Below are 404,081 nucleotides of genomic sequence, written 5' to 3'. Positions count from 1 at the left end.
TAATGCAGTCTCTCTTCAGATGGTAATAAAGTAAATTCCACTAGAGTGAACAGACTGTTGGCAGGAGCACTTTTGAGATAATGTAGCAGTTCATTGGCTGGATTGCAAGTCACCACAAATGTTCCTGTTGCCATCAGATGGAGACAGTATAAGGGCAGTGGAGATTATGACTTGTAGCCTGGATCGCATCCAGTTATAGTTGGTCTAGATAGAACTTTGGTGTTCAAGTCCAAGATTTACAAATGGTGTTTTCATATGGGCAATTCTAACAGGATTTTCTTTTTCAAGTTAACTCTGTCTGTTGCATCTGGGGGAGCTCCACAGCAACCTGTTCTTCCTGTATTTGACTGAAGTATTTTATCTGTGGTGTCATTCAGAACCCAAATAAAAGCATAAAATGTGGCTGTCATGTTTCTGTTAAGTCCACCTCCCCTGCCCCCAGCTTTCATTATTCGTTTGAAAGCTCATACGATCTAGTCACATCTGTTATGCCATCTTTCATCAAAAGTCATGAAGACAAGAATGATTTCTTCCAGCTGTCCCTGCTATCATGTTAGTGCCTGAGCACTGGCATCGGTAAATCATGTGCTCTTAAATGTGATAAACACAAAAGTAATAGTATTTTATTATCACAACCTCTTGAAGATCCTCTTGTCTATGCATAAAGTGGTTAGCTCTTTTATTATCTTATATTTTATCAAAATAGCTAGATTTTTTCCCATTCTTTACAAACAGGTGTGTTTCTTGAATTGATAATCTTCCTCTCCAGATGTCTTTTTCAACAGGTGCCTAATATTGGTAGAATATTTGGTCAAGGATAGGCTGGTAGCCTTTTCCATTCCACATAAATGATACTGCTCTTCCCAGGCTAGTCTGTAAGGTGCTGACCCTGCCAGATTTGTTGTATCACTCCTCCATCATCATCATATATTCCACCTTTCTTCGTTCAGTGGTATCTCCTCTACAAGGCTATTGGCCTAAGAGATAGGCTGTGTTTGTATAACACAGTAACCACTCTTGCTTTAACAATGGTTTACTCAACCCAATTTTGGGGGTTCATACAACATATTGAAGCATAAACTAACTGCATGGGATGAGTATGCAGAATATTTAGACTACAGTGTGGTTGGCTTCTTTATGGCTTACTGCATTGTGCAAAGCCAGCCAATCTCTCAACCCCACTCATCTTATAGCGCAATCACTAACCCAAGTCAGCAACTGACTCCAAATACTGGAAATTGTTCAGATTGACTTACATAATCTAGGTATCCTGTTGTACACTGAGTACCAGCTGCTGTAGGGTTCTGTGGATCAAAATACAATACTTGGCTTGCAAGTCACTTTGCAGAGCAGCAAAAAGCAATGCTCATCCTCCATTTCATGGTCAAGAAATACAGGACCCCAATCCACTTGAATTATTTTGGCACCAGAGGGAGGAAGAACTATAAGCCCATATCTCACTTCATGACAGTAAAACTACAATACTGTGTTGCATTACTTTTAACTCCATGAAAAATGTAAATATCATACTCATTATCTTGTTTAAAGAGGTTTCCTTACCCTACTGACAACAAACTGCTTTGAGCTTTTGGAATTGGTATAAATAACAAAAAGATGCTTGGTGAACAGCTGGTGCAGCTGAGAGTTAAATAAGTAAATCTGTTGTTTGGGGTGGCTGTTTTCGGTGGGGGGGGAGGAACAGAAGTACAGGTCTGGGACCTGGACCTAAATTAAAGCAGTATTATCTAAAGCATGTGCACAGCTTTAATTAGCACCTTTCAGGATAAAAGGGTAGAAATCATTACAGCTGTTTTGAAACAGCTTGAAAAAAGAGGGAAATTGAGAAGGTTGTAAATGGAAGCATTAGATGAGCAGTGACTCAGAGCATTCTATCTTTGGGGCTCACCATCTGTTTGCTTTCCTCTCTCTCAAAATTCTCCAGCTGCCAAGTACAATAAAAAGAGGAAAACAAAGCAATATTGACCACAGCCACTATGCCATATGAGACAGCTGCAGAATCTCCTTTAAACTGAACTCCTCTATCATAAATACACTCACATCATGGTGTTCAATTGGCAAAGTGCTATTTAGTTATAAGCACATCTTGGCTCTGATCCAGATATTTGCCTGCATCAGCCTGTCTAGCACAACATGAGACAGTGGATAGGGCAATAGCATGGCTGCTTCTTTTTTTTTTTTCAATAATGTTATTAACAATTATATAGAACAGATAAAACTAATACAAAAACTTAAAACAATTACATTAAAGTAATATAAGAATGTGCAGAGAAAAGAAATAATTCTCCCCCCCCAATAAAGAAACTTCCCCCTTCATCCCCAGCAAGTATATACAACATTAACAACTTATCACTGGCTCTTAAAATACTACCAAATACATCTTCATTCCATACTTCACCCCATTCTCTATAGACCCATCTCTAAATCCTCACCTCTCCTTATTAATTAAACAAAAGGTGTAAAGATTAACAGACATAACTAACAACATAAGCATTTAGTCCCCCTTTCCATTTAAACATAATCCCCCTAATCCCTCTCTTAATAATATCTAATCCCAATTAACAAACATTACAAAAAGATTAAAAATTAACCATTAATCACCAGAGGTAGCAACCCATTATTAATCCCAATTAACAATTAAACATTACAGAAAAATAAAAACTGTTAAACATTACCAGAAATAATAATCTCTTATTTGTATATCAAAAATAGTAACATAGATCTTACAAACTAATTCATTACACCCAATTGGGCATTTCCAAAGAAGAGTTATCCAATCAAAGTAATTGTTAAACATCACCAAAAATAACAAACCATTACCACCATCAAATAAACCAGTTTTGTATTTTTTCTTCTGCCTCCCATCAATCCTTGAATCCCATAGATAAAGTTCTAACATCTGCTTTCTTCTATTATCCTTGTCTCTTCTCTTGAAATCCTTGTCATCTTTATTAAAATGCATATGTAATTTTAATGTAGCCACTCCTGTAAGTCTCAAATATTCCAATTTAAATGGGCAACTCACATCCCTCTTTTGATACATTATTTGTATATCTTTTTTAATTTTCAAATTATCATCTAATTCCATTTGTAAATCCAATATTTTCATTTCTTTCTTATAGGTTATAATTTTTAAGTCCACTTTAAAATCTATTTCAGTTATCTTTCAAGGAACTTGGTTCTCTTCAATAGCAACTTTTGGTTCCAGTATAGGGTTAAGTAGTCCAAGCATTTCTTGAGCCAGCTTATAAAACATTTCCTTTAAAGTAGCCATCTGATGCTCTCTAGAGATTAACCTTCAAAACTTTATTATCAAGGCAAAATATAAACATGATTTTTTTTTCCCACATGAGAGGATCTTTTTAATTAACATCAAAGTCTTTCTTTAAATCAATTTCATCCAAATCCTTAGCATTCAAAAACTTTCCAAAAAACAACACTATAGCTCCCCCTTTTGTTATATATTGCAAAAAATAAAGATCTTACAAAGCTGGAAATAATTTTATTTCCTTTTAAACAGATTGAAGAGAGACTTACCCAGCGAATGCCCAACTTAGAGTTCCAAAGGTTTTTCAATCTTAAAGAAGCAGTAAAAAAAATTAAACTTCAAGGTGATTAAAAATATGAGGCTTGGATAAACTTTAAGCCCTTAAAAGGCTACATTAATGGCTCTGCAACTCCCAGCTGATTGCAAGCAGCTGCAAAAACATCAGTTTCTGCTGCCGACTCACAAAAAAAAGAAAAAGAAAGAAAAGCTGTCTGGAATCCATGAGGGTAATCTCAAGATCTCTCTTTTATCCAGAGAGAATTATCGGGAGTCTGGATCCCACATCCAACTGCCTTTCATCCACAATGTCTCCTGCAGAGTGTGGGGCATCAGTTCTCCAGCCTAACCGGAAGTGTTCTCCAATAGCATGGTTATTTCTTGGCACCATCCAGATGCTGGGAGCACAGCCTCTATTAGAGTGTAATGTGACAAGTCAGTCCTCTCCTGCTCATTCTGCTAAAGAGAGCTCTGGGCTTATTCCCTAAATTCTATGATAATTCTGCTGGGTTAGAGGAATATCAATCCTGGCTACATCTTCTGTTGACAAAGTTTGCCATTCCCACTCTAAAGAAATGCACATATAGATGTTGTCTCAGTGAATTGGTTATAAATTTTACTTACTTATTATGAATTTATCTAATTTCTCCTTTTAAAGGAATCATGTCAATGAGTTATAGCCATCAGTTTCCTTTGTCTACCCTAAATTTACTCTTGAGTAATTCCATTTGAATGGCCCCAAGTTCTAGCCCTGGTATTCAAACCATATGTTGCTGGATTATAAACTTATCAACTTGGCTGGAATTAGCCATGTTGGCTGAAGGTTTCAGGGAGACAAAAATAGACTTCTTAGACTACAGCTTTTGAATGGGAGTTGCAGCCAGCAACTACCAAAGTCTGATAAAGGCCAATCTGCAAAGTTCTAAGTTATTTCAGGTGTAGCTTGCCTTTCTTCCATAATGAAACTCAAGTACATAAGCAGTCTTGCAGGTAGATGCTGGCCAATGTAACTTCAACAAGCTTGCTTTTAAGCCAGAAGAGAAATGTCTGAGAAGGTATCTTCTAAAATTTTAAGAGCTAGCATGCATTCTTGGACCCTCACATCTTCCAGAGAGAGACTAAATTAGGAGATTAGTATTGAACCCAAAATGTGAACAAGAACCAATCAAGTGCATTTTCCAGCAGCATGCAATCCGTATGTGGATTTTAATTATTCTTGTGTATATGTATATAAGGATAGTAATGTATGTAAGGATAGTAATGCAAATATTACTATCCTTACATACATTCTTCATGGGTGTTGCACTGTCCTTTTTGACCTAATTCACCAAATAAATATGGCTTCTTTGATTCTGGCTTAGTGCATTGTATGGACCTATCCGCTGTGGCGGGTTTATGCCACAGTATGTTGAGTGAACCCAGAGAATTGTGTAAGACACCTTCCTGGAAAAAAAAATGTAAAAAGATAATTTATGAGAACTCAGTCAAGCAAAGCTTTATGCAAGAGGGAATTCGAAATAGCAATTATAGGCATTTCAGAATATAAGCATATAAAATGAATAGAAAAAGCCACCATCACAGAAAACCCCCCGCAGTATGATGGAATTTCATAATAAATCAGAACTGAAAACACAACCTTATGTATGTGTGTGTTCATGAGTCCATCCCATATGATAGCTAAACAGCCTTGCAAATTATTCCCTGACAGGTAGGTGATAAATCATAGCACTTAGGAGAAATGGCAAGTGATTCCATGTTTCATTCTGTCCTTGTACAGCACCTCAGACAGAAATGAATTATGAAACACTCACTTTCTGGATACCTTCCATGTTCCATCTGATATTACAGCTTCTTGTTTCTTCCCTGCCAGCAATCCATAGAATCATTCACTTTTGGACAGGGTGAGGGTGGGCGACCGCTGTCCCTCATTGGTCTGGTTCCTAAAGTTCTCTGCAAGTGATAAGTTCAAGGTTCTGGTAGGAGCAATCTCTCCTTTCCTTGGCTGGAGAAAAAGGGAGAAATGGAGAGGGGCAAAGTAAGTGAACCACTTTCTCTGAGCGCTGACTTCGTCCATCATGAACTTCATCCACCATGTAAAGAAAATGCAGCATTTGACAAGAAGGAAGTTCCTCCCCAGCAACTATCCAGGGGCAAGTATGGCTGGGGGATATACTTTTGGACTTTTCTGGTTTCAGAAGGGGCATATACAAGATGGCCATGTGCAGCAAGTGGTGACTGCTTCAGATAGATAGTTTGTGGGGCACTGAAAAACTAAGTTGCAGACAAAGCCAGCCTATCTGTCCATACTAGTCCAAGATGAGGTAATGGTATGTGGGAAATACCTTGGGAGACGGGGCAAAGAGACGTTGTCTAGGCAATGGTCAGATAAAAGAGTGTAGCCCACAGCTGAGAGTGGGCAGAGCAAGAGGCTCAGAAGAGACCCTCCCTAGTTTCTCAGGCTGTAAAAGGAGATGGGGGTGGGGGGTGGGGGGAGAGAATTGTACCTTCAGACTTGCAAGATTCTGTTACTGTAGCTTTACAATAAAGTAGTATTGGTTATCTGGTGTGTTTCCTGTCTGGTCTACCTGGTAAGGCTGACAGATACCTTCCAACTGGTGGCTCTGCTCAATTCCTTCAGAGGTGAAAAAACCCAATAATGGTAGCTGATCACTCCCTGAAGGAAAAACTATTCTAAAATCTTTGTAAAGAGATATACAGCCACTAGAGAGTCACATATAATCTAAAGCAGACATTCCTTGAGATCCCCAAAAGGTGAACTCACCCTCAGAATCCCAGGACATGAAACTGTTCAGAATGTTCAAATCAATTTGGTTGTTAACAGCAAAGTTTGGCATGATCTGAGTATGTGAGTGACCAAATGGGGGCTGGGGACACTTTTGGGGAGTGGCAGTTTACAGGCTTGGGATCCACAGATCAATGGCTTGCCAATCAAAGCTTCTCTTTGCTTTTTAACTTCTATTTTTCTCTTCTGGTCAATGTCACTTTGAGAATTGAAGATTCTGCAGTTGTCAGCAGGTCTTCACTTTCTTTTCCCCTTTTAATTCTAAAGTTGAGCTTAACTATGCTGTGGGCCATGTTACCATTCACATAAGTGAAACCTAATTACCAGCTTCATTGTATGCAACTTGCTGCTGCAGTTCTAAAAACAAACTGCCATACTGATAAATTGAGTGAGAATAACTAATATGGGTCAACCTGTGCATGGACTGGGCTCTCTGTCCCACCAGGTTCTGAAAAACATATAACCCAAGTTTCTATTCATTAAACTGGAAGCCAACATGCTAGAAAGGGGCATGTCAGCCTCCAGCATGCCAGGATTTCCATACAGAAATTCTAAGTGGAAGTATGTTGAAGGCAAAAATTGCACTGTTACTGCAGAGAGTCTAATACATGAGCACTGGAAGTCTTGTGTGACATTTCTTTCTCCAATCAAAGGAACTAACTGTCAAGAACGACAGGAGTTATGAATGCTAATAAACAACCTGACCTTGATGAATGACACAGCTAAACATTTTTTGGGGGCAGGGTAGAAAAAATCCCAGAAAGATAAGTAACCTGATATTTGAAGAACTGACCCCAATCTCTGGGTAGTGACCCTGCTTTTGCAGGCTGCTGCTACAGAAACCTCAGATAACTGAAGGATGAGATCCTAGCTTTGATAGAGGAGGGAAACGTAGCCATCTACCAGAGGAAATAAATTGGCTGCTATTGATTCAGCAAAAGAAACCACTGAATCTGCTTAAAAATGAGAGGATGCATGCTGGTGAAGCCTTAGTATTTGGTCTTTTAATCCACCTGAAATTCACTCCATGGAATTCTGCTCTATTTTGGTTACGCTAAAAAAAAGCTTCCGTTTCAAGGCCACCCCCAAGTTTGAAGGGCAATACTCTTACTCACTAGCAGAAAAATAGGTCAGCAAGATAAAATGTAGCCTTTCATCCAGTTGCCTAGAGCAATACCATGTTGAAGTCCTAGTGAAAAATTTTAAAATGTGTTCACCAATTCAGATAACCAGCACAGGTTCCCCCCAGTTATCAGCTAGATCACAAAGACTTACAATAGTGACCTTAATATTCTCAACTGATAGGTCAAAATGTAGGCAAAGTAAAAGACTCAGAGGGCCATTCACATATCATAATTAACCCAATCAACCACTAACTCAGGTATACAGGCAGACCTCACTTAACGACTGCCTTAGGCAGTGGCCATTTGAAGTTACAATGGTGATGAAAAAACTTTGGGACCAATGCCCACATTTACAACCTTCGCAGCATCTCTCTCTCAGTTATGTATTCGCTTTACAGTCAATTACAGTAGTATGCATTGTCCTGTGCCTGCCCAGTTTTTTTTTCTTTTTTCCCTCCTCCTCGCAGAGCAGAGAGACTGCTTAAACAAGTAATCTCTTCCTGTGCTGCTTTTCTCTCTGTAGCGCTTCCCCAAAAGGTGCTAAGGGCAAGTTAACAAGCTGAACTCTGTGATCTTAATTAGCTGGCTCTGCCTGTAACTGACAAGACTTTAATCACTTTCACACCTTGGCCTTTTGTTTGCCTCCTAAGCAGCTCAGGGCTCAGAGTCACCAGAGTGCTAGGCAATCAGCCAGTGCTAGTGTATTCCTTTTGATGTGTATTCCCCATTGTGTGCCTGCTTAGTCTCTTGTAATCCCTTCCTCTCCAATGAATGTAAATACAAACATTAATCTCCTTCTTGCTAATTATCCCAGCGCCAGGGTGAGTGGGGAAAAAGGAAAGCTGAAGTAAAATCATAAGCACAGCCACATGATTCTCCACTTAGCAACCAAGTTGCTGGTCCCAAATGTGGTTGCTAAACAAGGACTACCTGTTGTTCTTTACTACTGGATCTGGCAGTACACAATTATGCTAACAGATCAAGGACAGCCATTTTGAGAAACACAATCTGCTTCCTCCAATTCTACTGGGTATCCCGTGAGCCCCTGTAGTTTATTAATGGATCTTTCACCATTGGCAGGCAGGCAACAGAGCCTATGGCTTGTGCGGTACAGCCAGTATTTGGGTGGCAGTCTGTCGCTATGTGTTTTTTTAATAGAGCTTCTTGTTTTCAACACTGCACACCTCTCTTTTGTTTCTTTGGAGTATTGATTGGTTAGGAATTGACCCGTATCCCACAGTTGAATAGATTTTAAGTTTCACACAACACAACTAAGTCGGGCAATGTGGTTGGACTCACTGCTCTTGTACTGACCAGCTTATTTGGCTTCCACAACACACCACTTCTGATAATGACCTGATGTAATGGTATGGAGGAAAGACCTTGGGAGACTGGGCCCAGAGACGCTGACTAGGGAACAGTCAGATAAGGAACAGCATAGCCCACTGCTGGAGAGTGGGTGGGGCAAGAGGCTCAGAAAAGACCCTCCCTAATTTCTCAGGCTGTAAAGGAGATGGGGAGAGAATTGTATTTTCAGACTTGCAAGATTCTGTTAATGTAGCTTTACAATAAAGTAGAATTAGCTCATCTGGTCATGTTTCTTGTCTGGTCTACCTAGTAAGGCTGACACCTGGTTAACTTTGTTGTATGAATCCAAACATAATTTTTGAAACTTTGTCCTACACTGAAGGACTTGGATAAGACTGTCATAGTAGAAAATTTAAATCACTGCATTTCACAAAGATCCACCAAATGAATTAACGTACTTAAAGAAAATACACGTTTACTGCAGGTGCAGTGAAGAAAGGCTGCAATTCTACTCTTTCTAAAGGGGCTATTAGGATATTGCAGAAGTGATGTTCCCCTAGAAGAAAGAAACTTTATGGTCAAGACAACATCTACATCTACAAAGGAGTTCCAGGAGCCAAGAAAGTTGGCATCATGCAATTTTGCACTAGAAGTATAACAAAAATAATCAGCAAAGATACCACTAAATAATCAACATGATATCATTAAAAAGAATAATTTTGGCAATACTTTTGCTTTTAATGCCATTTGAATATTCTTCTCTTCCTCCCCCCCCCCCCCCCCCGAGCACCAACATCTCTGCCTTGGTGAATGAGCTATGTGAGTCACAAAATGCAGATCTGAATCACCAATAGAAATATCCACAATTGGCAACCATACATCTATTCTAATCTCTCCAAACAATGTGCCATGTACTTCCCTGGATTCAAAGAGCAATAGGAAAAAATGCAGTTCACAATGCCAACAGTGGAGAAATTTGGAAACAGGAAGATTTTTCACTCTCATGATAACGTTTCAGGGAGACAAAAATAGAGTTCTTAGACAACAGCTTTTGGCAAAGCATTCACAAATCTTACAGTGCCAGAAGGTATTCACAGACATTAAATGTTTGTCCAATGTGAGGCCAAATTTTTGGCCCCCAGAGAGTACAGAAGAAACTGATGCCTTTGCCTAGCAGTGTAGTTTTCCCCATTAAATCAGTGTTTCTCAAACTTGGCCACTTTAAGATGTGTGGAGTTCAACTTCCAGAATCCCCCAGCCAGCCATGCTGGCTGGGGAATTCTGGGAGTTGAAGTCCACACATCTTAAAGTGGCCAAGTTTGAGAAACACTGCACAACATGTTCCACTTCATCATTTTTTCCCTTGTAGACATAGCATAAAATATTGCAACCTCATATTGGAACACATTTGCACAAAATACTGGAATACTGGCATTGTATTAAACACACACATTCACAATAGAAAATGTAGAAAATCTAATTAAAATATATCCCAGAAATGTAATTTTTTCAAACAAGAAAATGAAATGCATTTTCTTCAAGTACTTCTACCATTGGCCATAAGATAAATGTCTCATCCTATCTCTTTTTTTTCCCTTAATACAACCAATCTTTTCCTTAAATAAGATATTTTATAATACAGGCTAAATCTTTCTCCCACTTCCAAGATGAGCAGGAGTTAATTTTTGTCTGATGTAAAGCATCTGTATTCCTCTTCTAAAACTACCTGCTTTCAATCTGTTAATATTCCCAGAAGTCTTTTATCCTCCTCTCAGCCAAGGGCTACAGTCATGCGATTCAGATGTGCTTCTGACTTTAAATCATTCCTTTGGTCTTATTTGCTTTGAAGTGATTAAGATGGAAGCATTTAAGAATGCATCACAGGGGTGTCTTTAAGCAAGATTAGTTGGAAATAATGAAGCCAGCAACCTTTAGATAATGGTCAGATGCTCCTGGGCTGAGTAAAGTCTCCCTAAATGGATGGTGTATTTTGAATATTGCTAAATTCCTCCTCAGAATTAGCAGGGAATTAACTGTTGGAATTAACAGTAACTGAGAACATCAATTATGATGCTTTGTAGCTGTCTTTAAACAAGTTGAATTGTTTTACCTATTCTTCCAATTGTTGTTGATGGCTGTTGTTTGTTTCCAATTATGGAAGAGATGACATGAAGTCTGAAGGAGCACCAAGCAAAATGAACGTACCGATGTATGGTGGTCAAAAGCGTATTATTATTTTATTTCTCACTCACTTGTGACCTCCTGAAGGCTCAAAGCAGCTCATCAGAGGAGCGCAAAAAACCTTTTTAAACAAATATATAGGGTATGACGTTTATACCTTCCAAGGAGTTGAAGGGGATGGGCAGTGAGGAGAGTGGGGACACCCCATTTCTCAACAACTCAGCAACACAGAGTTTGTGGTATCATTTAATCTTGTTGTGGTTTTACTGTCAGGAGGACGTATAGCAGATGGTAGTGTCTAGCTGACTGTCAAGGCCTTCAGTGTGGGAACTCAGCTGCAATTGCATCCTCCAGAAATCAAAACATGATTAAAGCCTTTATTGCAAACAGATGAGCAGCCCCAAATCCATAATTTAACAGTACTTGCCAATAAACGATTATTCATAATATAAAACCAGATACCAACAACTCTGCCTCTTTTTGCAGAGAGTAAGGAAGATGACCTTGATGGAAATATGCAGGAACCGTTACCTAGGCAAAAAAGGCTGAAACATTTTTCAGTCTAGAACAACGTAGTAACATTTGGAAGTGACTCGGGCAGAATCACTAATTAATTAAAGGAGGAGGAGGAGGAGGTTCAGCACAATCAGACTTGCAACATTTGGTTATTAAAGCCCATCTCATTAAAAGTAGATGTAGCCTTCCAATGGAGCTGATGTCCTGGTCTGGTTTATCTAATGGGGCTGATGCTGTTCCCGTGCTGTCCTCTGACAATCCAAATTCAGCACTCAGAGGCAGGAACACTTCTGCATTGTCCATGCACAGAATACCCAGAGCGTTCCCACCCCATCAGTCCAAGCATTGTCTCTGTTCCAAGATTTCACTTTTCACAGATCCTGGCACTGAGCTTGGCTGATTTTGAAAAGCTAAGCAGGGTCGGAGCTGGTTAGTAGTTGGATGGGAGACTGCTGAGAAATCCCAGGATCACACTGTAGACCAATGTTTCTCAACCTCAGCAACTTTAAGCTGTGTGGACTCCAATTCCCAGAATTGCTGGCTGGGGAATTCTGGGAATTGGAGTCCACACAGCTTAAAATTGCTGAAGTTGAGAAACATAGCTGTAGACTTAACTGGGAAATCAAAAGAACATTCCAAAAGAAGGCAGGGACAAAATACTTTTGTATTCATGGAGGGTTGGTTTTCAGGGCTGTTGTCTGTTGCTGAAATGACTCTGGGGTAATGCTGTAGGAGAGAAGGAATACGTGCTGACATTTTGCTAGCCGCGTGGCCAACTTTGGAGCAGATTTGAAACTAGACATGGCAGCAGATGTCACATCCTTTTATGCTGCTTGTGTTCAAGGGAGCAGAACACCTTGTAGCCAGCACTAACCGCCATGCAGATGACAGTCGATAACCTTCCTCCTGACTGAAATTATTTGGATATTTATATATTTTTATGGCTACTAATTCTGGGACAATAGCTGCTGTATCATGCCAGGATACATATAAAAGAGTCACCCCACAGTGAGATGGGCGGTGACAAATTTGAAATATAAATATTAAATAAATAAAATAAAAACCAACTTTTTTTTTTGTAACAAGTCCACCAGTGCACTATTTATTGAAAAACAGCAACCACCCAGCAGAAAAGTAGGTAGACTGAGAAAAAGAAAAATAGTAATTAAAAAAACACCCGCTGGGTTTCAAACTAGAGATATTCTGCATGCAAGGCAACTATTATAACCATTCTGCTAAGAAAGACTATAGCAGCTGCAACCAGGAAAAGCAGGGAAAATGCAATAGAATAATTTTAAAGCTGGTGGTTGTGCCTACATGTATGAGCATTTTGATGCTTTCACTTTGTATTGATTGGTTGATTGATTACATGCCATCAAGTTGGTGTTGACTCTTAGTGAACACATACTGTAGATTTTCTGCAGGGGGTCTGTGCCCAACCTAGTCCTTCAGGTCTTCTAGTGGTGCGCCTATCGCCATTGTAATTGAGTGCACCCACCCTGCTTCATTTTGTACACATAAACTTAACTTCATATGTGTATGTGTGTACACGTACATATACATATAAAATATAAATGTCCACTCATTCACAGAAAGGAAATTTTACTGGATATTTATAAAGTATAAAATATTATAACATTTCTGGGTATCGCATGCAGTGTTTGCCCAGTTAGATTGGGCTACAGCGAGAGTGTGGCAGCATGGCACCAACATGTATTGAGCTCTGCCTGCAGAATGAAAGCTGGCTATGACCTTGGAGAAACGAGTGGGCTTCAACATTGAATACTTCCCCATGAATGTTGGTGTGGGGTGGGCGATTCATGGTATGAGAGATGTTCTGCAAGATAGTTTGTGTGCCCCATGAGGTTTACTTGATAGGTATTATGAAGGTGAGGGATAAGTGGGTAAGAGTCGGGGGCTTCTCGAGGGTTGGATCTTCCTCTAGACTTGGTGGGGTGGCTTTAGTTCCACTTATTTGAAACCCTACATTGAAGGAATGTGGCCCAGAGCCTTACAAGAAGAAAGTACTATCCTAGCATAGTGCTGCAGGCTGTGATGAATGCCAAGGGCCATTTCATGGATGTGAATGCAGGCAGTTCTGAAGGTTACTACAACACTCGGGTGTTTTAAAGCTTCTTCTCTTGAGTTGGCTGCAGAGTCTTTCTTCTATAAGTCCAGGGCTCTGATGGTTTGGCAAATCACCTTGTTGTTGTGGCAGACCAGGCCTATGCATTCCAGATGCAGTTGATGATTTCCCATTTTCTCCTGCACTCCACAGCAGAGTGCACAATGGTGGGGCAGGCATTGAGGCATCTGAGGGCACAAGGACATTCTCTGGATGTTTTCCTTGCTCTAGAGCATGGACTGATTCAAGATGTGCTGATGGCTCATTGCATAGTGCATATCAGTGAGAGACATGGGGACTGTTGCCAGGAGACACTCTTGGACTGCCCGGTAAGAGTGCTTTGAATGCTGTTGCACTGAATGCTGGCAGAGATGGTCACATGCTTTGCCTGGAAAACCCTTGGGCTCCAGGCACTAACCACCCCATCAGAGGCCTTTTTGTTTATTTATTTAACTTTATTTATTTAATCGTATTTATATAGCCACCCATCTCACACAAAGTGACTCTGGGCGGCAATTGCTACGCACTCCTGCCTGGGAGATACCTTTTGGGAACACAGGAGAGGTATCTGCTGCCCTCTTTCTCGGGGCTGCTGGTACACTGCATGGCCTTGGTGCAATGGACTTGCTCCAACTTAATCATGTGTTTTTGCCATCCCTTCTCCCCCACCTTATGCCCCTGTGAGGTTTATTGTGGTAGGGACAGGGTGTCTCCTTCACTATTGCTTTCCTTCCGTATTTATTTTCCTTAAAAGGAGTGTGAAGGTGTTTTTCTGCGCATGGTTCACTTGTGGGGGATAGACAGGGCAGGTTTTTCAGTGCTCCCTCGCCTTGAGCCCATGTCAGGAGAAGCGGGGTTGGATGGAGGCTGCTGACAGGGTGGCCAGAGGTGCAGGCAGGCAGTGTGAAAATTGTGTGGGTCTGTCCATGCAGCACCGAACATCCCTGCTTTTTCTTCTCCCTGTCCCTTACCTTGGCCAATCAGGAAGGAGTTAATGATGGCATAAGGCCTTTCCAATACTCTCCTGGCCCAAGAGCTCATGGGATTCCCAGAACATCCAGCAGAAAGGCAGTAAAGACGGCACCCTTGGTCTACTCAGAATTATCATTTGCTGTCAAAATCACTGGTAAGAAATGTTGACTGGATAATTTGCTTCATGCAATAGGACTTAAGGATATACATTAAATGCAACTCAGTAAAGGGGGGAGAAGCCCAATATGCGCTTAGTGTAGTTTTCTCAGTCTCAGGCCCCTCACATACACTAGGCTGAAAATTCTAAGTCTCATAGTTGGGAGATGATAGGAATTGTAGTCCAACACATCTGAAAGGCACCAAATTGGGTTTTATCTAATGGATGCAAGCCATTTACTTCTTCCAACTTTTAAAGTTTTTTTTTAAAGTCCTCCTAGCATAGCTATGAAGATATCCATAAGACAGATAAGCTGGTTCCATGTTCATGAGCAATGTGGTTGATTCTGCCACGCACACAGTCTAGAGATATAGATACCATGGTCCCATTGTGAACCTTGAAAGAGGAACGAAGGCTAACACTGGTCCAGATGCTACCTTCAGGTACTTGGCCTCCAATTTGTTGAGCAATTACATTAAGTGGTGCATGATCACCAATACACTGATTTAAAGTTACCCGAAGCATATTACATGAATGAATTAATTTTAAAGTAAACACAATACTAGCAATTCCTCTTTCTGTAAATACAAAGTATTTCTGGGCAAGTTGTCCAGTAGATATTAGATAGACTTGTTTCTCGTTGGTGGAGACTTGAGTAAAATCCAAGACTTTGTTTCTGACAGCTCCTGTAGGCAGTCTCATTACAGAGACTGCGGCTGAAAGAGCAGTGGAAATAGTGGATGGGACCCAGATGAGGCTGAGTGTACTAATGCCAGAACTGTCTCCAAAATAACGAACACTGCATTGTGCAGGAGAAAGGATCTCAAAGCTAATTAGATCCCCAGCACTGACTTTGGTGGCCCCAGAAAGAGAGATTGAAGTATCTCTGTAATTGACACCAGATTTATAAACAGTCATCAGTTCTGCATTGGTTCCATTTTTGTTCAGATAAGCAATCATGGTGAATCCTTCACGAATGCAGGTATGACCCATGGAATATAGGGCTTGGTGGAAAACAAACTTCACAGCCCCTGTTTCAGTAAACTTGATGGCTCTGCCATCATGAGATAAAGTTAGCATATAAGAGTCCGAAAGAGAAACAAATTTAAAGGTAGGCTGATAATTTGTTTGGTAGTGCATTGCAGTGGTAGTTTGTGCAGTCATGGCTACTGCTCCTGTATCGTGAGACAACCAAAACAAGCTGAGAGGTGTTTGGAGATCATATATGTCTAAATCTTTACTTTGGTTGCAGAACTGATTAGGGCTCTTCAAAAATACTGAAAGAGTTTGGCTTGGCTCTACCTCTGCAGCACTACTCACACTGGCACTCTGAAAAAGTTTGCCTTCTGGTTGTTCGATACGAACTCCGCTTAGTTCATAGCCTTCCTCACGGTCCTTGAATTTTAAGGAAAGATGGAGGAAATTTCTGCAGTTATGTTTCACAGCAAAGTTGAAATCAGCCCACATTAAGCCATGTTCTTTGAACACCAAGCTGTCCTCTTCAACAGTTCCGATACCGCATCCTTGTTTTTCCTTTAACTTCAGGTTAAACCCAGGGTAGACCTGAGATGAGCCAGACTTTGCCAAGGGTAAAACAATGTCTGCAGCCCATGTCTCAGACAGAATGGTTTCACTGGCTGTTGAACAAACTGTGTCACTAACAAGGGAACAAGGTAAAACTGTTGCTCCATCATCACACATTAGACAGGCCTGGCACTCCTGCAGCTCTTTATTAAAGAAATATTCCTCTCCACACAGTCCCAGAGCAGCCTCTTTTTCTGCAATTCCAAGACAGCGGAATCCTCCTATTCACAAGTAAAGATAGTTTCAGTTAGAGGCCTGATTTTATTTACCTGCAACATTTAAACCCTGTTTACTGAAAGTTTGATGAAATGTACACTAATACAAGCAGTCCCAAGTCTGTGTATTTAATTCAAGGAGAGGCAACCTGTGTCCCCAAATACCTTTTTACAATTTTGGAAGTTTTCTCCAACTGTACCCCCATCTTTCAGTGATTTGTGTGCAATTTTTCTCCATTATGAGGTGGGGCAGGCTTGATGCAGCTGAAACAAAAGAAACTCCTCCCTGCAAAAAATCTGGCGAAAAAGCAAAACTCAGGCCTTGGCCATTCATATGATGCAGTCCTACCCATAATGCATCATCACTTCACTGCCTGCATTGAGCCTCCCCCCAAAAAGCGTGGCCTCCTAATTATAAATTTTAGCTAATTAGCTAATAAGTTGAACGAACCATCAGATACATTTGTATTTATTATATGAGTAAGAGCAAGACTTCTCCAGCCAAACAAGTCCATTTTATTTGCTTTAGGTCAGGAGTGTTCCATTTCCAGCATCTCTGATATAAACTTTAAAAGTGTTAGGAATGGCTGGCAAAGTTCCTCTAAAATTGTTGACTGTAATTTTTAATGCAACAAGTGGGGGAAAATATTAAATGTAGAGAGAGCAATCAGATTAATTGTATTTCACTATTTACATTCAATCAAATACAGTGGTACCTCGGGTTACGAATTTAATCCGTTCCATGACTCTGGTCGCAACCCGATTTGTTCGCAACCCGAAGCAAAATTTCCCATAAGGTTCAATGTAATTACCGTTAATCCGTTCCAGCGTCCGTGGACCACGTGTCAAGGGTGGAAAAACGGCCGCGGACCACGCAGCAGGGCATAAAAATGGCCGCGGACCGCGCAGCAGGGCGGAAAAACGGCTGCGGACCGCGCGGCACGGACGGAAAATGGCCGCGGACCACATGGCACGGGCGGAAAAATGGCTGCGGACCACGTGGCACGGGTGGAAAATGGCCGCGGACCACGTGGCACGGGCGGAAAATGGCCGCGGACCACGTGTCACGGTGGAAAATGGCCGCAGATCCGGTTCGTACCCCGAGGCGGAGTTCGCAAACCGAGGTAAATTTTTGCAGCCAGAGCTGGTTGTAACCCGAAAAGTTCGTAAGCAGAGGCGTTCGTAACCCGAGGTACCACTGTACAGATTTTTGTCCTGGCCCTGCACACTTTTTAGAATGTTGCCTTTTGTATTCCTTCATGTTTCAGTGGTTCAGGGACATGAAGCATCACATGCCCCTTTTAGAAGCACAATTTTACAGTTGTGAACTACCTGGCAACATTCAGAAAATGAAAAAAACCACTGTGTTTTTCAGTGTTCTGGCCTACATATAGGTTCAAGAAGTACAAATTAATTAAGCTTGCCTAAAATGCAGAAATACATGTCATCTGTATCCATACCAAAGTAGATTATTTTTTGTTCCTAATCCAATGCTGCAGTGGATACTCCAGGACATTTAAAGATGTTTAGAAAGGCAAGATGGTGAGTCCAAACAATGGTGATAATCCTGTTGAAGTATCAGAGGAAGCCTAGTGTTGGCATGGATGCATCTCACCCACAGAAATATACCACTGTGAAGTTGGAAGCAACCACAAAGATCATTTAGTCCAACCTTCTGCAATTTGCAGGAAAACCAAGTAAACTATCCTTGAGAGGTGGCCATCCAGCCTCATTTTAAAAATCTCAAAGAGATGGAAAACCCACAACCTCTGTGGATAGATTGTTCCGCTGTTGTACAGATCTTACCATAAAATCATAGAAACAAGGTTATCTAGAATTTATCCATATTATATGCATGGTATTTAACAGATCCCATTAAAGCAAGAATCTGGGAATACTTTGTGCCCAATAAACAAATTATCTTCCTATATATGTTTAATCTTCTTTTGTGCACAGCTATGATTAAGAACCAAGATTAAGAATAGGCTTTAGTGCCATTGAAATTACTGAGACAAATTAGTCCTGACCATTTGAAGTTCCACTGATTTCAATCAAACTAAAGGAAAACTAAGACTTTGAACATTTTAAACACATAAAAGGAGACTATGAAACAAGCAATTCTACTGTCACTCATTACCTGGTGTGTTCAGACATTTTATCCTTTCCCCACAGATACTTGGTGATTCAATACATTCATCTCTATCCTGCAAGGAACAGAGGCAAATTCATATTTAAGTCAGTATTTTCCAAGAAAACCTGTATCTGCATCTCTTACCTCTACACTGAGAAAAGGCATATATACAACTTCCAAAATGCTACTTGTACTTTCCAGGTTTGTTGGACTTCAAGTCCAACATACCTGGAAGGCATCAGATTGCAAAGGACTCTATTACATATACCTGAATTAATACTATACTACATATCTAGCATTGTAAGTGTACAACTACTGATATCAAATAAAAGTTAAATCAGTGCTCCTGTCCTCTAATAATTTGAACAAAAGATGCACATGACTGATGTCTTTCCAATAATTCTATAATTACAACTGCACCCTCAGGAATCAAAAGGCTATTTTGTCTAGCTTTTTATGTTCCACAGTTTAATACAAATTCCTGTCCCTTTCAGCTTTCTTCATTACAGTTCCTGTGTGACTCTTAAAAAAAACACCTCTTGATCTACTCAAATTATTCACTTCTGCCTTTACTACTTCATCTTTTTTCAACAAATTATAACATTGTGTGCCTGTTTTGATTTTTCAAAGTTTTTTCTAACAGTAAATATGATATCAAACTGAAGTTAAATCAGTGCTCCTATCCTCTAATAATCTGAACAAAAGATGCAAATTACCTGATGGATCACATCACCAGTATGGTGACATCACAATGTCACATCATCCATATTGGACCTATGATGACCCAATGATGGTATCTTGGATTTGCAAGATAAACTTTCAAATATTATGCAAATGAGTCATCTCTGCTTTAGCTTCAGAAAAGATGAAATTTGGACAGTGAGCAAAACTTTTCCCTCACTCTGAGTTACCTTTGAGAATTTTGCTTTGTTTGTGGCCACCACTGAAGAAAAACCTTGCTAAAATATTTATGACCGCTTCCATTCCTCTCTCTCTTTCAGCTTTAAGTAAATCTAGTAATGCTGTGGGAACTTGTCTCATGAGATTTGTAGTCCTCTCAGCCCTCCTCACCACTGATCAAGCTGTTTGAGGCTGGGGGCACTTGTAACTCAGCAATATCTAGGAGACACCTTCCCTACCCACTCATAAGTGGTTGTTAATTGCATTAACAAATATGTTAAACAAATGTTAAAAATGAAAAAATAGTTATAAAACCTACTGGCTATCCATTTCATGAAGAGATTCCAAATCTGTTATGAAAGAAATAATCTCCAGACCTATTTTTTCACACCACCTACTAGAAATCTCTATCATATTCCCAAAGAGATTAGCTAGAGCTTTTGTAACTTGGGTATTGAATTATCTCTTTCAACTGTTTCCTTACCACCTGTAAATACTCTTGAATTTAGAGGCATCTGCAGAGAATGGAAAGAGGGGAGAGAAATGATGGTATATGGATTATGATATAATGGTGTAAGTTATACTACTTACTTGTGTCAGACATCATTACATAACCACATCATTTACATGATGTCATAACACATGTTGGCATTTCAGTGTCACTGCAATTTGTTACAGGTGCCCCTGCTTGAATTCACTGCTTCCGGGTTTGCTCAGACATATCTGAAGCCTAGTGCTAATATAACAGTAAATCTGTTTCCTGAACAAGGCTTTCTCATCCTAGCAATTCTGGAGGACACATTCCCAACACATCCGGAGCACCCTAAGCAGAAGAAGACTACTCTGGGTTTTTGTTTTTGTTTTTTGCAGCTGGCATTTTCTGCCCCAAGTTTATCTATTCATCCATCCATGAAAGAACTGGGTGTTCTTTTGGAGGAAAAGTCTCTCAAACAGATCTTCAAAAACAGATACACATACATGGTGGACAACTTCATATACAACAGGTACCTGGGGGAGCTTCGGGTTAAGAAATATGCAGCCCTGCATTTTAGACTCTAATTCCTATAATCCCTTGCAATTAGGCATGTTGTCCGTGGCTGATGGGACTTGGTCCAAAACATGTGGAAAACCAAATTTTATTGATTTCTTTAAAATAATGTATATTCTACTTCTCTTTATCAAAATAGCCAATTAAAGAAACTCCAATTACAAATGTTTAAAAGCTAAATGAAACAGTAGTGAGTCATGGTACAAGTGTATTATTTTAAATTATAATAAGCTTTCAAAGCAATGTTCATTAGAAACTATTATTTATTCACCCCTGTGTATTGGAAGGTCACACTGTCAAAGAGAAAATGGTGCACAGTCCTTGAACCAGAATAAGTCCTAGAACTTCAGCTCTAAGGCTACTGCAGAAAAGATCGTTATGAGCACATGATAACTTTGGGCAGCGTCTTGTGGTGGTTGTTGTTATATTTTCTTTTCTTTATTACTTCAATTTATATGGCTGCCCACTTAGCACATGACTGCGGGCAGATAACAATCCATGGAAAATAACCATAAATAATAAGTTTAAAACAATTATAAGCAACACATCGTGCTCACAGTGACTCACAGGCATACGGTTACTTCACCGAAGAAGGGCCCGCTCAGCAGCCTGGCCACTGCCTGGAGGAAGAACTTCAGCATCTTACCATCTCAGGAGATGCATGGTTCCCTTCAGGTGACATTGCTTATGGGAGGGGCTCAGAGCATGCCCACCCTGTCAGATCTCATGGGACAGGCAGAAATAACTGGAGATAGAGAGCCCTGCAGGCAACCTGTCCCTGTCCCAAGGCGAGGTTTACAGGTGATGACTAGCACCTTGAATTGCACCTGGAAATCCACTGGGAGCCAGTGCAGCTTATGAAGTACAGGTATACAAGGGACAGCCATGTACTGCTGTTGTTTGGAAGCAGATGTAGCTTTCAAGTAATTCTCAAGGGCAACCTCTTGTAGAATGCATTGCAATAATCCAGATGGGAGGTGACCAAAGCATGAGTGACCATAAATAGGGTCTCCCAATTAAGGAATGGGTGCAATTAGCACACAAGATGGATATGGGCAAAGGACCTTCTATCCATAGCTGCCATCTGCTCTTCAAGCAAGAACCAAGAATCTATGAGGACCTCCAAGTTGTGCAATAACTGTGCCATTCTGAACCAAAAATGGTAAATCTCCAGATCTTTGGGGCCTAAAACCCACATTCACTTGGTTTTGCCAAGATTGAGCCTGATTCTGTTCCTCCCCATCCAGATTCCAGCACCTTGAGAGAGCCTATTAAGAACTTCTGCTGTACCTCCCCATCCCATTCTTTTCTTCTGATCCCACACTTACAGCAACACCAGGTGTCTGGACTTTATCACTTTTTAATTTCCTACAGTGACCCATATCTAGCATTAAGTTGACTAACAGCAGCCGCTCACCAGTGCTCTGAATGGTGCCACCGCCATCTGCCCAGAGAGCAGGTGCTTTTGAAAGTTGTGGAAGTAATAAATAACCTATGTCAAGGATCAAGGTGTACATGCCCATATACCTGTATGATATGCATACAGACAGATCATGAGCATTAATCCTGAAAAGGCTACTATTTAAATTTAGAATAAAATAATGGTTCACCTGGCATATTCGATCGGCATTTGCAGAACATTCTGATAGCTGAAAAAAGCCAGCAGGGCACAAGGTGCATTTTTCACATTGTGATGGTGTCTTCTGGAAATTGCAAAATTCATCACTTTCACAAAGGCCACATTCCATTAAAGGTTCTCCGATATCAATCACTTTCGCATCCACATTTACTTTATGCACAGAATATGACTTCTGGAGATGATTTCTGACTTTCTTCTGCAGGCCTTGAAGATTAGCTTCAAAGTAATGCTGGATGTCCTCTTGCAAACTCTTAAATGACATTTGCTTCACTGTGTCAAAAAGCATACCGTACTGAACCTTGATCAGATCCATTTGTTCATACATTTTTCTTTGTTGCACAATAATTTCCTGCTGCTGGGTGACCAATGCATTCTGCTGCTCTGCAAGTTTTTGCTGTAAATCCACAATGACTGCCTGCTGACTTTTTAATATTTCAACGAACTTTTCTTGGCCTTTGGTAAGCTGTAGTTGGAGCACAAGTGCATCCTCAGATGGGACTTCATTATCTCCTAACAAACAAAGATTTTGGCATTAAAACATACACAGATTCTCTCATTGCTGTCATTTATAAAAATGCCATCGTGCAATATCTTGTAAAATGTTATAATTTAGCCTCCCCCCGCCCCCAATTCCCATAATGTGCTGGTATAATATAATTCTGAGGCTTTATGAAAATATCAGCATATATCTGAAGATATCAGCATATTGGAATATTGCTGCTGTACCAGATAGGGTTCCAGCATAAGAGGAGCCCACTAAGCCGACGTAAAATTTGCTAAGAGTCTCTTCAAATTCAGAGCTGGTTCTGCCCAGACTCACCAACATTTTTTGACTGGTCTATTTTCAAGACAACTATCTCTATGATATCACCACAATTAACTAGGCCATTGGTTGAAGGACAGTCTTGGCAATTCAAATTGGTATCCTTCAGAGGTGTTGGGTTATGGTTAGCCACGTGGGCTGGGAATTCCAGCCCTAACCTATGGCTACTGGATTTCAGCTGCAAGAATTGGGATGACCAATACATGGCACCAAACAGAGTTTTCTGTGTCTCTTTGCTATCATCTAGTGATCGTTCATATTTTTTGTAGCCCAAATTTGGTAACTTTGAGCCTATGTGAAGGCATCAGTTTAGAGAAAGTTTTTACCCAGAAACTTGGGCTAACATTAACAGGGAGAGGAAATTGGAATGAACATATTGCCACAAAGAACAGCTTCCAGGTTGGCTTGGGGATGAGGCCTAATAAACCTACAGGCAAACGAAGAATAATTTATCTTTCTCCTCCCCATTACTCATGTTCGTGCCACTATTTTGGAAGCAGTTGGTTTGTTATTCATTCAATTGGCCCAAGAAATGCCAATGCTTATCTTCAGATCCGTGGACACAGAAAAAAGATGTTTATATTTTACTTTGAAAAAAATGTTATGTAAAAATGCTGGCTCTAGATCTTTCTTATGGCCACAGTACATCTGGGTGTTTGTCACTGGACATGTCTTCTTGTGGCCAGGACTGGTGCTTAAAGCTATCCACTGTACAATGATGAGCTGCAGCCAGTGAATCCTAGCTTGCTAAATCTATCAGTGGTAGATGCCAACACCTACCTGGTTTAACATCACAGGTGAGCTGAACACCCAAAGCAGCACCACCAAGTTCTGAAGCCATGTAGGCAAGCTCTTCCCCAATGAACTGTGCTGCCTTCTCAGTTTCTCGGACCAGGGCAGGCTCAAGGCAGCCTTCCCCTTGATTTGGGGGGCACAGAGTGGCTTGGCTAGCAGGCCTGGGCTTCTGGCGAATGCGCAAGGGTAGCCTACACTCAATGCCTCTGCAGTCCTGCATGGTACCATTGGGAGCTCTGCTGGTACAGTCCCTTCCTCCAGAGCACATCTCCTCTGCACCCCTGCTGGTCAGGGCTAACAGCCCCACACTGCTCTCCATGGAAGATTGTTGTGGCTGTTGCTTGCTGGATGTCTGCTCTCGCCCAGTTATGGTAGGTTGAATGAAGGCATGAGATGAGCGATTTGACCTGCTGAAGCAGTGAGAACCATGGCACTGATGTCTGCTGGGCTGAAGCCCACCATTGGTACTCCTGCCACATGGGGGAATTCTGCAGAGTTTTGCATGGACACATCCTCCTTCTCCAGCTAGAAGCCACAGGTAGATTCCAAGCCAACAGCAGCAAGTCCAAGATGGCTGCTTCACCTGCATCTCACATCTGCAGAAAAGGGATCTCGGTAATCAGATGGGCAAAAAAAGAAAACAAAAAACAAAAAAAAAACCCCACACATCCTATTCACGTCATTGCCCTTTACCTCTGCCTTCACAGGCAGTTTTATGGAATTAGTACAACAAAAGAAAACATTAAGCAATTATTTTCCTCAATAAATGAATGAATGAATACAATATCCATGACAATTATGTTTGCTGGGGAAGCAAATGTGATTAACAGTCTGACTACTGATAAAGAGTGATTTCTACTGAGGGGAGAAATAACAATAACATGTGCAATATTAAATGAAACCAAAATAAAACAACGAAGCGTAAAAAGACATGCACGCTATTACTGATCATTTAAAAAGATATACATGTATGGATCAATGAGTCCAAGCAAGCTTCCAAAAATAAAGGATCTTACATTCTGAATGCAAATGCTTATGTTCTTCACATTAAAGTCAATGAACTTGGTACCCTCTAAATGTTTTGGAAAATAACTCCACATCCCTTTTATTGGCCATGCTATCTGGGTCTAATATGAGCTGAAGTCCAAACATCTGGGAAACAGCAGATTGCCTATTTTAGTTTGATATCTTTGCCCCAGATGTTATGATTTTCAGTGAAATGCAAGTAACAGAAAATTGACTCCACAAACTGATAATTTGATGCTACTGCTCTGAACAATGTCTTGCTCTTTGTTCCACAGACACTAAAACTCATTGCTGAGTCTAAGGTGAGACAGAGTGTAAGTGGGGAAAGTAATGAAATGTCCATTAGGGTTTTAGATTTGCATGACATGTAGGAGGTGTACGTCTACATTGTAACATTTATATATGCATGATAAAAATGCAAACATTAAAAAAAAAAAAGCAAACCAGCTTTCTCAAGCAAGCTGTTCCTCCATCCTACACAGAGTTGATTTCAACAGGCTTTACTTCTGGGCCTTTGCCAACCGGGTATCCTCTGGCTGTGTTGGGGTGCAACTCTCAGAATTCCCAGCCTGTATCCGAATTTTGGAGATTGCCAAGTGGGGCAATACTAGATCTGGGTGTCAGAGTTAAACAAGATTTGGAAGCGCACGCACACACCCAGCTCCCCTGCCTTTCTAGCTAAACAAGATAAATAAACAAACAAACAAACAAAAATAATTCTTTTTTTCACACCCCTTTGTAAACTTCTCTAAACAAGACCAGTCAGCAAATTCCATTTTAAAAAATGGGATAATCTCCAGATGCCCACCCTAACGAAATAATACTTGTTCTCCGTTATTCTTATTCTTATCTGCTTACTGGATTCATCCACATTTCTGGAAAGATACACAAAGACAGACTGAGATAGACGCTTCTCCTTTTTCCGCAGAAATGTATCGAAGTTTTCTCTACTCAGGCGCAGTCCCTGTTCCCAACTGGAGAGCCCGAGCGGCTTTTTCTCCTTCTCTTCACAATAGCCCCTCCGCTCTTTGCAAACGTTGCCGAAATCCCCCTTAAACAGGATCTAACGAACTTTTTAAACGCCCGCAGGAAGGGAGGGGAAGAAAGGGCAAAGGAGGGGGAATCAGATCCCGCTACAGTAATCTTAAAGCAAGCAACCTGAGCGGCTTACCTAAAAAAAAAACGAGGCGCAGAGGAAGCGGCGGGGAAACAAAAGCGCCGAAAAAACCTTCTCCGGGTTTCTTGACGAGGTGAATCAGTGACCGAGAGGGGCCCGGGGGGCAGGGAACGAGCCCTTGCTCCTTCCTGCTTTTCCGGGACCCGGGAAGGGAACGTGAAAGTGTAAGGTTTCTGAAGACATCCTTCACTTCAGTTCGCTCAGGCGCCTCCCTTTAACTCCCTGGACGCCCGACTTCTGCAGGATTCCCCGCCGGCTGGAAGAGGCTGCCCCCCCCGTGAAGGAGGAGGAGCGCCCCCCCCACCATTTACGGCGGGAGAACTTGCCTGGGGGACGCGGCGCGGGTCTCAATTTCAGGGGGCGGGCGCAGAGCCGCGTCTGGCTGAAGGCCAAAGGCTGCCGTCCGCTCTGAGACGAACCCGAATGAAAGCCAATCAGCTTCGCCGTGAAACGATCCCTCTCTCTCTGTCTCCACCCCCGCCTCCCCACATACCGATACACAGAGAGACCCCCTTACGCCCCAGTAGCTAATCCGACCCCGCCGGTTGCCCGGACCCTTTTTTAACCAGACGCGAGAAGGAAACATCCAAGCGTTCGTTCACCGTTCATCGTTGCGAGAAGGGCATGGCTCGGAAGGAGAGGCCAGGCGCGTAAAACGCTCAAGGTCATCTGAAAGATCTGTGCTTGAGGTCTGGCTAGAGCAGTGTTTCTCAACCTTGACGCTTTCAGAGGGCTGGACTTCAACTCCCAGAATTCCCCAGCTGGTCGGCTGGGGAATTCTGGGAGTTGAAGTCCAGCCCTCTGAAAGCTGCCAAGGTTGAGAAACACTGGCCTGGAGCATTTTCCATGCTGGGGATCCTTATCAACGTCAGTCTGCATGCAAAAACTTTGGACCGTGTTAAGTAAGGATGTTGTAGATCTAAACTTGAGTAGGGGAGGGGTTTCGTGGCTTCACTTAATCCATTTGGGTTTGGTTACGATATGGTTCAGTGTGGTTACAGGAATTCAAGAAATGGGGTAATTCATTCTGGCATTCTGAGGAGGTCATCTCTGTATCTGCCTTGGCTGAATACTGCAACACAGAAGCCCTAGAAATTAATTATAATAAGACCAAGGTCTTGATATTTGCAAAACACCCCAAAAGGCATATCCAGAAATTAAATAACCCCCCCAGTTGAGCAGGTCAATTCATTTAAGGGCCGACGCTTCCTAATTAAATATTTTGGTCACTCTAATCAGTTCTACTTAAACCTCTTACTATCAGATTCGGATGACTCTCTCTTTTCAAATGTGGCCAAATTCTGTCATGTAATATGTAAGACGCGCAGCAGCCTGACTGGCAAATCTGTTCACCTAACTAACTAACCAATATTAATTTTATGTATCCAAGTTTTTTTTTATGTATCCAAGAGCTGGTTAGATGTAGTGGTTAAGGCATCAGGCTAGAAACCGGGAGACTGTGAGTTCTAGTTCCGTCCTGGGCACAAGGCCAGCTGGGTTACCTTGGGCCAGTCACTCTCTCTCAGCCCTAGGAAGGTGGCAATGGAAAGCCACTTCCAAAATCTTGCCAAGAAAACGGCAGGGACTGCTCCAGGCAGCCGCCAGGAGTCAGCACTGACTCAAAGGCACACATACACAAAAAAAGTGTTTTATGGACCGGTCATTTACCACAATAAAGATTCTGTTTTGTTCTACTGGATTTGCTGTTAACTAGACCCCAGGATACAATTTCATGAATGGAACACTTCTTTTTTTTGGCAGATTTCTACCATTTCACCCTGAGACACAAACAAGAAGACACTTGGCCATCTGAGTCCAAAAAAAGAGGGGGATGTTCTAGATTTATTAAAAGAAGCCATCATTTGTCAATGTATGAAGACACCTAGTCTGAACCCAGGCAATGTTAACCTTGTTTCTAATCAGAAATAACTCCTGTTCTGATGCCAGAATGCTCATATTTGTGCATGAAGCAAGAATCCTGCAAGATCTCACCCATAGTCACGTATTTCTAGATTTACTGCATGTCTACTCAGCAGTAGGTTATCTGTAACCCAACTATTCTGTGCTGAGTAAAACACATTTATTCTTATCTGTTTCATCTTGCTTCCATATGCTTATTCCGTACCCTTTTTGTTTTATCCAAGCAGGCTAAATTGAATCCATATTCAGTTCAGAAATGTTATGCACCTCTGGAAAAACTGGGAGCTAAGCCCAAACTCTGCAATTCATATGGAGTCAATAGACTTTTTTTTTATCTCCTCAAGGAATGAAAAGCCTTACCCAAGAAAGATCATTCATGCACACACACATTTATTTAAAAACACAAATTATTTTTAAAATTGTCTTTTGAACAGAGAAGATTCATTTTAAAATGAGACGATAAAAGGAGCAGAATTCAAACAGCTGTTGTGGTTGATTTTGTGGGCCCAAATCCCTGTTTTGAAAATTAGCAGTACAGTTCCTGCTATTTTGTCACTAGAAACCCACAAAATATCAGTGTTAGCTCTAAAAAAAGCATAGCGTTGTTTCAAAACCCAAGAATCTCAACTTAACAGAAAACATTGAAAACTTCAGCCTTGCCTGCATAAGACATAAGGTACAATTTTGGTCAGGTGAGTGGGTGGGTCCATGCAAAGTAAGATCTGAGTTAAAGCACTATTAATGCCACTTTTATCAGTTGCCAGTGAATGACAAAAAGAACAGAAAAAGAGTTTAAGTGTTACATTAGTACTTGGGTATTCTTTCCTTAATATATTCATACTGCTCAAACATCCTGATGGGCAATTTTAACAGGGAATGCTGAATTATATATTGCAAGGTGTTAGCAGAAGTGGAGACTAACAGCTTTCTCTTAATGTTGCTGGTGATGGCATTTTTCTCCTTCCATTTTCTGTAAGACAAGCCTTTTCTTTTCAAACCAGTGGAATATTAGAAATAAATTATCTTTGTAGGTTTATATTTAATTCAGTTTGGATGCTGCCTGACTCTAACCGGCTCGGGTGGCATTCAAATTGTAAAGGGCCTCAGGATGTTATCTATCAACCAGCAAGATAACTGCAAAACAAAACAGGACTAAGTTTGATATGGCAGGAGAAGAGAAGCATCTCCCTAAAGCTGGCTACAGAAAGTATGAAAATTGAAGAAAAGGTGGAACCGCACCAACCGCACCAACAGCCCACAGACTAAATTTAGTCTTGAAGGAGGCTTCTTGAACTAGGCCCAGATGCCACCTGCAACACAAGGACTTTTGCATGCTCATCCAATCACTTCGGTTTTCAGCTTCCCCACTGTTTATTGTGACCACTGGCAAGAGATAATTAAAATGTCCACTGCTGCTCCAAGGGTGTGTGCAGAGAGAGAGAGACAGAGAGAGAGAAAGAGAGTAGCAGGGGTTGGGAATTGTGGAGGTAACTAGAGTGACATATAATATCAAGCCAAGCTTATCTTCTTATGTGCACTTTCTGTAACTATGCTTGGTGATGACAGCATATTTTGTTTTCCATGGCAGAGGAGTTGCATTTATGCAACATGGCTGACTCAGCAGCTATCCAGGGGGAAGCAACTTCAACTAGAATCCATATATATGACTGGTCAAACAGGTTTGGGCATCTTCCCAGTTGTTGCAAATGTCTCCTGGAGTCTTTGAGATCCTGCCACTTTTCTTAAAATCAGCTTTTTTGGGGAAAAAACCATAGCTCAGTTGGCATCAATACTACCACCGACGATAGGGCTGGGGGATCTTTATCCGTTCTACCCATGTTTAACTCTCTTGAGTGGCCAAGGAGAAAGCATGAACACTAAAAGAGAGTGTGAGGCAAAGGACCTAAAATTGAAGGGACACTCTAGGACTTTGTCTCTGTGCCACTAGCAGGAAGAGAGGGTTAATTCTTTTGCCTGTATTTGCATGACAGGGTTGACAACTTCAGGGCTATCTCTGATAATATTAAAGCTCTCTAACCCCAGAGCTGACTGGATGGAACTATTTCAACTCAAGCAAAGAGGGCCATTAGATTCATATTTATTGCCTTTTTAAACTTTAGTGCTTTATCCATTGCACCATTCCAACATACAAAATCTCCCCCATCCCCTCCTATTCAAACAACTGGCTTTCTTCACCCTTTTTTAAAATGATTTTTATTTTTTTTTCTTCACCCTTGCCATATTTTAATGATTTTTATTTTTTATTTTAATGTCATTTTTACTTTTTATTTTTCCCTTTAGTATTTCAATCTTTATTCCTAAAAGCCGTTTCTCAATGTAATTAAACAGATGTCTTAGTAGCGGAATAATGCTTGCTGCATTTATTGTTTTTTGTTTTTTATTTCTAGCAGATATTTCATAATTTTGGAATGTAGAGGAAATAGGTTTTCTTTCTCGCTGTATTATTAATGGTTGAAGGCATATTAAGATATATCTTGAGGCTGCCTGTAAGTAAAACACTTTTCTGAAGTTCCTTAAGCAAAAGACTAAGAAATGTCACTGAAACAATTATGCCAATTACAAAAAGAGAGAGAAAAAATTGGTTACTAGCCAGTAACTTTAATTTTAAACTGGTGACTAAGACTTCAATTAACTCAGCTTTTATTGAGAGAAAAGTTCTCCCATGCATAAACCTCCCATAAAATTTTTGCCTTACCTTGCTGACAATATCTCCTTTCGGTTGAGGAAAGCACAAAAAGATTGGCTATCTTGGTATTAACCAACATGGAAGAGAGAGTCAAGGAAATCAAAAGTGATCAAGTAATCCCAGAGTTCTTAACTTTAGAGGAATCCATACCTGAGGTTAGTTGAGCATATATTGTAAACTTCCAGAAAGCAGGTCTTAATCAATTCAAAGGGATTACAAGCATGATTCCAAGGGTAAACTAATGAGAAAAGAATTAAACAGGCCTGGGAATTCCTAAAAGCACAATTGCAAACAATTCCAAGAAGGAAAACAATTGGAGAACAGTGGAAAGAGCCAGGTGGCTGCACAAAAAACTTAGTGAAGATCAGAAAATGAAGGACACATGTAGAAAGTGGAAAGACAGATGATCATCAAAGAAGATGAAGCCCAGAATTGTTGGCATTCCTTGCCCTGCAGAATAAAAGCAGGGTTATGCTTCTTGGGCTATTATTAAACCTTTAGTTCCTATAGGTAAGGTCTTTCTTTTGAATGCTAAAAAAAAAAAAAAAGCTATGCTTTTCCCCCTCCACACAGTGCAGGAGAGAAAATAAAGTTCTGAATGCATTTAAACACTGTCCGGATGTATATTAACTTTTACATCTAAGACTTGTCATCAGCCAGAAAGGTATGCTTAATTATTCCACCCAATTTATTCAATTGACCTAAATTATTATTATTATTATTATTATTATTATTATTATTATTAATTTAACTTGTCCCCGCCCATCTCCCCACAACAGGGGACTCTGGGCGGCTTACAACAAACTAAAATCAGAAATACAGTTAAAAGTTATAAAAACCAAACATTACAAAAATAAAAAAGCTAAAAAATCCAAGAGGCCGATAGGGGCCACACCAGGCCGCTAAGGGGCCAGCCAACCCCATTTCTGATATCCTCCCTCCCCGCCCCAGGCCAGATGGCAGAGCCAGGTCTTCAAATCCCTCCGAAAAGCCTGGAGTGAGGGGGCCTGTCTCACCTCCGGGGGCAAGATATTCCAAAGGGCGGGGGCCACAGCAGAGAAGGCCCGTCTTCTGGACCCCGTTAGTCGAAGTTCTTTTACCGCATGCCCTCTCTGTGAGATCAGGTGGGACGGGTTGAGATCGTGGGGGCGAGGTGGTCCTTCAGGTAACCTGGCCCCATGCCATGTAGGGCTTTAAAGGTGATAACCAACACCTTGAATTGGACCCAGAAGCAAACCGGTACCCAATGCAGCTCACGGAGCAGAGGTGTTATATGGGTCCTTCTTCGGGCCCCAAAAATTGCTCACGTGGCCGCATTCTGGACCAGCTGAAGCTTCCGGATATTCTTCAAGGGTAGCCCCATGTAGAGCGCATTGCAGTAGTCTACCTGGGAGATAACAAGGGCATGAGTGACTGTTCGCAGGGCATCCCAATCCAGGAAAGGGTGTAACTGGTGCAGAACCCGAAGCTGTGTAAAAGCCCTCCTGGCCACGGCTGTCACCTGCTCTTTGAGCAGGAGGCGTGAGTCCAGGAGGACCCCCAAATTACAGACTGGGTCTGTCTGGGGCAGTGCTACCCCATCCAGGACCAACGATGACAACGTCCTGGATACAGAGGAGCCATTAACCCACAGCCACTCCATCTTGCCAGGGTTCAGCTGGAGCCTGTTTTTCCCCATCCAGACCCTCAAAGCCTCCAGGCACTGCGAGAGGGCGGTCACGGTATCACTTACCTCACCAGGGATGGAGATGTATAGTTGAGTATCATCAGCATACTTATGATACCTCATCCCATGATGACGGATGATCTCACCCAGCGGTTTCATATAGATGTTGAAAAGGAGCGGAGAGAGAACCGAACCCTGCGGCACCCCACAAAGAAGGGGCCGAGGATGGGACCTCTCGCTCCCTATCACCACCGATTGGGATAGGCCCTGGAGAAAGGAGGTGAACCAGCACAAAACTGTGCCACCCACCCCCATATCCGTGAGCCGTCCCAATAGGATACCGTGGTCGACGGTATCGAACGCCGCTGAGAGATCAAGGAGAGCAAGGATGGTCGCACTACCACCATCCCGCTCCCGCCAGAGATCATCCATAAGTGCGACCAATGCCGTTTCTGTTCCATAGGCGGGCCTGAAACCTGACTGATAAGGGTCCAGATAATCTGTTTCCTCCAGGACCCTTTGGAACTGCGAAGCCACCACTTTCTCAACCACCTTCCCCAAGAAGGGGAGGTGGGAGACTGGACGAAAGTTGTCCAGTACAGTGGGATCCAGGGAGGGCTTCTTGAGGAGGGGGTGCACCAACGCCTCTTTAAAGGGCACTGGAAACACTCCCTCCTGCAAGGATACCTTAACCATCACCTGGATCCAACCACATGTCACCTCCTGAGCTGCTTTCACCAGCCAGAAGGGGCATGGGTCCAGATGACAAGTGGTGGCCTTCACAGTCCGGAGGATCCTGTCCACTTCCTCAGGAACCACAGGATCAAATCGTTCCCAGCTAACTAGGCAAGAACGATCCCCTGGTATCTCCCCAGACCCTGCCCCATGCTCGGAGTCTAACTTGGAACGAATCCGAGCAATTTTATCCTGCAGGTGCTCGGCAAATTCCTCCATGCGGCCCTGCAAATGAACCACCACATCCCCCTTACCAAGGAGGGACCTGATGATCCCAAACAGGACCCCCGGGCAGCACTCTGCAGACGCGATAAGGGCAGAGAAGTATTGATGCTTCGCCTCCCTTATCGCCACAAAGTAGGCCTTAATCGCGGCTCTAACATGTGTTCGGTCGGATTCAGTCTGTGTCTTCCTCCAGCGGTGCTCTAGACGTCTGTTAACCCTCTTCAGCACCCTCAACTCCTCCGCAAACCACAGGGAGTTAATTGCTAGCAGCACATGTGACTTCCTTCAGTATGGGAAGCCAGCAACGTAGAGAAACCTTCTCTAAAACCGAGTCCTCCTGGTATATTGTAATTGCAGTTCCCAGAACTTCTAGTCAGTATGGTTGAAAGCAACCACTGCAAACTGCATTTATGTGTTCCTAGGTTGTGGGATATAAACGTGGAGAAAAATTAGCTGAAAGTAAATTTGTGAAAAATACTTGGAAGAAGCACTTTGGATCTCACGTCTTTGGTGCTGATCAAGCTGGTTTCAATCTTCTGCTTGAGCCATCTTTTCTCAGGCTCCTGAAGATGCCTCAGAAAAAGTAATGGCTATTTTAATTAGTAGCAGAGAGGCGTTGTGCTCGTTCTGGCACAAGGTCAAAAGACCCACATCCAAATCCATTTTGAAGCAGGCGCAGCACTAATAGTGAAGTCATCATCACATTTTTTGTCATTAGTTTTTCAGGATGAACATTTCTTTTGACTGAACTACTATTAACTGCTTTTTAATCCCATTAGAGTAGAGTCTTGAGAAATATTAACACAAAGAACTGAGATAGAAGGGTAATTATAGGAAATATGTAGGACAATCGTTCCCAAAGTATCTGAATTGATGATGCAGAGTTTGAAAAGATCGGTGCTCTTCCCCGACCATAATTCCACTTCTACCCACTGCCTTGTTACATGAGTTGTAGAATACAGCAGCCAGGCAAGAACAGACTTATTAAAACAAATATCCAGAAAGCTTTGTTCATCTAGCACGTTTCTAGTGAGCTCTGAATTTAAAAACAGATTTAATATCCATCATCAATTTCTTGGGCCAACAAAGCTATTTGGCACTAATGTGATGTAGAAAACAGTGTTGGTTTTGGATGAAAGACATCAGGTTTCAGATCTATGGGCAGCCCTGGGGCTCATTTGATTGGCTTTCTGCAAATCACTTCTCCCAACCAAAGTTCACATGTTTACTTAAGTCCTAGTTTGGGAGACTTAACCCATATGAAAAATGTGCATAAGAGGACAAGCAAAGTGATCTCACAATGGGGTTTCGAGAAGAAATGAGATAAGAAATGTAAAATATGCTGTATTTACAATTCTAAAGAAAGTATTACATATCATAAGTGTTATCATACATTGCATTTATACAACAGCATATTCATAATCACAATGGAGTCAAATGAAGGAGAAAATAACTCAATACATATTTAAAAGGATCCTTGTTAACCCCTTCACTTTCCATTCTATTTTTTAATTTATATATTTAATTAATTTATTTATTTTATATCTTTTATTGATTACAGAAATTAATGTTTTAATAAGAGAGACTTTAATCGCAAATGTGCCAATGAAATATAATTTTTCACACAACACACTTAACTGGGTCAGTTATCTGTTACAGGAGCAGAAGCACTGGGGTCTCCATGTTTGCTGCCCACTGGAAGTATCAGATGGTATGATGCAGGTGTACAGGAGTCAACTGAAATGGTCCCAGAGTGGGAAGAGGGCTAGATACCGATCCCTTCTCTCTGCAAAGCCTGGCCCTTTCCCATGGAGGTTCCTCTGCTTGGATGGGGGATTGCGCTGTGAGTGTGGTTACAGCATTGGGTATCCTGGGACATGGAATGCATGTCATTCATGCATATCCCCCTGCTCCCTCTCTCTGCAGACACCTTCTCAGTTGCCCTTAGTTTGCTATTAATCTATATGATGCAATAGGGGCCCCACATGGAACTATTTTTGATGCTGTACATCATCTGTCTGCACCACCCTCTCCAGATGGATGCTGGGCTTTTTGTCTAGGGTGGCCTGTGGAGATCTTACAGAGCTACATCTGGCATTGTGTGCCTCAGTCAATAGGATCCAGGTTCACTGATCAAGACAATAGGCATGGAGTGGAGATGCCAGCCAAAGGGTAGATAGATCCTCAACTTGCTTGACATCCCCCCTCAGATCTCCTAGTCATTAATGACTCCTGCTTTCTAACCCTCACAACTACACTGCTTTGTGTGACTAAACCAGTCCATCTTGATCAGTCATGGGGGGGTGGGGGAGATACATGGCCTCAGCCAGTCAGTCCCAGCAAAATCTACTACCCCCATTTCATCCTAACCTATATTTCATTGGCACTATATTTCTTTAGCCAGCCACAGCTGCAGTGAGAGGACATCATACCACTATCTTTGCAAGTATCAGAGGGACATGACCACAGATGGCCATTGGAGCATGGCAAGCACACTGGTATGGCACGGGGCAGCTATGGTCATGTTTCTCTTGGCTCCCAGGGTGCAATCAGCCCTTCCTCTCTTGCCTTTCCATGCTTCCTTGTCCACTACTTTCTTTGATAAGTCTCTCTCTCCTGCTCATCTCAAAAGGTGATGCCAGATGTAGGCACATTGATGTCTTTGAGGACTCAGAGGGAGATCATGGAAACCAAATCCTCAGACCACAAGATCTGAGATGAGCCATGTTCACACTTTCCCTCATGGAGGTCACCCTCTATCAATGCTTAGGAGTCCAGGTTGTGGCCATACTTATGTCTTATTTCCATGTGGATCATGGGAGGCAGGAGCAGATTGCTTGGACTAAGATCTCCTGAGCTAATGGTATTAATCCCAGGAGAAAATTGCAATCTACTGTGGCTGGCCAGAATCCATTTCAAAACCCAGTCTACATGGCCATCATAGATGATGGGAGAAGGCTCTGGTATCTACTGTTCTGGCTGTTTATCCCAGATGCTAAGGATAGGCATTGAGTTACTTCTGTGTTCTCCTTTTACACCCCTTTCTTTCCTTCCTGGGTTGCCTTATGCCCTTCCACAGTTAGGAACAGCTGACTCCTTTGCAGTCATTTTCTCCCTCTCAAGAAGCTTTCTTTTCCTTGCTAGTCATGTGGGTGTAAGTATTTTTCCAAGGAGCAGCTGGGGTGCTCACTTGTCAGTTGGAGTATTGGAAGAGTAGTCATGCTGGGCAGGGATCCAGGGGCGGATGAGTTGAAGCAGCTGATACTCCTTGAGAGAGATCTGGAGGGATAGGTTGGAGTGGGGTTGTAAATCTTCGCCTACTACCTTGTGGGCTTTTCTTTTCCATTTATCCATTCATTTATCCCTTGCAGTTCCATGCAGTGGGGAGGCGATGCCATGAAACCTTACCAGTACTCACTCTCCAGGGGCAAGTAGGGCTACCAAAAGACCAGACAACTACTACTGCAGATTACAGCACAGATTTACAGAAAACCTTAATCCTTTGCTGTCATCTAGTGGTCATTCAGATATTTGCAGTAGAGGCTTAGTAGGGGCTCTACTAAGTAAAAACTGGCAACTTTCGAGTAGTAAATATGATTTCCAGAACTATTGAAAGAGATTTGACTGGGTTAGTTGCTGGGTTAGACAGATCTGGGTTAGACAGATATATTGTGGAAATAGGATGTGTTTGGTGCAATATTTTCCTCTAAAAATCAAAATGACTTGGTTTCCTGTAACTGTGCTTTGAATGTTGAATTTCTACATTATTGACTTGACAATTGGACTGATTCTTTGATGGCCTAGTCAAAGGCCATCTTAGTGCCAATGTCCTCTGAAGGCCTTGGAGAAATTTGATGATTCTGTGAACTACTTTATGCAACGCACCTTGTATATAGAAGCAAGTTAGGGCTAACATATCTTGGGTGCAAATAATCAGATTACTAGATGGCAGCGAAGTGCTACAGGAAGCTTTAATCTATTGTTGGCAACCAGTGGTTGCCTGGATTCTTGCAGTCCAGATATGATAGTCTAAAATTTGACTCCATGTGTAAGGTTTCTGATTAATTTATTCAGCTATTTTATTTTTAAAAACATGTATACCACTCTTATGTTTTGTAAGCATGGCTAACAATATCATTTACTGATATATGTGGCCTCTAAATGGGCTATACCAGCCATCTCCAATCTGGATGCCCTCCTGACAGATGGACCATAAGAACCATCATTCTCAGCCAGCATGGCAATTGCTACAATTCTGGGAATTGGGAGCCATTCGGAAGACACCCAGATTAGATTAGACCACTTCATACCTCCTCCAGCACTGACTCTGCAAACTTTAAGGTCTGGATTTGGCTCATACTTGAATAATACAGCACTATGAGCAATAGTTCAGTCTGTTGCCTTTGAGAGGTCTGGAAAACCTCTAGGGTGGAACAAGTCCGCTCTGAGAAATTAATTCCAGGAAGGGCTAGCTTATGATGCTCTTGATAAGCTTACTCAAATAGGGCATTCCATTACATAACAGGCCTATATTACACATTGTTGGATTGTGCTTTGCCACAGGAGATGTATTGAACTACGGTCTATGAAAATTCTCCATTGTCAGCCTTACATCTCTGGAAAAACCCAGATAGTTGAGGGGACTCCAGTTAACCCAGTGAAGCACCATGGTTAACTTGCGATGGAAAGCAGAGGTTTTCCTAGTGCCTTAGGCTAGCGCCTTTCTGTAGGCACTACTGTGATTGATTTGGGAGCCCCAAATAACTAAACAGGTGTCTCCTTTGTGGAAACCTATTTGAAGTTGCTTACCTCCTGGTCCATGATACATGAGATGGCCATAATGATGGTTCCAAGACAAAGGGAAGAAGATGTATCTCTTTTTATCAGTGTCTCTTCTTCCTGATAGAGATTATCTGATTAACATGTTGTAACTTCAAGATCAGATTTATGGCAGCCAAGGGTTGTTCTTCTTGCTTTGTTGTGAGAAGCACTTACTCATGTATCTACCCAATCCTACATTAACTCTTCTGTCCCAGACTTGATAATAACCTTCTTTAAAAACTAACCTGTTCCACCTGTGAGAGTAAATAGGGAGGAAAAGTTTGAAGTTACTGCCAGAAGCTACTTAGAATGTTTCTAGGACTTCACTGATAGTTCCTGGGAAAATGCTAGCCAGGGACTTGTGTTTTATTCTTGTCCAATGGTCTTGTGGTGGATAGCAATAGACAGCAAGGCTATCAGGAAGGAGGGGGTGCATTCCAGGAAGGGAAGGGAGACATAAGACAACACAGTCCACAGGGGGAGCGTGGGAAGCATAAGAGGTCCAAGGTAGTCACTCCCTAGAATTTCCTAGAGTATATCCACTAGTTGCAGTAGCATAGATTCTGTCTGGCAAGATTCTGTCTATATAGTGTAAGCAAATAAAGGAACTCAACTCAACTGGACTGTTTCACTGTTGTTCTTGGGCTGGGCCTGACAGGTCTCCACAATATCATACCTGACAGCGAGTTCCAAAATTTGGATTTGGGGTGGGGATGATAGAGAAGGGAATGGGAGTGATTTTAGACCTTAACTTAATAGCATACCTAATATCCTTACTTTTTATGCGTAGTTCTACAATATTTAGCTAATTATTTACTTGAGGCCATGTCAATACTGTTTTCCTCCTTCATATTGGATGTTGGCTGTGGTTATAAGAGATTAAAAATCCAGACTCCATAGCGCGGCATTCCCTTCATTGGATCCGTTGAAGGTTTACAAAAATAGTTGAACACTTTCAACTTTCCAGCAAGTCTTACCAGGCAAGGATTGTGGAGAAGAAAATATAGCTGGGGTACCAACTTGGAGAGGGGTTGTGGGGAACTTCTATAAATATCCAAATAGCCTGCTTCTTGTAACAGTAGAAACTGTATTAGATTGTACCAATATTCCCCCCCACACACACACCAAATTGCTGGGAAAAATAATTGACTCACCCCCTCCCCCATTCATCTTTTGAAATCAAATTTGTTATGGTCAAAGCTGCTCCCATATTTTCACAGGTCCCTTACTAAAGAGAAAATAGTAGTGAAGTTAGGCAAAGAAGAATCTGTTGAACAAACTCTTTAGTAGAATATTCTAGAAAATATCCTTCTCCAGTGCTAAACACTGGTTCTTAGGCTAAGCTTGGCTCAAGGGAATTCAGTGTGAGTTGAAGCTCAACTCTAGAATACATGATGTTAAGGGTGTTCCTCTGAGTATGTGTTTCCACTAAGCAGTGGGTAACCACAACTGCTCATGTAGCCTAACTGAGGTTTTAGGCAAGGTTAAATTGATACTCCTCTCTTTAGAAAATTAGCGATTGCCTTTTCTTAAGATGGAATTAAATATTTAAAAGAAACATTCTAGTGTGGGGTTACTAGAAACTAATATATGTGTAGTTAGCCCACAAGAAATCTATAACTGAAACACATCTGGAAATCACACGCTAAGATTCCCAGGCCTGGGGGTAGGGTGTTTGTGAAGCCCCTGGAGATTTATTTTGGTTGTTATTTCTATGGTTCTGTCTGGGTGTTCATATTTTTCTTTTTTATATGATGTATTCTTTTAAAACATATAACATAGGCAGCCATATGTGTTTTCAAAATAAAATAATAATAAAATATAAAATAAAATAAATTGTAAGCTGCCCAGAGTCCTTTTGGAGTTGGGAGGCCTTGAAAACAAGTCACTCAATAAATCTCTCCTTGTTTCAACATGAGAACTATTAGATTCAACATTTGCATTTTTCTTCATCTGTATTAAGAAGAAATTCTTTCTTGGAAGAAGATTACCAAAATTACCAAATCCCTGTGGATTATAGTAATATTACTGGAGAAGGGACAGATTTTATATGCTAAAATGCTAAACAGGCATAAAATCATATTTTTATGATGGAAAAGAACCACACTCATACATACCCCACCCATATATATAACCTGCCACCCTTTAGAAGTGTTGAGACTGCAACTCATATCACCAACCCAAAAGGTGACTCTGGGTGGCATACAATAAAAAATATATAAGACACTGATATAAAAACTATTAACATAATTTTAAAATTATGATTAGAGGGCAAAGAGAGGGCAACAGATATTAATAGCAATGGAGCCACCTCAGCAACTCACTGTTCCCCAGGCCTGATGACATAACTAAATTTTGAGGGATTTCAAAAAATTAACAGGGATGGAGCCAACCTCACCTTAGGGAGATGATGTTCCAAAAGGCCCATCTCCTGGGTCCCATCAGATGTAGCTCCTTAGGAGATGGGACCACAAAATACCTCTTCTGCCAGATCTGATGAGATGGGCAGATGTAATTGGGAAGAGGCGGTCCCTCAAATAACCCAGACCCATGCCATGAAGGGCTTTAAAGGTCAGAATCACCACCTTGAATTGGACCTGGAAGCAAACTGGCAACCAATGTAGCTCACAGAGCACAGGTATAACATGTGCTGTTCTACGGGCATACATAACTGCCCATGCCACTGCATTCTGCACCAGCTGAAGCTTCCGGATACTCTTCAAGGGCAGCCCCCTCTAGAGTGCATTACAGTAGTCCGATCTGGAGGTGACTAGGGCTTGAGTGACCATGAGCAGAGCCTCCCGATCCAGAAACGGATACAACTGGCGTATAACATGAAGCTGTGCAAAGGCATCCTAGCCATGGCTGCTACTTGCTCTTTGAGTAGGAGTCACAAGTCTGGAAGAAGCCCCAGGTTGTACGCCAGGTCTGTTTGGGGCAGTGCAACTCCAACCAGCACCAAAGATGATATAGTCCCAGAACCGATAGGCCCCGAAACCCAGAGCCATGTAGTCTTCCTGGGGTTCGGTTGAAGCCTGTTGTTCTCCAACCAGACCCTCACAGCCTCCAGACACTGGGATAAGACATCAACAGCATTGCTTAGTTCACCAGGGGCAGAGACGTATAATTATCGTCAGTGTACTATGATGCCTCACCCCATGGCAGCGGATGAGCTCACCCAGTGGGTTCATGTAGATGTTGAATAGCAGCAGAGAGAGCACTGCACCCTGTGGCATCCCACACAGTAATGGCCAAGGGTGGGATCTCTCCACCCCACTCACCACCAACTAGTATCGACCCCAAAGAAAGGAGGCAAACCACCACAATACCATGCCAGGATAGCATACACATTCTGTGTCTGTGGAACACAGCAGACAAAGCAGCTGGTTTCATTCATGAATTGTCTAATGCCTTATTCTAATAGTAAATGCTGGCTTGTCCTCCATCTGATTAGCCTTCATGGTTGAGACTGCATATACACATTGTATACTGATTCTATACCAAGGGTGTGCATTTTGAAAGGCCCTCTATCATGCATAATTGAACACGAAGTATAGGCTCTATAATTCTCTGGATGTACTCTAAGTTGTCCCTTCAGGCCTTCCAATGATGCACCCATCACCTCTGTAATTGAGTCAATTCACCTAGCTGCTGGTCATCCTCTTTTTCTGTTTCCTTCCACCTTTCCCAGCATTATAGACTTTCCAAGAAAGCTAGATCTTTACATAATATGCCCAAAGTGTTATAATTTGAGCCAGGTCATTTGTGCCTTGAGTTAGATTTGTTCTATGATCCATTTGATTGTTATCTTGACTATCCATGGTGTTCTCAGGAGTCTTCTCTAACACCAAAGTTCAAAAGCGTCAACACTCTTCCTATCCTGCTTCTTCAGTCCAGCTTTTGCTTCTATACAGCGTCACAGGGAATACCATGGCTTGCACAATTCTGATATAGACACATCACAGCATCTGAATATCTTTTCCAAGGCCTTCATTTCTACTCTACCAGATACTAATCTGTGGTGTAATTCTTTACTGCTAGTTCCTTTACTGTTGATAACTGATCCTAAAAAGGAGTAGCAATTCACTTCAGTGTCTTCATTGTCAATTTGAAGTCTGGTTGTCATTAGCTTGGTCTTTATATTTAATTGTAGTCCCCGTTTTCACGGTGCTCCTTGACTTTCATTAGTAGAACTTGTAGATCATTCGCATTTTCAGCTACTGGAGTAGGGTCATCAACATAGGGCCAGGCTATTTGCTGGAGTAAATAAAGTGTATACACTTTGGAGCTGTGGTGACTTAAGGAGGAAAATCTGATTGTGTTCTGGCACACAAAAGATCAGCATAAGACAGTTTAAACTTAGACTGGGGTGTCAGCCTTTCCAGGTAGACCAGACAGGAAACACGACCAGATGAGCTAATTCTACTTTATTGTAAGGCTACATTAACAGAATCTTGCAAGTCTGAAAGTACAAATCTCCCCCCATCTCCTTTACAGCCTGGGAAGCTAGGGAGGGTCCCTTCTGAGCCTCTTTCTCCTCTCATTATGCAGCTGCAGGCTATGCCCTCTCTTATTTGTTTGTCCCCTAGGCAGTATCTCTTTGCCCCTCTTTCAAGGTCTTTCTCACATACCATTACATGGGGTGAGATAAAGCCAGGATCTTTTGTTCAGAGGTGCACTAGGAAGTCCCCGGCATTCAAGTGCTGATACAAACTACCAATTACAGAAGGCCCTTGGAAGGAACTGAATGGCAAAGCCTAAAGCTTGTGGCTTCCCTTGGACTAGGTTGGAAAAAGTGGGAAAACACTCCTTTAAGTTTTTAAACTGCTTTAAGGACAATTTAAGGCTGCCTTGCCTTTGGGCGGAGAACGACATGAAGGCAACGTCGCGGAGAAGAGCAAGAAAGATATCGCCCTGGCCCCGTTGCGGGTAGGTGCAACTAGGAAACGCTCTTCAGCTTGACTGTAACCAAACGAGGCTCAACCTGCTTCCTGTTTCGGGAGATCAGATCTCATTCAAGCAAAAAGAAGTGAGGCAAGATAAGGCAGGGCAAATTTTTCTCTCAGGGACATTCTAGGAAACGTCCCGTTGTTTTATCTCTGCCCGGAACCTTCACCTCCACCCAGTAGTCGTCCTCGCGCACCCCTCCCAATTAGTGGCCGGTATTCTGCTCCGCATCACTTCCTCCATCGGAGCAGCCCGCCGAGCGGTCGGGCGTGGAAACGGAGCGCTTCGCTGCCTTCGTCCCGGCGGCTCGCCTGCCCGCCCGCACGCCCGCCCGCACGGCCGCTTGGCTGGGGCACGAGCCAGTCGCGACCGAGCGCGCGCTCTCCACTCTTCCCCGATTGGCTTCTCCGCAGGTTGCGCAGGTACTCGGTAGCGCTTGAACCCTGCAGGTTAGCGCCGCAGCAAAACCCGGCAAGGTAGGCTTTGGAGGAAAATCCGCTGGAGTTGGTGCCAGCCAGTAGTAGTTCTGGTTCGACTTCTCTCCCCTCGTGGCGGGCGATGGTTTGTCCTAAGTGCCCCATTACAACGACCCGAAAAAAGTGGAAGCCTGATTTGCTTGCAAAATTCGGTTGAATGTTGAAAGGATTTCTTTTCTTTTCTTTTCTTTTCTTTTCTTTTCTTTTCTTTTCTTTTCTTTTCGTGGGTGGGGGCATTAAATGCAGCGTCATGTGTAATGATATCGGCGCAGTGATCACTTGTAAGGCCTCTTTTCGGGCATCCAGATCAAGGGTGGGCTGAATTTTTGAACTTGACTCTGGATTTACTTGATCGGTTTTTGAATGATTAAACAGCAGCAGCACTTATTCCAGTTGCTGAAATGAAGTAAAGTTACAGTAACTAAGGAGTGGAGTTTTATGCAAGGACTGTATGCCCTACCCAGGTCCAGTAAGATCCTGGTTTTGTTCATTCTAAGGATTAGGTTTTTGCAACAAACGATCCACTTGGTGAATCTCAGGGGTTTTATAAAGTAAGCAAACAGGATAAACCCACAGACCTCCATTCTACACACTTTTGCCAAATATTCCATAGGACGGTATTTCTCCCACCCCCTTTCAAGCTGTCTATAGGGGCAATATGAACATTTCTCCTGGATGAAGTTCCTACTCCTCTCTCTATGTTATAGTGTATCGCAATTGCTTGTGATATTTTTTTACAAATGGTAGGGCAGGCTCTGTTGTAATTAATTGAGAATGCAGTGTGAGAGATTTGATATGATCTGTCAGGATGCTTTGATGGAAGGTATTCCAAAAAGGAGATTATACAGCTTCTGAGCATGTATAGAGTGCCTTTTCTTCACACAAATGAGCAGTCGCTGCTTTTTTTTAAAATCCTCATTTTATGCCTATTCCTGTTCAAAGAACATGGCTTGCAGCTGGTTCAGATCATACATATCTTATTTTATGTATTAAGGTCTGCCTAAGGATTTTAATCAGAAGTGTGTTGGTGTGGAAACGGGGGAGGGAAGAGGTGCCAAAAGCATGGCAGTTTCTTCAGAAGCTCTCTTCCGGTGTAGATCTGAAATACAAATTTGCTCACTTCTCTATATGGCGGTTTTGCCAATTCTGCAAAACTTCCTGCCACAAAAAAATACACAAGGTAATGTTGCTTGACTCTTGCAACACAGCGTGAATTTCCACCACAGCCTCTGAATCTTTTAAAGCTACAGCAAAATAATTATCATTCTGGATTTTTAAAATTTATTTTAAGGATGATTTGTTTTATTTATTTATATTATATTGCTATTGTTTTATTTAAGGAAGTTTCTGTTCTCTTGTAAATGGCTCTGGGCTTCTCTGACTAGGAGGAAGAGTGATATAGAAATAAAATCTCTTCCTCTCCCCTTTTTCTGTGCATGAGAAAGAGCAGATGCAAGTCACAAAATATAGCTGGGGATAAGCAAAAGGTTCAGTCTCTCCCCCCCCACCCCAGGTTAAGAATATTTAAGTTGAATGTTACTTTTGAAACATTTATTTATTTAAATTTACTAACCACCCAACTCGGACTCTGACGAACATTGTGATGAATCACACATTTTATGTTCTGTTTAGAGCAACATTTTCATATGCATTTGAAGCACAGACTTTATTGGTTTTAGAGTTACCCCCAAACCATAAAGTATACCTTTGGCCTTGATACAGTTCAGTAAGCCTCAGTAAGTGGCCAACTTTATCTGGGATTGGCAACTAAGCAGGGCTGGGCCTGGTTGGGATTTGTGTGGGAGACTTCCAGGCTAGACTGAGAAATCAAAAACATTCCAGAAGAGGTGGTGGCAAACTATTTCCGTAACATCATCAAGAAAACTGTGGAGATGTCCATAAAATCTGCAGGAACTGAGCTTGTTTTTACAATCTGGTAAATATATTACAAAACCCACATTGCATATTTTTAGTTAGGCAGCAGTTAATATTATCCTAGAATAGAAAAGGAAGGAATTAGGTTGTTTTAGTTAAAAAAAAAAAAAAAGATAACGATTAACAGAAGCTGTGTTGTATATTTCCAAGTTAGCAGCTAATATTATCTTGGAGGAGAAAGAGGTTAGATTTCATTTCCGTTCCCTGATTAACTGCTATAATGTCAAGGGTCTTTCGAAGCTGGGCAACTCTCAGATGTTGAAAGCATGCTAAAATATATCTCGACGCATGCAGCAATTTCACAATGCTAACTTGAACATACCTTGGAGTTTATCCAGAAATGTTGATTTTCATTCTGGACTTATGAGCCCACATATGTAGCATCCTTGAATCTCTGCACTTTTATAATGGCTGTTAAGGACCAGTTTGATCTGACAGGGAAAGTTACAACAGGAAGAAATACTCCTAGGAAGAAGTATCTGCTTCCTCTCCCCCTGCCCCCCACAACACTGTCCCAAAAATCTCCAGTGTGTTTTCCAGGACCTCCAAGGGTGTCTGCAGGATGTGTTCAAACAGGTTAAGATGGCAGCTGCGATGGTGCCATCAAAGCTCTGCCTGTTTCCACATAAAGAAACAGGCAGAGCTTTGATCATGCCATCATGGCTGTCATGTTCACTTTTTTGACCCTATCCTGCAGATACCCCTGATGACCTCCTTCCTTTTTGCTATACTGTAATATTTTTTAAAGGTGATTAACGCTAGAAGGAGCTATTTGAGAGGTGTAATGATTCAACATACTTCTCATAGGAGATTCAGTCCCAGAATGTTCAAAACAATACAAAACAGGAGAAATAAAAATAAACAGAGTTTTGCATTGGCATTTAGTGTGATGCAAATCAAAGTAGAATTATTTAATTGTTATTTGTTTTTTATTGGTGAAATGTATTTACTGCTTCAAATGTAAAGGGCTCTAGACAGTTTGCAGGTGTTAAATAATAACAGTAAATATTAAATCAATAAAGCAAAAATACCAAATATTTAAGTACCCATGGCGCTATAGTCAATCTCTGAAGGCCTTCTGGAAAAGCTGGGCTTTTACCAGCCTCTGAAAGGCCATGAGTGTGGCATGAGAGTATTAACCCAAACAGACATACCTAGTTGAGAGTAACAGAGGTTGTTTGAGCACACTCCTTTCTTATTTAATTTAATTTAGAAGCTTTGCCATGTGAAACTTTTTAAATAACCATCATAGCTACAAAGTGTAGTTTTATGCACAGTTATACATTCTGCATTTTAGTTCTGCCTTCTGCCAAGAAGCTCAGGATGGTATAGATCAGTCTTTTTTAAAGTGTGGTCCCCCAAGAATCTCTCAGGAGTCTTCAAAATCAAAATTATTTGCCAGCCTATGTTGAAAAATAATACAATATTAAAATCCCATCATACAATTGTAAGAAGCAGTAGTGGCAGCAAATGTGTCAGTTTTAATTTTTAATATGGTAAATATCAATGCATATAATCCATACAAAGGCTTTTTTGGGCAAGGGATCCTGGGAGAAAAAAGTTTAAAAACTTTTTAAACTGGTATAGATCATTGGAATGCATTCCTCTGTAGATACACAAGCCACACTTCCATTTATTTTTCCAACAGCCAGTAGAGTTTGGCCCACAATCATCATATGATTGGCTTCATGGCTGAATGGAGGTAAGAATTTGATTTCTGGTATTGTAATTAGTGCCTGACCCATCTTAGCTGATCTAAAAAAGTACCTTAGTACTTGGATGGAAGACAAAATTCAAGAACTTTAGGCTAACTGGGCAGTTGAAAAACATCCAGGAAGAAAGAAATGTTAGACCATGTCCATATTGGTGTCAAGAAAACCAACAGTTCAATTTATCTTTACCTTATTATAAGTTAACACTACAATGAGCTGGGTAAGTGATGTTCTTAAAATAAGTGATATTCAGTTTAGTGTAACTGAATCAACTAAAACACTTAAAAGACTTATTTAGATTTAAGTATTTTGTGCTGTAGGTTATGTGGAAATATATTTATTATTAGGCTTCATATGTGTGGGGTGTTATGCTGTCTTTTGGAAAAATGTTCTAAACTCTTTTTCTTTCAATTTTCACTCATTTTTCAGATTTAATCCATTAGCACAGAGGCTTTTGGGGTATAGGTAAATTCTGCAGCCATATCCCAGAATCCCCAAAGACTAGGATATTGAAATTCAGCAGCAAAATAGCAATTTTGGGAAACAAAATAGTCATGTTAAGTCTACACCAAGCTTAATGAACTGCTTTTGAGTAAATAAAACCCAACACAATCCTCTAAACTTTCCCAAAAGGGGTCAATCCCCCCCCCCCCCATACCACAAGACTGCCATGCCTGTTACAGTCCTTGGAAGAAGAGGAAGATAAAAATAAGTTAGTTTAACTGAAAAAAGTTCCCCATCTCTTTTGCTTTGTTTTATGCATGTACGCGTCATTGTAAAATTCATTCTGTAAATCCATGTAATCATGAACCTGAAAATACTCTAGGACTATAGTAGTAAAACCAGATGTGTTTTATAAGTATAAAGCTATACCTTTAATTGCTGCAACTAACATTATTTTTGATAGGTGTAGAAGTGTAATTGAACAGGAAAGCTGTACATACCAATTTTAGCTTATTGTGTAGTGATGAAGGATGTGACTTAATGCACACTCAAGATAAGGTGTGAAGTGGGATGTTTGCTATCTGTGTACTTTCTGAGAATTAGCTTGTGTGAGCCTGCAATGTGGATTGCATTTCTTAGCAGTAAAATAAAACACATTCATAAGATCAGTGTTTCTCAACCTTAGCAACATTAAGATGCTGGCTGGGGAACTCTGGGAGTTGAAGTCCACTCATCTTAAAATTGCCAAGGTTGAGAAACACTGGGTAAGATAAACAATTAATTTGATTAATGAACTAGAACTAGAATTTTATTAGAATTAGAAAATTGTGCAATTCTAATAATGTTGTCTAGGTATTTACATATAGAATATTTCAACATTTTCAGGTATTTGGAAAATGATGGCTTCTATAGTGCTGTGTAAAAGCTAGGCTTACGTCAAGTGTTGGGGATGGGGAAAATCTTTTGAAAGTAATTTTAACACATTGGATAGAAGAAGTGGGTTGGTGGCAAATTTAAATATGTGAAGGTAATTTCAGTTTGTTGATTGCAATCTGAACAATTGTTTGTTTATAACTTAGATTTCTCAGACTGCCCAACTGACTAGTGACTTTGAACCTGTATAGAGGTGGCTTTATTTATAACAAAAGTACTCTCCAGCCCTGGTGATTCTCCTTGGATGCAAATCATTTTGTCCCTGGAGGATAGTTAATCAGGCTGAAAAGGTACCCTGTCGTTTTGTAAAAAGACACCATTTCATCTACTGTTAGTCTGTCTTTTTCCTTCCTTTCTCCTGATAAATCTCAAAGTATAAAGGCCACATTGCAAGACTGACATGTTGTCATTTCACAGTGGAGAGAAACTTGGTTGAAGGAAGAAGCCTCTCTGATGGAAGAACTGATGAGACAACGGTTAACTAACAGTACTGTACAAAGTTAGCCTTGTAAATAATCACCAGTCACCCTCTGGGGGCGATGGGCGGCATATAAATTTAATAATTAACTAAATAAATAATATCAAATGTAAATTCAAGTTGTTGGCGATGTCCATGTATAACAATCAAGGGAAACCAACCAGGCAATTTGCCACATTAACTACTTTTCTGACTACAAGAACACATCTGAGCTTGTTATTATATAATTTGGGGGGCTAATAATCCAAATATCCATAAATCCAACCTGCCTGAAGAGCATGTGTTGATTTGATGCCATATTAATGAATGTTGGAGTGCCAGAAATTACAACTGCTGATGGCCCATCTGTTTGGGGATGAGACTTTGCAATGCCATTTATGTGATAAGAATCAACTTAGTGAATGTAATAGAAAGCCCTGTTTCTTTTTTCTTTTGCATTGCTCCCTAATTCATGCATTGACATTCTAGAATTAGATACCTCAGTCTCCTAGCTCCAAGTTATAATAAATAATTTGAATTAGTGAAAGAAAGAAGATCTGTATTTTCACAATGATTTTAAAGCTATAGTATCAATGCTTTCAAAATCTGATTGTTAATGAGGGAGTAATTGCTATGCACTGTGCTGTGGGTGCACCTTTCTTTAATTTGGCACCAAGTTTGTATCTCCAAGAATTCAGAGGTAGCGTGGCTTTTCAGAGTTCAAGATACACATGAAGTTTATCAGTGCTGGAAAATTGCTAGAATGTGACTTTCTGCATACCGTGTGCCCAGTTTAGAATGTAATGGCTCTCTTATCCCACAAGAGAAGAACGTTAAATGAACAATCCAATCAAAGGTGCCTCTGTGTGCTAAATCAGTGTTTCTGAACCTCAGCAACTTTAAGATGCATGGACTTCAACTCCCAGAACTTCCCAGCTGGGGAGTTCTGGGACTTGAAGTCCATGCATATTAAAGTTACTGATGCTGAGAAACATTGTGCTAAATTGTGGTACATCCGTTTACCAAAGAGGGTGTTAAGACTGTTGGTACCTCAACACATTTAGCAAAAAAAAATAATGCCTGCATGAAGTGTTTTTGTGAGTCTAGGCAGAGGAGAGAGTGTAAGATGTGATTAAAAAATGGGTCTATCTCCCTTAGTGCTGATAAATGGCATTTGTATTGGAGAAAGTCTACTAAAATGTCAGAACAAAGCCCAAGCTTAGATTTGTAGATGCATTAAAGGCAATGATTCTTGTCTTCCATGAACTGCTGTCATGATACAAAGGAAGTAGCAACCCTACACCAGTGCAAGAAGACTGTCAACCATCCTTTAGTGATCCAGAATTTGAACCCATCACTGAATCCAACAATGGCTATATTGGCCAAAAAGGATCTACTGAACATAGCTTTGCCACATGTTTTCTTGGAGAAAAAAAATAAGAGAATACTGCTGAAAGGATCTCAAGAGTTCTCTGAAAGTCTCTAAATAAATATTCTAGGCAAGGTGCATCATTTTTCTGGAATATGGAATGTGACATTCATTCTGGAGCCCAATCTGTCATTTCAGCTGCCTCAATGCAAAATTTGCTTGTATCACTGAAGTTAAACCAGCCTCTTTGTATACAGCCACTGTGTCTCTCATAAATGTTAGCCACCTTGAATTGTTTGCTACTTGGCTACACCCAGGGGCCGTTGCTAATGGTTCCTCTCAGTAATCTGTTCGGATCATTGGTCTATTTGTCTGTAACTTTCACTGTTGTTCATTTATGATATTCAGAGACTTCTGGACCATGCTAGAGTGTTGCAAACATTCTTCACACACATGTATTCATAGCTGAAACATTTTCTTTCCAACAGAAAACAGTTAATTCTGCTACCTTATATAATATTTGATTGACAATATGTTAAAAAGCTGTTGGCCAGGAAAAATGAATTAGAACCCTCAATGACAGTGTGCTGAATAAATAGCAAGCATTTATCAACTAGGTTTTTTGTTCTGTTTCATTGTGCTGCACGGAATTTTCTGTGATCACAAGTCATTATCGTGCTTATTTGAAGCTCCACTGATTTCCAAGGGACTTAATTCAAAGGAAGTATGCTTAGAATTCTCCATAATTTTTTTGTATCTAGTTAAAGCCAACTTGCCTACTCTTTTGAAATGCACAAATTATTAATGATGCCTATTATAAATATATTTGCTATGAACTCTCCTGCACTGACAGCTTATAAGCCTGCAGGCATCAAAATAACCAATTAATGTCCACAGCTTTTTTTTTTTTTTTTTTTTACAAAGGCACTCTCATTATTATGCACTCTCATTATTCAAGCAGTCACACTTATTATGGAAAAATATGTCAGGAAGTAAATTATGATTAAGCCACTTGATTCTGCAATAAAAATAGTCATGCAAATCCTCCAATGGAAAGGAGGGAAGGAGCGCAAATGTAGAGAGGTTTTCAGTGTTGTGCATTTTGCCTCCAGTAATACACAGGCCTGTCTCTGAAGACAACCCAGAAAGCTCAGTTGGTCCAAACCCTGGTGGCCGAGCTGTTGGCAGTGATAAGCCATTCAGCAGCATAACTCATTGCTTCAGTCCCTACATTGGTTGCCAGGTTCCAGGTGTGCTGCTGCTAACTTAGAAGGCTCTCCATGGGTGGCTTCCCGTCTACAGGCAGGATGGTATCCACTGATGCTTCTGCCCATTCTGTGAAAACATTTTGAGAGAAGATGCTCCGGTTTCTCATCCCAAGAGAGATTATGAAGATAGAACCCAGGTCTGTTTCATGTGCCAGACTGTCAGGTTCAGCCCAAAGAACTCCACGAGGCAGTACAGATACAGTTCTATTGCATTTATTAGTTTCCACCCACAAGGCAGAATCTCACCAGACTGAATCTAAATTTCCCAAGCCAGCAAGCAAACACTGTGAATTCCTTAGGGTGGTGCCAGTCTCATCCTCTTCACCTTCCCATGCTCATTCTGGGGGCTAAAGAAATGCTTATCTCCCCGAGCGCGGCCTTCCCCAAACCATTCCATCACACAGACTCTGAACTGGAGGAGCAGAGCTTGACAGGTTCTGACCGTGCAACTCAAGAGCCAGCAGTTGAAGGAGGAGCTTGCAGGTCTGGAGAAGTCAGAATCAGCACCTGTTAGAGAAGCACAACATCAGGCTCTGTCAGATGATCCAGAGCCTGAGCAGGAAAAAAATCCTCAGCCCTCACTCATGGAGAAAGATCAAGTGAGGAGAACAGAGAATCAGGAGAAAAGGCATGCCTGACTCAGTATTATAAAGAAGGGTTTGGGTGTCAGAATTCTGTTAGCGAACAGTTTTCCAACCTTAGGCCTGACTTCCTGAATATGCGCTGCCTCTGATTCCCTGGTTGATCTTTGGACTGGTATGAGACTACATTCAAATCTGACGATTAGATTTTGGATTTGTCTCTGTGAAATCTTGGCTTCTGAAATAAGCTTCTTTGCTCTTCCTGAGTTTTCCCATTCCTGCACGGGAGTGAGATTTATAGCTAACACAAAGACCTCTGATCTACATCTGACCTCCTGCAATTGTAACTGCTGGCACAGGATACCTGGAGACAGACCTTGATGTGGCTCTTACACTGGGAGTAGCTTACCTCCCAAGTTTCATTTATCCCCTGACTTCTTGGCTTTCCATTAAGCTGTGAAAACTGTATTATTTTGTTAGTAGTGCTGCTCTTTGCAGAGGCAGATCAAAGGAATTGTCCCAGAAATCACAGAACATCCTGTTTGTTGTCTTGAGAAAGCTTTTGTTGTGAACTGTGAAATATAAATTCTTAATAAAGCAAATTATATCTGAATTACCTGAAAAAATGGGACTGTACATAAGATAATTAATGCCCCTGTGGAGTAGACTTTTTCCGTTATGATCTTTGACTCTCCTCAGATTATAAAGGCATGTCTAAAGACCTTCTAGCTCAGTGGTTCTCAAAGTGTAGTCTGAGGACCCCTGGGGATCCCCCAAGATTCTCTCAAGGGTCCATGAAATCAAAATTGTCACCCTATGTTGAAAAATAATATAATATTAAAATCCCATCAAACAATTGTGAGAAGTGGTAGTGAAAACGAATGCATCAATTTTAATTTTTAATACAGTAAATATTGATAAAGATACAAACAAATGTTGGGATCTTTCATAATTTTTAAAAGTGGGAAGTGGTTCAGAGAAAAAAAATTAAACACTCTTCTAGCTTATTATCTCTACTTATTGCTGATAGTGTGCTTTGTGACCTAGGAAATGATAAAGTGTTGATTGCTTCAGCCAGATTCCTGATACTTTAGAAAAATAGCATGGATCATTGTGGCAGTAATGCATTCAGATCTCATGGATTCTTAGGCCTGATTCAGTAACACAGTTAACCGTAATGTGGTTTGTTTTGGTGGTATATTGTATAAAACCAGCTAATTGTCATTAATTGCACAAACTAACATATGGCTTCTCACAATATGTGAACTGTGTATTTGATATCACATCAACTTCACAATGTCTTCTTCTGAGATAGCCTTTCTCAGCTGGGACTTTCAAAGTCTGATGATTACAACTTCCAGAATTCCTAACTAGCATGTTGGGTTGACTTCTGGGAATTGCAGGCCAGCACATTTGTTGGACACCAGGTTTGGGAAGGATATTTTGTTCTGATCAGTATTCAGCAAACCGAACACTGTAATTTTAATTTTTGAACTAGGAGAGCTATTTATTTATCAACTTTGTAAAGCTACTCAACTCCATGATGATTCTGGGTGATGTACACAATTAAAAATAGATTGAAACAAACATAAAACAGAAATTATGAATATTTGAAAAGGGCAAAACACTTTATCTAATAAAATCACTTTCCCCAAGGAGTCCACTACCCAAGCTAACTTCCTTTTGCACTTGCTCCTTGTTTTTGTGGCCTGAAAGGGAAGGATAGAAATTGTGGTTGCGAAATTTAGTTGATTAACACATCCAGTGAACCGATAAGCAAATTTTAAGAATTAAATGTGCCCCGAAATAGGCAATAGATGTATTCTTTTTAATATAAGCACTTACAAATCCATGAACAATAGACATCTTTTAAGAAGAGGCATCTTTCTTTTTCATTCACACAAGAGGTGAAGTTCTGGTGCATGGGTGTATCATTTAAACAAAGAAATGCACATTGAACATTATTGGTGCATAGTCTTATATGTATATAAGTAACTGAACAATAAAAAGTCTTCAATTAAGTAACAGATCTAATATGAACTAAATCAATGTTGTAAATCTTGGATCTTGAACCTGATCAGTAATTATGCTGTCAGAACTAATTTTATGACACAAGTTATTATGACCAGGGATGAGGGTGGAGAGAAGGCTACATTTTCTCTTCCACCGAGAGAAAGAAAATCAGTTTAACTATGTGGTTACTCTTCAATTTCTTTCTTTTCTTATACTGATTCCATATGTAGCAATTAGACAGGTTATGAGTGGTGCAACCTTTCACCATCATCATCGATCATCATCATCTGGTTGAACCATGCTTTCTTAGGTGCCTTGGGTGCTGTTCTGAAGCCTTTGCTATGTGCTTCTTGCCTGTTAGAAGATCACACTGCATATTTCTAGTAAGGTAGATTCGTTTAAAAACAAATATTCCTCAAAGTAAACCCCCGGCAAATTGCATTTCTTGATTTGCATATTTTGCTAGGAAATTATACAGTTAGCCCCAGATTGAAAATAGAATCTCTTTGTAGTTGAAGTCCTCCCATTCCTTTCTTTATTGCACTATTTCTTATTTCCTTGAATGAAAATGAAACAAGACCTTTGCTTGGCATTTTACATTATATGGAGGTTTTCTTCATGAAGGAATTACTGAAATGCATCAGAAGATAAACAAAGACACTTCATAGAACAGCTGCTTTGTGTTTTCTTCCTGGGACTTCTGTTAGGGGCATAATTAGAGTGCTGTGGGCCTCAAGGAATAAAACCTCTGATGGGACCCCCACCCCCAGGCTACAGCAATTGAGGGCAGGCAGTTGAAGAAGAAGAGGAGGGTGACATGCTTGGTTCTTCCCCTCCTCACCAGCAGGCCTGGGTCCTGGGAAGGTCTTCCCTCACCTCCTCAATCACTCAAGGTATCCCTTGAGTCTCCTCCTCTCATATTTCCATTCAATATAAAGCCATGTATGCACACAGCACCCATGTCCCCTCCCCATGGAAACCCTCCACCCTCCTTCAGTGCCTCAAAGCCTTTCTCTCTCAGATATCTGGGCTAGGAAAATGTGGATGACTATGACGTGGCAGCCAAGAGATATGGAGGACTTTGCACTGTTTTTTCACATAGCAGATGTTTTTCACTCCAATGCCTCTGGAGAATTAACAGGACAATGTGTGCTCATGGGCAAAGTTCTGAAATTCTAGGAGGACTCTGTTTTACTGAAAATGGATAATATTGTTTTGGAGGAGAAAAAGGACATGATGTGATCAGTGACTCATATTGGAGTAGTGCTACTTGATCATAATCTTGAGAGCTTTTTACCCCAAACAAAAATGAAAGTTTATTCCAGTGGAAGAAGACGACGGTAAGCCATTTCTCTGTTATTGCTAAGAAAGTTACATGTTGTGTCCATGAAGTCAACAGGAATCAAGTTTGACCGAAATTAGGATTATTTATTAATTATTTTTACTAATTTCAGTACCATCTGGAGCAAAGATACCCTCAATTTTTGCTAAAAACATCTACTTTTTCCACTATAGAAAAGTTTGCAAAATTCTTTGTAGATGGTGAAGTATGATATTGACATCCATTTCTTATCTTTGTGTTTCAGATGGAGGAAGCATGTGAAGATATAGATCAGATGTTCAGTGACTTATTGGGGGAAATGGATTTGCTAACACAGGTAAGTATGCCTGTGGGAAATGGAAGAATAAATCCAATTTTCTGCCTCCTCTTCAGTTTTCTATTCCTTTATAGTTATTAAACTGCAAACATTTGTTCCTTTATGCTAGAACTTTTTCCTTGTGTGAGACTTTTAAACTGATAGAGTAAATCAATGCAATACAACAATGCTAGTCATGGAATCAAAACAAAGTTTCTCTTGTTTGCGCACTCAACTGCATCTTTGAAAGCAAAAGAAAAAAAAAGCCCCATAACCCTCCTACCCACCCCGGTACTTTATGCTGAAATTGGGGTTTGTATAGTATAGTTTGCACACTCATTTATTGACTTTACATTTTCCTCCCAAGCTATTTTAATTCCCAGGACATGGCAAATTGCAGCTATCCTGGATACATTTAGATGGACGGCTCCTGGTGCTGACCAGCCACTTCATGGGGATTTTCTGCACCTCTTCTTAATGTTATGGCCCTGCTGGACTCGTCTTCGGAGGAGGAGGAGGAGGAGGAGAAGGAAGAGCCAGAGGCTTCTAGGGATAATAGTCCTGGAGGGGGTGATTCCAGCTGGCCATCTTACTGGCTAGCAACCAGCAGGACCAGCGCAGAAAAACTTGTTCTCAGCCAGAGTGGAGTTATTGGCTTCAACACTGCTGGAACCACTCCCTCCAGGACTATCATCCCTAGAAGCCCCTGGCTCTACTTCCTCCTCCTCCACATCAGAAGATGAGTCCAGCAAGGCCATAACAACTTCTTTACAGACCATAATATTAAAATGGTCCAAAAGAAAGACACTTTTGGAAAACATGGTGGAAATTATAAGTAGAAGACAAAACCTGGGGCCTCTGGAAGGCCCTTCTATATCTCCCCTTCAGCCATTTGTGCTGCTGGTGACCATATTTCTCCCACATTTGCCCTTGTACCCCATGAGATTTCCCTCAGTTTATTTCTATCTAGTTTTGTTCCTCCTTTTTCCTTCCCTTCTCCAGGCAGTTCTGGTTTCCTCTTATTCCTCTTCATTATGTTTTTGCCTTCTTTTTTGCTGCTTCTGTTTGATGGAGAGTAGCAAAAGTATGTGTTTTTGTGTGAGCAAATGGCTTGCCTGTGTCAGAGACTATGGTTGGGGAATTACTGGAGGATCAATTGCTGTTATAAATGGGACGCTTTATTTTACAACCAAATAACGTTACTCATGTGAATGTGTGCTGGGTGTGCTGGCTCCTTCCTTTTTTTGCAGTGTGACTTCTGGTAAGTATAGGCACATCACCCATGCATGAAACGTGCACACATTTATTGGGGAGGGGAAAATCTGTTAGCTGGGATTGGCAGTCTTAAACTGGCAAGATGGAAAACTGGGCATTAGACAGAATTTTGTTCTGCTTGTTTTTTTCCCTCTGTTTATTCTTCCTTTGTGAAATTTCAGATCACCTTTTCAACAAATCTAAAGTAGTGATCAACCACTCATAAAAATGCCATCAAACCCTTGTTATTGGGATTGCTCCCTCAAAAATACAAAAAATGAGTCAACCACAAGGCTGCTGCCAGAATAGGCTTTTGCCTCAGTTCCTCTTTTGTTCTATTTCTTTATTTCTATATTCTATGTTTTAAAGCTTCCTTCTCTATTTCCCCCAATGTGTCTGCTGTTTTCTGTCACAGAGTGGAGGAACTGTACATCTTCACATTTTCAATAAAGCTTTCCCCGTACTTTGGAATGTTTTTACTTCTCATTTCTTGTTTTACACCTAGTTGCAAATGAGAATTAAGATATGTGGGTACAATCCAGAATATACTTAGGAATTTGTGTCTGTTGTCTATGTCCTGGGATATCCTGTTACACAGCCTGGGTATTCTTCTGTTCATGGGTAACAGTGGAAGCCTTGAAGGCCCCTTCATGTCTTTTGGGGTTCCTGGATACTTGCAGTGTGTGTCATTTGTAGCAGGTCCTGAGATATAGCAGGATGCTTGTGAAGGGACACTGTTTATGACATTAGGAGCATCCCTAGTTGACTTAATGTATTGTCTATCTCAGGCATAATTACAGTACTCTTAACTTTGAGTCTGCATTTACCTATTCTGGGATACAGATGAAAATAACAAAAATAATAAACACAGCTCAACCATCTCCATCTCACTCTTCAGATAAATTGGGATTACAGTCCCCTTGCCTTGGCCATGCTATCTGGGAGTTTAAAAATCCCAGCATAATCTGGAGGGCACCCTGTCGGGGAAAGGGGATCTAGATTCTGTTTTTTTGAAGAGCAGCAAAGAACTACTTTTGTGCTGTTTTCATAAACTGGTTGAGTATCAGCTTTCAACTGATGGTCAATTGACCAGTTTAAATTCACTTAAGCACAGTTTTATAACATTAAAATACGTAGCTTGAAAAATAAACAGTAAATTCTTTGGAGGTGGTCTTTTTTCTTCAGGGATTAAGTTAATTTTGATTCTGTGTATGCTCAAACAGTATCTTTAGTAAAATCCAGCTAAATTGTTCCAAATTCTTAAAACTTCTTGAATAAGATTTGGCTAAGGGATAAATGGAGGAGGCTGCTGAGAAGGGGAGAGATACAATTGCAGTAATCCACAACTCTGCATTTAACACTCTACATATCTATTTCTCTGATCCTATCCTCATGACGCACCCTTGATTTAATGCAGGCTGTTGTATAATGTTGTATAAGGGGAAAAATGTAGGAAATCAAGTGAGCTGATGACAGGATCTGCCATGTTATCTAATTTGACTTTAAGACCACTATATATATCATGTGCACTTTGCAATTCCATTTCATTTGTCTTGGGATGTTTGTAACTTACCATGAGAGTGGATGGTCAGTGTCAGTACTGCGCATGGATGGGTTATCATCTGTAAGATTTGGTGGCATATAAATCCAATAAACAAAAATAAATCTCAGCTGTAGTTGCTAGAACTTACGTTACTGTAGAGCAGAAAGATATTCACGTATCTGCCATCAAATTGTTTTCGACTCCTGCTCCCTCATTCTCCACTGCTGTCCACACCTTCCACCTCTCCTTCCGTTGTCCTCCCTACCTTAAATTGTGGAAGAGCTGGTTAGCCCATTCTTCTTGGTCTGCGCTTCTGGTAATGAAATCTTCTCTTGTCAAAGCTGGGATTGATTGATTTACTGTGAGTGGGAGACTCCCGCTGGCATGCTTTGATTCTAATAGTTGATTTTTAAATGCTCAGAACAGAAGTAGATCTGTGAAAATGTGATTGGCCCTTGAAGCACATGAAGAACAATACGAACACTAAGCACTATTGTGAAATGTAATTTCACATCAGTGGTGGGAGAGGCGCTGTTAGGTTGGCATTCCCTCTCCAGGTTTCAGGTTCTCCCTGAATCCTAGAGATTTTACCAGGGTTGTGCAATGCTTTTGAAAGAAGTGCTATGCAGACATAGCTATTTTGCTTCATTTTTTCCCCAAGTACTACTTCTTCCCCTAAAGAAGTAGTAGTTACAGCATGGTGCTACTTCCACTACTGACCTTTTGTAAGGTAAATAGTGAGAAATTCAAGTTAGACACTCGGTGAGTTCACATCGTATGTTTATTTGTGGTTAACCTAACTGCAGCTTACTCAATTGAACCCATTTTTCAGATTCTTAGTACATATTTAACCTAACTCAGTTCCAACAAGCTGGCATGTTGTACAGATCCAGCTAAAAGGAAGTACTTTTTCATGTAGCACATGGTTAAACTATGAAATTCATTATCATGATGATTAGCACCTGGGATAGTTGTAGGAGAGGTGTACCTGAATTAAGAAATTATCCTACTTTGGACACATTATGCAAAGACCTAGCTCTCTGGAGAAGGCTCTAATGCTGGGAAAGGTGGAAGGAAAGAGAAGAAGTGGACAACCAGCAGCAAGGTGAATAGACTCATTTATCATGGCGATGCGTGCACCATTGGAAGACCTGAAAGAACAGGTTAGGGGTGGATTGTCATGGAGAAAATCAAGGTGGTTGCTAGGAGTTGAAAACTTGATGGCACATACATGTAATCAGTCAATCAAGTTTAACCATGGACCCTGGTCACCTGGGGTGTCTTCAGGATGTGGTCAAACAAGTCAAGATGATGGCTGGGATGGTGTGGCTGAAGGTCCATCTGTTTTTTATGTGTATCTGGCAAATACAGCACTGTTATAAGAAAGAGCTCAACATTTTGTGAGGTAAAAATTATTGGAAGCAATATATTATATTGATTGCCAGAATTTAAATATTGGCACTGGCTTATAACTGTAATGAAATTAAATAAATTAACAGTGTAACATGTCTTTTAATATTTTAATGGTTTATTAAGTCAGTATTTTAGTGTTAAATAATTTTGTGCACTAATAAGAGAGTACATTTAATAAAGTCCCAGATTTGTTGCGACTTTAGCCAGGATCACTAAGAATTTTACATTCTGGAAATTATAGTATCAGTACATCTGGAGAATACCAATACTAGTTCCTGAAAAAGAGATGTGTCACTTTTATATATGGCTTGTGGGTTTCTCATGAGCATCTGGTTGTCCGCTGTGAGAACAGAATGCTGGACTGGACAATCCTTTGACATAATCACCATGGTTTTTCTTAAGTTCTTATGAGCTCCCATTTCTCTGGGTAATGTTTCTGCAATAAACACTGTTGCGAAGAAGAAAGACATTCTTTGGAGCTATGATTGGCCAAGTTTCATGTGCTAATTTTTCTTTATCTTTTCAAATGTGTTATGTTGTTCATCCTACAGATACAATAAGTAATCATTCAAAAGCTATTTTTCCTGTAATATGCATTTGGGTGTATGCATATGTATGCATGTGATATTACAGTTGAGGAAAACATTCTGGAGAAAAGGATTGTAGGATTCATAATTCAAAAACAAAACATTTCCTATAGAAAAAAAGAGCCAATAGAAATATAAATGTGCTTCCCATCATAGAAAATTTTAAAGGCTTTAAAACTTTAAAACTGTTCTTTTCTTTTTTTTTATCAGAGTTTAGAAGTGGAAGCCATGCCTACCCCACCCCAAAAGTTACCTGATGCTGAGTTTAATTTTGCAGTTGGTTTCAAAGATTTAAATGGTAAGTACTAAAAAAAAAAATTCCATTGGACATATTTTCATATGTGGATTAAAAGTATGAGAAGAAGAAAATTAAACTGGTTTTGTTCTCTTCCAAAATTATTTGTTAATGTGTGTGTGTAATTAATTCTGCCTAGTCTTAAAAAGATGAATTTATAAGGTTGACATTATAAAAACTAAAGTTTTAGAATGTTTCCCCAAACCTCCTATTGATCTAAAATTGAGGTGAAGAATAATAGAAGTTTTTCAATGTATTTGCAAGCTTTCCAAGACCTTTAATCAGGTAACATGCAAAGGGAGGGAAGAGAAAAAACAATGTGTCCTATTTTTGAACCATCTCACTATCAAATTATTAAGTATAATGTAATGTTAAATTGCACAAAACCTAGCTCATAGCTTACCAGATAACAAATATTAATAAATCCTTCATTTTGAAATATATATCCCAGCTGTTAGTCACATCTGTTTCCATTAATTATAATAATTCATGTTGGGAATGATAAAGTTGTAGTCAACCCATCAGAAAGGCAACAGGTTGCGAAGCCTTCTTATGAGAAAAGGCATAAGCAGGTTTCTCTAGCATAATATTTTCGAATGTGATAAATCATCTTATGAAAGGATGCTGTCATTGCTTTAGAAGAATCCCAAGAATTATTTGAATCTATAAGTGTTGCCTATTACTATCTGTGGAAGACCATCTAACAATGTACGTGGAACTACTGTTCCTTAATAACATTGGAGAAGATCTCTGATGTGTTTACCTTTTTCCTTAACAGAATCCTTGAATGCATTGGAAGATACTGATTTAGATACTTTAATGGCCGATCTTATAGCAGACATCAGTGAAGTAGAAAAGACCACATTCCAAGAACCGAAGGATAGCTCTTACTATGAGCAAGCTGCCATGACTCAGCCACCAGCAAAGCCTACCCCTATTTGTGGAAATCAATCAATACTAAATAATACTACCCCACTTGCTAAGAATGAGTTACCAGTTCCCTCTGCAGAAACGCCATTGCTGCCACCACCACCAGCTCCAGCCATCCCTCTCGAACCACTCACTCAGGTTAGCAAACAGGAGAATCTCTGAAGAAGTTCTTGTCTTCATATTCTCAAGATAGCCACACACCAATGCACGAGATAAACTGGCTTATCAAAATGTCAGTTTCTGTTGCATTCAAAGAATGTCTAACTTTTGTAATGGTTTGTTCTGCAAGAATATTTATTTAAATAGAATCTCGGAAGCTTTTGTTACTCAAAAAAGGTTGAGGAAGGAATGTAATGTTTGCTTACTTAGGCTCCTAGAGGAAAGGCAGGATATAAATCTAACAAATATTTCATGTTGAGGAAGTCCTCTGTGGAACAGGCCAGTGGTTATTCTGCAGAAGATGGAAGCTTTTACTCTCAGATATTGCTGAAGACTATGATGAGGATAGATGAGTATGGTGAATACACTGATGTTTCCACTGAAGTTTTTATCCTGAAGAGGCAAGCTGTTTTCTGAATTGTCAAATTAAGCTGAACAGAAGATCGCCTCTTCAAGTGTACAAGATGCTGCAGTTAAAGTTGCAGAGAATGGTAGGATGATGAGCAAAAGATGAAGAACAGATTCAGAGAGAGACCTAATTAAGGAAAGAATCTCACAACTATGTATCATAATCATAAGACAAGGGATGGGCAGGGTTTTTTTGTGGCAATTGCCCACAGTTTTATTTTTAAAAACCTAGCCTGCTGCCAATGTGGCTGATAATGTGAAGAAGCCAACGTAGTGAGGTGAACCACAATGTGCCATTCACTGGGGGAGAAGGGAGGGGGTTGGAGTTTGTAATGAGGCAAAAATTGCATTCAGCACCTTGTGTTTGTTTTAGCAAAGAAATTTAAAAAATGGGGAAAACACACCACACCACTGCTATAAGGTAAACTACAGTGATTCATAAAAACAAAAGAAAAAGAAGCAACAAATTTAAGAACTACTATCAAAAAGGTGCAGAATAGTGAAAATGTACACTTGAAGGAGGGTGGGGAGAGAAAGGTTAGTTTTTTGGCCATTTTTAAACAGGATAATATGCAAGTTCATACTACTTAAGAGGAACAAGAACTTCCAAAATACTGTAAGAGCTTTTTTGAAAAAAGAATGAAAATATTTATCAAATGGTGATGGAAGAACATGTTTTATAAGAGCTTCACAATCTTATTTCCACCTCCTTCTAGGAAGAACAAGAGGTGGAAGCAAAAGCGGTCAAGATTAAACTGGCTTTAGAAAAACTAAAGGAAGCGAAGGTTAAAAAGGTAGATTTTATATGGCTGCACTACCCACTATCCACTACTGTTTCTTTAAATATCATGTTTGATGCCCAGGAATGGTGCTGTCTTTAAGGGAAACTAAAACCAAATTACAGATGGATGAAAATATAGCTTTTAGGTTTGTAACACTAGAGAGAAAATTGTGATTAAATGCCTTGTAGGCATATTATACCATAAAGGATATTTAAATGCTTATGATCATATTTTTGGACAATTCAGAAACAGGGCTCCTCTGTTGACAGCCCTACAAGGTACACTAGACCAAGAAACCAATGGCATATAGGTCAGGGCTGTTTTTATTGTAATAGCTCTAGTAACAGAATCTTGCAAGTCTGAATGTGCTTCCCCCCTCCCTCCCTCTATCTTCATGGGAACTAGGGAGGGTGGTTTGTCAAATTAGTTTCTTGGAATGGGCTTAGGTCCCACTTATCTGACTATTGCCTTGGTAGCCACTCTTCCTCCTGTTCTTCAAGGCCATTCCCTATTTCTTCTACAGCTGGCTACCCCTTCCCCCCACCCCACCCAAAACCTGCAGGAGCTTCTGCCTAGCAGAAAATACTCCACTATACTGCTTAAGGAAAAGATGTAGAGGAAATCTAGTTGTAGACAGTTGTAGGTATGGAAGATAAGGCTGTTAATACTTCGAGTCATTAAGACTAAACCAGTGAATGTAAGCAGGATGGTGCTTTATGGTTGTATCCTGTATGTGGGTTTTCCAGAATCAACTGGTTGGCCACCAAGGGAACATCATACTAATTTGCGTATCATTGGTCTTCGGTCTGATCCAGCAGGACTCCTACTTTGTTTCTACTCTGAAGCAAGATCCTGTCCATAATCCCAGTAAATGGGCATTAGATGGCAATCAACCCATTCAGCCAATTTTGTCCCTGTCTAGAACTCCCATCTGGTTCACTGGCACTTACTCCCAGTAAAGTGGGTATAGGATTGCAAAAGGACGATAATCATATAAACCCAATCTGAGAGAAGTTTGAAAGATTTAGTTGAAAGTTCATGTATGTAGGAATGTCATAATTTCTTAAATTGCCTTAATTTTTACAGTGCACACATAAGGAAAACAGAACAAATGCTTGTCCCTTCTTGATTTCCTTTTTCTGTTTCTTCATTCATAGGATTCTTGATGCAGGTGCTTTAAAATGAAACTTTAGTAAGGAATTGTTATTCTAGGTTCTTAATTCCAAACAATTCTAATTCTTGTCCTAAATATCTACTGTTATCTACCAATAGAGCTGCTTCTTGTGAATATTTACTCTTTTTTTTTCCTGCAAGCCTCATGATTACATAAAACCATCAAATGCAGGGTTCCTCAACCTCAGCAACTTTAAGATGGGTGGACTTCAACTCCCAGAATTCCCTAGCCAGCCATGTTGGCTGGGGAATTCTGGGAGTTGAAGTCCACCCATCTTAAAGTTGCTGAGGTTGAGGAACCCTGAGCAAATGAACCTAGCTGATACTTAGACCAAGTAATACCAGGCGCTACTGCAGTGGGCTGTAGCCTTTGCAGCTATTCAGGACAAAGGACCCACTTACATCAAAGGCTTAATGTAGTTGTGTGTGTGTCGGTGTGTGTGTGTTTGCAAGTACAAATGCCAAAATTCATATATACAACAAGGTTTCCTGAAAAGATTATTGTAAAGGAAAGAGCTTTATGGGACATGGTGACAGTTCATAATAAGAATAATGCTGAAATTTCCAGCATTGAATTTTACTGAATTCTCAGTATGTTTAATTACTGTTGATTTAAGTTTCTCTTCTGTAAGCAAAGAAAAATCTCATTGCATAAAAATATCTGCTTTTTCATGAAGTGATTGGTTTGACTAAAGCTGTCACTCTGAACTTACTTACCTGGGAGTAAGCTCACTCCTTATGCTTCTGGTTGAAGCCCTCTTGAAGTCAGAGAGAGATGTTAGAAATGACTGAAAATGCATTGATTTGGTGAGAGCTAAATTCGAACAATTTCATTTAGCTGCAAGGCCTTTTTAGGAGAATCGTAAGCCAGATTTTAAATGCTAGTCTTTGTGAATGCATTGTCCAAAATCAAGCTCAAAAAGTAAGTTCAAAGTTCATTTAAAAATATTATTTAATCCAAGGCATACATTAAGCCAGATGGGAGAACATGTTTGGTGGGGTAATGATTGAGGGATGCGTTATTTTTCTCAATCCAATTTCTGATAGTGAGGCATTTGAATCTGTATCTTCAATTTTTATCAGTCATGGCAGATTTTGGCCTTTTTATCCAGTCTGAAATTAACCGACTGATCTGTTATTTTCTCCCCAGCTTGTTGTCAAGGTGCACATGAATGATAACAGCACAAAGTCTCTGATGGTGGATGAACGGCAAGTGGCGCGTGATGTCTTAGACAATCTCTTTGAAAAAACCCACTGCGATTGCAATATAAACTGGTGCCTTTATGAAATATATCCAGAGCTACAAATTGGTAATTTACAAACCATCAGGCAATCTCTGCTGATATTTCTGTGGTTTTCCTAGAGAGCAGTTTCCTGGATGCAGCCATCCAGCCTCTGCCTGTTTCTGTATTAAATAACAAGGGTGTGTTTGTTGGGTTCTAAAGCTGCCCATGGCTGGTGTGTGTTTTTGTGGACAAGCGTGCGTGACGGAGAGGAAAAAACTGGCTAATCAGATAAATGCGCTCTTCAGGCAAATAATGCTCTTCATCTGCCAACTAAAATCATCGTATGTTTAGGACGCTTCTGTGTTTTGATGAAACTCCTCTTGATTCTGCTAATCTAACAAAAAACTATAAAAGCCTAAATATTGAGATGGACAATAATTTTAAATTATATTTCTTTCTTTCTCTTTCCCTCTCTCCCTCCCTCTCTCTCTCCCTCCCTAGAAAGATTTTTTGAAGACCATGAAAATGTGATTGAAGTGTTATCTGTTTGGACTCGAGACACTGAAAATAAGATGTTATTCTTGGAGAAAGATGAAAAATATGCTGTATTTAAAAACCCCCAGGTAAACTAATGTGACCAAGGTCAAGGGTTATCACCCTGTAAGTTGTGAATCCCTAAGAGGGCCACAAGCATGTTTGAGAGAAGCCACAACATTTTCTTAAAATGAATAAAATTTGTCCAAGCAAAGCTAATAGCAGTATAAAAACTCGCAGCAGGCTTGTGCAGGCAAAACCCACAGCAAGTTTTGAGAGAACGGCTAAACCTGTGGGTCTATACTGTACATCTGTCAAAACCATCTGCCAATCACAGAAACTTTATCATTTAGTTATTTAGTTTTTATTAATGGGGGGTTCACAGAAATTCATTTATCATTTTAAAATGTCATGATACTGCAGTTTGAGACTGTGCTATAGCTACACCAGTGGAGGGCAGAAAATAGATATGGATTTATTCACTTTGGTAATATGGAGATAAGGTTTTAATCAATAAAAGATACAAGCTGCTTGCTCACTGCCTGCCCTATGATTAAAAGAACATATGTAGTGAAGAAATCTCACAGCTGTTTCTAGTGATATGGAAAGCAAATTATTCAGAAACATAAATAATTGTGTGCAAAATTATTCTGTTTTCCATAGAACATTCAAGTGTTCTCCAAAACGTTTTGTTGTTTAAGTGATTCATCACTTTCTGGAAGTACATTTGTTTTGGGGGGCAAGTCAAGTGTGGATCAGGAAACATTACTTCCTGTTTTGGAAGATGTACTTCTGATAAATGACTAACCACCCCTAGAAGGACTGTATCAATGCCTTTCAGAAGAAAAAACAATATTCCACAAAAGACCAAAACATTTCATGACTGTAACAGAATTTTGTACATCTTCTGAATATATGCCCCAAGGAAAAAAGTAGATCTCACAAACCTGAAGTGTGTCCACCAATGATTTGATTTAGCATGTGTAATGATAATTATTTTGTTGGCTTTAAAGATCAATTCAAAAATATGAAAAGTGCAGCAGAAATTCTCAAAGGTGTATAAATGGTCTTGCCTAGTTATCAGAACACCTATTTTGGCTCCTAAACTTATTTTCTAGAATAGCTTCTATGGGTCAACACCCATAGAAGCTATTCTAGAAAATAAGTTTAGGAGCCAAAATAGACTCCTAAACTTAAGTAGCACCAGCATCTACATTTTTCTGGAATTCCTGCCTCTTGTTGGGTTAAAACCCTGTGGCTACCCCTGCGTTTAGTACATTATAGACTTTGGTATATGAGGAAATGTAATTTATTTATGCAAAAAGAAAGACTGTTTTTTTCTCAAATAAGTTATCTTTAAAATGGGAAGGACATCTTAGATTTGTTGAAAGTACAGTCATGAAGGCAGACAACTTATTTGTTTGCATCCTTTTTGGAAGGACGTTGCCTTCAGTTCAGAGTCATCTTCCTTTCAGCTAAGTATAGTACATTTCTCTGTCCATGTTTTTGTAATTGGTTTTTCAGAGCAATCAGATTAAGAGGTTGTGTTCCATGGAACTACTGCAATGACTCAATAAGTGGAAGGTCACAAGCTTATTACTAAAAGCTAGGACTTCATACAAAGCTACATGTTCCAAATATCTTAATGGCAATAAATAAACCAATACAAATTACATTTTAAGGTGACAATGGCTCTTTGCAGCATAGCAAAATAAACATGCTTTTTGTTGGCATAATTGGAGGGTCTCAGTTAATGGACCTTTACTTTAGGTTGGGTTTACCCTAAGGTTGCAAACAAGATATACGCCACAGGGGAAAAAAGATCTCCTAAGCCTGAGGTGTGTTTTGTTCAGTGGGAAAGACTTCATTAGATGCAAAGTCTCTGTGTAGTGCAGTCCAGTGGACCAGAGAATCCACTCCTTTTTTTTCAGTTAATTATCTGGATGTTGTATAGTTAATGAGGAAGAGCCAGGTGCAAGTCACTCAACAGTGAAAATACAGATAACGACTCTCCAGCTGCCTCATTCATTGCATACCAGCCTTTCTGTGTACTGATGGATGAAGGGTGGCCTAGAAGAACTAATTTCTATATTTTCCCAGGAAGAAAGAACTGATCAAGAAACATGAACACTTTCTGGGATATACATTTTAACGTTCATATTGGGCTAGCTTGATTTTTGTTTCCATGCTTGTTAAACAGAGAAAAAAATTCTTCAAGTGTGTTGGATTACCAGTTCCAGGATGCCCAACATAGTCTACAAGCAAGGTTCTTTTCTTATTTAACCTGCTGGTGGCAGAATTTGTTCAGTGGGGAGAGTAACAGCATGGAGATTGAACTTGGTGTCTACAGAAATACGAACAAGAGCATTGGTAGACTTTTTAGGGATATTAGCTGTAATGGCATATTTCCTATGCAAACCTCATTATAACTAATAAGGACTACATAAAGAGATCCTTGTGACCTTACATGAGCTTCTTTAGAACTTTAGTTTTCTTGAATTTAGTGAGACTTGCCCTAAGAAATGCAGTTAGCATTGGATTCTCATTGTTGATGTCATATATCACTAATGCCCCATTTAAGAGCCATGAGCCTCTTTCAGAAATGAATGTTTCCATTACTGCTGCACAGTAATGAGCCAGGAGTTGAGAACAATTACTGCCTTTCTCCTATTGTTGGCTTGCTTATCTGCTGTGGCCCATAGCAAAAGAAAGGAGACAAGCCTATTACAATGATCGAGGACAGTGTTTCTCAATCTTAGCAACTTTAAGATGTATGGACTTCAACTCCCAGAATTCCCCTGCCAGTATGCTGACTAGGGAATTCTGGAAGTTGAAGTCCACACGTCTCAAAGTTGCCAAGGTTGAAAAACACTGATCTAGGAGAAGCAAATTCCCAACTGTGCCCACCTTTGATGGCAATTCTGTTTCCTGCTCTGGGCTTAGAGCTTCAGTTGTCATTTAAATGAAAACTTCTTGTAAACGCTAAAACAGGCAGATGATGAGAAGGATAGCTTAAAGTGCAGCTTGACCTCAGCCTGAGTTAAATTCTGTGGCCTGCTGAAGTTGTAATCAGCTATTTTATTGGTTCGTTTTGTCTTTTTTATTAGAATTTCTACTTGTCAAACAAAGGAAAAAATGAAAGCAAGGAAATGAATGAGAAAAGCAAAGAAGCATTACTGGAGGTAAACTAGATTTATGTTAAGCAACTGTGTATTTAGTTTTAAAGGAGGCCTTCTTCCCCTTTCCTAAAATAGATCAGAAATATTTCAGTTCTCCATTTGATGCAGTATAAAAATAGGAAGTTCAGACTTCATAATTATATTTTAAAGCTCTTCAAATCAAGTGTCTGTAACATGTCTAACAGGGGGAAACTGATTCTGACAAGTTGGGTCAAGTTAGAACTGATTCACAGGACCGTGGAAACCTGTCTTGACTATTGTGTGGGTTCAGGAAACAAACTGATCCTATGACAGACCCACAAATTATATATACATATACATATACATATACATATATATAAATAAAAATAAAATGTACACACACACTAGGTAATCACAAAAGCATATTTAGGTAATAAAATATATACTAGGTAATCACAAAAGCAAGCACTATAATGTTCAAGCAAGCAAGCACTGTAATGGGCTCCAAGAATAAACCTTGGGAGACAGGAGGAAGAGTGCAGTCAGGGCAATGATTGGATAAGAGATATCTCAGCCCACAGAAGGAATGGGGGTGGAGAAAGCATCTCAGAAGGGACCCTCCTTAGTTTTCTGGAAAGTAAAGGCAGGGGAGGGGAGAAGCTCTTTCAGACTTGCAAGAATCTGTTACTGTAACCTTACAATAAAGGTAGTGTTAGTACTCATGGTTTTGGTTTCCTACCTGGACTCCCTTAAAGGGCTGGCAAGCACATCCAAAGACAGGGCAACTTGCCATCTCAGTTGCAAACATATCCAAAAGAGCTAGGGGTGAATTCATCTTTCCAAAGGGCTGGGCTTTTGCTTGGCTTCACTGTGCTAAAGAGGAATAGTCACTAATTACTGTAAGGCTGTCCAAAATAATTATTTACCTGCCCACATGCTTGAAGCAGGCTAACTTTCTAACTTTGTTTAAAAGCATCACACGTTGATTAAATTTAACATTTATTGAGTGCCTCGTTATAAGCTCCATCAGTGTTTCAAATGTGAGACTGCTCTGAAAAGGTTCATATGGTTCTACTGCAGTGTTTTTCAACCTTGGCAACTTTAAGATGTGTGGACTTCAACTCCCAGAATTCCCTAGCCAGCCATGCTGGCTGGGGAATTCTGGGAGTTGAAGTCCACACATCTTAAAGCTGCCAAGGCTGAGAAACACTGGCCTACTGCAAAATCCCAAATGGTTCCCTTCAAGCTTGAGCCTGGGAGCAATGAGTGCATCTCCCTGTGCTTCCAAAATGCACAGTGTTTTTCACACTCAAGTCTGTGTACAGTTTGATTTTGGAAACCTCCTTAATGCAGTTGTTTGCTAACCTGGTGAATGTGGCTGCTTCTGGACTCAGCAATATCCAAGCTGTAGAAGCCTTGTTTTTCTTATAGAACAATGGTGCCCTCCAGCTGTTTCAGATTGCAGCTGTCATGGCTTGAAATGACTATCAGAGCTGACAAGAGTTGGTTCAAAACCTAGAGGGCACCAGCTTGCATATCCTTGCAGAAGGATCAGCACTCAGTCCTTAGCACCTCTCTGTAGGTTTGGCAAATATTCCTGGAGGAAATATGGGTAATAATTTGGCCAATATACTGGTGTAGGTTTTCATGGCTGGTATCTGTTGGGCAGGCTGGGTCTTCAGGATTTAGTGACCGTGGTCTAAACAACAGATTTCCTGGTGTTTTGCCGGTAACCGTGGCTGGCATCTTTTAGAGGCAAGGTGGTCACTAAACCCTGAATCCCAACCCTGCCCAATTTGGCAAATATTCCTGAAGGGAATATGGGAGAGCCACTGCTAACGGGAGTAAGCCTTATGGAGGTTATTTTAAAACGGTGCCTCTAAAAGTTCTTATCTCAAATCAGCAGTTGGTCAAGGGTTCACGTGATCAACTTGTTCAAGAGAGATCGTTCACGTGTTCGGGAGGTCAGAGGTTAAAGATTTGCCCAGGCTTTGGTGGGGGGGAAGGGTCAAAGCTGATGGGCTGAATGGGGACTCGGGCTTGGTGAAGCAGAGCTGAACAAGACATGTTGTAAGACGCTTCGCTTGCTTCTCTTCCTGCTCTGCCTCATCTCCTCTTCCCTCTGCAGGAAAGCTTCTGTGGGACATCTGTTATCGTGCCAGAAGTTGAAGGTGCCCTTTATTTAAAGGAAGATGGAAAGAAGTCCTGGAAGAGGCGCTACTTTCTTCTACGAGCTTCAGGCATTTATTATGTCCCCAAAGGGAAGACCAAGGTCAGGCAAGTCAAAGAAATCCTTTGAAGCATTACAGCAGTTTGTAAAGGGGAGGCAAAGAAGTCCCCAGTTGACCCTTGAGGAACAGCATCTGGTGCCCCTGATTGCTGCTGTTTGGGCAAATATGGGGAGTGGGTGGCGGAATTCCTTGGATGCTCATTCCCCCATAGCAGTGTTGTCCAAACTTGGCCACTTTAAGATGAGCGGACTTCAACTCCCAGAATTCCCCAGCCAGCCATGCTGGCTGGGGAATTCTGGGAGTTGAAGTCCGCTCATCTTAAAGTGGCCAAGTTTGGACAACACTGCCCTATAGACTACACTTCTGTTTTTCAGTAATAATAAATTGCATTCGTGATGAAGTCATGAAGAGAAATAGCGTCTCTGAACCGCAGTTGGTCATCCACAGCAAAATAACGTAATCATTTTTTGCCTATGTTTAAGGAAATAAAATAGTATAAAATGGACTAGCTTTGCATGGCAAACTGCAAACAGAAGGAAGCCACCATTGTTTGGGCAAGGCTAAGGAGAAAATTAACACGTTGCTCTGATAGCTTCTTTTCTCGAGATCCTTCTGGGAAACATTCTGGAATCCATTGGCATATATGCAAATTTTGCCTGAATGATTTTTTTCTGGGCCTAGACCATACAGTGGCAGGGGTGTCTGCAGGGAGGGAGGTCAAACAAGTCAAGATGGGGGCCACAGCCACACTCTTTTTTTGGTTGTGGCTCCCATCTTGATTTTTTTGACTGCCCTGTGGACACCCCTGCAGTTCTGCATTTGAAAGTACTAAGGCAGAGGGGTTCTCTGTTTCTCTTTTTAAAGATATTTGCGCAGAGAACATTCCTTTCTCAGCTTCTATTGTTGGCTAAGTTCTGCAAAAGCTTCTATTAGTTAAAAAAAAACCCAACAGCATCTACGTGAACCAGGAGAAATTGAAGTCCCTGTTGTATTTCCATTCATGTCGGTACTTCATCCGCAGATGCTTCACTGGGAAACTTTGTTGCCGTGGCAACCCATTAAGAACAGGCAATGTGCATTTTGTGATAGTAGAAACTCTGTTGGAGATGGCAGGAGTGCACAGAATGACAGATGAAGTTTTCACCTATGTACGAATAAACTTTCAGCATGCACTAATGAAAAGTCTTTTTTTTTTTTTTTTTTAAGAAAATGGCTATGGATCTCATGCACTTTCCTCTGAACAGAAATGTAATGTTTCTTGTGGGTTTGTTTTTGCAAATGTAGAGTGAATCATTTGCTTCAAATCCTCAGAGAAGTAATGGTCCACATCTCCACCATTTCTAAACTTACGTTATGTTACGAAAATTGCATTGTTATTCGTGTTCTGATCAATAAGTGGATTAAAAGTTATCCACGGCATCAACGTGGAAGAGGCTGCCTTCTTTTGAAGAAATAGATAATTGTTCTAATAACTACAGACTGCATTTTTCATTTTTAGACATCCCGAGACTTGGCTTGCTTCATACAGTTTGAGAATGTAAATGTTTATTATGGCATTCAGTACAAAATGAAGTATAAGTCTCCTACAGACTACTGTTTTGTCTTAAAGGTATGTATTATAGAACACGCAGTCTGAGTTACTGTGTAGTGTACTGGGGACTGAGTTACATATCATGTTGACCACGCATTCCTATAATGTCTACTCAGAAGGAATCCTTGCTGAATTTAACGAGGTGTAGGGCTGTCTGCAGAGTCAAAAAAAGTCAAGATGGCGGCCACATTTTTTATGCGCAACACGCATGAATAAAAAGCAGGGCTTCAGTCACACCCTCGTGTCCACCATCTTGGATGACTTTTATGACTGTACCTGCAGACACCCTGATGAGGCTCATTCCCAGCTAAATGGGTACATAAGATTGCATCCTTGCAGCAAGAGTGCAGTGCCTAATCTTTCAGAAGAAAACTGTTTTTGGATAGGCACATAAGGACTTTGTAATGAGATTATTATAATCATATGAGATGGGTATGTATTAGGACCGCTGCTTCTAGCTCGTTCATAAATTATCATCGTTAGGTTTGTGGGCAAGGCTAAGTTATGCAGGGTAGTGAAAGACAAAAAGACAATTCTCCAAATTGAATGAATGAGCCATTCTTTGGTGGATGTTGTTCAAGCACAGCGGAGCAAAAAAGCCAACCTTGGGGCTGAGGTGGACAGTTCAATGAAAGTGTAATCCATGTGTGTGGCAGCTGTGAAAAAGTAGATTCCGTGTCAGGGTTCATTAGGAAAGGAATGAAAATGACAGTAAAACCAATTACTCAAGAGCTGGTGGGTTCCCCTTTACTGAATGCATTCAAGCACAAATTACATAGCCATTTATAGGGGATGTTTTAATTTGGATTCCTGCACTGATCAAGGCTTTGGACTCCATAGAGTAAATGGTCCCTTCCAGCTATCCATGGAAAGGATAACCCTTTGAAGAAAAGACTGATATTGGACATTTTAGGCTTTTCAGTTTAGGGGGAAAATGAACGAGAGGAGTTATGATAAGAGTTACAAAACTTTATATGTGTGGAGAAAAGAGATAGAAAGGATTTTCCCCTTCTTCTTTTCTCACAATACTTAAACCAAGAGTCAGTTTATGAAATAATGCTGGGTGCCATTGATAAACCAAGAGAACTACACCCTATGTGTGTAGTTACACAACGGAAGTTGCTTCCCTAAATGTGCTTAATAGCTAATTACTTTGATGGTGTCAGAAATAACTCATGCATGGAAGAGGAGAGCATTCATAGTTACTGATGTTTCAAATTCTTGGTTTTAATTTTTAATCTAGATGGCAGTTTAATTTAGAGGCCATTTGTCAGAGGTCTGATCATGAACTTCACAGTTTTAAGATCTGGAGGAGAGAATCCTTTAAGTATGTTGCCCTTTCAGGGGCATACTTGGCACAGACACATGGGAAAAGGTCTTCTCCTCTGTGTTTAAATCATGGGACGTGATCCCTTTTGGGCTGCAGTTGTTCCCCACTCTGTTTTCAGAAAGGGCATCAAAATACATCTTTTTCATTTAACCTTTAAAATTGTTTAAGAAATTTTCCTAGTCGTTTTCATAAATTTTATGCTTATCATGCTTATCATGCTTTATCATGTTTTGCTATGATTATGGTTTGAGTTTTATTCTCTACCTTGGGAGTTTTCAGACAGGTGATAAAAATACTTTCAGTAAGGAAAACCACGTTTTTCATATTATGGGTAGCCAAAAGACAGGGATCAGCCCTGCTGGAGTGCTCAATTCTGCCAGCTGCTCAAGAATATCAACTCTGGTGCAATGAATTAAACACCATAAATTTTGCTGAAATGTACAAATATGTTTTCACCCTTCATTGTTTTTGTTGGTGCTAATCAGAAACCAAGGAATTCTCAATCCTGGCTTAAATCAGAAAGACTGCTCCAGCTGAGGAGGTAAAATATTGTCAGCAGCATTTGCTTGTAGGTCAGATTCAAGTTCTGGGCCCTGTAGCGCGTAGCATTTCTTCAGAAAATTTGAAAAAGGAGGGCGGAGCTGGCGTCGCGGCGATACGGCGGGCGATCCTGGGCTCCCAGGATGGCAGCCGATATCTCCTCTCCCGGACGGTCCCGATGGACCTAAGCCGTCCCGTAGAGATGGCGAATGCAAAGGGCGCGTCCCGCGGATCTCAGGGACGCCGCAAGTCCCAGATCGATCCGGGGAGAAGCTCTTGAAGCCGGCGGAGGAGAGGCAGCCAAAAATGGCTGCGAAAGCCGGGACAGCTCCAAAGGAAGATGGAAGAGAAGGGTGTCAACTGGGTGAGATGGACTTTTACTATTCAACTATTCCTAGAGAACACCTTAAGTAACTTAAAGAGATTTTTAAAAGTGAAGAAAAGTGGATTAAGCGGCGAGATTGAACCCTATTAAAAAAAAAGAAGGGGGAGAAAATTTTCTTTTCAACTTTCCCTTTTAGTGGAATTGACAAGATGTTTTTCTTTTAAAAAAAATATATTTTTAACTGGATTGGCTTTCTCTTTTAAATACTCAATAACTCTTTATTTTAAGCCTTTTTTTTTTACTAAGATTTCTTTATTGTTATAAGAAATTTATATCTTTTTGACTTTGAAATGGGGAAAGTGGAGTTAAGAGAAAGTAAATGAAAGAAAGTTGCACTGCCATTTAGAGGCGCGACTTAGTGCTTTTTTTTTTTAATTGTGACGCACGCACAAAGACCCAGTGCTTTCTAAAAAGATAGTGGGATGTGCATGTTTATACAGGTGCCATCCGTAACTATAAACAAGAAAGTGGAGTTGAAAGCGACTTTGAAAACATTAAGATGGAAAGTTTGAGCCAGTCACAAGAGCCTTGATTAGTGGCAGTAGCTCTTTTTTCTGCTAGAAGCTCTGCTTTGCTCTCTATTCCCCCCCCAGATGGATTTTTTTTTTTAAAGAGGCTTAGCCTTTTCCTTCTTTTCCTTTTCTTTTTATTTTTCCTTCTTTTTTTTTCTCTCCTTTTGCTTCTTTTTTTCTTATTTTTGGCAAGAACAAAGATAAAGAATCCTTTGACTCAATGAAGGTTTATCAAGATAATAGACTATACGAGAAACACAATGCAGAAAAAGATCTTTAAACTATTGAGGATGACTATAAAAATTGGAAGAAGAGCTGCAGAAACTCTCAAAAAAAAAAAAAAAAGATATTAAAGCTAAAATGGACTTAATTAAACATAAAACGGGATCATTGGAAAAGGAAGAAATAGTACAAGAAATCAGAAACATTAAACGGAATTATTGTGAGGCCTATAAACTGAGAATTAAAAGGGTTAATCAACTGATAAATGAAGAGAGACAGATTTGTTCTTGGCACTGAGGGTGAGAAAAGATTATACAAGATTATAATGGAAAATCATACTAAGAGAATGTACAAAAAGAAGAAGTAAAACAATATTGAAAGAAGCTATTGCAGATGTTTAAAGAGAAAATCAGGGGAATACAACAATGATGGAACTGACAGAAGCTTCCAAAAGCAGAATGTTCAAAAGGACACTTATTATTGCTTTCTCTTATCCAATAATATAGAAAAAAGGAATGAACAGCCAGATATTTTGGGATATTGAATGAAAAGGGTGAACTCAAAATTATGCAAGCGCTGGAATAAAGTATAAATCTGAGATATAGTTAAAAATTGTATAACATGTAGTGAAATCTGGTTAGAACTGTAACTTGGTTAGAATTGTAATTGATACTGTAACTGATATTGGTTAGAATTGTAACTCTTAAGAATTGGAAAAATTAAAAAGTACTTATGCAGGAGGAAGTTATTCAAAATTATGGAATGTGCAGAGATGAGTTAAATTGAGATTTGAAATTAGAGTAAGAAGATAAGCAATTTTATATGACACGGGATTTGTTTTTATTAATGATTAGATGAGAAAATATAGTAATGTAATAGATTAGAAATTTTATAATAGAAATTTGATATTAATTATTACATATATACACATATAATAGATAGATGGAGATGTATTACTAATCCTATTGAAAGTTAAAATTTTTTGTAATATATGATTTTATAGATTAGCTATGAATGATTAATAATTGTTAATTGATAAGTATACAAGTATATTTTGAATAGATGATATGAGAATTTAAGATTATGAAAGGGGCACCAACGAGTTTAACTGGTTGACACACGGTATAAAATGGAAGATGCTTTTTTATGCTTTTTTATGTTTTTGTTTGTTCATGTTTGTTTTGTGTTTGTTGTAAAAATAAAAAAAACATTATAAAAAAAAAAAAAAAAAAAAAGAAAATTTGAAAAGCCACTGACATAAAGTCTTAGCTCCTGATTTAAAAAAAAATCTTCACAGTTAATGGTAGTAAGGTAATCTATATGTAAATTGGCTCATTTAGTCAGTCTGTTGTGTCTTGGATACCAGGAGAATTTAATTATGGTTTATTGGCACAAGTTTTGCTTGAGTAACCTGAGAGTAATGGTGCATAATGTGGAATTAATCTAGGGTGAAAGAATTGGTGCCCTGGGAGCAAACTGGCACAATAGCGTCTTCTTACCCCATTTCCATTGCTTAGTACTTCTCATTGGAGCCCAGGCAGTTCATTTTTCTAGTTCTTTCAGACATCGCTCTGCCAAAGCGGGTTGCTGTATTCTTTAACAACAGTGTGGGTAGCAATATTGCTTGTTTACTAATAGCATTTGCAGCTTTCCATGAAATGAAATGGAAAAGAGCATTCAGCTGGAATCGGATTTGTTTTGAGGCCTCCCACATCTGACTCTTTGTAAAACAGCATACCTGATAGGAGGAAAGCCATGTTAGACTATGGTAGCTGAAAATCAGAGTCTGGTAGCACCTTTTCAGACTAACAGATTTTATTGAAATGCCTTTTTAATGGCTTCATTCATTCAAGAACTATTAAAAGGCATTTAATGACCTTGGTTGGTCTGCAAAAGTGCTCCCAGCCACTTTCTGGTTTTTCTAAAATAGTGTGATAAGGAAAAAGGGATCTGAAGCACCGTCATGAAGCATCATGGCATCTTCAAGAAGAGTTATAGTTTATCATGTGGAAGTGTAATAGTGGTGTTTGGATTATACGGCTGACCCAGTCTCATGCTATAATGTCCATCTGTTGATGGCACACTATCGTGGATGTTCTGGTTAAATACTGTGTATATTTTGGGCTGTCCCTGGCTCCTTCAAAGGTGGCTGGGAGAGGATCACTTCCTGCCACTTTCTTTTTTTTTAACTTCTTGGGAGGGGGAAAAAAAACCCAGTGTTGAGCTAATTGAAGTTGGTACCATCACAGAGAAAATGAAGAGAATGCCACCCACCTTACCTGCTTTCTTTCCATGTTCCTCCCACCCACTCACCCAAATTTCACATGGAAATTCTAAAGCAGTGTTATTTTTTGTCTTTCTGCTGCAAAGAGGCAAAGAGAACTAAAATGAGTCCCCAGCTGCCTGGCGTTATAGCCAAGGAGCTATAACCTTACAAATACCTCAGTGTTTCTCAACCTTGACAACTTTGAGATGTGTGGACTTCAACTCCCAGAAGTCCCCAGCCAGCATGCTGGCTGGGGAATTCTGGGAGTTGAAGTCCACACATCTTAAAGTTGCCAAGGTTGAGAAACACTGTCTTAGATGGCATTTGCCCAAACCTCTAATTGCTCCAAGAGCCAGTCCAGTGTACCATACCAACCCAACTTATTACAAAGTATGACTAAGATAATTTGTAAGTTTCCATTTTGAATTTCTGAAATTTTAAAAATGTTATTACTTTAATAGGAATAGCTCTCCCCTCCTAACATCCCCCAAATTGAAACATTTTAATTAAAGGTAAAATGCACAGAATGTATTTACTAGAGCATTTAAGGCTCTGGAACCCTGTCCCATGCTGAATTGCTGGTATGTGAGAATCAAATATTACCTGCAAATCTATTTAACAAAATAATATCGCCCCCCCCGCCCTTTTTTCTTCTGAAAGAGAAAAAAAATTACTTCTTGAGGGGATGGGTTTGAGTGATGGAAAAAAAATAGTTTATCTTTAATTTTTTTTAAAAAAAAGCTTCTCAGTGAAACTGTTTAGAAAATCTACAATTACTATTATTCAGAAAATGAAATACACAAAGGTAAACATTAGAAAACGTGTAATTTTCTCCTTGCGTCCTTCTGTATATATTTCTGCCAGTTCATTTCATGATGAAGTTGATTCTAGTCCACCAAATAAATGTGTTAGTCTTTAAGATGCCATAAAACTGTTTTTAATGCAATAGATGAACACAACAAAAGTAAACATTTAAAAATGGAAAGTATCTGATGCCATCTGCTGGGTTTAACCTGTTACTGCAACATTATTAGCTGTTTTTGTAAGAGACTCTCAGGCCCAAGGGAAGATGAAAAAGTAACTTCGAACTAATGAGCTGGACATCACAATTTTGATAAGTTGATATCTTAGTTATATAATGGTGATGAGATATATCAACAATTAAATCCTACAGGGTCAGTTTCTAAATCCATCTTCAGTTTATTCATACCATACTGTATGGTACATGTAATTCATAGGAACTCCTTATCCAGATACAAATAGCAATATTTTCTATCTACTAAACAATTCTAATAATAAAGGCATAAGGTTTATTAGATTTAGGCAATACTAAGGATTCAAATATAGTAAAATCCTGTATATATATATTTAGAAAATAGCACAGCTTGCCTCTAGTATATTACTGAAAGATACTGAAATCCCTAATAATATTGGCAGGATCAATCCAAGTACACGTTATATACCATTCAGATTAAGTATACGCCCAGATCATCCAGTGAGATGAATAGTTGGTTAAATTAAGTTATGTGGGTTTTTTCTTTCATATCTGGCATCCAGTGGAATGGTAGACATGTAACTTTTATACAAAGGAGAAATTAGGGTAGGGACCAAGCTGAAAGGATCAGTTGATATTGGACAGCAAGCAAGAATGGTCTGCAGAAATAGCTTCAGAAGGAGCAGGAATAAAAGGTTTTAAATAAATGAACAAGGTCTACATGGAACTGCACAAATCAGCACTGTATTGGCATCATTTAATCTGTAGGCTGGACCATTGTTTGTACGTCAGTATCCGAAGAAGAATTTTGACAAATTGTTTTGCATTGTTGCTACGTGTCAGTAATCACGTAGAATGAATTTGACATGTAAAATAGCTCTGGGCCTTTTATTGTGAAGGCTACCATCTCATACATAGTATTGAACAAATGTCGATGCACGTTGTCCTCAGATCCTAAAGAGATGGAAAGGTAAAATGAGAAAAATGTCAGCAGAGGAGGGAAATTTGTTTGCTTTTGGAAAATGCAAATAGTAAATTTGTCTTCCTGTTTTTATCATTTCCAGATTACAATTAAGAATTGTTTACGTACAGGATTTAAGTTCAGAATCCTGATGTGCTTCAAATTAATTTAGCTAAGTCACACTGTTTGTACGTCAGAACAGAGCACAAATATTTATAACTTGTGCTGTTCTGACAGATGGCTTTTTGTGATTTATTTACAGATGCACATCTAATTAGTTTCTTTATTTAAAGCATGTTTATCCTGACTCCTTTATAATCGATTAAAAATAAAGGTAGTTCTTGCTTGTAGGCTTGCAGTCTTAAAAGGCCTGTGAGAAAAAGGAAGAAGAGATGGAAAGTGAAGATTTTTTTTAAAAAAAGCCAAGCTTGACTACAGATTCTTAAATACTAATTGCAATCATGTAATTCCCAGCTGGGTACCATTACTTTTTTGGAAGGACTGATGAAAAAGACTGTTTTCCATCTTTTCTGTGATTTCTCTCACTCTTGTCTGTGGTTCAGTTGAAATGGCCATGATGTAGTGATAGAGAGGGGGGCTTGTGGAAAGTTGGTTTGTCGGCTTGGGTTATTTCAGCAGATTTTTGATGATTAAAAATACTGTTGTTCTCATTATTTACAGCATCCTCAAATACAGAAAGAGTCACAGTATATCAAATACTTGTGCTGTGATGACAAGCAAACTCTACATCATTGGGTAACTGGTATCAGAATTGCAAAGGTAAGAAAAAAAGGATATTTCTCCGTAGTAATAAAGGAGAAAGAAAATGAAATGATGAAAACTAAGAAGGAGTTATCCTCTTGTGAGTGATAAAAGCTAGTGAATAAACACGACCTTAGAGCACATAGAACAGAATTTGTATTGGGAAAATAAATTACTTTGTCAAATAAATAATGGGCTTCAAGTTAACTCCAAACTTCACAAATGCAGATATATATTATGTATATGCGCATCTGCTCTATAGTGGGTTTAACCTAGTTCTTTTTCCTGTGGATTTATAGTCTTGTTTACCAGCTCATAGTTCTTATGGAAGAGATTTCAAACCATCCACTGAAGAAGTAGTTCTATTAAGAACTGATTGTACTAATAGGAAGCAGAGAAATGCATGTTCATTTTTTAAAATGGAAAAACTTTGTCAGATATTTGTGATCCTTTTCTGAACATAGAGCAAACTGAGGTGTAGTATGTTTATTTTTCAGTATGGGAAGGCCTTGTATGATAACTACATTGGGGCAGTACAGAAGGCTGAGTTAGCTTCACATTTGGCAAAGTCAAGGAATACCAAATCCATAGCTTCTGGGGGATCATCTTCAAAAGGTACCCAAATTTATTTATTTTTATTTTTATTTTTATTATTATTTTGAGGTTTATAAGCTCAGCTTTTTTCCCTACCACGTTGCCAGTCACTATCATTGCATATCACGTTCAATAACAGTTCATTTTAGGATGCAGCTTTTCAGTAATTTAACAAATTTCAATCCGCATCATGAAAATAAAGTCAAGCGTATCTGTTGGATGTAAACCTGAGAAATTTCTCCAAGTGGACAGAGGTTTTTTTTGTTAATAAGCACTGATGTGGACAACAGTTCTGCAGCCGATGAGTAGAGGAGGCCAAACAGGAAAAGAGAGAAGTTTATTCAGCAACAGTTGCTGGATCTGTCCCGCAGGAGCTGATACTAACAATGGGATTGTTGCAGTACTTAGAAACATGGCTCAATGTAAACGTTCGCCTCACAGGGTTAAACTTTACATTTTGCACATACAAACATGGTCTTCTAAAACACTTCCTGGTTGCTTCTCCATCCTAGAATATCCTGATATGCCCACTAATTTGTTAACTTAGTTTCCTTGTACATGACCTGTCTGTTTAGAGATAATGGAGAATGGCCTTTATTTGGTCTTAATTTGCTTGCTGAGGTCTTGTTCTTGTTCATTTCTGACCATAATTTAAGCCAGATCTGTACTTTCCTCTTATCCCATTGCCAGTACGGGTGACTCACCATTTCCTGAGTACAGGAATGTCATCTTCCACCCTCTCCTACCTACTGCAAATGCACTCCTGCACCCATATTTTGAAAGTCTGTTTTCCATCCTGAGCCTTCTTAAGCCCTTCTGGGCAGATGTTCTACCAGGCTTCATTCCAATCTAGGACATCATCAGCTCTGATTGGCTATGGTGCCTGGCACACCTCATCCCTTCCAGTGGTTGGTCACTGCCCTGAAGGCCATTTCATGCTTGGCTGCTAAGTCCTCAACTGATCAGCAGCTTCCTTTTTTTCTTCCACTTGATCTAACAGTGACCAAAAAGAGAGTCCAGTAAACTCTCCTGGACACCATGCTTTCCCAACCCCTTATGCCAGCACACACCTGTTCCACCTTTACCTCTCCCAATGGGCACCATTTCAGTTTGTTCCCAGACCAGGTGAAGCATATTCTGCTTCCTTTCCCATCTTGTGGCTTCTGTCCTGCTATGGTTTCCTTTCCCTTTTTAAAAAAATATAGGCAGAGTAGGACATAGCTTTAAAGTTTGAAGGAGTTCTACCCCTTTCATTCTATGAATCTGGTTCTTTATTGCTACAAAGTTTCTATGGACTTGCAGTGGAATTTAGGAATGAAGGAACAACGTGTTCTCTTGGATCATTGTAGCACCAGAGCAGTGATGCTACAATAAGGGGGGGAAAGAAAAGGTCTGTTAGTGTCAAAGGAGGAGATGGGAAGCATCCATGTGTCCAAACATCTGTGAGAGCAAAGGACTAGCGAGGAAGGAACAATCCCTAAAAGTAAAAGGCAGGCACTTGTAGACCTGTCAACACAACTATTGTGTTGTGTTGGCAACTATTAAGGCTTGCCTTTCCTGCATGGGAAGAAGATCAGCCAATCAAGTGCTGTGGCCATATTTCAGTAGCTCAGCCCTATTGCCAGAGCACTGAATCAGAGCACTGATCCAGACTAAATTGCTAAACTGGTTTCAGGAACAGCCGAGACCAGCACAGCAGACAAGCAGTGTGGAATTGCCTTCAGCATCAGCCAAAATTTTCTGCATCGTATTTCATATACAGATCAACTAAATTTTGCTCTCTCATTTATTACACTGAGTTGATATTCAAATGCAAGGACCAATTTTCTCAATGGTTCCGTTTCCAGTTATCCTTGACTAAACTGGACAATAGCAGATCATACTCCTACCCAGCTAAGCTCTTAAAGGTTGTACACGGTTCATCATTCCAATTAAAACCAGAAATACATCTATTTTCACTTGTCCAGTTTGCCAGGAGTGTGACATGGTATCCACACTTCCTTTGGAAATTATGAACAATATTTATCCACCATCACTAATTTATAAGCTGTTTTAATGAGCTAGCAAGAGTAGCACATTCTCTTCACAGCAGGGCTCAGTAGTAAATCACAGCTCTTATTCAGCACTTGGATAGTTTAGCTAAATTAGAAACTTTACTGCCCACAAGAATTAAGGCTTATAGACAACAGTTGATTGTCCAATGCAGTGCAAAAAAGTCAAATCTTTATACCAGTGCTTCAGAGTTGAAATGCTAGGCCTTTTTCTCCGTTCCTTCCAGGTTAACAGATACTTGATGGCCTGGGGAGGTATCTGAAGTATGTTTACAGGATGATTCTCTCTGGGATTTGCTGGTTCCTGCCTTGCCAGTCTCAACTCTTAATGATGATCCAGGATAAGATTTTTTTTTTTTTTGCTTAAATCTAATTATTTTTGACTAGCATAAGCAAACTTCTTTCTTCTTTGTTGTATTATTATAGGTAGCACTCATGCAAATGGACAAATCCTCCAGAATGTAACCCTTAATACAGCAAACACTGCAGGGACTGAAAGATCTGCTGATATGCCAAAGGTGCAAGTTAATGTAAGTATGAAAGAACTGTAATCCTTCCTGTCTTTTTGGAAGAAAGGGTCTTCCAAGACCAATGGTCTTTATTTGCTGAAGATGAAGTCCTGTTCCCTGCCTGTAACCTGGCACTGAGCATAGATGTCTGCGATGGGGCAGTTTACATGTACGTAAATTTGAATAGGTGTCAAAGGCACTTTTTGGGCACTGATGTGTGCTGAACTTCTACTGTTTATAACTACACTGTTGACTGAATCAAACTGATTCCTGGAGTAGTTTTTTTTAATAGGATCTGAGATGGACTGGAGAGAGATCTTGCACAGATCTCGCTTTCATGCTCATATTTACATCCTTGCTCTCATTTGTGCCTTTGCAGCTTAAGTATAAACAAGCCTGTACAAATTTTAGCCTGAATTGTTGAAACTAGTGAATAAAGGCAGGTTAGAAGTCTAGGAAAGGACTCTAAAATTTGAACACAGGAAGGACATTTTCGGAGAAATAATAAATAGGATACTTAACAAAAATAGTCATGAATTTAAAAATTGGATTACCATAGTTTGGCTAACATGCATCATATTTTACACACACACACACACACACACACAAATAAATAAACCACTATGTTTAGGAAGCCGTATAGAATGCGGATAACAATATTCAAGTTAACTAGTTGGAATGGTTTAATAAATTTCACCTAAGCTTGTTGCCTCTATATAAATAAATAAGAAAATGCCAGAATACATGCAAAATAATGGTTAGAGGGTAAGTATTCCAAAAGGACAGGACAGTCATAAGGCCTGTTTCCAAGTCCCTGTTACCCCAACCTCTTGCAGGGGCCCAAAGCATCACTTCCAGGCTGATTTCATTGATTTCATGGGGGTGAAGGGCACATTTGATTTGGAGACAACAATCCTGTAGGTTAAATGGATACAAGCCACAAATATCAACATGGTGCTTGAAATATGGTGCAACACTGATAGAATAGCCTTCTGCACCTGATGAAATTTCCAGATCATTTTCAAAGGTGTCCCAAAATAAAGGATATTGCAGAAATCCGGTCTTGAGGCAAGGAGGCTCCCACTTAAAACAAGCCATTCCTAGAGCATCAGCCCGAGTTGGGTAAAGCCTTCCCTGCCCAAGGCCTACACGTGTTGATCAAGTAGAAGCCATGAATCCAGGAGGACATGCAAGGTGGGGGTTGCTCTTTTGGAAAGAATGCAACCTTGCCCAGAACCAGCATAGGGGACATCATAAAACCTGATAGTTTCTAGACCAGTGTTTTTTAACCTTGGCAACTTGAAGCTGTGTGGACTTCAACTCCCAGAATTCCCCAGCCAGCCATGGATTCTGGGAGTTGAAGTCCACACAGCTTCAAGTTGCTAAAGTTGAGACACACTGTTCTAGACAAACACCAACTCTATCTTGCTAGGATTTAATTTCAGACTGTTTTGTCCCTTCCAGTCCATAATTGCCTGAGGCAATGGGTAAGAGCACTCACTCCATCTCCTGTCCAGCCCAGGGTGGAAATATATAACCACCACAAACCAATTACATCTTATTCCATACCGATGAATAACCTCAAAATGCATCTCATATTTTAATGTAATTGGGAAAAAAATGGGGGAAAAGGCTTTTAAGTGTTAATGCATTGTAAGGAATGTTGGATTTTGTTTCCAACCTCTTCCCTTAAGTCTCTTTGTAAATTCACATTTGACAAGAAGTGGGGATGACACAAAGAATTTAGGCAAAAGTGATTGGGATACTGTGGTTATTTGAGATACTGAATGCAAATGAACATTAGGGATGTGTAAACCTCTCCTTTTACTTTTCATTTTTTTTCTTTTATAATTTTGGTGCCATAACTATGATTTTTTAAAAAAATTACACCAAAATAATTGTATGTACATTTCTCCTAATATTTTTGACAATTCCCCCTAAAATGATACATCTTTGCACATTATTTTCACGAGGTATGCATTTTGTGTACAGATTCCCTATATATGTGTGTGTCTGCGTGTGTAATTAGCAAATTTAATTGCAAAACTCAGAATGTTTAAAGCAAGTGCAGTTTCAATTCAATATTGATTCAAATATGAAAAGTTAAATAAATGAACATTCAAATGTAAGTTAAACAAACTTCTGCCCATCCCTAGTGAACGTAAAAATATTTGATAGACTTTTGCTTTTGTCAGCATTAATCCTAGTAAAATCAGGAAGCATCTAATTGATTGATTCTTTGAATAATAGGAAATGTATGAGTAGGAAAATCCTGACTGTATATTCTTCCTTAACATGATACTCGGGAAGCCGTAATTTGTGATACAAACCCTTAGCCATTTGTCAGTCATTTTTAAATTATTTTTAAGGTTAAAAAGCCAGATGATACCTCCAGTGCTAGTCAAGCATCATCTGTACCTGCACAACAGGTGAAACAGATTCGTAAACCTGGTGGATTACTCCCTCCTCCCCCTCCTCAAAGACGCGCCTCTGCTATTACTGCTTCGTTGGACTTACCCAGCAATGCTGAGAAGGAAAATATAATTTCCTCATCAAATTATGAAGAATTTCCACCACCACCTGAATTGCTATCACTACCTCCTGATTTGGAGGATCTGCCACCACCACCACCACCACCACCATCTCCACCACCACCTGAATACTATGAATCTCCTCCTGATTTTATTCCTCCCCCACCGCTTTCCCTTCCTGCTGGAACCGGCTCTCCAGATCCACTACCATCTCCACCACCACCCTCATGCTCTCTCCCTGGTATACCCCCCAACCAAGAAAAAACCACCACCACCTCCTAGAAGACAAGAAGAAGGTGCTCGGCAAGCAGGAAGACTAAAACAAAGTGGACCGATTTCAAGGGGAGATGCTGTTGAACAAGGAGATTTCATGTCTGATCTAATGAGAGCATTGCAAAAGAAAAAGAGTGAGACATCATGAAGCAAGTAGTTTTAAACATCAGGTGGTCCAAAGGAGCATATGCTAGAAAAAGTCATGCAAACACAAACCAAAGGTCTTGTTGAGATAGTGGATTGCTTCCCATGCTCTTGCTTGAAGGCTGAAAAGCACAGTCAAGCTTAGAAAAAGTCCTGGAGAAAAGCAGGTTCCATAAGAATAGTTTGGTTTGATCCAGAGTTTTTTTTTTTTTAATCAGTAGTAATTTAAAGGCTAATTTAATTAAGAGCTATTTACTGTGGAGTCCTTGGGGTTCTCTGAGCTTGGTTGTTTCCTTGCAAATGTTTCATTACCCAGCTAGGTAAGATCTTCAGTGCTAGAATGGAATGGGGTTTGCTCTCTGTTTATATACAGTGGCATGCCCTGCCAGTGTTGGTGGGGGTGGGGGTTTTGTTTTATTTTTTTCCCTTCTGGTACTTCCTTGATTAGGGTATTGTTCACTGTGGCTGGTGTCAGTCTTCTGGGCTGTATGGCCGTGGTCTTGAAGTCTTGTTTCCTAACGTTTCGCCAGCACCTGTGACCAGCATCTTCAGAGTGCAGGAGCACAGACAGGAGCAGTTCTCTCTGTGCCCAGGGTGAAGTGACCCTTCTGTGGGTATTTATAGAGATCTGGGGTGGGGGTGGGGTTGGGTTACTGAGTGGCTGCTTGTTTTGGAGTCAGCATCTGTGTGTATTTTCCTGGGGATTAGGCAGGGTTTTTTCTTCTACTGAATTGTTAACGAGGGGCTGCTGGGGGTGATTAGCAAGTTCATTGTGTGAACTGTTCACATGTCCTGGTGGTTGAGCTGAGTTCGTTGACCTTTTGCAGGCTGTATTTTTCAGGATTGGTAGCCAGGTTTTCTTGATTTTTAGACTCTCCTCTTTTTTATTGAAACTCTGCTGGTGTTTGTGAATCTCAATGGCTTCCCGGTATAGCCTGGTATAGTGGCTGTTGGTGTTGTCCAGTATCTCTGTGTTTTCAAATAGGATTTTGTGTCCAGTGTGCTTGAGAGCATGTTCAGCTACTGCAGATTTTTCTGGTTGCTGTAGTCTGCAGTGTCTTTCGTGTTCTTTTATCCTGGTATGGATGCTGCGTTTTGTGGTCCCGATGTATACTTGTCTGCAACTGCATGGTATGCGGTATACTCCTGCAGCGGGTGGTGGTTGGTCAACGTCAGAAAAGAGGCATTATCAAAACCCTCATGGATCGTGCCAATCGGATCTGCGAAACCCAATTCCTAAACTCTGAACTTAACCACCTTAATTGGGTCCTACAAGCGAATGGCTACTCCAAGAATGAAATAAAAAGAGCCATCAAACCAAGAAAACAACATGCGACTGAAGAAGAAAAACAGCCACCCACCAACAAAGTATTTCTGCCCTACATCAAAGGGGTCACAGACCGCATGGGAAAACTGATAGAAAAACACAATTTCCAAACAATCTTCAGACCCACCAGAAAAGTACAAGAAGTGCTAAAATCAGCAAAAGACAAAAGGGATCCCCTCACCGCCGCAGGAGTATACCGCATACCAAGCACACTGGACACAAAATCCTATTTGAAAGCACAGAGATACTAGACAACACCAACAGCCACTATACCAGGCTATACCCGGAAGCCATTAAGATTCACAAACACCAGCACAGTTTCAGTAAGAAAGAGGAGAGTCTAAAAATCAACAAAACCTGGCTACCAATCCTGAAAAATACAGCCTGCAAAAGGTCAACAAACTCAGCTCAACCACCAGGACATGTGAACAGTTCACACAATGAACTTGCTAATCACCCCCAGCAGCCCCTCGTTAACAATTCAGTAGAAGAAAAAACCCTGCCTAATCCCCAGGAAAATACACACAGATGCTGACTCCAAAACAAGCAGCCACTCAGTAACCCAACCCCACCCCACCCCACCCCCAGATCTCTATAAAAACCCACAGAAGGGTCACTTCACCCTGGGCACAGAGAGAACTGCTCCTGTGTGTGCTCCTGCACTCTGAAGATGCCGGTCACAGGTGCTGGCGAAACGTTAGGAAACAAGACTTCAAGACCACGGCCATACAGCCCGGAAGACCCACACCAGCCATCATATGCCGGCTGTGAAAGCCTTCGACAATGTATTGTTCACTGCTTGATTGTATGTCTTGTGATAATCTTAGTGTTAATCTCTGTTTATCTGGGTGATGATTGCTGGTGAGGAGATGTTCTGGTCTTTTGTTTTCCTTTTTATTGTCTCTTTTGAATAGTGTGTAGGTGTTGTTTATCTCTATGTGCCTGTTGATGGCTGCCTTGTCGGAACACCAAGCTTCCAGGAATTCCCTCATATTTTTGGGTTTAGCTTGGTCTAAGATGCTGACTGTTTCCCAGTTGAAACTATGGTTAAGTCTGTCCATGTGTTGTGAGATTAAGGAATTTTCATTGTGTCTTCTGACTGCTAGTTGGTGTTCATGGATGCCATCAACAGGCACATAAACAACAAGCAGTGAACAATACCCTAATCAAGGAAGTAGCAGAAGGGAAAAAAATAAAACAAAACCCCCACCAACACTGGCAGGGCATGCCACTGTATATAAACAGAGAGCAAACCCCATTCCATTCTAGCACTGAAGATCTTACCTAGCTGGGTAACGAAACTCTTGCAAGAAAACAACCAAGCTCAGAGAACCCCAGGGACTCCACAGTTCAACCCTGAGCTACGCATATTCTCTTCCAAGAGCTATTTAATCAGATTTCTCCCTGCACCACTTGCATGTGTGGATGCTCTACATAAGGGCTTGTCAGTTTGAATCATCTAGCATAGGCTAGAACACTTTGCAGAAATAAGAGGTGGAATGCTAAATAACAAATGATAATTCTCTTGACACCTTTTAAATTCCCTTTCTTATTGACTGAAGTCATGAGGTCAAGATCTATTTGGTTCCCGTAGTTGGATACAAAGGGAAAATACCACCTAGGACTTTATTATGTACATTATCCTGACCACAATATACTACACCCATTTCCTCCATTTCTTTTGAAGCCAAAGTGAATGTTGTTTTCAATGATATCTGCTGGCAATCTCTGATTATTTATTTGGTTTAAGGCCAGGATAATTCTTCTGGAAATAGCTTTAATTCTTCCTCCTCATCTACAAATTTAGTGGTTGTCCTAGGTGACATCTAAATATATTCATCTCAGAGAAAGTAATTTATTTCTTCTTACATATCTTTTATCATGTATATTTCACTTTCATTCTCCTTTATTTACCGCAATATTCATGAATAAAACTGTCTTTTATCTCTTCAACCCAGTGTCTACATTAATGAAAAGCACACACATTGGAAATTAATGGCTGGATTCACATACTGTATTAAGCCTTGGTTTGTTTTATGCTATGGCTTCTATAACCTTAACAAATTATAGCAGTATGGATTCACACAACATGCTAAACCATTAAGTCATGGTTTATAAACTATACTAGATGGGTTCACATATCACACTAAGCCACACTGAACAAAGTACATTTTACTTAGTGCAGTGTTTGAATCTAGACAGTAATAGGAAGTTCAGGTAGTCCTTACTGATTACTCGTTCAGCAACTATTCAAAGTTATGATGGTGCTTCATTTGGAAATGTGCTGACCTGCACTCAAAAACAGGTAAATGTGGCTTTGGCTGATAAAAATCATCTTGGAAAATAAAAGAGGAGGGTCTGAGGCAATTCACCTGTAAATGGGTAAGTTGTGACTGGTCTCCCCCAAAGTTGCCATTTAGTGAAAGCAGCCTCAAAAGGCTCACAAAATTCCAAGTTTGCCCACAACCCCAAAATACTTATTCCTGTAACTGGACTTGTGGAGGATATAACCAAAACTGGACAAAAAAGGCTTGACATGGGGCAGGGGAAGAAAATAGAACGGGTTCACTAAATAACAGCTGAGTTCACGCAATACACTAAACCTGCATTAACAAAAAATAGTCTATTCACCCAACATCTTATGCTGAAATCAATCAGCCATATTAGAGCCTAATGTGATGGCCAAGAAAGTGGCTGGAGATCTACAAACATTGAACTACAAATCCCATTTTAGCTTAGCCTAGTGTGTTGTAGAAACCTAGCAAAGAGCAATAGCAATACAATATATAACGGAGGGGAAATGTAATTTAATCATTTCATTTAATCTTGATTACAAATTATTTTCATCAAGATGAACAGCTGACTTTAACATCATTAGCCCAAGCAGGGGGGCGCTGTGCATAACCAGCTCTCTCGGCCAGTGTCTGTGGCTGAAATGGATGTTGCAAAACTTGTTGCAAGAAGTGGACCTGAAAAACAAAAGGAGGAAAATTATACAAGGTAAAACAGGTGCAGCGGATCCACAATGCTTAAATGATAACTTGGCCTGTTCAAAAGCAAGCAACTTTAGTCTCTTGTGTGTAAAGCGTATAGCAAGGCAGCTCGTAACCATGTTGTACCTCTGAAAAATCATTCATTTCCGCCTTCTGGACAGCTGATTCTGCCATCCAGGTTCTAAGCACATACCTTGGATTAATACCTGCAACCAAAAAGAAAATGAATTGCAGATACAAAAATCAACGTGTTTCACTAGAGGTCTGCCATACCAAAAATCGACTTCTTTTCCTACTGCTAGCATAAGAAAGTAAATACAGATTCCAAAAATCTGAAAGTGAAAAGGAAGAAACCCCCCCCCCCATTTTTCACTATGCTGAACCTGTATAAGAAGAATATAAGATGATGGCATTATCTCAATTTTTTCCTTAACTGGAAATTTTAACAAAAGTGGCAGCCCTTCTATTGCTCCCTTTTGATTACAGTATATTATAATTGCAGAACACTGTTATTTTATCCCCTAAAATGATAACGTGAATTTGTGCAACCTTACCCATCCCACCAATGAATAAAACTAATGATTCCTTTGGGGTTAGGGTAAAAAATACCACTTAGTTATAATAATTACATTTTAATCTATATATCAAATTAAAAAACAATAGAACCGTACGACTTTACAAAGTAAAACCATTCCATTCGAAGTAAAGAAAAACAAATCTAATAAACATTAAAACCTTACTTTTAATAGGATGAGCTTAGTTTTGCAAGCTCATTCTTGTCCTGGGTTTCATTTTGATGATTCTCATTCCACCAAAAAAGAAAAGAAAAAAATGTCTCTTGCCCTAAATCAGCTTCTCTTAAACAACTCTTAAAATGCCGTAGCTTGCAAGATACTGGCAGGTTTTTAGTTGCTTTTCCCCACTGACAGTCTCCCTCCCTTCCTCTCCGTGGTCATTCTCCGCAAATTGAGCATCAGGTCAGATATCAGAGCTTTGCCTAGAAATCTTGTGCTCTCCAGATGTGATTTAATCTCGATGTGATTTAAAAGCAATGCAGTGTGTTAAAAAATAAAATAAAAAGAACAGGCTTCATACAGGGCTCAGTGTATACTGTGTTCAGTATATTTTTGAATCAAACTGGTAATCTGGCTGGAAAAGCATTTTGAAGAAGTTACACTCTGACAACCCCCTATTTATTATTTTACAATTCCCTTGGGGGTTGGCATCCACACTTTGAGAAATGTTCTAAGTTACCACAGATTTCCAAATCTTCCTTTAAGCAAACCCTACAGAGTTTGTTTTCTATTCCTGGAAAATAAGTTTGAAGATCACCCACTTCATAATTAGTCATAAGATACTTGGACTCTCAGAGGAAAGGCAGGATATAAATCTAATCCAAAAAATGTTAAAGAATCAGCTTTGCTATAGCCTCCATGTTGTACATGTGTATGTGTGTGTGTGTGTGGAGTGTAAGGCTCTCTAATATATTTTAAGGTGAACAGCAAATTACTGTCAATTCCAACAACTTCAGCTGAACTGGGGGATCAGTGGACATTCTTATCAAATATATCAAGTTTAACTCCTGGGGTCTTCAAGAACATGTCTTTGCTCATCCCCAATATGCTGCACATGCTTCCAGAAGCAGCTTTTACTGTGCCACCACCTTCCCATTGACAGAATCATGGTCATCGTTCATCTGCAATCTTCTGCGTCTTCCCATGACATGATTTCTCTTTGCTAGGAAAAAAATGGCTCAGGAGAAAAAGATACCACACCTCAGTTCTGAGGTCTACCGCACAGGAGGAAAGCACTTTCTTTGTTGCTGAAGATGTTTCCAGACCTTTCACACCTTTGCTGCATAGGCAAGCACACAGGTCTCAAGATGGTCAGCAACCCCTGGCAACCAGCTTCTTTTCCAGGCCTGAGAGGCATGCCCCTTCGGGCACACTCCTCTTGCGCTCTGCTTCTTCACTGGAGAGGCTGATTGTCAGCCACACTTCCTGCCCCTGCAGCCTTTGCTCAGCTGGAAGTACTGTGCCTTTGAGAGCGCAGTCAATGAGAATAACAACAGACAGAAAATGCAGCTTAGGTCTATGGTGCTTTAGAAGCAACTGGTGGGTTGCAGGGGTCCTGGTGCGCCATTGCTCTCTGCCTTTTTTCTGGTAACATGGGGCTGTTCAGGTGGGACTATGCTCTGTTGCCAAAGGAGCAGTGACTTGAGTATCAGGCACAAACCTGGGGAGAATGCCACTTTGGGATAGGGCACGTTTGTTCCCAACTGTGCCATGTGTAGATACAACTGCTGTTTTTTCAAGGGAAAAAAAAAGGAAGCAGGAGAAAACTGCCACTTAGATCTCCTTGGCATGTTTCCAGCATCGGTGTAGTAGACGGGGCCTCTGTCTGGTTGTTTTTGTATTTTGAGCCACAAGGTCTAACACAGAAAATTGCACATACAGAAAGATCAAAATTAGTCTCTAAATTGTTACAGTGAAACTTTGCATTGCTCTCCAACCTGTGTCTGCTCTAAATAAAAAGAATAAAAAATTTCTTGCCTCTAAGCCTTTTGGCTAAGATCAAGCGTAACAATAAACTTTGTAACAGGTCTATTTTATTGAACATGCAGGTATTTAGAAGCTGAATCTATAAGAAGACAACAAACTATTTTGAATGATTAAACAAATTATGACTATACTCACTGCTCATCCTTCTGCTTCTTTCAGAGTCTGAATCACCCATATTCCTATACAGCACATAAAAACAACGGATGCAAGACATTCAGTTTGAGACTATTGTTTTATATGGATTATCTAGGCTGATTCAGAGACAATGATTCTTAGGAATAGACACCCCCTCAACAATAAGTAGGTATTGTGCAGTTACCATTTTGCAACATGGTATTTGGAGGGGATGCATAAAGTGAAAAATGTGATTTGTTCCATGCATGAAGTGAACATAAGTTTGACCAGACCATTCTAACTGAGTCATGATTCAGCCAAAGTGAATCTCAGATCATATAGGTTGATCCAGGCAAATCTGGAGGAGTCTAATGGGGCAGGTAGGACAAGCTTGTTGAATGCTGCTCCTCTCTTCCCTCCTCCTCCTGCCTTAGACATAACCCACTCTACTCACCACCATCCCCACTCTTCCTTTTCCTCCCTGTCTCCCATCCTGGAACACTCTTGCTAAAACACATGTGCTCTAGGACTATGCACAGATTAAACACACAAGCTCCAGTCTGTACTTTAATCCAACCATAGATGGCTCAATATTGACTAATCTGGTTATGGAATGCTCTGCACAGAATGGTTTGCACATTTCTCATTAATTCTGTTGTTCTTATTTAAAATTATCTTAAATGTTGCTATCTAACCACTGAATAACTGAACTCAGACCCTCATAAATAACTGAAAGAGTTGCATGGAAAAAGTCTAGTGAAATTAATTTTCCTTTTCTTTAACATGTATTTATAATTACAGTAAATTAAACCCACTGTATTTACCTTTTTAATCTCAAGAGGTACATGTCAATCCAGCTTGAAAAGTACTTGTGTTTAGCTACATCTTGCAAAGCCCAAAATTCCTACAAGGAAATAATTAATTGAACACTTACTGTGGTAAAACACAGCTATTCTTACACCTGTCAATGCAGTTTTAAATATTCCAGAATACACATGTATGAGATTGCAGGGTCAAATATTCACTAAAAAAGTGAGAGTCATACAATTCCCTGCTGGACTTGGGACACTGCACCTCATCCCATAAAGTGATCAAAATGATAACTTAAGAATTTCCTTCCCAACCTTGGTGCACTCCAGGTACTTCAATTTCTAGAATTCTCAGCAAAGGCCATGTGGGTCCACATATCAAGGTTAGGGAAGGGTATCTCAAGACTTTGCCAAAGAGATGGGCAGTCTTTGGGGTACTAGAGTTGTATCAGATGCTGGATCAGCCCTTCAAGGACTGCACTTGTCAGTATGTTCATGCATAAAAGTTTCTGGCACACATACACATGCAAGCAATCTGTAGCTCATTTCTTGGGTTCATGGCCATCCTTCTCTCGAGGAAATAGCTCATATTCCTGCATTCTCACCGAAGGTAGCAGTGAGAAACACAGCAATACTGATCTTCTTCCCTGGAAAGATAGAGGAAGCAGGCAGAGAAACATAGATAGCCTCTGAGGGATTTATGCTGCCCAAAGGTTGCCCACTCCTATTTCAGAGATAAGACGACAAAAAACCTCTTATGAACATCAACCACAAATTCCTACCCCCTCTTGGATTTCCATTTGTCCTATTAACAAGGTGAGGCAAAGCAAGTTAGAATTTTAAATTTTCTTCTTATAGAAAGTATTCTCAAACGCCTCCAAAATATTTGATACTTAAAATTGAACACACAACAACACAGATCAGACTAGAGAAGGGAACATGTATCTTAGGCTCTCAATTTTCTACATCCAAACTAGAAGTTGGTGTTAATCAATTTGAGTACTATTGTCTTCACAGCTTACAGAAGAAATGAGATCTAAAGTAGAAAGCAAGAATATCAGAAGCTAAGGAAAAGTTGTGTAATCTTGAGCCGTAAAACTGGCTTGTACTTGCGTAATAATCCTAGAAATCAACTAGACCAAAAAAAAAAAAGCAAAGGAAGTTTTTCAGAATAAGTATCATAAAGATTTTGGAAGCCTGACTAGAAGGGAAGCTTTCAAGTTTAATGTGTTAGAATGCAGGAGTGGGGAAAAAACTTGTTTTGACCATTTCTTGCATAAAAGATGAATTTACAATATCTATGCTGGATCCGGGTAACTGGTTGCCTCTGGAAAGAACTATATCCAAGCACACGCCATTGGCCAAATACTTCTCTGCACATAAGACAGCAGCATTTGAACAGACTGGATCAGGGTTAGGATTTTTCCTGAAATTAAAACCCTCTTTCTTAGTTGGCATGGAGGACAGTGAGTTTGTTCAACTGCTCAAACAAAACACATAAAATAATACTGACTGTGCCAGGCTGCATCCTGGTGGTGATAAGCTCATAGAGAAAACAGCCTTTGTAGGGAAGTCATTGCAACAATTCTGGCTTCTCAATAACAAGTGGATGCTAAATTATTGTTAATAGTAGCAATGTGTGTGGTAGACTCTATCCAGCATTCAGGCAAATCTATAGACAGTTAGTCAGGCATATGGAACAAGAACAGGCAAGAGATCAGTACATCCTGGAATCTTCTGTGATAACATAAAGAAACTCTCAACCCCTTAGGCATTTGCTTTTCCTTCCACTCAGTGTTTGGTCTCCATTTCGAAAGGAAACCTATCGGAGTCATACATGCTTTGCTACCATGGAAACCAAGAAAGATCGACATTGGAGCAGGCAGCTGTTCCAATTCAGCTCTTTCTAAAAATCAAACACACATTAAAAAACAACTAGTATCCAGCCAGATCTTCACATAATTTCAGTCTGCATCCTCTACCAATTCCACTTTCATAATCCATTGTTTTAAAAGAAAGGCCATTTTCTCTTAACAGTGATGCATCAGTACCTTAGGAATGCTGAGATCCTTGAGGTGGTCTTCTGAAATCTCACTGAGCTGCCGAAAAGTCATTGTAAAATCTGCCCTTGTATCTTCCATGAGCTAAGAAAGAGAACCTTTTTGTGTTACCCTTTACTAATAAATCAAGGTACAGTACAAATATTTAATCAAAGAAAACAACTCACTTTTAGAAGGAAAGCAATCAAATAGCTATCATCCTCACTGTCACCTAGCAGACCTAATTTTGCCTTGAATAGTTCTGTAAAGCTGAAGGTTGATGAAAGAAATGTATTAGCATGACAACACTGGATATGTCACTGAAATATGTGCATTGCTTGTTAAAAGAATAGTTCCAATGATTACATACCTTTTATAATATTGTTCAGGGTATCCTTCAAGTATTTGAGAAGCCCTGTTCAGAAAAGGCATGAAATGTTTCAGCAAAAAAATCATATTTAATAACGTTCTCAGATGTTATTGTTCATGTATTAGAAATGTTACCCTAGATGGTCTAAAGTAAGGATGGATAATCCTGCATTTTCAGCCTGCTAAAATCTGGCAGCAAATGGCTGATCTTTGTTTAGTGCTCCCTGCATTTTTCCCCCCTTGATAAGCATAAAAATAGATGAGAAGTTCTCATAGGATTAAGACACCTATTTCGTGGAAAAACATGTAAAAGAGACAGACAATTCCAGCCATAGCTCCTCCACTGATTCTGTGTTGGTTGGCTATTCCCTGGTTTACGTATTTTCTAATTAGTTCAGCAGAAAGTCCAGGAGTAGAAAATATATGTAGCTCAGGGTTGAACTATTGGGTTCTTCATGTTCTCTGAGCTTGGTTCTGTCAGAAGCCTCGCAATCAATTAAACAGTTAATCAGCTTGCTTGCTTCGTTTCTGCCATTATGGAAAAGGGGGAGAGGGAGAGGACTGTTAAGTGCAGGTGGACTGTTATCAGGTTCCCACAGACAACCAAGGTCATACCAGCCTGAGACCCAGGAAGAGCTGAGATCCCCAACAAGAAAGGGGTGGACTGGGAAAAGGGGGGCAGAAGAAAGGGAAAAGAAGGGGTTTTGGCGCATGCGGGCTTTTAGTCTTGGCAATAACTTAGAACTGTAGACTGCTGCTTAATAAAGAATTCTTCTGTTTTGAAACCAGCCCACGGTTCAACTGAGAATTTCTTTTATTTGGGTTTTTAGTCTGGCAGATTCTTACAGGTTGTTTTCACCAACAGACACACAGAGATAAACCCCATCTACAAGCCATTTAAAGGATATAAGCAAAAGTCAAGGAAGGAAACAAACCCACCTGCTCCCCAGCAGCTAACACTAGATAAGCAGGAAGCCGCACCCAATAAACAATCAGGGAAGAAGCAATACCCTAATCAAGGAACTGTTAAGAAGGAAGCCAAGACTGGCAGGACAAACTACTATATACAACCTGTCAGCAAACCCCACTTTCCCTCTCACTGACAATGTTACCTGGCCTGGCAATGAAATGTCTACAGGAAAAAAAACCAAGCTCAGAGAACACCAAGAACCCATCAGTAGGGATTACAGGAATTCCTATGAAAGCAGTATTGTAAGTACTATAGAAGGAACTATAATCCAACCAGTTCAGTATTGTCTGCATTGACTGGAAGAAGTTCTGGATTTCAGCCTGGAGTCTTTCTCAGTTCATCTGGCAACGTGAGGGTTGAATCTGAGACTTCCTCCATGCCTAGTAATATCTTCTTACTTTTAATGTGTTTTTGCCATCTTTATTTAATCACTAAAATATGTAAGTTACAAGTCCAAAATGGATCTGACCTGCTAACCAATTAGCTTTTTATCACCTTTGGGGATTAGTGTCCGTCAACATTCTCCCAGTAAAGAGCGCCAGTAGCTGCCTCCAATTATTTTTAATATACTTATTATATAAAAAAACCATACCTGGAATCTCACAAGATCACCAAATCTTGTAACACTTCAGGGTTTTCATGTAAAGGCTACTGAAATCTCACAAGATTCTGAGATCTTCAGAATGGTAGCAAAAAACCCACACACAACAGTGCTCATAGCATGAAAAGGTTACTGATTTCTGCCATTCTATATGACTGTGTATTATTTTATATTTTTTGCTGTACACTGCCCAGAGTCACTTCTTGTGAGATGGGTGGCCATATAAATTTGATTAATAAATAAATAAATACATTCAGCAAGCCTAAAACCAAGGGCCATTTTGGAAGTAACATTCCTCCTTAACATACCATAGGTTTCTGAAGGGGAATAAGCTTTCGGCTCCTTATCTCCTCTTCTCATGCACCAGTTTTAGTTCTTCAATGGTGTGATTTAAGTTCATGAGCATCATACATTCCAAGAAACAGTGGTCTAGAAAAACTAAGGTTTTATTTCTGAATCTGGTGCATGAAATTATAAAATGAAGGAAGCAATGAGACTAGAGCGTGTGGGTCAAATGCTCTTTCCTGGCTTAATAAACTATAGTATATGAAGTTAGGAATCCATCCAAGCTGAATCACTGTCTGTGATCATTTATATAATCTAGTAAAAAAAATTGGATTATACTCAGATATTGTCACTTCTTCCATATTTATCTGACAAATGTCTAGAATATTTAGCAAAGATTTGATATTGGTGCAATCACTGTCCATCTCCCTCATCCTTATTGTTTTAATGTGGATTCAGTTGTATACTCCAAGCTGGATTGGTAGTACTTAAATGATTCCTTCTAGAGAATTATTATTATAAAGAATGAAGGTAGTGGTGCTTCAAACAGCCTCTTTCCCATTTGTCTCTAAAACTATAGATAATATTTAGACAGAAAACTTCTTTCGAGACATGCCTTTAATTTCTGACAAAACTAAAGTAAAAAGACAAAAAACAAAAAACAACCCATCACATTTTTTTTCTTTTGCAGTTTCCTAGCAGCAGCAATACTAAAATTTCAGTTTATAAAATAACTGTTTCCATAAACTTACTGGCCACTATAAAAATGAGGGTTTTTCTTTTTTTTGAAAGCACTTCCATCACAAAAAGTAATTTTGATTTTCAAAATATTTTCTTGCAAAGAAACTTCCTTCTTTTCTGCATGAATGGACATCTCATCAGCTCTTTTAAATATGAAGACATTTTAAAGAATTACTTACAGCTGCTTTTGTCTGGGACTGAATAAAGGGTTTAGTGCCTTTAGCAGCTTGTTCATATTAAACATTCCAACATTTGCCTGATTTCCTATTTTATACCGTCTTTCATCATCAGATGTGTTTGGGACAAAGTCTGAAACAAAACAGTATTTTTTCTACAGTGGAACATTTGAAATAACCACCCATGTTCATTCATCTTGATTCAAAATAAGGAAAATCACACAGGTAGTAAATACCACCCCCAATTTCTAAACGCAAGCATATTTGTTTAGGCTAGATTAGCCCAAAGAAAATAATGCGCTATTAGCATGTAAGTTTACAGATGCAATGTATTTTTTTACTCAAACTGTAAACCAAAATCAGTGGTTTAAACTGTCCATTTTTTCAACATATTGACCGTGTTTTTGGACAGAAATGAGCTACTATTATACGTAATATAATTTCAATTTGTTTCAAGATTCTACATGTGTTTTGTATTAGGGCTCTTCCCCCAGTCAATCTGCATTGTCAAGAATTTACCAGTGGCCAACCTATTTATTATGACTATACTTTGAGGGAGTTGTAATAATGTGCATCCATTTCAGAATGCATGTGAGCTGTAATTGTGTATGAGACATATCTCCATTCCATAGGTTTGCCATAGATGCCCTGCTTATACTAATGAATATTTGATTATCAGCATTAAGAGTAATAGCTTTCAATTAATACAGTGGTACCTCTACTTACGAACGCCTCTACTTACGTATTTTTTGAGATACGACCAGCTCCGGCCCAAAATTTACCTCTACTTACGAACTTGCCTCTACTTACGAACCGGATCCGCGGCCATTTTCCCTGCTGCCACGCGGTCGCGGCTTCCTGTGGGCGAGATCGCGGTAGCAAGGAGACGTTCGGTGAGGCTTGTGGTGTGTTTTGTGGCGTTTGGAAGGTTTTTGTGGCGTTTGGAAGGTTTTTGAGGTTTAAAAATTAAATGCATATGTTTCAGAACTGTTTAGCCGTATTTACATTGAACCTTATGGGGGAAATTTACCTCGGGGTGCGACCAAATTCGGAGGGCGGAACAGATTAACTGGATTTACATTGAACCTTATGGGAAACTTTACCTCGACTTGAGACCAACTTGAGTTGCAACCAGAGTCATGGAACGGATTAAGTTCGTAACTAGAGGTACCACTGTATATGGCATTTACTATGTGTTCCCTGTAGAGAGCAGATAGGAGGCAAAAAAAGTGAGCTTCCAGAACATAAGACAAGGAAGATTTTTGTTGTAAGTCTAATATATTCAATAAGTGAGTTGGATATGAAACAAATTCCATTGATATAATTAAGATTTTATTTATATCTAACATTTCAGTTTGATTTTAAATATTCTTTAAGTACAACTCTTAAAGATCCATCAACTGGTCCATTCCAGTTCTAATCTCTGAGTCCCACACACTCCAATCTTTTAATCCTCTCGGTCTGAGTTTTGTATAAGTCTCAGAAGTCAAAGAAATAGAAAATGCAGGCATTGCTTAGGATTTCATGCTTCATTGTCTGCCAAATAATAAACCCTGCATTCCCTTAGGTTATACTCACCTGGGTCATATGAATCCATGAAGCCAAATGGGCCATAATCTATGGTTATGGATAATAAGCTGAAATTATCACTATTACATACTCCTAAAAAATAAAGCAACATAGCTATCAAAATAGCATAATATTTTATTTTAGAAGTGCTAGCAAGGAGACTTCTTCAGGAGCAATTTGGAAACCAGATCTGGCCCCTCATTTCTTAGCTAAGCAGCAGCTTATAAGATTAGCATCAGACCTTCCATATTTGTTACAGACACTCTTTCGTGCATGTGCTCTTTCCATTTGATGTAGGTATCACCTTTTCTCCAATTGTTCAAAGGAGGCCCTACTTCCTTAGTGGATGTGGAGCTATAAACATGTCAAAAATGGGGCTTCCTTTCATTTTCTTCAGAGGAACTACAGCCTCCTCTTTCTCATTTTCCACAATGCAGCTTGAATGGAAAGGACAAGCTAACCATCTGCTATGGAGTCCTGTGTAATTACAATCAAGTAACTAGTCTGTGTTTTGAAAAGCCACATGACAGAGGATTGGGAACGGTCCCAGAGCTGAATCACAACGCTATCTTTCCTGTCCGTGTAATTATTTAAATTCTAAGACAGAAAAATGCATATCATGACAACATATCATAGGGATCAATGATATCATATTATAAGGTGGGGGAGGTCCAAAAATAAATTCTGAATGAGGAATACTATTTTTGCAATGCTCCAGGTTCAACAACTAACTCCTTTTATTAAGATATGCTCTTCAGTAGCTTAGAAGGGACTACATTCCACTTTTGTAAAATACCCACTGTTTTATTTTTCTAACTTTTCATGACTTAACTTAGGTGATTTTCACAGTAGCAGTTTCTACCCTCCCAGAGCAGTATGAATCTGACCCTGTCTTCACTTCTGCCTGTTTTAAAGGACAGACACTATGAGCCAATCGGTGCTCATTCTCTTTCTATTCACTGACCAATAGGAGAACGCCAAGAATGTCAGGATCCCACCTGAGCTACCACTGGTCATGGAATAACAAAAATCCTTTCACAGTTCTTCCATGCAACAAGGAAGTGAAATAAATTGTTAGAGCTCTCCATGGTTTTCTTCACATGTATTTGCTTATTTGTGGGTGTTTGTCTAATGGTTTCCAAAAAAGCAAAAATAAAAAAGCTGAGGAGTTGCTTTGAAGACATAGGAAGGAAGATCAGTTGTAAAGAAATGTAAACAAAGGCACTGAAATCTTCCAAAGGCTTCCTGGCCACTATTCCTGTTACATTTAAAAGCCCTTTTGATGAAATTATAGCATGGCTGTATTGCTCCAATTCTGCAATCAGGCCATTTCCTCAATACATCTGACTATGGTTGAATGTTGCTATAGGTCCTGGATGGAAGAGGAAGGAGGTAAGTTCTAACCAAGACAGAGAGAAGAAATATATATCAGGTATAGGGCTCTGACCCTCTACAGGGGCAATAAAGGCTTGATTCAGTCAATCCATGTATTAACTGAGCTCATACAGTATATTAAGCTAAACTGTGATTGGTTTGGTTTTGGATTTGTACAATGTGTGAACCCAGCTATGGTGGTTTCTAAGCTTTGTTCCACACACTATGGCTAAAACAAACCACAGTTTGCTTTGATGTATGAACCTGACCCTGAGTCACTGTCAATATTACAATTCCCCACCCTCACTCCTTAATGTGCTTCAGTAATGAACTCTGTCAGGGGATAGGCTTTGGCACAATACAGCACCTATCTGTGGGTCCCACCAACTTTTAACCAAAAGGCAAAAGGTTATGCTATTCAGACCAAAAAATACAACCCCCCTTTAATCTCACCATGAGCGAAGCCTACTGACATCCAGAAGGCAATCAAACGTGCCGTCTCAGACACTACTTGAGAGAAAAATGCCTAAAATCAAACACAGTTTTACCTTCAGTGTATAAATACAGTAGTTATATACTAAGGATATTTAGATTATATTTACTATATAGATAAAACTGTTGTTGGAAAGGGAATCAAAAATGGGGAAAATAATGCAGAAAGAATTAGTTTAAAAAAAGGTTCTTCCATGTCAACACTGTGGGGAGGAAGAGCATGAGAAAGAAATCAAAGAAGAAAAGATTGTGCATCACTTACACATCTCTCAAATGCCATCTACTTTGATCAGACTACAAGCCTTCTGGATAGAAACAGTGTCATTTCTATATTCGTTATTGCTAAATACAAAGTAAACTATACATTAGACTAACAAATATACAGTGTTACATTAAGTTGACTTTTTAACTGGAAGATGAAGGGGGGAAAAAAGCACAGATTTGATGCCCAGAAATGTATGGGTTATATAATTTGCATCAACATTTACAACTAACATTACAAAAGATTTAAAAAATGCATAGTTGCGTTTTTTACAAATGTTTATTTGGACTAACACAAGTGTATATGGAAATAATAAAGGCTTACTTACCAGATATTTATTTGAATAATTCATGTTTACTTTTGGAAAGTGTTCTTTTATTACCATATCTAGCAGCATCCTGTATCACAAAGTAAAAGTTTCTTCTATCAAAGAAGAATTTGAAATATCACTGAAATTAATATTTAAACTGAACCCTATTTGATGCCTAAGAAGGCTAAATTGAACTGAAGAAAAGTACCTACTGTACCTTTCAGAAAGGGATTTTATCTGTGCTCGCATGTAAGATGAAGACAGTATTTATTTTAATCATGTTCATTATTGAACAAGCTAACAACAAACTGAAGTAAGACTTGTAGAAAAGAAAAGAAATTGCACTATCTCATCCAATGGAGGGGAGGAAACCTTGAAAATCTCTCTGTGCAAATACAACTCTATCTCATCAGAAAAGCTGGCATCTGATGTTACGTGTGAATTTGTAATAATGCTTTATAATTTAAGAAAATTAAGTGAATGTCAAAGGAAGAGGTTACTGATTTTCCTTTCAATTTGGTAGCTGTTATTTGGGATATATAGTGGGGCAAAAAAGTATTTAGTCAGCCACCAATTGTGCAAGTTCTCCCACTTAAAAAGATGAGAGAGGCCTGTAATTTTCATCATAGGTATACCTCAACTATGAGAGACAAAATGGGGGGAAAAATCCAGAAAATCACATTGTCTGATTTTTAAAGAATTTATCTGCAAATCATGGTGGAAAATAAGTATTTGGTCAATATCAAAAGTTCATCTCAATACTTTGTTATATATCCTTTGTTGGCAATGATAGAGGTCAAACGTTTTGTGTAAGTCTTCACAAGGTTTTCACACACTGTTCCTGGTATTTTGGCCCATTCCTCCATGCAGATCTCCTCTAGAGCAGTGATGTTTTGGGACTGTCGCTGGGCAACACGGACTTTCAACTCCCTCCAAAGGTTTTCCATGGGGTTGAGATCTGGAGACTGGCTAGGCCACTCCAGGACCTTGAAATGCTTCTTACGAAGCCACTCCTTCGTTGCCTGGGCGGTGTGTTTGGGATCATTGTCATGCTGAAAGACCCAGCCACGTTTCATCTTCAATGCCCTTGCTGATGGAAGGAGGTGTTCACTCAAAATCTCACGATACATGGCCCCATTCATTCTTTCTTTTACACGGATCAGTCGTCCTGGTCCCTTTGCAGAAAAACAGCCCCAAAGCATGATGTTTCCACCCCCATGCTTCATAGTAGGTATGGTGTTCTTTGGATGCAATTCAGCATTCTCTCTCCTCCAAACACGACGAGTTGAGTTTAGACCAAAACATTCTACTTTGGTTTAGATTTGTCATCTGACCATATGACATTCTCCCAATCCTCTTCTGGATCATCCAAATGCTCTCTAGCAAGTTTCAGACGGGTCCAGACATGTACTGGCTTAAGCAGGGGGACACGTCTGGCACTGCAGGATTTGAGTCCCTGGCGGCGTAGTGTGTTACTGATGGTAGCCTTTGTTACTTTGGTCCCAGCTCTCTGCAGGTCATTCACTAGGTCCCCCCATGTGCTTCTGGGATTTTTGCTCACAATTCTTGTGATCATTTTGACCCCACGGGGTGAGATTTTGCGTGGAGCCCCAGATCAAGGGAGATTATCAGTGGTCTTGTATGTCTTCCATTTTCTAATTATTGCTCCCACAGTTGATTTCTTCACACCAAGCTGCTTGCCTATTGCAGATTCAGTCTTCCCAGCCTGGTGTCAACAATTTTGTTTCTGGTGTCTTTCGACAGCTCTTTGGTCTTGGCCATAGTGGAGTTTGGAGTGTGACTGTTTGAGGTTGTGGACAGGTGTCTTTTATACTGATAACAAGGTCAAACAGGTGCCATTACTACAGGTAACGAGTGGAGGACAGAGGAGCCTCTTAACGAAGTAGTTACAGGTCTGTGAGAGCCAGACATCTTGCTTGTTTGTAGGTGACCAAATACTTATTTTCCACCATGATTTGCAAATAAATTTTTTAAAAATCAGACAATGTGATTTTCTGGATTTTTTCCCCCATTTTGTCTCTCATAGTTGAGGTATACCTATGATGAAAATTACAGGCCTCTCTCATCTTTTTAAGTGGGAGAACCTGCACAATTGGTGGCTGACTAAATACTTTTTTGCCCCACTGTATATCCTCCATTACTTAGTAATTCTGTGCACCGCCTAAGGAAAATACATTCAGCTACAAATACATGCACTAAATGTGCTGTATCAGCTACAAATACATGCACGTAATGCACTGATATAATGTGTTTAAAACTTATCTAACAAATCTTTCACTGACTCACAGTAGGCACAATATCAAACATAAGCAAACACTTTTGCACAAAAAAACCCTGCATGACACACATTTTCCTAAAATTTTGCTTAAATTAAACTAAATTAAAATTAAATTAAAATGATATTGTACTACTTGTTGTGAGAAACAAACAAATTCCATGGTATAGTCATTCTAATATTAAATAAATATCTGTTAGGGACACCTTAATGCAACATTGGGCAATATTGTACCCCCAGCACATCCCAACAAAAACTGAAAATAAAGAAATATTATTTATATTTTTTTTAAATGGCAAAAAATCTTGCAAGTTTGTCACGATTTGCAGGAGGTCTTAACAGTGTAATAACTGAGATAGCGTGACTTGAGATAAAACTGCCATTTAATTTTCTTATTTTTATGTTTTATGGATGCCACCACTATTGAACTGATCCAGTGCTGTCTGGAGGGGGCAGGTTAAAATGGGCAAAGTGACACATATGGTAGCACAATCCAAGCCCTGCCCCTTTTGTATGTCCATCAATGTTCCATGCAAGTACCAAGGGGCGGGGCTTCGATTGCCATACTGCATCCACTATCTTACCTATTTTGACACCAGCCCCCAATGGACATCACTGCATCAATCACTGCCCTAACATATTAATGGAGAGTTGCAAATCTATCCAAGTCCCTGATTATTCTGTTGCCTATAAATATATGGTGGAAACATCTAATTTTTTCATTTTTAAAAACTTTTCCAGGATTTATTAGCCAGGATCCAAAGAAGCCACGCAGAAGAGTCAGGATCCAAATTTTGCAGCTTTCTGCTTCTTACTGAATGTCAATATGGAATCTCTCTTGTACTTTCCAAGTAATGCAAGTGTGCGTTCATTTGTATAGGACCAGCTATTCTATTGTCTGGCTACAAAAAATTGAAATCTTGAATGAAGGGTTTAAGTCTAACCTTAACAAATCCAGTTCTCCAGAATGAGCTAGTATTTCCAATGATCCTATTCGAAACCATGATTTTGCAACACGTAAGACAATTGCACCTGAAAATAAATATATGTACAAGTTAATGCATTTAAAAAATGTCCTACATGTACTTCCTTGTGTATCCATAACTTCTTTGCATGAAGGCTTGCTCCATGGTGGGAGCAGAACTTCGCACAGTGGAATATATAAGAAAAAAATGTTCCCTTAATGGATAGAATTAGGAGGGTCCTTGCACTAAGAAGTGGTCTTTCAAGAAACTACTGCATCAGGTCAATGATAGCTATGATTTAGAATGGAGAAGTCTGATTTCCATTTCTGGAAGAAGCAATCCTACTGAAAGGGGATTAGTCAAACCTGTGGAGATCAGGCTTGCTCAGAACTATTAGTAACAATGCTACGAGGCAAGAAACTGCTGATTATCAGTGGGTGGAGCTACTTAAAAAGAGTTCTGGGTAATACACGTGAAAAGTATTTAAAAAACGGTGAAACCAGAAGAAAAATTGTCCAAGTATATGCAATGTTAAGCGAATGAATCAAAATACTTCAAGAGACCATATTAAAATACAAAATATAACAGTGCAAAGCTACAGCTGATCACATCTTGGCTGGTGAGTCAGATTAGGCTCATTTCTTGTTTCAAAAATAAAACTCAAACAACAAATAAAAGAAAAGGGAGAAAAGTAATGTCCCGAAAGTGGAGTGTTCTGCTTCTGAAAAGGGGCACTGCTCTTCCAGTTGCAAGGGCAGATTTTCAGCAGCAGACCATTCCCACAACTCATAATCCAATCAAAAGCATAACTAATGCATAGGTTCATGTCATCAAATTAGAAAGCACATTGGGAGCAGGTGGTCTGAGAAAAGTTAACTAAATGGCTCTAGTATTGTCAAAGAGCAATAAAAAAATACCTCTTTCTTTCTTAATATTCCCACTGTAGAACTGATCTCTCCAAATGTCATCATCGCTTACAACTAAGCTGTGGAAATGGAGGAGTTGAGGAGTTAGCACAGAACAGACTGAAAGAGGTCTGGAGCCCTGCTGGACAAAGTGAATTCACACTATATTTTAAGGGAAAAAAGAAAGGATAAATAAAACCAAACACAGATTAATAAACCTAATCTCACAAATATTGGGGATAAAAGACTGAGGAGTGACACGTACAATTATCAGGCTAGTAGGACTCACATTTTCTATCCCGTAATGGTCTTAGGCCCTAGGCAAGCCTGGTTTTTCTGTGGTTCAACTAGAAGTTACATAGCCTTCCTGCAAGTGTAAAAGAATAGCCTAGCTATGGAAGAGCCCCTAGTGGGCCTTGGTTCATCTCCAAAAGCTCAGCAGAGTAGAACCTAGTTAATTCTTAGATGGCAAAACCACCAGAAAATCCCTGGGCTGCAAGTTAGATTGGGAAATTTAAATATACATTGGGGAGGCTTGATGAATTTATTGGGTTTGTCATGGCAACTGTAGGTCAAGACTTCTCTGCTGTTTCCCAGTTTCCTGCTGCACTAAGGGGCCCAACATCCTTGCTTGGTTCTCAAAAGGGCTGGAACACACAATTCTCTGGAGAGACTTCTAACTGTGGGAAATTTTACTTCATTTTTAATATTCTTTATTTTAATCTTTTTTTACTGTGAACCACTAAGAGACTTCCATAATTGGCAAGGCATAAAGTTTAACAAGAAATAAATTTAACTCTTGGAACCACAATGTTTCCTGCCCAGGGTGAGAGGCTGCAGCAGGGTGAGACAGCACATTGTTGGGCACTGCATATTACAAGGGAGAACTATTATGCGAAGAGCAATTTTGGGAACGGGTGAATTTTATTTGAAAAAATGGCAGATGTGTGTTTGCATAATAATCATCTCCCTAAAATGCTGAGCAGGGAAATTGTTATGCACTCTTCACTTCTTCTCTGATCCAAATTATGCTGCCCTCAGAACTGCATTCCTGTAATACAGGTTGCCATTCAGACTTGATTGCTTGCCTTTACATGCAACATGCAGCCCTCTAATTTTCTGCATTTCCTGTGATAGCAATGATAGGAAGAGAACCATTTTGCTGTAATTCAATTATGTTCTCCCTGAGAGAGAAAATCAGTTCGTTCGGCATATGGACAGAAGGCCAGATGAATTGGATAGATACAGAGAAGCACACACTCTCTTGCAGAGGCACTCGTGTGTACCAAAAGAGCCCTCTTATTATTCAGTGAAGGGAAATGGAGAGACAATAAACCCTTGAGTGACTTCCCAGCCACGCATTGTGCAGCAGAAAAAAGCCACATGCCTTGTGATTCTCTGAGCATCTGCATAGAGAAACCAACCCAACATGTGATGTTGCTGAGGCTCAATAGTCTCCAGAATGATTTTCCATTACAGACGCACTACTCAATAGGTATGATATACAGGAAATATAACTGCTTTGTAAACATGTAATATGTAAGTTGAGTTTACCCAAATATTTATGGAATTTGTGGAACTGGCAGAGGTGTGAATAAGAAATTATTGATTATATTGAGAAATACAAAACAAGTTCATCATGAATTTAAGTAAACATAATTTCTCAGATTATCAAGATAATTTTTATAACTAAAGAATGCTGAGTATTAAGCTTCTCTTGTTTAAGGTCAAAGGGCTGATTGATGAGACATAAAATGTTGGAATTCAAGGTCAGAGGTTTATCAAGGCCCAAAGTATTCCTAGGAGGCTGTAGTAGGTGACCCACTTGGTGGGTGAAGCAATGATTAATCTGCTCTCTTCTTGGCTCACTGACTAGTCTCACCCTACTATATGAGATGACTCGCCCAGCTTCATGATATCTAAACGCACTACTGTCCCACTTCCTAATATTTTGTGAAAGATGCCAGTGTGTCCTGTATTAAAAAAAAAATTAAAAAACAGTAACTCAGAATGCTTTAAAGTGAAGCATCCATCTCCAATAACCTGCCATCATTATTTCCCAGACAATGAACAAATCTTATGGGCTGGAAATGTGGAAGTGAGCTGGGGCTTCTTCAGGCTATGCTAATAAACTACCGCATAGGACTGTGAATCAGCTCTAGATCCCCAGCCTGAGGGCAACTTTTTTGTGTCATTTTGGCAACCACAAATCCATCACTTTGTGAATTCATAGAAAGTAAAATCAGGAATAGGCTCAGAGTTCCTGCATGGAGTTTTCTGTCAATCTCTTCTGCCAAGATTCAACAAGAACCACGTCAATGTGAATGAATTTTTACATGCTAGCTGGGGAATTCTGGGAATTGAAGTCTAGGCATCTTAAAGTTGCTGGAGTTAAGAAACACAGGCTTAGAAAATATGAACACAAGGATTATTTGCAGGGTAGGAAAAATGGACAGGGAGAAGGAGACTTAATCTTTCCTCCTCTCCCACCATCATCCCCAACACATACTTTGCCTAAGAACAACTCATCCCAGCCAAATCTGTTTTCAGTAGGAAGAATATAGCAGGGAAAAACATGGATTAAAAGTAGCTGAGAGGAGGAGAACATCTGCAAGGCAGAATTATCTAGTTGGGGGCTTGGGGTGAATATTAAACACTCCTTCTATTGATACCACAAACAGTAGTTGTTGACTTAGGTTATGTGTCATCATCCTGTTTCGAGATTCAGCATTTTGATGGAAAATATCACTGCAGCAACCAGCAAAAAGAGCTAACATAAAACAAATTATAAATACATTTCTGCAGCTTTCTCCTTTTCATTTTAGTGGAAGTCACAAAGTGTATGGTTGGGGGGGTGGACAGCCTTCTGGAGACTGGGGTTTGTGTTTAGTTTTTTGTAAAAGGGAGAGAGCCACAACAGGTGGGTGATAATGCAAACTGTGCCTGCATTGGGGGGGGGGATTTAATCACCCTAATAAGTGGAGTTAGGCTTTTCTTCTTTTTTGTCACGTGGTGGGGAGTTTTGAGGATTTTCTTTGCTTGTTTTGATAGTCTTAAGCACTACCCTTTTGTGTCTTCTAGCTAAAAATGGAGGAAATGGCATTGCCAATTTTCAGCAATCATGCTTCAGAAATTTGGCGGGTCAGGCAGAAAGAACTTCAGGGGGCACAAAAAGAGGGCTACTCACCTCTGTTCTATGCAGGTAAAGAATAAACCTGATAAAGTACCTAGCTGCCCTGCTTGTAGGAATTCCAAGGTAATGCATGGCTTCACTTCCCAAATATTCTCGTACAGAAGACCGAAGCACAGCTCTGCCATCGCCATTCCTATAGAAGGAAAAACAAGAAACATAAATGTTATCTTTTTTTGGTACTAGGAAAAAAAATACTTGGCAAATTCTTGCACTGGATGATTTGATTGGCACATTTTGCTATTTGTGGATATTGCACTTGTCCAAATGTTACTGACAGCTGAAACAAATTAAATATGTACTAAAATTCATATTTAAATACAGATTTGTTTGTAGACAACCAACAGTGGTGGCTTTTTTGTGGAGAGGGAGACATAATTCTTTCTTAAAGATATGGATCAACATAGAAAGTGAATGGAAAAAAAGGGCAACATAGGAATCGGTATTGGGCTGAGTCTAACACTGCTTCATCGTCTTTGACAGTGTTCCAAGTGGGAGTTTTCTGACTCCTCTCTGGAGATGCCAAGGATTGGACTTGTGGCCTTTTGCATGCAAAGTATGTGTTCAACTGGAGAATGACAGCCACTGCCAAATATAACATGACAAACCCAGAAACCCATAATTTTGTGATACAATGCTAAAAGGGCCATGTATAAGTGGCAATGCTTCACTAGAAAGCAGAACTAAAGAATCACACTGCTGAAAATCCAACACATGCTCAAGTGAGCATTCCGCATAATTTAAAAAAGACTACATCACAAACTGAGAATAGAAACACGTAACAATATAGCTATGTAGATATTACATATTCCCTGAGACATTCTATGGAAGTAAATGGTGGACTTTGAAGAAGCAAGATAGAAAGAGTATTGATGCTTTTAATCTCTGGAGAAGACTCCTGAGAATACCATTGACAACCAAGAAAACAAACAAATGGATCATCAAACAAATCAACCCAGAGTTCTTGCTCAAGGTACAAATGACAAGGCTCAAATTATCCTACTTTGGACGCATTATGCGAAGACCTAGCTCTCTGGAGAAAGCTCTAATGCTGGGAAAGGTGGAAGGAAAGAGAAGAGGATGACCAGGAACAAGATGGATGGACTCAGTTACAGTGGTGATGGGGGCGCTATTGGAAGAGCTGAAGGACCAGGTTAGGGACAGATCATGGAGAAAATCTATGTATGTGATTGCTAAGGGACGTCAATGACTTGATGCCACATAATCTATCAATCAATCAATCAATCAATCAATCAATCAATCAATCAAAATACTACATAATTTGTATCTGTGGTTTTTTTGGAATTAGATTTATCCCACTCAGTCAGGGATCAACCTTGGCATTTCCCAATTAAAACCTCCCATGGTTATTTCTATCTTGTTCTTTTTAAAGAGCCATATTGTTAATGTTATAAAAACATATTATAAAATTCTACAGCATCTTATAATTCAAACTTATGGGTAATACATGCTACCTGAAGAAAGCAGAGATTAATCTGCAAACAGATTGGTTTTCTGGATGGTCCTTAATGGTGAGTTATTGAAATAAAAGGTTTTTATATAAAGAATAGTTTTAAAAACTGGGTTTGTCTAAAGAAGTGAAGGGAAGACATGATAGAAGTCTTCAAACACTCAAAGAGAAAAAGATGTGGATTTATTCTCCACAGTGCCTGAGGGTAGAACAAGAACCAAAAGGTGGAAGCTTTACCAAGGGAGATTCAGCCTTGAAATAGGGAGGTATTTCTTGTCCACGAAAGGTATAAGCAGCAGAACCGCTTGCCTCCTTGAGTCATGGGTGCTCAAAGGCTGTATAGTCATTCTCTAGGATAGTATGAGGATTCCTGCTCTGGGCAGGGGGTTGGACTCCAAAGTCTCTTCCAACCTTAAGATTCTATGATGCACTGTAGAAATTAATCCAAAACACATCAAGAACTGAAAGAATATCACACCAAAGATGTAACACACCTAGAGTATGGTGTCCTTCCTGAACCTTTGAGCTGCAGTTCCCATCTGGATCCAAATCTACAGAAAGATTAAACATTAGCAATGTGGATAACTGCAGAACAGAATGGAATAGCTTGTGCCAAAATATTACTAATTCAAATCTTGTTTATACAATGAATCCTCAACCCAATCTGTAATGTGAGGGAAATAATATGTATGCATTTTGTAGTAGATGAAAGGATTACCAAAACAATACATGTGAAATACTTGGGAGTTTTGAAAGCTGTTATTATGTACTAAGTCTGGTTAGTACTACTATCGTTGTTGGTCATTGATACTTTACTTTCTGAGATAGCAATAGCAACCACATAAGGTAGTCCCCAGGTTAAGAACACCTGGGTTACAGCCAACCCATAGTTAAGAATGGAGCCTACTGCAGCAAAATTTGAGTTAAATACACAGTGGTTCGAGTTCATTGCACAATAATACTTATACAGTATTATACAATAATATTGTTTCAGCTTACATACAAATTCAACTTAAGGACAACCTTGGGGACAGAACTCGTTCTTAAACTGGGGACTATCTGTACTGAATAGAGACAGGCTTCTTAAGATGAAGTATGCAGTACCTGTTAGTATAAATGCCGATCAAGTGGGCTCTTCCATCACCCAGCTGTCCTGCCCAGCTACCAAACTAACATGGGAAGTTGAGATAAAAATATGAAATAATTATTTGCCATTCAGAAATGTAGTTGTAATTGGGATTCAACACGATTGAATAAACAATGTTCTCTGTATATTTTACTAGTGATTTCAACAGATACAGCAATAATTTGGTACAATGCTAACAAAGTTCTATTCTATTCTATTGATTGTGAAATATAGAAAATTATTGGACCTCATGATATATTTGCATCAGTAGGGCACAGGAACTGGAACTCAGCAAGATAGGTTCTCTTTATCTAGTTCTAGGACTTGTGTAGAGAACAAATTGTGTTTTAGGTCGTATTTATGCACAAATATTGAAAATTCAAAAGGACTCACAAACTTTTAAGCACTTTTAAGCACTCTTTAACAGATTTCAACCACAACTGAAAAAAATTCTAGACCCATAAGAGATGGAAATTGCTATTCATTAAAAATGCAGGCTATTTTTCTTTGGAATTAATGGGTATATTGGAAACTAAATTTCCTAGCACATGATTGTATTATATTCATTTTCTAAACCAATTAGCCTCATAACAAGAAGCTAGAATGGTTCTATATCTACAATCTAAACTAAGCTTGATGGGAGGGGATGGTAAGAGCAAATAAAACAGTTCAATGAATAAAGCTCTTACCTATTACAGTGGGTGATCTTTCTAAAGCAGGGGAGAATGATTATAAACCAGCCTCTGAATGAAGGAAGTGTTTTGGACTAGGCCAAACATACATATTTTGCCACCAACTGAAAACAAAAATGTAGCCTTTGGAGCCATGAGGAGCTATTCTGTTTTCCAACTACTGTACAGTAGTCAGCTGACTGGCCAGATCAAGTGGGGAGAAGCTAGATTGTTGATTTCTCATTATAAAGGGAGCTATGATTTGCATTCAATTCAGCAGTACTGGAAAGAAGAGAAATGATGAAAGGCTGCAAGTGTGTTTATGTGTGTGTGAGAGAAAGTGTATTGTGTCTATGTGCAGTACCTGATGCTGAAAATGTTGTTCACCCATAAAATACAGGACAACAATCTTGAAGGAAGCTAAAAAGGAGAAAAAATGGAAGTGGACATAAACCACAATTGGCCAACACTATTCCCATCTCTGTGCTTCAGCATTTGGATTATTTGACTGATTTACAAAAGAATGGTAATGAGTGACTGGTGAATAACTAGTGTGAGTTGTATGTCATGCAGAGCACACAGCCCCCCCCCCGCCCCCAGTATTTTATGGATTGTATCAGTTTTAGCATGTAAAACCTAAGAGGAATTCCTTTTGTAAAGCTGGAAAAAACACACATGTGTAAGAACATTAAGCAAAAACATTGATAACATCAGGTTGAAAAACAAGTAGTATGACTGACCTGATGGCCACCATATCTGTGGGTTAGCGGTGGAGATCCCAAGATTATTTTTGAACCACTGACAAGGTGTAGAAAATCATCTGAGTCTGAGACAGACATGTCCAAGTCCAGAATATCTTCCAGGACTTCCTGAAGTGCAAGGGGTATATCAATCCATTAAAATAATTAAGACGTAAAAGAAAGTTTCACATTGTTAGCTGTCCAAAGCTATCTATATAATTTTTAATTGAAATTCACATCTTAGAGCTTCTGAGTACCCCTACCTGTTATCCACACAATGCTTGTACTATTATCCAGATTAACAGAATTTAGTATTTTAAACTGAGGTACAGCTGTTGCTGAACTTCAATTCACAGCAGCCAGAATTGAAGGGTGGAGGACTTGTAGTTCAAGAAGAGGTGCAGAATTACAGCCTTCCTAACCCTATTTCCAAGGAACATTAGTAGTTTTTGGTCACTATATTTTGTCAAGTTCCAGATCAGGCACAGCTATAAATATCTTATTCTTATGGAAACTCAGCCCATATTCAGGAACAAGCAGAAAGATCAGGGACTTGATAATGCTAGGTAATCTGCTTTATTATAAACAAGAAAGAAGTCATACATATGCAGAAGATCAACCTGCTGCAGAACACAGAAATCAAGTGATATATCTGTGTCAATGTAAAGGTTTAAAGCCTCTTCTTCTCCTTTCGAGTTAACAGATTCTTAGCTGTTCTTTTCCCAGCCTTCATGTTGGAATGGATTTGTTAAGTATGTACCCAACAGCTTTCTCTGGTTGGAACAGTGCTAATTCCTACCTTGCCAGCTTCAGCCCCTACACATTTAGGCCCCCAAAGGGGATGCCATTCCATTTAGTCTGTGGAAATCACTATAAAGTACAGATGTCCAATTTAGTGGTCCTGAACAATTCATTTTAATTAGGTAATTCTCAAGCACTATACACACAAAAAGCTAAATAATGGTTTATGAAAGTGGAACTTCATCTCATGTTTTCAGTTTAATACTGGCCAAAGATACAATTGCTATTCATCTTTCAAATCAGCTGTCTTCCTGGCTATGTTAAATATATTACTGAAGATTCATGTGTAATTCTCCCTCATACCTTCATATTGTGGTTCTGGATCCTATTCATAATCACAGGTAAAACTGATGTCCTAACAGTGTTTGAAGAGATTGGGAGTATTTTCTCAGCTCAAACATTCTATTTGCTCACCCTCTTATAGGCAATTCCTTGCACAATTTCATCTTTGGATCCAAGTTGCTAATTAGTGTTACATCTTTGCAATATCTGCAGTAATAATGACAAATCTGTTTCTAACACTAGTGGTAAATGATCATTTGGTGCTAATTGATGTTCAGAATGACAGGGCAGATGTAATGCTAACCAAAATGGGCTCAAAAACCAGAAAGGGTTAAAAAATATGTATGAAGTATGAAGATAGAGTATTAAAGCTGAGGGATCTCTGGTATAGGGTTTTTCAAATTGTGTTCTGTAAAATCATAGGGTTCTGCAAGAACCTGATGGAGTTCCATGATTGATTAAAAGGAGAAAAAGTTCACTTGAATGCAGTCAATTTTTTATTACTAGAGCTTTGCCTCTTGATCAGGGATTCTATATTTTTTTTTAAACAAGTTCCATGGCCCAAAAAGGTTGAAGAACCTGCTCCAGTAGAATTAATACTAGGTTTAGATACTATTAACTAAAGCACTATTTTTCAAACTTGGCAACTTTAAGATGTGTGGACTTCAACTGCTGGCTGGAGAATTCTGGGAGTTGAAGTCCACTCATCTTAAAGTTGCCAAGGTTGAAAAACACTAAATTAAGAGTTAGAACATTTAGACATATAGCTCATATGGCAGCCTTGGGATGTTGTTTTGAAAATAAAAAGGAAAGGGAATGTCTATATGAAGGTAGAAAAGATTGAGTGCTAGGACCAAGCAGAATAATGTAGCCCACATAGTTTCCTAGTTCAGATTTATTTTCTGACATTTCCAAATAGAGCTGAAAAAAACATCCCATCTAAAACCTCGATAGTTACCAGGCAATAGACCATGAGCGAGCAGCCATTTTGTAGCTAAGGGTCATGCTTAATATATTTTTGGAGCATAAGCAGTACAGTAGGCAAGACAATGACACAAAGTTGGCAAGGCCATATCACATAAATGGGCATGATTTCCTATATTTTCCTTACATTTGGTGGAGAAAAAATGGGGTTTTCTTTCTTATTATATAAAAAAAACAATATTTATAAAACAGATTACATCTGTTCAAGAGGTTACACTCCTTGCCTCAAAATTGTGAGAAACTGTGCCAGCGATTTTTAGAGCCTTGCCTGAGAGGATGCTCTGGAGACAAGAGCGATCATAATGCACCAATCGTCTTAGTATAAGGCACTTGCTTGTTTCGGTGATTTCCTACCCCTGAATATGGAATTATGCACTTCAGTCTTTTTGTATCCTGGATGACAAGGAGAATATCCACTGATGCTCAGGTGGTGGAATGAGTGAAGAAGTAAAAGAAGTCTATTGCAAGCTAGATGACAATATAACAGCATATTTATGTAGGTTATATGCTGATAGATTCCTCACACAGACACATAGCTCCAGAGTAGAACAGCAGTTTGTGTTAAAGAAAATTATTCCTAACCTCTGAAACAGCTACAAGTAGAACTCTCGATTTAAATGGTGTAGGGAATCCAACAGAAAAAATACAATCTTGAACCTCACGAACATAATTTTCTTGAATATGATCAATGGGAAGTGTAGCTAGAGGGAAAAAGCAAATTAATTTCACGTAGAATTCCAAAGAGGTAGCAATGTTCATCTTTTGCAGCAAAAACAGCAAATTTTTGACCATGAATTACAAAGCCACAGTCAGCAATACTTTTACTAAGGCATACTGAAGTGTCACAGAGGGGCATACAAACTTTAAAAATTTTCAGCCTGATACCCACAGATGTTCACAGGAAACCTCTTTTTGCTTAATTTTAATGTTTGATAGATTGTTTTAAATAAAAATAAGAATTAAAATGTGAAACTGTTGCACTGCAAAATAAAACATTTTCCCCAGCATTATCTGGGTTACAGGATTGTATGGATGCTCCACACAGGCCCAATAGGCAATTTTAGAAAGTAAAAATAGTGGAGGGGCATTCGCCTGCTCTGAAAAGGTGTACAAAAGAAAAAACTAGAGCATCTGAAGTCAAATAGCAATCCCACCAGTTTCTTTGTGTTTGTGACTTGTTGCTTCTACAATGGCAGACATTTTTTGACCAATCAAATTCCCCCAAGACAGGCATCTTGTACAAACATTCACAACAATTGTACTCAGCATTCCAAATACACCCATCAATCCAATAAAATGGTCTGCCTTAGGTTAGATTGTGTAAAAAATAAAGTCAACAATGTAAGAAAAACACGAAACTTTTTCCATAAATGAAAGATATCAGGGTATGTCCAAGGCTACAGTAAAAGAGATATTCCTGAAAAACAGTATGGGTTTCAATTGTAATAATAAATAAAGGCAGGCTAATAAGCCAAGCTAAAATTCATGTTTAATTTCCACTGAAATAGACTGAGTAAGTTAATTGGTCCTGTTTCTTAAGGACAGCTTTCTCTAGATAGGGATTACTGTGGAACAACAAGGCAAGTTGTTCATCCAGATAAAGCCCCTTTATAGATGATTCTTTCCAACAATAATATGTACATATTGTCAAAGATTATATACATACCTGTGAACGTTTCTGTTGAAAGTTTCCATTCATTCAAAGTAGATAATTTCAGTTTCTTTTCACAATAATCTTGATCCAAGTTGGATGTATTAATGTAATTATGCACATGGTTAAAACTACTTGCAGCAATCGTGTCGATGAGGTAGGATCCAGAATGATATACCAATGTTAACAATGAGAACCACCATAAAACTATCCAGCAGCTTGACATACTGAATCTCGTAACTTTTCTTAAACCAGAATCAATTCTGCAGAGAAGCAAATGTGATATTCATGAGACAAGATTTTATCTCTGAACCTTCACCTTTATAAAAACAACTTCCATGCAGTTTTAGGTTAACACAGATTGGCAAACAGCAATTCCATTTTTTCTATTCATTTTTTTTCCAAGAAAAAACTGTTAAAATATTATTTTGTTTTAAAGATCATATTAGAATCAATCCATTAGGAAGACTATTATCTGTGCAAAAATGGAAAGATTCTGAAATATCCATAACAGAGGAATGGTTGGTGAAAATGACAGAACTAGCAGAGATGGTAAAATTAACTTGTTTGATTAGAGAAAAATCAACATTTATCAGTGACTGGAAACCCCTTATGGACTTTTTGCTGAAAAAAGGGAAAAATGAACTTGTGATTTATGGGTTTGAAGATTAGAAAAGGGTACCTTATAGAAAGAAGGAAATTGTGATATAACCTTAGAGAGAGAGGGTAAAATATAAATGCATTTATAACCACTGTCAAAAAGATTAGAAGCCACTTCTCTATCATCTTTTCTTTTTCTTTTTTCTTTGTTTTCTTTTTCTATTTTCTTTCTTACTTATTCACTATTGTTCCTTATTTTCTTCATTTCTTTTCTAATATTTGTATTGTTTTTATCTTGTTAAAAATTTCTTAAATAAAAATATTAAAAAAAAAAGAATCAGTCCATTAGGGACTTCAATTAAGCTTTATCTAAATCAGATATGGGAAACCCACAGACTGTATAGGAGTACCAGCCTATTTTTGTAGCCCTTCAAGTATTTCCAGGTTATGCCACTGAAATTAGGTAGCAAAACTACTGATTTCTGGTACTGCAGTTTTTTTGCCCTTTTTTTGCTAAAACAAAAATATCAGTTAAGTAGTCATGAAGCTTAACACCTCTATTTTAGTCTTTTATTTTCCTTCCTGACCAATCAATTATTCTCATTAAATCAATTATTCCAACTTTCTGATATCCTCACAAAGGGCACTGTTGACCAAATTCAGGTGGTCCTCACTTAACAACTGCTTGTTCAGTGACCAAACTTACGATGGCGCTGAATGAATGGTACTTACAACCAGTCCTTGAAGTTCCGGCCGTCGCAGCATCCCCCTAGTCACATGATTCTGATCCAGGCACTCAGTGATTGGCTCAAAACAACACTGCAGTGTCCTGCGGTCATGTGATTGCCATTTGCAACCTTCACTGCCAACCTGCAACAAGCAAAGTCAATAGGGAAGCTGGCAGGAGGTCACAAATAGCAACCACATGACATTGCCCTTACCAATGGCATGGGATTTGCCGGAACTGCTGTCACTAAGTGGCATGGTCATGTGACATCATGCTTTACAACTGCGTCGCTTAGTGACAGAAATTCCAATCCCAATTACTGTCGTTAACCAAGGACTACCTGTAGTTTCATAGTGAGACAGAATGTCCCTTAGATAACCAGGGTGAAGTCATTTAGTGAAGTCATACCAAAGTTAAAATCAGCATCTTGAAAGGAATCCAGAACATGAGTGCAGATTTTTTTATAGAACTGCCCAATTTCCATATGGTAATATGATTTTGATACCAGGTACCAGTTCTGGGTTTCCTTCAATTGATAACTCAGGATGCTATTCAGTGGTAAATACAGCCAAAACATGATGTAGCCACTGCAAGTAATACCAATTTAGGAAAGGTTGCCACTGGTGGATAAAATGTAACTGTTTGCACATGTACTCCATTCCACCATTGCCATCTGGAAATCCACAGTTAGTACATGATCATGATTATTTGACTATTTTGGGAGAAAGCAGACCTCTCTGGAATATTTATATTTTATTTATTTATATTTCAAATTTGGTCACCGCCCATCTCACTAGGAAGTGACTCTGAGCGGTTTACAGTAAAAACAAAAAATAAATATTAATTAAAATACAGTAAAAATAGAATAAAAATACAATAAAAACTATATTCATACATAAATAATATCTTCCAAGGTGCTGCTGGTAGAAAGGACATTAACATATAGGAGCATCTTCAAGGTGCTAGCTACCCCAAGGGTTGGTTGCCCCTTTTCTCACCCCATGCAAGTTGGTAGAGGTTGTATGATAGTTTCCCAGCACCATTGTTTGAATGGGATAGGACAGACAGGATGAAAATCACTACCATACAACCCTAACCCCCAAGACTCAATATTGCTAGGTAATCTACAAGGATTCCAGAGTCAATGATAATGAAAATGAGGAACAAGTCCAAAAGTACTAACAGAACAGCATTTCCTCCTTTAATTTCCAAGGCAGGACATTCCATCAGTGGTCATAGTCTCAAGCTTTTATCCTGTACAAGACCAAACTGTAATAGCTCAGATTAATCAGCAGCAGCCAGTAGATCTGAGTTTACAAGGTTGTCATTTTGCTATCATCTTGCTCATATGTCTGAGACTGGCCAATGATTGTTTAATTCTATTACCTCCTGTATACAAGATGGAAGATATTGGGTAAGAAATTGGTCTGTTGAGTAGATACTGTAATTATACGTAAGATACTAGTCAGATGGCATGTAGAATATTACAACTAGTTCTGGGCACCACATTTTAGAAAGGAGATTGACAACCCAGAGGAGATCAACCAAGATGATATGGGTGTAATGGAAGGCTTGAGTGAGGAAGATACTGGAATGGAGGATCAAGGTTATCAGAAGGGAGGGGGAACATTCCAGAGCAAGCGCTTTCTCAGTCCGCAGCAAGAATGCGGGAAGAGGAAGAAGATGACGCTAGTCCCTCCCTAGAGTCTCAGGGAGGCTAGAATCTGGCAAGATTCTATTAGGTGCAAGCTAATAAAGGAACTGGACTGGACTGGATTGCCTTGTTGTTGTTCTTGGGCTCAACCTGACAATGGGGCATGGAAGGAAAAACTTATGAGAAATAGTCAGAGGTGCTGAATAAGTTTAACCCAAACGAGAAGAATGGAGACATGCTTTATGTCTTCAAGTATCTGAAGGGCTATTGTGTAGAAGATGGGGTAAAACTGTACAGGACACAGGACAAGAAATGCTGGATTTAAACTATAAGGAAGTTATTTTCAGTTGGATAATGGGAAAAAAGTTCTAATAGAAGAACTGTTGAACAGAGTGCCAGCAGAACAGTAGAAGAGATGATGGACTCTCCTCTGCTGGAGATGTTTAAATAGGGACTAGATGGTTATCTGTTGGAGATGCTGTAATAGTAGATTCCTGCACTTAGACAAAGGACTGGACTAGATGATCTCCAAGGCCATTTCCAGCTTTACATTCTATGATTCTATGATTCAGTTAAGCCAAAGTTTGTTTCGTTTTTTATTGTGTTATGTTGACCTGCTTGCTGCAGTTTGTAAACCATAACTTAGAGTAGGGATAGGCAACCCTTTGGGGATATGCAAGGACCATAATGAGCAGGGTGATGATGCAAAGTGGTGTGCTTGAGCCAACTATGTGGGCAGGGTCAGGATATTCTGCTCCCCCCTCCCCACTCTGGGTACTGAGTAGAATTCTGAACCATTTCTTTGTTTTAACTATGTTTATTTATTTTATTTATATATCAAATTTGTTGCCTATGTTAAGACTATTTTAGAGATACTTATGATAGGTTTTAAGGGTTACCTGGCTCAAAGTGATGATAAACTGCAGGTGCTGAAGGTTTTTGACAACTATAATGGGAGGGGGCTCCAGAAGCCAAATGCTGGCCTGAGGCTTCAAGTTGCCCACACATGGCTAATAGTGTTGTATAGACCAATTAACTGTGCTTTATTTAGCAAATCATATCTTCAGCCAACTATGTCTTTCAAACTATGTGTGCAACTGAACACTCTGTTTGAAGCAGAATTATCTCTTTGGGATGCAGTGCTAAATTGTGGCTTAGTGTTCCATGAATGAGCTTCTGATTCTTCAAGTGCTCACTACCCTTCTCCTCCAACACAGCTTCAAGGACATTGAAAGTTTTGGGATACAGTTTAGCATTATGCTGAAATCACAAAAAATGCTACAGTTTTTCTAATTTTGTTGGATGCTAAAAAGGTTTTTGATATGGTTTTTTCTAAGAAGTTATGGTATCATTCAACATCTTTTGTTCAATAGTACAGATATTCCTTGTTTAACAACCATTTGTTCAGCGACTGTTTGAAGTTACGACGGCACTGAACAAAGGGACTTACAACCAGTCCTTGAAGTTCTGGCTGTCACAGTGTCCCCACAGTCATGTGAACAAAATTTGGGCCCATCTGCATTTATGACTGCCCCTCCCAGTGCTGCCACCCCCCCAACAGCTGACCTTTGTTGTCATCTTCACCTGCCTCCCTTCTGCAGGGCTCACCTTCCTGGCCATGTGTGGTGGAGACACTATGGAAATGTCCCGCAGGCCAGGTCGGTGTGTGCTGCACCGCGTGCCACTACTGGCCAGATCCTTCTTTTGCACACCAGCTGGGCCTCCTTTTGCAAAAGAAAGACCCAGCTGCCGCACAAAAGAAGCCCAGCACAAAAGGACCCGGCTGGCACATGAAAGGAGGTCCTGACCAGCATGCAAAAGAAAGCCCTGGCCAGTAGTGGCACATGGTGCAGTGGGCATAGTGCAATGGGCAGGGCCAGGTGGCAGCGCAGCTGGTGGCGGTGGGTGGCCAAAAGGGCAGAGATGGGGGAGGTAGGTGGATGGGGGGAGCTGAAGTGGAGGCAGTCCCTTTCCTTCTTCCAAGAATGGCTTGGATCTGGGTGGGTCCTCACCTAACAACTGTATGGGATTCACCCGACAACAGCAACCTGGAACTGCCATCACTAAGCGAAGCGATCATGTGACATTTCACTTAATGACTGCATTGCTTAGCGACACAGTTGTTAAGGGTTAGGGTTGTTAAGTGAGGACTATCTGTATCTTCATCCAGGGGCTAGAGTTATTATGAATTGATTTGTCTCTCAATCTATTAAGTTATATAGTGACACCCAAAGATGCTCTTGGGCAGCCATATACATTGTTTAAAATCAATCAATCAATCTTCAAAGTGGTTCTGAACGATTGCCTTCTTCTATTAGACAGTCACAAGGTGTTAAGCATGTGGTGGCACATGATACCAAATTTAATTTGTTCTTACATGCTAATGTTATTATGGATATATTTGATAATTATGCAATGTCATTACCAAAGCTTATTGAAGTTATACAGCAACATGGATGGACATTTGATTTTTTGTACTAATACTATAACAAATTTGAAGGTTCTTTAACTGATTATCTGATCATGTCCCGTTATAGCCTTTGTTGGGTTTCAAATCGTAACATATGTCAATACAATTTTGGGAAGAAATATTGTAGCTTATAGCTAATCTTAATGTCATGTTGAACTATATTCCAAAAATACGGAATCTGTCATCTCATGAAGAGCTTTGGCTCTGTCAAGCCTGCAACATGGCAAAGAGGATAGTTTTATGTAAATGGAAGGAAACTTACCCTCCTGATTATAAGGATCAGATCCAGGATAGGTATCTGTTAACTATCTTTGAAGTCTCTGTGTTCTAAAAATGAGAAGATGAAGCAATATGTTTCTATATGGTCTACATTTAATGATAACTTTGAATTAATTTTATACTGTTATCAATAGTTATTATATGGATCTTTTCTCTCCTTTTTCTTTTAAATTTCCCCCCCTTGTTTGTCATGTTTATTTTAATCATCCTAATATATCCATGTTTTTTCCCTCATTGTATAAACATTTATCTTTTTTTTTTCTGTTGGTACAGTACTTTTTGGATTTCACTATTAAAATAAATACCTCCATCTCAAGATCCAGTCTTAATTGCAGATCTTATGGCTAAATATTTGGCCTCATTTTTGGAGCTTGCTTCATCCCATCTCCTTCCTCTTTTTTCCATCAGCAGCTGTAAGAATTTCAGACAGTTCAAAAGCTTTAACATTCCTCTTCCTCTTTTTGACTGGCCATAATAAATGCAGTACCTACCTACGGATCTAGGACTTCCTTCTTCCATGGCCCAGCACAGCATTGACGAGGTATGTTTCTGTTCAGAGGGTAATTCCAATGAAAGATGCAATGATCACGGCCTACACCAGCGTTTCTCAACCTCAGCAACTTTAAGAGGCGTGGACTTCGACTCCCAGAATTCTGGGAGGCTGGCTGGGGAATTCTGGGAGTCGAAGTCCACGCATCTCAAAGTTGCTGAGGTTAAGAAACACTGGCCTACACTATTAAAAGTGGTATCACCATTAAAAGACCCCAAAGAGGGGCTGCAGCCATTCTTGTGACACAATCCTCCTACCCATCGTTTCTCAAACCGAATTCAGTCAGACTTACTCTTTCCCACCCCTCTAACACAAATCCTAAGCGGGGTGCGACACTTTGTACAGAAGAAGGCGACTCTATTCACACGACTGTACGCCGGACCAGCCCCTCAGCCAGAGCAGGGAGCGACGGCTCCGTCTCGCGCCTGACCACCGCTTCCCCCCTCTCTTTGCTCCACCCCACCGCTCCCTCGCCTCTCTGAAGCGTTTCCTAGGCGGAGCTCCGGAGGCGGCGTTGCCAGCCGGCCTCTCGTCTTACCTACGTCGCCCTGGGCCGGCGTTTCCGCGTCCGGGTCGCCGCCGCACCGAGGCGAGCGCGGGCCTATTGCCGCCTCTAGAGCAGCAGCGGCGGCGGCAACGCGCGGCGGCCTGGCCTGGTTTGATTCGGAGGACGCGGCCATGGCGCTCTGGTGTTGGCCTCGCTGTTGCTGCTGCTCACGCTCCGCTTCGTCCCGGGCGGCGGGTCTCTTGAGCAGTTTGCGGAGCTGGGGCTTGGTTGGCGGCGGCGGCGGCGCTGAGAGGCAGGCTGCCGGGGAACTGGCGGCGCCCGCGATGAAGGCGGCCGTAAGTAGCGCTGCGCTTGGGGCGAATGGAGGTCACGAGGGAATGAATGGGCGCCGCGCTCGCCGGCGCCGGCGCCGCTCCCGGGGTTAATTCGGGGCGCGAGGGCGAAGGAAGGGGGTCGCACGAGGTCGCGGGGGAGGCAGTAGGGAAGGGCGCCTTGGGGAGGCTCCAGAGGGAGCCCAGAGCGTGAAAACCAATGGCTCCCGCTGGGACGAGCGATTGAAGCGACGTTTGCCAGCCCTGATGCCCTGACTGCCATGCTCCGGCGTCCCTTGGCGTTCGTGGGAATGGCATTCTTAAGAAATGGCGACGGAAGGAAGGGAAGCCGAGGCGTGGAAAGGGAAGCGTCTTCCAAGCCTGGCGAGATGAATAAGGAAGTTACCCAACCGCATTGCCCGCCTGGTGCCCTTCAAAGGTGTTGGGGTGCAGCTGGTGGGAGATGTCGCCTGGTGCATTACCAGGCGGGGGGTAATGACTGAGACTTGCACAAGGGCGAAGGAAGAGCAGTTAGAGAGCCAATAAGAGAAAAGAAAATATTTCCTGTTGCATAAGCCTGTTAGGGAGGGGACTGCCACAACATTTGGCAGTCTGTCAGTGGGCATCATTCTCAGTGGGCTGGCTGGTAAATGGGAGGCAGGTGTATTAGGTATATTTGTCACCTTGAGTTGGCAAAAATATATAAAAAGGTGGGATAAAAGTATTCTTATTATGGTTGGTCACACAGTCAGCCAGATGCTTAGACTGGATTTGGCATTTTTGTCCACCTATCAAGTCCTTCCCAAGGACCTAGGATAGGTAGATGTTGTTTAATGATATTACAGGTATCACATTATGTAAGCAGTTCCAAGTAAAGCTGCCTTTTGCAATTGACAATTTTGCAATTGTTGTTATTTTGCAGTTGTTGCAAAATTGCAAAAACAAATTTGCAATTGTTGTTATTAGGAGAGCAGCAACTCTAACATATCTGATGGGCCCAAGGTTGAGAAAAGTTGGTCTCTCTCTATCACATTCATCAGTCCACAAAAGTTATTAGCCTAAACAGCAGCAGCAGCAAAAAAGATACCTTATAGAGATATCAGAGAAGAAATGTGCGGTTGTTTTTCTTGCTCAGCCTGCTGCATTTCATTCTTGGGTATCAGAACTCATTTTAACAAGACTTGTTAAAACAAATCCTGCAGGAGAAAGTAAGACAAGAGTTCATGAGTTATAAAAAAAAATGAAGAGACTTAATCCAGTAATATTTTTTGCAAGGTTATCCAAAAGGAAGAAATTCATTATGCTTCCCTACCTTGTCTGCTACTGTTGCTAAAACTCATTGAAACAAATCCAGAGAACTTTCCTCCCTAAATATGTGCATGTGGGCCACTTGTATGTATACATACAGTTGTAGATCCCTGCATTTTCATATATTCATAGAAAGCATTCTCACACAGAAACTACCCGCTTACACACACAAAAACTGCAGAAATCTCTGCGTAGCAACATAAATCTATATATGCTTTTTCCATACTAAGCCCTGTTGTGTTCAGTGGTTCTGGCTACTCAACATCTCTGCAAGAGTGGATATAAGGAAAAAGATCCATGTTGAGCTGTTTGTTTGCTGAGCTTCAGACACAAAAAGCCTATGTATGCAAACTCTTTAATAAGCCCCATTGACCTCTTTACTCCAGATGAGTATAATTAGGACTTCTAATCTTGTTCAGCCAGCTAGCCTCATTCTCTCTTGTTCTCTTTCCATGTGTTTGCAATGAAAAATCTCTCTATGGCAACTCTAAACCAGTTGGAAAACCTGATTTTTCCTGAGTCTTCATGTGGAGGACTTCCACGGATTGAAGAAGTTTTTCACTGCAGAGACTAGTACTGTACAGATCTTTGAAGAAGTGCTTCACTTCACTGACAGTCCAAGTGAAATATTTCCTCAAAGCTGTTTCACAAAGCAACGTGGCCTCCTTGCTTTTAAGAGCAAAGTGACCAAGTTCCTTGACTCTGACCTGCTTCACAGCCCGTCTTCAGCATAGTTTCTTTAGCAGGTTTGGCAAGAAGTACAGAAGGATGTGTCACTCAGCCTAACGCTGCTTACCCCAAGCACAGTACCTGTACAGAAGCCTCTAGGTAGGAGACAGGGGAAGCTTGAATGTGATGGCAACTCTAAACCAGTTGGAAAACCTGATTTTTGATCAGGAAAACCTGATAGTGCTTCATCAAAGCAAATAGTGTTACCTCTTTGCTTCAGAGAAGAGAATCATGTTGCCTCCTGCCTTGCATAGACTTAGCCAACATCACCCCTCACATTTGGAGGACAGGGCTAGCATGCTTGTCTCCATCCCTTGAAGCAGTCTCTCTTCCTGTCATGCCTTATTACAGCCACTTTCTTTTGTGATTTGCACCATCATATATTCTTAGCAAGTGAAAGACAACCTCCTTCCCCAATGTACACATAATTATTTGGGTGAAAAACTAATCTTCGTTACAGGTAACTATGCTGCTTATTTATGATTTTTTAAAATGATCAGATGGTGTTTTGTAAATGGGCCTGCTTTTGGTGGGTGTGGGTAGATAGACTACAGGTAGTCCTCAGGTTATGACCACTCATTCAGTGACTGTTCAAAGTTATAGTGGCGCTGAACAAGGGGGACTTGCAAGTGGTCCTTGAAGTTGTGACTGTTGCAGTGTCCCCAGTCACATGATCGTGATTTGGGCGTTTGGTAACTGGCTCACAATTATGTTGGTTGCAGCACTCTACAGTCATGTGATCACCATTTGCAACCTTCCTTGCCAGCTTCCCACAAGCAAAGTCAATGAGGAAGCTGGCAGAATGTCACAATTTGCTCCCATTACCGCCGCTTCTTCACACCCCCACAGCATCCACCTGCTTGCACTCTGTAGCACCTGCCCGTGGCATCTGCCCGCCCACCCGTAGTTCTCACCTGTCACGTACAGCTCTTAGCTGCTGGCCTGCTTGCCTGGGACTCCCACCTTTTCCCACATCATGTTCATGTGAAGTCCTTGCTTAATCTGTGCAGTCCTGGCACTACAATGGCAACCGGGACTGCTGGGATTGTCATCACTAAGTGATGCTGTCACATGACATTGTGCTTTACGACCACATCACTTAGCAACAGAAATTCTGGTCCCAATTGTTGTAAGTCAAGGACTACCTGTAGTAACTTTTGTAACCCTATTTCAAGGCTGCATGAAATAGCTCTCTGAAATGTAGATTTTTATTAATTTATTTTTATTTATTTATCAAATTTGTCACTGCCCATCTTATTTTAAATAAATACCCACTCTTTTTCTTTTTTCTTTCTACAGAAATCTAGTTTTCTAGGGGAAAGACTGTGTCTATCCTTTCCAAAAATGTATAGTATATGTTGGCGGTAAGTTGAAAGCCTTAAATACATCATAAGAAATAGTGATGTTAAAGTAGGTAGCTTCAATATCTTTTAGAGTTTGACTATGAAGGATGCAACAGTGATATATTAAATTGTATGCATTATAACATTAGGTTTTAGTCTTTTTTTCCTTGTCTCATGTGGCAGTTACACAAATTAAACATTCAGTATGAATCATTAAATCACCATAAAAGAACTTCTGAGGATCACCATATAAGCCAGGTTGGTAATATAGCACCTGAAGCCACCACAGCTAACATTGTCATCCATTGGACTCCAAATTAAATAAAAATTAAAATGACCAGAATCACAGGGGAAATTGTATGAAATGTGGTGTCCTTGCCTGAAATTTTGCAAAATAGTAGATGAGAAAGACAAAATCTTGTGAGATTTGGTGATCTTTTGTAATTTTGGCTATATATATGTGTGTATGATATGGCTATGCATATGTAAATGTATATGTAAGTTAGGAAATCTAAGGTACTTCATGGTGATTGGCTGGTTAGAGGTTCTAGGAGTTGAAATCTGACATAGTAAGAAGGCATCACCTTGGAGAAGCTAACATAATGTTTTTCTGCCACCCATGTCCCCTTCACATTATTGGGGGAGTAAGAAATGTGATGGGTAATGATGCCATATCACATACAGTTGTTAGTAGGCATCACCAAACATAAGAAATTAATAAAGTAGGAGAAGTAACAATAGTTTCATATCTTATATAACATGCAGATTTTTGCATGCATTGCTATTTTAGAGGAAGGAAAAGACTGTGTACAGCAGTGTTGTCCAAACTTGGCCACTTTAAGATGAGTGGACTTCAACTCCCAGAATTCTGGGAGTTTATTTATTTATTGGATTTCTCCCCCCCCCCCGCCCATCTCCCCCACAATAGGGGACTCTGGGCAGGTTACAAAGACATTAAAACTATAAATATATATAAAATACATACAGTGGGCCAAAAAAGTATTTAGTCAGCCACCAATTGTGTAAGTTCTCCCACTTAAAAAGATGAGAGAGGCCTGTAATTTTCATCATAGATATACCTCAACTATGAGAGACAAAATGGGGGGGAAAATCCAGAAAATCACATTGTCTGATTTTTAAAGAATTTATCTGCAAATCATGGTGGAAAATAAGTATTTGGTCAATATCAAAAGTTCATCTCAATACTTTGTTATATATCCTTTGTTGGCAATGACAGAGGTCAAACGTTTTGTGTAAGTCTTCACAAGGTTTTCACACACTGTTCCTGGTATTTTGGCCCATTCCTCCATGCAGATCTCCTCTAGAGCAGTGATGTTTTGGGGCTGTCGCTGGGCAACACGGACTTTCAACTCCCTCCAAAGGTTTTCCATGGGGTTGAGATCTGGAGACTGGCTAGGCCACTCCAGGACCTTGAAATGCTTCTTATGAAACCACTCCTTCGTTGCCCAGGCGGTGTGTTTGGGATCATTGTCATGCTGAAAGACCCAGCCACGTTTCATCTTCAATGCCCTTGCTGATGGAAGGAGGTGTTCACTCAAAATCTCACGATACATGGCCTCATTCATTCTTTCTTTTACACGGATCAGTCGTCCTGGTCCCTTTGCAGAAAAACAGCCCCAAAGCATGATGTTTCCACCCCCATGCTTCACAGTAGGTATGGTGTTCTTTGGATGCAACTCAGCATTCTCTCTCCTCCAAACACGAGGAGTTTCTTTGGTTTCATCTGACCATATGACATTCTACTTTGGTTTCATCTGACCATATGACATTCTCCCAATCCTCTTCTGGATCATCCAAATGCTCTCTAGCAAACTTCAGACGGGCCCAGACATGTACTGGCTTAAGCAGGGGGACACGTCTGGCACTGCAGGATTTGAGTCCCTGGCGGCGTAGTGTGTTACTGATGGTAGCCTTTGTTACTTTGGTCCCAGCTCTCTGCAGGTCATTCACTAGGCCCCCCCGTGTGGTTCTGGGATTTTTGCTCACCATTCTTGTGATCATTTTGACCCCACGGGGTGAGATCTTGCGTGGAACCCCAGATCAAGGGACACTATCAGTGGTCTTGTATGTCTTCCATTTTCTAATTATTGCTCCCACAGTTGATTTTTTCACACCAAGCTGCTTGCCTATTGCAGATTCAGTCTTCCCAGCCTGGTGCAGGTCTACAATTTTGTTTCTTGTGTCCTTCAACAGCTCTTTGATCTTAGCCATAGTAGAGTTTGGAGTGTGACTGTTTGAGGTTGTGGACAGGTATCTTTTATACTGATAACAAGGTCAAACAGGTGCCATTACTACAGGTAACGAGTGGAGGACAGAGGAGCCTCTTAAAGAAGTAGTTACAGGAGCCAGACATCTTGCTTGTTTGTAGGTGACCAAATACTTATTTTCCACCATGATTTGCAAATAAATTCTTTAAAAATCAGACAATGTGATTTTCTGGATTTTTTTTCTCATTTTGTCTCTCATAGTTGAGGTATACCTATGATGAAAATTACAGGCCTCTCTCATCTTTTTAAGTGGGAGAACTTGCACAATTGGTGGCTGACTAAATACTTTTTTGCCCCACTGTACTATATATACAATTAAAACAATACTGAGTTGAAGTCCACTCATCTTAAAGTGGCCACGTTTGGACAACACTGATGTACAGAATGTAGTACTTGTTTTTCCCACTTGTTTTCTTCAATACAAAATGACAACTCTTGCTTCATTCTCCATATGCATGTCACAAAAAGGTACAATAACTTAAGGGGTTAGTACATTTAAATAAAATGCCCAAACTATTTTTCTTCAATTTTTGATAACTTTATAGAGCCTAAACACCTCATCTTTTTCTATGATGTAGGCAGTACAAAATAGGACTGTGAGACTCAGAAACTAACAATTTTGTTGGATGTAGTTTTGGGTCTCTATCCTGACCATGGTCAAGACTTGGACAAGGAGAGAGATCCATGTTGCATAGTGAAATTGCAAAGTAGTTGCTTCTGTAGGGTCTTGGATCTTGTAACTGGCTTCTTAGTGCAAATACAAGACCCAACCAAGAACTCCAGACTTAAGGATTTTAGAAAATCCATTTCCTTCTTCTTAATATTGACTGAATAATGTTTTTCATCTTTGTGGGTAAGCTGGAAGAAACTTGTATTTCTTTTGACATCTTTTCTTTTATAAATTCAGTTATTCAGGGTAGCAATAATAGAGTTACTCTTCTGGGCAGGGATGATAAGATTGCCTCAGTACAGGGATTATGTTAATTTTTTTTTCTTCCCAAAAAGTTTTGCCAGGTTTCAACATACAACAGTGCAAACTCACTGCTTTGGTAAAGTGGTTAGCGATGAACAATATAAAGATCCTTTTAAACTTGGAAGAAAAGACTTGAAAAATCTCTATGAGGATATTAAAAAGGTAAATACATTTTTGGTGAGCTGTGGTAAGGAGCTCTAATAGATCACTCTTTAGATAGGACTTTATTACCATAAAGCCACTCTAAATTTGCAGCTATAGAACTGGCTTTGTTTGGCTTTTTGCAGGAATTACGGGTTTCTACTACAGAATTTAAGGAAATGTGTGAATATTACTTTGATGGTAAAGGGAAGGCCTTTCGACCAATCATTGTGGCACTAATGGCCAGAGCATGCAATTTTCATCACAACAGTTCTGGGTAAATATCTAACCTTTATTTTTGAAGTTATTAAAGTTCAGGTTTGTTTCTGCAGTAAAGCAAAACATTTCACTTACTATCAATAAGAAAGCTGGGCAGTCAGTCAATATTTATTCCGTTTATGCTTCAGAACTCTGCGGGAATGTAGGATATGGTATAAAATATGAATGAGTTTACTTTACTTTACTTTATGAATGAGTTTACTTTAGCTTACAGCAGTGTGAATTCATGCATCTCATTCAACACAGTTTGCTTATCTGTGATTTTTGAATAATCCACCATTGACTGCATTCATACAAGATGCTAACCCAAAACCAGACAAATTAGATGATGTGCCTAGCCCAAAAAAACAGAAGCTGCCTGAACACAAGCATAGTTATAGTCCCTTTGACAAAGATTTGGGGCTTTTCTCTGGATGTGTCAGAATGAAGAAAACAATGGACATGTTTTGACTTATGAGCAGACACTGGTTTATTTGATTGTCCAAAAGAAAAGCAGATTGAAGCTTAGTTTAGCCGATTCAAAAACGTAATTATTGCTTTTCATTAGTTCTCTTAGGAAGCTTCCCCAGATTTCATTAGTAATTTACTGATAATTACATCTTTACTTTATAAATAATTTACTTATTTATAAAGATGCTGAAACAAACTAATTGGTTCATTTTTGGGACTACCCAGAATAAAATGGATGTGAGGTCTATATCAAGTAATTGGTATAATAAAAGATCCTAGAACGATGGAAGTAATAATCAACAGAGTTGGGATTCTAGTGTGTGAAAGATGCTGCTCCTGGTTTGTAAATATACCCATATTTGACTGAATGAAATCTAGTATTAAAGAGGCAGCAGATGTACTCTAAGTATGCTGGGTGAAGTTACAGGTGTAAGATCCTGAAGAAAGGGGCAGAATAGGCTGCTGTTCACAATTTAGGCTGCCACAATATGATGTTTGACTGTAAAAGATGTAACTTTAAGGCTGGGTAGTGCCAGTTTATTTGTATGTCCTGGGAGCTTTGCTGGCCAATGATTATGTGAGTTTTGTTTCTACTTTATAGAATGGAACCATAGATATTGTAATCATGCAATCTATCCCATCACATTTAGATTGCTAGGGTCTACTAGATCAACGGAGAGAGCCATGTTTGTTTATATATTTCATAATTTCTAATATATATTATAAAGATGTCTAGCCTGCTTTCATTAAAAGCATCTCAACACTCCTGAGGTCTGGTAATTGGAACATACTGGCTCCACTGATAGCTATCCATCAGTAAAATTGCTCTCAAATCCCTTTTTAAAAATCATTTATTTTAGCAACCTTAAGACTTAGCAGACATTCAGCTTTCCTGTATTTAATGGAGTATGTCTCTCACAGGATGACTCAGGTCAAATATTTAGAATAAGAGAAAAGAATTTCTTACTATGTACATTCCCTGCACTACTATGCCTTGACTTATTTTTCAAATTTAATTCTAGTTTCTCTTTTATATTAAATTTGAAAGATGAATTTCATTATAGAGTCACTGAAGTCCAAAATATTCGTCATGAATACAGGGCAAGTTAATAAACTGTATAGAAGATTAACAAGCAGAAACATGCCTATTTGGCATGTGATGGGAAAGTGAATAATTGATAAAGAAAAACTGATTATGTATGGCAAGGTTGAGGGAAGTAGAAGAATGGAAAGGCAGTCGATAAGGCAGATGGGCAGGTTCAAAGAATGTCCTTGGAAAAGCTATGAATTATTACAGAGGTAAGTCGAGATGGCAAGAATTTGTCAGCATGGTCTCTAGAACTTTTGAATCTGAGTTGATAGCACTTGTCTTTTTCTGTATTGTTCAAGCTATTCTAACAGGGTTGACATGCTACATTTTTCTTGTCCTCTTCCCACATCTTAATCCTAGAGAAGTGCAGGCAAGCCAACGCTCTATAGCATTAATTGCAGAAATGATCCATACCGCTAGTCTAGTTCATGATGATGTAATTGATGATGCCAACTCACGAAGAGGAAAAATTACTGTTAATCAAATCTGGGGGGAAAGGAAGGTAAGTATTCTTTCTTAAGTGTAGAAGGTGTTATTGATGTGGGAATGTTACTTGACTGATTGGTTAATTTATTTTATTGGCCGCCTCAATCTGCATGGCACAAAATGCAGCAATATAGTACAAGAAAAATACAAAATATATCATCCAAAAGAGAACCCAGAGAAAATCAATGATCAGTTAAACAACTGAAGCATCCCAGGAGGATTGCTGATAGCCCAGAAGGGGTTTACCACCCTTTCTAACCCAAGGGGCTGGGGATGGAGCCAGATCACAAGGACTTGCTCAGGGAGGAAGGTAAAAAAAAAGACAAATCTAGTCCTTTCTAGATGCCCAGCTGTTGCAACTGAGCTTCGTATATGCAGTTGACACCACAGTCTCCCGCAAACAGATGTAGAAGGGTGCATCTCCTTACCTACATGCAGCTAATAGCTGCTGATATGATAGTTTAATACAGTGGTACCTCGGGATACGAACGCCTCTACTAATAAACTTTTCGGGTTACGACCAGCTCCGGCCGCAAAAATTTACCTCGATGTGCAAACTCCGCCTCAGGGTACGGTCATTTTTCCGCCCTGACACGTGGTCCACGGCCATTTTTCCGCCCGATACGTGGTCCGCGGCCATTCTCCCACCGTGTGGTGCCCGGCCTTTCTCCCGCTGCGCGGCGCCTGGCCTTTCTCCCGCCGTGGCCGGCCGTTCTCCCGCCCCTGACACGTGGTCCGCAGACGCCAGAACGGATTAACGGTAATTACATTGAACCTTATGGGAAAATTTGCTTCGGGGTGTGACCAAATTCGGAGGGCAGAACGGATTAACTGGATTTACATTGAACCCTATGGGGAAATTTGCGTCGGGTTACGACCAACTCGGAATACGCCCAGAGTCACGGAACGCATTAAGTTCGTATCCCGAGGTACCACTGTACAAAGAAACAACCTCTTGGCGGAAGAGAATAGCACTGACTCAGCCTTGTTCTTGAACTTTCCTAAGAGAAAGGAACCAGATAAATTTCCAGGGGTATAAAGTTCAAATCTGCCATTGACCACCCATCCTCTTATCATTCTGGCGAACCTATTCTAGTAATTCTGGAGGGAAAATATTTTAGATAAATAAGAAAAAAGATATAAAATTATCTCTTTTTTCCTAAATCAAACCTTAACTTTTTTCTCTATTAACAGATGATACAGGATCTATCCACTTTGTACAGTTCTCTGTAATTGCGTTTCTGATGTTGTCTTCTAGATTTATTTGTTGGCAACTTCTCTGACTAATGTGCAAGCATTAGAAAAATGGTATACAAATCTGTAAACTGAATGATGTTGTAAAATTGAGCTTATTTTTAAATTAATCCTTCTTTTCCAGGCAGTCTTAGCTGGTGATTTCATCCTTTCTGCAGCATCTTTAGTTTTAGCACGTATTGGGAACACAACTGTTATTTCTGTAATAACGCAAGTGATTGAAGATCTGGTGCGTGGTAAGGCTTTTTAGCAATCTACCTAGAAGTAACTGAGTTTCCATTTCCTTGGCAATGAGTTTGTAACACTGTTGATCTTTTTACCTTTTACAGGCGAATTTCTCCAGCTAGGTTCCAAAGAAAATGAAAATGAGAGATTTGCTCACTACCTAGAAAAAACTTTTAAGAAGACTGCAAGTCTTATAGCACACGCCTGTAAAGCAGTATGTACGTTCCATCTTTCCTGTTAATCTATCTTGATGTGTGGGGGACAGAGAGACTAGGGATTTGAAAGCTGGACCCTTTTTTTCAGCTAGCTTATGAATCTAAAAGGCCTATATTTTATTTGCTGGTAGTTTTTCCAGATTGAGATGCTAAAAAATTGTATACCCTTCTGATGTGTGCTAGTCTCAAAGATGTGAGACCAGCCATAACTTTGTGACTTTCAGTTATTTTCACAACGTAAGGAAAAACTAAGGGAGATATGCAAAAAGTTAAACTATAATTTGTTGAATGCACTGCAGTTGGCTAAGTTTATACTATACTAGGGGTACTGTATCTGAAGGTACAAACATCCGTATAGTTACTAGATGGCGGAATTAGAGGCTTCTATATCTCTTTATTGCCATGTATATAGATATGTATACTCTTCTGTTTATTACTGTCTTTTTTGTTCTTTATAATGTAAGCTACCCAGAGTTGCTCTGGAGTTAGGCACTCTTATCCAGTTTTATGCAATCTATTTTTGCAATCCAGATATGCTAGGCCAATATTACATACTCATCCATAAGCCATGGCTTGCAGGTCATAATGGCAGGATACAAACAACATAGTGTGATAAAAACAAACCACATTATGGCTTGGTGGGCTGTATGAACCAGGACTGTAAATGACTTTATGCCATTTTGCAACCCTGGAAGCTTCCAAAAAGGAGTAACCCTGGGTGCTATATATTGCAGAATATAAGGCTCCATTTCCTGCTATTTAGAAAGAATGCCTAACTGAATCCTTCCAGTAATTTATTGCCAGCATTTTGGCAGTTCTGTTTCATTGCTGTTGACCAGTATGTTACTTGCAGTTATTCCAGTATGTTTTATTAAATCAAGGATACTCAATTTTTTAACATGTTGAGTGTTTTTTGTGGGCATGTGGAAAAAAACAGTACTATGGGAATACTCCCCTTCCCAAAATAGCTGCAGCGATAGCTCTGGCTCATTTTCCAGAGAGCAAATCAATGAAGCTAAAAGAAAAGTAAGCAAGTTACCCAGTACACTAACTGTAATGAAAAGGTGGGACCTGAATTCCAAACACAAAACAATTATTTTGAACTTAGTTTTCTGCTTCATCAGTTTCAGAGAAGACAGATAATTAAACTTATGGAAATAACTTGACTGAGTAAATAAGAATTGGCTTTACAGTTGTGGGGCTGCCAGAGTAATACCTGGCATTTTGGTTAATGGCATTCTTTGAAGTCTCTTTGATTCTTGTGCTTATTAATATCCATAAGACGCTAGCGGGAAAGTAATTTGCAAATTTGCCCTTGCCCTGCGTTATTTCAGGGAGGTAGCAGAAATACTAAACTAAGCTAATAACGCCTGCCTCTCTCTTGTTGGTGCACTGTTTGCACATCTAAATAATGGAAGATAACCAAAGATTTCTGTTCTTTTTTCCTTTTCAGGTTTCTATCCTAGGCTGTCCTGATCCAAAGGTTCATGAGATTGCATATCAGTACGGGAAAAACATTGGGATAGCATTTCAGGTAATACATCAGAATGCTGGCTTAAAAAAACAGATTTCACCAATAAAATGAAATGCTAAAAAAAAAAGCGGTTTTGGAATATATATACAAGTATGATTTAACTAGATTCTTGCAAGGATATCTCATGAGCTTTGTATTGTGTGTTCTTTGCTTATTGTAGCTGATAGATGATGTACTGGATTTTACATCATGTACTGAACAGCTAGGAAAGCCAGCAGCAGCAGACCTTAAACTTGGAATAGCCACTGGACCTGTCTTATTTGCTTGCCAGCAGGTATGAACAAAAAAATCTCTGCTGTCTTCCCAAGGCGCTGTATTTCTAGTTGAATTTTATCCATGCTAACATTTAAAAGTGTTGTGTACACATGCTTTGAAAAAACAAAAAAAGGAAGGTACTTGATGAAAGGCGCCTTCCAGAGATACTTTTCTAATCAGAAGCAATAGCTATTAAAATAATACTAATCCTTAAATTGGTTTCTTATTATCCTAACTTGAATTACTAACACAAGGCAGGGTTCAGTTTAGTTACTGTGAACCATTAAAGTTAATGAGTAGGAGAAGCCTGTCTGTATTGAAAGAATAGCTTGAAGGTGCCCAATGTTTTACAAAGTTAGAAGTTGGGTTTATCCTTCATGTTAATCTGTGGTTTATCTATGCCTTGTTAAACAAACTATATTGGCTGGGTTCATATAACACACTAAACCAAAATCAGTCAAACCCCAGGATGTGAAGTCAATTTGACTTGTCCTTGCCTTGCTAAATCATTCACTCCTATTAACAGCATCTCACATGAAAACTCACAAACTAATATAAAACCGATGGCCATTTCCTTTCTGTTGTGCCCAGTACCTGGTTGAATTCAAGGGACTGCAAAGATTTGAATAGTTGTTGACTGTATACAATAGGGATGGATCCTAAAGCTTGCAAATCCTGGCCAGATTATATTGTGCCAGAAGAAAGAAGATTCTGCTCTTCAATATTATCCGATCCTTGGGCCAATCAGTATTTCTCATAGACACACACACAAACTCATATAGAATCTATCATTGTATTTAGTGTTTGAAGTGACGATTTCTTTCCTTAATATATTATGATCCATTCTGAGTCCTTGAAATGAACTAAAATGAAATAGACATTTTGACCTCATCAACTCAGTTTAACTTGGTTTGCCTGCAAATTAAGAACACTGTCAGATAGTATTATCTCTTGAAGCATTGTTAAGCCGCCTACATTTGAGAGTCCTGAATGTGCTGAGAGGTTACTTCAGGGAGGTTGCTTCTGATAGAATTCTGTATTGTGAGAAAGCAAGCATCAAACAGGCTAGGAAAAGACACATATAGAGCCAGGCATGGACTTGGATTGCATCAGTATGCTAAGGACTGTCTAGGTTGGGGCAATAATACTTCTCCCTGTTCTAGTTCCCAGAGATTAATGCCATGATAATGAGGCGATTCAGTTTCCCAGGTGATGTCCAACGTACCCAGGAATTTGTATTACAGGTAATACAAAACTTTCATTAAAAGCAGCAGCTGCTCCTAAAGAATGACATTTGGTACACTCTTATGATTTCACTCTAACTTGCAGACCAAACATTAATTGATATTGATTCAAGTACAGCTAGTCCTCACTTAACAACCACAATTGGGACCGGCAACTCCATCGCTAAGCGAGACATCACATGACCACAATGGACTTAAGACCTCACTTCCACTGTGGTCATTAAGTGAATCACCTGCAGTCATTAAGTGAGACATGTGACTGTCACTTGCAATTTTACTGCCAGCTTCTCCACTGACTCTACTTGTCGGAAGCTGGCTGTGAAGCACACAAATGGCAATCATGACCACAGGACACTGTGATGGCCGTAAATACCCTCCAGTTGCGAAGCGTCTGAATGTCTATCACATGACCGCGGGGACGCTGCAACAGTCATAAGTGCAAGGACCAGTTGTAAAGTTACTTTTCCAGTACCGTCACAACTTTGAAAGGTCGCTAAACAGGGCAGTCGTTAAGCAAGGACTACCTGTAAATGTTTTTAATATAGTTAGGAAAAACACACCATACTGGCATTGACATCCTGTATGTTTGGTTCTGTTATTCTAAGATTAAAGTTACAGCATCTGTAGTAAGTCCATGTTCATGTTGCAACAATTAATTATACATTAGCACAAACAGATTAAATAATTTAATAGGATCATGTTATTTTGCAAGCAAATGTATTTGTGAGTTCCTGTATAGAACTCTTCAAGAATCGGAATGTTCATGGACAGCTGATGTGATGTAGTGATTAAGGATTGGCCTAGGATATAGGAGGGCCAGGTCCAAGTCCACCTTCAGCCATTAAAGTTCATGGGGTGACTATGGGCGAGTCATTTTCTCTTAGCCCAGTCTTGTTCAAAGGATTGTTATATGGGAATAAAGTGAAGGGAGATATATATTTACCTCCCATATAAGTTGCCTTTAGCTCTTGGAGGGATATGCATCTAACACAGTGTTTTTCAAACTTGGCAACTTTAAGATATGTGGTCGAGAATTCCCCAGCTGCCCACCCATGTTGGGTGTTGTTTAAGGGTCAGGGAACATTTTCATAACTCATGGCATCCAGACTGTATTACAAAGAGCGTGGAGATAGGGAACATTTCAAAGTAGTTTAAGTCTGTTTTTACCTTGAAGCTGTATGGAACAGGGCTATAAAATGCAGTTCTAAAAATGAGTCAGCTAAAGTCTCACAAAACCAATTGCAAAATGGAAAAGTAGCAGCTTTGTATGGTTCACTAACTCCTCTAATATTTTGGTCTATATTTAGAGCGGTGGCATACAGCAGACAACCTACCTCGCCCAACGTTATTGCCATGAAGCAGTGAAGGAGATTGGCAAGCTTAGACCATCTCCAGAAAGAGATGCCCTTATGCAGCTGGCAGAAATTGTCTTGTCGCGAGACAAGTGATCCTCTTCTTCCTCCTGGTGATTTTGGCAGCTATTTTACCAGACTGTGCCTAAACTGTTTCAGAACATCTTGGCTTGCTTCTGGTGGCATTTCCATTTTTAAAAAAGTTATCCTAGTTAAGTAACTAGGCTTATGAAATGCTTTTATTGAAGGAAGCCTTACACAACAGTGAAACACAATCAGTCTGTTAAATTGGTAGCAGCATTTGGTACCTGTGTTTTCAATGAAGAGGTTTCTGGTTTTGTGTGGACATTTGTTTACACTGTTCACTATTAACGCTGAAGGCCACAAACAATAAAATGCAATCAGTGTATTAAATTATTTCTGCAATTCCTCGTATGTGCTGGGACTATAACCAACTCCTTGAATGATTGAATTGCCTGTTAGAATTTCAGAGCACCCAGAAAATTAAAGAATGGTTTATTATAAAAGACTGTACATACTTGTTATAATTAAAACAGGTTATATACAAATCAAGAAGTGTTCCAATTTATAAAGGGAATACAAATAGGTTTCATGGGTTGCTGTTTGATGTCAGAAATAACATGTTAACAATCAGGAAAAGGCAAATAAAGCAATTAATTAGGTTCATTAAGGAACAAGGCGGCAAGGGAACCTTCAATATTTAATGTCATGCTAGAAAATAATATTACTGCTCTTGTATCCAGTACACTTGCTTTTTCATCATGTAATACCCATTAGGACAGTGCTTAAGTCCAAATAAATCTTTACTACATAAAGCAACAAATCCCTTACTAATATTCATAGTTTATGAATATTTATAGTCTTAACTTGTGTATAGTCCAAAAGCAGAAGCATCACTTGACCTTGTGCTCAAACTGGAGGTATTCTAGTGCACACTAAAAGCCAAATGGGCTATATGACAACCTATGCCTTTTTCTACATAAGCTGCTGCTTGCTCTCTCTAGTGGGATGCATGTCTAGAAACAGCATTGCTATGGAAGTACATCCCTGCTCTTAGGCCCGTATGCTCTGTATTCCTAGATGTTCTCTGCAGCAACCTACTTAAATACAGTGATGTGGACAAATCAGTAGAAAATCCCCTCAATGATGAAATTTTACTTTCAGCAGGACAAGAGACCTTTTAAATGGGGGCAGTAATTGGAACAGTTGCTTGAGATAGTTTGTTCACCCACCCTCTGCACATTGCAGAAAATTATTCATCTAATTTTGCAATGAATCACTAAAGCTCCTCTCTTAAGGCAGATCTACTACAGCAAAAGGCTGCTTGGTACATGAAAAGTACCACTGCATTTACCACTGCAGCTGAAATACAAAGGTGATTAAATGTTTACTTCACCCATCTTATGGTACATCAATATTATAACTTGGACAGCCCTGGCCACACTCTGACAGGCAAGAAGAGAAACAGATTTCTGCTGAAAACTTGCTCCCAGATCACTCCAGTCTGATAAGAGACCAGAAAGAGAAAGCGAGCAGGCATTTTAGTGAGCTAGGATGACTTTGTTTTATACATTCTTCCATAAGCCTTTTATTGCTGTGCTTTCTGTTTCCAATAGTAGCTAATCAAAGTCATGGGTAGCAGTCTCCATAAGTCCGCATTCCATTTACTAATGAATAAACCAAATAATAGTGTAATCTGAATATATGGTAAGCCTGCAGAAGTGTAGTTTTCCCTTTGTTGTGGTGTCAAGACTTTGGACTTGCAATTAAAAAGGTCCCTGTTGATAAGGGGGAAATTTGGTAAGTCAACATGCTTCAATATTGCTTTGCAAGGCAAGGCAAGCCAACAAAAGTAATGGACAAGACCTTTGGTTCACTTATGTATTTATGAATGGAAAAGTCAATGCAATTTTACTCATTAAAAACTCAGGTACAAATTACATACACATCATAAGACCACCCATCTTTGATTCACATGGACATCTTCGATAGAGACTCAAATGACTCATTGGAATAGACTTTTAGTGAAATTACTCCAGTAAAAGATTACAACGAATTGGAAGCATCTTGGATTTTGAGAAAAAAAGTGTAATTCAATACATAAGTTTTTATGCATGCTTTTAAACAAATACTATACTTTGAGGATGAGCAATAGTCTAAACAAAGGTAAAATGACCAGCATTATTGAATTTTTCAACCAGATTTGATGTTAGTCTAACAGTTGTTAGTTTATCACATTGTTGCACTGAGAAAAGAAAACAATGGCACGATTTGAATCATGAGTCATTAAATAGTATATACCCTACTTCCCCAGAATATTTAGGCTGGTCGTAAAAAACAACGCATAAGTAAATAAGCATAATCAGTAATAAACAGTTTAGTTATTTGCAAAACAGAATAGCTTTTTCTTGGAATGTTCTGTTTCTCCTCTGGAATGGGCCAAACCAACCATTTCTTGAATGTATGTTTCTGGAAGTATATCTTCTGGAATGAGAAATGGTTTGTAGAACTCTTGTTTTAGAACCAGATGGTGTCTGGAACACCATGAGTCACTTCCTGATCCAGAAGAAAGGCTTCTGGAAACACAAATGTCACCCAGAATGTTCAGACTGGGCCATTCTGGGAAAAAAACAGAATTTCTGAGAACAAGCCATTCCGTTCTGCACACCTCTAAAACATTTGTTCATTTTACAAACTCCAGAGACAGATGCTTACAGATGAACATTCAATCATGCCATTTAAATAGTATGGCCTGGAAAGGATGTGCACATTTTAAAGAGCATTAAGACAAGTGTTAATTTACCCTTTGTAGATCATTATGGCATGACTGAAGGCAAGGCCTGACCTCAAGCAAGAATTAATCTGCATAGTGCATGATTGATTCAACATAATTTCCAGGAAACAGGCCAGTCACTCTGTTGCATACACCTTCATACCAACCGTCATCATTCTTCTTTATCACATAAATGATTGCACCCTCCATGAATGACAGCTCATCATCCTTGTCCTTTGTGTAGTCATATATGGCAACAACTAGGAAATTGGAAAGAAAGACGCCAATGAGTTTTGTCACAGGTTGTTCTAAAGCCATTTCTAGGGCTTTCTTGTTAATTCAGAATTTATCTTGCAAGCACAAATTAAGTGGATGTGAGACAGCTGCAGCCAGTATCAGACTGACTGGGCAGTTTAAATGTCTCCTACTGCATTCTAATAATAAATCACATGCTCTGCAGGCATGCTATCCCAAATCTAATCCCTAGCATTTCAAGTGAAATGATCCTCAAGAGCTAGCTGGATCAAACATCCAAGGTCTTATGGTGATTTCTGCATTCTGGATACTCCGTACTGAACGAAGTAAACTAAGTGGGTGAAAGGAAGTTTCATGATTCCCCAAATTTATCACTGTACTATGAAAATAAAGCCCAACTACCACCACCCACAACATTTGACATGCTATCAATTCAATTCTCTTTCCTTGTTGCAGATATACAGTCCCTCAAATGCTGGGGCAGGTGAACTTTACTTTGATTATTTACCTCAAACCACATACCACAACTGCTGTTCTGTCAAAGCTGCCTACAGCCCCAAAATGCAAGTGGGCAGCGTATAATTTCTTTTAAAAAATATTTGTTACAAGAACATAGCAGATGTATTGCTTCTATTACATGCCAATTCACATGTAGGATGCCTTAATTGTATAATATTATTTGGGACTCCAGAGATGAAGTAGCAAAAACAAGGTAATTCTAATTTGGGGGGCTCCTATTGCTAAATTTTCAGATGCAAAGTATGCTGAGAGTACTTGGGCTAACTGCACTAAGTTATGCATTTCTTAGATCATGGTTTAACAAGTCACAAAGTCTGGATTCACTCATCATATTAAACAAGCCTTCCCAACCAGGCACACTCTTTATGTATTGGAGCTGCAACTCCCAGACCCGTCCAGGCAGAGGAATTTTGAGAATTGCAGTCCCAACGCATCTAGAGGACGCCATGTTGGGAAGGCTATGCTGAACTGAAAATGAACCATTTTATTACTTAATATAATGTACACAGCAGCTAGCAACAGAGGAACATACAAACTATCAATGCAGACCTTTGATATTCCTATCTGTGGATACATTTCTTGTTCTATCGCAGCACCACTGCTGCTAGAGAGGGAGTTCCTCAGTCATAGGAAAAGCTTTATATTTAGTAGTGGAAATGGAGCTGAAAACCAAGGTCAGAATCCAATACAGGTTTATATTTCCAAGCTTTGTTTTCTAACTTGTGAAATATATGTTACTGAATTCAATTTTCTATCAATATTAATCAACATAGCCGATGATGCACTCCAACAACTAGAGGACCATAGATTGCTCGCTCCTGGTATAGTCTAATGTACAACCAAGATCTTAGTGTAACCCTTATAAACAATTCCATAGATCAGGTTTGTATTAATGTCCTAATCTGCAAATTTTGGGAGGAAGGAGTACTGAAGCTCTGAGAAAAGGGTTTTACTTAAAGTCATCCAGTTTGTGGTAACATCTGAATGGGGTACATTCGGCTTACACCTCCCTAAGCAAGTGGCAAAGGGAATGTTCCAGTTTAGCACAAATATATTCATCCTTTACCTTTCTCAATATAGTTTTTAGGTGCCCAGGCTGGATCTCCATCAGCATACGGATCATTGTACTGCACTACTGCAGCCTCCTCATCTTCATAATCCACTGGTGGTGGTGGTGGAGGTGGTGGAGAGTCATCAAACATAGGCATCTCATCTGGAGGTGGTGGTGGAGGTGGAGTTGGACTGTCAGCAACTAGTAATCAGTGAAAGAAGAATATCTAGTCAGAACTAGTTCAAATAGAAGTAAACCTGTGACCAGGAGTCCACACCTATTACAGAAACTAGTAGCATGCACTAACAGTATCATGCATAGATTAGAAATGAATGCTTTATATGTTAAAATGCTATGACATACAACTTTGCAAGTTACTGGCAGCCACAGAACTACAGATGCTAACTTCAAAGCAGATACTCCAAAGGCATAAGCTGATTACTAGCAGAAGTGAGATGTAGACCATCACTTTAAATGGTTCTCAAGACAGCATTGCTTCGTATTCAAGAGGCTGGTGTAGCTGTTGCTGAATGCTGTAAGCCAAATGTCTTATTTTGTAAGTTTACATTTGCCTTGGATGAACAAAGATCCAGATACAGAGGCACTGCAAAGAACATAACTTCTGATGCAATCAAAGTCTCTTTTTGATGCTGATGGGAGGAAGAAAGGCCTATTTTAATCTGCAAGAACATCTCTAACATTCTTGTCTTGCAGTACAGGACAGAAGAGTCATACTGCACAGTGCTGCTTACAGTATTCAGATAATTTCATCATAGCTTTTATTACCTAAATTCCTAACATGTCCCCACTTGCAGCATCCTCAATAACATATCCTGACATGCAGCATGTGATCAGGCATATTCAAAAGAGGCTACTTCACTAAAATCTCATCCACCAACTGTCCCACACACAAATCAGGACACGCAGCCATAAATCCCAGTGTAGAGAGACACTGCTGTAACTTTTACTTAAAAGAGCACAATTCAGCAAGAGTAAAGCATTTTTGAATACCACTCAATAGATGCAAATGATACCTACATTTAACATTTACACTAAGAAACAATATAACTGAAAAAAATGCATCACTTTGGCTGAATTATGTCCAAATGTTAATATAATCAGCGTTATCTTTCAAAATACTTAAGGTCATGGCATTTTTATGCTAATTATCAGCTTCATCACTTAAGCGGAAATGGAAGAGAAAAATAATGAAATGTGAGATTGAGGCACAATTGATCAGTGAAAGTTTAATAGTTCTAATCAGAACTTAGATATTGTTTGCAAAGCAAAGTGAGTTACGGATAGAGCTAAGTTAAAACACAGCACTAGCAAGATTCCTGTATATTGGAAGGAGTTTTATATAAACTATGATCTAGAACATTAAATCTGGGTCATCTGCTGTGGAAACCAGGTCATCCAGTGTTAGGAGCAGCAAACAGCTTTTGTGCATTGCTGCATTTGGGGCAAATCCAGGCTACACAAGCTTCACTGAAGTCCAATAAATGTCAAGATGGGACTTTATAACTAACTTGGGCCACTGATTTCAATCACACACCCAATAAGCAAACCCACTTCCTCCACTGCAATACTTTACTTTGCCCTAGATTAACAAAGGGCAGTCAGTTGATTTTTAGGATAGCATGGGAAGATTTTAAAGACATGCACATGAGATCACCACGGGAATGGATGTGAATGTGTTCCTTGTCTTGGGTGGGTATGGCTGAAAGGAAATCAGCTTTGTCTCAATGCAGTCCAAATCTCTCCTTCAACACTGTCATGGGTTATTTTTCTTAATCCCAATAAGGCATGGCAGACTCTGTCTCTCACACTTGCTCTCAGATTAAACTGGACAGCAATTTTCCAGCATTGATCTCTCTCTCATCTACCTCTTCAGAAGAAAATCTAACAACTGAGAGTTGTTTTTTTTAAAAAAAAAAACTATTGCTAAAAGCATCATCTCTTAAATGAGTTTGGTTTTAAAATTTAAACATATAAATAATGGCTCAGGCTAAGCAGCAGTGTTCTTCCAAAAGCCCATTATGCATATTGTCACGTGGCTGGTTGGCAGTCACTTTTTGGGTCACTTTGAAGTCTGCAGATGTTGGATGGGCAATGCTATTACAAACAGTGAATTTGTTTCTCCACCCCTCCTTTCCCTTGTGGTTGTTTCTAAAATAATGTCTACATATCAGGAATATAAGACCCTTTCAGTTATTACCCTTTTTTGTTTAATGTCTATTGTGCAAGATTTGCCTTTTTATTGTAGTAAGACCTAAAATTATTGCTTTGGAGTATAGACCTCGATCGCTGGAAAGTCTCTCATTACCGTCTGTCAGGCATACTTGTTCATTTGCATGTATGAACATGCTTTGTCTCTTCCTTCTGTCTATTTTTTTTTTCTGGGAGGCACCATCCTGGGTCCTACTGCTGACCTGCTGCATCCCGTGCACTGCATCTCTTAAACTTCTTGCAAGAGAATGAGGCCTCATGATGGGAAGCCAGTGCACTCATGGTGCCTGCAGTAGGCACACAGGCTCAGCACCTGTCCAACATGATGCCCCTTAGAAAGGAACCCAGGAAGAACCACCCTTAGAAGAGAGAAGAGAGAAAAGGTGAGGCTAGGCAAGAGGACCTCAACTGTGGGCTGGTTGCCTTGGGTGGCAGTTATTTTTACATTCATTGAAACAATACAACTTCTTAAAGATTTATTGGAATGTTCTTATTATTTACTACTTTAATATTTCATATTTTGCAGAGGTAACTTGTTCAGCTATCATCAGAATCAGCCATGTCTTAGAGAATGCCCATAACTGTTCCTTACTAACACATTGTGTCTCCGTTTTCACATACAGCACTAAAGAAATGGGCCCATTCCATAATCCAAACCTGATACAAAATTGGACTTTGATAAGTGAACAGTATCATGTGTTTTCAACACTGTAATATGCCAATAGGCACAATACTGTGAGAGCCTCTCCTACCAAGGTCCACAGAAAGGCTTACTGCAACATAGCAGCTGTTCTGATACATTACAAAGAATGTATGTTCCTAGTGGACTGTATCCTTGATTTATTGGCCAAACCCAACTGCCCTGCACACAAAAGAAGAACAGTTCATGGACTGGATCCATTAGCAGTAGTACAGTAGCTTTAAGAGAAAATATTTCATTCCAGAATTCTTTAGCTTGATAGCAAAATGTAATGTTATAAAGGATCTAGCATTCAGGTCTTCTTTCAACTAACTTTTTTTTCCCCCACAAAGGAGCTCCTCAGTCCTGAAGGCTTTTCATAGGCACAATAATATTATGTATTTCAGGTGTTTAAGATATTTGAATCTCATGTTACCCTACTGGAGAAACTCAAAACATGATTATATTTTCTCCTGCAACCAAACAAACTTGCTGCAAATAACTGGGAGACTTTTGGAGAAAAAAGTGGAATTTGGATGGTGAAAAGCACAATGAAGAACCACAGGAAGAAGTCCCACTGAGCAAACTCATCCATTAGCGTAGCACCAAATATAGCTTAGAATAAACTGAGGTACCCTTGCATTTAATCTAAATCTTAAGTGTCCAATTATCAATTATTTCCACTTATTCTATTTATTCTTTGTTTTAAAGGGCTAAAGAAACAAATGCAAAACTAATTGCTTGGATTTATCTGGAATATGAAATGCATAGCCTAACCTTCTGTGCTTCGATAACATAACTGAACACAATTCTTTTGTTACAATTACCTGTACCTAGAACTTTAATCCAATATGTGATCGCAGGACTGGCAAAACTGGGGCAAGAATTGCTCAAGATGTATGAAACATCAATCCTTGCCACCACTACCACCGCCAAGAAAATTAGTACAGAACTATCTCCACTACCACGTTTCCAACCAGTCTTTTATTATTTTCCAGAAAATAAGATTTGAATACTATATAATTAGGATGCCGTAAAAGCAGGAAATGCTAAAGCAGGATTGACTTCAGACAATCTTAAAACAAGGGCATTCACATGCTCTTAAGGAGACAACAGCAACTGAAAGCTCTGGATTAGATCCAGTTTCCGGAAAATGTGTACCTTTCAGGTCCCATAGAAACAAAAGGATTGATGATAAAAGTAATACTTCTGTCAATAGAACTTACTGACATTGAAAAGGTGGAAGGAATGCTGGCTTACTATCCCTACCTCATCCTTCAGAAGTGTTTCACCACATCTGATGAAGGCACTGTTCAACTGTGCACTTTGTAAAAAAAAAAAAAATGTGCATCTCCTTAAATTGGTCCTGAATGCCCTCACATTTAATGAATGAGCCCCAAAATCCTACCATTGCAAGCAGGAGAAAAAAATCTCCCTATTCATATTTTCAATAAGATGCCTGATTTTATATAGTTCTAGCGGGTCTCCTCTTAACTGTTTTTGCTCCAAGGGAAAATCACCAAGAAACTGTAGACTTTCTTTGTACAGGTGCTGCTCTAATTCTCTTAAAGATTTTGGCTGCCTTTTTCCAATTCTGCAAGATAAAACATATATGCACAGAGACAATCTGTAAGCAAGAAAGCAAGGCCTAATTTAAATGTGATACAGGACACTAAAGAAGAAACCAGCATTATTCTCTGCAGCAGTTAACCTTGATTCTGATCCTTCGCACATTAATCCAAAGTACAGGGGCAGAGGTTTAGTCCCAGGGTCATACACAATCCCCCAAAGTTTAGTATGGCCCCTGCGATCCCTCCAGAAATTGCTGCCAAATTGTAATTTTGAATTTGACATAAGGGAACGGTTAATATATATTGGGAATGTATAATTAAGGCTGTGTAATACTTTGGTTTCAAAAAGGTAAGGATGCTTCAGACCATGGAGGAGCACTCACGTAGCAACTGCCTGCAACTCTTTAAAGCAGCTGTGTTTTTTCCTGGATCATGCAGCTGCCCTCTGTAGCCCTCTTCTATCAGCCCTATTTAATTTTGACATCAGTTACACTTAATATGATTTTAAGATGTCATTTCTGCTTTGGAGCCACTCTTTTATTATCATTTTCCACCAGATTTGAAGTGCAGCCATTTAAAAACCAGCTGCTCTCCTCAGCCAAAGAAATGATAACTTGTTTTTGCATTTTCACGGATGTCCTGAATTGTCTGCCACAATTTTTACACAGAAAAGTCAGATAAAAATCAATTAAATATTATTGGAAGTGAGCTTTCCTGGGCCATAGAATCCTCCTGTGTTAGTGCTTTACTAGATAAAGTGTCCAATTTGATATATGCTGTCAGCCATGTGATACCTTGTAGGGAGATATTTTTCTGACATACCTAGTATCCTGCTTAAACTGACCCTAAAATGGTTTAAAAGCAAAAAGCTGGCTATATAAATGCTTCTATCTCCTCAAATTAAAACTTTTAAAAAATCCATGCACTTGTATCTGTGAAATTTTGTATCCATATTATTGAATGTCCTAAAGTTCTGTGGGGCGCATGCATAGCCATTTTTTTTTTTTAAAGTATGTGTGCGTCAAACTATTATTTATATCTCCCAAATCAACAGTTTGGGGATTTGACAAAAGGAGAGCTGAGAGGAGGAGGTATGTGTTTTCTTTTTCTAATTTCCCACCAAATCACCAGGTTTTATTCTGAATGCTTAAACAAACAAACAAGCAAAATCACAGGGCTAAAAATGTTATCAGTAATAATAACTGGAGCATAAGAAAATGTACCCCTCGGTTCCACGTTGGTGCTGAAATGCAAGATGGAATTAGCATCTTAAGTAGGAAAAAAAATGAACCAAACTTTCAAAGCAGTAAAACCAAGGAGAAGAATCTGACTGGCCAGCCATGCATGCTATAGGAGAGAGAAAGAGAGAGAGAGAGAAAGAGAGAGAAAGAAAGAAAGAAAGAAAGAAAGAAAGAATTGGCTCTACTCTTTGGAGAAGCTAAGCTGCCAACTTACTGTTTTCTTGCACCCTGGCCACGAAGCCTGTGAGAGGTATCTGTGGAGTCAACTGAGGCATAGGGGGAGGGGGTGGAGCAATAGAAACTGGAAGTAACACACACCATAAACAGGGAGTAAACATAGATACAGGAAAAGGAAAATAAAAACAAAAAGTAGCTGTCAGTAACACTGGACCACAAAAAAGCTACGCAATGAACAGAAACACACAACAGGACCTCCTTCAAAATCGGGTACCCTGACAATACAACTTCTGCTGAACTCTGTTCTTAGTCAGCTGGCAATTAAAAAGCAAAACAAAACATATGGTAGATGATACGTGATCTGCTCTTCCTTTTTCAGACGTTTCACCTGGCCATTTAAAAATACTCGTCATGTGCTTGAAACAGACATCCTGCCATCTTTACCACAAAATCTTGCAAGGAATGGCCAAGTGTGAGGGAAATTGTGTGAGTGTTTGTGTGTTTTTCCTTAGCAAGCACTTGAGAGCATGTTTTATTTAAAGGAAAGTGCCATAAAAAAGGCAAAAAAGTAACAAGGGCCCTTTGCAATGAGGGTGAAAGCTACCCCCGAAAAAAAAAAAAAAAAAAACCAGAAAAAGGCAAAGCAACAGAGCTTATAGATTGCCCTGCTCTTTAGCATGAAATTGAATTTACATGCCTTATTATTTTCATATTTTAAGCAATTCTACACCTTCTGGAGGATTTCAGGAGAGTTTTTTAGGAGAGCTTTAAGGACTATAATTCCATAACTGAAAATAAAAACTGATCCACAGAAAACAGGTATATTCATTACAAAAATTGGCATGGTTTCTTTTCAAGAGGCAAACCCAAGCATTTCATAGGAATTATTCATAACAAGCTTTTATATTATTGCATTGTGTTAGCCTTAAGATGATATACCAGTTGAAGCTGCACTTTTAAATGCTTCCAGCATCTAATGCTCAGCTACCAAGGATTCTACATAAATTGTACGCTCATATCCAATTACCTAAGGCATTTCCCAGTGATTGACAGGGCAAACCAACCTCACTATGAATCTTGAACCCAGAGGTAAAGACCAAAGGCCCACAGTTAAATACATAATGGCATGTTAGATAAGCCCCTCATAATGAATCTGTGTTCAGATTTATGAGCAGGGGAACATTTCTAATGGAACTGGGAAATAATAGCAATGTTTTAGAATGGTTTGTGTGAATATCAACAAGATGCAGAAGATGGGAATGCTGCTTATGAATGTGTGTACATGCTTAATTCCCCAATGTGAACCACAGGATACGCACAGAAACACAAGCCTTTTCACACTGATCCAAAGTATGTAGAACAGGTGCCAGATGGAGGAAAAAAATGTATCTCATTAGCAAGTCTCTGATCTCCTCAAACTCAATTCTGTACATCCACCTCTGACTGACACGTTCTGTTTTCAGATGTATCAATGTTTCAGTTTTCATTATGAAGTGACCACTGGGTACACTTTCACAAGTAATATTGTAACATCAAGAAATTGGCCTCAGAAACAATTATAGCAGGATCTCAGAGGGATCCAGAAACTTTGGAAATACAAATGTCTTTATTCTTTTCTTTTCTTTTTTTACCTAATTCAAGTTTCTGTGTTCAGCAAAGTAATAGGATTTGAACTGCTCATTTGAAACAGGCTGTGGATTTCAAAATGTGGATTAATTGTAAATACTGCCATAATTCAGTATTTATATTTACAGTTAAATATTAACACTGAGCTCATTTCATAATAATCCAGCCTCATGTGCCAAGTAAGAGACATAACACAATGGCCAGTTTCTCAAAGCTCTTGATGCCAAGGTTTACTTGCTCTTGTACTCCTCCTTTTCTTTCTCCCCTACAAAATCTATTTGCTGTCCAGGAAAAGGAAGTCCAATGGGAAACCTGGAATTTATCTTGTCAAATCTAGGGCATTAAATCATAAATTTAAGAGAAGGGTGAAATATCTACTCAAGTTAAAATTAGTGACTACAGAGTATTTTTTTTAATGTGGCAGTCATTAATATTTTTAGGGTTTGTATCTGTATTAGAACAACACTATGATTATAAACAAACATAAAATTACATTAAAAATGGTCAAGTAAGGTCTTTCATAAGGATCCTTTAATCTTACTAGCAAACCACCTGAAAGTGAAAGAGCCATTTTTATTTATTTGTAACTGTACCTATCTTTGGCAAGCAGATAATATTATCAACTTATTTTGAAACTGTAGACTGAATTGAACAGTATCTCTGAGTGTTCTGTTATCACATGAAGGGAATTTGCTCATGTGTTCATCTCATTCTTGAAATCTCTCCCAATCAGTGTTTCAGATATGTAGACTTGAACTCTCAAAATTCTCAGCAATGGCCATGCTAACTGGGGAACTTGGGGAGTTGGAATCCAAACATCTGGAATCCAAACATCTGACTAAGTTGGGGAAGGCTATTCTCTATCTATATGTAAAAATCACACCCCAATACAGTTAAATCCAATACACAAAACTGCAGTTCCACTTTCTCAACAAAATATGGTGGTCAGTAAGCTGTGCAAAGCATTCTGAGGCAAGTTTTACAAAATAACCAAAGAAACCCCTTGAATGCTCTGCACAACCCTTGTAATCAGCTCCATGATTCCAGCTTATGTATGCTGAATTGTATAGGTTTATGGCATATTCAAATGCAGCCTCATTATACAGACATGCGGAACACTAAGTGTGGCGTTCCAACAAAAATATAGTTTAGGCAGGCAGGGGAATCTTTCTGATCTGGCTCACAAAACCAGCTGTCAGTTACAGTGACATCATAGCCGTTATAGTTTAAAAAAAAATATTAAGGTAAAAATGACTAGGCTTTCAGGCAACACCTTTAACAGTTTGAATAATTATCCAGGAGAGGAACAAAGGTAATATTTACACCAGTGTTGTCCAAACTTGGCCACTTTAAGAAGAGTGGACTTCAACTCCCAGAATTCCCCATGCTGGCTGGGGAATTCTGGGAGTTGAAGTCCACTCATCTTAATGTGGCCAAGTTTGGACAACACTGATTTACACCTTTAAAAATAATAATAATAATGTTTGAAATGATAGTAAAATATATGCTGTATTTACCCAAAAGGAAGATTATTCTGAACGTAAGACAATCCTCAACTACCAAACAATGTTAGACATAAAAGAAGTTGCCAATCTGCGTTACACATTTAAGCAAAACTGAAGCAACCCTGTTGTTTTAAGGATAAACTGTTTGGGGAAACGACTAATCTTCCATTTGCATAAATATAGTAACTTGCTCATGTTAAAATCTTGGTCTAAAGAAGCCATAGTCATAACTTGTTCTATAGTTACAGATTAAGTGGTAGTTTCTGATGTGGTGGGAAACTGGTTTAATATACAGCACCTGAATGACTGAAGCCAGGCAACACAAGAGGGACGGCAAGGGCAATGGAGGGACAGAAACAAACTATGTAGGCTCAAAACTTTTCTTGGCCTGGTAAATTATGACTTGGATAAAGACAGTTCCATCTGAATATGCCTTAGTGACTCAGATCACTGATTAAAAAAAGAGCTATGTAAAACCTTCAAACTGGTTTGCCCCCAAACAAACACAGGAGTTCTATGCTCTGCAGTAACCTTACTTGAGTTTTGAGAATAGAGAGGCCCGCCATTAACATGAGGTTGAGCAGAAAATGGAGCAGTCACAGAAGGATTCCTCCTAAATCCAGCAGAAGAGGCTGAAGAAGTGGTAGAGTTGTGTCGGGAAATCTGCCTGGTCATTGTGCCATACTGGGAACCAGGAGCTGACCCAGGAACAGCTGAAATGCAAGAGCCAAAAGGAACCAACACGACTTGAGCAAAACGAAACACAAACGACAACTCAGAACGCAGTGCAGAAACCAAGAGGGAGGGAGGGAAGAGAAAAGGAGCAGGGAGACCACAGCACAGTAAATGTATGAAAATCCAAATCCACTAGGCTTCATGGGACAGATAGAGAAAAAAAATGCATCAATCATGTGTTTTGGGAGAGGGAGAGAAGGGTTTACCTTAACTTATATAAATACATATTTTAATATCTCAAAGACATAATGGTACAGAACTCCAATGTTCATGATGAACCTTTCAGAGCTACTATGGCCCTTTAAGTGAGCAGACTGTGCAGAAGATCAAATCCCAGATTGACTGAGAGAAAAGTTGAAATGCAATGTCTTTTATATTATCAAAGGAAAGAAAAGAATGAGGTGGGTAATTTCTTCCAAATTATCATAAGCATTATTCTCTTTCTCAAACTTGGTTGACTTCCATTCTGATCCCACTCCACTCCACCCACAAAATGGAATTTTCACAGTAAACATTGCAAAATTAGATAAATTTCATTAACTAATAAACTAAAAGTATAAATGCTAGGTTTCAGGTTAATTCAAGAAATAGAACTTGCACACTGGAAACAATTCTAAAATGAAGTGTGAAGGTACGTTTTATAAATAATGTTCTATAAACATTATGCAAACTCTCTCAGAGGTTCAGCACTCAGGGGAAACTGAGCTCCACATTATCAGATTTTGTTAATTATTCCATCCACTTCAGCCCTGAAATTTCGCAAAAGCTGTTCTTGCAATTTGGGGGACCATCCTAGAACACTAGGATATGATGCAGAATGCTGCAGTAAACAGATAGGATCAGGTAAATTGGCTGCCCCACTTTGTGAAAGAGCCTTTTTAATAACAGTTTGTTCAAGTAGGTTACACCGCCACAGTTTTAATATTAAGATAATTTTCATTACTTCATCCAGGTAAAAAACCTCAAGTTTAAATAATGGCAAAAAATAATGTCAAAAGCATTCTATGGCTGTCCCTTTATAGGATCATCATTGCATTACTTACTTTGGGTTATGTAAAAACAATTTGTCAGTGGACAAGACCAATTTTTATATTAGTCCTCTTTTGCTTTTAGGCAAGAACAATCTATGACTCCTACATGACAACCAAATATTTGTTTTCAAATATAATGGTTTCATTTATATATATCAACCAAAACAATTTGACTAATACTTGCCTTCTGCTGAAACAAATTTTTCAACCAAATATTTTATTACTTGGTGTGGTTATTTGTTTTAATCCAAATGCTGTGATCTCAAAACTTTAAAAACACAACATTCTTGTAGTTCATTTAAGAAGTGGAACTAATAGCCAATCCTAATTTAATATTTTGACACACTGAGGTAATCCAGTACTACAGCAGAGATTGACAGATAAGGCTGGGCAAAATATAATAGGTCTTACTCAATATAACTAGTGTTTCCTGTGCTTATTTAAACTTCAAAGGTGTTCATCTCACTCTCTCTCTCTCTCTCTCTCTCTCACACACACACACACACACACACACACGATCCCTAAGTGCAATTAGGACAGTTAAGACCTCAAATTATTATGATTATTCCTTAATACTGCATGAATAACAAAGTAATATGTATGAAGCTACATAAGGACTTGAAAAGCAAGGATAGTTTGCAACAAAAGAAAAATTCAGTATAGTGAACAGTATTGGTGTAAATTAGTTTTAGCTATTTTTTCATTCCTTTCCTCTTATCTCATGCCTTTAATTTCTTTTGCTTACTATTTCTTACTCTTTTTCTGCATTTGCATAACACTGTTTACCTCGGAAATTGTGAGATGGTTATATATGTTGTTATACTAAGTCAAAAGCACACAAGAACAAAACCCCAATTCCATCAATTTGCCAGTCCGACAAAGAGAATTAGAAAAGGAAAACTGCCTAGTACTTCAAAAAATGAACAAATTCCAGCACTCTCAAAAGGTAGAACCCATCCTGCTGCCCATCTCAAGAACATCTGTAATCCTGAAAGAGCTTCAGAAAAAACAGTTATTTGTGCTGTTAAAATGATTCACTTGCCAAATCATATCCTGATCTACAAATGAGTTTACGTTAATAATTAAAGAATTTTAGTTTGCTTATTGACTCTTTTTTTAATTCTATATGAGGATTTAGCACTAAAGTAATATCCTCTTTTAGAAGGATAATGTATATATATATTCATGGATAAGCCCATCCATGGATAAGTTGAGCTCAAATTTTTAACCAAAATACCATGAAAAATGTGCCACCTGCGGATAAGCTGACCCTCAAAATTTTTAGTATGTTTTAATTTTCACAACTGGCTTATATGCCAGTAGTGCATTTTTCTGGTATTTCGGTTAAAGATTTGAGGGTCTGCTTATCCACAAATGGGCTTATACACAAGTAAATACAGGATATATGGGTATTTTTAAAAAGCTGGAAAAAAACCTACTATATATACTCAGATAAGCCAAATCCAATTTCGGAGGTGTATTTTGGTACCTAAAATGTTAGGCTTATCCACGAGTATATATAGTAAATAGAAGAAAAAAAATCATTGCTGCTTTTCAAAAAAGCCATCACAGCAAAAATTAAACCAAATTCTGTTCATTTTCCAAAATAAACATAAAAGATAAGGATTTTCCTTCTTTCTGTGTTCTATAATCATAACATAGCTCTACAAATTCTCAGTCCTCTTTGAATTTATTTATATAACAGGACCATCTACATGGGGAGAAATTATCTCCATCAGCAAGCCCCTTAAATGTATCAACCAATATCCATTTGCTGAATTAAGCAACTGCATTCCAGAAGATACAGAGGATGGTGACGTATTGCACAGAATCCACTTTTTTCTGACTTGTTTTTTAAAACTGATTTCTGCGCTTTGATCAATTTAGTAACAAATACCTTGGCCAATAGTTGGTGGTGAAGGTGTAGGCACTGCAATGGGAATGCCAATACCACTGCTCCCACTGTTTTCTCGACTGCCGCTTCCTCCGCTACTACCACTGCTCAAAACAAAGCAAGCAGATAAATAAAACATTGCTATAACAAGTACTGTAACACTTTAAAACAAATCAGCAAACTGTGAACCATACTCTTTCACTCTGTCTAAAGGAAAAGAGAAAGTGGGGGGGGGAATCCCAGGTGATTGTTAGCATAATAGCAGAGCTGAATGTAAGAAATACAGATGTGACAATCAAGTGCAAAAGCAGTTTTACCTACTCTAGTATTTAATTTAAAAACTGTGAGGAATTATCTGAGAGTCAAAAAACTGTTAGAACAACTAAAATACTCTGAATGGTTATAGGCTGTTTAGACTAATTAAAGGTGATAAACTGTCAATAAAAGCTTTAAAATATAAGCAAAGTGTCAATCTGATGTACAAAGGAGACATTCACCTGGGACCAAGGCATCAGGAAAAGTGCTCCACATAAGTATTATTGCAGAAAACACTGGCTTAAGGTAGCATGCTGCGTTGGTGTATTGCTGAATTTGGTTTAACACTGTCAATCCATTTTGCCAGCAAGCATAATAATGAGGGCAGTCTGTTCTTTGAAAACAGCATAATACATCTTACAATGGGAATACAGAAAACCTGCTGGAGGAGGAGTGATAGATTCATAAACTCATTTGGATTCCCAAATCAGCTACGTAGGAGGTTGAAATCTTAGCCTGTCCCCATTCACAAATACCAGAATGAGCTTTCAAAAGGAGGCAGAAACTGGAGAAAATGATCACAAGGACTAAGATACGTCTTTAGAAAAATTGCATTAAGCAAATTGCTAGTAATGTAAGAGCCAGTTAGAAATGTATTTAAAACACTCTTCCCCAGTCAGATGTTCTCCAGATGTATGAAACTAATTACAACACTGGTCGGTTTGATAGGGAATGATGGAAACATCAGGCAGAACCAAGTTGAGAAAGGTGGTGCTAAAATCCAAAATCTGCTATTCAATGTTCCACATATTAATTCAAAACAAGGCAAAATTCATGAATTAGTTGGAAATAATTCAACCAAAATAAGTGAAAAGGTAAAGATGGCAACCAGTAATTGACATCATTCTCACAAAAATCAGTGTTTGGTATGCCAAAGAACTGGGACTTGTTGCCATGGTTGCAGCTAAATTTCATCACAAACCACTTGCAACACTGAAGAGTCCATTTCTGCTATCTCAAATAATGTATGTACAAGATATTTATGCAACTGCTTTAAATAAGGCAGTGCTTTAGCAAATGGCTCAGAATAGAAAGATTTTGTCTACAAAGAACGTTGGGCATATAAGCTTTTATTTTGTTATTAAGGGGGAAACGTTCATTAAAATTATTGCTATGTCAAATCATTGATGCTGCAGCATGAGATACTATAGTGCTGAAAAATCGTGCCTGTTTCTTTACAGCAGCCTTATTCCCAAGGCTGAGAAACTGTATTACAGCAACCAATCATAACCTGTTTTCTTCAATATTTGACCAATGAAGTTGAATAGAACTAATTTTGTGCAATCAGAAAAACCTTCTAATAAAAGCCCATAGAGGTAGACTGATGAATCTTCCTTCTGCAAACTTTTTTCAGCCTTAAGGCCACCTTTCCATCTTAGAGCAACAGAAAAGTATAGGACTAATTCTCTAATGCTTGGTTTTGGACCATTTCAATCATCTTGGCAGCACTGCTGTAGAATGAAGTCTCATTTTAGAGGCTGGAAAGATGATAAATATTGAGGCTTGTTTGAGCACATAAAACTCAGTAGAGAATAGTGAAAAACATGCTGTGGTCATTACAGATCTGGATGTCTTTGCTACACACAGTTTTGAGAATTCCTCAATTTAAAGAACAACTTGCTAGATGATCCTCAACTTCTGTCCAGAGTCTATAAGCATGTTTTGTTTCAAATAGCAGTTCTTAAAATAAAATAAAATAGCACGTAAATTGTGGACTGAAATAGATCAATACCAAGCTTTAAACATCAGTGTTGCATATACATATGCTCCATGTGTTCTATTAATACAAATAATATTTCTCTTTTCTTTAAATCTAGGAATAGACAAACCATGGCCCATGAACCCCATTTCTGTACACTCCAAAGCCCCCTAAAACAGCCCTGCAGAAATATGGCAATCAATTACCAAATTATACCAGGGCAATTTACTTTTTAAAAAAGGCAATAAAATAGGTCCATTAAGTCTGAACCTCTGACTAAAAAGAAAGTCAAACCTGAAAGCTACAGAAAAAGTGGATGAAATTGAATATTCATGTGTCACCACTACTGCAGCCAAGCCTGAAAAAGGTTTCCGGCCCCTACTTTAACACAAAACTGATTTTGGAAAGAACAAGTGGTTAGTACCAAATAAAATATATATTCATCTCCTTTTGCAGCCTTCTATTATTGCTTCTCCAGATCAAATTTGCTATCAAGTCTCCAATTCATTTACCTATGTGTCCTCGGCCTCTGGTTTAAGGAAGCTGTTCTTCCAGGACTGTGCTGACTTCCAAGTCTTGCTGGACTAGTCATGTAATCGTTGGGGACTGTGGGTGGCTTAACAGGCTCCAACGTTTTATAGGGAGTGTTCCGTCTATTAAAATGAAGCAGGACAGAAAGCAAAGGGGACAGAAGAGAAAAAAGAAATGGAAATTGGATTAGATTACAGGAAAGCAAATCACTGCACGTGACCTTACCTGTTAAGCAGTTTAGTGTCCACCGTCCTGCAGCATTCTTGAGATATACCATATTAATGATAAATACCTAGTGCATTCTAGGTGTTGCTGGACTACCCCAGATACAGATGGAGTCTCAGCAACAATTTAAGGTGAAATTCTTCTTTACTCAATAATAACTCTGGAAACATAAATTACAAAGAAGTCTATGGATATTCTTCCTCTTTCATAAGTGGAAAATCATAAATTCATAATTCAAAGGGAAATGCAAGAACAAAATAGTTATCTGAGGAGTCCATCTCGGTAGTTAAATATGAATTGCATGTATACAAACTCAAAGGACTCATGCTATAGTTAGCACCTGCTAAGGCGTATTTAGTTAAGACAAAACAAAAACAAATTATCATGAAAATCTGCAGGCTATGCAGGATAGAACACTGCTCTGAGTCATACTATAAACCTGTCTGCTTTTCTTTATAGAATTTGTGTGTCTATATGGCTGTACATGGATATATAAACTCCCAACCCTAGTGTTAGAATTAGAATTCCCAACTACAGGTAGTCCCCACTTAATGACTATTCATTCAGCGACATTCAAAGTTACATTGGGACCAAACAAGGCATATTTATGACCGGTCCTCAAACTTATGGCTGTTGCAGCACCCCCACGGTCACATGATCAAAATTCGGGCACTTGGCAACCTAACTGCATCTAAAACTGCAGGGTGCACTTCAACTCCCCCCACCCACCTATCTCCCCCCCATCTCTGCCCTTTGGCTACCTGGCCCTCTGCTGCCCCCCACTGCCCCCAGCTGACCTTTGCACGCCTCATCAGCAGCCGGAGGAAGAAGGCAGAGAAGGTGGACTGGGGGGAGCAGGGGGGTGGCGGAGAAGAGGGTGGCCAAAAGGGCAGAGATGGGGGGAGATAGGCAGGTGGGGGGAGCGGAAGTGGAGGTGAGCGCAGCAGGATAGGAGAAGCATAATGATGGCGTGATCCACCTAACGACCACAACCAGGACTATCAAAACTGCCATCACTAAACGGTACAGTCACGTGATATTTTGCCTAACAACTGCATTACTTAGCGACAGAAAATCCAGTCCCAGTTAAGGTTGTTAAGCAAGGACAATCTGTAGGTGCAAATCAGCCTAACAATTAATTATTCTCAGTAACACAGTAATATTTTTATAAAATTGTCCCAAGATTAGATATTAAGAAATTACATTTGATAATTTATGACAAATCTGAATGTGTGCCAGCACACCGCATAATCTCCTAGTTGGTAGAATGTGGGCAACAACATGTTGACTTGCAGGATAGTGTTCAGATTACCAAAGTTACCTTGCACAGAATAACTTGTACATGTTTGATGATAAAAGTGCTGCTTGCACTTCCATCAACTTGATGAAATGAAGACTGCAGCTGGTCATCTTGTCTACTCTGTCTCTGATTAAAAAGCAATTCCTGAGAGCCTCAACTAGCCAAGAGAATGGTTACTGCAAAATTGGGGAGGAAATGTACTGTACAGAGAAAAGGATGGGTGCAAAGAAGCCAAGAGACAAAGGAATGGTTAAGAGACAGAAAAATTGCAGAGTGATTTTGATGAAAATAAACAATGGCTTTGGTAGTGGGTGAAGAGGGCTAAACAAGGAGCCTCCTGCAGAATGAATGATTTAATTACATTCCATAAATAGTGATGAAATAATTTGGAATGAAACTGAAGTGAGGGAAGGCTGGAAGGGGTACTTAGAGTTCTGTATGAAGTGATTGAGATATACTGAAGAATAAAATAAAAACAAATACTATAAATATTAGTGTCCAAGAAAAGATGAATGAAAAGAAAGTCACAAATGCTGTGAAAATGTTGAAAAATGGTACAAGTGCAGGTATAGATGGTATAATTGGAAAAATGTTAAAATATGGGATGTGATTTGTTTATGAAGTAGTTGTGCAACTTGTTTAATCCGTACCTGATGACTGGAAAAATACCATTACTGTTTCTCTATACAAACAGAAAGGGAGAATGTGGGAAAGGAATTTTATTGTACATTTATTGATCTAGAGAAGGCATGTAAGTGTAAAGGCTTGAATCGTGGAATGTTTTGTGTGAAAAGGGAGTTAAAGGATGGTTGTGAATGCAATAAGAACAGCATATGATGAAGTAAAGCATGCATGGGAATAAATGGAATATTTAGTGAATGGTTCAGCAGGACTAAGACAAAGATCTATAATGTCCCCTTAGTCGTATAAAGTATATAAGTATCAGGAATGACTTCAATTATATTAGAGGTACATTGGTTGGGACATAACAGTAAGCCTACTTTTATATGTAGATGATGCCATGTTGTTGGCTGACTGGTGATGCCCTGTTGGCTGAATAATCTGCAGTGAATGTACGACTGTTTGATACAAGGAGGAGCTTGGGTCTGAAAATTAATGTATCAAAGACCTAGGTAGCTGTGTCTGGCAGGAAAAGTGAGGAAATCACTGCAAATTCTATATAAATGGCAAAAAAAATAGAGCAAATAGATGCTGGTAGGAAGCAGAAGTATGCAGTCTGTTTGACAAATGAATGTTTTCCTAAGCTAAAACAGCTGTATATGTTTGTGCTCACTTTATTACATGGAAGTGAGAGTTGTGTATGTCAGACAAAATATAGAAGCTAAATGCAGCAGAAATGAAATATTGAAGAAATGCAGGTGGTAAAAAAAGAAGTGAGAGGTTTAAGAATGTTATGGGCACTGAATAAAGGTAGACTGAATTCCAAAGTGGTTGACAAGTATGAAATAAGTATGTTGAGCGAATGAATGAGGGTCAAATTGCAAAACAAACATACAGGTCAAGAGGAAGGGAAAAATTAAGAAAGCTGTGGCTGGGTGGACTTGATGAGATCCTAAAAAAGAAAGTTGAGAAGTTTAAAGAACAAATGAAGTGTTATATGGACACAGCAGAGGCAAGGGTGGCTTGCAGGTATAGAAAGATATGTAAACCATATGTAGTTGGAGCCAGCTGGTTTTAACTATAGTTTCTTTTCTTTTTCTTAAGTTCCCCTTTTCATTTCTTTGACTTACTATTTTTATCCCCTTTTGTCCTTTAATATACCTCGTCCTGAAAAGGAATTACATAATGCGTATGCATATATCACAACGTTTTTTTTTTTCCTGGCAATAAGGTTCAGTTAATGTATTTCTTTAATCCTTTCAGCATTAAAGTCTTCCTTGAGCTGAGCCTGTCTCCTGGTGACTATGTGAACATGTCCATGCTGGCAATAATAAAAAATGTGGTTTTTGTTGCCTTCATCAACTTACTGGTATAGCCTCAAATTTATGTCTCCTACACACTTTTTCCTCAAGGTTTCAGCAAATACAGTCTGTTTGCTACAGATGTACATACTCATCCAAATACTTCCAGCATAGGCTGTTTCCAAAGGTGGGATTCTCCATTATTCTGCAGTCCTAGCAAGAAAGTAACATCTTTGCCTCTTAGAAACAAAGAGTTGTTAGTTATTTTTCCATGGACAGTGCTAAAACAGCACTCTCCAAACTTGGTTAATTTGGGCCTCTTCTCTTCCAAATTTAAATGACCTCTGGAGCACTGTTTTCCTCTACCCATTTTATTCCAGCCACTTTGATAGGTCAGGGTGTGGGTTAAAATTTGTGTATAAGGGCAAATTGATATTAATGTGCATTTCCCCTTACCATTATTCCTGGTAAAGCTCATTAGACTAAAAAATCTCACCACCACAGCAGCTGCTGACTCCCAGCCTCAACACTCTTGATGCAGCCCTACCTACTATACAAAGTATTTTAACCCTTCTTGAGTGTGTCTTGAGACTCTAAGAATTAATAATGCAGCCACAGATCCAAACAAAGAAGGGAAAGCTAGTTTCCAACCTTGCTTCCTGTCCATGCAATAGAACAGCCTTCTCCAACATGGCGCCTCTGACCAATTCAGTACAGACAGCTTTCATTGCCTGCCAGCACAGGCAATGGCTAATCGAGCAAGTATGATAGGATGTGTGTGTGTGTGTTTTTTTTTTTTTGTCTGCGCTCAGTCATTGCTGACCCTGCAGTGACTGCTTGGACGAGTCCTTGCAGTTTTCAAGGCAACTGTTCTTCGGAAGTGGTTTGCCAGAGCCTCCTTCCTAGGGCAGAGCCCAGCTGGCGAGCGCAGGAGGCGGGGTTTCCGTTGCTTCGCGCCCTTTTTGGGCGCGCACAGTTTTTCGCGCTTACCGGCAACTGCTCCCAACTCCTTTTTTGCAAGGCGCCGCCAGCATTTTTCCTCCCACCGGAGTGAGAGTCCCCATTTATCTACTCACGTAAGTTTTCGAACTGTTGGGTTGACAGGAACTGGGGAGGAAACAGGAGCTCACCCTGTTTAACGCGAAGGCTGGACTCGAACCACTGAAGCGTCGACCATTTCTGGCCGGCAACTTTCAGCGTCATTAAGCCGCTGCGCCACCGCGTCCCCCTCATGATAGGATGTGCAGTCTAATATATCCAAAGAGCATTAGGGTCTATTTATTAATAGGGGCTTCTTATATTCAAATATATAAAACAAAATATTCTTCCTCTCTAAGTTCAGCATTTCTCCCAGAACTGAGTGATACTATGTTGAATTAGAAAAAGAGAGTGGACTGAGTGCCTATATCCCAGTTTAATCCACTTTCTTTACTGTCCAGCAACTTAAACAGAACATTATATTGGTTTCAGAATGGAAATTCTCCTTGGACATTCAGAGAAATCAAAACTCTTTGACAGTATCGGAACTTCAAGAGCACTCCATCAGCTGGGTTGGTATCCTATACGTCATCATGTAGGAGATGGTCCCAGGAGCACCACATGAATTCACTCAGAAGCAAATGGACTTAGGTATCAAGTTACTTCCCATTAGAAAACAAGGAGACCTCAACCCTAGACAGTGTTGCACAAGCAATCAGAATTGTGGTCTTTGTCAACATAAAAGCAGAAACCTTGTTCTTACCCTAGCGTTCCTCGGCCTGACATAGGAGGACTTGGTGGTTTCTGTGTAGGAGGATTTGTTCTTGACAAAGTGCCAGTTCTTGCAGGCTGATTGCTTCCATGCTGAAAACCGGAATAATGCTTTAATATTTTTTTAAATAAAACAGCTCAAATAAACATTGAATGCTTCAGTATCCTAATATAAAGAAAGGATTCCCAGACAGCTTTTAGAATACAGCTTATTTTGCTGCCTACTCAGTTAAGTATAATAAGGGTAATACATTTCTCCCACCATCCCTTTGCAATTTTATACCCACCAGCAAATGAAGTCTAAGCTGTGTTGGTTTACAAAACAAATCTGCTTTCAGTGACCACATTAGATCAACAGAATGCTTTTTATATTCAAGATTTACCAATATATTTATTTTTTCCAACTTCATCTGATTAGCATAGGCATGCAAGAGTTTCTGGGAAACCTTGTTTAAAACGTTAAGTCAATAAGAGAAAAAGCACTGCTGGATCAAAGCAAAGCACTATGTATGTTAGAGAAATTAAATGTTATCTATGAATAAAATGCATCTGTCAATATATCAGTAATATATTAACTGTCAGTTGGAGCTGAAATTCAACACATCTAAATAACCTATGAGTGAAAAAGGAGCAGAGAAGTATAGGAGAGAGCACTAGCTTTCAAGTGTAATGGCTCAGCCTCTACTGTCATGGGGTGTTCTGGGTCAAATGATAAATAACTCTTCTTACCTTGGCTTTTAGCCACTTACGTTGGCAAAAAGAAAAGGAGGAAGAAAAGCAGAAATTAATGGCACATCTGTTACTGTCCATACGACAGGTCTTAAATACTAATGGTACAATATATGCATATTTTCTTTGTAACTGACAGTTGCAATCCAGATACAGAAACAAGCTTTCACTTGTGACTAGCATGAAAGCAGATTCCCCCCAAAGGTTTGTAACTGTTCTTCTCCCACAACTGAAAATACGTTGTTATGGCTGCAGCAGTTGCGACACACTCTCAAAACTAACACTTAATACATAGACTGAAGAACAGCTTGCAAACACTTTCAGGGGGCAAAGAGGAGGGACTCGGGATGATGGCAAACTGTACTAAAATTCAACCGCAGTTTGGCTGGAGTTGTACAAATGGAATCTATAAAATAATATTACATGAAAACTACCCCAATCCCAGATGTTGATCGGTATACCAAAATCAATCCTTCATTGAGCTAATTTTATAATAGATCAATGTGCATCAAATTACAAATAGAGTACACATTTCTATGGCCCTAGTTGTGTTTCTATCACAAAGCTGCTTTCACAGAGAGATGAACACTAGTCTAGTTCACACTATGCCAGCCTAGTTCACACTATCTTCTCTTCATGTAGTTGTATATCTAAGCATGCAACACAGTAAAGGAACTGTATTTCTTCTTCTAAATCTTTGCTCTTTAAATCAGTTTCCAAAGCACTTACAAAAAACGTGTGAGCTTCTCCATGAAAAGCCTAAGTACTACTACAGAATTATAAACAACTCATTTTTCCTTTTTAAAGTATGCTTCATTCAGACAGCTCTATATTCTCCTTCTTTCTCTTTGATGTTATTTATAGAAATAGAGCCCAGCTAAGAGAAATGGGAATGTAATAATGACAGCCTAATCCGATCAATATGTGCTTGAACATGAAGCCAGTTATCCTCCAATCACGTTTCCATGTTTGAAATGATAAAGTTCTTGACCCATCTCCAAAAGAAGAAACAGATACATCAGAACTTTGGAATATGTGAATGCATACAATATCAAATGAAATGCTCCTTACACAGAAAGTGAATAGTAAAGTGAGTGCAGTAGTGAAAGTAACTGAAAGGGCCAATAATATAATGTATACTTACTTTCTCTAAGTATTCAAAGCATTTTAAAGATTTGTTTAATAATCCTTACTGGTAGGTCAGTGCTATTATACTACTAGTACATCAATCTCGTAAAAGGGGTTCAGTGTGCTGCACTAAAACAACCATATACAGTATTCTTTTTTAAAATATGGCATGGCTAGAGTTTGCAAAATATGTTAAATTTTCTCAAGCCAGTATAGGCTAGGAAAATTTTCAAGTTTGGAAACAAAAGAAAACTGACAGTGAAGGTAATCTATTACATAAAGTGCCTATTACAAATGGAATCCAGAGGTTCAGGGAAGGAATAAAGGAGTATTTTTATATTTAGCTATGATTGATTGATTGATTGACTGACATCTTTGACCTTAGATGAGGTAGCAATTTCCCCTTTAAGTTTGGTATCAATCTAGGGGGCCTTCCCAGACTCACAGCTCCTGCTTAAAGAACAGGTGTCAGCTGTGGCCAGGAAGGCCTTTGCACAACTCCATCTGGTGCACCAGTTGCACCCTTTCCTAGATCAGGAGGCCCCTCAGACTCATGCCCTAATCACCTCACAGTGTGTCTACTGCAACACACTCTACATGGGGTTGCCCTTGAAGACTGCCTGGAAGCTTCAACTGGTCCAGAATGCAGCAGTGCAAGCAGTAATGGGCATGTCTCGGGATGCCTATGTAACACCTCTGCTTTGCGAGCTGCAGGTGTGATTCAAGGTGCTGATCGCTACTATAAAGCCCTGCATGGCATAGGGCCTATCTCCCATACATCTGCCTGACTGATTCAATCCTGCAGGGTTGGCGTACTCCAGGTTCCTTCAGTTAAACAATGTAATCCCATCAGAATCCTGGAAGCACTCCTTCTCTGTAGCAGTGCCTGCCCTCTGGAGCAAGGTTCACCCCAAGATCTGAATGGCCCCCACTCTGCTGTCTAGAAAAGCCATGAAGGCCCAGCCCTTTGACAAGGGAGAGTGAGACCCCTCACTTCATTGTGCTTGCCATCTTTTATCTTTATCTTTTATCTTTTACTGATGTTATGTAATTTCCTTGATTGTTATGAGCCACCCAGAGTCGCTGAGGGTTGGACAGCATACAAGTTTAATAAATTATCGTTATCGTAAAAAAATCCACCCATTTATATTGGCTTGATGAACACATCTGAATTTGACCTCTGATTACTATGTACAAAACTCACAATCAGATATAGATTTATAAAAAATGAAAGGCATTAACAGCACAATGACTGGTAATTTGGACAATTTTAAATATACAGAATTGTCACTTTGTAGTACTTTGTGTAGCATGTCTCTGTTTAAAAGGCTTCAAGGAAGTGCCTTGCATAAACTGCTTCAAGGGGAAAGAAGCAGATTTGATGTTGTATTCTTACTTCCTTGTTCCTTCAACAGTCCTGCATCATTGCCTTTGTTCGCTGAGCTTTCACCAAAACAGATGTTTAACAAATAGCAATATTATAAACTATCCAAATGCCTCAGCAGTTTCAAGAAATGATCATCTTTGTTTCTAGAAAAAATCTAATGTAAATATTATTCTTATGCACACATGAAAGCCAAAACAAGACATAAACAAAGGTTATGCTTATCTCAAAGATGTGATGGAGACAAGCATTTTGCCTCAAAAATAAACAAGCAAAAATACCTCTGGATGCAAATATCACAATAACATTTATTTAGCTTAATGAGATAGACATCTTCTCTGGATGCAGTGATAAACTATTGCATCTAATGGCAAACAAGCCTTTAATAGGTGCATTCTCCTCCTCCTGTCTAGTACAGTTGGGAAAAAAAATCTGGAAGTTCTAGATTTTAGTTTAGACATAATAAATCATTATGTTTAAATCCATCCATACTTATTCTTACCAAATAAAGTTGGTTTATTTCAATCAATCAAAATTAAGACTAGCTACCATTCAAAATTAAGATGCAGTGGTGGTTTCTGGTCAACTGAAGGCATTATGTATCATTGTCTCTGAAACATGCCATTGCCTCTGCGGTCCTACATGAATGTAACATTCCAGCAAGATTAGACTGCTGTCCTCTGTATATGAAACACTGCAGTATTTATACTGTTTGTCTTTCAGGGAAAGATAATCCAGGTACCTGAGTAACAACAGACAATAAGAGTCTGATTTTCTTGATCTATAACTCCCAGCAGTTCACAGACCAAACATGAGTAGAAGTTCAACAGAAATTCCTCATGCCTGCTGTACAATACAGCAGGGAAATTAGAGCTCATTCTATCAGAATAGTGAAAGCCTTTTAAAGTGGTAAGCCAAACACATCACAAATGTATTTTAGGATTAATTATCTATACATGACAGAGGTGATACAATATATGTAGCAATGTATACTCTGTATAGTGGTTTATATACTTTTTCAGCAACATATCATGATCATTACTTTGGAAGAAACTTTTGAAAATAAATTCAGTTCATAAAGACATTAGGAAGCTAATAACGGGGCACAAAAAGCTTAACAAACTGATGTATAGGTAGTCCTCGACTTATGACCATTTGTTCAGTCACCATTTGAAGTTATGATGGTGCTGAAAAAAGTGACTTACGACCAGTTCTCATACTTATGGCCATCACAGTGTCCCCATGCTCGTGTGGTCAAAATTCAGGTGCTTGGCAACTGGTATGTATTTACGACAGTTGCAGCATCCCAAGCTCACATGATCGCCATTTATGACCTTTCCACCTAGCTTCCGACAAGCAAACTCAATAGGGAACCATGCGATTCACTTAACAACCATGTGATTCACTTAACAACCGCCACAAAAATGTAAAATTGGTGCAGTCACATGCCTCACTTAACAACCATACTGCTTAATGACAAATTTTCTGGTCCCTATTGTGGTTGTAAGTCGAGGACTACCTGTAAGAGGATGAAAATGACCATCACCACCAAATACTGAATTTCTTTTCCAAGCTATATTTGAGTAAAGCACTTTAACACAAAATCAGTTTAGAGGCCAGAACAGAAATTTATGACATCAGAGTTATTTGCTATCCTAAATAACTGACAATGGCTAGAAAGAGAACCAAGTTCTTACCTTCACACCATGGCCTACGTCATCCAATACTGTGTAGTCTATCGGTTTTCGAATATACCTTACAGGCCGCTCCATGTTTGCTGGAGCTATTATTTTGTGTGTTCTGGAAGTATTCTTATTAGTTGTCAAAATGCCAATCTCTCTACGGGCAACTTTTTCTTTATGTATGTCCACTGTCTGCAAAGAAAACAAAAGATGCAAATGCATGCTTAACAACTTCAATTCCAAGCATTTTAATGTTTTTTTGCATACAGGTAGTCCCTGGGTTAAGAACGCCCAGGTTACAGATGACCCATAGTTAAGAATAGAGCCTACTGTAGCACAATTCAAGTTAAATACACAATAGTTCAAGGTAATTACATAATACTACTTATACAGTTTTATACAATAATACTGTTCTGGCTTACATACAAACGACTTAAGGACAGACCTTGGGAACAGAACCTGTTCTTAAACTGGGGACTACCTGTAATATATAATGTTAATGTACCATACCTTGTTCAATATAGATTCTAAGCTCAGAATGATTTAGACAGCTTCTTTTTTTTATGTTTGATTACTGGCTGAACCCACCCAATAGAGTGGACCTTGAATATAAGTAAAACTGGGAAGAAATTGGATGTAGGACCACTAGCTTATATAAGATATACCATTGTTCCAAAAATCATTTGCTAGAACATTCACATAGTTTCAAGACAGCTAGTATTTTCCTGCTCAGGAGGAGATTATTTCCTCCCATGCATCCTTGCAATTATGGTGCAATTACACAACATGGTGTAAAAACACATCCAAGATCATACCTTCCTAGTTACTTTAACATACCCATGAAATGGAAAAGGTAAATAACACCCTACATATAATCAAAGGAAAGGAAGTTTTTGTTATAAAGACAATTTGATCTCAGAAGCATGCCATAATTAAAAGAAAGTCAACACTCTGTAAGAAAGGGATGGAACTCAAAAGTAATTAGAAAAATCTACCCTGGAAGAAAATCAGGTTTTCTGGCTGCAGAAAAATTTATACTTAAAACATTATGTGTATGTGAACCTGTAATCAGAAACTAAACACTGTTCAAACTACTATTCTACTATTCTGGAGGGTATTGTTTTTAACCCGATTGCTGGGATAACTGGGGGCATTAAAAACTATTAGTAAGATCCCCCCAATTTTTGCATGTATATATTAGACGCTGCTGATCATGTATTTTATTTTGCTGTTGGTAGTTTTTAATTGCTGCTATCCACCCAGAGTCACCATGGTGAGGAGGGCACCCTTAGAAATTGAATATAATAAATAAAAACAAGGATAACAAAACGTTAACAATGCATTTGTCAGCCTCCTACTCAGGCTTTCATTGTTTTTATATATTGCTAGCTGCTTTTTTTTTTTTTTCCTCCACTGTTATGAAACAGGAGACTAAAAAAATTAGCACATGGACATAGGATTAAAAGAAAACAGGACAAGACATACTGGAAAATTGTAACTGATAACATCAACTGCAAGACAGAGTAAATTTCTAGTTACGTATTCTGCAACTACTTAAATACAAATTGCAAATGACACTTTTGAGATACAGTGGTACCTCGGGTTACGAACGCCTCTGTTAACGAACTTTTCGGGTTACGACCAGCTCCTGGCACAAAAATTTACCTCGGTTTGCGAACTCTGCCTCGGGGTACGAACAGGGTACGCGGCCATTTTCCCTCCCGTGACACGGTCCGCGGCCATTTTCCGCCCCTGACACGTGGTCCGCAGCCATTTTCCGCCCCTGACACGTGGTCTGCAGCCATTTTCCGCCCTGACACGTGGTCCGTGGCCATTTTCCGCCTGACACGTGGTCCGCAGCCATTTTTCCGCCCCTGACACGTGGTCCGCGGCCATTTTTCCGCCCGACACGTGGTCCGCGGCCATTTTTCTGCCCGACATGTGGTCCGTGGCGATTTTTCGCCCCTGACACGTGGTCGTAGGGAGAGAGACTCTCCCTCCAAGCAATAGCCGCCTCCCTGTCCTCCACGCCAGAACGGATTAACGGTAATTACATTGAACCTTATGGGGAAATTTCCTTCCGGGTGCGACCAATTCGGGGTGTGACCAGAGTCACGGAACGAATTAAGTTCGTAAACCGAGGTTCCACTGTATTTGAGTTTTTAAGATAATTCTAAATATCACATTTTGTAAAGGAACCACAGATATCAAGTCCATGCACTATTCATGATTCCATAAATCATAAAACACAATGAACTGTAACTCAAGAAGCAATTTAAAATATAAGGGTGAGATAAAGACCAAGAATTAGAACTTATTGTAACAGTGTATTTTTGAAGGCTTTCATGGCCGGCATACGAAGGCTGGTGTGGGTCTTCCGGGCTGTGTGGCCATGTTCTGGAAGTTTTGTTTCCTAACGTTTCGCCAGCATCTGTGACCGGCATCTTCAGAGTGCAGGAGCAGTTCTCTCTGTGCCCAGGATGATGTGACCACAACTCAGCTCAACCACCAGGACATGTGAACAGTTCACACAATGAACATGCTAATCACCCCCAGCAGCCACTCGTTAACAACTCAATAGAAGAAAAAACCCTGCCTAACCCCCAGGAAGATACACAGATATTCTGACACCAAAACAAGCAGCCACTCGTTAACCCAACCCCCCCACACCCTCTAACCCCCCCCAATCCCCCCCTTCAGATCTCTATAAATACCCACAAAAGGGTCACATCATCCTGGGCACAGAGAGAACTGTTTCTCTGTGCTCCTGCACTCTGAAGATGCCGGTCACAGATGCTGGCGAAATGTTAGGAAACAAAACTTCCAGAACACGGCCACACAGCCCGGAAGACCCACACCAGCCTTTATTGTAAGAGTGTTTCAAAATCTTTGAATATGCTACTAAAATTCCAAATTTAGGCAGTGATCTTTACAAATGATTTTGTGCCAAGGTTTAGCCTCAGCTACTAATGGGAATTACATTTCAGTTTGCCAGTGGATCTCTTCAACTTCTAGAAAACCTTTCTATTAAATCTTGCTTAAATTATAAGTTCAACATAATGCATAGCACGCATTTGCATACATAGCCGAATCCAATGTCCTGCAATCCTGCCTTTAGCCTCATCCTCAAATGCCTTTTATTCTGGAGATAATTGTTGTATGAAAATTATTGTAATTACATATGCAGATATGATGCATCCAGTCTCTAGAAACAGACCAAAGACGCAGGAAGAATTATTTGGTGAAAGTCAAACTTTACCACGGCTGATATTGCTGGAAGAATAAAAGTGACCTCAAGAAAGTAGGAGAGAATGACAGAATTTGAAACTTTTATACAGAACCAAGATCACTATTAGGATGTATATATAAATTGCTACTAAAATATGACTTGGAGACAGAACAAGTAAAAGACTGTATGATAAAGGGGATGCAAATTCTAAAGAAACAATTACATTACAACAATGCAAGGACTTAGGAACAAAATTCAGTGACATTTACCCCAAGCTATAATTTAAGAGAAAATTAGTACAAAATGTTTTACAAATAGTACAGACTTCTGTCCATAATTGCAAAAAGAGAAAAATCGTGTAATAATAAATGTTGAAAATGCTGTGATACAGAAGGAATGTTTTTTTATATGTAGTGGTCGTGTAAAAAATAATTCAAAAGTACTGGAAAGAAATACACAGCATTGTTAAAAAAAAATCTTAAAAACAAAGCTTGAATTGAAACTTCAGTTTTCTCTACCAGGAATCTTTCCAAAACAAGTACATAAAAAATATCACAATTTAATAAGATACAGTGGGACAAAAGAGTATTTAGTCAGCCACCAATTGTGCAAGTTCTCCCACTTAAAAAGATGAGAGAGGCCTGTAATTTTCATCATAGGTATACCTCAACTATGAGAGACAAAATGGGGAAAAAAATCCAGAAAATCACATTGTCTGATTTTTAAAGAATTTATTTGCAAATCATGGTGGAAAATAAGTATTTGGTCAATATCAAAAGTTCATCTCAAAACTTTGTTATATATCCTTTGTTGGCAATGACAGAGGTCAAACGTTTTCTGTAAGTCTTCACAAGGTTTTCACACACTGTTGCTGGTATTTTGGCCCATTCCTCCATGCAGATCTCCTCTAGAGCAGTGATGTTTTGGGGCTGTCACTGGGTAACATGGACCTTCAACTCCCTCCAAAGGTTTTTCATGGGGTTGAGATCTGGAGACTGGCTAGGCCACTCCAGGACCTTGAAATGCTTCTTATGAAACCACTCCTTCGTTGCCCGGGCGGTGTGTTTGGGATCGTTGTCATGCTGAAAGACCCAGCCACATTTCATCTTCAATGCCCTTGCTGATGGAAGGAGGTGTTCACTCAAAATCTCACGATACATGGCCCCATTCATTCTTTCTTTTACACGGATCAGTCGTCCTGGTCCCTTGGCAGAAAAACAGCCCCAAAGCATGATGTTTCCACCCCCATGCTTCACAGTAGGTATGGTGTTCTTTGGATGCAACTCAGCATTCTCTCTCCTCCAAACATGACGAGTTGAGTTTAGACCAAAACGTTCTACTTTGGTTTCATCTGACCATATGACATTCTCCCAATCCTCTTCTGGATCATCCAAATGCTCTCTAGCAAACTTCAGACGGGCCCAGACATGTACTGGCTTAAGCAGGGGGACACGTCTGGCACTGCAGGATTTGAGTCCCTGGCGGCATAGTGTGTTACTGATGGTAGTCTTTGTTACTTTGGTCCCAGCTCTCTGCAGGTCATTCACTAGGCCCCCCCCCGTGTGGTTCTGGGATTTTTGCTCACCGTTCTTGTGATCATTTTGACCCCACGGGGTGAGATCTTGCGTGGAGCCCCAGATCGAGGGAGATTATCAGTGGTCTTGTATGTCTTCCATTTTCTAATTATTGCTCCCACAGTTGATTTCTTCACACCAAGCTGCTTGCCTATTGCGGATTCAGTCTTCCCAGCCTGGTGCAGGTCTACAATTTTGTTTCTGGTGTCCTTCGACAGCTCCTTGGTCTTGGCCATAGTGGAGTTTGGAGTGTGACTGTTTGAGGTTGTGGACAGGTGTCTTTTATACTGATAACAAGGTCAAACAGGTGCCATTACTACAGGTAACGAGTGGAGGACAGAGGAGCCTCTTAACGAAGTAGTTACAGGTCTGTGAGAGCCAGACATCTTGCTTGTTTGTAGGTGACCAAATACTTATTTTCCACCATGATTTGCAAATAAATTCTTTAAAAATCAGACAATGTGATTTTCTGGATTTTCCCCCCCATTTTGTCTCTCATAGTTGAGGTATACCTATGATGAAAATTACAGGCCTCTCTCATCTTTTTAAGTGGGAGAACCTGCACAACTGGTGGCTGACTAAATACTTTTTTGCCCCACTGTACATGCTAACAGTTGCGAGGACTAATTTGGCCTAAAATTGAAAAAAAGAGTTACTTTGCCAATAATATTAAACTGGAAAGCCAAAGCTGGGAAATACACAGCAGTGGCAAAATTATGAGTATTAATTAATTTCCAGAACAGAAGTTTGACTAAATTTAAGCAAGAATGGCTTCCCTGTGTATTACACATCACACAACAAGGCAAACTCAGATAGAGTTTGGTTTTGAAGGGAGGAAATATTTGATGTAAAAATACTAACCAAAAGGAATTTTAATGTTTATCTATAATTTGATATAATTACCAGTCAGGTACAGTGGGAGGGAATCTAGAATTTAATATTGTTTTTTACTGATTGTTTTTATTTTAATTTTTTTTTTCATAACATCAAATATTTTAAACTTCTCACCTCTTTTTTTAAGAATCCATCCAACCATGATTCTCACAGTCTGCCCCTTCCACTTACTTTTCCTTTATATTTGTTTTGTGATTTGGTCCTTATTTACCTTCTCTTCATTTATTTCTTTGTTCGTTCAATTTATATCTCACTTTTCTTTCTGGAGCTCAAGACGGTGTACAAAGCTCTCCTTCCATCAATTTTTCCCCATAACAGAAGCCCTGTGAGGTCGGTTGGGCTGTGATAGTGACTGGTCCAAAATCCCACCATGAGCTTCCACTGCTAAGGGTGGACTCAAACCCGGATCTCCCCAGTCCTAGTCTACCCACCAAACCTCAACATAATACAGTGGTACCTTGGGTCACGAACGCTTCTGTTCACGACCAATTCGGGTCACGAACAGCACCGTTCGCAAAATTTTGCTTCTGTTCGCGAACTCCACATAGGGTGACGAACAGGATCCGCGGCCATTTTCCCTGCTGACACACATGGTCGTGGCTTCCTGTAGGGAGGGGGACTCTCCAAACAATAACCGCCTCCCCAACCGCCTTCCTGTCCTCCACGCCTCAAGCAAGGTTAGTGTTCTCTCTCTTCATACTGTACTGTACTTTACTTCGTGTCATATTTTTGTGGTTTAAAAAAACAACAACATGTGGTTCAGAACGGATTAACCGTATTTACATTGAACCTTACGGGAAAATTTGATTCGGGTCACGACCAATTTGGGTCGTGACCAGAGTCACGGAACAAATTAAGTTTGTGACCCAAGGTACCACTGTATTTCATTCTGGTTAAACACTTTTCCATTTAATGCACACTCTTTCAGCAACACTCCTAAGTATCACACTTCCAATGCATTCAATTTCTTGTTTCTCCTGATGCCTCCAACACTCACTCTTATACAACAAAGAAGACAAAAGCACTTTGCTTTATAGGCAGTCATTTTAGTTTCTTTTGATAAACATTCATTCCTCAGGACAGACTGCACACTACCCATTACCGTTCTACTAGAATCTACACTTCTTGCAATTTTTCACTCCAATTTTCCTATCTAATGCCTTGATACCTACCTTGATTTTTGATATTTTAATTTACTTTATCTTATGCTTTTTGTAAATCAACAAGTGTACAATAAACCTGACTTTCATACATTTCTCAATGATCTGCTAAGCAACAGAAATCTGGTCTACTCCCGCCTCTCCCATTGGCAACAGTACTTGTGCAATTGTATCCTAAGGTTTGAATGCTGCATCCCCAAAATATAAGCTTTAAACAAAATTTGGTCCAGTGCTCCACTAAGCCCACACAAAATATACAACCTTGTGGGGACTTGAAACATTTCTTTGCCACTTATGACTTAAGGAATACTTCCAGGACAAGAAACAGGACACATACAGTCATTGTCAACCCCACAAATTCTGGGACAACACATAACTACAGAGCACACCAAATCCTGAATGTATAAGAAACACACTGCATGACAGGCCCAGATGGATACAGCACTGAACTGGATTTCTACACTGAAATGCTTTCACCAACAAGCAACATCATACAATCTCCCCTTACACAACCACCTCAGCAGAACAGAACAAGATGCCATCCAAGGCCTCAAGAAAAACAATAACATCATAATCAAATGAACTGAAAAAAGGATGGGAAGTTGTCCTTATGAATAAGGTGGATAATGTCAAGGAAATGAAGAAGCAACTCTCCAGTACCTCATTTTACCAACTTCTATCCTCAGATCCCACAACAATGTATTCAGATTAATATTTCATGAATCTGATGGACATACAAGACCATACCTACATAGAGACTCCAGGAGCCCTTAGCAGGTATCTTCTAACAACTTTCCAAAATACACAAACCAAGCCTGTCCCACTGGCTCAAACACCGGAATCATCACAGTTGGAATATCAGGTTTCATGGATTCTGTACTCACTGTACTTATGTTGCCAGTACTCACAGCTATATAACAGACTTTTGAAAAGACTGAACTCCAGGGGCAATCTCCCTAACACCACCATTTTATCCACCATAGATATTGGGGCACTGTATATCAACATTCCCCACAAAAATGGATTTCAAGTCATCAAGGTCATCACTGATGACAATACAGCTTGCCTTGCCACCAGACCATATGATTTACCCATGACTACTTAATCTTGGGCATAATATATACTTGCAGACAGTGATATAGCTATTGGCACATGCATGGTTCCACAATATGCCTACATCTTCATGGCTACCTAGAACACACTTTCTCAGCTCTTACTGAGAAATTATTTACAATAATACATTAAGTCATCCATCAAAAGCAAAGTGTCTGCTCTATGGGCGATGAAATAAAGAACAGTGGATGCCATTTACTTGTGTTAGTTTCAACTTGGGATACTTTGGGGAAAAGTGGAGGGGTACCAATACTTTTGGTGGCATCTGTAAATACTCTTATTTTTCTTAGACCTCTGTGAAGCTTTTTTTTTTTAATCTTACCTGTTAATTTGAATAAATATGTCTTGGGCCTTTTACTTTAGTTTAGAGGCTTATTTTATATTGTGATATTATAATGAACTATAGTACGATCTAGTATTAATTGTTGTTTTATGTTAGGCTTATACTGTGCTTAGTTATAAGCACATGATAAATAACATTACTACTACCGCTAGTACTAGATGGATGATTTAGGAAAGCATGCTCAGGCCATTATGCAAAAGTGCCCAAGGCTTGAAAAAAAATTCACTACCATGTTATCAATACTTGTAGCAATGTCACTTTAGAAAGATTTACATCTAGTAGACAGCCAAACACTGACTCACTTCCTTTAAATAATTTTACAGATGCTATTGGTCCTTTGGATAAAGGTCTGGTATGATTTTATAATATCATTCAAATGTCATGGAGGAATTATTTAGATAAATCTTTGGAGGGAGGCTGGGTTGGTATGCATGGATCTGCTTAGCATCTTTATTGATCAATATCACTATAAAGGTAGAGAATGTAAAGTTCTCAGTAGGCCAACCTTTGCCCCTGCAAAATCTCAATCTCCTAGTCTCAAAACTGTGGTCAGTATCGTTGGACTGAAAAATGCTCAGCTGGAAGTCTTTTATACACCTTCCAACCTAGAAGAATCCAGTGATCAACCTGGGTGGGTGGAGCAAATCTAGAAGACAGCCATCAACTGCATTGCCAAGAATCATCACATACAATATTCTATAACTCACGGTGCAAGTATAGAATACTGAATATTGACTTCTTCCCCTTTTCTTGCAATTATCATTTTCACAGATTCCCTCTCCTTAGCCACTAAGTTAAGGAGAAGAAATAAAGAATTCAATGGCACCATAAGACAAAGGAAGGAATTCTACATATTTTAGGGAAGAATTTATTGCACTTTTTAAAACTATATGTAACGCTGAAGTATTATTATGGTTACTCTGAAACACTTGCTGTTGTACAGAATAGCATCCCTGTGCAACTTCGGTCTCATAATGTTATTTTGCTGCACAAGGTCTGACAAAGTACTTCATATCAGAATGCAAACTCCTGTGATACTCCACAACTTCCCTATGGGTAAAATCTAATAAAAAAAACTCTTAATAAAACATTTCTTATCAAATCAAATGTGAGGGCTTTTTCCTTAATTGCCTAGAGAGGGGTCTAAGTGAGTGCCATGAACAATGTAGGTAGTGGCCATCATCATAGATGGGTAGAAAAAGGAACATCCAATTTTGGGAATCTACAGCCCTTTTCCAAGGGCTCTTCCCTATCAGAAGCTAGCCACAACCTGAATGTGACTTTTAGATTTGCCTATGCCAACCAGGTGCCCTCCAGATGTACCGAGCTATAATTCACGTACTCTCCAACTAGCATGAAGAAATCACAGCACAGTTGTTCATAGTAACAACTTCTCCCAGCTTATTCTAATTGATTTACGTATCCATTAGATGTTTGCATAAATAGCAGCTGTTTTGTTTCAATAGCTACCGGTTCTGTTGCAGTTTGCATACATTGAGGTTAAATTTACATTAGTAAACAATCTAGTAACAGGTTATTAATTTCATAGCTTCTAATATTGGACATTTTCACTAGAAAGTAGGATAGGGTCATAATGTTCTCAGTGTCAGGTTTACATTCACAGAATGCGGAACAGAAAATTTGGTTTGAAGCACAGAATCCAGTATCTGGAGAGCTTCTACTTCCATTATTAAAAATAATATATTCACAATCCTTATAGTTACTGAGATAAGCTTGGAAAAGCAGGCAGGCAGTGGTTAATAAAGCAACAAGAGCAAGATATTACTTGGATTTCTAATATTAGAAACCTAGCCACAGACTTTAACTGTGTGTTTTTTTTAAAAAATCAGAAAATTATATTGCTAATCCTATAAGGTGTTTTGTTTCAATACCTGAACAAAGCCTAGGAATAAGAATCTGCTGTTATTCATCATGGTAATTGCTATCTTGCTCCAGTTTTTGTATTTCCAAAAATTGGAGCTTTAAATTTAAAATATTTATATTTATGAATTTGCCTTTTTTTTGAAGAAACTTGTCAAAAGGGTCAAGCAAATTTTTGTAACTTGTTGGTTAGGTGGCTGACTGTCAGGTTTCTCCCAGCTGATGCTACAAAATTCACAGGCATTGATTTAAGGCACAGCACTTCGAAAATGTATGTTTATTGCAAGCACTAAAAAGCCATTGAAGAAGAAATTCAGCACCTGCCAAATGTAAAATTCAAGCGCTGTTTCCAGTAAAATTCTCCTGCTCCTGCAGTGCAATGGGCTAACAGTCTCACACTTCAGGGTTTGCCACCTGTGCACTGTTATTTTAACAAACCAGCCTAGTCTCAGGGCATTAGTTTCTAACGCTGCCAGATTTAACCCTCTTCATTCTCCCTTCACAATCACCCAAAATATTTTCCAACTCTTATCTTGATTCCCAACTACCACTATCAAAAACTTTCATTTAGCTTAGGAAAAGCCAAGCACACTAGCTCACTTAAGTCTACTGATCTACATATTCCAGTCAGTCTAAAAAGCCAATCCAAATACTGCTTGCTTCCCAATTTACAAGTGGGAACATTCATTCTCCTCCCCCAGTAATATATGAAACAATATAAAGTTTGCTGTTCACTTAATCTGGCCCTACTTAGAAACCCATTTTTGAAACAGCCTGGCCTTTAAAAAAAAAATCCTTACAATATCAGGAATAACAATGGCTGAAAAAGATTAGGATCTACCCTGCATCTTTGTTAAAATTACAAAACACAAGTTTGAAAAACCTCAATATACTGTATATATTAATTTGCCCCTCTATGTTTCTTTCTTTTTGCCTTTTTTATTGAATAAATTTAACTCATTAATACATTCTAGCATCTTGGTTTATTCAATGGCAAAAAGATATAGCCAGTTTTATATGGCAGGAGAAGAAACCAAGAGTCAAATTTAAAATTTTCCAAGATGCAAAGTAAAGAGGAGGACTAGGATTGCTTGATTTTAAACTGTATGTTGCAACCTGCTGTTTGGTTTAGACGAAAGAGTGCGTGCTGTTGAGAAATAAGAGAATTAGAAGGACATAACCTAAGGTTTGGGTGGCATGGCTTTTTATGGTACAATAAAGTTAATGTAGATTTTAAAAACCATTATGTGAGAAGTGCCATATTATGAATATGAAATAAATATAAACCCAGGCTGTGTCCAAAATACCTTCATTGGTTTCAGCACAAGAAGCATTTTAGAGAAAAGAAACAGTGGGCAAAGAAAATGGTTAACATGTGAAGATTTGTCATACAGGAACCCAGAGAACTTAAGATGAAGTCAAGGGAACATTGACTGCAAAGGGATTTAGCTTTCAATGGTTTTCATACACACAATTCAGAGAAAGATTTAATATAGATAAAAAGGTAACTGAAATTGAACAATGTAAGACAGAATTTGAAACTGAACTACGTACAAATGATTGCAAAAATGTGATTGCAAAATTGTATAAACTTTTGTTGAGATTTGAAACGGAAGAACAAGTTAAAGACTGAATGATAAAATGGGCCAAGAATTTTGGTTATAATATACAGATAGATCAATGGGAGAGGATGTGGGTAAAAGGACTGACATTCACATTGTGTTATAATTTAAGAGAGATTTTTATAAAATGATGTACTGCTGGTATATGACACTAGAGAAATTATCCAAGATGTGTACTTCTAGTCAATGTTGGAAATGTGAAAAACATGAAAGGACATTTTACCATGAACGGTGGACTTGTGGAAAAGCAAAAAAAAAAAAAAAAAAAAGGATACAAATACATATGATGATACAAAGAATTTTGAAGATTAATATTGAGATGAGAACTGTTTTTATTGGGACTTATGGATACTCAGTTAGAAAAGACCCATGAAGGATTGGTTTTGTATATGGTATAACTGCAGCAAGATTACTATATTCACAAAGATGGAGAAATACTGAAACACCTACAATAGAGGAATGTGTCTTAAAGATGACAGAATTTGCAGAAATGGCAAAACTGACCTGTTTGATCAGGGATAAAACAATAAGTACTTTTATAAAAGACTGGAAACCTTTTAGGGGCTTTTTGCTGAAAATGGGGGAAAAAATGAAGTGATTTCTGGATTTGCCGACTGAAAAAAGGGTTGAATATAGGACAGAAGGGAACCTTGTAATGTAATTTCAAAGAGGGAGGACATATAGTAAGTTTGAAACTGCTATAAAGAAGATTGGATGTCACTTCTTTATCTTTTGCTTTTTTTCTTTTTCTACTTGTATTACTTTCTGGACTTTTTCTTTTATCTTTTTTCTTTCTAACTTAATATGTTTTCATGTTTATCTTTTACTTATGTAAAAATCTTTAACAAAAATTATATTAAAAAAATATTCTGGCATCTTGGACTCCTAAGCTAGTAATAATAAAAGTTAATAATCACAAGCAGCTTTCTCCATGTCCATGGCATATAAATAGGGAGCTCTGAACATTTGCATAAAAGGGACTCAGTCTTGTATTTTTCTATTTCTGAGTTATGTCAACCTGTACAGAGATTAGATTACAGTCTTCAATTCTGATCTTAAAGTTCAATGTGCATTTTTCTCTTTGAGTATCAGTAAAGAGAAAGAACATTCATTTGACACACCTCAATCTCCAATTGAATTTCTGTGTGTGTGCACATACAGAAGGCTTTTGAAGCAAGTTCCAGAGTCTATGAATAGACAGTTACATTAAAAGAATCTCCAGCATATCTCAAAACAGTTCTTAATTATATGGCATTAAGCATTCACATTTTGTTCTCCATGAAAACCTGCCAAGACTTGATTTTACCATCACATGGCCCTGGGGTTCAGAAATCACAATTCTGCACTTAGGAATGAATGCCTCTTAGCTGTGCTACCAGGCATGCTTCTTGCAAGGGAGAATTACAAAGAATTCCCCTAATTCTAGGAATTGTAAAAACAATCTTATCCCACTACCCGCACTACAGCATGCCTGCAATTTATCTTATTTTGTCTTCTAACTGGGCTTTGTGAAGCTTAGATGTATCATTAAGGTATCATTTGAAGAAAATGACACTCTTATTCATACAATTACAAGAGATTTACTCAGCATGGCCAACTAGTTGTACATGAAACCAGATGAACACAAAGAACAAGTTATCTCCAGTTTGAGATAACAGATTGGGCTAATTTTACTGAGAGGTTCTCCACACCTTCTCTTTGGCAGAATTTGGGTTTCCTATAACCTGGAGATGCCAAAAGATGTGACATATAGGGCATCATACAGTCTTCTAACAACCTTTCTGAAGACCTAGTATTCAGATTGGGAGTGGGTGGGAGGTTTATGGGCAAAATTATATATTTTCCCCATTTACTGTTGGAGTGCACCATGAACTTGATGTGTAAAGCCCAATCTGACTGTCAAGCCTACTGGAGCTATAGGCTACATGGCTAGACACAGATTTTTTTTTTCATTCAGAAGAGCAAATCACTTTGGTATTGTTGACAAAAAAAACCCTACTGAGACATGTCCCTGTATTTTCCAGAAATCAAATTATATTCAAAGAAGACTTTACTTTACTTCTTCAACTTATTTTTAACTATGAATTTCTGTTCCCTTAAAGTCAATAAAGTCAGCAACTGAATGCTGCACATAGGGAGGGTTCAGAAAAATAATAAAATTTATGATCCAAAAAAGAACCATGATGCTGACTGAAATTTATTCCACTTTTGCAATCCATGTGTTGTACAGAAAAAAATTAGAAACACAAATCTTACTGCTCTTATTTTGCTGAAATATTAGGGAATTCTGCCAAAGTTCAGCTGAGTACAGAAGAAATGGAACTAGAAAAAATGTGAAATAGGAATAGCAAACAGAATGTTATGAAGAAATGTGGTTTTCTTAAAAGTAAGGGAAGTATCATCTTTGATAATCTGTCAAAGTTGTATGGCTGAAGCAAAAAAACAGGAAAACAGGAAACATGCAATCTGTTTTTGACTCTTGATACCCATATGGTTAAGGCAAATACTCAGTATCTGTGCTTTTGTACAGAAAGTAACTTCAAAATACCATGATATGGATAAATCAGTGGAGACATGCCCGACTTACCAGAACTGCTCTCTTCCATTAAAGGCTTCCTAGGACTGATAGCATTCAAGATTTTATATTTTTCATTCCAATTTACATATGCTTTCACTTTTGATATGTATCACAAGAGCACCTACTGACAAATACTAAGGTATATGAGTAGATCCTATGTTGAAATAAAAGGTTAATACATCTTTAAAAATCAGAAGGGAGATTCTGTTCCAATAGTATGCTCAGCTGATGCTTAACAGGAAGCCAAAAAAGCAGAAAGCTGAGCAAGATGGCTCCCTCCTTCCAACTCTTCAGAAAGTAATAGAAGCATGATACCTCAGATCCAGAAGACAATATTGCCAACATGACAGGAAGCTTTTATTCTCTATCAATTTGCCCAATCTCCTTTTAAAGCCTTTTTAAATCGGTATCTTTGGTATTTTCAGAGTTTAATTACAGATGCAGGAAAGACTTCCTTCTCGTTGGGAACCTCTCAGTGCTTTGCTTCATTGTATGAGCTGAACCTCTTGTATGAGTTCAAATATCAAGGTTGGAAAGTGCTGATTTTCACTATATGCTGTTCTTTTCTTTCTTTTTTTAATCTTAAAGTTGCAAATATTGGGATTTTCTGTCATACATGTGTTACCTGGTCAAGTTTGTTGTTCTTTTATTCGTATATTAGATTTATGCATGTCTTTTCTCCAGGAATTCAAGACTGGTGTATGCAGCATTCCTCCCCTCAAATTTTTCCTCCCAATAAATCAGTGAGATTGGTTGTGTTGAAAGATAATGACTGTGTCACCCAGTAAGCTCTCATGGCTAAGAATGAATTTCAACCTACATTTCCCCAGTCTTAGCTTATCTTCTTAAAATCTACAACACAAAATTTGCCTTTTTCCTACCTGCAGTTGGCATTTTCATTGTGCAATTCACCACATGAGCCCAACCAGATTTCACCGATCCCAGTCTCTAGCCCATCTTTAGTTAAGTCCTGACTGGGGGATATTAGGAATACCTTTTTAATAATAGCACTGTTACTGTTACAATCCTCTTCAGTGACAACAGTCCCATCTTCCCACTGATAATTTTACAGATGAGACCATTTTATTCCACAATTGTTTAAGAAATAAGTCTTATTTCCTTGATGCTGACTCATAACAATTAATATTCTTCCTTACTTCTGCTTCCTTAATCTTATGTAATGCACATAAGAGAATTACATAAAAATTCAAAAAGGCATAGTATACATGAATGTCCTACAAAGTGTCTGAGAAAATGCTGAAACCCACACTTCTGAAGGAATCAAACTACTTCCACTAGCTTTCTCAACACTGAGAAAACATTTAACATTTTGTTTAAATGTTAAAGTGCAAGAACTGGAGCAAAAGAAATTTGCAATAACAGAACACACCCACACTATAACACATTTCACACACTTGGAAAGTCATTCTGCTTGTAGTAAAGCATGCCTCTACACATTGAAAAGAATGAGAAAGTTGTTTCTAATGGCCGTCCTTTTATTTGAAATGTATCCTAGCATCTCACCACTTTCTCATGACATAGAATGGAAACCAAATATCTAGTGAGTAACGTCCAACTTTGTAATAGTGCTTTGGCCAGGATTTCTTACTGACTAGTCTAGCATATATAAAGAGCCTGAACATATAAAATGCAAAATAATTTCAAGGGCTTTCCTTACAAAAATATTTATAGAAGTCTTACATTATGGTACTCAGATTCCACAGGCCATTTTTCTGGAATTATTTGGAACAGACGTATGGTTTGCCTACTATAAAAAATTAGGATTACAAAATTTCCATTCCTGTATTTTAAATATTATTAGTGCTTTAATGATGAATTTTGGAATATTTATAAAGGTGCACCATTAACAGATTGGGGGAATTAGATAAGGTTTTGAGAATCAAGTATGGAAAAAGGAAATCAGGTCTCACTGTGCATGAGAAAACTTAGAACTACAGATTAAATATGCAGTCTGTGCCCTGGGAATTAATCATGCAGGCAAAACTTTAATTTTAATGTATTCTAGAAACACATAGAATACTAGTCCAAACTGAAAAATATTTTAAATCAAATATTTATTTTTGTCACAGACCAGCACAGAAAATATTTTAAAGATTGCTCTAGATGAGAGATTAGCACTCTTTGTACCCTTAGGCACCCTCCCCCAGAAAAACTGTCTGAATTTTCACAAGATTTTCAAGCAACTTCATCTTCCCATAAATTAGATTTGTCCATAGTCAAATACAAGTCATCATCTGACCAGAATACCAATTCTATTAACACCACTTCTCTTTTTTTTTTTTTATTGGAACCTCTCATCATATCCTTTATCTTAGCTCCTTCCTGTTACTACTTTTTCATTTTTTGGCTGTTTTCTTCTTTTTTCAAGAAAACAAGAGCTCAAGGCCTAGAACAACTTGTGTTTGTCTTCTGGCAGTCATGACTAGAATACTAAAACTATGCAGGAGCCCAAGTATGATGTCTGAGACAAAGATAGCTGCAAACTAAAGGCTTTTCTAGCAACTGGGATTTTTTCACTACCTCACAATGGGAACAGAACACTGTGTTTATGTTCTGTGAATAATAGTTTGCATGCCAAAAAGCCATAGACAACTGTTGCACAAAAACATATGTGCAACTTGTAGAAGAAAGTAGCAGGTGGCAGTAGAAGACGTCAACTCAAAGCAGAGGGGAACACCTAAAAATAGAGTCAAGATGGCAATATATTTTTTAAAAAATAAATAATTTTTTTATGAAATGAAAACTCAGCACATGAACTAGTGAGCCAAAAATTTAAGATCTTTGATGCCAAGAATACCCACATCAAGTAAATGTTCATGTTTTGGTCAATCTTAAATTTGTACATAAACATCAGTTACTGCAAAGAATAAGAACAATTAGGGTACTAAATATACAAAGATATGTACTGTGTATATAATGGCCTAACAGCATACACTGCAATATAGGCAGTGTCACCATATCATTACCAAAGCCAATATTTTTAAATAAAATACAGCCCCTGGCAAGAAAAAAGTAACCTATGCCAAGTGCAGGATTAACCACTTGCTTGTTAGTAGTATTGCCCTGTTGAAATAAAAGCATATGTTGCCTAAGGACAATTTTAAAATTTTAAAAAGAATACCATAAAGACTGTTTTCCTTTGTCACGTAGCATCACAGTACCATTATGCTCATGATAAAAAAAAAGAGAGACAGACAATCGTGTTGACCAACAAGAATCTGAACTGAGCCACAATTTGGTGGAGAAAAACAGCCACTGATCCTAAAGGAGTCATTTCATCTTTTAAGATGCTTACACATGGTAATCATCAGAGGGGAGCTTCTATAAAATGGTCTCATCCTGTCAACTCCCTTAAATTTGCATCTTATAAGCACTCATCATGCCTCTGTTTCTGGCACATTATGAGTCAAGACACATGAAAGTCAGGAACATTGGTACAAAGTCAGGACTGTTTAAGCAGATTATATATGCAGTAAGAGCCTTTATATATCATGCCAAGATAACTGAAAACTGTCCAGAAGTTAGCTGTAGTAGAATCTTTCAAAAAATTGTGCCAGATTGGAAAAAGTCTCAAGAAGAGGGGGAAAAAAATTATTAACATATCTAATCATATGCAAGTTCTTAAATAAATTTGACCAAGAGGTAGGTAGCAGGTGTCCCTTAAATATTTTGGATTACAGATCCCATAATACCATGATGGCTGGGGTTGGTGGTCAATGAATGCAAAATACATGGAGGACTACAACTCCCAGAATTATCAGACAGCATGGCTGCTTGCCCACAAAATTTCCTACACATTTTTCTTAAAAGGTATTAGTTGAACCTCAACCAATTTTGCCCAACAGCTTTTGATATAAGAGAAGAGCCATCCGCAATCTTCTGTACTGGCTCCAGAGATCTTCCAAAATGACTTGTAGGATATTAACATCACTCCTTCTGTGTTAATGCAGTTGTGTTCCCATACACAGTAGGATCCAAAAAGTGTGTTCAATATTTTTTACATTACTAGTTACTTCCACTGGGTTTTCTGTTTAATATACTGATATACTGCAGATAATATACCCTAACTCCACAGAGATATTAGGATCTTAACTCAAGGATTCTACTTTACTGACAGAACAGAATATTCTCTGGATCCCAAGCTTGATTATTTATTTTTGTGTGCGCTTTTATACCTCATTATTACTGCACATATTAAGAAAATTGGTTGCCTCAATATGACATCAATTTTCTACTTACATATAGGTAGTCCTCGACTTACAACCATTCATTCAGCGACCATTTGAAATTAGGATGGCGCTGAAAATGACTTACAGTCGATCCTCGAAGTTACAGCCGCTGCAGTGCCCCCACAATCACGTGATCAAATTATGGGTGCTTGGCAGCCTGCCTGCACTTATGACCGCAGGGGCACTTCAACTCCCCTTACCCACCTATCTTCCCCCATCTCTGCTCTTTTGGCCACCTTGCACCCTGCCTTGTGGGGTCGCAAGCAGCTTGCCATGTCCTGGGAAGCTGCAGCTGCCCCAGCCCAGTCCCAGCTGCAGTTGCCCTTGTCACCCTGCACTCCCAGACCCCTGCTACCCTGTGCTCCGCCAACCCAGCTTGCCATCTTCTTGCTCCCGCTGCTGACAAGTCATGCCCAGCTTGGCCCTTTGTGCCAAAAAACTGCTTTGCGCAAAGCCGGCAAAAGCAAGCCCTTTGTGCAAAGCCAACAAAAGCAAGCCACTCTGCAAGTGGTTTCTCCAGCAAACAATTCCTTCATGAGCCAGCCTCTGGCCTTTTCCCATTGGATGAAACCACTTTGTGCCTTCCCTATTGGCTGGCATTCTTACAGTATTTGCACTGTGCTGCTGGGCAATAATAATAATAATAATAATAATGGCAAGAGTGATTGCAGCTGGGAAGGCTGAGGCTTCCCAGGGCATGGCAAGTAGCCCCAAGTGGTTTCTCCAGCAAACACTTCCTACGTGTGGATCCCTGAACCAAACTCCACCCCTTTCCCATTGGGCAAAACTGCTCCATGCCTTCCCCACTGGCTAGCAGTGGGCGCAAATAAGAACGCCAGGCAATGAGGAAGGCAGGAAGCGGTTTAAATTGGACAAAATTTAAAATGAAATCTCGTTTGGGCTGTACATATATAAATAGGGCTTATTGCTTATGCAAATCTACCAGCAAGACTCTAACCAATGCTTAAAGGAGAAAAGTATTTCACATATTCCATGTCATGGAATAAAACTGTATGGATGACACTGCCCTGGTAAAGGATACTCTTTTCCATTTTTTAAAATTATCTAGGAGGGTAAAAGTAATCAAATTCTACTCCAGGAGTATCTGTACTTTAGCATCCCAGTGAAAACAGTAATAAACTAGTTTTTTTCCTATAAACTCCCATAAGCCAAATCAAGACTTAGAATTATAGGCATTATATTCAAAATTGCTTGTTAAATTGAAAAATAATATACCAACATCAAAACATATCCAATACTGCATCAATATACCAACAACATATCCAATACTGCATCAATATACCAACATCAAAACATATCCAATACTGCAACTAGCAAAGTCCAAGACCTTATGCTTAACAAAATCCTATCAAGAAAATATATTCCAGACAAACATAGGGCTCAATTGCTCAAAACCTTTATTTTTATCAGGGTATCAACGTCCCACAGAAAGATAATTTACTTCCTAAATAACAAGCCAGTAACATGTATATTCTTTTTAAATACTGTACATCAAACTTTTTCTGCAGCTTTACATTGCAAATAGCATTATTTCTATGATGTAAGGAGATGGAAAATTTGCTCATAGGCCTGAAAAATCAATTTCAAAACAAAACACACCATATTTTTAATGCCATTAATATTTTGCTTGCTTCTGTGGAATAAAAATTTATTTCTCAACTGCACTCAGTCTTGCTTAATATAAAACAGAGAAACAACATCAGAGCTATAAATCAAAGAATCAAAAAGACATAATTACACCAGAGACTTCCTAACTCATTAAATAGTTGAGAGCAAAGTCACCCATGTGAATGCATTCTAGTTAGAAGAGCCATTCTTTTCTTGATGAATGAGCTACTTATCCTTTAGTGTCAAGGCTCTGAGTCTATTATTTCCCCTTAATTTTGCCACATCAATGACTAGTATGCTCCCAAAGAAGTATTCACTTGACAATTGCAGGTTTATCCATGCCCGTTTTATGCCTTCAGTCTTCAGAACTGAAGTATATAACAGATTCAGAACAGAAGTATATAAATTCAGTGTTGCACTAATGAGAGTCAGAATTGATCTCCATTCTGTTTCAGCTATTACAAACCTGAAAAAAAGACTAAAATACAATTCCCTGCTTTTGCATAAATTGCTAGTTACTGTATTGCAATGGATGGGACATAAGAGTTTAAATGAATGCTTCAGTAAGTAAGTAAGTAGTCTTTGGCTTATCTCAGAAGCTAAGCAAGGCTGGCCTTGGTTCATATTTCCACTAGAAAACCCCAGAGCTGCCGAGCAGACAGGGAAGTTGGAAAGCATCTCAAAAGCAGGCAATGCCAAATCCATGTTATTGCCAAGAAAGCAGACACGTCTAAATAGCCACCAGGAACTAAACTCAACTGGATAGATCTTTATCATGCCTAGAGTTGAGATAATAGAAAGGAATTTAAAGCTATCGATTTATCAGATTATAAAACTGAGGATGTATCGCAACTTTCTCATCAAGTGCTTGTGATGGGAACTAAATAAGATCTAATGAAATGAATACAGTGCAATTTAAGTAACTTTTTTTTCTCTATTTTCAAACAAACTGGCACAGCCCAATTTATTTATGAAGCTGCACCTTATGAAATACTATATAAATGTTAAGTATGATCGATGGCTGGTGTGGGTCTTCCGGGCTGTGTGGCCGTGTTCTGGAAGTTTTGTTTCCTAACGTTTCACCAGCACCTGTGACCGGCATCTTCAGAGTTCTTCCTGGTTAAACTTCAACTTGTATTATGATCATTGATGCAAAGGCCTACCTTTCAAATATGGATTCTAGAACTGATACTTACCAGAAAAAATAAATAAATAAAAAGCAGTGAGAGAAAACTAGGAGTAAAATGAACACAACAGAGATTAGATTCCATGCCAATAGTTCCCAGCCTGTGATCTGGGGACCACTGTGAAAGTAACGGAAAAGATCCACGGTACCACCACCAAAATAAAAATTGCTTTAGAAAGACCACACTTTTGCAAGAGCACCAAATCTTGTAGGAGTTTGGCATCCTTTTGCAAAGTTTTAGATTTTGTTACTTATTTCAGCTATTTATTATTTTAAATTTTAAATTCATTTTAATTTAATGTTGGGGTCTTGCAGGGCCAAGTGTTGGATTCCTAAACCCTGGATGATGTGACAGTCCTCAAAAGCTTTCAGTTGTGATGTACTTATCCAAACATACATGACAAATACTACCAAGCAGATCTCAGAATAAGCCAACTGAAGCCTAATTTCAGATTTCCTGAATGCTAATGTTAGGATAAATATAAAAGAAACTCTTGTTCAAAAGCAGCTTTTGATTATACAGGTAGTCCTCAGTTTAAGAATTAGTTCCATTCTCAAGGTCCATTCTTAGGTTGAATTTGTATGTAAGCTGGAACAGTATTAATAGTATTGTGTAATGAATTTGAACCATTGTGTATTTAACTCAAATTTTGCTACAATAGGCTCTGTTCTTAACTATGGGTTGTCTGTAACCTGGGCATTCTTAACCCAGGGACTACCTGTATGATGATCATACACACATCTACAGCTAACCAAAATAGAGCTATAAATTGTTTGGGGGCAGAAAAAGGGAATTGACTCTTTGGAATTGGTTTTGCCTATTCAAAATCAGGCAGTTTTTTAAACATAGATTAATGATGCATTAGTCCTACCTCCATTTAAATAGTTTCAGCTGTAACTGATGTTTCCAGATAATCTTCTTTAAATGATCAGTACTTAGAGAAGAGAAAAATCTTGTCTTAAAATAGTGTGCTGTGAAACACCCTCTTGAAAAATATCAATGAAAAAATAAAATAACAGCTTTTGCCTTTCCAAATCTCAGGCACTTGAAAGCAAACATTCATTTCTTGACAATAGATCATAAGCAAGTGCTTTCAAATGATCTAATACCACAAAACAATAAGCAACTGGCACTTTTTTTTTTTTTTTTTGGTTTCCTGAATGAGTGATTAAAATCTTTTTGTATCAGAGAAGACAGGGAAACTGAAACAGAAACAGAACTCCTTCCGGGAGATTGGTTGATGGTTAAAGTCAGACAACTTCCAAGCCTGTAAAAAATGCTTTCCAGTCATATTGGCTTTCAGTTACTGGAGTAAGGAAAGCTATAGTTACCACCTTCATGATGGGATGAATTGTTCTCATTTAATTCTTTGCAAACAGTCAGAATATGAAGGTTGTGATCTTCCACTGACTGCTCAATTCCAATGAAACAAAAATGATCACATGGTTAGGTTCAAAATATTACAGTAAGAAGTAGGAGTAGATATAATTCTGAAAATACATCTTTCACCAAAAGCAAATCAACCAATTAAATGTATGGCTTACGTTCTTTTTTTGCACATGGATTTTTCTGCAGGGGATTCCTGTACAGTTACCACAGAACCCCTACATATTATTTAAAGTTCTGGGGGAACTAGTTCGGAGGAGGAAGGGACGATTTATGATTCAGGCAAGCCTCAAAACAGGGTAGGAAGACGTAACTAAAGAATTCTGAGACAAGGCACTACAGACTATTTTTCAGGTATCATGGATTTTTCTAAGGCATTGTCTCATTCATGATTTATAGCTTCTTAGAGCATCATCAAATTATTATTGTACCAAGAAAATATTAATGAGAACAGGCTTAACAGTGACAAAAATGGTGCCAAAAGACACTTTAAATCACTAGTGAGAAATGACCCAAGTCCTTAAGCTATACTGGGCTGTTGGCTAGCTCTCATATTTCTAAGAAAGTTTCTCCAGGATCTGAGTAAGGCAAAAACTTGACAAACTGGAGAACTGTCTTATATTTTATTACTGACTTTCACTTATTTGCCTTAATACAGCTTGAAAATCATGGCCTAAATACACAAATATCACTTAAGGGATTACTATGCACAGATCCACATGGGGCCAATTAACACATTATTCCAATTGACACCAGTTCACCAGCCAAACTGGCATCTGCTTTTAGGATAATTATTGCCCAAGGATGAGGCAGAGATGAGACGCCCTCAAGGAAAAGTCAGACAATCCACTTTTAGAACCCTCCCAGAAGAGGAGACAAACTTGCTATTATTCTCAGACTCAGGGGAAAGAACCCCAGCAGAAGCCTATTTCCTCAGTATGCAGAATTGGAGACTGCAAAATCAGGTGAAGGCTCTTTTCAAATACCTGTTCAAAAAAATGGAAGAATCCCCAACATAGATCAGGGATTGACAAGCTGTGGCATTCCAGGACAGCACTTAGAAAAGACATTCCCCACGCAGACATATACAGTGGTACCTCGGGTCACGAACTTAATTCGTTCCGCGACTCTGGTCACGACCCGAATTGGTGTGACCCGAATCACATTTTCTCATAAGGTTCAATGTAAATACGGTTAATCCGTTCTGACCCCTATGAATTTGGTCGCCAACCGATTTTGGTCGCGACCTGAATCAAATTTTCCCATAAGGTTCAATGTAAATATCGTTAATCCGTTCTGAACCATATGTATTTTTTTTTAAAACCACAAAAATATGACACAAAGTACAGTACAGTACACTATGAAGAGAGAGAACACTAACCTTGCTTGAGGCGTGGAGGACAGGAAGGCGGGTGGGGAGGCGGTTATTGTTTGGAGGGAGAGTCCCCTTCCCTACAGGAAGCCCCGACCACGTGTGTCAGCAGGGAAAATGGCCGCAGATCCTGTTCGTCACCCGATGCGGAGTTCGCAATCAGAAGCAAAATTTTGCGAACAGTGCTGTTCGTGACCCGAAATGGTCGTGAACAGAAGCGTTCGTGACCTGAGGTACCACTGTAGTTGTGACAGTAAACTACCAAATAGCTACCTTCTCATTGCCAAAAGACATCACAAATTGTGAGAACCCTATGTCTCTCACATACTGGGATTAGGGAGAGGACACCAGGAAAATAGTTGACTGCATTGAAGGGGGGGACGAATACCAAGTCGCTTCCCCAAGGCTGGAAGAAGGGCCATAATTAATAAAGACCTAGAGGGTTTCTGGGGGCAGAGGTTTGAGATCTTTAGTCTTCCATTCTGCAGACTTGGCCATCCACTACAGTGGCCTTAATGGATCACAGTATATGAAATAACGATGTACCAATATATTGCACTCCACAAATGAACAACTATTAAGAAAAAGTAATTTTAACACATCTCCCATCTATGTCATACTGATATGACATAATTTAGAACTTTAATCATTCTCATATATATGCAAAAAAGTTAAAACTTGAATGTTATGATGTGATGAATGCTATGATCACAGAGCTACAAATGAGGTGCAAATATTTCAAATTCTAAATAAAGTACCATTTTAATCCATTCAAAAATAACTGGCAATGATTGATATTAGAAATCTTTATGGGGCATTTAAAGAAACACTGCTGCTCAATTTCCATTGCATGCAAGCCCTATATAAATAGATTGTAGAGAAAATTATGTTTGGAAGATTGATCTCAACAGTGTTCAATGTTCTGAGAGAATCACAATAGTTATTCTGAAATAACTGATGAGAAGAAACTGCACAGCAGGAAGAAAAAAAGAAGTTGCAGGTATTTTTGTTTTTATATATACACTGTAGAATTTAAAAATTCCACTCCAGCAATAATACAATAAGGATGGCAAAGAAACAACCAAGTATATACAGTGGGGCAAAAAAGTATTTAGTCAGCCACCAGTTGTGCAAGTTCTCCCACTTAAAAAGATGAGAGAGGCCTGTAATTTTCATCATAGGTATACCTCAACTATAAGAGACAAAATGGGGAAAAAAATCCAGAAAATCACATTGTCTGATTTTTAAAGAATTTATTTGTAAATCATGGTGGAAAATAAGTATTTGGTCACCTACAAACAAGCAAGATGTCTGGCTCTCACAGATCTGTAACTACTTCTTTAAGAGGCTCCTCTGTCCTCCACTCGTTACCTGTAGTAATGGCGCCTGTTTGACCTTGTTATCAGTATAAAAGACACCTGTCCACAACCTCAAACAGTCACACTCCAAACTCCACTATGGCCAAGACCAAAGAGCTGTTGAAGGACACCAGAAACAAAATTGTAGACCTGCACTAGGCTGGGAAGACTGAATCTGCAATAGGCAAGCAGCTTGATGTGAAGAAATCAACTGTGGGAGCAATAATTAGAAAATGGAAGACATACAAGACCACTGATAATCTCCCTCGATCTGGGGCTCCGCGCAAGATCTCACCCCGTGGGGTCAAAATGATCACAAGAACGGTGAGCAAAAATCCCAGAACCACACGGGGGGGCCTAGTGAATGACCTGCAGAGAGCTGGGACCAAAGTAACAAAGGCTACCATCAGTAACACACTACGCTGCCAGGGACTCAAATCCTGCAGTGCCAGACGTGTCCCCCTGCTTAAGCCAGTACATGTCCGGGCCCATCTGAAGTTTGCTAGAGAGCATTTGGATGATCCAGAAGAGGATTGGGAGAATGTCATATGGTCAGATGAAACCAAAGTAGAACGTTTTGGTCTAAACTCAACTCGTCGTGTTTGGAGGAGAGAGAATGCTGAGTTGCATCCAAAGAACACCATACCTACTGTGAAGCATGGGGGTGGAAACATCATGCTTTGGGGCTGTTTTTCTGCCAAGGGACCAGGACGACTGATCCGTGTAAAGGAAAGAATGAATGGAGCCATGTATCGTGAGATTTTGAGTGAACACCTCCTTCCATCAGCAAGGGCATTGAAGATGAAACGTGGCTGGGTCTTTCAGCATGACAATGATCCCAAACACACCGCCCGGGCAACGAAGAAGTGGCTTCGTAAGAAGCATTTCAAGGTCCTGGAGTGGCCTAGCCAGTCTCCAGATCTCAACCCCATGGAAAACCTTTGGAGGGAGTTGAAAGTCCGTGTTGCCCAGCAACAGCCCCAAAACATCACTGCTCTAGAGGAGATCTGCATGGAGGAATGGGCCAAAATACCAGCAACAGTGTGTGAAAACCTTGTGAAGACTTACAGAAAACGTTTGACCTCTGTCATTGCCAACAAAGGATATATAACAAAGTACTGAGATGAACTTTTGATATTGACCAAATACTTATTTTCTACCATGATTTGCAAATAAATTCTTTAAAAATCAGACAATGTGATTTTCTGGATTTTTTTCCCCATTTTGTCTCTCATAGTTGAGGTATACCTATGATGAAAATTACAGGCCTCTCATCTTTTTAAGTGGGAGAACTTGCACAATTGGTGGCTGACTAAATACTTTTTTGCCCCACTGTTTTTATAGAAAGCTTTTCCTTTTCTTACATTATTGTGGCTAATAACAAGTGAAATCACTCAATTGACAGGACTTGCTACAGCATTTTAGTGTCTTGAGAACTATAACTAAGAAATTAGTCTTATTAATTTTGAAAACTAAAACATAAACATAACTAAAACTGAATTTAAAAATCAAGTTAATTTTATAAAGAAACTTGAAGAGGATAATGGAATTTGGATTAATTTCCAAAAAGGTCTAAGACCAAAAAAAGCTACAAATGGTCTCAGTAAATACTCTCATACCTTACAAAGCAAGAATTATTCATCATCTTTTAACAAATAATTCAGGTTACTTAATTGCTTTCTGTAGATAATACAGCCTTCAAACCAAGCCAAGTACTTATAAAAGAAATGGTTGTACGTTTTGTACTGCTAAAGATTTTAGACTACAACGTAACTAGCATTAATAAGGCAATAAAATATAAAGTAACAGACTGGAAAGTTTAAGCAAAACTCAGCAATCTACATCTCTAAACATGGTAATATCCTTAGTACATACTTTAAAAAATATACATTCTGGTATTTATTTTAAAACAGATTTTGTGATTTAAAATATGATTAGTTCAGGCTCACAGAAACAGACATTACAAAAGGAAATGACAAACTTCTTCACAGATACTCATTTGCATAATTATGCAAATATTTACCTAGTTGTAGCATTTTATAATGCTATTTTTAATGCTTTTTTAAAAAAAAATCCTATGTTTTAAAACAAAACATAGAAAATAATTTAATGGTAGAAAATACAGGCAGTCCTTGGTTAACAACCACTTGTTTGGCAACCGTTCAAAGTTATGACGGTGCTGAATCTTACTTATGACCAATTCTCAAACTCCTAGCCATCCCAGCACCTCTGTGGTCACATGACCGCAATCTGGGCGCTTGGCAACCAGCTCGCACTTATGACAGTTGCAGCATCCCACGGTCATGTGATCACCATTTCTGACCTTCCTTGCCAGCTTCCCACAAGCAAAGCCAATGAGGAAGCTGGCAGAGAAGGTTGCAGGTTGCTCCAGTAAGTTCCCCATGCCCAGCAGCAGCCACCCCAGGCCGTGCCACCTTCATGTCACACTGACCCATGTGCCCTCCTGCATCCAGCAGCAACCACTTACCTGCCTGCCAGCCTGTTTGCAAGACACCTGGGACTTGCAACTTCCTGTGGGCTTCCCCACCGAATTTGGTTGTTGGAAGCCCACAGGAAATTGCAAGGAGGGCCTCACTTAACAATTTATGAACCTCTCTTAACGATGGCAACAGGGACTGCAGGGATTGCTATTGCTAAGCAACACGGTCATGTGACATCGCGCTTTATGACTGCATCACTCAGTGACAGAAATTCTGGTCCCAATTACTGTCATTAACCAACAACTACCTGTATATGTAGCTCAGGGTTCATCCCTGAGTTCTTGGTGTTTCTGAGCTCGGTTGTCTTCTTGCAGATGTTTCATTACCAGGCTAGGTAACATCATCAATGATGATGATGCACTGATGAAGTTACCTAGCTTGGCAATGAAACATATACAAGAAGGTAACCAAGCTCAGAGAACATTAAGAACACAACAGAAAATATTTTGTTTTAATTGCTTGTATTTAAAATGTGATTTACTTAATGCATATTAAAACAAAATGAATTTTACAGAAGTTGCTTTTTGCAAACTCAGGTACACATTGATTATGGTTATCTATTGTTTCTGTCTTGGCTGATATGGTTGATCAAGCAGGAATATTTTAAAGCCACATTGATCACACTGCGCAGTTAATCACATCAAGAAATTGGTGAAATCAGGAGAAAGCAGCAGCTAAATACAGTATCACAGACAAGAACAGTTTATCTCAAATTTGAAGTCAGTGAAGCTTATGCCATGGATACAACATGTCCAGCCTTCCAAGGCCTCTAGGACATGACATAAACTGAAATATTTAGAGAGAACATTTTGAAGTAAACTATTACCCAGTCACAGTTTGTTAACCATCTCTCTACCTATTTGCACATCATTCCATATAAGCATGTTGAGGGAGGAAGTATCCATAATAACTTAATTCTCCGGCCAATAATTACCTGTGAAATATGATTGATTGAGGATTCCATTCTCCGGAGCTGGGAGGCTTGGATATCCAGTAGTTGGAGCACATTGTTGGCCAATGCATTGATCTGGTAAGCAACACTGGCTAAAGATTGGGTTGTATATGCTTTGGTCTCTTCTAATGCTTTCCTTTTGTCTGGAGCCTAAAAAATGAGGCAAAAAAATGAGAGGCTTGTTATTTTTAAAATTCAGAGAGAGATCAAACAAGAATTCTTAATAAATTAATTATCAAAAGACCTCATTATGGATTGTGCAGAAATGAGTATTAGAGAGAGTAAGATATGAATAAATAGCTAGGTACATATAATCTTTTCAAAACCTTCTGGTGACTCCAAAGAAAGTCTCCCATAACTGTATCCCATAGAAATACTTTACAGTTCTCTTCACAGGGAATGAAATGTATGAAACATATATTCTTAATATTCTTGGAGTATACAGTATGTTCCAATCAGACAATTCAGAAACAGGAAAATGTAGTCTCCTACAGAATAGTGCATACCCAGGTTGACAAACTGGCTATCCCAACGGGAAGAAGAAAAAACTAAGCAGTACTGTATGCAGTTTTGGTTGACTATTACAGAAGAATTTTAAAGGCTTTTCTATGCAAGCTAGTTTAGTTCTTATTATTTCTGACACACAGGAACTTATGAATTCCAATACAAATAAAAGTCTATTCAAAGTGCAGCTACAGATACTACAGATAGTCCTTGGGTTACGATGGCAATTGGGCCTGGGATTGCTGTTGCTAACCGATGCAGACATAAAGTGTGATGTCATGTTACCACATCGCTTAGCAACAGCAATCCCAGGCAGTCCCAGTTACCATCATAACCCCAAGATGTGCGGGTTGTAAAGCAGGAAGAGGTGGGAGTCCCAGATAAGAAGCATGGCAGTGCCACTGGGGGGGTGGGGGCAGCCAGGGGAGGGCCTGGGAGAGCCAGTGCAGGCTGTGCGTGAGTCAGGGTAGGGCCAGTGCAGGCTGCATGCAAGTCGGGGTAGGGCCAGTGCAGGCTGTGTGCAAGTTGGGGGAGGCCCTCGGAAGGCCGACAGAGGCTGCACACGGGTGGGGTGGTGCTGCAGGCAAGAGAAAAAAACAGGAGTGACTTACTAAAGTAACTTGTGACCTTCCTTGCCAGCTTCCCTATTGACTTTATTTGTGGGATGCCGGCAAGAAAGGTCGCAAATGGCAATCACATGACTGCAGCTCCCTGCAACATTGTAATCATGAGCCAGGCACCCACACACCCGGATTAAAATCACGTGACCACAGGGGTGCTGCAGTGGCTGGAACTTCAAGGACCGGTTGTACATCCATTTTTTCAGCACCACCGTAACTTTGAATGGTCACTGAATGAATGGACATAAGCCGAGAACTACCTGTATGGCCACTAGATCTGGCAGCTTTATAGGGTATTAGGAAATTCACAAAGCAAAGTTTTTTCCACATTAGGCTTAGTTCTGTAAAGATATACAACACGGTGTTCAATTGGTTACTTTCTCAAAATCTTGTTGAGATTCCAAAATAGAAACCCTCTGATATAGCCAATCAACTAGGAAACAATTAATCCAGACCAAATTATCAGGCTGACCCTTGCCATATTCCAATATCCTGGTCTAAAAGATAATAAGGTTTGCTTGCTCCCATAAGGTGAGAAAATAGATTCCTCTCTCTAGTAGGGAGAGCAAACAACATTACCTCTCCTCTCCCCTCCTTATCTAAATGCAATAAAGTTTTTCTTAGTCTTTTGATGAAAGAAAAAAAAACACTATTGTGTGAAATGTGTGCAACTCTCCCAACTAGCCTGAGGGTTTTAAGAGACCTAAGATAGGCATCTCTAACCTTTTATGGCTGGTGGGCACATGTTTCAAGGTTAAAATGTTCCAATTCTGAAATACCCCATTCCAGGCTACCAAAAGTATTCCAACATCGTTCCCACCTTATCAGATGAGTTCTAAACTTTAAAAAAAACAAGATTATTTGATTGCAAAACAAAGTACTTCTAGTAAGATTAGCACAATATCAGGACATTTCTGGGGTTGGAACACTTTAACCTCGCAACGTTTTGCACACTTCTAACTTCGAAAACATAGCCTTCAACAAAGCAGTGTGCTGCACCCAGTATAATTTTTAATTTTTAAGTAATCTGCAGGGTCCACTAACCTAGATATAGTGAGGCAGATGTGCCTTCTTGATTCAGCATCTACTCCCTTGAAAACTTCAGTACTGGAGGCTGGTGATTTGCTTTGCAGTTTGCCACCTTCCCTTTTTTTTTAATTCAAAGTTTTTGGTTTGTTTGTTTTTAATTTTAAAGGGGAATATCTGTGGGCACAATGGGGTCCCTGAACACCATGTTGGGGTCCCAAGATCTAAGAGCATGGAACAAATTGTTATGTTTTTAGAATTGTAATATTCATAATGTTCTTAAATCTTCTGATTATATTTCAGCTGAAAAGAATGTCACTCACAACTGATGGTCATGTATTCAGGAATGTATTTTCAGAATCATTAGTACTGAGAACAAACAGTTGAAACAGAACACAACTAAGAAGCTAAGAAAGGAAGGAAGCACTCCATTTCCTTTTAAAGTAACATTTTATAGCCATAAGAATTATTATTTTGAAGGAGGAAGCATTACTGTTGACAGACTGAATATGCAAATAGGAAAAACTTTTTTTTCTGCTGAGAGAGAAGGTGTACATTCTATGCAAGGAAATACAGTTTTCAGCTGGTGCACAAACCAACTTCTGTATTTCTTGACTTCAGTACTTGCAAACCTAATCCTTAAAAAAATATTCCTTTTTTCCCTTCATCTCTTATCTTCATCCACAATTAAATACCAGTAAATCTGAATAGCCTTCCCCAACCTGAAATCCCCCAGATGTATGGATTTCAGTTTCCAGGTTTCCCAAGCAGTACAACCATTGTTGAGAAATCTGGGAGTTGTTCATACATCTGGATGGTGTCCACGTTTAAGAAAGCTGATCTAGAGGCTGAGACAATAAGATAGACAACAAATGAGGCAAAAAAGTGCTATTAATATTGGTAGCAAAGGGAAGCAAGAGAATGTGTTTGTAGGCCTGATTCTGAAGCAAGATATCATCAATTTCCATCTGTGACTGGCAAAGCAAGCCACGGTTTCCTTCATTAGGTATCTATAGTCATTTCAATTTCTAAACGTAGTTCAATAAAACACTGAATATACTGACTGCAGACCTGCCAATCATTTGAGGACTAGAGAATCTGTAAACTCTGCACTTAGCATTTTTTAAATATTTGCGTTTAACTTTGCCAAGATAAACAAATATTGGTCCACAATCTTTTCATCTACTCTCCAAGGACCCTGTGTGGCCTGGATCACTTGAATTATAACATATGAATGAAGATATAAGGCATGTCTCATACCTAATAATTTTCTCTCTAGGGAAAGGATACAGTTTTCATTTATTACTTTGGTCTAAGAGCAGCTTTGTGCAATCTGAACCCTCACTTGCATGGCTTTGTTTAAATCTACTTAACTACCTATCAAAACATCTCCAACATATGAAAGATCAACACTGAGGCATGTTTACCACTTTAATTTCATATCAAAAGTAACTTTTTACATGTTATTGTATACTTTTTAACGCCTTTGCTATAGTCATTTTCTTTGTAATAGCTCTATCACACCCCACTGATTTAAAAGCTGAACCCTATTAAAATTATACTAAAAATGTAATTATCCTACAATGATGAAATCTAAGCAATGTAACCTCCTGCAAAATATTCTTGTTGGCTCCTAGACTTCTGGCTCCAGATCTTAAGAATGCAGAAAAGCTCCTGGTTGGACACTGCATCAGATAAGCAAAAATCTATTCATGAGTATATTGGAGTTCATATACTGTATTTTTGTCACCAGTTGTGTTTTATTTGTCTTAGTATTTCCAACTTGTTTAATTGTACTGATGAACAATTCTTGTGTTAGAATCCTAGACCTATGTAATCATGTTTGGGCTTACTATTTAAGCTCATATAAGTTTAATTGTGTTGCTTTTTATTGCTTTATTTATTAACCTGGTTATATTTTATTATTTGTTCTGTTTACTGTTCCAAAGCAATTATCTATATAAACAAATGTCTAGGAGTCTCTGCAGGGGTTAGGGGACTAACAGACTGACAAAGCTACCAACCCACACTAACTTCTTTAGAGGCAAAACTGGGGATAAAACAAGTGTACCAGTTTACAAGGGATACGACAATAGGAGCTGCCTTCAACAGATGTGGGCTATTAGCGACTGCTATAACTTCTGATCTTTACAGAGCAACTGATGGGTTCAAAAACTTGTTGAAAAAGTAATGTCAGTTTATGTCTCCTGCTAAACAATCAGCATTGCTCTATTTTACAGCACAAGGACAGGCAACCTCCACTAGGTGGAATTTATGGGAGCAGCAGACCAAACCACTTGGAAGATACCAGGTTTAGCTACCTCAAGAAGAAGAGTTCTATTTGCTTGAAGAGCTTTCTTTTGTCTTTTTAATACCAATTGTCCAAATCAGTTATGTATGCATATTTTTGAAAATCCAACTGGTTAATTTGTGCAGACTAAATAAGTAGTTCATGTCGTACCAGAAACAAAAAGAAATCACAACATCTCTTTTCAAATCTCCTCTCCAAGTAATCCACGGTAGGTGAAAATACATTAAAAACTAACTAAAGGGCAATGACATGATGTTATTATCAGAAGGGGGCAGAGTTTTTTGTTTTTCTTTTACATCCAACAATGTTGTGAGATTTCCAGCTATCAATGTACGCAAGAAAAGATAAAATCTAATCCCGCTCAACCACAATCACCAAAGCAAGAGATTGTAGGCAGAGCCATGTTAGTCTATAATAGCAAAAAATGAGAATGTCTGGTAGCTCCTTTTTAGACTAATACATTTTATTAAAAGGCATAAGTTTTCCTGAGTTATGACTTTTAATAAAATGCACTAGTCTGAAAAGGTGTTACCAGACACCTCCTCATTTTTTGCTACCATAGACTAACATAGCTCTGTACCAACAGTCTCTTGCTTCGGTGATTGTGGTCTCTGATTCAAAGGCAGAGACATAATTGCTTTAGACAATGAGTTTTAACAGCCACTAAAGAGGGAGGTTCAAGGAAGACCCAATAAGAATACTGCACAAAAAAGGGAACTAATCACAGATATATTTGCCCATAATAATGACAGAAAGAATAAATACTGAGAGCAAGAAAGGAAAAAGGGAAGCCTTAAGAAAATGAAGTCAGTATAAAAACAATGAAGCATGAAGAAAAAGAGACAGAACTGAAAAAAATTGTTCTTTAGTAAAAATAAGCTACATTACATCAAACAAAATCTACAGAGAAAGAGTAGAAATGGATGATGATGGTTATACCTCCCTCAGATGTTTTCCATGGTGGTGCCAACCCCACATGGAAAGATACTCCTTTACTTTTTTTCACTCCGCCCAAACACAAAATAAAAATAAAACCATCAGGAAGTGAGAAAGGAAGTGATGGCCTCTTAGCCTTGCTGGCAGGATGATGATCAGGACAGCCACAATTGCTCATTGCTGGCAAACAGAGCTGAATTAATTGGGAAGGGATGTCTTGGTCTTCCCTGTTGCATAAATGTTTGATAATCACATATAAATCTCACTAAGAATTAATTTTGTTGTTGTAAAAAAATTTTTTTTTTAAAAAAAAAAGAGCTCTGTGTATTTCTCAGTGATGCTGTGTGTCCTCCATATGTTAAAGAAATCTATTTGGCCTTACAAATGTTTTTCTGCTGTGAATAAAATGGCACTATACCACCTGCCTTTTTTGATATACTAACTAAAGTAGCCAAACAATTATTTCCAACTCTAGAGTTATAGAGGACAAGGAGAAACCTTGCCTCTTCCCCAGACACAATATTGGGCAAAGTCCTAGGGTCTTCTTCAGCTTTGCACTTGCTTGGAATATGGGAAGAAGACTGAGGCATATGGGCTTATCGCACTGCCCACAGGAATTTTTCTATACTCCATATACCCAGTGACCAGACATGCCTTTGCATGCTCTGTCAGCTCAAAATTAGAGGAAGATATGGATCCACATGGGCTTTATACTGTGTCTGCCTTGTTTTAATTATGATTTATTAAATAAACCACAAGTGGTTAGCTAGATTACAAAACAAATCATGGTTTACAAACAAGACTGGCTAGGTTCACCCAACCTAAAAGCAAACAATCATACTATGGCTTAAGATGATGGTTAAACCTAATCAGCACTGGTCAAACCACACTGACTCACATCCGTAAAAGAGGCCTGATGTAATGCTGATCTACCTCACTGCATTCCTCATAAGGATCCTTGAGATGCTGTACCAGAACTACTTTGAATAAAGCTGTAAGAAAAACAAACAAACAGATAATTCCATGTTTCTAAACCACAGTGACCAATTTATTTTCTCACACCATGTTCCAGAGAGCCTTCCGCTGCAGAGCTGACAGGATTCTGCAACCTTATCAGGCAGAACATAGGAAACTTGGAATATTTTTATGCTGCCAAACTTTGTTTCTGTTATGATCCAGTGCATATGTGCCAATACATTTTTCATTTGTATGTTGTAGTACATTTTACTAGTATTTTATTTTATACTCTGAAGGGCGTCTTCAGGAGAGAGGGGTATCAGACAGATAAGCATTTTCTCTCCCCTCACTTACCTGAACTCTAATTTCCTCTGTTTATTTCTGGAGAATCTAAAATGTTTTGAAGTGCAGAAACATTCCTTATGCCCAAACTTTACACAACTGTGTCAATTTTGCCATCTAAATGAATGCATACCTCTTATATTTATTCCTATTGAAAAGAAATGCAGCAGTATTTAGTTCTACAGAAAGCTTTGCAAAACCCTTCCTCCTTTGCACTGCCTGGTGAAATGCAAATTTGATTAATCGGTTTACATATGACTTAAACAATCTGCATTCAGTTATCATTCCACTTTACTTAATACAGGATGCTTTAACCTGCAAGCTGGTGCTAAAATAGCCAATAGTCAGCCTGCTCCCATTTAAGCAATTCTTTTCTGTTAATTCACATCCCTTATTGCTTAAGCTTTCTGAGAAACCTACAGGATTTAATTTACATTTCCTGGCAAGGAAAAAGTTTAGTTTCTTTAAGGTTTGTTCTCATGTTCTATCAGCATTTTCACACAATTCAGTCACAACAGAGGCATTCATCCAAATATTATTTTAATATGTCCCAGTCCCAGGATTTCAGTATTTATCAATCATTTATATAAAAGAAATGAATTAAGACAGCTTAAACAGGCTGCACAATTCATAGAACAGAAAGGGCCACACTGATAAATTAATCGCAGGCCACAAAGGAATAGGGGATGCACTGATCAGCAAAGGAACTGGGACTGTTGGTGAGGCTTACAGGCCCTCGGCAGCATGTCTTTTCGGGTGACAGCACTGGAGAACCTGGCAGTGGATTTATTGAGTTTTCAAAAAACACCAGCAGGCCGTATAAGGCCGCCTGGCAGGCTGCATGTTGTGCTGGCCTAGTTTAGATGTTTGCTGCATTTAGAAATTCATATTAATCCTGGTATGCAGACTCAATATTTTTTTATATTATAAGCATGCTCGTTTTCCATTTACTGTAAAGGAAGGTTGCAAACACAGTGAGAGAATCTATTACAGAATCAGAAACAAAAAATGAATGGGTAACATGCCTGCAGTTCCCTTTTTTTTTTTTTTTTTAACTTCCATGTGCTTCCCATTTCCTGTTTTGAGTTCTAAAAAGTTGCAAGAAACCCTTTGGCTAACTGCCAGAGAAAAACAAGACAGTTCTGTGTCAATGTCATCCCTATCAGGTAGAGCAGACACCATGTAGACCTAAAACTACTTTCATTAGAACAGCTACAGTAACAGAATCTTACAAATCTGAATGTGCTACTTTTCTTCCCTCTTTTATCTTCATGAGAATTGGAGTGGGAGGGTGGGGTGCTGGCTGAGGTGTTTTCCCAGACTGTACTTTTGGCCTAAGCTTAAGTTTTGTTTATCTCATGGTTGCCTTGATAGTGGATCTTCCCTCTATCCTTCAAGCCCATCCCCTTTATTCACTACAATATTATCTCCATATGAATAGGCTCTCCCTCTAATTTATCAACCACACAGCCTGATTGGGCTGTAACCTTCCTACCTCTGTAAAATCTGGGGACAATGACAGGCAGTGTAGCATAGCTGTTCAAGTGTTAAACTTAGACTGGCGAGACTCAGGTTCAAGTTTTAATTCCATCCTGAAGTGAACTGAGGGGCTTTGGACCAATCACTTTTAAGTCCAACCTACTTTAGAGAATTATTGTGAAGGTAAAACTTGGGGACACCTAATTTCTCTGAGATTTCAGAGAAAAAGCAGAATAAAAATGTGATAAACAAATGAGATTCCTTCTAATTCCTTCCCATGACTGGAAGAGAAACAGTTAAATATACACAATCCTGAACTACAGGTCCTCTCTACTACAGGTCTGGAGGGCTATATGAAGAATACCTCATGTGCCTCCTGCAGAATAAAGGGTGACATTTATTCATTCATTCAATTTATACAACCGTGCATCAGATACATGACTCTGGGTGGCTAACAGTGAATGAAAATATAAGAAAACAACAACTTATACAGTAGCCCAGATAAAAACCATCGAACACAATTAACATAACTATGATATGAACTCAACCACATACCCAGGGCCCCAGGCTCAGTAACAAAACCAGGTCTTCAAGGCCTTATGGAAAGCCACAGGGTCAGGGAAGTCTAATCTCTAGGGGAATAATGTTCCAGAGAATGGGTATCATGACAGAAAAGGCTCTCTTCCTGGATCCCACCAGTAGACAGGACCTGCAGAATGCCTCTCCTGCTAGATCTAACAGGATGGATAGATTCAACAAGGGAAAGATGGTCCCACAAGTAACCCAGCCTCATGTGAGGACTGCACTTTAAACATAGTATGATAGTAAGTTTCATTTTTCCCAGTGCATTCCCAACTTAGATATGGATAGGTTCAAGAACTGGATCAGGATGCTTTAATTTAGACTTTGGTACTTAACGTGGGGCTAGACTCTATGGCCTAAGTGATCTCTTCCAATTCTGAGATTCTGTGTTTAGAACTGAACCTACTGCCCTATTATCACTAAACTATTTTTGTGATCCTGTGAGCAAGAAGCAAAAGAAGCATTGGCATGAGCACTAAGAGAGAACATGGAGAGGCTCAATTAGGAAGACCAAGGCAACGGGAAGACAGCCAGTTTTCCTCCATTTGTTGCATTGCTCTCTATGCCACTTGTAAGTTTTATCATGTCTGGCTGTTTTGTTAACTAGTAGAAAAGTACTTAATGGAGCTTTGCAATTCATTTGTAAAGTGAGTTGGTATAAGAAAAGGACCCCTCCTCGAAATGGCAAAATAGCTGCATCCTCTTTGCAATCCAGAAAAGCTTTCAAATAACTGCTCAGACCCTCCCAAGATAGCCCTACAATTTTGCACAACCTACACCTATTTGCTCCAGTAAGGTAGGAAATCTTTAACACACCACACTCATGGGCTATAGGCAGTATCAGTACAATGATTTTTTTCTTCTAATTGTCATCTTGGAAAGGTTTTTACCTAAGCACCTTGCTCTTAGAAACTATCCTGTCCATTAGTCAGAACCAATGAGGGATAGAAATGTAAAATTGTTAGTCTGTAGCTATGAACGCAAACTCTCCAATTCAAACCTTTGAAACAGGTGAGGGAAGAAACTCAAAGGATGATATGGGGAGAAATAAGAGAGCAGGAACTGTTAGTGAATTATAGTATAAGCACTTCATTTCTGATTCTTTCACCCAGTCACCAGCCTTGCCCCTTACATGCTCAGCAACTGATCCACATCACTGGGCTAGTTTGCTTTTCATACAAGGAAGCCAAGAGGAAAAATTCAACAGTCCACTGTGCAGGGGGAGCAACCAAGCTGCTTCTTGGAAAAACTAGGAAGTGGAGGGTAATGGTACAAAGACACATGGTGCCCTAGCTTAGCTGCATGAGAACTGGGGAGGGCAGGAGGACTGCCAGTGGCTAACTGCCCACCCCACTGCTCCAGAGAAAACTGCAAAACTGCCTAGAGGGCATTTCTTCTGGAACATGAACTGAGCCTCACACAATCTTTCAGCCTTCCTTTCAGGATGGGTGTGAGGCTGCAAGTACAATGCTAATGTCTTGGGTTTTTCAAACTACCCTTTCAGTTTGTGTTCAACCTAATCTCAGCTTTCCACATATGATCCGCGATAATGTGTCCCAGAGGTTCAATTATCCCACTTACACTAGATAATGTTTATCTACTATGAGCCAAGAGTCCAATTTGCAGGAACTATTAAGAACTGTAAATCCAGAGATCATTTAAAATAATTACAGAATAGCTACCTATAGAATTATGTATGGGGAAGCCCATTATTACTATTATTATTATTCATAAAGCTCTTAAAGATGCTTAGCAAGAACTCAGCCTTGTCATTGCAGGCCATGAGCAAGTCAATTGCTAAAAGAAGCAGGAAAGAATGCTAGGACAGTCATCACAACAGCAATAAGCACAGAGTTCTTCTGTCCTAGAGAGACAGGAGAATTATATTGAGCAAAAGAGAACAAAAACATATGTTACTTGCTGCTATTGTTAAAATACTGATTGCAAAATGGGGGGGGAAATTGGCCAAGTTGGAGAAAAAGGCATGTGAAAATAAGGCTTTGATGACACTACGGAATACTATTAACTTTTAAAGGCGTTTTTCCAACCACATGAGAGCTGCTCATAAAAAAGAAATTCACGTGCACTGTGTGCAATGCTTCATGACCCAGATGTCAACAAAACCAGACAACATGGATTTTGACAATCAACATTCTACTGGAATTTCTATGAATTTCACAGGAAAGACCTAAATCATTATCCCCAGTTTATTTGTTACTAGATTTATATCCCACTTTTCCTTCAGAACTCATGATTTGAACACATTACTCCCTCCTCCAATTTCTCCCAACCACAGTTCTGCAAAATAGGTTGGGCTGGGGGGGGGGGGAGAGGATCTCAAAATAATTGAGTTTCTATGGGTTAGAGTTTAGGAAAGATTGAACCAGGGCTTCCTAAGTCCTGATCCAACACTTTAACTACTACACACATGCCTGCAAACCAGAATCAAGCAGAAACAATGGATAAGGAAGAAGTATCCATACAAGAGGAAAGTATGTGAGCCTGAAACCAGTTCTTACTTATTACAAACAATAGGGCTTCACATTTTTCAGGATGAAAACTGCATGTGGCTTTTCATCTGCTGGGAACAGTAATCCCAAAAGAGTAGAGCCCATTTAAAGTAGCGAATAAGAACATAAAAGCTACATTTTATTTCACTAAAAGTTAAATATAATGATATATTGAGATACACACACACACACACACATTTATACATATAAAGATAAATAGAAGTGTTTATATAAATATGTGTTCAAATATATATACATTACATATAAATACAAGTAGTTTAAAACAGTTCACAATCTCCATGCTTTTAATCTTTTAATATTATAATTCAGCAGCAATTGCTAGAGAACTTAAGGGGCTGCAATCAAGATGAGGAGGTGTATCTATGGCCCCTAGTAACATACCTTTGATGCAATACTAAACCATGCTTTGGTTTTCATTTTCCAGTCACATTTAATTATGGACATTAAATGATTGATATATATGGAGATCGAAGGAAACTGATTTCCAAGACATTTCTCAAAGCACGTGCTCATCTGCTGAAAGATAAGGGTAGTCCTCCAGCTCTTCTTGCTCTTGGAAATAAAGGGGCTACCATTAGAAGAAAGCAGGAAAGGCGACTGCTGGAACTGCGGCCATTGTGAGCCAGAGTCCCCAGAACCCAGGGTGGCAGGGTTAGCACTGAAGGACGCACGGAGTTGTTATTTCGAAACATCTCCAATGCCACAGCTTGTCTACCCCTAGTAGAAAATAATCTCAGAGTGCAAAAATGGATTTGACATTAGGTACTATCCCCTTTCCTCTGAATGGATTTGTAATTCAGTGCTTGATATTCAATTTTATTAAGATATTTATTCAACAAAATCTACCCTACTTTTATTTTAAAAATAATTCTAATTCCAGCTCAAGACCTTCATTAAAATTCAAAGTCTTTTATTTATTCATTCTAAAAAATAGACTGCTTTTAATTAAAAGTAACCTGTAACTTATGCAATCTGAAGTGATTTCCAACAGCTCCATATAGGGCTCCAATCAAGAAGAAGAAGACATTAGAGAAGCTTAAGAAGATGGACATTAAGCTATGTACTGCTGCTTTTTGGTTTGTGCAGAAACAAGCCAAATTATTCAGTCATTATATTATTTACTTTCTTTTGACTTACCATGATCAGCAAACTCAGCTATTGTGGTTTATAGCCCATTGGGTAGGACTTAATGATACATGTAAACCAGACTGTGTTATCTATGATTTACTAAATCAACTTAATTTGCTGCATTCTTACAAAAGACTAAACCATACACTAATTACAGGGTTGTGTTTACACAATATGCCAGGCTAAAATGTAGTTGGCCAGTTTACATTTCAGTATGCCATGCAAATGTAACGTTTTAATTACTACACAAACTATGGCTTGGTATAATGTGCAAATATAACATGATAATCAAGATAAATACCTATTCTTAAAAATTTATTAAAGTATTACAGCCTGGGTGTGTATAAGTATACGAAGATATCTTTGACAGAATTGGTCCATCCATCTGTAGATAATGTCTATGTACTAGAAAAAATATTCAAACCATCAGACAGAGTTTTATCCTGCCCTTCTATGTTCAAGTTATTTTATGTAAGACCTCCCCCCCACAAATCTTGCTACCTAAAATTGAGGAAAGGACAAAAAATGATGAGATACACATTTTCAGTGTTAGTTCTGTACAAATGAACGTGTTGTGGCTCACAGTGTAACTGCCTGGAATTTAATGCCATATTATAGCGCAAGTGACAGTATACCAGCATGTGTTTACCCCTGTATAAATTCCACAATTAAAACTGCAGAGGCAGGGAAGGAGTATGTACAAACTGAAGCCTTAGAGAAAATAAGGGAGAAGACAGGAGACAGAGATTGGGAAGATGATAGAACATGTCTCAGAAAAATGTTTACCTTTAGCCCAGAATGGTTAGATTTGATTGGCGTTTTGACTCCCAAAAAGCTGCATGTTTAAAAAGCCTAAGTAAATTCACTGAATTCCATAACACATAATTCAACCACAAGATATAGGACAATGGGCTTAACCTAAATTAGTTTGTTCCAGAGTCATTCCCTTATCTAACAGAAAGCCAAAGAACCTCTCAAGAATTATGCCTGTCTGTGCATACATTTGTATTAATAACGACAAAGAATGCTGCCCTTAAGCATCCAGATTTCAGAATGAAGGAAGGCTAAATTCTTGACTGATATAATTTATGAAAATAAACTGACTTAACATATTTTCTTCATGCGAAAACACTAAAGTTCACGGTTCAGTTTGTGGAGATCTGGATATTTTGCTCAGAGTTTTCCCACACTACTGTATGAAATCTTTGCAGCCATTAAAAGGCTAACAAAAATTCTTTACAAAATACCAAATTCCTGCTTGAATCAAAATACATCTTTCTATTTTCTTTATCTTGTCCTTTATTTCCTACTGCATTGTGCCATACAAACTTAGGTCCCAAGGTCTTAGGTGATTCTAATTTTAGTTTATTACCAAACCTACTAACAAACTTAGGATTTCACTAATCACATCAGGACAATAAACTGGCAGTGCAGCATTATTTTGTTTGGCTCAAAAGCAAAGCAGAACAGAGCTGGGATAGGAAACCTCCAGAGAAGACATGAGCTTTATTCTAGCCTGGGAAATTGAGAAGTTGCTAGATTAAGGAAATGGCAAAACATTTATTTACTGTTGCCAAGAAAACAATGATCCATGATGTCACCTGGAGGCTTAACATCTTTGTTATTACACCAGATGCAGCCATCTACAAAAAAATGTACCTTCTTTGGCACTCATGCCAGTGAGGAAGAGAAGGACTTTTTTACAATATGAAACAGTCCGTAACTCAGCAGCTGCCAAAGCTATCAAGGAAACTCTTATCCGACCCATTGAATGTACTTACTTGAGAGGACCTTACTACCAGGAGAATGAGATTTTAAAAAAAGAACTTAATCTGTAACTCCCTACCACAGGGGTGGACAAACTTTTAATAGCCAGGGGCAGCTCTTAAGGGGGGAGGAAAGCTGACATATTCAGATATTATTGCTTACTCAAAAAAACCAGAGTTAAAACAAACTGTGGCTTAGTGATAAGTGAATCCAATTTAGTTATGACTCGAAAACAGTGCATACCAATAGCATATTATAAAAATACATCAACATATCATATTGCCAAATTACTTGCTTTCATGTTTAACTAGCTTACCCAGACAGATTGGTTCGGCACTACTATCCAGCATCTGACACAGCATCCCCAGCAGCCACAATGAAATTAAAATGCCAGACACAAGTCAACAATGTTTACAATTAACTCTGGGAAGAAAAAGTAAAGTTATAAAAAGAAACCTTTGGAGTAGGCACACATTCAGTCAATATATGTCTATAGCAGCTGGGGAGGGAGAAGAGAATAATCAAGCCTGGATTGCAAGTCACTGATTATAAATGAAACTACTGGATAGAGATTTCTGTGATTTCACTAGGGTCATTACAGAAATGGCATATTATTTTGTTTCTGTTGTCTGTTACTAATGGGGCTTGAAATTAAAATGGCATTATATTTATTTGCTTGCAGGAACCATCCATAACAAAGTCTTATCTTCGTTTGCTGGTGGACTAGACAGCCAAGGAACTACAGGATAATCTTGCAAAAGATGCAAATGTTAACTCATGCTATGGCTCAATAGAAAGCATTAAACTGGATCATGTAAGTCTATTGCATATTGTAGATTATACAGCAGGTAACCTTCACAAGAATTCCCAAAATAACACCAGCCTGAAGAACTTCTGGGGAAGACCAGAAGTTGCTCTTTACTTTTTTACTGGTCCTAAGCAAAGGTATCACCTATTACTATTTTGGAATTTCTTCTAACTGCCCAGTACAGCTAATTTGTTTTTAAATGAACAGAATTTGTGGTTAAAAGATCTAGGATTCTGCTATGTTCACAATGCACATAAGCCAAGGAGAACAGATAAAAGGACAACACACTGATTAAGTTTTTCAAAGACTACACACTTATATCCTCCTTTAGTACATGAGAACCATCTTCAAGACCGGTGCAGTATATCACAATGAGTGTGAATATACTGCAGAGATTCATCATTCATTTGACAGCTTCAAGAACTGCCGGACTTTGAGAAAGAACTAAAATGTAATTATGCTTGTTTGAAAATCATGACAGACTAACATATGCCCAGAACAGATACCTTTGCATTCTACCAGGCAATAACACATTTGGGTCAAGGGAAAAAAAAGAGCCTTTGCCCACCAGCATCGCCATCAGTTGGTTTAACAATATTGGTTTAATTGGTATTAACCCAAGGGTTAAAATTAGCAGTTCTCAAAGCAGAAGAGGAACAGAAACGTCCAATTAACATCTAGCCCAATATAAAACCCTGAAACACAATTATCAGCAATTACGAATTCTAGTCACAGTCAACAATGTGGAAAAAAGAAATTGTGAGATCCACATAAATTTCTTCTCGCCTATAGAAAATATTTTCTTAATGAACTGCAAAACAAAAACCTTACAAAGTACAACTATTTTCATCCTATGATGAGAATGGGCAGGATTTACACAATGTTTATTGAATCATTTATTGAATAAGCTACAATTGGCTTGGGTTGGCACAACATTAATCATGAACTTCGGTTACAAATTCTGATATCTGGGTTCACACAACAGGCTAAGCCAAAATTAAATAAGCCACATAATGCAGTGTGTGAATTTCTACAAAAAATAAGGCCTTTACATTAGACACAATGGCAATACACTTAGTGCTCTTACAAGATTGCCTCTCACTGTTACAATACAAAAATGTTAACTGCTCACTCCTTGTCCTCTTTCACCTACTTTTTTTTCCCTGTATTTCATCTGCAGTTTGCAAGGTGTTTCTAGATCTTTCCTGGTAGTAAGCACTCTGTGTGCTTGATTCCTACTTCAGATTTTTATCCTGCCTTTCAAGCGTAAGAGCTCTTTATCAGAGGTACAAAGTAAAATATAAGCGTACCGATAATTTACAGTTAGAACAGGAATTATTAAACAAAAATAAAATTATACCCCATATTCTTTCTAGAAGGGGGAAATGACAACATTTTAATCTAGCTCCCTAAAGAGTAACAGCTGGTGACTTTCAAGTTTTCTCACAGAGAGAGTTTCACAACAGAGACAGTACCATCTTCAAAGTGACAATGCTAAAAACAGCCTCCAGTGAAGATCTTTTCCAACAATTTTGTGTTGAAGACTGGTAGAAACACCATTCCCAGATCACTGAAGATTCAAGGCAATCTTACTGGTGCCCTTCAGATACAATTATGTATTTGAGTACAAAGCATACTTTAATACTGACTGATAAGGGGTAACTTTCTAAACTGAGCTCAGAAAATACAAGTGTAGCCATGGAGATACTGTATTGAAGCATGGTGAAATGCAGTACACTCTGTTTTCTTAGCAGCTCTAGCTTCAAATTTCACAACAAAGAGTTTGGGGCAACAGTCACTTGTGGGGGGAGGGCAATGGAAAAGAGAGTGAATTTATGAGGAAGCAGACAGACAGGAAAGGCCACTCCATTTCACCAACTTCCATCTGGTTGTTTTTCTACCAGAAATTTCTTCTTCAATAGCTGTTCCACCCAGTCACTCTAGGATCAGCCATGCTAGTTTAAGAATGTGCACCTGAATACCTGGAACTTCCTTTTTAAATCTCTCCACTATTCAGTGTGTCTCTGACTGTAAGTTTGCATTTAAGAAATTTTAAGGACTACAATAACAGTAATAGAACACAACAGACAGGACAACATGTTGACTATTTAACCTGAGAGGAAACTTGGAATAGTATAGCTCTTTCCCTCAATTACTTTCTTTCACTCAAAAACTATTGTATGTTCTTGCCGCAACTAGGGCTTATCAAACAGTCAGCAAATTTGAGGAGGTAACAATTTGGAGGGAACTTCAGCATGCAAAGCTTTTCCAAGCCAAGTCAAGAACAAATTCTCAGTGATCTGTTTTTGCATCTGCAAGCCTCATTGTCCCACCCCTCCTCCCTACATTGTCCAAGGTAAATGCCCCCTAGTCCAGATCCATAAGGTTCACCCCATTCCACATACTCCTGACTAGAATCACCAAGTAAGGGGTCACCATACTGTAAAGTTTGAGAGCCTAGGCTAGTCTTCACCCAACCTGGTGTGTTGCAGAAGTATTGGGCCTCATCTGCCAGAATTTGAAACCAGCCATTGATTCTGTAACTCCAAACAGTTATTTGCTGTTATGCGTAATCATTATAGATTACCACTTGCTATTTCACTCATTCAATCCACTCTCCATTGAGATGTCCACATTATTCTATACTGCCTTTCCACCACCACTACTTATTCATTAAAGTCTTAATGGGCCCTAAGACCAAAGGTTTAATTCCATATTGGCACTATAACTATAACATTTTCTTCTGTAAAACAGATATTCATTACCAGTAAAATGCAATAGATTAAAAAAATCCTTCACCCAAACTGAGACAAAGATGGGGCTAAAAGAGCAAGACCAAGATAATATGCATTTACAGGTAGTCCTTGACTTACGACCACAAAAGGACTCAGAAAAATTGTCATTAAGCAGTTCAGTCATTAAGCGAGGCATCATGTGACTGCACCCAATTTTACGACATTTTGTGGTGGTTAAGTGAAACACATGGTCATTAAGCAAATCAGTTAAGTGCAGTTCCCCATTGATTTTGTTTGTGGGAAGCCAGCTGGGAAGGTCACAATTGGTGATCACGTGACCCCGGGATGCTGCAACCATTGTAAATACATGCCCATGGCTAGGCGCCAGAATTTTGATCACGTGACCGTGCGGATGCTGTGATGGTCGTAAGTGTGAGGACTAGTCGTAAATCACTTTTTTCAGTGCTGTCGTAACTTTGAAGGTTTGCTAAACAAATGGTCGTAAGTCGAGGACTACCTGTATGAGAACTAAACTATAAGCTGCTACAATAGCACAGTATGAATCCGGTTAATAAAAATTCTTATATCTTTGGTTTAGTATATTAAATGAACCCAGCGAATTATAATTTATTTAATAAAGCATGGTTAAACAATCCATAGTTTAACTCAATGTGAGTCAGTATCTCATTACTCTTTGGAGCATGAGTATCTATACCTCAAGAATATTCAAGAATCTGTTCACTCAAGAGGAACACATTTCTAAGTTGCTTTTGTGCATCTGTAAATAACTGCTCTCTGTAGAGACAGAGAGGGGGGAAATTCCAAGGAAACACTACAGCAAATGTCTCTGTTATTTAATCCTACTTTTTTAATAATATGCAACACTTCAAGAGTTTATATTTTGCAGTTAAAAATACTGTCGTTAACTGACATTTACAAAGAGCACAAGCTGGACACAAGGCTGAGCTCTGCTTTTCAGAATAGCCAACACATCTGCTGCTGAGATTCTTCTGACTATTTCTAGAGCAGAGAAGTCCCCAAGGCTATCATGAGTACCCCTAAGAGCAATGGTCCACTGATGTGGCAGCTGTGTATAATGAACAGGAAAGACAAATTATCCACTTTTCTGGGCTGGGTTGACATCTCTCCATTAAAAGGGAAGAAGGTGATTCAAATTTAAGATTGATTCAAAAGAAAGCTGGAGATTATTCAGTCAAGAAGATTGTGGATTTCTTTTAAAAAGTTAAAAAGTAAAGACTCTTGAGTTCAGCTCAACTCCTGGTGATAAGTCCATGTAATTTCCTTGGTAAAAATATGAAAATAGTTTGCCATTACCTTCTGGGATGATTTTCAACTTCCCAGACTAGCCTACACTTTTGACCAGCAACTGAAAACCATGAAGAATGTTCAGTTTGAAGGCTTCATTTGACATCAGAATTGTTAGAGCCACTAATGCAGTCATCCTAGTATGGCGTGTAGACTATAGCTCCCAGGCCTCCAGCCAGCATGCTGATTACACTTGCCAGACTGTGGGAACTGCAGCTTAATATATCCAGATGGATCATACTGGAGAAAGCAGCACTTCCCCCAATAGGACATACACTTTGCATTACACTGGAGGCATGGTAGTAATCTGAACTGCTTGCCTCTGCATAGTTATTCCTATACCTCCTAGATGACAAAAAGATTGACACATGCATTGCTTGCTTATATTACACATTTTCATAAGCAGTTAAGTCTATGGCAATATAGAGTCTCAACTTCTCAAGTACCTATTCTGTCATATGAAATTAGAGGTATGAAAAAAGAATAAAGTTATTTTCCTATACAGTATTTTCGTTTGAAGAACAGACCATACAAAATTATGGAACTATCACAAGTAATCCAACAACTAATTTTAGGTCAGATCTGATCCTCCATGTTGTAAATGCTAGCTTAGAAACTTACCATGCAATCCTATAGATTACTTACTCAGAAGTAAGTCCCATTATATTCAATTAAGTTAATTTCAGGGAAATATCATATGATTTCCACATTAAAATCTGAAAGTTGAGGCTGAAAGCATACCTGAGACTAAGATGAGATATGCCAATTCTTAAAGAGCAGAGGAACATTGTAGTAAAACTCATCCAGCGAAGCCTGCCAACGTTTCTGTGTAATCTTTTGTACTATGATTAATTTCCAGATGAGTAAAGAGTAAGATTAGTGACTAAGTGTGAGTCACTGGGTTGGGAAGACGAGCCACCTTTTAAAAAAATCAAATTTCTTTTCCAAATGTCTCCTATTCATGGATTGTGTTGTCATTCCAATCATAAGCAACTATAATAGAGAAATGTGCTTTCATATGTGCAGACCTCTTAGTTGTTTTATATTACCTGCTGGGGCCAGCTATAACAGACTACCTCAACTTAATGTGGACTGCAGAGTTCATAATCCCCTGCCAATGTGTCTATGGGTCATCTGGAGGGCATTAAGAAAGCTGAGTTATATCATCTCCCCAAAATTCTTCATTAAGATCTCCTATTTCTACCTTAAATATTTCTGAATATTCATTGCTGGGTGATTAAACATGGAATTTCATCTTTGTACTTAGGGGAAATGTCCAACTTGACATGGTTTTTAGGTATGAAAATGTAAATTGTGACATAGTATCAAAGCTGTGAAGGAAGGTTGTGAAAACCTGGTTCTTTCCCTCAGCACTGAGACTGAATGTTGATGGTGCTCTTGCATGGATGGGGTTTGTTTGATGAGCTGATAATGTGACTTTTAGAGGCCTCAACCAAGTTTCTTTTTAATGGATCTGTGTAGTTGGTATGTTTTTATTTCTGTCTGTTGCCCAGAATTCCTGGAGTAGATGGGTGACTATATGAATTTGTTAAATAAATCAGGTCAAGTTAAATGAAATTAAACCAATGGAACACTCAGAACTGGAAATTCTGGTAAGCCTATAAGGGTGTATGGGTCTTTTTCAGGCTGGTCAACAAAGGACAGTAGTAACAACTGTATGAATGAATGACTGGTTATATGCAAGCCAAGTTCATTATTGCTGGATTCCATTAACAGTTTACAGACGTTCAAGTTGTAAACTACAGAGATATACATTTGTTACTATGTTGTAGGCATTTTATTTAAAAAGCACCCCATAATAGCAGGCATATCCCATTTTAAATGTTAATTTGTAGAAAGACATTTGCCCTAAGGATGTTATCTAGCCCAACTGTTCTGGTTGTTTACATTCTTTCTCTCTCCACTCCCACCTTGCTCACCTCTGTGTTCTCACCGCCTATACCCTCATATCTCCTTTACAACTACGGTCCATGCACATCTAGAATAAGAATCTGGCAGGCTCACCAAGTAGAGGGACGGTTTAGTGTTAAGAAACCAGAGGTTGGGTAATTTAGATAACACTCCTGTTCGGCTGATTACCAATGAAGGCATAAGTATGTTGGTTTTCTCAATAAATAACTGCTGGCCAATACACACACACACACTTTGACTTTATGGTTAATTATCAAAGGTTCACGCTCAGTTGTACAATTCCTTGTAAAAATTTATCTTCTGTGACAAAATGTTGTATTACATTTACTATCTGAATAATGTAACATATACAGACATATGTAATGTTACATATTTATCCATGATATTAGATGCCTTTAAATTTCTATAGTAGATAGTCTGTGCTTAGAGTCTGAATTGTCACAAATATGTGCAACTCTAACTCTAAAGATTACAGCTAATTGTATCAGTGCTAGCATAGGATTGTAATCTTAAACGTGACTTCAAGCATTCAGGCATGTGCTTTTCAATCTTTCAGAATCTTTCAAAAAAAAAAAAAAAAAAACTGGAATGCAGTTCAGCATTTTGTCTGAACAACTATATTCCAGGATAGATTCCAAGCTGTTGTTCTGTTTTGTCTACAAAATAAAACAAGCACAAACAGTAGTAAAATCTATTTTCACTGGAATGGCAGTATGAAAATCTGGGCTTGACAGAAATACCTCTGTTGCAGTATTGCTATGTTGTAATAGTAACACTGGCACCATAGATGGAGACTTTCAGTCAGTCAAACTATAACAATCACATCGGGTAGCCTGGGTAACTTTCAGTAGGCAGTGTACCTGCATTTTACATAATGTGATTTATTATGTATTTTATGTACATAATTTATATCCTGCAACTTCCACGTATATGCCATAATGGCTAAATGAATAAATAACAAGATGCATGGATAGTATAATTTTTTGTAAAAGCTTCAAAGCATAGCAACATTTCTTTCAGACAGACACTAAAATACAGAACTATCATCCTTTTCAAAAGTCTACCATTACTTAAAAGTCTGGGAAAAATGGAAATATTTTTGCCTAGTACCTAAATTATTATTAAGAAAGGCACAGAAGTGACAGGGAAGATAACCAAAAGCAAGAAGCCACAATATAAGGTTGAAAATGGAACTGTTTATTATGTTTTTATGCTGTATGACTCAGAAAACAATTCCCGATAGTTGACATCATAAAAACAAATAAGCTAAAAACATAATATTACTTAAATAATCAAAGGAGAATACCATAATATTGCAATTCAAAGGCTCAGAAGTACAGTGGTGATCATTCATTCTTCAAATGCCCTCCGGAGAAGCTTGGCTGAGGCAGATCAAACACAATACTGTATTCCTTGTGTGGGGGGACTGAGTCCCATCCACAAATGTGAAAGTACAAGCGAAAAATAGAAAAAACGTGGGAGAGGGAAATCCCATTTTTCCCTCAATTTCCCCAAATCTCCTTAGTTTAGAATAGAGAAAATATATTATGAAATTTTAAAAATACAGCATTTGAGAGAAGTATTCATATATTGTCCCCCCAAATTACTTCACAAACAGTACTAGCACGAATTTTATGTTACAGTATCAGCTCACTACAATGCCTATGCCAAGAACTAACTACAAAACATAACTGTTAAATAAAAGGACAAGAATGCATTTCCTTCCGAGTGGAAACACTGATACTTTCCCAAGAGAAGGAAATATTCAGTCCTCTTTTGCTCGTGGTCTTTCTTCCTCTTGCTGACTTTTCATAAAGGTTAATGGTTGAGTTCTTGTTTACCTGTTGACTTCATTGTGCTGGAAGTGGGGTAGCGGTGGCATTCATTTACTGTATATACTTGCAGATAAGCCCCCCCAGATAAACCAACCCTTGAATTTTTAACCAAAATACCATGAAACATGCAGGTCGGTTTATCCACAGGTGCGCATTTTTCATGGTATTTTAGTTAAAAATTCAAGGGTCGGCTTATCCACAGATAGGCTTACAGGCGAATACATACAGGAAATACGGGTACTTTTAAAAAGTATTACCATATTCACTCTAGGATAAACCCATCCATGGATAAGCCAAACCCATTTTTCGGGTGCATTTTGGCACCTAAAATTCTCAGCTTATCTGCAAGTATATAGCGTACTTAGCAAATATGTTTGAGGAGGTTCCTGGCGGGTACTACATGTGTACCCGCACCCACTCCAAATCACATTTTGCCATTCCAGTGCAGATCACCCACAGCCCTACCTTCTATCTGGGGGAGAGGGGGGTGTTGACAAAACTTCTATTTCCACTTCCCAAAATTTCCATTTTTTCACCCTAATTGCTTCAAAATTTCAGAAAATTTTACATCACTACAACACAGGAAGAAGGCGATGATTCAGGAGCAGCACAAAGCCTCACAGAGAAACCAGCACACCAACAAAACAGTAATTATCTGCCAAGAGATAAGAGAAGGGGTACAGATTACTCTAGTTTTTCCACACATAGATCATTTAAAAATAAGCTGGGACAGATGTACCCTTAATAAATTACTCTTTCAAACTGGTGACAGAGCAGCCATTGATACAAAAGGAGGATATATAAGACTGAAGACGTGCTGAATACAAACATCAGTTCATACATTGGTAGGAAATCTACTGCACGAAGATGGTATTAAATATTTAATACCTTTGAAATATCTCATTCACCAAACCACTATTAACCCCTCCCATGCTATCACACTGAATCCAAGGAGACCACACCAACGAAAGGGAATCTTTGCATACAAATGAAATGTGCTTGTATGGAAAAGTTCTGAATTTTACATTGTCAGGTGGCAGTTTAAGAGGGCTTTGTGGGGTGTTTTTTTTTTCCTGGCAATATTGCCATGGGAACCAAAAATTCTAAGCTTACATACTGCTCACTCACAGATCCAATTTGGCCTCAGTGAGGCTACATGATCTAATCCAGCAAAGACGCTTCTTGCACTTATTCAGAATGCCCATGCAAGATTATTTAAAACAAGTGGGTTATAGAATTAAACTGAATTTCTGATTCTACATTCTTGCTTTGTATGCTTTTATACTAACAGGTATTTCAGCTACTGTTGTTTAAAAGCAAGTTAGATCGTAAAACTCCAGACAGTGCAACTGCACTACCAGAGCAAAATAAGCAAATTTACTAGGTTTACAGAACACTTCCTTGGCAATTAATGGGTATTACATTTGAACAAAGTCTTTCAGTATTTAGAATATAATAAATAAAAATGTCCAAGGAACAAACCAGTTTAATCATATGCTACAAAAACAAAGAAGGTACACAGATATATAATTACATAACCTTTAATTTTAAAAATTGGCCTAATGTGCTTGTTTCCTCCTTCCTTTCAATTTTTTTTTCTTTTTGCAGAACATATTTTAGATTTTTTAAGTATGTGCACAGAGACTGCCTTACTTTATTGATTGAATGTAAACCACTCTGGGAAACACTTTGGCTGAAGAGCAGAATTAAAAAAAATGCTTTCCCAGAATAAAATGTCTACAGCTGATTGCTGTAAACAGGATGTGCATTCTAATACACTATCCAAGACAGTTTGGTATAAATATTTTTCTTTAAAGAATGGCAAGAATTAGGTCAGGACGATATGGTACAAACTTTAAGAATGTGTAACTTAAAAAAAATTAATAAAACAGGAAGATGCTGACCATGATTTATTTTAATATTTAGGTATTTAGTTTATACATACACAATCAACAAGACAATCTTTAAAGAAAAAAATTAAAAATACAAACTAAAAATACAGACTAAGAAAAAAGAAAAAAATCTACTTTATATTTTATACTTATCGATAGTCACTGATTTACTAATGAATTCACTACTATAATATAAACAATATAAAATATTATTGTAAAATATCAGAAAATCTCTGCCATAGTAACACATTTTGCTACATCCTTTGATTAGTAGAAAATATTGCTTTTTCCAAAACAGATAAATCACACATTTCCAACAACTATGTTTTAACATTTATTTACTGTAACCAACACACAGTGCATCTTTATTTTATTCATCAACCCATATTTGTTTCTGAATTATACTTTTTAATGTATTACCATCAACAATATTATTTAATTGGTAGAATCCAGTAGTTATTTAATATGTAATTTTAAGAAACACATTTCAGATTATCAATTAGAACCATTTTGTTATTCTAACCCAAATGAATTTGCAATCAAAGACAATATCTAATTACTTCATTTTCCTCAGGCATTCTATAGAGCACTAAATGCATCAGACCACTATGGAATACAGAAAGTACTTTCTTCAATCCGTACTTTTAAAATTATTAAATTACAGATGTCATTTTATAGACTGCATATAATAATCCATTTGTTATTCCATTATTGTTATTGCTTACATTTTGGGCAACACTGTGGTTTATTCAATAAACTGTGGTTAAGCAAACCATGACTTGACACAATATTTGAATTTCATCACTCACAGCATTCACCTGTCAAGCTAACCCAGGATGATCTTTGTTTGCTTCCAGTTCAATCTGCTCTGTGAAACTAGCCATGCAATGCAATGGTGTGTGGTTTAGCATTTGAGAAACTAGCCACTGTTATTCATCCACTGTGTAGTTTATTCATCTAATGTAGTTAGAACAAGCTATGGCTTAGCACAGAATGTGAAGCCAACCATAGATTCCCTCCGACAATTGTAAAGCAAAAAAATTCTTATCTCCCCTCCCAGTTGATAGGTTGTGATTTGGAGAGAAGAACTGCTACTGGGTCCAAGGTTAATTTACATTTCAAGACATGAAACTGCAAAAATTAGGGAATAGAAAATGCACAGCACAGCAAGCCTCTCCTTGTTAGCTCTAGTTAGGGAGTCAAGACTTTCTCAGCCCATGATTCCTAACTGTTTTTTTTCCAAGCAAGGAACAATGCATGACTAAAAATATATTGCATATGTAAAATGGTCAGCATGCTGCAGAAAATTTAAATAAAAAGCCTACCTCTATTTATAGCAAAAATCCAGCACCCAAGGTTTTTATCTGTTTTTCACAAGATTCTGGAAATTTACAACAGACTTACAATAACTTAGCTCTACAAACTCCCCCATCATTACTGAGATCCTAAAATCCCCACAGCATTTGCATTAGCTTCCTTTTATTTATATTCAGTTCCTCATACAGTCCTATAGCTGACACGCACTTGATTTCCTCAAAAATGGTACTTTCTTTGAATCCCACTGGCATCTTTCAAATCTACCAGCATTCCCTTTTCACTTGTTTCAGATAAGCCTTTTCAGGTAATCAGTACATATCAGACCTAAAGGACTTAGGATACTGCTATCTTGAAGCCTTAGTCTTGGTTGCTGTCTATGTCATGTAGCTACTTAGCCAGCAGTTACTTTCTAGTGCAATACAGCAGGGTCCCTCAACCTTGGTGACTTGAAGATGTGTGGACTTCAACTCCCAGAATTGGGAGTTGAAGATGTCCACACATCTTCAAGTTGCCAAGTTTGAGGAACCCTGCAATACAGTATTGGCAATATAGCTTCAGCAGCCATATTGAGATCTGAACATAACCCTTTATATATTAGAGATATTCAATTTAGACATTTCAGAAATAAACCTACACACTGATTTTAATCACATCTGTCTGAACTCAGCATGAGATATCAAAAGAATCTTTCAGAATTTGGTACTAAAGTAGATGTTCATATTCTTGCTTAGTTGAGAGACAAAACCCACTCAAGTTCCAAAAAATTATTTCTGCTTGAGTGCAAGATTCTGGGGCAAAATTTATACATTGCACTATACCAGGATTTAATCATGTTTTATTTAACAGATCATTGGATAAATAATAAACATTGTCTAGTGGTTGGCTTCACATAACAGGCTAAATCAAAACAAAACAAGGTACATTATGATTTAGTGATATTAAACCCAACCTGTATTTTCTTCCCCAGAGGAATATACAGTATCACGATTTTGTAAGTGTAAACCCAACTTTCAGATAAATTATTTTGGTTAGTTAGGCTGAAAGTTAAGAGTTGTTTATACACACATAAGACAAAGGTAAAGAATCCTTTGAGGAGTTCAACTCCTGAGGACTACAGGTTACATCAATTTAATTTTCCTGGCAAAATACAGAAGCGCTTTCCTGTTGCCTTTTTCAGGATGTTTTTCAAACTCCCAGTCTGTCCTACAGTTCTGGTGTTCTCACTTCCAAGTAATAATCAGGCCTTACCCTATCGAGCTTTTTCAGTATTAACCAAGGTCAGCCAGGTTCTGCTACCAATTGTTTTATAGTAGTATTATCCCATTTAGTACTATCCCATTTTATTATTATAACATTTTATTGTATCATGGATTTTGTGTATTAGTTATTTGTTTTACCTTTGCTGATGTTTCTTATTCTTGTTGATATGGTTGTAAGACTAATCAATAAAGTTGAAAGTGCTACCAATTGTATCTTTTTCATACAGAATTTCAAGACTCTGTATGTTAAAACGTTTGAACCAACCCAAGGCAACCAATCATTTTGGGAGAGAGAGCAAACCCCCAAATGAAAACACTGTTTGAAGTTTAATAAATACTGACTTGTACTAACCCTGTTTTGTTGCATTTAAACTCTGAATCTTTGCTTATTCCTGGTTTGTGCTGTGCCCTGCCAAAGCCTTTTGCCCAACCAGAAACGCAAGACAAAAGAGCAGATAAAGAAGGCACTGATGTTCACACTATACCAAACCCTTGTTTCTCCCTCTGCAGCCCTTAATTCTTTTTAGCAACTGTATCCTCTCTATGGCACAACCCTTCCATGAGTACAAAACGTAATGCCAAACCACTTATTTGTCCCTCCAAAACAAAATACCCATTTCAAAGAAAGACCACCCTGGATACAAAGCTACAAAAAAGCCAATAAGTACATACAAAACCTACCTATCTTCCTTCCAAAAATGTCATATACACCTCATATAAACAAAAATCACAAAGAGAGAGAGAGAGAGAGAGAGAGAGAGAGAGAGAGAGAGAGAGATCTGAACAGTCCTTTATTACTACTAATATATTTGTGATAGTATTTAGACAATGGCAAAGGTAACCAATGTAAAATAAACATTCTATTGGCCTGGATCACCCAATTAATGTAATAGTTGAGTACAAATCTAGGTCTCCATATCCCATATCCAACAATGTAACTATTATAAAAAATCTCATGTTTGTTACATTTATATATAAATTTAAATTTTTATATATATATATATATATATATATATATATATATATATGCTTTGAAGCTGTGTTTATATGTGAATTATAATAAAAAAACACATAGCAAAAGTCAAAACGTATTTCATAAATATTCTAAAGGCATTTGTTCTTGGATCTCTTTTAAATTACTTTTGTAGCCCTGCCTCTTAGTTTGTTTTTACTATTTTCTATGGGGATGCACATGTACATTGGGGCAGAGTTACAGTTGTAATGGACTGAACATCCTTTGAAACTAATGCAAACAGCAGTTGCATAACCCTGATACCTTTCCAAGCCCCAGCATGCACACTTCACATCATCCTACTGCCTCCCATGTTATATTCTCTAATACTGGAAAGCATCACCATAAACATTGCCACTACCACCAAATTAATCTCCTAGAAACACAATCTTTATACTAGTCCAACAGTGGAACAGATGGCTTCCTCTAGCTTTTACTATAATTCTGCTTACACGAAAAATCAAATCAGTATTATCAACTCATTTATCACCTTATACTGAGTTAGACTAAACCCTTGTAAAGCATCAAAATTAAGTATTACCCTAAAAATGCCACTGATTTCTTGTACTGTACAACTTAGCCCAGGCAAAGATTTTTTTTCAATTCACCAGCTGCTAACATTCAGATTTCCTTTTCAAAGACATACATTCTCTTAAAGCACTGTTACTTAAAAAAAATACTTTTCCGCACTGGAATACAGCACATGCATTCCACACTAGAGTACAGCACATGAAAACAGCATATAATACCGCTCAGGTTCACCACAAATTATATCAAATACATGAGGTTGGGGGAGAAACCAAACACACACTAACAGGTTGAAACATGCTGCAGTTACCTCACCACTGTATTTGTCATATTTCCCATGAGTAAAACCAAAAGTAACCTCGCCTTTTTTGAAGCATTTGTATTAGCAGCTTTATTTGGGTGGAGCAAGAAAACTCCACAGCAGCAATTAATTTAACCCTTATCACCATAAAAATGTAGAAAGGAATTGAGATACTAGCTGCTGGCATTATCCACAGCTGAACATGTTCTCAAGAAATTCTTGGGTAAACATCAGTGTAATTTGAACATGAAAAGCAACATTTCTTTACAGAACAATATTCAGGCTCTATTTTAAGTTTGGCAAAACCAATGCAGATTTACAAAATTATGGAAAAGCTATGCCTCCAACTGTGAAGAGTGTGAAATTCTATGGTATTTACTACAGATCTGAACATATTTGCAAGAGCAGTTTATAACCAGGTCTATCATCAGTGTTTCAGTATCCTTGCAGGATTTCCATACATTTTAAATTATATGTAAGTTAAACTAAAACAGAAAAATGCCCAGAAAATTATGACATGAATTCATGCTAAATTACCAATATAAGTATGTTAGCAATTCAAAGGGCATCTCTGTATTTACTTGAATAAAGACAAGCTTTATATTCCAACTGATGTCTAAATACTTTTAATCATCTAGGGATAGCTTTCTCTCAAGCTTTTTTCATATTAAATAATGTGTATGATTTCTTCCAGCTTTTATTGCGCTAATAGGTTCAAAAGTCAGGAATGCAACATTATATGTTTCATATTAGAAATTACAGAAGCCTTTAAAAAGGCGGAGACTTCAAGATGGCACAAGCCAATAGTTATTAGAATTGCCCAAAAGTTATGATACATTGTGAATTCTTCCTGAAAAAAATACAAAAATACCAACTAAATACTACGTTATACTACAATATTCACCCAGAAATAATTCTACTTCAGACTAGTTATCCTATTTTCCAACCTGCCCTGTCCATTTATATCAGGAAAACATTTCCCAATTTCTAACAATATTTATAGTACATTTTTCATCAATGCTCCACATTTTTACACAAATCCTTCAAGATTTATCAAGTTTATCCCTATGATACTCATGCACTAAAGTAGAGAAACAGTCTGAGACCACCAAAATCACACTGGAGTTGAGATTTTAATTAATTCTGTTCTACAGCGTTCAAAGATCATTACCTTGTTTTACATCATGTATACTGTAACATATAACCTGCATGTATTTCGTATAGAAATTCTCCTTTGGATGTTACTAGTACATGTAAGAAAATAAACTTATGTAAAAATCTGCTGTGTCATGTCCAAAGCAGAGTCATTCACAATCCTTTCTGTTATGACCTTATCACACAATTTTTAAGCCATATTTTCCCTGTACTAATACAAACTCATCGGAATCTTTATCTTTTTTTCCCCTCTTCTCACCAGAGGATGAATACACACATACCACACATGTATATAAGATCATACATACACGAAGGGAACCATTACATAAATAAACCCACATTCTGCTTTAGATTATTAAACATTAGATTATTAGACTAAATCTCATTGATTTAAGCATACGCCTGACCCAACCATCTCAGGAGCAGCTTTTTCTACTCTCTACCCCTCAAAAGGTACATAAATAAATATAATTACACTGATGGTCTCTACTTATTCTCCACAATTTTCATCTAACTTAGTACATACTGGTATCGGAGGTTGGCTGAAGAGAAAGGCAACAGATCTATCAATCTCAAGGGAGTATCCAAGAAGCAGGTATAGAATTCTGTGCTTATCCATGCACTTTTTGCTTTTCAAAAAAGTGGATTCATTTGTCATATTTTTTAGTGCAACTGGGGCAGATCAATGTTTAAAACATAACAGACATTTCACAAGCTCTTAAACTAGCAACAAAAATGTTAAACAGATTCAGAACAGCATATTTTTAACTTGTACAATTTTGTAAGATTTTTACTGTTTTTATGGCTTTTATTTGTGAGCCACCTAGAGTCATTTATATAGTAAGATGGGTGGTGTCTAAATGGAATTTATGAATTAATAAAATAAATATCAGTTGAAAGCAATACAAGGGACAATGAGAGAGTCATATTGTTCCCAGAATACAACAAGTATTTGGAAAAACAGAGGAAAATGAGCAGTTAAGACTTTATATGTAAATATTGTTACAGAGCATAATTCATGTGGATCATAACCATGATAAAAAGATTTCTGGATCAACAGTGTAATGAAGAACACAAGGGAGCAAGCAACAGGTCCCATACTACTTTTCTCTGACTAAAAATATATTCAGAATTATGAAGTTGCTATTATCTTTTCCAAAATATACTGCCCTCCATCAGAAATGTACAAAGTAGGGCTACATTTTAACATCTGAGATGTATGCATCAGATTAAGCATCTCAAAACCATACCACATATCCTTATAATTATGATTTTTTTTAAAGGCTGAGGATCAGTTCATAACAATCATTGAAGAGGTGAATTACAGAGTGATTGGAACTAAGAATGAAAAGATTTCTCTTTCTCTTACAGCATTCAGACATACTAAGTCCTCTCCTATGGAATGCAGAAATATTGCTGTAAAATGCTTAATAATGAAGTCTACCTGTTTAGACAGCATCATGACATACTGAAATAGCTTTCTATTTGATTGGCTGTCTAGCTGCAGTTCACTTCTTTTTCAAGCTGATTATTTCAACAATTTAATATCATGCAGGAATGTAATTCATTTCGTCTCAGTAAGAATTACATGCCAAAACACTGAATATCCATATAGAATCAACTCACATTATTACATTACCCTAAGTTATTATAAGAGTAGGTGCACCCACAAGCATGCGTAAGTGCAAGAAGGCCTTTGCTCCTGCTCCTATCATCCCAGGATTTATTCACCCTGCCAGATGAGCAAGCCAAATGATTATTCACCATTTACATGAGAGTCTTTTCACCACATCCCCAAAGACATATTTGAAAAACAGGAGGAACAAATCTGGCCACCATTTGGGCCCTGAGCACCACTTAAGACCGTCAATTATTCTCTATTTCCAGTTGGAATCCTGCTCTTCTAACGCATGTATGTGTATTATTTTAATGCATGTTTTGCAACCTGTACACGTGATCATCAAGCGATTATCAGGAGGGCAGAGAGAAACTAATGAGAAGGCACGAGAGAATGAGAAAACTGGCTTGAGGAAGGTAACAATCAGTCTTATTAAATCCACGAACCATTCCTGCCTCTGGATGGGCCTCCCCCTCCCTCCTCCTGGTGCCCACCAGCTGTGCTGGAAGACAACCACTATCCTCCCCAAGCTGGCTGCTGAGAATGGTGGCAGTGGCCGCCAGACATCGCTGGAAGACACCGGCTCGGGAAGAGCAGCTCATCATCGAAACACACACCCCATTCAAACGAACCACAACCCCAGAGAAGTCAGCCGAGCCCGCCTTACAGTAAACACCTATTAGAAGGCACACCCTCGGCTCCGGAGTGGTGAAACAACTCCTCTCCCCCATTTCCCCTCCTCTCCGAAGAGCAGAGCGACCGAGGTGGAGTTGGACTTGCAGGGGGGGGGAGAAGGAGGAGGAGGAGGAGGAAGTGGGGAAGAGCCCTCTGTGGTGAAAAGTTTAAAGCAAAAACCCGAAGGAAGAGCGCGGGGGGGAACCTGCCGGCCATACCATGCCCGCTTCCTGCAACTGTGAGGGCGGAGGGCAGGGACTCCCCCCCGCAGCCCACTAAAGGGAGGAAGGAGGCGACCCAGCCGCTCCTCGGAGCCGCTGCCACCCCGCGCCCGGCCTCTTACCTGGATGTAGTTGTTTTCGCAGTAGTCGGCGACCCTGGTGAGGTTCTGGTAGCTCTCCACCAAAGCCCGCTTGCCCGAAGGGATTTCCTCTTCTAGTAACATTTGCAGCTCTGCCATTTTCCACCCTTCGGCATTGCTCCCTCCGGCGTTCAAGAGACCGCGGGAGCGCCACCGGCTCACGACCCGCCTGCTATTGTGGGAGCCCTTCTCGCCTGGCTCTCGCCTCAGACGCTCGGCTTTCCCCGCCCGCTCGCGACCCTTCCCTTCCCTACCTTCCTTCCTCTCAAGAGCCCTCCTCCTCCTCCTCCTCCTCCTCTCCTCCTCCTCCACCCACCCGCCTCGACCGGAAGAGGCGGCCGCGAGGTACGTCGGGAGATGTAGTCACGCCCGTGCCTGGGCAGCCTCTTCCGCTCTTCCTGCGCTCGCCCCGAGCTCCGCTTGTGGGATCAGCCCGAGCCAAGGCGAAAAGGCAAGATGTGTTTCAGGGAAGTCGTGTCTAGCGCTGCTCCTGATTTTTTTTTAATGAATTTTTTTTCCTCCCCACCCCCCCAAAAAAGAGCATTCTCCTCCAGAGAATGCTGCTTGCTAGAGAACAGCTGCAAGATTGGCGCTTTGCAAGTTTAAATCGTCGTATGTGACTGGCGCTTCTTTCTAGTGCGATCCCAGGTGGTAAATAGCCTTAGTTTAAGCATCGTTTGTGGAAGCAGTTTCAGAGGCTGCATTCCCACCTGCTGAGGTATAAAATATGGGTTATGACAGACTACCAAAACCAGGGCGCTTTTCACACAGTTGAGGTTCCACCCATCTTTGGGCAAAAATCTGTAGTGGTACGAAACGTGCCTCCCCTACGGCAGAACGCCAGTGCTGTAATGCCTCTCTTCCTAATCACGGACAGTCACCTGAGGTCTCCCCAAGGTGGTAGGTGGCAGAGCTGAACAGATTTCGCAGAAGGCGGCCCTGGGGTTGGGATCCGTAACGCTGGTATAGCTAAGAAGGACTTACAGCCATTCTACTCCTGGACTGGGAATGAAGAGAAGGCCATGTCATGTGGACATAGCAGAAAAAAAGATATTGCCCAGCTATAATTAAGTGCAAGTGGTGAAGCACCCACCGTGCTGGCAAGCCAAATTTGAGCAGAGTGCAGCAGTTTTCAATTTCTTCCTTTATGCTGGCCCACAATCTAATTATCTAGAGCAGTGATGGTGAATCTATGACACACGTGTCAAAGGTGACACACCACGACATTTTGGGTGATCCAGTGGGGTTCACCAACACCCAACAACTATTCTCCCTTTTTGAGTTACCAAAGAAACTGAGTTTGTTTTACTTGTATTTCATTCTTGTAATTATTTGACATTTCTTTATATAATACATAGCACCACACATGACTGGACTGTATTCTTTTTTAAATAAATGAATATTTAAAGAATTGTTTCTCTTCTGTTCGGGGGGGTAACACCCCAAGAGAGTCAAGTTAGACATTTTCTGAATTTTTGACACAAAAGGTTCACCATCACTGATCTAGAGCTTTTGAAAACTACTGTATAGCTTGGGATCCACAATTTGATTCCCTTACCATTAGCATTCACAGGCCCCAAGCTCATTTTTTAATATAAAATCACCCGAGCATGTTCTTGTGAGACTTAGCAATTTCACAAGATTTGATCCATAATTACAATATTAACAACAGTAATGATGGAATTCACATTAGAGACTACCTGCGGGACCCTGACAGACTCGTAGCATCCCCAACCATAAACAATGAACTGTTGGCTAGGTATGATGGGTGAACCTGCCTTTATTTATGGCTGGGAATCTCCATGCAAATTTAGGGTGTGTTCTCCCACCAACTGACCCACAAATTAATTGATTTAATTTTAGCCTAGCATATTGTGCTAACTCAGATCATGTGATACATTTATAGCTAGTATTTAACATGAACCCAAAGAATTGAGTTAATTGAATAAATGAACCATGGTTAAGAATCCATTATAACTTAAACCAAAACCCAAGCACATTATATTCCAGTGTATTGTGTGAATCAAAACCTTATGGTAAGCCCTAGGGCTCTTTGCTCCCACCTAAGAGAACACTAAACTGGCATAGATTTTGCTGTTGCCATCGTAAGTCCCAGTATTCTCTTTCCCCATGCAGGGGAGGAAGACAAGCCTTCCCCCACCCTCTCAACCTCACTAGATAGCAGGAAGACCATTTATCAGTCCCCGAGTTGCAGTGATTGGCAATGGTTGTGACACACAGCTAGCCTGAGGGGTTTATTCATTTGCTAGACATTCCCCCCTTGCTACTTTCTTAGCCTGGGAATCAGCTGCTCAGGCTGGGAGAGAGGAGGCTCTTTATCTGCCAGATCTCTAAGCAGATTCCCAGCTCCTGGAGCTGAATAACCCTGAGGAGGTGAGATCTTGAGCCATAGCTGATAGGGATGAAGGGGGAGGGGAGTTATGTGAGCTGTCCCCTTCCCTGCCACTTTACCCTGCCTCTGGAAATACACTAAACCTGTGTTCAAAAGTAGTCCAGCCAGCACTTGATAGACGCAGTAGGGTGGTAGTTCCTTGAAGCAGCAGAGACATCTGGTTCTCTTCCTCTACAGGTAGTTCTTGTTTAGCGAGCACAATTGGGACCTGCCACTAAGTGAAACCATGACTATGCTTACAATCTTAACTTCAGGTTTCCTTTGCTTTACAGACCTATGAAGGTCATAAATATGAGGACTGGTCACAACATTACTTTTTCATCACCATCATAACTGTGAATGGTCGCTAAATGAGGCAGTCGCTAAATGAGGACTACCTGTATTGCACAGCAACTCCACTGCCACTGATGGTCAGATGCTATTCAGACTGATCCAGGGGTCTGAGCTGGGGACCAGGTCAGAGATTTGGTGGCTACAAGGGGAGAGCCTGGTTTGAAAGATGTGGACTATCCTTCCGCCCAGAGACCACAGGGTAAGGGGTAGGCCTACACCACATAAAACAATGAATCAGTGCTGAGCTGATCTCACCCCCAGGGGTCCCCTGACAATACCACTGACAAAATGGTGAAGTGTATCTGATTGTACCTACAGTAAAACTCCTGCAGTCTGTTAGCTGGTTAAGGATGAAAATACTACCATGACACTTGGATAGTCAAGGCTGTCATAAGGCTGTCTGGAGTATGGGTTGGAAATAAATTGAAAGCAATGTCAATGTAGCCAATAAAAATAGTTACCAGGACATAAACCCACTCGTCGTTTAGTGACCAAGTTCCATTCCAACAACCAAGTTGTTAAGCAAAATGGTCACTAAGTGAACATGTGGCAGAGAGAGAGTAAGAGAGATGCTGTGAAAATCACTGGTTGCTGCCATCTCATTCAGATAAAGTTCTCTCATACAGCTACACCAGCGTTACTTTCACTCTGGCATGCATTGTTGTCAGGCACATAAAATTTGGTCCCAAATGTGCATATTGGTCAGAAAATGAGGAGTGGGTGTATTCTTACTATGGTTAGTTGCAAGTGGGAAAAGACCCTTAGTGTGATTAGTCGCTTTAATTTAGCATGTTTGTTTGTTTGTTTATTTGTTTATCAAATTTGTATGGCCACCCATCTCACAAAACAGTGATTCTGGGTGGCTGTGAGTGTATAGCCATTATGACTTTCTAATCATGGTTTATTGCCAAGATATGTACATGGAAGTAGCCAGGAACAGAAGCTAAAGCAATGGTTATCCAATCCAAGTTAGCATCATAGATATGAACACCTAATTCTGCAGATAGTTATAGGTAAATATTTCTGTTTACTTTTCAGGAACATGCCATTGCGAAGTTTCTGGACAGACTGATATTAGATGAAATTTTTATTATGCAGTCATGCTTGCCTCATTTATGGAATGTTATAAAGGGCCCAGATGGCATCTTCCACTTGTAAACTAACTGTATTTTCACAGCATGGATGCTTTCAGATGAGGCTTTTATTGAGGATTCCCTCTGCTTCACAGCATTTTATTTGGCTGCTAGGAAAGGAGGATCCAAATGATGGAGTCTTTCATTTATAAACTCTGGTGTTTTCCCACTACCTCTTCCATTATTTTCCTTACCAGAAGCAGAAAGAATGAAAGAATGGAAAAAAATTATGGGGAAAAAACCCAAACAATTATTCAGTGTTTTACGTTGTAGAAGCAGACAAGCAACTCCAATCTCCGTGCATCCTTTTTTTTTTTCATTATTCCAAACTTATAAAAGGGTTTTCTTTCCGTCACAATTTTCTTCTTTCTACACTTGAAGAATAAAGACCATAAAATATGGGGTAAAAGAAAGCTCTCATCAGTATTAAGTCCCAGGATTAAACACAGAGGAGATTAATATTTTAGTTTAATAATTAAAACAGCAGAATGCAGAAAATTACAGTGTCAGGGTTTGCCAGAAACCATCTGAACATTGCTGTTTGTTTTCTGACTTCAACTCAACTTCACCATGCACATATAAACTAGTAAGCATTGCCCTCACTAAAGCATTTTAATTCAGCAATTCACAATTTCAGTAGACCATAAGCAGGCTGGGATTATAAAACACACTAGGCCAAATTACACCCCCCCCCAAAAAAATCAGTTATGATTTGCTCCAAAGTGTAAAACCAGCAAAACTTACCAGGGAAAATTCTGGAACAGATTATAATGCCAAGAGTTTGTAAACACCAGAAAAAGATGCATTGCTTGGCAGGAGTTGCATGAATTTATCAAGGATAAACCATGCCAAACCAACCTGGTCTCCTTTTTTGATAGAGTGACTAGTTTAATCGTCCATTGGAATGCAGTGGTCATAGTGTACCCTAATGTCATCAAAGCATTCAACGGAGCTTATCATAAGATTCTAGGAGATAAGAGGACAAAAAGCGTGCTGTCATTGAGCTGGTTGAACAGTCTTACCCAATGAGTATACATCAATGGCTCTGTATCAGGCTCAAAGGTGCCAGTGTCAAATGGTGTACTGTAGGGCTCCACTCTGGGCCCTATGCTATTCAACATATTTATAAATGACTTGAATTAATTTAAGAAAACAAGGGGTGAGCAAGATGGATTTCAGAAGGGACAAATGCAAAGTCCAAATCTGAGCAGGAAAAAAACAAAGTCTGAATATAGAATGGGAGGTAAAACGTACTGGACAGTAGGACATGCAGAACGTATATCTGGATGCTTTGATAGATCACAAGCTGAATATGAGTCACAGGGTGCAGCTGCAAACATTTTGTTCTAAATGCAGTCCTAAACTATTTCAACACGAATTTCAGAGTTAAATTGTTGTTTCCTTTCTATTCTGTGTTGGTCAGAGACCACGTAGAACATTGCATCCAGTTCTGGGCACTGCACTTTAGGAAAGACATTGACAAACTGGAGTGAGTCCAAAGGAGAGCGACTAAGATGATAATGGGCCTGGAAGAAAAACCTACGAGGAACAGTTGGAAATATTGGATATGTTTAGTGCGGAGAAGACAAGACTACAGTGAGATACTGTATGATAGCTATGTTAAAGTAACTGAAGACCTGTCTGGTAAAAACCAGAGCAGAATTGTGTAGATTTGTTCCAGAAGACATAACAAAAAACAAGGAAATTACAAGGAAATAGATTTTGGTTGGACAGGAAAAATGTCTTAATGGTAAGAGCTGCTCAGCAATGGAAGGTGGTGGACCCTCCTCTGCTGGAGCCTTTTAAACAGAGGCTGGATGTCTGTCTGTCAAAGATGCTTTAGTAGCAGATTCCTGTACTAGGCATGAGATTGGACTAGATGATCTTCAAGATCTCTTCCAACACTTATATTCTGTGATTCTATGATAAATGTTATTATTCACTATCGATTGCTAAAGGATCTGCCCACTGTTAAAGACATCGCGTCTTTAGGGTCCATCTGAAAAAGCTGACAATTTTGTATCGTTACATTTCTACATGATGTGGAAGTTGATTAATGTTCCCCACCCATCCCGGTTTCAGAACTGCAACCTTTAGGAGAGTACATTGAGATCTATTTTACATAACAGAACCATTTTTGCAATTGGCACTAATTGGCATTCTCGCTAGTGACGTCTGCAGGGGAGAAGTGGAGGATTGTGGAAGAGCCTTGAAACAGAATGTCCTTTCACAATCCCTTTGATGTTCTTTCCCTATGAAAATCAATCTGTAGGAAACCATAAGCAAAGCAGATGGTGAGGTTTCATAATCAAGACTTCCATCCTAAAAATGCACGCGTGCCAGTTATGGAGCCGCAGCCTGGGCAACATAATGAAAGACAATTTCTAGCACAAACAAGATGCTTTGCTAAAAACTCCTTTAATGATGTTATGAATGTTAGGATTCTATATGTGATTTTAAAGAATAGCTGTCAGTCATTTATATTATTTCTGCCCTTCACATTTGCTGAAAAAGCCTGAAAATGTAGCTGTAGTGCCAACGATTTTGTTTCAGTTTAATAAGCTCCATGTAATATATGTGCTAGGCTCATGAATCATGCTAAGCATAATGTGATTTCTTGGGCCTTTGTTCAGCGTGTAGTGTGATTCCACCAATTATTTGTAAATTATGATGTATTACTTAGTATTTTACATGCATTCAGAAATGATGGTTTATTCAGCAAACTGTGGTTAAATAATGGCTTGGCATACTGACTGTGATCTCAGGCAATGGGCCTTCCGCACTTGCACCAAAGCATGCTGCAGCAACCTCTTTAGTCTGTGGTATCCTTGTGACATTGTCCTTATCTTGTCCCAAAACCATACTTGCCTTAAATCATCCCTATCTATATGATGTTAAAGTGCATCATAAAGTCTCACATCAGTTTTATGGTGAGTACAGTCTAAGGGGCCTAATTTTGTTGATGGCACTGTCGGATGACCCTATGGGTCATTTGGGATCACCTATTGGCCACCTTATCCTGGTGCAGACATACCCCTCTCATCTAGGTGCTATCCACCAGGGTCATTGTGATTTGAGCTAAGGAAGAATCTGGCTTTTTCAAACTGGAGTATTCCCATGTACCTGAAAGGTATTTTAAGTGATCCCTGGCTCAGAGACACAGCTTTGAAAGATGGATGACCTCAACTAGCAACTGACTAGAACTGAGCAGGCAGCTGCAGAGTATAACTGTTTGCCAAACTTCTTTTAAAAACACCCTTGCAGAACACACAAAACCTGGAGCAAGGTTCAACAAATAGCTAAACCTGCCAGTCTAGCTGTTTCTCAAAAAAGCTTGCTCCCTGAGCCTCATCCCCATCCCACATTAAGGAAAGTGGTTGGTGAATACTCTCCCACCAGCCAACGATATTTAATGGGGGGAGAAGGAAAGAAAGGCAGAGGAATCCACCCATCCCTTTTCTAAGCATGTGCTGTATATGGTAAATAAGGACATCATTTGGTGTCAGTTTAGAACAATGGCTATATAGCCAGGATGGGCACTGGCAATATAAATAACAGACTTTATTCCAGAATAATTTTCTTCTAGATGAAGGACTGGTGGATAGCACTTTAACTTAGCAGCGTAGAAAGAATCGATATCTAGAAATAGTTACAGTGCATGCTGTGGAACATATTTCCAAAAAAGCATGCGCATGATTGAGCAGAATTTGTTTGTACAATCTTGCATTCCCTAAAAACCATAGCAAATTCATAGAAAACAGAGCTTGATCAAATAATTCTTTTTCTTTGTACAAATTAGTTGAATTATCAGTAGAATTACCGATGGGACTAACTTTTGAATAAAATCTGATTGGAAATGGATCATTTTGATTATTTTTTAAAACTGAATTTATTTGCTATTTTTCGACTCAAGCACATACTCAGGATGGCTAACTAAATATAAAATACAAGGATGTTTGGTGCTCAGATCTGATAGGCCAGATAAAGACACCCTTGAGTCAATCTCAGCTTCTCTTGACTATGTGAATGGATTTACTTAACTTTCATGAAAATATTGATTGTACATAAAAGGAGATATGACTTGCTAGGAAAAATATGATTGCGTTAAAGCAAAATATTGTGGTAAATAAAAAACTACATATATCGATCCATGCTTTTTGCAGTATAGTGAGAAAACCAGCACTGTTCAAGGACATTTTGATATCTAAAATACTCATGGCAATTCCTCCCACTAAAGGAACTTTTATGACTTTTGAAGAGAGTTTGTTTCCCTCTATCCATACAAAGGCAACAGACTAAATGAGTACTTCAGTGAAATTAAGCACCATGGCTCTCTCTCCTGTTCATCTACATAACTTGGGTCAAGACTGTCAAACTATGGCTAAATGGGATTAGATTGGATTTTGGTTGAGCATGTGATATACTGTGATAATTCCAAGTCATGGGTACAGTAGATATAATACAGGCAATAAAAAGTTTATACTGTATTCTCAAATAGCAAAATGAGTCTGGTTCTTGCCCAAAGAGTGTAGTTATATTTGAGGTTTAGTTTTCTGCTTAATGGATTTCAAAAGTTTCATCTTGGAGAAAGGAATGGAACTGTGGAATGGAATCAAAATAAATGTGAAAAGAGACTGCTAAAGACCAAGAAAAAGAAGAAAGTAAACTGAACGTCAGAAAACAAAGGTTGAGATTGACAAGAAGAGAAAACAAAACCAAGAAAGACAAAAAATCTCAGGAAGGAATTTAACAAAGAATTTCAGAGAACTGTTAGAAGAGACAAGAAACAGTATTACAGCCACACCTGTAAAGAAACTGAAGGTGAAAACCTTCAGACATGAAAAAGCAAGGAAAGTCTTCTAAAAGATTTCCAAATTCAGAAGGAGGTTCCAACATTGAATTGATATGCTAAAGAACACCAATGGACAGATGGTAACTGATTCAAAGAAGATCATACAAAGATGGAAGGAGTATATGAAATTCTCTATAGTAGGGATGTCAACATCCAAGATACCATCGAAGATATTCTTACATACAAGAATTTCTAGTACTAGAAGATGAAGTTAGAATGGTACTCTGGTCATTACCAAGTCGAAAGACTATGGCAATTGATGGAATATATATAAAACTATGGCAAGCACAGAAGACAAATTAGCAAAAGTTCTAACCAAACTATGCCAGCAGATCTGGAGAACAATACAGACTGGTAGATCTAACAACCAAAACCAAAGAAAGGATCCTTAACAGAGTACAAGAACTATCATACAATTTCCTTATCTCTCATGCTAGCAAAATAATGCTTAGGGTCATCCAATGTAGTTTAGAGCCCTACATGGAAATGGTGCTGCCAGATATTCAAGCTGGTTTTAGAAAAGGCTAAGAAGCAAGAGACATTAGTGTCATTGTGCACAACTGAGAAAGCCAAAGACTATAAAAAAGAAGTCAATACATGTTCATTGATTATAGAAAGGCTTTTAATTGTATCAGTCATGTCAAGCTAAGGAAAATAGGAATTCTATAACATTTCCTCATCTTCATGTAAAGCTTATACTCAGGACAAAAAGCCATAGTCCAGATGAAAAACAGTAAAGCAGACTGGCACCAGTCAGCAAAAGAGTGAGCCAAGAGTGCATGCTCTCTCCTTATATTCAACCTATATGCTGAATATACATTGAAGGAAGCTGATTGGTGAGGAACAAATATCAATAATCTGTGCTATGCTGATGATACTACTCTGATAGCTGAAAATATAATTGATCTGCAAACTGTAATAATAAAAGTCAAGGAGCACAGTGAAAAAATAGGACTAAGATTAAATATAAAGAAGACAAAATAATGACAACAGGTATAACGACCAGCCTTAGATTTGACAATTAAGATATTGAAGTGATGGATAACTTCTGCCTTGTAGGATCAATCATCAACATTAAAGGAGCAAGCAGTCAAGAAATCTGATGCAGATGAGCACTTGGTAGAGCAGCCATGAAGGCCTTGGAAAAGATATTCAGATGCCGTGATTGTTTATACCTACAAAGATCAGAATAGTACAAGCCATGGAATTCCCTGTCACAGTCTATGGAAGCAAAAGTTGTACATTGAAGAAGCAGAATAGAAAGAGTATTGATGCTTTTGAAATTTGGTGTTGGAGAAAACTCCTGAGAATACAGTGGAAATTCAAGAAAACAATTGAAGAAATCAATCCAGAGTTCTTACACAAGGCACAAATGACCAGGTTCAAATTATGCTACTTAGACACATTATGTGAAGACCTAGCCCTTTGGAGAAGGCTCTAATGCTGGGAAAGGTGGAAGGAAAGAAAAGAGGGTGACCAGCAGCAAGGTGGATGGACTCAAGAGTGGCAATGAGTGCACTGTTGGAAGACCTGAAGGACCAGGTTAGGGACAAATCCTACTGAAGAAAATCTAGCTATGTGGTTACTAAGAATTGACACTAACTTGATGGCATATAATCAATCAGTCAGGGTCAGCCAGGTACTGCCAAGTAAATCTCAAAAGAGATTTTAACTTTTACTGAGAACAACTTCATTCTCTATTTGCAATTACAGTTCACAGCCACAAGATGACATGTGACTTTAATATACCACATACAACCTAGTAAAGATTCAGTTGCTACAGAGGGGGAATGGACAATAATTTTATAGCCAGAGATTTAAAAAAACGAACAGAAACCTTTTAAGTTTTGAAGGGCCACAGGGATCCAGTGATGACATATTAACATTACAGGAGCAAGTGAAGCTGTCTTTCTTTTTTCATATTTTGAGAAGCCATCGTCGTTTCAGTGCGAAATTTTGCTATTGTCTTTGACAGATATAAAAACAAAAATCACAGCATCAAAATCTGGAGATTTGCCACTGAATGTTGGTAAGCAGAGACGAATTCCAAATTCACAGTGTTTCTTCCTTTTTCTGAAAAAGTATCATTTTTGAAGCATAATGTTCCTAGAATCATTCTATGTGTTTTAGAAGGTTACACTGAATCTGCTTTCTCAGTCCAGAAATAAAACATGTGCAAATTACACTATGACTTAGTACAATGTACAAAGTATCCCTTTATAATATATGTATCAAGAACCATTCACAGATCCCTACAGTTTATACACATTTTTTTAAAAAATTGTACATTGCTTGTACATTACAAGGAACTCAATGGATACTTGTTGTATATTTGCAGAATCTGGAATGTTGTGTGGCAACCCAGAGTCTCTTCCAATATTGATGGGAGCTTTTATCCAGCCTGAAGCAATAGTATAAAGGTCTGGAAATAAGAACTGGAAATTGGAGTGCCCACAGGGTGTGGTCAAAAAACCAAGATGGTGGCCACGATGGTGCAATCAAAGCTCTGTTTTGTTTTTAATATGTGTTGCATTAAAAAGCGCAGCAGGTTCTGACAGACTGTCCCATATATTTTGCTCATCTGATTTTGTTATTCTTGTAGGCAAGGTAGCAAAGGGTGGACCTCCTCACAAAATATTTTGATAATCAGCTATTCAGGAAAAGTCCTTGCCAAATTTTTACCATAAACAAATAGAACAAAATGATTCATACACAAAAAATTGGCATGCTATATTACAAACTAATAGGTAGGTAGAACAAAATGATAGCCTTCTGAACTTTGATTATAATCCAGTGTCTTTACACGTGGGAGTAATGCTACTGTGAGTAACAATAAATAAGGTCGGGCTATTAAAGGATTAAACCTAATTTGTAATATCAAAGCAGTGTCATTTATGAACATGGTATGGTGCAAAGAAACATTTTAAAGGCTTCCATGCTATCTTTTAATGATTAAGATGGCTTGCTTTGCATGCCATGTTAAGCCATGTGTGATTTCATCGTGGCTTAATGTGTTGAATTACTGTATATACTCACAGATAAGCCCATCCATGGATAAGCTGACCCACAAAATTACAACCAGCCAAGGAAATAATTTTCCTTTTCTTCCATTCATGAATTTGTTTTTTGTGTACCTTAAATTCTGCTGCAGCAGCAGAATTGTTTCTCTCCTTCACTCTTCTAATAACTTTTAGCTTGAAAGCTGCATCATATGATAACTGTTGGCAATTTCCAGATATGGTGATTACCTACTTACCAGAAATGTATGCAGCAAAAGGCAGGAAACTGCAAACTTTTATGTCATAGTTTAAAACCCATGATTTAAAAAACAAAACAAAAAACTGAGCTCTGGTCCACAGATAAGCTGAACCTATTTTGGGGGGTGTATTTTGGAGCCAAAATTTCTCAGCTTATACATGAGTATGTATGTTAACCCATATTCTGTGCCTTGTAAACAGTGGTATTTTCTTATGGGACAAAAAAGATCTACAGTGCCTTCTTCCATCCAAGGTGAATCATTTTTAGAGGTCAGGCTGACACTTTTTGTCTGGGCAATAACCATGAAAAGGCTGCAAATGATTAGTTATGTCATGATTGGAAGATTAAAGACATTCTCAAGTTGAGTTCAGGTCCTGGTTACTGTATGGATATGTCCAGGATGTTTTCTTGACAACAGTCTTCCAAGATGTTCTTTCAACTTGCCTTGAAATTTGCTAGGCGTCTCCCACCCAAGTTGGGTCACCATTAGCTTTTTCATGATCTGTCAGAGTTAGCAGCTGCTGCCTCTTTTATTCTCATTGCTAGAAAAGAATGGAGGAACTTCCATGATGTTGTGTCTCTGGTGCCAAATTGGCGATTTTAAGAGGAAATGATGGGAACAATATGGGCTGGCTAAGATTTTTAAATTTTAGTCATTCCAGGTTTATTAAGCAGATTTAAATGTTGCTTCAATGAGTAATAACTCTGAGTGGCTTACATTCGTAAAGAGGCTTAAAACGAGAAGGGAAACAATAAATGAAAAGAAATTGCTACTTCCCTTATATGTGCCAAGGAACAGTATTAAATAAACCATCCCACCAAAGAGGAGCGCTGCAATGAAATGTGCTGCGTGCCTCAAGTTAAGAAGCATCAATCATTACATTTCCTAATATTTATAGGCATCTCAGGTTAATTCCCTGGGAATAAGAAACACACAGGCTGAGAAAAATGTACTTTGATCTAAACGGGGAGGAAAAAAAGGTTGCTATGGTAGGCAGGATGTCAGCGACAGGAAGTGCTGGAAAGTGGACTACATTACCCAGAATTCTCCTTAGGAGGCGGAACAAGAATGAGTCGAAGGCTACTGTTGGAAGACAATAACAGAAGATCCTGAACCGTGGGCAAAGGTTGGAGAAGTCTGTCTTCCCAAGGTAGGACCAGGCGTCGCTTGATACGATTTGCAATTCTTTGATGTTGGAAGTCGGTGGAGGCTCGGCGATTGCTTGACGCCGCCCGGCCTCCGGTCTTCTTCGGATGACGTTTTAGTCTGGAAAGTTAGAGGAAGGACGTTTTGCTGCAATTTGGCCTTATAACTGTCATCTCCTGCTTGCAAGTGGACAAGGAGGGTCGGCAGCCTGGCAGAAGGGCGCCCCTTCCCCTCCAGCTGTGCATGATCATAACAGGTGAATAATCCTCCGTGGGATAATGGAAGGTAGTCCTGTAGGCGGATTGCAAAGCCGACTTGGAGAGGCAGGACAGGAAGGGAAAACTTCGGAGCGCCCGGCTTGGTGAAGAGAAGGAAACCGCCCTGGGAAATTGATTGGCTAGGCATTGTCGGTGTTAACGATGTGAAATGAAGATGTTGATGGTGTGGAGGAGTCGGGTTCAGTGGTTACGTTGCAGTTTTTGGTTTCAGTCAGGAGTGTGGGCAGGAACAGGTGGAGGGTATTGAACCCTGGGCAATGTGGAAGGGCTCGAAAAAGAGAAGCTAAAGAGGGTTTGCAGAGAAGCGAATTCAGTGCCTCTGAGTAGTTCGTCTGTAACCAACTTTTATTACCTCTTTTATGCTGTGGTGGCTACTCAAAGCTTGAATTGAACTTTCCTGAATAACTTTCTTTCCCGTGCGTTTGGGTAATGAATGTAAGTTGCAAGTCCCGAATCAGAAGGGTACCGACGGCAAAGCTGTATGCACGTGCTCACACGCCGGGAAGCTTCACCTTTTACAGTCTATATTGCCTAGAGATGGTCTGTACAACCTGCACAACTGCGGTCCCTTATTTGCAATTTTAGAGAGAAAAGCCCCATAGATCTCAGTGGAGCTTCTGAACGGTCGGATTGAACGACTTCAGTGTGGGGGGAGAGATTGTTTAAGATGCAGAGATACAACTAGAGAGAGAAAAGGGAGGGTAAGTAACTTTTTTCAAGAAATGCTTGGCTAGACCCGATTCCATACTCGTTTCCTGCCATAAGAAATGAAATAGCGCGCTATTTCCTTCGATCTTCCCTCCCTGTGTTGTCTCCCTTGTGCCTCTTTCCTGCTGAAGCCTTCCGGATAGGGACCTCTTCCCGCACCCATTGTAAGGTGTGGTGGGGGGTGAAGGGTGCTCGATGCATCAGGAATAAGTGGAGAATCGGAGGGCGAGATTACGATGTTGGGTGAGAAATCAGGATCAAGTCTGAGCTCTTTTACGCATGTCAGCACAGCAGCGAATCCCATTGAATTCAATGGCGCTTGCTCCTTGCCCTGGCCTGGACCAACTTGCCCCGCCTCACCCTTGAACTCCCCCGTCCTCCCGCCAGCAAGAGCAGGGGTAGGGGCGCCGCGTTGCAGAAGGTAGGTATAGAGGATGGCGTCCCCCGCTTGGCTTCTGCGCTAAGCGGTGCAGGGCGGAGGGTGGCGCGCTCTATGCTGCTTTCCCGTGACCGGGCAGCGGGGAGAGCGGCAGAAGCCGAGTTTGGGGGGGGGGGTCTGAAAGTTGGGGGGTGCTAATGCTGGCGAGAAGAGGCCGCACGGAGAAGCGAGGGCGGTGCTGGGCAGGGGACGCGGGGAGCCGGCTAGGCTCAAGCGGGCTGCTCTTCCCCGTTTTCCCCGCGGCCTTCGCGTTCCCTTCCTCTTTGCTGGATGATCCCGACGGGCCTCGGCGGCAGGGCCCTCCGCCGACAAGGAAGGCGGCGGCGGCGGCGCGATTCGGCTCGGCTGAAGCAGGAGTCCCGCCATGGCGGAGACGGAGAGCGGCGGCGGCGGCTCGGTGCACGCGACTCGCTTCGAGGCGGCCGTGAAGGTGATCCAGAGCCTGCCCAAAAATGGTAAGTCGGAGGGAAGCGACGGAGGCAGGCCGGGGCGAGTGGGGAGGGAATCGCAAGACGGAGATGAGTCCGCTTTCCTCGGCTTTCTGCTGCGATGGCCTTGGGCAGCACCGAAGCTAAGCAGGGCTGGGCCTGGTCAGGGCTTGGATGGGGGACTCCCCTCGAGGTGACGAGGAAGTGTGTTGTTGAATCCAGCCAGTCTGGTTCACAACAGTGAATGTTGTGCATATCCCGGACATTCATTGAACTGCATTAACAGTTAGAGTTAGGATTTTTTCACAGTGCTGGAAATATCCATTGGTGACAAACTTGGGGTTCCACCAACTTTGCACCACTGTGGTATAATTACTAAAATGTGTGTTTCCACGCTGAGTATGGACTTGAACCTGCATCTCCCATATCCTAGCATGTATACATGTAATGTAGAGTTTAAGTTGAATGTGGTTATTCTTGGAACATAATCCTATATAGCTTGTTCTGAAGTCAGGATAACTTCAGTGAAACTTCCAACATAAGACGATATACTGAACGCAAACGCAGCTGTGTCAACCATAAAATAAAAATCCTAAATCTGTACTGGAAAAAATATTTTTATTAGATCATCTGAAAGTTATAAGCTAATTGCAAGTGTCTGAGTTTTCAGAAACTCTTCCATCAGGCAAAATGGTTAGAAATTCAGAAAAAAAGTTCAGCGGGAAAGGAAATGGCTGGTGCTCAAGTCATGGAGTGTTTGGAGCGTCTGTAGAATGTAAAATAGTTAAACCTGAATGAGAACAGGTCTTCAGAATCCAAAATTGTCTTAATTTTGACAATTAATTTCTTTGACAATTAAACAAATGATTTCGATTTCAGTGAAGTCTTCTTTGGCCAGCACCCATTTGTCCACACTAAGGGTAGGAATATGCTGCTTGTTCCTTTCTCATTAGATTTTGTGTAGGCGATGGCTTATGGGTGTAACAATATGTTTTCAAGTTGTTTTGGTTTTTCTTGCTTTTCTACTCAACCCTTTTGTGAAATTGCTTGAACAGCACAGGAATTCACATCACTAAATATAATTTGTAGATTTTTTTTAAAAAGTGCTTTAATAATTGATGAAGTACAAAGTTTTATTTCTGTTGGCTCAGCTTTGTTTATTAGTTACAAAGTGGGAAGTGCAATAGTCTAAACTTGATTTTGGCTGTGAAAATAATGCCTTTGCTATATTTCTGTATTTCTTTATTTAGAAGAGCCATCAATTATTCCCTTGTGGTAATACTGTTTGGTTGGGTTTTCTTATCAAGTAAAACCATGTTTTGGAGTCAAAGGCTCCTTCTTCAATATATATTTTTGTCAAATTGTTCTCACAAGTAATTCTTGGAACTATAAATGAAAAATGGGAAGTGTCAATATACAGTATTATCTGTTGTGAGATAAATGTAATAAACTCTATTCCTAAGATATTGAGGACGTAATACCTTAATAAAATAAATACAATACAGTGGTACCTCTAGTTATGAACTTAATCCGTTCCGTGACTCTGGTTGCAACTCGAGTTGGTCTCAAGTCGAGGTAAAGTTTCCCATAAGGTTCAATGTAAATACGGCTAATCCGCCCTCCGAATTTGGTCGCACCCCGAGATAAATTTCCCCCATAAGGTTCAATGTAAATACAGCTAAACAGTTCTGAAACATATGCATTTAATTTTTAAACCTCAAAAACCTTCCAAACGCCACAAAAACCTTCCAAACGCCACAAAACACACCACAAGCCTCACCGAACGTCTCCTTGCTACCACGATCTCGCCCACAGGAAGCCGTGACCGCGTGGCAGCAGGGAAAATGGCCGTGGATCCGGTTCGTAAGTAGAGGCAGAGTTCGCAAGTAGAGGTAAATTTTTGGGGCCGGAGCTGGTCGTATCTTGAAAAATTCGTAAGGAGGGGCGTTCGTAACTAGAGGTACCACTGTAATAGATTTTGGACTGGTCTGAATAAAGGCAAGCAACTTCAGATTTTTAAAATCTGTTTTACTGGCCCATTTTGCCATTATTTTGCATGTATTCAGAGCTTTCTAGATAGGTCTAAGACAGTCATGCCTAAAAGGTAGAGACCTCTTGGTTTGGGATTCAGCATTGTTAGGGAAGTCATTGGAATGAGAGCATTCTGATTTATCATGTTTTAGTGGAATTTCCTTTGAATTTCTGTGTGTGTGTGTGTGTTTTGTTTATTACCAGAATATGGCTTTAACTCATTTCCCCTATGAATTCCACTTCAAATCTAGTCTAAGAAATATCAGCAGCCATCTTTTTTTCTGTTTGTCTACATGTTTTACTTTTTCTAATAAACGAAACAACAAAATAGTGCTGATACCATTGCCTGAAAATTAAGATTGTGTTCTTTTCTATTTGTGCAAAGGTAGTTTAATCATTAGATTTCATCAGAGTGTAAAGTCCAAATGAACAGGCAAGATAATTGATCTTTGAATTGAAACCAGCAGGAATAAAGCCAGTTTTAAATCCCCATTAATGATTGCATATGCTCTTTATTTTGCCTTCACAGTAACCTAGAAGCGATGTGTTAAAGCAAGAACGTTATTGTATTTTTCACTCTAAAAATCTTTTTCCTTAGGTTCTTTCCAGCCAACAAATGAAATGATGTTGAAGTTCTATAGCTTTTATAAGCAAGCAACTCAAGGACCTTGTAATAGTTCAAGACCTGGATTTTGGGATCCCATTGGTAGATATAAATGGTAAATATGAGACATCAAAGATGTTTTCAAGATAAGTAGTTGTGCCTTGTCCATGGCAGTTGTACATTTTTTCCCAGTATGGAAAGCGTCTGGCTTGGTGACATAGCACATCCTTTGCCCAGATTCAGTCCTTGCTATCTCCAGATGGTGCTGGAAAAGTATCTTAAATAGTAAAAGTTGCTTTCGTTCATTGTAGAGAATAAAAGCTGATGGACCAAATGACCTGCCTTGATACATTGGTGCTTATGTTCTGAGGAATACTTTTATTTGGACAAAAACTGTACTAGAAAGAATATGAATGTGTGTACTATTTGAAACAGAGCTTGATCTCTTTTTTGCCTTTTTTTTTTAAACTGAGGATTGTTGCCTTTTCAGAAATTCAGGCTCCAAGTGGAGGGTGTGTGGATTCAAGGGAGGCATACTCATACTGTCTTGTATGTTGCCCTGTCTAGCAGTCTGTGCTTACTGTTTCAGCAAAGTATATGGCTATGGAAATATGCAGTGTGATGTGAGAGATTGTGGAGCGCCTGAGAAGAGATCATGGGCAAGTCAGTTGACAGCTCATCTTACAAATCAGTGTTTCTCAACCTCAGCAACTTTAAGATGTGTGGATTCAGCTCTGGCTGGGGAATTCTGAGAGTTGAAGTCCACACATCTTAAAGTTGCTGAGGTTGAGAAACACTGTTATAAATGACAGTTCAGCCCTGGTGGGGAGAAATCCAGGAAAAAGCATCCCAAAGTAATCAGAGAGGTCACCTTAAGTAACTCATTATAAATGAGATGGGGGAAATCCTATTCCCAAGACTCTGTATTTACCCCAGAGGAGCTTTAAAGATACCTTATACTAAAATCTATGTAGTTCTTCGATCTTGTCCCATTGCATGGAGCTTCACACATGATGATATCACATATACCATGACATCATTGCATAAATGGCAGAGATGATGCAAATTATGTGTGTGAAGTCACTTATCCTCTGCTGCAGACTCCCACACTTGCAGATCAAACTGTAAAAAGTCCCTAGGAGGAAGAAAAAAACTTGCAGTGTTGTGGTGTTAAAAGAAAACCAGAGGCTAAAAATCTTTCTGTTCCTTCTGACTTACAGGAAGACTATTTCTGCATCATGTATATAATTCCAAGTACAGTACTTATGGCCTTTTTTTCTGCCATTATATCTTTTCATGCATTCTTAAAACTATTGATCTTTGACCTTCTTAGCAGGGTTCCCTAAGTTCTTTGCTAAAGAATTGGGACAAATAATATGTTCTGCAGAAGCTTGCTCATTTTGAATAGAGCACAGCTTAGCTTAATTTATTATGTTGTAAAAGTATTTGTACACTGCTTGTTTTAAAAAGGGGTTTACAATTATATAGATTTATTCCCACTGAAAACTGAGTCACATGTAGAATGGATGGCTATATGGATCGAATGAATGACTAAATAAATAAATAAGAATTGTAGTTGTAGAATTTGACGTTTTTATCACAGCACTATTAACCAGGTCTTATATTTGTGTTTCAGTTTATTGTGGGGGCAAGTAGAGCAAATGGCAGCCAAATTCAGGGAGTTGGAATGTGGTGTTTCAAAATGTTACCCTCTAATTTGGTGGCCTCCCTGGCTTCATTGATTCTATATATAAATTAGTTTAGGACTGGGTCCTCTTTCCTAGGAGATAGGAAGGAAGAAGGATGAAAATTGGAGCATTTATTAAAAAAAAGAAAGTAAATGGAAGATCTAAAAAACAAACCCAAATTGAACTGTGATTCTGTATTGAAAATCTATGCAGTTCCTTAGGCAATAGATACACATTTATGCTCACAGTCCTATATTAATTCTGGAAGTAATGATTATGCAGTAGTCTAATCTAGTATTTTGAAGATGTTCTGCCTGTGACATTCATTGTAGGGATGCGTGGAGTGCTTTAGGCAATATGCCCAAAGAAGATGCTATGATTGCATATGTTGAAGAAATGAAAAAGGTAAGAGCTGTTTTATAGACAGAAACATATATTCTGCAGTAATTTTATTTCTAGACTCTGTAGTCTTCTGACTTGATTAGTTTTTAACTACAATTCAGGAGGAATTTCTGTGACTTACTTAATGGCAGCCTAGCTTTTTAGGAAAATTGCTGCCATGAAAAACAAGTGATCAGTCATAGTGTAGAGTATTATGGAAGTTTATGCTAGACAAACAGCCTTCATTGGATTGCTGGAGGTGGAGCTAATTCACAGAAAAATAAGATGAAGCATGTGACATTTTACATTTGTGGTTGAAGGTCTTAATTTTTTTTTTGCTGGATGAAATGCGTTGCCAAATACTAGGTGGCTTGAAAATGAAGCATGCAAAAAGCTAAAAATATGTAAGACTCTCACTACCATTTCCATTTTGGTGGCTGATCAGATTCAGTCTCTTCTGCAAACAATGCAGAATTTTTGGTATGTCTCATTCTGCTTTGAATAGAGAGATGTACTCTTTTCCATTTTTTTGATACTGAATAAGAAAGTATTTATTTAATTTATTTATTTGTTAAATTTATATGCTGCCCATCTCCCCCAGAGGGTGACTCTGGGCAGCTCACAATTAAAATCCAAAACAATAAAAATATAAATATCCGTATTAAAATTAACTAATAGCAATTCTATATAAACAGACTATATGTAATTCAAGATAATGAGGGGAGTAGTATCAATCATCCCACCAGCCAATTCCAACAGTGTGAGCCTTAAGTATCACTAAATTCTAAATATATACCTTCTCAGTGGATATTAATATATTGAAAGGGTGTGTGAATTCATGTGAATAGAAGTTTAGTTTATAAATCCTTAATAATTTTCTAGCTAAACCTGTTTTGTTTCTAAAGGTTGCCCAACAACAGAAGGGCAAGTGTATGCAGAAAACCTGGAATGACAAACTGTTATGTAATTCTGAATGTAATTCTGAGTAATTTAGTCAGGTTTGTACGGGAGTTGTAAACAACTGTTAGTGAATTAACGAATCTTGATATATCATCTAGCACCATCTTCAAAACAATCCCCCCCCCATAAGAATACAAATAAAAGGCAAGTTTTGTGTGTTTTTGCTATGGCATGTGTATTGACATTTATGGTATCTCTGTATTGATGATCAATAAGTGTCTTTGAAGTAAGTAGGCTCTGTGTTATAGAGGCATATAGTGAAACCTTGTTTTAACAGACTAACTGGGTGGAAGAAGTCATGAGAAGTGAAAGAGATTTTAAATCTGATGGTTGCAAAACAAAAGATTGATGGGAAATTATCCTGCTTAAAAGAGGAGGCCAAGTAGACCATTGTGTAAAACAGGAAGGAGAAAGATAGTCAAGCTATTTCTCTACATATGGATTATTCTTGAAATACAGCAATTGCTGACATTCTTTGGTTGTGGCTTCTAATTTTGTTCAATAAATATTATTTATCTGATTTATTTATTTTTTTTGGTTTCTTGTGAGCTTCCCTAAATAGTTTGTCCTGCTAGGGGTGAAGCCTGAGATGTCTATTATTCATGAATGTCTGGTAAATCTGAGAGTGCGTTACCATGTTATTTTTCATCATTGGCGTAAGGATATCATTACACAAATAATCTGAAGTGACACAATTGGTGTAATCTGTGTGATTTGTATAATGATCTCCTTACATAAATGATATAAACTACAGTGAAATCTATTGCATGCAAAGACCATGACATTGAGTTCCAATAAATTGAGGTTTTGCTGTAATTAAAACACTACTGTATCTCTTTTAGGCATGAAATTAACAAGAAAAATATGCTTACATGTTAGAAGTATTGGGAATATTTTCTAAAAGTAAATAATAGATAGAATTGGTTAATGCAAATTCTGTATGATTTGCTACTTTAGTTTTGATAACTGTTGGCTACAATCCAAATTTGTCTGAGGTTGCAATTAAACCTATATAGACTGTAGGATTATTCTTGTGGGGCTGGTTCATAGCAAAGCATTACAGTGATTGTCAAACTTACCGCTGAAAGGTATGCGGTTCATACATGTTTTGTGTTTCTCCAGATTCTTGAAACGATGCCAATGACAGACAAGGTTGAGGAACTGCTACATGTTTTAGGCCCATTTTACGAAATTGTAGAGGATAAAAGAAATAGAGGATCTGACCTAATCGCAGGTGGGAATACATAACAGCTACCTTATCTAATATCTTATCAGTTGTAAATTACATTATTTTACATTACATTACATTTTAATGCTGTTTGTCTGGCTTGCACTACCAGTAATTTAAAAGAAAGTTAAAGCTTTTTGTGGTAAGTGGCCCTCGCTTAGTGACCACTCATTCAGCGACTTTTTGAACTCTCAATGGTGTTGAATGAGTGATACTTATGACCAGTCCTCAAAGTTCTGGCCATTGCAGCGTTCACATGATCACCATTTGTGACCTTTTTTGCCAGCTTCCTACAAGCAAAGTCAAATGGTGACCATGTGATGTCCTTGCTTAACAACCCACAGTGATTTGCTTAATGACAGCAACTGGAAGTGTTGGAATTTCCATCGCTAAGTGGCGCAGTAATGTGACATTGCGCTTTACGACTGCATTGCTTAGTGATGGAAATTCTGGTCCCAATGGCTGTTGTTAACCAAGGACTACCTGTATTTGTTTCAGAATAAATTCCATTGTACTGGATTGCGAAATTCTGGAATCCTCCTAAACGGCAGCAAAAAGTTAGACTTTTACTGATCTTCCATCTAGTGGTTGCCTGGATTTCTGCAGCTCTAGGATTATAAATATCAGAAAAATAAGACTGGTAATACAGCACTCCTGTGAAAATGCATTTGTTTCCATTATCCTGACATAACTTCCATGGAAATGTGCTGTAGGTCTGGCTTGCCTCAGCTAGTTCTTTTTTTCAGAATGTCTAAACAGGTACGCACCCATTACCCTAAATAACCCTTTTTTTCTTCAAGAAAATGTAATATTTGAAAAGGCACTTAATATGAACTGAAATATAGTGAGATCCAGATTTATTATTAATCACTAGTTACATTCTGCATGCAGTGACAAAGAGCATAACAGCAATCTTGGTATCGTGCAAGGAAATTCTCCCCTGCCTCAGGTGAGTGGGGTTTTACATATTTAGCTTAGCTAAATATTCCATTATCTGGGTTTGCAGAAGATGTTGGATCACAAACCAACCAAACAAGCTGGATTTGCGCAACTCATTAGAGCACAGAAAACAACAGATGGTTAAAACGTAGCCAAACAATTAGGTTTTTAATTGATCTGGTTAAGTTGTGTGAACGCAGCCACTTTTTATGTTCAGGTTGTGAGTTTTACCCCCTCTCCTCTCCCTTGTAGAGGGCTGTGGGTTTTCATCTGTGGCGGAATTTAGGAAAGTGATTTCGCTCTGCTCTGCAATGCATGATGGCTATTCTTCCAAGCAGTACAATGGGGAAAATGTGGAAGAGAAGTTAGCTACATTTCAAAGAATATGCATCATAAGTATAACATGTATAATGTATCATAAGTATAAATATTATCACAATGCATGTTTCATAGTGCATAGTTAAAGAGGTACAAAATGAAATCTGCAAATTCAGGCCTTTGATTAAAGTATTCTTTCCTAATTTGCTACATGGTAGGTAAACATTACTACTGAAGCAGTTACATTATCTGAAGAAATAACTATGCATATAAATATTTAACTTGATTTATCTATATTTTAGTGACTTGGGCACGAAAAAGTCATGGCCAAAAACGTGACTTGCTTCCAAAACACATGTTGGTAGTTTGCAGTGATGTCCAGGGCAAATACCGTATGAAAGAACATAGTAGATAAAACTGAGTCATCACTGTTAGAACAAGGGCACGACGACATTCAGTATCCAGTTTGAATTTAAAGGAGTTTTTGGTGAAGAATTCTGTTTGGGGGGCATTCCATGAACAGTAGCATCCTATTATGACACACAGCTTCTGGAACCTGAATTTTAACTTATCTGCAGCTTTATGTAGACATGTCCCATTTGATTCCTATAATCTCACCACTTCTTTTAGACAACATGAATAGATTAGAGTGGATGAAAAGAAAGGCAGAACTAGAAACAATATGAGGTATACTGCCCATTCAGAAAAGTACAGGAGATTTTAATTACTTGAGGGTCGTTGTTACTAAGTAAAGATCTAGCTTTACTGTAGTTGGCCTTTCTAAAGGGGCTACTTAGAAACAATAGTGGTAGCAATGCCTTTCTTAAATATGGGCCTGTCCAATTCATGTTTTGAAGGGTGGGTCTGATTTAATGAGCAAAATGGGCACAGGATGAGGATGCTGAACCCTTGCTTGCTTATATTTTCCCGCTAAAATGTATTTCCTGAAATTCTGCTAGTTGTTTCAAATCAGAGGCCAATCCCTCTGGAATTAAAGAAAGGGAAATTTTTTCTGATGATAGCGTTGCATTTATATGCATTACCTCATTAATGTTCACTGCAGGGAAGATGTCTAACTAGATTAGATTGGGCTAATAGGCTCTTGAGATGTAGGAAAATCGTCCACCCTCAGTGAAAGCTGCTGCTTAGTTAAAGGAGGCAGAATGGGAAAGTGTGTCAAAATTCAGAGGGTTCTTAATTCTTACTGTCAGCAGAACATCTAAAGTTAATTTTCTTTTAGATTTTTTTTATCCCGCCTTTATTATTTTTATAAATAACTCAAGGCAGTGAACATACCTAATACTCTTTCCTCTTCCTATTTTCCCCACAACAAAACCCTGTGAGGTGAGTTGCCATGTTGTTGTTGTTTTAAAAGATTCTTAGCTAAAAACTAATTATTTCAAAATGTTTATATAGAGCAGAAGCATAAAACATGCACAATTAGAAGTCTTAATTAACCTCTTGAAAGAGGAGACATTTGTAAATGGGATGAGAAGAGTTTAAGGAATTACTGCTTTGTATAGATAGTCCTGCAAAAGTTTTTGATGAAGGTGAGGGTTGTAGCCATCCCTCTTGAAAGCAAAGGAGCAGGTACCTGAACCCAACCTCTCAGTACCTGACCAAAATATTATTTTCAGGCACATAAAAACACTAGACTGAAAAGGAGAGTGTAATTTCCACATCCAGCGTAAGATGCCAGGTCTGGACACAGCTTAGAAGTTCATGGGCCACCATATGCATTTACTAAGACCCGCAGAAGAGGTTGGGCAAATGTTTGCGTGATGCCTTTTTAAAGGGAAATATCTTCTGGTTCAAGATTTGCATCAGGGAAACGTAGCCTCTTTCTGGAGAAGGGAAACGATATAGTTTCATAACAAACTGTATTCCAAAATGGAGCAGGGCTTTTCAAAACACCTTTAAAATAAGGGGAGCTTTCAGCGTAGCCAATTTTAACAGCAGTGAAGACACTGAAAATAAGGATAATTCATCTGGACCTCGGCTGTGTGGTGCTCAATGCCAGACTTTTGTGGCACTGGTGGAGAAGGAGAACATTCGTGTTCTATCACCTAGTTGAAATGTTGACTAAATAGTGAATTTTTGTAAGTCTTACAGATGCTTATGACGTCTTCTGACAAATGAATTAAATTACATATCAGTGCAATTCAACCACAATATAATTCAACTACAATATAATGCTAATGTGGTGAAGTCGGAGGGACTTTGGTCTTGTTTACTTCTAATAGCATTTCTTTCTTTTGCTCTGCCAAACTATGCTGAGCAGCTGAGCAAAACATCTGCAAACCAGCTGTTCAATAAAATTTTTTTTAAGAAAGCTGCATTAGCCAAAGTAGCATTTTGGAGCTTGATTATTACCTGTAAAAATCAGTATATACATCAAGAATCTGTTGTTTAAAATAAGTAGGCTTGCTTAGCTTCTTGAAAAAAATATCTAAACTGTTAACTGCTATTTTTCTGCCTATCAAACAAAAAATACCTTGCTATATATCAAATGTTGTATATGAATGTCTGGTATGAAATTTAGCGCTTGCTACTGAATGTTAATAGAATATTTTGGAAAAACGTGAATCTCAGATAATGCTGTTGTGCATTTGGTCTGTTCTAAATCCTCTTATGACTCCATAGGAGGGTGTCTATCTAGTTCCTCGGCTATATTCAGCAGGAACAAAATTTTCACAGAGATAACTAGATTTTCCAACATGGAGAAAGTAAGCCATGATTTGGATATACGCTTCCTTGCTTGAGAACAAATAACATTGTTACAAATATAATGAAAAGTCTTAGGGCATCTTAGAAAGGCTTACTTTATTATAACGCTTATTATAACATAAGCTTTAATCGTATCAGTTTTAGTGTGGTATACATTCTCATGGACGAGAACTCTACAGCTTCTGATGAAGTGAACTTTAATTCAGAAATACACATTTATGCTGTGATTATTATTATTATTATTTTTTTTGCCACAAGAGTCCCTGGTTCTGCTGAAATATTGTTACTGCTTTAGAAAACTGTACAAATAAAATCTTGACTTTGCTGTGGCAATGGCACTAATTGGGAGAAAGGTCAGTAAATGATGATTCCCACGCATGTGCATTTTTCAGTAATCATAGTTTAGTGCTAAGCCTAGATTAAGCTCCCCCTCCCCCCTTCTCGTGCTTTATGGACCACCCGAGATTGATCATCAGGAGTTTGCAGAATGGACAATGACAGCTTAAGGAAAGGATGGGGGCAGGTGGAACAATTATATTTATCAACTACATGTATATTATTGTCTGTTGGAGTTATATACATTACATGCTCTGATTTTGCCTCAAATTAAATTAGTTTTTCCACAGTTATACGGAATGGCAGCCTTTCAGCATCTACTTGTGAGAATGTAATCCATTTCCTCTCCCTCTTTTTATCACATTGGACAAGGAGAAGAAATGTGAAATGTAAATGTGCTAATCATTTCATCAGAGAAGACACTAAGGAAAAAAACTGAGCATTTGTTGCCCATTACATCAAGGGTGATTCCCACAGATATAGCTGTAAACATATTCAGAGTTGCTAATGTATTTGGGAAGGCATGACATTGATTGATACAATCACATTTCACCCTTCCTCTAGGAGCCCAAGGCAATATAACAATTTTCTCTCCCATATTTAAGGCATGAAAAATCAGCTAATCCACCCCTTAATTATCCTGAAGTTCTTTGTGGTTCTGATTAAAAAAAAGATGACAAAGCATGTTTAACAAGATCCAACATGTAACTTACACACGCATAGCAGATGTTCAAGTTATGCTGCAAAGTCGAAAATCTGTCACTTTGTTAACTTCACTGTGGCTTATATAACTGTCCTGCACAAATTTTACTAAAATCAGTAATAGAAACACATCCTATTGTGTTGTAATAAATGGAAGAGAGAGAGAAGTATATATGATGGATTGCGCCCATATAGTCTAAGGTAATCATTCCAGAGATTTGAATTGAAAAAGTGACAAGGCTTAATAGCCTTTCTATTTCCTTTTTCCCCCCCTCAGGTTATATATATTAATATTTGTGTAAAACTAAAATGTTAGAAGGCAGCTTATTTACGGAATTGTCTGCTGGTTTTAAAATAAATGATAGTTATCAGCAAACTAAATGCTTAAAAGTTTAAAAAGTTTGTTTTAATATTGACAGGTATTGTTGTGTTCCTGTATTTGCAGACACTAGCAGAACATCTTGTGTTGCTCATGCAGAATAAATGTAATTGGTGTACAAAATGAAATTTAACCTTCATTTTGTTTAAAGAACTGAGTATTTGTTTTATTTGGAAATGTGCCTTTTCACATGAAAGCTGTAATTGGCAGCAGGAACATTCTAAGCCAGGCGTGGCCGTTCATAGCTTTTAAGCCAGAGGTGCATCATTCATGCAATCCGTGAAACCTCTCAAGATTATGTTACTAAAATTGGGGGGGGGCAAAGACATTACTTTTTGCAGCACGTTTTCAACAAAATAAGAATAAAAATGGGTAAATTAAGATTCTGCTAGGCATAGCACAGTTATTTGATGTTAATTTAGGTGTTAACCTTCACAAAAATGACAAGACCAAACAGTTCAGTCCTCCTTTCTCCAATGACATCTGTGCCAAGCTCCCTACATTCCACAAAGTCTAAAAACATTTTAAAACAAATGAAGTTCAGCTCTCAATCACCAAAATGAGGGCTGGCTGCTTCTATTCTAAATCATGGAAAAGTATGGTATCTGGACAGAATTGCTATACAGTTGTGTACTAAGAATTTAACAGTAATTTTCACTTTGGACTCTGTTAGGAAAGCAGTAGTGACAAACCCAATAGCTCCCCTCTCCCAAAGTATCTTTGTTAAGTTTTAAGTCAGGAACATGTTCTCTTACAGATGTTCTGAGCCCCAGAATGTAGACTTGAAGATGAAGGAAGAGTGGCTTGAATTATTCCAAATGAATATTAGGTACTTAAGTAATTATTATACAACCTAAATTTCTATGGTAAATACAATTTCTCCCATTAGATCCTTGCAATGCTGTAACTTCTGTGCCCGCTGTGAATGGAAAATCAGAAAACAATGACAGTGGAGCAGAATCAGAGGAAGAACCACATCAGGAAGAGATAACAGACGTCCCACAGATTGATAAAGGTAGATATTTGTTTCTGAGTGGTATATACCTTTTCACAGGTAGCTTGGCAGCTTTTGTTCTTGATAAAGCTACTGCAAACCATGTTGGGAAACAATTGTGTTCTCCTAACAACAATGAAGACAAAGCTGGTATTTACATAACTGCTCTTGCCTTCATTCTTCAAGATTATCTCCCTACTCTAGAATTCTAGCCACTAGGGCTAATGACCAGGACAGGAAAAGTATGTGTACAGTATTATAGTGTAAATGTCATAAACTGTCATGGATCTTGGTAGAAATAAGCTCTACATTGGAGCATATTCTAAACAAAATTTAAAGATACTTATTTGGCTTTTATTTTATCAGGCTGCAGTCATAGTGGAACCTGCAGTAAATGTTAATTGTATGAAAAGTCACTTTTTGTGTATTTTTAGTGGAAACAGCCATTTAGAAATGGTTAGAGGTAATGGTGTAATGTAGGTTATCTAATTGGATATATAGCATTTAAAAACATATTTCCCCGAATGTTTTAAGTAAAGAATTAAAGAATTCAGAATGCTACTCTGTGCCACTTATTTATGAGTTAATCTCATTGCATACAGCAAAGCTGCTTTTCAAGTAAGCAGTTATAGAGTTGGGCTATGCAGCTTGAATATCAAATCATTCAGACTTCTTTTTAAAATGAAGGAAACGTACCAATAAAATGGAGAAATCTTTTAATGCTTGTAAGTAAAGCCTGTAATCCTATACTTGGGTACTTGGAATTAAGTTGCATTGAGTTACGTAGACTTTACTCCCAGATAAGTATGTACTGTACTGTAACCACTTTTTTTTTCTCATGGTAATTAAAATTCCAGTTTTCGTATACACAATGAAAATGTATAGACAGCAAGTTTGATTTAGCAGTTGAGGTATTGGGGAGATCAGATTCAAGTCCCTCCTCAGCCATGGAAGTTCAGGGCCAACTGGGTAATTCTCATTTTCACTTAACCCAACCTTTAGGGTTGTTGTGGGAGAAATGGGAAGCGCTACTAAGTATGTTGCCTTGAGCTTCTGAAAAAATCAGTGGGATATATATCTAACGAACAAATACATAAATAGATGGCAGGCTGATCTTTTTTAAAAAAACAAGTTTAGTTTTTTAAGTACTTTTATTTCCAATGATCAGTTTGATTAATCTGTGAAATATTTAGTTCATAAATAGGTACAGATTAACCTATTTGTACAATTGTAATAGTGAACAATAGAAAACACATTTGTAAAAACTAGAGTATTTTATAATGAGGTTCTGTTTGAAAATTTGCCTACTTAGGGGTTTCAGAAGCTGAAGATGTGAAACAAAATTCATCTCCTGATAAGGATTTAGACAGCATTGTTATTAATGGCTGTTGTAATGATGTTTCTAATGTTGACGCAAGCAATGGCACACAGACTAAATCTGCTCTGAATGGCATCAATGTGGATGAAGAAATAAAGGCAAGAGACAAGTCCCTTGAGTTACCAGTCATATCTAACTCGGATTCTTCTCATCAAGGTACGGTCTTCTTGTGCTTTTGTTGTCCAAATTCACCTTCATGTTTGCCAGTATGACTGATTTTTTTAGTAAAACATTTTGCTGTTGGTCCTATTTGGCTGGCTTGTCAAGCACGGATGCACGTAGGAGAGCAAATACTGGGTTGGTGCCCATTTTAAATAAAGAATTAATTTAAATAATCTTCTGCATAGTCTGTCATGGTATCTGTCAACGCCCATTTCCTTTGGCTGCTATCAGATTGTCCTACCTTCTGATCATTTCTTTTCCTGCTTGAGTGAGAAGATTTACACTCCCTGCTTATTACAGATCTTCTGTCCCCTTAAATAATGGAGCCCTTTAGCATCCAAAAGATGGCCAGCCTTTTGTTTAAGCTGGTGAATACTGTTTTCTGCAAACATACTTATTTATAGATGTTATATGCACCCCTGGGTTGGGGAAATACTGTAAACCCCTCTTTTATTCCTAGCAGTGCTCCAGGTGGCACTTAATTCTTTGCCCTCTCAACGCTTATGGAAGAAAGGAATGTATAAGGGCTGGCATCTATATATAGAATGTTATGTATGTGGTTTAGAGGGTAAAATGAATCTAAATTATGCCAATTTATATCTGTAGAATATGAAATTGGGAGCATGGTTTCAGATAGGATAATGATATAGATGCCCTTGAATTGAGTGTGGTCCTTTTGCGATTGCATGGACACAATATAGATTTTTCTTGGCTCTGGAATAAAGTCTTTTCCATGATGTTCAACTTCTCAGTCTAACATATAGCCCTGGGATTCCCTCCCATCCAAGTATTAACCAACCTAATCCTGCTTACACACCTAGACCAGATTGGTCAGTTGCTGCCATTGGCTAAGATCGACCAAGCATATCTCATTTATGAATTTAGAAAATACAGAAATGTAAATATGCATAGGCCCTGCATGTACAAAGAAATAGGTTGGGCCAACATGATTAGGAACTGGGCATTAAAAACGTGATTTTTTTTCCCCTCATGTGGACAGTGAAAAATCTTTGGGATATTAACTCTTCTAGCTATGATTTTGCATTAAATACTGTGATTTTTAATGTACTTATGTGCATTTTATTTTTGTTCTAAGTTATATGGATTAAGTTTACCACAGATAGATAGCTAGGTAGATAAACAGTATTGTTTTATTGTAAACTGTCAGTGCAAACAAAGATTCACTCTAGCTGCTCTTCAGCAAACCATTAAAATAAGCTTTTAAAAATTGCTAAGTTAAAAATGTAATTCTCAGTACTGTATATTCAGTTAGATAATTTTGATACTTAAGTACTAAGTCACTACTTTAGTCTTGCTAAGTGCTTGGTCATGTATGCACAGGTCTAAATGAAGACGCTACTGAAGTCTCTGGAATACAACTCTTGACAAGTGATTCAGATAGTGAAATATACTGTGATTCAATGGAGCAATTTGGACAAGAAGAGGTAGAGTTTGCAAACTTTTATATTGTAATGCAATAAATCTGTATATAATAATCAGAATCTGCAAAGATACTAAAGTGGTTTTAAGACTGTAGTTTCTTGAATAGAAACCATCTTATCCTGCACACCTGCTGAAAGAATTCAGTTCAGAATCAGTTTCTATTATGGCTTGATTATAGCTCTTTAAAATTCCAATTTCTAATAAGCTACAGCAAATCTCTCCCAAGAGCTTGAATAGCTTTTGCATCTTCCTGAAACTTAATGTTTGTTTAAAAAAAGTAATCGTTTACACTTATGCATCTTTGCATTTAACTTGCATTTAATTAAATGCAGAGAGTATGGGGGAGGCTGGTAATTAGGGTGATCTCATAACGAGAGAGAAAGATCTTTTTTCCTGCATTCTGGCCAATAATTATCCATTTGGAATTGTTCCTTTGGCTCTGGCATGAAATCCTTCAGTGGCTGCTATTTATATTTTAAAAGCATGCCTAATCAAATGCAAAGGACATAGAACATCATGCCTCATGTGACCATAAGGTGGCAAACGATTGACCCAATAATACCCAATACAAATAATATTGGGTACTAGCTTTAGTATCAGTGCTTTCCTTAGTACAGTGTTGTCCAAACTTGGCCACTTTAAGATGAGTGGACTTCAACTCCCAAAATTCCCCAGCCAGCATGGCTGGCTGGGGAATTCTGGGAGCTGAAGTCCACTCATCTTAAAGTGGCCAAGTTTGGACAACACTGCCTTAGTGGCTCATTTTTCTGGGTTCACTATCTCATGAAGATACTTTTGAATTTACATATAATCGACATATAAACCATGTCTCTATCCCATGCAATCAGGACTGGGAAAAAGAATAAAACAAGCATAAACTGTAATTACACTTTTGAAAACGTAATAAAAACGGAATGGATGCAATCTTATTGATTCAAAAAGAGAAAAATCAGACAGGAAACCTTTCTGCTGTATAGAGAAACACCATGAGAAGGGAAGCTGTAGGGGAAGTACGAGAGCAAACAGTACCACAGAGTATAGAAACAGTCCATAAAGTCTTTCTCTCATTCCCATTAAGGAAGCCTCAACCATGGCTTTATGTGGGTGCCATTTTTCCAGATATCTGTTCCGAACAAAGGAAAGCATTTGCACTGGATACAGGTCTTGGAAGTAATACCACAGGCTTTGGGCCAAATCCAGCAGGATGATGTTCAGCTATGTAAGGTCCTATATTTGGAGAAATGACTTGGCAGGAAAGCATGCGTGAAAAGGATCTAGGAGTACTAGTGGATCACCAGTTGAACATCAGCAAGCAGCATGATGTAACAGCATGATGGTCTCTGCTTATGTTCTTACCTGCATTGCAAAGCTCTGTTTTAGAATCAAAGCCAGAGTGGTTCACAGTCCTATCAGACAGTAGAACAGTCTGTCTAAAGCAGGAATGGACTCCTCCTTGCTGGAGATTTTCAAATGGGAGATGTTTGGCCGTCTGTCATGGGTGATTTAATAAGTTTTTGTGCAAAATAAGAAGTTGGACTAAAGAAACCAATAAGGTCCCTTCTAATTCATATCTTCTATGCCTTTAGTCCAGTCCTTAGTGTTTCTGTAAATTATATAGCACTCTATCTTGTTTCAATCTGCATTGTTCAGCCCACATGCTTCCTAGAAAAAGAACCTGCTATTCACACTGTAAGGTTTGTTTCTCTGTTCCTACTACTCCCCCTTTGGCAACGTTCTATTTAATTTGTCAAGAGCAGAAACTCTTATTGTACTACTAGTACAGTTGTTTAGGGAGCCTTTTTTAAATGTAATTTTCTTCCTGCCAATTCTATAGGCAGCATCAGCTAGATATAATTGTGTAGACTATACCAAGGCTCTTTGTGAACTCTGTAGTAAGGGAATACTGCCTTTTGCTTTTGTTAACTTACAGATCCTGGAAATCAGTTCACCAACCAAAGAATTTTCCAGACTTCCATTTGTTTTCTCAGAAGTAGATCATAATAATCTCTTAGAAACTTCTGGTTTTCTTGAACTTGGAAACCACAAAGCGGAAGGTATAAAGGAAGCTGCAACTGAAGGAAAGGGTGAAGTCAAGTGCGGCGGTGAAGATGGCAAGGCAAATGATGGAGGCCCTCAAAAAGAGAAGAAAAGTGGTGAAAAGGTTGACTTCTATGGAATTCGAAGGGGAAGAGGTATTATCGGAATACCTATTTTGTTAGAACTCTTGCATAATGAGGCATATTTAATGTTATTTTTACATGCCTTATAATAATGGTTTTGTGGTCTCAGTGCATGGCTGATATATTTATATATAATACATATTAGGGCCATGCACACTATTGAAATGATTCAGAAATAGAGCTTTGGAATTCTCTGTTATTTATTAAAGCAGCCCAATCTTTACTAGGCTTCTGCACAAGTAAGTCTGAAAAAAAAAATGGTACTGCTTTAAGAACTCTTTTAAAGCAGTGGCATCTTTTTTCACGTTCTCCCAAAAGCTTGGAAAAAGTTAGGCTACGTTATGAAAAGCAGAAAGGAGTTTGTCCTTGTACAAGGTCCAAGCACCTCGAAATCTTTTTCAAAATATACGTAGCCCTAATTCATTTACCTTCCTTCTAAAAGCATTTTTCCTTTAATTTAGGACATAGGATGTATCCTTTAGGAGATGGTGCCCAAGGTGGACAGATGGGCAGTGGAGGAGATGGAGAACGATGGGGTTCAGACAGAGGACCACGGAGCTCTCTCAATGAACAAATTGCAGTCGTACTCATACGATTGCAAGAAGATATGCAGAACATTCTTCAGAGATTACATGCACTTGAGACACTCACAACTTCACAGGTGAACTTACCTGGATTAGTATCCTAGGAAGTTAATCTTTATTAAACTCTTAGAAGCTTTATTAGCTGGACTACTTAGTGGGGAAAATCTCTGCCTTTGAAGAACTCCACACCCTACCTATATCCACACACTCCAGCAAAAGAAAAATAGAGAGACAGAACACATTTTTGAAAGACAGGGTGAGCTTTACTATTCTAATTCCACTATGGACTACAGTATCTAAACTACTAAATCAAAGTGAATAATTTTAATTTTCCTAGAGTTTATTTAGTTACAAAAGTATCTGGAAGGTCCAGACCAATTAGAAAGGGAAAGATGGAAGAACATTTCTGGGATGTAGTAGGGACAAAGAGAGGACAGTGAAGGGCATGTAAGGAGGCAAAAGATCTATTGCTTGAACTAAATTCTTATATGCCATATTTTTTAATAAATGTGAGCAGCAGATACATGTGAACAGATCCCCAAAACTATACTGTAATATAATATATTAATTTGAAACATGTTTTTTATTACTTTGTTCAATTTGGTTTGTATTTGTAGGCAACCCTACATTCAGATAATCAGCCTGACTTACCTGTTAAGGTAGGTTTTTATTCTTAATGTACAAATAAAGCAGCTTAGGTCTTTATTGTGATTTTCTTAGACTGTAGAGGTTAGAATAGAAGGGGGGCTTTTTGCATCACAATATCTAAGAAACTATTCTAGAAAACATTTTAAATGCCGCTTTAACTATATTTTCCTGCCAAGATCAATGTGTTTACTTTCACCTAATTATGGAAATTCCATGCAGGTGTTCTGATCAAAATGGCCAGCAAAAATAAATGGAACAAAAACACCATGTAGAGTTTTCTTGTGCATGTTAAGAAGCAAATTTGTGTTGCTTCATTGGCAGCTACTGACAAGTAACTCTGCACAAGATTTGAATCTTTAAATATTTCTGAATGTTCACGTACCTACAGAGAAGATATTCCAATTGCAAGACAATTTCAATAGTCCTATTCTATATTAGCTTAAGTGTAATTTTACTGTGTAGATATAATATTAAGAAATCTCTGCAAAATTGATTGAGTGGAATTGAGCCGCCCAGAGTCACCCACTGGGGGAGATGGGCAGCATACAAATTTAATAAATAAATAAAAACAACAGTGAAGTCAATAGGAACACAGTGTTAGATAGCGTAGCCTATGATAACATGTGAACCATGTATGGTTGCAAACTTATACAGTAATCCTTAATGTTCTTTTTTTTCCATCACAAGAATTTATAACATTTTGTAGACTACAGACAGAATTGTTTCAAAAGATCTTGGGGGTTGATAGTCATCTTGATGGAGGTGTTTTTAAATACTTGATAGGCACCTTACTTATGGTTTTGGAGTTGTTATGGGTGGTTTTACCATTGATATTTTAATATTAATGTTGGAATTTTTATAACAGATGCTGTTTTAATATTTATTGGTGATCCTGAATTTTGTATGCCATTTAGAAACCATCATGGTGGCCCTTTGAGATTTCTCCTGGTACTTTAGCCTTTGCTATTTTATGGCCCTTTGTTACCCAGTGGCTGGTGCATATATATCTTCAGAGAAGAAGAAGGTAAGATTTATGTATCTGCAGTTATATATAAATTTATGTTTGAACCTTTAAGAACAACCTAGTTCTTACCCTGAGTCTTGGGAATGAAAACAAGAAAGACTATCTCAGTGATAAGCCTGTTTTATATACAAAAGCTCTGGTGTCGAAGACTGGGGGAAATACGTTTTCACAAACCTTTAAAAACCTCTGGCAGTCAATCAGAAAAAAGCTGCACTGGGATACATGGGCTATATCGGGCACCACCTTGCTAAGTGAATCTACCTATCTAGTACAAACATCTGGAGGCCCTGCTGAATTCCCCTCTGCAAGAAGTACATGGAGTATGGCCAGCCTTTCTCATAGTAACCCCCGTGCTTTGGAACTCACTTCCCCTCGAGGTTCGTGTAGCACCTTCCCTCTTGGCATTTTGCAAAACAGTTAAAACAACTTTATTCCATTGTGCTTTTAATCCTAGTGAAAAGTTTTAAAATCTTTGAGTTTCATTATATGGGTTTTTTTTATGCGTGTGCTTTATTGGACACATCCAGAGCATGGGGCAGATTACCAAAATTGTAAGTAAAATATAAATAACCTAAACACACCTATAATAGCGAGAGTTATTCTATTATGTCCTATAGATCTAAGCTGTCTGCAGATTTATAGGCTATATTGACATACATTTTCATGAACACCTGTAAGGGGAAGCATTGTGTATAGCTGAAGTGTTAGATTAGGATTGATCTGACATAATTTCTACTCCATCCTCAATGACAAAGGTTAACAGGGTAACTATGGGCCAGTCTAGCCTGGTCTTTCAGTTAAACCTACCTCACAGGGCTAGACTAGAGGAAAAGATTGCTGGGTATGCCTTGAGCTCCTGGAGGAAAGCTGCATATAGATCCTCCAACAACATCATTCGGTAAAAGTTTGAACTGATTCTTAACACAGCAGTCTGTTTTCTCCAATTTTTTCTTTTGCTTTTGGTTCCCTTCAGCAATGTTATGCCAGATAAATCAGTGAGGACAATCCTCAAGGGTATTCTCTCCATAAATCCCAGGTTAGGGACAGGAGCATTGGCCAGGGTTGTATAAAAAAAAGTCAAGATGGTGGATGCAATTTCAGAATCAAAGCCCTGTCCTTTTTTGTGTGTGCATGTTTAAAAGGGCAGGATTTCAGCTGCGTGGTTGAACCCACATCTTGACTTTTTCAATGCCCTCTGTGGGGTGCCCCCGGATAGAAAGGATAATCACAGTTGCTTGTGAGGGCACAGGGTCAGGACGGGGGTGCTGGTGACTTTAGCAGTTAAAAAGCTCTGGTACAACTGGCAAAAATACTGATTTTTTTTCCTGAATGTTAAAAGGAAATAATAGCTTTTCTTTTCAGAATAGCATGAGGTTTGCAGAGGGTTTCCAATGTAAGTAGGGCAAGAGCTGCATGATTTGGCCTCACTTGCCAAACCTGATACACAACTTTAGCTGAACTGTGCACGTTTTGTAGGCTAGATATTGAGCAATGGAGCAATGTGCTTTTTTTTCTTTCTGAATTCTTCTTCGCTGTTCATCTTACTATCTTTTATGCCCATCCAGGCACTTCAGTAGTAGTGTAAAAGGGTGTCTGAAATAGGAGCGAAGCATCAAAAGGATTTTTGTGATGTGTTACAGGGAATCACTTACTTAGAAGTGGAAAATAACAAATCCCTATCAGACCTCTGGGTGCTGACCTCTTTTCTGTTTTTGGCTCTGGCAGATTATAATCAATATCAGTGCCCAAGGATTTTTCACAAGGGCGCAGAGATCTCGTTTTACTGTATGAAGAAAAAGGGGTTTCTTACCGATACATATTTGAAATTATATGATAATCAAAGAAGACACATCCCAGGGTATTCTACACAATACAGAATTATCCAGCATCCATTAGTCCATTGGGGGGAGGGAAAAATTCAGACATATTGGCTGAGTTCAGAGTATATTAACCTGAATGTAGTTTCTTTGTTTGTGGCTATCAAACTTATCTAGTGGTTGAGGCAAAGCAAAAGCTACAATTATATGATATTCAGAGAGGAGCACTTGTCAGGTTGATTGGGAATTTAAAAGACCAAACTCACCTTTTTAACGTCGTATCTTTTCCCCCCATTCATATATTTATACTATTAAAAATAGTAATAGAAGCTTCCCAAATCAACATAGGTATAGAAGAAAGGATAAACTTGAACTCAAGAACTCTGTTAAATATTAGGGGCTTCAGCAATAGAAATTGTATTGCAAAGAAACCTATTGTTTTAGGATTCAAATGGATATATTGAACATTACATATAGTATTTAACTTTATTAGTTCTGTGCATACATTTTTTTTAAAGTAGGAATACTACCAAATGTCTAGCTCTGTTATTTACAAATAAAAGGGGAGTTAAGGCTGCACTTGTGCATGAATTTCCAGGAATAACCTCACTGGAAAAAAAATATTCCTGTTTTTTTCAATAGAGAGAAGCTCATGGGCTTGCACTGAAGTTGGTAATTTCCCCCCCACCCCTCTCTCTCTCTTCCAGAAAACAGAACTGAGGCTTCCATTTCTGATTTTACTTAAAAACTGCTAGTATGGGGAGATTTTGAAAGATGACATAATTAATGCAAGAACTACAAGCTCTGGAATGACTAAAACGTCCTCATTTTTTCTTTTACATTTTTCTTTTTCTTTTTGCACTACCTGAGATACTATACTTGAATTTCTCCTATATTTCCAATAGAACAAATACAACTGTCCCACTGAGCAATCAAATGAACTACAAATTAATTATTTTGACATGTACCTTCCTGATGAACAGTTTGTATAATATCTTAGTTCTCAGTTCCTGCTGAGAAAAAATTGTTCAGTCTTTAGAAGAGAGACAAAGTTCCTTGAAAGCACGTACCCCACCCCACCCCAAACCCATAGCATTGTAACTTTAATATGATTTGTTTTATAATGTCAGCCAGGCTTTTGGATAGTGTAGAAAATACACAATAGATTGAGGAAACTGTACATCCCCAAAGGCCAAAGTAGGAGGTTATGGTTGCACTTAATAGTAATGAGAAGTTTAACTTCTAACTGCTGCTATATGTGATAGCTTTTTAATAAATAAAATTAAACATTTGAGGCTGTGGATTCTGCTTGCACAGATGCCACCAAAATTATATTTTTTAAAAACCACAAAACTATGCATAGCCATACATCTCAGTGTTAGAATAAACTGAGCCTCAAATGGCATGATAGATTCAAAATAGTTTGTTGCAGAGAATGCTTAATAATGACAACTGCCCTGAAGATAATAAAATCAGTGGGACTTCAGGGCATATGAAATCTCTTTTTTTGTTGTTGTTGATTTTAATACAACTTACAAACATCTGTATTGAATAAAGAGGCAGTGTGTACTTAAGTTTTACAAAAGTACTGTCTTTATTCAAAAAATCTAATTAAGGAACACATAATAGTTAATAGAAGGTCCTGCATACTAAAAACTTGCTCTGTGCAGCTGTTCAATACTTGTGTAGAAATAGGCTTTGCAAATGGATGGTGGTTTTGCCAGTGGAAAAGGGTGTTACAGCGGAATCTTATCTGCCCATATCTAAAGCTAGGCAAGGACATCCCTGCTAATTACTCCCACCCATTAATTAGGAATGGGCAACTTCTTGTAGCCAACATTGGAGGAAGGGCATATCAAAATGGATGAGGCCACAACACTTGTGGGCAGACTGGCTTTTATTTTTTTAAATTGTCATATGCCTCGTTAAGAGCTTATACGATGTTTTCAACTATTTTCAACCTCAAAATGGAAGGAAGCTTTCAGCCATTGTGGTCCGAGTGGGCACTTCCCACCCCTGCTATGTACAATGCCTACAATGAGGATATAAGCAAACCATGACATGCCCTGGGTGCTCTAAATTTGTAGCCAGGCGCCATTATCTTATTCAGAAACTAGGTGTTTTTTTCTCATGACTGAATGCTCATCAGGATCAAAACATCTCCTGCAGCTAGAGCTCTTTGGCCAGATAGTTCTTTTGGATTTTTAAAACAGTAGACCATTCAACTACACTAGTACAGTACAGATGCAGATTTAGCAAGTCCGAGTGCCAGCTTCTGGGGAACAGCCTCAAGCCATAGCTCTTCCTGCCAGGGCATCTGCAGGGTATGGTCAGAAAAGTCAAGATGGCAACCACATTGGTGCAACTGAAGTTCTGCTCACTTTTTATATAAAACTAGGCAGAATTTGGGTTGCACCACTGGCCATTCTTTTGACCGTATCCTGCACATACCCCTGCCTTCCTGCAACAGTTGATGACAACTTCAACCAGTCTGCATAAATGTGAATATTCTATGAAGCCACAGCTGGCAGAGTTTTCTGTAATGTTTGCATTTTGTTGAACCAAGAACATCACTTTTTGCTATAACAGTTAAGCAAAATGTCATTTTCCCTTATTATAATGCTTGCCTTCATTGTTCGGTTTTGTTTTTTTCCTAATCGCTTTAGGGATATCATTTTAGCACTTTCATTTTACATTTCTGCCTATTGATCAGATCTACATTTGGATATAACAGCTGGTAGTACCTTTCTAAATACAATTAGAAAGTTAGCTTTTCCATGGAAGAGGGAAAACAAACAATGAAGGTGAACATTTTTTCTGGTTGATGTTACAAAATTCAGCTGTTTTAAAATGCAGCTTAAAGTGATTGCCTCTTGGTTGTTACGGTGAAAAGAAAATGAACTGAAACTGACATATTTCCAGATATGACATTTTACACTGTAATTGATCAGACTGATGGGAGAACATTATTCTGCTCTGATGTAAGGTCTCAAAGTTTGAAAATCAACTTTATACTTGTTATGTATAAATATTGTAATTGCAGAAGTCAAACACTTCTGCCTTGTTATATAAAACATGATTTTAAAGTTAATTTTAAGCTAAATCATTTTAATCTATTGTAAAATAACATTTCAAATAAAGGACGATAGAAGTATATTGTCTGAGGATATGTTAAAGGTCTTGTTTGTATGATTGCAAGAGTCAGTTCGGTGTAGTGGCTAAGGCCATCAGTGATTAAGGGAGACTGGGAGTCCTAGTCCTGCCTTAGGCACGAAGCCAGCCAGATGACCTTGAGCCAGTCGCGCACACTCAGCCCTAAGAAGGAAGAATGGCAAACCACTTCCAAATAATCTTGCCAAGAAAACTGCAGTGACTTGTCCAAGCAGTCACCAGGAGTAAAAAACTGATGAAGGCGCTAACACACACACGAAATAATAATTGTATACCAGCTTGTATCACAGGCCAGTTGGAAACTTTCAGGGACATGCCAGGATTCTCAGAATAATCATGAACTCTGACATCAATCTTCACATACATATATAGCTTAAAGAGGAACCTTATCCACTAAATCTCAATAATCAACCTACTGACAGTAGAAAAGCACTGGTAGAACTCCAGTATGAACCAAGAAAGGAGGATGGGAGAGAGAAAGCAGCTGAATATGGTAGAAGCAAGGTTCTGTCCCTCCCAAAAGTTGGTAGCTAAGATAAGCATTTATCTCTGGAGGAACCATTAAATATTCCAGCAAGTGATCCAGATATTCATTCTTTAACATACTTATCTCTAAAGAATTAGAGAACTCGGCAAAGTTGATAAATTCCAAGGACAGTCAAATGACTCCTTTTAGGCACGTGTCTGTTAATCAAATTTCATAAAAGTCATTACATAACACTATTTCAAAATAGCCAGGTCTATTTATGTCACAAAAACCAATATTCTGCCCATGATATTTCCTAATCACTTATTCTTCACTTCTATTGTTCTGAACATTTGCTCTGACTTTTTTGGCGGTGGAAGATACAAATTACCAATATTTTCTAGGTGTCCATAATGTTGCAAATACAATTGTTCTGCCTACAGGATGTAGAATCAGACATAATCATAGATAATTTATTGCCAGGAAACTACTTTGATACAACAGCTAGTAGAGAACAGGAATAAATATGACAGCTTTTAGTTATGTGAGAATATTGAAGAGTTATCCATTAAATTTCAGATGTAGAACCAAACTAACCAAAAATACAGACTGAAGCTCTGTTCCAAGTTGATCCCATAGTATTAAAAGTATCTTGCTGCAGAACAGTTAAACTAATGCAGTAGTCACTCCTAAAGGCCTCCTAACATAGCTACCTCTGTGTTAGTAAGCTCCTTAGGGCACTCTATGGGGGACATGGGAGAAAATTAACAAATGTGTCAATATGGATCTTATTTAAAGTGAAATAAATTATTATTTATAATAGTACAACCTGAAACAATAAGTAATCTTCAGTGTTTAATTCAAAGTAGACTTAGAAATTATGCATCTCAAATACATACATATTTTTATTTTCAATGTTTTAAACACATGGTAATTGAAATGCCCCCTGATCTTACCTGCTTCACTGAATTGCAATTACACTATGTTGATTTAGCATACACAATGATTGTTTTTTCCCCCGACTGAATTGCAAAAATGACCATTTTTCATTTTCAGTATTTAAAATGGCAAAATAGTTTATCCAAAAACATAGCATTAGTTGAACTCTAAGTTTTTCTTGTTTTGTTTTTGCCACAATTTTCATAGATAAACTAGGAATGAAAACATATTGACAATAAAATTAGAAGCAATTGGGAATACTGACAGTTTAAACAGCAGGATAAGTAATATATAAATTATACCAAATGCCTGAAAACTGACTATTTCCTATTTGGGCTGCACTGAAAATATAGAAGTACAGCTTCAAAGTGACCTGAAATCAGTTTCAAATAGATTCTAATATTGAGGAGTCATGCTATAATTACAGGCACGCTGGTACCTGCATTGCTATGTATTTAACTTTCCCAATTATAGCTGACAGCAAAGATAGTAATTTCCCCATAAGAAATACCCATAGCAGCAGAAAAATAACTTTTGTGGAGTAGGAAAGTGTCATACCACTATTATATTACATAATGAATTAATATAAAGTGCAGTCTTCAGAGTAAAAATTTGGATCAGAAGCTATTTGGAATTAAACATTTCAATATAGCTTATATAGAAAAATACTGAGTTAAAAGCAGATCCTTTTTTTAAAAAATGAAATTGTTACATTATAAGTGGTAGGAAGTTTTGCCAACATAAATGTGAAATCGTCTACGCAACACTTTTTCTTTGATACTACAGGCTGAATCCAGACACTGTTAGATGCTGAGCGTTATTCCTTGCTTCAAAGTAGGATGTGTCTGTTTCATCATTCGGTTGAGGTATAAACGGCATGGTCTGATTGCGCAGATTATCCCAATCCACCCCATGAAAGAAGGGATGAAGCTTCAGCTCTAGAATGAACATTTAAATAAGGTGTTGATTTAATTCTGTGACTTTCTCATACTTTCTAATGGTTTTTATTTATGATTCTGGATGTTTCCAGAATTAATTCTGGATTGATTTTCTGAACTAAGTCTCTGAACAATCCCCAGACTACAGTTTAAACGAAACACTATTCTTAAGAATGTTTGCCAATTCTGCCCTGCACTTAGATTTGAAATGAGGCTTTAACAAACATAATCTCTTGTCAAATCAGTATGTCAGTCCTCTTTTCACTAACTTGGAAATTCCAAGAAGTAATTCTGCGATTTGGGAATTCATTGGCAAGTGTAGCAAAAAGTGTCTACATTCACTATAGTGAGAGGAGAATCACATGTGATGTCCTGAACTCAAGGAATAAATAAGACTGCCATCCTTGAATGGATTTTCTTTTGTTAGCCATAAAATATTAGGTTGAACTGGTTTGTGACTATCTGTATCACTAAGCTTTAAGGACGGATGGTTTGGCTCTTCCCTGCGTGGGTTGTTTTCCCAAAACCTTCAATGGTTCATGAAGTGTTTCATGCCACCACCACCCAGCCTCATGCAGCCTAAAACCATAAATATTTATTTAAATTATAAGCTTCTAAGCTACCAGGTGAAGAAGAGATAACTAACCCTTAAGTCCAGCTCGCTTGGCACTGTCAACAGTTAAAAGAATATCAATGGCATTCTGAGCATTATCTGACAACTTCTCTTCACCTTCAGGCCATGGGATATCTGGAAACACACATACACAGAAATCAGTGCCACGGATTTATGTTAGATGAGGAATCTTTGGATATGGTTTTGATGAAAGCGATAATTACCCCTTTTAAGAATATTCTGGAATACTTGTTGTGGTGTTTCATCATTGAATGGTGGAATTCCAGTTAAAAATTCAAACAAGCAAACTCCAAGGGCCCACCAGTCTACGGCAGCACCTGAGATGAAAGCAATTCAAATAAATTCGCATTGGTTCCAGGAGATGCGTTAAATCAAGCTGTACTTACAGGAAGAATAGAAGTCTAGGAAGATAACACTTAATAGCTGAACATTCCAGACAAATAGCAATTGCCTTATATGTACTTCTTCCCTTGTGCTGTTCTTATTTTAATACTTACCTAAATGCTGTGTGACAAAAGCACATTGACGCAAGCTGTATCTCGTGACTTCCAGAGGCCAATTGCAAAGCTAAACCAAGCCTGCTGAATTTCTCAGGCTTTGAAGGAAAATCACTACTATACTGCTATATTTAGAGCCTCATATTGCAAAGATTAAACTCAGAACTGAGTAGTAAAGGTTTCACTTTGTTTTTTTAAGTCATCTGATAATTGTGGAGACCCATGTATTCTTTAAAAACCATGTACATAAGATAGTCTCCAGTGAGAAGCTTGGATTCAATGGCAAGTTCTCTTCTATTTAGGACTATGTCTAGTTAATGTCTTTACTCTGACAGTTTTCAGGTCATGAAATTCAGCATTGGTCAAACAAATGCAATCAGAAGCAAAAGAAGGCAAAGTTGTTGAGGCACCAAACCCATGATTAAGCAACATGCATCCTCCAGCTGCCACATTACCAAGCTCTAGATAGCCCATCTTGTTCGGAATGAAACATGCATTAGCTATGCCAACTTATATGCAGTTCAGATACGGATATTATCGTCCTTGGTGTTTCAGAGATAAAAGTTCAGATAAATTGGATGCACTGGCCAATCACAGCTAAAAACCTTCAGTAAATTCTAAATGTACTGAATCATTTGGTCCACTTGTGCGTGAGCATAATTTAAAGCACTCACATGATCAAGAAATATGTCTGAACCATCTCATCCATTTTCACTTAGATAGTTCCCCCGCCAAAAAGCAAAAAGCCGCCTAAATTTCAAAAGCCTAGCCCTACAATTCAATTTAGTGTTTAATTTTTAATGAAACTGTATCCAGTAATCACTGAGACATGTTGCAAAAGAACTTGAGTATTCCCTCTGCATTAAAATGTCAATGCGTAATACGCATTCTATACAAGAAAACCTATAGTTTTATATCTGCTGTTGTAGAACAGAAGTGGCCAAATTTTCCTAGGCCAACATATTAATTTTTACTAAAAGACACAGTCAAAATCCACATTTCTGCTGCATTTTAGCCTTTGTGTGATAAACCTATACACTGCAATAGGAAAGTGATAAAAGAAATTTGTGTGGTTTTCTTCCTCTTCTCCTTTACAAATCACTGGATAACGTGAACTTTGGAATACAAGAGAAAGCACTCTTTTCAGATTGCAACTCAGCATATTTTTAAAGTGGAGAAAGGAGGGTCAAAATTACATTTGTAAAAAAAAAAAAAAGGAAATAAAGGAATGTGAATTTTTCCCTATGAGAGATGTTAGCCTTTGCAAGACACACTTTTATTTTTGTTGAACTAGACTAACAAAATGACCATTTTGGAAATATAAACTGAGGTAACTCATTCTATATACTTTTCAATATTTGTCTTGAACAATGTGAACTTTGTTTAGTGAAGTGCTGTAAACAAACTTACCAGTGGTCTGAACTCCTGTATGTAAAAAAAAATCAAGTAAACATTTGGTATATTTATCCTTTTGGTATATTTATCATATTGCATTCACTTATTAAATGCTGATGATGCTTAACACTGAGTTCACCACCAATTAGCAGTTTTCCAAAGAAAAATATTCTTTCTTAAGATAGTTCTTGGATTTTTATATAAACCAGCTGAGTACATAATCTATTTATTCATACCTAGACAGAACATAAGGGGGAGTTTTAAATTTCTGAGAATCAAATGAAAGTACTTCTGGGCCACTTCAGGGTACAACTGGAGGGTTGTATGTTTGAATGTAACATCCTCCCCCCAATCTAGACATATCAGTGAGATGGCTAAGACTATATCAACTTCTTTGACATTTTTTTACATATATAAAATATTTTTTACTCAGCTTAGCTTTCTTTACAGAGATTCTGCAATGTCTGAAACAGAACTAAAGTGATATTTTTGTTATGTTGTTTTTATTAACATATAATGTTGTTCATAAAACATAAAGACAAATCAAATGATAATAGAACATTACAGACCATCACCCACAGTCCAAATCCAGTCCCTCCTTTTTTTTGTCTGTAAGACGGAATCATTTTACTCTCAAATGACATACTAAATTTAAGTGAATTCTTGACGATGATATTCTGGGTGGAAGGAAGGAGCGGTTTTTAAGTTTAAATCCTGGATTCCATTAGGTTGGTAATTAAGGATTAAAAGAAGTCAGAATCTTATAACACTGAAAAATGTGAATGATTAATACATGTAACTATCCATAATTCCAGTCAAAATTAGTTTGTTTACCATGAGTCTTTGCAAATAGAAGTTCAGGTGCTAAGTAGTCTGGGGTTCCTAAAATACGTTCTCCTTCTACTGGAGCAGCCCCTCTTCGGACACTTTTTGGGGTCCTATAGGGTGTACCAACATTTCCCTGAGGAGTCTGGTTCAAAAAATAAATATTACATCAGACATAAGTTAAGACACTGAGAATATATTCATTTTGTTCCTTGATTCAAATGATGAATGGCTGAAAAGAGAGCCTAGTCACTTATCAGCAATGAAGCATCTTATGCAATTCCAAAACACTCAGTATTATCTCAAACTAAAAGGGTTTTCTTGTATGCCTCTCTTGTGGCCAAAGTTTTGATAAGTAGGGACTATACTTTATTATTATTTTTAATTATCTAAGGGATGTCTTTGGAAAAGTTGGGCAGATTCCTGAGTCTTTGGGGGGAGGATTGGAGATTTTTAAAAAATGCAAATGAAATGTCTTAAACATAATTATTCTGAACCAGATTGTTTTGGGTTGCCAAAAGTCAATTACCTAATTTTGGCAGCACAATTCTGGGGTTTTCATGGGTTGCATCAAAAAGATGAGGGATCCATGGGTTGCCTATTTTGGTTCTGCACCAAGACTTCTATAGATTCCATCAGTTTCACTTTAAACAGTAAATGACAACTGGCCATAAAATCCTTAATGCCACTCATGAGAAGCACCCATCTGAAAAGTACAAGAGGTTTTGAGCCTTGAGCTATATATTCACCATAAAATTAAAACTAGCCTTATTACTCAAGCTTCTATGCTGTTCCAATTCATTGACTCAGTGGACTACAAAAATCTCAATTCAATGTTAAGGTTAAAATCATACAAATATTAAACAAAAGAAATATTGCAGGATTTTCTTAAAGGCTACATCGAGCATCCCCAGTTTTCCTCCAATCTAGCACCACAACCTCCATAATTTTTAGCCAGCGCAGCTAAGAGCTGTATAAGATAGCAATTCTGGGAGTTGTAATCCCAACACAGCTGAGGGTCCCAGATTGGAGAAAGCTGATATAAATGATTGTTAAATCTTTCACTTTATTTTGAAATGATGTGTCTTTTAGTAATGCCCTATATGGATGAATTTTATATGCAATTCACGTAAATCCATGAAAAAAAGCTGATGCTTCTGTTTGCTGCCTTATATCCAGGTAAGAACTTAGTTTTAAATAAATGAACATAAGGAGACTCAACTACACTTCTTGCATGCTAACATTTTGTTGTTTTCTCAAGTGGCATTGAAGAAATGCAGAAATGAAAAATTTTGAATAAGCTGAATTTCAATTCCAGTAAAATTAAGATTTAAGTCATGACTAATTTTCTCATTGAATTCAATAAAGAAATGCAAATAACTTAGTTTGGATCCCAGTTTACAGGAGTTTTCTCTCTAGTTTAATTGAGGTTATATCCTCTAAAATGTTGTTGGGTGCGCATACTAGGAATTGTGGGAGTTATATATAATCGCCAACTTCTGGATGGCACCATCTTAAGGAAGGTAACCCATCACATGAACAAATGGGCTATAAAAATCTTGAAACTGAAAGAATATGCACAAGTATATTAAATGCCAAGTGATTACCACCAAAATTTTTCTTTGAAGAAGAACAAGTGTGATCCAATTAACATGGCATTCCTTTGGGAATATTATTTGTATTAAATGCCACAACATATATGTACATCTTTATGTAATACAATTTTCAGTACATTCATATGTATAGCAAAATAGGTGTGGTACCAACATACAAACCATTTTCAGACTAACATTCATATTTAAAAAGAATTAAATATGAAGCAGCCCAGAGTTTATATTTCTGCTAAGGAAGTTCTATAATAATTTTTGATATAACTTTATCTAATTAGAAGAGTCCTGTCACATTTTGCAATTCACTGAGATCCAAGGCTTCTAAGGAAAATTCTTATAATGGTAAGTTTCCCTTGAAATAGAATTATAAATAAAATAATAGAATGTAATAGTTGAAAGGGACCTCTAAAATCCATTAAAAAGTGGATCTAAGGTTGAGAGTTGCCCATCACTGGCCACATTTGTAAATTTCATGAAACTCCTGTCAGTTGAGGGATTCCTGCCATATATACCAGTGGGATCTAAGCAGCTGTTTATATGAAAATGTCCTAAGATGCTGTATTGCAGTGTTCAATATGCTTGTTCAGTACCTACCTCATATATCCTGTAGGGTGTCCCTTTTTGTGCAGGTGTAATTGTCATTGGATAAGAACCACTGCAAGCAGAGATATCCATTCTTTCTACAGATATCATACTAATTTTTGAAGGCTCAGATGTATTAGACATATTGATAGGGCTGTTGTAACTTCGGAAGGCAACAATATTTTTTTTAAGGGCTTTCAGCATCTCCATTGGTGAAGAATGAACATTGATGTGATTGTCTGTAATATATTTCAAATTCTTATCTTGATTGTGATCCAGAGATTTGCTCTCCTGGATAGGAAGCATTGGCTCACCTCTGGAACAACAAGGTGATGCTGCTAACATAGCTTCTGGTTTTAGTTCCTCAAGGGGGACATCTTTAATGCTCCCATTTAAATCAAATATGTGTTTTTCCAAGTGGTTCTCTGCAGCAGAGACCTCTGGAAGGGATAAATCAGAGTCCATGCTCATGCTTGCTAAAGGCTTTTCATCATCAATGCATAAGAAACTGGAGTTTGTGTGTTCCTTTTTCCCATCCTTTTCACAATCTGCATCTAGTTCATTCATAAGATTCTTAGCTATTAAAGGGGTCCCTGGTTTGTTCCCTTTGTTTTGTTCCATACCGTTGGAATCCTCTGCTTGAGTTTCCTTTGCACAGATCTCTTGTGTGCACTCTTCAAGTTTTAAGCAACAGATTTCAGTTGTCAGACTTGTGCTTTGCTTTTCTGGAATCTCAATTATTTTACAGCCGCGCTTATATTCGCCATTGTTTTTTTTCACAAGGATATGTTCTTGAGAAGGGCTAGTGTCAACTAATTCAAAGCATCTTTTGACACCAGTCTTCTGCAACACTGGTCTCTCTTTCTCTTCTTCCATGAGATTGTCCAAGCCCAGATGGGAAAAGTGACAGTTAGAAGGTTTTGCTACCTCCTTGGATTGGACAGAGTTGTCTGTGCAAAGCTTTTCTTCCCATTCTTTGTATTCTGATAGACATTTTCTGACTAAGTCTTTCATGTCACAAATCCTTACAGAAATATCTGATGGGTCAAAGAATCCACTCCTTCCATCATGCCTTTCTCCAGAGTCATTACTACTAATAGGGGAAATAGCAGATTCCAGCAACTTTTGCTTTAAGACTTTAGTGTTGTTGACAAGCAGAATATCTGCACACTCACGTTTCTCCATTGCGTTCACTTGACCTGCAGCAGAGCAGACGTCTTCTGCTTCCTGAAAACCAAGTAGTTCCAAACTAAACAGTCAAACATTATTCCAATCCAACCCCAAAGTAAAGTAATTACATACAATGGAATAACTAAAATTAAAACAAAATTAGAATGAAACAAAGGATGCAGAACTAATATGTAAATCTAAAAAGCATTAAAAGGTGTAGAATAGCATCTTTGCTGAAAGAGGCAAGGCCTTGTTTCTGAGGAACAGGCCTCTGGACATTCCAGACTCTAGGCAGCAAAATATATGGTTTGTCTGCTATTACAGTGGTACCTCGGGTTACGAACGCCTCGACTTACGAACCGGATCTGCGGCCATTTTCCCTCCTGCCATGCAGTCGCGGCTTCTTGTGGGCGAGGTCGCGGTAGCAAGGAGACGTTCAGTGAGGCTTGTGGTGTGTTTTGCGCTGTTTTGCGAAGGTTTTTGGTGTGTGTGTTAGCATGGCTCCAAAGAAAATGCAGAGCAGGCTTGGCGGGAGTAAGCCTCTGAAGAGAAATTTGCTTCGGGTTACGACCAACTCGGGATACGTCCAGAGTCACAGAATGGATTAAGTTCGTATCCCGAGGTACCACTGTATTTCAGATGGAAAGCACCTCTAATTCTGATTGGAACTGAATGGAAAGAGAGTCCCTAATCACAACAGCTTTCTAGTGCAATTTCACATCCAAAATCAAAACTACCTCCATGGTGGTTGAGATAAAATGCTTATTCCTACTAACTCACCTTGTGTAATACTGAACTAAAAATAAAATAGTATATTAATAGACATATTACTGGGAGGCATAGTACTTGGAAACTTATTTTAGTGATACGTTTTTCCTTCCCTACCCCAGAAATACTGTACTCAGTAGGATCAAGAGAATGGCTTGTACTTGTTCTTATACGTACATCCCGCTTACATAGAGGACCTTGCTTCAAGTCCACATTTAGCTATAGAAACTCACTGGTTACTATGGGGCAGTCTCTATTTCCCACAAGCCACCCAATCATATAAGCCAGTTTATTTATATATGAAATTATGAAATGAATAATAATGCCTCAATCGCCCAACTTCATGGGAATAAAATTGAAGACCGGAATGCTATGAATGATATCTTGAGTTCCTGGAAGAAAGATGATATAAATTTAACCAATAAATAAATGGTGAAGACAGAATCACCATAAGCTTTAAGATCCAGATACTATTTGAAAGTAGAGCATGTTTTGCTAGCCTTGGAGAATCTTGTATTTCTATAGGCATGTTCTCTATTGAGGAGCTGTATTTCATGTGTAGAATCTGAATGTATTGAGGGGACAAAACTGGCATAAGATGGGTGTGTGAACTCAAAATTGCTATCAATTACCTGAACCAACTTTTAAAAAATGTTTGTATCAGGATAGGAAGAAACAGCCTGACATTTGCAGAACCAAAAATATAGCAGACGAAGCAACTAAAAATTATATCTCCTCATCAGAATTTGCTATCCATTTTCTGCAATGCTACCCTACTTGGAAAAACAATTTTTAAAAGCCTTTGAAATGTTGTCCAACACCAATGGAGAATCATTCAAGTCAAGAAGAAGCAAACCCTCAGAAAAGAAGCAGTCCTAACCTGGATGTCTTTTTCCCACCTGGGGCTGCTGCAGCACTCTGATTCCATACTAGACAGCTGGGTCCGGGAATGGCTACTGGCACTAGATGTCCCATACCTTCTTCTGGACTGAAGCAGAGTTGGTGTTAAACTCTTTACAGGCATTCCAGGCATAACAGCTGAAGAATCAAGGCCTTCAAAAGGAACAGGTCATTTTTGTCTTTTTAATAAAATGATGACTTACAGCAAAAATAAGTGTGAAGGCTTTTTCAACTGAGCCATAAAGCAAAACTGCTTCAGATAAAAAATATAAAATGTGTTTCCTTTAAATAAATAAATTAGACATTTCTCTCCTGCCTTCAAAATTCTTTCTAGTGGAACTTTATCTTTTTAACTCTTTTATTTTAAATTTGCTCAATTATGAGACTTTTCTGGCAGGTTAAAAAAGCTACTAAATGTATAAAAGGCAAGAAAACAGTAGAATATCAGTTTATATTCATATAGAAAGAGTATAGTACAAATAATAATGAACCACATAAACTACACCAACACAATTTTTAACCTAAATTATCAGCACTGAGAAGAAGAACCATGTTTCTTGCCATTGTTGGGTGCCTCTTTTACAAGAGAGAAGGACCTTGAACAATGGAAAAGAAACAATTTTTATAGAAGTTGAGGACTACAAGGCAGGAAATCATAGGGATCTGATTTGCTGGCCAGTTTGGGGAACTAGGCAAGTCCTTGTCTGTGTATAGGTTGAATTCTATTGTTAAGCAAAGTGGGCCTTTCAGGAGGACAGCAGAGTTGAGGAAGTTCATTATTAAAGGAGGTGAAATGTTCAGCTGATCAGCTGATAGAGGATGGAAAGTTGGGGTTTCTCTGTTGCAATTTCCTTGTAAGGGTTGCCCTTGGGCTGTATTGTGAGCTGGTGAGGATGCTTCTTTTCTTTGGCTTAGATGGGATTGCAGGAGGTTTTGTCTGGGGGCAGGGAGAGTCAATCTGGGACTGATGGGATTAGGCAAAGAGAGCAACTGGGTTTTGACCCTGGTCATATCTAAAAGACGGGGGAAAGGGTGCAGTCTCCATTTTGTTTATTAAATTTATTTTCTCCACTACAATAACCATAAAGTAACACACAACCATTCAGGAATTAATTGTTCAGAGTTTAAAGCACTCAGAAGTGAAATGTCATCAAGATGAGCAATGGGTAAGCCTATTTTGGATAGGATTCCAACATGGGGGCACCTACCCCAATGGCCTTTTCCACACAAAAACAATATCTTTAAAAGGGCAGGATCACAAGGATATATGAAATCCTTCCAATGAGATACTTACATGCTCTCAGAAGCTCACTTGGCGCTATAGAGTAATCTTTGTAGCTTACAGATAGGGGCGAAGCAAATCCTCGAGAGAGTTGAGACATGTCTGCACAAATAGGGCTTGGACTATGCACAGGACCTTTTCCTCCAACTGGAGTATACTGTCAAAATAAGAGAAGGGTTTTTTTTCAGTAGATATACATATCCAAATTTATCACAGGCATGGCAGCTTATAATTTCTGAACTCAAACATATGCTTGGGTATCTGGAGTTTTACAGTAAGGTTTCAGATAGATAGATAGATAGATAGATAGATAGATAGATAGATAGATAGATAGATAGATAGATAGATAGATAGATAGATAGATAGATAGAATACACACGCACAATCTCAAGCTTTTTCTCATATAATGCCCTGTGGATCAATAAACACTAGAAAAACCAGAGTTTCACTGACCATGCTCCTGAATGTTAGATATGTTAATGACAAGGCTGTAGAAGGCTCTCTCAATGCACAATGACCAAAGTCAGCTGAAATGCTGGGATTTGCTATTTATTCAAATGGCTAAAAACCTCATGTAATTTAGTAGAATTTCTTTGTATTTTCCCACCTAGTATCCTCACTGCTATTTTTTGGGCCCTAGTTAGATTTTTCTATACTCCCAGATTTAAGTATTTCATTATGCAATCTCCAGCAATATCAGGAGTGTGATCTTAATTCTTGTACAGATGATAAGTGTGTCAGCTGACAGTTTTACATTTATAAATTTTGACCTTTTGATTCACTTTATATTGTGTATTTGTCCTCATAATGCTTTTATCTCTTGTAAACAATACTGTATGAAGCCTCAAGAAATTCATTTTATGACAATTTCATAAGTTAAACAAAATGAATACATTATTTTGAACACTTACAAAACCAAAAGAGCTGATAAGAGATAATACTTGTCCAGGAGTACGAGAATAGTCTTGCTTAGGTTTAGACATTGATGGTGTAGTAAGAATATCTATCATATTTATTTCTGAAAAAAAGTATGATCATTAGGTTCTAAATTATAATTTGATAAATATTTGTAAAACATGCAACCAAAGAAAATAATTACTTTTCATTATTCTTGGGTTCCTTAAGGACTATGTGCAGACTTAATAATTGTTTTAAACTGAAAATAGTGTACAAATAATCTATAATTGGACATACGAATTAACACTAAATGTTAAAAAAGTATTTTGAAACAACTCTGACATACACAGATGCATACATAAAGATTTGTAGGGCTCACCTCTGTTCAAAGTAACCCTGGACAGTCCAAAGTCTGTCAACTTAATGTGACCCTCATTAGATATCAGCATATTGTCTGGTTTTAGGTCTCTAGTAATAAAAAGAAAATGAAATATTTGTGTATAGTTTAGTGTAATGCACCTTCCCCACTTGATGATCATTGAGGGGAGACTAGATTGGGGAATGACATAATCATTTAAAGACATTAATCAACACTGCTCCCAAATATATTTTATACAATATAATTATGCCTACATATCTATCCTGGCTCAGAGTAATAACTGAAGTGGTTATTATGGACAAAGAAGTGAGCCTGTCTACTAAGTACACATACAGAGTGCACAAATGCCCTTGCGTCAGTAGAAAACAGACTTTCAATTCTATGCCAGCAACATTCCTATAGTTTATTATTGCCAAAGCAATCAGAATAAATCCTCTTAGAATGCTTTGCTTTGTGAGTGTGTCTATGTGTGTACTCTATAACTCTGCATTTCAGAGGAGAGCACTAATCTCAATGTTCTCCTCCTGAAATGGTATTATAATTATATAAGAAAAAAGGTGCTCCAAACTTTTTCCTTTGAAGCGGATCCAAATCCATTAAACTTAATTTTTAAAGCAGCAGGTCTGCCACAAAAATAATTATGGGTGATGAGTTAAGTTAAAACCTTTTGAAACTATCTGCAAACTCCCTAGCCTAAATAAATGAATAAATGAAATAAATAAATGAAATTCAGCAGTAGAACTGCATAGCATGATTTTTACCTATGGATTATCCCATGCCTGTGAAGGTAATCAAGAGCCAGTGCTGCTTCAGAAATATACTTCACTGCCATTTCTTCATCAAAGTAACCATATATATGAAGAAGAGATTTAACATCTCCACCAATAAGATATTCCATTACCTGTCAATGAGAAACACCTTTGTAAAATGCATACACTAATTTGGCTAAGAGCAGAGATAGGCAATCTGTGGCCCACATGGGCCCTCCAATCTTTTGTATAATCCTAGAACCCATTCCAATTGCCCTGCTAAACTCCAGAGGCAAAACACTGAGAATCATCAATGCTTTTTCTACCATGTTAAGTGTTATTGATGTTTCAAGGCCTAAAACAAATAATCTTTAAAACCTTGCCACTCAAAAGCTGGGCAAAACCAGAGAAATCATAGCTCTGTCCACTTGTCTTGAGATGGCCCTGTCTGCTGAGATAGCCCTATCTATATGGATTATCCAATAGAAAACTCTGGCTTTAGGATACAATTTATTTCAGATTACCCCATTCAGTTCCTATCCATATATATTGTGGCTTCAACACATCTAACTTAGAATTATATGAACTAAAATCCAATACATCTGAAGGGCACCAATTGAGGGAGGAAAAGTGATACAGTCCATATACCAAACTCAGAAATGTTCATTAGTTTTCTAGAACGATCTGCATCTGAGAAATGGCTATAAAAGGCTAAGTTAGAACATGATACAGGCAAAACCAGATATTCGCTACAATACAGCTTTAAAATATTGGAGCAAAATTGGCAACTGAGGTTGATATTCAAACAAAGAGTGATAAAGACATTGGACAATACTATAAAAATAAATCATAGGTTGAAACAACAGTTAAGCTATACTTGAAAGAAACAAGGCTTTCTAAAACTGTCTGAAACACATATTTTGGAATCTGTCTTAAGATACTGCAGGTAGGTTACTCACCAAGTAGACATTGTTGGCAGATTGAAGTGAATAGAATAAGTGTACTATGAAAGGACTTTTACTGAGAGCCAAGGCATCTCTTTCTGCCTGTACCTGATGTGCCATATTCTTATTGATCAGATCAGCCTTTTTCACTACCTGTAAAACAATTGTGCATATGGTAATACATGGATCATACTTCTCCACTGAAGAAAAATGCATTATAAAATTATGTTTTCCCTATGCCTGATTCACAAATGTTCAGCATGAAGAATCTTGCAGAATGTCCCATGCATTTAATGCCAAATAAAACAAACTCTCATGAAGCATGGTATAATGTGGACAATGCCAATCAGCTAGAATTCTGTGCAGCCTTAGAAGCAGCATTTAAAACTACAGGACTTAACACGGAGACCCAAGAAAACATAAGGCAGTCAATCATACCACAGATCAGAAGAACACAGTATCAGCACCAACTCAAAGGAGAGGACAGAGCAGCCCTCAAAAGCCTAAGGAAGGATCAAACCATCATCATCCTCCCAGCAGACAAAGGCCGAACCACGATTATTATGGATAAATCACAATACTTGCAAAAACCCAAAAAGTTATTAGAGGACAAAGAAACCTACATCCCACTTAACACCAACCCAATACAGAAACTAGACAACCTAATCAAGAGAACCCTCAACAACCTAACCAAGAAAGGCCAGATCACAAAAGAACAGTGATGGATGAAAAGCAGTGGACCCATCCTCCCACATTTCTCTGAACGACCAAAAATACACAAGCCTGATATAGCTCTCCGACCAATTGTATCTTTACCAGGGACTCCAACATACAACATAGCAAAAGAAACTGACAAAAAAGCTTGGGCATCTCACAGAGAAGAAAGAATATTCTATCAACTCCTCACTACAGTGCCTCCAGAAAATCAAAGATGTACACATAGATGAAGATGAAATCATAGTCTCATTCAGTGTCACAGCACTCTTTACATCCATAAACCCAGAACTAGCAAAAGAATCCATATCAGCAGTACTACACAACACACCCGACCTAATCAAATACACCCAGATCGAAATGCCCAGAGTCACGGACTTCATCAACCTCTGCCTCACTACTTATTTTCAGTGTGATGGACAAAAATACCAACAAATCAGAGGCACACCCATGGGATCACCACTGTCAGGACTCATAGCAGAGACTGTAATGCAATGCCTAGAAACTCTAGCACTTCCACACATACAACCAAAGTATGTATCTGGTATGTAGATGACACCTTTGTTCTAATAAAAAAGAAACAACTAGAGAAGACACATGAAACCATCAACAACACCTTCAAAGGAATAAAATTCACCAGAGGGGAAGAAAACAACACGCTACCCTTCCTGGATATCCTCATCAGCAGAGGAAACAACAAATTAGAAACCCAAGTCTATCGGAAGACAACCCACACTAATCAAGTACTCCATTACCAAAGTAACAACCCAAACCCCCACAAGAGGAGCTGTGTAAGAACATTATTCAAACGAGCACAAACACATTGCAGCGACCCAGAACAGCAGAAAAAGGAAACAGACCACCTGTACAACATCTTCCAACAAAATGGATATCTACATAACTTTATCGAAAAGTACCTGACCACTCAATCGACTACAACACAATCAACACAAGCTATGAAAAGGATCACACTGCCATACATCAGAAATGTCTCAGAAACTACCAACAGACTATTACAACCACATGGCATCTCCATAGCACACAAACCAACTAAAGCCCTCCAAAACATCTTAGGCAAACCAAAAGACCCCATAGCCCAAGAAGAAAAAACAGGAGTCATCTACAACATAACAATGTAAGGACTGTAACAGGCACTATGTAGGACAGACAGGCAGAAGACTAGCAGACTGCATCCATGAACACCAACTAGCAGTCAGAAGACAGGATGAAAACTCTTTAATCTCACAACACAGGGACATATTCAACTATAGTTTCAACTGGGAAACTGTCAGCACCTGAGACCAAGCTAAATCCAAAAATGCAAGGGAATTCCTGGAAGCTTGGTATTCAGACAAGGCAGCCATCAACAGGCACGTAGAGATAAACATCTACACACTATTCAAAAGAGACAATAGAAAGGAAAACAAAAGACCAGAACATCTCCTCACCAGCAATCATCACCCAGATAGGCAGAGATTAACACCAAGATTATCACCATGATCAAGCAGTAAACAATACCCTAATCAAGGAACTACCAGAGGAAAAAACAAAACAAAACCCCCACCAACCCTGGCAGGGCATATGCCTAATTTGGCACTGAACCTATGACCAACCAAATGAAAGCGAGCTTTTGGGCTTCCACTATTAACTGGTCTCCGCGGCAGCTGCTCGGAAGCTCCAGCCAGCCCCACCCGCGGGCACCTCACCTTGACGGCATAGAGCTTTCCGCCTTTGCGACCCAGATAAACCTTCCCGAAAGCGCCTCGGCTGATGGGCTTAACGATGGTAAAATCCTCGATGGAGGGCGGCTGCGGTACGGTGATGCGTCTCCCGCACGAGGCGCCCCCCTCCTCCTCCTTTCTCAAACAGTCTCGGGGTGCGGAACTTTCCGCCATCACAATCACTGCCGCCACAGTCCCGTTCCTCTCCGGGGCCTCCCTGCGCGCAGCCCGAACCGCGGCTTCGCCCCGCTACAATTCAAAGCTAAGCTCCACCCCCTGCTTCCGCCACGTCGTACGTCAACCGAAAGGACGTATGACGCATTAGCCACCAAGGCAACTCACAGGGGCGGGACTCATCCTCAACGCTTCCGGTTTCCCCGCTCCTGCTGCGGGCTCGACTCGGCTTTCGCTCTCTTAGCAACGCCGCTCTGGATCCGGCAGTCATCAACGCAATTGTGCCTGTTTGGGTTGGGTGTCCTTTCATCTTTGCCTCTAAATGATATTAGGAACAAGCGTGATTTGTCAAGCTGTAATATTATTATTCCTGAAATTGAGTATTAATTATTCCTCAAATTTATATCCACCCTTCAACTATATCAGTGTTCAAGGATGTATATCCAGGAGTTCAAGGCGGCTTTCATAACCCCGCGGGAATCCTGAGAGGGTGGGAGATTGTGGTGGCACAAAGTCAGCTAGTGAGGCTTGAGTACGGATCTGAAAATGGGGCTCTCCCGAGCTAGTCCAACACTAAGGTGGCTTTGATCATCCCAGTTCCACGCAGAGTGCTGTTCAACTGCAAGAGGAACAGCCAGGTTAGTTTGCTGGTGCGAGGGTGAAAAACTACTGTTTCCTCCAGAAAGACGTTTTAAACCGGTTTAAAATTAAAATAATTCATGAATATAAAACCGCCTTCATTACACAGGGATGGAGAGGAAACTAAAAGCACCAGATCCCTTTATTCAGCACTAACACCGCCAAGGGCGAAGAGGAACTATGAGGCGGACAGGGACGGGATAAAGGGGAGGCCAGAAAGAAAGAGGGGGCATCCTAGTCACTTTTCGTCCTGGCCCAAACAATCGCCCTGCTTGTCTGCGCCACAGAGAGCGCCTCTATTTCACTAACGCTTCCCTGTGATTTACCACATCGCGCGGACACAAGCTCAACGTCCGACCGAACAGATCCTCCCAGCCACCATTTTGCGAGAGGCGGCGGGACCAGCTCAGCCCCAACCGTCTCCTTCGAGCGCAGGGCTACCCTGAACCCCCCGTTGCTAGGAGATAGGGGGTCACGGGGTCACCCGGAAGCACTCTTCCGGACAACCGTCAGCTGCCGGGCGGGGTTCAGCCCGGCCTGTTCTAGCCCTGGGAGGCGGCCATTTTCGGGAAGAGCGGATTAGCCTCCGAGTCCCCTTCCCCGCGAAGAACGAGGCCGTAGGGGCCGCAGAAGAGGAGGCGTCCTCGGTCTGAGCACAGCGTGTCGGGCCGCTTTTGTGGCGGGTGGCGAGAAGGATGCTTTCCTTTTCTACTACGGTGCAGCCTCAGGTGAAGGCCTCCCTGGGAGCAGCTGGAAGCCGCTATTCTGCGTAGCCAGAGAATCGGGGATGGCGGAGCGGGGCGGAAGGGAAACAGGGTCCTGAAGGAGTGATTTGGGGAGGGAGGCTCCGAAAGGGCGAGGCTGGGAAGGCGAGGCTTCCTTCCTTGGTAGGGCGTAGAGGTTTCAGACGATCTGCGGGAAAAGAGGGAAAGAAAGTTTTTAAAAATATGCTGGAGTTTGCTTTCACGGGAATCAGCAGAAGCCGATAGAAGCATGCCGACGGTAGCCCCTTGAATTGAATTTAAAGGCATACTGCTGTTGAAGAGGAACGCCTTATTTAATTCAATTAATTTCCTTTGAAAAAGCTCTTACTTAATGGCTGTCTCTTGCTTTGTGGAGATAAGTTCTGTTCGTTAACTATGACATCATATTTTTGTTCTGTGCCTATTGATTGTGAACTTATTGTGGTGACTGGGAGTTGAGAGCGAATCTATGTCCTGTTTCATAATGTTATAGACTCTTGCTTAACATTTTCACCCTAAACTCAAATACCCAAACCAAACATTTGAGTTTTTCAGCACATTATGCAAATATAGAAGTACTAAGTTATCTATGTGGGAATCAAGACCTTATTTTAGGTTCAGATAACATCTGAGGGCAGTTTTGGCAAATCCCAGGATTAGGTTCATAGAAACTAAATACTGTAATTCAGTAGTGGACCTATGAGAAGATGATCCAGTAACTAAATTTTTAAATTCTTTTCTGATCTTGTGTCCAATGGATGTGTTGGATTACAACTCCCATAATTCATGCTCAACATGCTTAAGTATGGAATTTGTAGTCCAGTACATTTATTAGTTAGAGAGGTTGCTTTGTATAGAATCAAAGCATTCTGAGGTTACAGGGATACAAAATAAGATAATCTGAATCGACCTTTCAAAGTTGTAGCCTTGGATCCAAGTCTTGTTTTACAGTGAAGGACTGATCTTCCAGTCATAAAAAGTATTTTTGCTTTGGCCATAAAATACTTCCAAAAGCTGTGACAGGCTGCCTGTTACCTTTACCTTAGTTGATGAAAAAATGAGATGATGTTTTAAATGGAAATTACAAAATTACAGACAGTCACCTTTGTTGCATATCATGTATTAAATATAAATTGATCAGTATTCTTCATTTGTAGTTACATTGTTTAAATATTTGTTTTATAAGAGTAACATTATAGGTTAATAAGTTGGTAGTTATTGTGGCTGAGATACAGCATACCAACAACACAGACTGTACATGATTTATTATTTTGGCCTAAGTATCAATTTCAAGCTCCATACTTATGTCCTAAACATTTTCAGTAAAAAAACTTTTGTTTAGCTTTATGTAGCATTCTATTTGAAAGTCTATTATAATATAAACTTTTCACATGTCTAAAAACAACCAGATGAGGTGGAATTAACATTTATAGTTCTTAAATATCTGGTGTCAGTAGGTATCATCTGTGTCAGTTAAAGGTAGACCTCGACTTACAACCAGAATTTCCATCGCTAAGCAATATGGTTGTAAAGCAAGATGTCATGTGACTGCATTGCTTAGTGATGGCAATCCTGGCACTCTCCATTGCCATCATTAAGCAAATTCCACCAGTCGTTAGCTGAGGGCCCACTCCAATCCAAGCCATTCTGGGCTTGGTCCCCCCCAGCCTTGAGCCTCAGTTAGGTAAGGGACTGCCTCCAACTCTCCCCACCTGCCTATCTCCCCCCTTCTCTGCCCTTTTGGCTGCCCTGCATCCTGCCTTGCGGGGTGGCAAACAGCCCCTGAACTGCATGGCTCTCGGGCTGCTTGCCACGCTGTGGCTTAGGGGTTTCTTGGCCCTCCTTCCCCCTTTGCTCACTCGCTCACACCACACCCTCCTTTGCTTGCATGCACCAGCGCCCTCCTTCCCCCTTCACTTGCTCAAGGGGGGGGCGCTTCCGGGTACTGAAGGACTCTCCAGGGGTGCTTCCGGCACACAATCTACAGCTCACATTGGAAGCTGCTGGCCATTTGTGAGGCTTTCTCTTCCCTCCTGCAAAGCCCCAGTGCAATGCGAAGGGGGCACAGTGCATGCAAGTGAGCAAAGGGGGAAGGAGGGCACTGGTGCACGCAGGCGAGTGAAGGGCAGAGGAGGAGGCTGTGCATGTGATTGAGCAAAGAGGGAAGGAGGGTGCTGGTGCATGCGTGCAAGCAAAGGGAATGAGGGTGCATTGTGTGCAAGTGAAGAAAGGCCAGGGTGGGTGGGGAGACTTACCTGAGTGACTTGTAACCTCTGCTGCCAGCTTCCCTATTGACTTTGCTTGTGGGAAGCTGGCAGGGAAAGTTACAAATGGCAATCATGTGATCATGAGGTGCTTGTCAACTGGTCATAAGTGCAAATGGGTTGGCAAGCACCCAGATCATGATCACATGACTGCAGGGGCTCTGCAATGCTGTAATTTTGGGGACCAGTCATTTCCATTTTTTCAGCACCATCATAACAGTCACCGAACAAATGGTCATAACTTGAGAACTACCTGTATGTTGTCATATTGGATAAGATACCAGCAATACATATTTTGTTCATTTTCAGATAGTTTTGCAAACATGGTAAATCAGTATGTTGTTATTGTCTGTACATGTATTGCTAATACTATACATATTCCCAGTTTCAGTGATCTAATTTGATTATGGGTATTTACAAGAAATACTTATTTCACAAAATCAAAATATTAAAGTTAGTTCAGGGAAAAGAATTACTTTGCTGGGTGGGAGGCATTTCTTATACATTGTATCCTGTAGTAGTAAACTGATTGCTTCTAAAAAGTTTTTAAGCATTTGCAAAATTAAAACCATTTTTTTTGTAGTTTTCAATCTGTTACTAAAAATTATATTTCTGTCTATGACGCTGATTCAGTGTTTAAAATGTATTTTGAGATATACAGCAAGAACTGCTTACAAAACTGTTTACAAAAAATAGGCTTGTGCATTATGCCTGAAAGCTTAGGGTTCTTATAGTTATTTAAGAACTAAGTTATGTTACATGTGTCTTAACAAAGCTTGTCTTTTATACTAGGTTACAGTTTCTTTGAGTCACCTCATAAATGCATTTCATCCACCCAAAAGTTTAACTCAGTCTTTCATCACAACATCTACCCAGTCTGTGCAGAAAGAAGCTCCACCTGAACATGACGTGTTAAACACTGAAGTAAGAATCCTTGAATGATGTAATTTATTTATGAACATATTTGTTTAATATAACTTAAAATTACTTCGAATCATGAGGGAATTTGGGGACAATTAAAAGGAATGGCTGGTGTAGGTCTTCCGGGCAGTGTGGTCGTGTTCTGGAAGTTTTGTTTCCTAACGTTTCGCCAGCACCTGTGACCAGCATCTTCAGAGTGCAGGAGCACAGACAGGAGCAGTTCTCTCTGTGCCCAGGGTGATGTGACCCTTTTTGTGGGTATTTATAGAGATCTGAGGGGGGGGAAGGGGGGGGAAGGGGGGGAGCCCCTGAGCCCAGTCGTAGCAAATTTCTACATGGAACATTTTGAAAAACAAGCTTTAGAAACCGCACCCGTTACCCCAACATCTGGTTCCGATTTGTGGATGACACCTTCGCAATTTGGAGTCAGGATGAAGAAGACCTAGAGAAGTTCCTGAACCACCTAAACTGCGTCCACCCCAATATACAATTCACCATGGAAAAAGAAGTGGATGGCCAACTTATGCAAACCAGACCTCAAATTAGGACACAAAGTCTACAGAAAACCCACCCACACAGACCGGTACCTACACAAAAACTCCAACCACCACCCACGTCAGAAAAGAGGCATTATCAAAACCCTCATGGATCGTGCCAATCAGATCTGCGAAACCCAATTCCTAAACTCTGAACTTAACCACCTTAATTGGGTCCTACAAGCGAATGGCTACTCCAAGAATGAAATAAAAAGAGCCATCAAACCAAGAAAACAACATGCGACTGAAGAAGAAAAACAGCCACCCACCAACAAAGTATTTCTGCCCTACATCAAAGGGGTCACAGACCGCATGGGAAAACTGATAGAAAAACACAATTTCCAAACAATCTTCAGACCCACCAGAAAAGTACAAGAAGTGCTAAAATCAGCAAAAGACAAAAGGGATCCCCTCACCGCCGCAGGAGTATACCGCATACCATGCAGTTGCGGGCAAGTATACATCGGGACCACAAAACACAGCATCCATACCAGGATAAAAGAACACGAAAGACACTGCAGACTACAGCAACCAGAAAAATCTGCAGTAGCTGAACATGCTCTCAAGCACACTGGACACAAAATCCTATTTGAAAACACAGAGATACTAGACAACACCAACAGCCACTATACCAGGCTATACCCCGAAGCCATTAAGATTCACAAACACCAGCACAGTTTCAGTAAAAAAGAGGAGAGTCTAAAAATCAACAAAACCTGGCTACCAATCCTGAAAAATACAGCCTGCAAAAGGTCAACTAACTCAGCTCAACCACCAGGACATGTGAATAGTTCACACAATGAACTTGCTAATCACCCCCAGCAGTCCCTCGTTAACAATTCAATAGAAGAAAAAACCCTGCCTAATCCCCAGGAAGATACACACAGATGCTGACACCAAAACAAGCAGCCACTCAATAACCCAACCCCCACACATACCCAATCCCCCTCCCCCTCAGATCTCTATAAATACCCACAAAAGGGTCACATCACCCTGGGCACAGAGAGAACTGCTCCTGTCTGTGCTCCTGCACTCTGAAGATGCCGGCTACAGGTGCTGGCGAAACGTTAGGAAACAAAACTTCCAGAACACGGCCACACAGCCCGGAAGACCCACACCATTGTATGCCGGCCATGAAAGCCTTCGACAATACAAATTAAAAGGAATGTTATATATAAAAGGCATTTGTTTTAAAAAAGAATATTCATTTAAGATAAATATATCCCTTTTCCCCATAGCTGAGTAACCTTTTGCTTGCTGTTCACTCCTGTTATTGGAGTAATACAAAAATATCAGTAAATGTATCTGAATTTTCTGTAATATGAAAATGTTATAGAGACTTGGGTTGGGATTATGCTCCTCTGTGAAAAAATTCTATTGTATTGGATAGGACTGACTAGCTCTGAGTACATGTCCGTAGGATTACAATGTGAATTCCCAAAGAAATTAAAGATACCTTTGAGATTAAGTGTTTATTAATTTGGTAGCATACTCTGAAGGAGATAACTGTACTCTAGAAATTAACATGACTGTGAAAGAGCATCTCTTATTTAATTTACACCACCCATGTTTAAATATCCTAATAATTTCCTGGTGTTTGTAATAGCATCAGACAGAATATTTTTTAATGGCATACAGTTTTCATTTTTCAGTGTTATTTACTTTTTTGTTTGAAAAAAGAACTACAAAATTTAAATAATGATACAAACAATTCTTTATAGATATTGAGCCTGAACATATGATTCAGAAAGATTAAATAAAAAACATAGCTTTTTATATACCTTAAACATATAAGAATCATGGTACTTAGATGTTATTTTTGAAGTGATCCAGTGTTCCTCATAATTTGAATCTTTTATTTATTTTTTACAGCCGTTACTTAATCTACGAGACCTAGGACTGTCTGATTTGAAAATTAGCCAACTTGATGAACTAGTGAACAAACTAATTCCTGGCTTTGGTGTAGAAAATAAAATATCCTCACATTGGCAAACATCATATATATCTGCACAGTCTTTCTTTGAAAATAAATATGGTATGTTTTGGGATGATATTTTAACACATTTGGGCAGAAAAATAATATTCTAAACTGTATCACATCATACCCATGTACAATGCTTCTATAACGTGCTTGTTATCTGCTTTATTTCTACCCCTGTTTCATTCTAATGCCTGTAGAAGTGCAAAATCCCTGCTAGTTTTATTTCTGGCTTTTGCCATTCTTCATCTAGGATTAGCCTATTCAGCTCTACCTGTTTACATTATTTAGCTTGATTCTACTGGAATTGATCATGACATTTGTCATGGTATCAAAACATAGTTAACTATAATTTGCAAAGTTAATATGGAACACCATGGTTTTAATTAAACAAATGGCAGCATTTTATCTGCATATCATTGGTACACTAATAATTCTTAGCTCTTTAGTCCATCTTATTTCTAATGCTATACTAATATTATTTTCCCTGCCTTTGTATTCTCTTGAGTCTGAAGTACCCCTTATTTGTGTTTATTTATAGCATTAGTATTCTGACTTCAACATGAATCTTAAGGTAGCATGTGCCATTTCCAGAGATTAAGCAGACCGTATTTGTGTAGCTCCCTCAAGAATATTATGTGCCCTCAGAGCCATCCTCACTAGCTCACCATATGTTGTTGCTTCTGGTTACAATATTGGTCTGGGACCAAAGAATCCTGCTCAGACTGAAACTCACTGGATTACTTTGGCCTCATTACCATCTCTTATCCCAATCTACTTGACAGGGTTGTTAGGATGAAATGTGTCTCCTTGAACTCCTAGAGAAAAGACAGGATTGAAATATTTAAAAATGTAAATAAATAATTTCTGGCTTATTTACCTATTCCATCCCAAACCTAAGTTTTGGACTGACACTGGAGAGACTTATAGTCCTCTCTCAGTCACTCTCTCTCAGCCCATTCTACCTCCCAGGAATGTTGTGGAGAAAAATGGTAGGACAGAGTACAGTGTCCCACTTTCAACTCCTGAATGAAAGATGGAATATAATTCAAATAAGTGAATACTGGCTTTTGTAGTGGTAGGAGCTTCAGACTTCTCAAAATCATAATCACTCAGTAAAGATGGAATGTTTTTACAACAGGGAGATTGTAAAATATTTATCATACATAGTGTCATTGGAATAATATATCACACTATAATATATTCTTGTATCTGCAGCTCTTATTGTTGGAATTTGCATGTACAAGTTACACTCAAGAGATACCCTGCCCAATTAAACTTAAAAATCTATATTCACTCCAGCTTCCATGTTTAGAGTTTGCAAAGAGCACATCCCTGATTAAATCTATATGGATTGTACATAGGCAGTAATCACTTACCTGGTTACTAGAGCTGATAATGGGAGATAGAAGATACGACCTTTGCTATATTACAAATTGCTAACATAAGTAAGTGAGCCAGTAGCATTTGAGAGGCTATATTAAAAGCTATATTAGCACCAGATGTTATGCTATTGTAATTGAATTAAAGATTTTTTGCTTTTTGTGTTTGTACAGTTACTTAAAAGCCAGTTCCATTGATCTATATAGTTAATTTTTACCATGTCTTTTCCAGCTTTGGTCCTGCTTATAGTAGAAGTTGGCCCTGATGGCTTTACTCCAATAATCCAAATTCTAGACAAGGAATAAGTAGCATGCATCATGTTTAACCTCATTCACTTCCCCTAATTTTGAGAGGAAGGCATTAGTCTACTCATTCATACAAATTTCTTGTTCTTTGTTATCTTCCAGCTACCACACCACAATTTTAACTGAGAATAAAATATTTACAGCAAATGTTGATTTTGTTTACATCATCCTTTGCAAAATAGATAATGAATTTGAATCTAAAACTTGTAACTATTGGAGTGTTGTTTAATAGTAATTTGAAGTTGAGTACCCTGGATATAAGTTTTTCAGAAGTCAAGGACTCCATAAATGGCTTAGTTTGCTGGCTTTATTTAAGGCATTAGCACATTGTCTAATTTACCAACGGAGTATCATATTAAAATTGTTGTATCTGGTGTGTATGATGGAATGGAATTATGAAGGCCAGGCTCAAGGAGATAAGCATTTTCTTAGCTCACCGATGGAGCGTGGGAACTACAAGAGGATGAGACTGGCACCTCCCTGAGGAATTCACACTGTTGTGGCTGGCTGACTGGGGAGCTGGGGTTTCAGTCTGGGAAGATTCTTGCTAGAGGTTGTAGCTAATAAACATAGCTGAACTGATTTTGCATTGTCTCTTGGAGTTCCTTGGGCTAGGCCTGACCTGTGTGTGTCTCATTTAAAAATTTTAAATGTATAAGATCTAAAGTTACATAAATGCTAAATAAGCTTTTTGTTGTTTCCTAGGTTTTGCGGATACATTTAATGTTTTACGTTCATCTTACATCTACAGACAGCATCCTAGTCCTCCCCAGGGTATATGTTCCAATCTTCAACATTGGCCAGGTAGGAAGTAAAAATATCTCCTTTTCCAAAGTAAGAGAAATACAACTTGGATCCAGAGATTCCATGAGCAGAATGCATCTTCCACTGTATAAAGGAGCTCCCTAAAAGCTGTTTCAAAGAACAATAATCTTCTGCATTTCACTCTATAGAAGGAGAGCTGGTTCATAGTATACTGCAGTATATAGAATATTATAAATCAGGTAGGGAATTACAGATACTACTAATAGATACTACTAAATTACAACTCCCAGGTGTTCCAGTGAGATGTCAGTGTTATATGGAGTTCACTAACTTTTGGAAAATCACAAACTCTCCATCGCTGATGTGGAAGATAACACTTCAGCCTTGAAGATATTTATAATCTAGTACCATAGATAATAGTACTAATATAGTACTATCTGATTATTTATTCATTGTATTTAGATAGCCGCCTCTCTCACGATCAAGTTACTCTGGGTGGCGTACATTACTCATGAGACTTTTCATTAAACTTACTACAGTGTTCAATGAGACTGATTTAAGGTGGCACTAGTAATGGCTGCTGAACCATCTCAGATTTCTCAGTTACAATAGGCAGTATTAAATTGTTTGCATTTAAGGCCAGGAACTGGCATGCATATCCATTGTTTGTAGGCAACTCTGAATTTACTGTTAGTTTAAGCCTATAATTTGATTTGTAATTTCCATAAAGTATGAAAGGAAACACAAGAATTTATACATGAATTATTCTTAATTAGTAAGGAACTATATAGAATAAGTAAATGTTTTAAAGAACTATTCTAAAATACATTGTTTAAATAGAATAGGTTTTAATTATTACCAATCCATGTTGTAATATCCTCTGTGTAGTGTAGATTTCAATACACTTTCTTGGGAAGAGCTGACACTGAATCCCATGGGGCACCACACTGAGTGATCTATTATTCCTTATGACTTCACTCTAGAGAGCAGTTTGCAGTTCTCTTGTAGGATTTTGATTACTTAAATTAGAATCACAAACTACCAGTCCTTTTCTGCTTTGCAAATGCTATTCAGTTTTCTCAGTGGTTGTTGGAGGGTGGGTACGGATAGGAACTGATGAAAACACAGTGGAGCCAAAAGATCAATTAAAGTATTATTTATTCCTATTTACAACTATTTACAATTACAAGGTGATGTCATTTGCATATATGTACAAGTGCGTCCAAAAGTGATATGAAAGAAATAATGTCTTTATAACTAAGGCAAACATGAAGTTCTAAAGAAAACCTTAACAGTGCTTAATTTGCAAACTTCAAGCATCTTTCACCTTCTTCCTTCTGCCCTCAACTGCTTACTGAAAGTGTTGGTTTTGGAGTATTACAGGTAGTCCTCGACTTACGACAATTCCTTTAATGACTGTTCACAGTTATGACAGCGCTGAAAAAAGTGACTTATGATCAGTCCTTGCACTTATGATTGTCACAGTGTCCCTGCGGTCACATGATCAGAATCCAGTCGTTTGGCCACCAGCATATATTTACAATGGTTGCAGCATCCTGGGGTCATGTGATTGCCATTGATGGCTTTCCCAGGGGGCTTCTGAAAAGCAAAGCCAATGGGGGAAGCCAGATTTACTTAATGACCGTGGCAAAAGTCATAAAATTGGCCACAACTCACTTAATGACTGCATCACTTAACCACAGAAGTTCCGGTCCCAATCGTGGCGGTAAGTCAAGGACTACCTGTAATTGCTTTCCTTCACTAGTCTGCTGGTGTCCCCCAAAAATCTTACATTAACCAAAGGGAAAATGACAGTAACTACAGTTGAAAATAACTACCGTATGTCCTTCCTATTCAGTCTCTCTCTGGCTCCACCTGGGTTTTGCACTGCAATGGCACTCTCAGTCCAAGGATGTCTTATATTGTACAGCACTGCTTTGGTTCTTTTCTTCTCTGCCACTTCTTAGCTTCCTCTCCTGTCTGCTGCAGGCATCTCCTGGTGCCTTCCTGCTCCTGAGCTGCATATCATCTGGGCTCATCATCTCCTTCTCAGTTCTCATCTGCTCTGGCCGCTTATTTACTGGCAGCATCTCCTGCAGAACCTGAAAGAGAGCCCCCTCCCCCATTTCAGCTTTCTTCCTCTTATGCGCCTTATCTGTAACATGCTTGCATGCCAGTTTGCAAGTTGCTTCCACTTTTTTTCTTTACCTTGCTTCCTTGCCCATATCCTTGCACTCAACCATGAGATCTCTCTGAAAAAATGCCATTAACCTGTATACGTACAATTCTACGAAGAAAATTCCAGTTCTTAAAGAAGCAGCTGACAGTGCCACTGTGGTGCTTTGGCAGCTATTTTGGTGATGAAAATTTGAAACTTAGCACATAGATGCACACACTGAGAAATGGTTATATAGTTTTTTATATTTTGATATAAATTCAAGATCTGTGTATAAGCAGTATACCACACAAGAAAGTACTGAACACATCAGTGTTTTCTCCCATGCGTTCTTGAAATATAATACCTCCCTTTCTGTATGAAGTTTTCATTCAGTCTCGAGGTTTTAAGACTCTGAAATCGAGAGCAAGACGGCTACAGTCCACATCAGAACAATCAGCAGAAGCAGAAGATGTAGCTCCCTCATTTGTAAAGGTAATTATGAAAATGTGCACATTATGATGATGACTGAGTCTTCCACCTTATCTGGTTTGTGTTACCATGTAATCCATATGCATTTCAGATTAGAAACTAGCATATGTAGTCAAATGTCAAGCGGCTGAAGTTCCATAGAGATATTAGAAAGTGTTGAGGTGCTTTATGCATCGTGGGTGTGCAAATAGGGTTAGATTAATTATATTTTTAAAGAATTAGTAGAAGCATTGAAGGATTAAAGAAAATGTATAAAGTGAATATGCAAGAGCAATTCCTGTGAAATACTTGGATCAGATTTACGTTTGCTAGATGTGTTAGACTTCTGCTATCATAATAACTCAGCCAGCATAGCCAAGGGCATCAGTTTATGGAAAACAAATCTGAATAACTAGATTTCATAATTAATATATGACTTGTAATTTGGAAAGGTTGATATCGTGAATTAAAGACCATCATGTAATTTTAAAGGTTTTTTTTTTAAAGAATAATTATCATAAGATTTGCACAGCTTTTAAGATTTTGGCATTCTTGCTTTAAAATCTTACAAAATATTGGTAGTTTCACTTCAAATCTTCAGAGAATTTATATGACAATATTGAATTCTTTGGAGATTTGTCTATTTAAAATCATTTTAAAATTTGCAGGTATCCCAAGGATATGGTCTTAGGGTAGAGTAGGTGATAGAGTGTCCTTGAGAGCTGCATTACCGATAAATTCTCTAATAATTAATAATTTAAATTATTGCTGAATAATCTTTTTTCTTGCATAATTGTATATAACAAGCAAGTTTCCTTAGTTGGTGGTTTTAAGGTCTATTTATGTAAGGAATTAAAAAGTGTTTGGGGAAGATACATTAACTTAAAAATTCAATAGGAATTCTTGGGTTTAGAACTGAGCTTTTAGAAAAAGTAAAAAAAAAAAAGGCATCACTTTCTTAATATCTAATATACAATCCATTGTTTGCTAAAATTAACCTATGTAAAAGTTTTTAAAAATAATTTAAAGTTTGGCTAATGTCATGAAACTTCACATGACAGAAATATAATAACTGTAGGCACTTCTGAAGAAATTGTATTTTAACATGAGATTTGATAATGTAAAAAGTAATGTTTTTCCTATTCTGTTCCCAGGGTTTTCTACTGAGAGAGAAAGTATCTGAGATTGAAAGTTTAGACAAACTGATGAAAAGAAAAAACATACCTGAGGCTCATCAAGATGCTTTTAAAACTGGGTTTGCAGAGGGTTTTTTGAAATCACAGGCACTTGCACAGCGTACAATTGGTCAGTTGATCTGTTTTTTAAAGCAGTTTTTATAATTATTTGTAGATTTCCTTTCCTTTTAATATTGGGAGAACATATTTTAAATACAGTGATACCTCTAGTTACGAACTTACTCCGTTCCGTGACTCTGGTTGCAACTCGAGTTGGTCTCAAGTCGAGGTAAAGTTTCCCATAAGGTTCGATGTAAATCCGGTTAATCCGTTCCGCCCTCCGAATTTGGTCGCACCACGAGGCAAATTTCCCCATAAGGTTCAATGTAAATATGGCTAATCCGCCCTCCGAATTTGGTCGCACCCCGAGGTAAATTTCCCCCATAAGGTTCAATGTAAATACGGCTAAACAGTTCTGAAACATATGCATTTTATTTTTAAACCTCAAAAACCTTCCAAACGCCACAAAAACCTTCCAAACACCACAAAACACACCACAAGCCTTACCAAACATCTCCTTGCTACCGCGATCTTGCCCACAGGAAGCTGCGACTGCGTGGCAGCAGGGAAAATGGCCGCGGATCCGGTTCGTAAGTAGAGGCGGAGTTCGTAAGTAGAGGTAAATTTTTGGGGCCGGAGCTGATCGTATCTCGAAAAATTCGTAAGTAGGAGTGTTCGTAAGTAGAGGCACCACTGTATACAGTAAAATTGATTCCTTTATACCCACACTGTCTAGTGATAGGTAAGTACCTCCTACATCTCTCCTCAACATCTTCATCACATGTTAAGATGATCAGTTGGTTTTGTTTCTTCAGTGGTCCTCAACTTATGACCATTCATTTAACGACCATTTGAAGTTATGACAATGCAGGAAAAAGTGACTTGTGACTGGTCCTCTCACTTACGACCATTGCAGCGTCCCTACGGTCATGTGATCAAAATTTGGGCACTTGGGAATTGGCATGTATTTATGATGGTTTCAGCATCCCAGGGTCATGTGATCACCATTTGCGACCTTCCCAGGCGGCTTTCCATAAACAAGGTCAATGAGGGAAGCTGGATTTACATAACAACCATGTGATTCACTTAATGACTGGTGATTTGCTTAACTGCTATAACTGTGGCAAAAGTTATAAAATCAGATGTGACTCACTTTAACAACTGCATTGCTTACTGACAGAAGTTCTGGTCCCAATTGTAGTTGTAAGTTGAGAACTACCTATAATGCTATCCAAAAGAACCAATTCAGTTGGTCCACCCCAGATACCTGGTAAACCCTGTGAGGTTTCAGTGGGAACCTGGGGTTGTCCCTGAAACTCTCTTACACAACTTGACCGAGTCATTAGTTGTTGCTTGGAATGAGCAGGCAAGGCAGCCTTGGATTCCATTGTCCCCGTGTGGACTTTCTGTGTGTGTGGATCCCATAGAGCCTACTGGTTTTCAGAGGAGCTTCCGGAAATGAAGCAGCATAAGAGATCCCTAATGCATCACTGGAGGAAGATGAAAAGTGAGTCCAAGCACAAATAAGAGCCTTTTGCATTAGTGGATAGCTGACTGATTACTCTTTCCTGGATGATTCAATCCATCCTGGGTAAGGAGGGACTGGGGAAACCCCTGGAGGAAGACGAAAAGTTGTGAAGACTATTTTAGGCATTTGTCAAATAAAGTTGCTTGGATTCACTCAGCGCTGGACTCTGGCTATGCAGATCTAATGGAACTGACTGAGACGCAGCTTTGCTTGGTTATCTGGGGGGAGTTTGAGCCTGTTAGTCCTGAGGAAGTAGATGGGGTGCTTGGGATGTTGAGTCTTGCCACCTGTGTTTTAAAGCCATGTCTTTACCTGCTGACCTCCCTGCAAATGACTCCCTGCAGTTGGATCCAAGCAGCAATGAATGTTTTGTTGGGGATGAAATGGTTCCCCATCTTAAAGGAGGTACTATTTCACCTCTTCATTAAGCAGCCATTGCTGACATCAGCAATATTAGACAATTTTCATCCAGTCTCCAACAGGGCTGCCCCTGCCTTATGGAAAACTCCTCCCCGCCCCGAGAGATCTCAAGCCCCTAACCTCCTTGCCTTCTGGAAGGCCTTGAATAGCTGGGTCTTCCCACAGTGGGGTAAGATGAGGCTGGAGCCCAGTAAGATGATATCTTGGAGTGTGTTGTTACGAGGCGTCATGAATTTTTATTGTAATTGTAAGTTTTTTTGGTGTTTTTATTTTGTGAGCCACCCACAGTTGTGGTTACAATATGGATGGCTGTTCAGGTAGTCCTCTCTTAGTGACCACAATGGGGACTGGCAACTCCATCGTTAAGTGTCACGGTCGCTAAGCGAAACATGTGACCCCAATAGGCTTACAGTGTCACTTCCCCTTTGGTCGTTAAGCAAAACATCATGTGACCACGACTTACAATTTTATTTCCACCTTCTCTATTAATTGTGCTTGATGTAAGCCAGCTGTGAAGCACACAAATGGCAGTCACATGGCCATGGGATGCTGCGATGGACGTAAATGCAAAGATTGGTCATAAAACTTTTTTTTTTACACCAGTGTAATTTTGGTCATTAAAGGAAGCAGTTGGTCAGCAAGGATTACCTGTACAAGTCTGATAAATAAATAAAACCTTCCTGAAGGTTTTTGGGAAGTTGGTAGGCTCGTAGCTCCAAAAGGCCCTGGAGGAACCAGATTATTTAGACTAATTTCATTCAGGTTTCAGGTTGGGTTACAGTGCTGAAACAGCATTAATCATGATTATGGATGACCTCTCATGGGCTCAGGATAGAGATAATATATTCATTCTAACTGCCCTTGATGTTTCAATGGTCTTTGGTACCATCAGTCACGTAATTCTTCTGGACTGACTGAGGAGGCTTTAAATGGGAGTCACAGTTGTCTGGTCATTTTTCTCCTTCCTCTGAGGCCAGTTCCAGTTGGTACTGGCAGATGGGGAGAGGTCTAGCTGTAAGCCTCTGCTTTGTGTGTGGTGCAGTGCTTGACTCCCCATTCCTATTTCATGTGTATATGAAGTGGTGGGTGAGGTCATCCATTGGCACAGGGTTAAGTATCATCAGTATGTTGATGATACTCCGCTATACATCTCTGCTTCAGGCCACCCAAGTAATTCTGTTGTTTCTTTCTCAGTGCCTGGAAGCTTTGAGAGTCTGGATGGGAAAGTACTGGTTTTGACTCAATCCAAACAAGACTGAGTGGCTATGGGTTTTAGGGCCCCCCAGATCTGGAGATCCTCCATTGTTAACCCTGTAAAGGATACCATTCCCTAGACTGAGTGAGTTGTTGTACAATCTGAGGGTCCTTCTGGACTCATGGTTCCTGCTTGAGGAGCAAGTGGGAGCTGTAGCCAGGAGTCCCTTTGCACTGCTCCATCTTATGCACCAGTTGCTCCTGTTCCTCAATTGGAAGACACTTCTTATAGTTGCTTATGACTTAGTTATTTCCCAGTTGAACTATTGCAATATAACATATGGCAGGGCTGTCCTTGAAAAGCATTTGGAAGCTGCAGCAGATCCAGAAATTATTTGTCATATTTATATGGCATGTGGCAGTGCATGCTCTTTTGGGGACACCATAGTGCACCCACATAACAGCACTGCTGCATAAGGTGCATTGGCTCCCAATAAGTCTCTGGGTGCACTTCGAGGTGCTGGTTGTCACCTTTAAAGCCCTACATGACACAGGGCCAGGTTACTGGTGGAACCACCACACTTTCAGTCCATCCCATCAGATCTAGCAGGGTGCGCATGCTCTGAGTCCCATCTGTGAAACAATGTCACTTAGTAGGGACCCAGGAGGCATGTCTTCTCTGTCACAATGCCTGCCCCGTAGAGCCTCCCTCCTAAGTTTCAGATGGCCCTGATTCTGGGGACTTTGGAAGGCCTTGAAGACCTGGCTTTTCACTCAGGTGCCAAGAGCCTAATATTGTGTTTTGTTTTTATGCTGCCAGAGAATCTAAGGAGTCTGAACTGTTTATTTTAGATTGGTGGTTGTTTATGGTATCTTATATTGTGCTTATTTTAGCTTTTGTCAGCTGCAAAATTTATTTGGTTAACATCGGCACCATATCAATTGGCTAAATAAATATTCTTTTTTTCTTTTCAGATTCCTTAAGACGAACCCGATTGTTTGTCTTTCTAGCGGTGTTGTTTGGTATTTATACTGTGTTAAAAAGCCAGTTTTTACCTAAAGGCTCATTTTCTGATGCTGGTTTGTTAACTTTTAATTCTTCTAAATTTTAAATTTATTGTTATTTATTATTGTATTATGCCATGCTAAACTTAAATTTAAAAGTCAAGTTATTCCCTGTCTGATCTTCAAAGAGTATTTAAGTAGAGGAGGGGGTTGCTAGAAATACAGTGGATAGAGACTAAGAGAAAGAGATTGCTTTTATATTTATCAGTTTGAAGCATTTTCTTCCATGAATAACTTACATAGAGCACAGCCTGCATATTCTTCAGATCTGATAAATAATCTTAGTAGCTTTAACAGTATATGCCTCCTTTGTTTTCCAGTACTTATATACTGCAGTATCAACAACTTCAGTACTTATATATTGACAGTATCAGAACCTTAATTTTAATGACATATTTTGTATCTTCTTGAAGCTTTGAGAAGTCTTTGATCAGTATTTTAATTGTAGAAAATTTGAAGGTGTTCTTATTCTGAAAATCAGATGCCTGGATGATATGAGTCCAACATTTTAAATGAGTGGGAAAGCTTTTAATTGGGTAAACAACTGCTAATGGTTTGTGTTGATATTGAGACTGAAGCATTGCCAAAGCTAAGTAGTTATATATATGGTCACTTTCAGATGTCCCATGTAACAGTGAAGGGAAAGTATACTTTTTTAAGAATATCATTGTGATATTGCTAGTGATGAAAACGTGTATTTATTTAGATTTAGATTTATATGGCTGCCTATCTCTGGGTAGCTAGCATAGCTTTAAAACACCAATGCAATAACAAATAACAGCAATAACAAGACATACAATATATTGTAACAAAAATAAGGTGAGTGGCAATAATGTATTTGACTAAATGAATTCCTTTGCTTGCAGTACGTTTTCGAGCAAGTTCTGGGCTTGATGCAGCAGTGGATCCTATTCAGATGAAAAATATCACCTTTGAACATGTGAAAGGCGTAAGTTCAATTGTTGGATGTCTCTCGATTGTGCAGTAGAATTGAAGCAATCAGACAAAACATGAACATCCTGATAGACCTAAAAGGGCAGGAGCCGATTTGCATAAAGATGTATGTCATGGGGATGAGAAAAGTGAGGTGAATGCATTATATTGTGAATGAGGGAAAGAACTAGTACTTTCATTAAATAATAAGATGCTCTAGGTATGAGTAACAAATCTGAAACAGCAGAGTGGCTCAATTCTTCCGTCCCAAAATGAATGCTTGATGGGCTGCTAAGATAGTTGGGCTGTCACAGCTGTGACCTCTTTGAATTTTATTACTATAATACTCATCAGTATACTCTCTTCCATGCTGCTAAGCATCTGGCAGAATATCCTTGTCTTAGAAGTTGTTTCAAGTCGGTACAGTGTAGTGTTACCCAGATGTATTCTGCAGTTACCTTCTTTTCTCATGAAAACCACTGTTTAACAAGAGCTGAATCATATAATCATTTTGTTTTTTTTAAATGATCTATCTGCTTTGTATAATTAGAGGAAGTTGCTATTTTTCACTTTTGAATTATTTAACCATTATTTAATATAAACTCACAGGGTATAATTTGTGTTTGTTTCAGCACTCTGTTCTGAAAAGTTATATAGCAATTAATTACATTCCTTTTTTACCAAGTGTGCATAAGTAACTGTTTTTCACAGTATTTTTAATGCTAGTAAACATTTCTGCCAAATTTGCTCTCATAGGCCATAGATCAGTCCACTTTAATGACCGTATCCAGTGGGGAATTGTGTTTTTTAAAATAGTCCACTCTGTTCTTATTTTGCCTAAAAACACATTGTCTTGGATAATACAGAAATGTCATGATTAATGTGTGCAGTGGGATAAGGAAGTCAAATCCCATTTAACAGTTTTGATAAGGGAAATGTTATTTAAAAGTAACTGTATGTAGGGCAACCATATAATTAACATGTCAAAAGCATGTTAGTATGAAATTATTATAGTCTTAAGTACTTTTTTCTTAATTGAGTTCAGGTAGATGAAGCTAAGCAAGAGTTGCAGGAAATTGTAGAATTTTTGAAAAACCCCCAGAAATTTACCATATTAGGAGGTAAACTCCCTAAAGGTAAGTATGAACCTTTCCTTATTGTTATACTCTAGTCTAGTCTTGTATGATTTCTGTAAAACAAATACAATTCAGCATAGGTCTCTAATGTGCATCCAGTTAATTTCGTCCCATTCTGTATTATCAAGTTGGTTTTCAAAACACTGCTTCTTGTTAAAATGGTACCTAACAAAGTACAGCTAATCACTCTTTCATATCTGTTTCAAACTCCTAATTTATATTAGCGAATATGCTAGAGTCAGAATGGTATCCTCAATTGTTCATACAGGTAGTCCTCGCTTAATGATCCTAATTGGGACTTAGCGAAGGGGTTGCTAAGTGGGAAAGCACATGACCGCAACTGTGTTTTCCAGCTAGAAAGAGACAAGACTACTCAGTTTCACACTTCAGCTTTTGTTTGCCTCCTAGCCACCCCCCTGCCCTTTGGAATGCTTGAGTACCTGCAGGTCAGGCAAAGGAGAGATTGCTTACAGAAGTCTCTTGCTTTTTTTCTCCCCCTCCTCACAGAGCAGAGAGATTGGAGAGAAAGAGATTTCAAGAGAGTACTGTAAGCTGTTTGCGTAATGCACCCACGGCTCCCAGCCCTGGGCTGCCAGCGCGATCACGTTGCTTTCAAGCTGTAGAAGAGCAAATGGCTTACTCTCTTGAAATCTCTCTCTGATCTCTCTGCCCTGCAAGGGGGGGAAAAAGGAAAAAAACCCTAGTCGGGCGCAGGACAATGCATACTGAGTGCAATGGTGATCACGTGACTGAGGGACCCTGCAAAAGTCACAAATGGTCATAAATAGGCGGTAAAGTTATTTTTTCAGCACTGTTGTAACTTCACTGTTGCTGAATGAAGTGAGGACTACCTGTACTTGTTACTGAGTAATAAAATTCCTTATGAAAAATTACAGAACTTGGGACTAACATGGACAATAGTAAGGTCTCCGTAGTTTAGTGTGATATTGTTTTCATGCTTGTATCTTTCTAGGTGTACTGTTGGTGGGTCCACCTGGTACTGGCAAAACCCTCCTTGCCCGGGCTGTGGCAGGAGAAGCTGATGTTCCCTTCTATTATGCTTCTGGGTCTGAATTTGATGAGATGTTTGTTGGAGTGGGAGCCAGCCGTATTAGAAATCTGTTTAGTAAGTTCAGCTTTTCCCTTGGATCCCCTTTAGTGAAAACAGCATCAGTGCCGTAACATCTTATTAGTAAATGGATAGCACTTTTTTTGGTTAACTACATTAGAAATTAATGGACATCACAAGAACTCAAATGCATTCTCTTTCAAACTATTTGCCTTATCTCTGTTGCAAACGAAAACGTAAATGAAAAAATATAGCTCAGTTTGGGGGGTTTATTCAGAGAATAGCTTTTTTGGTGAAAAAATAGAATCCATTACGATAGTCAGAAAAATCTCATGATTTTTACACTGGAAACAAATGGAGGGAAAAATTATAAAGAATTTGACGTCTTATATTCTCAGAGGAAGCCAAAGCAAATGCACCAAGTGTTATATTCATTGATGAGTTGGATTCTGTTGGTGGCAAAAGAGTAGAATCTCCAATGCATCCCTACTCAAAGCAAACTATAAACCAGCTCCTTGCTGAAATGGATGGGTAAGTGTTAATTTTTCTTCTAAATAAAGGGATTTTTAGTTTCATTATTATGGATGTGGAACAGAGGTGGACAAAACATTTTGGATCTGAAATGTTTTGCACATGTCTAGAAGAGAAACATGGTTTGAAAGCTGTAAATACTAGGAAATGTGTTATTTTTCTTAGGAAGATGTTTTTGCCATTAAAGATAGGATCCACAAACTGACTGTCTTATGTCCCTGAATATCTAAATATTGGGGATTGTGGGTGAGTGCAAAATCCTACTCAAAGTTAAGGACAGCACAGACATTCAAGTGGGGGAGCAATAATTATATATCACATGTAGGTCAAAAGTAGGGGGTGCATGCTTCAAAAATGATTCAACATAAGCGTTTTGGACCCTGCATAAGAACAGCAGCTTTCCGATACTCGAGAAATTCACTCATTTAAGTTAATACCTATATTCATATAAGACATTAACTTATATATTGTCATCATTTCCAAAGCATGCACATCTGTGTTCAAAAAGTAGTTTTCATATTTTCCCCCTATTTCTTTCATTTTAAAAGTTGAACCATCCTTTGGTTAAAAACATGCTGTTGTCACATGCACTGAATGTGGCTAAGGCCAGTCATTGGTAATCACAGCCACATGCCCAAGAAAGTGTTGGCTTCAACAGGAAAAAGGTCCTCCACTCCACTCCTAAAATAAATGAAGCATTCTTTGAAAATCACACTGAACTGAATATGACTTGCTTAGATCTCAATTCAGTACCTAAATGGTTAAGGGAAAATTACTGTAAATATATTAATTACATTTCTTTTATTTTTTTGAAGCTTTAAATCTAATGAAGGAATCATTATCATTGGTGCAACAAACTTCCCAGAAGCACTAGATAAGTATGTCTCTGTGCGTGTGTGTGTGTGTGAAAAATACAACTTTGCTTGATTTGATTTTGTGTGTATATGACTTTGATAGTTTAGGACAGTAATATGGATGCATAATTAATAATCCTGCCGATATTCTTTGTCTTAACAATTAAGCAATTAAGAGAATAGCCATATTTTGCTGGAGCAACAGTTCTAAATGGAAGCTCTTAACTGAAAATGATAGATTTAAATGCAGTCTGGATCCAACCAGTCAGTACATCTGAAATGTAGCATTGTAATGCTGGTTCATAAGTACAGTTTTCCATAAGCTTCTTGTGCCCACAATTATTGCAAGTTTTTCTGTGGAAAGCATTTAATTGTGTGAACTGACTTTTAGTGGAAATCAGAAATGTACTGGCTACTTTCCTTACCAAATCATCTTTTTAAAATATTTTAAGATATAAAATGATTAACCAAGATTTTACATTATTGAATCATTCACAACACCTTTTTTCCTCCCCCATTAGTGCTTTGTTACGTCCTGGCCGCTTTGACATGCAAGTTACAGTCCCCAGGCCAGATGTTAAGGGACGAACAGAAATTTTGAAATGGTATCTTAATAAAATAAAGTATGATAAGTGTAAGTATAAATATGTAAGTGTTGCATTTTTGAAATAAAAACATAGACAGTTGCCAGCAGGCTAGCTGCATAGGAAATGCATGTGTATGCTGATTAAGGTTGAAGATCTTTCCATTAAGATGAATATCTGGGCTTAATAGAACATAGTTAAGGGCTAGAAGTGTGTTTTTTATAACTGTTCTTAAAAACTAAATTTTATCAAGTTAAAACTGAATTCAAAACTAGACTGTATTGTAAAAACTTGCTGCATCCAAAGACTATCTTATATTTTTAGGAAAAGGAAATTTGTTCAATCATTTGAACAGTTGTGGTATCTGATTCTCAGGTCACAGTTCTTATTCAAACATTTACAATCGTAAAGATAGTAAATTCTTAAAGCTGGATTATTGTAAAAAGTGTATGTAATGCAAAGCTCTGCATCTTTAAGTTTATTGTGCATGCTAACTTACCTGAATATTAACATCAACTTGGATTGACAAAGGCATTAATGTATCTCTGTTTGCACAGCCATTAATCCAGAAATCATTGCAAGAGGTACGGTAGGATTTTCTGGAGCTGAGTTGGAAAACCTTGTGAACCAAGCTGCATTAAAGGCAGCAATTGATGAAAAGGACATGGTTACTATGAGGGAGCTAGAATTTGCAAAGGACAAAATTGTCATGGGTAGGTTTTATATTTTGTAATCACTTCTATGTTTTTTCCCCAGTCACAGCAGTAACTTTTATTTTTAATATAATATAGAATAGTATAATGCAATTCTCATTTTAACAGACTAATCAGGGAGAGAGGATGTCTGTCGTGCACACATGTCTGCTAAATAATTGCATTAATTTATATCACTTGTGTGACAACATCATTACATCAAAGATCTTATGGAAATGATGTAAATTGCCACCAAAATTTGGTCCATTGCATGTGGAGCTATTATAGCAAAATTTACTAAATCAAGGTTTCACTGTATGAGATAATATATTTTTAGTCTTACATGTGTTGAATTCCATTAGTGATTTAAAAGAAAGCTTTATTGGGTTGTTTGTTTTCAAGGGAATCACATAACAACTGTCACAATATAATATTTACATAAGAACCTTCAGTAATAAGTTTAATTAAATAACCCTTACAAATAAGAGACTATTTAGGAAGTGAGGGACTGGGAACATAAGGGGTTTACTTTAGGCTCTATGTTTAGGATTTTTCTGTGCTGCACCTGTGGGGCATATAGATTTTGTGGCCTGTCATGGGTGCTGTTTTGCTGACATGAGCCAGACGTGGAGTGAAGAAACAGAAAAAACCAGCTTGCTTTTGGCCTTGAAGGGCAGCTGTATTGTTATGGGACCTGATGAGCTGACCTGCCTGCTAGCCAGGGCTGGTATGGGGAGATTTAGAGTCAGCAGTCCCATTGGTGCAGCAAGGGGTATAGGTGTTGGGGACTAGACCCCTGGGGGACACCCATCTCCTCAATTGTTGCAGGACATGCTGCCAGTGTAACCAAAAATTGGAGGGAGGGAGGGAGGGCGAGGGAGGGAGGGAGAGAGAGAGAAGGAATGGGGAATAAAAGTTTGTTGCTGGAGTGGACAGAGAAGCTGGAGAGAAAAGGCTGGAGAAGAGCTGGAGAGTGAAGTGAGGTATGCAGGGCAAGTGTTAGTTCCTGTTCAGGAAAGGAAAAGAACGGCCTAGGGTGGCTTCCCTGGAAGTTGTGAAGTGAAGACCCAGAGGGATGAGCTCCACCCAAGATTCTGGGGGGCTAGAAGGGATCCGGCTGGTTACAGCCTCAGCTACACCCAAGATCATGTGGAGGACAGAGAGGAAATCGGCTGCCAGTACAGAAGCCCTGGTTTGGGGGAAAAACTGGGGAGAAGACCCTGAAAGTAGTTATTCCCCCAGTGCAGAAGTGGACAGTATTTTGGCTGAGCTGGACAAAAGTGAAACAATGCTGAGCACACTCCAATAGTCCCAGTCCTTTCTTTCCTTTCTTTTCTCTCTCTTATCAAGCCCAGAAAGGGAGGAGGGAGATGGAGAGAAAGGGAGAGGAAGTAGGAGAAGTTGAGGGGGAAAGTTACTGTTGATAGGGAGGCATGAGAAGAGACCTGACACCAGCATTGTGTTATTAACCCTGTTGTAAATATCTTCTATGAATACTGTATATATTTAAATAGCATAAAAAGCCTCCACTACCATGTGTTTCTATGTCCATTGCCACCTTTGCTTTGTAATATACCTCCACTCCAAAAAACGAACCCAGTCACACTGCGACAGCCTGAAATACAACAATGAAGCCTCTCAAATGTAATAAACATCAAATGAATTCAAGTGAATTCAGAGTGAACACATTCTTCATCAGCACCAATCATGTACAAAAAGGAAGTTTTTGTACATGATTTATAGATCTAAGATTTATAGAAATGTAGACTACCTAAGGAAAAATGAAATTATGGAGGGGAGTGAAAAAAAACAGATTAAGGATGTTCATTGACCATGAAATGCTGACTGGCAAAGAGTTGGGGGCGGGTGGGAAGAGGGATGGGAATGGTCTGTCTTGGAAGACAACACAAGTGACTAAAACCCTGAAAAGGAAGGTGCTTTTCAGTTTTTATCATACACTGTAATTGACAATGTAAAAGTTCTCTTGGTTTATTTTGATTTCAGGCCCTGAGCGTAGAAGTGTAGAAATTGGTGATAAAAATAAAACAATTACAGCATATCATGAATCTGGGCATGCCATTATTGCATATTATACCAAAGATGCAATGCCAATCAATAAAGCAACAATTATGCCACGAGGACCAACACTTGGACACGTAAGGGTTTTGAATAATATTAAACACTGCTTACTTCATTGATTTTAATAGGGCTGTACAGTGCTTTGGCTTCAAAATGAACAGAAGCTAACACAGCCTCTACATGGTACAAACTTAAACATAACATCTTTCTGGAAATTGCTTGGACCTCTTACATGCACTGCATGTTTGAATCTCTTTAATAATATTCAAGTCTGGGGACTGTGAAGGCCATTCCAAATCTTTTTCTTTCTTTCCTGTAAGTGCTCCTTGCTTGATTTGGAGGTATGTTTCATATCATTGTCTTGCTGCAGCTCCCTCCACCCAAACATGCAGTGCATGCAAGGAAACCTCAGAATATTTCTGAGCTAGAAGACTTCTTCAAGGAAAAGTAGGAAAAATTCCAAAAGCAAGAATAGAAAGACTTTTAGCTGGCTACAGAAAACGTTTGGAAGCAGTTATTTCTACCAAAGGAGGTGTTACAAGTAGTGGCTGAAAAGGTGTCCAGACCATTGCACCTGCCATATTCACTATTTTCAACCTTGAATCTGTAATTCAAAGGGATTCATTGAATCATATAATTTAATGGGGTGTATAAATCTTTGTATATGATTGTATTGTATGCACTCTTCCCCCTTTGAATCTAATATAGTGTATAGCCCTAGAGTTCAACAATTGTACAGCTATCTGTTCATGAGAAATTTCTTAACGGTGCAATGATGCCGAAGACTGTAAGGGTAGTTTGTTGTGTAAGATATTCCTTATGAGATAAATGGGGTCCTTGGGCACTAAATCACATTACCTAAAGTTATGGTTTAAAGCTAAATATTTTAACTGATCATAGTGGCTTATATTGTTGTGATTCAGGGAGAGCATTTCATTAGTTTGGACTGTTTTGAGATTGCTGCACATTAATTACCTTAGCACAAATTCCTTATAGCACAGTAGGACTGTTAGGCTGCAGGGGAGCGATGATGATATTAACGAAGACAACTTACTGAAAGTTATTAATGAAAATAAACAGTGGTATTATAAAGAATAGTTTCTCATTGGGTTTATCTGTTGTTATTCTGGAAACTGTTCTGTCTAATTAACCAAATGGGTAAGTGTTCTGTACCTTTTTTTAAAGTTGCAGTAAAATATTTCCTAGTTTCTGTTCTGTAGTATGAGTCTGTGTAGTATTGTTTGCCAGTCCCACCTTCAGACCAGCTGGACTTGGTTCTTAAGGGATGGTGAGATAAGAGGATAAGCCAGAAGATTGGCAGTTGCTCATCTCAGTTGGTAATGTGTGACAACAGCTTCATCTAGAACCCTTTTGGTGTACCATGACAATGCAAATATCTTTGTAATATTTTTGTGAGCCCTTTGTGGATTTCTTGTTTGTAAAATATGCTGTGAGAACAAATCATCTAGCGGCCATTAAACCTAATCTATGGATTTTGCAAACTTAACGTGCAATTTTGTATTAAAGGTTTCTTTGTTGCCAGAAAGTGACAGATGGAATGAAACTAGATCTCAGCTGCTTGCCCAGATGGATGTCAGTATGGGAGGAAGAGTAGCAGAGGAACTCATATTTGGGAACGAACACATCACAACAGGTTAGTCAAAATTAAGGGTGTGCACAAAATGGGGAAAATTATTTTGTTTCAAACCTGAAACATACCATCCTTTCCCTGAGATTACGCAGAGTTGTTTCAGGTCTGCTACAGTTTGACCGAACCAGGACCCAGATCTCTTTAGCTAGTCCATGTTTCAGATGCAACAGATGGAATGACTAGGGCAAGGCTCAAACGCATTGCTCCCACTTCTCCCTCAGCAGCTCCCATATATCACTGTCCTGCTGATCTTCCTAATGCCTTCCCTTCCTCCTCTCAGCTGCTGCCTGTGTCTCAGTTTGGCCTATTCCAACAGCCTGTCTTTCTTCTCTCCTCCTTCAGTAGCCACTGTTAGTGTCCCAGCCTAGCACAATGGTATATCTGCCCATTCTCCAATCTTTCCAGTGCTTCCCCTCCCTCCCTCATGACCCCACTGCTACACCCTTGTCTTTTCCTACATTCTCCTCTCTGAACCATTTCTGCCTGTAACAACTGCATTTAGCTCTGTGCCTAGAACAAATGAACCATATTTAATTCCACACATGGACTCAGGCACCTAAAACAGGGATTTCAGTTCATGTACAGACTACTCAAAACCAGCTATCCCATGCATAGAATGCTTTGTACATTCCTAGCAGAAACAAGAACTTAAATTCATGTATGAGGACTTATATTTTAGCTTTTATGTCCTGAATTAACTTTATGTTTTTTTATAATCACCTAGGTTCTTCTAATGACTTTGAGAATGCTACTAAAATAGCAAAACTCATGGTGACTAGGTTTGGAATGAGTGACAAGGTACAATTTCATTTACTCTTCTTATAATGGATTTATAGTGAAATACTTTTCATGTTGGAGATGTGCAGATCTATGTACAAAATATTCTTGTTATAAAAATAAAGTTTCATTCTGACAGAGTAAATATGGTATAGCTTGGGTACATGAGCCTGTTTTTAAATATGGTGTAGCTTGGGTACATGAGCTTGTTTTTAAATATCATGCGAAAATAGTACAAAGTTTTTTCAATACAGTTTCGAAGTCAGGAGTCATAGTTCACCAAATAAGAAATTAGAGAGGATGCTAGAGAAACAGGGACATTTGTGGAGATCTAAGCATAATGGATGGCCTTCAAGGTTCAGTGGTACATAAAAAGCCATGTAAGACTTGGACAGTTTTAAAGCAGCAGTGGGAGGAGGAGGAAGAAATAAACTTAGAGCGGGTACACTTTTGACAGATGGAAGCATCAAGTAATTTTAATTTTTAAATACATATAGACATTGGAGGATCATAAATTTTATTTGTCTAATTTGGTTTGAATATTGACTCCCTTTCCTAGAAACTGTATTTAATTTGCAGAATTGTATTTATCAATAGAAAATTACCATCAGCGAGTGCTGTCAGAAGTTTATTTGGACACTGAAAGAATAAACATAGATCTTATGGCCAACAACTTGTAACAGTAATATGTTAAAGTCTCTGGTGTTCTTTTGTAGGATCCAGTTGCTAAGGAGCTAGCCTTAGCAAGTTGTTTGCCAAATTTATCAAACTGGAGATCACATAAAACTTAATGTTTTTTAGTACAGTAGAGAAGGTGTAGCCCAGATTACCAGCCTTGGTCATACCATGTCATAGGCACCATTCGCTGCTAATTGTAATTGCAGATAGAACGGTAGAGGGTGGTATGTTGCCTGATTCAATTAATCAGTGTTCGTGAATGGAAACAAAAATGGCTTTTTAAAAAAAGAATAAATAGTTGATGAATAAATGTGGATCAAATATAAAAGTGAGTGACCAGTGTATAAGAAATACACTGAGATGGTGTGTTCATATAAAGAGAATGAATGAGGATTGAACTGCAATAGATGTATATAAAGGAAGAGTTAGAGCTGATGGGATCTTTTAACTCAACTAACATACAGTTGAGCCAAAAGCATCAACTAACATACTTAATTAGTGGTTAGTTCCCTTACAGCCATCTCAGATTTCTGCTTCTGACTGCTAGTCAACTCATTGTACTTGCAGCCTTTCAGACTGGGTGCTTCAGACAGATGCAACAAAATAGACCTAGCTGAACCTCTCAGTAATGTCATCTTCTCTTTGCAGTTTTTTTCCAGTTAGATGCCTTAAATGCATGAATGAAAACTCTTTGCAAGTGTTTGTAATGAAAACAAGTTACTAAGGATGACTTATAAACCTCTTTAAAATTAATTTTATAGGGGTAGAGTTTGTTCCAATAAAGCATATAGTAATTGCAGTTCTAGTCACACAGCAAAGTCACACAGATACACTCTTACATAAATATAGAATTGTTTTCTTTCTGTTCAAATTATCAAGTCAGCTTTGAAATGATGGGTTACTCCCATATATGAACAAGACCTGCAGTCAGACTCTTCAGAACTCATTGTGGTACAAAATATAATACTTGCAAGATGCTAGGAGATCAAATTATCTGACAATTATACTGCATTTTACACTTAGAAAGTGCTACAGAAATAAGCATCTCCTTTTCTTTCTCAAATCATTTCCCTTTTTCATAAGCTTGGTGTCATGACCTACAAAGAGACAACGAATTTCAGCCCTGAAACCCAATCTGCAATTGAACAAGAAATAAGAACTCTTTTAAAGGTAAAAACTTTAATTCTCTGATTCAAAGAGTATTGCATGAATAATTTCTAGATCCTTTTTTAATATAATTTTTATTAAAAGTTTTAAGAACAATAATAAGAACTACTACAAACTAAATTAGAACAGACAAAATGAAAAAGAGAGAAATAACAGAAAAAGCTAAAAGTGCAATAAAAAAAGAAAAAAAGTAGAAAGTAGAAAAAAAAGAACAAGATGTAAAACAAGTTATAAATGTATAAAGAAGTAGCTTCTGATATTCTTCACAGCAGTTATAAGTACAATTATATTTTAACCTCTCTCTAAAGTTACATCATGACTCTCTTCTTTCTATAATCTAGCTTATCTAATCATCAAAATCATAAATCACAAGTTCATTTTTTTCATTTTTACACAAGAAGTCCATAAGGGGTTTCTAGTCACCAATAAATGTAGATATTGACTTTTCTCCAATCAAAAAAAGTCAGTTTATCCATCTCAGCAAGTTCTGTCAATTTCACCAACCATTCCTCCGTGGTGGGTAGTACCAAATCTTTCCATCTTTGTGTATATAGTAATCTCACCACAGTAATCATATATTGAAATAATCTTTCATGGCTTTTTTCTAACTGTTTACCCATCAATTCAAAAAGGAAAGGTTCTGGTTTCAATTAAATATTAATCTTTAAGATCCTCTGTATCAATGTATGAATTTGAATCCAATATTTTTTAGATTTTTTTACATGTCCACCAAGCATGATAAAATATACCTTCATGTTGTTCCCATTTCCAGCATACATTTGAAATGCCTTTATACATTCTAGATAATTTCTCTGGCATCATGTACCAACAATACATCATTTCATAAAAATTCTCTTTAAGATCATAACTTAATGTAAATTTCAACCCTTTTAACTGTATATTTTCCCACTGATCCATCTGTCTATTATAACCAAAATTCTTAGCCCACTTTATCATACATGTTCTTCCTCTGTTTCAAATTTCAACAAAAGTTTATACATTTTAGCAATTACATGTTCATGACTGGTACACAATTGTACTTCAAATTCTATCGATACCGTAAGTCTTTTTATCCATTTTGAATCTTTCTGATAACTGTAAGTGGGAAAACCACTGACAACTATATCCTTCTGCTATTAGTTGCTCTCTTGATTTAGTCTTATATTCCCCTTGATGATTTTCCAATAATTCCTGGTATGTTAACCATTTTTGCCTGCTGTTTGTTTCTCTTCTATCAACTGCTTCTTGTGCTGAGATCTACAGAGGTGTTTTCAGGCACAACCTGGATTTATATCTATTCCATATTCTCCATATGTCGCATCTAATAAAATGATTTTTTAAATTCACATTAATTTTATTGTACCATAAATATCCATGCCATCCAAACCTCAGGTTGTGACATTCTAACTCTAAAAGTCTCTTGTTTCTCAGCAATATCCATTCTTTCATCCAGACCAAACAACAGGTTGGAAAATACTATTTCAAATCTGGTAAACCCAGTCCTCCTCTTTCCTTTGCATCTTGTAACACTTTATATTTAACTCATTTTTTCCCTTGCCATACAAATTTAGATATATCTTTTTGCCATTGTTTGAGTGGTACACCAGTTGTCAAAACAGGTATTGTCTGAAACAAAAATATCATTCTAGGCAAAACATTCATTTTTATAACAGAAATTCTCCCTAACAGAAACAATTTTAATTTCTCCGATCTTAACATGTCCTTCTTAATTCATTACATGTCTTAACATACAGGCACTCCTCGAGTTACAACCATTCATTCAGTGACCATTCAAAGTTACAGCGGTGCTGAATGAAGGGACTTAAAACTCTGGCCATTGCAATGCCCCCGTGGTCATGTGAGTAAAATTCTGGTGCCTGGCAATCAGCTCACACTTACAACAAGTTTGCAGTGTCCTGCAGTCATGTGATCACCATTTGTGCCTTTCCCTGCCGGCTTCCCCCAAGCAAAATCAATGGAAAGCTGGCAAGGAAAGTCACAAGTCATGGGGGGTAAGTCTCCCCCCACCTTTCTTTGCTCACACACACCGTGCCCTGCTTCCCCCCTTTGCTTGCACACACCCCATGCCCTCTTTCCCTGGCCTCCCTGCAATCACACCCACACACCCTGTGCTCTCTTTCCACAGCCTCCCTGTGATTGCATGCACCCCACACCCTCATTTCCTGGCCTTTCTGAGCTTGCACCACACTGAGCACCCCCTCCCCCAACTTGCACAAGGCTTGCACCAGGCTTCCCAGGAACTCCCCCACCCCTCTGTGGCACCCCCATGCTCCTTACCTGGGACTCCCTCCACTTCCCATTTAATGACCCATGCGTCTTGGGTTAAGGACAACCAGGACTGCCTGGATTGCCATCATTAAGTGATGCGGTCATGTGACATAGCACTTTACAATTTCATTGCTTAGCGATGGCAATTGCAGTCCCAATTGCAGTTGTAACTCAAGGACTACCTGTAGTTATTTTGAAATAACATACAATTCATATTTGCTTTAGTAATACCCAAATATTTTACTTTTTTCTCAATTTTAAAACCATTTTTTTCCATCAGTTCTATTTGGTCTTCTCATTTCATATTTTTTGTTAACATCTTTGTCTTCTGATTTTTAATCTTAAAACCTGCTATAATATACCAAAGTCCTTTAATTTTCCCATTAATGTTTCTGCTCCCTCTAGTGGATCTTTGAAAACTAACACCAATAATTCTAGATCCTTAATTTTATTGAATGTATATAACATGGTTTACTGTAGAAATTAAACAGAGCTCAGGATCTAAAACAGTATGTTATGTGGCTACTTCTTGCTTAATTTATTGCTTATAAAGATCATTAAAGTTGAGATTCTGTTCGTTTAAGTAAGTTAAAAATGACTTATAGTAACTGAGCTTGCTTGTTTCCAGCACCCTGCTACTTTTTAAAATTCTTTTTTATGCATGTTTATATTTTATTTTCTTTCTGTTCCTTGTATTTCTTGGTTTTGTTGAAACACACTTCAGGAGGACCTTAATTATTTGTATGAAGTGTATTTGAATAAACAGCAAGTATTTGTAGATTAAATATTGTTAGTGGTTAATCTTAGAAAACATTTTTTTTTCATTTCCAGTTTTTTGTTGCTACTGTTTCTTAACTTACCTTTTTGTGATAGGAATCATATGAACGGGCAAAGAGTATCTTGAAGGCCCATGCAAAAGAACACAAGAATTTAGCAGAAGCTTTATTAACCTACGAGACTTTGGATGCCAAAGAAATTCAGATCGTTTTAGAAGGCAAAAAACTCGAAGTGAGATAACTTCCTTGTCAAGCTATCTATCAGTTACTTGCAACAAAGCAGTAGTCTCTTTATATGGTGTAGCTTTCTTTTCTGCCGGATGTATGCGTGCTAATAATCACATTTCTTAAGGATAAACCATTTGTCTTGTGAGCTTTTGTTCCCTTTACAGATAGTCCTCGCTTACCGAATACAACTGGGACCGGCAATTCCATTGCTAAGTGCTATGGTCACTAAGCAAAAAATCATGTGACTGCACTGGATTTACATCACTTCCGCTTCTGTCGTTAAGCAAATCACTGAGGTTGATAAGCGAGACATCGCGTGATCACCACTTGCAATTTCACTTCCACATCCTCCATTAATTCTGCTGGTTGGAAGCCAGTTGTGAAGCTCGCAAATGGCGATCACGTGGTCATAAATGCAAGGATTGGTCACAAAGCCATTTTTTTTTCCATCCATCCTAACTTTGAGTGGTTGCTAAACAAGGCAGTCAGTAAGCAAGGACTACCTGTACTTAATTTTGTCTCTTCCTAGGAGATACAAGGTTATAAAGGTAACGTTTCAGGGGTTGATCTGGTTTAGAAATACTGAATACTGAAACGAAAGAGTGAATTGATATATCTTCACTGCCAGCATGTCTGAGTGAATAGGAAAAGGAGCTGCAAACCGCTGGGGTCACTCTTGCGGCTTTAGGCATTTGAAATTGCAGAACATAACAGGTTGTGGGAAAATAACACTTCTATCTGTTTTTAAACCAAAGTTTTATAAAGCCTTCATGCATAATTTATTATACTACAGGAACTTAAGGGCAGGCACTGTAGTGATAGCGCTCTATATCTTCCAGTTGACCTCCATACAGTAGGACAAGGAGTTTGAACTCTGATGGGCACATAAATAATAGGGTTTATCTATTTTGGAGGCCTTAAAACTTAAGAGAGGGTGTGTGTGTGTGTGTTGGTTGACTGTATGTAGAAAGTGAACGGTAATATTTGTTACAGGTGGAAGAACTGCACTGTTTCCTCTGAGGTAGTATTGGGGAAATGTTTTTCATTTTATGGAGATGTGACTTTAGCACTCTACGTCTCCTGTTAGACTTTTTAAATGGCGGGCGGTTATGGCAATTTGAGTCAGTCAGAGTGTACTTGGCTGGCCCTTCTTTAAATAAAATACAATTTTTAACTTCAAAATTGTTAGACTATTTTATAAGCACATGCTGCTTAGATATTAAATGATGTATTCAGACGTGTTCTAGAAACTGAGATTAGGGTAGGGTTGACTAGCAGTTTAGACTAGTTAGTAATAATTATACTGTTTTGTAGGAGTTAAGTGAATAGTAGATGGTTCTCCACAACTTTAACTCCTACACTATACATTCTAAAAAGGAAAGAAAGTTCTGTCAGTTAGTGAGAAAATAGGACAACGTTGGCAATGAATTGGATTTAAGATTAGGGCCGATAAGGCATTTGGCTGCTTAGTTGATAGTCCAATTTCTTTTGAATTGTTAGATAATTCATTTTCTTTCAGCAAATCCCAGAATTTCAATGGAATTTTTTTTTTTGCTTTTTCCATTTAGTAAACTTGGAAGAACCTCAAGTCCATTTCGTTAATGGAATACCAAACTGCTATGCTGACCCATTACAAATGTATTCTTTTGTAGCAATAAGCCGTAAAAGATGTGCAAATGCAGCATGTTTGGCACTTTTGGGGAATCATTTATTTTAATTATGCAAAGTGCTTTTTTCAGTTTTCCTTCTACTGTAAACTGCTTTAACTCTGGTTGCCCTCATATGTAAATTGAGGTGTATAAAACATATCTTAAATTTGTAAATAAATTCGAGAGTTAAGCAAAATGTGTAATTTTTTAATAGCTTGAATTTCCATAGATCTTTTTTTGGTGAGAATTTCTGTTTGCTGCTACTTCACTTGTTCATAATATAATATGGAGACTTTTCAATTTAAGATTGAATTGTTAAATAAATGTTTCACATTGTCAGTATTTAGATTCTATGGAATCCTGTAACTTTTAAAGCAGTTTCTCTTTCATGAAGCCTTGTTACATTTGATGATGGTGAGAATAACTTGCTAGCAAGTTTCATATGTATGTTCCTGCAAAAGCAAAGAATTAAAATTGAATAGAATATTTTGCTTCAGATTTTGTTGCGTACAGTGGCACTATTCTCTGTACAATATGGTTGCTAATTCTCAGTTCTGGATTCCTTGTTCCCATGACAGTTAATGTCATTCACTCTGTAATCCCAGTTAGGAATAGAAGTTTCTATGGTAACACATTGCAAAAGAGCTTGGATTTCTGCATGAATTAGGGATTGCCCCTTTAAATGTTCTCCAGTCAAAACAGTTCCTATACATACAAATTTAAAAATTGGGCATGTTTACCTAAATTGTTATATACAAATTGTACATCCCACTTCCTAAAGAGTGTTTTTTGCATGCGTCCAACACAGTGTTTTGCTTTGGTTCAAGTTAATATCAAATTTGTGGCACTCATGATAACACATCCTAGTCAGATTATGATTTTCTTGGAACTAGTTTTAAAAGAATGAAATACAAGAGAGGGGCGTTGTTAACAAGTTTTGTTAATTCCTTTTCAAATGTTCATTTGCTTGCAATGTCAGTGGAGACAAGCCATAGCTGTTGGCATTAGCAGCTCTCAGGACTTTCAAAAGAGTTCCTGTTGTCCCCATGAGGCATTCTTCTCTTTGGTTTTATTACATATTACTGAAAAGTTATTCAGGAAACAACTTTGTGTCTCTATGTAGGAGAAATCTCTCTCACAAATTACCCCAAGAGCTCATTTGAAACAGGGACTAGCACCCAATTCCTCTATATAGAGTTACACAAATTAGAATATGCTTATAATTAACTAATGATTGGGTTGAGCATAGTGAGATCAAAAGTGGGTGGATTCAGTGGGGTAATGGGGTAGAACTACAAAAACAATGGTGTACTGAGACAACAGTATTTTATGAACGTAGTTACTTTAGGAAGGCATTTTTATGGTTTATCTTACACTGCCTTTGCTCCCCAGAATGTAAGCTTACTTCCTAGTGTCTTCTCCCAACTTTATTTACATTCCTTGGCCTTCTGACTGTTTTATTTTTCCAAATGTCTGAGAAAAAATTCAAAGGGAAAGGGATATTTTACTTGTCCTAATCAACACAATTTTCTTCTACCACCTATTACTATACATACTGAACAACTTTCCAGAACTTTGCCCCAAACAGATGAGATTTTCTTTCTTTATATTGACTAGTGAATTCTTCCCCATGTCATTTAAAACCTCCCACCATCTTACTTTATCCAAGTAGTCTGAGTCTTAAGAAAAGTATAGTAAAAATAAGTGATATTGCAACTGCTATCATCTGAAGCCCATTAAGGTAAGCCCCAGCTACATCCCTAAAACAAAACCAAATAGGGGTTATGTAAAAAAATCCCAATTTTTTCAAGCAATGTCTTTTTCCAAAATATGTTAAATGTAGTGGCTTTCACATAATTATTTCCATTATGTGTACATTGCTGCTATAGTCCCTTTCATCTTCCTTTCAGTGATTTTAAGCAGGACCACTGGGAGGAAGATAGTGTTCCTTTTCTATTCTCAGTGACTGGCAGATACCACTTCTGCCATTAAAAGCAAACACTAAGATTGCTGTGAGAGGGTTGGCAGTTAGATCAGTCGTTTCCACCTACAAATCATATGGGAAAAGAGTTTTGAGCATGTTTATTAATGTTAAACAGAAATAACTAGACTTTCAACTTCCATTAAATGATTATTGATTTCTTGCTGCCATTAGTAGCTAGAAGTAGAGATCTAGTTTGGTGCCTGGAGAGAGAAAAAATCCCTGGGTAACGACTACATTGTAACAGGAAACCAACTTTGTTTTGTCAATGGGCCTACCAAAAGTTAGGTGCCAGGCATTCTTAAAGCACTGTGGCTCAAAAAGTGCACTCATTTTTCAAATCATTCACAACTGTCTTTAATCCTATATTTACAGCACTTAACTATTTCCCTGTCTATATATATTAACTGTAAGCCTGCAGGAATTATGAGAATTAGATGGTATTAATACTTGGCAAGCCTGAATTCCGGCTTCTTGGAATTAACCATGTATGCAGTTAATTGGTTTACTTTTTGTAAGCAGCAAATGCTCAACATTTGTATGCATCATAGATGAATATAGTAAAATGTGCATTGTTCCAGCTTGAGAGGTGCAGTTGGTTCCAGAAAGCCCTCAAGCTTGACACTAAAATAATGGTAGAACAGTACAGTTGTATAATAGGGAATAATTTACTATAGTAGTTATAAAAAGGATCTTGAAATTGTACTTGATCATGGTGCTGAAATTGGTTGGGTTCATATGGTAATCTTACCTATAGTTAACCTTAGTTTACTCAACTCAGTTTTCTGGACCCACTGAGTTATGAATGACATGGACTGGTTTAGATAGCCTCTAGGTCCCAGACTGCTATTCGAACATGGGAGGAAATGAGTGTGTTTCCCAAGGATTAATATTTAATACTACTACTGTATAATATTTAATATTACTTCTGAAGAAAATAGAAAATGAGATCTGAATGAGACACTTTGTTGCAGCTTATACTCTACACAAACTTACTTGGATATCCGCACAAAACATCACATCTATTTTTTAAAGAGTACGATTTCAAGTCAAGGTCAGCTGGTAACTTACATGGATATATTCATGCAGTGTTGTAGGTATGATATGCAAGTGTTTTTTGGGGGGGGAGATTTTAAAATTTTCCGAGTTTCCTAACCCTGACCGGTCCCCCATCTAGCCTTCTTAGTTTTCTAGAAGAGCCAAGGCTGGCCAGATGTTGCCACTTTGCTGGGCTATCAATTTTGTGCACACATATGATCTAGAAGAATACAGCCATCTCTTGTTTAATACAAATCACTTTCTTCAATCTTAGGTTTGATTAAAATTGTATGTATAACTGCCAAGAGGAAGATCGGAAACCACTTCTTTTTTTTTTAATGTTTTCTGTCCTTTTATTTTCTTTCTCTTTTCTCTATCTCCTTTTTTCTTTGTCTCTTTTCCTTTTTTCTTATTTTTCACATTTACTTTACTACATTTTTCTTTGAATGTATTTCACTCATACATACATACATACATACATACATACATATATTCTTTTTAAAAAAAACTAGTAAAAATCACTTTCTTCAGTAAAATAAGAGGAAAATAAAAAGGAAGGGAAAGCAAAAATCCCCAAATGTTCCCTGACTTCAGTTGTTGACTAGGTTTGTTGTCTGGCAAGAGTTGCCATGAAAACACTCCAGTTGCATAACAGAGACTGGCCCCTCTCCCATCATCTCAGAATTATTATATAACTTTCATTGCATAATCATAAAGGAATTCATAGCTGCCTCCACAGAGCTGTTGCTGCCAAATATGCGAAAAATTATAGTCTACACCAGGGTTTCTCAACCTTGGCAACTTTAAGATGCGTGGACTTCAATTCCCAGAATTCCCCAGTGAGCCTATGCTGGCTGGGGAATTCTGGAAGTTGAAGTCCACAGATCTTTAAGTTGCCAAGGTTGAGAAACCCTGGTCTACACCGTAACACATATTTCCAAATTAGCAGTAACTGCTAATGGTTTTCAAATGTGATTCCTATTTTTTTAAAATCTGTGATACTTTAAATATGGTTTAATAGTTAGAAACACATTTCTGGATATCAGGCAATAAAATCAGAACTATATTTCCAGCCCAGTTAGATTTTAGTGTAACTCTTCAGATCTCAAAAGCAACATATTTGAATATTTTAATAATAATAACTTATTAAATGTATATGCTACCTGACTCCCAGCGACTCTGGAAGTTTTCACTGAAGAGGAAAAATCTGCCAAGTCTCAACAAAAGCCTTATATACATGAAGCTGAAATAAAACTTCAGCTTACTGGGGAGTTTATTGTTCATGCACTCCCTTTTGGGCTTTTTGTAGGACTGGCAAAGAGGTTTCTCAAGAACATCTATACTCAATAGTATAGAAGATGTGTTAAAAGAACTGAACACAACCTAAAGTTCTATCAGTCACTATTCTGTGATCACGATGGCTACGTCTGGGTTGAAAATTAGTATGTCTCCAAATACCAATTGTAGGGAAACAATGGCACAAGAACAGTACCCTAGATGCATCTGGTTGAGCACAGTGAGCAAGAAAATGCTGGACTTCACTCTTCATGCTCCAGGTGGGCTTGATGGAGCTTCTGCAGCACTGGGGAATTAAGCCTGTTGCCACTGTGGGCTATTCCGTTGGAGAGGTGGCTGCGGCCCATTGTTCTGGCTTGATCTCCTTGGCGGATGCTGTCCAAATCATCTATCACAGGAGCAGGCTACAGGCTAAGGTCACTGGAGGCAAGATGCTGGTCGTGGGTAATATCCCTGTTCAGCAGGTGTCAGCAGCCCTTGAAGCATATTCAGGACAAATCTCTGTGGCAGCCATTAACAGCCCTCAGTCTTGTACATTGTCAGGAGAGGCAGAGTCCATCAGTGCCCTTCAAAAACATCTGGCTGAAAAATTCGGCAAAAGAAAAATCTTTCTTCGTGTTTTAAATGTGCCGGTTGCATATCACAGCCATATGATGGATCCAGTACTGACAGAGATGGAAGCCAGTCTATCTGAATTAAAGAAAGGGAAGTTAGCCATTGACCTAATTTCTACAGCAACCGGGAAGGCGGTTTCAGATGGTGATTTTATTACTGGCAACTACTGGGCCAGACAGTAGTTGATACCATGGGTTTTGCAGATACTACAAGGACTTCAATAAAAGACAAAGACAGTGTTGTGTTTATTGAATTAGGAGCTCAAAAAGCATTGCATAGAAACATATCTGAAATATTAAACCTAATATTAACACTAAACTAAAAATTTAGTGGCACACACTAAATTTGTCCCTTCCTTGCAGATTGCCAAAGAATATGAGACATTTTTTCAACCTTTTAAAAGGCCTTTTTGAATTGGGACTCAATCCAGACTGGGAGCATCTCTATGAGGAATATCAAGGTTGTACCAGCAGCCTATCCCAAGTATCAGTCTGATCACCAGAAGCTCATGTCATACATTAACACAATCAAATTTCCAACCGAATATGCACAAATAAACCATCTGTTAATCTACAGCAGGGTTTCTCAACCTTGGCAACTTTAAGATGTGTGGACTTAAATTCCCAGAATTCCCCAGCCAGTCACCCAGGTTGAAAAATACTGATCTACAGTATTAGCAGAGATAATACTGATTTCAAGTGTTCAGTATCTCAGGAGCTCACACCACATATGTATGAACACAAGCATGATGGGGTAGCACTAGTTCCTGCTGCTTTCTTTGTTGAAAATGCTTTGGCCGCCATGATGACAAGTTCAAGACAAAGTTCAAGACAAGCCCTTAGGTTTATGTCAGATGAGCAAGAAGATCACATCACCTTGTAGGCTAAGTTAAATTTCTCGTGAGCTGAATGTAAAAGTGGAAATGCAAAAACAAGGGAGAGACTGCAAAATCCTTCCCTCATTAGTTGCTGTTTAGGCCTCAGGCCAAATTACGCAGAAGTCAGAAGTCCCTCTTGACGAAAGGGTCAATTCTTGTAAAGATGTATTTCAAAGACGGACATCTATGGTCAGCAAGAATGAAGTCTATGAACTATTAACTACATTTGGATTTCAGTACGGTTCAACCTACAAGCAACTAAATGGTGTATTTTACTGTGAAGAACTGAAAGCGGCTATAACCAATATAAAGGTGAATGAGGAAACCAGGGAGGTAATGAGCAAGTATTTTATTCATCCAGTGCTCTTGGACTGTTTTCTGCAAATGCTCTATACGGTGTAGAAAAGAAAGAGACAGAGAGAAAGAGAAAGAGAAACTAAAGAGAAAATAAGAATATAGTAAAGAAAAAGGAAGGAAATATATAAAGAAATGACTCCCCCTTCATCACAAGTATAAACAATTTTAGTAACTTATCACCTTCTCATAAAAGACATGACCCCAATGCCTTACAGCTGAGCTGTCTGGTGTTAATGTACAGTGGAAATCATTATTTTAACCCCAGCACAGCTACAGATGGCAGAAGCCTATCTCATTCATGGGACAGGGATGACAGAAGGCAATATAACGGGGACATGGTGGGAAAAAGAAGAGGTTGGCAAGCCTGTTTGTACCATGTTTAGAGAGCAGTTGGGAAAGACTTTGGTCTTTTCTGGAGGCAAATGAGCAGACTTCCAAGCAAAACCCTGGGCTACAGTCATCCCTCATTGCTAATTTCTAAGACTACCTGGAAGGCAGGTAATATGGGGATCAGAGGCATTATTGTAACTCAAAATAGTGTTAGATGAGCCACCTGGCTTAGCAGCATGTTGACTTCTCATTTACCTACAAGTTTAAGGTACAGGTAGTCCTTGGTTAACGACATAATGTCGCATGACTGCTTTGCTTAGTGATGGCACGCCTGGCACTCCCGGTTGCCATTGTTAAATGAGGATTGCAGGTCGTTAAGCAAGTCCCAGGCAGCTTGCAAGCAGGCCAACAGGCAGGTAAGGCATGGCACAAGGCACAGCGCAAGCGTGGAGTGGCTGCTGCTGGGCAGGGGAGGATGCAAGCGACTTATTGGAGACATTTGTGATCTTTCCTGCTGACTTCCCCATTAACTTTGCTTGTGGGAAACCAGCAGGGAAGGTTGCAAATGGTGATCATGTGACTACAGGACGCTGCAACTGTCGTGAGAGCCAGTTGCCAAGTGCCCAGATCACAAACACATGACCACAGGGGTGCTGAGGCATCTGGAGCTTTGAGAACCAGTTGTAAGTACCCCTCGTTCAGTGGTGTCATAACTTCGAACGGTCACTTAATGAGTGGTTGTTAAATGAGGACTACCTGTAGAAATCCTGAATATGACAAGATTTCTCTTCCCTAAAATATTTTTATTCAATTAGTAGGGTTGGAAGGGGGAGGTCAAAAATGTATTCATGTTTTTCATGTTTCCTAGAGCTAGGAAACCATTTTAACAATCAAAAGAATCATGTGATGTTTACCTTCCAATTACAATTGAAAACTGGTATAACCAGAGAATCTACTTAAGCGTGTCTAGAATCACACTGAGCTTCCAGACAAAACAGATGTGCAGAGTTAAGAAAGGTGCTTCTCTGACAGGGCAGTTGCTTGTCTCTTTGGTAATAACTGAACTTCATGAAGAGCACACGGGGCTTGAGGAGTCCATGTCTCAGGTAGGTCCGTTACTGTAGAAAAAGGGTGTTCAGTACAGAAAGAATTGAGACAGAGTTGTGTAACCAGAAAGGACAAGAGCTTTTTAATATACTTATGAGTAATATGTGTATAGTATTTCTTAAATATGAATGGAATAGAAAGCTAAGTAGTTTTCTTTATTAGCAGTCAGCTGCACCATACATGTATCTGTGTTTTTTCTGTTAATATCTGTTTGTAAATTTTGGTCAATGTGCACAAATTATCATATCATGCATAGATGGATGAAATCAATCTTCTCCCATTGGAAAGACTACTTAGATTCCAGCGATATAATTCTTATTCACATTAGCAGAACTTGTACTGAGAGCCTCTGGCAGAATTAAACATTTAGAAGAAATTGCTTTTATCAGATGGGTGAGTTTGTGAGTGTATTTATTTTAATTTCTTTTAAAATGCTGATGTTTGTGTAGAGTTAATATTTGTCTAATATTTGCATAATTTATAAGGTGATTTACACCTACACAAATATGAAGTTTCCTTTTGCAACACCCTTGGATGCTGTTGTTGGAGGTGGCTCAGTAGCAGTCTTCACAGCTGAGATCTTCCTTCGATTCAAAATGTGGTACAATTGTTTCATAACAGTTTTAAAATTAGAGATACTTCCATATCAGGCATCATCTAGCCAAATAGAGCTGTTGTTTTTAAAACACCATTAATTTCAATAGAAAGCTGTGAATTTTCTCACTTAAATTAACGCAACTCTGTAGGGCCTTACTTGGAGTAGGTTTTGTCTATAATATTTTGCTTTCTTATGTTGAATAAGTTACACTAAAGTGAAATGGAAGCAGCAAAAGCCTACTTTGCAGTTTATTTGGATCTAAGTCTCATTGAGGAGAAATTACTCCTTGCTGCACAGCGAAAACTTTAGTGATATGCAGGGTATACCAAAAATCAGGTTCCATAGGCCAATCACAATGTTTTTTTTTTCCAGAGAAAATGTTACTGTACTTAGAAATGTTCAAAGGTCATGCATCTAATGAGTAGGGAAGTGTTTAGAAGAAAATGGCAACCAATTCAAACATTTAATATAATTTTATAATAAATTTTCTATGGGGCCTGATGTTTGGTATACTCTGTATATATTAAAATTTCTTTATTGAAAGTATATTTATTTGTTGTCAATGAAGTTATTAGTTTTATTCATGATGGGGTCAAGCAAATTTTATGGGGTTGTGGTACCACTGAGTTGAGAATGACAGATGCCATGAGTATAGTAAAAGAAGCTAGAGGAGTTCTGATCTAGAATCATGAGTGCAAATAAAACTACATGTTATTTTTTATCCGTTATATTATAATCTACTCTATAAAAAAGTTAAGCAAATTAACTTACTGTCACAGTCTGTAATAACACCACTGTTTTAGGGCATCTCCATTCAGGACATTTGAGTTCAAACTGAGCTCCAGGCCAGCCATTCTCACAATTTTGGCTGTGTCTGGAAACTGAATTAATCTACTGCAAGGTTTGTTGTGTTATATTTGAAATCACAGCAAGGCTAGTTTAGTAGTAGTAGTTGTTGTTGTTGTTGTTATTGAAGCAATGCAACTGTGCAGAACTTCTGGGCAGACTATTTTCCTATTGGTAGGAACTCTCATCTCACCTCACCTGTGGGTTCTTGCTGTGGATGTTGTTTTCCACCTTTTGAAGTCAGTGGGAATGAAGACAGTTGCAGGTCAGCTTCACAAAGCTTTTGATAGATTGATAAATGGAAATTGTGCTGTAAATATTGTGGTGGGGAAGTTGATTTTTTAAAAAAAGAATTAGATTGGAGGAAGAAACATCAGAAAACTTGCACTATGCTAATGACACTACCCTGATAGTCAAAAATGGAAAGGATCTGCAAGCCCCAGTAATAAAAGTCAAGGAGCACAGTGAAAAAATGAGACTAAAATTAAATATAAAGATCAAACTAATGACACAGGTACAACAACCAGCCTTAGAATTGACAATGAAGATATCGAAGTGGTGGGTATCTTCTGCCTTTTAGGATCAACCATCAGTACTAAAGGAACAGGCAGTCAAGAAAGACACTGCAGACTAGCACTTGGTAGAGCAGCCATGAAGCCCTTGAAAAAGATGTTCAAATGCTGTGATGTGTCTATACCTACAAAGATCAGAATTATGCAAGCCATGGTATTCCTTGTGACACTCTATGGAAGCAGAAGTTGGAGTCTGAAGAAGCAGGATAGGAAGAGTATTGGCATTTTTGAACTTTGATGTTGGAGAAGACCCCGGAGAATACCGTGGACAGCTAAGAAAAGAAACAAATGGATTATCAAACAAATCAACCCAGAGTTGTCACTCGCGGCACAAATGACTAGGGTCAAATTATGCTATTTTGGATACATTATGTGAAGACCTAGTTCTCTGGAGAAGGCTCTAATGCTGGGAAAGATAGAAGGAAAGAGAAGAAGAGGATGACCAGCAGCAAGGTGAATGGAGTCAGTTACAGTGGTGATGAGTGCACTGTTGAAAGATCTGAAGGACAGTTAGGGACAAATCATCATAGAGGAAATCTACAGTAACTCTGTGGTTGCTAAGAGTCAACAAGGACTTGATGGTACATCATCATTATCATCATCATCATCGTGAAGGACAATAGGCAATGCAGATACTTTAAATAACTTAAAGGAATATCCACACATTCAGGATGCTCATGACTTTAAGTCCAAAGTCTTTCTTTAATATACATATTGTTTGTAAATTGCCTAGAAGCATCTGGTTCTGCACTGCTTGAAATAGAGTTCTGATATTGAGCTAAAAGCTCTTATGTTTCTATGAAATTATCTTTAAAGCCTGGGAGTTGACAGGATTACCATGTTAATTACACTGTAATTGTTTTGTTATCAGTAGAATAAGAAGAGGCCCTGTGCATTACATCAAAATGAAGGTTACCTTCCTTTCCTCCTGTTGTCAAGCTGATCGACTGCATTCCTAAACTGTTGTGATCTCATTGTGCAGATTGATTCTAATAATAAACTCTTTGTCTAGTAGAGGAATATTCAGCTATAATTTGCATAAAAATAAACCTTACCTGTGTTAACCATGTGGAGTGGGATGGTAGTGGTGGTTAGAATCCAAATTGATACTGAGGAAATACTTTTAAGAGGCTACCAAAAGTTTACAAAATAAATGTACAAACTTGAAACTTGCATCTATTTATTAAATCTTCAGTTGATATCATAATGAGGTTGCCTCAAAGAATTTCAGCTATAATTTTAATTACAGCAAAATATTCCTAATGAATACAGGGTTAAATTTGTGATTATAAAATCAAGATCATTACTCAAATTAATTGGTTTGTAATGTCATCAGGGAGTAAGAAGTAGGAATTTACATAGGTGGGGATAACATTCTGAATGTAGGCGGCTACAAAGGAATACTTTACCAAAGGAAGTTCCCTTTTACTGTGATAAAATCAAGAGGAATGCAACATAAACTGGATAATAATGACTTAATTTGAGCAAGTGCTCATCATGAATCAATGTCAGAAAGGAACAGATTTATAGTGCTGGAATATGTGACAGAGTCCTGGTGCTGCTGATAGTAATAATCATGATGATCCCAAATTGTGGTGTTTTCTGCTGAAGGAAAAAACAGCTTCTCGATCTTTAATAGTACCCTTTTCATGTTCTACCAATCTGCTTCTATAACACAAAACAGAATATTAGTTAGCCATTAGTTCACATTGTTCCCTAGTAGGTTTTACAGAAATAAAAGAACTACTTCCAGTACTTCATTTTTAACATGTATCCTGGTTTCTGTACATGAGTGTCTGCAGAGAGGAGAGGGGAATAAGAGCTGGCAAATGATAATATGTGCACTACGTGGCAAATGATGCAATTTATATATTCGCTTCCAACAACATGGCACAAGTGCTAAGCAGCATCCGTTGTGCAATGATATCATAATGCACATGTTACCATTTGGACATTATCACACCGTGATTTAAACACTACTGTATAGTATTCTGAACTGTTTTGTGGGGCTTACACTCAAGCTGAGAGTTAGGGTCAGATCCAAGTAGCAAAGGACTTCTGTATAGAAATTGGACCTGAGTGACAAAAGTGACAAATGCTCTGCTATTTGATTAATTAATTAATTTTGTATCTGGGTTCGTATTTACTGTCTTGAGGAAGTACAAGGCACCTGTGGGATTTTGTGTCTCCAATGTTGCAATATTTGAAGGAACAGTAAGTACCTAAGATGTACAAAAAATGAAAAGGACAAGGGAAATATTCAAGTGTTTCCTGGGAAATAATTGAAAATGGTATAATAAAGACACAAAGATGAATACATTCCCCCTTTCCTCCAGAATTTAAATTGTTTTCTTTAAGAATGAATTGAGCTATTTAACTTCAGGCCCAGTATTGGCACCACAATATAATTTATTTCAGATTTCAAATTCTTTAAATCTGAATCTTCCATCTTGTTCCTTCTGGATGTACTTAATTTCAGTTCCCATAACTTTGGCACAAGTGTGGCTGGCAGTTATAGCAATACCAGTCTAAGGCACCAGATTTGCCAGGTTGGAAATATAAAGAGGTAAAGTTACCTTCAGGCCGAGCACAAATCCTGATGGCTTCATGGACGCTCTGGGCAGGTTCTTCTGGTATGGCCTCTGCCTTCTTCCAAGTGGTCTTCTGACTTTCCAATTGGGTGTGCTACCGTACAGGTGCTCCTCGCTTACCAACGGTAACTGGGACCGGGAACCCTGTTACTAAGCGACGCGGCAATTCCAGCAGTCCTGGTTGCTGTCATTAGGTGAATCCTGTTCAGTTGCAATATCCTGCGGTCATGTGATTGCCATTTGTGACCTTCTGCTGGCTTTCCCATTGACTTGCTTGTCGGAAGCCAGCAGTGAATGTTGCACATGGCGATCACATGCCTGCGGGATGCTGCAACATTGTAATTGCAAGTCTGTTGCCAAGCTCCCAAATCGCGATCATGTGACTGCAGGGACACTGTGATGGCTGCAACTATGAGGACCCATCATAAGTGCTCCTTGTTCAGTGCTGTCATAACTTTGGTCACTGAACGAGTGAATGTTAAGTGAGGACTACTTGTATTATTTCATGGAGGAATCCCATTTAACATTAGTCATGCTCAATCCTGTTTAGCTTCCATTACAAGACAGGATGGCCAGTTGGAGCCACTACTAGGCTAGTCTAAAAACAAAATCTCTAAACTCTTTAACTGTGATTGTTTATTTCTATTACTGCATATAGATCTCATAGCTGACCTAAATTTTGATTTTAATGATAGTTAAATGTAATAGTTGAGTGCTAGTGTTAAGCTGTAATGAAACTATCTGCATACATGCTTTAATCCAAATTGCTACATATAAATGAGATGCTTCTTCCAGTGGAATCAGGGATGTCTGCAAAAAGGGTGTCAAAAAAGTCAAGATGGAGGCCACGTGCTTCAGTCATATAGTTGTAACCATGTTGACTCTTTTGACACTGCTGCGGACACCCTAAATTGAATACTGTAGTTTGTCCTTTCTTTTAATTTTATTTTATATTACTTTGCAAACGTTCCCACATAATATCTGTATTGTGTGATTTTTATGTATCTTTCCTTTTCTTCTCTGCCTTTTAAAATAAATAAATAAATTAAAATCAAACATAAAAATAGGATTTTGCAGGGCCCAATGGATTTTCTTTCTACCTGGTTACTCATCTTAGTAAGTCTAGCTTCAGACTTATCTATGAGACTCCCCATTTTTTCAGGCAAGAATCCAGTTGAAAATTTCACTTTATTTCAACCCCAGCACACTGTGAGACTGCCCAGGTTATATGGGACTGCCACTTGCTGCCCTGCTTGTGCACCGCCACTTTATTTCTGGCTCAGAAACAGTTAAGCATCAGAGGTCAACAGTTCCCTGCTTTTTATTAATCATTTATTTATAAATATATGTATAATATCCTGCCTCTCATTCAGGAGCTCATGGTACCATACCCTGCACTACTTCTTCCTGTCCTCTTTCCACAACAGTAAGCCACAGAAATTAAAGGCATGAGTTATGAAAAGGCAACATAGTTCAGTCTGTGTTATAACAACTCCATTCACTATTTCTCTTCATTTTTTTCCAGCCTTGCCAACCATGGGGGTGTGTCATGACATAGACAGGGAAGAATTTTGTGGAAGGGGTTTTAAATTGGGGGGGGGGAGGGTTGTTGAGTTTCTTTTTTAAAAAATTGTTAGCATTTTACACTGTAGTTCATATTCTTGACCTCAATGGTAGGGAGCCTTTTTATCAGTCATCAAAGACCACAGACCAGTGTTTTTCAACCTTGGCAGCTTGAAGATATGTGGACTTCAACTCTCAGAATTCCCCAGTAAGCATGCTGTCTGGGGAATTCTGGGAGTTGAAGTCCACACATCTTCAACCTGCCAAGGTTGAGAAACAATGCCATAGACAAAAGGAGCTCCTTGTAAAAGGTTGCAAAAAAGGGCTTTAGGGAATGAACTCCACCACAATGCAATGAAAACCAGAGGGTAAGCCAGTGGGTGCCACAAGAATGAAAGAAGGTGACTCTGGACAGTGGCCCTGGAAGAGCCTGTCCTCTTTAGCCCCAGTGGGACTCCACCCCAACTCTAGATAGCAACATATTAACCATAATAAGCGGAATAAAACACTGAATAAAACTTTGTCCTTAAAGATAATAATTGGCATGTTTCTTTACTGTCAATGTTTCCCAATTTCTCTGCCTGACTTTAGCCTTATTTGAGACGATTGAAAGAGCTATTTCAAATATCCTTGATCAGGTGTATCTAGGGCAGTGTTTCTTAAAGTGTGGACCTAGGACCGCTGGGGGTCCCCAAGACCCTCTCAGGAGTCCTTGAAATCAAAACTATTTGCCAGCCTATGTTGAAACATAATACAATAATAAAATCCCATCAAACAATAGTGAGACGCAGTGGCAGCAGCAAATGCATCAATTTTAATTTTTAATATGGTAAATATTGATAAATATAACCTATACAAGCAAAAGCTCTTTTGGATCCTTCATAATTTTTAAAAGTGGGGAGAGGTTCTGAGAGAAAAAAAAAAAAGAAACACTGATCTAGACCATTTTGTTGATAAATGTATATTTCAGAGGAGTTTCAAAGTGACATATTATAAATAACTACTTAAAACACCTTTTCTCTCCATTAGGAAAATTGCTTTATTCAGTATTCAGCATAAATAGAAGGATCAAGGAAAAAAATGGCACACGAGAATGAAATAGCGATTGTGGGGATAGGGTGTAACTTTTCTGGAGGTAAGAATCAGTTTTAAAAAATGCACTAAGAATTCTAGAACATGTGTATTAACAAAATAGATTAGTGTTTTTTCCAGATTGTTCTTTACAAACAATACATACAGATTATCTTCAGAAGGAGTTTTGGTTATGATGTGAACTATAATAAAAGAAAAATTCAGCATTAGCTGAGAATTGCTGCAATACTTTTTAAAAATTGTTTTTGGCATGTAGTTGGACAAACGATTGCAATATTTGAAAACAGTTATTAAGAGTACTGGAAATTCCATTGGATTTGTTCCATTATAAATCTGGAAATTTTGAACCTTTTAAAATTTGCTTCAGGTACTTGGTTTCCTTCCACAGTAAAATGAATTGTGGATACTAATTTTTCTACCTTTCTTCCACTTAAGACAGTATTCTCAGAAAAAGATTACGGAAGGAAGAATATTCCTTCTACTTCTAACTCTGTGAAAAAATATGAGAGGTTTTAAAAATGTGAGAGGTTTTAAAAAGGAAGCTGACAGTGGGATTAACAGCCTCTTAAGAAACTTAAATCTGCTCCCTTCTGATGCCAAAATATGTGCCAAAGTACACTTCTACTACTGGAAAACTCATTAATGCTCCAGTTTTACCTGTGGCCAAAACATTTGCTTCACCACAATATATTTTAACAAATTTTAACTATAATTCCAACATATAGTATGAATGAGCAAACATATTGTTTGAGAGCCAGTGAGGTGCATGATGACCATGAAGACCCAGGTTTTAATCAACCCTCAGCCACAGAAGCTCACTGGGTGTCTTTGGGCCACTTTCCCTTGGCCCAACCTCCCCCCCAAAGTTGTTGTGGGGAAAAATAGGAGGAAGAAACACTTTGGGCCATCTCTGATGAGAAAACCCCAATGCAGAATGCAATTCCTTATGAGTTCATCAAAACTGAACCGTTATACAACTTCTGAAATGTAGTGCCCAGAGTTTCACACTTGGTAATGTAATAGCCCTCCATAGAAGGAGTGGAAGGATTTGCAACCTGTATGCCTTTACTGCTCTAAAGTTATGATATGCAGGATCCTACTGCACTTCATCAAAATATCTAACACAACTCAGTTTTACCTAAAGCTTTAGCTTTTCATTTACCAGTAGTTTGTCATTTAAAGCTGTGGGATATTATATCTCTTAGACTTCCTGTATTTTGTTTTAAATCAAAACTATTTGAGGCACGAGCAGAAAGGAATGATTTGCCCTTTTCAGATAGCTGGAATAGCTTCTGTATAAGTTCCTTTTTATACTTTTTCTCATTTATTCTTTTTCTTAGTAGTTCATATCTCACGGACAGCTGTCCTGAGATAACAGTTACCTTCTTTCTCCGGACAAAATATAGTCTATCAAAGCACATTGATTAAAGTATACATTCTAAAGGTAGATTAAGATAGGTAAAAATTAATATAGGTGAAAATGTGAGATTTTTATGCCTTCTCTTCTATTGTTCTCTTTACAATCATCTGTCACTTTCTGCAGGTCGGCTATGTAAGGAATATGCAATACATTAATGTCGTTGACATGTTATTATTATCCTTTCTGACTCTGGTTTCAGTGCTACTAGATGCCAGGCCAAGAAGCATGATACTTTCAGCCAATTTTGCTGACAGTTTAGACAAAAGACTTTCCAGCATTTAACTGGTCTATGTGACCAAATGTTATTTCTTTGGAGATTGCTTTGGAGATTCACAATTATCATCCAGATCAGACGATGCTCCTTCTGTCCCCAGCATGCTGGCTGGGGAATTCTGGAAGTTGAAGTCCCCACATCTTAAAGTTGACAAGGTCGAGAAACCCTGCTCTGTGTGTACATGCATGCTCATGAAGAATGAACTGTTTGAAGTGCCCTGAATAATAGTGTTATAGCACGTGATCGCCTGTGGTCAAGGTCTAAGTCTTGTTTGGGAATGCAAAAGCTTCATTTCCTGGTTGTGCTGATACCGACGATTTTTTAAGTTCTCTTGGCTGTATTTATATTTATATTTAATTTTCTGTATTGTTTTAAGCGTTTGATTGTTTTTATTATTGTTAGCCACCCAGAGTCACTGATCTGAGATGGGTGGCTATATAAACTGAATGAATGAATGAATAAATAAATAAATAAATTTCCATATTCATTCTCCTATTAGCAAAGATTTAGAGCAGAATATATGGGAGGGCTTCTCATAAGGAAAAAAATCCAGCTGCCTCCACATAAACTCATAATTTATTTGTGAAGCACCAGTGAGCCCATTTTAATTGCAGAAAAATAAAGCAGCTTCTGGTGAGGAATTACACTCAGTATGTTTTATTAGTATATTTTCTTTTGTTTATATAAACTTTATTAAAACTCTACTCATAAAATAAACATAAAAAACACAAACATAAAAAACACAATACAGAAACATATACAGAAACATAAACCTGCAAATACAAAACTAAACATCTAACTTAAAGAAAAAACCACCATGTAGTCCCTTCACTTTCCTCACGGATCCATTAACCATTTCTTATTCTTTTATACCATTGAAATCACTATTAAAATTTTCCGTTATCTCCCCTTATTTAATCTATAAAACCCTTTAACATCAAGCTATTTTTCTCTATTTTTGTAATATAATCCATAAAAAGCCTCTGTAGATTCCTCTTTCATTAGACATGATTGTTTTGCCATTTCCTCCAAGTCCATAACTTTAAATACGCAATCTTCAACATTTGGAGCTTCTTTATTTTTCCATTTCTGCACATATATTAATCTTGCTGCAATATTTTATTAGTATATTTTCAAATGCTTGATAGATTTCAGACAGAGCAAGGAGCAAGGCCTCCTGGTCTCCGTGTTACATTTTAGAGTGCCCCTGAGAAAAAGTGGCAATTCAGAAGGTGCTGGACTTAAGTATCGACAATGTCTAAACCAGTGTTTCTCAACCTTGGCACCTTTAAGATGGGTGAACTTCAACTCCCAGAATTCCTTAGCCGGCCATGCTGGTCAGGGAAGATCAAAGCCCCACACATTTTCTCTTAAAAATTCAGTTAGCAGGAACAAGTCTGAGATGGCATTTAGTCAATAAAGACAATATATTTAATTACTTCTTTCTCTGTGTCTTCAAATCTTCGTGGACTAGGTGAAGGCTATGACAGTTTTTGGAGAGTCCTGGAAAATGGTGAAAACTGTGCTGTGGAAATACCTCCAGAAAGATTTAATGTTACAGAGAGGCATAAGCTTGGTGATAATGGCAAACCAGATAAAATAGGTCTGCCTCATGCTGCTCTTCTTGAAGAGTAAGTCTTATGCTTTGTTAATAAATCATTCATGCTTTGTAAGCTTGCAGATAGAAAATGGTCCATGTGTTTTTTTTAATAAATTGTATAATTGCATGTACAAAATAGACTCTCTGTGTGCATGTGTGTGGGTACGAGATTTTAAAACTGTTTTATCCACATTAGATGTGCTATTTGAGATGTAAATTTGAAAGCAACATTGTACAATGCAGCAAAATACATGAATTTGCTGCTGTTGGACAACTCGTGTGTACTTGGGGAAGGAAAAGTTGTAAGGCTAGCATTTTCTTCTGTCTTGCTCCCTGGCTTCCATCTGCAGGAAAATGAACATGAAAAGTCCTCACAGGACATATATTTCCCAACTTCACAAGGATTGGCTGATGAGGGAAACATGGGCGGCACTCATGGACCTACAAACATGTAGTTGGGCCTGATCAGAAGGATCGAGCCAGAATGTATCATTTGTGCTGTGTGGAAAGACAGACTGCAGATTAAGAGCCCCTGTGCTCCTTCCTCCCCCTCCCTTCTTGGCCCTCCCCCATTGTCAGGACAACCCAGCTCCAATCAAAAAGCAGCTTTGGGCAGGAGGCAAGATGGAGGGAAGAAAGGATGGCTGCTCAGGAGTTCTCTGGCTACAGGGCTTGTGAGGAAGAGGCTGAATAAACAGAGCCAAAGCCCAGGAGTCAAACAAAGGGCCAGACTGAAGGATAGACAGCCCTGATGGGAAGAGGCAACAGGAAAGGAGGCAGCAACTGAGAAAACTGGGGAGAGAGGCGTTTATTTCCTTCTCTCAGACTGGGGTGAGGTAAAAGTTCTTTGAGATGTTGCCCTCAGATGGAGCAAAGATTCAGAAGAAGAGAAGAATCAAGAAGCCTAGCCAGCAACAAATAAGCAGAAAAGGAGAATAAAAAGTAAAGACTTTGACAGAACAGAAATAGAAAGCAGAAACTAAAAGGATAAAAGATGGATTGAACTCTGTAGAAAAAGGAGTATGGCTCTATAGAGAGTGACAGTAGAGATATATAGGGATTAGGACAACAGAAATGTAGACATCAGCCATAAACAAATATATTGGAGATACAGAGTAGAAAGATATGAAAATATAGTAAAATTGGACTTCAAAGAATATAGTGTAGATAAAGAGCTTATACAGTAGCAAATAGTTAAAATAGAAAATAGATTTTTTTATTCCTGCACTAGTTGAAGGCATGTATAATTTATCATTCCTTTTTTTTTTTATTTGTAAGCTTTCCTTTTGTAAAATAAAAGTATCTCCTCCAGCCACTGAAGGGAGAGACGAAAACCAAAGCAAATGCCCACATTTCCAATGCTTTGTGTCTTCTGAATCTGTGTCAACCAGGTTATTGGTGGTTCAAAAACCTGCAATACGCTGCTGTCGGATAATACTGACAAGTGGCAAGAATATCTTATTGTGACTACTTATGTGTATGTGATATATCATGTAATGTCTCATGTTTTGATTTTTTTAAAAAAAGGTTTAATGCATTTGACAATAAGCTGTTTGGCATTAACAATGAGGAAGCTGAGCACATGGATCCTCAAGAAAAGCTTCTCTTGGAATGTACCTACCGAGCACTTGAAGATGCAGGAATTCCTATTGAAAAGATAAGTGGCACCAAAACAGGGGTTTTTCTTGGTAAGAAAATGTTCTGATCCATAAGGCTTGCCTAATTATACCATTTTAATATAGTGGGAGGCTAAGCTCTCCTACTGTAACATTGATAGATTCATGATCTATCAATACTAAACTAGATTTTTAACTGTTTACACTTTTAGCACTGGTGGTCAACATTTTTTTTAAAGAATAGGTGCCAAGCAAGTAGAAGGCTGAATTAGACCCACTGCACAGGGAAGTGAGGCATTAGCAAATTGTTCTTATCATGGACTCTGTTGGAGTAATCCCCACAAATAGCTCCATGGTAGGAATGGTGGATTTCAGGCTCAAATGCTACAGAAGGGGCAGAGGTCTAAAATCAATTTTCATCATCTGATATAATTCATCTCTCCTCTGGCTATTTAGTAGGGGAAAAGAACCCACCCCTGTTCCTTGGGACCAAAAATTGAGTCATTTGTAGTGTAATCTTCAAAATCCAAGTCACAGGTTTATTGTGAGAATACTTTAGAGTGCTGGGAGATTGTGTTGCTCGAATCTTTTAGTGGAAGGGTGCACAAAATAAACCATTTTAAAATAAGTGAAAAATAAGAATAAAACAACATTCTATACATAGATTTTGAGTGTTGGCTTCATACTTATTTTAAAAATAGTGATTTTTCTACTCACAGGTCTAATGAATGAAAACTGTGAGCCCAGGGCAGTTACCAAAAGAAATCATGTTGGTGCAAGGACATTGACAAGCACAACAGCTAACCTGATTTCATATATTTTTAATTTGACTGGACCGTCACTTACTATTGATACAGTTTGCTCATCATTCCTCTCTGCTTTACATTTTGGCTGCAAAGCCATTAAACAAGGTATTGGAATATAGACCCAAAGAATGTTAATCAATTGTTGTGTTTTGCATTCATACTTAGGATACTGTAAGATCTTCAGTTATGACCACTTTGGGAATCATTAGCTGGGGGACAGCTTCACAAGTATGCCATTTCTTGCATGTTTTCATTCATATTGTTTTATCTATTTCTACTGTTCAGTTTGTGAGTGAAATAACATCACCTATGCAGAAGTGATAGATCTGCAGAAAAAAAATAATTAGGAAAAAACAGGAAGATGGAGGGTTAGTACAGTATGAGGAAAACTGAGAATCCTCAATAGCTACAGCATTTAATAGTTCTGTTGTTTAATAGCTATACTTACAATTTAATATTTAGTAGCATTAATATTAATGCAAACCATTCAGAGATCTGCTTTGTCAAATGCATTGTTAAAAGCATCCATATGCCCTGTCCTCTTATTGTGTAATCATAGCCAGTTTTACAGCCTCCCTGTCAACACAGTCTGAGTGTGCATGGCCATATATAAGCAAACATATATGCTGGTTATGACATTTAAAGCCCTATATGGCATGGGGCCAGGTTATTTGGGAAACCGCCTCTGCCTGGTTACATTTACCCATCCCATCAGGTCCAGCAGGAGGGCATGTTGCGGGTCCTGTCGGCTAGAGTTTCTTTTGGCAGGATCTTGGATGAGAGCTTTTTCTGCTGTGGCACCTGCCCTCTGGAACATCATTCCCCCCAAGGCGAGATTGGCCCCAGCCCTGTCGCCTTCTAGAAGGCCCTTAAAACTTGGTTTTGTCATCAAGCCTGGGGATCCCATGGAAGCATGGAACCCATTAAATGGTTGCATTGCATTCAAGTTTAGAATGTGCTCTCCTGTATTTTATTACAGTTTTTAATTGTTTTAATTGTATTTTTAATGGGTTTTTTTATTATATATATATCATGCTGCCCAGATTTACAATGTGAGATTACAATGTGAGATTTAATTAATTAAATAACTTACTCTTCTACCAGGATTGCTGCAGTAGACTGTGGCTATCCCAGCAAAATGTCTTCTGTCCAAGTACCTGCATGACTGAATAATATAAGGAGCCCCTTGAAGTGGCTATGCCAAGAAGTCAAGGGACTATGGCCTCTGAACACTTTGAGGAGAAGGCTTAGAGAGGTGCTTCGCAAAGTGCCCTTCTGAATTATTTAGCAGCCACAGCATTTAGTGACAGCTGGAGCAGAGGGAAAACACAACAGAAAACTCTGTGTATCTATTTATTCAGTCACTTATTCATTTTATTCATTCATTTCATTCCTTCAATTTAGGTGCCGCCTAACTCCAGACTGACTCTGGGTGTCTCACAATACAACATAAACATAACGATCTACTTAAAACTGTAAACAGATAGCAAATCCAGTTAACACATAAAACAAACATAATATATCTCTCATGGGCTCCAACCACCCTAGCTCAAAGCCTGGGAGAAAAGCCAGGTCTTTAAGGCCCTCTGGAATCCTATCAAAGTAGGAGCCATCCAGATTTCAGGGGAAATCTCTTTACAGAAGGCATGACAGAGAAGGCGTGCTTCCTGGGTCCCAAAAGATGACACTGTTTAATCAAAGGGATCTGGAGTGCACTACCCTCTTGTTCTGAACCACAGGGCAGACACCACTGGAGATAGGCAGTCCCTCAAATAACCAGACCCTATGCCATGTAGAGCTTTATAACCAGCATATTGAATTGCATCTGGAAGCAAACTGGTAACCAGTGCAGCTCACAAAGTATTACATGGGTGTACAAAGGTATGCCAATCACTGCTCATGCCACTTCATTCTAGACCAGTTAAAGCTTCTGGATAGTAGCAATGGAGGCGAATATGTGTAGCTCAGGGTTGAACTGTGGAGTCCTTGGGGTTCTCTGAGCTTGGTTCTTTTCTTGCAAACGTTTCATTACCCGGCTAGGTAACATCTTCCAATGAACTACCAGAAGAGCAAAACAGAACCCCCACCCCACCAGCACTGGCAAAGCAGGCCACAGCAGATAAATAGAGAGCAAACCTCATCCCATTTTAGCACTGAAGATGTTACCTAGCCAGGTAATGAAATGTTTGCAAGAAAAGAACCAAGCTCAGAGAACCCCAAGGACTCCACACTTCTGGGTAGTCTTCAAAGGCATCCCCATGTAAAGCATATCACAGTAGTTAAGTTGCGAGGTGACCAGGACATGAATGACTGTCTGAAGGGCCACTCACTTTAGGAAAGGGCGCAACTGATATACCAGATGAAGCTATGGAAAGGCCTTCTTGGCCACAGCTGCCACCTGCTTATTGACCAGGGGCTGTAAGTCCAGGAAGACCCCCAGATCATGCACCACTCTTGAATCGGAAAGTGCATCCCATCCAAAGGTAAAGATGAAATATCTGTATGTGAAATACAGTACACAATAACTCTGCTTTGTAGTGCAACATTTTATTGCACATCTTAAGCACATAAATATTGATTTCCAAAATTTAACTTCGATTGTCAAACTGTTTGGGTCACATTGAGCTTAAGCTTTCTAGTGGAGCAGTTTACAGCAAAAACAACAAATAGTCTTGTAGCACCTTAACATTTAACACATTTATTATCACAAGAGCTTTTGTGGATCACAATCCCCTTTATCAGCTGTGTGGCATATAGTCCTTAGAAGAGTGTTATATCTGCATAACACAGCTATTGTTTGCAAGGTGAGAGAAGAGGAGAAGGAAAGAATGAACAGAGCAGTGAAGTAGATTTACTGATAGATATTAAAGGAAGAGTTAGGTGTGAGACTATATGTTACATTACATTCTATCTTGCCTGGAAAGGAACACATTCACATTCACCATTTTAATGCTCTCTTGGTACATTAAGATTGCAATTCCCTGAAAACTGGAGGGTGTCAGTTTGGAGAAGGCCTTTCTTCTACAGCCACACCCAGATGACCCTTGTCCCCTCTATCATGCTGCAATTATTCTTATAAAAAGACTGAATGTCAGCTGCTGAGAAAAAAAACTAAACATGTGAATTTAGCCCCTGTACCTGTAACTAAAGGAAAAATATTGGCATTCTTCTTTCCTAGGTAATTAAAGCAATATCTAATTCTAACCTAGGTGAGAATTGATTTACATAACTATTGTTTAAGTGCAGGCTGCAGGAGAGCAGGTGAAGCTGTTAAGTTCAGTTAAATGACTAATCTTTTTAATACAGCTATACAGCTCTGACAAAACACAAGCTCAAAACTTTCCTGATTATTTAAAATCCCGTCTGAGAATGAGCTGGATCCTGAGAGGTAGCAAAAATTAATTTTGCAAAACTTTAACCAGAAAAGGTCATCATGCCATGTGGGAATACAAATTAGATAACATTTAATTTTTACTGATTTCAAAACTCTGTTGCGCTTTGTGTACATACAGGAGACTGTGAATCTGCACTTTGTGGAGGAGTGAATTGTATTGCAGATCCTGGGAAGTTTCTATACCTTAACAAAGAAAAACTTGTATCTCATGAAAGGATCAGTAAACCATTATCCAGAAAGATAGATGACTATGAAAGGGGAGAAGGCTGTGGCATTATTTTGTTAAAACCACTGAAAAAGGTAAGGTAGTTAATTTGGACTGCCCATTTTCCCAAAAAGTAAGAAATTCTCAGAAACACTTCTACAGACTTTTAGCAGTTCCACACCTAAGCAATATGAAGACACTATATGAGCCCAAATCACTGCCCTGTCCTAGGCTGCTTCAAGTCCGACAGTAACAAGAATCCTCTCATCTCCACTCCATGCAAAAGCAAATAAAATAGAGATGCTTACATTCTACCACCACCACCCTCGCACACACTTTGTTCATGTTGTATGTGCTACTCTGGTTGTGCCAAAAAAAAAGGAAAAAAAAAACAAGTGGTTCCCATGAGGGCAAGCTGCAAAGCTGTCAAGCCACCTTTCCCTTTGAAAGATCTGAAGCTTAAGAGCTGCAAGCTGGGGTAATGCAAGGGTTCCTGCAAATAAGGAAACAAACCACCCAGAAGCTCCACAGAGCTGCAGCATTTAAATTAAAAAGACTAGTTTTACCATGGGTTCGAATATACCACAGCTGAGGTAGGAATAAATTGGCTCTTATTTTGAATACAGCTGACATAATGGTATTACAGAAGACTGGAAATATTGTCCAAGTGGTACCAAATCCTCATGTGGAAGTGCCCTGATTTTCTTTTGGATGAATTGATTCCAGAGACATACAAAAGAAACTTAATCTTCTTTCTCAAAGCACTTGAACACAGAGTTTTCTAAATTCCTGAACCCCCTTTTGCTGACCTGGAAAAGTGAGGAAGGTTTAGATTTATCCTTCCCCTATCAATTTTTTAACCTTGTATATTCTCCCATTGCAAACTGTAAAATGCTTTCGATCCAATGGATCCTACACCCTTCCAAATAATTCTACATTCCAGCTCCTGGCTGACTTACTTTGTTCCCATTGTGACTACTGGGCTTTCCAGAAAACAACTGATTCTGAAGCTTGGCAGGGTGGTGGTGAATGTTGGTATCCAAAATTTGATCTTCACTTCTGCGATCAGAACTTTCTCCCTAATCTCAGTCAGGAAATCAGGGGAAAAATGTTCCTGGAATTTCTCCCCAGAGATCATAACTTTATATTCTCACAATGTTTTCAATGTTTGCTTTATTTAAATATGTATAAGCAGGACATGTTATGTTAAAGAAATCTTCTTTCAAAGCAACACATTTGCATGTGATCCCAAAATTCTCCCCTTTCAGTCCAAACCAACATCCTGTAGTGAATAGTGTGATAATAAGACTGTAAAACCCAGCGTTTAAGATCTCTTCCAAGCCATGGAAGTTCATTGCACAGTCTGGGACAATAAGTTATTGTAAGCTATGTCACAGGATAAAAAATTGTGAGGGTTGGAGATGGCCCCTTTTTTTGGCAGCCGCCACAACTCTCTCTCACACTGCTGAAAATTAGTCATATGATTTCGTACTGATCTGAGTCCAGAAACACATGGAAACTAAACTCAGTTTAACCTACTTGAAAAAAAAAATAAAGAAAATTCCTAAAATTCCACCTTCCCTCCAAAACAAGAAAGACTAACTGAAAATCCTGGTCTAACATATATTCAGGTAGTCTTCATCTTACAACAACACTTGGAAACAGAATTTTGGGGAGGGTGCGCAAAAGGTGCGGCATGGGTCAGGGAGGGTGTGAGGGGGGTGCGATAGGTGCTGTGCGGGTTGGAGAGGGTGAGCAAGGGTACAAGGGCTGCATGTGTCAGGGAGAGTGTGAACAGGTGTGTGAGAGGCACTGTGCAGGTTGGGGAGGATGGGCTGGGGTGCATGAGAGGCATTACTTGGGTTGAGGAGGGTGCGAGGGGTGCGTGACGTGCTGCATGGGTTGGGGAGGATGCACAGGGGTACAGCATAAGTCAGGGAGAGTGCGAGAATGGCCAGCATGGCGCGAGCATAGAGGGGCTGGGGAGGGTATGCAGGTGGGGGAGACTTACCCCAGTGACTTGTGACCTTCCCTGCCGACTTCCCCATTGACTTTCTGGGGATGCTGGTAGAGAAGGTTGCAAATGGCAATCACATGATTGCAGGGAGCTTGGCAACAAGTCTAAGTGTGAATGGGTTGCCAAGCACCCAAATCGCGATCACATGACTATGGGGGTGCTGGGATGGCTGGAACTCCAAGGATCGATAACCATCATTCATTCAGCACCGTCGTAACTTGGAATGGTTGCTAACCAAATGGTCATAAATTGAGGACTACCTGTACGTGAAATATCCTTACCCCTGGTGTGTTCTTGTCCTAACCATGGGAGCCTTCAGTATTCGATACTAGATATATATAACATACAACATTTGCTATATGATAATTACCATCTACTCCAATATTGTTTGAGACAAATAATTTTGAATATATCTAGGCTTTGAATATATCTAGGTAACAATATAAATAAAATATGGTACAAATTGATAAATGCAAGAAAAAGGATACTATACTGGGCAAAAGAACAAAGATGAATTTTAATAATTTGATGCTGATAGTATTAATAAATATCAATATATACTTAAATAAAAAATACACTATATTACATTAAGGATTCTTTACAATTTTCTTATCAAAAACAGGCCCAAGAAGAATTCAACAAAATTTGGGGTGTCATCAGCACCAGTGCAGTGAGTCAGAATGGAAGATGTGTTGCTTCAGCCACCCAAGGAAATCCAACAGAACAGGAAAAGTTATTGCTCAGCATTTATCCAGCATATATTGATCCATCAGCAGTTCAGTACCTTGAAACACACAGCACAGGAAACCTTGCTGAAGATGCCACTGTGGTAGATAGCCTAGGCAACAATCTTGGGAAAAAAAGATTTCCTGATCTTCCCCCTCTCAAGATTGGCTCAGTTACAGGGAACATTGGATATACAAAATCAGCTTCTGGAGCAGCAGGATTGATCAAAGTTCTTCTCATGATGCACCATGGAAAGATTGTCCCATCCTTGCATTTTCTGGAAGGAATGAATAGCACAAATATAGAGAGATTAAATATCTCTGTTCCAACCAGAGTGGAAAACTGGGATGATTCCGATGAATTTGGCAGAATAGCTGGGATCAACTGTTTTGGATATAATGGGAACAATGCCCATGTGGTTGTCAGACAAATTAAACAAACACAAGTTTTACTTCTAGTCAAAAGACCCACAGAATTGTTCGTAATCTCAGCAGCTTCATCTAATTCTCTCAGAAAGATAATGGCAGACACTGCTAGACACCTCAGCATAAATAACACAATAACTCTCCCAAATCTGGCCTATACATCTGCATGTAGAAGAAGCCACAGAAATTACAAATACAAAAAAGCATTTGTGGCATCCTCTCTTCAGTACTTAAAAGATCAGCTGGAGTCTGGTGCTGACATAGAAACAGTTCCATTAAAGAAACTTCCACAGTTAATTTTTGCATTCTCTAGTAATGGGCTGAATTTCAAAGGGATATGCAAAACCTTGCTTAGACTGGAGCCAGTTTTCAGAGACAAATGTATTGAAATAAAACAATTATTTCAACAGTTGACACCCATTCCAAATTTTGAATTAACAGGGAGTGAAGAAACGGATTTGTCCAGACCTGAAATTGCCCAACCTTTGTTCTTCATGCTCCAGGTGGGCTTGATGGAGCTTCTGCAGCACTGGGGAATTAAGCCTGTTGCCACTGTGGGCTATTCCGTTGGAGAGGTGGCTGCGGCCCATTGTTCTGGCTTGATCTCCTTGGCGGATGCTGTCCAAATCATCTATCACAGGAGCAGGCTACAGGCTAAGGTCACTGGAGGCAAGATGCTGGTCGTGGGTAATATCCCTGTTCAGCAGGTGTCAGCAGCCCTTGAAGCATATTCAGGACAAATCTCTGTGGCAGCCATTAACAGCCCTCAGTCTTGTACATTGTCAGGAGAGGCAGAGTCCATCAGTGCCCTTCAAAAACATCTGGCTGAAAAATTCGGCAAAAGAAAAATCTTTCTTCGTGTTTTAAATGTGCCGGTTGCATATCACAGCCATATGATGGATCCAGTACTGACAGAGATGGAAGCCAGTCTATCTGAATTAAAGAAAGGGAAGTTAGCCATTGACCTAATTTCTACAGCAACCGGGAAGGTGGTTTCAGATGGTGATTTTATTACCGGCAACTACTGGGCCAGACAAGCTCGTGATACTGTGGCTTTTGCAGATGCTTTAATTACATTAGCAAAAGATAAGGATGATACCGCATTTGTAGAAATTGGTTCCCAAAGTATATTGCAGAGGTACATCACTGAAACATTAGGATCAGAAACCAAGGTTTTCCATTCTATGCAAATTGACCAAGAATATGAAACCCTTCTTAATCTAGTAAAAGATTGTTTTGAACTTGGATTAAATGTAGATTGGCAACATTTTTATGAAGGGTATCAAAGCATACCATCAGCTTTTCCCAGGTATCAGTTTGACCATCAGAAGTTCCTGTCACATTGGAGCATTAATCAGCAAGGAAGCTATAAAAGTGCAAATTCAAGTCACCCTTTCATTTACAGAGAAAATGAGAACTCAGAATTCATCTGTACCATTTCTGAGTCCCTCATGCCATATTTATTTGAGTACAAGCACCACAGTAAAGCTTTAATTCCTGACTCTTTTTTTGTGGAACTTGCTTTGGCAGCTGTGATGACTAGTTCAAAGGTACCCTTACGTTTTTGTCAGATGAATATAATTTTTACTGAGCCATGTATTTTACATGAAAATTCACATACTTTGAAGATAAAAGTTGAGCCACAGCAGAATTGGTCAGTATTCAGGATACACTCTGAATCAGGTCATAAAATTTATGCATCTGGACAAGTCACAAAAACTCCAGAAACACTGATTGAAGAAAAAGAAATTTCTGTGAAAGATATTTTTCAAAGGTGTAAATCTTCTGTTAACAAGGATGAGGTTTATGAAGCATTGGCACAGCTGGGGCTCCATTATGGCAATCATTTTAGGCAGCTAAATGGTTTGTTTTACTGTGAAAACTTGAAAGAAGCTATAACAACTGTTCAGCTGAAGTCACAAATGGTTGAAGAAATGCATGAATATTACATCCATCCAGTACTCTTAGACTGTTTTCTCCAAATGGTGGGCGTTCTGGCTTCACTTATTTCCAAGAACAAAAGAGTATTTCCTTCTAGCATAAGCAGCCTCGTAGTTGCTCAATGTCTACAGGAGGAAATGGTTATCTATTTAAAAACAAGCATGTCCACCAATGATTGCTTACAGTTTTGTGGTTGCTTTACAGATAAAAATGGATCTGTTTTAGCAGAACTGAAATATGTCCAGGCCACTTTTATAAAGGAAATTCCTAAGAAAGAAAATGATACGTTGTTTGAAAATAATTGGAAAGAAATAACTTTTGATCAAACAATGCAAAATTTACCCAAAGCACCCAGAGTTGTTGTATTTACTGACAAATCTGGAATTGCACAGCAACTCAAGAATTACTTACATAGTGAATCTAAATTTGTTACATACCAGGAATGGGACAAATTACTGTTAGCCAAGAGAACAAACACCAGTGCACAAGCTAAGATGAAGTTGGAGCTGCAAAGATATGATAATGTTTTATTTATGTGGGGTATCCAAAAACTGAACGAATCTTTACCAGAGAAAGTGGTGAAGTATTCAGTACGATGTTGTGAGGCTTTTCGGCAAATTGTTATTGCATTAAGGGAGAAGAAGTCCCATTGTTCCATTACAGTAATCACTTATAGGACATCTGGAAGAAAAGTAGATCACATAAATACTGGTTTTGTTTTGTATGGTATGACACGAACGTGTATGGTTGAAGTTCCTGAAATCTCATTTCAGATGGTTGATATCAGCTCTACAAACTCAATAGATATCTCAGCTTTAGCTGATGTTTTAGTAAAGTATAAAGCTCAAGATTACCCAGAAGTTTGCATTGATGAAGGAAGAATTTACTGTTCTGAAATCAGGCGCACCCAGACTGAATCCACTGTCTTTGATGTACCTTTTGAGTCACTTCAGAATTTAGAATTGTGCAATTTGTACACCAGTGATCCATATGTTATAAACAATCTCTCAGCAGAAGTCACTGGTCTACATACTCAGCTTGGCAGTCACAATGTAGAGGTTCAAATGGACAATTTGACCATTCATTCAGAAGACTATTTTCCTGTTAGTGTGTCCAGCTGTAACTATGGGGAAACCTTGTACTGGAATTCCTACACAGGAGGCAAACATAAGGTTTTAGCATTAGATTTTAGTGGGACTATAACTGCAATTGGTACTGAAGTGAAAAAAGTAAAAGTAGGGGACCATATTGTTTCATGTTATCCAGTTTCTGCAGCTACAAAAGTTAGTATTCCTGAAGCAGTTTGTTTCAGGACGCAAAAATTTTCCTGTTTTAGAAATTCACCATGCATGTCATTCTTCTGGATAGCAAGGGAAGTTTTGCACCAAACACTGCCAGTGCCCAAACATAGTGAGGTGTTAGGTATTATTTCTACTGAGCCTGAGTCAGTTTTGTGCAAAGTGCTTACCTTTTCAGCCCAGGAATCAGGATGGCATACTATTGTTACAAACGATGTGGCTGGATTATGGCAACGTGTTAATCAGAGCAGAGCTCTGATTTTCCTGCCTCCGTTGAATGGTATCTTTAAGGAGGGTTTAAGCTGCCTCTTCCATCTTCGAGATGTTGTATTGATTTATGGTAATAAACAGCCTGAATGCTTGCAATATCTGATTGATCATGAAAATATCCGTCTCCATATTATCAACCTGTTCAATATTTTTCAGAAAGCATCTCTGATACAGTCTCAGAAGAAGATTGACTATTGGTTTAAAACAATAAATATGAAACAATTGCAGCATCTTCCATCCTCCATTTTTCAGCATACAGGAATGCCAGAGAGATCAGATATTGCAACATCTTATTTCAATTGCAAACAAGTCCCCATTGCAGTATTGAAAAGGAATGAGAATGATGAGACCTCAGATATATCAATAATTGGATCAGGTAAAAGACTGTTTAAACAGAATGCTATTTATATAGTCACAGGGGGACTCACTGGACTTGGCTTTGAAACCGTAAAATTTGTAGCTCAGAATGGCGGAGGCCACATTGTCATACTTTCACGGAGCAAATCAAGTCCTCAGGTGCAAAAAGAAATAAATGATCTTCAGGATCACTGTAGCTGGAGCAGAATAATCAGCTTGCAATGCAATGTGATTTTCAGTTCTGAGGTTGAGAAGGCTATCAAGTCTATCAGCAAAATCTTTCCAAACTGTCCAGTCAAAGGGATATTCCACAGTGCTATGGTTTTAAATAATGGGCATCTTGAAACCCTCACAATGTCTCACTTTGAGGAAGTTCTAAGTCCAAAGATAGCGGGAGCAATCAATCTTCATCATGTCACGCGAGGCTATGACCTAGACCACTTTGTATGTTACTCATCTTTTTCATCATTTCTTGGAAACCCGACACAGTCAAACTATGCAGCTGCCAATTCTTTTCTGGATCTCTTCTGCCGTTACAGGAGGAACTGTGGCCTTGCAGGGCAGTCCATTAACTGGGGAGATATAAATACCAGAAGTTTACATGGTCATCATTACAATCAGCATAATAAGTTACAACTCAAAGTTTTAGAGGAACTGCAAGTAAATGACATTCATGAACAGCTGAGAAGAAGCTTAATTCTAAACAACTGTCAGCAAGCAGTGGTGAAACTGAATTTGAAAACTTTAGCCGATCATACTTCATCTCAAAATTTGTCACTGAAGAACCGTTTCTGTAGCCTTATTTTTGAAGAAATGGGTAGTAATTCTGAATTCAATTCTGAAACTATATCCCCAAATTTATCACTAGATGGACCTATAGATTATATTACCTCACTTTTGAAAAGCTTGACTAATATATCACCTGGTGGTCTTTCAATGCGCACACGACTTTCATCACTGGGTATAGATTCTATCTTAGCTGTTACTCTGCAACGTCGTATCTTTGTGGAAAAGGGAGTGGAAATACCTCTTGTGAAGCTACTTGATCCTCATTCAACTGTATCAATGTTAATCTTATTTTTGAAAGAAAATTTGCACAAAACAGATTCTAATGTAGGTGAAGATACTGATGCTGGAAGCTGGTTATAGGAATCCTTTTCCTGGTCTTTTTCCCAAATTAATTCAGCTATTAATTCAGCTATGGCTGAATTAATCAGTGTTTTATCAGTTAATTAAATTTAAACCTCAAAAGTAGCTTGATTACCATGCTAATAGTTATTGCTGTGGAAATAAACCTCTGTGTATGGTAGGATCTTGGCATGCATAATATTCTAGTTACAGACGTATAATATAGAACACAATATATTTATAATAAAGGTGGAGAAACTCATCCAAAGCAGCCCTGATTTGAAATAATTAAAGGAAAACCTAAATTTGATATGTCAGTCAACTCTAAGCTATCGGTCTAACACATGGACATAGACAATAAAATAATGGGAAAATCAATTGCTAAAGAGTCAATCAGCAGTGGAAAGATTCCGCTGTCAGGAGGGCTTTAAAAAGAAAAAGGAGTTGCTCCAGTTTTTCTTCATCTTTTGCTTTTTCTTTCTCAGAAGGAGCAGGAAAATCTCAGTTTGAATCAGAGATAAGCAGAACCCTAATCCCCAGAAATCTGAAGTTGGAGATCTAGGAAAAATATAACAGCCTAGGGACTAACACAAGCTAAATGTGGATTAGAATTTTAGTTATTTTATGGACATTGATTTGAGTTGTGGTGCCTTTGTTTCTAATCCATTCTGACTTTCTTCTGTATATGAATGTACTCCTGACTAATGAAGTAGTGGTTGGAATGATCCCTTTAGAAATCATTGTTATTTTATTTTTTATTGCTTCTTTCATCATTAACTCTCATCAAGTTCCTTAATCTTAAATATTAAAGATTTGGATTCTTATTGACTCAGCACTCTCATTCTGAAAGGACTTTAACCTTAGTACAGCATATTTCTGCTCATTTAAGCTACCAAAGGGAAGGAAAGAAAGTGAAAGTTCATCACTATCTACTTTCTTTATGCCAGAGAAGATTTCTCTACAGCAGTATTTCTTAAACTTTTTGTTCTCAGGACCTCTTCCCAACTTTTTAAAATTATGGAGGATCCCAAAAGAGCTTTTGTTTGTATGGGTTATATTTATTAATATTTACCATATTAAAAATTAAAATTGATGCATTTGCAAATATTTATTTATTGAATCATGTAAAAATAACTATTACACACATTAGATATTAACATAAGTAAAATATTTTTCATGAAAAAACCCTATTTTTTTTAACAAATAAAAAATGAGAAGAGTGACACTGTTATAAATTTTTGCAAATATCCTCAATATCTGGCAAACAATTTTGATTTTGTGGACCCCTGAGAGAGTCTTGGGGGACCCCCAGGGGTCCTTGGACCACACTTTAGGAAAAGTGGTTAATGGCAGCATTTACTAAATACGCTGTCTCTAGGGGTGTGGGAGGGTGCATTAAGACTGTGGATGAGGGACTTAGGGACCCTTCTCTTGGGGGAACCTACCATGTCCTAGGCATGTAAGTGTTTGTATATGTTCCATTACAAGTTGATTAGTGGCAGCATAGCTGCAGGTAGTCCTTGGGTTACGACCATTCAATTTGTGACCGTTCAAAGTTACGCCAGTGCTGAATGAATGGTACTTATGACTAGTCCTTGGAATTCTGGTCGCTGCAGTGTCCCCATGGTCATGTGATTGTGATCTGGGTACTGGTGCCAAGCTTGTAATTGTGACGTTGCAGCAAGCTGTGATAGCAATTTCCTATGTTCCCTGCTGGCTTCCCACAAGCAGTTTCTTCAAACTTTTAGATGCTTTCTGCAGATTTTTTAAATACTATACAATTACTACAATTTGTATAAATATTTCGTAGAATAATAAAACCATAAGAGGTGGAAGGGATCATTTAGACCATCTAGTCCAATCCCCTGAACAGTGCATGAATCCATATTAAAACATTCCTGATTAATTTCTACCAGCTCTGCTGATCACATCCAGCAAAAGGGAACCTGCCAACTTATTCCCTTAATTGTCCTTCCTGAAGGCAGAGTCTGCTTTCCTTTAATGTAAACCTTGGGATGAAAACATGTTTAAAATCTGAAATACCTTTAAAAACTCTAAACATGGGATAACAAAACCAGACCAGAGTAGAAGAACACCAGTGCCAGTATAACCAAAAGCCTGAGTGAACAGGTATGTTTAGCTGAACAGAAAGGAAATTCCACAACCACCCACCCCCTGGTCTGGCTGTGGTTGCACCATGCTGCAGCACTCACCTGTGTGCCTGCCCGCACTCTGAGCACCCCCCTGCATATACACTATGCCACAGCACCCTCCCCCGCCCGGCCGTACTCATTCTGGGCTACAGCACCCACCTGCGCACCTGCCTGCACTCTGCAGCACCCCCCCACCTGGCCACACTCGTGCCAGACTGCAGCACCCACCCCTCTGCCCAGCCGTACTCTGTAGTGCTCATCTGCCTGTTGATGTACTCGTGAGACACCGAAGACGTATCGTAACCAGCACTTGCAACTTCCTGCAGGCTTCCCCATTGACTTTGCTTGTTGGAGGCTGGCAGGAAGTTGCAAGTCACAATCGCATGGAGTCCTCACTTAACACCAGCAATGGGGAATGCCAGGATTGTCATTGCTAAGTGATGTGGTCATGCGACATCATGCTTTATAACCTCATCACTTAACGATGGAAATTCCAGTCCCAATTGCCATTGTAACCCAAGGACTACCTATACACTTAAGAGGGCATCCTCACTAGATTTTAGCTGATAGGCAGGCACTTAGAGAAGAAACTCTGTTACAAGTCCAGATCCTAAGATATATAGGCGTGATAGTCACTACAAGTACCCTGAATTTCACCTGGTAGCAAACTGATAGCTGGTGCAATATTTTCAGCATGGGTTAAGATATTGTCATGGAGAGAGCTGCCAGACATTCTTTTTGGTGGTATCAGATTTCTTGAGATCCCCAAACACTGTGCTCATTTCGGCTCCAAATCCAGCAAGGTTAATAATAATTCTACTCCAAGAGGGAAACGGTATTTAGCTGTCAGAAAATGATAAGGCTGATCCTCAAGGCTACTGTGCAGAAGAAGCCATTGAGTCTTCAAGACTTATCCTCCATGATTTTTTCCAATCTTTTTTCAAAATCAATGTCTATCATTGTGTTCTTTTACCAGATCAGTTAACTGTATCTTTTTAGCTTAAGAGATGAACAGATCTCTGGAAAGCCTTTCATTTATTTACAGCTTTTACCAAAACAAAACTTAAGTACCTAATTGTACAAAATAATATTTTAAAAAAATATTGTCAAAAGTTGTTGTAAACTGTGTGTTACAATGGTAAACAAAGTATCTATTAAGAAAATTGCACCCTCTCCATGAAGTCAAATATTTTCCAAGATTGTTCTGGTAACAATATAGTACAGCATTAAGAAAATGAACACGCATTATCAATCATACATATCTTTAATCTGAAAAGGATTAAAGACCTGGCTCTGCCAGTGTGCATGGGCGATATGGGCTGTAACCATCCTTGGGGTTGGTTAGTGCTCTGACGACGCTCCCTTGAATTATTCACCAACCCTCCATCTTTCTTGGAAGCTATTTATTATTAGGACTGTTTTTATATTGTATTTTAATGAATTTTATCTCTGCTGTAAACTGCCCAGAGTTGTTTCAATGAGATAGGCGGTGACAAATTTGATAAATAAAATAAAAATAAATATCTTGATAATTTAGAACACTAAATATTTATTACAATACCTTTATGGTATAATGAAGTTGTTTTAAAATTATTTAATGGAGTGAACAGTGTTCAAGATCTTTGTTTGGATTAATATTGGTGAGGTCAGCAGAAAGTGTCAAAAAAGTCAAGTTGGAGTCTGTGACTATGTGATTGAGGGCCGGCCCCTTTGTATGCATGTGACATTGATGCAAGTACGAAATTGGTGGGGTTTTGATTGTGGACATCACCTTAACCTTTTTTGTCCCTCCCTGACAATGTCCCTGATAAATATCCAACTTGTTTTTAACATACTGTAGAATTTTAAATTATTCTTCATTCAGTTTAACTGTCTTCATGAATATATTTTATAGTTCTTGTTTTTGTTTTGCATAACAGAACCTTAGAAGGAATGGCAACAAAGATTTGACAACATTGCTTGCCACCCAATGTTTTGCTTCTTTACTTAAAATTAAGTAAAAAAAAGAACAAACTAAAGTCTCCTGGTAGTCAAGGTCAACTTACGGTGACTTTATTTCTCATTCTCTTCTTCCAGAATATTTTCAACTTCCCATTTAATCTATTGCTTTGGGCCTTCTTGGTGGTCTCCCCTCCAACTCCAGGAGTCTCTCTAGATCAGCCAAGATTGGCCAAGTGCTGCCACTTAGCAGCAAAACTCAGCCTCATTCAAATACTTCTCAAATAAAAAGTCTATAGGCATCAAACCCTTTGGAACTGGCAAACGCAGGGAATAAGAACTACTTGGATTTCTGGAATGAATGTTATGGCCAGTAGGATAATGTAACAGGATTTCAAAAGTCTGCCAAAGCAATTCTCCAGAGCACCTTACACTTAGCTGGATTAAAGGAGAGTTACATGCCTGCCTCTTAACCTGGGCTAAGGAAGAGTCTTTTCCATAATGGTCCAGCTCTGTTCTGTAACAGTCTGGCTTCCTCCTTTGTGTTCCTGGGGCCTTTTAGATATTCCATCACTTTTGGACCAAGAAATGTCAGAAACTGGGACACAACATCAATCAGAGATATGTTTGCACAAGGAAAACATGGTCATGTAAAACCAAAACTGAGGAAAGCATATAGATTAGAGCCTTAACAGATACTGTTCACATCATTATTACTTCCTCTCCTGAGCAAGTAGCAATCTTTTGATATGTCAATGTTAAGTCAACCTTGTTAGACTGGAGAGGTCTTTATACTTCATCTTACACATTAAGTGCAGGTGAAGCCAGTATTACAGTTGGAAGGTTTTTTTAAAAATAAAAGAAAATGAGCCTTTTTAATAACAGAGAGCAAAGTTTTTAAATCACCATTTGTTGGGATTTGATCTTAGCTATTTCTTACTGAAAGACATGACTGAAATTAAATAAAGCTAGTGCTGCTTACTGAAATTGTGAAGAAACTGGATTTATCTGGTTGGAAGTGGCATAATTTCTTCTAAGTTTATTTTAGAGATAAACAATTTTACTTTAAAATTTACACTCTACAGTGCAAATTTAAATGTTAAAGTAAAGTAAAATTTGCACTGTCACCATTGCAAAATAATGCACTTGTATCTTTTCCTGTATATATTGATTATATTCATATTCTGTCTCTCTTCTTAGTTTGCTCAAGTGTCAGTTCCTCTTCTCTTAACTTATGGGCAGCCTTACTTATTTGGAAATGTCTGATTAACCCTTGAATTGCTTTAGCAGAATGCAGGTAAACTATCATAAACTACAAAAGCCATTTAGTCTTTCAGCTAACATTCAGGTAATTCCCACAGCATTTTGTTAACACAGATTAGTTTCAAACTGATATTTGAAAAACCTGTATCCTCAACAACTGCATTGCTAAACATACCAAAATGAAGAAAAGTGCATAATATACATTAGCAGAGCAGGAAAATACTGTTTTGAGAAGTTTTTAATATACTTTAGACACTGTTTTTATAAAGCAGTGTTTCTTCTTGGCTGGGGAATTCTGAGAATTGACGTCCACCCATCTTAAAGTTGCTGAGGTTGAGAAATACTGTTATAATGTGATGGGGAAATAAACATGTAAAAAAGAATAGATTGCAATATCATATAAGACTAAATATATTCCTGATTAATGCATCATATAACACCTTCTTCAGCAAATTGTATTCCCTTATGGGGATACTTATAGTTTATCTTCTGTAGACATATTATGCATTTTCTGGTTGTTTTGAAAAAGGAGTTTCTTCAATGATGGGTGAATTCCTGTAGTGTTGGCCATTGATTAGATGTTGACTATTTAATGACCTACCACAAAAACCAAAGAATGTTAAAAAGACAGATCTAAAAATGAGACCATGAGCAATCCCAAACAAAATAATCAAAAGCATTATCTTAAAAAAAGATTCTGAAAATATATGTGGCTGCCATGGGTGGCACAAATGCTCCCGCAGTGGTGGAAATGGCTCCCTGCATAATAGGGTAACCAAGATGATATACAGCATCCACTGCTTTGTCATTCACTTTGGCTTTTTCACTGGAAACAAAAGCATAAGAGATGTGAGCAGAGAAATCTACTGAAAACATAAAAATATTCATCTTCCCAATCATAGTATTGAATAACCTAAGAACTATCTATAACTACATTTCAATGAGCCTGGAAATTGTGGGAGTTGAAACCTGGTGCATCTGGAAAGCACCCAATTGGAGAAGCCTGATGTAGCCATTAAATGTGGAAACACACAAATGTCATTAGTTTTGCTAGGCCTCTTACTAACCTGGGCTCAGCGTGACGCCTCCCGCTCCCGAAGAAGCCCAGAAACAGCCGCCCGCGGAAGACCGGGAAGCTCAGGCGGGGCAGCAGCGCCTCCATCTGGGCCGGGTTGCCGCGGACGGCGTTCAGGGGCAGGTTGGGGCTGACGCAGGAACCGTCGTTGCGCGCGCAAAGGCGGTCGAAGGACAGCCCCGCCGCCTGGATGCCGCGCACGGCCCGGTCCAGCGCCAGTAGCTCGGCGAAAGCCGTCCGCGTCAGCAGCGAGTCGTTGTCGCGGGCCGCCACGGCGATGAAGGACGCGAAGGAGCCGTCGGTGCTCAAGCTCTGCGCAGAAAAGCGACGGGCATCGTCGGTCGGGAAGTGCGCCTGCACGCGGCGCCGTTCCCTCTTGGCGGGTAGCCGACAGGTGTGAACTGTTCCTTGAGGTCGTTGGCCTCGCAGCTGGGCAGGCAGACGAAGCCGGTGCCCAGAGCGACCAAGAGCGCCAGGGCAGTAGCAGGAAGGCTCACGGGGGGGGCACTCACCAAGGCGACCAAGGCACGGGGCGCACGCGAGAGGGGCCGCTGCATGCAGTCGGGGGGGCACCTGCGGGGCGTCATCGTCTTTTTCCGGCGCTACTTGTGCCTGGTGCCACAACCAGGACTTCGCGGCGACTTGGGAATAAGTCCCTGGGTGAGGGCTGCTCTTTTACTCTCCTCCGGCTCTGGCGGAGGAAGCGGCCCGTTCATTCTGTCATGAAACAGCCAAGGGCCGCAGGAAAGCCGGGGAAAGGCCCGCTAGGCTGCCGGTTTGAGCGCTGTCTTCATCTTTGGGGAAATGCTCAGCTGGCAGCCTGTGGACGCGCCAGGAATGTGGAGGAGGGAGCCAAAACCTAACTAATTCGCTCCTCAAACGGGGAAATCCCCGCTTCATCTCCGGTGATATTTACTTTCCTAAGGGAATTTCCCAGGAAACCGAAACCCAAATTGCATTTTTTATCCTAGGTTTGAAGGGACTTTTTTACCGTTTGGTAGCCTTCATTGATAGCCCGTATGCTGTCAGACGCCATTAATATCTGGATGCTGCAATGTTGTGCACGGAAGGGGAGCAAGCTCTGTTCAGCACAGCCAGCCTTACTGCACAATATGTGACCAAGATGGGGCAATACTCCCCTTTATTTTAAAGAGAATTCCCAAGCCATGATTCTGTTCTTTTAATGGGAAAGCAACTCCAACCACAATTGGCTGACACTCTATGGGAAAGAGCAATTCCTAAAGTAAATTTGTATTTCATGTTCTTTTTATATGCATGTAATTTGGTCTTCCCTGAATTTAATTTTCTTTTCTGGCTATCTGTTCAAGTTAGTTGGTATTTCTCTTGCCCATTCAGACTTTTTCAACTAAAAAGTTGATGCTTCCTGCTTTTTCAGTCCTTGTTCTTTTCACTCGCTTCCAGTGCTCATTAAACTGGGAAACTTGCTTCTGGACTCTTACTTTAGAATACAGATGGGAATTCCTTTGGTTGCTGTGCATAGAAAAGTAGGTGGCAGTGAAAATTATTCCCTCATACCCACCTGTTTCTCCTGTGTGAGAGGATACAAATAGCTCTTGACATGTCAGCAGATGGCATTTCACCATAGTCAGGCATGGAGAGATCATTTGCTTTCCAGGTTTCCGCTTCCATTGTAATTCAGTTAATGTCATATACATTATGTGAAACTTACCTGGTGAGATAGAAGTGTTTCTTGTAAACCAGAAGGCAGATCAAGGAATCTGTGCTGTAGAGGTTTTTGCTACCTGCATCTTCTCTGTAAGAGTTATGTTCATGGTTGGAAGATACTGTTAGATTCAGCTCAAAGTCTGATTTCCTAGATTTGATGTTGGGTAAGCATGTATCCATGCAGCAAAAGCTAATGTACTAACTTGTGCATTCCAAGAAATGTCAGATGTATTCATGGCAATTTATGTCTTAGTTATGTCCTAGCTAAACTAGATATGCAACCTCTCCTGGCTAATGTTTGCCTTTTTTTTTTTTACAGGCACCGCTTACAGTTAATCATTTATAAAACTGTTTTTGGAAGATGATGTCCTTCTTTATGGGTCTGCCTAAGCTTTAAGATCTGCAGGCAGGGCTGATCCTACCATTTGGCAAAATAAAGTAGCAACTTTCAATGGCAGACCAAGATGAATGGGCAATGAATTGGGCCAAGCACTTTATGTGCCACCTTCCCAATCTGCTACCTGGGGCAGCTGATCCACTGTACCTATGGGCAGTTCTTCAGAGCAGCTGGCTGCACTGCTGGGCACCCTCTAGCTTGTTGCTCTGGGGGAACCCTCAGGAAAAACATACTGCGAGATGGTTGCCACAGAGCACCCTCTGGAGATGGCCAGTTGGAGGTGAGTGGTGGTATTGCCACCACCAGGAAAGAAGATATGGGAAGCACATCAAGGCAGCAGTAGAAAAGCAGCAGCATAAAGCCCGTCCTGCCTCAGGTAGCGGGTCTTTTTGGGCCTGTGGCAACAGCCCTTGATCATCAGAGGTGCATCTGTGGGAAGGTAGGCCTTCTCTATGGTGCTTGCTACTCCCTGCCAATGAAAGTCAGGCATACTCCCTGTTTGTTAACCCTCTGCCAGCATTTTATGCAGGCAAATTATTGGTTGATAAACTTAACTAATGTTAACTAAACAGTTAAATCAGTTGAACAAGTTCTGCTTTATTAAGGTTTTTGTATTTTCATTATGTTTTAAATAGTTTGTTGGCTTTTTTCTATTTTATTGTTGGGTAGGGTAATGAATATTGTTAATAAATGACAAAAAAGTCATATGCAAAGCTGCTTGCTCTTTATGCCGGAGGGCATATGAACAGCTGTACCAAGTTAATCCAGATTTTTCACCAAGAAAAATGGAATCAAAATCAATTATATGATCTCTTTGTCTCAACTTACCTGTTTGTACTGCTAGTTCAAAGGGAAAGATAGTAACAGGACATAATGCTGAATCTTCCTCTGTCATATGAGAGATTTCACTGCCCCCACATTGTCAAGACAATATCTATACCTATATGGAGAAAGTTTTTTTTTTAAATGGAAGTATAAAGATTCTTAAAACTGTTATCATTAACACATGGGTTTTCTCCCCCCTTTTTCAGAGCCTACATGAAATATTTTCCTTGCTTTGCTAACCTCAGAATCTGGATAAGGCCTGACCTAATCAGACTAAAATGCTGGGATATGGAAAGAAATGGGACTAGTTGTTTTAATCTCTTTTAAGAGTGTTAACAAGACAGCTGGGTTTTGTTTCCTGGTATAAAAGCGATGAAGTATGATTACATTTTTTAATATTGTTCCTTATGCGATTAATGTTGCACTTGTCTGTAGCTGAATTTGCAGATTCCAAAGCTTTTTTTCCTTTTTTTGCTCTATATAGTAACTGATGCTTTTGAGTTAGCCAGACATGAAAAAGAGCAGTATTTAAAACTTGCTAAAGTTCATCCAGGAGAACAAATGGAGTCAGTTCTTTAAATATTTCAGTATAATAAGATTTCACAGGAGTTGAATAGAAGATTCAAAGATGAAAGTGAAGAGAGTCACAAGATTTTTTGAGTTTGAAAATATTGAGGACTATGTAATCAAAAAGAAAGTCTGTCAGAAAGAAAGCTATAGAAAACTGTGCACTCTTATGCCTCTGCCAATTACTCATAAATCACAAGAACTGAAATAGATTTCCTGTCTATGTGATTTACTGACAAATATTTAATGTCTAGTTGAATTGTCTTAAGGAAGCAAAGGGAAATTATATTACAGTCTCATTCTTATTTTTTTTAAAGTAATCGCTAATAACTTTTTAAAAATTTCATGAAAAAATTGGATGAAATGTGCAGGTCTAGTTGCTGATTTTGGGAATATGAAGTAAAACAATTCTTGGCTTAAATTAAGAAATCTGCAAACGATAATAGATAAAGCATTTTGAGGGTGTACACAAACAGTTGTTTTCACTGGTTCTTCTCTTTCCTGAACGGGTAAGTCCTGTGGGTGGTAGTAGTGCGGGAAGGGTTAGGTCCCACCATTGTGTGGTACCACAGGGCTCATCCCTCCTATTTAACATCTACACAAGGCCTCTGGGTGAGATCATCAATCCTATTTTGTGAGTATGTGATGAGTTTAGTATGAGCTGTTCCACATATAGTTCAAGTGGAACTATGCAGGACTTACACAAGTTCAAGTATCTGAAAATGTTAACTTTTCCTTTGTTTGTCAGGTGGCAAATATTGATAAATGGTGGCAGCCAACATGGTGTAATGGTTTAGGTTTTGGGATAGGACTAGGGAGACCCAGGTTCAGATCCATCAGGAAAATTTACAGAGTGACTTTGAGCTAATCACACTCTTACCCCATCCTAAATCACAGGGTTCTGCTGTGGGGATAACATGAAGGGAAGTCTCCACGCACAGGCATTTAGTAGAAACCACAAGGACATCATGATCCATGTGGTGTATCTCCCCCCCCCCCCGCCAACAATCTGCAGACATCAGTGTCCTCACATAAGCCTGCCTTGAGCTCTCAGAGGAAAGCCAGGATAGAAATCAATCAATCAAACAAAAAACAAACAAAAGCTGTTACAACTTTTCTTGAAGTGGAATCATTATTACAGTGTGTAAAGTATGTTGGTAATGAAGAGTCAGTCCTCCATTATCAAAAATACATCTGGAATTATATTTAAATACATCTGGGCACACATAATACTGGAGGGGGGGGGGAAGCCAAAAAGCAAAAGCCAAAAAATGTTCTTGCTCAAATTAAATCTTCTTTCCACAGTACCATTTAGTGATATTTGTGTTTAGACAGCTAATACCCATTCACCTTTGAAAAGAAGGGGAGGAAAATGCAAATATCAAACGACATAAATAACAAAATGAAATTTATCATGAAGATCTGAATAATCTATCTCAGCTTTCAGATGCATGTAAAATTCTATTCTATTGATACTAGGCTTGTTATTTAGCATAGGGTATTTTTGATCTAAACATATGCAACATATAAGGAGTCAGGTCTATGATGCTTGCCAATATTTCCAACTGCTACCTTGTCCTGAGAATAAATTTGGAAAATATATCAAGTCTGGTTTACAGTACAGTTACCTATACATGCATCTGAAATTCCCATCTTGGAATCTGCGTGGTTACAAACTATCCTTTTGTGATTTATTTTGTAGTTACCGTATTATCTAAGTATGGCACAATGCTTCTTTCAACCAAGACAAGCTGCAGAGAAAAACTTAAAAAGAACACATGAATTCATTTTAGGTGTATTTCATCCACAAGTGTGGGTGACATGGCAAATACAAGACAACGCATGGGTGGTTTGCAGCTGTTTGTGATGTTTGCAATAAAGCTAGACTTGCCTGGTTGCTAGAATATGGCCTGCTTGTCCTCTTCCCATTACTGATGGGCATGAAGTATGAACTGGGAAAAGTTATAATATAAACTCTCCCTATTCACAAAGCCTTACCTGAATATCAGATGAGCCAAGATTCTTTATGAATCTGATTTGTCATGCCCGGTGATCATGATACTGCCAGCCATCCCACTTTTCTTTCTGGACTTAATTTCATTCTTCCACATGTACTTGGTGGCAGCCACCACCACATGGCATTAAACAGAATGGTTTCATTTTATGGCATCTGAACAATTCTGATCCTACTTGACAGTAATCTTGAGTATTCCATACTATGCACAAATAAATACAATATGCCATAAAAATTGTTCTAATAAACCTTGAACAGCCTATTATAAAATAGACTTTCTCTGTCCATTTTTTCTGATTAATATACAAGAACTCATAAGAACATTATGGGCAATTTGATTTTCCTGAAATGGAGGAAGTTTTAGCTTATTTTTCTCTATTAATAGTTAGCAGTCCCATGTTTTCACTTAAAACAAGCTTCTTCCTACACTGAGTAATTTTCAGAGTACTGGCCATTGTTTTGGTAGTGTCTATTTGACAATCAAGCACAATAATGAAAAAGTGTTAAAAACACAGGAATGAATACGAGACCATGAAGAGACCCAAAAATAATAACAAGAAACATTATCTTAAAGCAAGTCCTAAAGACATAGCTGGCTGCCATAGATAGAACTAAAATTCCTATAAGGGTGGAGCCAGATGCCTGCACAATTGGGTAACCAAGGTGGAAAAGGGCATCTATTGCCTTATCATTTGCACTGAGTCTACTACTGGAAACAAAGGCATAAGATATATGAGAAGAATAGTCTACAGAAAATCCTATGGAAATAACAAGATTGATCATAGATATGGAGTCAAGATTCACATTCCAGAAGGCCATGTAACCAGTCACACCTACAACCACAGAGCCAATAGCAAAAGTTACCCACAAAGAGCAAACAGGACTTGGAATTAGCAGCAAAGAAATAACTAACATGACTCCGGTTGCAATCAGAACATTCTGAATGGTATTACTAATTATAACAAGGAACTGATCAAAGTGTATAAAAGCTGGATGATAAACCATTAGTGGTATCTTACAGTCCTTAGCAATACCTCTTAGCTGTTTTAAGAGATTTTTCTCATCCACTGAAGTTATAACATTGACTGTCTGTATAAAGAACCGAGAAGCTACTATTTCTTTTGCATTAATATCAATATTCCACTGAGATTCTGAATTTACTCTGAACAGGGCAGGTAAATTTGCAATGAATACATCATGGTCATTTAAATCTAGAGACATGCCTTTAGCAACATTTTGATAAATTCTCAGCCATGACTCTGAAAAATTCTTTTCCACATAGGATGAATTTTCTAGAATATTCATACAGTTCTCAAGATCAGCACGAACAGATGCATTCCAATACGCTATACTTTCAGTAACTATTACCATAACCCTTGGTCCGTACAGTGAAAGATATCTATCTTCAACATCGTAATATGGAACGATGTAAGAATCATCTGTTGCTACATTTCGAAGATCTATACCCTCTTTGACATTAAAGCACCCATATATACTACTTCCTAGGTATAGGAAATACAGCGCTACCACAATTACTTTAATCCAGCTGTGCGTAAGGAAGGGACCATAATACTTTCTAAAGAAACCATTCATGGGATGTTCAATCTCAGTTCCAGTAGATTCGTCATAAAGTCCTCCTGTGCAGCATCGGTTATACATACGGCCCCGAGAATCTTGGGGCATGCTTGCCACTTTCATGAATGTCAGCCAATGCCTGTTACTTTCTTCTCTTTTACCATTTAGAGCTAAAACAGCCCCAAGAAATGTCAGGTTGTATATATAGCAAAAAACAAAAGCTGTCCCTGTATAGATGCAGAATGACTTAATTGATGGAAAGGAACTTGCAATTCCAATGTAGAAAGCTAAAACATCTGTCAGAGTTGTGATAGTAACTGATACAGCTGCCTCTGAATAAGTGTTAGCCATCCGGTCTTTGACACTATCCTTCACTTTTGTATGCTGCCAACAGGATACCAGGATGAACATATCATCGACACCAACTCCTGGATAATGGTAAAAAGATCTGTCAGTTTTCACATGCCACAAAAAGAGCAAATTACACAAGGAACATGCTTCGCAACTGATATTTTTTACGATAACAAAGCCTGAGATACATCAAGCTGTTTGTGATCAATTCAGTAGCTTCAGTACTTTCACTTGGGGCAGGAAGGAAAACAACCAGAGTGGCAGTCTGGCTACAGGGAGGAAAACATTTCATAATCAGAGTGCCAAACCCAAGAAGGCCCTGCCTTACATTTCTTTGCCCTGTCCTGTGGTACAGCCAAAGGCCATATCCCAGTAGATCTTAATACTCAGGAAAGTGTAAACAGGCAGAAATGCTCCACAGATATTGAGATTCCAAACCATTTGTGTGTTACTAACATGCTACCAGGATGAATATGTGATCAACTCCAACTCGAGAATAGCAAAAGAGATTCAGTTTCACACATGCTGTGTGAAAGGGAAAAATACAGAATCAGTATTTAATTTTTATTTATACATAGCTTTCAAAGCAGTTGGCAAAATAATTATTGTTCTGTATTTTTCAAAGAATCATGAAGACGGGGTGAGTGATACATAATCTGCAGTTCTACTGATGCATGCTGCTCATCAGACTCAGGTGAAGCCCCTGTGTTCCCCTCTAATTGTCACTGACTTGTAATTTTTAAGGTGACATTATTAATTATTGTAATTAGTAAACATATGCAGAGTAATTATATAACTATGTTTAAATGATACAATTAAATATAAATACAATAAAATTTACTTTTTATCTTAGATCACCCACTTATTTGTTTTGCCTTTCTCCCTTTTTGTATTGAAGTCTGGAATATGCTGAAGCATATCCCACCATTCAAGAAAAATTACCCATGATCAATCATGATTTCAGTTTATTTTACCAATTCAATAATAATAATAATAATAATAATAATAATAATAATAATAATGTATTAAACTTGTACCCCACCCAGCTCTCAACAGCTCTGGGCAGCTCACAACAATCAAAGAAATTACAATAAAATCAATAAAATATAAAAAATACATAAACTTTTTTAAGGGTTTGGTTTGCAAAATAACCCTGTGTCTTTCAACAAAAATCAAAGACAGCCAAAGCCTTAGCTGAATTGTTGAATAAGCATTAAGCATTACAGTATTTGTAAATCGCACTTACAAACACAAAGCAAAACCACCAAACATACCAGGGACAAATTCAGAAAGCCTGCTGTGCAAGTGCTACATTGATAAGCTCTGAAGAAACCAGCTTGATAAAAGGATAAAATAGGACAGGGCTCTGCCATTGCTTGTCATCGTTCATATTATTGCTGAAATAATATTTCTAACTCTTCCTTAATATGAAAATGTTAATTTTTAATACATCTTTTAAAGTAAGGACTTCAAATAACAAAACATTGTATGTCCACACCAAACCTGTATAAGGTATTATAACACAGTCAGAGAGTCCATTTTCAGAAATCAAATAATTGTGTATTACAAGTCCTAAACAAGAGTAGTTCGCAGCAGACTTTCCAAATGTTACTTTGATACTTCAGTAGCTCGTTTACAAAGTGGAAGCGTATGATGAAAAGGCATTTTGCATCAACGAAAGTACCCTTTTTAAAGCACCTTAGCAGAATTGAGTTTGTGAGTCAGTTTCTCAAATTTATTTTTTGTCTTTTCTAATCCAGGTATCCACTGAAAGATTTGAGATGGCTTTCAAATGTGCTATTTGTAATCCAGCTATTGTCAGCATACATTCAATTAGAATCATATAAAATATCTTCCTATTCTCATGTATAAATATGGTTAGGATTAGCACAAAGATTAGGGCCCCAGAAAACTGAATATGATGCCTAAGCAGTTTTGAAACATGGGAGATAAATTGGTTCAAAAATATTTAATTGATTGGGCAACATAGCGATATACAGTATATATATATATATATATATATATATATATATATATATATTCATCATTTTATGCAACCTGTTAGGCATAGTGGAGATAAATGTTTTATTTTGTGCATGTTTGCAGGTAGTATCATCTTGGACTTCAGTTTTGCTTCTTAAAGCTGTTGCTTTTCAAAATAATAGAGGGGCCATTCATGGTTTGTCTCAAGCATTTTTGTTTTTTAGTCAGCTTCTCAAGATAATTTGCCTCACTATATGTTTCCACTATGCAGTATACTCTATCTAAAAGCGGATGGCATGCATTATTAACACAGCCTGCAATCACTGAAGTTAGTCTAAGAAAGACCTTTTCTAACTGTAAATTAAACAAGAAGTTTGAAATTTGTTTTTCCTGCACTGAACTTATTTTTAAATCATCTAATGAGAGAGCCAGCTTGCTGTAGTGGCTGAGGGGCTGGGCTAGGAACCAGAAGAGTATGAGTTCTAATCCCCCCTTGGTACGAAAGCTGGCTGGATGACCTTGGGCCAGTCATTCTCTCTCAACTCTACCCAGCTCACAGGGTTGTTGTTGTGAAAAACACAGGAGTACCCAATATGTACACCATCTTAGGTTAACCAAAAATAAAGGTGGGATAAAAAAAATTAAATAAATCATATCAGAATTATTTTGCTCTTAAAATAATATTCCCAAGCCTAATATAACCCTGTTTCTTTTCATTCTTTGGATTAATTACATTTACCTTTCAATTTCAATTTATCTTTAAAATGGTAATTTAAAACAGGACATCACAGTGAGAGAGCCAATTTAGTGTATTTACTCTTTTTCAAATGTTACATGTTGCCCTTCAAAACAAAGTTTAGAACATAGTAAAGTCATTTTTTAAAAGTAAAAACTGTTGGTGAATAACATGTATCATATATAATTAAAGAAGACAGCAGAAAGAAAATTAGGTTAAAAGCCCAAATGCAACACAAAAGTTATAAATGTAATATATTTTAAAATTATGGGCAAGTTATTATAAAGATGGGGGGATAATCACTGAAAAAGCTCACTGCTATGTAGCCATCTATTATATATCAAAATGGAAGGCACCCCGCAATAGAACTTCTAAGGACAATCTTATGGTTACGTAATGTCAGTTCTTCAAGATAGGCCAGGTCAGACTCCACAAAGACCACTGGAATTCTACTCTACTGTTGGAGGGTATAATAATGTAATATTGAAAGCTTGACAGAGTTTCCTTCTTCCCCCTCTGATGCCAAACAGAATCAAGTTGGGGTTACCTTGAATTTCTTTTTCATCCCCTCTTCCTTCCCAGGGCCAAGTTGATGTACACTTAACAGTTCTTGCATTCTTTCTTCAATGTTATCTATGTACTCCTCTACAGGTAAAAACATATGGGAACAGGCAATTCCTTCAGATACTGTAATCCCAAGCACTAGTTAATGCTAGTTTCTTGGTAATTAGGACTAGAAACAAACAGCAAACCAGTGAGAATAATGGAAAATGGTATCTGAAGTTTCTGGGCTGACTTCAAGTAGCAGTATAGAGAACACACTATGGTAATCTACTGAAGAGGGTACTAAGGCAGGGTGTATTGAAAGAAATTTTTCTTTATCTAAGAACAGCTAACTCATGCACCAGCCTAAGCTAGTAGTAAGTGCTTTATGATGCAGAATACACATGTTGTCAAAGACAAAGATGACCTAGAAGTTTCCCCAGGTTATACTTTTGATTCTTTAGGGGACGCATAACCCCCTCCAGAATACAGTGAGCATCACTCACCCAGACTGGTAAGACATCCACTAACAGAACCTCTGACTTCCTCTTCAGTTTCTTGGCCCTCATCCAGTCCATTATTGCATCCAGCCACTGATTAAGCATTTCCATTCCCTCATGTGGGATCTTATGAAAAGGAGAGAGCTGTGTGTCATCGGCATTCTGATGGCACTTACTCTCTATCTCCAGTGATCTTATGCAGCAGATTCATGTAGATATTGAAAAGAATAAGGAATATGATATAACCTTTTAGAATCCCAGAGCGTAAATGATATGCAATTAGCCAGAAATCGCTTAGCACCACTTTTTGAAAGCAGCTGTCTAATCATCAATGCCAACAGCTGTAATTTTTTTCTCACACACTTAATTCTAAAACCTTCTCCAAAAGTATATGGTTGATGTTATTGAAGACCACTGAAAAGTATTGGAGGATTACATTCTCTCTGTCTTTCTCTCTCCTGCAAACACAGGGCAATCAAGGCAATTTCAGTGCTAAAACCAGACCCATATCATGATTGAAACAGATCTAGAAAATAGTTTTCTTTCAGAAATATCTGGATGAGATCAAACACATTGCTGAGAAAGAGGCTATTGATTTGTTTTCATAGCAGACTTACTATCATTACATTTAATGAGGCTGGGCCGAACATTTCCATTTTGTGTTAACTGTAATTTGGGATCAGGTACTGACAGGAATTTATTGAATAGAAATTAAGTTAAAAGTCAAGAGTGAAAATCAACACTGTTCAGGAATGCCTCTGACCTATAAAACAAAAGTATTCCTTTGATCTACATTTATTTACTCCAGAATAAAAATCCTATAAGCATACTAATAAGTTAAGCATAATTTAAACCTCATCATGAGTGCCAACCAAAAGATTGAAAAGGATGCAGAAATCCCCTTAGCAACAATCAACACAAATCATTTAAATGCACAACAAAGCCATTTTTTTAAAAAAATGGGGGAAAATGTTTTTTTACAAATAGCAAATGGCCACAATTGCTACCATTCACAAATATTACCTATTAAAAAAAATAAAAATAAAAAAGACAGCAATGGATTTTTCCCACAAAACACAGCAATAAATATATCCTCATAGCTGTTGTCTTTTAGACTCTGAATTCACACAAAAATGCATACAAACACAAAGTCAAATATACTCAAACTCCTGCTCACTCACTTGCTCACATGCCTCTTCTGTTTGCCCATGTATTGTCTGTATATTTACTTACCTGTGCCTTACCTACCTGCCTTTCTCTCATTTGCCTATTCAGTTATTTGTCCCCTCATCCTCTTACATGTATTACCACTTGTCCTCTTACCTGTTTGCCCATAGCCTACTTATCTTTTACTGACTTCTCCAGTCTCTATCCCACTTGCTTCCATTCTTAGTCTTTTGAAGGATGCTTTAAGATATGGGCATGAGTGCCATTCATATTTCCCAAAGCAGTACAGGTAGACCTTAACACCTGCCCTGTCTAGACTGTTCAAAGTTACAACGGCACTGAAAAAGTAATTTTACAATTGATCCTCGCATTTACAACCATTGCAGTATCCCCATGGTCATGTGATCGCCATTTGTATGCTTCACAGCCAACTTCTGACAAGCAGAGTCAATGGAGAAGGCAGCGGTAAAATCGCAAGTTGAGGTCATGTGAGATCTCGCTTAACGACCATGTTGCTTAGCAACAGAGTTGGTCCCAACTGCGGTTGTTAAACAAGGATCATCTGTATGTATTTTGTACTTGGATATACATATCATAAAATGCTATGGTTCTCTTTGAATATAATATCTGAGTAGAAGTCAACCAACATTCATAAGTAATCTGAATACAATTTGTGACTGAAGGAAAAAAATTCTACTGTATTTCAACAGTAAAAAGTCAGGAAATGAGAAAACATCCAGTTTGGATGAAAGTAAGTGGGTAATGAAGGAGGAAATGGATTGGCCAGAATGAAACCAGGGAAAACAGAAAGATACAGATGAGAAAAAGATCAGTTTGTCACAGACTTTGTGGTAAGCAAATCAAAAGTAAGAAATCACCAGGGTGGTACAATTCATGAGTAACAGTCACATAAGTTCACGTAAGTATTACAATTGAGCTCAAAAGATTATGTCAGGAAAAATTATTTCTAATATGAGACTGTAACCTCAAGATGATCTTGAGAAAGAGCTACAGAGAAATCTGGAATGCCTACCAGAACTAAGGAGAAATACAGTTGGGAGAGATGGAACTTCTAGCTCATATACATCTGTTGAAAGTTCAAAGCAAGAAATACATTTATTACTTACCAAGTATAAGAAATGGCGAATTTGCAGCTGTGATTACAAATGGCACCCCATAAATCAGCAATAATCCAAAACTGCTGAGGACAGATAAACCTGCTGAAAGCACTCCAAAAATTGCAACCCAGAGTTTTGTTCGGACACAATCTAGCCTATAAAATGGATGGAGAACAGTTCAGTAGATTCTGAGTTTCATTGTGCATTTCTAATATCTCCCAACTTGAACAAAATTAGAGAACCACATGCAGGTATTAAATATTAAAGAAATTTTGCAGAGCCTGCATAAATAGAAATATACTTAATTTTAGAAATGGAAATTCACAATCTCAGAAATATATCAAGTTTCTTTAGGTAATGAAAATATTTCATAGAATTATTTGTAGCCCCTAGTGCATCTCCCCATTGGGGGAGATGGGCAGGGATAAGTTTAATAAATAAATAAAATAAATAAATATAGCAAGCATTTGCAATTCAGATCATGAAAAGGACTCACTCAAAAGATCAAATACAGGTAGTCCCTGGGTTAAGAGTGCTTGGTTTACAGACAACCCATAGTTAAGAATGGAGCCTACTGTAGCAAAATTTGAGTTAAATACACAATGATTCAAGTTAAATATGCAATGTTTGAATTCATTACACAATACTACTGTTCTGGCTTACGTACAAATTTGACTTAAGGACAGACCTTGGGAATGGAACTCATTCTTAAACTGGGGACTACCTATATTTCTGACACTGTTTCCATGCACAGGATTCAGAGAATCTCAAATTTCACATAGAGTTGTGGGAAAGAAAACTTATTCATAGTCCCATCCACTGCTGTCTTGAAAAGAGGAAGTATAGGTTGATTACATTCAAAAATACTGATGTGTACTTTGGGACTAATCACATTGATCTCAATGGGACCGACTTCTAAGCATATCTGTATAGAACTGTGCTGACAATGTATATTTCACCCATCAGTAACAATTCCAAAAGTAAATTCTTGAGAGGAAATGTAAAAAAAATTACATTTTCCCCCCAAATGATGAACTGGAAATTCTTCCTTTGACTCACATTAAATGAAAGAGAGAGGGAGGAATCCCAAGGGCAAATAAATGGTATGAAAAGTTTTGGAAAATGTATTAATTTTTAAGGGCACTGTATAAACAGAAACAAAAATAAATACTAAAATGTGTTGCAAACATACATAAGTTATAACAATATTTATTAAAAAGGCAAATAAAAACTATACATTTAGTTTGTTTCTGCTAATACAGTGTTCTTCAAAAAGGAACATGTTTTCCAAAACACATCCGGCCAAATAGTAGCATTTTTTAATTTGCACTTGAGATTCCTTCTTCTTTCGTTTCTGTAGGGAGTAAGGAAGATGATCCTGAGGGAGATAAACATGATCTGTTGCCCAGGCAAAAGGTGCTAAGGCATTTTTTAATTCCACAACAAGGCAACATTTGGAAGCAGCTCAGGCAGTCAACTGTCTAATTCACTGGAATATAAAATGGAGGAAGAGGTACAGAACAATCAGATTTGCAAGATTCTGTTATTATAGCCAGTCTCAATAAAAGTAATTTTCACCTTCATGTGGAGTTGATTTCCTGGTCTGGTCTACCTAGCGGGGCTGACAGTTTCTTCAGTGCCTGTCCTTTTCTTTCATTACTCATTTGCCTCACATCACATTCTGGCTAAGTAACTTATACCCTTTGCACAATTTGGCCAGAAACCTAGGAAAGGAGCTACGATTCCATTCCTTGGGATTGGAATAGGTTAGGATTAGGGATGGGCAAATAAACTACATCTGCATGTGTTAAGTCTCTGGCTATTTTTAACAAGCACATCTGCTAGATCTGGGGTCACCCATGCACTAATTACACAGACTGATGCAGTCCTATTGTTTATAATTATAGGCATTACTGGGGAATACTATAAGTCTTTAGAGGATCAAGAGTTATGTATTGCTAAGGCTGTAGTCCTGTGCAGTTGCTTGGGAGTAAATTATATTGAATTCTGACTTCACTTCTAAGCAGTCATATATAAGATTGTACTGGCAGGATATTTCTTATTAACAGTGCTGTTGAAAAATGTTAATGGAAAGTGTATCTTTTGCTCCAAAAACAGTTACAATTTGATCGTTTTTAGATTTCCTTTTTGATATAGCTAATTATCTATAATAATGTAAATACACACACACACATATATATATAATAGACTTTTGAAAGTATGGAAACTTTTTATTCAATTAGAAAAAAATACAAAGTTAGATAATGAGAGCAGGAGAGAGGAAAAATTTACCTTGTACATGAAATAATTGAAAATAATATTGTTAAAAGATATGCGATGGAGACCAATGGGATCACACCCTTAGCAAGTTTTTCAAATTCTTTCTGTCTTGACAGTGAGGTAAAATGGGCTACCTGCCAGGTTAGAGGGGGAAGGAGGGAGAGAAGGAAGAAGATAAGCTTTCAATTATTTTACCTTCTAAAATATATCTTAATTATCTAAAGGATTTAAAAATAGGCTGAGAAAAAATAAATTTCATTATTACTATCCATTTTTTTTAGTATGCTTTAATATATTACAAAGAATAATTAGCAGAAACTTTTACAGGTTGTCCTCGACTTATGTCAGCAATTGGAACCGGAATTTTCATCGCTAAGCAATGCAGTCATAAAACACACTGCATCGCTTAGTGACAGCAATCCCTGCATTCCCGGTTGCCCTTGTTAACCGAATCCCACAGTAATTAGGTGAGGCAACTTCTTGCCGGCTACCCACAATTAAGTCAGCAGGAAAGTCGGCAGGAAGTTGCAAGTCCCAGGCAGCTTGCAAGCAGGCCAACAGGGAGGTAAGTGGCGGCTGCTGCTGAGTGGGGGAGGGTGCGAGGGGGTGCACAGGGATGGGAGGGAGGCATGGCAAGGCTTAGGGAGGGTGCATGAGGGAGGCACAGCAAGGGTCAGAGAGGGTGCAGAGGGGTGTGAGGGAGGCGTGGTGAGGGTCAGGGAGGGTGTGCGAGGGTGCACGAGAGGCATAGTGAGGCTAAGGGAGGGTACACAGGGATGCGCAAGGGTTGCATGACGAGGCTTGGGGAGTGTGTGAGGATGTAAGGGAAGCACGGGGAGGCTCAGGGAGGGTGCGTGAGGGTGGCAAGGGTGTGCGAGAGTGGAGCGGAGGCGCAGCAAGGGAGATGTGGTGAGGGTGTGTGGGGGTGTATGAGTGGCTGGTGCAAGCACAGAAGGGCTGGGGGAGGGTGCATGGGTGGAGGAGACTTACCCCAGTGACTTGTGACCAGCAGGGAAGATCACAAATGGCAATCATATGACCATGGGGCACTGAATTAATGGAATTAATAATAAAAGCAATGAAATTATTTGGGATGAAACTGAAATGATAAAATGCTAGAAGAATATTTTAGACTTCTGCACAGGACTGATAGCTATATGATAGTTATATGTTGAACAGTAGAACTGAAATGAATGGTATAAATGTTAGTGTCAGAGAAAAAGATGGATGAAAAGAAATCTGAGAATATTAAAAAATGCTAAGACTGTAGGCCTAGATGATGTAACTGGACAAATGTTTAAAGACAGATGTAGTTTGCTTACAGAGTGCAGTGATGCTATAAGTCTGATTCTTGTGAAACGCTTAATTTTTTCTACTCTTCCTGGGCTTTTTTCTAAAGGATGTTACACTGAGTCTGCCACTGAACCTGCATGTCCGCTCCAAGCAGCCTGAACGCTGTGCTTCCTGAGACTTTGTGCAGGATTCCCTCACAGCTCTGTAGCTTTGAGTTATCATGCTTTCATTAGGTTGCACAAAAGTGGGATTGTGGGGACAGTATAAGCACTGCAGTACTTGGGGTAGGGGCAAGAAAGAGAATAGCAATGGATTGACTTTAATGAAGCATGAATGTATGGCAGTTCCATTGCAAACAAAAAGGGGAGGGAGTAACAGAGGCTTTAACTTATTATTGGAACCAAATGTTGCTTGATGTAATGGGCAGAATTCTGGGGGAAGTGCATTGAGACTTGCAAGATTCTGTTACTATAACCCTATAATAAAAATAGTATTAGCATGCATGACTTTGGTTTCCTAGTCTGGTTTACCTTGAAGGGCTGACATCAATCTTGCAAGTCTCAGTGCACTTCCCCCTTCCATTCATCTTCATGAGAACTAGGAAGGGTCTTGTCTGAGATGCTTACTCACTTACTGAGGTTACAGTTCTGCCCTGGACTCAGATTTCTTTTATCTGACCATTGTCTTGGTTGTGGCTCTTCCTTACTGTTCCTCAAGGTTATTCCTTCTTTCCATTACACTTAATTTAAATAATGCTCTTGATAAAGTAGCTGTGTAAAGCCTGAATCTGTGCCTGACAGTTGGAAGAATGCCATGATTGTGCCTGTATAGCTTTAGACCAGACAAGAGATATACAGACCAGATGCTGGCTTTCAAGAGATCTTTGAGAAATGTATGGATGTGAGAAAGTTTGCTACACATTTGTTGATTTAGAGAAAGCGTATGATGGAATGAATAGGCTCCACCAATGGAACATTTGCACAAACAGAATGTTGGTTGGTTGCTGAATGCTGGAATTATGGAAGTAAAGCATTTCAGACTAAATGGAATGCTTTGTGAATAGTATGACATTGAGCAGGAAGTATGACAAAGATGTTGTTTAATATATTTATGGGTAGGTGTATCAGAAATACTTTGATGATGTTACACGTTGATCAGGTATGCAGAAGGGTGGAGGCTTGCCTCTGAAGGAGAAGCAGTCTCCATCTCTTCACTATTGAAGTTGCTGTCATGCAACCTGCATTAAAAAAATGGGTGCTGAGATGGTTTAATTATACATGGACAATATATGAAGAAAGAGTGAATAAGCCGAAGCAAGTCAAGTGAATAGATGAAGAGGACAAGAAACTTTGCAGGAGACTGAGGAGATCCTCAAAAAGAGAGGTGAGAAGTTTAAAAGGCAATAGACAACTGTTGTATGCACGTGGTGCTGGAGGCAAGGAAGGTTGGCAAGAATATTGCTTAGGAATTGTTAGTGTTTTCATAACCTGCCTATTCTCAGAAGGAATAGCATTATGTAGTATGTACACAGGTTTCATTTCAAACCAAAAGAAGGGGGGATGAGGTGAGCGCCTTTCCTAATTCCTCCATACCTTGAGAGCGGTCGGGTTCAGGGCGCGCAGTACACGCGGGACGCGCTCCAGAAAGGCCTCCAGCCAGAGCGTGCTGGCCTCCCGCTGCGAGGCGTCGTCCTCCTGCAGGAAGTAGATGAGGCGCAGCGCTCGGGCCGCGAGCAGCGGGCGCGCAGGCTCGGCGCCCGGGCCCAGCGTGACGCCCCCCAGGAAGAAGCCCAGGAACAGCCGCCCGCGGAAGACCGGGAAGGTGAGCTGCGGCAGCAGCGTCTCGATCTCGGCCGGGTTGCCGCGGACGGCGCTCAGGAGCGGGTTGGGGCTGATGCAGGAGCCGTTGGTGCGCGCGCAAAAGTGGTCTAAGGACACCCCCGCCACCCGTATGCCGCGCACGGCCCGGTCCAGCGCCAGCAGCTCGGCGAAAGCCACGCGCGTCAGCAGCGAGTCGCCGTCGCGGGCCGCCACGACGATGAAAGTGGCATAGGCGCCTTGGGTGCTCAGTCTCTCTGCAGAGAAGTTCTTGGCGTCGTCGGTCGGGAAGTGCGCCTGCACGAAGCGTCGCTCCAATTTGGCCGGGCCGCCGAGGGGCGTGAATTGCCCCTCCAGGTCGTTAGGTTGACGTATAGGCAGGAAGACGAAGCCGGTTGCCAGGACGCCCGAAAGCACCAAAGGCACCAGGAGAAAGGGCCACGGGTGGGAGCCCACGGAGGCGCCCAAGGCGCGGAGCGCGCGTGAAAGGGGCTTCTCCACGCAGTCGGTGCGGCAGCCGCGGGGCGGCATCTTCACCTTCCTCAGCGGCTCCCAAGCCGGGGCTCCTCGCCCCGGGGCCCGACGCGACCGTTTCCGCGCCTTTTTCTCCTCTCCCGTTCTCTGGCTGAGCGACCGTTACTCGCAGGACCGGGGGGCGTTCGATTTGGCGCGGCTGCCCTCGCGCTCCTGACATACGCGGGGCGGCTTCCTGAGCGGGGAAATTGGGCTGGAGTAACCCGGTCCTTTGGCGAAGGAGCCTGTAGCCTACTCTGCCCCTTGCTTAGGTGGTTCTTGTACAGATATATTTATTTTTAAATTCCCCAGGCGGGGAATCTTAACCTCTTCTCCTCCTCTATCCCATTCCTGCCATCTGAAAATAATAATAGGGTTATCCAGTGATGCTGATTGTAAGACAGTCACAAGGATCTGCTTCATCCTGTGCATAGTATAAACCAGTGTTTCTTAAAGTGTCGTCCTAGGACCCATGGGGGTCCCCCAAGGCCCTCACAGGGGTCTGTGAAATCAAAATTATCAACAACAAAAAATATTGATAAATATCATCCAGACAAACAAAAGCTCTTTTGGGGTCCTCCATAATTTTTAAAAGTGGGAAAGGGTCCAGAGAGAAAAAAAATTAAATGCTGGTATAAACTATAAATTTGGCTGGAAAAAAAAGTGATGTAGCCCATAAATTTGCCACTTGTGGAATGTTATCTGTAATTAATGTTTTCTATTGTTCAATTCTCATTTGTAATCAGTGCCTTTTATTGTTTGATTACTTGTTTTCTGATGTATCACATATAATCGAATGTATGTATCATTTGTTTCTGTACACTATAAAAAGGCTTGACCCTGCTCTAATAAAAGCTTTTTGCTTTGTCTGAATTACTGGGTGGTTTGTATTTTCTGGTAGGCTAAGAAGCTATCTTTGCAAAGGAAAAATTGTTTTCTCTCCCAAGTTCAGGGAATAGGTCTTCAGCTCCATGCCACTTGGGTTGCCTGAGTTTTAAAGGCAACAATGCTGTGCAATGATTTCAGAAACAGAGGTACTATAGCTTAACAACCAGCAAGGAAGAGACTTCTGGGTTAGAGTTAGGGTCAGTAATGATGTTGTGAGAAAAATGAATCTTTGGGTGAAAAAGACAAGTTTTTAGAGGCCTCAGATGAATGGGATCACCTTAATAAGATTGAAACATAAAGGCATGTGGAAGCATCCTTGAAACTGATGTGAATCAGGCCGGTTGTAAACTCCTTATCACAAACATTCCCATAGCAACCTGGGCATCTGCCCTGAGGGAGGATGCCTTCTTCTTGGCATTTGGCACCTTGAACTAATTTGTGTCTTCTTCTCTGTGACGCTATTGTTTTACTAGCAGTTAACAGATAACAGAGGGGCAGAGAGTAACTTGAAAACTATTGCCTATTTAGGTATGCCTGCATCATCATATGAATATGTATGCGTATACGTTCTTTTTCCCTTCCCCTTCTTGTAGAACTGTATAAATATCAGAGCATCCATTTTGCCTGTAGGGGAGTGCCTCCCACTAACTTCTGGTGAGGTCCCCCTCCAGTACGTACTGCTCAATAAACACTGCAGTGAAGCCTTGATTATTCTGCATTTGTGTCCTGCGTTTTGATCCCACAATGTCTGCTTCTATGGATAGACTATGTCCATAAGATGTTATTGAAGAAATGACAAATGTAGAAAAAAGTTTATCTGACAAAATAGAGATGGTATCAAAAGTGGATTTACAACTGATAGACCAAGAGAATGACTTAGAAAAAGATGTTTCACTGGATCTACAAAAGAAACTGGCTGAGGTTTTAAAATTTAAAAGGGAAATACAAATGAAAAACCAAGAGAGTGACCTGGATAATTTTTTCTTATTAGTTTTACAAAAGAGGCTTGTTAAAGCCTTGAAGAACTCTGTGTCATGGAACAAAGAAGAAATGAAGAGAAATTAAATCCTATCACAATATTTGAATGAACTAAAGATTAAGACTGTTAGAAGTAAAAGGAAGGAATATAAAGTTGGTTTATTTGATCAAGGTTAAAACAAGATATGTTTTACTTCTGGCATGGACTTTCTGCTGACATCAAGACTGAAAAGATGATGTTTTATGGATTTGTTTATAGATAAGAGATGGGTTATGGGATGAAGAGATAAATGTTTGTAACTTTAGAGATGGTGAAGAGTGACTAAATTAAGAGTACTATCAAACACTGTCCCAGTTCCTAGCCCAGACAACCTACCAAGAAGGATGCAGGGTTTTAGTTCTACTCTGCAAAATTAAATTAACTTTTATTTAATAGGCAACAAACTGAAAAAGATATTGTACAGTCAGACTGTTAGTTTCTCTTCTGTCCATTTTGGTTTTATTTTTCAGCAATTTTGTTGGTTCTTTAAAAAATTCCCTATTTTTCATTCTTGTGCAGAAATACACCCACATAGAGTACACCTGATGTGAAGTAACATGCTGTTCTTCTACTGCACTGAAATTAGTAAATGTACACTCAAGAAAAAGCAAAATCTCCCTGGAATTGGGCCCATTTCTTCATGGATTCGTCTATGTAGTTTTCTTGGCAACAATTCAGAAATGGTTTGCCATTTGACTTCTCTTCTCAGCTGGATATTTCAGCAGTTTTGTGGGATTTCTCAAAGGTGATCCCAGTTTAACCAGACTGTCAACAGGTTCCTTCACTACCCTAGGATGCAATTCATCTGATCCCGAAGATTTAAACTCAATTCAAAGTAAACAAGTATTGCCTAACGGCATTTCTGTCAATGTCAAGCTTCATTCTTCCTCTTCATTTTGTTATTCATAAATGCGTGGTGGAATACAGCATCCTTGTACTGGAGAGGACTGATACAGAATAGGATTTGAGTAACTGCCTTTTCTTTGTTACTTAAAGTATTTAACAGCTTGTCATCATCATGGAGTATCTGGTATACTGATTCATTTCTCTTATGTTTTGAACATAAAGAAGCCTTTTTATGATATGCTTCACCAACCTCATTCTAAACTTTTAACTTTCTTTTTGCTAGGAATATAAAACATTCCTTGCATGAGCTATTCTGTGCCCTGAAAAGCTGGTTTCAGTGGTCTGTGCATAAACAGAAACATGTTCTGGTTGTTTTGCTTTGTACATGGAATGAAAGGGGTCTCTTTTGATTTGGACACAGCATGAAACATGGATGTTCTGAGCAGTGGAGGTGGGAGAATAAGCATAGGAAAAAGCCACAGCTTAGGACAGTGTTTCTCAACCTTGACAACTTTGACAGGTGGACTTCAACTCCCAGAATTCCCCAGCCAGAAACACTGGCTTAGGGGGGTTCCTTCACTACATGGTGTGTCTATGATGCTATGGTGATGGGGGAAGCAGTGAAAGATAAAAAGAGGCTAGCCTGTCATGTGGCTCTTTGTAATATCAGGGACGCCCCATGTGCTCCTCACACATGGCACAGAGTTCCCTCTCCTCTTCTAAAACACAGACATCAGGGGCAATAGCAGCTAAAGGGAAGAAGACAGGGAAAAGGCTGGCTCAACGGGTATGCTGTGCTGGGAGCTGCTGAAACCATTGCAGAGAGGAACAAGTTCACAGTGCAGAGGAAGCTATGGCAATACCAGGGGATTAAGTATTGTTTCTGAATGATTGGAAAAGGGAGGATGGGCACTAGCCTTGCTCTACTCACCCCATAAAATCACTCCAGGAGCCCTCCAACTTCCAAAACATTCTGGGTTTTATTTCTGCTGCACTACAGCTGATCCCAAACAGTTCAGCAGGAACTTCCAGGATGCAATGCTTTGTTTCAGGTTCAAAAGAAACACATTTTCTGTTATGTACCTACCTCCACTTTTTAGCCTCTACAGTACTGGGATACCTGTCTGTAGTCTTCCTGAGGGGCCTGTCCCTCTTTCCGTCTCATATATGTGCCTTTTAAAAAAAATCTTAAATTAACACTAAACGTTTTGTACAGTTGTACAATATTGGCTTCACTGTCTTCCATTCGCTCCCACTCCAATTTAATTTGCTAGGTACTGTGGCAGATTCTTCCTGGCACACATCTGTAAAGGCCACTAATAGCTCAAAACCAGGCATTTCTGCAATATTGGTGATAGTACAAAATATTGAACAAGTGCCATGTATTTGCTATCCCTCCCAATATATTCTACTGGGAGAAGAAGAAGAAAATTGCCACTTAAATACCATGAACAATAAATTGATAATAATTCTCTGTTGGATTCTTGGTACTTCTTACAATAATGGAGAAACAAAATTATTTGCAAGATTTGATTGCACAAAATGAAATGTAATTTGGGGAGTCATTAAATCTTGATTATCTGTACAAATATTAAATAGGGAACTGAGAACAGTGAGCAAACTATATAAAAAAAGCCCACTTAAAATGTAAGTAGTTGTACTTAACTCAAGCCCCTTGTAAGAATGTCAACATTTTTGTCTAGCAAACCAACAGCCTAAGACCATTTCTCCTCACTAGGTATGTTTAGCTTCTTAAAAGTGTTGTTCAGCCATTGTTGTGTTGTAGCATAGTCATGTTTTATATCACCATAACAGTGGCTGGATGACCCTATATTGTGTTATAAATTATTGGTGGAAAAATGTCCTCAGAAACTGTTTTGTAATTGTTTAACAGTTTCTGAGGACATTTTTCCACCAATAATTTATAACATCATATAAGGTCATCCAGAACAATGTTTTTATTTTTCCTGTTGGCTTACACCAATAAATATCAGTCAGAGTTGTGATAGTAATTGAAACAGTTCCCTCTGCATAGGTGTCAGCCATTCTGTCCTTGACCCTGTCCTTCACTTTGGTTTGTGGGACACAACAGGACACAAGGATGAACATATCATCAACACCAGTTCCTGGAGAACAGAACAAAGATAATGTTTCACTTTTTCACAGGCCAACAACAAAGGTAAAAAAATTATATCAGAAAGAGTTTCATATCAACATTTATTAAGGGAAGTGTAGGATTCACCTGAATCAGACTACTTGGGATCAATTCTTTAGCCCCATAAGCTGAAGTGAAATCTCTGTCTCAGGACCATCATAAGACAATGTATAATTCAGGACTACTGCTTTTTGGATAAAAGCACACCTAGTATAAAAATAATCATTAATATGAATGGCACAAGGAAGTAGTTCTGGCCATTCCACCTGTAGGAGAGCAAGAACGGACAGGTCCCAGGAGCGGGTTGGGGCTGACGCAGGAGCCGTCGTTGCGCGCGCAAAGGTGGTCGAAGGACACCCCCGCCACCTGGATGCCGCGCACGGCCTGGTCCAGCGCCAGCAGCTCGGCGAAAGCCACCCACATCAGCAGCGAGTCGCCGTCGCGGGCCTCCACGACGATGAAAGTGGCATAGGCGCCTTGGGTGCTCAATCTCTCTGCAGAGGAGTTCTTGGCGTCATTGGTCCGGAAGTGCACCTGCATGAAATGTCGCTCGGATTTGGCCGGGCCGCCGAGGGGTGTGAATTGCTCCTCCAGGTCGTTAGGTTGATGTATGGGCAGGAAGACGAAGCCGGTTGCCAGGGCGCCCGAAAGCACCACAGACACCAGGAGAAAAGGTCATGGGTGGGAGCCCATGGAGGCGTTTTGAGAGGGGTTTCTCCACGCAGTCGGGGCGGCATCCCCTCCGTTTCCCGGCGCTTCTCAGTGCGTCGGCAACCACAACTTTGTGCCTCTTCTCAGCAAAGCCTTTCTCCTCGGCAGAGCTACCGTTCTCCGCCCGACTACCTTTTGGGGCTCGTGCAAATCCCGCTGCGTTAATGTCCTGCTCCTGCAGGTGGACCTATTTTTCCTTCCCTGACCCCTTCCCCAGCGTAGTGCCCGCTTCTGATTTTTCATTTTTTAATGAGGAGGCAGCCACCATTTCCCAAAACATATTTTTCCCCCAGATCTACAGGTGCTGGGATTCTTCATTAAATGAAGAAAAACTTGGAAAAGCAGCAACAGGCCGTTCTTACAAAATGGTCAGAACGGGCACAATGTTTTGCATCTTTTTTGGGTTTAAGAAAGGCTAGGACACTCTTTTTCAAACTAAAAGTCTGGATAATATAATGCGGGGGGGGGGGGGAGACGCAGTGCAGGAAAAAAAAGGCAAAGCAAAGGGAAAAAACATCGGGGCTGTTGCTTCTTGCCTGTCATTAGGATGAAACCCGGGCACCTCCTGCCTGGTCCAGGCTGGGAGAGGAATGGAGTAGTAGCAAGAGAAAATGAAGCAAATGGGAAAGCCAAGGAGGAGAAGGGGGAAGTTTGGGCTCCAGAACTAGATGGAAACCTGCAGACCTTCTGCCAAAGGAGGAACTGAACAGCAATGGGAAAGCAAAGTTCTATCTGGAACTTCTCAATGTTTAATTCAACTTCTCAATTGGACGTTCTCAATTTTTAAAAATAATTTTGGGAGCTTATAAATCTAAAGTATGGTAGGCACAAATCACTGTCTCTCTCAGCCCAGGGTTGCTTGGGCCAACCCAGTTGCTGCTCAGAAGACAACATGACTTGCACATCTGCTTTTCTGGCTTAGTGGGAATGTTGACTGTGAGTTGATGGATAAACAAAAATAATGAATTGGGGGGAACTCATTCCTATCTATCATCTCCATCTCTCTCTCTCTCTCTCTCCCTTCTCACCCCTATGGGTGATATGTGTCTGCCTCAATCTTGGGTCCTCTACCAGAAGCCTGGGAGTTTGAGTGTTCTGCACAGTATCTTAGCTGCTCCTAGCACTGCACTCTTCTGGACAAAGAGCTCTGATGTTCCTGGAATCTGTTGGAGCCACTCCCCCAGCTTAGGAGTCACAGCCCCGAGTGTTCCTACCACCACTGGGACCACTTTGGCCTCTACTTTTCACATCCTCTTTAGTTCCCCCTTCAGGCCCTGGTATTCTCTAGCTTCTCATGCTCCTTCTTCCTGATGTTGCTGTCACTTGGCACCAGTACATCTATCACCACTACTGGTCCTTGTCTACTATCAGTGTCTGGTTGATTGGCCAGTACCTGCCTGTCCCACAGGATTTTAGCTCTGTTATTCCTCACAACCTTCTGTGGAATCTCCTGGACTTGGGAGAGTCTAGCCCATACACTGTGCAGATGTTCCTATACACAATGCCAGCTACTTGGTTGTGCCGTTTAGTGTATGCTGTTTCTGCCTCATCTTACACCCTGCCACTATGTGTTGGACTGTCTCTGAGTTCTCTCTGCACAGTCTGCACCTTGGGTCCTGTCTAGTGTGGTAGATTCCTGCTTCTATGGATCTGGTGCTTGGTGCCTGTTCTTGTGCTGCTATGATCAATGCCTCAGTGCTATCTTTTAGTACAACCCTTTCCAGCTACTGGTAGGATTTCCCAATGCCAGCTACCTCAGCTATCTGTTGATGGTACATCCCATGCATCGTCTTGTCTTGCTGTGGCCCTTCCTCTGCTTGAACTTCCTCCCATGTCTGCTGCTGCCTCAGGGATTCTGTCAACAGCTCATCTTTGGGTGCCATTTTACTCATGTACTCCTGGATGCTCTGGGTTTCATCCAGGACAGTGGCTTTGACACTCACCACACCCCATCCTCCCTCTTTCCAGCTGGTGTACAGTCTCTGGGTGTTGGACTTGGGGTGGAAACCTCTGTACATTGTGAGGAGCTTCTGGGTCTTCATGTCAGCAGCCTCCATGTTCTCCTTTGGCCAGCTCACTATACTGGCAGAGTATCTGATGACTGGCAGGGCGTATGTGTTGATGGCATGGATCTTGTTCTTCCCACTGAGCTGGCTCTTCAGGACCTGTCTTATCCTTTGGTGGTACTTGAATGTTGCTGTGTTTCTTGCCTCCTCATTGTGGTTCCCATGTGATTATGGGATACCAAGGTATTAGTAGCTGGTCTGTTTATCTGCTATGTGGCCCACTGGTAGTTCCACCCCTTCAGCCTTAACTACTTTCCTTCTCTTTACTACCATCCAGCCACACTTCTCCAGTCTGAATGACATCCCAATGTCCTCACTGTAGATCCATGTTAGGTGGATCAGTGAGTCAATGTCTCGTTCACTCTTAGCATACAGCTTGATATCATCCATGCAGAGGAGTTGGCTGATGATAGTTCCACTCTTGGACTTGTACCCATATCCAGACCTTGTGATTATCTGGCTGAGGAGGTTCAAATCTATGCAGAACAGCAGCAGGGACAGTGCATCACCTTGGTATATGCTGCACTTACCAGTCACTTTTGCGAGCTGTCTTGAGTTGACTTCCAGTGTTGTCCTCCACAGTCCCATTGAGCTCCTGAGGAAGGTTCTTAGTGTCCTGTTGACTTTGTATAGTGCCAGGCATTCACAGACCCATGTGTGTAGCATTGAGGCTTTCCTGGAGTCAATCCAGGCTGTGGTCAGATTGGTCTGTCTAGACCTTGAGTCTCAGGTGACTGCTCTATCTATGAGCAACTGGTGTTTTGAGCCTCTGGTGTTGTTCCCAATGCCCTTCTAAGCTGTGCTTATGTACTGGTCCATATGTTCTGTTGTTTGGTGGCTATGATGCCTGAAAAGACTTTCCACGTTGTGGGGAGGCAGGTTATTGGCCGATAGTTGGATGATGCTGTTCCCTTGTGGGGATCTTTCACGATCAGCACCGTCCTTCCTTGTGTAGGCCAGTTTGGATGGCAGTCTGCTGCTAGCAGCTGGTTCATCTGTGTTGCTAGGCGTTCATGCACTGCTGTTAGTTTCTTTAGCCGGTAGGTTTGGATCATGTCCGGGCCAGGTGTTGTCCAGCTCTTCATGTTCTTGACTCCCTGTTGGATGTCTGCTACTGTGATGGTGATTGGTTTCTGTTCTGGGAGATTGCTGTGGTCTCCTCTCAGGTTCTGCAGCCACTTTGCACTGGTGTTATGTGTCTTCTCTTTCTCCCATATGTTCTTCCAGTACTGTTCAGTTTCTGCTGTTGGTGGCTCTGCTGTCACTGTGTTGTTGCACTGCAGTTGGGAGTACAGAGCATTTATCTTCTTGGCCTCTGTTTCTCTAGGGTATCAGCTTAGCCTGGTAGCCAGTGCTGTGAGCCTTTGTTTAGCAGTCTCTAGGCTTCAGATGGAGTTAAGCCCTTGTATTTTTTCAGTAGCTGAGTCTTATCCTTAATTTCCACACTCTTTTATAGTTTCACCAGTTGACTAACATCTCTCTGAGTTGCCTTGATCTTAGCCTCCAACCTCATTTTCCAAGGAAGGTATGTACTGCTGTTCTTCTTGATCATGTAGCCAGGCATCTCCAGGATTACAATGGCTGTAGTGTATACCAGTTCATTGGTTTGAGTGATGGTGGTAGTAGGGCTTGTTGTGAGGGCTCTATTGGCATCTTCTAGCATACTATCTGATGATACTTCTCCACTGAGCCTTGGTAATCAGTCTCAAGGGTTGACTGTAGTATAGATACTAGTGTATCCATGATCTTTTGCCTCATATCAGCTGCTGTGCTCTGTAATGGAGTGGGTAGCAGTGATGTTCCAGCTTCAGGTGTGGGCTGCACATCCAGTTGCTCTTCTAGGTCTTTTTGAGTCTGGGATGTAATATGTAGTCGGTATATCTCAAGTTGCGAGAGCAGCTTCCTCTTCACTATGTTGAAACGTTGGGTAACTAGCTGTTTCTCAGTGTGGATGTAGGTCTTCTGTCCATCCACAGTTCCCTCATACATTTCATATATCCCCTCTCATTAGGTCTACTGTTGTAACATTCCATCAATTCCAGTTTCTCTTGTCTTGTCCATGTAAGGTTTGTTCCAGTAGCCCACTTATTGTCAGATGTCCCCAACATCTAACGTGGACCTTGTTAATCCGGGCAACGTCCGAGCTGGCATGACTTAGTTTGTGTCACTCTCATATCCAAGGTAGGCAGGTGAAGCATTAGGGGGTCTTTGTCCAAGGACCCCTACTGGTAACATAGATACCAGTCAGGATTCGAACCCTGGGCTCCCACATCAAAGGGTGATACTCTAACCATTGCACTATCCAGCTGCTCTATTATGCTATCCAGTCTCTCTAATTATTTATATATATATATATATGTGTGTGTGTGTATGTGTGTGTGTGTGTATGTGTGTGTGTGTGTGTGTATATATATATATATATATATATATATATATGAATGAATGAATGAATGAATGAATGGTTTTAGAATATTCATTGGGTTCTTTCTTACAGCCATGCTGATGTGCTTTCTTCCTGTCTTTGAGTTGGGAGGAGTCTAGAAGTTGCCGCTTCCACAGCCTACCTGTCAGCCCTTCAAGGCAGGCCAGATCAGGAAACAGACTCTGCAAGATTTCCAGGAAAGCCACTTTATTGTTGTAGGGTATAATAATGGAATCATGAAAGTCTGCCAGAGTTTTCCTTTCCCAAAGAGAATCAAGGCAGCATTTGACTTCTATCTTCAGACAAAATCTTGGGAATCTCTACCTTTTGAAACCTACAATTTCATCCTAATGCCACATGGTTAGGAGGAAAGCAGGCCAACATGGAGGCTTCTGCCTGCGGGGATGGGAAGCCCTGCCACAGCTTCCAAATCTGTGGGCCCCACATTTGAAATTGCTGCACTGGGGGGGGGCTTGTTTGGAGTGGTCTTGTGTGGGTCTTTTGGTAATTTTTCTCTTCCCTGGTTTTACTATCACTTGGGGGAAACTGAGGAAAGGTTAAATGCCAACTGCATTTTAAAAGAGAGAGGAAAGAAACTTTACACTTTTTCACTCCACCCTCGTTTGCCAAAAGTCTGCTGTATGGCAGAAGAAAGACATTTTCCTCCGGCAGGCAGGTCTATTTATTTTGGCCCATGAAAACTTCAGGGCGAGCAAGGGCGAGACCGCGAAGCCTCATCCGAGGTGGCAACCTCAGGGTTCTCCTTCCTCGCCTACCGAGGAAGGGGGAACCCTCGCATCTCATAGTGGATCAGGACGCGGACAAGCCCGAGAGGCGAGGGGCCCGATGCGGCACAAAAGGATAGCGACCTTTACGGTCGGCGGGGACGGAGCCACGCGAAGGGGAGAAAAAAATAGCGCCCAGGGAGTGAGCGCGCGCGCCACCTGGCAGGCGTCCAAGCGAAGAACGGTCGCTAGGCAACGGAGAGCGCCCCCTCGCAAGAAAGAGAAGGGAAGCTTCGGGAGAAGCCCAGAAACGCGCCGGGGAGGAGAGGCGAAGATGCCGCCTCGAGGCTTCCACACCGACCGCGTGTGGGGCCCCTTGTTACGTGCGTTCCGTGGCCTGGGTGCCTCCGTGGGCTCCCGCCCGTGGCCTTTCCTCCTGGTGCCTTTGCTGCTTTCGGGCGCCCTGGCAACCGGCTTCGTCTTCCTGCCCCTTCATAACGATACCGACCTCGAGAGGCAATTCACGCCTACGCGGGGCCCGGCCAAGAAGGAGCGGCGCTTCGTGCAGGCGCACTTCCCGACCGACGACGCCCGTCGCTTTTCTGCGCAGAGCCTGAGCACCGACGGCTCCTTCGCGTCCTTCATCGCCGTGGCGGTCCGCGACGGCGACTCGCTGCTGACGCGGGTGGCTTTCGCCGAGCTGCTGGCGCTGGACCGGGCCGTGCGCGGCATCCAGGCAGCAGGGCTGTCCTTCGACCGCCTTTGCGCGCGCACCAACGGCTCCTGCGTCAGCCCCAACCCGCTCTTGAGCGCCGTCCGCGGCAACCCGGCCGAGATCGAGACGCTGCTGCCGCAGCTCACCTTCCCGGTCTTCCGCGGGCGGCTGTTCCTGGGCTTCTTCCTGGGGGGCGTCATGCTGGGCCCGGGCGCCGGGCCTGCGCGCCCGCTGCTCGCGGCCCGAGCGCTGCGCCTCATCTACTTCCTGCAGGAGGACGACGCCTCGCAGCGGGAGGCCAGCACGCTCTGGCTGGAGGCCTTTCTGGAGCGCGTCCCGCGTGTGCTGCGCGCCCTGAACCGCGTGTGCTGCTCTCACGGCATGGAGGCGGCCCTGCCCGGCAGCCGCTTGTCCGGGGACCCGTTTCCCTTGGCTGCCCACGGCTTGGCTTGCGTCTTTCGAGCCTTTGGTTTCTGGATTTGAGTCGCCCTTCCCAGCGATTCCAGTCAGGCGACTCCCTTGGGGCTTTATTAAGACTTTGGCTTGACTCAACTAGTAATTTGCACCATCACACTCATGTTCTAACAATCCTAATATTCCCTCCTCCTCATGTAGTTGGTTCCCTCTGTCCCCAGCCCATGACTGAAGTAGTCTCATGCTGCCTCTTTGGGTACTGGAATAAAAATAGTTTCCACATGCGCACCCATAACTTGATATGGTACCACTGTTGTCCCAAACCCTGGGCTCGTTCCACAAGACGTGGAAATTTCTTTTACACTGACTTCTGCTGCCTTCTTCAAATTAACCCTAAAATCACTATTCCATCACCACCACTGGTTCAATAGGCCTTTTTCCCATTTTCACTTTTGCAACCTCTTGTTTTTCCTGCCATATCCCCATGAAATTGCATTCTTCCCATTGCAAGTCTGCAAGTGAGACAGGTCAACATTTTCCTTAGCTGTATCTCTCTTGAACAAGTATTTCTTCCCTTATTCTGACACCATCACAGGGCAGCTTCAAGGAGCATAAAGTCTTCTAGGTTTTGATTCCTATTAGTTTGGAGGGAAGTCAAGTGATTGCAGTGACATGAAATGGAGGCAGGATAGAGACCAGTTAATGGGGACAGCAAATTTCATGCTGATGTAGTTTTCAGCTGCTCAAGAATGGATGGATCCCACAAGCTCAGCAGAGGAGAAAGGCCCAAGGTGTATACAATTTACATTGCTTTCTTGGCAGTGAGGTCTGCTGAGGATATGACAAATTCCAATTTGGATACTTTAATTAGGGACACATGGAGAGACATCAGAGTAGAACATACTGCACAAAGGAGGGATCTACTTTCACATTATGGGTAGATAGACTCTGCCATGACTGTGTGGAGAGCCTGCCTTGATTCTGGAGCACAACACTTTTATATAGTAGAATGCAGGATGCAGTTAGTAGAATCACTGTTGTTGTAATTGGGTGGAGGTGAAATGGTCAGAGAAGCTGTCCATTGACCAGAGGAGAGGTGGCATGTCAGTATTACTATGAAACACTTAGGATACACCTCTTATCATACTTGTAACTGATTAACTGATCTTTCTTTATGACTGACTGGTGAAATGTTATAGATTTTGCATATTTTGAATCAATTTGGGGAGAATATCAGATTTGGGGGAAAACTACTTTTATTCTGGTACACAAAACGATAACACAAGATTGAATAAATCAAGGGCTAGGGATAAGACTAATGTCTCATGAACAAGAGGGAAGATTTGTCAGGGTGTGATGGGGAGATAGGGACAGGGCCCATCTCACCAACGTGGGGAGGTCCTAACAAATGTTCTGATTTTTACTTTGAGACATCCCTAGTTACTACGGCCAGTGAGCATAGAGACCCTCAGTACAGACACCAGAACAAATATGGCCTTATACTGTAGAGACAGATTTGTAGAAAAACTGGCAGTAGTTACAGCTTTAATAAAACAGGAAGGAGCTGGCCAGTAGAGATGAGAAACTGGAATTTGGGGCACCTGCAGAGGAATTATACCAAGTTCCTAGAAAGCTGTGGGCTGTCCATTCATGTATTGATTTTCATTCATGTAATTAATTATCCTTTTGTCTCCATATTCTCCAATCTGGCAGGTCACTTATTTTACTTCCCTGTCCAAACAGAAAGAATTTGACAGAATTGTCCAGAGAGTTATGCCATTAATCTCCATCACATATTTTTTGACAATGTTATTTTCAGTTATATCATGTGCAAGGTACTATTTTATTTTTACATTTTATCCATTCCTGAAAGATCCAAGATCATTCTTTTTTTTTAGCATGTAATTTCCTCATTAGTTAATACATACTATGAAATCATGGCTATAAAAACACTATTTTATTGATGCTTATTCTGTCCTGTTACCCCTTCCCCTTCCCTCCCTGATCTGTTTATCTTCTTCCAATTCCTTCTTTCATTTCATCACATTCTTCCACTTCTCTCCTTTGTTGCTCCAGGCTCTCTTTCTAAAGTGATTTCTGTGGTTAAGGGCAATTGGGGGCACATGTGTAGGAGGAATGTGTATTTGGCACTTATATTTATGGTTTGCCCCCCTATAACAATACATATTGTTGCAGCTTGATGAATTAGCTAAGATAAAGGCAAGGACTAAGTTTATCTGTGATTGTCCATGAGTATTGTATATATAAGAGAATTACCTCCCATTCTAGCAAATAGAAGAGGCTGAACTCTGCTGTTGGATAACCCAAGGAGGAAAAAAAACCCTTCCTTCACTGGGTTTCCATACCATACCATACCATTCCATGGTATGGAAACCCATACCATGCCCAATGACTAACTTGCATTTGAGCAGAATTATGTGGCCTGGTAATTTAGTACCAGATTGAAACATAGAAGATGGGCTTTTGAATGTATAGGAAGCCTAAAGAAAGCTACTATATTCCTACTGAAAGTAGCAATCTCTTTTCCCCAATCCTTGAGCCTATGTTGGTGCTGTGTACACCTTGAGGCTTAGCTGGGAGAGATTAATCTCCCAGTTCCTTCCTGCTTCATCACAATTAAATCATAGAAGGACAATTTATTGTGAAGTAGCAACAGATCACCAGATTAAAGATAAGATGGTGAGAAGCCATTAGCCATATGGTTGGAAGAACAATTAGAAGAGAGAAGTTGTGTAACAATCTGCTGCTTTCCTTCCCTGCTTTATTAATCTGTTCCTAATCTGACTATACTAATAATATCAGTCTCATTCTGATGAATTCCGTGGACAAATTTAAATAATAATAATAATAATAATAATGGAATGTAGTAAGGTCTCACAAATAGGCAGAATAGCTAAATATTTTTCTCTTTAACCTTGGGTTCAAAATAGGCTAGAGATTTTATTATTTTTCTGAATATTGGAGAAAAGAGATTTTGTCTTATTGGGATTGGGGCAGTACTTCTTCCTTCCTGCTGCTTCTCTTAGTAAGATGTAAATATGTATTGAATGCTTGTCACATGTGGGAGAGTTTAGGCTTACGTTTCTATAATGAGGATTATTTCAAGGTATTTTTTGTAGTCTAATTTGTTCAGTGATTAATACTTTCATGCTATTTTCCAGTTTTGTTCAGTTCTGCTCCGCAGAAATTCTAATGCAGTTACACGTTCCTAATCTCTTTTGTAGGCTAGACTGTGTCCGAACAAAAGTGTGGATTGCATCATCTGGGGTGCTGACAGCAGGTTTATCTACTGACAGTAGTTTTGGATTATTGTTATTTTGTGGAGTGCCATTTGTTATCACAACTGTAAATTCACCATTTCTCATACTAGGTAAGCGTAAATTTAGAAACAACTTGAATTCTGATAAGAAAGTAAGAGAACCCATGCTTCAAAAACATGTTTTTGAAAAGACATAAGTAGGGCTGCAGTCTTTTGCCCCTTCTTCCAGAGATGTCTGTTGTTCATTGGCTTGTTCTTCCTTTGGATTCTTATATTATGCTCACGACAGAAATAAATGGCAAATTGAGATTTCTTCCCCGCTTCCCTCCCCAGCGGCACTCTTTTATACTTAGTGGTTCGTAGGTAACATCCTGGTTGAATTCTTATAATGTACTTTATTGAGGCAGATGACGGTCTGTATTCTGGGGGTAGTGTACAAGGCCGCCAGCTCAGTTACTTTTAGGAATATGATTTTGAAATTGCATTTTACTCCATTGCAGTTTGATTCTTGTGCAAGATGAAAGCTATCAGTAGTTTTGGATATTGATCAATTGCCTGAATGTGCTTTTTTTGTGTATTAAGATCTGCCAGGTTGATCTGTTTTAATTGTCCCATCACTGGAGAGAGCAAGAGAAGATCTCAACTGTGTTGATCATGGAATGCTATCTTCTGGGAGTTCAAGTTGGTTTCCCTTTAGGATTACTGATGATTCAGCCAAGCTTTTGGGTCTTGATGGTTGCAGCCTGGTTCTTTTAAGAGCCTTTGCGTGTGTGTGTGTTTACTGAATTTATGGATTGAGTCAATTGTGTGTTTATTTATTGTAGTATTAATTTCTTATATTGAGTCAACAGCTTGAGTCAAGCTATTATTGTAGTTTATAAGTAATTACAAAATGTTCAGTCTATGAAGCATGATTGGCTTTTGTGTGTATTTTTCATCAGATGCCTTCACATCATGACATCAGTTCTTCCTCTCCTACAGATGGAATGGCTAGAATTACTTCCTTGTGCCATTCATATTAATGATTATTTTTATACTAGATGTGCTTTTCTCCAAATTAGCACCGAATTATAAACTGTATTACGATGATCTTAATACAGAAATTTCACTACAGCTTATGATGCTAAAGAATTGATCCCAAGTAGTCTGATTCAGGTGAATCCTACACTTTCCCTAATAAATGTTGATGTGAAACTGTGTTTTTTACCTTTGTTGTTGGCCTATGAAAAAGTGATACATTATCTTTGTTCTGTGCTCCAGGAGTTGGTGTTGATGACATGTTCATCTTTGTGTCCCGTTGGCAACAAACCAAAGTGAAGGATAGTGTCAAGGACAGAATGGCTGACACCTATGCAGAGGCAGCTGTTTCAGTTACCATCACAACTCTGACTGATGTTTTAGCCTTCTATATTGGAAGTAAGGCTTCCTTTGTCTCAGTACAGTCATTTTGCATCTACACAGGAACAGCTTTCATGTTTTGTTACATATACAACTTGACTTTCCTTGGAGCTGTCCTTGCTTTAAATGGAAGAAGAGAAGAAAGCAACAGACATTGGTTGACATTCATGAAAGTGAAGCGTGAACCTACTCGGAGCCTGATATATAATATGCGCTGTATAGGAGGATTTTTTGATGAGTCCACTGGAGCTGAAATTGATCATCCCATGAATAATTTCTTTAGAATGTATTATGGTCCATTTCTTATGCACATCTGGACAAAGGTATTTGTTGTAGTGCTGTATCTCATATACCTGGGTACTAGCATTTATGGATGTACTCAAATTACAGAAGAACTAAATCCTCGAAATGTAGCTATAGATGATTCCTATGTTGTTCCATATTATGACTGGGAAGATGAACACTTTTCCAAGTATGGTCCGAAAGTTATGGTCATTGTGACTGAAAGCATAGCATATTGGGACCCCTTGGAACGCAGAGATTTTGAGGAATGCATGAAAGACCTAGAGAGCTTATCTTTTACGGATAGGTCTTTGTCAGAGTCATGGCTGAGAATCAGTCAGTCGCTAAACGCCTTTCTCTAAATATAGATGATCATAACAAATTCATTGCAAATTTACCCACCTTATTCTCAATAAATCCAGAGTCCCAGTGGAATGTTAAACTCAATGATAAAGAAATATTAGTATCACGTTTTTTCATTCAGACTGTCAGTATTAAAAATGGAGTAGATAAGAAACGACTTTTAAATCAACTGAGACATACTGCTAGGAATTGTAAAATACCACTAAAGGTTTATCATCCAACTTTTATATACTTTGATCAGTTTCGTTCGGTAGTTTATTACACTATTAGAAAGGTTGTGATTGCCAGTGTAATAATGTTCCTTATTTGCCTGCTGCTGATTCCTAAACCTGTTCCCTGTTTGTGGGTAACTTTCACTGTTACGTCTGTAACTTCAGGTGTAGCTGGTTTTATGGCCTACTGGCAAGTGCACCTTGACTCTGTATCTATGATCATGCTGATTACTTGCATAGGATTTTCAGTAGACTTATCTGCTCATATTTCTTATTCCTTTGTTCTCAGTAACAAATGTAAAGTCAATGACAAGGTAGTGGATGCTCTGTATCTTGACGGTTACCCTGCTTTGCAGAGTACCATTTCTACAATTGTAGGCATAACTGTGCTCTCAGTGACCCCCATTTACTTCTGTAGAATCTTCTTTAAAATAATGTTTCTAGTTATGTTTTGGGGAGCTGTTCACGGTCTCATTTTTATTCCTGTTTTTCTAACATTCTTTTATCCTTACAGTGGGAAAGTAGAAGAGAGCAACGATCAAGCTTTGCCTGCATGATTTAGTTAGAATGTGATAGTGTTTAGTTTTGGATATTTTAAAAATTGAAAAAAATAAGGATGTTTGGAGAAAAACCTGAGTGATTCAGAATATAAAATTCTGTCCCTAGCATCAAATGGAATTTAGGGTTTCTTAGTACCTAGGATTTGGCCAAACCTGATTATTATTGTTATGTGAATGTATCTGCTAGATCCTCCTCTGATTTATTTAAGCACCTTGTGTGAATACAGCAGCATAGACTTAAGGAAAAAAGCCTGGGTCATCTCTGAATTACTGTGACTCAGCTCCCAGCACAGGTTAGCCAAAGCGAATAATCTAAAAATTACCAAACTGTTGGTTTCTGAAGACCTCAGTAATCACCTCCAGACCAAGAAAACACTTAAGAGTGCTTGGCTCTAAAATAAAAAGGAGAGAAATGGAAAACCCATCAAACTGGACCATTTAGCTTGGTGTATCCTCCAAACATGGCAATGAAAACTCTCTCAAATACCCGTTACCGAAGAATGTGCAGATGGTGTCACTGATTCAGACACAGTAAGCAAACTCAGGATGAGAAGAGACAGGCGTGCACACAGAGGGCTATCTGAAGGGATTTAACTGACTGAAATACACTAGCAGACATCCCCCTTTTCCTCACTAAATGACTTTGGGCCAGTCAGAATCATTCAAGTTGATTATCTCAGCTAGTTATTAAATCTAAATGAGAAAAAACACGATCTACTCTTGACTGTACTTTTATTTGAGCTGAGTACATCCATCTTAGCTATACTAATATTCTAAGATTGTCATTCATGTATGTATGTATGTATGTATGTATGTAGCATTCAGGCAAATAAATTAAACATTGGGGTGTATATGAATTAAGAGAACTTTCTGCAGACAAATATTCCATTTGCATTTACCTATATGGTTTGTGCTGTATACAAATGGTTTAGGCACTTGCGTCAACATTGCTATTATAGTCAGAAATTGAGCTGGTTAACTGGGTCTTTTAGAGGGTACGCCTGAGCTTGTAGTCCTTTTTGTGCAATGCATTAGTACAGGACTGAGTATATAGTGATGATAATGCCTGGTGCTATAATGTATGTTTGGATGAAATGATTACCTATGCAATCAGCTTTAATATTGCACACGTATAAAGTCAAATGCATATTTGTTAAAAAGGTAGGGGAAAGAAATGAACGGCCATATTTGTTTTCATTTCTGTGTACCTATTAAAATGTTAAAAATGATTTTTATAAAAAGAAACTTTAATGCTAATTTGTGAAATGAGACTTGATTACTAATTCTGGCTATTCACGTGATTTCAGTCGGACTCAAGTATTTAAAAGAAAGTAAAATTAAATTGACCAGTCAGTGGCATCAAATACTTAGTTGTGTATTTT

At 39.0% G+C, this 404,081-nt stretch overlaps 10 protein-coding genes across 32 annotated transcripts; 5 read left to right on the top strand and 5 right to left on the bottom strand.

The window, feature by feature from the left end:
- Positions 1–12,686: 12,686 nt before the first annotated feature.
- Positions 12,687–26,549, bottom strand: LOC112542040 (uncharacterized). Of its 2 annotated transcripts, none has more exons than XM_025173830.2 (5): positions 26,081–26,549; positions 23,869–24,479; positions 22,237–22,775; positions 18,685–18,751; positions 12,687–16,553 (listed from the first exon to the last, which is right to left on the bottom strand). In XM_025173830.2, the coding sequence occupies exons 2-5, from the start codon at positions 24,470–24,472 to the stop codon at positions 15,034–15,036; spliced, it is 2,730 nt and encodes a 909-aa protein (XP_025029598.1). In that variant the 5' UTR covers positions 24,473–24,479; positions 26,081–26,549; the 3' UTR covers positions 12,687–15,033. The 2 variants fall into 2 exon arrangements, with proteins under 2 accessions (XP_025029598.1, XP_088006605.1); XM_088150479.1 differs by lacking the exon at positions 12,687–16,553 and adding an exon at positions 16,563–18,114.
- Positions 26,550–43,377: 16,828 nt separating this feature from the next.
- On the top strand, positions 43,378–87,587 carry APBB1IP (amyloid beta precursor protein binding family B member 1 interacting protein). Its single transcript, XM_088150528.1, is given in 15 exon segments — positions 43,378–43,583; positions 55,882–55,953; positions 60,940–61,027; positions 61,803–62,092; positions 63,238–63,315; positions 65,627–65,786; positions 66,204–66,325; positions 69,344–69,418; positions 71,505–71,648; positions 73,106–73,216; positions 81,090–81,188; positions 81,668–81,785; positions 84,242–84,345; positions 86,694–87,103; positions 87,105–87,587. Coding segments are annotated over 14 exon segments (2,043 nt in total). The 5' UTR covers positions 43,378–43,583; the 3' UTR covers positions 87,277–87,587.
- Positions 87,588–91,438: 3,851 nt separating this feature from the next.
- Positions 91,439–126,107, bottom strand: LOC103063629 (uncharacterized). Of its 9 annotated transcripts, none has more exons than XM_088150324.1 (22): positions 125,568–126,105; positions 125,382–125,487; positions 125,060–125,124; positions 119,362–119,609; positions 118,278–118,396; positions 115,629–115,757; positions 114,196–114,260; positions 113,586–113,642; positions 111,618–111,756; positions 108,443–108,569; positions 107,505–107,592; positions 104,283–104,352; positions 103,654–103,726; positions 101,836–101,874; positions 100,261–100,390; positions 97,486–97,530; positions 97,304–97,385; positions 97,128–97,220; positions 95,092–95,171; positions 92,333–94,332; positions 91,719–91,798; positions 91,439–91,568 (listed from the first exon to the last, which is right to left on the bottom strand). In XM_088150324.1, the coding sequence occupies exons 4-20, from the start codon at positions 119,570–119,572 to the stop codon at positions 94,251–94,253; spliced, it is 1,629 nt and encodes a 542-aa protein (XP_088006450.1). In that variant the 5' UTR covers positions 119,573–119,609; positions 125,060–125,124; positions 125,382–125,487; positions 125,568–126,105; the 3' UTR covers positions 91,439–91,568; positions 91,719–91,798; positions 92,333–94,250. The 9 variants fall into 9 exon arrangements, with proteins under 9 accessions (XP_088006450.1, XP_088006445.1, XP_088006446.1 ...); XM_088150319.1 differs by having other exon boundaries at positions 101,836–101,919; positions 125,568–126,103; XM_088150320.1 differs by having other exon boundaries at positions 101,836–101,919; positions 125,919–126,103.
- A 63-nt stretch (positions 126,108–126,170) lies between these two features.
- PDSS1 (decaprenyl diphosphate synthase subunit 1) lies at positions 126,171–142,112 on the top strand. Its single transcript, XM_007420749.3, has 11 exons — positions 126,171–126,469; positions 129,782–129,846; positions 133,119–133,248; positions 133,374–133,504; positions 135,407–135,548; positions 136,911–137,022; positions 137,116–137,225; positions 138,680–138,760; positions 138,921–139,034; positions 140,179–140,259; positions 141,567–142,112. The coding sequence occupies exons 1-11, from the start codon at positions 126,305–126,307 to the stop codon at positions 141,705–141,707; spliced, it is 1,272 nt and encodes a 423-aa protein (XP_007420811.2). The 5' UTR covers positions 126,171–126,304; the 3' UTR covers positions 141,708–142,112.
- A 1,387-nt stretch (positions 142,113–143,499) lies between these two features.
- On the bottom strand, positions 143,500–233,794 carry ABI1 (abl interactor 1). 6 transcript variants are annotated; one of them, XM_007420755.4, is made up of 11 exons: positions 233,531–233,794; positions 200,594–200,761; positions 171,598–171,774; positions 167,389–167,403; positions 166,652–166,752; positions 161,445–161,585; positions 158,922–159,022; positions 155,795–155,971; positions 152,165–152,251; positions 146,246–146,431; positions 143,500–144,665 (listed from the first exon to the last, which is right to left on the bottom strand). In XM_007420755.4, the coding sequence occupies exons 1-11, from the start codon at positions 233,645–233,647 to the stop codon at positions 144,490–144,492; spliced, it is 1,446 nt and encodes a 481-aa protein (XP_007420817.1). In that variant the 5' UTR covers positions 233,648–233,794; the 3' UTR covers positions 143,500–144,489. The 6 variants fall into 6 exon arrangements, with proteins under 6 accessions (XP_007420817.1, XP_007420818.1, XP_007420812.1 ...); XM_007420756.4 differs by lacking the exon at positions 152,165–152,251; XM_007420750.4 differs by lacking the exon at positions 167,389–167,403.
- Positions 233,795–246,587: 12,793 nt separating this feature from the next.
- Positions 246,588–276,555, top strand: ACBD5 (acyl-CoA binding domain containing 5). 6 transcript variants are annotated; one of them, XM_088150312.1, is made up of 14 exons: positions 246,588–246,688; positions 247,548–247,663; positions 248,406–248,564; positions 251,167–251,287; positions 253,193–253,265; positions 255,324–255,435; positions 261,720–261,845; positions 263,137–263,358; positions 264,706–264,809; positions 266,738–266,999; positions 267,449–267,648; positions 268,189–268,230; positions 269,134–269,243; positions 276,423–276,555. In XM_088150312.1, exons 3-14 carry the CDS (start codon positions 248,474–248,476, stop codon positions 276,448–276,450), a joined length of 1,491 nt encoding a protein of 496 aa, XP_088006438.1. In that variant the 5' UTR covers positions 246,588–246,688; positions 247,548–247,663; positions 248,406–248,473; the 3' UTR covers positions 276,451–276,555. The 6 variants fall into 6 exon arrangements, with proteins under 6 accessions (XP_088006438.1, XP_088006436.1, XP_088006441.1 ...); XM_088150313.1 differs by lacking the exon at positions 246,588–246,688 and adding an exon at positions 246,695–246,940; XM_088150310.1 differs by having other exon boundaries at positions 247,548–248,564.
- MASTL (microtubule associated serine/threonine kinase like) lies at positions 274,924–292,873 on the bottom strand. Of its 3 annotated transcripts, XM_088150309.1 has the most exons (14): positions 292,781–292,873; positions 291,984–292,133; positions 289,222–289,359; positions 288,275–288,414; positions 287,514–287,602; positions 287,149–287,255; positions 286,250–286,394; positions 284,936–285,108; positions 282,130–283,344; positions 279,935–280,070; positions 279,116–279,130; positions 277,412–277,525; positions 277,221–277,322; positions 274,924–276,574 (listed from the first exon to the last, which is right to left on the bottom strand). In XM_088150309.1, the coding sequence occupies exons 2-14, from the start codon at positions 291,996–291,998 to the stop codon at positions 276,417–276,419; spliced, it is 2,547 nt and encodes an 848-aa protein (XP_088006435.1). In that variant the 5' UTR covers positions 291,999–292,133; positions 292,781–292,873; the 3' UTR covers positions 274,924–276,416. The 3 variants fall into 3 exon arrangements, with proteins under 3 accessions (XP_088006435.1, XP_007420823.1, XP_007420824.1); XM_007420761.4 differs by lacking the exons at positions 291,984–292,133; positions 292,781–292,873 and adding an exon at positions 291,627–291,883; XM_007420762.4 differs by lacking the exons at positions 279,116–279,130; positions 291,984–292,133; positions 292,781–292,873 and adding an exon at positions 291,627–291,883.
- A 125-nt stretch (positions 292,874–292,998) lies between these two features.
- Positions 292,999–327,006, top strand: YME1L1 (YME1 like 1 ATPase). 2 transcript variants are annotated; one of them, XM_007420764.4, is made up of 20 exons: positions 292,999–293,182; positions 296,254–296,385; positions 298,791–298,953; positions 301,290–301,388; positions 303,890–303,999; positions 305,130–305,280; positions 309,328–309,432; positions 310,284–310,366; positions 311,396–311,486; positions 312,460–312,612; positions 312,954–313,086; positions 313,902–313,964; positions 314,462–314,574; positions 315,082–315,237; positions 317,221–317,372; positions 318,823–318,949; positions 319,671–319,744; positions 321,485–321,571; positions 324,731–324,865; positions 326,430–327,006. In XM_007420764.4, exons 1-20 carry the CDS (start codon positions 293,150–293,152, stop codon positions 326,430–326,432), a joined length of 2,163 nt encoding a protein of 720 aa, XP_007420826.1. In that variant the 5' UTR covers positions 292,999–293,149; the 3' UTR covers positions 326,433–327,006. The 2 variants fall into 2 exon arrangements, with proteins under 2 accessions (XP_007420826.1, XP_007420825.1); XM_007420763.4 differs by lacking the exon at positions 326,430–327,006 and having other exon boundaries at positions 324,731–324,874.
- A 44,242-nt stretch (positions 327,007–371,248) lies between these two features.
- LOC103064091 (patched domain-containing protein 3) lies at positions 371,249–384,662 on the bottom strand. Its single transcript, XM_007420773.1, has 4 exons — positions 383,907–384,662; positions 381,034–381,155; positions 378,751–378,896; positions 371,249–372,771 (listed from the first exon to the last, which is right to left on the bottom strand). Exons 1-4 carry the CDS (start codon positions 384,660–384,662, stop codon positions 371,249–371,251), a joined length of 2,547 nt encoding a protein of 848 aa, XP_007420835.1.
- An 11,147-nt stretch (positions 384,663–395,809) lies between these two features.
- Positions 395,810–402,696, top strand: LOC103064327 (patched domain-containing protein 3-like). Its single transcript, XM_088150526.1, is given in 5 exon segments — positions 395,810–396,553; positions 398,318–398,439; positions 399,850–399,995; positions 401,145–401,897; positions 401,900–402,696. Coding segments are annotated over 5 exon segments (2,562 nt in total).
- The last annotated feature ends 1,385 nt before the right edge of the window (positions 402,697–404,081 follow it).

This window comes from Python bivittatus, unplaced genomic scaffold, assembly GCF_059951505.1.
Source record: "Python bivittatus isolate LINGU-HERP-01145 unplaced genomic scaffold, Pbiv_v1 ctg000610_np1212, whole genome shotgun sequence".
NCBI lineage: Eukaryota > Metazoa > Chordata > Lepidosauria > Squamata > Pythonidae > Python > Python bivittatus.
Note: the sequence above shows the minus strand (reverse complement) of the source record. Positions and strands in the feature narration are given on the sequence as shown.

Bases quoted from the DNA above. Each gene is read 5' to 3' on its own strand.
- LOC112542040 (XM_025173830.2), bottom strand. From the start codon at position 24,472: ATGCAGGTGAAGCAGCCATCTTGGACTTGCTGCTGTTGGCTTGGAATC. The intron at 22,776-23,868 runs GTAGGTGTTGGC...TTTGTTTGTTAG, and splicing joins CACCTGTGATGTTAAACCAG to GAGATAATGAAGTCCCATCT. The intron at 16,554-18,684 runs GTAATGAGTGAC...ACTTGTGAATAG, and splicing joins AAAATGTCTGAACACACCAG to GAGGATTCCGCTGTCTTGGA.
- LOC103063629 (XM_088150321.1), bottom strand. From the start codon at position 119,572: ATGTCAAGCTGCTGGATAGTTTTATGGTGGTTCTCATTGTTAACATTG. The intron at 115,758-118,277 runs GTTAGGAATAAT...CTTGCACTTCAG, and splicing joins TACTTGTAGCTGTTTCAGAG to GAAGTCCTGGAAGATATTCT. The intron at 97,221-97,303 runs GTGAGTTGTTTT...TCTCTTTCTTAG, and splicing joins TGATTGCTTTCCTTCTAAAA to CTCATGGAAGATACAAGGGC.
- PDSS1 (XM_007420749.3), top strand. From the start codon at position 126,305: ATGGCGCTCTGGTGTTGGCCTCGCTGTTGCTGCTGCTCACGCTCCGCT. The intron at 133,249-133,373 runs GTAAATACATTT...GGCTTTTTGCAG, and splicing joins TCTATGAGGATATTAAAAAG to GAATTACGGGTTTCTACTAC. The intron at 137,226-138,679 runs GTATGTACGTTC...TTTCCTTTTCAG, and splicing joins TAGCACACGCCTGTAAAGCA to GTTTCTATCCTAGGCTGTCC.
- ABI1 (XM_007420755.4), bottom strand. From the start codon at position 233,647: ATGGCAGAGCTGCAAATGTTACTAGAAGAGGAAATCCCTTCGGGCAAG. The intron at 200,762-233,530 runs GTAAGAGGCCGG...CTCATTTTTTAG, and splicing joins GCGAAAACAACTACATCCAG to GCTCCAGACAAAAGGAAAGC. The intron at 161,586-166,651 runs GTAAGAACAAGG...TCATTTTAATAG, and splicing joins TCAGGCCGAGGAACGCTAGG to ACGGAACACTCCCTATAAAA.
- ACBD5 (XM_088150312.1), top strand. From the start codon at position 248,474: ATGGCGGAGACGGAGAGCGGCGGCGGCGGCTCGGTGCACGCGACTCGC. The intron at 255,436-261,719 runs GTGGGAATACAT...TTCTCCCATTAG, and splicing joins AGGATCTGACCTAATCGCAG to ATCCTTGCAATGCTGTAACT. The intron at 267,649-268,188 runs GTGAACTTACCT...TTGTATTTGTAG, and splicing joins AGACACTCACAACTTCACAG to GCAACCCTACATTCAGATAA.
- MASTL (XM_007420761.4), bottom strand. From the start codon at position 291,815: ATGGCGGAAAGTTCCGCACCCCGAGACTGTTTGAGAAAGGAGGAGGAG. The intron at 285,109-286,249 runs GTAAGTATCTCA...TTCCTTTTGAAG, and splicing joins AAGTGAGCTTCTGAGAGCAT to GCCTTGATTCTTCAGCTGTT. The intron at 277,323-277,411 runs GTAATTATCGCT...GTGTGTTTCCAG, and splicing joins CCAGAATATTCTTAAAAGGG to ATATCCCATGGCCTGAAGGT.
- YME1L1 (XM_007420763.4), top strand. From the start codon at position 293,150: ATGCTTTCCTTTTCTACTACGGTGCAGCCTCAG. The intron at 309,433-310,283 runs GTTTGTTAACTT...CTTTGCTTGCAG, and splicing joins AGGCTCATTTTCTGATGCTG to TACGTTTTCGAGCAAGTTCT. The intron at 315,238-317,220 runs GTAGGTTTTATA...TTTTGATTTCAG, and splicing joins AAAGGACAAAATTGTCATGG to GCCCTGAGCGTAGAAGTGTA.
- LOC103064091 (XM_007420773.1), bottom strand. From the start codon at position 384,662: ATGCCGCCCCGCGGCTGCCGCACCGACTGCGTGGAGAAGCCCCTTTCA. The intron at 378,897-381,033 runs GTAAATTTTTCC...TCCATTTTATAG, and splicing joins TCAATTATTTCATGTACAAG to GCTAGATTGTGTCCGAACAA. The intron at 372,772-378,750 runs GTAAGTAATAAA...ACCATTATCCAG, and splicing joins TTCGCCATTTCTTATACTTG to GAGTTGGTGTCGATGATATG.